The sequence below is a fragment of the Pristis pectinata genome, chromosome 14, assembly GCF_009764475.1.
Source record: "Pristis pectinata isolate sPriPec2 chromosome 14, sPriPec2.1.pri, whole genome shotgun sequence".
In the NCBI taxonomy this organism is placed as follows: Eukaryota; Metazoa; Chordata; class Chondrichthyes; order Rhinopristiformes; family Pristidae; genus Pristis; species Pristis pectinata.
The window spans coordinates 15,738,386-16,226,005 of record NC_067418.1 but is presented as its reverse complement, the minus strand read 5'-3'; the positions used below and the strand labels follow the sequence as shown (position 1 = coordinate 16,226,005).

General features: G+C 39.4%; 1 protein-coding gene across 4 annotated transcripts; it reads right to left on the bottom strand.

Annotated features, from left to right (window-relative positions):
• Nucleotides 1-72,723: 72,723 nt before the first annotated feature.
• On the bottom strand, nucleotides 72,724-314,986 carry luzp2 (leucine zipper protein 2). Of its 4 annotated transcripts, XM_052028976.1 has the most exons (13): nucleotides 314,726-314,986; nucleotides 310,699-310,855; nucleotides 184,507-184,612; nucleotides 180,456-180,526; nucleotides 169,671-169,752; nucleotides 169,447-169,509; nucleotides 147,058-147,120; nucleotides 146,884-146,946; nucleotides 122,578-122,652; nucleotides 114,680-114,844; nucleotides 93,462-93,572; nucleotides 85,528-85,609; nucleotides 72,724-76,944 (listed from the first exon to the last, which is right to left on the bottom strand). In XM_052028976.1, coding segments are annotated over exons 2-12 (852 nt in total). In that variant the 5' UTR covers nucleotides 310,701-310,855; nucleotides 314,726-314,986; the 3' UTR covers nucleotides 72,724-76,944; nucleotides 85,528-85,558. The 4 variants fall into 4 exon arrangements, 3 of the variants coding, with proteins under 3 accessions (XP_051884936.1, XP_051884935.1, XP_051884937.1); XM_052028975.1 differs by lacking the exon at nucleotides 310,699-310,855; XR_007957404.1 differs by lacking the exons at nucleotides 72,724-76,944; nucleotides 85,528-85,609; nucleotides 310,699-310,855 and adding an exon at nucleotides 103,427-103,499 and having other exon boundaries at nucleotides 93,474-93,572.
• Nucleotides 314,987-487,620: the final 172,634 nt, after the last annotated feature.

The following is a 487,620-nucleotide window of genomic DNA, read 5'->3' as shown; positions in this document are numbered from 1 at the left end:
TGTCAAGATGTCTTTGGTTTACTTTACAAGCTGTAAGGTTTTACATCATTGCCTGTGTTTAACTAAAAGTCTTTCTCAATGTGATACTAATAGTACATTTATACATTATGTTACAGTAATGTTCTATCCTTCTGCTTAAACGTTTCGCTAATATTGTTTGCACATTATATACGAATCTGAAAGTGTTCCAGTTCATTACTGTTGCTTATTTTAAAGACCTGATGTCTTTGAATTGCAGTCCAGATCAGAATATAGAGCAGTTATTCTATGGAAATAATAATGATACAACTTTTTAGAATTTGTAGCATAATTATTCAGAAAGTTAATCTACCAATTTTGGACAACATTGAAAACTGAGATTACTTTCAGTATCAAGTACATCCTCAATATTTAACAATCTTTTAAAGTTGATATATACTAGTTAAATGAATATTTACATTCTCAGTCAATAACTTATTCAGTGCTATGGTGGCTTTATCAGTTTACTTTCTGATATTACTGCTTCTAATGCTGAACAGTACATAATAGGCACAGTGCTAAATGCACCATTTTGATTTGCTCACTTTGCACCAAAAATCCATAGGAGACCCTTTATTTTCATGATGACTGAATTGTTTTGCATTTGGCCTTGTATATTGCAAATGTTCATAATGGCAGATCATGTTTTGGTGTTTGGGTTCTTGAATAATTCAGGTTTAAGTAAACTAGTTCATTGGTTTATTATCTCCAGCCTTCAGGCCCAGCCTACTCCTCCAAATGCATGTAATTTTGCCTTTTTGCTTCTGGATTCTTGTATGTAGTTTGTTATGACTGCATGTCTGTATTTTTTTTAATATATCACAATGGATGTGCAGGAAAATAAGTGTTTGGTTAGAAACCTACTTTAACTCATTACCTCTAAACTTCCAGATGTAAATGGGTTAGTGCCACACAATTATAAGCAGATGAATTGATTTAGCTGGAAAGCCAAAGAGTTTGATCAAGTTCTAGATCATTTGACAGACAATGGATATTTTGTTTATAGATTCTTAGCCAATCAGACATGGAAATGAGTTCAATTACTGGCAAAGGTCAAAGTAATAAATAGCTTAGACTAATATGGTGCTTATGACATCCTCAAGACATTATAAACTGCTTCATAACCAATTAATTAATTCTGAAGTGTAGCCACTTGTGTATTCACTTGTTATGAGGGGAAGATGAAGTAGATGATCACACAGATGAATCCTAACTGAGTGTACAATCAGGAAATCCCTCTTCTGGAAATTGTTCAGAATTTCCAGCTAAGCATCAAGAGATTCTAGGGATTGCACTTGAACCATAATACAATAGAATTTGTGCCTATCCCAAGTGTGTGTATTTGAAATTGAAATAGAGATCTGCCAATCAATCAGACTCCAAAAGCTAAATGCTGCAGATGTTGGACATCTAAAATAAAACAGAAAATGTTGGAAATACTCAGCAGGTGAGTCAAGATCTTTGGAGAGAGAAAAGCAGAGTTGGATAAGCTTTTGTGGCAATGGGTTTCATCATAGAAACATTGGACCAATCATGGTCTTTTGCTCTGGAGTAAATACTGTATACTCATTAGGACACGGAATTTGATTCTACTCCACAGCCTCCATAGTGTTGATGCTATGACAAGTGGATTTACACCAATTTGGACGAATTCATTGCACGAATATTTATATCATGTGTCAAAATGGATACATTTGTAGTGAGGACATTAACCTCTCCTTATCTCACGTAGTCAACTTATTCAACGGAAAGAAAGAAATCAACCACCAGAATTTAAAACAATCGTCATCTATTTGCAGTTTAATTTCTATAGAAGGCTGCTGCAACTGCCCTATTGTTTGGTGTTTGAGGAGTTGAAGATATTTGTCCTGATTTCAAGATTTTGGCAAAAGCATGTTGCTACAAGACGTGGTGCATTAATGGTTATCTTAGCTATAAGGAGAGGTTAGACAAACTGGGATTATTTTATCTGGAGTGTTGGAGGCTGAGGGGGTGTGACCTGATTGTAGCATGCATGAACTATGAGAGACACAGATAGGAAAGATAGTCAGAGTCGTTTTTTTGTGGGGTGGACCTGTCAAATACTAGAGGGCATAGTTTTAAGGTGAGATGGGAAAAGCTTAGAAGAGGTTTACGAGGCAATTTTTTACACAGAGTGTAGTAGGTGCCTGCAATGTGCTACCAGGGAAAGTGGTGGAAGCAATGTTTAAGAAGCATTTAGACAAGCCCATGAACAGGCAGGGAATAGAGAGAGTTGTGGGTAGTGCAGTGGGATGGGTGGCTTTGCATTTGCATAATGTGACCGTTACTCAAAACTTAACATCCCAAGCCTCATTATTGCCCAGGACTTGCTGTACATGAGGAGTTGCAGACAGAGTGGATTACCATGCTCATTACTCAGTGAGCAATTCCACACCAGACGATGATGTAAACCATAGATAGGAAAACAAAGGACTGCAGATGCTGGAACTTAGATGATGAAAAACACAATGATGCTGGAGGAACTCAGCAGGCCAGGCAGCATCCGTGGAGGAAAGCAGGTGGTCAACGTTTTGGGTCAGGACCCTTCTTCATGACTGAAGATAGGGAAAGGGGAAGCCCAATATATAGGAGGGAAAAGCAGAGCAGAGATAGGTGGACAAAAGAGGGGAGGCAGGGTGGGCACAGGGTGGTGATAGGTAGATGCAGGTAAGAGATAGTGATAGGCAGGTGCAGGGGAGGAGGGGAGAGCAGATCTCCTGGGGGGGTGGGTCAAAGGTAAGGAGAGAGAGGAACAAAAAAGGCTAGGAAAGGGACTAAGAGAAGAAGCATGGTGGGGGGGGGGGATTACTTAAAGTGGGAGAATTCAATATTCATGCCGTTAGGCTCCAAGGTTCCAAGATGGAAAATGAGGTGCTATTCCTTCAGTTTGTGCTTGGAATTCTCCTGGCAGTGGAGGAGGCCGAGGACTGACATATCTGATGGTGTAGTGGGGGCGAGCTGAAGTGACTGGCAACGGGGAGATGCAGATCGCGGTTACAGACAGAGCGCAGGTATCCTGTGAAATGGTCACCTAGTCTGCGTTTGGTCTCACCAATGTAGAAGAGGCCATACTTGGAGCACCAAATGCAGTAGATGATATTAAGGGAGGTGTAGGTGAATCTTTGTCTCACCTGAAAGGACTGTTTGGGTCCCTGGATGGAGGTGGTGTAGGGACAGGTGTTGCACCAATGGCAGGGGCAGTGGAAGGTCCTCGGGTGGGAGCAGGATGGGTTGTGGGGGGGGGGGGGGGGGGGGAGGAGTGAACTAGGGAGTTGTGGAGAGAGCAGTCCCTGGGAAAGGCAGAGAGGGGTGAAGAGGGGAAGATATGTTTGGTAGCGGGGTCCCGTTGGAGATGGCGGAGAATGATGTGTTGGATACGTAGGCTGGTAGGATGAAATGTGAGGCAAGGTAGTGTAGCAGTTAGTGTAACGCTTTACAGAGCCAGCAACCCAGGTACAAATCCGGCCACTGTCTGTAAGGAGTTTGTACGTTCTCCCCGTGACTGCGTGGGTTTCCTCCGGGTGCTCCAGTTTCCTCCCACATTCCACAGACGTACAGGTTAGGCACACTATGTTGGTGCCGGAAGCATGGTGACACTTGCGGGTTGCTCTCAGAACACTCTACGCAAAAATATGTACATTGAAACACAGTGAAATACATGTGACTAATAAAGATTTCTTACCTTATCTTATCTTACAAGTGGGACCCAATCTTTGTTGGGTTGGGACGGGTGGGGGTGAGAGCAGAGGTGCGGGAAATGGCAGAAATATGGGTGCGGGCTTTCTCGACCACATTCGGGGGGAAGACACCTTTAGAAAAGAAGTTGGACATCTCGGATGTCCTGGAGTGGAAAGCCTCATCATGGGAGCAGATGCGGCGGAGGCAGAGAAATTAAGAAAAAGGGATAGCATCCTTGCAAGGGACAGGGTGGGAGGAGCTGTAATCAATGTAGCTATGGGCATCAGTGGGTTTGTAGAAGATGTCAATGGATAAGGAATCTCCTGAGATGGAGACAGAAAGATCGAGGAAGGAGAGACAGGTATCAGAGATGGCCCAAGTGAATTGGAGAGCTTGGTGAAAATTAGTGACGAACTTTATGAAATTGTCGAGTTCTGCATGGGTACAAGAAGTGGCACCAATGCAGTCATCAGATGGCAGCGTAGACACAGAGCGAGTGAAGTCACATGGCTGTAGAGCTGAGTCTGAGTGAGCACATGGTCATGGAACCGGAGAGCAGAGGAGATCACAGAGGGGGAGCAGTGAGAGAGAGAGAGACTCATGAAGCTCCCGTTGAAGAGAGGAAGAAAACTTCATCAAAGTGGGCATCCTTGAAGAGACCTCAGTGAAGCAGTAATACCAGAGAAACAAAGGACTGTAGATGCTGGAATCTAGATGAAAAACACAATGATGCTGGAGGAACTCAGCAGGCCAGGCAGCATCCGTGGAGAAAAGCAGGCAGTCAACGTTTTGGGTCAGAACCCTTCTTCAGAGCTGAATATAGGAAAAGGGGAAGCCCAATATATAGGAGGGAAAACCAGAGCAATGATAGGTGCTCAAAATAAATGGGGCTGATGAAAATATTTGGAACCAGAACACTGTCCTGAGCAACTTTTATAATGTGGTTCTGAGGGTAAGATGATTGAACTCTACAACCATTTTCCCGTTAACCTTATTCTATGGCCACATCCATCAAAGTCTTCACTAGCTGCCCTTGCACCAGAACTCATAGGCTACCCAGTTTCTCTATCCTTTCTCCTACCCTGATTACAGTCCTTTATGTCCAGTGTCCAGGGAGAATGTGTCCAGTGTCTCACCATGTGTAGATCCCACTTTTATGCCACCCACTAATTCATGCCCAGTTGCAGATACTATGTTGGTGGATGTCCACATGAAAAGAATTAACAAAATCCTTTCAATTATGACCTTCTCTTCCTGCACTTTCTGGCAATGTCATTCATCTTGGGTATCTGAAATAGAGGCACAAAGATAAAAGAGCAGTGCAAGGAGTAGAAGAGCTAATGTAATGGGTGCATGCGTTTATATTCCCCGATGATGGTGCCAGTCATAGATTGTAAATTACAAGAGATTGTGGGTCAAGGGGAAGGTGGGGTGTGAATATTCAATATCATCATCTTTGGTTTCAATACTACCAGTGACCACATTCTCGGCAACAGACCTTCTAATGATGGACAGTTCCAACTCCTCCATGTGGGTTAGGATATGTGGAGGGGCTACTCTCCCTCTGTTTAAAAGCTGCCGCCTATGCACTTGTGCCACCTTATCCCCCAAGAAACAGAGCAATGTGTCGGTGAGCATTGTGCATTGTACCCAAGAAATATGACTATCATGGTGGACCAGCTAGAATATGCTCGGTCAGTGGATGCTTGCAGTCATGTGAAGTGGATAAAGGTAGCATCAGGGAAAGTTATATTAGACAGAGTACTGAATTGTCAGTAGGTGATTGAGTTGATAACAACTCTCAGTAATCCAAAATAGCTTGAGGTGAAACTTGCTGGAGCATGTGCTACAACAAGGCATACTATCAAACAATTGAGACCCATTTTCTGACATCATGGCTTTCCAGAAGAATTAGTCTCAGATAATGATTCTCAGTTTTAATTTGAGCATTTTATAAAGCACAAACGTTAATGAGAATTTCATCATATCACCCATGTCAAATGATTACCAAAAAATGTTTAAAAAAACCACTGAAAATACAAATATAATAATGAAATATTGATGAGCAATTATTTTTTGCTGAACTCCGGAACAAGGCCACATTTGACAATGGTTAATACCCACGCTGAATTACTGATGTATAGAAGACACAGAACGTGACTAAGCTTAACTCGGGTAATCTTGCAGGGAAGAGTGGAAGAAAAACAGTTCACACAGTTAACACTACCTAACAAATCTGACTCACAGAACTGATTTGTCGAAGTGATGGTTGAAGAATACACTACAAAGAAACACAATTAGAAGCATACATCTAACACCTGCAAGATATGTATGAAAGAATCTTGAAGTTGTTTGAATTTCAGAAGCTCCCCTGGACATAGGAAAAATCTAGGCAAGATTCATTTGAATTGGACCAAGAAATAATATTGCCCAGATCACAAAGTGGATATACTACCAATGAAACAAGTTCCTTTAAACAAGATCAAAAATTAGAAAGCCAATGAATGGGTTAGATCTGTAAATAATGTGCATTTATGAATCATTCTTTCAGAAAGAGGAAACCAGTGTAGTGCATGCAAATGTATGCCATGGATGTACACCATTTGTATGTTTGTGAAGTGCAGTTAAAGAGCTGAGCAAACCAGTTGTGCGTGTTATAAATTCTTAATCTGTCTACTCCTTATTATATGGGATTAGTGATAGGAACATATTCATACGTATCATTAGAAGCTGGTAGAAAGTAGAATGAAGGCCACAATCTTATCAGCTTTGGTATTATTGAATGGCAGAGCCAGATCAAGGGCCCCTTGGTGCGTACTTTTGACTTCTTATGTCCTTTTCCTGGAATCCTTTTTCACAAAAAAATCTACTAAAATCCCACTGGATACCTACACAGTGGTAGAAGGCCCATGGAATTTCAGGACATACTGTTTGACAATATCTTGTAAAGTAATACAAAAGTTGCACATTATCCAAATCTCTCTCATCACAATGGTTTTGGTTACCATTACTGACAGAGTTGTCTGTGCTGTGGAACAAGTTCAAGTAAATCCACCAGAGATCAGGATTTGAACATCCTGAGGCAAAGCACCCTCCAAATATCCTCCTTAAGACTGAAATGAGGAGGAATTCCTCCTCTGAGAAGATTGTGTGTTTGGAATTCTCTACCTGGGCTGAGGCATTAAGTCTATTCAAGGCTGGAATAGATTTCTGACTACAAGGGAATCTTGGGTTATGACAATCCGGTAGAACAGTGGAGTTAGGGCCCAGGATCTTATTGAAAATAGGTGCAGGCTATCGCAACCATACAGTTTAACCTTGCTATCTCTAATGTGAAGGAAAATATCACTTCTGTACATTTGACAATGTATTATAACCAGCTTTTCCAGTTTGTATCAGAACTGGCCAATTCTGCTGAAAGGCCGTTGCTTTGCACCTTTGTTTCTCCTTCTGCAAATGCCCTCTCAACCAACACTGCCACGACTTGTGTTATTCAGTCTCTCCTATCTCCACCCTCTTATAGACACTCCCTAAAAATTACTCATTTATCCCGACTCTCGGCTTTCTATCAGTAAACCATCCTCTTGCCCATGCCACCAATGCTAATATGTAACTTTCAACACCATAAGCTCTTCCCTTGAGCAGTAACCTATGTGACATTTATTGACTGCCTTTTGAAAATGTAAATAAACTCCATTAAACTCAAATGTTTCCCCATTGTGCAAGCTGCTAGTTACATGCATGGAGAACCCGATTCAATTAGACAAACCTGATTTCCCTTTCATAAAACCTTGTTGACTTTGTGTAATTTTTAACGATTTTCCAAGTGTCCTGTTAGAGCAGACTTAAACTAGTATGTTTGGGGGACGAGTATCTGGGCAAGGAGTCAGAGGAGAAGGAAACATGAATAGAAATGAAAGACAGCAGACACAAGAAAGCTGAAGAGGGCAGGGAAGTAAAGGGCAGGAAGCCACAAGATACCCAAAAAAGTGGGTTAAACTTAGGAAAGGTGGTAAAAAAAATATTAGGAGCTCCATATCTAAATATGCACAGTGAGCAAACAAAAAGAAAATCAATGAACTAACACAAATAGGGATATATGGATATGATCTGATAGCCTTTATGGAGACATGGTTACAAAGAGATCAAAGCTGAGAACTCTATATTCAGGGATTCATTTAAGATAAGATAAGATATCTTTATTAGTCACATGTACATCGAAACACACAGTGAAATGCATCTTTTGCGTAGATTGTTCTGGGGGCAGCCCGCAAGTGTCGCCATGTTTCCAGCACCAGCATAGCATGCCCACAACTTCCTAACCTGTACGTCTTTGGAATGTGGGATGAAACCGGAGCACCCAGAGGAAACCCACGCAGACACGGGAAGAACGTACAAACTCCTTACAGACAGTGGCTGGAATTGAACCCGGGTCACTGGCACTGAGAAAAGTGATGCGGTGGCTCTGCTAACAAGAGATTAAATAAATACAATTTGGAGAAACAGTCCAGGCCCAAAAGATGCAGAATCCATTTGGGTGAGTTTAAAAAAATAGAAGGGGAAAGAAGGCAGTTGTAGGAATGGTGTGTAGGTCCCAAAACTGTAGCCACACTACAGGAAAGAGTATAGCTCAAGAAAAAATAGGGATGTGCAAAACAAGTAGTGCATCATGAAGTTTGCATAATTCAACTGAAAATTATAGACACAAGAATGAATTCATAGTGTACATTGGAAATAGTTACTGAGAGCAAAATGTTATGGAACCAACCAGGATAAGGGTTATTTTGGATCTGATAATGTGTCTTGAGACAGCTTTAATCAATGATGTCAGAATAAAAGATCCCAAAGAAGTAGTGATTGCAGCATAATTAAATTCACATTCGTATAAAGGGGAGAATAACTGCTTTAACTTAAATTAGGGAAATTACGATGAATGAGGATAGAATTGGCTAAAGTGGACTGGACAAACGGATGAATCCAGTGAGACAATCATCAGTGGCGAGATAATTTAGTAGATAACTCGTGACATCCCAAAATACATCTCATGAGGAGGAAAGATTCTAGAGCTTTGGTGGTAAGAGGAGGAGGGGGGAGAGAGTGGTGGAATAAAACCAAGCATAGCTAACTCAGGAAGCTGAGAAGCAGATTAAGTAGAAAAGAAAAATTAAGGAGCATATAAGGTGGCAAAAGTTAGTGGCATGCTGGAAGATTTGGATAAACGCAGAATCCATCAAAGGAGGAGTAAGAACACTGCATGAAGGAGAAAATAAACCCGAAGTAAACTAATGATAAATATAAAAAATAACTGACAGTAATGTTTTTTAAGTACAAGGAAAGGAAAGGAAAGTGTCAAAGTGAACAAAGGCCCCTTGAGATGAGGCTTGGAAAACAGTTATAGGGAACAAGGAATGTCAGGGAGTTAAGCAGATATTTTGCATCAATTTTCATGATAGATAACACTACCAGCATCCCTTGAATACGAAAAATAGATGTGAGTTCAAAACTTTGAATTCTTGATGAGAAAGATGTTTCAAAGGTGCTCAAAAAGGTCACACATAAAAGGTGAAATACCACGATCATCGTTCAAGAATTAGCATTAAGTAAACTAATGGAAACAAAGGCTCATGAATCCTCTGTCTGTGATAGTTTGCTCTCTAAGATCTGAAAAGAAGTAGCTACAGATCTAATGGTTACATTGGTTGTTATCTTACAAAACCTGGAGAGATGCAGAAGGACTGGAAAACTGTCAATGCCTTATTTAAAAAGGATGGGTGGCAAAAAGCATATATTGGTTATTACCAATTACCAAGGAAGTATTACCAGAAGGTTTGGAAAGTCATGATCTGATCATGCAGAGGCAGAATGGATCCGTGACGGGTAAATCATGTCCGACAAATTTATTTGAATTCTTTGATGAAGTATCAGCCAGAGTGGATAGAGGGGAGCCAGTGGATGGAATATAGTTTGATTTTTGAAAGGCATTGATAAAGTCATACAGAAAAAGTTACTTCACAAATTGAGAAACTCATGGTGTTGGAACTAATGTATTAACATGGATATAGGGAGACACAGGAGACTGCAGATACTGACATCTGCTGCAACAAACAAATGCAACAAATAAACTGCTGGAGGAACTCAGCAGGTTGAGGAGCATCTGTGGAAGCAGGGATGAGAGAAGGAATTGTGGACGTTTCAGGTCGAAAAACCCTGCATCAGGACTGGCTAGAGGGTTGGCTAACTAGCAGAAAGTAGTGAGTCACTACTCATTAAGGGCTCATCAGGGGGAGTGATTTTTAGGTTGACAAACTGTCACCAGCAGGATCAGTGCTGGGATTTTGAGGAAGGAAGCGAATGTACTGTAGCCACATTCAAGGCTAATACAGAAGTAGATGAGAAGGCAAGCTGCAAACCATTTACAGTGAAGTATTAGTAGGTTATGGTGAGCAGTAGAAAGTTGGTAAATGGTGAAAAAATATGAAGTTCTTCACTTTGGAAGGAAGAATGCTGAAACAGATTATTACTTAAATAGAAAGAGACTGCAGAAAGCCACAGCAAAGAAGGATTTAGGTAGTCCTACATGAAATACAAAACGTTCACATGCAGGTATCTGGGAAGGTGTAAGGGAATGCTGGGTTATATTTCAAGGTGGTTGGGTATAAAAGTAGGGAAACTTTACTAAAACAGTATAAAGAACAAATGAGAACACATCTAAGGTACTCTGGTTGATCCCCTTACTTAAGAAAAGATACAGTATATCATCAACGGAGGCAATTCAGCTTGGGTTGATTACAATGATCTAGGGTATGAAGGAATGATGGAAAAAAATTAATAGGTCTGGCCTGTACTCATTTGAGTCCAGAACACTGAGAGACAAGCTCATTGAAAACATATTAGCTTCTTAGTGGTCTGGATGAATAGAGGCTGGAAGGATGTTTTCCCTCATGGGGGACTCTAATATTTTGAGAGCATTGTGTCAGAATAAACAGGTGCCATCAAAGCATTGAGGTAAGGAAAAAAAAAATCTTCTCTTAAAGGGTTGTGAGTATTTGGAATTCTTTGCCCTAGGAAGCTGAAGAGGCCAAATCCTTGAATAAGTTCAAAATTTAGATGAATTTTTAAATCAGTGATGAAAATCAAGGTTACGGGGATAGGGGGAGGGAAACTAACCAGAAAAGTTTGATCATCCATAATGGATTCCAGCATTTTAACAATGACAGATAGTAGGCTTACTGGCCCGTAAAACCACTCCTTTCTCTCTCCCTCCTTTTCTTTCAATAATGGTGTAACATTTGCAGTTTCCAGCAAATTTGAAAGGTCACAGTTTATGCATCCATTATCTCTGCAGCTATCACCTTCCAGAGTCTTCAGATTTAGGCCCGTACTTTGAATTATTTTCCTTCAGGCTGTGTTGGACTCCTGTGGAGTTGCAGTGAAGATCGATTAGGCCATTCAGCTCAGTCTTGCACTTCCCACGTCTACCTTCAGTGCAATTTCAAAGTCTGCAAGCAATTAGGAAGGCAAGTGGTTTATTGAGTACAAGAGTTGGGACATTATATTGCAGTTGCACAAGATGTTGGTGAGACTGCACTTGGAGTATAGTGTATGGTTTTGGCCACCCTGTTATAGGAAAGATGTCATTAAGTTAGAAAGAGTGCAAAGAAAATTTACAAGAATGTTGCCTGAAATGCTCGAGGACCTGAGTTATAGGGAGAGGTAGGGAAGGCTAGGACTTTATTCCTTGGAACATAGGAGACTGAGGAGTGACCTTGTAGAGGTGTATAAAATCAAGAGGGGCATAGATAGGGTGAATGCACACAGTCTAATTCCCAAGGAAAGGAAACCAAAAACTGGAGGGCACAAGTTTAAGGTGAGAGGGGAAAGATTTACGAAGGACCTGAGGGGCAACTTCTTCACGCAGAAGGTGGTGCATGCATGGAACAAACTGCCAGATAAAATAGTTGAAGCAGGTACAATAATATTTAAGAGATTGGGTAAGTATGTGGACAGGAAAGGTTTAGAGGAATATGGGCCAAACATGGGCAAATGGGATTAACTTCAGTGGGCACTCGATGGGCACAGACAAGTTGAGCCAAAGGGTCTGTTTCTGTGCTGTGTTACTCTGTGACAATGACTATTAGCCATTATTATGAACGTATTTTGTAGTTGGAGAATTCAGTGAAGGAGTAGGTTAAGATTTAGTGCAGGTCTCCATAAGTAAAACCATAGAACCATACAGCACAAAACAGGCCCTTCGGCCCACCATGTTGTGCCGTCCATCAAACCACCCTCACACTATCTAACCCTTTCCTCCCGCATATCCCTCTGTCTCACATTCCTCCATATGCCTATCCAACAAACTCTTGAACCTGTCCAATGTATCTGCCTCCACCACCACCCCAGGCAGTGCATTCCATGCACCAACCACTCTCTGGGTGAAAAACCTCCCTCTGACATCTCCCCTGAACCTCCTACCCATAACCTTAAAGCCATGCCCTCTCGTCTTGAGCACTGGTACCCTGGGAAGGAGGCGCTGGCTGTCTACTCTATCTATTCCTCTCAATATTTTATATACCTCTATCATGTCTCCTCTCATCCTCCTCCTTTCCAGTGAATAAAGGCCTAGCACCTTAAGCCTTTCCTCATATTCCATACGCTCTAATCCAGGCAGCATCCTGGTAAATCTCCTCTGCACCCTCTCCAACGCCTCCACATCCTTCCTATAATGCGGTGACCAAAACTGAACACAGTACTCTAAGTGTGGTCTAACTAGAGTTTTGTAAAGCTGCATCATCACTTCGCGGCTCTTAAACTCAATCCCACAATTTATGAAAGCTAACATCCCATAGGCCTTCTTAACTGCTCTATCCACCTGTGAGGCAACTTTCAGTGAACTGTGAATATGAACCCCCCGATCCCTCTGCTCCTCTACACTGCCAAGTACCTTGCCATTTACCTTGTACTCTGCCCTGGAGTTTGTCTTCCAAAGTGTACCACCTCACACTTCTCCGGATTGAACTCCATCTGCCACTTGTCAGCCCAGCTCTGCATCCTATCAATATCCCTCTGTAAGTTCCGACAACCCTCCACACTATCCACAACACCGCCGATCTTAGTGTCATCCGTAAACTTACTAACCCAGCTTTCCACCCCCTCATCTAAGTCATCTATAAATATCACAAAAGGTAGAGGTCCCAGAACTGATCCCTGCGGGACACCACTAGTCACTGCCCTGCAATACGAGGGCACTCCTTCCACCACAACCCTCTGCTTTCTAGAGGCAAGCCAATTCCTAATCCACACGGCCAAACTTCCCTGGATCCCTTGGCCTCTGATCTTCTGAAGAAGCCTACCATGAAGAACCTTATCAAACGCCTTACTAAAATCCATATAGACCACATCCACCACACTACCCTCATCAATCTTCCTGGTCACCTCCTCAAAGAACTCTATCAGGCTTGTGAGGCAAGATCTTCCCTTCACAAAGCCATGCTGGCTGTCCCTAATCAGTCCATGATTCTCCAGGTGTTCATAGATCCTATCCCTTAGAATCCTTTCTAACAGCTTACCCACCACAGACGTAAGGCTCACCGGTCTGTAATTCCCTGGACTATCCCTACTAGCTTTTTTGAACAAGGGGACAACATTCGCCACCCTCCAATCCTCTGGCACCATCCCCGTGGACAACAAAAACTCAAAGAGGAGGTTCTCAATGGCTTAGTGGACTTAAGGGCTGATAAATCCCCAGGACTGGATGTGATTTATCTCAGGCATGGAAGGCAAGGGAATAGATTGCTGGGGCTCTGGCTGAGATTCTTAAATCTTCACTGGACACAGTTGAGGTAGCAGGCAACTGAAAGACAGCAAAAGGTCTCCCTTTTCAAGAAAGGCAGCAGGGAAAAGCCTGTTAACTGTAGACCTGTGAGGACATCAGTGGGAGGGAAGACGATGGAAAAAATTCTGAGAGAAAGGGTTAATGACCACTTGGAATGACAGGGACTAGTCTGAGGCAGCCAGCAGGGCTTTGTCGAGGGCAAATCCTGTCTAACCAACTTGACTGAATTCTTTGAAGAGGTAACAAAGTGTATTGATGTAGGCAGGGCAGTTGATATGATTTACATGGACTTTAGTGAGGCCTTTGAGAAGGTCGCACGTGGAAACTGGTTCAATAGGTTAGGGGTCATGGGAGTCGGGGAAAGTTGGCAAACTGGATCCAAAATTGACTTGGCAATAGGAGACAGAGAGTGATGATAAATGGTTGTTTCAGCAATTGGATGCCTGTAGCTACTGGTGAACCACAAGAATTAGTGCTAGGACTCTTGGTACTCTTGCTGTTTGTAATATACATGAATGATCTAGATGTAGATGTGGGAGGCGTGATCAGTAAGTTTACAGATGACACAAAGATTGACAGAGTAGTTGGTAAGGTAGTCTTAGGCTGCAGAGAGATTCTGATGTGTTGGTGAAATGGGCTGAAAATGGCAGATGGAGTTTAATCAAGACAAATGAATGTGAAGTGACGCATTTTGGGGGTACTAATGAAGCTGGGACATACACTATGAATGATAGGGTCTAAGGGAGTAGTGAGGAACAGAGGGATCTTGGAATACAAATCAATTGATCCTTGAAGGTGGCAACACAGGTAGACGGTTAGAAAGGCACATGGGATACTGGCCTTCATTAGTCAGGATATTGAATACAGGAAGTAGGGAGGTTAAACTCCACCTTTTATAAAATCTTGGTCAGATCTCCGCTGGAGTACTGCATGCAGTTCTGGTCACCACACTATAGGAAGGACATGATAACACTGGAGAGGGTGCAGAGGAGATTCACCAGGATGTTGCCTGGGTTGGAACAGTTCAATTATGAAGAGAGACTTGAGAAGCTGGGCTTGTTCTCCCTAAAGTGAAGGAGGTTAAGAGGGGACAGGATTGAGGTATATAAAATGATGAGGGGTATAGATAGAATAGAATGTTGGAAAAATTTCCCCATGTCAGAGGTAGATAAAGAGGAAGAGATTTAGAATAAGAAGAAAGAAATTTAGAGTAGATATGAGGGGGACCTTCTTCACCCAGAAGGTAAGTACCTGGAATGGACTACCTGAGAGAATGGTTGAAGGTGGGTCAGTAACAGCATTTAGGACATGTCTAGGTTAGCACTTGAATCACCCAGGCATTGAAGGCGATGGACTAAGCGCTGGGGGATGGGATTAACATGGAAGGTTGCCGACTGGTTGGCATGGACGAGCTGGGCTGAATGGCCTGTTTCCATGCTGTATGATTCTACAACTATATGCTTCCTCCTTCTGATTTCTTCATCCTTGTGGTTTTGATCTATTATTCCTCTGCTGTGCTAATCCAAGGCTTTTTGCAAACACAGTCATTTTAGGAACCAGCCTGTAACAAAGATAATTTTATCCAGAATTTTGATGAATTTGAGCCTGTCTGTCTAAAATTAAGCAAGCATTCAGTTGCTGGATCATATTTTTGACATCAGTGAATGAATTGATTAAGCTGTGAAGCCTCTTTGCTTGCTTATGTAGTGATTGCCAAACCAAACACAAAAACAATCAAATAGAAAGTAGAAACTTTAAGCTGCTTTTATGCTACAGCCTGGGTGTCTGGAGACAAAGAAAACTGAGTAATGCCAGAATAACTCTGGCAATCAGTGTTGCAATGTGAAGCCAAATTTCCTGTAAGTCAGCTACATGTAACTAACTAAATGCATCATCCTGACTTGACATACTCTGTCCTTTACTTATCTGATTCTAGCTATAAGAAACTATATTTGTATGTTAATGCCATGCAGCAAAGCCTAGTCTCCAGTCATCCTGGACTCTCTTGCCACTGCATTAAGAACTCACTCTATCAAGACTATATGGTACTGGGTATGCAACAACTGAGCCATGTTAAAAGAAGTTACTGCACAGGCAATCTCCATTCCTCAACACCAAGTTCAGGACCTGAATATTAGGACTCTCATGGGCAATCCCAACAATGATGGACCTGAACACCGTATCATTTTCTTAGCCCAGGAACTCGGATGTTTGACATTGACAACACCGCACTGAGTGAGACACAATGGGCAAGAGATGACAGTTCAAAGAATAAGGTGGTGATTTACCACCTTCTGGGAGGGCAAACCAGAATAAGGAGACACAAGAGACTGCAGATGCTGGAAATCTACAGCAACACACAAAGTAGATGGAGGAACACAGTGGGTCAGGCCACATCTATAGAGGGAAATGGACAGTCAACCTTTTGGGTCCAGACCCTTCATCAGGACTGGAAAGCAAGAGGGGAGAGTCTCCCCTGTGTAAAGTCTCCCCTCTTTCTTTCCCCTGACTTCTAATTGAGGAAGACCTTGAAAGATGCCGTCAAATAGTTCTCAGTCTCTGGAGGCTGGTTTTAGGATACTCTATCCCAACCTTGACACAGTGATGGTGGCTGGGATGTGGTGCAGGTAGAGGTGTCATTGCGAGGATGAGGATGAAGAGGATGGTGTCATTGCGAATCTCCTGGGGAATAGGGGTGGGAGAGGGTGGTTCAGCAGTCCTCCTGATCCATTGCAAAATAAACAGCTTGCACTGTAGCTCTCAGACCTTTGGGAGCTGTTTCTTGAAAGGATGTGTTAAAGGTTGGCATTTGCTGCATCTTGAAAATCAAAAACATACAGATGCAGAAAATCTGAAATAAAGACTGAAAGCGCTGGAACCATTTGGCAGGAATGGCAGCATCCGTGGGAAACAGAACCCTCTCTCTTTACGAGTTCTCACTCCTTTCACAGATGCTGTCTGAGCTGACCTGTTGTGCAGCTGAATGAGCAGGCAACCTCATCTCAATCAGCTGGCAGATCCACAACCTCTCCTTATTCTTCATCCCAGTATCTCATGAGCACAAGCCTGGGAGTCTGCGTGCTTCCAGCGAGTAGAGGTTAATTCTCTTCTTCTCTGCAACTTGAACTAAAGCATCCATTTGCATTGTTTGGCGGTGCTGGTAAATGCTGTAATTTTTCCAAAGTCTCACAGCACCAGTTCCCACCACGTGTTGTTGCTACCATCCACCTCCCTATTAAGAGATGCTGCCTATGTTTGTGTTGCCCAAGACACAATGTTAGAACACATAGGTATGTTGAACTGATGGATAGCCCTGGCTACAGATAGTTTTCAAGTAAAACAGTAGCTAGATTGAACCGAATACAATGAATAGGAATAGGCTTTAAATTGTATCAATGCATTGATCTTTGTTCACATACTGATGTAAACTAGACAATATGAGCCTTTACATTCCTTTCTCTTTCTTTTCCTTTTCAATCTTTTTATTAATTTTCAAATTAGTACAAAATAATATATATAACATTAGTAATTATACATATGGTGCTAAGAGATCAGGATAGAAATCATAACAGTTAAAATATATAATCACAAGGAGTTAAAAAAAAGTAATCTAGACCTTCCGTTCTCTTATTAAGTGAACAAATACAAAAGGAAAGATTGAAAAGAAATGAAATTTAATTATATGAAAGAAGAACCCCCAAATCAAGAAAAATATTGATAATAAACCAAAAAAAAACAAAAACTTCAAAAAAAAACTGGACTGATATTTCTTCAATTAAAAAGAAAAAGAAACATTACTATGTCATCAACTCCACTCCTCTGCATTCAAGGGTTATTGAGAGGGATCTGAAAAAGGTCAGCTTATATCATGTGGAAATATTGAATAAATGGACTCCAAACTTCCTCAAATTTAAGCGAAGGATCAACAGTACCACTCTTAATCTTTTCTAAGTTTAAACATGCTATAGTTTGAGAAAACCACTGAAAAGTGGTTGGAGGCATTGGATCCTTCCATTTGAACAAAATGGACCGCCTGGCTATTAATGTGACAAAGGCGATCATACGACAAGCAGAAGCAGACAAATGGCAGGATTCCATCGTTGGTAACCCAAAAATTGCAGTAATAGGATGAGGTTGTAAATCAATATTCAATACAGATGAAATAATGTTAAAAATATTTACATTCCTTTTAAGAACTTGCTGCTCCCACCCATCAGCTGGTATCAGATGTGCTAACAGGTGAAGCAAAACAATTAAACGTGGTGGGGGTAGCTGAAAGGAGATAAAGACAGACTGCCTGCACATAAAGCACTGCTGCAAAACTTGGAGCATGGTCGGTAATTACAACAGAATTTTTATGTGACAATTTACCTAATAATGCTGTAATACAATTCATACACACCAACCAGCAATACTTCCAGGCTTTAATCCATATGTCGGCAGTTACAAATAACATATAACTCTCCTCCACTGACTGGCCGAGATCTTGAGGCTGACTTTATTTTCTCTGTATTTTCCTTCATCATCGCTGGATCTATGATCCCATTAAATATTTTAGAACAGAATCTTTTACTAAAGTGTAAATTTATCTGACTTAGATACTGGATTCACATGATATAGTTCACAAGTTGCCATGTCCTATCAATGTCAATCACACTTCCCATTCTATAGAACTCTGGTTAGGCTGCATTTAGAGTATCGCGTGCACTCCTGGTCACCTCACTATAGGAAGGATGTCAAGGCTTTAGAGAGGGCGCAGAGGAAGTTTACTAGGATGCTGTCTGGATTAGAGGGCATGTGCTATCAGGAAAGGCTGGACAAACTTGGGGTCTTTTCTCTGGAGCAGTGGAATCTGAAAGGTGATCTGTTGGAAGCGTATAAAATTATGAGAGGCATATATAGGGTGTACAAGCAATATCTTTTTCCCATTATTGAGCGATCCAATACCAGAGGGCATGCATTTAAGGTGAGAGGGGGTAGGTTCAAAACAGACTTAAGGGGTATGTTTTTTTTACTGAGAGAGTAGTGGATGTCTGGAATGCATTGCCTGATAGTGTGGTGGAAGCAAATTCATTGGGGGGCTTTTAAGAGGGGTTTGGATGGGCACATGAATGAGAGGAAAATAGAGGCATATGGGCATTCTGTAGGCAGGAGGGAATAGTTATGTTGGCACAACATTGTGCGCCAAAGGGCCTGTCCTGAGCTTTACTGTTCTATGTTCTAAAGAGCAGAGCATGCTTGAGGGGCCGAGTGGCATATTCCTGCCCCTAAACCGTACATTCCTACATTTGAATGTCCGAATCCTGGAACTCACTATTCAACAGCACTAAGGAAGTACCTTCACCAGGAGAACTGCAGAGGGTTTGAGAAAGGTATTTCATAATCACTGCCGTGATGAGTGGCTCCTGTCCCCTAACAGAAAAAAATCTTGCTATCAGGTGACAAGCATGCAGACTTTTAAAAGGTCACTGAGCACATTTAGTACTTTGAAATTTACAGTAAGAACAAAAGGCAAGCAATAATCGTGACCTCATAACATTTGAAATGATTTTTGAAGTGTGACTCTGCAGTGATGAAGGAAATGTGGCAGCCGATTGTACACACTAAAATCTCTCACAAAGAAAAATAATGATAATCTGATGATCTATTTTATCATTTTTTGCTGACAGCCATCTTTGACTGGGACAAGGGGGATAACTCTCCTCTTGTTCGTCAAAACTGTGGTTTAGTACCTGCTCTCAAGAAAGTGGAGAAGGGATTAATTTGACATGTCATCTAAGTGCTGTTAACTCCGACGGGCAGTAACCCCCTCACTGGAGAATCATCATGGATCTTTGTGCTTCAGTCTCTGCACTGGAAGTTGAACCATCGTATTCTCACTGAAAGGTGAGAGTCCTACAACTGAGATGTGATTGACATTGACAGGACATGGCAACTTGTGAACTGAATCCAGTATTTAAGTCAGATAAATTTACACTTTAGTAAAATATTCTGTTTTAAAAGAAGTGCAGGAGTATAGGGACTTGAGGTAATGTTTGCAGAAATCACTAAACTTAGCAGGCAAGTTGAGAAAGTGGTTTACAATTCTGGGACTTCATCAATAGAAGCTTGGATTATAAAACCAGGGGAGATGTGCTGAAACTTTAGAAGACCGTAGTCTGCTGTCAACTCGTGTATTATGTACAGTTTTGCTTACCACCCACATTATAGGTAGGATTGTAGTAGTTAGAGAGTGTCCAGAAGAAAAAAAAATGTGAATGGTTCCTGGGCTAAGAATTACCATTATAAGAATAGAGATGCTGGAACTGTTGTCTCTGGAGAAGTGAAGATAGAGGTAACATTTGATAAAGGTATCTGAAATGATGAGGGTTCTGGATGGAGTGTACAGTGGAGGGGTTGAGGACACAGCCCAGTGCATCAGGGACACCAGCCTCCCCTCCTTGGACTCTGTCTTTACCTCTTGCTGTCTTGGTGAAGCATTCAGCATAATCAAAGACCCCACCCACCCGGGACATTCAATCTCCTCTCCTCTTCCATCAGGTAGAAGATACAGGAACCTGAGGGCACGTACCTCCAGACTTAAGGACAGCTTCTACCCCACCGTGATAAGACTATTGAACGGTTCCCTTATACAATGAGATGGACTATGACCTCACGATCTACCTTGTTGTGACCTCGCACCTTATTGCACTGCACTTTCTCTGTAGCTGTGACACTTTACTCTGTACTGTTATTGTTTTTTTAAACCTGTACTACATCAATGCACTCTGTACTAACCCAATGTAACTGCACTGTGTAATGAATTGACCTGTACGATTGGTTTGCAAGACAAGCTTTTCACTGTACCTCGGTAAAAGTGACAGTAATAAACCAATACCAATACAAGAGATCACAGGATAAAACAAAAGGGAAGAGAATTAAGAATGGCATTCTAAATCTTTTTTTACACAGTGTATGCTGGAGTCTGGAATGTGCTGGTTGCAGATGCCATGGAGGCATGATCCATTGTGACCTATGAGGAAACTGGAAAAGTATATATAGTGAGGAAAAAAATTGCAAGACTATGGAGAAAGGGCCAGTGGGTGGAACTAGAGAGTTGCTCTATTAGAGAACTGGCATTGACATGATGTTGAATCGATTCTTTCTGTGCTGCATCCATTCTATGATTCTATGATCTAGTTTTCCTATGTTAGAATATTGAAGGTGCCCACAATGTATTACGTGCAAATGTCTCAGTCCAGCAACCTACTGCTCAATGAGACGCAAACAAGAATCTCAGTGGAATAGCAATGAAGGGAAGGTGTAAAGTTGCACAATCTGATGCAGATTAATGGGTAAGGAATGAATACAATAGCTTTGCATGAATAACACCATTCTGAAAGGTTTTGTGATCTAACTTCCCATCAATGCAGGGAAACTTCGATGCAGAGCTGTAAACATTTATTTACATGCTATTTACATTATTGTGTCTTCTATAGAGGGCAAAATGCAACTGTTTATAAATGTCTAATGGAAATTCAGAGGTAGTGGTATCCAGGATCAGAACCAAAGCGAATAATTCGCATAACTGATATTTTTCAAATACTTCTACGTTGAGCATCTTAACTTTTTAAAATTGTCACTATTATATTCATTATGTTTATACAATTAGTATTCAGGAAATTAAAATGTGGATACATGATTATATGGATGTATAATTAATCTATGCTCTATGGATGATTTGCTTGTTTCAATGATTTATAAATCCCTCAGATATGAATCTGCTGCATTCTGTGTACCTTTTGTAACGTTTCTAATTAAACTGCACAAAAGCGAAATGAAAAGCATAATGGCCCGTGAATTAAACAGAGAATTCCATTGCATTTGAGCTGTGGAAAATCCAGGATTTTATTTAATACTAGATCATTGGAGAATTACTCAAAAATTCTTTGGCACCTTTGTGGGCCAGTCAAAGTGTTGAATGAGTTAGGAAGAGAAATGAATCCTATAAACAATGATTTCAATAAATGCTTGGAGTTGTCTAGTCTGAATGATCAAAAGCATTCAGGAATATCTTTTCTCCTTCCTTGACAGTCCTCTGACAATGATTTGTTTCCACTTTAATAAGGCCAGTGTGGGAACCACAGACTCTTTCATTGATGGGGCAGGAGGTAACTGATAGGGTGGGAAGATGGAGGGTTTGTAAGGTGATGTGCTCCATCCACTGTTTATGCTGACTTGGACTTGACATTCTCAATACCATTTCAACTTCTCCTTTTTCACTTTGAGTGCTAATAGTCTGAGAATTTGCAAGCACCAGTAGGGCCTTTGCACATTTTTCAATGAGGTTTTGAGCATACCCTTGAATTTTGTTTTTCCTCTGTCCACCTGGTAATCTCTTTCTTTGATAGAGTTTGGAATATTTCTAGGGCAGGGAAATTTGTTGTGTGAATGTTCTAATAATGTCGAGGAAATATGTTATTAGCAGCAGTATGAGGAACTTAGAGATATGAACTGTTTGGATAAACGTAAAAAGAAAGATGACACAATTAATGTCCAAGCTTCTGGAACTCCTCATAATCAAACCAGAGTTAATATTGCAGTATGAATGTATTTACTTAACACATGCACATGCACGTACATTATGCATGGATTGGAATAGCTCCATCTTCATGTAACCATTATGACTCTCAACTATATAGACCACATAGGTAAAGTCTGAAGTTAAAAATTTTGGTTTATATTTGTTCAAGTTAAATCTATTGGCTAGATATTTTATGATAATACAGAAGGGAAGATTTTGTTTGAGCAAACAAAATTGTAAACACATTTATTTAAACAAAATAATTGTTAAACTCTTGTTAGCTCTTTGTAATCCATTGAAACAATTTCACAGTTCTTATTTTCAATGTCTGCAAAGCTTTACTTCACCCCATTTGGAGCCACTTCTTAGAAATGGAAATGGCCCTTGAGATGACAGCACCTTTCAACAAAATCATAGCTAACTTTGTGCCTCAAGTCCACTTTCACACCTGATCCCCATGTCCTCTCTTTCCATCATTAGCAAAAAAAATTAAGTGATTTCAGCCTTGACAATACCCAGTGACTGAGGATCTCTATTTCTCTGAGGTATGGGATTCTGAAGTTTGACAAATCCTTGCATGAAGGGTGGAGTGGAAGCACAATTAATCAGTGACTTCAAAAGGGAATTTTATATTCACTTGTGAAAGAAATAATTTGCAGGGGTATGAGGAAAAAGTGGAGGAATGGGGCTGATAGGAAATGAATTATAATAAATTGGCACAGACTCAAAGGGCTGAATGATTATTTCCTGCTCGCCAATAGTTCGATGATAAAGCAATTTTCCCTCATCTCAGTCCAAGGTGGCTAATGTCTCGTGGTCCCAAGATAATTCAGCTAGATGTGATGCCTCTCAATCTTCTTTCACCATGAATCCCAACTCTTGCTTTTTTGTTCTGCAATCAAGAGTTGATCTTTGTTAGTACCTTTTAGTCGGAACTCGATATTCCAAGCTTATTCCTCCAGTTGTTTATCTCCCTGGTTCAAAAAGCCACCTATCCTTTTTTCCTGTCCCAAGTATAGCTGTGTTAACAACCTCTATTTACATATCCCATATCATCTTTAACAAGGAAAATGACTTCATGTTTTTCAGAAGTATGGGGCAAATAGACACTGAGCCAAATGATAAGGGATAGATCTTGTATTAAGGAGGGCTTTCAGAAAGCTTCAGAGGGAATGTGAAAGGATTCTGGAAAAAGCGACTGAGGCATCTGAGAACATTAACACTGACAGTGAGAGAAAGCAAGAAAGAGATGAACAAAAGGCCAGAGTTGGAAGAACTAAGGTAGAATTAATGATGAAATTAAGGCTGCAAGTAAGACTTTTACATATTTTTGAATTGTGGATGGAGCAGAAATCAATGGAGGACAGTTATAACTCTGATATCTGGTAACCATGATCATGAAATGGAATTGAGCACAAGTGTTCTGGATTGAATGGAGAGAAAAGCCAGCAAGAGCATTGGACTGGAGGTGACAAGACCAGTAGATTACTGAACTAGGGTCTGTGGGTGACAATATTGCTGAAGTAACAATAGGCAATATTTGCTGTGGAGAGGATGTGGGGAAAAAATGCCTTTAGACTGAGCAGAATTCTGAGATTACAAATAGCCTAGTTGATCCTAGTGGAGAAGTTCATTGAGTGTTTTCCTTCACATTGTTTATCTGGAGGAACTTTTCAAGTACACTGCACAGGCGAGGTAATGTTGTGAAAGTTGTTGGAGAAGTGGAGTTGGTACATATCATTGGCCTTTGTAGGAAAGCTCACCCATTGACCCCAGTAGTGCTGCCTAGGTAACTATGTAGGTGATGAAAAGAAGAGGCCTTAAATATATTATCATTTCCAGAGTGATGTTTGCAATCAAAAGTTTCAACCAATATGCCTGAACTCATTGGAATTTGTTTCCTAAAGAATTGTCTCTTTACAACTTCTTTCACTGCCTTCAAAAGTCTCTTGAAACTCTGTGACAGTCCCTACCACTGGTGGTAAGGTTGCTGTTAATGCAATTTACCTGCAATAAGCTTTTATAGCTAGCAGCAATGAAATAACGTAAAACGTATCCGTACAGATTGTAATTCAATTCCCAGCTACTTTGAAAACTAATTGTGTGGTTGTCGCTTCCCGTTTGTGAAACGTGAACTAAACTGTCCATGTGAATTGGAACATTCCCCACTATTTTCTTCTAACATAAGAAGCGATAACTCAGAAATATTGCCCGTGAGGTAATTACTGTGTTAATGTTCAGATGTCATTCCCTTTAATTCAAATGAGCCATACCTCACATTAGTAAGAATCAATTGGTATAAATTAGATGGATTACATTCTTTGCACATTTTTTTAATCTGCTTTGCTAAATACAGGGGATTAACAGGGTGTGAACAATTTTTGAACATCCAGAAATAACCACTGTATGTACATAATATATTACAGAAGGTGTTTTTGTAATTGAATCCTGTGGTACTGGAAAACAGACCACCCATTTATGAGCATGGACTGCATACATTGTAGAACTTGTGGGTTATTTGAAAATGAACAAGTCATTTGACAAAAAAAAATCAAATAATTCAAAATACAAACTATAAAGCAGTGAGATTTATGACTGAATTAACATTAACTATTTGGGCTAGCCATCCATTAAAGCTCTCTACAGTTGCCCTGAAAGATTGTGTTATAACATGGGCAATTGATTGAAAGTTGTCCAGTTTAAACCATGTCTACAAGTTAATATTGGTTACAAAGTCAAAAATAATGAAGGTGGACATCATAAACGTAGTCATTCAGTAGTTTTGGATAGTTTCAGCCTCAGTATTGTGGGGTCTATAAACCTTTCTAGCTGGATTAACAAGAAGTATGTAATTATTGGGAGATATACAATATCCTTCCTTTACTGTAGTCACACAGAGAGCTATTCCTGAATCTCCAGTCCTCGAATCTAACATAAATATATTCCATGTGGCTGTCAAAAAAAATTATATAGTCTGCTCAGATGTGGAATGTGTCAAAACTCTGAAACAGGGAGAAGAATATGGTGAGGAATGAGATAGTAAGCCATCTTACAGTCAGCATGTCCATGGCAGGGAATGTTGAAAAGAAGCTGTTACATGGTCAGATCGATGAAGAGAGGTGCAGACATTCGGTGTTTACTTGCACTGCACTTTCTCTGAAGCTGCTACACTATATTCTGCATTCTGTTTTCTTTTTACTATCTCGATGTACTTGTGTATGGGATGATCTGCCTGGATGGCACGCAAACTAATGTTTTTCACTGTATCACATGACAATAATAAACTAATTCCAATTCCAAGGAAATTTGGAGCAGTGCAATAACAATTTGCATTTATATAACACCTTCAATGTACTAAAGCATCCCAAGAGACTTCATAAGTATTATCAAACCAACTCTGTAATAGGATATTCAGGCTAATGATCAATAACTAGCAAAATTGTAGATTGGAAGAAGATTGTAGTAAAATACATAGATGCAAGTGTGTCTACTGTATATCTTCAAGCATTGCATGTTGTTGTATCAGCCATTATTGTTAGTTGAGTATTGTTCATCATCAATGAATGATGCTTAGTTGTAAATTATCCTGGTTATTTGTCTTACAGAGAATAAGGTGTTGTCTTTACCAACTGCCTGAAAGGAGGAAAGAAATATAAATGGGATGCTTTTGAGGGAATTTGACAGTTTGGGCATTGCAGCTGATGGGGGAATCAAATTCATCAGAAATGATATCAAGGGACCAGAACCAAAAGGACACAGATATGTTGGAAAGTTGTAAATTTGTAAGAGGTTTTGGAAATAGGGAAGGGGTATGGGAAAAGATTGGAAACAAGGCTGAAAATTGGGGCATTGCTTAACCTGTATTAGTGAATAGAGTGGATAGCTTTACAGGACTTAATATAAACTAAGACAGGGATAGTAGTTTTTTATGTTGTTATGGAATGTGGGCATCACTGGAAAATCATCCCTTACCGCTATCAGAAGGTGGTATTAACCCGCCTATTTGAACCACTGCAGTTTTTCTGGTCAAGGTGATCACATTGTGTTCTTAGGTAAGGGGTTTCAGGATTTAGATGTAGCCAAGAGGAAGGAATGGCAAAATATTTCCAAGACCGTGTATGTGACTTGGAAGAACACTTGTTGTGTGTGGTGTTCCCATGGACTTGCTGCCTTTGTCCATCTAGGTGGTAAGGTTTGGGAGGCACTATCACAGCAGTCCTGGCAAATTGCTGCATCACATTTTAGAGAGAGTGCACAATCTAGCCTCTGTATGCCATTGGTAGCATTAATGAATGTTAAAGGTAGTGGAAAGGGTGTCAATCAGATGGATGATGTCAAGCTGTTTGAATGTTGTCGGGGCTGCACTTATCCAGGCAAGTGGAAAGTATTCCATCACACTCCCGTCCTGCAAAATTTTAATTAATCTAAGTAAAAATGTGAGTCTTTTTCCTTTGGGCGGATGAGTGGAATTGCAGTTTATCTGTGCACTTGCAGTTCTGTGGAGATTTTGAACGTGCATTTTTTAATGAAACATTGCCCTAAGCTAAAGGCTGAAAGCATGCCTCTTTTACATATTGATGTTTTCAAAAAAGGAGCAGAAGTAATGAACTGCATAACTATATGCAATATTTTAGCACCAATTCAAAGGCAATGTGTTGACACTGATAAGACTGGACTGGAAGCTTGTCAAAACTGAACGAAGCCGAAAGCCAAAGAGGAAATAGGATGAAACTAAAATGGCTGAAGTGCTTCTTTTCCTTTGAACTATCATCAGAGGAAGGACAAGATTAAAAATAAGAGAAGCACACATGAAAAGCACAGGACACACTGATTTACTTTCCAACTTGCCAATGAATAAAAAGAAGGGATATTTGAACTTTTATCGAACAAAAAAAAAGCAAGTCAGCAGGCTGCTGTGAACTTTGCCCAATCCACCATCAGTCTTTTACTGTCAGGTAATAAATTGAATTGCTCTCCCCCCCCCCCCCCCCCATGACATACCACCACCTGCATTGTTGGCAACTTTGTGTTGGATATGCAAACAAGAGGGTGACAGAATGCATCCTTTGTGAACACAGAATCACAGCAGTAGTGAAGGTGACTGCAGCACTTTGCCTGCTTGCTATTAACACATTTTGATGAATTGGGCATCTGGCTGTTCAGTTGTCAGTGCAGAAAGTCCACACAGCTGTGTTCCATAGAATAAGAGCAAGCTGATCCTCGGCTTGGTTTATGGACAGATTGCTGATTTTTTTTCTTCAGCCTTTTCAGGGTTATGAATTTCACCCATATGTGGCTTTTCATTACAAACATTCACTCAAATCAGCCAAAGGCAATTTTATTCCGGTCTCCCACAAGCATTCTCATTTGCTAATGAGTTGGATATAATCTGTTGGGCATCACAGTGATTATAATGAATTGAATTTCAGGGTGTTTCAAATTTCAAAAAAAACAACAAAAAGAAAAGTTATATTCCACAGAAATGTTTTACATTTCCAAAATAAGTTAGTCTCCCAATGATTCAGAATTTACAATTTTGCAAGAAAGCATGCTTGAGTGTAGAAATGGAGTTTGGCAGATGTCTTCTAAAGTGTCCAGAAAGATGCCCTTAAGTAAGTTTCCAAAATATTACCCAAATTGATGGTAAAAGCTGGAATCTCATTGGAGTTGCATCATGCTACTGCAAAATTGAAAGACTGCAGATGCTGCAAATCTGAAATAAATATCTGAAAATGTTGGAAAAACTCAGTAGGTCAGGTAGCTTCTGTGATGAGGGAAACTTAATGTTTCAGATCACTCCTCTGATGAAAAGTCATCAACTGGAAAGGTTAACTTTGTTTCTCTCTCCACAGATGCTGATTGAGCTGTTAAGTATCTACAGTCATTTTTATTCCACAATATAAAGTGTAGCTGAACCTTCCTTTTACGATGGGAATATGAATGGTTTCCAGCACACTACTAGTGAAGTTACAGTGTTTGTTAACAACTGGAAAAACAAATTGTATTTTTACAGATTAATAAATCTCTTCTTGTAATGTGACAGAGATACACTTTATCACTGCTGTCTGGGTGCCGTCAAACCTTTTGTGTTTGCCTCAAATTTAATTTTACATCACTCGGCAACCAAGATCTGTAGACAGTGAATTTCCCTCATGGGTTTTTCCTGCTTGACTCTGGAAACCTCATAGAAACTGTTGTTTACAAGACTCTCCTAACAACAATATAGAGAAAGGAGCAGGAGAAACTCTAGTGAATTTAACCCTAACCGGTTTCATAGAGAAGCACTTGGCAAAAAATTTTGTTTAGGTATTCTTTATAAATTTGAATAATGATGCAGTCCTTCTCCAACTGTTTATCTGAAAATATGTTATTTATCTAAGTATGCCTGCCATCATGTGCAGGTAACAATCCCAGAAATGAAATAGATCATCCTTCATCCAGTCATCATTGAGGTATGGGCCTTGATTAACTTAGATTGGAGACCTGCAAAACCTGCTGAAAATAGTTTATTTTGGCAATTCAACAGTATAATTGATGATTACTAAAACTTTAGTGAGCCTGTAAGTAATGAAAAATATATGAAATAGAAGTCCAATGCACTATCAATTGTGCACATTGAAAAATATATACTTCCAACAACATATTTTTCAGAAATGTATGTTTAAGTAACATGTACTGCTTTCTTTGTATTAACTATGTATACCTTAGAAGGGAAGTAAACAGACCTTGCAATTTTCCCTCAAAAGTGGCAATTTCAGAGTCTGGTCCAAAAGGAAAAAAAATCTTCCTTGAAGTCTAAAGTGTGAAAAAAAGTTTAATGACTGCAAAATGAGTTTTGTTGTGAAAGAATTGTGACCTGATTCTATCCATCAGGAATAAAACAGACAACAATTGCTTGCATTTTCTATTTTTCAACTTCACTTTAAGGTAATCATTATCACACATTGCTGTTAATATTCATGACAGCTTGGGCAAGAATGTTTTAAAAAGTAATGGCTATCAGAAAGCTATTATATATTATTTGAGACTTAAAATGAAATCCTTTATGTAGAGGAGGATAACTTAGTTCAGTGCTTTGTGCAGAATAACTATATTCTAGGATACATCACTTCAGGTGCAATTTAGTTTAAAGCAGATGACAATAGTGATTTTCCCTAGAAAATAGAAAACTCTCATCCGTCTGCATTGAATTAAAGATAATGAAGCTGTGAAATACAATTGTTCAGTTGCCCAAACCTTTCATGTAATTGTTTATATGGTGCATAATACTTTTGGAAATATTGAATTCAGCAAAGTAATAGTGAGTTCAGATCACCATGGAAAAGAAAAGCTAGAGAAAGGGTTAACTAATTTTATGTCTGGTAGTCTATTGAATACAGCTCACATGAGTTAAGTCGTTAAATTATCTTGGGAAATCAAGGTCACAAACTGCCCCACATGCTGCCAAATAAAGAGTGGTGGTATTCAGCTCCAGGGAATTCTCTGCAAGCACCACTAGGTACATTTTCAATTAAGAAATAAAAACGTGCTGACAGTGATTTGAGAAAGAGTGGTCAGGCAGTACCAGGAGTGAACTGTGTTATGGCACAGTTGTTATAGAAAGTAGTGTTTTGATCATCACTTCCAATTCTTGAAGTAAAATCAGTTCAAAAATATTGTTTCATGTTATGCTCTACATGAAGGACAAAACAATTAAACAATGGTTGCATTTTGTGGTCCGCCACAGACCATCCTTGTTCACTTCTGCTCTCCAGATTAAAGTCCACTTAACACTTCACTGTTAACTGGGCTGATGAAAATTGGGGAACACAAGAGGACAACTTTGCAGATATCTTGGAGGTTTTGGGACTAAAGGAAGTTATTGCAAGAGGGAAGGGGAAAGGCCATTTAGTGAACTAGTATGAGTTGCTGCCAGAACATGAACTGGTAGATGTTTGTGAGTCCCGACCTACCATTGCAAATTTATTAGTAGATTTGTCCTAACCTTACATATATTCTGTTATGATTTCAGCAGCCAAATTCACACCTAGTTTCATTCTGGCTGACCCACCTTTCTGCATCAAGCTGAGAGTCAGTGTTTTTAGGCCTGGGTCTGTCCATGTTAATTTGTGATAAATTTCTAAGTGGAATTTAATCTTTATTGTCTACCTGTAGTCCACTGGTGCGGAAACCTCTACTTGGAATGTGTAGACAATGTGATTATTGGTTCCCAAGTGACAGTTAAGCATATCAAAGTCACTATCATACCTATGGAGTGTGGTTTTGTCTGTGTGGTGACATGAGCTAAACAAGATATGCATGCATTAGGAAAATACTGCAGCTACCCATCAGTAAGAATCCATTGTGCTATGATGTAAAGCAAAGCAATTAAGCATGGCAGTGGGTATTTTGGGAGAGAAAAAGACAGACATTGTACACTGTTAAAAAGCTTTATGAATAGTCAGGTGTCTTACTATGATGTTGTGTATTTTCCTATAACAGTTCATTAAAGAATGCTATAACAGAATTCATACTAGCGAACATGGGGATAAAAGCCTCAGTGTTTTTATCAACATGTTAGCATTTACAGACAAAATGCAGCATGAGATTTGAACCTCCCACACTGCTTGGCCATACTCTTAACATTGCAGCAGTAATCTCTTCCACATATACCCAGAAATTCCAGATGGCAATGCACAGTTTCCTGAAATGGCCCCAGGCAGCATTTAACTACTTCGGAACGTTCAGGGAAGATAGACTCTTCATGTGGATAGTAGCATGATATAAATTGTATCAAGGGAAAATAAACAATAGGGAGTGAGACCCCATATTGGAGAGTGTGACATAAAATGTACAATTTCTAGGCTCAAAAATACTGATGGTTCCACCTACGTTGACTGTAGCTCTGTACAAGAGGATTGGAATGTAAGTGGTCATGAACAACAACATCAAAAAGGATGGAGGGCATGCATAGCCTTTCTGAGATTTATAAATCCTTAAATTCAGAAATGCATATTAATGTGTTTTTGTTATTCACTGCAATGCAGATAATGGAATATTGGGTTCTCTGCATTATCAGCTGTCACAAACACATGTTTAAAAACTCACCAAGACTTCCTCTATAGCATCTTCCAAACACATGTCCTCCACCAGCTAGAAGGACAAGTGCTACAGGTGTATTGGAACACATTGTGGAATATATTTAGAAATATTACTGAAACTGCTTGTAATCATTGCAGCCACACAATAAAGTTATATTCAGGGACGTATTTGTGTTGTTTTCTTGGAGAGCTTTCTTGAAGTTACTTGTCGGCTTTAATTAATTTTCTAGGTTGCCTTCTAAATTGTTGGGCTGACTTATTGAATTTGAAACCAGCAAACACTCATTGCAATATTATAGGGAAGAATAGCTTCACGCTAGAGCAAAGTGATTTGCACAAATCAGCAAGAAACAATGAACTGCTAATTTATTCATTTGAGCATCTCTAAATAGCAAAATGGCATCTTTCAAGTTATTAAGATCCCAGAGGAAATTGCTCATGAGCTGTGCTCAATGGATGGTCTCCAAAATGCTTGTGCTCTTTTATAATTAATGTTTTGGCATCCTAGAAAACTCATAGAAAATTTATAACACAGAAGGAACCACTTGGCCCATCCAATATATCCCAGTTGAAAAAGATCTATCTAGCCTAATCTCACCCTCCAGCACCAGTTCTCTATCCCAGTGGGTCACAGCTTTTCAAATGTAGATCCAAGTACTTTTGGTCAGGGAGTTCCTGAACCTTGCCACCTTCTAGGTCAAATAAAGTTACCTCATTTTCCCCTTCTGTCCTTCTGTCAGTTATCAAACCAATGCCCCCTCATCTTTGGCTTCTTTCTAATGAGAAATAGATTCTTCTTGTTTACTCTGTCTCTGCCTCTTATAATGTTATCCTCTCAATCAAGTTATCAGTTAAGGTAAAAAGGAACATATAGAGTAAAATGGAGACACAAGAGATTCTGTGGATGCCCAACACACACAAATAGTTGGTATTAGTATTGGTTTATTGTTGTCACTTGTACTGAGGTACAGTGAAAAACTTGTCTTGCATACCATTCGTACAGATCAATTCATTACACAGTGCATTGAGGTAGTACAGAGTCCACTGATGTAGTACAGGGTAAAAACAATAACAGAATACAGAGTAAAGTGTCACAGCTACAGGGAAGTGCAGTGCAGGTAGACAGTAAGGTTCAAGGTCAAACATGGTCACCATGGGATGGAAGCTGTCCTTGAGCCTAGTGGTATGTGCCCTCAGGCTCCTGTATCTTCTGCCTAATGGGAAAGGAGAGAAGAGGGAATGACCCAAGTGGGTGGGGACTTTGATTATGCTGGCTGCTTCACCAAGACAGCAAGAGGTATAAGCAGAGTCCATGGAGGGGAGGCTGGTTTCTGTGATGTGCTGGGCTGTGTCCACAACTGTCTTCAGTTTCTTGCAGTCCTGGGCAAAACAGTTGCTATACCAAGCCGTGATACATCCAGATAGGATGTTTTCTATGGTGCATCGATAAAAATTGGTGAGTGTCAAAGGAGATATGCTAAATTGCTTTAGCCTCCTGAGGAAGTAGAGGCGCCGGTGAGCTTTCTTGGCCATGGCATCTATGTAGTTGGACCAGTGCTGGAGGAACTTAGCAGGTCAGGCAGCATCTACGTAGGGAAATAACAGTCGACATTTCAGGTCGAGACCCTTCATCAGGGCTGCTTCTGATGTAGGGTCTCGACCCAAAACATCGACTGTTTATTTCTCTCCATCGATGTTGCCTGACCTGCTGAGTTCCTCCAGCACTTTTTGTGTGTGTTGATATAGAGTAAAATATCATGATTTTACCTACAGCTGTAAATGAAAATAAAAAAAAACTGCAAATGCTAGAGATCTGAAATAAAAGCTAGAAAGTGCTGGAAATTCTCAGCAGGTCTGGCAGCATCTATGGAAAGAGACACAGTTCTCTGCACGGATGCAGCCTGACCTGCTGAATGTTTCTTGCATTTTCTGTTTTAATTATACCTTCAACAGTGCAGCATTTCCTAACACAGTGATGCTCTCAGTATTGGATTTTATGTCTTGCTTCACAGCTTATATTTTCTAAGCATGAGCTGACAGCCTTACTTGCTGTTAGGTTTTATCAGAAAATTGTAGCACATTCCCCACACTTTAGTGACAGCACAGCAACAGCAAATTTAACCTTCAGATCTCCAATTCCCAGCATGGTTTTAAATTCCCAACCTCATCATTCTGGTGTTCTTCCTCGATTTTCTTTACCTTTCCAAATTTTGAATCTTCCTTCCCTTCTTGTCTCAGTTTTTCATTGGGACTCAGCTCCTGTCAAATTGGCTAAGAAGTCATTCTTCTGACCCTTTGCCCTATTTCTTTTGAGGTCATACTGCCTCACATCCACGTCAAATACACAGTCCATCTGGAACATATCCACAGTAGGTAATAAACATAACGAGAAGCCAGCCAAGAGCACTGAAACAAGTCTTTGACATAAATAGTGCACGAATTGGCATTAGATTACATACAGCCTCAGACACCATAAATCTAAAAGTCAACCAGAATGGTCTGAGGAAAGATCTAAGCTGCACTGGCAACAACTTTGCATTCACATCATGCAGTGGCAAAGCCATTTCAGATAGAAGTAAGCAGATATCTTATTCGGTTGAATATATACAGATTTGTACTCCTAAGGAAGAAACATTGCAAACCACTGGACCATATACCAACTGTACAGATCATGCCAGAGTTAAATGTGGAACCAACCATGGAAGAGCTAACTGAAACCGTTGGCTCATTATCAAGTGGTATGGTTGTCAGAAAAGAAGTATTCTGGTGGATTCCTTAAATGTGGGGAAGGAAGTCTAATAACATATTTAACAATTTCAGTGGGGATTCAAGGCTGAAAGATCAACACTTGACATAATTTCCCTGTACTGACTTCAGGAAAAGTACAGAGAGGAAAATTAAGCACTGTACATTGCCTTTGTAAATTTAGCCAAAGCACTCAACATCATCAGATTACATGCAATCCTATTAAAGACAGGGTGCCAACCAACCCTGTTAGGTTTTATATGCCTCTAGCAGGGTAACATGAAGAACACTGTTCAATTTAGTGAGTCTACTTAGAATGTTTCTCAATACTCCTGAACAGTATGGTTAAAGACATGTTTGTAGGCACACTCCACCTTCCAAGATTGGATGGAAAACTTTAACCTGAACAACACAGGATGAGGAAGGTGATTATCAGGGAGTGTTTATCTGCTGATCATACCGCCATCATAACTCATGCAAAAAACCTACTACAACAACTTACTGAGTTTTCAAGAGCCTGCCAAGCATTTGCTCTCATCATCAGCATAAAAGAAGCTGTACAAGGAAAGGGAGATTCACCATATCCGTTGGTCACTTTTAATGAGAATCAGTAAAAAAGGAGCTCAAAAGTTCAGCTGCCGAGATTCTGCAGCCTGCACCAACCTTTCACTGGGTTAAGAACTCAATCTTCACATGAGGAAAGTAGCTACCATCTTCTGCAGACTAACTAAAAGCACATGGAACAATGCCAAGTTCATCATCAAGGCAAAATGCTGGTGTACAAAACTCGGGTAGTGAACACACTCATGTATGATGAAGAATCACACAGATCACATCAAGAGGAAACGTTAAACAACTTCCATCTACATTGCTTATATCACATACTCAATATCAAATAACAAGAGTCTTCAAAAGAAAGGTTCTTCAAAGGCAAACTTGCCAAGTGCAACAGCATCACTCAAACATGTTGGGTAGATCACAGGAGCAGAAGGGAATGTGGTCACATCCCCAAAGTAAAGTTCTTTAGGGAGCTATTAGGGGAACACAGACAACAGGACGTCCCAAGTTTCATTATAAAGACACGTGCAAGTAAGATGACAGGAATTGGCTCATAAAGCTGGAAGGTGATCTCACTATGAGCTTCTTGGAGTCCAGGACAGACTTCAAGCCGTCATTGACTATACCAGAATGTTTGGTTAATTCTGGCATACAAAGTTATGCAATATGGTGGCTGGGTCCATATTCCTCTAATATCATTTGTTCAAAATGAAGTTTCTGGTCCAGCTGGCTGCCTTAATAAGTACCCATGGCCTTGCTTGATCATTTCCTACTTGATCCATTATATTCACTGTGTACCAATGCTGGGAATACATTTCCTGTTGCTTATAACTTGTGACATATATTGGCAATTTTATTTATACCTAGTGAGCAGAAAAGCAGAATAATGTACCTATGTTTTGTTCCTCCTCTGTTTAATGTTATTAGTCTAAAATATTCAGAAGTGTACTGCCACATGCTTCACAGAAATGATAGCTTAAAGATTATTCTGTGTAATTCCTTGGGCTATATATCACCATGCTTCATTTATTGCAGTCATAAGGACATAATGTGATGCTTGGAATCATTTGCCTTCAATATTTGAAAAGGAAATGGAGATTTGCCTAGTTACTGAAATGAAGACTGGGGCTAGCAATTAATTCATGGTTACATGTGCCAAAACACTCAATGCAGTATAGAAGCAGCTGCACATCATACGCTGCCTCTTAAATTCAATCTCATGAACATATATCTTGGAACTGCTATTTGACTGAAATGTGAGGTCCATGATACGGTGAGCATTGTTTCAACAAAAAAATGCCAAGCATTTTAACTGATTGAGGCTAACAAAAGAAAATAGGAAGTGCATGAATAACAGTTTCATAGATCGAATATAATATATGAAAAATGGATTACTTGTCTATGTGGTTAGAAAAGAAACCTTCATGAGCTTCAAAAAGGATCAAGCTTGATATTTATATGCAAATGGGATTGAAGGCTGTTTGATATGGACTAGGACAATCCCACAGGTTGAATGAATCAAAAGTTTTCTGTGGTCTGAAGCTACCACTATGTTTCCATGTTACAATTATCAGCTAATGCACACATGATAAGCTCTGCTCAGTGTGAGATGCAAAATCAAACCATTAAAGACAGATGAACTTTCACTTGACAACTTCCAAATAAGTTTCTAATGATTTTAATGGAACAGGTGGTGTTTTATCAGAAAATGCTTCTTGCAGATTCATGATTTAAATCAAGTACATTTACATCTAATGTGTTTCACAGCCCACTTATTCTGACAAAATAAACTATAATGTTTTCCACAGCCTACTTATTCTGACTGAATCTAAGCTATACATACATAATAATTGTTAAAGACATTTTCTGCTGTTACCATTTCTTTTGAACATCAGCTATTATTCTTGCTTAAGCCTGCTCAGTTATGAACAATAATAAATTTGGCATCACATAGAGGAAAATCTTCAAAAGACCTGCATCCAGTTTCTTCCATAATTGTTGTCACTTACAGGCCTTTCTTCTCGGAAGGTCAGAGTCACTTCCAAGCCTATTTGCTGACCCTGTGTATCACTGCCTGTCATTTATGCAGTAGTTTCACTGTGACGATGAGCTCTCCATAGAATCCCAGCCCATTTTAATTCCCTCTTCATTATTAGATGGCCCTGCTGCTGCCAATTCAGGCAGTGCTAACCTGTATCAGTGCAAGTAGAGAGTGTGACTGGTGGAATGCAGAGCAATAAACGGTACAGCAGAGGAATAGGCCATTTGGCCCACGATGCCTGTATCGACCATGATGTCAATTCAAGTTAATCTTATCTGCCTGCACATGGTCTGTATCCCTTCATTGCCCACCTATTTATGTGCCTGTCTAGATGCTTTTTAAATGTTGCTATCATATCTGCTTCCACCACCTCCCTTGGCAGTGCATTCCACGCACCTACCACTCTCAGCATAAAAAAAAACTTTTTTGTAAATCTCCTTTAAACTTTTCCCCTCACCTTAAATCTATGTTATCTAGTATTTGACATTAAGACTCTGACCACCTACCTATCCATACATCTCATAATTTTATATACTTCTATCAGGTTGCCCCTCAGCCTCCAACACTCCAGAGAAAACAATACAAGTTTGTCCAACTTCTCCTTGTAACTAATAGTCACTAATCCAGGCAACATCCTGGTGAACCTCCTTTGCACCCTCTCCAAAACCCCCACATCCTTTCAGTAATGCAGCGGCCAGAACTGTACACAGAACAAATGTGGCCTAACCAAAGTTTTATACAGCTGCAGCATGACCTTCCAAAATTCTATTCTTACACCCCGTCTGATAAAAGCAAGTATATCATACACTTTCTTTACTATCCTATATATTTGTGTTTGCCACTTTCAAGGAGCTATGGACTTGCACTCCAAAATCCCTCTGTACATCCATGTTCCTAAGGGAAACAAAGGACTGCAGATGCTGGAATCAAGATGAATCTAGCTGAGTTCCTCCAGCATTATAGTGTTTTTCATTTTCCTGAAGGTCCTGCCATTTACTGTTTTCTTTTCTCTTACATTTGACCTCCAAAGTACAACACCTCACACTTGTCAGATTAAACTCCATCTGCCATTTCTCTGTTCATATTTCAAACAGATTTTTATCCTGCTATATGTTATTTATATATATAAATAAAGCACTCTACCACTACTCTCTGCCTTCTATGGTCAAACCAAGTTTGAATACAATCTACCAAATCTTCATGGACTCCACGTGCCTTATTCTTCTGGATCAGCCTACCATGAAGGACTTTGTGGAATGCTTTATTAAAGTCTATCTCGATGACATCCCCTGCCCTGCCCTCACCAATCATCTTCATCACCCCTCAAAAAAACTCAGGTTTGTAAGCCATGACCTCCCCTGCACAAAGCTATGCTATCACAAATGAGTCCATGCTTTTCCAGCTGTGATTAAATTCTATCCCTAAGAATCTTCTCCAATAATTCCCCTGCCACTGATGTAAAGCTCACAGCTCTATAATTTCCTGGTTTGTCCTTATTACCCTTCGTAATAAAGGAACATAATTGACTGTTTTGCAGTCCTCTGAGACATCATCTGTGGCTAAATAGGATGCAAAGATCTTTGTTAAGGCCTCAGCTGTCTCTTCCCTTGCTTCTCTCAATAACCTGGGATAGATCCTGTCAGACCCTGGGGACTTACCCACCTTAATGTTCTTCAAGAGCCCCAACACAAGTCCTAGAGTATCAGTATAACCCTCCCTGATCTCACTATCCTCCATGTCCTTCTCCTTGGTTAATGTATTCATTTAGTACTTTGCCCACTTCCTTTGGCTCCAGGCATGAATTCCCTCCTTTACGAGAGGCAAACATTTGGATCCAAGCTTCCAATAAATGTACTACAATTATAAGATCATGGATTCCTACTTCCAATTCTGGGCCCCTGGGTCCCTGATCTCTTTCCTGGGTTTGGGAAGAATTTTGCTCCTCTGCTAACTCCTGCCATCAACCATTCATATGGGGAAATGCTTAAGAGTTTTGCTCATGAAAAGTCAGGTATTACTAAAGATCAGAGATAGTGGTCAGGGATCCTGGACAGTAAGATGGGTTGTTTACTTCCCTCCTTGATCCTAGGAGATGTGCGGCCACTTCCATAGTGGCTGAGAACTTCTCACATTGCACTATCCATTGATGGGAACTAGACCTTTGTTGAATGGGATTTGATTGCATGAGTTTGAATAACAATGATACTTCATTCCACCAGACCTTCAAGTGTAATTTGGGTATTTGGTATTGGTATTGGTTTATTATTGTCACTTGTACCGAGGTACAGTGAAAAACTTGCCTTGCATACCATTCGTACAGATCAATTAATTACACAGTGCATTGAGGTAGTGCAGGGTAAAAACAATAACAGAATACAGAGTAAAGCGTCACAGCTGCAGGGAAGTGCATTGCAGGTAGACAATAAGGTGCAAGGTTGGAGCAGAGTATCAGTCACTCACTTAGACAAAGGGAACACAACCTTTATGTACCGCAGTCAGTCTTGAATGGAACTGCTATACATACACGGTACAAATAATGTTATAAGCAGTGACAATGTGGCATGATCTCTTAAGGCAATACTTTCCTTAATCAGTAAACCCCAAAAGACCACTGATTACCAGGCAGTTTTAGAAGCTTGAATGGAAGGCTGATGCCCTGCCGGTCTCACAGTAGAAGCAGTTGGGGGATGAGACCTCATAGATTGTCAAGGCCAATCAGGGACCAGGCCATTCAGAAGTGTTTTGAGTGGCATATAATCTCACTGATCAACTGGGAGCTGTTCTCCTGCCTGATTACTGTGCCCAGAGGCATGCTTGAATAAACAGTTTGTGCTGATGAGTGTGTGAGTCACCAATCTGCTTAAACTCATGATGCCCTTGTGCAGGTTTAAAACACTGGGAGGATCACAGTTATCATTTTCAATCCGTACCTGAGACTGTACCTTTTCCACCAGTCCCACCTCTTTCTCTGGTGAGTATGTCAAATTTACCAGATTGTTCATAATCTTGCTATTCTAATGAGTCCAAGCAGAGCTGTCAAACCTATACAATCTGTGTAACCTCCTAATGCCACCTCTGTACTTGTACCTGGCTCAAGTAATTTAATACTGAAGATTCATGGGAGAGTGAAGAGATTATCCATTTTGATACTGTGGTAAGACAAGGAAACCAAAACAATATTCAAGGTGTTGACAAGATACTTTTGGAAGGATTTGAGAGACTTGGTTTTGGGCAAGAATGAAAAAAAGAAAGAAAAAAAAACTTGCATTTTGTGACCTGTTCATGTTCCAAAGAGATTTATGATGTCCCACAGAGCAAGTTGTTCAACAAGGTTAGAACATGCGGAATACCAATACCAATTGGGGGAGGGGAGGGGAGGGGAGGGGAGTGTTGTGAGAAATCCACATGGCTGTCACGTGACAGTAACGACAATGACCCCCGCTGACCGGAGGACAGCATTGCTCCTCTGATCGGAAGTGATACTACTGTCAATCAAGGTGCGGCTCCACCCACCCCTCAGGTATGAGAGTACCTTTTGCCTCTGAACTTGCCTGACCAGTACCCTTTGTCTCTGAACCTGCCTGACCATTGGCTGTGGCAGGAACCTTTGTCTTTGACTCCCACACCACTGGCTTGTTTAAATCACAAGTGAGGCTCCACCCTACCTCCTAGCACCATAAAAAGGGCTGCATCCCCTAGCCCTTCCTCTTTGACGACCCTAGGAGTAGTGAGACAACACTGCAGAGATCATTGGTAAGAGTGCGTCACCACATGGTCAGGGAGCATTTCACTCAGACTCAGAGCGTTAAGGGCCAATGCTAGTGTGGGTCAGGCATTGAAGTGTTATATCCTGAAATTGTACATTGTTATTGTGTGCTTGTTTGTATCAGTGTGTGTGTGTGTGTGTGTGTGTGTGTGTGTGTGTGTGTGTGTATTTTACCCCAGTTGCGATTCCCCTCTCATGTTCGTGGTATCCTGTGCGTGACTGAGCGTGTGTCTGTTCCCATCCATTCTGTCCCACATTTGCCTTTGTGATTAAACTCGTTTTGGTCTACAAAGCTTGTGTCCAGAGTCCTTGATCCTTAAGACATAAAAGAACGGTTTCACACAACAGGGAGTAATGGATTGACAATTGGTTAACAGACAGAAGGCAAAGAGTGTGAATAAATGCATCTTCCTCAGGCTGGCAGACTGTGAGGTTTACAGTACTGCAGGAATCAGTGCTCTGGCCCCAGCTGTCAACAAGTTATATCAACGATTTGGCTGAGGGGACCAAATCTCATGTCTTCATGTTTGCTTATGTAACAAAACTTCAGGCTTCAAGAGGACAGAAGCCATCTAAATGAGTGGGAAGAATATGACAGATGGAACATAATGTGGACAATGTGAAGTTATCCATTTTGATACATAAAACAGAAAAGCACCATCTGTTTAAAATGTTGATAGATTGAGAAATGTTCAAAGGAGCTGAGTGTCCCAGTATATAACTTGTTTAGAGCTAACATGCAAACATTTAGGAAGGCAAATGTTATTTTAATTTTTATTACAAGGGGATTTGAGTACAAGACTGAAGATGTTTAACTGCATTTATATAGGGCCTTGGTGAGACCACTCCGAGAGAATTGTATGCTGTTTTTGTTTCCTTATCTATAAATGGATGCACTTGCAATGGAGGGAGTGCAGCAAATATTCACTAGACAGGTTCCAGGGATAATAGGTTTGTCATAAGAGGAGAGATTGAGTAGATAAGATCTGTATTCTCTAGAGGTTAAAAGAGTGAGAGTTAATCTCATTGAAATTTACAAAATTCTGACAGGGTGAAGATTCCAGTACCAGAATAAGGAGAAGAATATTTAGGACTGAGATGCAGAGAAATTCTCTACCCCACAGGGCTGCAGAGGTTTGACCATCGAATTCAATCCCAATAGAGATTGATAAATTCCTGGATATTAGGTGAATCAAGGGGTGTAGGGACAGTACAAAAATGCATTGAAGTAGATCTGGCATGGTCTTGTTAAATGCCAGAGCAAACTCCAAGGGCCAGGTAGCCTACTCCTGTTCATGAATCTTATATTCTAGTAAGTAAGGTTTTCTTGTGCTTTTCGTGGTGGGAAAATCATTGAAATGCTTTCTAGGAGGCTTTATAAAACTTTATTTGGAAAATCACAGATTAACCAAGAACAGTTGGCATGAATTTATTCAGGGAATGTTATGTCTAATTTTGGAATAATATGGGATTAGTGTAGAATTGGTGTATGATTGAGTTCTTTGAGGAGGTAGCAAGGAGGGTTGATTTTTAAACTGCAGATGTCATCCAGGAATGATGAACACGATATGAATGATCAATTGAGCAGAAATTGGCAAGTGAAGTTTGATCCAGAGGGAGCTCATGGTCATAAATCCTTAAAGGAGTCAAAACACGTCAATAAAATGGTTAAAAAAAGCATTGTGGATGCTTTTCTTTATTAGCTGATGCATAGAATACAAGATTAGGGAGATTGTAGCAGAAATGTATGCAGCACTGGTTAAACCACAACTTGAGTATTGTATACAATTCTGGTCATCACGTCACAAGAAAGATGTCATTACAATGGACCACACAATACAATGGACGGTTTGTAGAGAGCCCAGCCACGTCACACCCACATTGCAATTGTCTGCTGACATTGTGTTGTCAGTGAATGTTCTGATTATTATTGCATTTCTCTGTTATTCTGCAGCCTTCACTTTAAATTTCATTATTTCAGCTCCATAGTATTCATCATCTTGGTGTCTCCAACCTGATTAATTTAACGTGTGTTCAAATTTAGGTCTGTGTCTACACTTTTTTAAAATTTAACAGAATGGCATGTAGTAGTATGATGAAATAAGTTGGATCAAAAGTATTAAAAATGAGCTGCTTTGTTAAAAAATTATAATTATTTCATTGGTTTTCTCTCGTGCATTTTTTGGTTTTAAAATGAATTATATTAATGACATTACTGTCATCAAAATGACCTCAAAAATGAACTTGAAAAGCACTTATGATCTTTCGATTCTGCGTAAAAAAAATTGTCAGTATAGCTGTCTACTTACAGTAATATCAATTTGAATAAGTACTTGTATAAAAAGACAAGTAATTAAAATATTTAACATGTGTTGTCAGGCCATTAGTTGACGATGTTATCTAATCAGAACAGCCATAACACTTTGTCTATGTGTTGGAGTTTGTTGCCAGCTGCAAGGTCATTTTGTCCAAGGTGAAATTGCATTACAAAAGACTTTCCTGATGTAGAAATGCAAGACTTATTGATGTAGCAGTTTGTTACAACTTTGACCTGGTCGCACAAACACAGAAACAAAATGTTGGGTCCTGGGGGAACGTGGACATTAATCTGAGTAATTGCTTGTCAGAATTATGGGGTGGCTGATCATTTATTGAGAAACAGTTACTATATTTTAAAATGAGATCTACTAAGAAGTTCAAATAATAGGTTTGTCTGTTTAATTGGATCCATGGTGCTATTTGCAGTGGTTTCAACAATTTCATCTTGCTTCTACAAATGACTATGAATAAATTTGTTTGACAGTTTAATCTGTCATTAAAGTAATAGATAGTAATCATCTTCTGAAATGACAGGGATGCATAGTGGGAATCCAGCCATAATAAATGGGCCTTTTGTTTGCCTATGCCAAGCTATAACCGCTTACTCTACATTCCAAGTTTTCTTTTACTTTATAATAAATGGGACTTGCCTATAGAACCTGAATACAATAGAAATCCAAGATGATCAGCGATCATTGTATTGAATGGAGAAACAGCCTTAAAGGCCAAATAGCCTACTCTTTATTCTATGTATGTCTGTCTCTCTATTTCCAAAAGATGGCCAGAGAAGGCTGAATTTTAATAAACTGCAATAAATTTGCATTGTAATATTGCATTAGGAATATTTATGGGAAAAAAGTTTTTTGGCCCATTACTTGTGGACAATAAATGCCAGCATATTTAATGGTATTCACATCATATGAACGTTTGTTTGAAGAAGATTACGTTGGCAGAGATAGAAAATATGGCTCAACATGTCTTCTGCCCTCATTGGTGATCCTGCTATTTCATCTCATATTTTCATCTTTCATTATCTTTCTTTCTCATAAATGTTCAGTTTTCTTTTGTAAGCCTCTAAACTACTTGGCTTGACCACTTCCTACACTGAGTTCCACCTGTTTACCACTCTTAAAGTAAAGTTTTTGAAGAATTTTATGGTAATAGTCCTGTACTAATGGCCATAGGTTTCTCCCACAAGTGGAAATATTCTCTCCACAATCACCTCTAAAAGAAGCTGATTGTGTTTTTTGTAAGTCAATCATCACAGCAGCAGGATATCACTTCCGCAGTTCCTCAGGACAGTGTCTTAGACTTGAACATCTTCAACTGCTTCAATAATGACCTTCCCTCCATCTTAATATCAGAAGTAGGTATATTTGCTGATGACTACAAAATGCTAAAAGACATTTGCAACTCCTCTGAAAATGAAGCAGTTCATGATGCAGCAAGACCTAAACAACATTCAGGCATGAGCTGATTCATGGCAAGGAACATTTGCACCACAAAAATCCCAGGCATTGATCATCTCCAACAACAAAGTGCCTTACCATTTACCCTTGACATTCAGCAACATTAACAGAATTGATATGATTCCCACCATAAGCATCATGGAGTTGCCATTGACCAGAAACTTGATTGGACAAACCATATACATTCTGTGGCTACAAGAGCAGGGCAGAGGCTGGATAGCCTGTAATGAGTGACTTGCCTTTTGACACCGTGAAACGTTTTGACTGGGTATAAAGCATAGGCATAGGCAGGAGCATGATGGAATATTCTTAGTTGTCTGGATGAGTGCAGCCCCAACTATACAGAAAAGATTGACACCATCCAAGGCAAAGCAACCTATTTGATTGATATTCCATCTACCACTTTGAACATTCATTTCCTCTGCAAATGCATTGTGACTGCAGGGTGTATCATTTACGAAATGCACTGTAGTGACTTCTTCTGGCTACTCCGACAACACCTCATAAGTATATGACCTCTATCACAGAGAAGGACAAAGGGCAACAGGTGCATGGCAACATCACCACCAGCAACTTCTCTTCCAAGACTCTCACTATCTTCACTTGAAAATATGTTGCTGCAGCTTGAACTTCATTGGGATTTAAATCCTGAAACCCTGTTCAATAACATAGTCAGGATGCCTTCACCAGAGAGTTCAAAGAGGTGGCTCACCCTCACCTTCTCAAGGGCAATTAGAGATAGGAAGTGAATGTCAAACTTGCCAGTGATGTCCAGCTCCTGAAAAAATGAATTTAAAAAGTAACTTTCTCTAACCAAGTAACTTTGGGCCAGATCCTGCAAGGTCTAGCCTCTATACAACAGTTGTAGTCTCTCAGCTCCAGCACTTTAGGTTCCATCCCGACCTCCTGTGTGGTTTGTATGTTCTCCCTGTGACTGCATGAGCTTTATCAGGGTACTCAGGTTTCCTCCCATTTCCCCAAAGACTTGCTAAATGGTTTGTTACTTTGCTTTTGTAAATTACTCCCAGTGTAGGTGGGTGGAGAGAGAATTAAGGGGAAGCTGTTGGTGGACATGTGGGAGAGAATAAGTTACAGGGAAATAAGTGGGAGAGTAGAATTGACGATATTGCCCTGGGAGTCGGGACAGACAATAAGTGGAGTGATCTACTTCTATGTCATAAAGAAATATATAATGTACTAAAAGTCCAATGTGGCAAATTTTGCACTTAACAAGTTCCATACTTACAGCGGATCAAGTAAATCCATGACTTCACACAAATAGCTGTAAGTGCAGTCCTGATCAGGGTCTGTATAAATTTAACATAACTTTGCTATCAAGTTCTAGTGCGCTGCAAATGAATCCCAGAACTTTATTTCTAAATACATTACTAACTGCTGATGCTCACTTACGTTTTTTAAAAATTGGTTCCCTTTGCTCCTCTTCGTCAGTCTATATTTTTTAGTTTTAACCGATGTAGCAGTCTTTACAGTGGAAATGTATCACTTCACATTTATCGGTGTTTGCATTCACCCGTCACTTAACTGTTCAGTGTGGAAGATTTTTCATGATTTCTTCAAAATCAGTGTAATTACTAACTTAATCTTTCATGAAGGCATTTATTAAACCTAATCATTAATTAAATTAATCAAAGGAAACTATGGCTGTTAACAGCTTTGAAGTAAAGCATTGGCTTGGCTTTTTAAATTCCTTCTTAGAACAACATTAAACTAATTTTATTGCCCTGCTCTTTCTCAGTGTTATTGCATCCTCTTTGGCTGTGAATATATATCCTGCTTTCCCTTCAAGGTTTTAGTGGTGTTTGTGTCAACCATTCCCTGTAGCAAAGCATTTCATGCTCCAACAGGCCTCTGAGAAAGCATCTTTCTCCTAACTTCTCCTGTCGCTCTCCCCATGACATGGTTACATTGATGATCTCCTCTCAACCAGGGGAAATAGTCCAGCTTGTGCAGTTTCATTTGATTATGTAATTCAATCCTGAGGCCTTTTGGTTCATCATTCCTCCAATATATCTCCATGCAGTTTGCATTTTCATTTCTTTTTCTTGTAAAATGTATTATCCATATATTTTTGCTCAAATATCACCTGCTATTTGAATGTCCACTTACTAACCAGCAATTTCTTAAGTATTTACATAATTATCACATTTTTAAGACTCCATTTCCAAAGCCCAAAGCCAAACTATTTTAAATATAATAGACACAGCACTGTTGTTTCAGGTACCGTCTAAGTTACACCCATTTAGCATTATCCCTGGCTAATAGGGAAGTCAAATGCAGTTCAATAGTGACAGGAGACACAAGAGACTGCAGATGATGAAATATGGAGCAGCAAACGAACTGCTGGAGGAACTCAGTGGGTCGAGCAGCATCTGTGGTGGGAAAATGAATTGTCGATGTTTTGGGTTGAAACCCTCCATCAGTTCAATAGCTGTTTGGTAGAACACCTCCCTTCAAACTACTAGTGTGACTGGGCTGCCAAAAACTATCACTTTAGTTCCCCATCCAACTCCCACTCTAACCTCTGCTCTGTACCTTCCTCGCAGTTCTAATAAAACTCAATACAAGCTCTGGGAACAACAGCTCACCTTTGGACTGGGCATTTTATACAGCCTCCCCAATGCAATAATTTCAACAATTACAGGTAATAATTCTCCTGTTTTGATATATATATTATGTATTTATCAAAATTTTATATATATATACATATCTATACAGATAGAGGATATAAAAATATACATATATATATATATATATATATATATATATATATATATATATATATATATCTCCTCTATCTGTATCCTTTTTTTTAAAGCACAGAGAGAGAGAGAGAGCAAGCACAGAACCAGGCCCTTTGGTCCATTGCATCTCCACCAACCCATTTACACTAATCCTACAATCATCCCTTTCTTTATTCTTTCCATTCCCATCCTTTTTTGGCTTGCAGCCTTATTCCTTTCGTTATTTAACCTCTGGCTTCCACTCCTTTGTAACCCTTCCCTTTTGTCCTTCCTCTGTTTCACAAAACTTGTTTTATCCCCAAATTTTTCCAATACTGAGAAAAGGTCTTCAACCTGAAACATTAGTATTGTTTTTCTCTTTCCATTGCCTGACTGCCGCGTATTTCCAGCACTTCCTGGTTTATACAAAAATCCTTTATTTCATTTGTATATATCTGTGTATTTTTTTTGCATGTGCCCAAAATTTCCTCCCAAACTTCATCTGAGACACTCCATTGCACATCTTCTGAAAATCTGCATATACCACATCAACTGCATATGCCTTATCTGCCCAGTCAGGCATTATTTCAAAGAAATCTGTCAAACTGATCACATATAATGTTTAACAAATACAAGAGGTCTTTGCAGATTGCACTTGATTTATTGATGCATCACCAAATTCTCATTGATATTTTTGATTTATGTTTCATAAGAGTTCCCCTGCAGTTGAGGTTCAATTAACTAATCTGCATTTAGTTAATTCATTCTTCTTTCCCTTCCATAACAAAAGTGTTCTATCGGTTACCCCAAGTTGGTTAGCCCAGACTACATTGAAGGAAAATTTGAATACGCTCTGAATGTGGATGTGGGGATTGTGATCTAGGGTTTACTGTCCTCCATTTTAGAATCCTGGATAGCATTCTTCATCATGGTGCAACCTACTGATTTCCCTGATTCCTCCAGCCAGCTCTATCTACATTCTTTGTTGGGTGCTGCTCTCAGTAGGATGGGTGTAAGGGGTGTATATTCTATATTGTGGCTGGTTAACGTTATATATAAAGGCATCTGTCATTACCTTAAAGAGGTGCTGTGCTGTGGCTGTATACATTTTTGAGAGCCTTTTGTTGAACTTAATCAGTGGTGTGATGTATTAAAGGATGACTGAACATGCAGGGAGTGAGCACCAACATTTTCTGACAATGCAAATACAGCGCTTGGTGCCAGGTGTGGAGAGAAGAAACATCCAAAACCTGTGAAAGAGCAGGGCCACTTCCAGATTTGGGCTCAAGAGGTAGTCTGGATGAAGTAACCCTAAGCTCATTGCCATGAATGTTTCTCCCAGAACATGTTTGCACTGCAGGAAGAAATGTAATGATCAAACATAAGGTGTCAAGATGAGTGAGTTTAAACTCCAATGTAATAACTCCAGAACTCCCTTTATCCACTGCTCAGTTCATTACACTTTGCCATTCCTCGACCAGCAATCTCCATCAGTCAGTGCTGAACCTTCAGTTCAGAGGCTTTACCCCACGCTCACACACAGGACTGTCGCAAGTCTCACAAACATCACAGATATTCAATCATGATGAGAAGATTGCCTAAGCATATTGTAGTACTCTCAGCACCATTCTTCTCTCTTTGATGCGTAATTGGAGTTAACATGGAAAATCTGGGACGATTAAGATGCCATGGAAAAAGTTGGCTGTAAACAGGAAGGGACATCAATGTTGTCTAATGATGCTGCTGAGGTGAATAATGATGAGGGTCTGGAATTTTTAAACGTCCTCACTTCCCACTTCTCCCTCATCCCAAAATAGCTTCTGACACACAAGGAGCGGAAGAACATAAAACATAGAACAGTACAGCACAGGAACAGGCCCTTCAGCTCACCATGTTGTGCCAAACTAATTAAACTAGTAATTAAATGCCTAACTAAACTAATCACTTCTGCCTACGCATGTCCATAGCCCTCCATTCTCTGCACATTTATGTGCCTATCTGAGAGCTTCTTGAAAGTCCCTATTGTATTTGCCTCCACCACCACCCAGGCAGCGCATTCCAGGCACCCACCACCCTCTAGGTAAAAAAACTTGCCCCGCACATCTCCTTTGAACTTACCCCCTATCATGTTAAATGCATGGCCTCTGATATTAGATATTTCAACTCTGGGGAAAAGGATACTGGCTGTCTACTCTATCTGTGCCTCTCATAATTTTATAAACCTCAGTCAGATTTCCTCTCAGCCTCCACCACTCCAGCAGAAACAACCCAAATTTGTCCAACCTCTCCTTATGTCACATGTCTTCTAATCCAGGCAGCATCGTGTTAAACCTTTTCTGCATCCTCTCCAAAGCCTCCACATCCTTCCTATAATGGGGGGACCAGAACTGAATGCAATACTCCAGATGCAGCATAACTAGAGTTTTATAAAGCTGCAACATAACTTCCCAACTTGTGAACTCAGTGCCTCGACTAATAAATGCCATATGCCTTCTTAACTACCCTATCAACCTGTGCAGCCACTTTCAGGGAGCTATGGACTTGGACCCCATGATCCCACCGTACATTAACACTGTTAAGGGTCTTGCCATTAACAGTGTACTGTCCCTTTACATTTGATCTCCAAAATTACAGCACCTCATATTTGGCTGGATTAAACTCCATCTGCCAGTTCTCTGCTCATATCTGTGACTGAGCTATATCCCACTGTTTCCTTTGGCAGTCTTCTACGCTATCCAAAACACCACCAATCGTTGTATCTTCTGTGAATCTACTGATTCACCCATCCACATTTTCATTCAGGTCATTTTTATATATGTCATAAACGGCAGAAGTCCCAGTATGGATCCCTGTGGAACAACACTAGTCATGGAACTCCAGCCAGAAAAAGTCCCATTGACTACTAGCCTCTGTCTTCTGTGAACAAGCAAATTCTGAATCCAAATGGCCAATTAACCATAGATTGCAGGCATCTTAATCTTCTGGATGAGCCTCCCATGAGGGACTCTGTCAAATGCCTTACTAAAATCCATGTAGACAACACCCAAAGCTCTACCTCCATCAATCATCTTTGTCACCTCCTCAAATAAGTCAATCAAGTTAGTAAGACACGACTTGCTCCACACCAAGCTAAGCTGACTGTCCCTCTTTAGGCCATGGCTTTCCAATGCCCATAAATCCTATCCCTAAGAATCCTCTGCAGTATTTCACGTCTTACTGATGCGAGACACATCAGTCTATAGTTTCCAGAATTATCCCTATTTCCCTTCTTGAATAGTGGAACAACATTAGCTACTCGCCAGTCCACTGGGACCTTGTCTGTGCCTGGAAAGGACACGGAGATCTTGGCCCCAGAAATCTCATCTCTTACCTCTCTGAATAACCCAGGGTATATCCCATCTGGCCCTGGGGGACTTATCCACCTTAATGTTCTTTAAGAGACCTAATACCACCACCTTCCATATCTCAAAATGTCCTAGAATATTAGCACGCTCCACACTGATCTCACTATCCTCCAAGTCCTTCTCCTTGTTAATACTGATGCAAAATACTCATTTAAGACCCCTCCCACATCCTCCATCTCCAAGCACATATTCCCTCCTTTATCCTATGTGGTCTTATCCTTGCCCTAGTTATCCTCTTGCTCTTGATATATGTATAGAATGTCTTGGGATTCTCTTTAATCCTACATGCCAGTGACTTTTCATAGCCCCTCCTGGTTTTCCTAATTCCCTTCTTGAGTTCTTTAAAGAAGGAAGCATCATACCTCTTGCATTGTCCTTTCCCCTCAAGACACCCAAATCCCTTCATTTCAGTAATATGAGAAGTGTTACGGACTCAGTGAAAGTCCCTTTAAGATAGAGAGTGTGTGTGTATGTGTGTGTGGGGCGTGCTTACGTCAATAGAAGATAAAGGACGTAATGACGTTGTTGAAGAAGTCAGAAGAAGAAGGAGAGAGAGAGAGAAGGGAGGGAGACACCAGCCTGCTTGTTTTCTCTATCGATGGATGAGAAACAATAACTGTGTTTGCCACTGAAATCCATGTATGGAAGTTGGAAGTAATCCGGTGGAGTTCACTTTGTTGCTGACCTGTAGAAGGAAACAGGTATTTGTGTGTGGACGACCACGATTCGGATGCTTTTTGGGGTGAGGAAGTCACTACCGAGTAAACACTGAAGTGTCGTTTGGGTTCCATCGTGGAACATTTGGATTTCATATGTACTCTCTCTATGTTTCTCTACGTCTACGTCTTATCTTCAGACAACGGTGGTTGTTGAAGAAGCCCTTGCTCATGTTTCACCTTATGGCTTGCGGAACTGAACTTTAAGAACCATTCCGGAACTGGGAGTTTTGGACTTTGCCACCCACACACACACGAAGAGTTTAGTTTTGGGGTTAACGTTCGAGGTTTAACATTTTTGAATTCTAACATACTAACATTTTTACTTTTATTTTACGTATTATCATAAGTAGTGATTAATAAAATAGTTTTTAACACTAAATCATGCTCAGTGTGTTTTTTTTGTTGCTGGTTCGTGACAGAAGTGGAACTTTCCCAATCAGGAGTGGAAGAGGGACACAGTGGTGATGAAGAACTACTACCTCTCAAGTTTATACCCACAATAAATAAACACACATATACACACACAAGGGTATTTCACATACTGTAGAGACTAAATTAGAATTGTGAGCAGGAGCCAATGGGAGATGCATGCCACAGGTACCATAGAACCATTTGTGCTGCAAACTCAGACTCCTGGCATTATGATTAAGATACATTCACTGATGGAAGATTGCAAGACATCATAGCAGATCACCAGAAATAGTGCCCTGTAAGATTGGAGTGGCTTTGGGGAACACAAACAGAGGAAGATATTCAATCTCCCAAATCTGCATCTCCTCCAATGCCCTTGCTGGTGCCTTATAGCCAGTTGTTGTGGCAGATTTTTGTTTTAAAGAAAAGAACAGTTTAAAGTGTCCATGTCTTGAGATACATAAAGTTATCCTTCTATATTGTCTGCAGTCTCCTCCACTGAAGTCCCACCATCTTCCATGTCCCAAGCTCCAGCCACTGGAGAAACACATTGCAGGAGCTTCAGAAAGCATAATAGTGGGTTGAAGACCACTAAGGGAAGTACAAAGGTGATTAGTTTCAGTTTGTATGCATGATCGAATAAATAACTTAGTAATTGTGTATTTGAATTTGTTGATGATTTTCATGTCTTAGAGTAAAAAAAGACCATGTGAGCTGAGTTTATGGTAATTGCTATGGTAATTTCTAATCTCTGAGTCTGAGCAAAAACGGTGTAGCCTTCCTCCCTTTTCCTGTTCCTTCTGATCTTCCTTCGTGACAGATTACACCGTGGGGAAGCTTGCCCTCCACAAAACTCAACAGTTCACTACTGTTGCTTGGCTCGGGCAAAAAGACATGAGATGAATGTGTTCCTTATTGCAAATTGGAGTTTCAGTGACTTCCCTTAACCACCAGTGCACTGGAAATTGCAAAATGCCTGAGTGAAACTAGAGACATAAAAAAAGGGCCACAGTAACCTCAACAGTCACTGCAATCCTGATTTGCCTTACTCTTAGACTACAGTCAGGTTAGAGTGGCTGATGCATTTGACTCACAAGATTCTTGGTGAATTGAAGACGTGCATCGATTCTCACTGAAGTTGATGAAAGAGAACTGCCTCATGAAGAACTCTCTGTTACGTTAATGAATGTAACTGGGCTGCTGCATGCAAAGTCCTGAAATTGTCACAGGGCTCTGATTATTAGCTCTCTTCCAGTATTTTTTTTGGAAAATCAGACCTTTAAATTATTGTAAAGATACAGACAAGGAAAATATGGAAGTAAAATAGTCATTACATCACAGTGGTTTCATTGTTACAAATACATGCATAGGAATATGCTGAGGGTTGCTATATCAGGACTCATTGCCCAGAATTGCAAGGAAAGGATGGGATGTTGTCCAAGTGACTTAACGACCTCCAATGGAATCTCATAAACTGTACTGCTGGTGATCGGTCCTCAAGTGGGTTGAATTCCTGGTCCACTTTGCACAGCAGTGGCTTATCTGCTGCTAAACACCACAACAGTGACAATAAAGATTGCAATGACTGAATGCAACATCACAGTTGCTTGCATTGTTCCTTTTCCTTGTGCGTTCACTGGGTGCAGTTTCAGGGAAGTTGCCTCAGCTCTACTGCTCTTTCAGGTATTAGCTCCTTAGAGATAATCATGTACATTGAGGGTGATGTGTCATTATCAATCAGAAATGTGCTGTTTAATACTAGGTAGCTGCCATGAGGCTCATTTGTAAAGCTGAGTTTTACATTCCTCACTAAACCATTTTTTGCATTTTATTCCTGTCCTTGTGCCAAAAATATTTATCTGCCTCTCTCTGTCAAAGCATCAGAATAAAGGGTATAAAGGGACTTGGATGCAAGGTAGATTAATGGGATTAAGGTACAGGTCAACCATGACTGAAGAGCGGAACAGAGTGAAGGGCTGAACGCTCCAGTCATATTTCTATCTTCCAATTAAATGAGTCTACAAAGTATAATTCCATTCGTAACTCCTTTAAAAATCAAGCAGCCTGCTGAAAGACTCAGCCAATATTCAAATATAGATTTATAAATATCAGGTAACATTCACACTATTGAACTAATAAATAATGACCAATCCAAAAAAAAATGACTCTAATCACCATCACTTCTTTATTGCTTTGCTTGGATGAAAAGGGTACAATATTGTTAAGTTTAACAAATGATGACAACACGACAGCAGACATTTGTACTGTTGTTTTTAATGTGGAGAAAATATTCCAAGATGTTTCACACCAGCATAAATGGACACACTTTCAGGACAAAACTGGCAACATGATCAACATTATTAACATTAGATTCAATATTCACCCACTCAGTCACTGATTCAGTATGGCTGAAGCATGTACAATATACAGGATCCAGTGTAGCAAACCATCAAGTTTGCTTTGATAGCATCTCCCAGCTCAATGTGACCTCTATCACCAAGGACATGAGTAGCAATGTTGTGGAAACATTATCAACTGCAGGTTCACCCACAAATCACACTGTCCTGAATTAGACACATGTTGCTGCTGCTTTATTGTCACTAGGTCAGTTTATTGAGATTCTCAAATTACTCTGTTGTGGGAGTGCCATCAAGGAACACAGTGGTTGTTGGAGAAAGCTGGACGTAGCCTCCTCAAGGCAACAGGGAAAGGCAATAAATGTGGCCTTCCCAGTACTGACTGCAGAACAAAAATAAAAAATATACATCTGAACTATATTTGACCCTCATTATTGAACCTAATTACATAGAACATAGAACAGTACAGCACAGTATAGGCCCTTCGGCCCACAATGTTGTGCCGACCTATATAAACACCTACTCCATGATCTATTTAACCCTTCCCTCCTCCACAGCCCATAACCCTCCATTTTTCTTACATCCATGTGCCTATCTAAGAGTCCCTATTGTATTAGTCTCTACCACCACCCCTAGCAGTGCATTCCAGGCACCCACCACTCTCTGTGTAAAAGAAAACCTACCTCTGACATCTTCCCTAAACTTTCCTCCTCTAACAAACTGATGTTCTCAGGTTTTGGCCATTGCCGCCTTGGAGAAAAGGTTCTGGCTGTCTGCTCTATCTATGCCCCTCATAATCTTGTACACCACCATCAAGTTGCCTCTCATTCTGTGTTGCCCCAAAGAGAAAAGCCTAAACTCACTTAACCTTTCCTCATTAGACATGTTCTCTAATCCAGGAAGCATCCTTGTAAATCTCCTTCCTAAAGCTTCCACATCCTTCCTACGATGAGGTGAGCAGAACTAAACATAATACTGTAAGTGTGGTCGAACCGGAGTTTTATAGAGCTGCAACGTTACCTCACAGCTCTTGAACTCAATCTCTGACTAACGGAGGCTAGTACATCATATGCCTTCTTAACCACCCTATCAACTTGCATGGCAACTTTGAGGGATCTATGGACTTGGACCCGAAGATCCCTCTGTTCCTCCACACTGCTAAGAATTCTGCCATTAACCTTGTACTTAGCCTTCACATTCATCCTTCCAAAGTGTATCTCTTCACACTTTTCTGATTGAACTCCATCCGCCACTTCTCCACCTAACTCTGCATCCTGTCTATATCCCATTATAACCTACAACAACCTTCTATGTTATCCATACCTCCAACCTTTGTGTCATCTGCAAACTTACTAACCCACTCTTCCACATCTTCATCCAAGTCATTTATAAAAATCACAAAGAGTAGGTGTCCCAGAACAGATCCCTGTGGAAACAACTAGGCACCAACCTCCAGGCAGAATACTCTCCATCTACTACCACACTCTGCCTTCTGTAGGCAAGCCATGCAGCCAAGTCTCCATGGATCCCATGTGTTATGGACTCAGTGAAAGTCCCTTTAAGGTAGAGAGTGTGTGTGTATGTGTGTGTGGGGTGTGCTTACGTCAATAGAAGATAAAGGACGTAATGACGTTGTTGAAGAAGAAGAAGAAGAAGAGAGAGAGAGAGAGAAGGGAGAGAGACACCAGCCTGCTTGTTTTCTCTATCGATGGATGAGAAACAATAACTGTGTTTGCCACTGAAATCCATGTATGGAAGTTGGAAGTAATCCGGTGGAGTTCACTTTGTTGCTGACCTGTAGAAGGAAACAGGTATTTGTATGTGGACGACCACGATTCGGATGCTTTTTGGGGTGAGGAAGTCACTACCGAGTAAACACTGAAGTGTTGTTTGGGTTCCATCGTGGAACATTTGGATTTCGTATGTACTCTCTCTATGTTTTTCTACATCTACATCTTATCTTCAGACAACGGTGGTTGTTGAAGAAGCCCTTGCTCATGTTTCACCTTATGGCTTGCGGAACTGAACTTTAAGAACCATTCCGGAACTGGGAGTTTTGGACTTTGTCACACACACACACGAAGAGTTTAGTTTTGGGGTTAACGTTCGAGGTTTAACATTCTTGAATTCTAACATACTAACATTTTTTTTTACTTTTATTTTACGTATTATCATAAGTAGTGATTAATAAAATAGTTTTTAACACTGAATCATGCTCAGTGTGTTTCTTTTGTTGCTGGTTTGTGACAAAATTGGGGGCTCGTCCGGGATAGTTCCCAAGGTTGACGAGATTTGTTCGGGATTCAATCCAAAGATTTTTGAGGGAGGTCTGATAAATTCTTTTTAATTGGCTTGTGTGTGTGGAAACCAGCAGCAATGGATATTAAGGCATTTTTGGAGTCACCATCCCAAAAGGGATTGGAGGTGGCGAAAAAGGATGATTTGATAAAGATTGCTACAAGGTTAAACCTTACAGAAGTAAAGCAGTCTATGAGAAAGGCAGATATTCAGAGACTGATAGCTGGCCATTATGTGGAAAAGAAGGTGTTTGAGAAGGAAGTGTTAAAACAGTTTCCTAGCAGAGAAATAGCAATTTCTGAGGCACAGGTGCAGCTAGCAAAGATAATGTGATTGCTGATTGTCTTTCCCGATGTTAAATGGGAAACATGTATCTGTACTAATCTGATAGTCTGTAGTTGTGTAGCATGATAATTATTAACATTACTAACTGTATGCGCGGTTAAATTTTTCTTAGGAAAAATTTTTTTTAGGTGGGAGGTGTTATGGACTCAGTGAAAGTCCCTTTAAGATAGAGAGTGTGTGTGTATGTGTGTGTGGGGTGTGCTTACGTCAATAGAAGATAAAGGACGTAATGACGTTGTTGAAGAAGAAGAAGAAGAAGAAGAAGAAGAGAGAGAGAGAGAAGGGAGAGAGACACCAGCCTGCTTGTTTTCTCTATCGATGGATGAGACACACACTCTCTATCTTAAAGGGACTTTCACTGAGTCCATAACACAAGCCTCATGGCTTTCTGGATGAGCCCTACCATAGGGAACGTTGTCAAATGCCTCACTAAAGTCCATATACACCACATCCACCACTCTACCTTCATCAATTTGTTTTGTCACCTTCTCAAAAACCTCAATTAGGCTTGTGATCCACAACCTGCCCCTCAGAAAGCTATGCTGACTATCCCTAATAAGACTATGCTTCTCCAAATGCTCATAAATCCTGTCCCTAAGAATCCTCTCCAATAGCTTGCCTACTACTGATGTAAGACTCACTGGTCTATAATTCCCAGGATTATTCCTATTACCAATCTTGAACAAGGGTACAACATTTGCAATCCTCCAGTTCTCTGGTACCACTCCTGTGGGCATGGAGGATGTAGATAGCATCGCCAATGCCTCGGCAATCTCTTCCCTCACTTCCTGTAGTAACCTGGGGTATATCCCATCCGGCCCTGGGGACTTATCTATCCTAATGTTTTTCAGAAGCTCCAACACTACCTCTTTCTTAACCTCAACATTCTGCAGCACGTTAGCCTGTTCTACACTGACCTCACATCCATGAAGTCCCTCTCCCTAGTGAACACCAAAGTAAAGCATTCATTAAGGACCTCCCCTACCTCCTCTGCCTCCAGGCACATATTTCCCCCTTTATCCCTGAACAGTCCTACCCTCACTCGAACAGTCATCCTTCTGTTCTTTACGTATGTATAGAACGCCTTGGGGTTTTCCACTATTCTACTCACCAAGGCCTTCTCATGTCCCCTTCTAGCTCTCCTAAGTCCCTTCTTAAGTTCCTTCCTAGTTACCTTACAATTCTCAAGAGCCCTGCCTGATTTTTGCTTCCTAAAGCTTCCTTCTTCCTCTTGACTAAACGTTTCACCTCTCTTGTCAACTATGGTTCCTTTCCCTGTCTCATCCTTTCCCTGTCTCAGTGTGCTTGTTGCTTTTGTATGCATTTATGCATAATGGTATGCTTTTGTTTGCAGTCAGGTGTATATGCACCCACTTGAGAAGTGTGCCGACATCCAGAGAAAACTACAACAACAGAGTGTATGCAGTGCTTGTAACTTGTTTACATTCACATTCCATCCACCCATCACTGCACAAGCAAATGACCTTAAGGTTACAGTTAGCAGTAGTTGAAAGGCATAGAGAAACTTTAAAGCATTTTGTGACATACACTGGATTTGAGTAATTGGCTCCAGTTATTAAGAATGGTTCTGATTCACCATTTGCCTGCATAAAGTGTTCGACCGCTTCAGTAATTTAATATATGTAGGCAACTTGATATCCAAGCAATTCTGATGTAAGCTTGAATATGTGCTCTTATTAATTATTAATCTCATTGTACCATGTAATTTAGATTGTTTGGTATAATTGCACTGGAATGTGATTCATTCATTCTTTAACAATAATTTTCATCCTGAATTTATGCAATTGTGGATATTATTTTGTTATGCAAATTATAGTATAAGCAAAGTATAAATTATTCTGGGATCAGCTGATGCAATCTCACATTTTGAACTATCTGCAAAATAAGAGTCTATTATGTATTTTGTACCATGTTTATTGAACTGTACAGGAGATTGGAAAAACAAGTAGATGTCCTTCTGCAATCTAATCTTAGCTGAGGTTTCTATCATTAGCTGTCCCAGAAAACAGGTGCTAGATAAAATCTGTTTGTGCTGTAAAAATATGCAGTTCACTTCCTGTAAAGTGTAAGACGAAAGACGCAATTTTTCAACTTCTGTGTGCCCCTACTTTTCAGCAATGCATTGCACTCACAGAACTTGATTACGAACAATGATTAGTTGTGCTGCTCTTAGTTTAAATGAGAATGTTAGAGTCAGAATCAGAATTAGATTTATTATCACTGATTTAGATGACGTGAAGTTTGTTGTTTGGGGCAGTAGTACAGTGCAAAGACATAAAATTACAATAAGTTACAAAAATAAAAAAATAGTGCAAAAATAAGGAATAATGAGGTAGTATTCATGGTTTCATGAACCTATGATGATGTCCAATGGATTTGAAGTTTAAGGTTGCCTTCAAAGTTTGGCAGCTTCTGGCTTCTAACTTTTCAGGAGTAAAATTATGCTGGATTATATCAGGAAAAGGGTTTTAAAATTTTATCTTTACTATTTCAAAATAGAAAGATGGCATTTCTTGTGCAGATTGTTTAAAAAAATAATGAAAGTTGATTAGGATGTTATCGCATCTGAGGTATATGGTAAAATAATTTGTTGGCTTCATTCGGGTAGATTTTTATCAATAGTTTTTTTAAAAATTAGGTTTTAATCTGTGAACTCATTCAATGAGTGATACTACAAAGGTTAGTTTGGTTAGTAGTCAATGTTCCAACAAGCGATAAGTTCTGATGGAGTCTCCTATGTGACTCGTTTACTCTGATTCTTTATCCAAAGATGCTGCCTGACCTGCTGAGTGTTTCCAGCATTCTCTCTTTTCATTTGCAACTAGCTAGTCTGATTAATGCTGAAGGGAAAACATTTATACAGTCAAAAAGATTTTTGTAAACTGAATTTAAAAGAAACTAACTTGTCATATTTACGCATAAAAAGTCACATAAAAACATTTTGTATATTTTTCCAAGGACTTGCATGTATTCCTTCTGGAAGTTCCACACTTTGGGAAATTCAACAGGGCCCCTCTTATCATAACTCATCCAATCATGGGTGTCATTTCCCCATTATATTTCATGTACACGAGGATGACCATTTCTGACCCACTGAAACTGAATTGAAAGGTCAAGAGTTAAGACCTTCATCTATCACTTAGTAAAACAAGGAGCAAATCATGCAGCAAGTTGAAAGCAATATGTGAGTTAAAGGGGTCTCAGTGGGATCAATTTTCTCACCACCCTGAATTGATTTCCATGTGCTACTCTTTTGCACAAAGCCAGAACTTATCAAGATCACTGCATCTATTCACTGTGCACCTCAGTGCAAAATGCTGAGGTCAGTGGCCCTGATAATCACTGTTACATAGTTCCATCAATGGTATAGGATTTGATCACAGCACATTGCCTGATTGAGATGTGCTATGAGATAGAAGTTCCCATCACTCACCACTGTACCTTTTTACCCAATTGCCAGCTCTACCTCTCTCCCACCTCGGTTGTGTTTCCCCCTTTTTTTCCTCATCCTCTCTCTCCATTTCCCCACTTCCCTCCCACCTTCCCAATCTCAACTTCTTCAGTTCTATGGCTGTCTCTGTGGCAGCCATGGAGAGCTCCCAGTGGGCTGTGCATGAATGAGACAGCAGTTGCGAACGCAGATAGCAGCTGCCACCTGTAAGTGTGCAGGGTTCTGCTCCTTATAAAAGGGAAAGAGTCACAGTGACCATTTTTGGAACAAGAACGTCCCAGTTTCACAATTGTTTAGGTGAACCCCAATTTGCCATAAGCACACCAAAAATGGCAACCTGTGCTTTTGGAGAGAATTTACAACCCAGAAATTGGCCATTTAGAAACTGGCCACTCAAGAAGCTCAACACCTTCCAAAACATAGCAGCCCACTTAATAGGTACCTCACCTGAAATCATTCACTCATTCCACCATTGATGCACTGTAGCAGTAGTTTGTACCATCTTCTGGATGCATTGCAGCAAATCACCAAGACTTCTCAGACGACACCTCCCAAACCCACAATTTCTACTACTCAGAAGCACAAGGGCAGCAACACCACCACCTGGAAGTTGCCCTAAAAGCCACACACCATCCTGACTTAGAAATATATTGTCATTCTTTCACTGTTGCTGGATCAAAATCCTGGAACTGCCTCCCTAGCCACATTATGGGCATACACACACTTCAAGGGCTGCGGTGGTTCAAGAAGGCAGCTCACCACCACCTTCTTGAGGGTAATTAGGGATGGGCAAATAAAAGCTGGCTCAGCCTGCAAAGCCAACATACCTTTAATGAAATTAAAAAAAATTAGCCCAGTGATTCTGTGATGGTATTTATGTTCAATACTAAACTCTCCCCATCCTACTTCACCTAATCATATCAATATCAGTATATTTTTCGAGCAGCATTGTTTATTGAAGTTGTTGTTGCAGAAATGAACAAATAACAAAGTGAATGCAGCTGTTGGGAATATTGATCTGCACTAGCTACTCTCCAGGCTCAGTATCATGGACTGCTTCTGTTTGTGGTCTGTGTATCTTAACACAAGCGGGAGTTGATTAAACTGCACTTTATCTCATATCTCTCATATCTAATTGTGCAAAAATAATTGATGGAAGTAATATCTGCATTACTTAAGAACTGGACTAGTTATGAATCTTTGACAGGGAGAGACAGTCACTTAGTGCAACTCATAAAATTACAAGAGTGAGTGCTGCCCCTTTTCTGTGACATTCTGACTTTGCTTACATGGAATAATTCTCCTTATTTTCTAAGCCTGTACAATACTTCTGAAGATATCTCTGTTGCTGATAGCTTCACTGAATTTACAGCCTTCCTCTTTATCTAAGCAGTGACTACCCACTGCAGCTTCTTTGCTGTCCCCACAGGAAGTTAGTGCTTCAGACCCTTCCCATGGTCCAGGTGTTGTCAGGTCAGCTAATTGAATTCCTTCCTCTAAATACCACATCATGGAAATCTCAGTGGGAAATGGTAATGTATCCCCAATGGTGTGAACGCTTATTGGGAGATAACAACAGTCATCCTGGGAAACGGTATCCTTGTCTTGCTTTAACACGTTGGGCAAATGCAAGCAGTCAGATGCTTTTTTTCTTAATCTGATCAAATTCAATTTTGTTCTAAGCTAAACTTTTTGTGCTTCCAAATTCTTTCTGCAGAAAGTTGCCCAAAACCCCTTGACAGTGGTCTTTGATGCCAGATCAGAATCAGTATCAGGTGTACTGTCACTGAAGTTGCTAATTGTCTCACTGCAGTTCATTTTCCAGACCAGATCAGAATCAGGTTTATTATCACTGACTTATATGATGTGAAACTGTGGCAACAGTACAGTATAATTGGGTGTAATTGGGCTGTGCGGGCTCGTTGGGCCGGAAGGGCCTGGTACCATGCTGTATAAATAAATTTTAAAGTTCAAAAACATAAAAATTGCTATAAATTACAAAATTAAATAAATAGTGCAAAAAAAAGGAATAACAAGGTAGTGTTTATGGGTTCATGGACCGTTCAGAAATTTGATGGCGGAGGGGAAGAAGCTCTTCCGAAATCATTGAGTGTTGGCCTTCAGGCTTCTGTACCTCCTCCCCAATGTCCCCAGTGAGGGTCCTTAGAGATTGATGTCACCTTCTTGAGGCACCGCTTCCTGAAGATATCCTTGATGGTGGGGAGCGTTGTGCCTGTGATGGAGCTGGCTGAGTCTACAACCCTCTGCAGCCTCTTGTGATCATGTGCATTGGAGGCTCCATACCAGGCTGTGATGCAACTAGTCAGAATGCTCTCCACAATCCATCTATAGAAATTTGTAAGAGTCTTTGGTGTCATATTAAATCTCCTCAAACTCCTAACAAAGTAGAGCCACTGGCATGCTTTCTTCATGATTGCATCAATGTGTTGGGCCCAGGATAGATCCTCTGATATGTTAATGCCCAGGAACTTGAAGCTGCTAACCTTTTCCACTGCTGACCCCTCAATGAGTTCAATGATCAGTTTGCCATTGTTACCATGGTCACGCAGAATTTGAGGTGTTATGCCACTGGCATATCACTTGAAAACTTGAAAGAGACACCAAACCGAAACTTATTGGTGCATTTGTCAAGACTGATGGCTTTCCTTGCTGATGCCTGTACGTTTGGGTGACATCTTCAGTATTCATCACAAAGAATAGCACCACCACTAACTAAACTGTCCAAATCCAGATGGACATAGCTGCCAGGTTTGTGGTAGGTAGTGGGCAAACCAAAACAAGGGTTAAACTCAGGTCACTGCGAGGTACTGTGCCACCTGTTGTGTGGCACTATAATTAGGTGAAAAAAACAAAGTAAAACTGGGATTCTGTGAGGCACTGTGGACCATCAGCAGCAACAGAAACAAATGCCATCAGACCTAGTATATTGCTCACTCTACTTTTGTAAACAAGTCAGGGAATCTATACTGGTTCAACAAAATTTGCATGCCAAAAACAGAACCAGTTGTACTTAAAAATAAGATGCCAACATGGTGAAGATGCAATATAGTTCAGCATGACTGCTCAATAGATCTTGTGTTTGGGTTAGGTATCCCACTAACAATAGATTAGATCAAAACTCTGCAGTCATGCCACCGATAGTTGTGAATGGTGATGGATAATAATACAGTAGATGTTGGGAGGAAGAGTCTCCAAGAACATTTCCATTTTCAACAGTGTTGTACCCAACATATGAATGCTAAAGAAAATACCAAAGCCTTTGCAGTCATGTTCAGCCATAAGTGCAGAGGGGAGGATTTCTGACAGCACCTCCTAAGCCCGTCAAGAAAGGTAAGAGCAGCACCACCATGTGTAGGTTCTTTTCCAATTGTGCTCCATCCTGAGGTCCCTTGTCAGTGATGGATCAAAGTCCTGGAACTTGCTATCCAATAGCCCTGTGAGAGTGCTTTCACCAGAAGGACCGCAGCACCTCAAGAAGGCAGCTTATTGCCATATTCTCAAGGGCAATTAGGGCAATAAATACTGGATTTGCCAACAACACTTACATCTTAAAAAATGAATTATAAAACATGATTTTGTTGTGAATGCTGCTTATATGATGCTATGTGCCTGCGATGCTGCTGCAAGTAAGTTTTTCATTGCACCTGTGCACACATGTACTTGGGCATATGACAATAAACTCAACTTTGACTTTGAACAAACATTATTGTTCATTCATTTTTGCTAGAATACCCTACCATTGAGAATATCTGTGGGAGAACCTTCACTAAGAAGATTGCAACAGTTGAACAAGACCTCCATTTAGTTTTTTCAAGGGCAACTAATAATGAACAATAAATTCATGCCTCTTGTAAACAATGGCTCTTTTCTGAGAATCAATGATACTAAAGGAATCAAAAAAATTTCATGATCTTTCAAGATTACCGGTTTGACTTATGAAGCTTCCATCATAGCTTTTTGAAATGTGGCCCTTATGTAGTAAAATGTCTAGCTCCATAGAGCAATTCAAGCAATGTTGCAATATAGAGTGAATAGTCATAGTAACCTCACATCACTCACCTCTCTCAGGAATTTGAATACATTTCCAGTTCTTCATCAAGAGTTTATATTTTTTAAGCAGTCATCGACTTTCATTCAACTCTTGGGATTCTGATGTAGTTATTCCCCTTCAGTTGTTTCTTTCCTAATTTTGCAGCTGATGAATGTTTTTAAGAAACAATAAAACTAAACCTCTGCTGAGAGGAAAAAGATCTTCTTTAAGTCTAGCCACACTGTAAAACATAATGGTTCTTATCTACTGAAATAGAGACGAGGATTTGTAATGGATAACTTGCTTTATTCTCAAGTATAACGAAATAATGCCCACACTGAAGCCTTATTAGCCAATGTGCATAAAACAATTGCTGCACTTCAAAGTATGCAATTAATTATATGAAATCCTTTAAAATGTTTCAATAAAGTCTTAAGGCAGTATATCAATGCAGGAATTTTAACAATTCCTTTCCATGCTTCAATAATAGTTAAAAGTATAGGATAGTCTAGAGACAGAATGAAACTTAGAAACTGGAATGACATATGGATTTTGTAATAATTGCTTTATTATCTTCATCCCTCAGGTTTTTATAAGTATACCTGGCTATCTTTGCCTCATTAATAGAAGATTGAGAATGATCTTGCCATTTCATTTATTTAAGGAAATTTTGAACTACCTCTCTGGGTGGTTAGTGTCCTCTCTAATTATTTCTTCTAGTTTTTATTAAATTTGCAACCAACATGTTATTTCAAAATCAGTGTGTACACTGAAGCTGAGATAAAAGGGAAAGATAAGTTAATTGTTCCAGCTCTGATAGGAATGGTTAAAATACTTGCATTAATATGCTGCCTGAACACTTCATGAATAAAATGTTATTGATAATTAAAGAGCATTGGCTAGTAGAATGGCAACACTAATGTCTGCGGCTCCTTGTGCATCATGTTGCCAACAGTTCAAGGTGATCACAGTATGTGATTCTGTGAAAGAGGTGGCTCAACAAATGCTGTGAGAACTAACAACATTCTTTTCATCTTAATTAAGTTCTGTTTTTGAAGTTTTGCTCTAATAAGGCCATGTTCTGTCACATTAATCACAGGTGCCTATTCCTAATGGGTTTCTTGCACCTGTGCATCACACCTAATATCACAATTTGTTGAGACTGCAGTTGGCAAATTTTATTTTGTGGAGAGTCATGTCACATGTTATGATAACAAAAGCCAAAGAGACGTGTTTGTAGCTTTTTTCAGAGTGATCAGATTCCACTGAAAAGCAAATTAATAAATACACTTGAAGAGAGTTTTCCAAAGATGGAACAATTGTTCACCCAGACTTTCTTCTTTTGAAGTAAAGAAACACTTGCAGTTATGTACCACAATCTCAGGATTTCACAGGCAATTAATTATTTTTGAATTTTTTTGTCGTTTCATTGAGTTATTCACAGATTCATAGATTCATTGAGTTATACAATATGGAAATAGGCCCTTCGGCCCAACTTGTCCTTGCTTAACAAGATGCTTATCCACACTAATCTCATTTGACTCAGATCCCTCAAAACCTTCCCTGTCCACATGCATATCCAAATGTCTTTTAAACATTGTAATTGTACCTGCCTCTTCCACCTCCTCTGGCAGCTTGTTCTATAATACTCACCACCCTCTGGGTGCAAATTCTTGCCCCTCAAGTCCCTAACTTGCCCTCAAGTCTCCTCAGAATAATCATGGCCAGGTGAAGTGTTTAGCATGGTTGGTTTGGGATACGTGTAGCCCATAACGCTGGCGATAAACCCACTACTCCATGAGGAGAATATCTATCCCTCCTTGTCCTTGAACTGTCTGCAGGCTTTGATGTGGTTGTTATTAACACCTTTTTTGAATGCTTCTCCATTGTTCCAACAGGGTGGGACCATACTCCCCATTTCCATTCTTACCTCTCCACTTGTAACCAGAGTATTACCATCGCTGGCTTCTCTTTAGTGCCTTCACTGTTACTTGTGGAGACCTATCAATTATCTATTTTTGGCCTCTTCCACTTCCTCATCTGAACACTGCTCTTTGGCAACAGCATCAAAAAACTGCATCAGTTCCCACATGTCCTGTATTGACATTCATTCCCACTTTACCCACACCTTGCTTTACTCCTCCACTGACTCAAAGTACTGACTGAGCATATGTTTGCTCCAACGATCTTCTGGGAAGACTATTGCCGTTGCCTTTAGTCTCTTTTACAAATCCTGCTCCCAAGTTACTGATGGCATCTCTTACCTGTCTGACACTGAACTTGGTGCTGTATTTGAGCTTTGGACTATGTGTCTGTCCTGTCAGTAACACAGACTATTTCCAGTTATGTGACATTGGCTGATTCTTTGCCTCTCCTCACCTGCTGCTGAAACTCTACTCCCCACCTTTGTTACCTCCAGACTTGACTCTTCCAACACAGTGATGGCCTGCTTCACATGTTCTACTATCAGTAAACTAGTGCTCATGCTCCCTTGACCCATCTACCCTACACTTGTTGATGTGCATTGGGGCCAGATAAGGAAATTTCCATGGCCTCACTTCTCTCTATCTCTGAAATCTTTTCCTGTCCTATTTCACTCAAAAATATCAGCACTCATCTAATTCTGGACTCGACTCAAGCCTGATTAGAAAAACTCCATCAAAAACTCTCTGCTTTCAACTTCCAATGCCCAATCTTGACTTCCTTTCCTAAACTCTTGACTATTCCCTCCCTTACGATGCTTCTGTAAGTTACCTCTTTCACCAGAGTTTTGATAATCTGCACTAATAACCCTTTGGTAGTAACAGAGTCTTGCCAGTCCTTCTCTCCCTTAAAGAGGTCCACATTTGCAATTTGCAACAAGATGGACAACTAGGATCCTTCACTGAATATCTTTATTCAGGTTGTGTGTAATACCTTCCAGATTATTGCCAATGCTCTTACCACCATTACAAATCTAATTCTCTTTCAAATAATTTCAATTACTTTACTTCAATTCCAATGACCTAATAGTTGCTGTGTACACATATTTCTCAAACAATCCATCTGGGTTGAATGTAATTTCTCATGTCTGACTGATGAGCTCAGTTCCTACCCATCTGCAATTTTTTCAACTCCTGTTTCATTAGTAAGGTCGACACTTCCTCTGATTGTAGTTCTGAATGCAGTACATACCTTCCACACTTAATCCCAATGGTCTACTGCTGTGATTAGCTGCAGGATCAGTCCTTGATAAACCACCTGGGCTGTGCTCTCCGTACTGACTTTTGTTTCTCACTTGTTATCATGTCACATGCTCTTAACCTGCTAACTTCCAATAAAAATTATCTAAGAAATTAAGGTTTATCAATGTGTTTTTCCCTGTGAATCATAAATGATCCTTATTCTCGATTCCAGTCTTTTTGAGCTGTACTTTACACCTCAAGATTTTTTTTCTGTTTAACCATTTGGAAGTAAATTGTGGTCCACTGGTCAATGTCTTCATTCATAGAACATAGAACACTACAGCACAGTACAGGCCCCTCGGCCCACAATGTTGTGCCGACATTGTGACCCTTCCCTCCCACATGGCCCCCTATTTTTCTATCATTCATGTGTCTATCTAAGAGTCCCTTAGATGTCCCTAACGTACCTGCCCCCACAACCTCTGCAGGCAGTGCATTCCATGCACCCACCACTCTCTGTGTAAAAAAAACTTACCCCTGACATCCCCCTTATACCTTTCTCCAATCACCTTAAAATTATGTCCCCTTGTGTAAGCCATTGTCACCCTGGGAAAAAGTCTCTGACTGTCCACTCGATCTATGCCTCTTATCATCTTGTACACCTCTATCAAGTCACCTCTCAGCCTCCTTCTCTCTAAAGAGAAAAGCCCTAGCTCACTCAACCTATCTTCATAAGACGTGCTCTGTGGGGTGGAAAGGAATTGTCAACATTCAGGTGAAAACCCTGCATCAGGACCAGAGTTTTAAAACTACTTCTTTAGTTACCCATTCCACATTAAACACATCACCAGTGTTTCTCACACATTTTCAAGACAATTCAAAATGTTTAACTCAATTAAATCTTCTCTTAACCACCCCTACTCCAAAACCTCAGCCTCTCCAGTCACTCCCACATTATAATGGGAGATCAAGCCACCAAACATTTCCTCCACTACCCCAGAACCAATCCTACCGCCGACTTCCCCCAGTGCACCAAGGGCAGGCACGGTAGTGTAGCAGTTAGCATAACGCCACCACGGCCCCAGCGCCCCAGGCTCAATTCCAGCCGCTGTCTGCAAGGAGCTTACACGCTCTCCCCGTGTCTGTGCGGGTTTCCTCTGGGTGCTCCGGTTTCCTCCCACATTCCAAAAGTTGTGGGCATGCCATGCCAGTGCCGGAAGCATGGTGACACCCGCAGGCTGCCCCCAGAACACTCCACACAAAAAGATGCATTTCACTGTGTGTTTCGATGTACGTGTCACTAACAAAGATATCTTAATCTTAACTGAAAGATTGAAAATGTCCAATAAAACAGGAGATGATATAATTTTTCCCAGGGTTGTGGAATCAAGAACTAGAGGGCATAGGTTTAAGGTGAGAGGGGAGGGATTTAATAGGAACTTGAGGGGCAACCTTTTTTAAAAAAACAGAGGGTGGTATCTATCTGGAATGAACTGCCATTTGAGGCAGGTACAATAACAACTTTTAAAAGACAGTTGGACAGGATTGGAATGGTTTAGATGGTTACGGGCCAAATGCTGATAAATGGGTAGCTTGGATGGGGCACCTTGGTCGGCATGGACCAGTGGGATAAAGGGCCTGTTTCCATGCTATACAACTCTATGACATCCTGCTTTACTCTTTAATATCGAACTCTTTCTCAATGACATCACAGAACTTCAAACTAACAAGGAGTCTCACCAATTCAGCATTCTCCAATATAGTTTGAAGACCCAAAAAGGTATTCCAGGTTAGCAACAAAGCATAAGTCCCCAGCACAAGTCAGCATGTTCCCATTAACCCTCACCAATTTTTACAGATGCACCACAGAAAGCATCCTATCTGAATGCATCATGGTTTGGTACGGCAACTGCTCTGCCCAAGACTGCAAGAAATTGCAGAGTTGTAAACGCAGCCCAGACCATCATGGAAATCAATGCTCCATTGACTCTGTCTACACTTCCCACTGCTTCAGGAAAGCAGCCAACATAATCAAGGACCCCTCTCACCCAGTCACTCTCTCTTCTCCCCCTTTCCTGGACAGTGATTCAAAAGCACGTGCCATAAGGCTCAAGGACTGCTTCTTTCTTGCTGTTATCAGACCTCTCATATGCTGAGGATGAACTCTTGATCTCCCAATCTACCTCATTGTGGCCCTTGCATGTTATATTGTCTACCTGCACTGCACTCTGTGACTGTAACACTATATTCAGCATTCTGTTTTCTTTTCAATATCTCAATGGAATTATGTACGGATTCATCTGCCTGGACAGCATGCAGAAGTTTTTCCACTGTATCTCAGTGAAACCAATACCAAATATTTCTTCCACTAACACAAAACCAGTTACTTAACCAATCCTGCCAATGACTTCCACAGATATCATCTCCCCCACTGTATCAGGGAACTAAGACTTAAGATGCCCAATAAAACAAGTGATATTCATACAACTCCTGCTTTACTCTTTAATATCAGCTTCTTCTCCAATAATAACACAGAACTTCAAACCTACAAGGAGTCTCACCGATTCAGCTTTCTCCAAATAAGTCTGAAACCCAAAGAGGCATTTCAGGTTAGCAAGAATGCATCAAACTCAGATGCAGAGTTTAACTCAGATGCAATGTTTCCAGGAGTGGGAGAGTCTGGGGCCAGAGGGCACAGCCTCAGAATAAAAGGATGTCCCTTTATAACAGAGATGAGGAGGAATTTCTTTAGTCAGAGGGTGGTGAATCTGTGGAATTCATTGCCATAGACGGCTGTGGAGGCCAAGTCACTGGGTTTTTTTTAAAGCGGAGGCTGATAGGTTCTTGATTAGTAGGGGCGTCAAAGGTTACAGGGAGAAGGCAGGAGAATGGGGTTGAGAGGGAAAAGTAAATCGGCCATGATCGAATGGTGGAGCAGACTCAATGGGCCGAATGGCCTAATTCTGCCCCTATATCTTGTGGTCTAAATCACCATCAACTTGGGCTCTTCTGGTTAGAAGTCAAGTGCTTAAAATAACATCAATTAACATATGACAAAGTTTTTCTCCACAGTTAACTATTAGGTAAAAAAAATGAATTTTCCAAGAAGAATATTTGCATTCTCTTGCTGTTTCTCTAATGTAATGTATGCTAATTTTTGATTAATAGTTATATATTTAGTTATTTTTAGAGTCAACTTCATTCTTACATCACTCTCAAAATTAATACTTTGCTTTAATAGAAACATAGAAAGTAAGAGCAGGAGTAGGTCATTTGGCTCTTTGAGCCTGCTCCACCATTCAATACAATCATGGCTGATCCTATATCTCAGTACCATATTCCTGCTCTCTCCCCATACCTCATGAAGCCTTTTGCATCCATTTCACTAAATATCCTGTAACTCAGATTCTACTGCATCTTGTGGTACAGAATTCCACAGGTTATCCACCCTCTGTGAAAAAAAATTCTCCCCATCTCATTCTTAAATATCTTACCCCAACTCCTGAGGCAGTGATCCTTTGTTCTGGACCCACTGATCAGGAAGAACATCCTCCCTAGCCCTATCAGAATTTTGTACATTTCAATGAGATTCCCTCTCATTCTTTTAAATTAATGAATGCAGGCATAGTCAACCTCATATCTCCTCATACAACAGTCCAACCATCCCCAGAATCAGTCTGGTGAACCTTGATTGTACTCCCTCTACAGCAAGGAGGTAAAGGGACTAATAAACCAGCTGTATTCTAACCATCATCCTGTAAGTAAGATATGCTTATTCCTGTTCTCAAAACCTCTTGCAAAGCATTTGGCTTTTTTTAAAATTGCATTCAGGACCAGGACATCCAGGGGTCACTTTGTACATCAACATTTCCCAATCCCTCACTAATTAACTAATACTCGCCCTTCTTGTATTTTCATACCAAAGCGGATAACTTAACATTATACTGGATTTGCCCATTAACTTAACTTATCTAAGTGGCCTTGAAGTCTCATTGCAATCTCCTCACGAGTCAATCCCACCAGTTTCATGTTGTTGGCAAATTTAGAAATGTTACATGTGGTTCCTTAATTCCAAGTCATTAACATTTATTATGAATGGCTAGGCCCAAGCATTGATCTCTCTGGTACTTCACTAGTAACCGTTTACCAACTGGACAAAGTGGCACTTATACCTATTCTCTGTTTCCTGTCAATTAATTTTCATTCTCTGCCAATATATTACTACTTATTTAATGTACTTTAATTTTACATGCTAACCTTTCAAATGAGACTTCATTAAAGGCCTTTTGAAAATTCAAATACACCATATGCACTGTTTTTCCTTTATCTGTTCTACCAGTTACATTCTGAAAAAGCTCCAGTAGGTTTGTCAAACATGATTTCCTTTTGATAAATCCATATTGACTTTATCTAATCCTGTTGATATTTTCTAAGTATCCTGTCATCACAGGTTATCACAAGTTCTCCTGTTTCTGATTATAGGGGACCTATATTTATCTTCACTGATCCATTTCCCTTTACACATAGAGGTTTTCAGAGTCCACTTTTACATTTATTGAATGTTTACATTCTATTTTTGCTCTCTTAATCAATCTCTGGGTCCATTTTTGCTGAATTCAAAATTTCTCCCAATCCTCACGCTTGCTACCTTTTTCTGGAAAATTTATATGACTCCTCTTTGGATCTAATATAATCCTTCTTTTGTTAAATGGTTGGATTTATTTTCTGTCTGTGTTTTTTATATCAGGAAGGACTGCAGAACTGTTATAGGTCGAACGTTCATTCCTGAAATGTTGCCCTTTGCCTATCCAGTGTCATGCCTTTCAATAAAGCTCCCCAACCTATCATAGACAACTCACACCACACACCTTCATAGATTATTTTACTTAGATTTAGGACTCTCATTTCAGATTGAACAACTTCGTCTTTTGACTTAATTAAGTATTCTATCATGTTGTAGTCTCTCTTCCTTAAAGAACCATGCAGAACCTGATTATTAACTACCCCTTCTCAATACACAGTACCCATTCTGGATCTCTTCTTCCCTAGTTAATTTCTCAATATACTGGCCTAAAAAAAACACTTAAGGAATTTTATCATCCACAGCATTATTGCTTATTTCAATTGATCAGTCTGCATGTAGTTCAAAGTCACCCATGATTACTTTAGTACTGTTGTTACTTGCATCTCTAATTCTCTGTTTGTTATCTTCCCCTATATTTCCAATACAATTTTTGAGGCCTATAGGGTCTCTTACCAATGTGTTCTGCCTCTTGGTGCAAAAGGCTGGGTCTGCTTATGGTAATCCTACTCTTAATATCTAATTTGGGTGTTAGAAGGAAAGACTCAAATTGTAAGTAGCGAGTAAGCTAAAACAGTAAATCTCAAATGCACATTGATGCAATTTAGATATGACAGAGTTTGTATATTTAGGTGAGTTTAACACTGCCACTTACTAATTCAGCTGAGGTTACCTATCAACTTAACTTTATTAAAATATTCATAATTGTTTCTTTTCTGTGAATAATATAAAACCTTTTAAATTGATTCTTATATGTATTGTAGGTAACTGAGATGTAGGAGGCACTACAATATAATTTTATTGATGACAAAGTAAAGGTCAGTAACTTAAGTGAACAGAGCAATAAATAAGTAAAATTGTGAAACAATGTCTTAAATAATTAATTTAATAGGATAATAAAAGCATGTTTTTATTCACTTCTAAATTATGTCTTCAATTAAAGAACAAACAGTTTATAATAGAACACTTGGGCATTCCAGTTGAAGATTTTTTTTGCACAATTTGAGTGAAGATTATAAAATGAAAAGCTACTATTAAAAGTAATCTCCATCAGAAGATTACCAAATATAAATGTAATTAAAACATGTCTTCATACAAATCAGTTATGTGGCATCAACATTTATTTGTGCTATTCATTTTCTGTTCCCCACAAGAAATGTAAAAATTATCCCTGTGTACAGAATGGAATGAAACCAAATCAAACAGGGTGTAATTGTATAAATGCACTGGTTACGAGATCGTACTGAATGTACCAAATCATGGTTTAGACAGTTACTTTGTCTTCATTGTTTTAAGAATTTATTTCAGTTAAACTTTGAGCCAAACTATTTGCAGTTTTAGGAGTCATATACTGAGCAAAGTGGTCCTTAGTAAACAGCCATAAATTCCTGAGACTGCAGTTCTATAATACACCCCAAAGACATTGCTACTCTGTTGTTTTGTTTTTGAAGGGATTAAAATCCTTTGAATTAAAGTATTGGAATGTTTATTCAGAGATTTATGCTTTCAGGCTTTCTATGCAAATTCTATTGGTTACCATCAGTTGGATGGGTCATAATGAGTGCACAATATAAATGCACACTATGAATTAGGCAAATATTCTATCATAATGATAGTCTGGTCAGCATTAGCAAGCAAGAAAATAGTAAACATAGATAAAAAAGATATCTTGAGAAATTTATATATCTTGAATAAGTGTTAAATGACACCAATGTTGCATTTTGATTAATTCTTTGCACCATTCAGAATCCTATTTCCAACTGTTTAATCTGTTCTTTCTTTGATCAAATACTTCAAAGAAAAATAAAAGATATTTCCCTTGCTGAAGAAAAAAAGGTTGATTTCCTTTTTTAAGCAGGTTATTTCACAATTTGGCAAAATCTCCTCCACAGGCACTGGTCAGTAACTGAATCTGAATTCATCTTCTCTGTATAAACCAATGCCTGGGAGATTGTCATTTTGTGTATGGTTTCATGCAATAATTCTGATAACGAGATTCTCCTTCATCATCCAAATAATTCAACCACATTCACAATGTGCGTGTTAATTGAAATTTGCCAGAAGAGAGTCAATGAATCTCAGGATAATGATTTCTATAATGAAGCTTTGATTTCAAATAGTAAAATGTTACTTAAAGTACAATCCAAATGTTAAACTAGTCCATTAAAAAAAGTTAATTAGTAAGTGGATCTTCCATGGCATTGCTCATAATAAGCCAGAAGGTGCAGCATGTTGTAATCCAGGCTGGAAAAGTCCCACCATTTCTCCCATTCTCATGAAAATTAAAGATGCACTGTAAACACTAAAGTATCTTGTCATTCTTTCACTCTCACTCATTTCATTACTGTGCACAAAACAGAGAGTCACTTTGCATCCTTTCTAAACATCTGCAGTATAGATCCCTCCTTTCCACTTCCCACATAAGGGTCCACTTGTGCTTACAGTTTTATGGATATATTCTTTCCTATGACAATGATGTTACATTCTCTTTCTGCCACATCCATCTCCCAAAAGAACCACTCCGAAAAAAAAACATGTAGAATTTGCCTCTCTCTCTGCTACAACTTGAATTCAATCAGACTCCTAAACTTGTTCTACCCCTCTCCAGAAGAGAATCTCCTCCACATACTTCCTCAAAATAAATGAGAAACATGTAGAAACGTATTAGTTTGATCATCCAGGTACATTAATAATTCATCCCTCCACTCTATTATCCTCTAATTATTGAGGCTTTCTAATTGTGAAGGATTTTTTTTCTGTTTTCTACTAAGATTTCAAATTGACAAGCGATTTCTCAGGAGATCCATTCAAATGAAGACATGTAAATTATTTGTTAGTATTTTAATGGAAAATTCTTTTGGTTTCAAACATTAGTCCCGGCCTTGCCACCTTCTCGATAATAACAAACTACAATGAATGAGTCCATATCCTTTTGTCATAGGCTAGCTCAGTCCAGCAAGAAGATCAGAACTGACATAAACTATCCTTGCTCAGTTGCAAGTACCCTCTGATCTATCCTAAGTAATGCTCAATGGATACTTTATGTTGAATTTTCTGTCTGATCTTCATCCTCTCCCTATTTCCTGTTTCTCCATCACTTAGAAATGAGTAGCACACAAAAATTATTTTTAATATACAAACATCTTCATGATTTGCCTTGTAAGGCGCTTCCATGGTCCTGCTCACATTCCATCCTCCTTTTGCCCTCAATGCCAAGAGAGCACTAACAGATCCAAGGCCATGCCTCATGATCCTCTAAAGGCCCAATCCAGAAGATGAAGGGGAATTAACTTCCCTGGCAACATAAAAGTAGAAGAGGATCCATAGAATCATACAGCACAGAAATACGCCCTTTGGCCCACCATGGTTATGCTGACCATCAAGTGCCTATCTATACTAATACCACTTACCAGCATTTGGTTCACAGCCTACAATAACATTAGAAATTTAAATGCTAGTCCAGTTGTTTCTTTTGCAAGAGCACCTGCCTCCACCACTTTCTCAGACAGTGCTTTACTGACTTCAGCATCCATCTGGGTGAAAGATTTACTACCTTTCTCACCATCGTATCTATCTGTGCTGCCATTTTCAGGGATCCTTGGACATATACGTCAAAATCCCTTTGTTCCTCAATACTCCCAGGGGCCCTACCATTCATGGTGTGTATACTACACTCATCTGACTCCCCTCATAATGCATCACCTTCTTCTTGTCAGGATTAAATTCCATCTGCCATTTCTCTGTCCAATTTACCAGTATTATTCTGTTGCCTAAGACTATATTCCTCGCTAACACCACCACCACCACCACCAATTTTCATGTTGTCTGCAAGTTGATAAAAATCAGTAGGTTAAGAAGATTGAAGGGTAATTAGAAAACAAGTTGGGGAAAGGGGGAAAAGTGAAGATAAATTAAAACAATGTGACAGAGGAAACAGATCTGTTAAAGGACAAGAAAGAAAATAAACTGGAAAAAAATAATAACCAAGTTTTAGAAAGAGCCGCTTGTGTTGCAATGATTGTGAGGCAAAAACATGTCTCCCCGTCTGTGTACCTGTCTCCATTAATGGGGCTTTGTATCAATGTAAAGGTATTTTTTGGACATTCCCTCCTCAGATTTTTAAAACCAGTGAGTAATTTCACAGGAGATCCACTCATTTACTTATTCAAATAATTTTCTTTGTTAGTGTATTAACAGGAAATTCTTTTTAAAAACATAGGTTTGCAAAGCTTGAGTTGTCAGTTTCTCGCACACTGATGTTTAATGGGACTAAAGTATAAGAGCATTCAGAGAACCACACACATGCAAGATGTCTAGCAGATAGTCATTCTTTTAAGCATTATTTTACTCAGTAAAAAAAAATCACAATTCATTATTGCTTTAAGAAATATATCTGCTTAGGAAGGATTACTTTGGTAACAGAAATAACTTTTTTGCTAATGGTTAATTAACTGGAGGCTATTATTATTATCATTATTATTATTAATGAATTCAATCAACTCCTTGAATGCTCTTATGCTCACTAACTAATGGCTTAACATTTTAAGATTGAACTTCTCTTAAATTTATGCTCGTTATTAACTATAGCAATTTTGTCACTTGTTGACTTTGGTGATTAATCAGTTTTTACCATTCACCGTGAACCAGAACTTGTGAAAACTACTGCAGCATCAATACACATCACATACTATGTATTTGTCAAATCAATAATCAATGGTATGGGACAGTTTCAATAAGAAAAATGGATTATTGCAGCCTTCTTTTTACTATTGCCATTAATTCTAATAAAACTCTCTAATTAGCCTCCTACTTTTCTCTAATCACCTTAATTTGATACTATTTGTCTAAAAAAGATCAGCTGGCTCGAAGTAAAAACACATCATGCTACATCATTGAATATTGGTGTGAACTAAAATGGCTGAAGTAATTGGCAAACAGAATGATTTCAAATACAAAACTGTTCTACTGTGTTATATGCAGTGCTTCTGTAGCAGACAACTTTGCATTTTCATGACCAATAACCATCGTCTCTAAATGAACACATTTTGCTCTGATTTTTGTGATCTGTTGCTCAGTCTTGTAGGGTTTCATCTGAAAGATAAAGATGAAATAGAAATCAATTTTTGGTGCATCTTCAAAGTGCTGCTTGAACAATTTCTTCTCCTTTTCATTCTATAGGGAAGTCAGCTAGTCATGTCATGATTACAAAAAAAACAAAACAAAAGCATAGACAGTGAGGTGGAGGGAGTGGGGGAGGGAGACGTGGAAGTTGGGGAAAAAGTGGAGGGATGGCAGGGAGCTTGAGGAAGCAGAGAGACTAACACGGCTGAATGCACATCTGCTGATCATGAAAGAATTAATATCATAAAAGTGGAAAAGGCCAAAGCAGATATTTTTGGCATTGGGGGTGGGGGTGGGGTGGTTTACAGGTTAGGTGGGCACTGGACAGAGTTAAAAGCAAGGATGTGAATGTTAAAATGTAGACATTCTCAGACCAAGACCATAAGATAAGACCACAAGACCATAAAATAATTAGGCCATTCAGCCCATTGAGTCTGCCCTGCCATTCAATCATGGCTGGGTTTTTATACAACCATATTCTCCTGCCTTCTCCCCGTAACCCTTAACCCTCTTACCAATCAAGAACCTATCAGCCTCTGCTTAAATATATCCAATGACTTGTCCCCCACAGCCCTCTGTGGCAATGAATTCCACAGATTCCCCACCCTCTGGCTGAAGAAATTCCTCCTCATCTCTATGTTAAAGGGACGTCCCTTTATACTGAGGCTGTGCCCTCCGATCCTAGACTCTCCTACTAATGGAGAGTCTTGTCGCTTCACATCTTTATCCAGGACTTTCAGTATAAAGTACCAAGAGGCAATGCAAGTCATTTAGGATACTAATGTCCAGAGTTTGTAATTGCAATCCAAAGATTGCACTTTACTGCTTTCCTCAGCTCTACCCGAATCAAGATTGATTTTTTTGCAGAGTAAATCGTTGGGTGAAATTGTACCAATTATGAAGCTGAGTTTGGCACTTATGATAACAATCTACATTTGCAAGTGTGGTATTTTCCCAGTGTTAGTCATACACATGTGGACAATGAAAATTTCAATTCCTTGCAATGTAACTTGGAGCTCCCAGAAAACAATTGCCACTGAACAGTCAGAATAAATCAAGAGCACACTGAATTCTTCACTTTGGCACCATTTAAAGGGTCACTCTGCTGTCATTTGGATACTTCAGCAAGCAGAGCCAAAGCTCACCAAAAGACTGCTTGAACACATTCTAAACTGCTTTTTGGAGAGTGAAACTAGTGAGAAAATCATGTAGACACAAGAGACTGCAGATGCTGGAATCTGGAGCAACAAACAATCTGCTGGAGGAACTCAGTGGGTCAAGCAGTATCTGTGGGAGGAAAGGAACTATCAACATTTTGAATCAAAGCCCAGCATCAGGTCTGAGAGTGGAGAGAGGAGATGGCCAGTATAAAGAGGAGAGCAGGCAGTGAGACAGGGAGGTGATTGGTGGACTGAGGAGGGTGGGAAGATGATAGGCAGGTTGTGCCAGGTAGGGGAGGGGAGCAGAGGTGGAGTTGGAGAGAGTGCAGGTGAATGATAGATGGAGGCAGAAAAAGAGAGAATAAAACAAAATGTGAGCCAGATGGAGACAGGGGGTTGAAGGTTGGAGACAGCTCCTGGAGGGAGATAAGCAGGAACACAAAGGGCTACCAGTGCAGGAATCGGATAAATAAAGAGAAAATAATATCTCAACAGCCACCCAACAGATAGCACAAGCATAAAGGTAGATGTGGGAGGTGACTCTGAGAAGGTGGCTGACACTGGGGGAAGAAACACAGAGCTCCATGACTGCGAATACCCACTCTCCTGCAGCCTGGGTGCTACAGGTGTCTGCCAGCCATGTGGATTTTTCTTTTAAGGGCTGAGTATCTTCTCTGAATACTGAGGGAAGTGGTGGAAGCTGGGTTAGAATGAAACTGCTCCCATCAAGATCTGCCTAGGTTGTGATTCACTGCATCTGTTGAGGTGGAACTCATGTTAACATTCTTATACACTGTTTTTAATCAGTGTTGCAATCTTATTGGGAGTGTGTCCAAATTCTTGGAACGCATGATTATAAAATGGAATAGTGAAGAGACAGCATTGTGTAACCTGTGTTTGGTTTCTCCTTGATTCCATTGCCTCCCTGTTCCCCTCACCTATTTTATTTCCTTACAATTAAAAGGTATCTGTCACAAATTGCTTTTATGAATCTGGTATCACTTTGGTCTTTGTGCTCTTTTGATTTAAAAACTGCAAAGAATTCATAAACCAAGCCATCTTTCAGTTATATCTTCACCAAGAAGACATTATTCAAACTGATGTCAGTGTGATATGTCCTATTAATGTCCTCCTGATTTTATTTCCTGTCTCTAGTCAAAGGAGCTGTAGACAGCTGCAAAGGCATCATTTGTCCTCTACTATTATAATTGAAAGTGAGCCCAGCAGTGAGAGCTGACAGCCTATTTAACTGTAGATCCACATTCATTCCTAACCTTGCACATGCAGACTCTGTGGTCAGGCTCATCCCATACTGATGACAAGTGGAATCGTGCTTTCTTTTCCCTTCTCCCTCTTCCAATACATAGGTAACTCAGCAGAATCTGGTCATTGAACCTAGGCTTGGCTGTTTAAGATTCACTTCCACATTGTGTAACACCATCACCAACTGAGATTAATTGAAACTGTAATTTAATAATGCCAAGATAAATTTAACATCTTGATCCAGTTCAAAGAAAATTCTCATCAGCATCTTCTTTCCCTACATATCTTTGTTTGTGGGATATATGCACCCTGTCCACTGCAATATCCAAGAGATTCACCAGGATATTGCATGGGATGGAGTGTTCCAGTTATGAGGAGTGATTGGATAGGCTCAATTTGTTTTTCTTGGAGGCTGAGAGGTGGTAGAGGTATACAAAAATATGAGGGCCACAGATAGAGGATATGGTGAGAAACGTTTTCCCATAGCAGAGATGTCTCAAATCAGAGGACATAGGTTTAATATGAGTGGTAAAAGGTTCAGAGGGGATCTGAGGAGGGACATTCTTACCCAAAGGCTGATTGGATCTGGAATGCACTGCCTGAGGGGATGGTGGAGGCAGGTACTCTCACAACATTTAAGAAGCATCTAGATGAGCACTTGAATCAACAAGGTGCGAAAGACTATGGACCAATCGCTGGTAAATGAAAATAGTATAGATGGGCATTTGACTGTTGGCCTAGACATGCTGAGTGTTTCTGTGCTGTGTAACTCTGACTCCATTGCTCACGATGGCAGTATTTATTGTCCATCCCTTGAACTGAAAGGGTAGTTAAAAGTAAATTATATCTGTGGGTCCTGAGTCACCTACACACCAGACAAGGTGAGGATGGCAGATTTCTTTTGTGAAAGAACCTTAGTGAACCAGATGGGTTATATGACAACCTGAATTCATCACTGATACCACCTTCCAATTAATTTCCAGATTTACTTAATTGAATTTAAATTCTCTGGCCGCCATGATAGGATTTAAATGTGCCTCAGTGTTAAAGATCCAGACCTCTGGATGTTAGTATAGTAAGTTAACTATGGAGCCACTGTAACTACATACTTTCCATTGAGATTTATGTTCACCACTACATAATTTTTAATGTGGCCACAATATTGAGCAGCAGAGCTCTTATTCACAAATAGATCTTGCTGCCAAAATTGAAAAGCAAGAAATTTCAGATGTTGTAAATCTGAAATAAGAAAAGAAAATGCTGGGAAAGTTCAGCAGATCAGGCAGCATCTATAGAGGGAGACACAGGGTCAATGTTTTGGGTTGATGATCTTTCATCAGAACCTTTCATGGAACTGAAATGTTGGCTCCATACCCCTCTCCACAGACGCTGACTGACCTGCTGAATATTTCCAGTATTTTCTTCTTTTATTGCTGCCAATATCGCCACTTTATGCACACTGGCCTGACTCAGGCACTGAGATGGTTAAGGAGAAAGTGTGTGAGAAAGACTACCACAAATTCAGATGGAACTTCTGTATTAATAACCTGTTACACATTTGAAACTAGATATTCTAAATTCTCCAACAAGTTATGTGTTACCTTGATACTTGTAAAAGATGAATTTTAATGTTTCTTTTTCTACACAATTTCTATTTTGTGACTTGGAGTATTCAGCATCAATACTTCATAACTTCAGCTTGAAGTTATATTTACAAATGTGTATCTTTATCAGTCATACAATGTTACCAGGAGCAAAATATGTGCTTTATTTCCTGGCGTGTCATCACTTATGGATGGGATAAGACACTCAGGTTCATTCCTCCACTAATGGGGTTGTTGAATCATCTGAAACTGCAATGTAAATCACTTCTTGATTGGTTTTCAGTTTGTCTGCCCATCAATGGCAAGGGGGTCCTTTGCCTTGTTCACTATTTCAGTCTTAAAACCTAGATGTAGCACCACGACCACAGCGTGTGAGTTAACCATCCATTCATGTGAAAACTGTAAAGTGGTGTAAACACAGAAGCCAGTAATTGCATATGTGCTTGAATTAATCAAGAAGAGCAGCTTCTCATTTATCAGAGGATCCATGTAATCAATAACACTTGTGCATTCTGAAGAACATATGAGAAAGGATCAGGTGTCATCCATATAACCCTTCAAACCTGCTTCAGTATTTAATAAAATCATGGGAGATTTGTGTATTGGCTTCACATCCACTTTCCTGCTCCATACCCATAACCCTCGATCCATCTAAGGTCCAAAAACCTTGTCTATCTTGTTCTCGGATATATTTAATGACTGAACGTCTGTGGGTCTCGAGGATAAAGAATTGCGAAGATGCACAACTCTCTCAGGAAGGAAATTCTTCCTTATTTCTGTCACAAATGGGCTGGATTTCTCCACCCAAAGGAACTATCCTTACAGCTTCTACCTATTCAAGCTCCTTATGATCTTGTAGATAAGGCTTCCCTAGATTCATCCCTAAATCAAAGTCACAAAAACACATGACCAGATCATCATCACTTAGCAGTTTATGAGACCTTGTCGTGGATAAATCAGATGATATGTTTCCTACATTCCAACTATGACTATATTTCTACTGTATTTCATTCCTGCAGAGTGCTTTGGAGGTCCTGATATCATGTATTATATTCTTACAAACCTTCTTTATTAGTCATCTGTAACTTAAATTGTAAAGAATGGTCTCTCTAATCTGATGGTGTTTCTCAATGAAGTTTTCCTCCCAAGACTATTGGAGTAAAATTACCCCCTTCATTTGATAGTACAAGACTTGTGTAATATTTACCACGTGAGGCACTTTAACAAGGAGTCCCAGTAGTAGAAAAACCATAATTACTCTTCTTATATAGTTTGTTATTCCTTGTTGGGCATATTAGGGTCTAATTAGGGCAGTTATTATCTACCATCCTTAGCAGTTCCTGAGTAAAACTCTTGATTAATGGTATTCCCAATAGCCATTTGTATTCCTTGGGTTTTGGAGAAGCAATGATTTTGAAGCTTCAGCTTTTTATGCAGAGACCATTTTGAAAGCTGAACACTTCTCTGTTTATTGGTATAAACCAAAAAAAAAAGAAACATATGACTCTTTGTGAATTTCCATAACCTTGTCTATTTTTGACAAAATTGAATAATTAAATAAACCTCCTGGAATGTGTGATGAGTTCTTTGCTAAAATCTTGGCAAAAGCAATGGAAATGATGATCTCATTTACTCACTTAACTCTGACAATCTTGAGGATGGTGGGTATTTCAAAGACATGGTCTGCATTGGTTTATGCATTAGGTAACCAGTCAAGGATAGTTACAATAAAACAGAAATCACACTTAATTGATTCTTATTTGAGCAAAAAGCGCAGAGAAACTTGAAGAGTATTGTAGTTTTAAGCAGTGAAAGAGTTGCCTGGAATTTAATAGTGTTGGAGGAACAGTAATCTGCAAATTAATGTGCACCTGCAATGTCCCCATATGTAATTATGTAGGATAAGTTTCAATCATGAGTTGTGTATCAATCCCAGGGAACATCACTGCTGACCATTGTTGAAACATGGCCAGTAGTGATGTTCCCTGGGAGTAGAGTGGCCTTTACCACATTGTTCTTTGTACATTATGGACAGTGCAAAGAGAAAAAAGAAATCTGGGACCGAGGCCAGGAAGAGAGGAAAATTAAAGTTCAAGAACTGAAAGTAGGATGATATGTTAATAGTGATAAAATTATGTTTGTGGAGAGCAGAGGTGAAAATTAGTTGGTGTGGGCTGGCACAGTGCGTCAGTAAGGAGGTGGCTAATTCAATGCCTGTGATCCGACTGTACTGGTCAGAAATTTAAGTTGCTGTCACTCTGGTGGAAAGTACGATAACCGTGGTGAATTTGGCTTGTAACATTTACTGTAGTTTCAGCTGATTACTTCTATAGTTTTGGCTCAAGAAATCTGTTGGAGCTGTTTTATGGAGCCACTCGGCATCATCAACTGCACTAAGTGATTTTGTGAAAAAAGAATCATTTTCTTGTTTATGTTTGATCTATGTGGAAATTAAATTTATTGATTATTGGCAATGTAAACATTGGAGAACTGATCAAGCAAACCACTTAAAGATAACGGAATGGTTGTGACCCACTTTTCTGGTGCACCTACAGGCATAGCTAGTCTAATCTGAAATATAAATCCTTTCCTTTGAGTTTAGTTCAAGCAAAGGAAAAGCTTGTCCAGAGAGCTTGATCTATTGAACCAGAGCAGGAACTCTGGCAAAGGACCATCTCTTCAAGCAGTGCAGCTCAGCAATACAAGGAACGATAGAGGGCAAAACAAAAGGATAATTTTCCTTTGCACTATGAAGATATACGTATAGGCGGGACAGCACCATTTGATTGAAAGCTGTATGATGTCCTATTTTCAGTGATACACAAAAGGAAGATGACCATAGTATACTGCATTATCGTCAAAGCCTTGCTACTGCAGCAAAAGAAAGCTTTAGAAGTACTATAGCACACTGATTATGTTATTCGACAGAAATAAACAAGTGGCCTGGTCTGGAGATGAGAGCCCAAGTCTTATGACAGTGGTGGAAATCTCAACTTCAGTATTTAAAACATTTAGAATTGGTAATGGTGACCATGACATTTAAATCCACGTAACATCCCCACAGGTAGGCAACTCTTCCAAACCTAATATCCAAATCTATATCTAAGTGATAGACTCTTAACAACCCTCTGTAATGGATTACCAAGCCAGTCAAGGACACCAGCGATCGATGTTAAAGGCTGACCTTCCCTGTGTCATCCACATTCAGTGAATAAATAATAGAAAATAAACATTTTCCTGGAGGATGGTGGCTGAAAGTTTGACGCTACCATCTGGCTCCTTGTCCCTTGGATATAAGTGTGAAGATTTGCTTTTCTCAGCAGTAGTTCTCACTATTGCACATGTTTCTAGTGAGACTCCTTCAGCATTTAACAATGCCAGGGAGTCTTATCAAATCAATTATAGTGAAGGACAATATTGCTGGGAACTGAAGTGTGCTGATGATCGTAATTTTAATAAATGGCTTATGATATGGAAAATATCTTAAATGCTTGTCTGTGGATTAATCTAATTTGGATGCAATGTTGCATAAATACAAACTACTGGGATTATTTCAGACCAAGTCATCGTGCTGAGAAAGGACAGCTGGAGTTCAGAACATATATAAAGTCATGAGATTGGGCTGAAGAGAAGAAGAGAATACATTTTAATCTTTTTGAAATAACAAGAAAGAAGAAGTTTAGAATGTTGGTGTGTGGGTCATTAAATGCATTGATAAGTTACAGACAGAGGTGGCTGTGTGGAGTAACACTTTGAGAAAGGTGTCATAGTAAATGAAAAATGTGTACTGCTTGCAGTTAAGTGGCCAGATAGCCACACATTCCAGGTTCACATTTAAGAGAACCTGGAAATATAAATAGCCTTTTGGTTTATTGATTCTAGCACAGAGTCTGCTCCTATTCCAAGCTCATGTGCCTGCCTTTCCAACCACAATACTACTTGATCGTGCTTGATATTTAATTACTTGGAGAATCACAATCAAAATTTTTGGAGAAGACACAATATGTACAACGTGGGCTTTGCAAAATTTGGGACCTTGGGATCATTATATGGCTTGACACAAAATCTCCAACTGAAAACAACAGTTTGTAACCTTTCATTTGCTAGGTACAACTGCTTTAGGTCCTTTGTGAAGCATATAATAATGCAATAAAATTAAGGCTGTTGGAGGATAAAATATTGAAAATGAGATTCAAAAATCTGAAATTTAAAAAGAAAAGAAAATGCTGGAAGCACTGAGCAGTTCAGGCAGCATCTGTGGAAAGAGAAATAACGTTAACATTCCAGGTCACAGACTCTTATCGGAATTGGGAAAAAGGATAGTAAAAGTTTAGTTCATCAAATCCATGTGCAACCAAATCTGAACAACTCTACTGTTTATAAATGAGCTGGTATTTTTCATTCCCAAAGTCATTTGCCACCACGCTGCCAACTCTCAGCACTCAGCAAAATGAGCAATCTATTCTTCAAAGTCATTGCTGTTTTCCTAGAGCTTTGTTTTCTGCATGAGGCGTGACAAATTATACCTGTAGAGATGAACTTGTTTCGGATGTTTTCCTATTTAGTGGGAGGGTTATTGCCTTGATTGGTAGAACAATTCTTGCCAGCCTGTAGAGAGATATATGCACATAAAAGTAATGAATAACATGTCCAACAAACATTCAAACAAAAATATTGTTCCATTATAGTACACATGACATGAAAGAAAAGATGTGGAATTTACTTCAGTTAGACCCATACTCATCTGTAGGAAATGACCTCGCTCCACTTTTCAACAAGATCTTGCCAGATCTTCCACCTCAGTTCTACTTTGCAAATAAAATTAAACAGCTTTGTTCAATCTTTAAGTACCAGCAGCACTTTTAACTGTCACTTTATTCAACCAACATCTTCAGACACTCTTTATTAAAATACAACAAGGTACCTTCATTGCCATGTTAAATCCATCTGAATATTAGCTTGTTGCAGTTTTTCCTTGTTGAGAGCAGCTTCTTCAAATTTATACCAAGTCCTCGCAAGTTGTATTTCTGTACTGTGCTCTAACATTCTGATTTTAAGTCTTTGGTTCTCTCACCAAGATCTTGGAGAAGAGTTTAAGCAAGCCAAACAGAACTCCCTGAGAAATTCCCTTGAAAGTTTTCACCCAACCACATCATTCACACTCTTCTATTTTACTCTTAAGCTTTACGTTCTTTGTCTTTTTCTTCAGATGCATCAACGGTGGACCTCAATATCCCAAAAGACAGTAAATTCTCCTGTAAGTTTTCTCTTCTTGGTCCTCTTTTGAAGAATGTAGGAATATCCTATTATCTAACATCACTTGCATTAGCTGCTATGACTTTACATCTGGAGAAAATAAATGTCTTCTCCTCCCACAGAGAAGAAATAGAAATCTCTGCACTTGATCCTCCAGGTTGTCAGCTCACATATTTGAGTGCAGAATTACAACACATCTCCAAACAGTAGACAAGGACTTCAGATGAATATATTTGTATTTTGCTATTCCACACTGTAGTTTCGTGACTGTGTCTAAGATTTTTCTAATTTCCAGACAAAAGGGAATGTGGTCAAAATTTTGTTAAGGACACCAAGTCCATACAGTTTATTCTTCCCCTTCATGTATTTGTTTACGGCAGAACCAAAAATTATCACTGAATCCTGATAGAAAGTGGATTGGCAGAGCAGGTGTTGTAGCCATTGTTCTCCACTTGCTCAAAGATTCAAGAATCTTATTTCATAAAACTCTTCTTTTCAGTCGAAAACAAATGTATTACAAAGTGAGCTTGACAGAACAGTAGCAGTGAGGATATTTTTCTCTGGTGGTGAAACCTGGAACTAGGTGCTATAATATCAAGATAATGAGTCATCCATTTAAGATGATGAGAAGGAATTTCTTCTCCCGAAGGGTTGTGAATCTTTGGAATCCTCTACCAGTGAGAGAGCTGTGAATGCAGGGTCTTTAGGTATACTCAGGACTGATCAGACAGTTTTTTGGATCACAGAAACCCAGGGTCAAGGGGACAGGCACAAAAGTTGAGAGCTGAGGCCAAGATCAAATCACCCACGATCATATTGAACGACAAAGCCAAATGGAGGTGCTGTATTGCCTGTTCTGCTCTTACTTCTTACATTCCAAAGTATTCAAATTGTTGAACAACTCCCAACCTGAAAGAGCCAAGTTTAATCTGAAGGTTGGGCACAAGGCTTCCCTTGTTTGCTCTGAGTAACTGTCAAAGTAACCACAACTAAAGAATTTTCTCTTTCAGTAAGGTTATTGCCTTATCATTTGTCTGCAATAGTGATGATGGGCGTACTTCCAATATGCCCAGATATTCTCTTGCAACATAGAAGGAGGTGTTACAGACTCAGTGAAAGTCTCTTTAAGATAGAGAGTGTGTGTGTATTTGTGTGTGTGGGGCATGCTTACGTCAATAGAAGATAAAGGACGTAATGACGTTGTTGAAGAAGTTAGAAGAAGAAGGAGAGAGAGAGAGAGAAGGGAGAGAGACACCAGCCTGCTAGTTTTCTCTATCGATGGATGAGAAACAATACTGTGTCTGCCACTGAAATCCATGTATGGAAGTTGGAAGTAATCTGGTGGAGTTCACTTTGTTGCTGACCTGTAGAAGGAAACAGGTATTTGTGGACGACCACGATTCGGATGCTTTTCGAGGTGAGTAAGTCACTACCGAGTAAACGCTGAAGTGTCGTTTGGGTTCCATCGTGGAACATTTGGATTTCGTAATTACTCTCCCTATGTTCTCTACATTTACGTCTTAGCTTTAGACAACGGTGGTTGTTGAAGAAGCCTTTGCTCATGTTTCACCTTCTGCTTGCGGAACTGAAATTTAAGAACCATTCCTGAACTGGGAGTTTTGGACTTTGCCACACACACACATGACGAGTTTAGTTTTGGGGTTAACGTTCAAAGTTTAACATTTTTGAATTCTAACATACTAACATTTTTACTTTTATTTTACGTATTATCATAAGTAGTGATTAATAAAATAGTTTTTAACACTGAATCATGCTCAGTGTGTTTCTTTTGTTGCTGGTTCGTGACAGAGGCCATTTCAGCTCATCGAGTTAATATCAACTCACAGAGCAATCCTCATTCCCTATGAACTTTCCCTGTAATCTACTCTCCCCACATTCCCATCAACTACCCCTGATTCTACCATTCACCTACACGCCAGAGACAATTTAGAGTGGCTAATTAGCCTACCGACCCTGCACACATTTGGTATCTGATATCTTTATTAGTCACACGTTATATGGAAACACACAGTGAAATGCATCTTTTGTGTGGAGTGTTCTGGGGGCAGCCCGCAACTGTCGTCACGCTTCCGGTGCCGACGTAGCATTCCCACAACTTCCTAACCCATACGTCTTTGGAATGTGGAGGAACTGGAGCACCTGGAGGAAACCCATGCAGACACGGGGAGAACGTACAATCTCATTACAGACACGGGCCGGAATTGAACCTGGGTCGCTGGCACTGTAATAGCATTACGCTAACCGCTACACCACCAGCCCTGCAGATGTGGGAGGAAAATAGTCACAGGAACAATGTGCAAACTCCATGCAGACAAACACCCTGGAGCTGTGAGACAGCAGTGCTGCACTGCCATCAAGGCACAGCAATTAGAGAAAGTTGTGCCCCTGCTATTCTCAGTTCCCGACCTCCATCCCAAAGGGAGGATTTCTGTGCTCACTTGGTCAGCCTTGACAGTCAGACTGCCAATTTGACAACTGCTTGTTAAGCACAGAAGTTTTTCCTCACCCACCTAACCCCAGATACCAACTTTGCAAAAATTGATATCTGTTCCCCCAGCCTTTGAGCTGTCTGCAAATGAGAACAGCTTTCTTCTAAATCTATTGCGATTTTCTTCAATCATCCTCTCGAACTTCTTTGATTCCAGGAAGAACAATCACAGTTTCTCTCATCTAGTGAATTAGTGAAGGCAAAAACACTGAAATCTTCCATGAAAAACAATTGGACATATACCAAAGGAATTCTTACTTTCTTGTTCTGGATTAGTGAGTTAAGAAGCCCTCTTTATCCAGATTTATTTTCTTTAAATGGTTTTATTTAACTTGAATGTTGATTAGAAACTGGTCTAATTGATGGCCGGAATGTATTTAATTATTATATTGATTTTTGTGTATGAGACTGTGATGTACTCGATCATCTTCTTTAAATATAATAATCAAGGCTCAGTGGTAGAACACTGCATTAGAAGGTTGCATGCTTCAGCCCAAACAGAAATCTACTGAACCTAAGTTAAGATGACACAACAGTAAAATGTTGAAGTTGTGCTGCACTGTTGGACATGCTGTCCTTCAGTTGCAACGATCTTCTGAAAACCTGCTTGTCTTCTCAAATGGACAGAAAATATCCCTCAGCACTGTTTGGAAAAAAAAACAGAGCACTTTTCTCGATGCCCTAGACAACACTGATTGCTCAACTAACATCATTAAACCATTCTCTGGTCACTTATCTAAAGATTGCTTGTGGGACATTGCTGTACATAGATTGGATGCAACATGACAACAATTTCTCCACTTTAAAAATAACTCATTGGCTGCGAACTGGTTGTAGCAAACAGATGATGTGAAAGGTAATAAAAGTTATTTTAATCTGTTGAGGAGGTAATGTTTTATGCACATGTGTTTTAAGATCAGACCATAAATATTTATAGTGTTTCCTGAATAACATTTTATTTCAGAAACAGAGTTAAAAGATCAGAGTGGAAACATTACAACCCAGAATTTGCAGAGCAGCATCCTTTCCCTGCACTGACTGCTCAGATAACTTGATTGTCCCCCATTTTCCTTAAGTGTAAGGGATAAAGAATGACGCATATTGGAGGGATAGACTGACAGACCTACTTACAATAACCTCTACAGATCACAGATGCAAAAAAACTCATGTTTTAAGTAATGTACATATGAATGCGATTCTAGCCAGAGTAGCCAGGCTCATCATAGCCTCCCTGCAATCTGTTGTTGGCATTCACTCTTTCCGATGACCCTCCTCTCAACTCCTTTCCATGTGATTGTATCCCACTCCTTCCTTTCTGGTCCAATTCTTTCCAAATCACTCTCAATCTGATGAAAGTAATTTTGATCCAAAATAGTAGGGGAAGCCTTGAATTTCCTCTATGTTGATTGTTGGAAAAAGACTTGGAACATCTGCCCTACTGAGTTGAGATTTTCATTCTGCCAGCTCAAGTATAAGAAGCAATCTACAAAACACCTCTCTAATTTGCAGCTTTTGAATCTTAGAAACTTTACCATTAACAAGTATTCATTTACATCATATGACATTCGTATTTCAGATTTTTTTCACAACGTAATTCATTTGCATTCATACTGTTTCTCCCAGCTCTCAATGTGATTTCTTTGTCTGTGAGCATGACTTTTCAGCAACTGCTCTGGCATTGTTGCTGATTTTCTATCCCTGCTCACAGGCCAAATCTGGCACCAACGCAGACACACTATAAAGTGAAGCAATACTTTTATTTATGAGTCAAATTCAGTGGGCTCTCTGTTGTCTTATTACAGCATTCCCATTTTATAGTCCAATTCTCTTTGCTAAACCCTGATGTGTTACTGATTTAGCATTACATTGTTTTATACTCAACTTACATTTTATCATTCTTATTTCATATGACTCTGTCAAGCAGAAAGACACCAAGGTGTTTTATTTTCTTGTCACTTTATGTTAACTATATACGAAGGGACATGAAAATGTTGCCTGCAAGGGAGATTTAAACTAATGATTCTATTATTTAGGGGCTACTATATTATGCTAATTGCTTTGAGGCAAAAGACATATCTCTGTGCGACATTTACAAATGTAAAGCAGTAGCATGCAGATCACATCATCCAAACTTATTGGACAGTATGTCATTTTCATTTCGCCTTTGGTAGTTTCATGTAATTGAGTTTGAATAGTCAGTCCCCAAGTCTTCCAGTATACAGGTCACTTGCTGTTCTTAGTCAGATGAAAGTGATTGTCACTCTTACTGAACAGGTAGGTTGTCCTGGATTCAGCCTGCTATTTAAACTCATCACCCATGGTGCCTGCCCATCTGAACTGACCTGTTCTGGATTCAATGGGTCCCCTGAGCTAGTTCTCAGCACCCAAGAGGTTCCCAGTGAGCAAGGAGTTTCAGGCTGTGAATATCCACGTGCATTGGATCCCAAGACCCTGTCCGATGACCTTTGAGAGATCAATGCCGTCAAAGGCTTTTGGCACTCTGTGTAATGTTTCTGAGACTCAAAAACATTTTAAAACTGTTCAATTTGATTTTTTAAAAAAAGTAAGAATATAAAAAAACACGGACATCTCAAAATGCTAGCTATTAATAAAAATGATGGAAAATAAGTAAACCCTCCTTTACCTTTTTGCAGCGTCGCCCTCATTAAGTGAGTGGGGGCTACAGATCTTATGCTAGCCAGAAGCTCAGTGGTGAGGCCAGCTGTAGAGCAGAAGGTCACTCACATCGGCATCTGACCTCCAGCTCATCTTGGACCTCTAGATTTGACCACACATATGTGGAGTCGATGATGTATTGAACAACAGATGGAAGATAGTCGACAGTTCTCTCAGGAACCCTCAATAAAAGATAAACCCGATCTAGTTCAATCAGATTTTTTAATAAAACAAAACCATTCATTAGAATCTAAATAACTTGGTTAACAGTAGGTTTCTTCCAAACCTTTTATAAATATTTCTCAATCCCAGGGTATGTTTGGAATACAGTCCAAAACTGTTGGTTGCTGTCCATTTAAAGTAAGCATGTGGGAGCAGGGATATCATTTGCAAATATTACGAGGCTTTGGTGAGGGTGCACCTTGAGTATCATATGAAGTTTTGATCTCCTTATCTAAGAAAAGATGTTTTTACTATGGGGAAGTTCATCAGACTGATTCCTAGGATGGTAGATGGCAGGACTAACATATGAAGTGACATCAGGTCAATTAGGCTTATATTCACTCAATCTTGGAAGATAGAGAATCTAATGGAAATCAACAAAATTCTACAGAACTAGACAAAATAGCCACAGATTCAATGTTCCCAATGGCTGGGAGGGGTCCAGAACCAACAGCCACAGTGCAAAGATAAGGGGAGAAACATTTAAGACAGGAGATTTTTTTTTGCTCTGTGTGTGGTGAACTCATGGAATTCTTTACCACAGAAAGCAGTTGAAGTCAACTTATTATCTACATTCCAGAAGCAGTTGATTTTTTTTTTATTCAGGGTATAATGAATCGAGACATATAGAGAGAAAGCTAGAACAAGGTAGTGAATTTGGTTGATCATGTGTGATCATTTGTAATGACACAGGATCAAAATGCTTCTATGTGATAGCCGGGGGTATATCATCCACTAGTCTGGAAAACCTTTATTTGGTGGTACATTAATTCACTTACCAAGGCATTTAGTTATATCTTGCAGAAACCACATTCTTGTTCAATACAGGTGATCCCTGTGTCATGGCCATACAGGTAATGGAAATTCGCCCTTACAGAATTCACAAATCACTACCCAAAAATTTGAGATACAGAATAAAATTCACTCTCAAGGAAATTATGTGAAAAAAGTAAATAAATATTTCATTTTTAACTTGCATTTCTTAATGCAGGTACAGGTAACATGGCTTCACATGATGGAAAATCACAATATGAACCGGATGGATCGATTTTTAGGAATGCAACCACACAGCCCCCTCTCGCCCCCCATAATGCAGGGGTTGCCTGTGATTTTTCTTTTGCATCTGGAGGTGGAATTTGGTGATAATTGGTTTTAAAATGCAAAACAAAATGCACATGGACATTAGGTCATTGTTTCATAACATTTATCTGCTGTTATTCATTTGCTTGTCCATGATCTTTAACCTTCTAAAGAGAAGAGTGAAACTTCAGGAGTTTGCGAGAGTTGGAAAGCACTGATCTTTTCAATATGAAACGCAGAATTTGGAGATTTCATGTGGGATGTTTGGTAACAACTTTTGTGTCCCAGAATTGATAAACTCAGTTGCCTGGTAGTAAGAGTAATTATTCTAAGAGTAATAGTTTTTGATAAAGGTCAAATCTGAAACACACATATCATTTTGTATCACCTGGGAGGTGGTGTTTAAAAGTTCTGTAAAGGTCACAGGTATGATAATGGGCTTGGGATGATTTCAGGAAAATACTGGAAGTGCATTATTCGCTTTATTTCTTCAGTGTTGACATGTGGTTTGTTTAGCTTGACACAGACTAATCCCCAACCTATAATTCTCCCATTGCACTGAGGTGGGAAGAAAACCCATCATAAATAATAAAAACAACTGTTTATTTGTTCTTTTGCTGAGTGAACAATTAGGAAATTAGAATCCATCAAAATACCATATGTTAAATTATGTTGGCAGTTTTATTTGATATTTAATCCCAGTTGTGCTGTTCTTACCTTGTGCAAACTGCAATCCATTAAATCTTGGTCATTACTCTTCATGGCCTCATTAAGGACCGGCCCTTTACTTGGTATGTTGGTATTTTCAGTGTGGGAGGTATCCAGGAGCTGAAAGAATTGGGGAAGAAACATCAATATTCATCAACACATTCCCATGTGAACGCTTGCTGGGCTTGTGCTAAATTAGAATTAAGCCTACAGAGGGACAAACATAATTTTATTTATCCTTTAGGCATAAGCACATTTTTCACTCTATTAACATATATAATTAGCTGTTTTACTGCACACATATCAGAAGGAAACCTCTTCCCTTAAACTGGTAAAGTAATCATAAAGAAGAAATAGGTAACTTCAGAAGGCTCACTTACTCGCTGGAAGTCACAGCTATGTAAATAGCATTTTTATGAGAGTTCTGCGGGAAATCTTGACAGAGCTTGTAGCTAATGCATTATAAACTATGAAATATTCATTTAAAAATCATGACCCGTGATCAAATTTTATTATTTATGGGACAAAATATCAATATAGAATTCCTTTTATAATAATATGCAGAGCACTGCAGAAAGCAGCTTTTATATTTAGATGCTGGGACTAGAGCAAAAGAACTCTTTTCAGGCTGACTGTCACCCAAGCAGCTGACCTGAGTAATGTGGAAGAAAACACAATCAAATATCAAGGGCACAAGCTATATTCTTTGTATTGAGGATAAACATTCATGCTTTATAAACACATTAAACCTGTCTAGCCACAGACATCCTTTGAAACATAATAGCCCTAAGCAGACTACCTTTTTTTTACAGGGACACAGAAGATGATATCCAGCAAGATTAAGATTCATTAAGAATGCTTATTGTAATCATTATGGTGGAAACACACATAAGATTGTAAGATTTCTGATTTTATTAATCTTAACACTTGGGTTACATGGTATCGACACGAACATCAGTGGCAATGGTTAAGATGGCAGGAAGTGGATGGTTTCTTTGAGTGAAATTGGTTAGACTTTTGGTTGGTCCAGACTTTAATGCCAATATCACAAACTATTTACCCCATGAAGATTTGATTGATCCAAACTCTAAATCTGAAACCTCCTCATCACTCCCCACTGACATACTGCTGAAGCTCTCAATAGACCCCCTCACTTCCACTACCCAACTTGCCAACCCAATCCCGTACTCCCCGGCCACTTATCTGATCACTGGATGGACACCAGGCCTATTGTGGATTTTCACATTCTCTTGCCAGTGACCCGGGTTCAATTCCCGCCACTGTCTGTAAGGAGTTTGTTTGTTCTCCCCGTGTGTCTGAGTGGGTTTCCTCTGGGTGCTCTGGTTTCCTCCCACATTCCAAAGATGTACAGGTTAGGAGTTTTGGGCATGCTATGTTGGCGCCAGAAGAGTGGTAACACTTGCGGGCTGCCCCAGCACATTCTCAGTAATGCAAAAAGAAGCATTTCACAGTGTATTTCAATGTACATGTGACTAATAATAAATAAGTAGATAAATAAGTAATGGCATTGGTATCCCCTCGGGTGCTCCATTTTCCTTGGGCCTTCCAAAGACGTGGATTGGTAGGTTAAATTATGAGAGTGCTGCCAGTGAATCAAAAACTAGAGGGAATAGGATTGAGGTGAGAGGGGAAAGATTTGAAAGGAACCTGAGGGGCAACTTCTTTGTGCAGAGAGTGGTGCACATATGGAACAAGCTGCCAGAGGAAGTGGTTGATGCAGTATTAATAGCAAAATTTACAAGGCATTTGGATAGGTATATGAAGAGGAAAGGTTTAGAGGGATATGGGTCAAATGCGGGCAAATGGGACTTGCTTAGATGGGCATCTTGGCCGGCATGGACAAGTTGGGCAGAAGGGCCTGTTTCTGTGTTGTGATTCTAAGTGGCAGTGTATAAGTGAGTGGTAGTTACTGGTGGAATGGGGGTGGTGGGAGGGAGGAGCTGGGCAGTTAGGAAATTGGGGATTACTGCAGGATTAGTGTAAATGGTTGTTTGATACTTAGCACGGACTTTGTGGGCTGAAGAGCTCATTTCCGAGCAGAATGATCTTATGATTTTAATGTCTCCAGGTCAAGCTGTTTTTGGCTGAGGAAATAGAAACCATTCAAACAAGCAGATTACTGACATTCTTGAAACTACACTGGAAATGAATTATATGCCTGAAGAACTATTTTATGGCACTCATTTGAGTGAAATATCTGTAATTTTTCATTATGACATATTCAGATACCTTTTTGGAGGAAATGATTTTATTTCTTAGGTAGACTCCTGAAGCAATTCCGTCAACTGGAGCTGTTCATTTTGAAGAAGAAGAAGAACAACAACGCTGAAAACTTGCACTTATATTGCGCTTTTTTCCCAGTTTAAAATATATTGAGCAACTTTTCAGCATTTTATCCATCAAGGTTTGTCAGTGAGCCATATAGGGTGATGGAAAGATATGATCAAATGCTTGGTCAAAGGGATAGGTTTAAAATAGCATGTTGGAGGAAGAGAGGTAGAGGGATTGGAGGGAGTTCCAGAGCTAGGCCCTCAGGCTGCTGAAGGCATGTTAGTCAATAGTAGTAGGATTAAAATGCACAGGAGACCAAAACTGCAGGAGTGCAAAGATCTCAGGGGATTGTAGGGTCAGAGAAGGTTACAGAAAAAAGGAATAATTTGAAATCAAGGATAAGAATTTCAAAACTAGGGGATTGCTGGATTAAAATTTGTTGTAGATCAGTGAGTACCAATGAGGTGGTGCACATTAAGATATTGGCAATAGAGTTTTGATGGATGCAAGGTTATGAATAGTTTTGGCTCTGGGAGAATTTGCTACTGATAGAGTTGGATAGACTCTTCATTAGCTCTCCCAGTCACCAAAGGCCTGAGCCCCCATCACCAAGGCAAGCTCTGAATCTACGATCAGCTTAGAAAGCTTTGGAGTTATCATTCTAACAACTAATAAGGTATGGTTGTGCATTTCAGTGGATAAGTTGTGGCAGAAGCAGAGATGGGTGAAATTACAGAGCAAGAGATAGGCAATTTCTATTCTGGAGGCTATATAGGGTTATAAGTTCAGTGTCAGGTTAGATAGGTTGTTTCAGCCTTTTGTCTTGATGCCAATGGTGAAGCTATCAGAGTTCACTGTTGAAATGGAGAGAATCTGACAACAGTGTCTGGAGTTAGATGCTGAAGTCTAGATGTTATTCCCACTGATTTCTGGAACCACAAGATGCACTGTTGCATCCTCCTCCAATGTAGCCAACCAAGTCAGTGAATTGACCAGATCCTCAACTAAATACAAACTGTTCTTCTAATAAAACCAATTCTCCTTTTCAACATTGTGTAGTTATGGGCTGTGGATTCCTGAGATCCAGTGGGAGTGTTATATTTTCTTTCAAGACATTGAGCGCATCCTTCCAACTTTTCCTCCGTCCACCTGGTAATCTCTTCCTGTGACAGATCAATCTTGAGACTATTCATCAGGAACACACAGAAGACATGTGTTAATGGCAGAAGGAGTGCACCACTTCTAAAACTACCCACCCACCCACTCTGTCAGTGGAAGAATCTCCAGACTCACAATGGACTCATCAATCACTTCAGAAAACACAAAACTGAAAGCAAGTCATTCTCAGTCCTGAAGGATTACCTCAGAACAAAATATATCTCCACTTGCTCTTGCATTAACAAACATTGACAGCAACACTGTGACTTTTAGATATATTAGAGAACATAGAACAGTACAGCACGAGACAGGCCTTTCAGCCCACCATGTTGTGCCGACCTTTAAACCTCGCCTAAGACTACCTAACTCCTTCCTCCCACATATCCCTCTATTTTAAATTCCTCCATATGCTTATCTAGTAATCTCTTGAATTTGACCAATGTACCTGCCTCCAGCACCGCCCCAGGCAGCGCATTCCATGCCCCAACCACTCTCTGGGTAAAAAACCTCCCTCTGATATCTCCCTTGAACTTCCCACCCATTAATTTAAAGCCATGCCCTCTTGTATGAGCATTGGTGCCCTGGGAAAGAGGCGCTGGCTGTCTACTCCATCTATTCCACAATATTTTGTAAACCTCTACATCTCATCCTCCTTCTCTCCAAAGAGTAAAGCCCTAGCTTCCTTAGTCTCTCCTCATAATGCATACTCTCTAAACCAGGCAGCATCCTGGTAAATCTCCTCTGCACCCTTTCCAACGCTTCCACATCCTTCCTATAATGAGGCGACCAGAACTGGACACAGTACTCTAAGTGTGGTCTAACCAGAGTTTTATAGAGCTGTATCATTAACTCGCGGCTCTTAAACTCGATCCCTCGACTTATGAAAGCTAACATCCCATAAGCTTCCTTAACTACCCAATCCACCTGTGAGGCAACTATCAGGGATCTGTGGATATGAACCCCCAGATCCCTCTGCTCCTCCACAGTACCAAGAATCCTGCTATTAACTTTGTACTCTGCGTTGGAGTTTGTCCTTCCAAAGTGTACCAACTCACACTTCTCTGGATTGAACTCCATCTGCCACCTCTCAGCCCAGCTCTGTATCCTATCAATGTCCTTCTGCAATCTTGACAATCTTCTACACTATCCACAACACCACAAACCTTTGTGTCATCTGCAAGCTTGCCAACCCACCCTTCTACCCCCTCATCCAAGTCATCAATAAAAATCACAAAAAGCAGAGGTCCCAGATCCAATCCTTGTGGGACACCGTTAGTCTCAGCCCTCCAATCTGAATGCACTCCCTCCACCACAACCCTCTGCTTTCTACAGGCAAGCCCATTCTAAATCCACATGGCCAAGCTTCCCTGGAACCCATGCCTCTGACCTTCTGAAGAAGCTTACCATGTGGAACCATGTCAAATACCTTACTAAAGTCCATGTAGACCACATCTACTGCACTATCCTCATCAATCTGTCTGGTCACTTCCTCAAAGAACACTATCAGCCTTGTGAGACATGATTTGCCCTTCACAAAGCCATGCTGGCTGTCCTTGATCAGACCATAATTCTCCAAATGCCCATAGATCCTATCTCTAAGAGTCCTTTCCAACAGCTTGCCCACCACAGACGTAAGGCTCACTGGTCTATATTTCCCTGGACTATCCCTACCACCTTTTTTGAATAAGGGGACAACTTTTGCCACCCTCCAGTCTTCCGGTACCATTAGCATATTGGTGCTAATCATGTTTTTTAGGGTTCATTCAGAATATTGTACTGCTGTGATTGAAATAATTTCCATTTGCTTCACATCCAGTGATGTCCAGTGAGAGTTAAAATGTTGAATTTGAGTAACTTTAACCTCTTAGCCTATGATCATTGATAGTGCTGACTTGATTGAAATGAATGTAATTTGTTTCACCGATGACCCTTCATGGTTGGAATAGCAGGGTTGTTTCAACCAATTAAATATAAGATCTGTACCAACAATGCTTAGGCAACATATTTATGTGAGATTATCCAACTGTCTTAGTTTGAAATCTGGAAAAAAACAACTATATACCCTATTCATATGCTCTTAAAGAAATGGCTTTCCTGCAACACAGTGGAATTTTCACATCTCTTTGCTTCTAAAAATCTTAACCATAAGATATTTGTTAAGGAATTAATGTCATAGTTGCAAACTGCCTTCATTGTCTATTTATGTCTGTAATCTTTAAAAAAAATAAACATCAGGCATCCATTAGGATCATTTTGCTGAATTATTAAGTGGATGACTTTCTGGTCCTTGAAAGTAAGTGGTATATAAAGGTGTGCTAGATGTTACTGCTTGTTAAACATTGACTAAGGTTCTTACATAGGCATTGTGTGCCCATATCTGAACTAAACAATAGTCGGAAAGCTTGTTTATAAAATTTTGCCAGCAGTTGACAGCAACATATAATGCTAACTTGCTATATTAATTAAGCTAAAGTGCCACCCCAGAGAAAATCATTAAAAACCCTATTTTAATATAGCAGATTAGGTTCTGTGATGTCCATAAAGCTGATAGCTATTTACAGTCATTTCTGGAAGCCATTGTGGCTTTCCTGTCAGGCTTATCTAGAAGTTTATATCAAGAAGACAGGCTTATCGAGGAGTTATATCAACACAACCTCCTCTTCAACATCATTTTATGAAGTTGCTTGAGCAGTTTTAAATGTCAGGACAGCTCACGTCATGAACATATATCTTCCAGGAGGTTTTTTATAAATGGTTAGCGAGAAAGGCAGGAAAGAATTTTCAAGGAGAAATATCATTGCTGATGGTTTCTGAAAGCCTTTTAGAGAATCCTAATTACATTAGGTTTACTACCTTTAGCGTCCCATTTTTCTTCATTCAGGTGAGCGAGGATGTGGGCACCAAACTGAAGATGAGAATTTGTAGGATTGTGCCAGGTAATTTGTATGGAGTAAGGCCGCATAAAGAGCGTGGCGATAATGACCAGAAAAATTATTTTGGCTGTTGGTAATGAAAACCAATGAGCAAACTTACCTGGAAGAATTCCACAGCTTTTCCTTGTTCTGTGGTCATGGGATTTTTTTTGTGCCTAACTGAAAAGCAGAAGGAACCCGGGTTAATGCTGCATCTGTAAGACAGCAACTCTTAGAAATCTAGTACTGGAGTTTAGCTTAGATTTTCTGCTCCAGTCTCTGGGATGTAACTGGAGTCCACAACCTTTTGAGTCAGAGGCTGGAGACTGCTAAACTGCTACTGACACTATGGTATAACTATAACTAAAACTTAGTTCTCAATATTGATTTATTTCTGTTAGTTACTGATTGGTTTGATATTCTCATTATTTTATAACTGAATTATTTCATCTGCAAGCTTTAAAATTATTATTTGTGATTTGGGCATCGTTCCCATGGCCAGAATTGTCCATCCCTAGTTAGTCTTGAGAAAGCACTGGTAAGCCATCTTGCTGAACCACTGCAGTCCTTCTGGTTGAAGATAACCCCAAAATGTTGTAGGGTAGGGAGTTCCAGAATGAAGGAACACCAATATATTTCCAAAGCATGATAGTACAGTATGTTGACTTGGAGGAGAACTGGCAGGTGGCAAAGTTGCAGTGTTTGAGCTGGTTTTGTTCTTCTTGTTAAAATTTGCAGGTTTGGGAGATGCTGCTGCCATAGCACTGATAAGTAACTGCAGTGCATTTTCCAGAAGACGCGTACCATACCACAATGGAATAGCAGTGGAGGAATGAATGTTAAGGGTGGTGATCATAATGCAATCATGTGATTGCTTTGATGGTATTGGGCTTCCTGAAAGCTTTTTGGAGCTGCATTCATCTGGACAACTGGAGAGTATTCCTTCACAATCCTAACATGTTGAATAGCTTTGGAATCCCAGGCAATAAGTCACTCGCTGCAGGATATCCAACATTTGACCTGCTCCAGTAACCGCAGCATTTACGTGGCTGGTTCACAAGTTCCTGGTCAATGGCGAGCCACTGATGTTCAGTGTGGTAATGCCAATATCAGGGTAAGTGTTTGGAGTTTTGATAAAAGAACTGGTGAAACTGTGAATGATAAGTATAAATAAGGGACTGTACTATCAAAAGAGCAATGATCCAAAGTTAAATTGAGTGTGGTTTGTTTAGAATTTGCCCTGGGCGTATGCCAGAAAAAAGATGAAACAACTAATACATGGAGACTTGAACAATATAACAGTCTCTGACTGTCAAGAAAGTGTTTTACTGGTGCCATTTAACTGATGTATTCAACAATACGGTTTAAGTATTTTAAGGGATAAATTCAATTAACTGTGCTCTCAATTGTGTGTCACTCCTGTCAGGTAGGTGGGTGAAGGAACCAGTGAAGGTGGGAGATCAAGACAGTGAAACACTGTTCATTATCATGCATTTTCAAGGTTCTTACACTGTTTTAAACCAAATTGAATGATGCATAGTTACAAGGTAGTTAGTAACTGAAGATACAGAACTTGACATGAAGATCTCAACTACCTCCTCATGTTTTTTTTCTCGTATTTTCTTCTGAGACTGAAGGAGACCATTCAGCTCATCAACTCTACGCTGGATCTCTGAGCAATCCTCCTCGCTCACCTATTTCATTGAAAGTTGTGCCTCCATTGAACCCATTCTCTCACTCCGATTCTCCTACCACTCACGTATACTCAGGGTAATTTGTAGTGGCCAATTAACCTACCAACCAGCACATTTCTGCTATGTGGGAGGAAAACTGGAGCACCCAGGAGGAACTCACACAGTCACAGGAGAACATGCAAACTCTGCTTAGACAGCACCAGAGGTCTGGATCCAACCTAGGTGGCTGGTAGGTGTGAGGTAGTAGCTCCACATGCTGTGACACTATGCCTTTGACAATATATGGGCACACTTGTTTCTAAATAAGTGATGAACTTCTTTTACTATAGAGGCATTATCCTGAAAACTGAGGTTCTTCATAAACATCTTGTGTTATGTATTATGCAATTTGCTGCTTGGATCCGTTTAAGTTTTCCTCCTGATTCTAGAGACACGTTTAAAATCCAAAATTACCAGTCAAGTAGTTAAAACCAAAGGTGTTCTTTTAAACATTTTCATCAGATATCGGATTGGGACTTTAAGACGCAATCGGAGGGAAAATGGTCTTTTTGCAAGAAAATCTTAAACAAGATATCTTAGATGATTCAGATTCATTTACCTGGGGTATAATTACATTATGCATAGTTTTAACATTTTACCACTGTATTTGACTTACCCTTAATAATAGAATGTAATTAAACTAATGTTTAGTCTTCAAACAAGTGTATTACGATATGTCCTTTACAAATTAGTGGATGGATGACAGAAATGAAAATATAGAGGCAAAATTAATAATGAGTAAATTCCAAATGGAAATAAAAGAAATATGAACTTGATATTGACCACATGATGTTATTCTCAGAGTATGCTTATTAAATTCTAGCTTTGTCAAGGTTAAGATTTATGATAATATGAAACATAAGGAGTTCTCTGGAAATTAGATAGGAATACCAAGCCAAAACTCCCATGATTAATCCATGCCTATCACAAACTGTGTAACTCAGGCACAGTTTTCATTGCAATTGTTGTGTTATAAATGTGTTTTAAGTGTGCAGTGCTACCTTTAAGCTCCAAACATAAGTCTGCCAGTCATTAATGTCACAATGCTGTGTACCTACGGCCCATTCCAGCCCCTAAAGCGCACTGTCCGCAGGGTCACACCACTTCTACATCTGCAGGAAAGGGATCATTTCCCCTACTTTTCAGATTTGACTCAGTACTTGATGATAAAGAGAGATGCAGGGGCCAGGGAAGCCCAGCAACCTGCTCAGAGGGGAAAGACAAGTGGCAGGCAAAACACATGCTAATCAGGAATCACTTCCCTGGCAACGTGTTGAAAAGATTCCATGACCCTTAAGGATATGTTGTCAAGTCAATTCGAGTTTACTATCATATGCCCAACTATGTGTGTGCACATGTGCAATGAAAATTATACTTGCAACAGCATTACAGGCACATAGCATGACAGCACAACACTCAGAAGAAAAACATAAATTATACAAGATTATACAAGAATTGTACAAGATAAAACACAATTAGAACCAAAAAATAAACGAACCATTGTAGTTCAAGGTACATGCTCTGACACATTCTGCTCTGTGCTGCTTAACATTCCTTATGCAGCACTCTAACCTCAATTCTCACACACAGACACTCATCCCATCATGGTCATCATTGCTCCAGCTGCCCTTTTGCACTCCTTATTGCATCCATGATACTGGCAACCGAACACACACACCCACACACACACACACACACACACACACACACACACATTACAACACAAATTCTCTCTCTCTCTCTCCCTCACCCCCCCCAACATACACTCTCTCTCTCTCTCTCTCTCTTTCTCACACACACGCACTCTCTCTCACACACTCTCTCCCTCACACTCTCATACCCCTCACCTTCGACCTTCGCCTATTCCTTAAGACACTACCGGATAAAGCTTTTGGCCATACGTCTTAATATCTCTTTCTTTAGGTTAGTGTCAGACTTCATTCAATTGTGTTCTGGTGAAGAAGCAAAGGAAATTTTACAACATTCAAGATACTTTAGAAATGAAAGGTGCTCTTGTTATATATTCTACTGTAAATTCTCTTTCTGTAAGAGAATGTATGGGCAAGACTTGTGAATAGAAAAACCAGCCAACAGCAAAGGAAATAAAAGGTTCTTTCAGAGAAAATTATAAACATCTCTTTAAACATCTCAGCTGCATGCAGTGACACTTTTCCCTGTAGATTTCAGGAGTGTCACATGCAGCAGCGCACATTTGAGCCTTTGGAGCTAAATCTGTCATTTCCCTCATGGTGAGGGAAAAATAGTTTATGTGCAAGTCTTCAACAATCAATCACATGAGGGCTGAAAGTCCAAGGTAAATCCAAGGCTATTAATTATTTATTCATGAAATATATCACCATTTGACACACCATCACGATGTTTCAGAAAGGGTTCTTTTTTAGCTCAGAGTCCTTGAAATGTAGTTTTCTTTCATAACTGGGTAAATCTATTCTGCACCCTTTTTTGACCCTCCCATTCAGGATGATTCCTTTCATGCTGAACATCCAATTGATCTCCTCCCAATTTGATGGAAGTGAAGACACAAACCCAGTACTAGGAATGCGCAAACCCCAGTATCTGTATGGGTTGATTTGTCCCTGTGACCCCTAAACATCACCTCCCTCCTCCCCAACTCAAAGCTGGATGTTCCTACATTTCTAGATAAAAATTTCTTGTAAATTTGTTGAAACTTGAAATAATATACAGTAAATCCTGATGCTCTACAAGGGACAGAGATGTGGACTTCCTACAGATAACAAAAAAAACATGCCACATTCAAATGATTGAACACCTAAAAGGAAACAATATGAGCTAACAAACTACTTCCACTAAAGACTACAAGCAGTGGTGTGTTTTGAAATCACAGTGTAAACAAAGACCATTCTTCATTAGAGCAGTGTACCAAAGTGGTCTGGAAACTGATCACGGTATGTATACTGACAATGATTGGTTCCTCAGTGTGTACATGTACTGTATATAGATAAATCTGTTAGAATAAATTTGTGATGGGGCCCAGGGCTGACCTTGTGAGTACATGGATACAAATCAACTGATAATGAGGGCCAATTGTATATTAAAGGAAGAGGCAATGTAGTTTTTAGTTTACTATAATGAAAAATCATCATCCTGATAAAGTAACCCTTATCCTCTCCTCACTAAAGTTCCTGAATTATTTTCTGAAACTTATTAGAGTTTTCTGTACAACACTGTTCATTTTTTCTTTCACTAACTTAGGCTCTTGCTCATTATAAATGATATTACTTTAATACAGCCAATTAAATGCTTTTGAGTATGATATTACTTGCCAAATACTTTGTTCATAGACTTAAAAAAACATGGTTATTAAAAACAACCAGAAATCTTAGACCGTCCAGATCTCACCAAAACATCCCAAATGTATGACATGTTTTCATTGAGATAGACTATTGTGAAGGAGTTTGTTAATGTAAAGGCAGATAATCCAAGAGCATAAGGGACTCAAATACAGGTGGCCACAAGACTTCTGCTGAAGTCTTCAGCTGAGACCAGGGTCTTCTATGTCTCAGCACTGGGCTTGACTTGAAGAGGCATAAGGTCGCATCAAAGCTCTCTCTAATCAATTCAATCCTTTTTTGTGGCTTCTACAGAATCAGAAGGGGAATCATGAGAGGGTAGGAGATTTGTCAAAAGGCAGGTCTAATGCTGGCTCTGCTGCTTCATGTATCTGCCACCCAGGGGGAGCAGCACTCATCAAGAGTTCCAGTGAAGTCTAGCTACCCTCACTAGGGATAGCCACATTCAGCCTCCTTTCTGAATTGTCCATATTTCTCATTGATTTCAGGCGTGTTCACTGAGGTGATTACTCTTGTTATATTGATTTAATTAACTTCTCAAACTGTCTGAAAGTTCAAAGGCATGTTTAGCAAGGTATCAGTGGATGTATAACAATTTAATCATTTGTATCTGCCTCTTTCCTTGACTGACCTTGGCATCAGCCAAATAACTGCGACAAATAAATATAACATAACCTCAACAATAAAACCCTGTACCATATAGACTATGAAAATATTCTTTGTATAGAACTTGCTTTGAGACGTGAACCTTACACAAAACAAGGTGCCAATATAATGGGCTCCACACCACTACGTAATCCCAAAGTGGATTCTACTTATTCCGAATTTGAATGGATTTACTGCAATGGAGACCACAGAGGTGCTCATATTTGTAAACTAACATTTTGTAAGTTGATCTGAAATTGATGCAAAGAATTACATTATTTTTTGATGTCAAGTTATTAGCGAAGTAATTTGACCAGGAAACAAGAAAATAAAATGAAATGTGAAGTGAGAAAAAAGCTATAGTCCCCGGCGAAAAATGTAAACTTTATTCTGAAATGTAATCTGTTCAAGTAATAACAACAGATGAACCTTCCACAGAGATAAAACCCTTTAAAACTTCTCTCTGTGACTCCTGAAGTCAATCAAATACTCTATGATGCCAATATAACACTGTAATTTACAGAATTCAACCTGACAAAGATGATGGGGATGAATTTCCTTTGGGGTACTCCTGATCTTCTGCCATAGTTTAGGAAACCCTTATGAAACAATCTAAAATTCCACTTTGATATTTCTGCGGTCAATGTGGGAATAGAACCATTGTATTATGAATATTTGTTTATAATATGTATTTATCCCGCAGTCTCACTTTCAGCCTATTATTCACTCATATTCTTTTTAATGCATTAAAGCAGAGCTATGCCTGGAATATAAGTAGGGTACTAAAGCCTTCAGGATTGAATTTCTCTAATTGCTGTATGTTTGGTACCTGGTTGCAAGACCTGATGAAACTACAAGACCATTAAAAACATTTGCACTAGTCCTCCAGAGTTTCATGAATCTTCCACCAACGTTACTCTGGATGATCTTCTGACAAAGGGTCCCAAAGCTGAAACATTACTTGGTTTTTCTTTCCACAGATGCTGCCTGACTTGCTGAGTGTTTCAAGCATTTTGTGTTTCTATTTCAGATTTCCAGCATCAGCAGTTTTTTTAAAATTTTCATTTACTCCAGACAATCTAAGGAGCCCCCATAGAAATTTAATGGATCTATTCTTTGGCAATCTATTCTGCATTTCTGTCATTTGAGAAAATGTCACTCATCGGATGTCTCCATAAACGTTTGCTTGTCACTATGAAATAAAAACAGAAAGTGCCCAAAATGCTTAGCAGGGTCTTCAACCTGAAAGATTCATTCTGTCTCTCTTTCTACATGTACTGTGTGACCTGCTGAGTGTTTCCCCATCTTCTATTTTTATTTCAGATTTACAACATCTGCAGTTTTTGATTTTCTGCATGTACCCTATAGCTGTATAATCATTAACCTTTCTTTTTGTTACATTTTCCCTTCTCTTTCTTCCCTCCTGAAGGTGTTAAATTTGTTTGGAACTTGCCCAGCTAATTGTTCTTCACTTATAAGTGTGACAGTGAAAGTCATTAACAAATGTGAGATGTGCCAAATGGGAAATGGTCTTTGGATGTGGATTAAAAATTGGTTGAGGGGTTTAGATTTAAGGGAACATACACAGACTGGTGAGATGCACCAAGGGTTTCACAGACCTAATAAGTTATGCAGTACACAGCAAATTGTGCATGGAGCAAGACAGTTTATATGAATGGGAAAACTGTGGAAAAGAGGAATTCAATAGACAGAGGTCTGAAGTCATCCACTTTTGATCCAAGGAAAACAAATCAGAATATGTCTTTCAAAGTGAAGATCTAGTCATTGGGAGGATTAATGTGATTTTGATGTCCAGGTATGAAGACCACTGATGGATGGGTGCAAATGATTCTAATAGACTTTATCTCAAGGGATTTGTAATAAAAGGATTTAAAACAGAAAATACTGGAAATACTCAGTAGATCAGGCATCATCTCTGTAAAGATTAACAGCGTTAATGTTTTGATGAAAAATCATCAATCTGAAATGGTAACTCACTTTCTCTCCCCACTGATACAGCTTTGTCCTGCTGAGTATCTCCAGTATTTTGTGTTTTTACTTCAGATTTCCAGTCTTCAATCCATGTTAGAATCATAGATGATAGTACAGTACAGCACAATACAGACCCTTCAGCCCACCATGTTGTGTTGACCTTTAAATCTCACCTAAAGACTATCTAACCCCTTCCTCCCACATATCCCTCTATTTTAAATTCCTCTGTATGCCTATCTAGCAATCTCTTCAATTTGACCAATGTACCTGCCTCCACCACCACCCCAGGCAGTGCATTCCATGCCCCAACCACTCTCTGGGTAAAAAACCTCCCTCTGATATCTCCCTTGAACTTCCCACCCATTACTTTAAAGCCATGCCCTCTTGTATTGAGCATTGGTGCCCTGGGAAAGAGGCGCTGGCTGTCTACTCTATCTATTCCTGTTAATATTTTGTATACCTCTATCATGTCTCCTCTTATCCTCCTTCTTTCCAAAGAGTAAAGCCCTAGCTCCCTTAGTATCTCCTCATAATCCATACTCTCTAAACCAGGCAGCATCCTGGTAAATCTTCTCTGCACCCTTTCCAATGCTTCCACATCCTTCCTATAATGAGGCAACCAGAACTGGACACAGTACTCCAAGTGTTGTCTAACCAGAGTTTTGTAGAGCTGCATCATCACCTCGCGGCTCTTAAACTCGATCCCATGACTTATGAATGCTAACATCCCATAAGCTTTCTTAACTACATTATCCACCTGAGGAAACTTTCAGGGATCTGTGGATATGAACCCCCAGATCCCTCTGTTCCCCCACACTACCCAGAATCCTGCTCTTAACTTCATACTCCACCTTGGAGTTTGTCCTTCCAAAGTGTAACACCTCACACTTCTCCGGATTGAACTCCATCTGCCACTTCTCAGCCCAGCTCTGCATCCTATCAATGTCCCTCTTCAATCTTTGACAGTCCTCCATACTATCCACAACACCACCAACATTTGTGTCCACTGCAAACTTGCCAACCCACCCTTCTACCCCCTCATCCGAGTCATTAATAAAAATCACGACAAATAGAGGTCCCAGAACCGATCCTTGTGGGACACAGCTAGCCACAGCCCTCCAATCTGAATGCATTCCCTCCACCACAACCCTCTGCTTCTCCCAACACTGGGAGTTTACATCTGTGTGCAAGCTTTTTATGTAGCTTCTTATCAAATGCCTTTTGGAAATTCATCTACAGGTTCCTCTTTATTAACTCTGCTTATGATATCCCAGAAGAAGTTTAACACATTTAATAGTGAAGATTAATGCAATCAAACCAAATCAGCATTGTTTTATGAAAGGAAAATTATGTTTAATAAATGTGTTAAGGTTCTTCAAGGATATAACAAGAAGAGTTGTGCAGTGGTTAGCGTAACGGCATTACAGCGCCAGTGACCTGGGTTCAATTCAGGCCGCTGTCTATAAAGAGTTTGTACGTTCTCCCTGTGACTGCGTGGGTTTCCTCTGGGTGCTCTGGTTTCCTCCCACATTCCAAAGACGTACGGGTTAGGAAGTTGTAGGCATGCTATGTTGGCGCCGGAAGAGTGGCGACACTTGCGGGCTGCCCCCAGAACACTCTACGCAAAAGATGCATTTCACTGTGTCTTTCAATGTACATGTGACTAATGAAGATATCTTGCTTCATCTTATCTAATTTGCTATTTGTTCCCTGATTACAGCAAGTATAACTCGTCTTGAGTATGGAGACCAAAACTATGTACAAACTGAAAAGTCAAGTAGTGTAGTGGATAAGTTACTAGACAAGTAATCCAGAGTTCTGGACTAATAATCCAGAGAAATGAGTTCAAATCTCACAATGAGATGGTGGAGATTTTCACATAGTTAACAAAATAAATCTGGAATAAAAATGTAGTGTCAGGAATGATAAAGCAATCAATATTCCTTCTTCCTTTCTGCTTATATCTGACTCCAGACACCCTAGTAACAAGACTGACTCTTAACTGTTCTGTGAAATGGAGCAAGATATTTAATTTAAAGACAATTAAAAAAACCAAACCATCACTATTCCAAATTTAAAAGAGGAAAACAATAACTTTGGCATTTGGTCAGCGGAGATGTAACTCACTGAGTGCAGGAAACTACCTGTTGTGCAATTAGTCACTTTGTAGTAAACCAAGTTCAAGAATATGCCAGGCCATCTGTTTGAATTCAGGAATGACTGCCAAGTTCCAAAATTTAATAATATGCCCATTCTGTGCTGTTTAACAGACTGGCTAAATATTGTGCATTGCTTATACTAGAAATGTTTTAAAATATAGAAATCAAAATTGAAAGATCAATTTACTTAAATCTTCAAAAATAATTGTATTGTAATAACACCTGATTTATTGGCAATCCTACTGGATATTCTTAATAGGAATAGGCCCAATGGATGCTGCTGGTTCCTTCCCAGCAATAATGTCCCTTTAAACAAGGTTATTTGCACAAACAAGGGACATGCAGCTTCTGAAGGTTACTGAGGTGATTTTTAATAATCTTCCCCAAGGGCATCTGTTTTTTTTTGGCGCCAATCACTGAGTTCATGCTGCAACAAACACATCATCACAAGCTTTCTAAAAGAACAACAGTGAGCTTTAGCAGAGCTGTACATTCTTCATGGCTTTTGAACAGTCTGCTGCTTTTAGCAATCATGTAAAGAAGGGGGACTAGATTGATGGAAAGTAAAACAACTGGGGCAACTATAACCTCATCTCACCACCTGCCTACCCAAGTCAGAATCAACCACAATACTGGTTAAACACCCAACTATTTCCATGTCTTGTTGAAATCACTGGAGAGCAATATGAAAGGCGTGTAAAACTGCACCCAATCTAATGCACCCATCCAATAAGTTAGGTTGTCTGGACTGACAGAAAAAGACAAAGCAGCATCAGATAGAAATCTACAATGTTCTGACTCAATTATTTTGTTTTTGGAAACCTAAGGAGGCTTTTATCAATTACTTTCACTGAAATGATATTCTACAGAAAAAAAGTAATAAACCTAAGTACAGACACACAATGACAGAATGGAAACAATAAAAACAAAGCACGGTGAAAATGAGACCAGATTTCTGTTCAGGAAATTGAAGCAGTAATGACATTATGTGCAAATTGGAATAAAATTAATGCAACAGCTTTCAAAGGCTGATTCAGTGCTCAATATTAGATTTTTTGTTCAGAGGGGAAGGAAGGCTGCTTTTGTCCCTAGGCTTACAGATATAAATCCTTGGAGCTTTAGCTGAGAGCTCTGGGGCACTGCTCATTTTCCACTGTATGCTTTGCTCTAGGTTCAGAGGCTGCATGTCTAATCTAGTGATCAGATTTCTGGAATGAAGGGAGTGTAAAGCTTTAAATGAATTCACTGCACATCTTGGCCAGTACAGGGAAACAAAGAAAATTCAGTCATTGTCCTAGTACACAAGAAAAAATAGCAATAAATTGTGAAAGTCACTCTTCTATCTGATGTTGTGAACTGCTGAGTTTTAAGTATTATAAAAAAAAATCAGCTCCATGGTATCCAGTGTTTTAGTGGAATAGGTGCTGAAATGAATCTAATAAGGCAAACAATGTGCACACACATGGGTTGCACATGGCTGTTGCTATACTGGTGAAGTATTTAACAGGTTCACCTATATTACCCCCAAGGTATCAGCCAATCATGACATCAAGCACCATACAACTTGGTTTAAAGTTAACTTTGCAAAATTAGAGCTCAGTGCTCCAACTACCCTTTCTCATTATTTCACATAGCTGAACATACATCAGCAGCAGGATCCCCCAAACAGTGCTATCGAAGGGGGTCATCAAACACCCACAGACTATATGCAGCTTGATTTCTACTGCTGGTTGTAACAATTCTACAAGTCTTTTGTGTTTCTTTAAAATCACCAGGATTGCTGCAGCTGGTGCTAAGTGACTTCAGAACTTCTGCACAAGCCATTGCTCATTGATGTGGCTGCATGAGCTGGCATCCTCCCTGGAGTGCACCATGACTGGGAGAAGGACCAGAGGGCAGACTGAGCAAACGAGTTGATAGAAGAGGGCTTTTAGCAGGATGCTGTATCTGCCATGGGTGTTCAGTGAGCAATTCTTCCAACTGAACCTCAGTGAGAAACACTGTGAGCTCTGAACACTAGCAAAAACATCCCCACTGATACATGTTACCTGCTCCAGCTATAACTGCAATCTTGACACAGGGAAAGGACTCCATTGTCAATGGCTATCCAGGTCACTGTAGCCATGAACCTTTAAGCAGCAGGATTCAACCAGCCTGGAGCTGGAGATATTTTCAAAGCTTCCCATTGTAGAAAGAAGATCCCTGTTACTCTTGACTCAATAGAAGCTGAACACCCTTCGTCCTCTTTTGCCAGAGAGCACAGATGCGGTGAGCATGCTGATTCCAAAAGATTGCAGTCTTCATTATGGAAAGGGGCCTTTTGCTGCAGCCAGGTGTTGCATTTCAGCTTGGGAAAATTTCACAACCATGAAAAGTTCTAACTCCATAATTCCCAGCTGGAATGTAGCAATGCACAAGGCAACAACCTGGCCAATATCCTAGACACTGCCAGTCATCATCACGCCTTCACTCTTCAGCATTCTGCTGTGCCATTTGTATTTAAGCCAAAAAAATGTGGCTGCTGGGCAATAAACGTCATCCACTGATGACATGGCTCTTGACTCAAATCATTCATCCATGGAAAATACAGATGTGGCAAATACCAAGCTGCCACATAAAATGACATAAAACAGGCCATGGGAGTGCTGAAGTAACAAGTCTGCTGCCTGGATTATTGTGGGGAAGCCCTGCAGTGAATATTAGTGGACATAATGATTCCTGGTGATCTGATGGTATGTCAAACAACTTCCCCCTCTTTAGGGCTCAACTCATGAGACAGCCATACAGTGAGCAGCTATAAAACAGGAGGAAGAGTGGGAGGAGTAGGAGGAGGAGAATGAAGAGGAAGGGAGGAGACAATAGAGAGAGCTCCTTTCTGACTGAGTCATTCAGGAACTCCAGTGAGAAACAAATTAACACAGCCCTAATTCTCTATTTGCCAGTGGTTCCCTCTTTCCCCTTTCCTCTGTTACGGACCACCATAGTGTCTGCTTGGCCCCAATGCAAAAGCAACAGTCAACAAAAATAAACATTAACACCAAGTTTATAAATCAAACGATGCCCTAGTGCATATAATCAAAATTGTATATTGCTCTAGTGACTGTCCTCCATGTGTGTTTGCCCGTTCTGTCACACCCATGCAGAGTTATTTCAGAATAACTGGTGGAAGGCTGCTGCTGTACTTGGAGAATGGTCTTGAGCAGCTCTGCCACCCTCTCAGCATGAGAGGTTGGCTGGACTCATTGACTAGCAGACAGCGGTATGGGCATGGTTGGAATGACATCTCAAGAAAGGCAACAGATATTTGTGTTCCCTGAAATCGCTGCCATTCCCCTGTGGCAGCACCTCAATAATTCAAGTAATCTGTTGGAAGTCAAATTTCTGGACTGCAAGTCCTTTTGAACGCATGCATCAGCCATAATTGCAACATAGCAGCAAGTCGACTTTGTATGACTAAAGTATGAGCTTATCTGCTTTTCTGTAATGGAAGCTGTGACATTAATCATCAGGGTAGTTTTAGTCTAGTATTATAATGGAGTTGGCCACCACTTCCATGCGAGGAATAATGGGATCCTCTGCTATATTGAGGTGGACTCCTTCAGGCTCTTTGATTCACCAAATAGGTTTTCTGGGTGGCTTGCCTTCGCATCGAGTATTTCATCGTGAGTGCCCATCACTATTTTCTATAGGCTTCCCCAGTCATGTCCATATCTGATCTGCATTAGAACACATTGCAATCTTGTCTTTTGGGGAGCTAGCACTCTGATATTGCCTCTGGCTTGATTCAAGCCACCTGTGTCCAGTGATTGGCCAGATCTCTCCACTCAGTGTCAGTTTCTGAGCTGGTGGCTGAGATGGGTAAGCAAATGGACAGCACAGTTAGCGCTGGATTCATGCAGCTATTGGGTATCCCAAAGTTGGACAACTGTCTGGATGGGATCAACTAGTATGGGTTAATTGCATATTACAATCAGCAAACCCTATTTCAGGGACGATGCAGTTCAGCTCCCATACATCTAATGGCAATAGAGGCTAGTCAGCAAAACTTAAATGACAAAATGTTGTGCTACAGGCAAGCACAATATAAGGTCACTTTGAGAATCTACTTTTCCTATTGGTTCTCCCTCGGCTGACCTTTTGATTAATTAACTCCCTCTCATATTTAATCATTAACCTGGAATTTGCTTGACAGGAGCACATGTCATGTTAGTTCATGGCGTAGGACACAGTCACCCTCATAAACTACGTAACTTAATTTACAGAATGACTCATTTCCAAAGTTGTTTTCATTCTGAAGTTGTGTGTAAGGAGATGCACAGTATTGTTCACAAAGTCACTGAAATCTTGGTTGCTCTGTCACTTAACTCCATGTGAGGTCTTTCCCCATCTCACCAATAACTTCAAATAAAAGGTCTGTTGATTATAGATTTAAAATTGACAATTGACTTCAAATCAATTGTCCTTTGCAGAAGAGAATTCCACAAACTTCTGACACATTCTTAGTCAGTAGAAATATTTCCTGACCACTCCTGGATGTGAAACTCTATTTTTTAGATTATATTCCTTCTCTTAGGCTTCTCAACACAGTAGGATAATTTGTTTGGGAGAGAGGACACATGTTCTATGTTCTATAATTTATTATGCAGACTATTGATGCTGCTTGACTATTTTGACAGAATTTTGAAAGTAGAAGATTTTGAATTCCATTAGATCTCCTTGGTGAATAGTCTTTAGTTTAGGATCTAATTCTAATGAGGTAATCACTGAATCTCACTTAAACACTCTGATGGGATAAAGTGTTTGCTTCATTCAGATTCACACAACAAAATCCACCAGTTCTGATGAAGGGTCTTCCTCCTGAAACATGAACAGTTTCTCTTTTCACAGATGCTGCCTGACCTGCTGAGTGTATCCAGCATTTTCTGCTTTACTTTCAGATTTCCAGCAACCACGGTTTTATTTTAAATCCACCAGTTGTTCAGTTTACATACACATGTCACTTACCTTTCTGGAGGGCTGGTAGGAGGGAAATCGGGAACTGTTTTTGCTTAATAAGATCCCATTCTCTGTAGTTCTGGGAGGGACGATGCTCATAAAGGGAGGCTGGTTCTTTAGGATACCTGACACACAGAGACGTGCCACCTCCTTCAAAGCCTTCAGCTGGGATTCCTGAGACAATGAAGATCACACACTGATTAGATCCCATCAAACCATTCAATCAGAATCTTTTGAACTTGGATGAAAGATCAGGGCACAGAAGAGGAAGCTGCAAACAGAAAAGACAGTTCAAGTTTAACCCTATTTAATTATTTGTTAATTTGATTGCATTTTTATATACAATAACTCTTGTGCTCTATTGCTTAGTTTTCATAACTTAAATTGAACAGTTAGCAAATGTTCAGAATCAAAGAAAACAACTTTGAATGAACAGGTGGATGTTACAGCCTGTGACTACTAAAATAGTGGCAGCAAATTTCAGCACAGTGAGTGAAAATGGTAAGAAATCTGGTGCAGAATCCTTTTCCTCTTGGATATTATCTGTTACTGGCATCAATAAAGTAGTTCTCATGTAGAATTTGCACAATTAACTGCCAACTGCTTCATCATGATGTTCTTTTTGAAGTGTGTCTGCTGGATGTAAGGTCAGATGTAGACAAATTCACCTTTGGTCACCTCTGTGGAATGTGTAATATAAAGGCAGCTGCAAAGTCACACTGCACCAAGGCAGTGGGTTCCATTGACATCAGGGCATCTGAATTTCAGAAGTGAGAAACAACTGAGGATCAGTTTCTCCTCCAGTTGTGCTGTGATTGGAAATAAGGAACTGTTAGACAAAATATTGTGACCTTTAATGAAAACTATTGGACTAGATGAGCTGGAAATAAAATTCCTGCAGGGCTGGACTGTCCTGGACCCAGGCTTCTGCCCAGGCTCACCTTCCTCTCACACTTGTTTCAGAAGCTGAAGGCTGAAAGGCCTGATCCAGAGAGGCATTGCATGAGACAGAATAGGCTCCAAGCAGTGAGTAGGCCTCAGGGAGCAATCCTGAACTCCAGCCTTTAAACTGTGTTAAATGATTCTGATAATCAGAGATATGTAAAAATTATTCAAATAGATTGAAATAATATTATAAAAGCTCAATAGTACATTAAAAACACATTGAATCTTCAACAAATAATGAGAAACAGCAAAATAAAATAAGTGAAGCATTTATAATTTTCTCCAGAAAAAAAATGGGGTCACCATTCCCGTGGCAACACTCCCAGGAAGTAGCTGAGGGCCAGATGTGAAGTGTATTCAACTCATGTCTTCAGTAATTCACTGCTTCAACTCTGGGCTCAGTAGCAAGTTCAGCGGGAGTGCAGACAGTTGGATGTGATGGCAATGACCTTCAGGATGTCTCAGACTTCCACATCAGGCTTTGGAAACATTGGTCAGCATGATTCAACTCTTGTAAAATGCTTCTCAAATATCATACAATATAATAATTGAGAAAGTTGAATGAAATTTTGGCAACAGAAGATATAATTATCTCTTAAAGCTGTTAAAAGAAAGGAGGGAATGAAAATGGTATCAGGTCTGACATGTTAATAGTTCTATGTCTAATTAGCTATTTCTCTCCTGGTTTTCTTTCTTTGTGATGTATACATCCTTCCCCAGATTTTCTCCCCCTGCCTCATTGGAGCCAGAAACACAGTCAGGTGCAGAATCTTTTAATTTCTCCCTGGTAGCCGATTCAACAAAGTAGGTAGTCACATGTAAATTATGTAACAATGAAGTGAAATACAGAAAATGCTGGAAACACTCAGCAGATCCAGCAGTATCAGTGGAAAAAGAAACAGAGTTCATGCCTTTGACCTGAAAAGTTAACCCTATTTCGCTTTCCACAGATGCTGCCTGATCTGCTGAGTGTTTCCAACATTTTCTGTTTTTATGTCAGATTTCCAGCATCTGCAATTTTATGATTTTCATTGACAATGTAGTGAGCTGACTTCTGCCATGTGTTTTGCATTTGCTCATACTATATGTTGGACACCATGGGCACCTCTTAGATGTTGGCATATAGCCTTCAAAGATCTATGGAGAGGCCTCAGCACTTAAACCAAAGAGGTGACTGCTCAAATATTTTTAAAAGTATAACCCTTGATTGGAAGGAGATATGTTTCTGCAAAATCTAGGAGACAGCTACCTTGTACTTCCTCCTGCAGAATCTCTTTTTTCTTGCCATAGCAGATCTCCAACCCCAGTGTGATGTATTCCCTCAGTGATAGATAGGGAGCTCACCGCTAGTGTTTAGATATGCCTGGGCCACCAGGTTGATCACATCTTGTGTGGGACCATATCCATGGTTCCTACCTCACTTTCAGGAGCTCCAGTCAAAAAGCTTAGACATTGTGACAAGAAGATGGACTCAGTGGGCCAAATGGTCTCCTTACATACTGTAACAATTCTACGAAGGTGTGGTAGCTGTGGTACTCCCAGACCACTATCAGTGCCACTTCTAATTACTCACCTCTAGATCCTAAGAATCAATTTTGAGTTTTATTATTGCTCCCAGTGGGGCTGTAACATGGCCTTTATTTAGTGTCTGTTTGGTGTTTATTTGGGCCTACATCATAGCTGAACTTGGATTTCTCCCCAGTTTGAGAGAAGTCAATATCTACCAACTTCACCTGCTGATTTCATTTCCATAACTCATTTCCTATATATTGCAGTTGCAATTTTGCCATTATGGTCTCTGTTCACATTATGTTTCATAGACAGAAGAAAAACATTATGGAGATTAACTTCTCTTAAAGGAAGAATTTTTCGAACCTTTGAGAATAGTTCCTTTTTCCCAACCTACCACCTTAAACATTTATTCCCTTCATTGCCATTGCACAGTGAGTGCAGTGTATTCCATCTGCAAGAAGCAGTGCAGCAATTTGCCCAGGCTTCCTTGATAGTACCTCCACATCTAAAACTTCTTCCACTTAAAAGGACAAAGGCATGGGCCTGTAATATCTTCAGTGTTCTTTCTATTATTCTTTAGCCTGATTTGAAAATGTTCGAGCTGTGTCAAAAAATATCTTATCTAAAACTTATTGATATCTTCACCACATGGTCTGAAACTGCAGTGGTTGAAGATGGTGGCTCAGCCTCAAGGGCAATTGGAGTGGGAAACAAATACTGGCCTTGCCAGCAAAGTCACAAAGTCATGATGAATTCTAAATGTTTAAAATATGGGAATTGTTCAGGAATTGCTTGCGAAATATCAAACAAAATATCAAAAATGCACTGAATTTGGCTTGCATTGAACAACAAGGTATTGGTATATTTATTAAACACACACTTGCATACATTTTCACAGTAGGAAAATACAATGTCCGTTTGTGAAACAGAAACAAATAATAAATTAAGGAGAGTTTATTGGATTTACCGTAAATAACAAAACGATAGTGTGGAAAATAATGAAACTTAAAATAAATACATTTCTGAAAACTGATGGTTTCCACCCAGTGACTTAAAAAAGCATAGTTTAGAAAATCTCAGAAATACTGGTCATAATCTTTCAAAGACTTTTTAATTCAGGAGTTGTTGGACTGGACAATGCCATTGTTAGTTTAGAAGAGTGGAAGACAAGATTCCATAGCTGCAGGCATATGGGTTTAAGATCAGTTGTAAAAATCCTTCTTGAATATATAAAAATGAAGATATTTTCCCACTGGTGTGGATATTAAGAAATTAGAGGTAGGTCTTTCAAGGCTAAAATCAGGAAGCAGAAATGCTTGTAGAAGCCTGGACCTCTCTCTCAAAAAAAACCATGGATCTTAGTATTCTTCAATAAATGATATTAAAATATCTGGATAAAAGGAATGAAAAGAGAATTGAAATATAGAAAATCCACATGTAATTTTGTAACACAACAGATGGTCTGAAAAATCTAATCCTGTTTCTCAAGTTGCTCTGCTTTGGAAGAGCAAAAATTTCCTCCTACTCAATCTTGGCATTGACTTTGAACAATGCTATAGTATCTATTCCCTGTTCACTTAATCTTTTTCATTTTTTGGCAACCAGATGAAATTGAACTAAAAACTTGGTGCCATATTTGGCCCCAAGATGAGGATCCAACCATATGTTTACATCATTAGTAAGACCACTCTTTCAAACTTTTGTAACATTCCAAGACTCCAACCCGCCTCAGCACCCATGTAAGTCTTTGTTACTCTTCAGCTCAACTCTTCCAATACACTTCTGACTGCCCTCCCAGATTCTACTCTCCTTAAACTTAAGCTTATCCAAAACTCAATTGCCCATACTCTTGCTTGCACAAGTCTCATTCATTTATCATCTCCTGTACTCACTCACCTAAATTTTCTCCCACTTAAACAATGAGTTACTGCTCTTTGATTTTAACACATGCCCCAGCCTTGACCTGCCCTATTTCTGTCACATTGACTAGCCTATCTGAGATATCCACTCTTTTGATTCTGACACCTTTAATTTCCTGATTTAATTGCTTATGGCGGCCATAAATTCTGATGTTCCCTGCTTAAACATCCCTGCATCTCCATTTCTATTATTGTTTAAAAGATACTATTTTAGAGTCTACCATTTTTGCCAAGCCTTAATATCTCCTTATGTGGCTCAGTGCCAAATTCTATTTGACAACACCCCTGTGCAGTGCCTTGAGCTGTCTTACAATACAAAATAAATAACAACAAAAACTCTGGTTTCCTCCCACATTCCAAAGACATACAGGTTAGGGAGTTGTGGGCATGCTATGTTGGCGCCGGAAGCGTGGCGACACTTGCGGGCTGCCCCCCAGAACACCACGCAAAAAATGCATTTCACTGTGTGTCTCGATGTACATGTGACTAATAAAGATCTTATCTTATTTCTTGCTGTTATGTTACTTTACTTTGTTTCAAAGCTGGTGGCAAGAATCACTAACCATATTATAACAAGAGTGATACCTTGGTCATTAGATTATCCAAAAGATATGACCTGATTATCTGCCAAAACATTGGCCAGTTAGAAGCAACTGTGAAAAGGTTGCTAGTCTTCAGGTCATGACTGGCTGATATATCACTATTTTTTTATATAGCTTTAATCAGTTAATGTTGTTTTTCTATTCTTTTAATACATGTAAATGTGATTATTTTTGCCATGCCCTCGGAATATGGAACACAACAAAAATGCCCTCCTTGCACAGGAAATTTGCATTGTGGTTTCCTGCAAGATGGTTAAACAAATACTTGCTGATCCAATGACACTGCTATTTATTGAATCATTATGAACTTTCGGTGAAAAACAAATATATAAAGCCATTGTAATTAACATTGCCTGATGCTGCAAATCAATGTTTATCACTAAGAATGTGGATTCTGTTTCTTTTTATGTGTTGCAGAGCACAGGATAAATCTGTAGAAGTCAGAAGTTCTTAATGCATGTTCTGTAAAAAGCAAAATGCATAGGGTTTTGTTTAGATTACTCCACTTTAGAATTTAGAAAATGGTCTCTAAGTTTGTCCACGGTGAGAAAAGGCTGCAGTCTGCTTGTCTTACATTAGCAGACCAGCAGTCTGTGTATTTCCAGGCCAATATATGGATGGTCCTGGGAAGGTTCAAATGCTGAATCATTGTGAGCTCACTAACGTTACCACTATTGTAGCACTTAAGAAACTAGTTCCTATGACCTGGTTCTATATACTGCCCCAGAGCCCTTTACTTGGTTAACAAAAATCTGACCAAACTTGATTTAAAATTAGCAATTGAAAGCATGCTTCTTTTGCTTTTGAAATCTTGAGAAACCTTGCTTGAATTTTTTAGGTTATGTTTTCCAGTTCCTAGATTCCTCAACCAGCAGAAATGGTTTCACTCTATCTAATCTATTGATTCCCCTGAACATCTTAATGAATTTACTTTTAATTTTCTAAATATCATTGAATACTACTACCCTTGTATATGTTGGCCTTAGATGAACTGTAGGCAAATGTCCGAGCAAATCATCATGATTTATTTGCTTTTGGTTACCTTTAATATGTTCCCTATGGCATTTTAAAGATTGTAGCTGATTAATAGCTTTAAATATCACAATATCTGCAGCCATGCCAAGTGTCTGCTCAATACATAATATACATTTCAGTATAAGTTACAATTGAACTCAAAACTCCTGTGTCTGATATACCTTGTAAATTGTTTTGTCCAAAGTAAGAATTGGTGCTGCGTTCTTCCAATACAATTCCTGTATAAATGTCACTGAAAGTTGAAAACAATAGGTTTTGTGCTTGGAGCTGAAATCCTTTGGTAGGATGCACAATTTGTAGGCTTTAATGAATTTCTGTCTGCATTGCCTCTGTTCCGCATAATCTTTCCTTGTGGCAAGAACAACTACAGTTTTAAAGTGCTGGGACAAGTAATTCTGCAGGTCACCAATAAATGGAAGGTAGTGAGCAGAAGGGCAGGTTGATCAGTAAATATGATCCAATTTTTTACTGTCCCTTGTAGAATAATTTGTTCTCCTATGCAACACTGTTGATGTTTGAAACAGAATTATCTTTTACTGAATATATTTTAGTTGGGGGTAAAAAGCAGCTTGGAAATAAAGGCAACTTGGAATTTCCCACACATCACTGCAGCATGATCACTTGAACCCATGGTAGTTTTACCAGTAAGTCTCTTTACCAGTGAAAACTAGTGAAAGTTTAGAGTCAAGGGATGTGGTATTGAAGCAAAAGAGGTGAGTCTTCATTTCATAGTGTCATGGGCAAGTTAAAATACAAGCAATCTTTTTTTAAAGTGTAATCTTAGCTGTAATATAGGTAATATGGCAGACAATTAGTATGCTTAAGGGTTCAACAACAATATGGTAATAACCAGATTATCATTTTTTAATGGTATTGTTTAGCATTGAATATTGGCCTTTGTTTTGTGGATTGGTGCCAAGGGAGGTTTCATATTCAAAATGCAGACGGAACCTCAGTTCAAAGGATGGAACCTCTGACAGTGTGGTTTTTGTTCCCCCAGTGGAGAGCCAGTGTGTGTACTCGAGCTTTGTAAGTGGACTCAAAGCCATTAGCTTCTGATGTGAGGCAAGAATGTTATCACTAAGCTGAAGTTGGCACCCGGCAGCACAGATTTCAGTCATTTATCTTTGTGCTGCCTTGAAATTTCAATGGCATTCTTAGTAACTTGCCACTTTTCCTTGTGCAGGTTGTGCTAAATATTAAAATCATTATAAATGCTAGGAAATAAAATCAAACAATTTCACATCATAATTAACAGCAGCAGTGTATAAATATAAAGGGTCTTTGGCATTCTAAGACATCAAGGTTCTTCATAAGATGATTATCAAATAAAATTTGACACTAAGCCACATAAAGAGACATGAAGGCAGTCGATCAAAAGCTTGATGAAAGTGCCGGGCTTTAAGGGGAGATTTAAAAGAGGAAAAGGTCACAGAGTTCGAAATGCCCAGGGAAAGGAGCATCAGCAGTACTTCTCAACCCACCACATCCACCAGCTAGAAAGGGAAATAAAGCAAATGTACTGGAACACCATTACCTACAGGTTTCCCTTCTAAACTGCGCACTTTCCTGACTTGGAAATCCATCAGCATATCTTCATCATCACTGGAGTTAAAATTTGGAACTCCTTTCCCAATGAGAATGTGGGGTGTATTTTCGGCAGTGCTTGAAGGAGCAGCCTTCATGAGGGGAATTAGGAATGGGCAATAAATGTCTTGCCAGTAATTCCCATTTGCAGGAAATTAATTATAAAAAAGGAGTGAATTCCAGACTTAGGATCTCTGCAGGTGAACATTGTAGAAAAAGCAGAAATGTTGTAGAATGCTTTCAGAAAAATATTAAGTTTCACAGAGGTAAGGAAAATCATTGCACTCATTCATGAAATTCCTGTCACCTTATCACCTTCCGTCTTTTCCAATTCCTGTTTAGCTGCCAGCAGTTTGCGTTCAAGATCAGTCAGTTGCTGTGCCTGAATGGAAAAAAAAGATACGATAAGTTCCAGTGTACAATAGTAAGAACAACATGAGTGCATACTCAAAATCTACCCTATGTGCAATAGATGGTTACTGCACAGCTGATGGAAAGGTCTTTGATATATTAATAAACCTTTTAGCTAGCAATAGATTGACTTTAATATCACTCCACGTAAGGTGCTGCATATTAAGTTTGAATATATTGGTCTATTACAAGATCTGTAAAGTTCAGAAGATGGCACATTAACCTCAGGTGAGAAAGTCACCCGCAACTCATTTTTTGTTCATCCATCTTGTGTGATCTTGAAGGCCTCTCATTGGAGTATGAAGCACAGCTGTGTTAATAACTTCCCAAATCCTTCCATGCCAAAGAAAATATTACCTCCCTGATGGACAACAACATCCAGAGTCAGACAGCCCTGGCATTTTGCAGCAGTGACCAGCACAGGATATTAGAGTGCATTAGCTTTAGTGAACAGGAAGGGCTTTCAGAGGTGCATTCATACAGTACTTAAAATAAATTTCTGGCTAACCTATTGAAAGTTACACTATGTAGGTGAGAAGTTTCTAAGATGTTCAGTAGTAAACTTTATCGGTAAGATTATAATTTAAAATATTCTGACCCTGTCTCCTGGGGTAGCAAACATTTTCCTTACAAACCATCCACCCAAAACCTCTTGAATTTAAAATTGGAGCTCTCAAATTTCTCCAAGTCTCTACTTTCATGTATTAACCTCCTCAATCTTCTTCATACATCCTTCAATGCTCAAGTGCCTCTCTTGTGTCAGTACTCAAGGTGACATCAGAAAGATAATCAGTTTATTGGTTTAGCTTTATGCTACAACAGATTGTCATGAATGTAAGACTCTGGAGTCTTTTCAGCTTCATGCTTTATTTGTTTCAAGTGAATAATAGAAAGGCAAATTGGGTTGGTGTATAAAGATTAAGCAGCACAATGCCAACTGCTTCTCAAACCTCCCACTTCAAATTGACATCCTCATTGATTTCTTAGTTCTTCACATTTTGTTATGTATTGATACAATCATCAACCTGAGTAAACTATTGATTTAATACTTTCAGGTTTTATCAGAAAAGAAAGTTAATTTATATTTTTGTAAATACAGTTTAAACTACAAAATCACCAGTGAGGTAAAAACTGTCTCATCCTATCAGCCTTCCCCACATATGCAGCCTGGACAAGAATCCCTCCTTTGACATCTCCCTCCACCCAGTTCACCTCACACCCATCCCTCATCCATGAAGTCCAGTCTTTGACCAAACTTTATGATAAGCAATTGTAAAAAATAAATAGCTATAACATAGTTTTCTATTTTTAAGTAAGCCCGCTCTTTAAAATAAATCAACCAATTAATTGCCAAAAAAGGAAACTAAAATTAAGTTACTTCCATTTTGAAAATAACACTTCTATATAACATGAATAAATTCAGAAATAACTATATTTAGTTTGGGTTTATTAAGAAACTATTAAAACACCCTTGTTTAAAAGTCTGCACATTTTTTTGTGTGACATTCAAATATTTTCAATAAACTTTTGTTTTTACATATTAAACAAGAGTTCAATATGTAAAAACAAGAGTTATTGAAAATATTTGAATGTCAGAAAGAATGTAAAGAAGGATAGTGGGACGTAATATGATAGAAAATAGTTACATCTCCAATATCTTGGCGTGAATACATCTGAGACTGATGATACTTAACCCAAGCTTTCTGCGACTGAAAAACTGCTGCTTGGAACAATTTTCTTCAGTGTTCAAATCATTTAGTAAACAATAACTTATGAAGCTAAATTGTACTTAATGTGGTACTTATTGAACCCAAATTGGCAATAATCAGAGACTAAAATCTGCATATTTAACACCAGAGTTGAAGGAGATCTATGATGCATCCAAAACATTCTATACAGTGATATCACTTCAAACAAAAATGCAATTACAGTTACAAGACAAAGTGGGGGCTGTTACCAAACTTTTCTGAAATTCATACATTTGATATTTATGTATTCCATTTCAATATATTTGTAAAAGTAACATTGGCTGAATCTTCTCCTGTACAGCTTATTCCACTAGATCTGTGTGACATATACACAACCAGTGACTGATGTTGAGTGCCAGATATTACATTCCTCCAGCACTGAGATTCTTCAATTTTAGAATTGCAAAAGTCTATCCAAATGTACATGCTGTCACTGTGGGCAATCCCCATGTCATAGAAAACAAAAGGCTTTAGTCATTGTTTAAAAATTAAGTTTCCTACAGGAACCTTTAAGAATCACCTTTAGTGATTCCTTTGCTAATGTAATGTTATTTAATAATAATAGACCAGAAGGGAGAAGAATGATCCTTAGATTATGTTGAATAGCCCAATAATGTTAGTGGGAATGATTTTCAGCTTCAACAGACATACTATAGAGAGGAGAAAATAGCTAACATTAAATAAATATGTATCCAAATGAGTATCCTGGATTATACATGTGAATATGAAATAAGATCAGGATCCCACTCTGTTGTGAGGCCTGGTACATTGATGCTTGCCTTCTGCCCGAGATGATTTGGATGGAATGATGCCAAATTTTGTGAACCTCTGATATAAAGGAACTGAGCTAAAACAGACAGCAGTGGGAAACATTTTTAAATGACCCGTTTTGAATAAATTCACAATAAAATTAACTTGCAGTAGTCAGTGACAGCTGATGGTAATTCTTAACTGGACCTCACTCTGCTTAACAAATATACACAGCATTGTTTTCTCAATAGGCCATTTTTGATTGAATTACTCAGAATGTAACTGCACTGTGTAATGAATTGACCTGTACGATCAGTATGCAAGACAAGTTTTTCACTGTACCTCGGTACAAGGGGAATAATAATCCAATACCAGTACCAAAATATGCTGCTTTCATTCAGATATTATGTGTTGTAGAATACATTATCATGAGCCATAGAGCACTACAGCATAAAAACAGGCCTTTCAGCCCATCTAGTCCATGCTGCCTGATCTTCTGCCTAGTCTCATCTACCTGCACCCGGACCATATCCCTCCAAACCCCTCCCATCCATATACCTGTCCAAACTTCTCTTAAATGTTACAATTGAACCCACATCCACCACTTCCACTGGCGGCTCACTCCACACTCATGCCACCCTCTAAGTGAAGAAGTTTCCCCTCAGATTCCCCTTAAATATTTCACCTTTCACCCTAAACCTATGTCCTCTAGTTCTAGTCTCACCCAACCTTAGGGGAAAAAGCCTACATGCATTCACCCTATCAACACCCCTCATAATTTTGTATACCTCTATAAGATCTCCCCTCATACTCTTGCGCTCCAGGGAATAAAGTCTTAACCTATTCAGCCTTTCCCTATAACACGGATCCTCAAGTCTTGGCAACATCCTTGTAATTTTTTTCTGCACTCTTTCAAGCTTATTGATATATTTCCTGTAGGTAGGTGACCAGAACTGAATACAATACTCCAAATTCGGCATCACCAACATCTTGTACAACTTCAACATAACATCCCAACTCCTGTACTCAGTGCCCTGATTTATGAAAGCCAAAGTGCCAAAAGCTCTCTTTACAACCCTGTCTACCTGTGACGCCACTTTCATGAGAGTAACTATTTTACTTCATTTTAAAATTGTGGACTTAATAATTGTCCTGAACCAAAAACACTGCAAAAGGAACCATTATTAGCAGAACCACTGCAGTTTAAAGAGGTGGCTTACCATCATCTTTTCAAAGGCAATCAGGGGTGAGAAAAATCGGAAAACAAAAAAAATGCAAACACTGTAAATCTGAAATAAAAATAGAAATGCTAGTCGGGCAGGATCTGTGGGAAGAGAAACAAAGTCAAGGATTCCGGTTTATGGCCTTTCACCTGTTCTTTCTCCTTTGGCACATCCTAATCTGCTGAGTATTTCTAGCATTTTCTGTTTTTAGGTAAGGAATGGGCAGTATTTGTTGGCTAAAGGTGTCGATATTCTGCAAATGATTTTTAAAAAATGTTCAGACTTTAATTTAACATGCAGTAAGTGATGCTGATTAATACGTTATTTTAAATTGTCTTATAGAAAATTCATGCTTCCCAGATGACCGATGCATTAGAAGTGTGTGTGTATGTGAAGAGTGTGCGTGTCTATGTAGAGAGTATGCATGTGTGCGTGTAAGGAAGGGAGATAGGAGAGAGGTCAGGGTTTCCATTATTTAAATATGGTCATTTATTTATATACTTAAAGGATTGCTGAAAATAGCCACATCCAATTAAATGTACTTATCCATGTATAAGCATTGTATTATTTTGAAGGATATCAAAGTGAATCAGTAGCTTAATTTAAAAGTAGGATTGAGGAGAATTTGTAGATTTTATATAGATAAATCTGAATTTGATATTATTGACTTTGATATTCTTCATGTAGCAGATCAAGCTCATAGAAATAATCATTAATTATTCACAGGCTAGGGATCCAAATAATGCATTAATTAGTTAATTATTATTTAATAAGATGTGGATGAGGAACTTCCATTCAATATTTATAGTTTTTTTAAATGTTGGGATATGGACATTTATAAGAAATACTTGCAGGGTTGGAATGAGGGCAAGGCTGACAGGATTAGGGATCCTGGCGACACCAATTGACAAGGGACATTGAGACTTTGGTCAGGGAAAAGGAGGCTGCAGGCCATTGAGCCATACATCAGTGGAAGGAAAGTTACTGGAGGGGATTCTGAGGGACAGAATTTATTTTCACTTGGAAAGGCAAGGACTGATTAAGGATAGTCAGTATGGCTTTGTGCATGGGAATCATGTCTCACAAATTTGACTGAGGTTTTTGCGGAAGAGACCAAGGGGATTGATGAGGGCAGGCAGTAGGTGCTGTCTATGTGGATTTTGGCAAGGTCTTTGACAAGGTCTCCAGTGGTAGGCTGGGCAAGAAGGATCCAGGGTGAGGTAGCAAAACTGGCCTAGCAGTAGAAGGCAGAGGGTATTAATGGAGGGTTGCTTGTCAGATTGGAGACCTATAACCAGTATTTTGCTGCTGGGGTCATATATATTAATAATTTGGAAAAGAATGTAGGTGGCATAATTAGTAAGTTTGTAGATGACACCAAATGTGGTGGTATATTGGACAGTGAAGTTAACAACAGGATCTAAATCAACTGGCAAAGTGGGCAAGTGAATGGCTGATGAAATTTAACTCAGACAAATATGAAGTGATGTATTATGGGAAGTTAAACCAGGCCAGGACATACACAGTGAATAGCAGGGCCTTGGGGAGCGTTATTGAACAAATAACTAATTGCAGATAATCTGCTGAAATAGAATGACATTTAAAGCTTGCAGGTTGTAGAAGTCAGGACACTAATTTAGACTGTGGTGTTTTGTTTGCATAAAGGCAGATAGCCTGGAACAGAACAAGTGCATTCAATCTGTCAGGAACATGCCAAGGAAGTATGGTACTTGAAATGTGAGAAGTAGAGTACTGATTAAGAGATCGAAAACAAAGGAGGAGTTGGGTCATCCAGAAGGTCAGTTTGCTGAAATAAGCAAGATTTGTGACAGATTTCTAGACAACTAATAATAGGGACCCATTCAAGGAATAGTTCAGTTTGTGAAAGAGTAAACAGGGACAATAAGCAATGGTTTAACCTGCAAAGAAGAGAGGAGGGTAGTAATAAATGAAACAAAACATATTTTGGAAAGGAACAGGGGTAAAGTAGCTTTTGAAGTTGGTGCTTAGCAGGTAATTTTGAAGAAAATTAGTGTATAAAGAATGGGGTTAGTGAGAGAAAGGGACCAAGTGTAACCAGAAGGAAGGGAACCAGCAGTTAGCAGGACACAACAGGAGGACAAGGCATCTGCCACCACTGTCATTCAGAGGGCAAACTTTTGAATTTCAAGGAATGGACTGTGACTATTTTCCTTGTTAAATATCACTTCTTTGTGCTGGATGCTTACTTAATAAATCTGTTGTGCTTACAACTAATATACAGTATCTGTACCCAGAGGTGTTTGTTGTAGTTATGAGCAAGTCTCTTGAACTAGATTAAATAAAGTATAAATTAGTAAATCTCACAGTAGTGCCCTTGATAAGACTTCTCCAGCAACTGAAACCAGGTACTATTGGTAGAATAAAACAAGGGTCAACTCTTGATCATCAGTTGATCCTTGTAGAGTGTTAGTTATGCCGTGTGGTAGTGTCTCTTTAAAGCACACCAAGATGTTGACTGAGGGTCTTTAGGGAGATTTTAAAGTTAAGGTGAGGAAGAAGAGTGAGGATGTCACTGATGGAGGAGAACCTGAGTCCCAGAATATCTTTCCAGGATGAAGTGATTTTCACTGGGGAACAGGTCAATGATAAGAAGCAGTAACCAGACTGGGAATGATCTTGAAGATGCACTCCTTGCACATTGTGCTGAGAGATATTATGGCATTACCCTTGCTCTTGATTTCAGAGCAGGAGGGAAGGATATCAGAGTTATAGAATGCCAAGTCACTCAGATGGCTGCCATTATTGCAAGTAACAACGTATACATATGATTCGGGTTGGCTCAGCATAGCAGAATCTCGAGAAAGCAAGTCTCGAGTAAATACGGTTCCTAAAAAATTAATGACTACTTGCCCAGATAGTTAGAGGATTCACAGGGGATGTCAAGAGAAGCTCTCCAGCATGTTCAAAGAGAGACAGATCACAGGTGGTGCCACACTGTTATTCAACAGTTGGTTAGGCAGGTGGATAAACAAGGTGCAATTGTAGAGTCAGTGACCATGGGAAACCTCATGTTGATCATAGCATAGAAACTGATAAACCTAGTCGAAATATATATATGCTCCTTCACGGCTTTGCTCTACATTAATTCTTCCACTCATGCTGATATGAATGAAGAGGTAGTCACACATATAGAGAAAACCTCTTATGTTGAGAGCATGCTGATTGATCACCAACTACAGGAAACCCAGTGTGTGTAATGAATAGGACTCAATTAGTTTCTATCATCTGTTAGAATGAGAGACCCTGCCCCCACCAAATACAGCAGCAGAAGTATCTCTCCCACGAGTCCCATGGGCAGATGCATGCATACAGTTCTAATTATGAGGGTATTTTGAGTTACAGGCCTATGTCCAACAGTTAGGACCAATAACCCCACAAGTCTATATTTGTCATTATAAACTGCTTTGGGAATAGATGATGAAAACTTAGGAAAAAAGTTGCATCAAACAAAACAAGGTCCCCACCATTCATCCACAGTGCTGGGGAAATAACTTATACTTAACTTATAGGATGATACAAGGATATCCCAGTGAGATTCTTTCACAGAGGAAACATAAAGTTGCTCTTTATAAAAGGTGCTTTTTAAGAACATACAGTTAATGTTGAAGACTGCCTTACCACTACTCAGAATTCACCTTGGATCAAACTCCTATGAGATACAACCAGTGAATTTGCTAAAAGTCAATGTTAGGGACTGCAGAAAGAGAAACCTGTTAACCTAGCAGAAGGACCTTGCACCCTTCCATCTGTGCCAAGCCTTAAGAGATTAGCAGTGTTTGAATTGTGCTAAGATTGGATATATTGCCAAAGAGTGCAAGGATAATCCACGTTCTGTCATAAATCTGAGTTAAAAAGTGAGTAAATTGGAAGCTGCTAGTTTTAGTTGATGTGAGAGTGTTTAAAGTTCTCCATTCATTTTATTATTTAAACCTATAAAAAGCTATTATTATTATTTTCTAAAGTTGTTTCACTGCATAGGACTAATTCTGTGAAGGAATTCTTTTTTAGCCTGCGTGATGGAACAATTTTGCACGTTCCTGAGGTACTGAGGGCGATCTGACAGAAGATAACTATCAAACCTTTCAATCTCCAAACATATTTGATTTTGTTTTTATTTCCTTAGGATATTTCAAGCAATATCTCTGAAACAGACTGTCTGTTCATTAACAGACAGTTAATGTTGTTGTGGGATCTTGCTTTGCAAGAATTGTTCACTATATTTTCTAATTTACAATGTACTTCAAAAATACCATTTAGACTGCAATTTAAGAGCTGCTGAAACCAATAGAGATACTCTGTAAATGCAAATCTATCTTTTTCTTACCCCTGTGAATAATATTAGAGATAGTGAATGGAGCACTCCAGTAAGTTGACATTGATGCTCATGTCAGACACTTCTACATCAGTTATAATACAAGAAAGATTTGAGCCAAGTTTGCTATATCCTACACAATGATGAGCATTGTTCCAAAGGCCAAAAGGTCTCATCCTGATGAATTTTCTATTGAGCTTAACTGTTGTCTTTTGTACCTTCTCTGAATTGATGCAGCTAGTTTGTGCCAGATTATAGACAGTCGTCTTCTGTGATGTGTGCCAACTATGATCTGGTGAAACAGTGGCAGACTTTTCATGTCAGATCCCATCAATTATTCTGTCAGTCTTTATTGAATTCAAGCTCAAACCACAAGAAGAAGAAAAGCAGCTCCAAAAACACTCAAGACGCTTTGCACTATCCAGGACAAAAACACCCCATTTGATCTGTACTCCATTCACCATCCTGTGACCCATCTACAAAGTTTGCTGCACTAACTCACCAAGCCTACTCCGTCAATACCTCCTAAAACTACGACCTCTATCACCAAGAAGAACAAGGGCAGCAGGTACATGGAAACACCACTACCTGCAAATTCTCCTCCAAGTTATACACTTTGTTCACATGGAAATATATTAATATTCCTTTATCGTCACTAAATATAAATCTTGAAACTCCTTATTAAACTATACGATGGATGTACTTTGACCAGAAACACTTCAATGGTTAAAGAAGATAGATCAACATTATCATCTCAAGGGCAATTGGCAACAGACAGTAAATGTTCATATTCTTCAACATTCTTATGTTCTTATTAAAGCAGGCACTAAGGTAAAAGATCAGCCAAGGTCTCACTGTATGGTGAACCAGGCAAAAGGGGCTGAATGTTCTACTCTTATATTTCATACATTCTTGTAAAACTAATTTAAAAAAATACCTATTTCACCATTAAATTAACCCATTGTTTTAAATATCAAGAATGGGAAAGGGTTTAATATGTGATAAAGGGTGCAAATTACTTATAAACAGGTGGGAAAATAGGTTATGAGCAGGACACCAAGAGTCTCCAAAGGCCTATTGGTGGTAAAGTAAGCATGCAAACAATGACAGATGGGTGTAAGGAGCAGAAATGTGAGGTTTTCAGTTTTGCAGGAAGAACAGAAAACCTGTGAAATATTGGTATTCAGAGGAATCTGAGTGTACAACAAGCTCATAAAGTTATCAATTAGGTACAGCAAGTAATTAAAAAAATAAATGAAATATTGGCCATAATTACAAGAGGGCAGGAGTACTGAAAATTCTCTTTTACACAGAACTGTGTGGGGCATTAGTGAGACTATACCTGTAGCACTGACTACAGTTTTGATCTCCTTATTTAAGAAAAGATATACATGCCTCGACATGCAGCACATATTCACTGCAATGAGAGGATATTCTGAGGAAAGTCTGCATAGAAGGGGAGGTGATTTCATTGAACTTACCTGGAATTGAGAGAGCTTGACTGGCCAGAAGCTGTGAAGATGTTTTTCCGGATATGACTGTCAAGAATTAAGGGATGCAGTCTCAGAATAAGGGGTCAACTATTTAAGATGGAGATGAGGAGGAATTTCTTCTCCCCGACAGCTCTTTACCCCAGATATTTTGGATACTGAGTTGTTAAGTACAATCAAAGCTGATATGGATAGATTTTTGGACTAGGTTTTTGGGATATGGGCATAAGGCAGGAAATGCAGATGAGCCTTTTACCTTATTGTGGTGGAACAGATTTGAGGGACCACAAGCCCTATCCTTCTTTTTTCTTAGTTCGTTCTTAGGTAGAAAAATGGTGTAAAGTCACATGCATCACATCAAACTTTCCAATTGCAGCATGCCAACCTTCTCCCTTCCCCAAGCTGATAACACCATTCAAAATGTCATAAGATTTTTGCCTGAAGAGCTTTTTATTCAACTCTTTGATTCTTATCGTTTGTTGTTGCAGACATTTTATGACTTGCTGCCTTGCCAATAGACCAAAGGCTGAAGACAAATTAATTGAATTTTTAAGGCACAACTGTAGATGTTGAAGTTGTTGCTATTTTAAACTCAAATTATGACATATCTGCTGGATGCTTTGCTGCTGCCTGCTCATGTATGAATGCATGTATTGAATGGAATATGCACATTTTCTGAGAAGATTGCTCTTTTTCAATAAAAGTATGTAATGTCACTGACTGGGAATGACTGGACTAAGCAGTACTTCTCTAAAGCATATAAGCTCAGCTATAACATCTTTCCTAATACAAAGTTCATCTTTAATTTAGCAAAGGCACGACACTTTAATCAGTACTGCTCTGCAACACTCAAGAAACTTGACCCTATCCAGGACACACCAGTCCATCCATCAGTCTCTTTCCATCAGTGGTACACTATAAGGTACTTTGAGGAGCTTGACAGCAGCTCCCAAACCCATGACTCCTACGGAGAAGGTCAAGGGAAGCATGTGAAGTGGGAACGCCACCACCTCCAAGTTCTCTTCTGAGTTATAGACCAACTTAACTTGGAAATATATTGTTCCTGCATCATCATTGAGTCCTAATTCCTGAATCTCCTCACCCAACAGCATTATGAGATTACCTTCATGCAAGGACTCCAGTGATCCAGGAAGAGGTCTTACCACCAATTTCTCAAAGATACTTGGGGAAATGCAATATATGCTGGCCCTTGCCAGCAAAACCCAGCTCCCATAAAAACAATGAAAACAGTATAGTTAAATATGCTTTGCCACTAGTTTGATTAATTTATTGGCTGTCCCTCTCTCGTTTACTTTCTGCAGTGTTCTGCCAGGTAGTCATAAACAGGCAAACAGATATTTGCCTAAGATAAAAAAACCCATTGTCCTTAACTGGTTTGGTTTAAATGTCCTCTGCAGTTTAGGCAATTAATTACAGTTAATAACATCAGCATTTCTGGTGACACTCACATCCCTAAAATGAATCATATATATTAATGGGGATAGGGATGTGGATACTTAAAGGTTCCAAAAAATGGTGTAAGAAGCTTAATATGTGTTCAAGAACATATGGATAGAGAAACAGGAAAAGTCTGACCCCTCATCTTGGTTTGGGAATTAATTGGGGCACATCTTCCTCTCTCTGTTGTGATTCCTCTTAAAGGTCTATAATGTTTCAAGGCATGTGACAAAATGATGAATGTTAAGCATTTAGTGAATTAATTTTTTTATGCAAATTATTTTGAGTAGAGGAAACTAAATTAGCCTGAAGCCATCTGGTACCTAAAGGCAAGTTAATGGAGAAAGCTATGGAAGGGAGAGATTATTCCATAGGGTAATATTTTCTATCGTCTTGGAAGCAATTTTTATCAAATTCAGAATCATGATGTATGTGACATTCTGTTATAAGCTAAACAACAGACTAGACTTCCAACAACTCCAAATGGAGCAGTATTGATTATTTGTTGCTATGGATACACTTGAATGGAAACTATTTGGGCCCATGCCAATATCTCAGGCACACAGGACTCTCAGTAAACTGAGCTAAAATTTGAACATTATATATCCTTTTTTTTCTTTGGGATTAAACTTTGCCCAAAATTATTATTTTTATTCTTAAATAAGTGGCTGATCAGTTCCCGTTCTGTGCAAGTGCCTGAATACGTGAGCATCCATGCGTGCTATAATCTGGACAAACATACGTAGGGATTATTTCTTTACCTGCTGCTAAATATTGTTCACATGAATTCATGTAGAACCACTCAACTATATAAAAAGTAATTAATGTGATTGATGGAGTAATTTGGCCTATAAGAACAATATTTACCCACGTAATACTGAGCTCTTCACTTTCCATTTATGTCTATTTGTACTTGATAGATAATTATAATTTACAGTCTTTGTTGCATTTTCTTTTTCTGATTAGTGAAATCTCTGTCAATAAGTTATACATTGCTTAGACAACCATGCATTAGTTGGCAATACTGGAAAGCCAATCATGTAATGCTGATGCAGTACTTGGAGCAGAAATTGAAAGAATTGGTATTGCCAACACTCCAACACTGCAAGTTTATTTTTAATGACTATGAATGTACTCATTGTTGTTTCTGCTCTATTGTCATGGCTTCTTGGGAAGTGCAATGGAAACTTTGTTTCTGGGCTCAGAAGATCCACTGTTTTTTTCTTTAAATGATATTTGATTTTAACAGTAATGGACTCTGAACAATCCACTGTAGATTCACTGACCTTTCTCTCCCGTGTCAGTGATAGAATTATATGACTAAAGAGGTCAATGCATGCATCTTTATGTTAATCCCAGCAGTAATCTTGTGGTTTACCAGACATCAGTGATTATCACACACCTGCATGCCTCAGAAACATGGACCAACTACAACAAACACCAGCAGAGAAGTGGTGAGGTTCTGCACAAAATCCTCCAAATCCATTGGCAACATAAGTGAACCAACATCCTCTTCCAGGCCTACATCCCCAGCATCAAGGCCTTAATAATATTTAGTCAGCTACAATGTGCAGTCAATTGCATGTGCAGGCCCAACATTGAACTTTCAAAATTAGCATGACGCTCTGAACTGTGCCACAACAAATAATGGTCAGAACACTTTATGGATGTTCTCAAAACTTCCTAAAAAATTGTAACATCCTCATCTACTCATGGAAACACTGGCCTGTGGCCCACTAAAATGGAGGAACACCTGAGAAGCAACTAAGAAACTCCATTCACCAGGAGCACGTGAAGCTCAGCAAAAATAATGCAGGGAGTGCGCTACCTCCGAAAACCCCACTCATTCATCCCATCACTCACATTCTGCCGACCTCACATAGGTCTCACGTGGAACTTTCAATCACCAGAATCCATACACCTGGAATGGAAGCAAGTCAACCTTGACTCGGTGGAATTGTTCTTTGAAAGAGTGATCCAATTAGTCCCACTCCCCTTTTCTTTCACTTTTATCTTTATTCCCCTTTTCAAATATTTATTTAATTCCCTTTTGAAAAATTCTGATTGAATTTGGCTCCATCACCAAGTTCTACCACTGACATCCCTTCCATGGATTCACAGGGTGTTATCTCCTGGAAGGTTTCATACTTCTCCTGTGTGTGTATAAATACTTTTATTTTTCTTTCCTTTGTCCAAAATTCTTTTTGCAATTTCTATAGCCAGTTCATACTTGCTGGCTGAAATAAAATAAAATAATGTGTGGAAACATTCTGCAAGTCAGGCAACATCTGTGGAAGGAGAAAAGTTAATGTTTCAAATCAAACCAGTTCTGACTTGACATGTTAATTCTGTTTCTCTTTGATAGAGCCATACAATTAATTCCACGTCTTCATTCCTTCTCCATAACCCTGCATTTCTTTTCCTCACCAAACTTTTATCCAAATTTCTTTTAAAAGTTTCTATAGCCTTTCCTTCCAACACTATTTCACCCAGTGGATTCCAAACCAAAACAATTGTCTTGATTTTAAAAAAATCCTCATATAGTGAGGAATTTCAGATTTCTTTTTGAGTCTATGAGCAGAAATATTAACTCTGTTTCTCTTTCTGAAGATGCTGCCTGACCTGCTGAGTGTTTCCAGCATTTTCTGTTTTTACCCCTTATGTAGTCCTTACCTTTTTGATAATAATCTGTGTTCTCTGTTTGACCTTTCTGACACTGAAAATGGTTTCTCTTTATCTGCTCATGTGTGTGCCTGTGTGTGCATGTGTGGGTGCATGTGTGTGTGTGTGTGTGTGTGTGTGTTGTGCGCGTGTGTCACTGACATGGATTTTATTTTGTTATGCAGATAAGACTCATTGCCAATCCATAACAGGCAATACTGGTTCACATTTTGCCCCATCAGTTCCAATTTAACAATCTGATGAACAATGGATACATAGTGAGAAGTGCTCTTGACCTCCAGTACCTTCCATACCTCTGTGGTCATATTTCTCATGTTTTCTTATGGCATAGGAGACTATTCAGCCCACTGAGTACATGCTGGCCCTCAGAGTATTCCCTGCTATACATTCTCTCTCATATGACCATCAACTTCCCCACCGGGTTTCTCCTGCTATTCAACAATTTCAGGGATAATTCACAGTAGCCAATTAACCTCCTAGCATGTCTTTGAGATATGGGAAGAAACGGGGTAAACTGATGCATTCACAGGGAAAATTGCAATCTTCACTCCTCCACTCCTTGTCCTAAACCAGGATCAAATCCAGGTTTCTGGAGCTGTGCAGCAACAACACTATCTGCTGCACTACTGCGGCTGCCTCATGCACAGGTGCAAAGTCCAGAATGCATTCGTGTGTGCTCTGCAGCTTCTATCAGCACAATTAGGACCAATGTAAGTTTACTGCTAGAATGGAGGTAAAACAGCATAATTAATATTGTAAAAGATTGGTAGTAGGTGGTTTAAAGGAGGGAAACATAAATTAAGTTACTTACATCTTCAGTGGAAGTAAATGGTGTTATAAAATTAGACCAGATGCCTGTGCCCTTTAATATCAGTCATCTGTAAGATTTTTACATCATGACAGGGATGTGTGGTTGTGGTGATTTTTCTGAGCAATGTCTCCACAAAAGAACTCACTTAGCACTTTATCATTATAAAACATCCCAACAAATAGTGACAGCAGTAGCCAATCTGCTGGGAAACTGCAGAAAGTACTTGAAAGTCAACCCTCTGCACTGACAAACCCATGGATAATATTGCTGGAGAGTGACTCATCTTCCATAAAAAGATCAAGTACTGAATGCTGTCTTATGTCTTCTGAAAATCAAGTGAAATTGTGATAAATACCCATAATGAAGGTCATTAGCACATTCAGGCTCATTTTTCTCATCTGCGTGAGCCTTTCCTGCAATTGTTCTCCATACCCAAAGTATGGAGTAAATCACTTTTTATGTGTTCTTGACTAGATTTCTAAATTTGCTTTTTGCCTGTTTGAACCTTTGCTCTTTTGTCCTACATTCAGAGCTGGTTTTGAAATAATAATCTGGGTTCCTGTTGCTGTAAAATGTCTTAAACACGTTAACATGTATTTGCCATTTGTCAGTCAATTTTAAGGTTAAACTTTCACCAACTTTTCCTCATAAGCATTCTGACTTTAGAGATAAGTCTCCTGGATTTTCCCTGAATCACACCTATTATTCAAATGTTTTGCTTCTGCCTGAGTGATCAATACTGAACAATGTGCTTCACTATTCAAGCTGAAATATGACTAAAGGACTGTGCAGATCCAGAATGATATCATACTCTACTGGTTCAGCAATAATGAATGGCAGCCATCCTCTGATTCAATTTCTCTCTTAATGAACATGAGTTGATTTGTTTGACATGGCTAGATACAGTGCTTCTGTAGAGAATTTATGTTTGGAGGGAGCAATGGGTGAAATATTGACACCACAATGCTGTTGTCTTTACCTCTGCCTTGCACTCTTTCAAGATCAGTTCCATAATTGGAAGAACAAAATTACTTGGTAATCGCTATATTGGCTAATAGTAACAATAAAGGCAATCATTGAATAAGTTCTTCAAGTTCTCATCAAGCCGAGCAAAGTCAGTGTCAAAATTCTAAGCACCTTACACTTTCCATTTCAAATACTATGTATCAGCATTGAGCACCCTTAGGTCAGATAGGGACTTCACATTAAGAATGTAGACACAAGAGGCTACAGATGCTGGAATCTGGAGCAAAAAAAACAAACTGCTGGAGGAACTCAGCAAGTCAAGCTGCATCTGTGGAGGGAAAGCGATGTTCAATGTTTCAGGTCGAGACCCCGCCACAGGATGCCAGGTCTCAACCCAAAACGTTGACCATCCCTTTGCCTCCATAGATACTCTGGACAAACCGAGTTCCTCCAGCAGTTTGTTTGTTACCTGAAGTATATGCTTTGCTCATGATATAAGAGCATTTGTTATTGCAACGGTTTGGCAATTTTCTTCATCCCCCTTATCAGCTCACTCATGCCTGTCTTATTTAGCTCTAAACTTTTGTGCACATCCACTAAAAACTAGATTGTGATATCTTGTATTTCCTTAAGGTGGAAAAAATTCCCTTACGTTTGGTTTGATTTTTAGATTCACACTGAATTTTAGGCAATTGTACCACTCCGTTCTCATTTAACCTAACACTGGTGACATCTTTTAAATATTCTTCCTATAGAAATGGGGTAATTGAAGAGATTTTTTTTCTTTTACCAATGGGATAAAATTTATCTCATGACCAACCCTAAGTACAGGACATTTGGTTATAAACTTACTAAAAGTAGTAGCCAGGACGATGGCAATTATTTCTTAAATTTCCTCAAGGATCCTAAGCAAATACTTGTGCCGTGTTAACATAAAATTTCCCCATTATACCCGCCTAACTTACCATTCAAATACAATATGGCATCTTTACCATGCCTAGAACTTCCACAGTCTTCACTGTGAAACCAAGGTCAAAAGTTAATTCAACATAATTTTCATTACTTAATTCTCAGTAATAGTTTTTACCATTCTTTCATGGGTCAACTAAATAAACAAACCTTGAGACATAACGGTTTCAGTTTTTAATTGCCAGGATTTTGTGGTGGTGATGACAGCAAAGCTCTTGTCATTCACTTTAATTACTCTGTGAAACTGACAATAGATTTTGGATTTCCACACTTTGCAGTTTAATTACAATGGATTCAGATCCCCGGCATAGACTGCACCAATTATAACCTTCTCCCCTGCAAGCAAGGGAAAATTATTAGAATTGAAGTGAATCCAAGCTCTGTCAAGTTCCACTGAAGTAAAAGCCCTGAAATTCTCACACTTTGTTGTGTTAAATCTAAGAGAATTTTAAGATGGTACGTTAGGTCACTGTGACTGATAAGCAATGTGTCTGGTTCCAAACAACTGCAGTCACCTATGTGTATTGGAATTTCCATACATAAAATGGCAAAATAATAAAATATATGTTTATATTTTTAGATGTTATTTATGATATTTCTGCTTCTAGTTAATATTCCAATCTTTATTTATACCTCTGTAATGTATTTTAAAGTTAGTTAGAAATTGTGCTTTCTGCAATTTTGTTTACTGGCAAAGAGTGCTCAGCTGATCTACATTATCACACTTGATATGTCCCAGGGCAGAGGTTTTTCAACCTGTGGTCCGCCAAAGACGTAGCTTACTTGCTTGCTCCAGTTTTCCACTATTCAGAAAATTGGCCATATCTATTCTATCTGTTATAGGCGACAATCTTAGAAACTCAGACGGTGTTCCCTTCTGGTAAGCTGCCGCTTAATATTCGATTTGTGTAGTCAGAGTAGTCAGTAGTGTTCACTACTCATTACTATTCTGTTGTGCACTGTAGTGTTAGCGAGACTAAGTGACGTTGTTGGTGTGCCTTAATAATATTGCTTACTTACCGTGCATTTACGCCACAGGGACGTCACTGTTAAACGAAAAGTGTGCAAGCATGTAAATTTTAGATTAGTTTTGATCATTTTGTTTATCAGTAATAGTAATTAAACTGTCCAGTGTGTATTGCTGAGTATGGAGAAATTCTGAAGAGAAAAGCTGACCAGAAACCGGAAGATTCTGATGATGAAGGGGATAAGGGTGACCAAAAGAGAAAACAACGCAAGTACGATCCAGAGTACATTTCACATGATTTCATCGCAGTGGGGACAAATGCGGACCAACATCTCTGTGTTGTGTGTTTGCAAACACTGTCCAACGATGCAATGAAACCAGTGAAATTGAAACGCCATTTAACAACAGTGCATCCAGATATTGCCAGTAAGACAAAGGAATATTTTGAGTGGCAAAAGGAACTGTACCTCAAGCAGAAAGGCAAATGACAGCCTGCGCCACTGTAAGTGAGAAGGTTCTGCGCCGCATACAAATAGCACATTCCAGAAAGCCTCACACAACTGGAGAAGAGCTTATACTGCCTGCAGCAGTAGATATGTGCGAAGTTGTACTGGGAAAAGAATCCAGTCAAAAACTGAAAGCCATTCACTGTCTGATAACACAGGAAGCAGAAGAATTGGTGATATGGCAGAAGATATACAGAGCCAGCTGATAGCACGTTCTCAGCAAGTCAGATTTGCGATTCAGCTCGATGAAAGTACTGATGTTGCCAGTGCTGCACAGTTGTTGGATTATGTTCGATATTGCTGGGAAGGAGAGGCTTTGGAAGACTTTTTGTTTTGCAAGGTGCTCCCAGGGCGTACAACCGGTGAAGAACTTTTCCGTGTGCTTGACACTTTTTTTGTACAATCGGCATTGGTGTGGACACAATGTATTGGAGTATGCACGGATGGTGCTGCCGCAATGACGGGACGGAAGTCAGGTCTAGTCGCACGAGTGAAAGAAATAGCTCCACATGTAGCAGCAACCTACTGCATGATCAACCGTGAGGCTATGGCTACAAAGGATATGGATGAAAATTTTGCGGATGTGTTTTCCACGTGCATTAAAATCGTTAACTTTATCAAAGCCAGGCCGCTCAATCATCATTTGTTTGAAAACATATGCCGCAAATGGAAGCCGAGCATAAGCATCTGTTGCTACATACAGAAGTCAGGTGGCTGTCACGAGGCCGTGTTGTGCAGCGTGTATATGAATTGTGAGATGAACTACTCATTTTTCTAAATGAGCATAATGGATCATTGGCACAGTTCTTGACAGATGAGACGTGGGTTGCCAGATTAGCTTACCTTGCAGATATTTTCAACATTTTGAACAGCCTAAATCTATTATTGCAAGGACCTGGCTCAAATGTTCTGAAAACGCATGACAAAATCAATGCCTTCCAGAAAAACTCTGTATCTGGAAGGGAAGATGCGAGAAAGGCGTCTATGATAGGTTTCCGTTGCTGGCTGACTCTCTGACAGTGAACGAGACTAAGACAGAGGCCATTGCGAGGACCGTTTTGAACTATATTCAACAGCTGTCACATTATTTCCATGAGTATTTTGGCGACGATGACACGAGCATGTTTGATTTGATTTGAAATCCGTTTGAATGCATGCTTACTGATTTAACTTGATGTGAACAAGAAGAATTGGCTGAACTGTCATCTGACAGGACTTTGCGCTTGCAGTTCAACCGAATGTCACTGTTGTCATTCTGGACAGCATGTTCCCAGGAGTATTCACTGCTGTCCAGCAAAGCCGTCAATGTTCTGTTACCATTTGCAACCACTTACTTGTGCAAAATAGCATTTTCTGCAGTCACTGCCATGAAAACCAAATACAGACCAAGACTGAATATTGAGGATGACATACGCGTATGTTTGTCGCACATACCGCCACGTTTGGACAAACTCTTCAGTGCAAAACAGGCACAACCTTCACATTGAACTGAACACTGAAAGACAACATTGGTAATTATCGGTGATTGAAATAGTCATTATTTCAATAGGGCCTATGTTCAGTAATTTAAGTGTTGTATGAATGAAGTATCGATTGTTTGATTTTGTGGGCTTTCTAACAAGGACATGTTCTGGGGGCCACAGCATGATAAAGGTTGAAAACCACTGTCCCAGGGGATCCTTTGAACTGATGCCTGCCAGCAACACACTTTGGAAGATGGGAAGCTCTTGTTGGATCTTTGTCGGCAGAGATGTCCAGAGCCATTGACTAATAATGGCCACACAATCTGGATTAATATCTAAAACTATTCTACTCGCTGCAAGAAAATAACCCGACTACTTCATAAAAATACAAGTGAAATGTTGGATTCTGGAAATCAGAAATTAAAACACAAAATGCTGGAACTATTTTGCAGATAAGTTAGCAACATATGTCAAAATTTATAATGCTGACACAAATAATTCAATGATCATTAGTGTGTTGTTATGTGTTATTATGTAGTTATAATAAAGAACTACAGTTCCCAGTAGGCAATGCAAGGGGTCACATGGGGGAACAGGAAGTGGCTGTAAAAAGAGAGGGAAAGCAAGCCAGGCTGGTGTTGGTTAATAAAATGTTCAGATGTTAAACCCACGCAAAGTTTGTCTCTTGATGAAGAACAAACATAACGTGGTGTCAGTAGTTGGAGTGAGGTCTGAACAGGGAGAGTAGATGAATACTGTATGCAATTGAGAAAGAGACTCAGTGAGTAAGAAAATAAAGCTGTAATAAGATGGAGAAAAAGCCGGCCGGCGTGGCGAGGGAGCACATCGTTCCTGAAGTTCAGCAGTCACCGGATTTGCCGAGAGAGATTCAGGCGAGAGGCCAAGATTTCCTATTATGGATAAGCTAAGTCCTCCCATGCCTATGCAGTTTACTGACAATCTAACCGATAATTGTAAAAACACTTCAAACAACGGTTCAACATATATTTAGATGCTAGTGGAACAGGAGGGAATGATGAAATATTGACAGTGTCTATTTTTCTGCACGGGATCGGCGAAGATGCTTTGGACATCTATAACAGCTTTCAAATTGATGTGAGACAGCTTTTGAGTTGGGCAGTTGCGCACTTTGATGAAAAAATCTGAGAAGTATTTTATTCCAAGTAAAAACATCACATTTGAGAGATATAATTTTTTTTCCTGTGACCAGAAACAAGGTGTTAGCTTTGACCAATACATAGCAGAGCTTCACACACTGAGTAAGTCTTGTGAATTTGGAGATTTGAGAAACTCACTAGTTAAAGACAGAATAGTTTGTGGAATTCCAGATAATAGACTCAGAGAAAGACTGTTGCATAAAAAAGATTGAAACAAGTGCTTTACGTGACAAGGAATGTCAATTTGAAATTAAATAAAGAGAAACGTGAGTTTGATGTTAAGACACTGATCTTCATAGGAGATGTCATATCTGAAGAGGGAGTGAAGCCTGACCCAAGAAAGACGTCAGCCATTGAAAACATAGAGAGGCCCCAAAACAAAGAGGAGGTGAGACGTTTCTTAGGGATGGTGACTTACCTGGCTAAGTTCATCCCTCAACTGTCAACAGTGTCAGCATCACTTAGATCACCCCTTGAGCAACAAAATGAATGGATTTGGTCTCATCAGCAAGAAGAGTGTCTCCAGATGTTGAAAGGGATCCTAACTGAAAAGCCCATGCTGAAGTTTTATGATCCGGAAAGATGCATCAGGATATCAGCTGGTGCATCCCAGCACAGCCTTGGATCAGTACTACTGCAGCAGCATGATGGCACATGACAACCTGTGGCCTATGCATCAGGGACTTTAACAAGTGCGGAAGCCAACTATGCACAGATAGAGAAAGAGCTTCTCGCCATTACATATGCAGGTGAAAGGTTTCATCAGTACATCTATGGGCAAACTATTGAAGTGGAGACAGACCATAAACCATTGGTCTCAATTATGTCCAAACCACTGAATGACTGTCCCATGAGGATACAGCGCATGTTGATAAGGCTGCAGGAATATGCTGTGAAGATGATCTACACACCAGGAAAATATATGTTTGCTGCTGATGCTCTGTCTCGAACAGTCGACAAGACAGAAAAGAGTGACCAACAGGTTAATGCAGATATACGGGCCTATGTTGACATGATTGTCACCCCTCTTCCAGTATCTCCGGATAGAACAGAGCAGATTAGGAAAGCAGCAGAGGTAGATGAAACAACAAAAGTACACAATGATACAATACGGAAAGGATGGCCAGCAGCAAAGGATGACTGCCCAATGTGTATTCGAGATTATTGGGCGTGCAGAGCTGAACTGTCAGTAGTGAAAGATATGGTTTTCAAAGGGAACAGGTTTGTGATTCCAGTGTCACTATCCAGGGAGATGCTCCGGAAGATACACGAAGGGCATCTTGGGGAGGAAAAATATAAACGTAGAGCACGTGAAGTGATGTACTGGCCAAGAATGAACCAAGATGTCAGCCAGACCACTGCTTTATGTGAAATATGCCTTACCTACAGACCAAAGCAGCAAGCAGAATCACTTAGACCACACCCTGTACCAGACAGGCCATATTTCAAAGTTGGAGTGGATTTGTTTGACTGTAATGGGAAGAGCCATATTGTTGTAACAGACTACTTTTGCAATTACCCAGAGGTTGCGACACTGCAATCAACGTCCAGCAAAACAGTCATCACATTCCTGAAAGCTGTGTTTGCAAGGCATGGAGTTCCATGTGAAGTAGTATCAGACAATGGTCCACAATTTTCGAGCAATGAATTTGAAACCTTTGCCAATGTTTGGGGGTTTCAACATATAACCTCAAACCCACATCACCCAAAATCTAATGGCCTAACAGAGAGTTCAGTTAAGGTGGTGAAGGGCCTCATGAAGAAAGTGCAAAATGGACAAGAGGATTTCCACAGAAGTCTAATAATGTATAGAAGTGCGCCACTGCAAAACGGCCTTTCACCAGCCCAAATGCCGATGGGTCGACGCATATGCACTAACCTTCCAATACATGAAAACCTGTTGAACCTGAAGGAGCACACAAGGTCAAACAGGCTAAAGAGGAAGGGAAAGAAAAACAAAAACAGAATCACGACAAGACAACGAAAAGCCTACCAATCCTGAAGCCTGGGGATCAAGTGCGAATCCGAGATCATGATTCTGGCACATGATCCATGCAAGGAGTTGTGCAAGAGGAAGTAAATCCACATTCATACCAGATCCAGATGGAGCAGGGGACACCTCTGAGGAGGAACCGAGTGAATCTACAACCACAAGCTCCAACCAATGACTGTGACCCGTCCCCTGTCAGTACACCAAAGGGGCCAGCATATGGAGAAGATGAAGATGTGGACCAGAGTTCCCAGGAAAACACCAATAGTAATGCAGCAAATGAAAGCAACACACCTGCGAAAACAAGTACCAGACCAAAAAGGACCATTAAACCACCTCAGAGACTGACTGAAAGCTGCTGAGTGGACAAGGGTTCTTGGCAGGTTTATAAGGACAAAGTATTGTGTTTGTTTTTCTTTAAAGGGGGAAGATGTGTTATTATGTGTCATTATGTAGTTATAATAAAGAACTACAGTTCCCAGTAGGCAATGCAAGGGGTCGCATGGGGGAACAGGAAGTGGCTGTAAAAAGAGAGGGAAAGTAAGCCAGTCTGTTGTTGGTTAATAAAAATGTTTGGATGTTAAAGTTTGTCTCTTGATGAAGAACAAACATAACAATTAGCATTTTGAATCCAATGCAGTAAGCTTCCATGAATGTTTTCATATAATCTCTGGAAGTGGTTGTTGAACGTGGATTGTTTCCATTGGAAAATAAAACTCCATTGTTTTATATTGCTCTATTAGGAGAAAACTGCTCTACTTGTTTTCTTTCCAAACATTAAAATTATAATGATGTTCAGCTCCATTTCATATTATTAATTACTCAAATTAACTTCAATATTATATGGAGATGGGACTGCAAATCCATTAAAGGATACAAAATCCTTTATTATATAAGATATTTAAGTGAGAAAATAAAGCAAAAAAAAATTCTGGAAATACTCAGCTGATCAGGCAGGAACTATGGATTGAAACAAAGCTGGCTTTTCAGGTCGATGATCTTTCATTTGAAATTCCATCTGAGTCGTGATGGAACATTAACTCTGCTTCACTCTCCACGAATGTTGCCTGATTTGTTCATTATTCTCAGGATTTTTATCTTACTTCAGGTTTCCAGCATCTGTCATAATTTGCTTGATAGTGAAAGTTGGAAATGTCAAATACTAGAGGGCAGAGCTTTAAGGTGAGGGGGAATGTTTAAAGGAGGCAAGTTCTTTCACACAGAGCTGCCAGGGGAAGGTGGTGTAAGCTGATACGATAGCAATGTTTAAGAGGCATTTAGACACATACTGTACATGAACAGACATGGAATGGAGGGATTTGGACCATGTGCAGGCAATAAGATTAGTGTAAACTGGCATCATGGTTGGAACTGACATCGTGTTCCTGTGCTGTACTGTTTTATGTTCTATGCTCTAAATAATCAGCTGTTTTGGGTGTTGACAGTGAAAAGTAACTTCTCCAGAAATAATGACTGTGTTTCTTTCTGATCAGTTATTGTTTTACCACTTACAAGTTTTCATCCTCCATATTATTTGGAAATGATATTGAATCTGTGCTTGTTCAAAACTGAAAATATTAATAGTCTTATCATAATGTTACACATTACCTATGTAAATTATGCTGACTCAAGCAATTGTGGTCTCACCTTAAAAATCAAATCCTTCTTCCCATAGCGTAGCTCCTTAAGCTGTGACTGGATCCTTTTGGACTGCAGAAGCAAGATAAGAAGGGATGGAAAATATCAGCACTAATTTAAATGCCTAAAGATACTTTTAGCCTATTCAAGTGTACCTATCAAATCATTACAAATTAAACCTACCTCTTCTGCATGAATACCACACTGCTTGTTCCCAGAGAGAAGTTTGTTTTTCAGACTTTTATTCTGTGTAAGAGAATTACTTCATTATTTAAAATGTCTTAAATTATTAAAACATGCAATTAGAATAAATATTTTATGATCATTTTGCATAGGTTAAGTTATCGTTCCTGTGTTTTACAAATGAGGTAGGAACTTCATAGCTATTTTGTTAATTTTCTTTTTAGGTTCAAAATACGTGTCTGCCAAAATGTTTTTCTCATTTCTGCTTGATAGAGTTATATTGTATTTGTCTGATTGATTACCCTGAAGGTGTCTTTGCTGTCTGATTATAGTCAATGGACGCCACTTTTCTGTAATTCCATATCCACCTTATCCTCTTCGTACTATATAGCCCAACAATTCTGAATAGTTCAGCTTCGGATGAATTTTCGATAGGGTGGGCATTAAAAAAAAGCTTTCATTCTCAATTAGTTGCAACACTCCTGCAAATTAATTTAACAAGGGGAAAAAATCAACATTTTGATTTGCTTTGAGCGGTGAAAAGGAATCATCACTGACTTTCTATACAAAAAGTGAAGACCTTTTTGAATGATGAACAACTTCACATTCTTCGAACAATGAAGTGACAATTGTTATTGTATGTGTAACCACATTTTATAATTTCTGATCTAACCTTTCCCCCTTTCATCAGGTCCAGGGTTTTGATCTGAATTCAGCAGAGAAGAGGTAAGGGCACCTCCTCTATTATTCTGCCTACATCTTTTTAAACACATTAGCATTTGTTACTTTGCATGTGTGGTCACGACTATATCACTATGGTAACAAAAAGCTTAATTCCAGAAGAAATATCTAGCTGGTTCATACTTTGGTGTCTCATAATTTGTTCCAGCAGTAAATCTATCCTTGAGATGATATTCCTTCATGAAAAGATGACTTCGAAGAGCAAAATGCATGCAATTTAAATGAGGCAAAAAAAACTTTAGTTTCTCCAACTTCATAGTGTTTTTCATCAAAACTTTAGTTCCATTTGTTTGCTTGTTTAATTCTTCCATCAAAAACTCTGTGAATGAAGAAATCACATGATAGCAACACAACTGGATCAGACAAATCAATTTATAGGATCTGAACACCTCTAAGTGCTCAGGTCTGCCAACTAGTTTGCTGATAAAACTTCAAGAGATCATTGCTGATTTTACTGCATTACATTAATTGATCAAATAATTTGTGAACTATTTTATTTGTAACTGAACTTTGAGCTTTTTCCAGGCAAGTATTATTGTAAGAAAACTTATCATTTTTCATTATGGAAAGGTGTTTCTATTATGTTGTGAAATCATTTTAATCCTTTCCACATTGTAATTAAAAGCCACATTTGGAGAACAACTTCAGGACTTACATTTATTATTTTTTTCTTTCCCATATAATTGGGGAGGGGAGGCATTTGCCTTTGGAAGAATAGTGGCTGCTGGAAATACTCAACCCCATACACATTCTACTGGTGAACACAAATGGAGCCAGTTCCCTAGTAATTTGCATCTGTCCCCACAGTTGACTTTTCCTTCCCCATTTTGAAACTATACAAGAGGAGAATAGAGCCATGGGGTAAGAAAATGCATTGTGGGTTTAATTGGCCAATGGAAGGCAAAACAGCATCAACATAAATGGCTGAACTGAGCTGGATAAGCCTGCTGCCCACAATCCCTGCCCATCCACACTTACCTGGATCAGATACAGAAAGGCAATAACCTGACTGGACATACCAGGGAGGTGCCTAATGAGGCAGAGAGAGGTCTCAGGTGGGGTGCTGCTGAGACCCCAGCCCCAAATAATCCTATGGCCTTAGACAGGAGGCAACGCTGTTGTAGACACTTGCCTTCTGTAAAAACCCACAAGGCTTTTGTTTCTACTGTTTTTAAACATCTCTTCCTATCCCCACCCACCCCACCCACCCGGGACATTCTCTCTTCTCTCCTCTTCCATCGGGTAGAAGATACAGGAGCCTGAGGCCACGTACCACCAGACTTAAGGACAGCTTCTATCCCACTGTGATAAGACTATTGAGCGGTTCTGTTATACAATGAGATGGACTATGACCTCATGATTTACCTTGTTGTGACCTTGCACCTTATTGCACTGCACTTTCTCTGTAGCTGTGACACTTTGCTCTGTACTGTTATTGTTTTTACCTGCACTACATCAATGCACTCTGTACTAACTCAATGTAACTGCACTGTGTAATGAATTGACCTGTACGATCGGTTTGTAAGACAAGCTTTTCACTGTACCTCGGTACAAGTGACAATAATAAACCAATACCAAAACCAATACCCTACACTCCATGCCAAGAATCCACATTGAAGTGAATGGGTTCTCCCATCCGATGCCAGGTCTGACTGCCCTAGAATTGGAGAGGTGAATTCCTATTGAGGAGTCCAGTGATGGACAAAGTGACAGACACTGTCACCCAGTATCACTTGGTCTTACTACTGGTCCACATTAGTTCAGGATATCCTTGTCTGGAAGGGGAGAATGCAGGTGTTTGCCTTTACAGCAGCTGACCACAGCCAGCACAATCCAGCCTAATGAAAATATGCAGCAGAAAAATTCAGGAATCAATTATGTAAAGCTAATTTTTGGAATTTCCAATCAGGAATATGAACCCGTATCTAGCATAGATATAGGTTTATATGAATGCTGTTGTTTTACATGGAATTAAACAATATAATGAACTGTAACACGGGGACATGTCTGATGATTGAACATCAAGTTGAAACGTTAGTTTTATTTCTCTCCCCATAGGAACTGTCCTACTGACAGCTCCAGCATTTTCTGGTTTTTGTTTAAATTTCAGGTTTTGTGCATCGACAGCATGAGGCTTCTGGGCTGTAATATTAATAGCAGTTGGCTAGAAATAATTTTAAAAGGAACCTGGGAACAGATCACCCACAGTCTGATGAGGTGAATTTTCTGAATATGTGCTTCCCACTTGCAGTTTTGCTTACTGCAAATGCTTACCCAGTCCCTAATGAATAGCAAGATGCAATGATTTTTAAATGCAGGTATGACCTCCTTGCTCTGCTTCCTACATTGCATCTGGACCTATTGCGCACATTAAGTGGGTGGGCATGATTTCCATTTAATGTTTAGTTATGTTATCCTGCATCAGGGATGTCATTTCCAGTCAAGCAGAGATGAATCAATATTGTACTGGACAGTCAACTTGGATTATTCAGCCATTTTACATGTGGTTAAATGGGATCCTCTGTAAAAGGAATGATCAGACCCCTGTGTTTTTACTCTTGACCATGCTTCTTTATCCTTAAATGGAATGTATCATAGAATTTAAGGGATCCTTGGCTAATACTTGGGCAGCATGGTAGTGTAGCGGTTAGCGTAACACTATAACAGCACCAATGACCCGAGTTCAATTCCGGCCACTGTCTGTAAGGAGTTTGTATGTTCTCCCTGTGTCTGCGTGGGTTTCCTCTGGGTGCTCCAGTTTCCTCCCACATTCTAAAGATACCGGAAGTGCGGCGACACTTGTGGGCTGCCCCCAGAACACACAATGCAAAAGATGTATTTCACTGTGTGTTTTGATGTACATGTGACTAATAAAGATATCTTATCTACTGCTATAACCAGGTAGTGTGTTAAAAGGACAAGACTATACAAATGCACTCCAGATCTGCCAGTTGTGTCAGACGTGCATTCTACTTGCAGTTCTTGGCTCTCCTACAATTAACATGATATCTTCCAGTTTGTTAGTTATTAACAATGACAACTTAAGCGAAAAGTCCTGTACTTTTACAGGCCTTTCCAAGCACACTACCTCTAAGCCCTACCGAACAGGGACACACTAGTGAAAAATTAGGCCAGAATATGGACAAGCCAGGCATGGGCTGCATTCTGACAAAGCAGAGAAGGGCGAGTTGCTATTTGGGGCTGGAACTCCATGATCATGTTGTTGGAAAGGGCATAGAAGAAGGAGTATTTCTAGAATCAGCTGGGGTGTCTAAGCCTGAATCCCGAGAGGATGCCAGCATCCAGTAAGGCTATTCAGAGTGTACAAGTAGATCACAGCTACTCTGGAGAAACCACATGGCTGTTCTGTTGAATTGCCCAGTGCCAAAACTGCATCTGGTAGAATCCTTAGATATACTGACAATATTGCACAGACAAGGGTCATCAGCAGTAGTTTTCAGCTTGTGCAACCCACATTTGTTTGAAGTCTCTCTATCCTCTGTAATCAGATGTTTTAAAGCCAGTTGAATACAATTACAATGATCTAATTCTGATTATTTGGTTATGTTCAGATGGCTGGTGGCCATTTGTCTCATAATAAATCTGGTAATAAAGAAAAGCTCTTGTATTAATTTGAGGAAGAATAGTCCAAGCATATTTGATTAGTTGCCCATCTGGATCTGATAATTTATGTAACATATCAATAAAGCATGAGTGTAGAAAGCAGCAGTGAAACATCTTGCCAAAAAATACCCTGCAGTGTCAATAAATGTACTGACATTTTCATGAAAAGTATTAATCAGTGTTTAAAATTTGATTAACAGCAAGGATTTTGTTACAGATCTTTGTGGCTTTCCAGAAAATCATTTTGTTTTTAATTTTAACATTTAACATTTTTGAAATGCCAAGTAGAAAGACCAAATAAGATATAAATATGGAAGGCTGCACAATGACACATATAGAAATTTCAGTCTGTGTACCCAATAATAAAAGACAAGGGCAAAAGAAAAAAAAATGAATGACCCTCATTAAAGAGAATCATTTCAAATTAATATTGAGCTGTAAATACATTGCAGGCTAAATAAGGGGAGAGTGAGGTTTTGAAGTTCTTTGATAACAGATTGATGCATCAAAAGAGGAAGATGAAATGCATGGCTTTAATGGAAATAACTCTGTAAGCAATTCAACAAAGATACCATGTAAATGCCAAAGCGTTTCGCGTTTCTACACATTTCAAATTAGTTAATATTGCCTATTTTCAGGTCAAGAGTCTGAGTGTGGGTTTTTCAGAGTTGCAGCTCATTTATAGGACAAAAAGGTGTGGAAAATCATACAAATAAGGAAAGCGGAAAGGAAAGGAATGCAGTAGCTGGACATCTGAACCAAAACAAGAAAATTATAAAAAGCCGCAACCTGATCTGCTCAGTGCTTCCATCAGAAGTGAAAATCCATGCCAATAGCTAAGTAGGTAACACTGGGATAGCTGCAGCTCTGAAAGCCCATTACCATTTCTATATCTGTGTTTAGACTGATTCTGGTAGATTAGGTCAATGGCTCAAACAAATGGAACTGCTTAGCCTTTAAAGGAGAAGGATGATTGGGATCTTATGGAGATATATAAGATACTGTGTGAAATAACAGAAGGTTAATCCAAAGCAGTATTTCAGGCCAAATTGTGACTGCGGGCTACTGGTAAGAGTTCACGAGAGATAAGTTCAGAATTGCTGACAAGTAGGTCTCTTTCACACAATGTACAGTTAATTGCTGTGACATATTTACTGCTGGAGGACAGAAGACCTTGAAGTCATTCTAAATAGATGTTGTAATATGAAACTATAGATTTCAATGGAAGAATGGCTGAATGATTCTTGCCATCTGCAGTCGTGTTGGTGGCCAGTGTGACTGTGTCTGGATTGTATTGGTAAACATAGATCTTTTGGACTCTAATACAGAAGTGCTATACCAAAGACATCAATATGAAATGCTGCTTCTCTTTCCATAGGTGCTGCTTCTCTTCTTAAACATATCCAGAATTTTCTGGTTTTAGTTCAGGTTTCCAACATCTGCAGTATTTTATTTTAACACAGAAGTGACAGCAGGTGGTAGCAGGTCCCACTATTGCTACTTTCACAGATTCACTGGGTGATGTAACACAAGAAGAAATGTGACCATTTTGTCTTTGGAAGAACTATCTAACTAGTGTCATGTCCACGTTCTTTCTCTGTATAAGCTTTTTCACTACAGATATTTATCTAATTCTCCTTAGAAATTTACTCATGACTTTGCTTCCACCGACATTTCAGACAATGTATTCCAGACCACAATTGTTAAATAAAAGGATTCATCATGTAGCCTCTGGTTCGTTTGCCAGTCACTTCAAATTTGTGTTCTCTTTGTCACAGAAAACACTCTTTATTTACTCTATCAAAAGAATTCTTGTTATTGAATACATCTATCAAATCTCCCTTTACTCCTCCCTGTTCTCTACATGTCCACTGGAGTTCCAATTCCTTAGGACCATTCTGGTTGATCTCATTGAGACCCTATTTAAGTCTTTAGGTGTTCTTCTTAAAGTTTTTTGGGCAGAATCGAATACAATTTACCAGATGAAGAATAATCACTGTCTCATATAGGTCCAGCACAACTTCCTTGCTTTTCTAACTCAATACCTTGATTAATGAAGACTCCCATGTGTTTTGTTTACACATTTGATCTGCTTTCTTCAAAGTTACATACCATTGTTTTTATAGTTCCTCCCCATTAAAAGTGGACCATTTAATTTATTATCTTTGTTCATTCTTCTTACCAAATTGAATTGCTTCATAAGCTATTCCCTTAATATAGGCCAGTAATCAGACTTTCATTTACATTGCCAGGTTAAAAGCACAGCAGATGCATGAAACAAATTAGTGACTTTTTTTGTCTTATATTGTGGTAGATGGCATACATTATACAACTCTTCCTAAAGCATTGTATATATTGCATGTTTCAGAATAAATAAGTCACACTGGAAGAGCAGCAGCACTGAATCATAGAATCATTCCTGCACAGAAGGAGATAACTCAGACCTTCCAATCTATTCCATTTCCTAGCTAAGCCTTCCTCTGGGTCCCAATTTTCCACTCTTCTCCATAGCTCTACAAGTACTTCCCTCTTGTGTGCCTATTCCAGTTTTGAAGGTACTAATTGATTTTGCTTCCACCACTCTTGCCAGGCAGTAACTTCCAGATCGTAACTATTCTCCGTCCAAAAAAATCTTTCTCTCACATCCCCTTGTACCTTTGCATTAAAATTTGAATCTGTACCCCCCCAGTTCCTGAACTATCCAATAATAGGAACAGATACTCAATATCTACCCTATCTAAACCAGTCATGATCTTGTACTGCTCACAGTATTCATTGCTGCTCTAATCTGAACATCTTTATCATTATAACAAGAGAGCATTATAACAGCAGAATTCCTCCAGCATCTTGTTTTTTTTTTCATCTAGATTCTAGCATCTGAAGTCCTTTGTTTCTCTTTTATCATTATAATATGGTGTTTGGAATGATGTGGATCAATGTGGTCAATGGCCTGAAAAACACTGAACTCCTTAACATTGAAAAGAGAATGATCAGGGAGCTTTTGGTTAGGCAAAAGATTTCTTGTGAAGCAGCATGATATTAAACTGAATGACTACTTAGTGTTAAATTGTGACTATAAGACAAGGGAACTGAGCAAGATGGACAGAAGAGGTAAATTCAGAAATATTGAGAAGAAGCACTTCTTCACAAAAAGAATGATCAATGCCTGGAACAGGTTTACAGGTGGGAATGCAGACAAAAACCTTGCAGCCATTCAACTAAATGTTGCAATTTAGATCCATAGGTTCCCACAGAAGATTGGACTGAATAGTCCTTCACCACAGCAGGGCAATCACAATGAGTCAGTGTGATCTCCTCCAGATAATCTCTGTAAAGCCTGACCTTTCAAATTCAGGTATAGATGTTGCAGCATCAAGTTTTGACACTGACATCCTTTCTAAGAATCAGAATGATAAAGCAAAGAAAAAAGCCATTCAAGCCAAACATGTTGTCAGCTGATTGGTAGGGAGCTATTGTTTTTTTTGCCATTGTCCTGTTATGAAGATGTATGTGAGTGAGGGTGGGGGGGGGAGGGGGGGAGTGGTCGGTGTGGGGTGTGGGGGGTGGGGATAGGGGTAGAATCTACTATAAGTACAATGATGATAAAAGTGAAAATTGCACCCCAAATTGGAGCAGTTTTCATGGACTTTTCTGAGGTTGCACTTAAATTAATTTGCCTATCAGCAAATGCAAATTCTGCCTGAACAAGTGATCCATGTTATAAAATGCAACACTCAAATAAATAGAGTTTTAAAATACTTCTGCTATCTTGGTGACTTGGTCTAGTTTAATCAATGTAGCTGGAAGCAGAAGTTTCATAAACATTTTCAATCTATCATCTGTAAATTGACTTGACATGATTGTATAGGAATGTTAAGAGGACATACAAAATAATTGGCCAGTTATACTAGGGTTCCATAATCAATTTCATAGTAAAATAAAAAGTAATGATATTCAAAAACCTTTAAATCGTGCTTATGGCATCTTTATGCTGAAGGAAAAATGTTTAGCCTTGAGATTGATTTAAGCCTGCATGGGAGCAATCAACACACTCTAGGAAATTCAGTAGCTCCAAGCAGAGTGGGTGACACGGAAATACAGCAGGTGGTGCTGGTGCCTCACAGCTCCAGTGACCTCAGTTCGATCCTGACCTCTGGTGCTATCTTTCAGTTTCCTCCCACATCCAAAGACAAGCTGGTTGATCAGTTAATTGGCCTTTATAAATTATCCTTAGTGGTAGGTGGTAAAACAATTAGGGTGGAATTGATGGGCATGTGAAAGGGAATAGGTTACAAGGGAAATGAGTAAAAGGAATAGGATTGCTCTAAGAGCTGGCATTGTCTCGATGAACTGAATGGCTTCCTTCAATTTCATGATAAGTATAAGACTATGAGGACATGGGCCTGAAATCGTATAATCTGGAGCCCTGTCAAAGGAGTAGCCAGGGTAAAATGTCCAGTGATAGGGGGAGTGATTAGGGATCAGAATGGTTGAGATAAGTGCCTATTGGCAGGAGGAGGAGTCAATACAGGAATGATGGGGTGGAGGGTATCAAACTAAGGTTCAACTGCTAGGAATCATTAGGAGAGGGGAATGTGATAGGTCATCAGGGTAATGTAATGATGATTGGGGACCATGATGAGGAAGATGGTTGATGGTGGGAGGGTGCAAGTCAATGACCAGTGTTTGAGAGGGAGGTGGGGTTCAAGGGAGTAGTAAGAACATAGATTACTTAAAGGGAACCTGTCAAAGTCTATTTTCCAGTGCTAGATAAGAACCAGGTTGCAGATCCCCTTCAAGAAGCATTAAAATAGGTTGCACGGGTGCCCACAGATGACATGGCCACATCAAGGACTCAAGAGGAAAACCGTCAACATTGCAATCAATGGAGCAAGACATCAATTTTCAATTATGTTTATTTTTTATTATGGAAGCTGAATCAGGAAGTCCTGAAAAACATGGCCCTATGAGATCCAGATTCTAGATTATTCATTTATAGATCATCCCCAATGTCCCTCGAATGAGCAGAATAATAAAAATATCTAACAATGGTCAATACACTGTTGGTGATTGGTTTTATACATGGGTTGGCTTCTGGCCCAATATTTTTGAAGCATTTTGAAGAAGGTCACACAAACTCAATTAGTGCTGTAATAATTTGAGTTTGAGATTCCACAATATTTTGCCTGGGTTACACTGGCACAGGACAAATTTCTCCAAGACAAATGAAAAATCCATCCCACAGTGCTTACTTAAATAAAAGTCCTGCTCGTTGTTAATAACCTTAACTTATCTAATTGACCCAAGCACTATCACTGAGGCCATGCAATGATATGATTAGAAATTCTTTCATGGGCAAAATCACATGCACATGATGAAAGGTAAATAGTGCTCCCTGAGCCAAACTTCATTCAGCCTCCTGCAGCTCAATATGAGTTTAGCTTCTGCCAAGATTGCTTCCAGTGAACTGAAGATGTGAGCTAACTAATTAATACAAATCCTCCTCTCACGCACACATTTTTCTTTGCTTTTTTCCAAAGACATCTTGTCAGCAATATCTACCCAATAGTATTACATCAATGTTAACTTTATTCATATTTTCCTTTGGTATGCACATTATTTTTATTTGTTTAACGCATGGTGTAAACAGGAAATGGCCTAGATATTGTTGATGACAGTACGCTGGGTAGTGTAGCACATGCAGCGCCAGAAATGTACCAGGCTTCACTCTACAATTGGAGGCTAATACATAGAGTCATAGAGACATTGAGTTATACAGCACAGAAACAGGCCCTTCAGCCCAACCTTTCAATGCTGACCAAGGTGCCTTCCTGAACACATGACCATTTTCTTGATTCTACCACCATCTACAGGCCATCTTAGGACTCATTGAAAATATTGGGTCAGTTTTCAATGGACTCTCCATAATATGAGGGAGACCTCCACTGCCACCCGGGAATCACAGCTGTGTAACATAGCAACATAACACCATATAGGAACAGAGCCTTTGGCCCACAGTGTCTGCACTGAACATAAATGCCTAATGAAGTTAATCCCTTCTGCCTTCATGTGGTTCATGTCCCTCCACTCCCTGCATATTCACGTGTCTCTGGAGAAACCTCACATACAACACTCTCGTATCTGCTTCCACCACGATACCTGGCAGCCCATTTCAGGCTGTGTAAAAATCTTGCCCTGCACATCTCCTTTAAACTTTCCCCCTCTCACCTTAAATGCATGTCCTTGACTATTTGCACAGTGTGATACTTTCTTCTGTACTTGGAACCACAATTGAAGATATCAGAATTACCTGAAAGTTGATAGTGGAACTTAATTAAGCCCTTGGTCTGACCTGAGGGTCAATAATTAAGGCTAGCAAAGGTAGCAATTACCAAATTTTACTCTCCATAACAGTTGTCTATGAACTTTCCAGTAAATCTTTATAGACCATCATTGCTCTTTCAGCAACAACAGGAGTTACTGAAGTAGAAGGCAGGAAAAATGTTCTGGTTGCGGGTGCTGCTCCTACCACAATAAAAAAAGCAAGGACATAGTCAAAATCTCTGTTCTGAAGTGATCTGGCAGTCACTCCCCATTTCCAGCCTCCAACACCTACCCCACATTTCTCTCTTTTCCTGATCTTGAAAGGCTAGTCAAAAACCATTACCAGATGTGGCAAATTATGAAATATGCAAACTGCAGTATAATTGAATCCTCCTAATCTTTGCTCAGACCATGTATTCCCCAATCTGCATTTTCAGTTGGTGTTAATAGAATATGCAAGGACTTAATTGGTGAATAATGTACACTAATCAGGTAATTGCTGTGCAGATCTGAAATTTGGACACAAGTCCCATGCAACATTAAGTTAGTCTGTCAGAATCTGTGCTCCCCAATGCCACAGTGTACTGGACCAAGTTTTACAGCTAGACTCATCCATATGATCTTTCACTGAGGTGACTGTAATTCTTAGCATGTGAGGTTAGTAGACCCTGCATTATTAATTAAAATTACACAGACTTTCTACTTCCCAGTTGTCACACTTCATCTGGTTCAATGGTGCTTGGGATGGGGAAGGAGGGTATGGGGGAGTTGGAGGAATCCTGAATTTAATGGTAGCATCTCAGACTGTTCGAGTGATTATTTGGAAAAACCAGAAAAAAGAAGAAAAAGAAAAGGGTTTGGTGCGGAACAAAAACAGCTTCTAACCACTGCTACAGCTTCTATCTTGCTGTTATAAGACCATTGAACAGACCTCTTGAACGTTAAAAATGAACTCTTGACCTCACAATCTACCTTGTCATGGCCTTGCACCTTATTGTCTACCTGCACTGCACTTTCTCTGTAACTGTAATACTATATTCTGTATTCCTTTATTGATTTTTCCCTTGTACTACCTCAATGTGCTTATGTTTTGAAATGATCTGTATGGATGACATGCAAAATTAAGTTTTGCACTGTATCTCGGTATATGCGACAATCATAAGCCAATACCAAGTCTGATCGATTACTGAATTAATTAAGGGCCATGTTGCTTTTTGTGTTGGAACTGTCAGCTGATCACTGGGCAGGCAAATTAACAATGGCTCTTTGTCAAAGGAAGGGTGGTGTTGTGTGATTAGAATGGGTACAACCTGTTAACAGGATCCCACCACTAGCCACACATTCCTCTCCCCATCTCTTTCTACCTTCCGCAGGGACCATTCTCTTTGTAACTCCCTGGTTCACCCATCCCTCCCCACCAACCCATCCCCATCCCCAGCCACTTTCCCCTGAAACTGTAGGAGGTATAACACTTGTTCCTACATCTCCTCCCTCACCACCATCCAGAGTCCGAGACAACTCTTCCCAGTGAGGTAAAGGTTCAAAGTGCATCTCCTCCAACCTCCACCAACCCTTCCCCCCACCTGGCTCCTTCTTCTCATCATCGCTCACCCTTCCTTGGTCCACCTATCACCTACTGCCCTGTCTCACCTTTCCCCCTCAGTTCTTTATACCAGCTATCTTCCCTTCCCACTCAGGCACAGCCCGAAGCATCGACAATTCCTTTCTCCCCAGATGCTGCTCGACGCACTGAATTCCTCCGGCAGTTTGTTTATTTACAGGCTGTTAAAAGTCTGGATAAGAGTGGGTGTTGAAGTTGCTGGGGAGATCAAATGGATATATCCGCAAGGGGTTGAGTTAAGGGTTGGACAGTGGTGTGCAGGTATAACTGATAAATGGATGGGTAGTTTGAGAACAATTCTTAGTGAAGGGAGATGCCAGGCTGTTGAACTATAGACATTTTAATCGATACTTGGCAGAGGGAAGAATAAATCAGTGAAAGCCTGGTAGGCATATTAAGTACAGGGATTGGTAGGAGAAAAGAACAGCTAATTCCAGCTGTAAGATCAGCAAGAATGGAGACTGGACTGCTTGAAGTTGGGAACCGTTAGTGTAACGGTTAGCGAAACACTATTACAGCGCCAGCGACCCGGGATCAATTCTGGCTGCTATCTGTACGGAGTTTGTATGTTCTCCCTGTGTCTGCATGGGTTTCCTCCAGGTGCTCCAGTTTTCTCCCACATTCCAAAGACATACGGGTTAGGGAGTTATGGGCATGGTATGTTGGCGCCGGAAGAGTGGCGACACTTGTGGGCTGTCCCCAGCACATTCTACGCAAAGGTACATTTCACTGTGTGTTTCAATATACACATGACTGATAAAGAAATCTTATCTTATCTTATCTCATCTCAGATTCTACTAACGACAGGCAGTGCCATAGAAAGCTCTGAATTGTTGCAGCTAGTTGCTCATGTCTCCAGTTAACTCCCGGGTTTTCTGAACCCTGAGAATTCTGGCCAGCAATCGTATATTTAAAGAGGCTTCCAATTAGTTATCACCTGATTAAAATGTTGTACTGAAGCATCCCACCTTTCTGAGACATGATCCTTGTATCACAAGTACACAACCTGTCTTCCCCAATCTTTAATTTTTAAACTCCCCCATCTTTTCCTGCATATTGTTGTTCGAGCAGATTATTATAAAACCCAATAGTTTTCAATGCCATCGTGATGCAAACTTCTTTGTCTCCAGCAGCTACTTGCCTCTCTCACGCGTCACCCTAACCCTTGGAGGTCTGTCTCCTTTTGCTTGAGCTCCCAGTGCCAATCTGCTGCCTTGTCAGGAGCTTGCAGACACATCATTGACAGGCAAAACTGAAGTTCAGACAGGAATGGCTATGCAAATATGTCAGGTGTGTGCTTCCTGCTGCACGTCACTCCAGCCCCCTGGAGCACTCCTAAAATGAATTCTCACTGATATTAAACCCTAATAAGTAATTAGTGATGGCACTTTTCCCCCTGTGGATACAATTAAACACTGTCTAAAATCTGGAGCAGAGGAATCATGTTCGGATTAGAGAGGTAGAAATTTGTCTTGGGTCATTGACCATAAGCGTATGTGCAAATGTCAGCTGCTAGTTGTACTCACCTCCAAATATCTATTCCTGTTCATTTGAGAGAAACCAAAAGTGCAGAGGTGGGTACAGCCAGTGGCCAATACTCCCTCTGAAAAGGAAATAAATAATTATTAACAAGGGTGTGAACATTGTTGGGGGTGAGGTGTGGAGACAAGCAAGGGCATGGACCCCAATCTCTAATAATTATTAAGCACTCTAAGGATGCTTGTGAACACGGACAAAACATTTATTTAATATGCTGCACCAAAATTGGTCAAATTTAAATTCCTCTGCATGTCTCTGATTATTGAATTATCTGGGTCTCCAAAATATGATATACATGTAGCAGGTTTAAATATATTAAATGTTGTTACAGTAACTTGACTCTCTGACTTTCTCAGCCTCATTCAAGTACGAAATTACACTTGAACAGCTACTGCATACATACTTATAACCCATGATGAAATCAGAAAATTACCACTTTGACTTTTGCTATTAATCCAAAAGTGCTTTCGCTGCATGTTTGTAGATGGTACTCTAATGGTGTAAATTTTTTAGAACTTTCTTCAAACTATGTTTTGGTATGTTGATTGAAGGACAACAGTTGAGACACTATATCATTGCAACCCAATCCATTATATACATAATATAACAATCTGTTATAATAGCAGAAGAAATAAAAGATTGAGTGGGCCATTTTGGCCCCTTGTGGCTGCTCAAACATTGAATAAGATTATGGCTGATCTTTTACCTCAGCACCACTTTACCAAACCAACTCCATATCCCTTGATACCCTCAATAACTAAAAATATATTAATGCTGTCTTATATATAATGAGTGACTGGGCCTCCACAGACCCCTTAGGTAATGAATTCAAAGACTCACTTCCTTCAGAGTGAAGGTATTTCTTCTCATCATTCAATTTCTAGAAGACTCCTTTGTAAACAATTTAAAAGCTTGTATCCCGAGGGAATTTGCTATCAAATCTTGTCAAATGTGATAATCTCCGTCTTCTGATTAACGTTACAAGATCTTGACTAAAATTAATCTGGGAAATTTCAGCGAGTTCCCATTTGACACAATGTAGTCCCAGATTGTCTGCAATTCGACACTAATTGAACAATCACATTTAGAAGTGCCTTGAAGGCAGTTTGTATGGAAAATAGAAATATGACAGTAAGACATTCATGCCTGGATTCTCCATCTGTTCCTGAATGCCCACCCAAGTGAAGTTCCTGTTATTGCAATATCTTTCTTACATCATTCATCCGGATAGGTTAGGAGGCCAGAATACTGCCCTTCATTGTCAGTGAGGGATGTGTCTCTAGTTATGATGCAACCCTTGCACCTTACTGTTTACCTGCACTGCCTTTCTATGTAACTGTAACACTGTATTCTGCATTCTGTTATTGCATTTCCCTTTGTGCTACCTCATTGTGCTTATGTTCTGAAATGATTTGTATGGATGGCATGCAAAGTAAAGTTTTTCACTGCACCTTGGTATATGTGACAATAATAAACCAATTACCAGTTATCTTTTGATAGTTAATGAATAACCATATATTTCATGGAGCCAGATACCACACTGTGGCTGAGATGACAACGGCCTCAGACATGATGGCAGCAATAAGGACGTCCAAGGTTTTCCAAGAATCTCATTCATGTAAAAGCATCCTTTTCTGAGCACTCATCCTTCATCTCCACTCATGCGAAACCTTCTCGACTTGCTTTTTCTGCCTCAAGGCTCAATGGTGGTCTTCCAGGACATTCGAAAGGAGATTGCACTCACACAGCAGACAGAGTACAAACCACTCATGTGACTGCATAAAGTCTTCTCTCTTTCCAAAACAATAGCTAGCCTGCAAGTAATGCCAGATGGATAACAATATGGAGGAACTATCACCATGTTAACTCTGAACCAAAAACAAGAGGAAGCTCTCCAAAATGAGGAGTTGCCAGCGAAATAACCACCATCAATCCCAGACCTGCCGTTGCTGTCCCTCCCTTCCCAATTCCAGCACAAATACTAATTCACAGGTGCCCACAAATATTTACTTAGAGAGTTAGAAAGATTGTCACTACTGAAGATCTGAGCACTAGTGAGCCAAAAAAGGGCTCCAGAACACAAGAAGGTCTCTGGAATACCATTTGGTTTTTTATTGTCACCTGTACTGAGGTACAATGAAAAACTTGTCTCACATACAGTTCATACAGATCAATTCACTACAAGGTAAAACAATACAGAATGCATAATAAAGTGTAACAGCTACAGAGAAAGTGCAGTGCAGGTAGATAACAAGGTGCAAGGCCATAACGAGGTAGACTATGAAGTCAAAAGTCCATCATATTGTACTTGGGAACTGTTTAATAGTCTTATAACAGCAGGATAGAAGCTGTTCTTGAGCCTGGTGGTATGTGCTTTGAGGCTTTTGTATCTTCTGCCCAATAAGCGAGCGGAGAAGATAGTATGTCCAGGGTGGGTGGGGTCTTTGATTATGCTGGCTGCTTTACTGAGGCAGCAAGAAGTATAGACAGATTCCATGGAGGGGAGGCTGATTTCCGTGATGTGCTGAGCTGTGTCCATAACTTGCTGCAGTTCCCTGTGGTCCCAGGTAGAGCAGTTGCCAAGCCGTGATGCATCCAGATAGGATGCTTTCGATTGTGCATCGATAAAAAAATGGTGAGCATCAAAGGGGACATGCCAAATGAGCATGGTTATAGTGCATGGATTTCCTCTGGAGATGGTAAGAGAGCTTTCCATGAACTTTGATTGAGACAAGCAAGAGGGGCCAATAAAGGGCCAATATTTCAAGACATTCATGACTATCTGAGCCCACAGAACATCCTAGCCATGATAACAAGCCAACCAAATGGCCTATTTCCCTGCTGTAAATCTGTGTAAAAATTTCAGCAGGCCAATGTTATAGGATTTTACAGGAACTGATTTGAATTTTATCACTGTTATCAGTTTTATGATGACAGTGAATGATACCTCATCTGAACCTGTGTCCTGCTGCAGCGGGCTGCAAAGGACCAGGCACCTCTATCACTGTCTGCCCTGTGATTGCCTGTTAACTGTCTGATTATTTATAAAATAATCCCTCTATGCCTAAAATCTGAAATACAAGGGGCTGCATTATGGATGTTCCAGGAATTGCTTCATGATTGCTGGTAAATTGTAGTGTAGACATCAGCTTCTTCACAGCTATGCAGATTTACTTAATATTCTCTTCCAAATGTTCAGGTTTTGCAGTGTATTAATATGCAGATATAGGTAACTTAGGTGGTCTCATCTGTTCAGTCTTCAACCTTCTTTATATTCCTCATGTTTTCTCACAACAAGGAAAGAAGGCATTCAACCCATCAAGTATTTGTCAGGTCTCAGAACAATTCCGTCAATCCCATCCCCTGTAACCTATCTCTCTCTCATTCCCATCAACTCCCTTCTGATTCTTCTGCCACCCACCACAACAGATGTAATTTACAGTGGGCAAATAACCTACCAACCCGCACGTCCTTAGGATGTGGAAGGGAAATGGAGCACCTGTGGGAACCCACATGCTCACAGGGAGAATGTGCAAACTCCATGCAGACAGCAATGGAGGTCAGGATCAAAGCTGGGCTACTGGGGCTGTGAATCAGCAGCTCTTCAAAATGGTATATGTTATATCCACATGAGAGAGTAGATGTGGCCCCAAGTTAACCTTAGATCAAAAAGGTGGCACTACTTTCAGCGCAGTACTTCCTCAGCAATGCTGGCCTCAGTCTAGATTTATTAGTTCCTAGATTTTTGGAGTTGGACTTGAATGCTCAAGCAATGACTCAACTTGAGGCATAGCTGAAACCATAATGGGGTCCCCTGGCACTCCAATAGAGGCACGAGTCACTCTGTCCATTTAAGCCGAAAAGGCTTCAACTTTATCTCCCACCATCATGCTCTCCTCACCAAAGTTAGTAAGTTTTGCTGTTCTCAGTCTCATCATTTAAAAGAATGAAATAGACACAAAACAATAATATCTTAAAAGGAGTTAAATCAAATAAGAATAAAAGACTTGTTTTCTCTTTGGAGGTATGTCTCAAGTCACCCTGCAGCCAGTGAACAACTCTTGAAGTCACTCTGCTGCTGTGGGGGAGAGCTGAGATTTAAGGATTCAGATATATAAATCCATAAAAGTGAAAGACAAGTTGATAAAACTGTAAAAGAAAGCAGATTTTATAAATTCAGGGATTTAGATGCATCATTAATGTAGTTAACAGCTGCTCTGTCTTGTTATTACTTCTGCTGCTTCATTGGTTAGCCCACCTTGGGAATTATAATGTGCAATTTGCACCTGATACAGAAACTAGCAAAGGTTACTGAACAGATGTTAATTCTTTGAGAAACTTCGAGAAACCACAGTTAATCGCTGAATAGCCAAGACAGCTATTCTAAGTTTGCTTCCTGGAATGCATTGATGTAAAACACACAACTTCAGAATAGTTTTTTCATCCTCCTCAGTCCACAGATTCTTTATCTCCAGGGTATATCTTCAATGAACTTACTTTGGTCTTCTTCATTGCAGATTCACTAGGAGGCATCTTCTGCAAACTTCAAGTTAATGCTTTCATACTAATGAGGTATAATCCTCCCAAGTTGGATTTCAAGTGTACAGACTCACCCACTGGCCATATGTAATGGGGATTTGGATGAATGGACTCCATGATTTTCCATCCATTCTTTTTAATGGAGAGCAGAACCTGGGTCCTCACACCCAAATTCAAATGTATTTACTCTCGACAAGTGGACTCCATGCTAGAAGCACACTTGGTGAAGATTACCCTTATACCCTTATGATATTATCATGATTTCTTAAAATAGTTATTCTTCACCTGACATCACTGGCACTGAAAAAGAAAAGGAATAAAACATCAAAAAATGTGCAGTGAAATTTGCTGAAACAACGTATTGCTGGAGGTGTTTTATGGAGCTTTATTTTTTTCATAGAGGCAGGAGGCTTCCTTGAAGAGGTAGGTCAATCAATCAGCTGAATATACCTTGTATGACCATGCTGGCAATCCATCTTTCTCGTCACTTATGAAAATTCCGTCACTCTTCTTCTGGTATTGTTCCCATATTAACGGCCTCCCTATAATTCGTCTTTTCATTTAAAAATGTAATAGAATCTGCAACAGGCTAATGATATTGAAGATCTTATGTGAGTTGTAGTATGAAGCACGAATGATTGGCAAAAGTTACAGGCAGTGACCAAAGGATGCTCTTGAAACAATTAGGTGTCATTTGGTTCTCTGTCCCTCTAGAAAGACATTTGCTTTGGAGTCTGTGCGGTGTAGCTTCACTAGATTGATTCCAGGAACAAGAACATGGCCCTGTGAATAGAGGTTGAATATGATTGGCTTACATGAGGCACGTGTTTAGTGTAGCATTGTAGTGTTGAGAAAAAAAAGATCAGTTATGTTCGTATTGGATAGCAGAGTAGGCATTAGGAGGCAAATGACCTACTCCTGCTTCTGTTTCTTATATGGAGTTTACAAGAACTCTGAAGATGTAATCTGCATCAGTTTAATAAGTACTGGTATGCAATAGAAAATTAGATTGGGATTTATTGTTTATATTTGTAGTTTTATATATGAAGGCAAATTAACAATCTTTGAATCATCCTGCATTATTATGCAGTGACTAGTACCGTAACAAGGTTCTCTATCAGTAAACTGGTAATATGAATGCAATCTAAATTATCATAAAAATGATTTAGATTTCATCACAATGTGTCAACATTAGCTAGGCTTTGATTTATTAATATGCAATAAAGCAACATTTGAGATTCAAGGTTACAGAGCTCCAAAATTCCACTAAGTAGAAATATAATCACTTATGATGTGCACAGAGAAATTCAACTGTTCATGATTCTGCTCACCACCTTTGAAGAGAAAGTGACCAGTGGAAGAGCTGGGCTTCTCAGAAAATTCCATCCAATAAGCTTTAGTATAACAAATGCTCATTGACAGATGTTATTAATCCCATTGTGGACCCAGGAAAGGAAGAGTGTATCCATCACAGTGAATGACAGGACCCTGAGGAGTGTTGAAGAACAGAGTGACTGAGGTTTAGGCCTGGATTGTTCAAGCACGAAGCGAATGTGAGCTACTGAACATGAGACCACCCTCGCAACACCCTAGTTGCGAGAACTAGTTATATAGTTCTCCAAAAGAGGTAACACGGGTAGACAGGGTGGTGAAGAAGACATATGCATGCTTGAGTTCATCAGCTGGAGCAATGAGTACAGGAATTGGGACATCATGTTACAACTGTACATGATAGCAGTGAGATTGCACTTGCAGTATTGTGCGCAGTTCTGGTTGCCATACCTTATGAAGGATGTGATTAAGCTACAGATGGTGCAGAAAAGATTCACAAGGGGGTTGCAGGGACTGGATGGCTTGAGTTATCAGCAGAGTTTGGATAGCCTGGGACTGTTTCCTCTGGAGCGAAGGAAGCTGAGGGTGACCCAATGGAAGTTTATAAAATCATGAGGGGCATAGGTAAAGTAGATGATCACATCTTTTTCCCCAGGGTAGGGGAGTCTAAAACTGGAGGGCTTAAGGTGGCAGGGGAAAGATTTAAAGGGAACCTGAGGGGCAAGTTTTTCCACACAGAGGGTTATGGGTATATGGAACGAGCTGCCAGAGGAGGTGATATAGGGAGTCCAATTGCAACATTTAAGATATTTGGACAGGTTCGTGGATAGGAAGGGCTTAGAGGGATATCACCCAAACACAGGCAAATAGAACTAGCACAAGTGGGCATCTTAGTCAGCATGGATGAAGGCCTTTTTCCATGCTGTATAATTCTATGATTTTATAAGAGGTAAATCATTCCAGTGTGGGCATCTGCATTTCAGCAGACTTGGAATCTGTTCCAATGCACTTCCGTGCCTCCAAAACAATTTTACGTTGAGTGCAGTTCCACAGACCACTGGGAAATTTCCTCAGATATTAGAAATGTATCTTGTGAACATAAAATTGTACAATTTCCCTCCTTGATTAATGGGCTGGCTACATCACTGCCTTGTCTGGTTTTGTCTCTGGGGTCCATCTGTGACAAATCACTGCCCATGGGTCATTTTCTTTAACCAACCTTAACTGATCTTGTACATAGTTTATTTTTCTTGCTGGTTGTTGTACAACACAGATTTGCTATGATTCCAAAATATAAATTATTTAATTCCTTATTGGAGTACACTTTACATCCTCTGCTTCCAAAGATTTAAAAGCAACCAAACCTGACCTAAACCTTCTGGATTTGCATTTTTAAGCCTTCTTTCAACTTTCAAAATCCTTCCTGATCCTTTTAGCTGCCTTTGAAAACCATCAGATTCAGGTGCATAATATCTTCTCTTAAACTCTGTGTATACAAACAAAAGCTGAAATCCAAATAATGTGACCAATTATAGTGAAAACATTATCTGTGTGGATTAGATTCAAAAATGTTGCATAGCTAAGCTGTCATGTATAGTCATATTCTGTCAGCTTTCAATTAGTAACATAGAAACATCACTTCCAATTCTTTGAGTTCCTTTTCTTTGTGTTACTGGAATAATGAAATAATGAAAATATTTCCACAGAGACTTTTAACAGAATAGCAGGGCGTGTATATTCCCCCTTATTTTCTTTACATCCAACAGTACTTTAACCCAATCTCATAGAAATTAGTGATGAACAATATTGATAAATGTGCTTATTTGAATTTTGAAAAATTTTAGTATGTTCTCCACTTGCCTAAAATGCAGCAAAGGATGGCTGTGATCAATCCATGGAAATAGTAATGCTATCTTTATATGTGAAAATATCTCAAATCTTCCTGATTCAGCTTTCTGTGGGGCTAATAAGTTGACAGGAGCAGATCAATGGCACGTATATGCCTCATTCAATTGTTATGTTGGGAAGGAAGAGGGGGTGAATACTGAGCAGCCAATCCAATGCCACAAGTCCAAACATAAAGTAATAATAACCTTTCTCCTCAAATCCATCAATGTTCTTCAGTCACCAATGTGAACAATACCATCAAAATTGTTTAAGTCCAAACTCTAAACCAGTGGCTGATGAGAGCAAGCAGGATGGGCTGAGTGGACTCCTTCTGTGCTGCAAGAATTCTATGATTCATACTGAACATGACATGAAAACTCCTGAGCAAAATGTGACTTAATCAGATCTCGACATGGACTTTTTATTTCCAACTGTGACATAAGGTTTATTTTCCCCTCATGAACTGATTAATTGAATTGAACATTTTACAAAGAGGCAAATCACAATGTTTTGGATGCATTATCAAAAAATTAAATTCAATAATATATGAATAATGCTCATTAAGTTTCACATCTCATACAAAACTGGGAAAAGTTACCTTTGTGATGCAAAGTTAAGGCAGACACAGAGGAATGCATGTCATATAATCACAGTGAAACAGCATATGTGAGATTCAGCATTTAGACTCGGGAGTGTCAAGACTGTTCTGTCAATTCTTTTCCTTCTCTTCAGGTTTTTGCTCGTATACCCAGGAAGTCATGCACAGCTACACACATTCTTACCTCTTGCTGTAAATCTTTTATCAGCTTGCTCTTCCTTTCCACCTCAGCCTTTAAGAAGTTGATCTGTAACAGCAGCAGACCTGCAATATTAAATTACAGAGCTCCAACCACTACAACAGTGCGCAAAACAAACAGTTATTTTATTACTGTAAAGAGCAATATTTCTTACGTTTTAGTGCCATATTCAGAAAATAAACAGCCACATTTTGTCTGTGACAGCTTACCCCAGCCTGCTGTTTCTCTGCTTTCAATGCAGCCTCATTGATCTGTTTCTGAAGGGCTTCCTGCAGAGATTTCATTTCGTCTCTGATTGAAAAGAAAGAATTGATGCCTCAAAATACTGTCTGCACTCTGAAGAATCTTGGAGATACAATTGCTTCTTGCATATTGAAACACCAGATTTTTCTGCCTTAACGATTTAAAGCTACAGTTTGAAACAAGTTGTTCAAGGTTTGACTATATCATAAATCTTGCTGCATGCTCCATACACTATTAGAGTTTTGGTGGGAGTTTTTGGAGCTCTGACTGTTTCACAAAATTGGCAGTGCAAGGATATACAAGAAAAGATGACGACAGGTTGAGGTAGATATTCTCTAATTCAAGGTGTGATCTAACTGATAAAAAGATCAAAGAGAGGTTAATAAACAGAGATAATGAATGTGTTCTAGAATGTAGGGAATCAAGAAGATTAAAGACATAGGTAGAGAGACACAAGAGAAACTCTTGAAAGTAAGGCCAAGGGATGGTCTGGTAAACAAACAAACCTGGAGATGCTTTGAGTCTAAAACAAAAGCAGAAATGCTGGAAGAACTCAGCACTTTGGATAATTGGGAAGGGTTATTGGTAAGACATGTTGACCCAAAACATTAAATTGTTTCTCTTTCCCCAGATGTTGCTTGATTGGATGAGTTCTTCCAGCATTTCAGTTTTTGGTTTTGGTCGGGGGATGGTCTATTTAGTTACAATAAAAATGAAGACAGTGAACAAAAGTTCTCAAACTACATAGAAAGCAATATGATGATGGGTGAATGGCTATGGCAAGAGAGTTGAGAAAAGGGATTAATTTTGGATTGCTTGATGAAAGAGCTAGCACTAATATGATAGCCTGAAAGGTTTAATTTGTGCTATAAATCTCTCTAATCCTAAGAAGAAAGCAGAAAGTGCATAAAAAATGAGTGCAGTGTGTTTGATGTAAGAAATATTAAGGGAGGTCTTCCTGGCTCCCTGCCCAGCAATACCGAACTGCCTGGGTGTACTGAATATTGAATAATTGGGCATATTCCTTCACAGGCATGCACTTAAATCTCTCTGATTCTTCCAATATTGGTGAACAAGTGCACTTGGACAAAAATTTGGGAAAATGTCCCCACCATTTTTCATTGGTTTCTGGATGATATCTCGTGTGCTCAATGGAGATTCTTAATGTCTAATGAAGTCCTTTGAAGACTTATATACATCAGACATGAGGAGTCAAATGAAATGTGTGTTTTTTTCAAAGACACTTGACAATCTGCAAAGCATTGTTCCAACTTTTGAGCAATTAGTCACATGACACAATCCTTAAAGGGGTGACATCCCTAATCTAGCAATCATTGTTCATAAGCAATATTACATATTCTGCATGTTAAAGCATTTAAATTTGGGCTTCAGTGCCAAAAACTAGAATTACCAATTATGGCCTCTCTTCAGGCTTGGTATCAAAGGCCAGGGACTTATTTTGTTTCAAATGCCCAATCAAAGTACCGTGGGGCAGCACGGTAGCATAGCGGTTAATGCAATGCTGTTACAGCGCCAGCGATTGGGATTTGATTCCCGTCGCCGTCTGTAAGGAGTTTGTATGTTCTCCCGTGTCTGTGTGGGTTTCCGTGAGGTGCTCCGGTTTCCTCCCACATTCCAAAGACGTACGAGTAGGTTAATTTGGGGTTTAAAATGAGCGGAGCGGACTCGTTGGGCCGGAAGGGCCTGTTACCACGCTGTAAATAAAATTTAAATTTTAAAAAAAATGTCTCATTGGAGTCCAGCCGATTCTCTGCAAAGTTTTTTTCTAAAATAAACATGAGGTTCAAAATCGTACTTAAATACCCTGATATCAATTAGTAATCTACCTGACTTTGTCATTAGATTCCCTCAGCTTGTGAACATGTACAGGAACATGTTGTGTTTGTATAAGGCAGGCAACTATTTCTACACACAGCCATTTAAAGAATCTGAAGCTGCTACTGAGTTCTTGGGGAACAAGTTTTCTTTTGTTACTGAAGGTGATTTAATGGAAATGTTAGTTGTTCTGCATACAGAGAAGGTTTGCCATGCCATTTCTGCTACCCTGCTGCCTATTTGGAATTCAGCTATCCTTCTGGTAATCTAACTTTATTTGGCCTTAGAGAAAATGAAGGAGGAAGAATGCACTGATACCAACAAGTCTTAATACATCAGAAGAAGACTTTTAAACTTCCTTACTGAATATTTAGGGAAAACAAATATCCTTTGAATTGTCAGAAGAACTGTGATTGTTTGGCAATAGACCTATGTTGCCTGCAGTGAATTAACTTTCAGCCAGACTCAAGGACAAACAATGCTGAAGTAAAGGGCACTGCAGACCTGAACATACTAATCCCAGGTAACTTCTGGGCTGCCATGGGAAATCACCTACATTAGACTATTGTTTATTGACTACAGCTCTGCCTTCAACACAATAATCCCAAGCAAGCTTGTCACCAAACTCCAAAACCTAGGACTCAACATCTCCCTCTGTAACTGGATCCTTGACTTTCTAACAAACAGACCACAATCATTGAGGATAGGCAGCAATACCTCCGGCACGATTATTCTCAACACTGGTGCCCCACAAGGCTGCATCCTCAGCCCTCTACTCCCTATACATTCATGACTGTGTGGCCAGATTCTGCTCTAACTCCATCTACAAGTTTGCAGATGATACCACCGTTGTATCTCAAACAGCGATGAGTCGGAGTACAGGAAGGAGATAGAGAGCTTAGTGGAATGGTGTCATGACAACAACCTTGCCCTCAATGTCAACAAAACAAAAGAGCTGGTCATTGACTTCAGGAAAGGGGGCAGTGTACATGCACCTGTCTACACCAATGGTGCTGAGGTCAAGAGTGTTGAGAGCTTCAAGTTCCTGGGAGTGAACATCACCAAAAACCTGTCCTGGTCAAATCACATAGATGCCACAGCCAAGAAAACTCACCAGCGCCTCTACTTCCTCAGGAGGCTAAAGAAATTCAGTTTGTCCCCTTTGACTCTCACCAACTTTTACCAAAGCACCATAGAAAGCATCCTATCTAGATGTATCACGGCTTGGTACGGCAACTGCTCTGCCCAGGACCATGAGAAACTGCAGAAAATTGTGGACACACAATTTTCACGGACGTCAGCCTCCCCTCCTTGGACTCTGTCTTTACCTCTCAGTATAATCAAAGCAGCCAGTATAATCAAAGACCCCACCCACCCAGGTTATTCTCTCTTCTCTCCTCTTCCGTCGGGTAGAAGATACAGGAGCCTGAGGGCACGTACCACCAGATTTAAGGACAGCTTCTACCCCACTGTGATAAGACTATTGAATGGTTCCCTTATACAATGAGATGGACTATGACCTCACGATCTACCTTGTTGTGACCTTGCACCTTATTGCACTGCACTTTCTCTGTAGCTGTGACACTTTACTCTGTACTATTATTGCTTTTACCTGTACTACCTCAATGCACTCTGTACTAACTCAATGTAACTGCACTGTGTAATGAATTGACCTGTACGATCAGTATGCAAGACAAGTTTTTCACTGTACCTTAGTACAAGTGACAATAATAAATCAATACCAATACCAGTAACATCGCCCTATCTGCAATCCATGCAAATATAAAGCAGATGACTGACTTGCTTGTCTGAACATACAATTTCATCACTTTCTGCATATATATCTAGAGTTGAGGGGAACTGGCTATGTTAGACCTATGGTAAGATAAGATATCTTTATCAGCCACATGTAGATCAAAGCATACAATGAAATTCATCTTTGTGTAGAGTATTCTGGGTGCAGCCCTCAAGTGTCGCCAACATAGCATGCCCACAACTTCCTAATCCATACGTCTTTGGAATGTGGGAGGAAACCGGAGCACCCGGAGGAAACCCACGCAGCCACATGGGGAGAATGTACAAACTCCTTACAGACAGGGGCCAGAATTGAACCCGGATCGCTGGTGCTGTAATAGCATCATGCTAACCACTACACTACCATGCCTGCCCTTGGAAAATAATAATAGGACTGGGCCGACAGGGATATGTGAAAGAGACATCATGTTTGGCAAACCAATTAGAATTTTTTGAGATTGTAACTAGCACAATAGATACCGCCAAACTAACTAATGTGGTGTATTTGACTTTCAGAAGGCCTTCACTGTATGAGAGGTTAATAAACAAAACTAAAACACTTGGGAATGGAGGATATGAACTGGGCATTGGTTAATGGATAGAAAGCAGGGCTAGGAAGAAATGTGTAATTTTCTGGTTTGGAGGCTGTAACTTGTGGGTGCTTCAGAGGCTGACACTCACATCTCAGCTGATCACAATCATTGATTTGGTTGAGGGGACCAAGTATAATATTTCCAAGTTTGCTGATGACACAACACTGAACACTAGAGTGGGTAATGAGGAGGATTCAGAGAGGCTTCAGGGAGATAAAGACAGGCTCAGTGGATAGGTAGGACATGGCAGATGGAATACATTGTGGAAAAATGTGAAGTAATTCACGCTGGTAGACTAAATAGAAAATCAGTGTATTTATTTTGGTGAGAACTTGAAAAGTGGGATCTGGGTATCCTTGTACATGAATGACAAAAATTTATTAGAAAGACAAGTGGTATGTTGACCATTATTTCAAGAAAGTTTGAGTTCAAGGTTAAATCTGTCTTCTGCTATTATATATGATCTTGCATCTGGAATTTTGTATACAAATATGATCTCCCTACAGGAAGGATATACTTGCAATTAAGGGAATTTAGAGAAGGTTCTGTGGATTGATTCCTGGAATGATGGGTTTGTGCTGAGAGGAGAAATCAAGCAGTTTGGGCCTGTACTCTCCAGGGTTAGAAGAATAAGAATGATTTCATAGAAATATACAACTTTTTTATGAGTTTAGACTGTGTAGATGCAGCATTTTCCTTCTCTGGCATCACCAGAGCCTGGGAGGGGCAGCCTACAAATTCACAACTGCACAAAGTGTTGGTGACTTGTTATGATCAATTTTCAGCTTTAAATCTGTTGCATAGTACATAAAATCTTAAGCTAAGTGATTGATTTTCAGGCCTTCTCAAATCTTTTTCTCTCCTCAGAGATACTACCTGATCTGCTGAATGTTACCAGCAGATTTCCAGTATGAGCTCTACCTAGCTTTTAGTTTACCTGCATAATTCTGCCTGGATGGTGACACGCTCTGGAAATAGAAGTCCCTGTGGCTCATGAAGGCTGTGTTAGTTTGGTGAAGAGTAACATAGGTGTTACCTTTAGTATTTTGGTCTTTGGGAAATTCTACATTTGGAACAAAACTGAAGACCTTCTCCTGGTCTATAAGAACATAAGAAAAATTAGTAGGCCATTCAGCCCTTTGTGCTTTCTGCACCATTCAGTAAGACCTTGGCTGATCTTTTACTTATGAAAAAGTGTCATGACAGTTACTGGACAATGAACCCTAGTTCACTGACATTGTCTTGGAGATGGATAATCAGATGGTTTACCCCCTTCTCCCTCCAAGATAACAGAAGGCCTTACATAAACAATGGTCAGAAATCTGGATGCCTGTTGTAGCTGAACTAATCTCATCAATACTCATAAAAACAGCTGGGGTTGTTTTCTCTGGAGCGGCGAAGGCTGAGGAGAGATTTGATAGAAGTTTATAAAATTATGTGAGGCATAGATAGAGTTGACAGACAGTATCTTTTTCCCAGGATTAAAATGCTTAGTACGAGAGGACATTTGTTTAAGGTGAGAGAAGATGTGCGAGGCAAGTTTTTTTTACACAGAGAGTGGTGGGGGCCTGGAATGCGCTGCCAGGGGTGGTAGGAGAGGCAGATAGCATAGAAGCATTTAAGAGACTCTTAGATGAGCACATGAATATGCAGAGAAGGGAGAGATATGGTCAATGTGCAGAGAAGAGGGATTAGATTAATTAGGAGTCATTGCTTTAATTAGTTCGGCACAACATGATGGGCCAAAGGGCCTGTCTGTCCTGTACTGTTCTATGCAATACTTCCTATAAATGTTGCCTCCTGAAAGGTATGTTTACTTCCTCCTGCTAGACCTCCTTTCATGTATACAGCCCAAGCTGATTCTTTGAATGCAGGAGCTGCAATGTTAAATGAACGTTGTATGATGACTGACATCAACACTAGATCTTTTATACCCTTTGGCATTTGTACATTAGGCACACAACCCACAAATTCAATATACATGGTGCACTACCAAGTTGTAAAGGGTGATTAATTTTAATCCACAATTCAAGCCTGTATCACCTGCACTACGGGGTTGATTTTTTAATACCAGTAATTCTCCATTGCCATTCTAATGGAAGGTTATCAATCTGAAATTTTGTCTCTATTTCCATCTCCATAGATATTGCCTGACATATCAAGTATTTCCTGCATTTTCTGTTTTTATTTTAAGTTGTCCCTGTCCTTTAAAGTAACCTTCACCATGCAAGGAGAACCTTACCTTCCAACTCACAAGTTTCTGTATGTAACAGATTCTTTTGTCACTTCTAACATTTCTAACATGATGCTATAAAAACATCTTCTCCACCTCCTTCAGCATTCTGAACATCACAATAAACTCAGAAACGCTTCACTTGCAAGTGGAGGAGTTGCAATATCTGCACTTTTACCTCCCACCGTCACGGATCTTGAGTTTTCTATCCAAGTGATTTAGAGATTTACGTGGCTCTCCTACAATTTGGTACTCAGTATTCACAGGTCAAAGTGCAATCTTTTCCATATCTGATAAATGGAGATTTAGTGATCATGTTGTGAAACGCCTCCACTCAATCCGAAACACTGACTCAGACTTGTCCACTCCTTCATTTCTACTTCTTATTCCTTTCTAACATTTTTATGGAATCTTTCCTTTGCTGACAAGGTCAATGCTTATCGCACATCCTTAAATGTTCTTGAAATATGGTAATAAGCCACCTCCCCAAACTGCTGCACTCTTCCTAGTGAGGGTACTCTTAATGGTGCTGTGGGTAGAGTGTTGCAGGATTTAGACCCAGTGACTAAGAAATGGCAATATACTTCCAAGTCAGAATGGTGTGCAACTTGGAGGGGAATCTGCTGGTGGTGGTGTTCCCATGTGCCGCTACCCTTGACCTTCTTGGTGGCAGAAGTTACAGCTTTGGTTGCATTGTTGGAATAGTCTGAACAAAAAAATGCAGTGAGTTTCCTGGATAGTACACAGTGCAGCCACCAGGTGCCAGTGGTGGAAGGTAGTTGATGGTATGCCAGTCAAGAGGGTTGCTTTGTCCTACATGGTATCGATCTTCTTGAGAGTTGTTGAAGCTGGACTCATCTAGACAAGTGGAGAGTATTCCATCATGCTTCTGTCCTGAAGAAGGGTCCTGACCTGAAACATCGACTACCTGCTTTTCTCCACGGATGCTGCCTGGCCTGCTGAAATCTTCCAGCATCATTGTGTTTTTCATCTAGATTCCAGCATCTGCAGTCCTTTGTTTCTCTGCTTCTGACTTGGTGGAAAAGGCCTCAGGGTATCGGAAGGTGTCACTGGCCAAAGAGTGCTGAGCCTCTGACCTGCTCTTGTGGCCATGGTATCTCACATCTCATCTTTCCTTACAATGCAGAAGGAGGCAATTCAGCCCATCAAGTCTATGCCAGCTGTCAGCACACCCTTCAGTCCCATTCTCTTGATAATCTCCTACAACTTAATCTCTCTCATATACCCATTCTCTCTCCAATTCTACTACCACCCATCCACATTACAGACAATATAAAGCAGCCAATTAACCTACCGGTATCTCTCTGGGAAACCAGAGCACACTGGGGAAACCCATGTGGTCACAGGGAGAATCTGCAAACTCTGCACAGACAACACCCAAAGTCACAATTGAACCAGACCAACAGTGCTGTGCAGTAACAGCACTAATTGCTATGCCACTGTTCCAACCTCAGTTGAATTTCTACTCATTGGTAACTCCCCAGGATGTTGATGGTGAAGGACTTTGTCATAGTAATGCCATTGAATGACAAGGGTGGTTAGATTCTTTCCGGTTGGAGATGATCAATGGTTGATAGTTTTGTGGCATGAATGTTACTTGGTATTTATCAGCCCATGCCAGAATGTTTCCTGGGCCTTGCTGCATGCAGGCATGGGCTGCTTCATCTGCTAATGAATTGTGGATGGAATGGAACATTGTGCAATCATCATCAAACATCCCCACTTCTGATCTTATGACAGATGGAAGGTCATTGAAGAGGTAACAAGTTGCTAAGGCTTAGGACACTGCACAGAGTAGCTCCAATGGTGAGGTCACAGGCCTGACGTGATTGACATTTAACAATTGCAAGCGTTTTCCTTTGTGCAAGATATGTCTCCAACTACCACAGATTTTTTCCCCCTTTTATTCCCACTGTTTAGCAGAGCTCCCAATACCTTTTTTTAATGCCAAGGACAGTCACTCTCACCTCATTTCTGGAATTCAGGTCTTTGCTGCATGTTTGCACTGAGGCTATGATCATGCCTGGAGCAAAGAGGTCTAATGAAACTCAAGAATCCTTCCAGTTGATACTTTACAAACTTCCAGAAGTTAACAAGACTGCACATTGTAACATTGTTATTCCAAGACAAAGTGGGGAAGATTGTAATTCCATTGTTAATCATTCTTGGTGACTGGGTTGAACTGAAGTCAGATTGAACTGAAGCACATTTTTCATGAGTGTATCATTTTTCTGGTGAAATTGCCCTGCATTTATTGACAACTTGTTGTCATTCTCTTTTTTTAAGTTCTGCTTCCTCTGCTTTTTAAATGGACTATTTTCCGTAAAATTGACATTATTTGCTGTACAATTGAATCTTGCTGTGAGCCCAGTAATCGACACCGCCCTCCTGCTCACAATTGGCTGACATTGCATTGGCACTTCTGTCATTTCAGGCATTGGTACTGCCATTCCCAATCACACAAGATCTACATTTTATTTATTTATATAATCCTATTAATATCATCACTCTTGCCATTTAACCACTCCTGCATTTCTGCCTGTCACAGACTCTTGATTTTGTTCTTTTATCTTCTACCACATTGAGTCATATCCCCTTTTCTGCAATCTATCTCCCCCCTCTCTCTATATCTTTTTTCCATTTCTAATTTAATATCATCAATCAAAAAGTTTAATTCAACTTCTCTCTCCTCTGTTGCTGTCTGTGTGTTGAGTATTTCTGTTTGCATTTAGGAATAATTCATGTAACCCTTTCAATGTATGGATCACATGCTTCGGGCTGAGGATACTGCATTCAGAGATTATCATTCCACTTTACTCTAGAGTGAAATTAATGTTTGACTCTAGATTTATATCATGCACTGACATGGCCCTTGACTGCCTTGGTTCAAGCAAGTCATTTATAAAAATAAGCTATCTTTAGGCTTTTCATTGAAGGATCCTTCAGCTTCCTGTTTTCTGATACTCTGCTACACTTTCTTAAGAATCAAATGTTTACTTTCATTGCTCAAACAGTCATGCTCATGCAATTGCAACTCTATTGCCACTCTAGTCAATATTTCAATCTTTCTCTAATTTCCCCATTTAACTCATGGGTATTTGGATTTTGCTTAGATGACTAATGGTCAGCTCTATTCTTTCCTCAGATCAGTACTAGTATAACAGTTTTTATAAATGTGTAGTCTACATGGGATTATTAGTTAGTGAGGAATTGAGTGCTCCACTATGGTTAGCATTCTTTGGAATGTTATCCAAATCCATGCTCTCTTCTCCATTCAACTACACCAATATATCATAAGTGCTGAGATTATTGGAATATTTAACAATGATTTTTGTGAGGACGGATTTCCATTCAAAACTATTTTTATATGCAGAAAACTTTTTTACTGACAAAGTTAAAATAACAGAATGGAAAACCATGGGGCTCTTTCCAGTATGAGTGTTTGGTTTACAAATATTAGGTTCATGTGATTTAGATTTATGTGGTTATCTATTGATATAGAATCTATAAATCAAAATCTAAGATCAAACCCCATCTTTTAATGACTTTTTCCTTTGTCATCAGAAGTAAGGCTCAAATGGTATTGTTTGTTTCCTTCAGTGAAAAAGGTATGGATTTTACAGAATAATTGCAGACATTATAAACTAATTAAATTCAGAGCACAGCCATCAGTCCCAACAAAATCAGACAAATTTGTCTTTATGCCGCCTATTATTTTGTCATTGACATTTTTCATTGCTCTATGTGATTGAGAGTCTATGGCCAAAATATCAATGACGACTCTAAGTAGCATTAAGAAAAAATTGTTTGGTTTTGTTGAGGTAGTTAAGATCTGAATTTTATTAGGTTATAATGTGTGCTATCACTCTATAAAATATTCACATCAATTACAGAAGAAGTAAAGAAAATAAGGAAATCAAACCAATGGGATCCAATACTTTTTTTTTAATATTCTATTTACTGTACTGATGCGCTCTGCTGTAGATTGAAAGAGAGGGTAGGAGAGAAAATATCATCAATTAGGATTCAATGTGAGACTATGGTATCATTATGCAAAGCCTGTATCAGAATTCTTCTCCTGAGAACCAAGTTCACCAGCGTTTGATTTAGTCTGACACAGTCAGATGCTCAGTAACCAGAAATGTTACAATAGGAGTAGCTATTTAAATCTGGGAACACAGGCATCATGATAATTAAGAATAATATTATCAATATATTCTACACACTTACTACAAGCTACTTTCACGCACAGTAATGAAAGGTAAAACACTCACTTCTGCTTCTGGCTTATCTCCAGAAGTTTTTGCACATCATTTTTGGCAGCAGCTTCATCAGTTTTCAAGGACTGTTGGGGAGTTTGCAAAGGAATAAATGGTATAGTAAGAAATGATTTACATACAAAAATATCATGCAACACCCTTTCAACAATTCAAGAAAACTAATAAACTGTAAAGAGAACAACAAATGCAATTTTCTTCAATGATTCCAAATAGGCGAGCAGTTTTTCTCTCAGTTTGAATGGTCCCATTTTAATACTGCAAAGATACAATTGGACAAAATATACCAGATACCGGCAACATGTATGGGGATTACTTATAATGCAAAATGCAAACTTGCAAAATACTCACAAAGAATTTGACAATCAGGGTTAATTTTACCATTGATAGGTATTGCATTATATGAATGTGTTCCTACTGGAATAAACATTTGAATACAAAAACATTTCAGTCCTTTCATCATGTGACTCAGTTTCATTTATGTTAACAAAGTGTCTTCTGATTTGAATCCTTTTACTTTGGACAAAACATTAGTCTATATGAAATGCTTTGATTGAACTTGATTCCATGCTTGAATTTTAGCTTGAACATTGAAGGTCTACGCTCCATAGATCCTGATCCCCCACCCCACTGTTCCTGGGGATATATATGTGTTACCCCTGAAAGTCAGCCGAGCACAAATCTGCTAGCAGCATAAGCAAATTACATCAGTAAGCTGAATCTTAGCATAAGAAAAATCAACATAATTATGCCATCATAGTCACGGGGAGAACGTACAAACTCCTTATAGACAGCAGCCGGAATTGAACCTGGGTCACTGGCACTGTAATAGCATTACGCTAACTGCTACACTACCACGTATTGACTTCAATTTGAAGTTTATTTTTGATTGATTTAATAATTTAAAACTCATGAACTTAAATGCCAATCGACGAGCCAAAAAAATTCATAAACATTATTCGAATCAGAATTCATTCAAATTTAACTCTGAGACTGAACCAAAAAGTCCAAGTTGTTTAATTATTCCAGTGGTAAACAACTTCTTGTGAGAGGATCGGAGTAAACATTCAAATCATTCTTGAGAGCTACTCAAGGTGAACCTTGCTGCAGCATCCTCAAAGGTGGCCTTTTGTTTGTATCCTGGTTCCTCAGGGAGTCCAGTGGCAGAACACCAACTTCCTGTGTCTGCCCTGCTTCCATGCTGGAAATCTGGGCACTAAACCTGTGTCAGGTTTGACCTGGCATCACTTCAACAATCTCATTCATTTGAATAGAAAGGAATGGCTGCTAAAGATAGAAGGAAGTTTGAGTAATTTGCATTTATTTTGGAATCAATTGAATTAATTTTACATTTACTTAATTACTCCTTAATTATATGTAAATCAATTTAATTATTTTACATGTTCTTGACTGTTTTAACTTTTTAATAATATTTTACAATTGTTAAGATTATAAATAATTAAAAATATTTTAATGGCAGAAATCATTGGATATTTTTTCAGTGACATTCACAAACATTACAAGCCTTTTGACAACTGATATAAATGGGTGTGTGGATTAACAGCTATCAAAGGATTGCTATTTACCATGGGAAGTCCTTATCAATCAGGAACCAGTTTCGGGAAATTGTTCCAGATAGTGAAGTAATGAATACCAGCAGTTTACCACTCAATGAAGGGTCAGATAGCGATGTCCCATGGGCTCATGAGTTGCACATTATGCACCATAAATTATTCCTTTGTAAAAGTTATAATATATATCTCCCTTGTACTTAATATATACCTTAGCAGCACAAATGGCACTTAATACAAAGAACAAGACAGGGAATGAAAGGTTTGATATTAAATTATTCATCATTTCTGCTGTTCTATTTTATGTTTCTTTACTGTTGGATCCTATTACAATGGGTGTTCAAGCGTACTGTCTGACATCAAACCGCTTTAATACTTCAAACTGAATTACAACATTCTTTCTTTAAATGCCAGTGCTAATGAAAGAGAATGTTCAAATCTGTTTTTCTTTCACATTTTACATGTGTTGAAAAATAAGGTATAAAGATTCTGGTTAATAATTAATTGAGTTTGTTGAAGCCAAAGGCCTTTTGACTGTTACTCATGTATATTGTTGATATTACTTAACAAAAGCTGGTACATCTAAGGTTGTAATTTCAGTCATTTCATACAAAGCTAAAACTTGCAAGGTAATGCCTCATTTTGGTTCCAAAATGTAAATCCATGTTTTGCTGGAGTCTAAGTTAAACTTTCCCACCGAGTTATTGGAAGTGAGAGTTAATGATAATGCAGTTAAATTAACCAGCCTTCTGGGGCCTTGAGAAATGTCAGGACGGTCAATGTATCTCCCTAGCCAAAGACATTAAAAGATTAAAAGATTAAAAATTAACAGAGGAATGACTGAGGAAGAGAGATTTTGGTTGGATGAATTTAATGTGAAATCAGCTACAGAGAGGGGAAACAGGAATAGAAAAAGGTTGAATTAAAGGAGGATAAAAAGAGAAAAGGAAAAAAATATACACAAATTTAGAAAAAAAATGTACATCTCCTAATGCAATTTAAACATGAAGGGGTGAGTCTCTATAATCGCAAATGTTCACCTTTTGGGCAATGGTTGGTCATTAATAATTATCACATTGTTGAACTGTGATTTGCACTGCTGGTCAATTGCTGCTGCAGTTTCATGAAGACCACAGGGAAGTTAACGACAAAATGAGCAGCATTCAGTGGCATTTCACAATTTGTGGGCTATTTCTTTCCTTACTTGCAGTTGCTGGCCCATTTCAGTATTGGTAAAGAGAGCACCATTTAGGCACCAACTTTCTTAAGTAAAGGGAATTTCTCTTGCTCCACCCATTCCCCTCCCTAACTTCTTGGCTACATAGACTAACTTGTTTGTCTCTTTCCCACTTCTGATGAAGGATCCTGGACTTGAAACATTGACTGTTTATTTTTGCATAGATGCTGCCAGACCTGCTGAATGGTTCCAGTATTTTCTGTTTCTGGTTTAAAATGGTTTTGCTTGATACAATTGTTAAACTACCTGAGAAGGATGTGCTTCTAGAAATTTCTTAATCTTATTCATTTTGGATTTAGTTTGTTCATGTTATTGCAGCAGCAATTTAATTTGCATTCAATAAGACATTTCATTCTTTATTTCTGTTTTCCTCAATTATAAGGAAGGAAACACCACCAATGCACCTAGAAATGTCTTTTAAGATTCAAGCCACAATACATCATACTAAATAATACTGCTTGCCTTGTGTCATTTCTTGTGAAACACTTAATGTCACAAAAGTTGTACAGTAGTACAAGACACAACACTTTCGCCTCTGGAACTGCGATACAGATTCTGTCCGAACCAATCTATCTTTGTTCGGTATTAAGGTTCTCAGTTGAAGAGAGCTGGAACAGTTTTTTTTGATTTCCAGGTAGTCTAACAAATTATTTATGCAGTAAGGAGCTAATCAGCCAACATTATTCAACAAGGGCTTGGAAAGTTGCTCTCCTGGGAGGGAATGTTCTTCTAAGTGTATGGTTAATGGATGTCATACAGGAATGACAAATGATGCTGTAAAATATATTCAGTCTATAATGTTACCACAGAGTATTATGGCCCAAAACAGAACAAAAATGGAAAATACCTAGACAAAAAATTGTTTGATAGTCAAGTAGGTCACATTTGGCAGCAACAACCATTTAAAAGAACAATGCATATTTAGATATCTTTAGGAAGAGGCTCATTATTTCTCTGCAAATGTGCTTGTCACATCAATCACAAGGTATACTTTACCTGCTTGAGTTCAGTCACCATTTTCTATAAATGGACTGAATATTTCTGATGTGGAAGCATTGTAAGGATTATCTTTCTCATTATTCCCTTGCCCAGAGTATTCATAATATTAATTATACTCAGTTCATTATTCAAGGGTATTTATGTGGTGTGAAGGGCTGCCAATAGCTGCAGCTAATGCTTCATTCCCATTATCTTATAAGTGTTGTAACCCTGGGTGGTATTGTCTAACCAGGAGATTTACCTTCATTCCTTGCGAGTCTGTTGCTGATTTTGAGAGCTGCTGAAGGAGGCTGCTTTTTTCCATTGAAATCTGTTTTAGCTTGCTTTCCAGATCTTCATAACCCCGCCTTAAGAACAGGAAAGATTGAAAAACTAATAATAAGCTTATTGGGACTTAATGACGATCACAACTGTAGATTTTGACACAATGAAAAAGATTGTACTCATAACTTTATTCCACAAATTTAGTTCTTTTAACTCATGATGATTTTACTGTAAATCCTTAAATACAAATGCTGATGAATAATATTATTACAATGCTTTGTTCTCAGCCTGTGCACACTATAATCATATTATCAATTTCACCAGTCATTACGTAATGAATGCAAAGTCTAGGTTGATGCTCCTTACCATTTGAGGAAATGCTGCTTAGTCAAATGTGTCATCTTTGGAAATAAAAACAAAAAATGCCGGAAATGCTCAGCCAGTCAGGCAGTGTTGGTGGAGAGTGAATCTGAGGTTCAAGTTGATGAACTCAGAATCAGAATCAGATTTATTATCGCTGACACATATGTCGTGAAATTTATTGTTTTGTGGCAGCAGTACAGTGCAAGACATAAAAATTACTATAAGTAATAAGAACTTTCATCAGAATGGAGAACAGATATAGCTAGAAAAAGTTATAAGTTGAAGTGAAAGATTTAAAAGATTCTATGTCACAATCTTGATGAAGAGCTGAAAGGTTTAGTCTCGTTGTTTGCTCATTATTTATCCCTCAAAATTTGCAAATAATGTGGGCAAGTCTCAGAGTATATGCCTGCTTTGGTGTTAGTTAAAGGGGCCCCAACCTTAGTTTCCATGGGGAGTCAGGGGCAACCAGTCTTGTATCCAGTAACTATGGTTATTGGGTTAATTTTCCACACCAACCTCCATTTGCTGTAAATGCCCCCACAGCCCCTGCTCTTAAGTCCAACTCACCCTCCCTAACACCATCTAATCACGAACCTGGACCCTGCCTTGTCACTGGGATATTGTATATCTGACATCCCTAGCCTGTGATGGCCTTTTTCATGATGCTTCATTCCTCATCCCCTGTGCCCCATGTCCCCATATTGCTCCATCTTCCAAAGCTGTTCTATCCCCAGATGGTGCTTTATTTCCTGATGGCCCATGACCCATAACCCAATAAATACTCTCTTCATCCATTACACCCCCACCCTGCCCCCACTCCTGTGCTTTACTTCCCTTCCGGGTTCCATAATACCCACTTGGCTTCCTTTGCAGAGCAATGAGACTGGATTTATCTGCATCTATTCTGCATCCATATATGTTAGCGTTATGACTAGGATTATGCCTAAGGAGGAATTCTGGAGATACATAATGGAGTGTTAAAGACCAGAACTTCCTGTGAATCTATCCCAGTTCTCATCAGTTTCCCTGGCCCTGGACTCATTGTTGAAGTAATGTTAAGAAGTAACTTTGCTGGTGCAGGACAAAAGAAAATCCAACATTTAAAATGAATCTCCACTACGGGTGAGAAAAATATCTAATATGTGTGTGGGAATAGTTAAACTTTGCTGTTAATTGCAGCACCAAGTATTCTGTTGTTCTGGTTGGATTTTGTTCTTCTACTGTGCTCAGCCAACGTACAACAAAACCCAGTGAGGGGATAAATGTTCCAACATGTATAAAGCTCCAGATAGCCAAAAACATTTATTACTGAATTATGGTCATTAAAAAAGTGCACAATTACACTCAGCTGTCATGAAACTGTGAGGAGACCCTATTGCTTTTCTAACTGTCTTTACTGGGGCCTTTCTTCTTGAAGTACATCTGTCACAACTACCCATGTTTCTTTTGCCAAAGTCCTGATCTCTATTGTTGGCATTGGCTTAAGCTGGCAGCAAAACCTTCCACTGTGCCACCAGTTGTCTCTGGGCTGCACTGGTGAACTCTGCATGGTTAAACTTGGCACAGGCACAATCATTTGACTGAAATGAATTGGAAGAAATGGACTGGCCAGAAAATGAGAGTAAATTATTTGATTTAATTCAGGTAGTCCAGATTTATTTAATCATTTGTGAGACTGAGAGAACATTTTTATTTCTTAAAAAGATTCAGAGTAATGTTTTAACGTATTTGTTTTTAGTAGTTTTCAGCTATGTTTGTAAACATCATATATATTTGCAAACATTCATTTAGTATGATGGCTTTGACAGCTGGTGAGCTGAGGGCAGGGCTTCGGCACCTGTCAAAGCTGTTGTGTAAATGCAGCTAACCACTTGTACTGGGAGAGAGCCCATGCTGAGCAAAGTCGAGGAGTTGCCTCCCAATGGAAGACCATGCTGGAAAATCTGTGTGGTCCAAGGGCCGGTGAGAACAACCCCAGGATCAGCAAAACATTGGAGACAAAGAAAGAGAACATTCACAGTAGCAATGATAAGCTTTCAACATGATTCTGAGTGGCAGCAATGGTGTACATAAGAGAATAAGGAAATAAGAGCAGGAGTAGGCAATTTGGACCCTCGGGGCTGCTCGACCATTCAATATGACCATGGCTGATTTGCCACAGGCCTCATCTCTTCTATGCTAGTTTCCATAGCTCTCACTTTCCCAATCTTTCCAAAACTGACCTACTTCTTCTTTGGATACCTTCAGTGATCTCATCTCCATAACCCCCTGTGGTAGAGAATTCCAGAGATTCACCTGGAATCTCTAGAATTCTCTACAAGATGTTCCTGTGCATCAGAGTTTAAAATGACCTAATCTTGTAACTGTGTCCCCTTATTCAAGATTCTCTCACATTTTGACATCTACCATGTCCTGCCCCCTCAGTGTCTTTGAAGTTTCAATCAGATCATCCCTCATTCTTCTAAATTCTAAAAAAAATCAATGTAAATTCTTTACCCACTGGTGATAGGACAAGCCCCTCATACCAGGAACTGGCATGGTGGACCTGTTTTTGCATTGCCTCCAGTGCCAGTATATCCTTTCTTAAGTAAGCAGACCAAACCTGTGCACAGTATTCCAGACATCTGTAACAGTTCTTCCGGATTTCTAAACTCCAGCCCACTTGCAATAAAGGCCAATCTGCCATTTGCTTTCTTAACCACATACTGCTAACTTATTGTGAATCATGAACAAAGTCACCAAAATCCCTCTGTACTTTTCCCATTTGCCACCATTCTCCATTTAGATAATAGTCTGCCTTTAGATTCCTTCTAATGAGGTGCATGACCTCACATTTTCCTACATTAAACTCTATGCTCACAACTAACTCTTTTATGAACGATATAACCTAGATTTCCATTGAGCCCTGAGAGGAACGAATATTATTGCAAACAAATCCAGGGCTCAGGGTGCAGAATGGATATTGAAAAGCAAAAAACTGCAGATACTGGAAAACTAAAATGAAAACTGTGCTTGCTGGAAATACTCAGTGGGTCAGGCAGTATCTGTGAAGGGAGAAACAAAGTTAAAGTTTCAGGTTGACAACTTTTCATCAGGACATCTGAACATGTGAAGGAAGGTCGCCATCTGAAGCACTCACTCTGTTTCTCTCACTACAGATGATGTGTGGCCTGCTGAGTATTTCCAGCATTTCCTGCTTTTATTAAAGATTTATTGACTTGATATATGAAGCAATGAAGCAAACAGTTAGATGCATCTGAACTTGACCTTTAGAGCATGTTAGACTTAGGCATTTGAAAGTCAAGGACTTTCCGTGGCACAATGCCTGACTACAGGGGTTCCCTTTGGAACTAACAGATATCAGTTAGCATGATTCAGCACCAGATGTTTTGATAGAATAGATAAAGAGACTGTGTTTCTACTTGGGAGGATTTGCAAAAGTAGATGATAAACAATATAAGTTTATCATAACAAGACCAACAAGAGAAATCAGATGAAGATATTTAACATAGAAAGTCTTGTGTGTGTGAAATTTGCTACTATAAGAAGCAATTGAGGCAAAATGCATAGGTACCTTTTAGGGAAAACTACTTTAGCAAATGATGGAAAACTGAAGAGAGGGACGTACTGATTGAGCAAGATGAGACAGGATGAGAGAAGACTTGAGTAGAACGTAAATAGACTGGTTGGGTCAAATGCCTTGTCTCTATGTTGTATATTCTGTATGTAAGATGAAATATTCACAAGCCATATGTAGTTTGCAGCACTGATAATAAATGGTTATATTCATTATCTTTAAATCTTTCCATTCTACTCTCTGTTGCGTAGACACTTATTTCTGTGTTAAATTTAAGAAAATGTACATTTAACAATGCACGAATGGTAAGGGATTTCAGGGAGTGTTGGAAAGAAGTATCAATCAGTTACAAATCACTGCATTTATTGAAAGAGTCTTTCTAAACAAGGTGCAAAAATACATTACAGAGCATAGCAATATGCTCGTCCCTCAATAAATAACCTCTACTCCTGAGGCAGATCCTTTTGTGTGAGAGTGGTGTATTTCCCCCAGCGAGTGGCAGCTCCTTGATTCACTCTGAAAGGCCATATCTCAGTGTGATTCACATTTGTGAGCTGAGACCAACTGATTCAATTTGGAACATTATGTTTGGTCTGCCTTTATTGTCTTGTTGAGGAATAAATGGGTTTCTTGTTAAACCTTTAGATAGTGTGCTAAAAAAACATGGTAAGTTAGGACTTTAAAAAGACTATTTGATATCTTTTCACTAATCTCCCAGAATAAGAGAAAATATGCAGACTTTGGAGCAGTTGAGGGAACCTTAGAGGTTATTTTGAACTTTCTCTGTTTCTTGCATCATTCATCTCTTCAAACCTCCAGGCACTCCTCTAAACATGTGCCAGAAATCAGTAACCTTGGTGCATTTTACAATAAGCACAGACAAGCCTTTTACAAGGAGGCCTTCAAAACCTTGTTTAATCCATTGTTAACTGGGAGGGTGGTACTTTCAACAACAGGCCACTGAATAAGATGCTATAAAGTTGGAAAATTATAGAATGCCAGTTTTGCACCTGGTAGTCAAAGATGGTAACTTCCTATTGTTCAAAATTATACATTAAACTGGCTAGATGTTGCAAGCATTTTAGTGTTATAATATAGGTGAATGAAGCATCCAAATGATATGTGAGCACTCCATGCCAAAAATGTGGGACTCGTCATGACAAAGATTAGTCATCCACTGCTCATGTCCAAAACAGACAGTAAACACATTGCCTACAATAAAGTGAATGAATGGCAGCCCTGGCACACCTGCTGTTGAGCTAGAAGACCTTGCATTCAAGACATAGTCCAGAGACTTAAACACAAACTCTGGGCTGATGTTCAAGCATTATGCTGAAGGAGGGTGAAATTATCAAAGGAGGCCATAAAAGCTGCCATTCAAAGAAAGATCAAAGAAAGCCTTGGACCAAGGTGTGTACATATTGACTGTAAGTTCCTAATACTTCAAGAGTGGCAACACTTGAAAAGTAAAGCATGTGGTGACTCCCTGACATTGTGAAAGAAATTGCAGAAATCCAAGCTCCTTTGCTGTCTGCTTCAGGGTTTCCTTCCTGTCTTGGTCAGAGGGAGAAGTCATAAAGGTCATGGAGGCTAGGGCGATGGTGTGCTCCTCCTGCAGGAAGTGGCAGCTCCTGGCAGACCACTTAGATCAATGGAAGCTGCAGATGGACTTGCTATGGAGCATCCAGAATGTGCAGAATTCAGTAGACAATATGTATAGTGAGTTGGTCACTCTGCTGGTACAGAAAGAAAGGAGATGGGTGACCACCAGGAAGGGCAGTCAGGGTAGGCAGGTAGTGAATGAGCCTACTGTGTTCATTCCCCTCTCTAACAAGTATACCATATTGGATACAGTTGGGGGAATGGCTTCCCAGGGGAGAATAGCTGTAACAGCCCTGTTCGTAGCACTATGATGGAAGTTGCTGTACAGAAGGGAGGTAATAGGAGTGATAGTGGTAGGGGATTCCATCGTAAGGTGGGTAGATAGACATTTCTGTAACCAAAAAGAGACTCCAGGTTGCTATGTTGCCTCCCTGATGCTAGGATCATGGACGTCTTGGAGTGGCTGCAGGACCTTCTGAAAAGGGAGTGTGAACAGGCAGAGGTCCTGGTACATGTAGCTACCAGTGACACAGATAGGAGAAAGGATAAGGTCCTGCAGCATGTGTTCAGGGAGCTAGGTGGCCATTTAAAGAGCAAAGATTGTAATCTCTGGATTGCTTCCAGTGCCATGAGCTAGCAAGTACAGGAACAGAAAGATCAGTCAGATGAATGTGTGGCTGAAAGAATGGTGGAAGAGGGTGGGCTTTTGGTTCCTGGATCATTGGGACCATTTCTGGGGAAGGTGGAGCCTAGGACAGGTCGCACCTTAACCTGAGTGGGAACAATATCCTTGCTAGGAGGTTTGATGGGGAACTTTTATACTGAGTTAGTGGGGGAAGGGGGCTCAGTGTAGTTGTCCATACGGACAGGTACAACCACCTAGAGGAGAAATAGTAAGACCAGTTGGTAGAAAAAGCAAGTGCACATGCACTGAGTGCCACCAGTAAAGATGCTGCAACAGATGTTGCCTAACCTGTTGAGTTCCTCCAGAGGTTTGTTTTTCACCAGTGAAGCAGATGAAAACAAAGTTTTAATTAACGCAGGGGTCTATGGTATTGTTGCCATCACCAAGACATGGTTGAAGGACGGGAAGGAATGGCAACTCAACATCCCGGGGTATAGAATTTTCAGGCGAGACAGAGAGGGAAGGGAAAAGGGAGGAGATAATGCACTGTTAGTCAAAGATTGCGTTACCTCAGTATTAAGAGAGGATATCCTTGAATGCTCCTCAAACAAGGTCATATGGATAGAGATTAGAAATAAAAAGGATGTTGTCACTTTGCTGGGGGTGTATTATAGACCTTCCAACAGTCAACAGGAGATAGAGGAACAAATATGTAGGCAGATATCAGAGTGATGAAATAAAAATAGGGTATCATACTGGGGGATTTCAGTTTCCCAAATGTTAACTGGGATTGCCTTAGTGTTTAAGGCTCAGAAGGACCAGAATTTTTGAGGTGCGCCAAGGAGGTCTTTTTGACACAGTATGTAGATAGGAGCATTTCTGGACTTTATCTTGCAGAATGTAGCTGGTCAAGTGGAGGAAGTGACAGTAGGAGATAATTTTGGAGATAGTGACTAAAGCTCTGTATATTTTAAAGTGGTTATGGAAAAGGATAGGAACGGACAAGTAATAAAGGTCTTAACTTGGGGAAGGGCAATTTCATTAACATAAGGGAAGATCTGGCAAAGGTAGATTGAATCAGAATCAGGTTTATTATTACTGATGTGTCGTGAAATTTGTTGTTTTGTGGCAGCAGTACAGGGCAAGACATAAAGACATAAAAATTACCATAAGTTACAAAAATAAATAAATAGTGCAAAAGAGGAATAATGAGGTATATTAATGGACCATTCAGAAATTTGATGATGGAGGGGAAGAAGCTGTTCCTGAAATGCTGGGAGCATCTACTTGCAGGGAAGCCTACATCTGCACAGTGGGAAGCATTCAAAGGAGAATTAACAAGCGTTCAAGGCCAACATGTTCCTGTAAGGGTAAAAGCCTGAGGTAACAAGTATAGGTAACCCTGGATGTGGAAAGATATTGAAGGATAGATAAAGAGAATTAAAGGAAGTATATGACTGGTGTAGGAACTAATGCATGGGGAGGCCTGTCAAGAATATAAATAGTGTAGGTAGTTGCTTAAAAGGGAAATCAGGAAGGCTAAGAACGGTCATGAAAAATCACTGGCAGACAGAATTAAGGTAAGTCTGAAGGTGTTCTATAAGTATATAAAGGGCAAAAGAATAACCAGAGAAATAGTAGGGCCCATTAGTGACAACATGAGCAATCTGTGTGAGAAGCAAGAAGGATTATGTGAGGTTTGAAGCAAATACTTTTCATCAGTATTCACAAAAGAAACAGACTTTGCAGTTGGAGAATTCATTGAAGGGGTAGGTGAAAGTCTGCTGCAGCTCTCCATAAATAAAGTGGAGGTACTTGATGTCTTAACAGGCATAAAGGTGGATAAATTCCCAGGACTGGATGGAATTTATCCCAGGCTGCTATGGGAGGCAAGGAAAGAGATTGCTGTGGCTCTGGCTGAGGTTTTAAAATCTTTTCTAGATGCATGTGATGTATCAGATGACTGGAAGGCAACGAAGGTGGTCCCCCTTTTGAAGAAAGGCAGCAGGGAAAAGACTGGTATCTGGACTGGGGTCCAGATGAAAGGTCTTGGCCCAGACATTTGACTGTCCACTTCCCTCCATAGATGCTGCCTGACTTGTTGAGTTCTCCCAGAGCTTGTGTGTTGCTCCAGATTCAAGTATCTACAGTCTGTTATATCTACTGAATTCCTGAACACCTTATTTAACCTGATCCCTTTATTGGAGCTTTGGCCTTCCATAACCTTTGCAGACAATGTCGAGACATGCAGTCCCTGTGTCCTAGCCTGACAAGCCTGTGTACCTAGTACGGTCCATATGGACTGCAGGCCCATTATCTCAGGGACCTCAAAGCTGAAATGGAAAGAAATTTAGACTTTAAAGGAATCAAAAGTGTTACAGAGCAGAGAGAAAAAAGTTGTGGCCAACAATTAGATCAGCCATGATGTTATTGAAGTGTGGACCAGGCTTGAGAAGGTACGTAGCACATTCCTACTTGCATATCTTATGTTCCTAAACTCTCCTCTCCAACTTAATTGGCCTTATCAAAGTGTTGCTGCTGCCCAGCATTTAGACCCACTTAACTGATGCACAGCAGCCATCTGCAGATCCTGTCTAGTTTTAATGGCATCTAATTTTTGCAGGACTTTGACTTCACCTTTCCACAATAGACAGATTGCCCTTCAAATAAGTCGATAAGGTCCAGCTTCACCCCAATGTAGTTATGCGTTAAGTTTACACTATCCCACTGTGATAAGACTATTGAATGGTTCCCTTATACGATGAGATGGACTCTTGATCTCACAGTCTACCTTGTTGTGACCTTGCACCTTATTGTCTACCTGCACTGCACTTCCTCTGTAGCTGTGACACTTTACTCTGTACTGTTATTGTTTTTACCTGTACTACCTCAATGCGTTCTGTACTAACTCAGTGTAACTGCACTGTGTAATGAATTGATCTGTATGATTGGTATGCAAGACAAATTTTTCACTGTACCTCTGTACAAGTGACAATAATAAACCAATACCAATACATGGGAGCCACAGACTGAACAATGGACCAGATTATCCCAGATGCGGCCCACTACCTAAACTTACTTCCTGTAGTGCCTTCCCACTTGCCTTGACTTGATGTGGTTAAAGGGGGCTGACCGTGCTAACACTCCTCATTGAAGGGTCCTCCTGTGAAGTTGAGTAGGTTGCAATTGGTGACTTGACTTCAGGTAGCTCTTCTGAAGCCCCTCTCCTGGAATGCCTTGTACCCTTTTTGACAACCCCAACAATCGAAGGCATTTCACACAGGCTTAAATAACTTCCAAAAAAACCACATTAGAGTACTAGAATTAGATTAAAAACATTAAAATGAAGTAAAATAATACTTTTCAATTCAGGATCAGCATCTCTATGCAGACAATATTTCTTATACTGGCCCTCTCTGATGTAATGCTGAGGGGCTGATTGGTCCATATATCCAGTACTTCTGCTTAGTACATCCACAGGACTCTCTGTGGCAACAGCTGAGCCCATTGTTAGTAGCACCATCTGCTCAGAAGATATCTATACACTTTCACCTTGATTTACTCAATCTATTTATGAGAAAACTGCATAAATGAAAAAGGAAGATTCATGGCCATAGTATTTCTATTTCCCTAAATGTTGTCTTACTGGCACACTGATCTTTGCCTACCCTTTACTCCTGCAGTGCATTTTGTTTAATGAAACAAATACTTATTTTATAAGTACATCCACTTACGGAACAATCATGTACATGGTTGTGGCGATGTCACATAAATCTCAACATTGCAATTAATATCTCATTCATTATTTATAGTGATAGCATCTTTAGAACATCACCCAAATGAGGAACTGCCCTTTTGTCCAAGTTCAGGTCGCTAAAGAAGACAGCAGGAAAGTCCTGAATGAGTGCAAATTCAATGATTATATTAGGTGGCAGAATTTAAAAATTAGAGGCCGAGAAATTCTATTGCACCATGAAATGTTTTTGGGTGCTACTGGATGGATTTAAAAAAAACAAACGCAAAATGCCTTCAAGTACATTGTGCACTAATAGCAAACTTCCTAAAATTAGGTCTGGTTCTTTCACTTATGTGCAGAAGCCATTGGGCATGCACAGTGACATGAAATTGGACTGTGAATGGAGTGTCCATCAAACAATGAAGCAGGTTATAATCGGAGTTCTGAGGCCACCTGTTGTGTAGTTTAGAGAGCCCAACCTTAACTGGGCAGCATGGAAGCACAAGGTGTCAATCTTCTCCCATGTAGATGCCAGCACAAAGTTTCATTGGTGTTGATTGCCTGTGCACAAGCTACCTTGCTGCTGATACCTCATACTTCCCCAGCCACCATATATTCTAACTAATCACTAACTACACAATTATCTCTTTCACTGATACTTCCTCAATTACATTCATTTCTTCAGCCAAATACCAACATCCCATCTTTCTGTGATAATATAGCAGTAATTAGCATGTCCACATACATGTATATGATTTAGTGTATTAGTATTGTTTAATATGATATTCACATAGATTGTTAAAACCCTAGTTACTGAGAGAAGTGCAGTATATTACTGAATCAAGGAATGGTCACTGTAACAACTATGTAAGATACAAACTGTGGAGTCAGTGGAGCTGAACTGAATAATGGTACAGACGGAAGATAAAGATGACATGTTTATTGACCAAATGTTTAGGATGATTGGATTTGTCAGGCGATGGCCAGACCGATTCAAACATTGGTTAATAAAATAAACAAACATACACAAAGTGTACTTGTGGAAAATGAAGTGTTACGAGATATGTGAAACTTGGGCTAGCTGGAGAGATCAAAAAAAAGAGAGATGGAGGGAGAGATAGACAGATAGATAGACAGATAGATAGATAGATAGATAGACAGACAGACAGAGACAGACGTAGATAGATAGATAGATAGGTAGATAGATAGATAGATATCTTGGGCCTGCCTGCTTGTTCGACTGTATAAGAAGTGGCCAAACACTCTGGAAGTCAGAGGACTGGACCTTTAATCCTGGCCATCTGAGATAGGGTGATATCTGTAACCTCCAAGTAACTGGGGGTTGTAACAATTACAGTAAATTTCTTTGAAATGACTTTCAGATTTGATTATTTAAAAACAACACTTTTGGGGGAATTTGTTACAGTTCCCAGAATATGATCCACTTTCCCCTTCCCACCCCATCCACAGTGGTCTTCTCTTTCCTAGGTTTTCTCTCTGTTTCATCCCAATCACTTTCACCCTAACCCTAATCCAGACTCCAAATCAGTTCCTCAACAATTTCCACTCCCTGCAATTTTTGCATATTGCAGAAGGAAGGCTTTGGCTTTCTAGAGGAAGGATGACTCCACCAAGAAAAATGCACTTACTTTATGTGAGATTGAATACCTGATCCAAGGTACCAACATAAGCCTATTACAGGATTCTACAGACTGTCATTGTATTGCAATTTTCAGTCACGTTACAGCTTCTAGTGTCCAATGTTTGAAGACTATAGCATTGTTCCCTTCAGAGCAGAGATGGCTGAGGACAAATCTAATAGAATGTTGAAGGTCATGAAAGGTTTTTATCGAGTAAGTGTATGGAGTTGCAGGTGGGTGAGTAATTGAGTGACAGGTATTTAAGACAAATGCCAAGTGAGAAATAAGGAGACACAAGAGACTGCAGATGCTGTAATCTGAAGTAGAAAAAACATTGTTGGAGGAACTCAATGGGTTGGGAAGCATTCGTTGAAGCAAAGGGATGGTCGACATTTCCGGTCAATACCCTGCATTAGGACTGCAGTAAGAAGGGGAATTCATTTTGCACTTTTTTATTATGATCTGGAAAGCTTTGCCTGAAAGGTTAGAAGAGACAGATTCATCAAGACACTTCACAAGAGAATTGGATAAATACTTGTAAAGAGAATTTTTGTCGGCCCATGGATAAGGAACAGTAGTTTAGAAGCAACCAGAGAACTCTTTCAAGGTAATGAAAACAGAAAATGCTTGAAACACTCAGGAGGTCAGTCAGTATTTATGGAAAGATAAACATTCCATAAGAATGTTAACATTTCATATGGAAGTCCCTTTGTCTGAACTGGGGGAAAAGAAAAAAAATAAGTTAGTTTTAAGTTACAGATTGGGGAGGGATGGATAGGATATAGAAATGTCTTTGATATGATCATCCCGGGGTTCCTGTGATAATAAGCTGTTGACATGTTAAGTCATCTGTTTGATATGTTAATGAGGTAGTTAGAAAGAGATAAAACGAAGCAACATGTAAAAGCTGCAACATGCAGGTTAGAACAGTACCTCTTTCAAGGTACCAGTATAGGCAAGATGAGCCTAATAGCCTCCTTCTGTGCTATACAGGTCTATGAATAATTATTAATTGGACAGGAAGATTGTTTCAATGTTGCAACATAATACATTTGCCTTTCAGGATAATATGTCCAAAGTAAAGAAATCATTTGTCTGGCTTATTGTTTTTATGAAATTTGATTGAAGACCATCTCACGTTGCATTCTTCATGTGCTATTAAAATGACTTGTGAAAGATGGAAGTAAATTAAACATTAATGAACAGACATGAATTGCCACAGAAGAAAATCATTTACATCTGAATCTGGTATATTTGGCAAGTTGTATGATAATTTGCTGAAGAAAAATAATAAATTGAAGCTCCAGTGTGGCTTTAGGAGATAACAAGAGATGTGACAGTAATTGTAATTTGGCACACTCTCCCTGGAAAATATACAGATTTCATTGCAGAGGAATTAACGTGACTAGTTTTAATATAGAAAAAGTGCCATTGTGATGGTAACATTCAAATTATTGCTTAGTGAATTAATATAAATATAAGAGAAATGCAGTGGTGTTTGGCATCTCCCCACTTTATCGAGGTCATTTTCTGCATGAATCTTGTAATTGCCTAGTTGCCATGCATGCTTTACACAGCAAAAGTCAATTTCATGTCATATTTTGCAGCATTGAGGGCATTTTGCAATTAAGCTCCATGTTTTCATTACTCAACAGTCAATAGAGATGTGACACATGTCATCAACCTGGAAGCCCTCAGATATCACAGCAAACTGTCACTAGGTGGAATTAATAAGCAGTTGAAACTGTTATTTGTTTCTTAGGCTGGGCCTGGGTAGTATTAACCTCTATCACAGTGTCACAAAGGACAAACTTCTATTTTTAGCTGTTTAATAAGTTCAAACTGGTGTTTTAATCAATTGCCAAGATGAACATGTCAGATTCAAAGAAAGGTCAAACAGATTTTAATCAATAAAATCCAGTGAAAATTGAAACAGCCCAGTTGTATTTTATCCCAATATTATTGTACAAAATATTACATTAACCAACACATTTACATCCATATTGTGATCTACTGAAAATCTGATTTTTATTTAAACTGTGATGAATAGAGTTAATAATCAGACGGAAGATCAATCACTTATTTACAAAGTTCAAATACTGCGTGCCAGCCATCCAACATGGAAGCTCACTCATTTTTCTTTGACGTGATTATTCTTCTTTGAAGCTAATCTCTGAATTTTGATGATTCTCTCTGTGAAAAGAGAACATCCTGAAAGCAGTGGAAAAACTGTAGAAAAAAACTTTGACTCTGATTAAAACATGCCCTCCAGCTTAGCAGGCTATTAAACCAGTGAAAAACTTTTGATTTCTCTTAACTTTGAAAGTGCAAAACACAACATTTAAACTACTGAAAACTCTTGAACAGACTCCTTGTATGATAATGATAAACTCTGGATCTCTCAATCTACCTCATCTGTACTTTCTCTGTAATGGTAACTGTAACATTATATTCTGCGTTCTGTAATTGCTTTTCCCTTTGTACTATCTCAATGTATTGGAATGATCTGTATGGATGGCATGCAAAGCTAAGTTTTTCACTGTATCTCGGTACATGTAACAATAATGAACCAATTACCAATATTTAAGTAACTAAATTAAAAAATATGTAAATTACCTAATTCTTACCCTTTCTCTCTTACGGCCATTTCTCTTCATTGAAGTGAATGGTTCCTACCACAGTTTCAACCCAGTTTAATATTCAGATCTGGCAGTCAGTACATTCATGGAGAGCTGATCAGCATTCAAAACCATTCTGTTTTCTAACCTGGTACAGGTTCAGTTTCCTAACATGACTGCTGGGAAATGGCACAAACTCTGAACTCTGCTGCTGGTCTTCCTGAGGAACTAAATGTTGGACCCAGAAAAATGCCAATGAAGAAGAGCCAGTAATCTTGGGACTTTAACATTCAGGTGAGGATTATTGACTTGGTGAAGAAGAATCAGGCTCGGTATAAGAGTTTCCAACTCCTGCACATATTCATTTACAGTGGAAAAGAACTGCCATCCAGCAGTTGAACATGAATAGAAAATTTCCAGTGTAATGCCTTGATTTGACTTTCCATGTGTCTACATTATGTAGGCAGCACATTCAATGTGAAGCAGAAAGTACTCATTTGTTTATGCAAATACATAATGTGCTTATTTTATTTATGAATGCACAGTATATGCACATGTATGCTTCATCTATTGGTTCTAGTTAAACCAGTGATCTTTAGGGTTTGCTCTTGGAAAAGTTGCTAGGAAAATTTTATGCAATCTTTGTCTTCTTTTTCAATAATGAAAAATTTAGAGCTGATTATCTCTATTAGTGAACAACAGTATTGGCACCTTATCTATTGTGGAGATGGGCTGGGGTTTGGATCACTAAAAATTACATAATTGACTGTCTGAACACTGATCTTGGGAAAACTAGAAATAACATTACTGAAAATGCATACAAAATTTAGCGTTGACCTGAGTGAGCCTGTCAACTCAAAGCTCCCATTCACGTAATATACATATTCTGGTTTTAGAGATGAAGTGTCATGCAAAACCATCAGAACACAGTGACATCATTTTGGAAGTACTTTCTCCAATATAAACGTCTATGCCATCCAGGAGAACATACAAGGAATTCTTGAGTTGCCGTTATCATAGATGGATAATGATGTAGGCCTTGCTGATGCAAGACCATATACTAACTGTTAGCTCAAATCTGACCATAAGCCAATTGAACCCTTTTTTGGCTTCTATCATTGGTTCTACCACATGTTTTCTTTACCCTCATGATTTCTTGATCAGTGCAGGCCTTTAATATTACAGTTTGTTGCTCATCATGCCTAGTTCAATTTTGATCTGTCCTTTAAGAAGATTGCATTTTGCTTGATACCTTATCATAGACCAAATATATTGGAGTGAAAATAATATTTTAATCATTGATTGCACTACTAGTTTGTGTTTCAAGTCATATTTAATAAATAATATCTTCTGAATCTATGATAAATTTATAAATGATCACATGAAAACTATTTATTAAATTTGAATTATTTCAAATGTACATTCTATTTCTTACTTCCCTCTCAACATCAGGAATTTTATACCATTTAAGCATATGTTCCCTTCTCAATAGTAAAGTTCATTATATGCTTTCTATTCTGACACTATCTTCTGATAAAGTTTATTAGAATCATTTCTTTGACTGTTTCAGTTGTTCCTCTAGATATCAAAAATAAAGCAGAGGGATCTTTGATCCCAGGTTTTGTGTTATTAATCTTGTCTTAGTTTCATGTACAGTAACACACTATGTCTTTGGTCAATTTACCTAATGACCACCTCCTTTAATGTTTTCCAGACAAAATATCAGAAACCTATCTGTTTAAAGGCAGAGTTTTATAGAAGTTTGGCTTATATATGAACATTAAAGTGTAGTTACAGCACTCATCTTGGATTTCTATTAAAATGCTGTTTATACTGTGTATACCTAGATGTTGGGTTTTAATCTGACAGCATGTAGATGAAAGTCATGGCATGTGAAGTCCCACCAGACAGCCATTTCTTAGGCAGTTCAAGTTGATAGTGTGAAGTATGACAAGTATTAAAATGCATTTTATATAGCTTTATACACATTTTTTAAAAATCATCTTATATGAATAGTGGCTACCAGCCTTGAGATCCTCAAATTAATAAGAGAAAAAATCTGCATCCATGTGTATATTGTGTATAACTCCCTGGTTACTGATCTGATTATGGTCTCTGGTGAGATGAGAAGTTAGTGTTACATCTATGTTATCCCAATTGCCTGATAACAATTTGGCAATAGTAAGTTTGATGCATTCGGACAAAAGATTCTAATTTTGCAGAACTCCAATGAATATAATATTTTCTATAGATTTTTCACTTTCAGAGTTCATTAGTTTTATTCATTTTCAGGTGTATTAGCTAGCTAAAGTTAAAAAGAAATATACTAGTTTATCTGCTATGACATTTTTCACTGTTAGTTGGGGGTGTGGAGCATAAATACAAAATTTAGCTGCTTCAACCCGGAAAAGTGTGAAGTGATACACTTCAGGAGATCGAATTTGAAGGCAGAATACAAGGTTAATGGCAGGACTCTTAGTACTGTGGAGGAACAGAGGGATCTTGGGGTCTACGTCCATAGATCCCTCAAGGATACTGCGCAGGTCAATAGGGTTGTTAAGAAGGCGTATGGTATGTTGGCCTTCATTAGTTGGGGGACTGAATTCAAGAGCCACGAGATAATGTTGCAGCTCTATAGAAGTCTGGTTGGACCACACTTAGAGTATTGTGTTCAGTTCTGGTCACCTCGTTATAGGAAGGATGTGGAAGCTTTAGAGACGGTGCAGAGCAGATTTACCAGCACACTGCCTGGATTGGAGAGCATAAGGATAGCTTGAGCGAGCTAGAGCTTTTCTCTTTGGAGAGAAAGAGAATGAGAGGTGACTTGATAGAGGTGTACAAGATGATAAGAGGCATAGATCGAGTGCACAGTCAGACACTTTTTCCCAGGGTGAAAATGGCTAATAAGAGAGGGCATAATTTTAAGGTAATTGGAGGAAAGTATAAGGGAGATGTCAGAGGTAAATTTTTTACACAGAGAGTGGTGGGTGCATGGAAAGCACGCTGGCCGAGGTTGTGGAGGCAGATATATTAGGGACACTTAAGAGACTATTAGATAGACATGTGAGAAGATAAAGAAATGGAGGGCTATGTGGGAGGGAAGGGTTAGATAGATATTAGAGCAGGATAAAATGTCGGCACAACATTGTGGACCGAAGGGCCTGTACTGTGCAGTAATGTTCTATGTTCTATAAATGAAAGTGCCTATCATTTTAAAGCTTTAAAGCATAACATTTGTGGGGATGTGATTTTAAGAAACACATTCAGGAGATCAGTTGGAGGATAACTGCTGAAGTTTTTGTAGATTGGCAGGGTAAGTTCAGATCTCACCTCTGGAAACAGATGAGTTTGTCAGGTAACAAAAAAGCTGTCTTCCATTTATTAAGATAAATATTTTTTACACTTTCAAATATGTTAGTTACACATTTGATGTAGCGATTTAATTCTGCATAGGTTCTACCCAAGAATATGAAAGCAAATGATCTTGTTGTTTTAATGTGTTCATAGAAATTAATCAACTGATATTTGCTGAACCTACTGCAATGGCATAAATTAACAGATATCAGAACTCGATTAGCAAATCTTTATCAGATAAGTTATTGCTATTAAATCTCTTTGTACAGCAGAAACAGGTTACTTAATTATTTAGAATTCATTAAAATTGCAAACTAAATCATTTTGTTTCTCTTTGATGGTTTTTCAATGCTCCAGGAAATCTGCATTCTTCCTTCGCTGGCCACTTGTACATTCCTAAATTGCTTTATCCCACTAAGGACTTCTGTGCCTTCAGATAATTTTGGAATTGCCTCCCCTAAACCTTTCCATCTCTTCACTTCTTTCTCTGACATGAAGATCTCCCTTCAGAGCTAACTGCAATCAAGCCTCTAGTTGCCCTTTAGGTTGATGCCAATTTGTGTCAGATTATGCTGCCATGAAGTGCTTAGAGACCTTCTACTTTGAAGGAGGTGTATAAATAGAAGTGATTGCTGCAGATGTGTAATGAGGTGGCTGAAGAGACAAATGAGAGCTTTTCTCAATTTGAATCAATAATAAGCGTGGAATACAAAGGCAGAAAAAATTGCCTGTGAATCCACTATTTATTGGCATCAGGAGAAAAGTTTTGATTTGCGACTTCCTCGTTCAATGTCCTTTACTAGTGCGCTGTTAGCCACATCAGAATCATTTAGGTGCCCAAGATTCCCAGCTGAAAAAAGGTGATTGGTGTCATATATAATGGTCCACTTGACAATTGTGGGATCCTAATGCAAAATTCAGATACAAATGAGCAGAGTTTAATGTGCAAGCTCTGGTTGTACTAGGCATTGAGCTGCCTACCCAAAAGGGCCCGGACACCATTCGAGGAATGGCTATAAATGATTTTAGAAGTTGCTTTTCCTGCGGTTTTTGGAATCGCATGGCTCCACATACATGGCGGGTTACTGTTCACTCAGGAACACTCGCTCCTACTTTACCTCCGCTCGTAGATTTGCCTGCCTGATGGTAGAATGATGTGGTCAGGCTCCAAATAAGTAGCTGGAACATCTAAGCTTGCAGAAAGACAGTATAATAAACCCTGTTTCCTCCACAAAGCATCATGCAGTTGGCAATAACTGACCTTCATTTTACTTTCTATAGCCATTTTTATTACATATTTGTGTTTCAAATCCTGCTACTTCTATGGAAAAGGAAGCACAGGACACAGATCAAGAAGCTGACCTGAAATATAACAGCTTGATTGCGTACTCTGAGACTGGAAATCACAAGTGAAGTTTAAAATTGCGGCTGACAACAATAGTGCTAGATTGTTGCAGCATCAATGACTGCAAGCCCAAGATAATGACATGTACTGACCCTTCTTGTCTAAGAAGAAGCCTGGTTAGCCAAACAGCAAAGCATCTGCCTGAGGCATTCTCAGTATGCATCCAACCAATTGTACTCTGAAAGAAGTGTAGGAATTTGGCATGCATTAATACTGAGCCTGAACATCACCTGCTGTAACAGTATTACAGGATAAAACAAGGAGGTATTTGTACATTAATAGTTTTGTCCTTTTATTGCTGGTTATGGAAAGGATAGAACCATAGAACCATAGAACAATACAGCACAATACAGGCCCTTCGGCCCACCATGTTGTGCCGACCTTTAAACCACACCTATGACTATCTAACCCCTTCCTCCCACATATCCCCCTATTTTAAATTCCTCCATATGCTTATCTAACAATCTCTTGAACTTGACCAACATATCTGCCTCCACCACCAGCCCAGGCAGCGCATTCCATTGCTCCAGCCACTCTCTGGGTGAAAAACCTCCCTCTGATATCTCCCTTGAACTTCCTACCCATTACTTTAAAGCCATGCCCTCCTGTATTGAGCATTGGTGCCCTGGGAAAGAGGTGCTGGCTGTCTACTCTATCTATTCCTCTTAATAATGTCAGATAAGGTTTGGTTTATAGCAATTCACTTTCAAAATATTTACCTTTGAAGTCCCGAATTTATCACAACCCTCTCCCATACCAATTGACCCATCCCCACTTCAACCCGCAACCTCCTCCCCCACCCCTACCAATGACAAAATGGGAACACTGCAGGAGGGTAGGAGAATTAAAAGAGCAACTGGTTAGTAATCACCTCATCCTTGCAACGTTCCCACCATCCCACCTCCTTTCCAGCATGATTAACACATTACACCTAGCCTTTAAAAGTAATTTTACTGCTTAAATTCAGACAGGTTCGAACTTGTTTTGTTCGAACTTGAACTGTTCTACCACCCTCAGGTGAAGCAAGCTTTCCTGAAAGATTCAATGCCTCATTGGTTATTTCATTGTAGATTCTTCAGCTATTATAAAACTATTTCATAAAATTTAAGTTATCATTAAAAAATTGAAGAAGATTTTGCTGTTTCTCTGCCTGACTTCTGAAGTGTTTTCCTTTAAAAGTTATCCAAAGGCTATCTCAAATAAACACTCCTGATTTTTGTCTATTTTATAAACTTTTGGAATGTCTTTGCGTAAGGAACAGACTAAGCAAACTAATCACAGGAGAGAAAAGTAAACTAAAGAATAAAATCAGAAAATCCAGATTCCAAAATATTTTGCTTGACCACATCTGCCATTATATATTGAGTAATTTATGTAGCATTTTGATTGTATTCCTTTTTGCTAAGTACATTTTATAAGATAAAATGCAAAGTATTAGCATGAACCTTAACATATTTATACGTCTTTTCATCTTGAGTATTGTTGATATTTTTGAATTTATTGACCCAATGGAGGTATTTTGTTTAGCAATGAAGGAACTGAATTCACTTCAGTGGAGATGTGATTATCCAGGGGCACTTCTGAAATCCTGACCTTTTCACTTTCTCCCACTCCATCCAGCTCAATAACTCCCTGAAGCTAGTTCAAGTAGCAACGTCACAAAGACTCACTCTGTACATAAAGATATTTAAATAAATAAACTGAAGGGGATAGTAAAGGTGATAGCAATCTTGGTGCTGGAGTAATATTTTCTTTAAGTGACTGCTGGAATTGTTGGTTAGTTTTCAATTAAAGGGAAATCTGTGGAGCATTCATAGCAAGTAAATAGGAAACATAAATCACACTCTTATGGTTGGTGGAATTACCAATGAACTAGCCCTTTGAAATTTGGTATGTTTAACAAAATGGAGAAAATTGCTTTTTTTTAGCTTGCCCAAAGGCATTGCCACTAAATCATTGAAATTAGGAAAATGAACCCAAATATTACCATTGGCAATATTAACAATAAAGTGCACGACATTGATAAGGACTGTTTTGCTTTCTGGTTAAAAAGAGTGGTTTTGATGAACAGGGAACTTTAATGTAGTTTCACTGAGGCTTTTTAAACTAACTGAGTTATATTGGGAACTACCTTACATTGTCACTGTTCAAAATGGTAAATTACCAATTGTGTGTCTGTGGATAAATGTCAAACATCTAAATTCAGAGGCCAATTAAATCACAGTTGTTTTAATGGAACAGCTTCCATTGAACTGTTAATATGACAGCGACTTTGACAATTTATTTTGAATACCGAGTCATTCAAAGTGGTGTCATCTTCCAGACATTAAGTTGATCTCATCAGTCATAAAAGCTGTCAAACTCTCAGTTTGATTGAACAAAAAGGAATAGTGGTGATTATTGGTGAGAGGGTAGACATTTAACATCACTGCTTAATTGACCAACGTTTTAGATGAAACATTTAGGTGGTTGTCTGAAGGAAAAGAAAATCAGCTGGCATTGTAAAACTTGTACATTTGCCCATTTTGTCATTCCACCCAAGTCCAATTTCACCCCCACTGATTCTACTGAAGTATTGTCACTGTTAAAACAGACAGCATTATTCTTCTAACCCATCAATTGGTAGCATTGCCTAACCTAATCCTGAACTAATTTGAAACTAAGATTGAAACCAATTTTAAAAGCATAGAAAATAGAAGCAGAAGTGAGCCATTTGACCATCTGAGCCTACTTGTCATTCAATAAGATCATGGCAGGTCCTCCAAGTTTAGTACCAGCTTGTTCCCTACAACCTTCTAGCCCTAAGAACAACATCTCTCTCCTTCTTGAATATAGTTAATGACTTGTCTTTAATTGCTTTTTGTGGTAGAGACTTCCACAGATTAACCATTTTCTGGAAGAAGAAATTTCTCCTCATCTCGTCTTACATGTCTTATCCCTTGTTCTTAGATTGTTACTTCTATCCTGGACTTTCATCACCTGTTAATTTATCATCAGTGCATTAATAGGTTCTATTGTTTAGGATTTTATAACAGATAATACAATCTCACTTCCTTAACAATTGGTATATTGATAAAAAGATAATGAAGGTGGGGGGGGGGGAGGGGGGGGGGAGAGAGAGAGAGAGAGAGAGAGAGAGAGAGAGAGAGAGAGAGAGAGAATCTAATTGCTGAGTCAGCAGTGTGATGCTGGAAACAGTTGAGGAGAAGAGTATAGATTCATTTAATGGATAAGCATTTAAGGGAAGAGGGAATAGAAAGGTCTGCTGACAGAATTAGATGATGGGGGAGACTTCAGTAAAGCATAACTGTTGATTAGGATTCAAAAAACAAACTGCTGGAGTAACTCAGCGTGTCGAGCAGCATCTGGGGGAGAAAGGAATTATCAACGTTTTGGGTCGAGAACTGCATTGGCTCCACTTTCCTTCCTTGCCTTGAGTGGTATTAAGCAGGTGGAGTTATATGTAATGTATTGGAGGACATAAATTGATTGCAGATGATAGGGTGCAGAGGGAGGTTTGATTGTTTGCAGCACTGTCTTGTAGTCAGGTGATGTACAGAAGTATCTGTAAGAAGAAGGCTATATAAATCTTGCAATAATTCATGGTTCCCTGGCTGCACCATGCATAGCTGGTGCACATTGACCTTATTACTGCCCATTTCCTCACTCTTCCCTCACTCTTTGTTTGGTCTCCCTCCTGCTTCCTCTATGCCTTGGTCCCCCTGCTGGTCTAAAACGTTACTGGGTAACACTGTGCAAAATGATGCAAACCATGACCACTCTGGAGACACGAGTGCTGGTTACTCTAAAGTATCTCTAAATCCATCTAAAAACATGAAGGATTTAAACATGTTAGTGACTTGTTGAATAACATCAATGATGCTGATTAGGCAGTCTTTGCAATGCCCTTGGACCTCATTTGTTGCATTTCTGAGGAAAACCATCTGTTATGTTTTAAGGTGCTGTCACTTATCCCTGAGCTCCCAGGCATAATGACAGCTGGAGGCGTAAGACAAAGGTATCATGCAACTGCTGTGAATTTTACATACATTTGCATAAACATGTGGCTGTATGCCAGTTGTCTATTGACAGGGTTGAAAGCCTAATATTTGGTGAATACTCCTCAGTGATCTGTGCCTTAATCACCACATCTATGGCTTGCTGCACCTCTAAGAGACCAGGCAGAACTGCAAACTTGAGTGTGTGCTCATTTTGACTGGTGTCATTGACATAATTGGCTCCCTGGTCAGCAAGCCATAAGTCACGGGCATAATGTTTTCATGTGCTGCCAATTGCGAGACCTGGTAAATGTTATTAGTAGAGCTCGAGGTAAGGTCCTTAGGGGAGAGGTTGTGGCCTGTGCTTGATGCTGACAATAATTAGGTCAATATTGTCACTAGATCCACCCAGCAACAAACCTTACTCCAATCAGCTTTTAAGTAGCCGTCATCACCTTGCAAGACATCCTAAAGACTCCTGTGAAGCTGGTGTTCAAACTTTTGTAGACAATTTACCCTCTGTTGTAGCCCATGGTGCCAGGAATGGCCATTGCCTGTGAGCTGCAAGTATGTGCTGCTCCTTTCTACAATACCACTTCCTTCCTTTCCTCTTGAAAGGGTTGTATTCCATTATCCAATTTCTCCATTTCCATCGTATCTGCTGTGATAATGAGACCTTCCAATTTTTATGCCTTTACGTGTCATGGCTTCCTCTCTACTTAAACATAGCTTCCTCTCTGCAATAGTTGATGGTGCTCTCAACCATGTCTTCTCTATTTCCTGCACTTTTGCTTTCACCCTCTCTTCCTCCCAGATATAGAAAGGAAAACGATTCCCTTGCCCTTACCTTCCTCTCAGCAGCCTCCACATTCAATAAATCATCTCCCCTGGTTTCCGTCACCTGCAAAGGAAATCTGTCACCAGAAACAACTTCCCATCACCTCCCCTTTCAGCATTCCAATGGGACTGTTCCTTCCGCAATTCCCTAGTTCAGTCTTTCATCTCTGCCAACCATTCCTCTTATGGCAGTTCTGCATGCAACCACAGGAGATGCAACACCTGCTCTTTCACCTCATCACTTTCCACCATTCAGGGACCCAAACAATCTTCAAGGTAAAGCAGCAGCTCTCTTGTACACTTTTCTAGTTTAGAGTTTGGCATTTGGTGCTCATGATGTGGTCTCCTTTACACTGGAGAAAGCAAATGCAGATTGCATGATTGCTTTACAGACCACCTCTGTTTATACTGTTATGGTGATCCTGAACTTCGAATCATCTATCAATTTAGTTTTCTCACTTTTACCTTTCTTTCATCATCCTCCCATAATGCTCCATTGAGGAACTGTACCTCATCTTCCATTTGGCACAATGTAACTCAATGCTGAATTCAACAATTTCAGATAACCAATCTTGTTTGCATCGGATATATTCACTCTAATGTAAGACCATCCACTTATCTCCATTTACCTCTCTGCACAGATGCTACCTGATTCACTGGGTACACAAGAGAGACTGCAGGTGCTGGAACAACGAACACAAAATACTGGAGGAACTCAGAAGGTCAGGCAGCATCTATGGAGGGAAATGAACAGGAGTCCTGATGAAGGGTCTCGGCTCGAAATGTCAACTGTTCATTTCCCTCCATAGATGCTGCCTGACCTGCTGAGTCCCTCCAGCAGTTTGTGTTCATTGTTCCTGATTCACTGAGTGTTGGAGCCACGTTATAATTAGATCAGCTGTGTTAAATGGTGGAACAGGCCTGAAGCCTGAGTTCTCTTAAAATATTTGTTCAAACATTTATATAATTTTCTTCATTATTTCAGATTTCCAGAGGTCTGCATTCCCAAATTCCAGTGTTTTAGTTTTTCTTTCCCTCTAACCGCCCTCATTTATCTTCCTCTGTTTACACTCCTCCGAACTGATCCCCCTTTTAGATGGCACCATTGGGTCACTTGGGTAACCTTTGTCTCCATCTTATCACAACCATTCCCTTTGTTCTTTCCACCACACTCCCGACTCTCTTCCGCGGCTTTTGGCTTCTCACTTTTCCAGTTCCGATGAAAGGTCAACTCTGATTCATTCTCCACAAATGCCACCTGATCTACTGAGTATCCCCAGCATTTTCTGTTCTAGTTTCAAATTTTAACCATCTGCAGTTTTTTTGCTTTTCACTCAGCATATGTACTACAAGGATATCCTTTCCAACAAACAGATAAGAATCCAATTACGAGTGCTCAGTGATATTTTCCATGGTTATCATTTCAGCCCACTCACCTGCCACTGAGTTCAGACTGTACCTTCACTGGTGGGTTACAGTTCACTCAGCAAATATGCTCAGCAAATCATGGTCCCACATGAAAACCCTAGTCAATATCACTCCAGTTGAGTAATTGATGTATGTTAAGGGGAATAAAAACAGAAAATGCTGGAAGCACTTAGCAGGTCAGGTAATTTCTGTGGAAAGAGAAACATTTAACATTTCAGGTTCAGAACATTTGTCCAGTTGTTGTGGTTCCTTCATCTGCACTATGTACCATCTGCACTATGTATTCTTGTGCCAGTTTAATTCCCCATTCAGTCCAAATCTGAGCACATCAGCTCTTTAAAACCAAACCCAAAGTTTTCTATTGACAATTGCTGCACATGGGCTATAAGTCTTTATTTGAGTGTACATTTTCTCTAACTAATACAAAATCAAAAGTATTTCTCGGCATACTTGTTGTCCGCTGTAACTTAATTATTAACAAATCTTAAAAGTGAGGAAACTAATGTATTATTAAAGTGACTGTACTCACTCAATGTCGGACGTGAGTGAATGTAGAATTATATGGTGGTTTTACGCACCAGATGCAGTATTTCAATGTGAAGAACATTAACATTAGATTTTAAAAATATATTAAATGGACACTACTCAGATATGAAGCTCAATTGCCAACAAATGCACCAATGTGAAATTTGTACTACTTTTTGTCCCATTGGAACATTGGCCCTAAATTTCCTTGAGTGTTCCAAAGCACTCTTGCTACAGTGCTCAGAGAACTGGACTGGAGGCAGGGAGGTCCTGTATTCAAGATCTCATTTGACTCCAGGGGATCTTTGTGTAAAATCATGAGGGGCATAGATAGGGTGAATGCACTCTGTCTTTTTCCCAGGGTTGAGGAATCAAGAACTAGATGACGTAGATTTAAATTGAGAGAGGAAAGATTTAATAGGAACTTGAGGGGCAAGATTTTTACACAGAGGGTGGTACATTTATGGAATGAGCTGCCGGAGGAAGTTGTTGCGGCAGGTACAATAACAACTTTTAAAAGGCAATTGGACAGATATATTGATAGGAAAGGTTTAGAAAGATATGGGCCAAACACGGGCAAATGGAACTGGCTTGAATAGGCATCTTGGTCAGCATGGTCCAGTTGGGCCAAGGGCCTGTTTCTGTGCTGTATGACTCTATGACTCCTTTACTCTATCTTTGGCATCCTTGCATGAGTAAAACTTCATCTCATCCTTTACAGGGGCAATGATGGAAAGTGGATGGTGTCAAGATGGAGAAATTCATATTCAACAGCATATTATTAAAGGCCAATACAACTGAGGTCTTCAGCTGGGGCATTGCTCACTTCCTGCAAGGAAGCAATCTGTACACCCAAAGAAAGGGATATTTTTATCTCCCCTGCTTGTGGAAGCAGATGGTGGAATCTTGAGAGGTGGGGACTGGGTACCCCTGACCTTCATGAAGTTGGTAGGGAGCACATTTCCTAGGCACATGGAAGGATATAACTGTTGGAAATGTGCCCAAGAAGACATAAGTATTCGACAGCCCCCACACATAGCTCATATCTCAGCTGTTGAAGCTAAAATTCAAGAGAATGGGGAGGCAGTTTTTCACCCCAGGTATTTTTGGATTGGGGTCTTTTATGGCAGGTTTTTGTATGTCATAAGGACATGTGCAGTCAGTACTAATGCAGATTAAAGATACTTTTTCTCCAACCCCATAGACATACTGCTGGTATCTTTATTAATGTGATCTTTGCCATACTACCGTCTTTGTTGCTTCCCTCAGCAACACTGTTAACTCTGATGAATGTTGGCACATTCTGGATAGCTTTGTGGTGTGTGTTCATGCACATTATGAATTGAACTGAAACATTCCAAGCTCATTTCATATAATACATTTAAAGCTGTTGGAGAAGCTTTAAATCCCATTTATTTGAACATAGGTTTCAGTATTGCAAATATTTGGTGTCAATCCTCTAACCCACACTATCTTAAGGTAGCTAAGTGCATGAAATAGAATATTGTTCGAAGGAATGAATTTTAGATGCAGTTATTTAATTCAAAAAATAAAAACTGCAGATGCAGGAATCATGAAATAAAAGCAGAAACTTGAAGATGCTCATCAGGTTATGCAGCATCTGTGGAAACGAATGTGGAAACTACTTAACTAATTCATCCTTAAACTATAAACATCATCATCTTAAAATCTTTCACCTATTAAGAAGTATCTTATAAAATAACTGGCTATACAGTAATTTGGCTACTATACAGTACTTTTATTCAGAACAATCAAATAACCCCAGTAAAATAGTTCTTTTCAATGTGAGTAAAAAACAGAAAGATATCTGTTTCTGATTCTCCTTTAAAACCACAAAATGCAGCTCTCTGAACTGAAGTGAATATTAAAAAAAGTATTTATTTGCAACGGTCTGGTTTCTTAAGCAGTACTCCCATTAATACCAAAATTAATTTAAAGATGTGCTTTAATTTTCTGGATGGCAAACTAAATAATATTTCATGGATCAATGACATTTTCATTAAAGTATTCACCAGAACATGGATTTGTACACAGAACTATGATGTTGTAGCCATTACAGAAACTTGGTTGAGAGAAGGGCAGGACTGGCAGCTTAACCTTCCAGGGTTTAGATGTTTCAGATGTGATAGCGAGGGATGTAAAAGAGGTGGGCAAGTTGCATTACTGATCAGGGAGAATCTCACAGCTGCACTTAGAGGACATCCTGGATGGCTCATCCAGTCAGGCAATATTTGTCGAGCTCAGGTGAGGTCCCAGAAACTGAAAAATAGCGAATGTTGTTCCTTTATTTAAGAAGGGAAATAGGCAAGATCCAGAAAATTATAGCTCACTGAACCTTACATCAGTGGCAGAGAAATTATTGGAAAAGATTCTTATGGACAGGATTTACTGACTTGGAAAAGCATAGACTTATTAGGGATGGTCAGCATGGTTTTGTGTGTGGGAGGTCCCATTTCACAAATTTGATTGAGTTTTTTGAGGAGGTGACAAAGATGATTGACGGGGGTACAGCAGTGGATGTTGTTTACATGGACTTTAGTAAAGCATTTGACAAAGATCCTCATGATAGGCTGGTCAGGAAGGTTAAGTCACACGGGATCCATGGCGTCATGGTAAATTGGATTTAAAATTGGCTTGGTCATAAAAGACAGAGAGTGGTGGTGGAGGGGTGTTTTATTGACGGGAGGTCTGTGACCAGTGGTGTTCTGCAAGGATCAGTTCTGGGACCTCCGTTGTTTGTAACATACTGTATATATATGATTCAGATGAAAAGTAGTGTGATTTGTAAGTTTGCAGATGACACAAAAGTTAGTGGAGTTGCAGATACTGAGGATGGTCATCAAAGGACACAGTAGGATATAAATCAGTTGGAAACCTGGGCAGAGAAATGGCAGGAGTTTAATCCAGACAAGTGTGACATGGTGCATTTTGGGAGGTCAAATGCAAGAGGAAAGTTTACAGTGAATGGCAGGATCCTCAGGAGCCTTGATGTACAGAGAGATCTAGGGGTGCAAGTCCATATCTCCTTGAAAGTGATAATGCAAATTGATAGGGTGGTAAAGAAGGTGTAAAAATGATATATGGCATGTTTGTATCAGTCAGGGCATTGAATATAAAAATTGGCAAGTCATGTTGTCGCTGTATAAAGTTTTGGTTAAGCCACGTTTGGAGTATTGTGTGCAGTTCTGGTTGCCATTCTATAAGAAAGATGTGGAGGTTTTGGAGAGGCTGCAGAAGAAGTTCACTTGGATGGTTCCTAAATTGAAGTGTATTATAGCTGTAAGGAGAGGTTGGACAAATTTGGATTGTTTTCTGTGGAGCATCAGAAACTAAGGGGTGACCTGATAGAAGGATATAAAATTATGAAAGACATAGATGGGGTAGATCGTCAGATTCTTTTTCCAAGGGTGAAAATATCAAATACTCGAGGGTGTAGGTATAAGGTGAGAAGACGAAAGAATAAAGGAGATTTGCAAGGCAATTTTTTTTACACAGTGAGTGCCTGGAACCTGCTGCCAGGGGAGGAGGTAGAAACAGATATGATAGTTAGGAGGCATTTAGACAGAGACATGAACCAGCAAGGAATACAGGGATACAGACCACGTGCACGCAGGCAGGATTAGTTTGTTTGGCATCATGGTTGGTACAGACTTAATGGGCTAATGAGCCTGTTCCTGTGTTGTAATGTTCTAACCATGGAACATGGAAATAGGACTAAGCCTTTCAACCCATGGGTCAGTTCCATCATTCAACGTCACCATGAATTTCTCTGACCTGCCCTTTGCCAAATTCCTTCAATGCCTTTGGTTGACATAATCCTTTCATTCTCAAATTCAAGATTAATAACTATAATGGCATCAATTACAACTTATGAAATAAAGCTCTCACCTTTTAACATTCTTGCATATCGCATTATTTCGTAACTTCACCCCTGAGATACCATGCTCTGATTTCTAGATTTTAATCCTAAAAAGAAATAATCTTTCTTTATCTAATCAATTATTTTCCCAAAATATTGAAAATTTTGATTAAATATTCTAATAAAACCACTCCACGCTTCTGCCAATATTAATATATTTTCCCTGGGATGTAACTCCAAGAATTTCTCACAGTACTACTGGTATGGTCTGACAGTTACTTTGTACATCTGCAACATAACATCCATGCCCTTCTATACTAATGCTCTACATTTAAAGATTATCTGCTTTGTTTTTTGGTACAAGTGGATGACACCCCCCCCCCCCCCCCATTACCAACTTTGAAATCCATTTGCTGAAGTCTTGCTCATTCATTTAATTATGATGTTTAACTGCATGTCAAAATAACATGTCAAGCTAGCACAACAGGCAGATGAAAGAAGAGATGAACAGAGTGCATGTTGGTTTTCCATTCCATCATTTGAGTTGTGCATAAATGTGGTGAAGAGTTGTGGCCCCAACATAGGCCCTTGCAGGCAATCATTAGTCCCATCATTAATATGATATGTCCTACTCCATCATTAGTTCTGAGAGCTTTTGGATCAGGAACCAATCCTGAACATATTCAAGAAATGTACATCTTTCTAACGTAAACTGGTCTACTTATCCCAATCTAAATGGAAGTTAAAATTCCACACTATAACCAAGCTTTCTTCACTACATGCTTACCTCACTTCTGCATTTAAATTATATCAGTTCAATGCTGCTACCAATGTATGGATACAAGTCCACCACAATCACGTTCATTTTTTATTTCTTATTTTACTAATTGTACATGTAAAGCATTCACTGAATGGCCATCTTTCATTATATCTTTGCTCATCACTGAAGTGATTTCACACATACTCACTAAGGCTTTTCCAACCTCTCTATCATTTTCTCTATCTTTCCTGAGGATATCATAAAGGCAGCTCAGTAGTGCAACTAGTAGGGCCACTGCCTTGCAGTGCCAGAAACTAAAGTATTGGTATTGGTATTGGTTTATTATTGTCACTTGTACCGAGGTACAGTGAGAAGCTTGCTTTACAAACCGATTGTACAGGTCAATTCATTACACGGTGCAGTTACATAGAGTCAGAACATAGTGCATTGATGTAGTACAGGTAAAAACAATAACAGTACAGAGTAAAGTGTCACAGTTACAGAGAAAGTGCAGTGCTGGCTGCATGGAGTTTGCATGTTCTACCTGTGACAAGGTGAGTTTCTTCTCGATACTTCAGTTTCCTCCCACATCCAAAAGACATGCGTAGATAGGTTAATTGCCCACTGTAAATTGCCCCGAGTATGAAGGTGAGTGGTAGAATCTGGGGTGTTGATGAGAAGGTGGGATTAATGAAAGTTTAATATAAAGTGGGTGGTTCATGTTCAGCGTGGACGTGGGGGGGTCTAAGGGTCTGTTTTCATGCGATATCACTCTATAAATCTCTATGACTCTATAACCTGGAATACTTATTTCTAAAGCAGGAAGAGTATTTATATTATTTTTAATAATCATAATCTGCATAATTCATAGCCCTGACATAATTTATTAGCTTTGTCTTCTAAATGTAGCCATATTGATGGTTTTGTTGTGTCTATGTTACTATTTTGACATTGGTAAATGTTGTCATATCTTTTTGGGCACAGACTTGTCATTCAAGTTACAGTATAAAGCAATTAATTGGGCTATGGTAATGGAAATTCTCAAGGTAATGGGACCAATTAGAAATGACTGTTTTGCACAGATAAAAATGACTGTTGTAGAAAGCTAGCAATATGATGCATGTTTTAAAAAATATATAATTTTGGCCTAATTCTTCACATCATAACAATTCGAAGGAGCTGACTATCCTATCAGATGTTTACAATCAATAAATTGGCAGATGAGGCCCAATGATTTGTGCTCTGTACTCCTTCCACAATCTCTACACTACTTCACTCCACAGATCCGTGAGTGGAAAACATAAACACAATTTCCCACCTGCAATACTGATAAGAATGGACTTCTGTCACCTTTGGGGCACTTTAAATAGGGTCTAAAATTGCTTGGTGCTCTTAGGTGGACTTTACCAGCTATGAATGATTCAAGGCTTGACATGTTATTTTGCAAGAGGGATTTGATGCATTTCCAGAGATCAGCAAAGTGTGAGTGCAGTCACAGTGGGAATGTAGTAATTGGCCTTTAGCAAGTATTTATGATCAAATTTTACAGAATCATTCCAAATTGCTTTTTTTGAAATTGAAGAAGATCTAATGTGATTAATGTATGAATTAACTACAAGTATTCCCAAATGTCTAATCTTGCAAACTCCAATGTTAGTGTTTCATTTGTAACACTGTGCATTCAACATAAAATCTCACTAGTCACTAATGGGAGAGTTACTGAATGATTTACGCTTTCAATGTTCTGTTTAGGAATGTACAGGAAAGAAGTGCATGTTAGGGAGAACTGCCATGACAGTGCATAAATTAACTGATTTATTGATTTTGATGTGTTTGGGATATTGGTAATCTATTCTTTATTCATCATTTCTGCAAGGAATGTAAATTGGTTACAGTATTAATTAGGTAATTAGTGGACATCTGGAAAAGAACTTCAACAATCAATACACACTTGATTCTGTCTCCTCTATTTAAAGACAGACCAAATGAAGGGTACTGTTCCATTAACAGTCATGGAATATTGGTTGGAATTCTACCCTCTTTATAGTGAGCATGCACTATAATAAATTGAGGTGACTTTAAGCACACATGCTTAGGGATCTCTCCAGTTTCCAGCCTCCCCTCCTCTCCGTGGACTCTTGTCTACACTTCTCGCTGCCTTGGTAAAGCAGACAACATAATCAAAAAACCCATCCACCCCTGGATATTCACTCTTCTTCCCCTTCCATCAAGCAGAAGATACAAAAGCCTGAAAGCACGTACCACCAGGCTCAATGACAGCTTCTATTCTGCTGTTATAAGACTATTGAACAGTTCCCTAATACGATAAAATGGACTCTTGACCTCACAATCTACCTCATTATGGCTTTGCACCGTATTGTCTGCCTGCACTGCACTTTCTCTGTAACTGTAACACTTTATTCTGCATCCTATTATTGTTTTCCCTTGAACTACCTCAAAACACCGTTGTAATGAAATGATCTGTATGGATGGCACGCAAAACAAGGTTTTTCACTGTACTTTGGTACATGTGACAATCATAAACCAATTTACCAACTTACTAATTTACCAATTTCTTTATCATGAAGCCAAATGCAGTTCACCACATTCATTGTTTTGGATTCATACTTTAATCTAAGAATATTTTTGTAATACTTCTATCTTTTCACTTATATGTCTCATGTATTAATGTTATATTTTGATGCTTAAGCCAGGTAATTGTATCAGAGAACAATAGTACAGTGATTTGGTTACTGTACTAGTTTCTAAGGATCCGAGGCACTATTGATCCATAGATATGGTTTTATATAGTAAATCTGACAAAGAGTCATTGCCCTGAAACATTAGCTATGTTTGTCTTTCTACAGATGCTGTCTGACCTGCTGAGTGTTTCCGATATTCTGGTGAATCCCAGCATGGCAGCTGTATAACTTAGAATCAAGTAATAAACTAAATCTGGAATAAAAAGCTGGAATAAAAATCTATGGCGGCCATGGAATCACTGGATGGCCCTTAAAAATGCTATCAGGTTTATTGATGTCCTTCAAGGAAGGGAATCTGCTAAACTTAACTGTTCTGGTCTAAGTGTGACACTAGATCCACCAATGTGGTAGTCTCTGAATTGCCCTCTAAAATATCCCAGAAAGCTACTGTTCAGAGAGCATTCTGGGATTAATGACAAATATTGGCTTTGCTAACAACGACCACATACCATGAACAAATTAATTAAAGATGTTTATTGCCATGGAATCTCCTTCAGATCTATTGATTAGGCAATTAGTTGTTGGAACTCAATAATATGTTCCTCATGATCACAATCACACATTAGGGAATATTTTATTATCCATTTGTCCATTAATTGTCCATATCTTCAGTGCTCCATGCAGATGTGCTTCAGAGATGCTCAGAAATAAAATGGAAGATCAAATCTGAAGTACTCCACTACCGCATCCGATCTTTTACCAGATACTTGTGACTTTTTGAGACTTCCATTCCCTAAATTATGTTTCTTTAACTAGGAACATAAGCCTTAATATGTAATTAAAACTTCACCTACAGTAGGTAAGGACAGACCAGGTCAGACTCCATCATTCTCAATTTGAGAATGAAGAAAGAGCTTACATTTTTCATGATCTCCAAACTTGACAGAGCACTATAAAGCCAATGAAGGACTTTCAAAGTCTGGTCATTGTTATGAGGTTGTTAATGCAACTGTCAAACTGCACACAAGAAGTTCTTATAAACTTCAATGTAAAAATGGCTGTATCATTTCTTTAAGTGACATTGACAAAGGGAAAAATATTAGGGGAAATACAGAGGAGAGCTTTCCCCAACCATTACCATCCTGGTTATCTTCAAAAATAATATGCAATCTTTTACATCACAAACAAAAAATGGTGCATTGACAAACCAGCATTCTCTCGCTGGTAAACTGAAGAGTTGCTTAGATTATTTTCCCTAGCCCATGCACTGGGAATTAAATCTAAGGTCTTCTATACAAAAGGGCCAGAGTGCAATCATTGAGTTATGATTGACATGATCAATTGTCCTCCCAACTGCAGGGAGATGGCACATCCTCCCTGAATATAGGAGGAGTCCCTTGCTGATCTCTGGTTCCTTCCAATGGTGAGCTGAGGGAGGCAAACTGCCCCATCCATCCTCTAGGTAAGCTGCTGAAGAGGATTTAAAACTAACAAAACTACTGAAAGTTAAGTGCATGTAAAAGAAACACAGCATGTATTTCCTACATTATGTAAGACACTATGTATCCTTCTTCAAAGCTAACCATTATCATTTAATAATTCATTTATAATAAGCTGACTGATGGTTTTGGGAGGGAATTGAAACAAAGATATACTGCCACCTTTGACAGTCAAATAGGTGAAAACTAATATACTTCAGAATATAGAATGTTATGTTGAATTTTTGGGTGATATTCCAATTTTGTGCTCTCAGGAGGGAAGCTGTATCAACAAATAATGGAAGGTAGAGGGAACTACAACATTTTAATATCAGCTCCCTGTTGTCATGGTTTTTCACTCAGTGGGATTGGAGAATCCATGTGAATTAGAATCAGCACATTTCAACTATAAAAACATCACTAAGGGAATTTGAATTCCATAATATCCTATTTGTAATATGTTTAAACAACCCAAATGTCATCCACAAAACAAAATATATGGCCTAGAATTTTATCTATACTGAGAAAAGCACTGTAAATTGCTATTAGACAGTGCACTAATGACTGTATTGGTCACGGGCCCAAAGCAGTAAAATTCAGTACTGTCCAAACCCCAAGATGCTCTGAAAGGCTCTGGAACATCTTTCTTTGCATGAAGCACAATTACATTAAAAAAGAAAGACTTGGGTAAGTTCGGGAGCAGGGAGCATTTCAAGGACTGGGCGTCTAATTGGTATCGAGAGGGCTGGGGTTCATTTGGGGTTGGGATAGGGTGGAAATGTCCTTGTTGGCCTCAGGGTTGAGAGGGGTTATGTATCACAGTCTGGTGAGAGGGATGCTCAGTGGTTGGTCAGGAGTCATCTTCCAGTAAGGGTGTGGCTGAGGGTTCTCACCATAATGAGTTCTCAGTGAGATCCCCTCACTTTTATACCAGGTTTCTCCTATGTCAGCAAGGTGCACCACTGACAGGTATGCTTCAGAAAAAAAGAACTGACATATATACTTGAGCAATGCAATCCTCTTCAGAAATAACTGATTTTCATTTTTTATATTGCTGCTTTATTATGTAAGTGAATTTTTAGACCATGAAAGGTGTTCTATTCTATTCATTGCCAGTAGGCTGCCTGACTATATTGGAAATTTGTGCATCATTTCCACTAATGTTCAGATAATTTGTCCACATGAGCTGCAAATGAGCCCTCTCAGAACAAGTTAGGAGCAAGAAGTTGAGACATAAGCCCAAGCAGGGGAATGTGTGAGATATTAAATGGCACAAATACTCATCCTTAATATCCTGGGGCAATTGTATGCATGTGTCCACAGACTCATGTTCTGTTTTAATGGAGGTGCCCATACTCCTGCTCATAACCCTTGCACATGCCACTCCCTCTATGGAGTTTTCAGTCTTTGCATAAGATGTAATAGAGAATTGTACAGCATGGAAACAGGCTCTTTGGTTCACTGAATCCATGTTAACCATTGAACATTCACTTACACTCACCCTACATGAGAACATAGAACAGTACAACACAGGAACAGGCCCTTTGGCCCACCAAGACTGCTCAAAACATGATGCCAATCTAACGAATCCCATCCGCCTACACATGGTCTGTATTCCTCTATTCCATGCATGTTCATATACCTGTCTAAATGCCTCTTAACCACTGCTTTCATATCTGCTTCTACTACCTTCCCTGATGGCACGTTCCAGGCATCTACTTCTCTCTGTGTAAAAAAAACATTCCTCACACATCTCCTTTAAACATTCCCCCTCTAACCTTAAACATGTGCCCTCTAGTATTTGACAATTCCACCCTGGGTAAAGGAGTCTGTCGACCTATTTATGCCTTTCATAATTTTATATACTTCTATCAGGTCACCCCTTAACCTCCAACACTCCAGAGTAAAAAATTCAAGTTTGTCCAACCTCTTCTGATAGCTAATACACTCCAATCCAGGCAACATCCTAGTGAGCCTCTCCTGCACCCTCTCCAAAGCTTCCACATCCCTCCTATAGTGTGGTGACCAGAAATGCACACAATATTCCCCAGCTCCCCACTCTACTCCCTATCCACGCATAACTGTGTGGCCAGATTCTGCTCTAACTCTAACTCTAAACAGAACAAGTTTGCAGATGATACTACCTTAGTAGGCTGAATCTCAAATAATGATGAGTCAGAGTACAGGAAGGAGATAGAGGACCTAGTGACATGGTGTCATGACAGCAGCCTTTCCCTCAATGTCAGCAAAACAAAAGAGCTGGTCATTGACTTCAGGAAAGGGGGTGGTGCACACACTCCTGTTTACATCAGTAGTGCTGAGGTTGAGAGGATTGAAAGCTTCAAGTTCCTAGGAGTAAACATCACCAATAGCCTGTCCTGGTCCACTCTTGTAGATGACATGGCCAAGAAAGCTCCCCAGCACCTCTACTTCCTCAGGAGGCTAAAGAAATTTGGCATGTCCCCTTTGACCCTCACCGATTTTTATCAATGCACCACTGAAAACATCCTATCCGGATACATCATGGCTTGATATAGAAACTGCAGAGAGTTGTGGACATAGCTCAGCATATCACAGAAACCAGCCTGCCCTCCATGGACTCTATCTAGACTTCTCACCGCCTCAGTAAGACAGCCAACATAATCAAAGACCCCACCCACCCCAGACATTCTCTCTTCTCCCCCCTTTCCATCAGGCAGAAGATACAAAAGCCTGAAAGTACGTACCACTAGACTCAAGGACAGCATCTATCTCGCTGTATTTAGACTATTGAATGGTCCCCTCGTACAATATGGTGGAGTCTCGATCCCACAGTCCACCTTGTTATGGCCTTGCACCTTATTATCTGCTTTCATTGCACTTTCTCTGTAATGGTAACACTTTATTCTGCATTCTGTTATTGATTTCCCTTGTACTACCTCAATACACTGTTATAATGAAATGATCTGGATGGATGGCATGTAAATCAAGTTTTTCACTGTACCTCAGTACTTGTGATGATAATAAACCAATTCCAAATTCCAATACCATCTTCTTTACCACCTTATCCACTTGTGTTGCTACTTTCAGGGAGCTCTGGACATGCATCCCAAGACTCCTCTTTTCATCAATGCTCTTAAGACTCCTACCATTTATTGTATACTTTCCTCTTGCATTTGATCTCTCATTAGTCCCATTTTATTCTTCCATATTCCAGTCAATTCCACTCCCCCTATCCCTCCCCCCCCACCCCACCCCCAAGATTCTAACATTCACCTACACACAAGTGGCAATTTACAGTGTCCAATTGACCTCCCAACTTGCACACCTTTGAGATTTTGGAGGAATCCAGGGGAAACTCACACAGTCACATGAACAATGTGTAAACACATGCACAGCAGTGTTGAACTCAGGTTGCTGGAACATTGAGGAGGCAGTTTTGCTAACTGTGCCATTGTGCTGCCCAATATGCTTGAGGGCTTTTGCTCAATAGTGCTTCCAAGGTGGTTTGGTTTAGAATTTGTAGCATGCCATTAAAGGTTTAATACTGTATATGATCACTAGGTAGTGTGTTGATGATTGTTTGGTTATGGACTTGACATTACAAAGGTCAATAGCACCAAAGTGTTACTGAACATCTTTTTTCCTTTGTGAGGTGTGAAGCAAGCAAAGCAAAAAGCATGTCTGTGATCATGGTTGGATCTGGGGAGTTAGTAGGGGAGTGGGATCTTGAACAGATTAATCGTCTGGGAATGGAGGTGCCTGGTTGAATATCTAGAGTGACTTGAAAAGCCTCAGCAATGGGTATTACTGTGTTTATTTTTTAGAAAACAAACAATATAAATTTATAGGCCTTTCATTCATAGCCTAGAAATTAGAATTCACATCATCAAAGATATCTGATGTTCCTGGATCTGACATTGCAACACATGCATTGGCCTCCTTCCTGATCCTTGGTGTATTTGCAGAAACTTCTATTTTTACTTCATGCATTAGCTGATATACTGAAAATTGCTCAATAAATTTACTAAAATAACAGAGAAAGGAATGTAATGGGAACGTTCATTTTCTTTGTAGATATCACAAAATATGATGAACCACAAGCATCGATTTTGGTTTTGAAAAGATGATCAAATATTTACAAAGTAGATGGATAAACAGATATAAACAATTTGGTGGGCTGTATTGCTCATACAGATACAATCATCCTTGGCATTTAAGAATTATCCATAATGAATTCAGTTGCCTGTTCAATACAGTGACCTTTCTTTATCATTGAGGCAACTGAACTCCCACTTTAGCAATTTGGTATTCTGGTAGGCAACATGACACAGCATGGTAAATCATTGCTATAACCTCTCTTCAGTTCATTCCTCTGTTAGCTGAACCATTCTGAATTCCAATTTTGCTGGCAATATAAACTTTGTGAAATCTCTGTTGGTGTTTGCCTGTGTCTGAATGGAATTCTGATCCGATTAGACACAGCAGTGAGTCTACATTTTAATTGTTTCATTTCAACCCACCGTAGTGGCTGTGCTTATCAAATCTAGGGAATGGATGATCTTTTCAATTTTGAACCTTGTGTTCCCATCAAAAATTCCAGGACAAGCATAGCACAAGTTGTATAAGAGATATGGTGTTTGCTGCTACAGTACACTGACATTTCATTGTGCTTCCACCATGTGATATGGCCTCCACCATGGTCAATTCCAAGAGAAATGCTGGGAGTAACATCAACCTCCACACACATGGTCTTTTTTGACCTCACGAAAACCATGGATTCTATCAATCAAGAGGGACTGTGGAGCATCTGTCAGAAACTAGACCATCCTCAGAAATCACCTCCATGTTACATCTGCTTCATGATACCATGCAAGCCGTCATCCTAACCAATAGTCTCCAACAAACCCAATCTCATTGTAGAATGGAGTCACACAAAAGTTCATCACCACCCTAACACTTTCTCAATCTTTTTCACCACAATGTTGCACCTTATCTCTATCCAAGTTTCCAGTGGAGTGGAGCTCATCCACCAAACTGATAGGAAACTGTTCAACTAATGTCAATTCCATTCCAAAACCAAGGTCACCCCAATTTTAGTCATCAACCTGCGTGTGCAGAAAATTCTTGCATATGGACAGGTCAGATGCCATACTCCATGTCATCATTGATTCATTCACTGAAACATACAAGAGATTGAGCCTCACCCTTAACATGTATGAATCAAAGGTCCTCCACCAATCTATCTCACTGGACAGCCCTGCACTCTAACAAATTAGATCAGTAGTATGAAACTACAGAAAAAGTGTCTACCCCCCACCTCCCCCCCCCCCCCCACATATTGGAAGTGCCACTCAGTGAAGGCAGACATTGATAATAAAATTCACCATTGCACATTCTTTGGAAGTTTGCTTGGAGATCAAGTTTGGTGCAAAGCCCTTGGTTCACTGAGCAGCCTTAATATATGTTTCTGAGTCAGGGACTATCTATAGCAACCCAAAGCGCTAGAGATGTAGCACCAATGCTTAGCAAAATCCTCGAAATCCACTGGGAGGAAAAGCAAATGAACATCAGTGTCCTCTCCCAGGTCAACAGCCCAAGATTTGAGGCCCAAGTTACATCACCCAACTATGTTGGGCAGACCGTATTGTTTGCATGACCAACACCAGACTTCTGAAACTAGCACTCCATTCTGAGCTCTTTCATGGGAAAATATTAGCAGGTTGTGAGAGAAAAAGAATTAAGGATGTTCTCAGAATCTCCTTGGACATGTGTAACATACCCAGTGATCTGTGGGATTCTCTAGCTCTTAAAAACTCAGAATGGAGAAGGGGCATTCATGACGACTATGCGAACTTTAAGTCTGGTCTTCACGAGCACTCTGAAAGCCAGAGTAAACAGTGGAAGGAGTGCACAACCTCTCAAATTACCCAACTGCCCACTCTGTCAAGCAGCACTTGCCACTGCAACCACCATCATCACCATCACCACTGCTATCACCATCATTACTACCAGCATCACTGCTGCTGCAGTCACCACCATTATTGCCATCACCACCATCAATACCACCACTATCATCATCACCATCACTCTCACCATTATTGTGATCAACATCACCACCACCACCATCAACATCACCACCACCATCACCATCATCATCATTATCACCATCATCATCACCATCACCACCACCATCACCAACATTATCATCACTACCATCACCATCATCACCACCATCACCACCATCACCATCACCACCATCATTATCACCATCACCATCATCACTATCACCACCATCATCACCACCATCACCATCACCATCACCATCATCACTATCACCACCATCATCACCACCATCATTGCCATCACCACCATCATCACCACCATCACCATCATCATCACCATCACCATCACCACCACCATCACCATCACCACCACCATTACCTTCGTTACCACCACCACCATCATAATCATCACCACCATCATCACCACTGCCACCACCACCATCACTATCATCATTACCACCATCACCACCACTAGTTGTCACCACGACTGCCGCCAGCACCACTGCTGTGACCATAATGACAACAATGATGACATTACTATTTCAAATGAACATCCATTATGCAATGCAACCTTTCCATCTTACTGCCCCTGTAGCCATCAGGAGAACCACTTAGTGGATAATCCTACCTGAAGCATCAGTGAATTATGCTTATCTTAAACCCACTTTTTCACTTTCTGATTCAGGGAGATTTGCTAATATTGTGAGCGTCAATTTAGATTAATTTGGCAGTGGAATGGGAATCAGCATGTATATTGGAAAGGAGAAATAATGGCCTAGAATATCCAGTGTGCCTTAAGTATGCTAGGTTTTTGCAGCAACAGTGAGTAGTTAGTAGAATCCACTGCCTGGAAGCAGACTAAATCACTATCTTCAAAAAGGTATTTATTTTTACTTGAATGAGAAAAAGATTTTCACATCTTCTGAAGAGAATGAAAGAACTAATGTTTTAGGTGGATGACCTAACTGATTTGAATGAATATCATTAAGTAAGTACAATGTTAAATATTAAAATCTTCATAAAACCAAAGAGAGATTAACGTAAAACATGAGCTTTAGTTATAGAACATTACACATAAACACAATAACATACAAAGTAGCATATTTGAAATTTGATTTTATTTGAGGATTAAGATAATGGATGAGTTTGGAATTTTATTTCATCTTTGTAGCCAGTGTACTGTTTGCTCATATTACAGCCAACTGTCCTGATCACTGCTACAGTTTTGGGTCAGGTGATTTTGATCTGTAACATTCATAAAATGCAGGTATAAATTAGTTGAACTTTATTCCTCTTAACCTTCCCACTATTACACAGCAGGCTAAATTTGTGGTGGAAACAGATAATGCTGGAAATATGCAGTGGGTCAGCCAGCATATGTGGAGAAGTAACAGGGTTAATGTTATACAGTATGTAAATGACCTGTTATCAAAGCCCTTCTGAGGTCCAATGAAAGATCATTGATCTCTCCACAGACGCTGTGTATTTCCACAATTGTTTGTTTCCGTTCCCATTTCCAGGCCATTGTTTCCCAATTTGTAGATGCAGATGACAAGCATGATTTCTGGATATGTTCACTGGTGGAATACTGCCCCATGTCTGCAGGATTAAATGTTGATTTTCTGGGAGAGAGTTATGGTGTTTGTGTCATCGGGTACTCAGAGTGTTATTTTCCTGCAGGATTTTCCAAGATGAAGTTTATTCATTTTCTGCTAAATTCTGCCAGATTACATATAAACACATTGAAGTTATTAGGCAACAATGTACCAGCTGCTTCACCAAGCTTGCTCTACATTCATTTTGTCTGGACCATCAGAAATAGACATATTCCGTTCCCTAATAGTTATCTACTGCAAGAGGGGAAAAGCATAGATAACCCAGGACCAATACAGGTTATGAAGAGACCATCATTTCAGCCTTGTTGGACTTACTGCCAATTAAGTTTGGGCAAGCTCATTGGAAGAGGAAAGTATTCTTTAGTATCTGACCCACTGTACAATAATTTCCCCCTCATTTGCAGCAACCTTGCTTTGGGATGCATGGTAAGGATCTAGTCTCAGTTAAACAAAACAACTTTCATTATGGATATTGGGCAACGGTTTCTAGATTTGGTTAGTATTAGAAAAAGGACGAGACTTTTGGGATGGTCAATGTTTATCGGTACTAGCTGGGTAGACAAAAAGGATTAATGCTCTATTTTAAAGTACTACCCTAGAAGTAGCCTCAATAATAACTCTATCTATCCTGGAGATGGATTGCCCTGATCACTGCTACAGTCTTGGCTTAGGCATTTTTAATCTGTGACATTCATAAAATGTGGGTATCAATTAATTGAGCTTTATTCCTTTTAGCTTTCCCATTATTTCACAACAGCCTACATTTGTGGTGGAAACAGATAATGCTGGAAATATCCTAAAGTTACTTGTAAATATTAGACCTTAGTCAACATTGTCATTGTTACCAATGAGGGTGGGCACTCATCTCATTCTTTTTGTGGGGCACACCACATAATTGAAGCTGCACTTATCTACACATTGATAGTCACGGCAATTCACAATGGCTCACCTTGCCACATGAATAGGTGTGGCTATTCAGTCTCTAAAACCTCTCCCTAAAGTCAAAGAGATCATGATTGACCTGGACCCTAACTCCTTATACTTGACTAGGTTCCATAGTCCTTAAGACCCTTGGCTAATATGATTTTCAATTGACTTTGTTTCATCAGCTTTACGGGGTAGGGAGCTTCACTGGATAAAGAACCGTGTTCTAATATTGCATATAGACTCTAATTTGAAGCTTATGCCCCTTTTGTTCTGTACTGCACATCAAAAAAAATTCTCCCTAACTACCATATCAAATCCTTTAATCATCGTAAACACCTCATTTATATCACTTTCTACTTACTACACTCTTAGGAATATGAGCATAGTCTATGCAATCTGTCCTCATAATAGAACCATACAGCACAAAACAGGCCTTTCAGCCCACCATAATATAACTCTTTCAGCCCTGTGTTATTGAGAGGGTTATAAAACAAGTTCGTTCCCTCTTTAAAACAGCACTGCCTGCTCAGCTGTTTCCACAGCAGAGAAAAAAATCAGGGAACACTTTTGAAGGATAAAGTTATAAAGGGCTCCCACTTGCTCTGATAGTAATCTGTGTTGGCTCTAATAATAAATTAATTGTAGCGTTATTTCTCTTCAATACTCATCACTAATGTAAGGTTCTTGTTCACACTGCTGTCAGAAAACCTTTAGAAAACGGAATAATTTTATTCTGGATCCTAGATGGATATTCTAAACCAAGACCGTTCACATTGTTTCTGGAAATAACAGGACCTTGCCTAAAATCTGTAACTTAACCCTTTCCATCAGCTAAACATATGGAGCAGCTGAAAGGTTGGTGCACGAGTGAAAGTGCATGTCAATTGCTGATCCCCCAACCTTCTGGCTGCTCCATATACTGTACAAGCTGACCTTTCACTGCACCACCATGCTTCCATGGAGGGCAGAATCTCGAGGCCTCCACCACCAGTGATCCAGACAGAGCTGAGAATTTTCAGCATACCTGAACCTCTGAATGTTTGGAGGCCTCTGGCTGAATGATTCCCTGAGGAGGAACAGAATCTTTGGCTTAATCTTGGACTTGGTATTGGGGAGTCGGCAAAGAGGGTGGGAGGCGGTGAAGTTTCATTGACTTATAGAATCATACTGCACAGAAATAGGCCCTTTTGGACCACCTCATCCATTCAAACAGGTTGTGATGTTAAAATGACCAGAATTTCTGGTGGCTTCTTTCTAATCACTAAAAAGACCTTCATCAGTAATAACCAGATTTCCTTTACATTTCTTATATAGTAGCTGGGTCTAAATACTTTTCTTAGACCGGGCATAAATATTTTTATTTCTTAAATTCTGCCTTGCTTGCAATTATCTTGAGCAAACTCTGGAATGTGTCTTGTACCTCCCACCATCCTGGGATGTTTCACTCTGCAGATGGAACAAGCCTCATAACCAGACTACAGCCCATAAAAAAACACTGCTGAGAGATGTCACCAAAGGTTTCCATGACAATCATTATGATGTGAAGGAAATTACAACATTGGGGAGGGTGAAGATCAATCACGGCTGCAGTTCAAGGTATCTCACCCGATCTGTACTGGAGGCATCTGCTCCACAACTCTCAAAATGTTGGGGATCTTTGATGATGGATGTAGAAATTGAAAACAAAAAAAAATTCAAAAATCATTAAATTTTAGTTAAGTATTTTATACTAATGTAAGATAATTAAATATATGATGTGAAGTAAAGAAAAATGAACAAAAATCATAACAAACTTTTAATGAATGTTGGCAACCCCTTTAAAAGTACCTCTGGAAGTGACTCATTTGTGAGTCCAGTGGCAGAAAAGCTAAGATGAACTGGCACCTGACGTCCAGTGGGATTTTGACTTCTACATGACAGTGCCCAACTGGAGATGGACATTAGAACTCAATCAGGACTATGAAAATGATAGCACGTTTTGTTTTATTTACACGGGGGAAAGGAAGGTGGATCAAATCTAAAATTAGCTTAAATCAATAATGTACATAAAAGAAATTGAATGCACAGTATCAATGCCAATTCTGACTGGTTTCATCCTCAGGCTTAACTTCGACCTAATATTGATTTGTTTACACAGTATTATAAAATACAAGCAAACACAGCAAGCAAACACTTCTCTGCTCCCCATTTGCCAGATATGAGGTCACAGTACGCAATATACATACATCATCAATGCAACATGCTAACGCAATTCCCTGAGGCTAATGCGATGCATTTAGTTGATTATTTCTTTTAACTAAATTTTACTTCTCCTGTCCAAAGGTTGTGACTTGGTGGATCTTTCAGATAATTTTCTCCTCCCTGACTCAAGGGCACAGAAGTCATTTATAACATGCCTGTCTCACTGATGTCAGATAAATAATGAAATACTAGGGATCGAACTTGGACCTTTACTGCACATATGCCTTAGCTGTGATTTGGGATTTGACTTCAGTCCTAAAAGTCAGAAAATTTAATTCTAGAATGCCAATTTCTTCCACAAAGATTAGTCAAGAAAATAGTAAACCCTGACAATAGTTAAGATTTTGAGTTGCTGTATTCCTTTCCCATCAAAAGGCTGTCAAGATTCTCATTAACAATGATTGTCCTTTTTTAGCTGCTGTCTGTCATTAAATAATAGGCACAGCCATCCATTCCAGTCTAGTTAACACTGGGGAAGGAGCCAGGAGAGTTGCAGCATTTTCTTCTTCAGATGTTCATTATTATCTGATGAGCATTCAACATTTTCATCAATTAATTCCCCTCAGATATCAGTTATGAAGTTTTGTTGGCTCTGGATTAATTTTTATTGGGCATTACTATTCAATTCTTTCTCTCTGGCTACCTAATTCCACTGCATTCACTAGAGGGCTTGAGGAAGTGACTTTCTTCAGCAGCATTTTTGCTGTATTGTGAATATTAATATCTCAATATTGTTTAAAAGGATGTTTTTCATCCAAGATTCAGCTGGCAACAGTTGCTCTGAGCCAGAAGCTTGCAAGTACAAATCTTTGATCGGGGAAATCCAGGCTGACACTACAGCGCAGTGCTGAGGGAGTGGTGCACTGTCAGAAGTGCCATCTTTCAGATGAGGTTTTAAACCAGGACCCAGTCTATTCTCTCAGGTGGACGTGAAAGATTCCATGGCACTATTTTAAAGAAGGGTGTTTGAATGATCCCATTGGCTTCCCAATATTTATCACTCAACTAACATCTCTAAAAATTCATCATCACATTATTATTTGTGGGAGTTGTGTGCAGATTGGCTCTCGTATTTCCTACATCACAAGAATGATTCTGCTTTAAACCTTCTTCTTTGAGTTCATTGCAAAATCCTGAGATGAAGACAGACACTATAAGACAGACACTTCACTATGGTAAGGCACTAATGCAAGTCTTTCCATCTAGATGAAGGGTTTCAACTCAACACATCAACTGTCAACTTCCCACTAGAAAAGCTGTCTGATCCACTGAGTTCCTCCAGCAGTTTGTTCTTTGCTCCAGATTCTAGCATCAGCAGTCTCTTGTGTCTCCCTCTTTCTATCTTTTGTTTTAAATATAAGCAACTGCTAACAACACATGCACAGTCATGGTAGTTGGAACTATACGTTCAAGCAAATGCACTTGGAAGTTGCATAACTTGTGTGTAACATAGGATTAACATGGTTAAGCAATTGCAGTTAGGGTAGCAATATTATATTTTACACTTTTATACAGTAACTGAATGAGTAGTAACTATGACAAAAGACATCTTACTATGGCAAGTGAGCCTTTCTTTTATGTACCATTGCCTAGCAACCATGAAGTCCACTGTAGAAATTACTACCCCACCAGTTTAGTTAATGTGAAACTGTTTCAAATTTTTAATGTTGTTTGTGTGCCTTGCCAGTTTTCAGAGATTTCAGGTGAATGTGATGTGCATATTTTGCATATTTTGTGTGGAGAATGCTTCAATGACACACAGCTCAATTTTAATTGTCTGCATTTGAGTAAATTGTTTGAGAATCAAAAGTGCCCTCTTTATTTTAAGTATTCTTTGCCTACCATCATTTTCTTTACTGCATTGTGATTATGAAAGTTCATGCAAATGATCCAAAGAAATCATCAGTAGAAATTCTGATACACTCTTACAATAATCTCAGAATTTTTTTATCACAAAGCAATGTAGCAGCAAAATAGTTTTTTGCATCTTTTGGGATTTTGCAGTAGCCTAGATGACTAACTTCAGTGCATTTTGAAGATGTAACACATTACAGCTACTGTGCGTCAATGGTGGGAAAAATAAATGTCAGAGAACCAATGAAGCAGGTTACGTTGTTCTGGATGGTATTGAATATTAGTTGAACTGGACTCATCCAGGCAAATGGAAAGCATTCCATCACACTCCTGTCTTGTGCCTTGTAGATGGTGGAAATGCTTTGGTGCATCAGAAGTTAAGCCTCTCTGCCGGTTTTCCAGCTTTTAATCTTTTCTTGTAGCTATGGTATTTTTGTGGTTGATCAATTGAGTTTGCCATCATTATCGTACCATGTCTGCATGTTATTTAAGTTTTGTTTCATTTGCTGCGGAGCTGCCAATGGAATTCAATATTATGCAGTGAATAGTGACATCCTCACTTCTGACATTATTCTGGAAAGACTTTGCAATAGTTGGGCTTAGATCATTGACTTGAGGAACTCCTGTAGTGATGTCATGGGGATGGGATGATTAACCTCCAACAACCACAACCATCTTCCTTTGTGTGAGGTATGATTCCATGATGTATATTAACTTCGACTTTACTTGTATTTCCCAATGCTTCGCTTGGTCAAATGCTGTCTTGATGTCATGGGCAACTAATCTCACTTTATCTCTTGAACTGAGATCTTGGGACAATGTTTGATCCATATGATAAGGTCCAGAGACAAATAGTTCTGATGAAATGCAATCTGAGCATTAGTTAACAGGTTTTTGATGAGTGCAGCTTAATAGCACTGTCGACAGTACCTTGTTGATGATTGACAACAGAGAGATTGTGCGGCATTGGATTCATCCGGCTTTTTGTGAACAGACTTACCTGGGCAATTTCTCTCATTGTTGGGTAGATACTGGTGTTGTAATTACTGGTACTTGGCTAGAGGTACAACAAGTTCTAGAGCACCAGGTCTTTGGTGCTATAGCTTGATGTTGTTTGAATCTTTAGACTTTGCTGCATCCAGTATTGTCAGCCATCTCTTGATGTCTTGAGTAGTGTCATGGAGTCATAGAGTCATACAGCATGGAAACAGGCCCTTTGTCCAACTCATCCATGGAGACCAAGATGTCTATCTGAGCTAGTCCCATTTGCCTGCATTTGGCCCATATCCCTCTAGGCCTTTTCTATCCATGTACCTGTCCAAGAGTCTTTTAAACATTGTAATTTTACCCACCTCTACAACTTCCTCCGACAGCTCGTTCCGTATACCAACCACCCTCTGCGTGAAAAAGTTGCCCCTCAGGTTCCTTTTAAATCTTTCCCCTCTCACCTTAAATCTATGTCCTCTAGTTTTAGACTCCCCTACCCTGGGGGAAAAAAACAGTGACCATCCACCTTATCTACACCCCTCATGATTTGATAAACTTCCATAAGGTCACCCCCTCAACCTCCTACACCATAGAGAAAACAGTCCCAGCTATTCTAAAACTCAAGCCCTTCAGTCCCACTAACATCCTTGTGAGACTTTTCTGCACCCTTTCCAGTGTAATGACATCCTTCCTATAGCTGGGTGACCAGAACAGTGAATTGAGTTGGCTGTAGGCTGGCTCCTATGATGCTGGGGAACTGAGGAGGCACCTAAGATGGATCATCCACATGGTTACAAATGTTTCAGCCTTGGGTTTAGCGATCACCATTACTGAGGATGAGGATATTCTCGAAGCCTCCTCCTCCTCCTGTTAGTTACTTAATTGTCCATCACCACTCCTGACTATATGTGGAAGGTTGCAGAGTTTTGATCTGATCCATTTGTTTTTGAGATTAATTAGCTCTAACTATAGCATGCTGCTTGGGCTGCCTAGTACAAATATAGTCCTGTGTTTCAGCGTCACCATGTTGGCACCTCATCACTTTTCGAGATGCCTAGTGCTGCTCCTCCCAAGCTCTTCTGTGCTCCTTATTGAACCAGGGTTGATACTCTGACTTGAGAGTACTGGTAGAGTGAGAGATATGTTGGCCCATGAGGTTACAGATTGTGGCGGTATATAATGTTGCTGCAACTTGATGGTCTACATTCCTCATGGATGCCTAATAGAGAGCTGTTCTATCCCATTTAGACAAATAATTCTAGTCCCCACAGCATGATGGAGGATGTCCTTGGTGTGAAAGTGGGACTTTGTCTCCACAAGGATTTCTAACAATACATGGACAGACTCCTCTGCTACATATAGACAAGTGAAGAACAGGTCAAGTAGGTTTATCCTTCATGTTAGTCCACATGCTACCTGCCACAGACCAACCTCGCAACTATATCTTTCAGTACTCAACCAACTTGGTCAGGGGTGATGCTACCAAACCACTCTTGGGAATGGACTTTGAAGACCCCACCAGAATACAGTTTAGTCCTTGCTCCATTCAGTGCAGTATTGCTCAGCTTGTGGGAACACTGATTAAAGCCAAAGGGGAGGGGGTGTATGGTGAGTGGTAATCACATTTCTTCCCTATGTTTCACCAGATGCTATGAGACTTCATGGGATCTGGAGTTAATGTTGAGGACTCCCACGGTTACTTTTTTCTGTCTATACAGAATTGAACCATGTACTCTGGAGGGTCCATACACCTGATGGTTCAGGACATAACCAGGGATTGTCATGGAGGTTTCTGGCATATTAACTGTAAAGTATGATTCTGTGAGGCTGACTATATCAGGCTATTGCTTAACTAGTCCGTAGATCAGATGTCCCAATTGAGGCACTATTTGCCAGATGTTTATGAGGAAGATTTTGCAAAGTTAACTTTTCTGTGTTCAAGATTGATGTCAAGGTTGATACTGGGCAATTGGTCCAGTTTTACCTTTTCTCTAGGTCAATGTGGGGGTTGTGGTACAACTGAATGCCTTGCAGGGCAGTTAACTATCCAACATCTGTGTGGTGAAAGGAATTGTCAATGTTCCAGGTCAAAACCCTGCATCAGGACTCCTTTCTCCTCACAGATGCTCAACCCACTGAGTTCCTCCAACTGACTGTTTGTTGCTCCAGATTCCAGCATCTGCAGTCTCTTTTGTCTCCTAATCATCCAACATGTTGGTGGGTCTGGAGTCATGTACAGGCCTGACTGGGTAAAGACAGCAGATTACCTCTCTTGAAGAGCATTAGTGAATTGAATTTAAATTCCACACCTGCCAGATTATGGTTTGGACTCAGGTCTCTGGATTATTAGTCCAGCCCTCTGGATTTCTATGATCATAGCAAAGATGTAGCACATTGTCTGGGCTGAAACTTGGGGAGCTGAGTGTGAACGATCGGATATTATGGCCTAAAATTCCTTTGCACAACGTCAAAAATGACATTCTTCAGTTTAAAATCAGATTACCTAGATGTAGAGTAATTTTGTATCTATTTCAGATTATACAAATCACCAAAGGAAATTCTAGTGGGATTTTCATTAGTCCTTGCAACTTTTTATCTGTTGTAATAGACCTCAAAGTGATGTCAAAAATAGTCTGGCACAAAAAATGGCATCTGGAAGGATGTTGAATCTCACTGCTCTAAAAAAAATACAGCTGTTCTTATTTACTCACAGAACAATCAGGTTTTGCTTACTCATTTCCCTTAAAACCTGACTATTTAAAGGGCCAACACTGAAATTTCCTTCTTGTGTTCTCACTGAGATCAGTGAGCAGTTGGCATAGCGCTTTACAGCACCAGCAACCCGGGTTCAAATCCGGCCACTGTTTGTAAGGAGTTTGTACGTTCTTCCCGCGTCTGCGTGGGTTTCCTCTGGGTGCTCCAGTTTCCTCCCACATTCCAAAGATGTACAGGTTAGGAAGTTGTGGGCATGCTATATTGGCACCAGAAGCATGGCGACATTTGTGGGCTGGCCCCAGAACACTACGCAAAAAAGATATATTTCACTGTGTGTTTTGATACACATGTGACCAATAAAGATATCTTGTCTTATCTTATCTTAAAACTACAAATCAACCTCGTAAATGCACCGTAAGGTGCCTTGGAGATCAAGATCACAGCACTCTTGGCTTCCTAATCTCAGGGTCATTCCAGGTTGCAGCTGCTGCTGTCTGCCACAGTTTACAGTTTGCTGCCCACTACTGCAATAGGAAGGCTACACAAGCTCTGTACTCAGGGAGAGAAGACCATCTATTTTAACTTCAGCCCGTGGGAGCAGGTAGAATGGGCACAGGGATATGCCTGCATTGAGGTGTCTCCAGAGTACTGGAATGCAGATAGAATTATACCTTTGAGATATCTCCCTTGATATGGTCTTAGGGGAGGGTTTCTGTAGCCCCCTTATACAAAGAACATATCTTTTACTGGCATTGTTCTTCATTACCCAATGTAGATCCCTCTGACTTCTCCCTCACCCTCTGGAAACATTCTCCAACCTTCTCCCTTCACTCCAATATTCAAACTCCCCTGTAGCTGCAAGTGTAATTCATGTATTGTGGATGTCCTTTTAAGAATTGGCTGCCAAGATTACAGCCGTGAGGCTAAATGCTGGCAGCTGCAATAAACTGCAATAGATTAGCTCGGTATACTGTACTGAAAGTGACAGAGTGTGGGGTTACACAGGGGAAAATGTTAACATGTGAACCTTGCAACTGAGAATCTTGATCTTTATGGGCCATTCACAACCTGTGTTAGCATGACCTAGAGCACCATTCTAACACCGTTAAAAGGTAATGAAGCAATTTCAAGGCCATTATCTCTCAGATGAAATGTTAGACTGAAGATTTGCTTTTGCCTCCAAAATCTATGAGATAATAGCATTTCAGTGTCTGAATCACCATACGAATGCAATGAACGGCTTGAAGTTCTTGCACTTACCTGACAGATACCGATTAAACTTGCCTGAGAAAGATAAGCCTTGTCAATTCCAGTGTACGTACCCTTTTAATGGTATGATAAGATTTAGAAACTAAGCAACAACCTCCCTGCCACCTAACCTATGCAGGAGTGGTGTCTTATTTCTTCATAACTTGTCATTATTGGAAATTTAAAATAATTACAAACATATTGTAACATTTTCTTTCAGTTTGTTTTAGCTTGCTTAATCCAAATTTTCCTTTCCCTTCCATTATTTCACTTTCAGAATTTGGCTTGAACATTGAATTAAATATTCTGGCCCCCCCCTCTGCTCCGCTTGTTAATTATACTTCAATTTTATTGGTTCAAGAGATCTACTTGGTTTACACAGGTTCTCAGGCAAATGCAAGTGTTAACCATTGTCTGCAAAATACGTATTGTATATTTTGCAAAAATTGTTATTGAACCTAAAAGCAATTGATACATTGTGGTATCTAATGGATTTAAAGTGCAGGGATCATCAAAAATTCATTTAATTTATTGCTGTGTGAATATTTTATCTTGCATACTTAAAAATGCCCTAAAAGTTAATGGTGCTTTAGAGGGAATCCGAATGTGCTTTCTTGTTAAAACCTATAATTTCATACTCTAATCTATATATTGCCCATATGTTCCATTAAATGAGTCAATTAAAATCTCAGCACAGTTGAGAAAGCACTGCACTTCTACACTCTGAGAAGATGACTGCCTTACTATCCCCCCAATGTTGTAATTACCTGAAGTATTGGCTGATGGAAATCAGATTATGCTTAAAGTCCAAGAAAGATCAATACTATCATTAAAGTGTTATCAGATAATTGGAGTAATGATTGATGGTTATTTATTTCCTTGCTTTGGGTGCTGACTGGTGATTAAAGGAATGTGCATTCAAGAGTAATCTCATTACTCCGCTGATGATCTTGTCCTTCAGCTGAAATTTCCAGGCACATGAAAATTGAATTCAATCTCTTCTGATGCCAAAGAAGGAACAATAAACAATTCCTCTGTGATGGTCTCTGCAAGACCCTAATTATTATCCAAGTGCTTATTGTTCATCCTTGAGACTTTATTTAGATGTCCTGAGGATATTTTTTCATTCAATTTGATCATTGATCTGTACATGTCAAGCAGAAATGATTAAATCACTGTTTCTACCCCATGTGAAATTATTACATCATTTTCCACTTGTTTGTAAACTGTTTCCACAATTCAACGAAAATGTAAATGAATTAGAAAGACGTGCATTTATATAAGCATCTTTTGTGTCCCTGTTGTAATGTGGAAAATATAACAGCAAGTTTGCACACAGAAAACTCCTACAAACAGCAGTGATCAAATATTCTTTTTTTTTGTGCTGTTGGCTGAAGGGTGAATATTGGTCATAACTTTCGGATACTTCCCCTCTCTCGTTCAAAATGTGTCCATGAGATCCTTTCCATCTGCCCGACATAATTTGTTCACATAAGTCAAAAACAAAGTGTTGGTTTGACTGGGAATAGAGCAATTTCACATGCATTTCTGGATGCCATCGAAATTCATTCCCTGATTTTTGGTGGGGTCTTCTTTGTCCCTAGCATCTGTTTCTGGTTTAAAATGTCCGCTACTGATTTCTAAAATAATGGAACGCACAATGTTTGTCTGCAGTGAGGTTTTGAATCTCACTAGAAAAACAACAGTACACATTTATTCACAGAAAAATCAGGTTTTATTAACCCAGTTTATCCTGAAACCAAACTAGTTTAAGGGCCAACGCTCAGACTGCATTCTTTCTCCTTACTGAGATCAAGGATGAAAGGATATAAGAAATACAGGAGTACGTCATTCAGCCCCATAAACCTGCTCTGTCATTCAAAAAGTTCATGGCTGATCTTTTTCCTCAAATATCATTTACCTGCCTTATCACCATTTTCCTTGAATATCCAGAAATATCTGTTTTGAATGCAATCAATAACTGAGCCTCCACAGCCCTTCAGAGTAGGGAATTGCAAAGATTCACCATACCCCTGAGTGAAGAAATTTCTCCTTAGCCCATTCCAAAATGGTCTACCTCTTACTTTGAGATTGCAACCCATATTTCTAGATTCCCCGTGTCTACCCCATTGAACACTGAGAATATTGAATATTTTAACATGCTTGCCTCTCATTCTTTTAAACTTCAGAGGAGAGAGACCTAGCCAAAGAATTTTCTTCTTGTATCTCAGATCTGTCATTCCAGTGGTCTGTCTGGTGCACTCATCAAGTATGTCCATTTTTAAGTAAGGAGACCAAAATTTTACACAATACTCCAGGTATGTTCTCACCAAGCCCCTATTTAATTGTCATAAGACGTCTTTACCTGAATCTTCTAGTAATAATAGTTAACATACCAATTGCTCTCTTAATAGCCTGCTTCACCTGCATGCCAGGTTTCAGAGACTTATATATAAGGTCTCCAATGTTCCCAGTCTTTTACTATTTAGAAAATACTCAGTATTTCTGTATTATTCTCCATCTCAATTTTTTTCTTCATTTGTAATGGTATGTCACATATGCCGAGATACAGTGAAGAGCTTTTGTTTGCATGCCATCCAAGTAGATCATTCCATACATAAACACATCAAGGTAGTCAAAAGAAAACAGAATGCAGAATATTGTGTTACAGCTACAGAGAAAATGCAGTGCAGTAAACAAATAAAGTGCAAGGGCCTTGACAAGGTAGTTCGGGGAGAACAAGAATTCATCTTGAGTGTACAAGAGGTCTGTTCAAGAGTCTGCTACCAAAATCAGGCCAGCAAGTCAATAATTCCCTGCTCCCTCCTTGCTTAAGAAGTGGGGTAACTGGTTCTACCTTCCAGTCTGCAGGAACCAATACAGATTCTATTGAATTTTGGAAGATGTTATCCAGAACATCCATTCTCTCTTTCCACCTTTATCAAAATTCTGGAATGTGGATCATCATGTCCTAGGGATTTATTAGTTTTGAATCTCATTATTTTCTCTAATAGTATTTTCTTCCTGATACCAATTAATTTCCCTGTTTGCATTCAACCCTTGGTTTTCCAATGATTAATTATTTAATTCATTTACCATTTCCTTATTCCCCATTATAGATTATCTTATATTCATCTGCAAGGAACTCACAAATGCCCTCATTTGCCTTTTTTTTTACAAACTCTGACAGTCTGTTATGTTTTTCTCTGGTTTACTCTCATATTCTAGTTTGCCTTCTTGATCAATTTTGTAGTCATCCTTTGCCAAATTCTAAAATGTTTGCAGCCTTCAGATTTACTGCTTTTTGTGGCAACTTTACAAACCTGTTTCCTTAGATTTAATACTGTCTTTAATTTATGTTGTAATTCACAGTTGGACTTCTTTTCCTGTTGTGACTTTGTGCCTTAGAGAAATATACATTTGTAACAAATCATATATTATTTCTGTAAATGCCAGCTATTGCCTGTTCACTGCCATTTGTTTTGAGTAATTTCCCAGTCAACCACAGCCAATCAGCCCCTCATGCCTCCATAATTTCTTTTGCTGAGATTAAAAGCTCTGCTTTTTGGAGGCCCCTTTACAACAGGATTATAAATTAATCTTTTCTTGTTGCATGGTACCAGATGCAAAATAATCCATTTCCTCATCAGTTCCTCAACATGCCGATCTAGAAATCCATCTCGTCTACATTTCAGGAACTCATCTTGTATATATGTAGTAGTAATTTGATTTGCCCCACCTATACATGGATCAAAGTACCCCCTTATTACCATATGACCCTGTTCCACACATCTCTAATTGTCCTTTCAACAATGTCAAATTCAACCTCACATTTGTGCTTTGACTGCTTTCCTCATTGGGACAATGGTCACGTTCACACTCAAGTTTCTGGCCTCAGGATATTTCCATGTTGCTGTTGCTGATCTCTGTCATACCCCACAGTTCATTTCTTACTGCTGCATTAGGGAGTAAGGAGGAGACTCATCTATTTTTCCTTCAGCCCACAGCAACAGGTAGAAAGGAAATAGACATCTACCTGCAGGCTTCCCTAAAGAGCAGGCATTCATGTTCCTTCAGCGATCTCCCTGGCAACCTGTTGCCAGAAAATACGGCTGGAGCATGAGGGTCCCTGTAGGCCCTTGGTACAAAGAATATGCCTCATGTCAGCACTATTTTTCACCAGTCTGTCCAAGTCTTCTCTTGCCCCTGGAAGCACTCTCCTACCTCACTCCCATCATTGCTACATCCATTGATTAACTGCCTAAACCCCCTCTGTAGCTGGTGTACAGTTGCTTGTATTGTGGCATGTCCCTTCAAAAGCTGGCTGCAAAGATCACATCTGCCGGACTGCATGCAAGAACTTGCAATACTTCAGTAGACAATGTCGGATTCAGTGCAATCTTACACAGGGAAATCTGACAACACTATTCTGTGAACCTCACAACTAAAATTTCTGCTCTTGGTGCAGCCTTAATCAGGGCCGCCATTATGGTGGTTCAACATCAAAAAAGTGTGGAGTAAGTTCTAAGCCAGGACCTCGTTCTAACGTTTGATTTGAAAGATGGCACCTCCAACAGTGCAAGATCCCTGCAGTACTACTCTGTGGCGTCAGCCTAGATATTTGTGCTCAAAGTCTCTAGAGTGCCCAGACAATTCTGCAGTGAGCATCTTTTCTTTGAGTAACTTTTGCTTATTTATTTTTTGCTATCTACCATGCACACTCAGTGCCATGGAACTGTGCGGCACTCTTCCTAAACTTTGTCACACATGGTTGACTTTAATTCGTAACAATATAAGTGAATATACTGACACATCCTATTTCCTTTGTTCCTGAGTTAAAACTGTCTAACTTTTTTGAGCTGGCATCCCGCTGAGTCCTACAGCCTAGGACTAACAAAAATATTTCTTCTTAAGTGGCTGGTAAATATAGGTATAAGTCAGGCTGCTCTGAAACTTAGTATCTGGTCTTGTTGCTAACTGGATGAAAAGAAGAGTCTGATTTCAAAATTAGTATTTAAAGTGCATCATTTCTTGCAGATTTCAGATTTATAAAGTTAATACTTTTATGAATTACTGATGTTTGTGCAAATCATAAGGTACCTGGACTTTGAGGCAAATTTTAGTTAATCATCAAATGAAAAGTAATCAATTTCAAACTCTAAATTCTGTTTCTCCTTGCGTGAGTGTTGCCTGACCTGTGAGTATTTCCAGTATTCTCTTCTTTACTTTCAATAAGACTTCTTGTTGCATATTCATTTGGGAGGTAGTACAGCTTCATTGCTTTTTATAGACAAAACTTCTTTTTTATTAAGTAGGCATGGTTCAATTTTGAAACCACAAACTAAATGAATAATTTAAGAAGGAAAAGAAATCATTCATTTGGGACTCAAAATTTTTTAGTTGAAGTATTGAGTTGATGTTCCATTTCTCTGACCTTGTCAAGCAAGTGGGCAAGCCAACTGTACACCTTCGCTTTGGGAATTTAGTTGCCATAAAACACGTGCCTGTCTAAGGGAGAAAGACAAGGAGATGGACATTGTTGTTTGCAAAGCTGATTAAAATCCAAACACTTCACTGTTGACATTCAACTCCAATAGATCCAAGTGTAGCTAATTTGGATCAACATCAACTTTCTTTACAATTTGTCCTATTCAGTCAGATATGTGATGACAAAATGAGTCACATTAGTTCCTCCTCGCCTCCGGAACCAAGTATGAATATAATCCTGTCTGATGAAATAAAAGCCCCCTTGTCTACGACAGATGCAAGTATCTCCAGCTAAATGAATTAATGTGGCATTGGTCATATTTTATTGAATGTATTTGCATAAAACAAGACAGTCTTGACCGGAAAGGCAAAAGCATGTCTGCTGTGAGCAATTGAAATGCCAATCTTGTACGGTACAAAGTGTTGTGTTTTGAGGATCAGGATTTGGATCTTGTAATGCTTTCACATAAAGGTTACTTTTAAACTTACATAATTCTGAGAATTCTTATTATTGATTACTTTGCACTTTTCCAAAATGTACTAATTTCTGCTTGAGTACAGTATCTTATAAAGTGTTCATCCTTAATGTATGATGTTGCGTGAATTTTGGAGAATCTCCTGCAAGCTTAATGCAGCCCTCATCCAGAACACAGAAAAAAATCTACTTTGAAACATACTGTTGTACTGACAGACTCCTGAAATTGAGACTCTACCTAGTTTTTTTTCCCTCCTGGCTCAAGGCTAAAATCACATCAAAAGAATACAACTACGTCTATGGTGCAAGATTTCCTGAAGGTGTGAAAGATTCTGGATGACCTTTATTACTCTTTAATGAGTCATCTTGGGCAAAATGCGGGCAAATGGGACTAGCTTGGATGGGGCGTCTTGGTCAGAATGGACAAGTTGGGCCAAAGGGCCTGTTTCCATGCTGTATGACTCTATGACTCTATCTCCCTCCTCTTCTTTAAGAACCTGATTTAATTCACCTCTTTGAGCAAGGCAGGTTAAATCCATTAATACCTTCTGTCTCCATCACTTCTGTGAAACACCTTGGGTAGGTTTTCACATTAAAAGGTACCTTACAAATACCTCTTTGAAATAATACTATGACACTTCTTTGTCAAGTGTTTGACTTTGATGGGAACTCGAGTTACACATATGCTTTTTTCTAGGTCAAAAGGTAAATTTCTTCAAAGGATGATCCGTAAAGTACATAGCTTAATTGGGTAAAGAAAAAATATAGCTGAGGGATACATACTTCAGCTTTTTGAGCTAGAATTTCAACTTCCTTTATGAAGTCTAGCAAAAAATAATTATGCACATTCTATGTATAGCTAACAGTACATTAATGTAGCTTCCTCATTTGCCTCAACCATTTGTTAATCTTTTGCTTAGATCCAATCTTGATTGTGTTTATCAGGGATCTTCCAGCTCCCAGACTGGTGAATCTGCCTGTTGAACCTGCCACAGGTTAAGTCTGTTATTGGTATTGGTATTGGTTTATTATTGTCACTTGTACAGAGGTACAGTGAAAGGCTTGTCTTGCATACTGATCGTACAGGTCAATTCATTACACAGTGCAGTTACATTGAGTTAGTACAGAGTACATTGAGGTAGTACAGGTAAAAACAATAACAGTACAGAATAAAGTTCACAGCTACAGAGAAAGTGCAGTGCAATAAGGTGCAAGGTCACAACAAGGTAGATTGTGAGGTCAGAGTCCATCTCATCATATGAGAAACCGTTCAATAGTCTTATCACAGTGGGATAGAAGCTGTCCTTAAGCCTGGTGATATGTGCCCTCAGACTCCTGTATCTTCTACCTTATGGAAGAGGAGAGAAGAGAGAATGACTTGGGTGGGTGGGGTCTTTGATTATGCTGGCTGCTTCACCAAGGCAGTGAGAGGTAAAGACAGAGTCCAAGGAGGAGAGGCTGGTTTCCATGATGCACTGGGTCCACAACTCTCTGCAGTTCGTACAACTATAGCAACTATAGCAACTGGTACAACTATAGCAACTATAGCAACTGGTACAACTATAGCAACTATAGCAACTATAGCAACTGGTACAACTATAGCAACTATAGCAACTATAGCAACTGGTACAACTATAGGACTCCCATTGAAAAACACAGGATAAAATGGTCAACTTTTTAAATGATTTAATTTTCTTAGTTAAATGTATTTAATTGTTTTGAGTCAATTATTTATTTAGTTTTTAAATAATTTTAATTGTTCAGTGGTATTTTTATTTTTCAACAGCTGCTGGATGTTTTTGAATAGTTGTGATTTGCAGACATTGTTTTCAGCACCGACAAGCGTTGAATTTGGGGGTTGGCGCCTCACTTGCAGTCAAAGTCTTTTATTGTTAGAGAAGCCAGCATGTTATGCTGGGACAGGCACTGCACTAACCCTTACTGTGCTGGGACATGCCACAATGCAGGGTGCCAACCTTCCAGAGGATAACTGTGCCCAACAGAATGCTGGAAGAAACAGTATGGTTCAAAAGCAGACAGCGAGCATCCTCAGGATCAGCAGATATCAGCAGGCCAATATTCAAAGTCCTGAAGAAAAACTCGATGATGCTGGAGGAACTCAGCAGGCTGGGCAGCATCCGTAGAGAAAAGCAGGCGGTCAACGTTTTGGGTCAGGACCCTTCTTCAGGACGGAAGATAGGAAAAAGGGGAAGCCCAATAAGGATGGAATCACCTCACATTCTTGTGGCAAAGTCACAGCAAAGTTAGGGAAGAATCAGATAGGAGCAAGGAGAGAGAAGACAAGAGCTCAGATCATCACAAGTGATAAGACAAGTTGGACATAGAGGAGTCAAGAAACCAAAGGCAGAGCGAAAGGCAACAGATGAAGAGGAGAATAAATGAGGTAATAAAATTTAGAATATCTCATCCAGAAAAGACGATAAAGAGTTATCACCAGTACTTTTCTGCAAAAAAAAAGTTCTTTCCCCATTTCTTTTGGCTTTAACCCAAGCTCTCCAGTTTCTCTCACTCTGCAGCATCTGCTTAAAATCTTCAAGTTTTCATTAATATGCATTAGTGAAAATAGATGTCCATGTTGCCTCTATACTCTGCCTCATCTCTCTTTTCATTTATGTGCAGTGAATGAATGTTCTCAGATTACCTAAGAAGCAAACTAAAAGTGGTAGTACAAGAAAGTGAACAGCTACCAACCATGCATTGAACCAAAAAAAGAGGAAAGTGGTTGAAAAGCAAAAAATAATGTTGATGCTGAAAATCTAATATGAAAATAAAATATGCTGGAAATACTCATCAGGTAAAGCAGCATCTGTGGAGAGAGAAAATGAATTAATGTTTCAGGTTGATGACCTTCTATCAGAATTCAAATGGTTAATAGGGATAAATATAAGTAACAAGTTTAATGCTGGCTGGAGAGACAAAGAGAGGCCAAGAAAATATGGAGAAGAAGAGATTAAATATAATAAGACAACCATTCAGTTTCATAGCAGTAAGATCAGTCAGATAAAAGAGAACTATAAACAATATAAAACAGTGAAAGGTAAAAATGATCAAATGTAGTTCTGAATAGTCTTTTTTTCTCTGTATTCTCCCAAAAAGGAAGTGCAAAATCAATGATGATATAAATGAGATGGATTTTTTTAGAAATGATAAAATATCAAAACAAGCAAATCACCAGGGATAGATGATATTTATTGTGGTGTGCTGAATGATCCAAGGAAGGATATTTGCGAGGCTTTGCCAGTCATTGTAAGGGAACCACAGTACACAGGGGATGCATCATCAATTGCAAACAGTCCAATGTTGTGTTCCATATTTAAAAGGAAGATAGAACACGAATAAGCAACTACTGGCCCATTAGGTTCAGTTCCATTCTATATTAATTAAAGGAATTGATTACGAAGAGTAAACTTGAGAAACATCAGAACAATAATAATCAAGTAAAACAATAAAAAACATGGGTTCTAAAAAGGAATATCATGCCTGACTAACTGCCTTGAATTATTTTAAGAAAGTAACACCATAAGTGGACTGTGAAACATTCCTTGACATTTTGTCCCTAGACTTCAAAATTCATGGAAAGGTATTAATCAAATGCAAAGACCTAGTAATTGAGGGTAAGCAGGCAGCATGGTAGTGTAGTGGTTAGCGTAACACTATTACAGTGCTAGCAAACCGGTTTCAATTCCGGCCACAGTCAGTTAGGAATTTGTACATTCTCCCCATGACTACGTGGGTTTCCTCCAGGTGTTCCGGTTTCCTCCCACATTCCAAAGGTGTACGGGTTAGGAAGTTGTGGACATACTATGCATGCTATGTTGGCGCTGGAAGTGTGGCGACACTTGTGGGCTGCCCCCAGAATATTCTACGCAAAGATGCATTTCACTATGTGTTTCAATGTACATGTGACTAATAAAGAAATCTTATCTTATTATCTTTTCTTAAAGCCCAAGAATGCATAAGATCTTCATAGAACTTAGAACATAGAACAGTACAGCACAGAACAGGCCCTTTGGCCCCTAATGTTGTGTCGAACCAATTATATTAGTAATAAAATGCCCAACTAAATGAATCCCTTCTGCCTACATAATGTCCATATCCTACCATTTCCCTCACGTTCATGTGCCTATCTAAGAGCTTCTTGAATGCCCCGATCATATTTGTCTCCACCACCACCCCAGGCAGCACATTGCAGGCACCAACCACCCTCTGTGTAATAAACTTGCCCCGTACATCTCCTTTGAACTTCCTCCCTATCACCTTAAATTCATGCCCTCTGGTATAAGACATTTCAACCCTGGGGAAAAGATACTGGCTGTCTACTCTATCTATGCCTCTCATAATCTTATAAACCACTATCAGATCTCCCCTCAGCCTCTGCCGCTCTAGAGAGAACAACCCTAGTTTGTCCAAACTATTCTCATAGCACATACCCTCTAATCCAGGCAGCATCTTGGTAAACCTCTTCCGCACCCTCTCCAAAGCCTTGACATCCTTCCTATAATGTGGTGACCAGAACTGAATGCAATACTCCAGATCTGGGAGGCCTTGAAGTGGGGGCGTAGGGATACGAAGGTGAGGCCTTTGCTGAGAACAGACCGCTCAGCCTCAGAGAGGGGGAGGTCAGGAGGATGGTAAAGACTCGGCAGGGGTTAGAGTTAGGGCTAGAAGAAGAAGGGTGGGGGGAAGGATGGTGAGAGGAAAGGGGTGAGAGGGGTTGGGAGTGGTAAAGGGTGAAGAGAGAGATGTAGGATAGGAGGTAGATGGAGGGAAGGGAACAAGAGGGGGAGCAGGAGGAGGGGTCAGGGGAGAGGAAGGGGATAAGGGGGGCTGGGAGTGGGCTGGTGGAGCTGCAATACTCCAGATACGGCCTAACGTTTTATAAAGTTGCAGCATAACTTCCAGACTAATGAAGGCAAGCACGCCATATGCCTTCTTTACCACCCTATCAACCTGTGTAGCCACTTTCAGGGAGCTATGAACTTGGACCCCAAGATCCCTCTGCTCATCAACACTGTTAAGGGTCTTGCCATCAACAATGTACTGTCTCTTTATATTTGATCACCCAAGGTGCACCACTTCACATTTGGCCAAGTTGAACTCCATCTGCCATTTCTCTGCCCATATCTGCAACTGATCTATATCCCACTGTATCCTTTGCCAGTCTCCTATGCTATCCACAATGCCATCAATCTTTGTACTATATGCAAACTTACTAACCTGCCCATGTACATTTTCATCCAGGTCATTTATATACATCACAAACAGCAGAGGTCCCAGTATGGATCCCTGAGGAATGCCACTGGTCTCAGACCTCCAGCTGGAACAAGTCCCATCAACCACTAACCACTGTCTTCCAGGGAAAGCCAGTTCTGAATCCAAATAGCCAATTCACCGTGGATCCCATGCATCTTAATCTTCTGGGTGAGCCTTCCATGCGGGACCTTGTCAAACGCCTCACTAAAATCGATGTAGACAACATCCACAGCTCTACCTTCATCAATCACCTTTGTCACCTCATCAAAAAACTCAGTCATTAGTAAGGCATGATTTGCCCTGCACAAAGCCACGTTGACTGTCCCTAGTTAGGCTATGGTTTTCCAAATACTCATAAATCCTTTCCCTAAGAATCCTCTTCAGTAACTTCCCTACCATTAACATAAGACTTACCGGTCTATAGTTACCAGGATTATCCCTGTCTCCCTTCTTGAATTATGGAACAACATTAGCTACTCACCAGTCCTCCAGGACCTTGCCTATGGCTAGAGAGGACATAAAGATATTGGTCAAGGCCCCAGCAATCTCTTCTCTTGCCTCTCTCAATAACCTGGGGTATATCCCATCAGGCCCGGGGGATTTATCCACTTTAATGCTCTGTAAGAAACCCAACACTACCTCCTCCTTTATCCCAAAATGCCCTAGCATATTAGCATGCTCCACACTGATCTCCCTATCCTCCACATCCTTCTCCTTGGTAAATACTGATGCAAAGTACTTATTAAGGACTTCACCCACACCCTGCGTTTCCAAGCATATGTTCCCTCCTTTATCCTTGTGTGGTCCTACTGTCTCCCTAGTTATCCTCTTGCTCTTGATATATGTATAGAATGCCTTGGGATTCTCTTTAATCGTACTTGCCAAGGACTTTTCATGTCCTCTCCTGTCTCTAACTCCCTTCTTGAGTTCCTACCCTCTCCCTAGTTATCCTCTTGTGCTTTATAATCCTCAAGTGCCCTGTTTGATCCTAACTTCAGAAGCTTTACAGACTTTTCCTTTTTCTTCTTGACTAAATTCACCACCTCTCTCAACATCCAAGGTTCTCTCACCTTGCTATCCTTGTCCTTCCTTCTTACTGGAACATACCTGTCCTTCACTCTGTGCAGTTGGTCATTAAGCACCTTCCACATGTCAGATGTAGACGTGCCCAAAAACATCTGTTCCCAATTCACTCTCCCTAGTTCCTGCCTAATGCTCCCATAATTTGCCCTGCTCCAATTGAATATTCTCCCGCAAGGTCCATACTTATCCTTATCTATAGCTATCTTAAAACTTAAGGAGTTGTGGTCACTGTTCCTGAACTGTTCTCCAACTGAAAGGTCAGTCATCTGGCCAGGCTCATTACCCAACACCAGGTCCAGTATGGCCCCTCCTCATATTGGACCACCTACATATTGATTTAAGAAACCCTCTTGGATGCACCTAACAAATTCTGCCCTGTCTAAACCTCTTACACGAAGGAGGTCCCAGTCTATATTAAGGAAGTTGAGGTCCCCCATGGCAACAACCTTATTAGTTTTACACCTTTTCATAATCTGCCTGCATATCTGTTCATCAATGTCCCAGTGGCTATTGGAGGGTCTGTAGTATAATTCCATCAGAGTGATTGCACCTTTCTTATTTTTGAGTTCAACTCATATACAGTCAGTGGACGAGCCCTCCATTATGTCCACTCTGAATGCAGCTGTGATATTGTCCCTGATTAGAAGTTCAGCTCCCCCTACTCTTTTACTTCCCTCTCTATCTTTTCTAAAACATCGAAACCCTGGAACATGAAGCACACATTCCTGTCCCTCTCTCAACCAAGTCTCTGTTATTTCCATAACATCATAGTTCCATGTACTGCTCCATGTTCTAAGTTCATCATCCTGACCCATAATACTTCTAGCATTCAAATACACACACTTCAAACTGTCCGTCCCATCGTGTCTATTACTTTGCTCCTGCCTGTTTTTTTTAACTGGCCCTGACATCAACCTTCCTCTCAATCCCTCCACTTTCTGACGTGGTGCTCTGCTTCCCACCCCACTGCCAAACTTCAATGAATAAGAAAAAGTAATGGGTGCTCTTGAAAGTAAGATGTCAAAGGCAAGTACTGAATGGGGTCTCCCAGAGCTGGGACTGGACAACCACAATTGTTCCTCGTTTGAGAACATAACATGGACAGGGAAACCCAATGCAACTTGCACTTATTTTATGGAGCATATAGATAAAATGTAGACTAGAGAATAATAAATACAGATTTTCACAAGAAAGAGTATTTGAATTCCTTCTAAAATTCTAGGGGTATTTTAAAGAGTACGAGATAAAATATTCACACTGTTACGTACCAGCAACAATAGAAACACAAAGAGCCATGTATAAGTGTTAGAATCTATTTATTGATAACTACTTGTAATAATAAAATAAATTAAAATGTTAGATGTTAAACATTGACCCTAAAAATATAAACTCGAAGTGTGTGTGTGGCAAATTCCCAAACCCCAAGTCTAGGAATAGTTCTCAAAGTTCAGTTCAGCAAGTCATAAGGTAGTACGATGAGCAAAGGCTTTTGAAAACCACAGTAGATTGTAGGGAGAATGTAGAGAGAATTTACGAAATCCACATGTTCCATGATGGAACCCATACAACACCTCAATCACCGATGATCTCCATTGCTTTGTTCCGAAGTATCTGCCACACCAAGGGCATTCGATATGTGGCTGCCCACAGATATACCTGCTTTCCAGTAGAGGTTAATGGCAAAGTGGACTGCACAGATTGCTCTGAAAATCCATACATGGATTGTATAGCGACAGTCAAAGCTATTGTTCTTCATCCATAGATACAGAGACCGGCAGTCTCTCTGTCTCTCTCTCTGTCTCTGTCTCTGTCTCTGTCTCTGTCTCTGTCTCTATCTCTCCCTCTCTCTCTCTCCCCAACAGCCAGTACGCTCCAGTTATAGTCTTGCAGTCGTCAGGTAACACCACGCGCACACTACACACTACTACACTACTGTCCAGGTGCCTTAATGGGACATTCACCAAGTAGCAACCTGACTCGTAACAACACAGAGATAAATTTGTTGAATTTTTGATGAGGCCTGCACTTTAAATCCATTAGATATTTCAACGTATCACCTGCACTTTGGTGCAACAATAGTTCGGCAGAATGGCAATTTGTATTCTTCAGATGAAGGCCACACCTGCACTCGCCTATTGAGCCTTCACATTGACACTCCAGATAGCCAGTCGCAGAACACATTACAGGGTATCTGATACACATGAGGAATCCAGGTGGATCACTTTACCCACTCAAATTGCAATATGGTTAATGAGTAGCATGAGTTAGAACATTTAATTCAATGTTAAATCAAGCTCCGAAAGCAAAATAATGAAAGTTTGTGTTAAGAAAGAAAGCTAAAATAAATTGAAAGAAAATGATAAAATGCTTGTACTTCCTTTAGAGAGTCACAGAGTCCTACAGCACAGGAACGGGCCCTTCAGTCTACTATGCCATGCTGACCCTTTTGCCCATCTACACTAATCATATTTCGCCAAATTAGGACTGGATCCTTCTATGTCTTGCCCATTTAAGTATCTGTCTGAATGCCTCTTAAATGTAGTCAGTGTATCTGATTCCATCACTTCCTCTGGCAATACCTTCCAGCTAAGAATTGTCAATTCCAAAGAAGATTGATGAAAGCAGATTTGTTTGTATGGACTTTAATAAGGTCAAGGTCCTGCATGGTAGGCTGGTCCAGAAGGTTAAGGCAAATAGGATCCAGAGCAAGCTGACTAATCAGATCCAAAATAGCTTGGTCTTAGAGGGTTGTGGTGGAAGGATGTTTTTCGGGTTGGAAGTCTGTGACTAGTGGTGTAACACAGGGATTGGTGCTGGGACCTTTGCTGTTTGTGATATATGTTAACAACTTGCATGTGAATATAGGAGGGGTGATTAGTAAGTTTGAAGACAACATGGAAATTGGAGGTGTTATAGATAATGAGGAAGGTTGACTAAGGATACAGTGGGATATAGATCAGCTGGAAAGTTGGGTGGAGCAATGGCAGGTGGAAATTAAGCCTGACACATGTGAGGAGATTCATTTTGGGAAGTCAAATAGGGGAGGACAAATACAGTACTAAAGGACACTAAAAGAATGTTAATGAACAGAGAGCCCTTGGAGTCCAAGTCCATAGTTCCCTCAAAGTGGTAACATATGTGGATAAGGTGGTGAAGAAGGCATATGGCATGCTTGCCTTTATAGGTTGGACATAGAATATAAGAGTTGGGGCATTATGTTGAAATTATGCAGAACACTAGTTAGGCAGCACCTGGAGCTTATGTGTAGTTCTGTTTGCCATATGATAGGAAGGATGTTATTATACTGGAGAGAGGGCAGAGGAGATTCACATTGCTTGGATTGGAGGACTTTAGTTATGGAGAGAAATTTGATAGAATGAGGTTGTTTTTCACGAAGTAAAGGAGGCTGAGAGGTGACCTGATGGAAGTATATAATATTATGAGAGGCATAGACAGGGAAGATAGTCAAAATCTTTCTCTCATAGTAGAGGGCATCAAAAACAAGAGGACATAGGTTTAAGGTGAGAGTACAGAGTTTTAAAGGGAATCTGAGGGGTAAGTTTTTTTAAACAGAGAAAATTCCTCAGAAAACTCAATGAAATTAGTGAGACAGGATTTCCCACTCAGAAAGCCATGTTGACCCTTTGTATTCAGACCCTGCCCTTCCAAATGTGTACAAATCCTGTTCGTTAGAATTAAGATCTGAAGGAATCAGACACCACAGTACCGAGGAGGTTAATTTTCAATTTTTAAGGTTTATCATACGAGTAAGAGGGAACTTGCACTGGAATTGACAAATTTTATCTTCCTCAGGCAAGTTTAATCCATGTCTGTAAAGAATGTGAAGGAACTTCAAGCTGTTCAGTGTATTTGAATGGTGAATCAGATACTGAAATACCATTATCTTGCAGTTTCTGGAGGTGAAAGCAATTCCTACAACCTCCAGATTTTCATCCTTAACTACACATGAACCACTGCTGGAATGACATTGTCCAGCCTCTCTGTAAATGATGGCAAGAACCATAGCCACATTATTATTTCTACTATAAATTTCAGCTAAAACCTCAATGCAAACATCTCCATTGCAAACCAACACTGCTAAGCACATGCAGGTCATTCAGTAAAAACAACCATCAAAAATAATCAAGAATTTCAAAGGACATTTATTTCTTTTTATGATGTTGTTCTTTTCACTTTCAAATCAGCTTACCTCTAAATATTTTTACTTGTCTGAAATATCTGGTTAAAGTTTTGCATTTTAACACATTGCCATGCATACTCAGGCATAAAGATAAAGAGGCATGACTCTTTTTTATAGGATAACATTCTGAAAACAATGTAAAGTACCACCTTTAACATGCTACAGAAATTTGGAGTGAATCTTGACAGTCAATTACTTGGAAAGGAGAATTCTGTTTTACATTAACCAGCTTGGGAAAGATACCGGCAAATCAAATGAAGAATGAAATGGAAACAATATTTTTAATACAGTATTATGTTTCTAACTTTGACTGATTTAAGAAATAGTAAGAATTTGTGGCCCACATTAATGTGACCTGGAATGTAGAATCCACTTATACTTGCCTTTTGTCAATTTTAAAGCACTTTAAAGAACATTTATTGCTCTAATATAGGAAATGTGGCAAGCAATTTGTTCACATCAGAAAGAGTGATAATATAAATGACAGTTTATTGGCTTTGGATAAAGGATAAGTACTAGTCAGGATACATGCCTCGAGTATTTGAGCTCATATTTTTTAAGCATCAACTGCTATGAAAATAAATCATCACAAACGTTCATCTGAGGCATTTGTTTGTAAAGATGGTCAGTTGTGCTTGCCTGTTACCTTGCAGATTGGGACTGATCGCACTGTCTGCTAATGTAAGAGCCTGTGTGCATCGGGCATCCTGTTTCCAGACATCTGTTTCTTTTGTGGTCTAGTTGGAGCAAGTATCTGTAGAATTGGACCCCGGGGAGAGGTGTGGTGGTCAGTTACTATCCATCTTAGGCAACCTGGTGGATTTACATCTGTGCCATCCATTTGTCTGACAATCTGGGGGAATGTTTATGCCAAGAATTCTCGTGCCGATCCTTTGAAATTCTTCTGACGGCTTGGTGCATTGATTTGTTTTATTTTGGGAGTGGTGAAGAATGGAAAGCAGAATCAGACCATCTGGTGTCCAAAACAAACCAAATGTTCAGCCACATTGAGAGTACTCTTGTCACAATGTTAGCCAAAGGTCCTGAAGTGTGTCCAGTTTATAAACGGCATTCTTGACAACACAAAGGATCAAAACACTACTTTGAGCACCATAAAGTAAGTCATCAAGTTTGTATTTGAAACAGTTAACTCTTTTACAAACTGTAAAGTGCAGTCTATTGAATATGTAATTATTTTAATAAATGCACATGCAACTTGCAATAGTTTATTTGCTGCATTAAACTCAAACCTTGAGGACAGGGAAGCAGCTCTAATTTATACAATCCTAGCTGAGAAAAATGGAAGATCTGATGATGGAGTAAAAAGATGGTCACTGAATGATAGAATGTTTTTTTAAGTAAAAATCATGTTCTCTAATTAAACTCCCATGGAAATAGCCAGTTTATTCTTTAAACTCCTGATTTTTTCCCCTTTGACACAGGTATTCAGAGTATAGGTGATGACATCATGTATAAATATCCCTTTGTTATAAAAAGTCTGATGTATTCAGTGTCTGTAATCATGTTATCTCTTTGGGAATTCATTCTTTTTCTTGTTGGTTCTCCATTTCTCATTGAAGGTGCTTTATTTTAATGTGATCATTTGCCTTTTGACCTCTCTCAGCTTTCACTGGAAATGATATTTCTTCATAATAACCTCTTTTATCTCTCGAGTCAGATGGTTGAATAATTCTAGTGTTACAGGATTGTATGTTGACATAGTGGTGGTTTCTGCTACTGCCTATCTCAGTTCACCTCACTGATTTATCCACCCACCCTATCCCCTCCAAAATGTCATAGAAATGAACCATTCTCTCTACTATAATAATAAATGAAAGCAGAAAGTGCTACACACAATCTGCAGGTCAGGCAGCATCTACGGAAAAAGAGCTTAATTTTTCAGGTGTGAGACCCTTTGTCACAACTGGAAAAAAGAGAAAACAAGTTGGTTTTTAGTGACAGAGAAGTGAGGTGGGGCAGTGTATGAGTAGAACAAAGGGAATATCTCTGAAAGGGAGAGACCAAATGAGTCAATGTAGCAGTGAGAATAATAGTTGGAATGATTTGTCTTTTGATCTTTTTCAAAATCTCTGTCACCATCACCCTTTCACTATCTCCACTGTTGTCTCATTATTCAACAGGAAAGAGGCAGACTAAGTATTTTTTAAAGTTTTACATATTAGCCAAGGAACGTGCTTAGGCTGTTTCTATACTGCTACCGATGGTAGCTCATATGACTTCAATGAAAGGTGAAATAGGTACAGCCACAAGCTTTCATCAGCTGGAGGCAATGCCTGATCCCTAGATTGGCTAATTTCTCAGTATTTGTAGCTGAGACAGTGAGAGAGCTATTTCCTATGTACGTAGTTCAATATAAGGAAGAATTACAAGGGGCTTGGCACACACCTCACCCTTGGGATCCCCACATTCAATTTTACCTATTATAGACATGTGGCTCCCAACTTCTTGTTGATCTCATTGCTACCCCATCGCCAAGGGAAACGCCAAGTAGTGACTAGATTGCAGGCAGTGGAAAGGAAGGCCATGGACCACCCCCATAGCCCACTGACAATTGTCAATGGTGCTTACCACTGTTTCCTGGTGTCTCCAATGACCTCAGAAACAATATAAAAACATCTAAATAATTTTTAAAAATTACTATACTATGTTAAAAATAAATTTGTTTAAAACCACAGTTGACCAATATAAGTTAACTTAATTTTAATTAAAGAAAATCAGTGGCCTTCAGTTACCTCCAGAGTGAAGACTGTTGACCCCTTTCAAGTGAATGGGGCTGTGCTGGATGTGCCAGCTGAGGCACCAGATATGAAGCGTATCCTGTCTTTCAGTTCAGTACATTACTGAACTGCCCCACGACTCGTTGCTGAGTCCAGCAGCAGAGCTAGTGTCAATTGCACTGCCATCTAACCCCTGGAAATGTGGAACATGCTGACACACATAGTGAAAGTTCAGCATTTCTCTATTGAACTGCCAGCTAGCTATCAGTGTGATCTTGCCCACTGTAACTTAAGTGTTAAAAATGTAAAGTATTCCCACTTTGGAAAGTTATGATTTCTGAACAGCTTGCAACTAGTGGAATTGTAAGTTCCAGTGTGTTGATACTGAGTATATATCCAGTGAATGTGCACATCCTGTGAATGTGTTGTGTCCACCCCAAGTCCATCAAGTCAGTAACCCACTCAGCCAAGTTAATGATCAGGGTTTTTCATTGGAGAGATAACCCAGAGTATAATCTGCTTTATATTAAATCAGTTGAAGCAGTGGGTTCTTGCCTTCTTGTACAGGAGAGTAGAGAAGAATCAATGAGCAAGAGTGCAAAACTAGAACGTTCCTCTCAGCTGCTCCCACTCTGAAGTGCCATTTCAGTAGAATTGGATACAAACAGGGGAAGCAGCAGCTCTGTGGAATTGTTTGCTTCATGCATTTCAAATAACTTAAATTTGGTAAAATAACCAGTTTTCCTTTCGCCTCAGGCATGGAAAATTGTTATATTGTATTCAGCTGTCTGTAGGTCAGAACACAAGATCACATTTCACTTGTACAACACTTCCTCAGTTGGGTTTTTTTGAAGTTTGTGGCATTTGGAGAAGTACATTCATGTGGAAGAGACATGGGAATCATGCAGCAGCTAAGGAATCATAAGGGACAGTATAAGATCAACACAACCTTACAGCTTCAATTCCACTCTAAACCTGATTAGCTGTTTGCACTTAATTGAGAACAAATCCCACCATCTGACTTTTATCTTTATTCCGCTCAACACTTCCATAACCTTTTGCCAGTCCTGCATATTTGCATATAACAAGCCAATTAAATTGGGCCGAATCGAGATGTCGAGTAAGCGAGGATTCTGAAGGGAACTGTTGATCATCAGCCATTATGAATCTCAGCATGCCTCCACTTCCATGCTTGCTCTGCCAAAGGCGGAAGTCCAAAATGAGCAGGAGGTCCAATACTGTTATGACCAACCATCTGCTTGAATGCTGGACTCAATTGTTCTGCTCAGTGGCAAAGCAGTAACTTCCTGAAGTGAGGTTCCAGAGACACTGTGCAGCCAACCTTCAGCCTTCTACCAAGGAGAGTTGGTGTGTGAAGGATTAATGATCAATGCTTGAGTACTTCCCTTCAACATTTTAAATTATTTATTACTATTCTAACATATTTTAATTAATTTTTCTTATTTTACAAATTCTTTCAATAATTTTTATTTTTTAATTGGATAAAACTCTTTCAGTTGTTGCTGAAAGCTCTTTCTTCTTTTTCAATCTTATTATTAGTTTTCAAATTAATACAGATTAATATATCAATGTTTATACATGTAATACGAAGAGATCATAGGAACAATCATGGCATAGATAATCATAAAGAACAATAGAGTATAAAAAAAATCTGTAGATCCAATGATCTGTTAGTGAATGAATATAATATAAAAGAAAAATATTTATTATAAAATATAAAAAAAGAAAAAAACCCAGAACAATAAGAAAAATTATAAACAATATACCAAACCAAACTAAGCTAAAGAAAAAAATTTTTAAAAAAACAAAAAAAAACTGGACTAAAATTTCTCAATAGAAACAGACTAATATTATGTCATCAACTCCGTTCCTCTAAATTGAAAGGTTATTATAGGGGGATCTATATCATGTGAAAATATTGAATAAATGGACTCCAAACTTCCTCAAATTTAAGCGAAGAATCAACAGTACCACTCCTAATTTTTTCCAAGTCTAAACATGATATAGTTTGAGATAACCATTGAAAAGTAGTAGGGGGTATTGGATCCTTCCATTTAAGAAAAATGGATCATTTGGCCATTAATGTAACAAAGGCAATCATACGGTTAGCGGAGGCAGATAAATGGCCAGATTCTATCCTTGGTAAACCAAAAATTGCAGTGATAGGATGAGGTTGTTAATCAATCTTCAATACATTTGAAATAATGTTAAAAATATCTTTCCAATATTTTTCCAAAAGAGGACAAGAGCAAAACATATATGTCAAAGAAGCCACATTCGATTTACATCTGTCACATATAGGATTTATATGGTGATAAAAATGAGCTAGCTTATCTTTTGACATATGGGTCCTGTGAACTACCTTAAACTGTATCAAAGAATGCCTGGCACACATTGAAGATGTATTAACTAAATGAAGAATTTTCTTCCAAGTCTCTGTAGGTATAGATGTCTGGAGTTCACGTTCCCATTCATTCTTTATTTTGTCCAGTGGTTCTGAACAAATTTTCATAATTAAATCATAAATTATTGCTATCAAGCCCTTCTGATAAGGATTAAAACCAAAAATGTTTTCCGTAATTTCAGTTTTGTAAGGTGTGGAAAAAGAGGGTATAGTTGCTTTTAAAAAATTTCTGATTTGCAAATATCGAAAAAAGTGTGATCTAGGCAAATTGTATTTGGCTGAAAGCTCACTGCTCAGAGCCCAATCTGCCTTTTTAAGCTCCTGTCAGGTGAAGGATCATCTCTGCATCCATCAAGCATGTAGATGGGCAGACACTATGGGTGTAATTATGGGATGATCTGGCCTGAAATCAATCCAGTATACTATAGGTTGTAACTGGGCTGAGCAATGCAGGGCCATTACATGTATCTTTTATTTATGCAGGAGAAAGTGCAATACATTGGTCACAAAGGAGACACAAGAATTTCTGTACATGCTGGAATCTGGAGCAATACACAAACAGTGCTGGAGGAACTCAGCAGGTCGGGCAACATCCATGGAGGGAAATAAACAGTCGACGTTTCGGGCCGAAACACTTCATCAGGATTGAAGGGTCTCGGTCCGAAACATCCACTGTTTATTTCCCTCCATGGATGCTGCCTGACCTGCTGAGTTCCTCCAGCACTTTTTGTACATTGGTCACAAAGTCCCTTGATACAAATCATTCTTGTTATGAAGTGTAGTGGGTAAAATTAGCAGTGCTGCCATTCAAAACAAGTGGCTCACAGAGAGAAGAGTTGGATAAATGGGTCATTTTCAGATTGGCACTCAGCAACTCATTGGGTGCTATATTAATCAGTACTGGACCTCAGCTATTTACAAACTACACTAATGACTTGAATGAAAGGATTTATATTGTAGTTACTTTACCAATGATTCAGAGATTGGCGAGTTAACAGATTATGAAGTGAACATAATGAGCCTACAATAGGATATACCTAGGTTAAGTGAGTGGGCCTAAAATTGGCAGATGTGGGGAAAACATAACATTACCTACCCAGAAAGGAAGGAAAAAAAAGTATGTGTTAAATGGAGAGAACAAAGGGATTTGGCTTTCCAAGTCCATGAAGGACAAAGTGTTCCAATGCAGTTTCAGCATGTAATTAGGAAGGCAAACTGTTCGCCTTTATGGCAAGGAGTACGTTAGGATGTTTGATGCAGTGCTGATGACAGTACTCCTGGAGTGCTGCATATAATTTGGATTACATATTTAAGGAAGGATAAACTTGCTTTTGAAACAGTGCAGAGAAGGTTCCCTAGGCTAATTCTAAGGAAGAAGGGTTTGACATATGAAGAGATTGAGGAATTTGGGCCTATTCTTATGAGTGTTTTGAAGAATGATAGAAGATCTCATTGAAACATATATAATTCTCAGGAAGATTGAAAGGGTGGATGCTTAGAGGAAGTTTCCTTAGTAATATATCTAGTAGGCATTGTTTCAGAATAACTTGATAGAGATGATGAGGAATTTCTTCTTTCAGAGGGTGGTAACTTCTTGAGACTCTCTATCTAGAGGGTTGTGGAGGCAGAATCATTGGATAATTGCAAGGTGGAGATTGACAAAGAAATGAACTGCAGAGGTTATAGGGAGAGTGCAATAAGATGGTGTTGAGTTTAGGATTGTCTATGAATGGTAGATCTAGCTCAAGAGGCCAAATGGTCCATTCCTGCTCCTATTTCTTATGTTCTGGTGCTTCTACAAGCTGCAACATCCATGTTCCAAGCAATGTGTTAGGAGATCCACGATCCCCTCCCCAATTCCTTCCAGACCTCACCCCCTACAGAACTTTGGCTCAAAATATCATAACATCAGATGGATTATATTTCTATTTTACTGGCTGTTGAAGTCAGATCTTAAGTGATTTTTTTAAAAAGTCCCAAAATACTGCAAACACCAACTCTCAAAGAATTAAAGCAACTTATTGTACACAGTCTCAGCGTCACTTCTCTCACTCTGCTGAAGGTTCTTCACAGAGTTTGGTGAAGTGATACCTCAGAGCATTTAGACTTCCCGTTTAATCTGGAATGTCTAGAGGGAGGACAGGTAGCAGGGGTGATTCCTGTTCTGGAAATGACCTTTAACTTTACACATCTATTATTAAACACTGAAAGAAAAATCCCAATGTGCTTATTCAATTGCAGAGATTTTGTTTTTCCATCTGAATGAGTCCTTGAAGAAGTTGGAGAATGACAAAAGAAAAACAATATTCAACTCTTTCTCCAAATCAATAATTATTGCTAATTCTAGAACTGTCCTTTCAAATGTGGTTACCAAATAATTCAAAATATTTACTGTTGTGGCTTGAGGCTTGCATGGAATGGTCACACAAATACAAATGTTGCATTATCACATTTGGTGTCAGCCAAATTCTTATTCTGGAGATGTTTGTTGTTCATTTTATTTGCTGTCCATGATTATCAGAGTCTCAAGTGTTAGACCGATGCACTAATTCTGGAATGCAGCCAACTGAGCTATTGCTATCCATTTATAATATCACTTCCAAGACCCAATGAGAAATTAGGCAAGCAATTTTATATTCAGTAATCATGATGCAGCACTGTAGAAGGTTTAAATGTGTTGCAAATCACCAATTGATAGGAAGTTATTTCTAACATCCGCTAAAATAAAAAAACAGATACTATAGATCATTGTCAACCAATTTTAATTGCACCGAACCCATTTTCTATCCATATTGGTGAAATCATCAGAATTTATGACCGACTGCTTAAAGATGATTTAATAGGCATTCTGTAAAATACACATTCTCTCTTCTAATTTCCTCTAAAAATACCCAGGGGTCTAATGTGCCCTCTAAAATAGGGATGGGATCACAATTTGCATTCTCCTTTCCATAACTGCATTACACAGCTAGTGTAACTGGAGGACCCTCTTACTGGAAGAAATAACTATAGTGCGAAGATCACCTCGACTGGTGTGTTCCACGGGAAAATGACCTGGGATAAAATGAAAGGTTGTGCTACAGGTGTAAGAGGGACCTCTAAGATTATTGGATGCTGCAGTGGAGGCTCTGGAGGATGAGATTGAGAGGTCATACATCTATTGAAGGCCAGAAGGCTCTCAGAGCATGTTCAGAGGGAATGGCAGCAGATACTCCAGAAGAACAATGCCAGAAGTACAGACCTGAGGACGAATACAATGTTCCAAGCTCATCAGGCTCCAATGCCAAAAATCTCAGAAATGCATGACAAGGTTCAGGCACTGTTCAATCCACCAAATCACGATTATGTTTTGACCAAATCTTTTCTACCAGCAAGACAAGAGCTAATGTCCCCGTGTCTGCGTGGGTTTCCTCCGAGCGCTCCGGTTTCCTCCCACATTCCAGAGACGTACGGGTTAGGAAGTTGTGGGCATGCTATGTAGGCACTGGAAGCATGGCGACACTTGCGGGCTGCCCCTGAACACTCTACACAAAAAGATGCATTTCACTGTGTGTTTCGATGTGACTAATAAAGATATCTTATCTAATGTTCAAACACTCCATTTCATCTAATGGTACCAAGCATCAGGCCCACCATGTCCCCTCATGATGGCAAAATTCTACAGTACTTGTACTATTATGAAACTAGAAACTAAATTTACCAGGTACTGCAGGGCTCCACCAGAGCATTCCAGACTGCAGAGGTGTTGTTGTAGCTTACCTGTAGTCACCTCTATCACCTTTTGTGTGGCAGCATGCTGTCATGGTGTGCATGCAGCACTTGGATGCATGGAGTCATCAGCCGTTCCATCAGCTGACAGACCATATCACACTTTAGTTTACTGTGGTGGCTCTAAAGCAATTGGCAGATTTCCACAGAAAGAAAGCATTGAGAGTACAGTGGGAATATTGAGTACAGACCTACAAGATTCATTCATCCCTTACGACCTGCCCTGGTCAGTCTGCTGTCTGCTTGTTCTCCCAGACATTGGTATTGGTATTGGTATTGGTTTATTATTGTAACTTGTACCAAGGTACAGTGAAAAACTTGTCTTGCATACCGATCGTACAGGTCAATTCATTACACAGTGCTGTATTCTAGGAGAAAGCCTATCAATGCATGCATGTTTTTGAACACCAGATTTGCACAGACATCTTGAATTCAGGGGAAAGGACCTAATGCACTTGACACACCACTCCCTGCAGTCTACTGTAATTTGAGCAAACAGTAGAGAGTACCAAACATGGGATCATAGACACAGCCAGAAGAAATCAATCAGCAACTAATCTGTAAGTGGTTGATGATCCCTTTAGAAATATCTGCGTGGAGTTATTCCTACAGTTTACTGCATGTTCAATTGCCCAAGATTAAGAGGAAAATTTACTAAAACAATGAGCTCCAACATGGCAGCACAGATGAGAAGACAGCACTGGTTGCTAATTGACATCACGACTGTTTGGAAGTATAAATCTGGTGAGCATTCACTCCTTGTGTGCTAATACTGTTACTAACATGGTGTCTGGTGTGATCTGCCCAATGCTCTGAGTGACATTTTGGAAATCCAAGGGCACTCTTGGTGGACAGAACACAGGCCCTCCTGTCCTACAGTTCAGTAACTCACATTGCATCGTTCCTTTGATTCTGTAGTATAGAAAACTGTCCAAAACATTTTTCCCTTGTTAAGGATATTATATATTACAGTACTTGCAGCTTTTCATTCTTTTAAAAATAATTTGGTGCCAAGATCTAAATAGTATCTTCAGCTAGGTATGCTACAAATCAGTGTGAATGAACGACTATTGCAGTTTGTCACGGGTGCAGGTTTAAAATGAGTCATAGAAAAGAGACTCTGGGGAGATGAATTTCATAAAAATAATGCATAAGAGCTTCACATCATAACTTTTCATGGACTAACTGGAAGCTTGCTACTAAGAAATTAGATAATTAATGGACTAGTCCCTCATATTGTTCAGCAGCCTTTGACATTAATTCAGACATAATGCAAGTGGACATTGCCACGTAATTAACTGGGGTAAAGGGCTCATTCACAGCACAATCAGGCCTCTAATTATGTGCTAATTGTAGATATATGGAAAGGTCATTTTTTATTATAGTTCATGTTGTAGTTCAACAGTGCAGACATTTGGAGCATCTCACCTATGTTTCAAAGGAATAGTGCCATCGACTAATTTCAACTCAGGAGCCTTCTATCACTTGGACTCTGGTTGGACTAAAGGGTACATAAGACTTAGGTCTGCTGTAACTCTCCATAAAAACCCATTTCTCTGCCATCTGTCCAAATGTCTCTTTCCATGGTTGTGTGGATATTATGGAGTTCTATGCCAATTAAGAAAAAAACTCCAAGGAGATGCCAATTCTGGTTAGGTATGTTTTCCAAGATTTTATTTGATCGTATGACACTTGCCAGTTTTCAAATGTTGTGTAAAAATTGAGACTCTTGGTGGTGGAGGTAACAGATTTTGGAGGTGCCATTGGAATAGTTATGGTGGAGGGATTGAATGTGCAGGGTGGTGGATAGGGTGCCAATCAAGTGGGCTTTGGGCTAGATGATGTTGAGATTCTTGTGTGTTGTTGGAACTATCGCCATCCAGGCAACTGAAGAATTCTCCATCATACTCCTGAAATGTCTCTTGCAGATGGTGCAAATAACTTGGAGTGTTGGGAGGTGAGTTACTCAAAGTAGGATATATAACCTCTGGTCTGCTCATAGTTGCAATATCTATGTAGCTGGTCCATTTGAGTGTCTGATGAAAGGTGATCCCTAGCATGTTGATAGTATGGGGTCTCAGAAATGGTATCCTATTGAATGTCAAGCGTAGGTGGTTAAATTCTCAGTGGATGACCGTTGCCTGCCACTTTTGTGGGACAAATGTTACTTGCCTCATCAGCCCTTGCCTAAGTGTTGTCCAGGTCTTGCTGCATGAGGAAATGGGCTGCTTCATTTCACGAGGAGTTATGAATTGAATTGAACATTGCATAATCACTACAGAACATCACCATGTCTGACCTTAATTTGGAAGGAAGGGCAGCAGATGGAGATGATTGGGCCAAGGAAAACACAAAAATGTACTCCTGCAGTGATCTTGTGGAGCCTAGATATTTGACCTTCTCCAACAACTATAGCCATCTTCCATTGTGAAAGATATGTTTCCAACCATTGGAGTATTTTTCCTCTTGATGTGCAGTGGCTTCAGTTTTCCCACATGTGATCAAATGCTGCCTCAATGTCAAGAGCAGATACTCTCATTTAACCTCTGGAAATTAGCTCGGTGCATTTTGGATGAAGGCTGTGATGAAGTCTGGAACAGAGTAACCTTGGCATAACCCAAATTGGGTATTGGTAAGCACTGCTTGATAGCATTGTTGGTGACACTTTCCATCACTTTGCAGATGATTGGTGCGGAGTGATTAAGTGGTAATTAGCCAGATTATATTTGTCCTGTATTTTATGGATAGGACAGACCTGGTTAATCTTACACATTGTTGGGTAGGTGCCAGTGTTGTAACCACACTAAAACAGCTTGGAGCAGCTAATTCTGGAGAGCAAACCATCAGCACTAGCCAGGGTGATATCTGGTGCCTTTCCTGAATCCAATATTCTTGGCTTTCTTTGATATTACATGGACTGAATTGAATTGGCTGAAGACCGGCTTCTGTGATGGTGGAGATCTCAAGAAGAAGACAAGGTGATCATCTGCTCAGCTCTTTGAGCTGAATATAGTGGCAAATGCTTCAGCTTTGTCTTTAGCACTCACATGCTGTGTCCTCCCATCATGGAGGGTGATGTTATTCTTGGATTCCTCCCTCTATCTGTTTAATAGTCCACTCTATTCACAACTACATGTGGCATAACTGTAGTACTTTGATCTGATCCTCTGGCACTAGCATAACTTAGCTCTGTGTATTACTTGCTGTTTTTGCTGTTTAGCACTCACGCAATCCTCTGCTGCAGATTACGAGGTCTACATCTTATTTTTCAGTAGAGAAAGAGATTCCCATATGGAGAGAGGAAAAGATTCAAGGAAGTGTTGAAAGCCTCACAGAGTCATACAGTCATAGAGTTATACAGCATAGAAACAGGCCCTTTGGCCCAAATGGTCCATGCCGACTAGGATGCCCATCCCAGCTAGTCCCATTTGCCTGTGTTTGGCCCATATCCTTTTAAACCTTTCCTGTCCATGCACCTGTCCAACTGTCCTTTAAAAGTTGTTATTGTTCCTGCCTCAACATCTGTGAACTGCATAAACATTTGTAGAGCTACAATTATCTTATCCTTCCTCTGGCAGCTCATTCTATATACTCTGTATAAAAAAGAGGCCCCTCAGGTTCCTATTAAATCTCTCCCTTCTCACCTTAAACCTGTGCCCTCTAGTTCTTGATTCCCCAACCCTGGGAAGAAGACTGAGTGCATTCACCCTATCTATGCCCTTCATGATTTCATACACCTCTATAAGATCCTTGGAGAAATGTAATATTCCTACCTGTCTCTTGTGAATTCCTGACCCATGTCAGCTCAGAGTGGAGAAGAAGCATTCAGTATGCTGCGAAGAACCTCGAGTCCATGAATAAGGAGGACAAAGAAATCTTGCAGAAAGGGCGGAAGGAGTGCACCACCTCACAAACTACCCAGCTGCCCAACATGTCAGGCACCCACTGCCCCACCTGTGAGAGAGTCTGCAGACCTACATTGGCTTCATCAGTCAGCTCAGAACCCACAGAACTAGAGTGGAAGCAAGTCATCCTCAATTCTGAGAGACTACAAAAGAGGATGGAAAGAATGTCATAAAAAATTCTTCCTGACTGCCAAGATCTGTGAACTGCATAAACATTTGTAGAGCTACAATTGTCTTATCAGTCATATTGCCATCCATCCTAATTTAATTTTGGCTATTATCACATTCATCCAGTTCTCATAGCCTGAGGAATCCTATTTTTCCACTCCAGCCAGCCCATTCACTTTCTTGCAAGGCTTATAGATTGTCTGTCTATTTTATGACACAATTTATTTAACCTAATTAAGTTATGTTATATGATATACAATTTCAGAATTACTTGTGACAGCAAACTGAATTTTTGAAGTCACCAATCTTTTGTAAATTTGGCAGTTTCTTGCCTCAGAGTCAGAAGATTCCATGTTTTCATTCCAGCCCACATGTCTTTTAAAAATATGTTGAGGAGAGAAATCTAAGTGATGATTCTAGTGCTGTTCTGAGGCAGTTCTGAACTCTGGAGGCACCATTCAGATTTAACATTAAACTGTTGCCTTGCCTGCTCTCTCAGATGGCACAAACTTTAAAAGGAATTGTACTATTAAGAAGAGCTGGTGCGCTATCTCTGGTGTCCCTTCCAATACTCAATAACCATTTGAAACAAATGACATGGTTTTTGCCACATTGCCATTTCTGAGAGCTTACGATGTGCAAACTGGTAGCTGTTTTCGCTGCATCCATAACTGCACTTCAAAAATACTTCATTCATATAAAACTGTTTTAGATATGAAAGGTATTATAATCAAGCATGTCTTTCTTTCAAATCTATCTGCAGAAACTAAATTTTCATCACTATTTGAGTCCTTTGTAAATTCCTTTCCCAAATTAGTAAATTTCTTTTCTTTTTCAATCTTGTTATTAGTTTTCAAATTAATGTAGATTGATATATAGCATCAATATTTATACATGTAATACAAAGAGATCAGGATAACAATCATGGCATAGATAGTCATAAAGAACAATAAAATATAAAAAAATCTGTAGATCCAACAATCTCTTAGTAAATGAATATAATATAAAAGAAAGGAAAGAAAAAGATTTATTATATAAATTTAAAAAACCCAAATCAATAAGAAAAATTGTAAACAATATAAACTAAACTGAACAAAAACATTTCAAAAAAAAAACACCAAAAAAAGAAAAAACTGGGCTAAAATTTCTCAGTAGAAACAGAGCAATATTATGTCGTCAACTCCGTTCCTCTAAGTTTTAAAGTTATTGAAAGAGGATCTACATCATGTGAAAATATTGAATAAATGGACTCCAAATATCTTCAAATTTAAGTGAAGGATCAACAGTACCACTCTTAATTTTTTCCAAGTTTAAACATGATATAGTTTGAGAAAACCATTGAAAAGTAGTAGGGGGTATTGGATCCTTCCATTAAGCAAAATGGATCATTTGGCCATTAATGTAACAAAAGCAATCATACGGTTAGCCGAAGCAGATAAATGGCCAGAGTAAATTTATTCAATCTGTTCCTCAGCATCTGCATTCACATTTGGATACCCCATTATCAAAAACATAGAATCAGAATCAGCTTTAATTATCTGCAGGATTTCAGGGTTCATGATTCCTTTCTCTTTCCAATGGGATTGATAGGTCTATGTTGTGTCTTTATGCATCCTAAGGGATGCACTACACAAAGACACAGCTCTGGTTGTATGTCATATTATTGCCAGTCAGGATATGCCCATTATCATGCAATTTATTCCTTGGAGGTAGAGAAGTAATATGAGCTCTAACTTCCCAATGTTATTTGTTCTTGAGGTGTTGCTGTCATTAACATACTTATTACATGTAAGCATCACATCCATCCCCCATTCTAATAAATAAATCTTTGTGTTTGGGTTCAAAATTGAACAGTTCTTCTTCTACAAAATACTATCTCCTTCCAAAATGAATTATGCACATAGTTTGTCTGTGAAGCCACTACTTGAATGAGGGAATATATTTACTTTCTCTTGATTTAAGATAGGCAATTATATCAATGAAAATGGAAGAGAGTAAACCTGAGCAATTTAAATGCGGGGATGTATTCATATGAGGAGTATTGATAAAATATATAGCTTTAAATTTTCCTGATTGTTTTCCATTTGGAATAATAGATCTACTATACAGAACTTGATCGGCTACTGTAATGAAAACAGAAAATTCTGGAAATACTCAGCAAGTCAGGTCATATCTGTGGGAGGAGAAATAAAGTTAATGCTTCAGGGTGAGAAACATTTCTGTTTCTCTTTCCACAGATGCTGCCTGACTTGCTGAGTATTTCCAGCACCTCCAGCATGATTATTCTCAACACTAATGCCCCACAAGGCTGCGTCCTCATCCCTCTACTCTACTCCCCATATACTCATGACTGCGTGGCCAGATTCTGCTCTAACTCCATCTGCAAGTTTGCAGATGATACCACCGTAGTAGGCTGTATCTCAAATAATGATGAGTCGGAGTACAGGAAGGAGATAGAGAGCTTAGTGAAATGTGCCATGACAACAACCTTTCCCTCAATGTCAGCAAAAAAAAAGAGCTGGTCATTGACTTAAGGAAAGGGGGCAGTGTACATGCACCTGTCTACATCAATGGTGCTGAGGTCGAGAGGGTTGAGAGCTTCAAGTTCCTGGGAGTGAATACGTCCTGGTCCAACCACGTAGACGCCAGGGCTAAGAAAGCTCAACAGGGCCTCTAGTTCCTCAGGAGGCTAAAGAAATTTGGTATGTCCCCTTTGACACTCACCAACTTTTATCGATGCACCATAGAAAGCATCCTATCTGGATGCATCATGGCTTGGTATGGCAACTGCTTTGCCCAGGACTGCAAGAAACTGCAGAGAGTTGTGGGCACAGCCCAGCACAGCACAGAAACCAGCCTCCCCCCCATGAACTCTGTCTATACCTCTTGCTGCCTTGGTGAAGCAGCCAGCATAATCAAAGACTCCTCCTACCTCGGTCATTCTCTTCTCTCCTCTCCCATCAGGCAGAAGATACAGGAGCCTGATGTCACATATCACCAGGCTCAAGGGCAAGCTTCTATCCCACGGTGATAAGACCATTGAACAGTTCCCTTATACAATGAGATAGATTCTTGACCTCACATTCTACCTTGTTTGACCTTGCACTTTATTGTCTACCTGCAATGCACTTCCCTGTAGCTAAGATACTTTACGCTGTATTCTGTTATTGTTTTTACCCTGTACTACCTCAATGTACTGTGTAATGAACTGATCTGTACGAACGGTATGCAAGACAAGCGTTTCACTGTACGTTAGTACAAGTGACAATAATAAACCAATACCAATTTTCTGTTTTCATTTGACATTTCCAGCACCTGCAGATTTTTTTGAGTTTTCACTTACTTGATGAATGACTGCATTTTTCTTTGCCAGTTTGGGTTTAACACAACGCATAGGTTCAGGTCTCAACACATTTTTACACAATGTAAACATTCAAAATGATTGTTGAGATACCCAATTATAAATTGAACAAACTCTCGGATTATTCCCCTTATCACTATAATTTATAAGCATGGTGTAAAATCTAGTTCTCCATCCAGGGCCAATAAACCTTGAGAAATGGACTCAGTTATTAAACATTTTATACAATTCCCCAATGAGCTTTTGCATTTTGAAAAACCAACAAATCAATGTATTCTTCTTGCAAATTATGAGATTTTCTTGCCTATAAAACGTTTCTCTCCTAATGAAAGACTTTGAAGTCATTTGCTGAGATTTTACAGGTCTTCACAAATACTATTTGATATAGATCATCTCATTTCAAAACAGATGAACTTTGTAAAATGATTGATAATGCAGACGGGGTTTTGAGATCAAGGCCATTAATTGTTGTAGGGACAGATAGAAATCAAACCACTTAAAGCAACAAACTCACAATCCAAGAGAATGCTTACATTCTCATGCATGTCCCTGCCTAAGATCTCATTTAGTATATAATAAATGTTGCACAATGGCATTGAACTGCATAACAACTTTAGCCTGAGGAATACAAAATATGCTGGAATTCAAATTATCTATGTAAATTTCTGCTTTGACGAAAGAAATAATGATAACAAACTCTTCGGTGCTACAGGGATCCAAAACATAAAATCTGGCTATTTCTCTTATCTTCCTAAATTGATTCATTTCACTAAAGAACGTTGCTTTAGTCCCAATAAAGTGTGTTCTGCTTTTCCATTGCACAGGTGAATCTAGTAGGAGAAAGCCTTTATCTTGGATACTAAATAGATGTGCGTATTTTGAATTCTGACACTTTGATTGGATGTTTTTGATTTTCATATCCAATCAGATGTCAGGGGTTTTGTAGGCGTACTGACAGTTTAAGTTCTTACAAGATATGTATCCTTGTACTTCCATCTGGCAGTGCAACTTCCCTTTCAATTCACATGTCATGTTCACTGGGCTGAAAAATGGCATTGCTATTTTCGATTACTTTCCTTTTCAATCAGTATTTTATTCTCCTACCACCTTGGGATCAGTCCCCAGCTCCACAAGAATCCATTGTGTTTGTCACCTTTTCAGTATGGAAGATCCAGGCACGGTAGTGTAGCGGTTTAGCATAATGCTTTACAGCGCTAGCGACCCAGGTTCAATTCCAGCCACTGTCTGTAAGGAGTTTGTACGTTCTCCCTGGGTCTGCATCGGTTTCCTCGGGTGCTCCAGTTTCCTCCCACATTCCAAAGGCATACAGGTTAGGAAGTTGTGGGCATGCTATGTTGGTGCCGGAAGCGTGACAACACTTGCAGGCTGCCCCCAGAGCACTTTACACAAAAGATGCATTTCACCTGTGTTTTGATGTACATGTGACTAATAAGGATATCTTATCTTATCTTATCTTTACCTTCTGGGATAAGAATGACTCCAGAACTACCACTACAGACTGCAAAGTTTTGGAGAGCATATAGGAGCTAAATGTATCAGGAGTTCAAATTCTCCAGTGGACTGTATGCAAAGGGTTATACCCTGGAGTAGAAAGATTGCTGCAATAGATGTATCATATTAAATCAGCAACTTTTTGAAACTTGCAGGCACTGTGAAAGTGTATGAGATATTGGACTTTTACTGCAGCATCAGCAATATGAAATTCCTCCCAATAATTTTGACACTAATGTTTTGATTGCACTGCATACTTTTATGTGATACGCTTGTGATATTTCTTATAATATTGCTGTATAGTATTGTTATTGGAAAAAAATCTTCACATTTTCCAAGAATTCATATTTATTAATGATATGCTGTTTACTTTTTCACCCAGAATATTTACAGTAATCTGATACATTTTGATGCTTTACTTTTCATTATTTCTATTTCATTTCCAGCCAATTTAGCATTATCCATATGGGCAGTCAGCACATTGTTTTAATAATTTTTCTTACTTATTTACTGTATAGTTCACTATTACAGCTTCCAGCAAATTGATTTGTTCAAGATTACTTTGTCTTTTGACTGCTCACGACTCTGCTGGCATGGAGTTGTTGCAAATGATTCAATTTAAAGGTGCAGAGGTGTTAGAAATTCTTATTATGGATAATAGATATTGTGAGCAAAAGGCTAATTTAAAATGCTCCAAACTGGGAGCATTAATAAAGTCTGGCATAATTTTCACATTTAATTTTCAACTATTTGGAGAATTTGGTCTTCTTTAAATGTCTGCAATGTCAGATGTTACCGTGAACATTACAAATAAAATCTATTACCCTCATTCTTAGTCACTTGCTCAAATTGACTTCAAACTATCGTCGCAAATTTTTTTCACCCTTATGAGAACAAGGGTGATAAATATATAATTTCAACTGTCCCTGTCTAAGTCATATTACTATTGATTTAATTTATGTTAGCTTGTTGGAATATTCTTCTTTTCTGGATGAATGAACTTCCAACACTTAAGAAGTTCAACATTTTCCAGATGCAAATGGTGGTAAATCACTACAATCCTGATAGATCCACTTCAGGTTGTACATCATTCCTGAGGTGGAACGATATCACCATTCAAACACATCTCAAACAGCGATGAGTCAGAGTACAGGAAGGAGATAGAGAGCTTAGTGGAATGGTGCCATGACAACAAACCTTTCCCTCAATGTCAACAAAACAAAAGAGCTGGTCATTGACTTCAGGAAGGGGACGGTTGTACATGCACCAGTCTACATCAATGGTGCTGAGGTCGAGAGTGTTGAGAGCTTCAAGTTCCTGCAAGTGAACATCACCAACAGCCTGTCCTGGTCAAATCACGTAGAAGCCACAGCTCTACTTCCTTAGGAGGCTAAAGAAATTTGCTTGTCCCCTTTGACTCTCCCCAACTTTTACAGATGCACCATAGAAAGCATCCTATCTGGATGTATCACGGCTTGGTACAGCAACTGCTCTGCCCAGGACCACAAGAAACTGCAGAGAGTTGTGGACACAGCCCAGCACATTACAGACACCAGCCTCCCCTCCTTGGACTGTCTTTACCTCCCGTTGTCTTGGTGAAGCAGCCAGCATAATCAAAGACCCCACCCACCTGGGACATTCTCTCTTCTCTCCTCTTTCATTGGGTAGAAGATACAGGAGCCTGAGGGCACGTACCACCAGACTTAAGGACAGCTTCTACCCCACTGTGATAAGACTACTGAACGGTTCCCTTATACAATGAGATGGACTATGACCTCACGATCTACCTTGTTGTGACCTTGCACCTTATTGCACTGCACTTTCTCTGTAGCTGTGACGCTTTATACTGTTATTGTTTTTACCTGTACTACATCAATGCACTCCGTACTAACTCAATGTAACTGCAGTGTGTAATGCATTGACCTGTACGATCGTTTGTAAGACAAGCTTTTCACTGTACCTCGGTAGAAGTGACAATACTAAACTAATACCCAATACCAATACCATTCCTTCATCATTGCAGGGCTGAGTTCTGAAACTGCCTACATGGCTCCGTGGAAGTTCTGTCACCACAAGCACTAGAAATACTCATGAAGACTTGCCAGCACTTTTCCAAAAGCAATTTAATATGAATATATAAGCAAAAGCAGACTTTTAAAAAAACTGCAGATGTAGGAAATCTGAAATAAAAACAGAAAATGTTGGAAAAACTCAGCAGGTCAGGCAGTACCTGTGGAAAGAAAGAGAGTTACCATTTCAATCTGAGACTGTTAGAGATGCCAAAGGTGGAAAGCAGCATTGCAACACTGAGACAGGTAGAAATGCACAAGCTAGACATGTTACAAAATGTGGAATAATCACCAAATTATTTTTTAAATGGAAACTGAATGAGTGACACTTGACCACATTCCATTTCTATGGTTTCTCAGACAGCAATGAGCAGCTAGGCTTCCCTTATCCCTTATCAACACAGAGGTTAAGGAAGTTCGCGTTGTCACCAAACACTCTAACAAACTTCTACAAATGTACTGTTGAAGTATCCTGACTGGTTGAATTGTCTTCTGGTACGGCAATTCGAATGCACAAGGAATGTAAGAAAGCTGCAGAGAGTAGTGTACTCACCCCAATACAGCATGGACACATCCTTCCCCACCATTGATAGTATCTACATGAGGCACTGCCTCAAGAAGGCACCATCTATCATCAAAGATCCCCACCATCTGAGCACATGCCATCTTCTTGCAGCTACCATCAGGAAGGAGATACAGAAGCCTGAGGTCCCACACCACCGGATTCAAGAACAGCTACGTCCATTTAACCATTCAGTTCTGTGAACCAACCAGCAAAACCCTAATCACTTCAGTTAGCAACATTAAGACCACTTTCATCACTTTGCATTCTAATGGACTTGGTGTTTTTTTTTTGTTCTAATTGTGTTCTTTCTTGTAAAAATTGTGTATAATTTATGTTTAATTTATGTTTTTCTTGTGAATGCTGCTTATATGATGCTATGTGCCTGTGATGCTGCTGCAAGTAAGTTTTTCGTTACACCTGTGCATACATTTACATGTACATATGACAATAAATTCAAGTTTGACTTTCAGCTGGATACACAAGGTCATAGAATACTACAACCATTGATCTGGCTCAGATAGTGAACAAGGTGTTTGGTTCATATCATGGGTTGATCCAGAGTTGTCTGTCTTCAGTTCAGAAGATGGTTAAACTGTCCCTTGATATTGTAAAATGTCTGGTTGGGTATGCATATAATGTGTGTAATCAATTGTTAATGTTATTGGTTTGTAATAAACTAGGAAGAACTATAAAAGGGTATAATAATAGATGTTTTCTTTTATTTTGTGATGTTGTTTGGAACATACACAGTTTCTCTCCACCAGTAATAAGAATACTTATAATAGACCTTTGGCACTTGAAACAGGACCTGGGGCCCAATGCGATTCTTCAATCACTTGAGCTTCCCTGACAAGGATCCTTCATCAGAACTGAGAGTCCTCATGAAGGATCCTGGACTTCAACGTTAACAAAACTGTTTCACTTTCCATGTGTGCTGCCTGACCTGCTGATCTTTTCCAGCATTTTCTGATTAAATATAAACCAATTTCTTTGAAATAAATATTATGAAAATTCATTGTACTTTTTAATGCTTGTTCAGATGTAAGTATTTATTCTCAGTTAAGATTACTGCCTAGTAATAGGATTGTACCTGTTATTAGCTCACTGAAACATTAGAGTCCAACAGTTATACAGCACAGAAACAGGCCCTTCAAACCACCATCTTCCCATCTACACTAATCCTATTTACCAGCACTAGGTCCATACCCTGCTGTGCCTTGGTGATTCAAGTGTTCATCCAGATGCTTAACTTTGCAACTTTGTTATATTTGGTGCTAGTGCCAAATTAAGAACATGGAAAAAAGTTGTGAAATTGTTAAAAACAACTATGAAACAGCTTAGCATGTTTTACACCCAGAATTATGCTTTAAAATGCATGCTGTTTTGTTCCTGATGAGACTACACTAAATGCTGCACACAGCTTCTGACACTTTGCCACACAGTTATCATTGAAGAGTGCTAGCTTATAAAGGTGCTCCCCACAACAACCAAAAAGCAGCAACACACATTAGCATAAACCAAGCGGGAGAGGCAGGCTGCAGGAAAAAAGGTGAAGAACTCCCTGGTTCACTGAAAAGGAGGCAACAACTCCTCATCAATATCATATATGTCAAGAGGGGGATCCTATGTGAAGAAGGGCCAGGAGAGTTGTAAAGGCCATTATGAGAAGAGAGTGGCTGAGTGGTTCAAATTGTGTCCTCTGGGAGTGATAATTGGTAATTGGTTTATTATTGTCACATGTACCTTGATTCAATGAAATTTTTTTGTTTGCATGCCAACGCTTCTGATCATTTCAAAACATAAGTACTTTGAGGTAGTACAAAGGAAAAGCAATAACAGAATGCAGAATATAATGTTACAGTTACAGAGAAAGTGCAGTGCAGGCAGACAATAAGAGGCAAGGGCCATGACGAGATACATTGTGAGGTCAAGAGTTCATCTTTATCATACAAGAGGTCTGTACAAGAGTCTTGTAACAGCAGGATAGAAGCTGTCCTTGAGCCTGGTGGTGCGTGTTGTCAAGTTTTTGTATCTTCTGTCCAATGGAAGGGGGAGAAGAGAGAATGACCTGGGTGGTAGGGGTTTTGGTTATGCTGACTGCTTCCCTGAGGCAGCAAGAAGTGTAGACAGAGTCCACGGAGGGGCAGCTGGTTTCCTGATAGACTGAGCTGTGTCCACAACTCTTCTTGACTAATGCTGCACCCCACTCTCACCCCTGTCTCACCCCACTCTCTCACCTCTTATAATGGCTATCTCCCCACTACACCCAAGGTCTCGACCCGAAACCTCGACCATCCCTTTGCTCCCACAGATGTTGTGTGACCCGCCTGAGTTCCTCCAGCAGTCTGTTTTTTGAACCAACTGCCACTTGTAAACACACATGAGAGATTGAAGGTGGGCTGCCGTGCTGTAGACTGATTGAAGACAGTGCATGAACAAAATAACATCGGAACCCAGCAGGCCAACTCAAATTTACGTCTTTGAAAAAAATTTTGAAATTGCTTAATATTCTTAGAATTTTTTGTGAGTTGGATGAGAATTCCAGATGCATAAATACAGCATAAAGGAGAGTTTTCTGTATCTTCAAATTAAGTTCTTAAGATTTAAGATTTCTTTATTAGTCACATGTACATCGAAACACAGAGTGAAATGCATCTTTGTGTCGAGTGTTCTGGGGGCAGCCCGCAAGTGTCACCGCGCTTCCAACACTAACATAGCATGCCCACAAACTTCGTAACCTGTATGTCTTTGGAATGTGGGAGGAAACCTGAGCACCCGGAGGAAACCCACGCAGACACGGGGAGGAACATACAAACTCCTTACAGACAGCGGCGGGAATTGAACCCGGGTCACTGGCGCTGTAACAGCGTTACGCTAACCGCTGCACTACCGTGCCTGCCCCTACTTAGATCTCCTAATGAAAGAGTACTAATCACACGACAAAACATTGTATTTTTATTTTAGCTTAAACTATAACCTATAAAAGGATTGGAAACAATCAACCAGTCCCTTTTGCCAATCATCTTATTAGTGAAAGGTGGCATCACCTCTAATCCTGACCCTGGTTTCCGTGAGACTCTCACAGGTACACACTCACAGGTAGGACTACCACTAACTCTGAGCTTTAATTCTGTCCCCATGCAATTTATACATTGGTTGCACTTCCTGTGCTCTCACAGGTGGGTCCTCTTCCCCTGCTGCTGCTGCCAACTGTAACTGTTGTAAACAAGAGTGAATCGTGGTGCTTCTACTGCTGATACTTAGTCAGCTCTGCCCCATTGTGTACCTTGATCAGTTGGTGCAATGGATTACAGTGAACCTCACTTAGAATTCCATGAGGATGTTCTCATTGCCGAATGAGCGAATACTTCAGTGACTTGAATGTCAGCTTTTCAACATCTATCCTGAAACCTCTAGTAATGGAATACTCCAAAGCTGTCACCACTGAGGCACCTATTGAAACAGTGTCTCAGTCCATAAATTCTGCAAAATGTACTGATTGTCAGTGTGCCTCACTCGGGGGCTTTGGAAGCTGCTTGGATAGTGGCAATCATTTGGGACTGCCCAATCATATCTGCTGATGTCAAGAGAGTGACCCTCAACATAAATAACATTGTCATTGGCTTCTAAGGAAAGCAGCAACCTGATTGTTTTAGTCATATAGACACCAGATCTTTTATTTATAGTTTAGCTAGTTGTTAATGGTTCTGCTTATTTGAATGGAACTAAAATTTGTCTAATAAAAATGACATCTTATATTTGATGGTGCGATAAACTAATTTATAATATCAATTGTTTTCTTACGATTAATCAAGTCCAATTAATAATTCTTGAATCAGATGTGAAACTAAATTGCAGTAATCCCATAATTTTAAATTCAGAGTATTTTTCCTTTTGTTTCAATTTACTGTATATAACAAGATATTTTAAGATTGTTAGTTATTTTAGTATTATCTATTTGAATAGTTTTGGTTTGAGTAGCCAGTCATATTGATTATTTTAACAACCAGCATGTTCTTAAAAGATAAATTGGAACTGCTCTTCATTGTTGTTCTTTAAGGTATATTGGGCTGGGAGAGACATTATCCTGATGATAAATTCTGGGGGAAAATGCATGTTTTATACCTGGGCCCTCTGTAGCAAGGTTCTGCTGCACTTAAAACCTAAGAAGTGCACAAATGAACGATTTCTGCGTTGCCTTTCCTTCAGTAGCTCTGCCAATACAGGGATGGTGGAGGAATTCAAGTTTGTTGGGGTCATTTGTGATGGACCGTGAGGCAGGAGTCTGTTATGGTAGGTCTGTACTGGGTAGAGAAGGTCTGACCTTTAGTCACTTGGAGGTTTGAAACCTTGAGGGTTGGGTCAGGAGAAGCCTGGGGAGGCAGGGTCATGATCAGCCAGATGAGAGTATTGGGTTACAGTCAAGAGCTGGAAGGCCAGTCAGGATGTGATTAGGGCAGCATTGGGTGGTGCAAGATCCTAAAGAGACCTGTAGTGAGCCAGAGGGAGATAAAGCAAAGAATAAGTAGGTTTAAGGTGAAAGTAAGACATTTAGAGAGGATCTGAGGAAGAATTTGTTCACCTAGAGGGTGGTTTGCAATCTAGAACCCACTGCCTAAAAAGGTGGTGGTTAGAGGCAGGTACTCTCTTAACATTTAAGAAGAGTCTGGATGAGCACTGAATCACCAAGGCATAGTAGGCTACAGACTAAGTGCTGGGAAATGGCATTAGTACAGATAGGTACTTAATGGTTGACATGGTTGTGGTGAGCCACAGGGCCTATTTCTTGCTGTCTATGAGTATATGACTCTTAAACTTAATGGAGACCTATCTTAATGGTTGGCCCAGTCAGGTACATCCCTATAAGTTATGTTGAAGTAGGCCTCACACATTGTGAAGGCCTGCTTTTGCTTATGGCCAATAATGACAGCAGGCCACATCCCTTCAATGAATTTGGTAAAAATGACTTCAAAAACTGTGTTGAACTCCACTTGATGGCACTACACAGAAGTAGCACCTCCATGCAAAACTGCTTCATACAAACAGATGACACAGAACCAATTTTACATCATACATGTATGATTGCTAACAACAATTGGATTTTTGAGTATGTTCCTTTGTACAGCACAAAGAATTGTTGTAGTACATGAATGAATTCCTGGGCCAAGCATTCCATTTGATTCAATTATTTTTTCATGGCATCAATTGGTTTGAAGCATTTCAACTTGAGTGCACTTCTTATAACACGGGTTCTTAAGGTAAGATATTCAATATGTTTGCATTGATCCAGTTCCATATCCTGCCACTTAATAACTTTTCATTTTGTTGATCCTACTTTTACCTCCTTCAGAAAGAAAAAACAATTCTGGATTTATATTTTGTGTCATCAGGAGATCACAGAGTAAGTTAAGGAAAAGAATTATTTTTAAGTTACCAAAATTATTTTGTGAGTGGTTTATTTAGTTTAAGCAGATTAAATCTTCTCAAAAGCTAAACTATTATGGCATTTTTGTGCTTTGCCCTAGGAATTGTTACACAGAAAAGTCATGTTAAAGTGCTAATGCACAGGGGGCTAAAGCCCCTCCATTGTGAGCAAGGTCTTTCCTTTATTGTGAGCAACGTCTTTCCTTTATTGGTTCTGCAGGTGCAGAGCAAGCAACAGAAACTCAGATAGGTGGAAGATCACGGGTTGTAGAGCAAACCTAGCAAATAACATATGGTAGCCTCAGGGATAAGTTACTGGAGTTATGCTGAGGACATTGACTTAAGTTCAAATACCACTACAGCATCTGGTAAATTTAACTTAGCTGGCCAAATAAATCTCCTTTTAAAAAAGCTCGTAACAACAATATTGATGGTAAAATAACTAAATTGTAATAAAAGCTTATTTCATTGGGGAAGGAAATTTGTCATATTTACCTGGTCTGGCCTAAATGTGAACCTAGATTTCACAGCAATGAGGTTAACTCTTAATAGCTCTTAAGGACTACCCTAGCTAGCTATTCAGTCCAAAGGTAATTGCGAAATAGCTTTGAACATGTACAGTACATCCACAGTACCTCATGAAAGAGTTAAGAATGGAGCAAGGTCCCATAAACAACAGTAAACATCATCCTTCTGCTGGGTTTTGCTGATATTGGTTAATTGGCCACGACAATTATCTTACTATTCTTTACATTATGCCATAACATTTTTTTTGCATTCCATTTGAACAGATAGCCAAGTCCACCTGAAAATATTACAGTTTCTCAGTATAGCACAGAAATGTCAGTTAATGTGTATGATGAAAGCCTCCTCCAAGTCAGCAAGGATTAAGGTGCATTTGGTGACTTGTGTCACTGTTTGGTTTTTTTGTAGAGCCATTTTGGTTGACCTCCGTAAGGACCTGTGTTTGCAGACAAGTGCACTCAGCAGGCTTGAAGAATGTAAATAAATCTCCTTATAGATGAAACTCAGTCTCCATCTTTTATCTCTGTTAAGGTATAAACATATTAGCAATGAGGATAATTGTTCCCATATTCAGGAAGGATCAAAGAGAAACTCTTCAAAACAAAAGGAAGAGAGAAGAAATGCCCAAAAAATATCTGCTATTTTTCTTTGAAAAATGAAAATAGTAAGGAAAGAAAATGGTCACAGTAAAGGCTTGCTTGCAGTACTTGACTTTCCAAATCAAACAGGGAGGAATATTGCAAAATACTGTCATATTTCTTTGCTGCAAATGATATAACTGATGAAAATAAACACCACACGAATTAATTTACACCTCTGTTTATTTTCATCATGTTCTTTAAATGAGAAACCTGTTGACTTCAGAGAAATTGGATAATAAAAAAAATACAGATTTGGTGGATTGTTGAAATTTACTTTAACCCAAAGACAAACCATATTGTGCAAAGGTTTAAGTTTGATTCACTGTTAAAAAAAATCTAATGAAACAGTGACTGAGCATGTGGACGTTACCACATCACATAATTATGGCAACATACTCTCACAGAAGCTGAGGGAAAGGTTAGTGTGCAGAATCAATGATAACTGATTCAAAGGCTGTTGCTATCGGAGTTCAATCTGACCTTTGAGAATTCACTAAAAATTGCCCAAGCAGTGAAGTTGGTAAGTAAAACATGCAAAACTTGCAAGTGATTCTCGCTGTTCCATTTATCAGCATGCATGTGGAACAAACTGTAAAGTATACTGTTCTGAAGCAAACCAAATAACATTTTTAAAAGGTAGGGTCAAAATCCTGGAACTCTCTCCCTAACTGCATTGTAGATGTACCCACACCTCAAGGACTGCAACGGTTGAAGAAGGCAGTTCTCAAGGGCAACAAGGGAGGGGCAATTAAATGCTGGTTCAGCCTGAGAAGCCCACATCTCTTGAATGAATATAAAAGAAACAAAGACTGTTACTTTTATGGAGGGAAGTATATGCTACCTGAATGCTGGTTCAAGCAAGAAAAGTGATACATATGTAGTTTAAAATCCTACATCGTCAGAGCTTGAAGGAATAAGTATACAGGTTTGCAAAGAAAATGAAAATAACAAATTGAAGGAAAGCACTCAAAATTTCCTGTTTCCACAATTCTCACCACATAAAGGAAGCAAGTGAAAACAATACAGAGAAAGTGTTCTCAGTGTTAAATGAATAAAGGCCTGCCTTAACTAAAGTAGAAGCACTGATTGTGGTCATGAAAGTGATGACAGAGACATGACAACTGAGTGAGACACTGAGTGCACCGTTACCCTGATGACCCAGAAACAGGTTCAATTACTTTGTGTCTGAGAAATTTGTCAATTTCTGCTTCCCAACAAGTTTGGAGCAGAGCCTGAAACAATTACTATTGTTCAGGTTTAAACCTTCCTTTGGTATTTCACTGTCACATCTGGGTGCCCAGAAAACACTACACCCCAGCTTAAAAAAAAACACAGTTAAATTTGAAGATCTATAGAGGAGAAGCCATTGAAATGCTTGGAGTTCCTGACATGACAATGAAATACCAAGAAATCTGTCAGGAAGAAGGTGGGTAAGTAATGTTCCCCTGGATCAGAGGAACATTCATCATGTTAGGATGGGTCAGATTGGAACATTATAGGTGATGTTAGTGAGACAATGAAGAAGTTCTCAAAGATGAGCTGGGCACCCAAACCAATATTCGTATTGGTTCCAATGCTCCACCATGGTTCTTCAATCCCAGGTCAGTGGCTAATGCAATAAAGCCAAAATTAGAAGCAGAAAATGAGGCAAAGAACTTCAATCTGTTAAGCACTCTGAATAGGCAGCATCCATTGTGCTAGTATTAAAGTATGATGGACCCAATAGGATTTGTGGAGATCCACACACGAAATGCTGGAGGAATTCAGCAGGTCAGGCAGCATCTATTGGAGGGAAATGAACAGTCGACATTTCAGGCCAAGACCCTTCATCAGGACTGGAAAGGAAGAGGGCAGGAGCCAGAATATAAGGGTAGTGGGAGGGAGAGGAGCACAAGCTGGCAGGTGATAGGTGAGTCTAGGTGAGAGTGATAAGTAAGTGGGAAGGGAGAGGAAAGAGAATGATGTGAGAAGCTGGGAGGTGATAGATGGAAGAGGCAAATGGATGAAGAAGAAGGAATCTGATAAGAGAGGACAGTAGACCATGTAATAAAGGGAAGGAGGTGGGCAGGTCATGAAGGCAGAGGAGAGGAAAGAGAAGGGGTGAAGGGGCCACAGGAAAAAGTGAAAACAAAGAGGGGGAGGGAAGGAGTCTGAACGGTCCATGGCAGGTGGTGGAGAACGAGGCCCGGAGCTATGACAGAGACAGAGATAGGGTCCACAGGTATCTCCACATTGTGGTGAGGATGGCGCATAGAATCCGGCAGGAGAAGCAGAGGGATATGCAGTCAATGGAACCCAGGTACCTGGGATCCTTGCTGGGGACCAAACTGGGAGGCCTGGAAATGGAGATGGAAACCATGTGACACAAGGTGGTGGTGGAGGCAAATGCCCAGGAAGGACACATGGCTGAAGGTAAAGAGAAGGTAAAAGCCATTTACAATGTCCAGGTCCCTAATGAATGTAAGGTGAAGGTATATCTGGGTTTGTTGAATTATTACAATAAATTCTTACTAAATCTAGTGACCCTCTTAGTTCCTTTGCATTAATTGCTCTGAAAGGATGTGAAGTGGACATGGACTGAACCTGGAGGTAAGGCTTTTGGGTATTCCAAATAATTGCTACAGTGTACTGATGTGCTACTTACTACACAAAAGACAGAGAGTTGTAATGCATCACCACAATGTGTTGATGTTGCATTGTCCCATTGGATGAGCCAATAGAATTTACGTCCAGAACACTGACAGCAGCAGAGAAAAGGTTCAGCTGTCACATTTAGAGTGCAGTGGTTCCAGAAGTACATTTATAAGTGTCACTTCACCATTTATACAGGGTACCAACCATTGATTTCTCTGTTCCATGAATTGAAGCCAGTGCCTCAGATCATTTCCCTACATTCAAATGTGGGCTTTAATATTGACAGCTTATGAATATACTCTTGTTTTAAAAGTTGGGACATATCGAGGAAACATAAATACTCCCAGTTGTCCTTTGGTGTGGAAGACAACTGCTGACAAAGGAATACGAGGCCAAATGCTGCATGATGTATATCTGGACAGGATGCCTGTGTGTACTGTGCAAATCAGATAGTGGTCAGCAAAATCTCCTGTACTTTCCCAAGTTGGTGAATATGTCATAGAAAGGTGCCTACAGAGAGATAACCACAGTTAATGGCCTACCATTCCCAGAACTTAGAGCTGTGTGTAAGGGTTAGATGTATTGTGTGGGGAGCAAGAGTTTTTATTCCCCACAAGGCTGAGCATTGCTTCTGAAACAACTGCATCATGCACACCTAGGAATTACTAGGATGAAGAGATTTGCTAGATTGTACAAGCAATGACCTAAAATGTATTCTAAAATTGTGAGAAGTCCTGTCTTGCACTGTCAAGGAAACAGAAATTATGACTCCCAGCTGGATAAGCAATGTAGAAAACAATAAAAAACAAAAGAATGCCTTATTGAAGTGTAAAACCACAGAGTTTTGTACCTGGAAATGAAGCATTTACTCATAACTTTAGTGTTGGACCAAAGTGGGCTCCTGCTTCATTGAGGAGACTATCATTACATCTGGTCACGTTAGGAAATGGACAGTCATCTGTGGCATGCAGAACATGCATGAGCAAGTGTCACTGGATTACCACAGGACTCAAAGTTTGATCAGTCTCTTAATTGTCTTTGGATCATTGTACACCATCAGGAAGTTGTTCTGAGGAGGTGCTGAGGACAGCATCTTCTGAGATGGCTGGATCAGAGGAGGGTTTCACTGCAGATAACAGGGCTGAGAAACAACCTATCCCACCTCTAGTGGAAGGTCGGATGCTTCGCCAGAGAGAGAAAATCTCCATCGCATTTGAAAGATTTTGTTAAATAATGTTGAGTTAGCTTGGGTGATGGAGTCAGGGGAGGGCGTTGGTTGGTGAAGGTATAGTTCACATTTGTTCTCCTCCTAGCTAGCAAGGATCATGGTGTTTTGGGGGCCATATCTTGTGTCACTCTCCGGTAAACACCACTTTGATTGATCTCTGCAAGGACTTTGTTTGCATTCAGCAGGCTTGAAGAAAATAAATAAACCTATCAAGGACAAAATTCAGCCTACATCTTTTTTGGATATTAAGATACAGCACCTGGACAGGACTGAAGCATGAACCCATTGACAACAGTGACATTTGGCAGATTCCCTTCATAATTATGTCTCAACATACTAACATCCTATTCAGCACTTTTTATTTATCACTGCTGCCATTTTTTTAAGTACTTGTTAAATTACTTGCTATCCAATCTCACTTCAGGCTGCTCTTTCCCTTATTTTGATTTTCATCCGTTATTTTGCTAGTGACATATTCCCCAAGGCATTCATTTGAAATAGAAAATAAACATGAGTAGATAGGTAGGATGTGATGACAGGCCCTTAACTAGAATTGGTTTGTGTCCATCTTCAGAAAATAATTTTGGAAAGAGGCTTGAAATAGTAAGCCCATTAACTGTGACACCTAACGCTTGTTTTAGGCAAATGCAATGAACATCTGTAGGGCACCCAAATTAATGTAGGCTGTAACATTTGTCCAATGTGCAGTGAGTATGTGTGCGCTATATTATGTCCTTAAGAGCAGATTTTCCTCTTAAAAATCTTTGCTGGACTGACCCAGTTTCTCACTTTTAACATTTCTTCTGACAACCACTCATGTTTAACTAAAGCCACCCCTCTTACCTAGACGCAGTGATGGTAATATTAACACTGCTTATCCAGCTATCAACAGCCCACCCTTTATGAGTTATGAAGTACTAGGGGGCTCCTGTCAAAATCTCTGCCCCCATTAATGCCCCAAACCTGTGCTCTTTTATTGAAAATTGCCCACAGATTTGCCTTTGTTTATTATGTCTGGCACAGATGATAGTCTTTTATTTAAAATCTCCATCACTACTGTGGTCATCTTGAAGCTAGCTGAAGCAAATAATAATTCATCCTCCTCCTCAAGAAACAATTAACATGTGTATATTTGAGCTCAGACTAGGTACATGGCTGGTACTACAATTATCATACATAGCATTATGAACAACAGAGTTTGAGTGCTTTGTTACCATGTTGATCATAATGTGGTCTACACTAGATGCCATTCGATCATTTGGAGATGTGAAGATTTAGCAGCAGCTATTTGTTTATTCCCAGGTTAAGATTGTTTCTGAGGGCTGAGTGTATGTGGGCATTGTCTTCTTTCCAGTCTGCAGGCTACTTTTACAAGCAGCCCTCATGTTAAACCTAATTGTTGAATATGATGGGCATCTGCCTTGGAGAAGGTGGCTAGTGATTTATTAACCTGAGCTTTCCATCCAAAGGTGGGCACTCAGCTTCTTGAATATCTATTTCAATCAGGTCTTCTAGAGGAATGTGTTGAACCACAGTGTAACTTGAATGAAAACCTCCAGTCTTACAAACAGTTTCCACAATCCCTCTTTAAACTGATGCTGAGTTTCATGAATTAGCTGGCCTTTTGTTGCATGTTGATTCAATATCTCTATATGCACAGGCATTTTAGAAACTTTGCTGCAATGACTACATTAACATTTTCTTTTTAAAGGTTTACTGCAGATGCTGGAATTAAAACAGAAATTATTGGACATTTTCAGCAGGTTAGGTAGCAACTGCAGAGACAGAAAGGCCATTTACCTGAAAAATTTACTCTTTCTCCATAATGCTGCCTCACCTGCTGAGAATTATCAACAGTTTCTGTTTCCATATGATAACATAATTACTTTATTTGACCATACCAGGTAACAATTTTGCATAAACATTTGCAACAGGTCCTTTGTCAAATTCTGTGTTGTCAAGACTGTTACAACAGTTTACTAAATTAGGTAACTATAGCTGTTGCAACTGTGATTATTATTGGATATGTGCCTGTTTGTACAAATAGTGAAAGATTTCATATAAATAACCTTGTAATGCAAAACATCTTTATCGACAAAAGACTTACGACGATCCTCATAACTGTCTGAGTTTAGAATTGTTTGCACTGGTGTTAATCCTGAAACAAAAACTACAAAGCTAAGACTATTCACACAGTAACTGTATGGTTCTGAAGTTATTTTTAAAAAGATAATATTTAATTTTATCTCTAAATTCTAAAGGGAAAAAGAATAAAAGAAAATCAAATGAATATTGATGAGAACTGATACAATTTAAATATTTTCTTGTTTGAAAGTACTGCATATATCACACAAGAAACCATTTATTTTCATCTAAAGCATTTGACAAGCATCTGAACACTTTATAATACATTCAATATATTTTTCGTCACCATATTAACACAATTTAATAATTTGTCACTCGTGAAAAGTTATTCTTTTATTCATCTGTATGAATACGGAAAGGGATAATTCTACAAACCTTCACACTCAAAGAGGTTTACTCATGTGGGTCAGAGATTAGGATTGCTCAATTTAGACCCACTGTTTGGTTTGTGCTCATCTCCGGTATGGGAGGGGAGGTATGGAATTAACTTCTGCAACTCCCTGATGCCTTTGATTTGGATCTCTTTAATCAATAATTGTTAACAAACTGGAACATCATTCATTACTCAAAAGCTCTTGCTGCACAGCAGACTAAATTATTTATTGCTTTTACTGGTTAAAGTGCTTTGTGATGGGTGAATTTTCCTTTCCTGCTGTCACAGGATGCAAGTCCTTCCGGTATGATTGTAAGATTCAATTCAAAATGTGGTTATTAATCTTCTCACAAGAAAAACAGAAAAAATCCATTGCATTGATCCTGCAATTGCAACTAACTTTTTAATGAGTTTGAGATACTTCTCAACAATGGAGGTTTAAATCTTGGAAGCAGGTTCTTTTGAAAGTTGTAACTTTCCAAATAGCCAAGTACACCCGAGTATGTGTGTTGAGAAATTATCTTCTCTATATTTCTGGAGTTGTGTACTATTACCTGAATATAAGAGTTACTGGTTCATAACATTTCTCGAACAAATTAAATGTGCACAAGCCACATTTGTTCTTTTTACTGCGGAAAAGCTCCTGTGATTATCAAGTAAGCAGATGGATTGAATTTGCATGAAATTCAGTGTGGAGTATTGATTAGTCCAAGTTCAATTTCACTGCAATTTACTTTATCAGATTTTACCTCTAATATCTTGGTATTCTTTTCATATCATCAGTTGACAGCTAATATTGAGACAATGTTATATCTCATGGCATGTTATTAAAATATGCTGAGTAACTCTCTATTCATCCCCACAGTGCAGTTGCTACCCTTTAATGCATTTCAGCCTGTATCCAAAATCCAAACATGCAATGCAAAGTTTAGGATTTCTATTTGTTGCTTTGCCATATAAACCACTGTGATATCAGCTATATTCTCCTTCTATGTTGTACCGTAAAAGGATGTTTAAAGAAAAGTTTGGGGACAGTGAGGAAGTATCTTTGCCAAGAAATTCCATTGTACCACCAAGGGCATACAGGCGATGAGTTAACAACTATTTTGGAACTGTCCCAATGTGCCAAAATTCACTTGTGAAGAACCCAAAGCTTAAAATGCAAGTTACCAGCAGTTTGAAAGTGTGTCACCCTGTTCTCTTTCCCCAAGATTGTGCTCAGGAGGTCGACTATAAACCTGACTGGGCCATGGTTAGGGCTTCAGGTGGGCAAGATGGTGGGGGAGGAGAGCATTGGAGTTGAGCATCTGAGTGGGTAGTTAAAGGTTGGCCAGAGACATCAGTGGAGGGAGGCTAGGTAGCATCATAAATGGAGAAATGATTGGTGGCAGTGCCTGGGAAGGGGGTTGGGGAGGCTGCCATCACTATTAAAGGGTTGAGAGTCAATGGGGGTGGTCAGAAGCAACAACATGTGGGCTGGTGGAGAGAGGGAGTGTCGCAGTTTGGGGTAATGCAGCTGGTGGTGGGCTTGAGGTGGTGAGATGATGGGTAATGACCTTAGTAAGTTTCTCACTTACCTGCAGGTCTCCCATGTTGGCACTGTAGGGTTAAGACCATATTCTCCTGGGTGTACCCTTTGACAACACCCCCAACAAGGGAATGATACCACCAAGTGTGTCTCTGACATGGAAGTGACATCAGGGTCACAAGCATAGCTTGCATTGTGAATAAAACTCAAATTTCCTAAATGGCTGAAAAAGACAACACCATCCATTCAAATGTTTATGTATATCTGATCATAAGTTTTTCTTCCAAATCCAAATAAGTTACAAGAAAGAATTTGGGAGCAAATTGTCACCTACTGCAGGTCCTACTAATGAGTAATAATCTAATAGCATCCCTAGAGAAGGAAGAACAGAAAATGCAGAACAGACACACATGTTCCATACTACCAACAGATCTATTCTATCTCTTTGGGTTCCTGAAAAAGTTTTATGAACATATTGCATTTGTACATCCATTTCTAACTCTGTATATTATGATGAAAGTGTATAGTAGAGATGTTTTTCCATGAAATTTTTCAAAAATAGATTTTCTCAACATAACATTAACAATATAAAATATTACAATACCATTTTCCACATCTGTTTTCTCATTCAGTTATTTTCTTGAATCATGTTGACTCACTTTAGTTTCTGTTTATGAGCTTTGGTATTAAATCTGTTAGTGCTTGGTTGATTCCAACTGGATTAAAGGATCTAAATGACATTCTAGCTGCAGATAACAACTCAGAAGGTTATATTGAGGGAGTTCGTCTTTAATGTTAAAGAAGAACCTTATCATGGGAGTGTCTTTCTAACCATATTTATTTAACCAATGTTAGATGCTCTTAAGACTCACTATGCAATCCTATTGCTAGAAATATAATGTCACTTAGATCACCATTAATACACAAGCAGCATCAATGGAGAGAAAATCATAGTTAATATTTCAAACATGAAATGTTAATTCTTTTTCTCTTTATAGATGCTGCCTGACCTGCAGATCATTTTCAGATTTTTCTCTTCTTATTTCAGCTTTACAGCATTCAGGGTATTTTGTTTTTGTATTATTAAGCAAGCAACTAGTATGCTTTGACATGTAGCAAGTGCTTTAGTCTTACAGGTTTTTGACATTTTAATGTACTTTGCAACAGCAGCAAGTTCAGTTTCGTTGACTTCAAGTGAATGAATTTCAAAGGCCAACTACCACAGTGCAGCTGCCCAACTCTTAAGGTCCTACTATAAGTATCAGTTTCACAGGTATATAATTAGATAAAACATTTGCATTTGGGACAGATTCCAAACCAGTTTAGTACTTTATCCAAGTCAGGATGATTAATATCATCTTTTCTCAATTGGTAGCAATGTATGTGTTGCACAGCAAGTCCCCCTTTCCCACTTTTTCTACAAATGCATCCTTGTTCTGTCTAGTCAGATATAGAGAAAATAAAGTAATCGGTCTTGGATTTGGGTTTGATTTGGCTGTGCTTGGGTCAGGTATTAATTTAACATCCTGCTAGAACACTACGGATTAATGCACTGAATCTACCAGGTTGTGTGTTTAATGCTCCCAAATACATTCTAGTGTTCTGCCTCTGTTCATAAAATTCAAAGTCTTATAAGCTTTATAAACTGTTTTGAAGGTGGTGAGACAGGCAAACAAAGATTTATGCTCAGCCATCTCAAACTCTCCCTTCTTGCACATTTTTAAAATTGTACTATTTAGCATTAATTGTCTTTTATCAATTTTTCTGCAAAAAATATCGCTGCACAATTTCCTGTGTTGAGTTTCAATAGCCATATATCTGTCCATTCTGTCTCATCTACCTTAATTGAAATCTATTGCTATCTTGCTCACAGTTCACAACACTGCCAAATATTGCACCATCTACAGATATTGAAATGATACCCTGTACCACCAAGTCTACATCACTGAAGTGTATCACGGACAGCACTAATTGACTCCTGAACCTCAGAGAACTCCACTGTATACCACTTACAAAAATCAGTCATTCACTACAACTACTTTATATACCTCGGTCAATATTATAACCATTTTGTTGCTGAGCCCTTTATCCCATGAGCTTCAATTTTGCTAACACCTAATATTTAGTACTTAATCAAAAGCCCCTTGAATTTTTCTTTCAAATTACTTAAAGGCAGGTTCAGCATTATGCATATATGTAATTCAAACCTTGGGCATAGAATGTATATTCTAGTGCCTCATGTGGTAGTAAAAATATTTTGGTAAGATGAGAAAAACAGCAGTCACATTAGTGTATTCAGTTGTACAAGAATATAATATCAAAAAAGAAAGTTCATATCTAATGCCATTTATTTTCCATCAATTTAGAATTTTTCGAATTATGCTTTAGTAACAATTTATTTATTGAAAAAGGGAAATAATCATAAGTGACTCATCTTATTTTGCTAATATTAATAGCTCTTATCATGAAATAAGTCTGGAGTGAGGGCAGCAACGAAGGGGTGTGGTCAGCCTAAAAACCATCATCGTGTCCTTGTCCACCCCCACCCCTCCATAACCCTGATCCATCACCCAAGCCAGCACCCACCTAAGGATACTGTTGTATCAGATGTGGCAGCCTCCTAAGTTATTTAGATGAGACATATCGCCAAGTGACAGGCCAAGCTCAAGCCTCCAAGTTCAGGTAATGCAATGCACCTGTGTCGTTACTTTTGCACTCTTTAACCAATTGCTAACCAATTGGCACCAATACATTGCTACAAGGTGAACATTTCCAAAATTCTTTCTCCATATAAACAATTTGAATGGGTAAAACAAGAAGGAGACATGAGAACCAATAGGCTGCCTATACTCACTGCTCTATGAAAAGACTAATGTTAACAATGCCATTAAAGTCTATCAGTTGAAACATATTTACAACTGTGCTGCAAGAAATTTCAGGGCTTTTGGTGTTAATATTTCTGAATACATGGAAATATATTGCCAAAAATTACTAGCAATTATTTTGATGACTTCTCATTCTAAAGTATGTTGCAGCAGAGACTGGAGTACAGAAATGCATTTTCGTTCATTCATTTTCCAGTCCATGAGTGTCATTGGCAAGGCCAGCATTTATTGCTTATCCCGAATTGCTCCTGAAAAGGTGGTGTTAAGCCATCTTCTTGAGCTGCTACATTCCTTTCGGTGAATGTACTTTGTAATGCTGTTTGGGAGGGAGTCTCCAGGATTTTGACCCAGTGATGATGCTGAAGGAATGGCGAAAATATTTCCAAGTCAGGATAGAGTGTGACCTGGTGGGGCATTTGCAATCAGTGGTATTCGTCTGCAACTGTCCCCTTTCACCTTCTTATTGGTAGAGGTCATGATCTTGGGAAGAGATTCAGAGTTGTCTGAGTAACTGCAGTGAATTGTGTAGATGGCACAGATTGGAGCCATAGTACAGGAGTGGTGTTTTTGGAATGGTTGATGGGGCGTCAGTCAAGCAGACTGCTTTGTTCTGAATGATGTCCAGCTTCTTGAATTTGTTGGAGCTGTACTCCTCCAGGCACATGCAGAGTATTCTCCTGATTTGTGCCTTGTATATGATGAAATGGCTTTGGAGGTCAATAATTGCAGGCAGAAGACAGCATTGAATGAGTTCTCAGTGCATACTGCACCTTCATCAATGACCTTCATTCCATCATAAAGTCAGATGGGACTATTTACCAATGATTGCATAAAATTTAATTACATTTGCAACTCCTCAGCAAATGATACTCTTCATTCCTGCATGCAGCTAGAGATGGACAACATTCTGATATTGGCTGATATGTGTAACGTTTGTATTAGTCAAACAAGAGAGAGTTTAACCATCTACTCTTGGCATTCCAAAAGGGTTGCCATCACTGAGCTCCCCACCAGTTACTTTCTTGGTGTCACCATTGACCAGAAACATAGTTGGATCGGTCCCATAAATACTGTGCCTACAAGAATAGGTCAGAGGCTGAACAGCAGTGTAATGGAGCACTCCCCACTTTCCTGGATGAATGCAGCTCCAGCAACACACAAGAGCTTGTAACCTTGCAGGACAAAGCAGTCCAGATGACTGGCTCCCCATCCATCACCCTAAACATTTATTTTCTTGACCACTGCCACAGTATAGCCACATGGAAGTGAACATCACCAATAGCCTGTCCTGGTCAAATCACGTAAATGCCACAGTCAAGAAAGCTCACCAGCACCTCTACTTCCTCAGGAGGCTAAAGAAATTCGGTATGTCCCCTTTGACACTCACCAACTTTTAACGATGCACCATAGAAAGCATCCTCTCTGGATGCATCATGATCGGTACGGCAACTGCGCTGCTCAGGACCACAAGAAACCGCAGAGAGTTGTGGACACAGCCCAGCGCATCGCAGAAACCAGCCTCCCCTCCTTGGACTCCTGTCTTTACCTCTCGCTGCCTTGGTGAAGCAGCCAGCATAATCAAAGACCCCACCCACCTGGGTCATTCTCTCTCCTCTTCCATTGGGTAGAAGATACAGGAACCTGAGGGCAAATACCATCAGGCTCAAGGACAGCTTCTATCCCACTGTGATAAGACTATTAAATGGTTCCCTTATACAATGAGATGGACTCTGACCTCAATGATCTACCTTGTGACCTTGAGCCTTATTGTCTGCCTGCACTGCACTTTCTCTGTAGATGTGACACTTTACTCTGTACTGTTATTGTTTTTTACCTGTACTACCTCAATGCACTCTGTACTAACTCAGTGTAACTACACTGTGTAATGAATTGACCTGTACAATCAGTATGCAAGACAAGTTTTTCACTATACCTTGGTACAAGTGACAATAATAAACCAATACCAATACCAATCTACAAAACACTGTTACTAGCCAGCATCTTCCAAACTCGCACATCTTCCATCAGGAAATTGAGGATAGCAGGTTCACAAAAATGTTGCCACTTGTAGGTGCTCCAAGTTGACCAGCATCCTGATTGGAAAATAGATTGCTGTTCCTTCATTATCGCTGGGACTGAAACTTCTTTCCTGTCAGCACTGTGAGAGTACCTTCATCAACAAAGCTGAGGCAGTTTAAAGAAGCAGCTTGTCACTTTCTTAGGAGCAGTTAGGGATGGGCAATAAATATTAATAATGAAAAGGAAAAGTAGATTTCCTTAGCCTCAGCTAGGGCCAATTCCTGCTCCATCACCATGAGTGGCTCAAGCAAAAGTGCACCAAATGAAACATTTACATTTATTTGGAGCATAAATCCCCATTAAATGAGCAGAGAGAGATAGGCAGAAGAGGAGAGATTAGCTGCACACTTGGAGCCCTAACCTCTCCCCACAGTAATCTGCCAGCAGTCCAGCTAATTTACTAGAGAAGATTACAGCAGATGGTCATTGGCCCAAAGGCCTTATGGTTACTTTCAGACACAGCCAAATACAAAGTCATGAATAAGCTGAAAAACTCATCTTCAGTTTCCTCCTGTGGTTCCACTTCACAAATGCTGCTGCAGATCAGAGCCATCAACCAGCAGCAAGCCTGAAGTAATTAAAGGTGATATTCAATGACAGGTCTTATATTGGGGCTACATTGTCCTCAGAACATTACTGATGGGAGAGCATTCATTTCCCAGCTTTGCTAAATTCAACTCATTTCCTACAAGCCTTGCTAACATTGAGTCTTGAACATATACATGAGAATGTATTTATATACACACAGAAACACACACGTACACACTTACATACACACACACACACACACACACACAAACATGCACACACAGAGACACAAACATTCACAGGTACCCATGCAAATACACATGTGAACACATGCACAGTGGTATGCCACCATTTACTTTGTGAAATTTAACACCAAATCATCTTTGACAGATAATCTGAAACAACATTTCTTGGTACTTATTAGGATGAACAAAGAAAGTTAACAGACATTCAATCAATTGAATGTTTCAGCTCTCCTTAAAATTGCAAATCCTGTGACAATGATTACATTTCACAATAGTTTGCAGTCACAGTTGTTTCTGTAAATTAATGTTTTGGTTAGAATCACATTTGTCAAATTTCAGCAGGCTAATGTAACTGTGAAAACATGTTTCTGTTCACTTAAGAATTACATACATGAGTGTTGTAGCATAATGATTGAAATATTGCAACTATAAAGATTTGATATAAATTAGTTGTAATCTTCAATTTTACAAAATTATTTTTAAAGTATTAGTTTGTCAGTCCATGGTCTGCTAAATTTAATTGGATTTACATGGAAGTTTACTACTAAAATCAAATGAAGATGAGGTAAGCGTAAAATAATGTAAATGTTTTATATTATGTGCATTTCATTGAACATTATTATGTTTAATTTGACAAACCTGTTTTTTTAAACAATTAATGTGCCACTTAATTTTAATAAAGGATGATTTTTCTTTTGTGAATAATCAATCCCTTCACACAGTTAGGGTATTCAGGAAAAAAAAACACAATAATTGTCCATTTTCCATTCCTTGGTATTTTAGGTCACCTTTTAAAGGAGAGGAGTATCCTTTTGTAATTCATAGCCAATCTGTTATTAAGCCAACTGCACTATGGGGCCCAATCATTCTATGCAGGTGAAGACAGCATGTGGATGGCAATTTGGCCAGTTCCCTTCAACTATGATGTTCTGCCCTGTTATCATTACAGAGATAATTACTAATGTCTGAAAAACATATTAAATTTATTGAGCAATTCTGTGCTCCCAGCCATGTGAATGCAAACCTGCTGTTTTCTTTATTTTAGATTGGAATATAACCAACTGTTTATATAGTAAGCGTGTGATGAAAGATAAATATAATGCTGCCCAAGGGAAAAAACAGAAATTTGAAATTTGAGAGTTTATAAAGTAGATTCAAGGCTGCCACGTTCCCTGCATAAAGGTAGGATAATCTGCAGCTGATTATCAGTTTGTGTCCTTGCCATGATCAGAAGAACCCTGAATTTACCTTTACACTTTTCCAATTTATTTGCAACATAACAATTGTATTGACTGAGGCATTCCTCCTTGCTTTCTGTTTACATTCTCGATTTTATGTCTCTCTATTTACATTTACATTTTTCAGGGTAAAGATTTGCCTTAGGTGTAAAAAATGTACATTACAGTCTAATTCCAAAGTCCATGTTCCTGGATTCACTCATTTCTTCATTTTTTTGTCTTTCCCCCTTCAATTTTGTCTCTCTCTCATTTTACTGATCTTTTCTTAGTTTTCTTTCTATCCATTTTACTCTTTTCCAAATTTCTTTTCCTCTTCATTGGTCTCCATTTCTTTCTATTATCCCCTTTGTCTCTCATCTTTTTATTCTAGTTTCTCCTGTATACACCTGTTCTTTGATCCTTTCATCTCTCCATCTATCAAATGTATTCCTCCCTCGTCTATTTGAACCATGCTCATCACTCCTTTACTGGTTGTTTCTCCTGCTCTTGTCTGTCTCCTTTCCTTTTATGCTGTCTGCTCACTTTTACTATTCCCCCCCATTTTTCTTGGTCCTTTTCCAGATCAAAATTTAGACTGACATTCCAGTACAACACTGAGGGAGTGCTGCATTGTTAAGGTATTAATTTTCTACTGAAATTTTAAACTAGTATCTTGGCACTATTCGGAAGGAAAACTGATATATTTTCCTGAATTCCTGGCCAATATTTTGCTGCATTCACAATTACCCAAAAATAGATTTGTTGATCATTATCATGTCACAAATCGGGTAAGTGTGCTGTGCACAATTGACTACTACTGATTACAACAATGACAACACTTCAAAGGTATTTCATTGGCTGTCAAGTGATTTGGACCATCATTAAAGGGAAAGGTGTTGTAGAAACCGGCCTTTATTGTTTTTAAGTCATCTCCCTCGCACCTTTCAACAGCTTGCTTTATTTGCATCTCTCCCCATTCTCATTCACTTGCTACCTTTTTTGTTCTCCTTTTTCACTCATTTTTCATTTCTCTCTCTTTTCCACTCACAGTCATTTATTGTACACTTCTTAGTTTCTCTCACTCACTACTTCAGCAATTTTTCATGATGTAACTTTCCCATTTTGTTGGGCACAATAGGTGTTTCTGGACTGGCATCTAGAACTCTGGACTCTGCTCCAGAGAGATGCATTCAAATCCCACTGTGTCAGCTGGGTAATTTATTTAAGCTCCTCTCCGTAATGAAAAAGATTAAACTACTGGATTGTCATTTAAAAACCCATCTGTTCAATAATGTCCTCAGGGAAGGACACCTGCTATCCTTACCTGGTCTTCTTCTTGTTCATCTTGGGATATTCTTGGGATTGTGGGTGACTTGTTTCCATTTCAGTTTGTGGTGCTGTAGAGGCAAATGAGGCCAGTGTGGGACCAGTTGGGCAGGAGATGCCTTAGGGGGAAGATAGGTGGGTAATTTTTGATGTAGTGTATTCCTTCTACTGCTTCCTGAGAGCTACTGTTTTCTCCTATTGCACAGATTCAAGCTTCTCAGTAACATCCTAAATACCTCTACTTCACTTTGAATGATCATGGGCCAGATATTCCCAGGAATCAGTAGGGATGTTGCATTTGTTCCAAGGAACCTTTTCTTCTGTCCACCTGGTACACTCTTCCCATGACAGAACACAGAATTTTGTTTCTGGAGTCTGGTGTTGGGCATGAGAGTATCATGGCTAACTGCATGTACTGGTACCTCATAGTTGGTCTGGAAGAGGACACAGATGGTGGTTCACTTACCCTTCCAATGAATGTGAACCAACATCAGTAGCCAGTTTGGCCTATATGTGAGTCCAGACACACCAATGGGGTGGACTCTCAATTGCCTCCTTACTCTGGAGCAATTAAAAACAACAAATGCTGATATCACCAACAACATCCACCTCTTTGAACCACTGAATAAATTAAAACACCCGCCTCATTACTACACTTACCTGTTGTCGCTGAACCACCACTTTGAATATTTTCTGCAGCAGTCACTCAAGGGTGTAATGCAAAATTGAAGGGACCAACAACGATGGGAAGTCAAATCAACATGGCAGCACATGAAATGAGAGGGAAGAAGACGATGAAGTCCCAGCAATGAGGAAGGAGATGGTAACATGTGCCTTCGGTAGGGAGTAGCTTGAAGGTGCCACAATTAGGGAGGGAGCTAGTCAGTGATGCAGCAATGCTGAGGGTTGAAGATACTGAGGCAGGCAACTGAAGGTTAAAGTGATGAAGCCCTCAGGTAAATGATAGTAATCTACACAAGTGAAGTTGGGAGTTGGTGGAGATTGGCATAGACTCCAGATTCAAACTCAAATTATTTATTTATACAGGTGGGTGACAAGCATCATACATTAGAATTTTAAATTTACAGACTTCCAATAAGAACTAATTTGTTGTCACTTTCTCAGTTTTGTGTCCATATCAGTTAGAAATGGAGTATGCTTTGTGAATGACATTGAACCCAAGGTTAAGGTAGGTTTATGAATGGTAATTATTTCACACACAGAAACTAAGCCTCCATAAGTATGTTTAATAATCCCAATTCAACTCATTTCAACTTTACATGTTCGATGTGTTAGAAAAGTTTATCCTTAGATTCCAGAGGGAAAAATTGCTGGCATTTGAGATCTTTGTAAAAGATTTATAGGTTAACGTTCTGCTGTACTGTTCATTTTCATTTTCCTTCTTGCTCGCTCAAGATTGGCACCTGTTCTATCGATTTTATTTGCTGCTTATTCATTGGAAACCTTTCTAGCCATTCTGTCATTTTAAAGGAATCAGCCATGTTCACTTCTCTGCGATTTGATGCTACTTCACAAAATGATATTTGTCCTGATCAGCCTGCAAATAAGACAAGACAGTTTGGATGTATGACTGCTGAAGTGTAACAAATATTTCTCATTAACTATGGATGTACGTTGGTGATTAATTCCCAGCAGGAGTGGACAGCGATTCGATGCAAGAAAGTGAGCTGGTGGCCCAACAGATTATAGAAATAGCAAGAGATCTTTTAAATGCAGCCAACCAGTACTGGAACTGTTTCTGGTGGATAGATGCAGCCAACCAGTGGAGCAACATGATAGTCCCAGAACTGTGGAATTGCTTTGGCATGGAAGGAGGTCATTCAACCCATCAAGTTTATGCTAGCTTTTTGTAGAACAATCATGCCAACTGCACTCCCCTGTTCTTTCCCCACAGCCCTGCAAGTTATTATTTCTCAAGTCCCTTATCATTTCCCTTTTGAAGGTCCTGATTGATTCAGTTTCCATCATCCCAAAGCAATGGATTCCAGATCATGGCTACAAACTGCATGAAGATGTTTGGCAGTCCAGCTGAAGGCTCTTGACCCAAAATGTTGATAGTCCATTTCCCTCCACAGATACTGCCTGACCTGCTGAGTTCCTCCAGCACTTTGTGTGTTGCTGCAGATTCCAGCAACTGCAGTCTCTTCTGACTCCATGAAGATGTTTTTCCTCATCTTCTCCTTGTAGTTTATGGCCAAAATTTTAATTTTATGACTCCTGACCCTTGAACCATCCACTAATAGGAAAATCTTCTCTCTAGTCCCTCTACCTACACCACTCTTGGTCTTGTACACGTCTAATAAATCTTCTCTCCCAAGGAACATCTGCAGTTTTTCTAATCTAATTTTATAGCTGTGATTTCTCATACCTTCAACCAGTCTCAGGAATGAAAATTAAAAACACTGCGGATATTGAAAATCTTAAACAAAATCAGAAAATCCTGGAAACACTTAGGGGGTCAGGCAGGCTAGGTGGAAAGAGAAACAGAGTTAATATTTCAGGTTGAATATCCTTTGTCAGAACTCAATGGACTTTGACCTGAAATGTCAATTCTATTTCCCTTTCCACAGATGTACATGAACTGCTGAGTGTTTCCATCATTTCCTGTTTTTATTTCATAATCTTTTCTTTTATTCTCTTTAGGACCTTCATATTCTACTTAGGATGTGATGAACAGAATTAGACACAGTACTCCATTTAGTGGCATAACTAGTGTTTCATAAAGGTTCAACATAATCATTGAAACATTTGAGTCTCATTAAAGTTTCATCTGAGTTTCACAACAGTCTCCCAAACATATATACACTCTGCATTTCACTTATGAAGAATAAGTGTTTTTTTTCTCAGTTGTTTCCCCATTTATTTCCTCAGCACACCCTACCTCTTTTATGGATTTATATACAGACACTCTTAGGACTCTCTAATCTAGCACTTGCTTTAGGCCTGTACCATTAACCTACATGGTCTTTCTGCCAATGTCTCATCACACACTTCTTAAACAACCATAGAGGCAGCAGATGAAAGCTGGGGAGTGGAGAAGTGGAAGGAGAGACATACCTATCCCTGTCTGGAGGGGCAGTACTGACTATGGAGATCCATTAAGTCAGGATTTTTTAAAAATCTATCTTAAGGATCTTTACTGTCCATCCCAATGTGTCCATCAGAAATAGGTTCAAATCCACTAAGGACCCTGATTTGCATTAATTTGTAATGTTCCTTTGGGAGTTGTACCCTCTAAAACAGCAGATCAGTGAGAAACACAGCTGTTTCATTTTAACGGCACCCAACTCCCACACCACCTCTGCACCATCACCCCTCCCTTTACAGAAACATGCCTATCTTGCCAATCAAAGAGATTAAAAAAAACACTTTGTAGGACAGTAACTGAGGGTAAATAATACCTTTTGCTTATGTTGTGCCACCGTTAGTAGTCTTTTGGAATAATATCAAATTACCATTAGCTATAGCATCTCTCTTGTTTATTTCTATTTTCTTGCAGGGGAGCTGACTCAAAGATTTAGTCAGCTTGACTGTGTGAGGGAGATAATTTACCACGCACAGTTAAAACCACAGCGCCCCAGTTAATTACTGTATATCTCCACTAATCTTATCAGCAAACTCACTCTGTTATACTTAATAACATTGCCAAATCAATGTCCCTCATCATCAACTTAAAACAACATGCCAAAAATAAAAGGACTTTTAAAGTTCAGTAGAGTTTATTTTAAAGGGGAATTGTTATTGGTAACAATTTTTATGTGACTCTATCTAAAATAACTAGTGATGTTACATCTTCCTGAATTCTTTTAGGATTAACCTCACAAGTATAGCCAATGAATTCAATAATTTTAACATTCCTCTTGCTATGCTATTGCCAGCTGGCTATTCAGGACTCAGTAGCTTACTCAGAGAGTTATATAGCAGGGAAACAGGCCCTTTGGCCCTATTGGTCCATGCCGACCAAGATGTCCATTCAGGCTAGTCGCATTTGAGAGCCTTTGGCCCATAACCTTCTAAACCTTTCCAATCCATATACCTGTCCAACTGTTTTTTTTAAAGTTGTTATTGTACCTGCCTCAACCACTTCCTCTGGCAGTTCATTCCACATACATACCAACCTTTGTGTAACAAAGCTGCCTCTCAAGTTCCTGTTAAATCTCTCCCCTCTCACCCTAAATCTATGCTCTCTAGTTCTTGATTCCCCAACCCTGGGAAAAAGACTTGAGTGCATTCAGCCTATCTATGCCACTCATGGTTTTTATATACCTCTATAAGATCACCTCTCAGTCTCCTACACTCCAAGGAATAAAGTCCTAGCCTCTGTAACCTTTCCCTATGTCTCAGTACCTCAAGTCCTGGCAACATCCTTGTAAATACCATCTTTCAACAGAACGACCAAAACTGAACACAATACTCCAAGTGCGGCCTCACCAGCGTGCTGTACAACCGTACCATGATCTCCTAACTATTATACTGAATGCCCTGACTGGTGAAGGCCAGCATGCCAAAGACCTTCTTCACAACCCTGTCAACCTGTGTCTCCAATTTCAGGGAACCATGTACTTATACTCCAAGGTCCCACTGTTCTGCAACACTCCCCAGGACCCTGCTATTCACTGTGAAAGTCCTACCCTCATTTGTCTTCCCAAAATGCAACTTTCTCACTCTTTCTCTATCAATCCTTGTTCCACTATGAATTGTTCCAATAAGTCTGAAATATCTTTGGCATTCATTTATTGTAACAGTCATCTCTGAAGTATATTAAGGTTCCATCCTTTACCCACTACAAGGTGCCTTGTATACAATAAGATGGACTATGACCTCACAATCTACCTTGTTGTGACCTTGCACCTTATTGCACTGCACTTTCTCTGTAGCTGTGACACTTTACTCTGTACTGTTATTGTTTTTACCTGTACTACCTCAATGCACTCTGTACTAACTCAATGTAACTGCACTGTGTAATGAATTGACCTGTACGATCGCTTTGTAAGACAAGCTTTTCACTGTACCTCAGTATAAGTGACAATAATAAACCAATACCAATACTTTGCATACTTTAGTCCAAAAATTCATTATCAAATGTGGTGGAAGGCATGAACTTGCTCCACCCTCCACACTGGTAATATCTCCAGTTCAGACCCACCTGAAACAATCAAAAGGTTCTGTATATGCAGAAAAAGAGGCTTAAAACTTTTTGGAATATGTTAGACATGTGAAAGGGGAAATGGAAGATGGAGGTTAATCTGGACAAATTTGAGGTGATGCATTTTGCAAGATCAAACACGAGAGGGAAATATACAGTAAATTGCAATATCCTGAGCAGCACAGATGTACAGAGGGATCTTGGGGTGCAAGTCCATAGCTCCTTGAAAGTGATGACACAAATCAATAGCGTGATAAAGAAGGCATACAGCATGCTTGCCTTCATCAGTCGGGGCAGTGTGTATAAAAGATGGCAAGTCAAATTGCAACTGCATAAAACTTTGGCTAGGTCACATTTGGAGTATGGCATGCAGTTCTGATTGCCACCCTATAGGAAGGATGTAGAAGCATTGGATAGGGTGCAGAAGAGGTTCACCAGGACATTGCCTGGATTGGAGTGCATTACCTATGCGGACAAACTTGGACTGTTTTCTCTGGAGCATTGGAGGCTGAGGGGGAGACCTGATCGAAGTACATAAAATTATGAGGGAGCTTAAAAGGATAGATAGTCAGATACTTTATCTCAGAGTGGAAATGACTAATATCAGAGGGTATAGGTTTCAGCTGAGAGGTGAAAAGTTTAAAGGAGGTGTGTGAGGCAATTTTTTTTATACAGTAGTTGTCTGGAATATACTGCTGGGGGACATGGTAGAAGTAGATATGATAGCAACATTTAAGATGGACACTTAAACAGACAGGGACTAGGATATGGACCACGTGTGGACAAATGGGATTAGTTGCATCAGCATCATGGTCAGCACAGATATTGTGGGCTTCAAAGGATCATTCCTGTGCTGTACTGTTCTATGTTTTATGTTCTATGTTCTATGTTCTATGTTCTATGTTCTATGTTCCTGTAAATGAATTATCCTGAATGCAGCCAAAGGTTTCACTATCATCTCTCTGTTTTCAGACTGTCTGGAAAGCACAAGTTAGAATATGGAAGAATATAACTTTTGTCCCCATGAATACTGCCAGTAGTGTTTGGAGTGGGGGGGGGGGGGCGCGGGTAGTGGAGATGGGGAATGCAGGTTGGCACAGGGAGAGAGTGGGGGGAGGAAGCTGAGTAAAAGTCTTCAGCTAGAAGATCTCCAGGCAGTTAGATCAGGTCCCCTGACCTAGCACAGAAGCAGTCCAACCAAGGCATCATTCTGTATAAGTGACCCAAGCATTTCACAGATCTTGGACGGTAAATGAAAGTTGCATAAATATGTATCATATAACTTCAGCAAATTGCACGATCCAGACACTAGAAACCTGATCACATTCAGTGATCTGGTTTTAGATTAAATTCTTCTTTAGTTCCTGCCAAAAGCACAGTTTCTGACCCTGTAGCTGCATCTTTTCCCTTAGCAACTGTCTGAAACTGAACCAGACTGTCTGCAAACTGGCTTTGAATCCCCATTCCATCATTATCTATTTTCACCTCCAAAACATTGCCCGACTCTGGCCAAACTCCACTCACCAACTGCCTCATCCATACACTTGTTTGTTCTAGACTTGAAGATTCCAATTTTAACCCTTGGTAGCTTCTCTCGCTTATCTTGAGATATTCATAAACAGTAATGTCTTCATCCTAATTTGCACCTGATTCAATTCACTCATCAGCGTTGCACTTGCTGACTTTCAGTGATGGGTACTGGAGTGAAGATGCATTGCTCCAATTATGTAGGATCCTGGTGAGACTGAATCTGAAGTATTGTGTAGAGGACAGATATCCCAGCCTATGGCAGAGGGACCATAGTGAAAGTTGACCAAATTGATTCCCGAGATGGCATGGGAGATTGTTGTATGACAGGAGGTAAAATTCTCTCCTATACCCACCTGCAAAATGACTGCATATATTGGTCAAAAAATTTATGACTGTCTCAGCATCCAAAGTGGTAGAAGCCTTATGTCCATATTGGTAAAGTTTCCAGTTCACCTACCTGAACCAATCAGGAAATAGTTTATATACATAAAAGCAGGTTTAAGACTTGATTTGTATTCCTTCCTGTAAATGAATTAACCTGAATGTAGCCAACATACCTTAGATTTCACTATCGGCTCTGTTGTCTGGAAAACAAGTATGGGCAAAACAGAACATGGAAAAATCTGACTATTTTCTTTAGTTCACAAGAATATACAGTATCCTTACTTCCAGCTAGCTCTATACTTGACTACTTATTGAATGTAAACTGGAGGTTTCTCTTCATCTCCAGATTCAAATCCTGTGGCCAACACATCACGTCCACTGCATACATTTAACAACCCACATTGCTTACCCCTACTCCACAGCTCCTCAAGGTACTGTTACCTCTCCTTCAATTGTACAATTGTCACTCCTCTCCTTGACACTTCAACCCTTCACTCCTCCTCCCTTGCAAAGACTTAACATATTTCCAAACTCCCTTTCCTTTTCAAAGTACTTGAAAATCCTCCAAAAGCAAACTATTGCAAATGCTGGAAATTTGAAATAACAGAAGCTTCTGTTTTCATTTTAGTTTCACAGCATCCGCAGTTTTTAATTTCCATATGAGTTTGGAGTGGGAGAGGGATGGAGTAGAAGTCTTTTCATTTTATTTCAGATGTCCAATCTAGATTGCATTAGGTTGGAGTGTATTTGGATGCAGAATCAGGCTTTGTTTGACTGATAGGGTGCTCAGATAACATCAGCTGTATTGAGGGGAGATGGTGGATGCAGGTTGGCACAGGGAGAGAGTAAGGGTGAGGAGAGTGAGTAAAAGTCTTAAACCAGAAGATCCCCACATCAGACTCAGCAGCCACAATCCAGGCAATAAAGTCAGGCCACCTTTCAAAAGCACAGAAGCAGTCCTCCACTGTCCTGTCAGGGCATGGTTCTGAGTGAGTGACCCAAGCATTTCACTGGCCTTGGATACTGAATGAATATTGCATAAATATGCATGGACCAACTTCTGCAAATTGCATGGCCCAAACACTAGAAACCTATCACATTCAGAGATCTGTTTTTAGATTAAATTCTTCTTTAGTTCCTGCCAATAGTTTCCCAGCTGTTGGCTGCATCTCTACCCCTGGCATCTGTCTGAAACTGAACCAGATTGTCTGAAAACTTGCTTTTATATATGAGTCCAAGGTGAATTCTGGTCAAATACCCATTTCATCGCTGCCTATTTCCACCTCCAAAACATTGCCAGACTCTGGCCCAGCCTCAGCTCATTTGCTGCCTCACTCATGCATTAATTTGTTCTAGACCTGACGATTCCAATTTTAACCCTTAGTAGCTGCGCTCCCTTATCTTAAGGTACTCATGAACAATGATGTTGTCATCCTAATTTGCACCAAACCAATTCATTGATGACCCTTGCACTTTCAGTAATGAATACTGGAGTGAAGGTGCATTTCTCCAATTACATAGGTCCTGGTGAGACTGCATCTGGAATATTGTGTAGGGGTCTGATCTACCAACCCCCTATGGAAGGATATGCTTATGGCAGAGGGAGCACAGTGAAAGTTGACGAGATTGATTCCTGGGATGGGGGGTGGGGGGGGGGGGGAGGGTTGCGGGAGCGGATTGTCATACAACAAAAGGTAAAGTTACATCCTTTGTCCATTCACAAGATGGCTTTGCAGACATTGGTCAAAAAATTCATGAATGTCATAGCATCTAATGTGTTGGAAGGTGTGCCCTTGCTGCACCATCCATATTGGTAAACTTTCACCCTGCCTACAAATTCACCTGAACCATTTCTGACATTTCTCTTTTTCTGGATCTCTCTGCCTCCATCTCAGGAGATAAACTATTCAGTGCTATAAACTAAAGATCTACAGACTCCCACAGATACCTTGACTACACCTCCTCCCATCCAGTCTCCCATGAGGATGCCATCCGGTTTTGTCAGTTCTCCATCTCCACCACATCTGCTCTCAAGAGTCCTCTCTAGGACTTCTGAAGAGTCCTCCTTCCTTAGGGAACATGGCTTCCCCCATGCCATAGTTGACGGAGCCCTCACATGCATTTCCTCCATCTCCCACATGTTTGCTCCCACCATCACACCCCTCCCACCCAGACAGAACACAGATTTCTTGGTCCTCACCTTTCACCCCACTAGCCTCTGCCTCCAGTACATCATCCTTCGCCACTCCTGCCAGCTCCAGTTGAGTCCCACCACCAGCCACATCCTCCCCTCTTCCTCCTCCCTTTCTGCTTTCCGCAGGGACCACTCTCTCTGTGACTCCCTAGCCCGCTCACCTCTTCCCATCCATCCCTCCCTGTTCCCTGCAGCCATAGGAGGTGCAATGCTGATCCCTACACCTCCTCACCCATCACCATTCAGAGATCTAAAGAGCCCTTCCAGGTGAGGCAAAGATTGATGTGCACCTCCTCCAACCTGCTCTTTTGCATTTGGTGTTCCTAATCTGCCTCCTCTTCATTGATGAGATCAAGCACAGACTAAGTGACCATTTTGCAGAGCGCCTGTGCTTTGTCTGCAATGGCTATCCCAAGCTTCCAGTTGCATGTCATTTCAATTGCCTTTCCTATTCCCACACCAACCTGTTTGTCCTCGGCCTTCACAATAGCCACTGTGGGGACAAAAGCAAATTAAATGAAAAGCACCTCATGTTCCACTTAGGTAGCCTACAGCCCCAAGGCATGAACATTGGATTTCCTAGTTCCCTACCCCCAACCCCCCCCCCCCACGTTGTTTCCCAGGCTCATCACCCTCCCCCACCTGGTTCTATCTGCCCATTTACCTCCCTTATCATGTTCCACCAATCACCTCTGTCTCAACCCTTCCCCCTCCTCTCCCTCACTGGCTCCATCTGCCTATTTATTTCATCTTTATTTTCCTTATGTTTCCACCTGTGACCTTCCAGTCTCTGTTTTAACACTTCCCCTTAACCCCCTCCCCATGGCTCCACCTGCCCTCATTCCCTCCTCCCAATTGAGTTCCACCTGTCACCTACCAGCCTCTGTCTCACCTATCACTTCTATATGCTGGGCATCTTCCCTCTACACTCTCAGTCTTGATGCAGGGTCTTGACCTGAAATGTCAACCATCCCTTTGCCTCCATACATGCAGCTCGACCACCTAAGTTCTTCCAGCAGTTTGTTTTTTGCTCAAGATTCCAGCAACTGCAGTGGTTTGTTTCTCCATCTTTGTGTTAAAAGGAACCAAGTAAGTAGAATCTTTTCTTATTGCTGTCACAAGATTTGACTTTGGAATGCTCTTCCATCAGCTTCTAGATGTTCTCCCCATCTGTTGCAAGTTGTCCGTGTCTGACAAAATGTAACTGGATCTGTGACATCTAATGCCAGCTGAAATCTTCTTGTTGTGACAATTCTGTTCCATCACATAAATCAAGAAGCAGAAAAATAACTGATCAATATTGTAACCGTCTGAGACAACATGCTGCTGATTGTGAATGTTCTCATCAAGAACAACAGCTGAGAATGCAGGTCATTGAAGAATACACATGAAAACAACTTCAAAGGATATCAAACGGTCCCAGCCACATGAGTTGGGATGACTATTGCCACTATCAGGGAACAGAGCTGTTCCTGTATAAAGAGCACATGGGACTGCTGTGAAGAGGATGACAAGAGAAAATGAATAATAGAGCAGACTTTGAAACTGTTAACAGAGAATATTCACCAGCATCATTAATTTAAGGAGAACTTAAAAACAATGCCATTATTGTAGTGAAAATTATCCGCATAAAGCAGAATGTCCTGCCAATGGGAAACAGTGTAAGTCATGTGGAAGATGCAAACACTTTGCAAGAGTTTACTGTTCAGCAAACCCAAGGTGTCAGACCTAATCAGACAATGTTGGAAATGTCAAAGCCAATGCAGAAGTCAACAATAATACCAATGACCCTGAGTATGCTTTTGTAATTCAATGCATTCAGAGCACTCAGCCATGGGTTAAGCGAGCATTTGCAACTCGTGAATCAATGTACTCATTGATATAGTCACATCTATCAATGTGATACATGAACATAGCTTCAATAATCTTTACTGTCATCCTAACTCAGCGAGGAAATGGCAGGATATTTCCTTACTTTGACATTTCTAGATAAGTTTACATCATAAACAACATTCAAATCCAAGAATGTTAACACAAAACTCTATGTAAATCCATATGACTTTGATAGTCTTCTGACACAGGCTCATCTCTTCACATTACAGAGATCATATTTGTAATGCTACAACTGACCTCACTAGTTACAAAGAAAATGTTTCAGAGTAACATATTGGTTATGTGGGCATGAGTGCAGTGCCGAACATGATGACACTAAGTGAAATTAAAGTTGTAACAAAGAAAGATGTTCTACCCCTTTGTATAAGAGCAATTCAGTCAGAAAACTGGAAACAGTTCATAGAAAAATGCACCCTCTAGTGATATTGCATATACTCTGCAAGATTTGTGCAAAGTTTTTGATAAACTCACAATCATACTTACCACAGATCGTGTGCTCCAAGGCAATCATGTTGTCATTTAGAAATCACTGATGGAATGCATTATAGCAATTGCTCACAAAGGCCATCAAGGAATCGTGAAACTAAACAATTATCAAGGGAGATTTGTTTGCCAGGAATAGATCATTTGTTTCAATACAAAACCAACAAATGTTTAGCATGTCAGGCAACCATTATGTCACATATACAAGAACTGCTACAAATGTCACAGATACCCCAAGGACCATGGGTTAGTGTTGATTTTGCAAATCTATATTCTGTGACTGCTTACATCCATGGTAGAATTCTTCAGTGAAGAAATAGTTGTTTTTTTCTTCTGTGGCAACTGCCATTCTAAAGCTTGTTTGCATCAGTGCTGCTTGGGTTTACTGCAAATAATGGGAATAGATTACAGAATATGATAACTTCAAGAACTTTGCAAACTACTTTGATTTCACACGTTACAAAAACACATCTTGTTGGCCACAAGCCAACAGTGAGGTGGAGAGATTTATGCAAACACTAAAGAAAATCACCTGTACTTCCCATGCCGTAGGGAAATCATGGAAGGAGAAAGTTTATAGGTTTTGATGGAATCATAGAGTAATGCTGCATTCAACAACAGGTGTACTATGCTTGGTTTTGCACAATCTATGCATATATATCTTCCAGAGGTACCCTTTGAGATGGATGATCTACAAGTATGTGAATATAACAAAGCCAAGAAGAACACCATGAAAGCAAAATGGTATAGAAATTCAGATCTATACCATTACTGCTTGGGAATACAGTTCTTATGAAATATGATATGGCAAGCAAGAAAGTCCATATGAATTACAGCTCTGTGTAGCTATTGCTGTAAAATAATCTATGATAATAGCATCATATAGTTCAGAAAGTGTCATGCAAAATGTGTCATACTTCAAAGCACTCAAAATAATGCCGCCAGTGAACAAAAATATGTATTATGAAGATCGAAGAAGAAAATGAGCAACGTTGGTTGATACAACAGCTAACAATAGGCATGATCTATCAAAGAACAAAAATGTCCTCCATATCTGAGAGACTTGGAACAAAATGGTATAATGACTGAGTTAATGAGAATGGTTCCTTTTAATTAATACAGGAAGCAATATAATGTTACAGTGGTCCACTTCCTCTTTAAGACTGTGTAGAGTATGCCCAGTATCTTGCGTGTGGCAATGAAGAAAGAGATTATTGTTCTATATGGTACAGCAATAAATTTGTCTAGTTTACCTCATAAATCAAAGTTAATCATTTGTAGTTTACACCTTTTACTGTGAACTGATATTTTGTAGCTTCTGAGTAAATCTTTGAAAAAATGGAACTTGAATCTCTGTAGATATGGGAAAGATGTTTGGAAATTGCAATCACTTCAGGACTGCCAATTGTGTCCTCAACACAACCAAAAATAATCTTATAGTCTTATAGTTTCTTGATTAAAAAATAAACTTCATTGACGGAAGATCAGTGTTGAACATTGTATATCCAGGAGCTCATTCTCCTTTCTTATCATGACTGAACCTGGTCAGTATTCAGCTCAATTCTACATAGGTCTTCTGTAAACAAGCAACAACAAAATTATTGAAAGTTGTGCTTCTTACATCTTTTATGTGCTGTTAGTTAGTTGGAAGCAGTTAGATGGAATTTACATAACCTTCATATTTATATACATCGTTAAATCAGTTACAGTTTGCAACATTCAATTCAATACCACAGAGACACACGAGGCTGCAGATGATGGAATCTGGAGCAACAAACAATCTGCTGGAGGAACTCAGCAGGTCGAGCAGCACTTGTGGGTGGGGGGGGGGGGAAGTAATTGTCAACATTTTGGGTCAAAACCCTGCATTAGGACCATCCCGATGTAGGGTTTCAACCTAAAACATCGACAATTCTGTAACAAGTGGAGTGTCATGTCTCTTAAAAATGACAGCCAAATCCAAAGGCCACATGCCTGGCATTAATTTTTTTTCCACAGTTTTACAGACTTCGTAATTGTGAATTATGTGACTCTTGGGGATTTCAAGGGCACTGCGTCATCCTTATCTCACAGTAGTGACCTCTCTTACTGAATATGAAACTAAATACAAAAATCACATTGGTGTCAAAAGTTGTCAACAAGGCTAAAGCTGAGCCTTCCCACTGGATTCAGGATATGGACTATCTAATGAGGTACAAACCTGATAACTCTTTTATAAACAATTTTTATAATTTCAGCTTATCCTTATAGGCATTGATTCAGTAGTAAATCTGTAGTGTAAGAATGGTGGGGATTGTAGTTCACTTCAGCTCTTGCCATAAAGGATTATTATTAGACAGCAATGGCACAAAGACTGAAAGAAATCAATACATTTGTTACTTTACATAGAACAAAATTAATCAAACTGAAATTATAAGGTGCAAACCTGCTGATGATAACTGTGACAAGGTGTCTCTGTTGATTACTCAAGTTCATCTACCTTGCGTTAGGGTTTTAGATTTTAAGAGTGATGCGAGTGGGTAATCACTGTTATATTACCTACTTACATTGTTTTGGAGTGTCAGAAGCCAGGGATCTATGTAGGCTCAAGTAAAATGCATGCGCATAGTCGTTTATTATCCCTTGGCTGCCAGTGAGATTTTCTAATGATGAGAACAGCTGATTGGCCAGTTAAGTCTCCGCCATCCTCAAGTACTGAACAACCTAATCATGAACAAGTAAATTTATTAAATAGTATATCTAGATCTTTTCAATAGTAGTCCATAAACATCAGCTCAGCATTAATGTCAAACATGCAGCCAAATTGCATCAATGCATGAACAGCAGTAGAGTAGGGTAAGACAGTACCACCTTTGCTTAGTTGGACATTGTTGATTAATTTATTGTGCCATTGAAGTATTACACCAGTGGTAGTGTAATATGCTCTGCCTTTTCCTCTGCCATCTATCCATTAATCTTGTATAAATATTTACCTACGACATTCACTTCCTTGAAAAGCTCCTTGTCACTAGGGACGTGCTGCATTGCTCTGGTAATTGGTCATGGTGAAATGATTGTTGATTTTTTTTATTCCATGGAAATAAAAGAAATATGATTTATGAACAACTTTCTGACATTCAATAGCGGTATTCTGTGTCAGTCGGTGCCACCATACTGCAGGTCATTATGGCAGCATTATTAATCACTATTCACAACTTTGGCAAAATAACAAACATCATCAAAGCACTAGAGAATTTTAGAGCAAATCAATTTACCGAGGGATATGCTTCACATTTTCAAGTTTTCTGCTTAGCTCTCATTTTATGAACAGTTACAATCCACTTGAAAATGTTTTCCCCAATATTTGAAACTTGACCCTTTTTGTGTGCATTGCTAAACGTTATGCTTCACGGTCATCCAAGGAATTGTCCTTGCCATTGCAAGAAGCCATAGTGCAAGAATGACTTAGTGGTTGACTGCTAATGACTATTATAACATTTGTCCTATTTTATGGCTTACCAGTTCAGAGAGTTTTGATGCTGTGTTCCTTACTGAAAAATGAAGAAAGTAAGTTGAGTTTCTAATTAATGCTTGCAGATTATAATTATTAATGAAAATATGTGTTGTTCACCATAATTTTTTAATAGTTTTGAGGATCTGGATAATCTAAAATTGCTGGTATTTATTTCCATTTGCTAATTTTTTTTTCTCAAATGGAAATGGCAGTTAAGAATCAATCACATGTTTACTGTGTTTACTGTGACTGTATCTAGCTTTTCTATGGAAATCAAGATTTATATAATTAGTTGAATTGAAATTCAATATAAATTCATGCCTTTGAATCAAAGGTCCAGACCTCTGGCTGTTTAGTGATCCAGTAACTTGACCACCATATTAATGCACCCCCACAGACCATTTATGAGGTACAGTAGAATAGTTTTAATAGTTTTAAATGGCCAGTTCAATCCCAAGAAGTGAGTTCAAATCCTACCCACCTGGAACCATCACCTGATTCCATCTGCCAATCAACCCCTCCTCACCCAGATTTACCCATTGCTAGCCAGCTCTTGCCTCATCCCTATCCCTCACCTCCTTATACTTACTATCTCCTCTCTGCTCTTTCAGTCCATATGAAGGGTCTGGACTCAAAATGTCATCTGTCCATTTCCCTTCATGAATGTTGCCTGACCTGCTGAGCTCCTCCAGCAACTCATCTTTAAATCTAAGGCCAAATTAGCCTCTAGTTATACAATCAGAACAAGTTAATTGAATAGTAGAACAGGTTCAAGGTGCTGAATAGACTATTCTTGTTTCAGTGTTTTTAATATATTCTCATAACTTGTCAAGAGATTACGTGGAGTTTTAAAATTCACTTTTCTTGAAATAAGGATACTTACACAAATCATAAATATGCATGTGTACAAATACAAGGCATAATTATTAAGCAACACAAAATTCCTCATACAGTCTTCATACCGTGAGTGGAAAATATTTCCATTACTGACAGTGAATTAACTTTTTCTGTAATGATTACTAAGAACAGAAAGAGGAAATAAGGGACTTCCATCTGGTATATTAAATATTTACATCTTGACTAATTGTGACATGTAAGAAAAACCAACATGATTGATTAGATTGACCTGATTCATTGGCACAAATCTGTGTTGATGATTGGATAAAATGCTTTCAGATTACGGTCAGACTTGTGTGCCTACTTTTTATATTTTGTCCAATTAACCTTTTTTGACCAATTATTTTTTTCAATTAAAGCTGAAACTATCCAATTATCAAAAGTACGTGCAAAGCAATTACTTTTTGGTTGAAGTATGTAATGAAACTGTCTCAACCTACTACCAAAACTTTTTAAGTAAATGGCTTGTGAAATTATACATGGAATGACTATATCAAAAGGCTGAGGAAGAAGAAGCATATTTGGCTCATCAATTGGTATTTTAACTCTTTGAAGACGAAAGTGGCATCTTATCTCCTAAGATATCTTAAGATCCAAATCTAAGCTGGTGAAGGCAGGGCTGTATTGTGAAAGAATTTGTCTGTGCTTGGTTGGTGGACTTGAGAAACAGGATTGATTTGTTATGGTGGTTATAGCTATCAATCATTCATCGAAACCGCAAAAGTTCAGAACAGACAAGTTTGGCAATGAGCACAGTGGTAACAGTTTATCACTTCCTCTATCCTAGTACCCTGGGCTAATATTGACACCTGTAATAGCACGCAACCAGAATCAAAATAAGTGGCAAGACTGCTGCTCTTCAAATATATTGTTTCAGATATGGAGGGAAGACGATCAAACGCAAGATGTTGTTGTTGGCGGGTAGCTTGGGGGAAAGTGTGCGGGGGAAGGTGTGGAGGAGCTGGAATGTTAGGTAGGGAATGAAGATGAAAGGCAAAGGCAGAAAGATCATTTCTCAGCATGTGTCAGTATATATCCAAAACTTATTCCCCATTCCATTCAGGATATTTCAGAAAAATACTGTTGTGGAAAACATTCTTACCCTCAGGAATTGTAACTATATTTAAAATATTGCAACAACAATTAAGTATTTTTACACACAGAATACGAAGCTAAAAATTTCACATTCTGATCACAATAGGAGGAAGGTTCTTTCCCTTTTTCGGTTTCATTCATAATTCATTCAGTATCTCAGGAGTAATGTGGTGCTACTTCTAAATGAAAGCAATTATTTTGTGCATGAAACCAAGGGAAGCAAGAGTAACCTTTCTGTGCTGGAGTTTATGACAGATGACGCATTAATATTGATTTGTTTAGGCCTTTTGCTTGAAGACAATGTAACTTTAATGAATCGCCGTACAGAGAGGGGATATTACTTGCACTCAGTAAAAGTCTGACAAACGGACCGCGAAGCTGGCCATCTGCATGCACACACCATGCAGCTGCTGCATCTGCACGCTCAGAAGCCAAGCTAGCAGAACCAATTCATCAAAGGCTGTCCAATCATGATAAAATCAACTAATTGACCGTGTAGATTCATTGGCTGGCACCCACTACTTATTTACTGATAATTGCTAATTAATTTCAACAATGACTGATGCATTAAACAGAACTATGGATTCAGACATGACAGTTTGACAAGAGCATTAAAGCAGAACATCTCAAGTTGAGGAACTTGAAGCCACTTGCACCTGCCAATTTATTTGACCTAAGCAATTTTAAACATGTATAATATAATCGATATAAGCCACCTACTATATAATCACAACCTGCTCTCTTTAAACTAGAAAGTATACACACAGGCACAGATTTATCATAACTATGTACTCAAATAACATACTGTATAGGGAATCTCCACAGGATCGTAAGAGCAGTTAAAACAAGTTTGTGATTAATAATAAAGCACTTAAGCATTTACATATTGAAGTCCCTCTAGCTTAAGCTAACTATAACAAATCATTGATATATTTAAATGTTAAGTTACAGCATGAATTAAACCAGCATCTGTCTCTGAGCTTTGCCCTCGGATTCACAGGGATTCAGTGCAGCTAGATATTCAAAGTAGTCTCTTAATAATGGTCACCAGTTATAACAGTAAATGATTTTCCTTATATTTCACCCACCTTGTGCTGACAACCAGAGCCGGAAAGAAGAGTAAAAAGTAGCACACACAGAGAAGGTTCATAGCTGCCTTTTCCTCTGCACACACAGGCTTCTGAGTAACAAGAGGCTTGCTGCTTTAACCAGTAGAAATCTGCAGAGACAGACAGACTGACAGATGGAGAAAGCTTGGAGTGCGATTTGTTCCCAGTGTTTGATATGTGATGTCATGAACAATCGGGCTGTACTGCAAGCATTCAGCTGGATAGCTTGTGATTATTCAATGCAGCGACTCCCTTGATATCCTGAGGGATTTGTTATTACAGCAGTTTAAATCGCAAGCGGGGGAGGAGGTTTAGGTGTGGGGGGGGGTCAATGGCAGAGGGGCAGCGACTGGCATTCAGATAATTAACGCAATCTCACTGTTAAATAAACTGTGAGAGGCGTTCTGTGTAATGAGCATCCAGAAATAATTGCTAATTAATCAAAGTGTGTCTGAAGTAACGAAGCCTAAATTGCATTGGCATTTGCCGGGCAAATTTGGAAAAAGCAGTATCTTCCAATCATCACTGAATAGTTTTGTTTCCCTCTATCTACCTAAGATCTACTGGATTCACATCCTCCTGCTGCATGGCATTTAAATGTAAATCTTCAGATAAGTGTACACCTTAGAAGTCACTTAATGAGAATGTGGACAAATGCTACCCGGATGAGAATTAATAAGTGAAGTTAATTGTGAGTAAGGTGTTTTTCTATAAAAAGTCATTGCACAAACTTTGCTTTTCGGCCATAATTTAACACCTAATGAGTCTGGAGGCATTTGATACAGAACACCAAGTGACAGCCAAGAATCAGTAAAAAATAACAACTATTAAATATGTATACAGGGTCCTGTTGCGGTTCTGTCTGATCTGCTTCAGTCCAAAATAGACTTCAGCATTTTCTAAAGTTCACAGGGAAAATATCCTGGTAAATTGGCAGGGACTCTTCATAAAACCCTTGTTTGTCAGATGTTGCCCTATAATTTGTTGTTGTTCAATCTTGTTATCCTGTTGAAAAATGTAAAATATAATCCTGTTGAATTATTTAACAGGATAGTATTATTTTGGGATGATGCAGGATAAATGTAAAATTGACTAATAATTTCAATTAAAAAAAAATAACACTCCTATCTTTTGCGGCAAACAAATGATGTAGCTTGATTGATTGAATTGTGCTTTATGGAAGGCTGTACCCAGTTAAAGTACCAGCCATCCATAAGTGTCTTTTACTCATGCTGTCTTGGTTTTGATCAGGAGAAAGTCAGTTTGGCTTTAATTTCCTTAATATATTTATATTTGTCAGTAAGTTAATTGAATTCTGATAGAGGTGGTGATAGTTACAAATTTGCATATTAAAATATCTAACACTTAAACTCTGAGAAAGTGAAAGAGGTTGGAATATTCTGCTCTGTTAAAATCCTGACTAATTCTTGCACATCCATGTCTTTAAACAGCCTTATCTTCAGAAGCCATACCTTAACTACCTGGGCATTGGAACTCCCTCCTTATACCTTTCTACCTCTCTTTTCCCTGTTAAGATATCTTTTTGATCAAGTTCTAATATTTCCTTATCTGAGTTGGTATCAAATTTTATGTTGTCACACTACAGTGAATTGATTTGGGTTGCTGTTACACATACAGAGTCAAAGTTATAAACATTGCGGCAACCTGCATTCATACTTTGATTTGGAGGTGACTCAGTATGATCTGGTATTGCCTATAGCCTCTCCAAGTGAAGATTAGACAACCTGGTATATCTAGACTGACATCCAACTATATACCAACCAGTACTACTTTTGGAAGATCCTTTATACAAAGTGGGAGGATTGTCAATGGTATCCTCTCTGATGCTAACACTACCAACACTGAAGTAATGACCATCCAACATTTGTTGCAATGTAAGGGGCATTGTGCATGCATGTCTCAACAACTGCTATATTCACAGCTTAGACAAAAAGTAAAGACTCAAAAGTCCGAGTGGAAACATATTAGAGAGCCTCAAAACAAATTTTAAGGTCTAGAGTAGACAGCAGAAATTGGACATGGCTACATGGCTTAACATTATGAAAGAGGATATTTTGAAGGCAGCTGTTTTGACCTTGGAGGTGGGAAAGGGAACGAGATCAAGAAACTGTGCTCTGGCACTCCCATTAACTACCATCTATGGCACAGGATAAAGATTCCGTGGCTTGATGATATGGCTTTCCAGCCATTAAGAAATTTACTCTACAATGGTCTTCCTGATTCATAAGGAGATTATATTCACTACAAGGAACTGAAAGCCTGAGTGTCCTTGTTACCTGAGATCAGACAGCATTAGGTCTTCCCAGACTAATACCAATTGGTTATTCTATGACATCAAAAGATGCAATGTAAATGCAAGCAACTATTGTTGTTAAGGTGTGCCTTCCCTCCAACCTCCATTTATCCCACTACTTATACCAATGTTGTTAGTCCTTTGATCCACTTCATTCGAATAATTTTGACAGGTTCCTGGCTGGATTTTACTGCTGCTGGAATATTGGTCTAGTGGTAGAAACATTGCTGCAGGTATCGAGTGCCTGAATAAGAAAGGCTTTGGCTTTTGAACATAGGAGCAGGAGTGGGTCATTTAGGCTCTCAAACCTGTTGTGCCAATCTGTGACATAATTTTGCATCACCACTTCCCTTAACATGCATCAAAAATCAACCCATCTCAGAGTTAAAGTTGGCAATTTCTAAATGCAAAGAGAGTTCTACCTTTCCTGTATCCTTTGCAAACAGAAATGTTTCTTAAGTTTACTCCTGAAAGACCTGGTTCTAATTTTTAGACTTTGTATTCTAGCCTTAGGCTTCCAAACAATAGAAATATTTTCTGTTCAGCCTCTCAGTTCCCCTCAATACCTTGAGAACTTCAACCAAGCTGGCACAGCTGGTAGAGTTGTTGCCTCACAGCTTCAGCACCCTGGGCTCAATCCTGACCTTTGGTACAGTCTGTGTGGAGTTTGTATATTCTCCCTGTGACTGCACGAGTTCCTCCAGATATTTTTTTTCCCCTAAAATGCCAAACACTTGCTGGTTAATTAGGCACTATAAGTTGGCCACTAATGTGTAGGTGAGTGGTAACAACTAGGAGAGTTGATGGGAATGTGAGGAGAAAAAATGTTTCCATGCTGTATGATTCTCTGGTTGCTGTGGTTCCAAATCACCCCATAACCTTTCAAATTCCAAGGAAAATAGACCTAGTTTGTGTGATCTCTCCTTGTTATTTAACATGTGGAGTTTAGGTAATGTTTGAGTAAACCTGTGCTGTACTCCCTTCAAGGATAATGTATTTTCATTGAGATATGGTGCCTGAAATGTTTGCAGTTTTCCAGCTGTTGTTTTGTGGAGCAATGGCATTACTTTTGTTCTCTTATACTCCAGTCCTCTAAACATACAGGTCAGTTTTTGTCCCTGTCCAATGATATTTTAATAATCTGTATGCCTGGTCTTCCACTCCTACTAACGCATCACAAGTTAAAAAGGAATCCCTCTGTTGTAGAATTTTTAGAAAGCAGATAAGGACAAAAATGGCTGGTCAGGCAGCATCTGTGGAAAGAGAAACAGTGTTAACCTTTCAGGTCAATGGCCTTTGATCAAAAAGAGGAAAAATTAGAAATCAAATATGTTTTAGCTTACAGTGAAGGGGGGGTGGGGTGTTGGGGAGAATCACACAAGATGCTGGAGGAACAGGTCGAAATCTAAAACATCGGCTGTCCATTTCCCTCCATAGATGCTGCCTACCTGCTGAGTTCCTCCAGCATCATGTGTGTTGCTCCAGATTCCAGCAGCTGCAGTCTCTTATGTCTTCAGGTTGGAAAGAATGTCTGTGATAGGATGGAGACTGGGAGACTAAACAACACATGTAAAGGTGGTGCCAGATGAGAGAAGATGGTAAAAGCTTGTTAATTGCAGCTGGAAGAGATGTCTATAGAGGATATGAATAAAAACACTGGAAAGAGAGGGAAGAACCAATGCTGAAACTATGAAATACAAAACATTGCAGTTGTGAGAGCATAAAACTACACATGTTTGAAATCCAAAACAAAACCAGGCAAAAGCTGGAAGGACTTTGATTTGAAAAGTGATTTGCCAATTTGCTCAAAATTTTTGACATCACTTTGCAGCTTAATGCTTCCATCTACAAAGGTGCTGAACTTTTTTGGATATGGGGCCTTACATCCCATCATCTAAGTCAATTGTAAGTGTAATGTATAGTTACAGCCTGCTGCAAAGACCCGAAGGAAATGTGAGTTTGGGTCTCTGGCCAAACCATCGATATTATGCAAATCTAAAAGGAAAATATTGTGGATGCTAGAAATCTGAAATAAAAGCAGAAAGTACTGGAAATTTTCAGCTCTTTCTGCATAGAAGTGTATCCCAAAGGGGGTTGGTTATTCTTACTATTACTCTTGCATCACAGTGGGAAGCATTCAGTTTCCGAGAATGACTTATTCCCGTGAGGTGAGCAACCCACTGCAATAATGCATAGCCTATTAATCCAAGAAATGTTGCACCGTTGGTGCATGGTGCTATTCCACCAGAGGGCTGCTTTGTTAACAAATAGTACTTCCTTAATATTTGTGTAGTCCAGATTGAGAGAGCAATATGCTTTCGTGTCACCTGATTAATTTACGTGAGTGGTGCTTAATTTTTAGGTACAAAATGGGTGCAATTCATACCAATTTTAACAGTGGATCAACTTGCTCCAAATCATTGATGTGAAGGGGAAAAAAAGGCAGCTTTTTTGTGCTGTTTGAAGGATGAATATCAGTAAATATCTGGTCTTTATTGAATTGCTACTTCTGAAGACATTCAAATTGTTATATTCATATAGGCTGCTCTGTTTCTTTTATTACCACAGTGCCTCTTCTTCATAGGTACTGGGTGGAAAACCTTTGAGACATTCTGAGATAAAAAAAATCATTAAACACATTCAATTCTTTCTTTTTTACTTCACTTTAGATTGTTGTATCCTTTTCCTTATTTCTGGTATAACAAAAACACAGTAAACTTTCTTGCCAGATACAGTGAACAACATAGGCCAGAAAATGTGTTGATTTTGCATGATTTTATTTTTTAATTCAGGTTGTAACTCTTGTAAGCAAGATAATACCTCAGTAGAAACGAATCCACGGTGATGTTATTTGAATGCATTAAAAATTTATCTACTATTGTCTCCATAAGTAATTTTATATCCTCATAAATACTTAAATAAAGTACTTAGAATGTGAAATAGGTTGATCAACAAAGGAAAGCAAAGATAGGTTAATGTACTTATACGTCACTGTATCAAAAACTGGTTCAGAGATTTAGTTCTCCAAACTTTGACTCAAACTGAACCCTATTTGAGCTTTCTAAAATTAAAAGCTGTTGATATAAAATCACTTAATCTTAAGATATTCAACCCAGATAGTCCCTAATTGCAGGATCTTAGACAAGGAAGAAATATCATAGAGACAGTTTGTCTTGCAAATGTAGAATGTACTATTAGTCTTGATTATTATAGGTATCCTGTGCAAGAGGTTTCAATTCAATAATTAGATTCCTTGTGAAAAGGATGATCACAACTTTATTATTGCTCTGAGAATTGGCATAGACTCAATGTGCTGAATGACCTCCTTCTATATCCATAAAGGAAAAATAAATATGAGAAATGTTTGAACAACTAAAAATTAATAGTTAAACTATAAATAATCTCACAGCGTAAATTCTTGAGACACAGAATTAGGTAAATGTATAGATTTTGAACCTGCTTAGAACTGACTTTAAAGGTCTATAAAATGCCCTGATACAGAAACAAGCAAATCAGTCCATTGAGCTTACACTGTTAGATTTCTCTGTGATCTTTTTTAATCTAATGACACCCTTACATTCACTTCATCTCCTCCTTAAGGTTCAATTTTTTCAAGTAACTGATTCCCTTTTCAAATAACTTGTGTCCTCCCGCAAGATTTTATGGCAAAAATAATCCACTCTCTGTGTAAAGGCATGCTTTCAAACCTCTAATTCTTTTAGTAGTTGTCTTAAATTTGTCCTTTGTCATTAATGTGTCACTGATCAATGATCAATAGCCTTATTGAAACACTTCTGTTTTGTCTTCAGGATTTCTGTGAGATGCCACAATTTGCTTATGGAGAAAGAGCGTAATTACTGAGATTTCTCATAACAACTAGCACCTCAACACAAGTAACATCCTGATGAATCCACTTATATCCTTTTCACTGCTGTTATATCCTTCCTTTATGGCATGCTTAAATCTGCACAGCATACTCCAATGGTAGCTCCACAGAGGTTTTGAACATGTTCTGATGAAAAGTCTTGATCTGAAATACTGCCTCCACAGATGCTGCCTAACTTACTGCATATTTTTACCATGTTTTGCTTTTATTTCAAGTTTCCGGTTCTGCACATTGTTCTGATTCTGTTCAATGCTGTGTCTATGCTTTCTTAAGCTCTGTATCAAGACCAAGAATTCTGATTGCCTCTTTTATAACTCTACTGATTTACAATGCCAACATTGCCAGACCACGGGCTCCCTTAACCATTGAGCACATTAAGGACATGTGTGTTTGCATGTTTGAGAGCTTGTGTATAACACACATCTGTTTAAGATGCCACCCCCTCATCTCCCCAATAAAAGCAGCCACATTTAAAAACCAAGTAGACTTCAGATGCTAGAATCTGGAATAAAAAAACTGAATGCCGCAAGAACTCAGTGGGTCAAGCAACATCTGTGGAGGCAGAATGTGCATGTTGATGTTTCGGGTCAAGACCCTGCAGCAGAACCAAAAGAGAAGAGAAAAGATTGCCAGTATGTTGCGGTAAAAGGGAGAGGTGGGACAGAGGTTGGAAGGTGATAGGTGATCAGATTCTGGGTAGGGGGTTGGGCAATGATGGGCAGATGGAACCAGGTGGGAGGAAAGGATGACAAAGGGAGAAGAAATCACAGTAGCGTGGCGGTTAGCGCGACGCTATTACAGCGCCAGCGGTCGGGGTTTGATTCTCGTCGCTGTCTGCAAGGAGTTTGTACGTTCTCCCATGTCTGCGTGGGTTTCCTCCGGGTGCTCCGGTTTCCTCCCACATTCTAAAGACGTACGGGTAGGTTAATTTAGGGTTTAAAATGGGTGGCGTGGACTCGTTGGGCCGGAAGGGCCTGTTACCATGCTGTAAGTAAAAAAAAATCCAAGTGGACAGGTGAATATGTGTGGGAGAAGAACATTGGTTCTTGTCTTCTTTTCAGTTCTGACAAAGGATCTGTAACCTGAAACATTGACTCTGTTTCTCTTCCCATGGCCTGACTTGACTGGTATTTCCATCATTTTCTAGTTTTGTTTAAGAACACCAGGGTTGTGAGTTAACTGAAATTTAAATACTTTCATGTGCACTTGTCTGGCCCTATACTTCACTTATATTCTTGTTGCTTAGGCCGTAGTTCCTGCTTCTAATCTTGCTTGAAAAAATGTTACCTAATATTTTTTTCTGCTCTGAAGTGCATCTGAGATCCACCCAGCCATTCTGGATGTTCTTCTACATTAACTTGCCATTGTTTATGTAATTTTGCAAACCCTAGATTAATATCAACATCAAATCTTTTCAGTTGCTCAGCCCAGATAATTCAGATACATTACGTAAAATAACAGGCCTATACAGCCAGGCCATGGAGCACTGCTGACCACATCTTTCCAGTCTATAAAACATCTTTTCAACTCTATATTTTTCTTTCAACTTATCAACCCCCCTCAACATCTACCTGCTAATTTTCCTCCATTTCCACATGCTGTTATCATTGCCATGTTTCTTATATGATATAAATTTAATTGTGTATTTGAAAACCCATGCAAATCAAATTAGCACCCTTATCCTCTTTACAGAATCAACAAAGTTTATTAAAATTAATCATCTAACCACTTGAGACTCTTTTGCCATTCAGTCACTAATCTGTGATCTAACTGCATTTAAGCCATCTTAGTCCCATATTCCTTCATATCTTTGGATAACAAAACCTTATCAAGCTTAAATTTAAAATTAACAATTGACTGAACATCACTTGCAGAAAGGAGGTCCAACTTCTACCATCCCTTGAATGTAGGATTATTTCCTAAGTTCACTCCTGAAAGTTTGGCTTTAGTTTTTTTAGACTATTCTTTATTCTCTTCTGCACCCTAACCAATAGAAACTGTATTTCTCTATCTATCCTATGAATTTACTTTAATATCTTGAACATTTGATCAAATAACCTTCTAAATTCCAATGAAATTTGAAATAAAGTCCTAATTTGTCTAATTGTTCCTTGTGATTTAACTCTTGATTCTGATACGTCTACACTTTAGTTCCTATTCAGTCCCTAAATCCTTCCTAAATGTGCCCAAAACAGGTAACAGCACTCTAGATGTGGTTTATGATAAGATGTATGATAAGTCCTGTGCCTTTGTATTCCAGTCCTTTGGAAAGGCTACTAGAAGTTCCATTCACTATTTTAAAATGATTTTTTATATATGTCCAAGACATAGCCCCCTTACCCTATTTGAACCTCCATTAATCCAAACTTGTCACCTCTTGGAAATTATTTTACACTATTCTTTCAAGATCTAAAATAGATGAGCTCATATTTGCCCATATAGAAATCCATTCGTTATTTTTGGTTAATCAATCAATATCTCCTTATAGTTTTATGTTCCATCTTCAGTGCTTATAATAGTATCTCTTTGCCTTTGCAAACATGGACATTTTACCTTCTATCTCATCATCTAAGTCATTAATAAATAAATAAACCTTACTTTGAAAAATCCCTGATGATTGCCTCCTGTTAGTTCAAGTAGCTCCTGGTGCTCAATAATTCTATCCATGTTTTAAGCTTAAGTAGCTTAGCAACAAATGAAGTATGGTTAACTGTGTTATATTTCCTGACATTCAAGAATCCTTCTTTTAACAGGAGTACAAAATTTTCCAACCTCTAGTCCACAGCTCTGAATGTTCCTTCCATTTTTCAGAAATTTGCAGCCAAAGCCTTGATTAATTCTGCACCAATATCTCTGAAAATTAAAATCACCAGGTGCCTATATTTATTTGGCTGAAATTGATTATGTTTGGTACTATCTGTACTATAATCTGCATAGATTCTCTCTTCACTTTTATCATTCCAATATCCATCTCCTCAACAAAACCTGGAAATGTGCACTTAATTATAGCTCTTTCATTCGTTCACTGCCCAGTATGAGTTTATCTCTTTATCACTTATTTACCTTACTATGTTATTTTATTATTTTTTTTATCCAGTTATCTGGCTGATTCTTGTGCTTTAATGAGATTCTCTACCAAAATTTGGGCACAGTGTCTTCAAGAATCGATATCTTATTTTATATAACTGGTACGTAACTAAGGAAAGTTAAACAATTTAAACTGCTGTAAAAAAAAGTCACACTGCTTTCTAAGTGAGGGTGTACTGCACTACATTGTTACTGAAGAGATAAGTTCTGGTTGTCCATTCAATTTTCTTAAACACCTAATTAAATTATTAAGGATCTCAGGACAACACTTACCATCCAGAGAACAATATCAACTTCCTAAGGAAGCTACATGATGGGCTTGTATTACTGTAAACTGTACAAACACAGAAAAGTAAAAAAAATATGAATTTACATTCATAAATAACTGGTGAAATGGACATAAGGTGATGTGATTTTTTTTTTCCTCCTTACATGTCTCTTCCTTGTCTTCACATTTCTACATAGGCAGCCTTCTACAAACAATATCAGAATATGGTTGGATGTTAATGATGTTTCCTACATTACACTGGTAACCACACTTCACAAATTAATTCATTGGTATCAAGTGTTTTGAAATGCACTGAGGTCAGGAAAGGGATTGTAGTAGAGTACTTTGGGATATGTTCAAGTTGTGAAAGACATAACATAAATGCAAATATTTCTTTATTCTGTTTTCTTTATTACCTTTCCTTACTATTCTGGAGTTGTCATTATGTTGACCTAATATCAAATATGATTTGAAGAAAGCACGGGGCTTCCTTTGAGTGGGTACACTGACTGCTAACTTGGATTACAAAGGAACAGTGACTAAATTTATGAAGTAATCCATTGACTATGAAACACTCTAGGATATTTTGAAGATGTGAAGAGTAAATAAAAGTACAACTTCTCTTCATTTTTCCTGTTTTTCTTGTCTTTATTTGTTTTGCCAATAAATCCTTGGTTTAGGAAGTGCATGGTCAATATTTTCTGATCGTTGTATAATTCTTCAGGTTCTCCTGTGCCTTGGTCTGCATTAATTCATACCCTTGATTCCCTTAATATCTAAAAATGAGCAGATCGCAGTCTTGATTATACTTTGCAACTAAGCATCCAGAGCCTTCTTGGGAAATGACTTCCAAAGATTCCTCATTTCCCAGGTGAAAAAAAATGCTTGTCCTAGTCCTCAATAGGTGGTCTAGATGGCACAGCCAGAGCAAATATTAATGCTGCATTCATCCCTTAAAGCCTCTTTGGAATTATGTATGCTTCATGAGGACATCCTTTATCCTTCTCAACTCAAGTATTGATCTTGTCTCACACCAAATAAAAACCCTCATCCCAAGAATCAATTTGGTGAACTTTTGTTGCACTTTCTTTATCACAAGTATATGCTTCCTTGGGTAAAGGGACCATACTTGTACACAATAGACCAAAAGTGGTATCGCCACTAATGGTGAAAGATATCTCTGCTCTGGGACTCAAATCCTCTTGCAACATATTATTTACTTTCCTAAATGTTTGTTAATCTACAAATCTTCAATGGCTTTTGTATCTCTAAATACCAACACCTTTCAATTTCAAACAATTTAAAAATACTCTGCCTTTCTGTTTTCTTTTAAGGAAAGTGGATGACCTCACTTTTTGCACATTATATTCCATCTGCCTTATTATTTCATCAGTCCCTGTAGCACTCTCCTTGTCATAGCTTCCCAACGTGAAAATGATCTGGTTACTCCTGCCCTCTGTTTTCTGTTCATTAACCAAACTATAATCCACGCCACTCTAATGCCGATGTACTTTCCACTCTAGTTTTATTCAATAATCTCTTGTACAGCACCTTATCAATGTCTTTCTAAAAGTCCAAATGTCCGAATTCACTCTTATCTATTCTACCAATCTCTCAAATATTTCCAACAGATTTGTCAAACATGATATTCCTTCCATAATTCCACGTTGAATCTTCCCATTATTATTATTATTATTATTAAAGTGACCTTTTACCACTTCCTAGATTCCAGTATTTTCCTTGTTATTGATATCAGACTAGTCAATAGTTCCCTATTTTCTCCCTCCTTCCTTCCTTAAACATTGGGGTTGCATTTTCTCCATTTTAGTCTGTGGAAACTATCTTAGAATCAGCAAAATCTTGAAGGATCACAACCAGTGCATCCATTATCTCTATAGATGCCCCCTTCAAAATCCTTGCATGCTGTTCGCAGGTTGGTTTCTCATTATACTGATCTAGAAAATCATCTCCTATACATGCAAAATTTTATCTTTTATACCTATTACTACTAACTTGATTTGAGCAATCTATATATAAATCAAGGTTCTCTGTGATTATCCTGTTACTTTTGTTACATGGAACTCTAATTTCCTAATTTATCCTATGCTTTGCATTGTCAGTTCTGTTTTGGGGCCTACATATAAACTAGTGATTTTTTGTCCCTTTTTGATTCTTAGCTCCATCGGAATTGATTCTGCATCTTGAATTTCTAAGCTAAGATCCTTCCTCTTTACTGCCTTTATCCCATCCTTTGTTTTTGGGACATCCCCATTTAACCATAGAACACTACAGCACAGAAAACAGGCCATTCGGCCCTTCTAGTCTGTGCTGAAATGGTATTCCGCTAGTCCCATTTACCTGCACCGAATCCATAACCCTCCAGACCTCTCCCATCCATGTATCTATCCAATTTATTCTTAAAACTCAAGAGTGAGCCCACATTTACTACATCAGATGGCAGCCTGTTCCATCCCACCACTCTTTGAGTGAAGAAGTTCCCCCCTAAACTTTTCCCCTTTCACCCTAAAGCCATGTCCTCTCGTACTTTTCTCTCCTAATCTAGGTGGAAAGAGCCTACTCACATTAACTCTATCTATACCCCTCATAATTTTGTAAACCTCTATCAAATCTCCCCTCATTCTTCTGCGCTCCAAGGAATAAAGTCCTAACCTGTTCAATCTTTCCCTGTAACTCAACTCCTGATGACCCGGTAACATTCTAGTAAATCTCCTCTGCACTCTATCAATCTTACAAATATCCTTCCTATAGTTAGGTGACCAGAAGGTTTCCTTTCTGTTAGGTTCCTTCCAGTTAGGTTTCCTTTCTCCATTTTGCCTGCCTCTTTAAAAAATTAAGTATTCTGAAATATTTAATTCTCAATCTTTGTTGCTCATGCATTGCTTCTTTGGCAAGTCATACCTTGATAGTCATGTTGCAATTCCACTCAAAATTATACTGGTAGTTTCATCTCAAGGCTGAGCTTTCAGTTGGGTTTTAGTGTAAATAGAACGTCAAGTATATTTTCAGGAAGCAGGATAGTTCTGTGTAGGCCATTCCTGCTCAGCCCCACGTTTTTCCTATAGTTTACGTCCAAAAAAACAATTCTCAGAAATAGGACACCTGCATTTTCCAACTTGTGGGAAAATAGGTCATATTTTTGGAATGAGAAGAATAAAAGGAGTAAGAAGTTGTTCTTTTATTTCAGTTCTTCTTTGAGCAAGTAGCAACCTTTACAGAATGTAAAACTGGATCGCATGAACCATAGAATATTTGAAACCTGCGATGATATGTTAAAGGTCAGATTTTGGAGTGAAGGCACAATATAAAGTGATCAATCACCCTTAACAAGCTAGTAACATGTGTTGATTGCATAAAGTTGCAATACTTATTAAATTCCTGTCTTTGCAGTCATTAAGTAAAATGAAAGGGTCAGTAATTACTATTGAAGAAGCCAGATGGGAATTGAACATGAACATTATAACCACCAAAGAAATTAAGCCCCAAGTGTTAATGACTTAATTGAATTTACAGGTTTGCACACCCAGCATTTTGAATCGATTTGGATACAATAATTAAAAGCAACATGTTAATATTTAAGTGTTTATTATGTGTTGCTGGTAATGAGACTAAAGAGTGTATTTAATTTAACTGGTGCATATGCAAAGAGGGTCTGGAACAAATAGTAAATATCAGTCTATTTTTCCTATGGAGTCCATGGTAGGTAGGAATAGAATGTTGGAAGGTCAGATATAAATGCTGTGCCTGTTGAAACCAGACTTTGTTTTGGTGATGACTGTGGTAATATGAAGACTTTGACAATATCAAATCAGAAGTATTTCAAAGTCTTAAGTTTCATTCTTTCATGATCAAATTCAGTAATTATGGCTCTAGTCAAAATGATAAATAAGATTGCATGTTGCTGGGGTACACAATGTCTGCTCACCTTTCCCAGCCTATCTGCATGCTTTGTATAAGACTGACTGCACTATCCTTTATGATTTAAAGTTACTTCCTTTTATAAATTCCTATAAACAGTGCTCCATTTCATTTGGAAGATGTAATCATTGTTAATGACCTGGAAGATTCACCCATCTGGTTAAAACATTTACAGACTAGAATTGCCATTTTATTAACAAGGAATGGGACTCTTGCTTTGCTACATTCTGACTGGATGAGCCAAAAGTGTAAAGGTAGATACCATATGAAGAAATAGGTTGGAGACCCACTTCAAAAGGACTATTTTGTTTTTAAACAATAGTGAGCTTAAATATACAACCATTTGGAAAATATCACAATGGGTGGCACATCATTGCCTTTCTTTAAGATATGTGTTAAATATTTTAAAGGTAATTGTTTTTTTAAAATCAATAAATCAGAGGTCCAATTAATCACTATTTTTTTCTGATATACTTGGTAAGAAATGAAGAATCTAGGTGTTTCAAAAACCATCAATTATTCAAAATTGATCAGCAGAAGCTGCTCTTGAAGTTTACGTATCCACCCTGCTATGTTCACCTTCAAGATTGTGCAATTATAAAGGCAATTCTTCAATCTGAGTGCAGCAGATCTACAGTCCTCTGATCGGTACCTGTGCTTAATTGTGGTAGAGCCATATGTTTTACGTGGAATGATCAATGTATCCTTTCAGTAATTTTACTGTAGCTTCTTCAGTTTCAAATTTGCAGAAGAGAATTTCAATGGCTTTGTTCCAGAGAAACACAGCACCTATTGCCTTAGTCCAGCATCATTTGTAAATGCTATGATGATGAATTTCAGGCAATTTGGGGTGGAGGGGAGAAAATTATTCATGTAAGCTGAGTCACATCATTGCATTGCTTTAATATAATGTAAATGTCTTGTACATGATGTACTAAATTATATAAATGGTTTGGAATAAATAAGGGAAGCTGCACTCACATATAAGTGCAGGGATTGTTGTGTTGATCCAAAAGCCTGACTTCGAATACTAAGTGCTACCTTTGAGGTCATCCTGTCTATTTTTGTGTGATGTATGTAATCACAATTGATAAGTTGCTCCTAGTTACAGGCGCCACAAACCTGGGAGAAAATGGCAAGAGTGAAGAGAAGACACAGTAAATGGTGACAGTCGAGGAAATGAACAATGAGGTAAAACAAACAATGCCTGCTGCAGCAGAAGGCTCTGAGGAAGATAGGTCAATTTAGTTAGAACGTATGAAAGAAGCCTCAGAGAAACACAGTGTGAATTAACAGTGGAGTTTAGAGGAAGCTTTAAAAGGAAGGCTTTTTCATGACAGTTTCTCAGACATTAAAGTCAGAAACATGTGTTGCAATTTTTCCTCCTGATCTTCAGTTTTATTGATGTTTAATTTCAGTCACATCCAGACTGAGTGAACATCAGCTCAGTGGCTGTGTTCCCACAGCAATGGCAAAACCATTAGATTCAGAAAAAGGTCCAGACAATCTTGCTAAGAGAAGACTAAAACGCTGGCTCTGAATACTTGACATCCACCAGGGATACTCGCAATCAACCGTTGTACATGACCCAGTGGTGAAATGTAAGCAGCAATCTTTAGCCCTTTTTAGAGTCCATCCTGGAGAAGATACTCCAAAGATAAAAGCTCTGCAGAAGGTAATGGAAAAAAAGAACAAAAACAATGTGCAGTTATGGTGCACCTTCAAAGAAGTGAAGTGTTCCTTAACACTTTGTAGAAATAAATTTGATATTGAACCATCAGGAGTTACTTGGGGAGATGACTAAAAAACATGGTCAAAGTACTAAGTTTTCAAGTGTCTTGTGGAAGAAAAGGGAGGCAGAGAGGCAGAAAGCCTTAGGGAATGTATACCAGAGTTTAGGGTTCTGACAACTGAAGGCATGGCAGCCAGTGGTGGATTAGTTAAAATCAGGGACAATGGAAAGTCCAGAATTGGATGAGCGCAGATATACTGGAGAGTGGTAGGTCTTGAGGAGGCTGCAGGGAGAGAGGCCATAGAGGGAGATGAAAACCAGAAGAGAATTGTAAATTGAAATACGACTCGTTGAGCACAGGGGTGAATGGGAAGTGGTGAAAGTTAGCTTTCACCAAGTTTCGCTAAGCTTTGGATGAACTTAATTTGATGGAGGATGGAAAAAATGAGGCAAGTCAGGCTTGAGATAGAATAATGAAGTCTAAAGGCAGTGGAGGTCTAGTGGTGGGCACCTTAGCCACTTTCCTCTGATAAGTGGCTCAAACATTTCACGAATGATACTTAAGTTCTGGCTAAAGTAGAACAAAATGGATGGACAGACTCAATATTTATCCTAAAGTATTGAAGGATAGCTTGAACAGCATTTCATCCTAGACTCTTTAATTCTGTAATTGGTCAATTGAAACTTGTGTCAGCACTTGCATTGTTTAAGAGTCATGGATATTTGTTTAATTCTTTAAGAATTGAAGTCCAATCAATCGACAAGTGCCGAAGCATAGTGAAATGACAAAACACAGGAAAGCAAAGCCACTTGAAAAGAGTCAAAGCATAGACAACAGCTGAGCCTCTGGATAGATGTTGATGTCAGGCCAAGATTTTCTGGAGATCAAAGCAATTTCAGTACCTAATTTAGGCTCCCAGCAGAGTTTCTATAGGCACTGGGGAGCACTGTATTGCTAAGGTTTGTCTAACCTGTACAGTTTTACAGAACCATCTTTCTTAGTCAGGGAAGGAACCACAGCATTTGCTGCACTGAATGTAAATTGGGGGTGGGGGAGGGGAAATCATGAATCCATAGCTCTGTAATTATTTGACTTCTTGTAGTGTATTTCTTAATTATATCCTGTGTTACTAAGTTATTATGACAGAAAATACAACAGAGATAACTCCACCATCAGCCAGGTTATTTAGCTAGTTATTTTTTGAGTCTGCATTTCCAGCATCCAGCAGATGTAACACTTGGAAGATCTTCATGTTGGTAGACACAGGCAATGATCTAACGGAAGGATATTCCCTGTAATATTATAAGTATATATAGTGAACCAAATCAAACATGATCTGTAAATCATATGGTCTTTCAGTGAAGCAATGTAAAATGTGTGTGTGTATATAATGAAACTGCAAGTGTAGAAGCTTTGTTTTTTTTGTCTACTTTCCAACAAAGTTTCTATGGAAAATCATCTAACTGATCTAATACAGGGTCTGTGTACTAATGCACAGATATCGCCTTAGCAGAACTGTTATTTTACTGGACTAATAATGCAGAATCTTGGACTAATAATGCAGTGGGTGTTAGATATTTCAACTAAAATTCCACCACAGAAACTGGGAATTTTAAATTCAGTTCATTAAATGAACTGGAACAAAAAAGCAAGTATCAGTATCAGTGCCCATGAAACCACTGTGCTGGTGTAAAAACCCATCTGGTTCACTAATGTCCTTCAGGGAAGGAAACTGTTGTCCAGACCAGGCCTGGTCCTATATGACTCTAGGCCCAAACAACAAGATTAAAAGCAATTAGAAATGAGTGATAAATATTGGCCATTTCAGAAACGCTCACATGCCTTAAAAGGAATTAAAAAGTGCTAATTGTTAAGAGACTTCTGTGAATTCTTGGAGGTAAACAGACACATTTTCACAGCTTTACCTTCAAGTCTATTTTGCAAAAATGGTGCCCCCTAGAGGGCAAAAAGCTATGAGATTCTCTAGGCAGAAACTCAATTGGTTCAGTTGATACAATCACCTTGGAAAGTCTTCCTTTACGAATAAAGTGAAGCTGGAGTTAGTAAAAGAGCAGTAGAAAACATTAGTCAGAAAACAAATCACCAAACACCCATGGTTTGTATTTACCCAATTTCCCCTCATCTGGTCAACCAGATAACTTTGGAACTGCATAAGGTCACCAAATCAATGTTTTTTTCCCCAAGTTTGGCTGTAATTCTAGACTTTATTACAGTTGTCTTGGACTTGGGCATCCAAATTGAATAGGTACAGCTGTGTAATGAAGGCATCCTGAGACACAAACCAATTATCCAGCAGCAGGAGTTTCCATGATGGCTACTGGATAATTTAAATTAAAATAAATAAATCTAGAATAGGAAATTGACAATAGAATTGGAACCATACCATCAAAGTGGTGAATTGTTACAAAATCCCATCTGGTTTACCGATGCTCTTCATGGAAGGACTTCTGTCATGTTTATCTGATTTGGCCCATAAGTGACTCCAGACCCATCAAAGTGGTTAACACTTAACTGCCTCCTCCGTTAGGAATGAACAGTAAATGTGGGGCTCACCAATGATGTGTACATCCCATGAACAAGAAAAAACACTTAATGCAACAGTGGAAATGTATTTTAGAGATCCTCCAACCATTATTTTGTGCCTGAGATCCCTAATCTTGTTGCACCTGTAAAGTCTGTAGGATGGTGAGCCCTCACCAACCCATAATTGTTGTTGTGTCATTGAATAAGGCACTGTATTGGCTTAAATATATCCTTCATTTCACAGTTGGCCCAAGGAGGTTCTGGGTTGTGATATGACTTGGTTTTTGTGCCAGCTGCATCTTCTGTATCATCCATAACTTTGTGAAGTGATTCTCTGTACTGTTTCCCCTCAATTAACAGGGCTCTCAGGTGGCTTCTGGTTCATAAACCAGTCATGCTGAATGCAGTGAGAAATTACTTCCTGTGTTCACTCCATCCAATATGACCTGCAAATCTTGCCCTCTCTTTTTGCAGTCCCATTATGGACAAAATAAATTGTACAGTTGGAGTAAACCAGAGGCTGATTAAAATAAGGAATCTGCTGATGCATGTACATAGGGGGTAAAGAATTGGAAGGTTATGTTCATAGGGTTAGATGATGTAAGATGAGAAGAGGGTCATGTTGAGAAGACAGCCACATTACCAAACAGTTTCTGTCCTGTGATGGATGTGTAATGTTAAGAAAACCACTCCATGTTATTTATATCAGCAAGTGGTTGTTTAGATAATTGAGGTCCACTTGTGCAGGCTACTTGGTTGCATGTTAGCTTAGCACTGACCACACAAGCGAGATTCTTAAAGGTACAGATTATAATTAAAAATATAATGGACCATTTAACTACCATTTAATGCACTGCCTGTTTACCTTGTACAAGTTCACTTCCATAATAGAGTAGATCTCTACCTCAAAGTCAGTGCTTAGAGTAGGACATTCCCTGAGTTTCCTCAGTGTCCAACAGGGCGTAGCACCCCTCTGCAAATTTACAAGATTGTAGGTTGAGGAATCAGACCAATGAGCCTGGGTCAGTTTAAACCCAATGCAAACACAGCAGTCCCCATTCAAATGAATGGGACAAGTCAGCTGCTGGGGGAAGAAATGTTTTTATTTTCCATTTGTTCTTTTTAATTGTTTTCAGTTTTTTTAAATTCATTTTTAATGCAAATGTGTTTGTCGTCATCAATTCTTTCAAACAATACTTTCATAAAACAGGTTCCGAGTGTTACTGAGTGTCTGTGAACATCAGCAATATTCAATGGCCCCAATAACACAAACAGTTGTGGAAGTTGGTGAGTTGGGGGTCTAAGCTGTTTTATGAGGGTAGCACTGAGGTACCCAGAGGAAGACTAAGCCAGGACACCACTCTGGAGCAAACAGTGTAAGTAATCAATGATTTAGGGCAATGGAAGACCTGCCCTGAAATCTTACAGCAAGTAAATCTCATTCGTCAGATTTCACATCCTATTGGAGGGAACAGTCAGTTGTTTCCTTTGGGTGGCAGTCCAAGATCAAGAAGTTAGAAATGGAAATTGTCAGCAAGAAGTTGCACATCATCATGACAAGGAAAGTAAGTCACCCAACTGCAAATCAGTTTCACCAAGTCAGTGATGTTCTTAGTGAAACAATGGCAGCTTTAATCCCCTCCATGAATTTTAATGTACTAGTACTGGATAGTTTGATTCATACATTTTTTTTGTCTTTATATGATCTTTCTGTGTACTAATTGGCTAAGTTATTTGCTTAAATGACACCTTTTGACCATTGAGAAATAATCCTTTATTTGAATGGCAATTGCTGATGTGAAGGGAAATATATTTCTGTGAACTAAGGAAATATTTCCTTCGTTCTTCAGTTCTGTTCAGGCCAATGTGTGCATGATATTGGGAAGCTCTTGCATGGGCTTACCTGTTAGACCACCCTAAAGCAATCTGGAAGAAAACTGAGGCATATTTAAATATAAAGAAATGAATGCAAGTAGGAATGGGACTGTGCTGGAAAGGGCCCAATCATTTTCCTGGAGTGGATGCTGAAGTATAATTTGTGTGTGATGTGGTAGAAATAGGAAGAAACAAAGTGATTGTTTGTAACTGGTTGAGTGGAAAATGAACTTACTTTGCTCATACTTATTCAGAGGTTGCTTTGTATATTGCCTTAACTGGTTGATGATTGATTGTGTACTTATTCTGTTCTGAATTAATCATGAAGTTTATCTTTGTCCTTTCCAATGATGTAGTTCCCTTTGTAGTTAATGTGGGTTATAATTTGTTTGTTACCCAATGTGGGTCAAGCCCAGTTACAGCAAGAACAGCTGCACTGCATCTGATGAGGCATTTGAAAATGGTTTTCTAACATTTTCAGGACATGGCAATGTTCTTGGAATGGAGGTCAGACCCCAGATGGCAGTGTACTGGTCCTAATGAAAGGCTCACTTTACCATGCCAAAGTAAATCAGAAGGGATCACTGATCCACCTCACATCTGTCTCTATAGAACATAGAACAATACAGCACAATACAGGCCCTTGGTAACTCCTTTGTGGTAGATCATGCTGTATCTTGATTCCATGTTCATATGTACAATAAAAGTGTAATATTTTTTTGTGGCCAACTCATGCATATGGTTTAAGAGTCATTTTGTTTAATTGCTTCAACTCCTCAAGAAAAGTGACCAGGCCCATGTTACAATCAGGAACCATCTAATTTAGTAAATATGCCTGAGAAAGGTGATGTTGAAACCCCAAGAGACAGGAAAGATGAGGTGCAATTTTGTCCCCAGTAGTATCAGACAGAGCATGATTTATCCACGCTTTGAATGAAACTGAATATTGGGAGGATTGAAACAGGTGGTCAATACAATCACACCCTATATTTTGTGTTAACGACTAAAGACCAACTTCTGTTTGTCAGGAAGCTCAAGCTGAAATTCAGTGGAAATAATTAGATGAGAACTTTTAGGACTGAAGGATCTCCTCTGTCATTATCAGGTGACTGGAGTGCCCTACTCATTTTGTGATGGTGTAGGAACCTGCAGCAGCTTATTGGCGGGTTGAAGCAAGAAACTCTCACCAGCTGAGCCACTGGATGGCGGCACAGAGCCAAGGAGATGTGTGGTCCATGGTTTTGATGGACCCACAGCAGAATGATTAAAAACCATAAGAACACACTTGTAATGACCTTCTAGTGCAGAAACAGCAGAAATCAATTAAATAAATAAAGCTCCTTCAATGTGAGAATCAACACATCTTACCTCGAGCTTACAGCAAAAAATTCCAAGCAATTGTTTCAAGAAAATTTTCTAAATCAAAACATGTCAGTTTGAAAGTGTTGAATATTTTCCATCTGAAAGGGTGGAGGTGGTAGAAACTCACCACATTTAAAAAGCACTCATGAGCACTTGATGAGCCTATTACCTCCAGAACAATAAAACAAGATCTGGGAAATCAGACTATTTGGCTGGCATGAACACAGTGATTGAAGCGAGCTCTTTCTGTGCTATACATTTCTATGCTATAACTTAAAGATTTCAAACTTCATGACTTGAACTACAGGCAGGAGGGTCATAGAGTCAGAGTGATATAGCATTCTATATGCTGTATTACTCTATGGCTCTATGACAGTGTCCTTTAGCACAACTCTTCTGTGCCAACTACAGTGCCTACCTGAGCTAGTTGCAGTTGTCTGCATTTGGTCTGTATCCTTCTAAAACTTTCGTGTCTGAATGTCTTTTAGATGTTGTAATTGTATCCACCTTTACCACTTCTGGCAGCTCATTCCATACAACTACCACCCTCTGTGTGAAAAACCTGCCTCTCAAGTCCTCTTTATACAATCTTTCCCCTCTCACCTTAAACCCTATGCCCTCAAGTTTTAGAGTCTCCTACCCTAGGAAGAAGGCTGTGACCATTCAATCTTTGCTCATGATTTTATATACCTCTATAAGGTCACCCCTCACCCTCCTGCTCTAGAGAAAACAGGCTCAGCCTATCCTTATAACTCAAGCTGACCAGTCCCCACAACATCCTCAAATCTTTTTTGCACCCTTTGCACATAATACTCCGTGCAGTTTCACCAGCATCTTGTATAGCTGTAACATGACATCCCAACTCTTATACTCAGTGCTCCAACTGATGAAGGCAAGTGTGCCAACTGCTTTCTTCACCACCCTGTCAATCTGTATCACCAGTTTCATGGAACTATGTACTAATACCCCAAGGTGTCTCTGATCTACAACACTCTCCAGGACCCTGCCATTTACTGTGAAAGTCCTGCCTGCTTTAAATGACCAAAGTGCACTTATCCAAGTTAACTTCCATCTTCCATTCCTTGGCCCACTTTCCCAGTTGATCCAAATCCTGTCATCTTCTTAGATAACCTTCTTCACTGTACACTACACCACCAATTTTGGTGTCATCCATAAACTTACTAACCATGTCACCTATATTTTCATCCAATAGTTAATATATCTCCTTAGGAAAACAAATCAAGTCATAATTCATGATGGTCATAAAACATCTTTAGTCTTAAAAGACAATGAAAGGCATGCTACTCAGACACAAATCTCCTGCAGCTATAGGCCCTGACAATGACCAAACAACAGTACCTCCACAGGGATCTCTGGTAAGGTGATGCTCTCATTAAATGCTCTCCATGTATTATCATATTAAGTAGCAAAGTAATCTTGAGCCACAAGGTTCTTGGAGCACATCAGCATTAACTGATTTGCAACTGCCCTGTGTCATTAAGTCTCACTCCAGCTAGATTGTATTATAACTATTTTATATGCAAAACCATTATGAATCACTCAATCTGCCTGGGTTGGCAAATGCAATGTGTGGCATGAACATATGCCAAATGTACGTCAGAGTGAGATTTACATAAAGCCAGCAAGAAAATGACAAAAATCAAAAAACTGCAGATGTTGGAACTCTGAAATATAAATAGAAAATGCTGGAAATGCTTAGTAGGTCAGGCAGCAATTATATAAAGAGAAACAGTATTGATAAAGGATCCTGAACCATTAACTATTTCTCTTTCCACAGATGTTGCTTGACCTACTAATGTTTACTGTTATAAAACTAGAAAATGCTGGAAAAGGACAACTGAGTCAAAGACAATCCTTTCCATCAAGCCTGGTAAAGTGTACAGTTGGGTCATCTTCCCACTGGAACCTTCTCAAAGCATTCTGTTTCCCATTGTCTGTTTGCAAGTCTCTACCCAAGGCAGGGTCCTTAAGATGTCAAAACAAAATACCTACCTATAGACAACAACTCTTGAACTCAGGAGATTGCAGGGCATTTACAACTAATGAAGAAGTTTTGTACTGTGGTGTCTGTCACAATAGAGCAGCCAATTTTGCACAGCAAGCTCCCACAAATAATTTGATAATGACCAGTTAATTTATTTTTAAAATTTAATTGAGGGAATCTAGCAATTTGGGGACAACTTCTCAGTGCACTACTTTGAATTAGATCGCACTACATTCTTTCAAAGAGGAGCTGAGGAGTTGTCTGTATGAGCAGGGCCATCAATTTAACATCTCATCCAAGAGACAGCACCATCTCTGACAGTGTAGCATTGGACTGTCTTCCTGGAACCTATGCTCAGATCTCAGGAGTTTGTAATCCACACTTTGCAATTCAAAAGCGAGTGCAACAAATGCTCAGATTGTTGCCACCTCTGTGCCTTTGCCACTGCAATATTGAGCCAGAAGGTCACATTTTGTGCTGTGAATATTCTATGATTTTTACCCTGAAGTGGGACCAGTGGAGCTGTGGCCCAAGTGTTCCATTGCCAGTATTGAAGATGGCACTCAGCCGAACTCACTGGATCGATAAATATTTTGCTGATTGGATCCACTCATTTCCAGATTGTAGCTTCTAAATACATGTTGTCTTGTAACTCTATCAGCTTCAAGTCAACATTGGAGTTGTTCTTCCCAACTGAAGGAAAGTGGGAGAAGGATCAATCTCTTCACCAACCACCACCACTTCTTGGCTATCTTAGAAGGCAGCAGATTAAGAGGGCAACTTGCAAAAAACATCATCCGGTATCTAGGGTCCACAGGCCAAGAGCCACCCACTCAGACTGACTTGAAGAGCAGTACCAGAGATAAGTGTTTTTTCAGTCTGCTGCTGAAAAGCTCAAGCCTTCCATCAGCAAGACCAGGTGCCTACTGGACAGAGTTAGCCATGCCTGTGGCCCTCAAGGTTCAGCTCAATCCTGAACATTCACACTGCTGCACTGAAATGGAGCACAGAGATCTTTCACACCCGGCTGAGTTACAGCATTAGTATAACATTGCATTGGAAAGGTAGCACTATATCTGACGCTATCTGCTATGAAAAACATTAGCCACATTAGAACTGCATTCACAGCTGTTTTTAGTGTCCATAAAGTGTGCATGATGTCACTGAATTTCTGGACCCCCAGGTGCTTTGCACGCTGCATTGCAATGCAAAGTACTGGCAAAAAGAAACCAAGTTACGTTTCTTAATATAGAAAGTACATTGTACTACTTTTTCCCCTTGTCTGCTGACTCCATTGTTTTTGTTAGTAAAATTGGTCTCAGTGGGAATACATCGTCCAGCCTTCGGTCCAAAAATATGGCTTTAATCAAGCATTCTGAATGATTTGTGTTACCTGAATCCATTTAACTGGGCAATCAGTCTGCTATAAAAAGAGCAGACACGTGGAGACAAAATGCACACATTTGGAAGATGTGGCTAGATTCTGGGAAACAAAGTACCTTACACTCAAAACACTGAGCCAAATGTTGTTTCCAAACATCATAAAATTCACTTCCCTTCATTAGGCAGGAACACTGACAGCACAAAATATTAGTGAGGTTACTGCATAGATTGCAATTTGAACATTATCTCCATAATTAAGGTAGCAAATCTAAATTGAAAACTATGTGCCCAGTTCTATTGTATCTGGGGAAAATTGCTTTGTCTGTATTTCATTTAAGTATGATGAAAGTAGGATGGGAAAAAAAATTAGTCATAATCCTGATGCTAATTTGCAAGTAATCTCTAACACATGAACACAAAGTGTGCATCAGATTTGAACCTGAACTCTATATGGTGGTTACACCCAAGGCATTTCTGTGCTGCTGAAACCCCCAAGTTTATCACAGTTTGGGAGTTTGATTGATGGGGCCCTCAGTGACCCATGAATTGAAGTGTCCTCAAGTAGTGTCAGCCCTGGAAAATGCAGTTCCTACTTCTCATCTTTGCAGACCCCATGCAGAGTGGATCAACATATGAACATGCAAGCACATGAATTAGGAGCCAGAGGAAGCCACTCTGCCCCTCATTCCTGTTCTGCCATTTAATGTTTATGGCTGATCTGACTGTCACCTCAGCATTTGTCTTCCCATAGTAATCTTTCATCTAATTCCATATCAAGTTTCTAGCTACCTCCATCTTAAAACTATTCAAAGACTTTGCCTCTACCACACTTTGAGAAGGCAGTTCCAAAGACTCAGAAGTTTCACCTTATCTCTGTATGAAGTGGGCAACCTCATTTTTAAAGTGACTAGTTCTAGATTCTCCAAAAGGAAGACATATCTTCTCTACATCCACCCTGTTAAGACCCTTCAGGATCTTCAATGTTTCAAGCAGGTCCCCTCTCACTCGTCCTAACTTCAGTGGCTACAACCTGTCCAAACTTTTCTTATAAAAGAATCTGACTATTTCAGTTATCAATCTCAAACCTTTTCTAAACTGCTTTCAACACATTAACATTTTTCCTTAAAGGAGACCAATACCTATACACAGTACTCCCAATGTAGTCATACCAATACCCTGTATAACTGAAGCATAATTTTTTCCTACTTTTGTATTAAATTTCCCTGGAAGTAAACAATGATATTCTCTTAGCTTTCCCAATTACTTTCAAATCAAGAAAGTAGAAATGTTTATCTTCCTTGGCTTCTTCTAATTCTAACTTCTCTTCCTGCAGGGTGGCCCTGGCAGAACCTGGACCCCACCTTTCCATTAAGGCCTACAGTTAAAATACTAGTCAGATCAGATGTTATCATTAGAATTTAATTTAGATATTTAAAAGTGGTGGCCCTCTCATTTGCTCAAAGTATCAAGGTAACATTGTGAATTGCCTGGGATATGGGTGAGTGAATCCCATGGACGATTTTAGCTTCCTTACTGCTCTGATCCTGCTGAGCAAGGGGTAAAAATCATCCCTTTAGATTCTAATCAAATGTCTCTTAGATGTTATAGGTGTCTAATGCTGTATTTTCTGATGTAATCTTACCATGTGGTTGCAAAATCAAGATTCTACTATATATGCTCTCCAGAATATGATACCCGACTTGAACATCTTGTCAGTTTTGGTGAGACATCAATTACACAGCAACAGAATTTTTGTTTCTGATCAGCAGAATGGAATTGAATTTTCAAATCAAATAAAAGGTGCAGCTATTACTATAGGCTTGTATAGAGCTACAGACTCCAGATAAATTTCTGTACATGTAGTTTGTATGCAATCATACAATTCATTTTGAAGGAAGCTTTTGGCATGCTAGCCTTCATCAGTCAGGGCATTTGGAATATTGCCACGCTTGGGGTAATTGTGTTCAGTTTTTGTCACACTGCTACAGCAAAGATGTTACTAAACTGGAAAGAGTGTAAAAAAGATTTACAAGGATGTTGCCAGGACTTGAGAGACTGAGTTGTAGGGATAGGTTGGACAGGCTAGGACTTTTTTTTTACTTGGAGCATAGGACTAAGAGGTGATGTTATAGAGGTGTATAAGAGGAGCATAGATAGGGTGAATGCACTGTCTTTTTCCCAGGATTGGGGTAATCAAGAACTAGAAGGCATAGGGTTAAGATTTAATAGGAACTTGAGGGGCAACTTTTATTATATGGCAAATGGTAGGAGCTTGGATGACATCTTGGTCAGCATGGACCAGTTGGGCCGAAGGGCCTGTTTCCATGCTGTATGACTGACTGAACAGAACAGCACTGGACAGGTCATTCAGCCCACAATGTTGTGCCAATCTTGATGCCGATTTACACTAAATGTCCTCCTCCTGCTAATCATCCATATCTCTCCATTCCTTTCATATTCATGTGTCTATCTAAAAGCCTTTTAAATCCCACCAGACTGCCTGATTCCACTCCTACCCCTGCTAACCCATTCCAGGCACCTACTGCTCTGTGTAAAAACTTGCCCCTCATGTCACCTTTAAACATCCCCCATCTAACCTTAAAACCATGTCCTCTGGCGTTTGACATTTCTACCTTGGGGAACAGATTCTGACTATCCACCCTATCTATGCCTCTCAGTTTTAAAAATCTCTATCAGGTCTCCCCTCAGCCTCTGACACCAAGGAGAACAATCCAAGTTTGTCCAACCCATCCTTTAGCTCATACCCTCTAATCTAGGCAGCCTCCTGGTGAACCTCTTCTGCACCCTTTCCACATCCTTCTTATAATGGGGCAACCAGAACTGCATTCAATACTCCAAGTGTGGTCAGACTAAAGTTTTATATGGCTGCAGCATGACTTCTTTACTCTTATACTAAACACCCCTACCAATGAAGGCAAGCATGCCATACACCTTCTTTACTATCTTATCTTCTTGCGTAGTCATTTTCAGTGAACTATGGACCTGCACCCCAAGATCCCTCTATACCTCAATTCTATTGGGACCTACCATTAACTGTATACTTTCTCCTTACATTTGACCCCCCCAAAGAGCAAAACCTTACACTTGCCTGGATTAAACTCCATCTGCCACTTCTCTGCCCATATTTGTAACTGATCTATATCCTGCTGTATTCTTTGATAGTCCTTTACACTGTACAGAACTTCACCAATCTTGGTGTCATCCACAAACTTGCTAATCCACCCATCTACATTTTCAAACAAATCATTGATATGTCACAAACAGAGGTCCCAGCACCAATCCTTGCAGAACACCACTGGTCATGGACCTCCAAGCCAGAATAACAGCCTTCCACCCCTACTCTATGTGCAAGCCAGTCCCAAATCCAGTCTTGCAATTCACCCTCGATCCCATGCATCTTTATCTTCTGAATCAACCTATGAGGGTCTTACTAAAGTCAATGTAGATAATGTCCACTGCCTTACCCTCGTCAGGTACCTTTGTCACCTCCTCAAAAAACTCAATCATTTGCAAGACATGACCTGCCCTGCACAAAGCCATGCTGTCTGCCTCCAAGCCAGCCATGTCTTTCCAAATGTGCACCAATCCTATCCCTCAGTATCCTATCCAATACCTTCCCTACTACTAATGTGAGGCTCACTGGCCTATAATTACCTGGATTATCTCTATTTCCCTTCTTGAACAAAGGCACAACATTTGCTGTTCTCCAGTCCTCCAGGACTTCGCCTGTGGCTTGTGATGACACAAAGATTCTTGTCAAAGCCTCAGCAATCTCCTCACTTGGTTGTTTCAATATTTTGCAATATGCCATCAGCCCTGGGGGACTTATCCACCTTAATGCTTTTCAGAAGACCCAGCACTACCACCTCCTTAATCTCAAAAGTCCCAGCACATTATCATGCCCCACTCTGTTTTCACTATCCTCCCATTTCTTCTCCTCAGTAAATACCGACACAAAGTACTCATTTAGTACCTCAGCCATTTGATCTGACTCAAGACACAAATTCCCTCCTTTATCGTTGAATGGATCTACCCTCTCCTTGGTTATCCTCTTTCTTAATACAATTATAAGATGCCTTGGGATTATCCTTGACCCGGCTCACCAAGGACATTTCATGGCCTCTTTTGACCTTCCTAATCACTTGCTTGAGCCCTTTCCTGCTATCTTTATATTGCACAAGGACCCAGTCTGATTTTAGTTTCCTAAACCTTACACATGCTTCCTTTTTCTTCCTGACTAAGTTTAGGAACTCTTGGCACATCCAAGCTTGCCTTTCCTTACCATCCTTGTCCTTACCAGAACATGCTGATCCTGAACTCTGATCAGCTGGTCTTTAAACAACTCCCACATGTCAGATGTGGACTTGTCTGACAGCAGCTGCTCCCAATCAACACCCCTTAGTTCCTGTCTTATCCTGTCATAATTTGACCTCCCCCAATTTAGTACCTTCCCGCAAGATCCAATTTTATCCTTGCTCATAACCATCTTAAAACATAATGAGTTGTGGTCACTATTCCCAAAATATCCACCCACCATCAGGTCTGTCACCTGGCCTGGCTCATTTCCAAAAACTAGTTCCAGTATGTTTTATCCTTTAGTTGGACTCTCCACGTACTGTTTCAAAAACCCTTCTTGGATGCATTGAAGAAATCCCACCCCATCTAAGCTTCTTGTTTGAAGGAAGTTCCAATCAATACGGGGGAATTTAAAGTCCCCCACTATGACAACCCTGTTGTTTCTGCACCTTTTCATAACCTGTCGACACATCTGCTCCTCCACCTCTCAATGGCTATTAGGAGGTCTATAGTATAATCCCATCAGCATAATTGCACCTATCCTACTTCTGAGCTCTAACCAAAATGCCTCTGTGGATGAGCCCTCCAATATATCCTCTGAGTACTGCTGTGACATTCTCCCTTATCAGTAGTGCAAACCCGCCACCTCTGCCACCCCCCTCTCGATCACATCTGAAACAACAAAACCCAGGAACATTGAGCTGCCGGTCTTGTCCCTTACACAGCCAGGTCTCTGTAATGGCAACAACATCATAATTTCACGTAGTGATTGAGGCTCTAAGTTCATCCTCCTTACCCATAATACTCTAGTGTTGAAATAAACATTTTTTTATGAACACAAGATCTTTATTAGTCACATGTACATCAAAACACACAGTGAAATGCATCTTTGCGTAGTGTATGCTGGGGGCAGCCCGCAAGTGTCGCCACATTCCCGGCACCAACATAGCATACCCGCAACTTCCTAACCTGCATGTCTTTGGACTGTGGGAGGAAGCCAGAGCACCCAGAGGAAACCCACGCAGTCACAGGGAGAACGTACACACTCCTTACAGACAGCAGCGGGAATTGAACCCAGGTTGCTGGCGCTGTAATAGCGTTACGCTAACTGCTACACTACCATTCCTGCCCGTCAGTCCCACAATGTTTATTAGCCTGCCTCTTGCTGTCCTTCCTTTCAGTCTCACTTGTCATACCATCTTTCTTGCCTTCAACCCTACCACCTGTTGCCTTGCCACTCTAGTTTAAACCCTCCTGAGTAGTGCCAGCAAACCTGTCAGCGAGGATATTGGTTCCCCTCCAGTTTGGAATGCAAACCATCTTGTTTGTACAGGTCCCACCTGCCCTGGAAGAGAGCCCAATGATCCATAAATCTGAAGCTCTCTGTTCTGCAGCAGCTCCATTGGCATGTATTGAACTACACTATGTATCTATTTCTCACCTCACTAGCACATGGCTTGGATAGTAATCCTGAGATTACAACCCTGGGAGTCCTGCTTTTTAACTTTCCACCTAGCTCCCTAAAATCATTTTGCAGGGCCTCATCTCTACTCCTGCCTATGTCATTGTTATGAATATGGACTATAGCCTCTGGTTCCTCACCATCTCCTCTCAGAATGTCCTGTATCCTTGACCCTGGCACCAGGAAGACAACACACCATTCTGGAGTCTCAATTTCAGCCACAGAAATGCCTATCTGTGACCCTTACTATCAAGTTCCCGATCACTATATCTGATTTCACCCTTCCATTCTTTGCCTCAGAGCCAGACACAATGCCACTGATCCAGCTACAGGTGGTGGCCTCTGAAAGGTCATCCCCCCAACAGTATCTAGAGGGGTATATCTGTTAGTGAGGGGAATGTCCCCAGGGGAACTCTGCTCTGTCTGCCTTCCCCCTTTACTTCTCCTGGTGGACACCCATCTATCTGTAGCCTGCACTTGAGGTGTGACCACCTCACTAAAACTCTCATCTATGACATTCTCAGATTCCCAGATGATCCTGAGTACATCCAGTTCCATTTCTTTCATCCAGTCTGTCAGGAGCTGCAGCTGGGTGCACTTCCCACAGATGTAGTTATCAGGACAACCATGAGGTTCCCTAGCTTCCCACATCTTGCAGGAGGAGCATTCTACTGCCCTGACTGCCATTTTATCTACACTGACAAAGGTCATGGATTAACAGGAAAATTAAAATCTTACCTGCTCCTCCTCGTTGAAGCCTCCCCACCCAAAGCCTCAGCTCCACACTCCTACATTGGCCACTCCAAAATGGCTGCTACAGTTGACTCTACCTTCTTTTTATTGGGAAAAATGTGTGGCAACTCAGCCAATCAGAAGCAACATTTTAAAAGCTGATAACTCCTCCCTCTGTTGCTCTGGTGGCTGCAACTGGAGAAAACAAGTTCTCAACTGAAAAAAACAATTTTTTCAAAAGCTGATAGATATTTCCAACTTGAGGTATTTCTATGTCTAGTTGGTGGAATACAAAATATGTGAAATGTTTGTCATGGTGAAACCTTTTCATAGACATCAGCTGTGGCTCAGTTGGTGGAGTTTTCATCTCTCGATAAGGAGGTTATGTCTTCAAGTGCTTCACTGGAGGCTTGAGTATAAAATTCTAAGCTGACTCCTCGATGCAGTTCTGAGGAAGTGTTGAACTCTTAAGAGCGCTGTGTTATTGGAGGCAAATTTAAGTTGACACCATTAATGTTCTCTCAGGTGACTATAAAAGATTCCATGGTATTATTTGGAAAAAGAACAAGGGACCCACTACTTGCATAGTAACTAATTGTTAAGTTGTGTTTCCCAACAGCTCTGAAGAGAGATGCCAGCTAACATCCAAGGCAATCCCTCAGCATATCTCAAGCTTCCCCACATAAGGGGTGAAAGACAGAGATCCATGGTGAGTAGCATGTCAGTACATTTGCCCATCCACTCTGCCGATGGATTTGTCATTGAGCCCAGCAGCAGAGTACTGAAGCACTGAAGTGAGCTTCTGGATACACTTTGCACCCAACCCTCAGCTTTACATTAGAAATGGCTGATCAATGAAAGTCAAACTCATGTATTTGAATGGAGTCACTGTCCTGTGCAGAAAAGTAAGTGCTTGAGTTACTTTATTTTGCTGTTGTTAATGCTTCTAATTATTTTGTTGCCATTTTAACACAGTTAATTACTTATTTTTATGCCTTTAAATCTTAATAATTTTAAAATATTGGAAGTTAAACCCACTTCAATAATTATTACTTATCTCCAAGTATCAGCCACATTTAAAAAAAGTTTGGGAATGTTTGGCAGCCAGTGAGCTGTCGAAGCCTGTCAGGGAATTCTGAGGGCAGGGTATTTGGAAATGTTGGCCCCCAGAATACTGAACTGCTGCCTGGACCCCACTCTGCCTGATGGGTGGGATACCTAGTCAGTGGGATACCTGGCAGGTGTCAAGTGATGGTCATTCAACTCTCCCCATCCAGAAAAATTGTGGATACATATGGAACACAGGCAGCAAGAACAGGCAGCACATCACTGAAAATAACAGATAATCATGTTGTTATTTCATTGCTGTCTGGAAATGCTTTGGCACAAGTTTCCTGTCACATTTGCTGCATTGTAACAATGACTATCATTTAGTAACTGTAAAGGACTTTGGGACATTCAGAAATAATTGCAGATCTATGATTATCATTGAGAAATCAAGTTGAACAGATACAAAAAATTTAAATGATAGGGCAAGTGAATGAGATCAATCATAAATGCAGTGAATGTCTCATTCTAAGGTTCATACCTTTACCCAAGATTTCAACAGGAGAAACTCTATATCAGTCCAGACACGTCAATAATTTGTGGCTCTAGAATTCCCACCTGACTGTTTGTCATATTGATGAATCTGTTACAAGCATTGATGCATTGTGTTATAAATTAACTCTGCAGGATTACAGAAATCAGATAACAATTTTCAAGATGTTTTGAAGCATGCTGTCCCAATCACTAATTCAGTAAATCCTTTTCTATTACCAAAACCTGTTTGGTATTTCACTGTTGATAAAGCTGTTTAAGTGAATTCATAGATAAGTTGAGATGTACGTTGCCATATGACAGTCTTCAATATAACTTCTACTGTATTCATTTCTTGGTTGGACGCAGAGCGGGGATATATTTGCCACTGGCCCACTTTAAGTTTGTTTTTTCTCTTACTTTGCCTTGAGCATGGGTTTTGGCTGTAATATCAGGGCTGATTGGACAGAGAGAGTGAGAGATGCAAATCCAGTGCCTTTGAAATACTACATCCAATTCAAGGGCAGCAGAAATTTTCAGCATGAATATGTGAGGCAGCACAAACTGGAAGGACTGCGAGATTCCTGGGTGCATCCATGGAGGTCTTTCCAGCAGAAGTCAGAACAAAGGAAGACTGTTGAACAATGAGGACAGGCAGCCTTTGAACTGGAGACACAAGAGACTATAGATGTTGGAATCTGGGGTAACTGGAGCCCCCGAATCTGGATCAGTCCTGATACAGAGTTTCGACCCAAAACTTTGACAATTCCTTTTCTCCCACAGATGCTTCTCTACATGCTGAGTTTCTTTAGCAGTTTGTTTACAGCCTCTGAATTGGATGGTGCCTTCCAAAAGGAGACAAGTGGTAGAAGCAGTGACTGCTCTGTCTCTGCCATCCCACTGGAGGAGGAAGTGCTGTAACTCAGAACTCTGATTCTGCTTCCATAGACGCTGCCTGAAGCTGTTGTGTATTTCCACCATTTTCTGTGTTTACTTCAGAATTCCAGCATCTGCAGCTTTATAATATTTTTCATTCTTAGAGAAATGATGGACCTTAAAAACACTTTGATACCAATATAACTAACACTGACTCCATCAATTATTGGAGCCTGCCCCTGTGCGGTTGTTAATCTTCAAGGATAATTAATGTCAAAGAACAATAAGACCACAGTACGAGCTATTTATGTGCCTTTGTTATTCTTTTCTTTCCCCTCAAAGGTGAAGTGGGCTGACCATAAGCAACCAAGGGAGAGCAAAGAGTTCCATTACTGAAAATACTGAATCCGTCAGAAGAGGACGATTCAAGAACGAAAGGCAGGGTTTAGAACAGATGTTAAGAGTAAAGGCAAAGTATGAGGAGGAAGCTGTTATCCCAAGCTCTGCTCATTCTTGATAGTCTCAGCATTACCTTCTTTCTCAAGATATGGCCTTACATCCTTTATATCTTCTCTGGTAAATATCAGCACAAGTGCAGTTCTTAGGGTTCATATCATAGGAAGAGTCTTGCAGAAAGAGACCGGGTCCAATGTCATTCCACCTCCTACTACTTCATCAACACCACTATTGTCTTACTTGTGCCAGCACCAATTTGGAGGATCACATATTGAGGTGCAAGGGTTGGCAGGCAACACTGATCATTAGATCAAGTCATTGGGAGGTGGAGGGACAAACAAGAAACTGCAGATGTTGGAACTCGGCAGCCACCATCAGGCAGGGGGTACAGAAGCCTGAGGTCCCACACCACCAGGTTCAAGAACAGCTACTTCCCTTCAACCATTCAGTTCTTGAACCAACCAGCACAACCCTAATCACTAGAGTTTAGCAACACCTTGACCTCTTCGATCATTTTGCACAAAAATGGACTTTGTTTTTTTAATTCTAAATGAATTAAAAAAGAATTTTTATTTCTTTCTTGTAAAAATTGTGTTTAATATATTTTAATTTATGCTTTTCTTGTGAATGCTGCTTATATGATGCTATGTGCCTGTGATGCTGCTGTCAGTCAGTTCTTCATTGCACCTGTGCATACATGTACTTGTGCAGATGATAATAAACTCGATTCTGACACTGACTCTGAAAATAAAAAATAGTCAGCCAGCATCTGTGTAGGGAGAAACAGAATCAGCATTTCACATCAACGACTGTTCATCAGAACTGGAAAAGTTGAATCGTGTTTGCCTGAAGAACCAAGGGATTCATTCCTCTCACATGATCAATCAAACAAACTATAATCAGAGAATGTGGGCCTCATGTGGAGGTGGTTTCCACAGGCAATGAGACACCCAGGAGGATTTCATTCCCTATACATGCAACACCAGGCATGGTAGGACATTTATGGAAAACTTGATCATTGTGAAATCTCTGTGGCACCAAGGTATCTCGAAGTGTTTCCAAAGATGCTAATCTACAAATAGTATTTTTAGAAAGGGTTAGGCACAGAAATAAATTGTTTGGATAGATTAGTTTCTTAAGCAGAGAATTAGAGGCAGCAGCTGTTAGGAATTTATTGTACTCCAGATTTTACTCCAGTTAAGGCATAAATCTATCCCAGAATGAGAGTTAACTAAATGGAGCAGAACTGCCCAAGCACTAAGCACTGAATAGGGATATGAAGAAACTTATTGTCAGTCATTTATGCAAATAAAGAACAGCAGGGCAATTTAAGTTCATCAAAGTGGCATTGACAAGTTGCCTGTGCATAGCTCTGAGTCAGAAGGGTTGGGTGTTCAGGCCCTACTCCAAAGCCTTGAGCACAAAAATCGAGCCTTTCACCTCAGTGCGGTGTTTAGGGAATGTGGGACTGTTGAAAATTCTATCCTTTGGATTGGGAATGAATCTCAGCCAACATCTGCTTTTTCTCAGGTGATGTAAACAACTTTTGGATGGGTACGAGAGTTAAGCAGCTGATGGTGTGGCCAAATTTTATCCATCAAACAATATCACCAATAAACAGGATGTTTCCATTAGTAGAAGAGTCTAGGATCCAAGGGCACAGCCTCAGAATAAAGGGATATCCCTTTAGAACTGAGATGAGAAGGAATTTCTTCAGCCAGAGGGTGGTGAATCTGTGGAATTCATTCCCACAGAGGCATTGGTTGTATTTAATGCAGAGGTTGATTGGCTCTTGATTGGTAAGGGGGTTAAGGGTTATGGGGAGAAGGCAGGAGAATGGGGCTGAAAAAAAAATCAGCCATGATTGAATGGCGGAGCAGACTCTGTGGGTCAAATGGCCTATATCTGCTCCTACATCTTATGGTCTTTTTAATATTGCCATTTCTGGGAACCCCTTGTGCACAAAATGACAGCAACATTTCCCACATTACAATGGTGGCTACAGTTCAAGGTAACTCACTGTTTATAAGGTGCTTTGGATGTCCTGAAAGTGATGCAGAAGGTACCTTATAAATGCAGATTTTTCTTTGTTGGTGCCAACATTCCACATACAACAATACTTTAAGTGGCCTATTATAGGGCAGCCAAATCACCTGCCTGCATGATGTTATCTTCATATAACAAATAAGCTCCTTTGTGCACCATATGACTCCAGTTGGAATATTGGGAGAACACTGGATAAAGAGTAACAAAAATGTATCTGTTAAAGTAATTTTGTGCAGCCAGAAGGATCAGGAATATTCCACAGAAAAACAATTGACCCTTTCTATTGTTGCTATTCTCTCGTCCCTCCTTCTCCCACCCAGCACCTCGAAGGTTGGGAGGTTGGGAGCCTGAATCCAGTCTGCTGCAGTGGGCACCTTTACAGTGGCTAGCTTCTGAATTCAATTTAAAGAGAGCATGGCCTTAAAATGTCTCTGACCTTGTTTCATGCATGGGTGAACAGGCAATGCAATTGAATGGACTGTTGCCCTAGAGCTAAAATCTACCCTGGGATTTTCCAGCTCACCACTCCAAATAACACAATCAGTCTGGCGTTATCAAGGTATCGACTGCAAAGCTTTCTGTATTGCCCTTGACATAGACTGTTGCGAGCACTTTGCAGCGGATGTACATTTCACATTACTTTCATGCTTAATTTTCCTCAGGGAGTCAACTTTGCGGCAGCTAATGCTTAACCACTGATATCGGCTATAATCCACTGAGTATTCAGATCTCATTTTCATTTTCATTATTGTATCTGATTTGCCTCCTTATTCACGACAACAAAGGATTAGGCCAGAAAACAGAAAATGCTAGGAAGACCTAGCAGATGACAGAGTAGGTGGAAAGAGAGATAACATTTCCTGATGACCTTTCACTAAAATAGGAAGAAGTTTGGGATGTAGTTTATTCTAGAAGCAAGTAGAGAAGTGAGGAAAAAAACAAAATGAAAGGTCTTTATTTCAGATTTCCAACATCTGTTTGTTTTTGGTTATTTTATTAATAATTGGGGCAGAGCAGCAGTGCAGCTCTTTGAGCTTACAGCTTGAGTGACCCAGGTCCAATCCTGACTGCTGGCACCTTCTGTGTGGTTTGCACATTCTCCCTGTGGCTGCATGAGTTTCCTCTCGGTGCTCCATTTTCATCCCACGTCTCAAAGAAACAAAGGTCAGTAGGTTAATTGGCTATTATGCATTGTCCCTAATGTGTAGGTGAGCTGCAGAATCTGAGAGGAGTTGGTGGGAATGTGGTGAGAATAAAAAGTGATTAGCCTAAGTGTGGTGTAAATGGATGTTTGATGGTCAATGTGGATTTAATTAACCAAAGGACCTATTTCCATGCTGTATGCTTCTATGATGCTTTGTATTTGTATTGGTTTATTATTGTCACTTGTATCGAGGTGCAGTGAAAAACTTGTCTTGCATACCGTTCGTACAGATCAATTCATTGTTATGTCTGTATGAATAGACCATTTACCTACTGAGTATGCACCAGAATCTTGGCCACTATAGAAGCATAAGAAATAAGCAGGAGTAGGCCATAAGACCCATCACACCTGCTTTGCCATTCAATATTTTCCTGTACTAATTGCATATTCTTTGATTCTCTTCATTTCCATCTCTATATCGATCTCTGTCTTTAAGGTGCTCAGCAACTGAGCCTCCACAGTCGTCGTGCTAGAGAAATCCAAAGAATCTCCACCCTCTGAGTGAAGAAATGTCTCCTCATTTCACTCCTAAATAGCCTAGACATTTTGAAATTGTAACCCTTGCAGACTTCTTAACCAGAGGAACTGTGCTCTCTGCATCCACCAAATCAGGCATTCTAAAATTTTGTATGTTTCATTATAGCCACTTCTCATTCTTCTAAGTGCTAGAGAATATGGTCTTAGCCTAATCAATCTCTCCTCATACGACAGACACACAATCCTAGAAACCAGTCTGGTGAACATTTATGACATTCCCTCCATAGCGAGTTTATCCTTTCTTAGGAAAAAAAGACTAGAATTGTACACAATATTCCAATGTTGGTCTCACTAAGGCCCTAGATAATTAAAACGGGACATTATCACTCTTGTATTCAGAACCTTCTTCAATACTGGCATGCCAGCTTACCATTCCTAATTGTCTGCTACACCTTTGAGTTAGCTTTCAGTGACTTATGTGCAAGAATACTCAGGTCTCTGAACATCAATGATTTCTAAACGCTCACCATTTATAAAGTACTCAGCAATTTTTCTACCAAAGTTAACATTCTCATTTTTATGTGGTACTCCATTAAGCTACATACACTTGAGATTATCAAAAACTGAATATAGTATTCCAAATGTTGGCCTTCCAATTGGTTATAACTTTCTGCTTTTACTCTGCATAGGAAGGAAATCATCCTCTGTTGAAAGCACCAAATGCAGAATATGGCAGTACTGAACTGCTTCCAAAATTCAGATCCATTGAAATCAATGGAAGTGATGCCCAACACCCCAATAATTTGTTCTTAAAACATTCTGTCAACACAGAAAGTGCTCATTTATCTACTGCACATGTATCATGTCTTTGTTGGGAAAATTAGGGTTATGTGGATGCCCAAATATGTCCCTCAAACAAACAAGATACTTTATTTCATCCACTCGACATTAAATTGCATGGAGCATTCAAGAAGAGTTTCCTGGACTGTTTCCTACAAATTTTTAGTGCAATGCTGTAGGTACAGATTTCTCATTAGGAACCAGACAGCAGCTGCCAGAACTCATTTTGCCTCAGACTGTTAACTGTCACAAGCAAGACATAGCCTTTCACCTTTCTCCTCTGCTGGATTTAAACTGGGCTCTCCAGAGATGATCATTGGTAATGGAAGCTACTCTGCTACTTAATTAAAAATTCATAGGAATCAAAAAAGAAAAAGAATATTCTTTCACTAAGAAAATGCAAACCTTTATCAGCATCAGTCTCCACTACTTTTGGGGAGACTTACTTACATGGCTTTATTGAGCAAGTGAAGCATATGTGTGTTATAGTTACTTGTTTGTCTGCACCATATTGGAAGGATTGTGCACATGATGAATATTTAATATGTATAATTACTTAAGAAACACATTACACTATACATGACTAAGTATTGGCATTCAGTTGAATTGTAACTGCTATATTGAAAGAGTGAAAGAATAAAGCAAGATAGACCACCTGGCATCAGCTTAGCCTTAGAATTTTAAAACAGTCCAATTAACCTTGCAAGATCTAACTCACAAACATCGGGGACTAGCGTCTAAAGTGGAAGAGCTATCCCAGAGACTAGAGAAACATCAGGGTGTTATAGCCATCTTCACAGGATCGGACCTAAGAGACAACATTTCGGATTCCTCTATCACAATCCTTGGGTACATCCTGACCCTCCAAGAGGAGTGGCACATTGATATACAGGTGGGAGGAAGTAACCATGGGAGTCTTCAATATTGACTCAAGACCCCAAGGAGTCTAATGGACTTAGGTCAAATATGGGCAAGGAAACCTCCTCCTGGTAATAACATAACCTCCCTCAGCTGAAGAACCAGTAACCCTCCACATTAATCAACACTTGGAAGATGCATTGAAAGTAACAAGGACACAAAATGTACTCTGGAAAGTGAATTTCAATATCCATCACCCAGAGTGGCTTGGTAGCCCCAGTGTTGACTAAGTTGGCTGAATACAAGAGGGTGTAGCTCTCCGACCGGTACTGTGGAAGGTTGTGAGTAAACCAACACAAGGGATAAACCTACCTGAAACAACCTCCCCAATCGACCTCTGGCACACAGAGGGTGGTGAATATTAGGAACGAGCTGCCAGAGGAGATTGTCGAGGCCGATGCTGTTACAATGTTCAAAAGGCATTTGGACAAGTATTTAGATAGGAGTAGAGGGATATGGGTTGAATGCAGGCAAATGGGATTATTGTAGATAGGCATCAGGAGAGTCATGAATGATTTCAGCTGTAAGGACACATTTCCATGGCATTCATTTCTATGATTCTAAGGGCGGCAGGTGCATGGGAACACAACCACCTCCAGGTTCCCCTCCAAAATGATTTGGAAATGTATCATCGGTCTGTCATCATCATTGGATCTAAATCCCTACCCAGGCATTGTATATGAGTCCCTTCACCAGAAAAACTGCAGCATTTCAAGAAGGTGGTTCACCAAACTTTCTCAAGGTAATTAGGGTAAGTAATAAACAGTAGCCTTGGCAGCAATTCCCACATCCCAAGAAAAGGAGTTAACAAAATGAATGAAAACCATCCAATTGACAGTAAGTGATTTTATTCTGCTACAAGAAATTTTTCTCTATCATCCTCAGTGGTTTTGTTCCTGAACAGAACTAATCTTTTTTTTTATTTTTAGTCTTGCTTTTTCATTGCAGATCTCTCATAAAATAATGGCTTTTTCTGCTGGCTTTTTCACTGTGGTGATCCATCTTTTTTTTCCAAGGCATCAAAATTATCTTATTACTTCACTGTATATAGATCAAGTGCCAGAGAATTTCACTTGCCCTGTCTCTTTCTGCAATGGTATTTCTACTTGCTCCCACCCCCCAGTAAAAACATTTAATTAAAATGCTATTTATGAAAAGGTCTACAACTTAGAAATGTCTCGCCTGAAGTGATTACTTCATAGTAGAGGCACTGCAAAAATGACTGCACTTCACTTTGAAAGCAGCTTTCAATGATAAATATCAGGCAGTTACATGATCTTGTGATTATTACTATTTTAAGATGCAAAGTGGGAAGAAAAGGCAATTCTTTTGCTGAGACTGCTGCAAAGCTCACAACACCCTAGCATAGAAAGTGGATTGCATAACACTATTATTTTTCTGTCCTACACAATTGAATTTAAATGAAGAAAAAATTATTCAGGAAGAAAAATTGTTGACTTACTGAAAGTTCCATGAAATCGGTGGATTTCCTTTCAGGTTGTTCATGCTTCTTTCCTGAGCTCCCAAGGTGTGCAGTTACAATGACCATCTGGACAGCACTTTAATGATTTAAGATCACTCAGATCGCAGGGTCCTGATGCAGGGTTTCAACCCGAAACATCGACAATTCCTTTCTCCCCACAGATGCTACTCGACCTGCTGATTTCCTCCAGTAGATTATTTGTAGCTCCAAGTAAATTCTTGACCATTTGTTTTAAAGAGACTTATATTATCATGAGCATTTGCTGTGCAGTTGAGAATATAAAACTATAAGGATATATTGGAGATATTGTCAATATCTTGAGATATCATTGGACTTAACATTGGGGTGTAGAAGGCATAAAACAAGGTATAACAGTTCTTAAAATTATGAAGGTTTATGATTGAATAAATAAGGAAAGATAGATTCTTCTGATTGAGGTGACAGTGATGTGAGATCTTTAGTCTGAAACTGTCACCATGATAGGTAATAAGGAGAGATTTCTACATGTAGCATCTCATTAAAATACAGTAGCTTAGAAACCAGATCACACTGCAACACGTTTTGTACGCTGCACCATTCAATTTCAATGAAAAATCAATTGTAAAGGAAAATCAAAGATTTACTGCGGAGTCTATGAATTTCCTTCCAGACTTTCCATGTGCTGGAGCACTAAAAGGAAAGCAGAAAATGGTGCAGTGCACACGAGCCGCCACTTCTGAAATGTTTGTCCGTATAGCTGTGGTCCCAGACAGTGCAGTGACCACAGAATGTTCCTGATCATTGAACCTTTCAACGTGGAGCAAAAGGAAGTTCTTTTGCTTCGAGGAGCAGGCTGAGTGGTGGATTTACTTTTGAATAGCTGAAGCATGTTATTGGCACTTTGGGACAAATGATCATCTGCACCATCAAGATTCTCTATAGTTCTAAATCAACACTTGTACAGAGTATGTGACTCTTGTTATTATATTCAGCAGGACTTTGTGCTTAATATCATTCCCATCTGAATAGTATACATAAAAGGCATTCCAATCACACAATAAACCTACTGAATGCAATCAGAGTGAATTTTGACATGGAAAATTTTGATGTAAACAATTTATGTTTATCTATAGAACCATAGAACCATAGAACAATACAGCACAATACAGGCCCTTCGGCCCACCATGTTGTGCCAACCTTCAAACCACACCTAAAACTGTCTAACCCCTTCTTCCCACATATCCCTCTAACTTAACTTCCTCCATATGCTTATCTAACAATCTCTTGAACTTGTCCAGTGTATCAGCCTCCATCACCACCCCAGGCAGCGCATTCCATGCACCAACCACTCTCTGGGTGAAAAACCTCCCTCTGACATCACCCTTGAACTTCCCACCCATTACGTTAAAGCCATGTCCTCTTGTTTTGAGCATTGGCGCCTTGGAAAAGAGGCATTGGCTGTCCACTCTATCTATTCCCCTCAATATCTTGTATACCTCTATCATGTCTCCCCTCATCATCCTTCTCTCCAATGAGAACAGCTCTAGCTCCTTTAGTCTCTCATCATAATCCATACTCTCTAATCCAGGCAGCATCCTGGTAAATCTCCTCTGCACCCTTTCCAATGCCTCCACATCCTTCCTATAATGAGGCAACCAGAACTGGACACAGTAATCTAAGTGTGACCTAACCAGACTTTTGTAAAGCTACGTCATCGCTTCGCGGCTCTTAAACTTGATCCCACGATTTATGAAAGCTAACATCCCATAAGCTTTCTTAACTACCCTACCCACCTGCGTGGCAACTTTCAATGATCTGTGGATATGAACCCCCAGATCCCTCTGCTCCTCTACATTGCCCAGAATCCTGCCATTTACCTTGTACTCCACCTTGGAATTTGTCCTTCCAAAGTGTACTACCTCACACTTCTCTGGATTGAATTCCATCTGCCACTTGTCAGCCCAGCTCTGCATCCTATCAATATCCCTCTGCAAGCTTCTACAGCCCTCCACACTATCCACAACACTACCGATCTTTGTGTCATCTGCAAACTTGCTAATCCACCATTCCACCCCCTCATCTAAGTCATTAATAAATATCACAAAAAGTAGAGGTCCCAGAATCGATCCCTGCTGGACACCACTAGACACAGCCCTCCAATCCGAAAGCACTCCCTCCACCACAACCCTCTGCTTTCTACAGGCAAGCCAATTTTGAATCCACACGGCCAAGCTTCCTCGGATCCCTTTGCCTCTGACCTTCTGAAGAAGCTTACCATGTGGAACCTTGTCAAACGCCTTACTAAAATCCATGTAGACCACACCCACTGCACTACCCTCATCAATCTTCCTGGTCACCTCCTCAAAGAACCCTATCAGGTTTGTGAGGCAAGATCTTCCCTTCACAAAGCCATGCTGGCTGTCCCTAATCAGTCCATGTTTCTCCAAATGCTCATAGATCCTATCTCTTAGAATCCTTTCCAACAGCTTACCCACCACAGACGTAAGGCTCACCGGTCTGTAATTCCCTGGACTATCCCTACTACCTTTTTTGAATAGAAAACCACAAACTCCATTTCCATTTTAACTGTATGAACTAGTATCTAGAAGACCATAGGATTTACATTGGATATATAGTACAGAGATTCGCTCTATCCGGTCATTGCTGGGGAGTCTCCTCCTGTCTTCCTGCATCTAAATCTATCAGCATAAGTCTCTATCCCCTTACCCTTCATATGCTTGTCCAGCTTCCTTTTAAATGCATCTCCACTATTCACTGCAGTTTCTCCCTAGGGTTCACATTCCAACCATCCTTTCAGTAACAGAGATTCTGTTCTTTTATAGGACTTTCTCATAATGACGTCCTCTGGTTATGCACTTCTCCATATGTGGAAAAATGTTCACTGCATTCAACCCTTTTCATGATTTTAAAAACTTCTATAAGGTCACCCCACAGCATTCTTTTCAATAAAGAATTCTACTCTGTTCTTCCTTTTCAGAGATCAGAAATGTAAGGACATATTTATGATCTTCTCCTAGTTAGTCTTCCTTATAACCTCCCCAGTAACTCAATATCCTTTATGCATTTTGGTAACAAAAGCTGTACACAGCATCCTTAGGGTGGCCACATCAAGGTTTGGTTCAAGTTTGGCGTAATTTCCTTTAAGATCTTATCCCCTCAGAAGTAAACCCAGATGTTTAGTTTGTTTTTACGATGGCTTTAGTAGCTGTTTAGTGATTGGTGTATTTGTACTGCCAGATCTCTTTGTTCCTCTACCTCACTTAGACTTGCACCTTCCAAGTAACATGACCTCCCTGTTCTTCTGACCAAAAGTACTACCTCATATTTATCTTTGTTAAACATTTACCAATTATTTGCCCATTCTGCAAGTTTATTAATTTCCCCAATAATTTTGCAATATCCTTTCACTAAATGGACAAAAACAAAATCAAAAAGCAGAAGATTCTGAAAAGTAACAAAAAGACTTACAAAGCAGAACCTGAGGGGGATAAGAACACAGCCAGTTATTTACACTCAATCTGACTCAAATCTTGTGTCTGCCTCTTACCAGAAGCCCTTTGGTCACCTTTTGCAGTAAAGTGGATCAGTCACCAAATAGGCCAGAAGCAGCAGAAACTAAGGCTGCACCCACTAACAGCTTCATGACAGCTCATGCAATCAAAGGCCTTTTCTATTGTTTTTAAATGTCTCTGATGATTACATTTAAAGACTGCTTTAAAACATTTAAATTGAAAAAGTAAAAAATATTAATTAAAAAAATAAATTTATTTTGAACTACATTCAACTCTTGTAAATTAATTCAAATCAAGCATTAATTACCATTTTGTTTATTTATTTTATGTAAGTTATTGACCCTATTCAGGGGAATAGGGCCATAGTGAGTCTAAGGACAGAGCAAGAGTTAGATGCATCCATAGCTACCTCCAGTAAATTCCATACTTCCAAGTTTCAACTGCACTAGTGTGGAGTTCGGGAATACACTAACACATATTGCAGTTCCTCAGTGGTTCTCTGCAAGACCATCAGATGAAGAGAAGTACGATCCAGCTCAACAAGCTGAAAATTAGAGATGAAGCAAATATTGGAGTGGAGAAGGTAGAGGTTTTGCGGTAGGAAAGGAAAAGGTAGTTGGCAGGATTGAACAAATGGTATAGTCCATGAGAAGATGGAGAACAGGAGTGTTTAAATTACAGAAGTGACGGTTCAAGGTAAAAAGGATGATAACAAGAAAGAATCAAAAGTTGGTTTCAGAGGAAGTGAATCAGAGTTATCGAATAATTGATTTGTATGCACTCTGTACTAACTCAATGTAACTGCACTGTGTAATGAATTGACCTGTATGATCGGTATGCAAGACAAGTTTTTCACTGTACCTCAGTACAAGTGACAATAATAGACCAATACCAATACCACTTGCATCCCATTATCTACCTAACACTACTTCAGTCTCTCAGTCATTGTCCAGTAGATTTCAACATTTTGTGCTCACCCCAGTCCTTTTTAAACGTAATGGGGGTTTTGGGTATCTGCAACCACATCTGGATGAAAAAACTTTTCAACTCTTCTCTATGGACTGTGCTAGTGTGGAGTTCTGGAATACACTGACACACGTTGCAGTCCAAATGAAGGGTCTCGAACCAAAATGTTGGCTGTCCATTTCCCTCCACAGATGCTGCCTAGCCCGCTGAGTTCCTCCAGCATGTTGTGTGTTGCTCCAGATTCCAGCATTTATGCTCAATCAATGCCTCTTGGTTATTGACCTCTCTGTAAAGGGAAATAGATTCTTCCAAATTATTTTCACATTATTTTATAAACTTTCAGTTTCCAAACAAGTAAATCTTCCTTTACCCTGCTTTAGCCCCAGTAAACACAAACTTATCAACCTTTCCTCATAGCGAACATACTCTAGTGTTGATAACACTCGGTGGCATAGTGCTCAGGGTGGCATAATGTTGCAGCTAGTAGAGCCACTGCTTCACAACTACAGTGACTGGGTTCAATCCTGACCTTTGGTGCGGAGGTCTGTGTGGAGTATGCAAGTTCTATGACCACATAAATTTCTGCCCACATACCAAAGACACATGGGTTTGTAACTTAATTGGACACTGTAAATTGTCCCTTGTGTATATCAGATGGGGACAACAAAACAGGTTAGGGTAGGATTAATGTAAAATGGGTGTTTAATGGTCGAAGCATGCTTAGTGGGCCAAAGTGGCTGCTTTTGTATTGTATGACTTTAAAACATTCTGTAAACCTTTTCTATTTAAATGCTTGCATCGTAATGCAGAAAGGGAAGGTAGGGTAGAAAATCTGGAAAAAAAAAGTTAAAAACCCCAGGAATGTCGTAGAATCAAACCAAGTGGCACCACCTCAGCAGCTCTGTACCAACAAGTGATCACCACCCCAACCAATCCGACACCGCCTCCACTCAACATTTCAGCCCTGGTCACTCTCCATGACCAACACAGCTAGTGGTTAAGATTAAAATATGTTGAGTTTCTCTTTATCATTCCATCATGGAAATGATACTGAATCCATAGAAAATATACGGCATGGATTTCTTGGCATCCTAGTAACATGTTATGTTGAGGGACATCATGTTGAGGAAATTCTACCTTATTCACGATAGCAGGGAAAGTATTTTTTTAAAAGTTAATAGTGAAAGCTCACTTCCAACGGGCAATTGGTCAGTAACATAGTGGAAATTGAGGACTAATTATAAATCATAAAGGAACAGGCTAAGAGATAAATGCCAAAGGCATTTATCGGTTGCATTATCACTACTGAAGCCAAGTCAATATTTTTTTTTAATGAGTAAGTCTGATCACAGTTTGAAGAAGAAAAGTATACAAAGGAAAAATAGGGAGATGAACTTGAGTAGAAGGATGTGATGTGGAACGAACACATTGGCCTATCTGACACTTTCCAAAATAACGGTTCTACGATGGTGTAATTATAATGCTCTCATTAACAAGGAATTCAATGACGCTTCTGCCACATGTGATTTGCATCATGTTGTTTAGCTGAAGGAGGAAGAAGTATTTTCTGAAGACTAATTTAACAAAATAAATGAGAGATATGGCTATATAAGGACTTATCAGCTTCACTCTTGTTATTGAAATCCTGTGAAGGTTACCATACTCAGAAGGCAACTTTGTTAAATTCTTAATTAATTTGTCTCTCTGGCCAGAATAGATCTGTGGGAGAGAGCAAAGGAGACTTAAGGGAAATAATGAAAAGAGCTTTAATAAACCAGCATATTGCAAGCTGAAAAATGAGAATTGGAAACCAGGAAAAATGGCTCAGTAAATTAATGAAAAAGTATATCATTGGTCAATGTAATAGAAGTTAATAGAAATCATTTATCTCTCCAGCAAGCTCATTAGCATAGGACACTTCTCTTAATTGTGTTAACTGAACCGGACGTGATACTTTCTGGGAAATATCTGGTGGTTCGTATATCTTAGCCAGCGAAAGCCGTAAAGTGCTTACTTTAAAAGACTTAGAAATGGATTGCAATTAGCTTTGGGAGTTTGCCTTGGATTCTCATTGACTTTATTTCACAGGGAATTTGCAATAATTAGAGCTTTGCCTAATTTGAGTTCTTTCATTCATGACACATCCTTCAAGTTTATTTGGTGTCAATGGCAGTGACTATAACCCCATACTTACCTTATAATTTAAATCTGGAAAGTAATTAAGTGTCACCAAAGGTGACAGGATTGAATGTTTTTTGTTAGAACACATGAAGTCTCAGCTGGGTTATTGATCCCAACACAGCTCAGAATATTTTGGTTTCTTCTCTCTGGTTACTGGTAAGCCTTGTTAATTAAAGAAGTTGTAGGAAGGCAAGTCCAATTAAGAACCACAATTAATTTTGCTTTGCTTCAAAGAGAGAAGTGATTTGGTTGTGAGATTAGACATTCTTTTCAGAGACTGGAGCTAAGGGGCACAGTTGCTTGCTGTATAGAATCATTCATCATGGTGCAGAGTAAAGTGCATCTTTTATTAAATTCAGCTGGTGGCACAAAAATGTGTACATCCTAATATTATTCATCTGAGTAAACTATTACAATTAGCAGCCTGCTCCATTGCAACTTTGGGAGGACCAAGCCCATCACAGTCAGCCCCTGAACCTTGACAACTGGTTCAATTTCAGTTGCTGATCGCAGCAGTCTAACTAGTTCTAGAGTTGAATGGGAAATCCTGTATATGTTTGGTGCATCATCCTATCTCAATCCCACTGCTACTGAAATGATGAATAAGAATAAAATTGGCATTAAAATATTCAACAAATATATTGATGAGTAAACAATGGCAACTATTTTTTTGCCATATAGTGAACCTGGTTACATGGTAGTCTCAGTGGAGGTAATTGTGGTGTAGCCATGGCAAAGAATCTTTACATCATTGTATATGCCCCTTGAATCAAAATCAAGACCAGATCTAATGAAGCATGGTCTTCTATTTCAGAGTTACTTTGACCTGAACACCTAATTTACAGGCTTTATATTAGTGCAAAGACAAAATTGCTTCATAGCTGTGCTAGATTTGTATCCCAAATGTATGGCCAAATCTTTGCTGTATAATGTCACTCCCATGTGCAACAGAGCTTTAGAAGGTAAAAAGTCCAAGTAAAAGAATGCAGGATTAACTCAGCAGAGACCTATTATTGGATTTGTGAGTACAGAGGAAGATATTGAAAGCACTGCAATTTATTTCATTGATGGGTGGAATACTTTTATGTGCATTAGAACAGTAAAGATAATAGTCATGTTGTGGAGAGCAATGTGTAATTATTCTTTGGATCTCTGTGCTTTGAACACAAAGGAGAGTCTACAATTTTATTACAGGCTATTACTGGTAGATAGGGTTCATACAAGAAGCTGAATGCACACTAAGTGCAATCAAATGGTAATTTTATCTGTTGGTGAGAAGATGATTCTCTGCAGAACACTTGGACAAAACTTTGGTTGATGCATACTTTTGTAGTCAACCAGTATGTCCGATATAACATGTGTTGTGCAATTATCTTGTTTGTATTTAGTTGTTTTGTGTCCCCTTGCACAATATAAACCTACCTAGTACTTGCAACATCTCAGCATAGCAGTTACATCTATGTTATTGATGTCCTTTAGAAAAGGAAAACTAGACATGCTTTTCTGATCCATCATATCTATGGGTCCTGCCCTATATCAACATAAGTATCCTTAAGTGTCCTCTGATGTAGTCTCATAGGTCACCAGTTGTTATCAAAAAGGAAGCCCTCACCATGCTCTGAGGGCAACTATAATTGTGTAATAGGCTAACCATTCTCACCTCCATCTTGCTGTTCAGAAAGGAAACATCATCTATCGGCCTTTCAATGTCTAGAGCATCTTGAATATCCACTTTGACAGCCAGACAGCAAGACCATCAGAGTACTGAGGGTGCAGGGCCTCAGCAGTACACCACCTGAGGCTTAATCACCATCCAGGCCTTGCTCCATCTCACTGCCTGACTCCAGGATTGAGAGACCCAGAACACCTGGAGTCATGCATCCATACCGGGTAGTACAGGCATGTGGAGTGTACAAGGCATGAATCTAGGCAGTGGACCATTCACATGGAACTTGGCCCTATAAACATCTGCCTTGGCAGCAATGCACAAAATTCTAGATTTTTTTTTCTAGATATCAGTATTTTGCAGGCGTAAGTGTTACCAGCAAGCACTGCAATGTCAGTAGCTAAGTTTATGGCTTTGTAATTGCTTAGCTAATAATATTAGAAAATGTCTATAAATTTGCTTTGCTTCCTACACTGAGGCTACTGCAACTGTTGGTCCATCTTAGATGTTGCAACAACCCTCCATCACTCTGCCCTGTGCTTGGCTAATGTTGGATTAAGTTTCAGCCAATCAGCTGTGAGTTTAATTGACCTGCTTTTTAAAATAGGTTATTCTTCTTCACAGAGTGTGATCTGCTCTTAATGGATGAATGTTGGCCTACAGACCACATAACAAACCTGCTTCACACATTAACCCTTTGACACTTCATGAATTTAAGTGTCCATGTACCATCATGTATGTCTACCATGTACCATCAAGGCTAGCCTAGGTCAGTTGCTGACAATCTGACCATAGAAAAGGCAGTGCTGGTTAACAAGGCAACATAGACCTTGCTGACAGTGGCTTGCTGCACAACAAATGCCAATATAAACAGAATCCCAATCTAAATCAGCAGCAAAAGATTAGCATAGCTATCTGCAAAAAGATATGTGTCTAAAGGGCACATTTACAATTTCAGGATTAAAAAAAGGATACCATTCACCTAAATTTCACCTTTTTTTTGGGAATTATTTAATCCAAATTTTATTAGTGTACATGAAACATCTCACTGGTTATCATTATAAAACAGACATCCAGTCAGGTAGAGATGCATGGGGAATCAAAAGAAATGATACCACCTTTAAGTTAACTGGAAATTGCATGCTTTCATGGCCAGATATTTCTGCAAATCTGTTCCAGCATCATCTTACTGTGCTGTGAATGCTTAAAGCTTCAGAATAGTTCTGTTGCTATAGGTATGCGGGTGTAGGTTGGTGGGGACATGGTGTTATTTCTGATAATAGTGGTTCATAATACAACATGGAAACTGTTTCATTTTGGAAATAAAGGTGAATTTTGCAGTCCCTAAAGCTTAATAAAAGGGATGAAAGTAATTTTATGATGTTTTATTCACTAAGTAACCACTGTGTTAATGATTTCTTCCTTCTGCATAACAGATTAAGTAAAGATATTGGAACAAACTATGTTTTTAATTGTTAACAACTGTTAAAGATCTCAAATAATGATGAAATTCTGCAGTGTTATATAGTTGCTTATCTGAACAAGAAGTGACTGTCTATTTTACCAGTCTTCACACCAGTGAGTTGCACACACTCTTAGAGAGATCATCTGACTGAAAGCAACATAACCAAATGTATGAGCTAAGAATGGAAACATAAAGGTTGTTGGCAGCTGCACCCTGATCAAAATCACAGACTGTGATTGCACAAGCCCCACATAGATTGTGTAATGTAATAACGCAAAAAATATTGCATTTATTTAGCAACTGAAGGAAGGCATAAAACACGACATTGTGTCAAATGATGGAAATTTTCAGAAGAATGACAAAGTCTGGAAGACAAACAGTTGAGGTTTGGTGAGAAACAATAGAGAATAAAAAGTCATTAGGAAGTGTGATAAACAAAGAAACAGGAATTACAAAAGGCTAAATTCAGAGGAACAAAGGATTTGGGTTTGGCAGGAAGAATGGATGAGATGACAAAAAGAACAGGACTGATTGGCATGTTGTACTTGGTTTGGGATGGTATACTAGCACCAACAAATGTGATCAAAATTTATGGTGAGTGAAGCACATGAAGCCAGCCAAAAAAGCATTAGACTTATTGAGTCTGACCTAAAATGAGGCATCAGGTGGAGGTGTGCAATGTTACAGAGCTGGAAAGTTAGGCATTCTCATTAGGGTGTCAGCAACTTAGTTTATGTAAGGCAATGTAGCAAGGTTGTGAACAATCTGGTTCAACCTGAAATGTAGCCTGGGAGAAATATATTTGCGAATAGGGTGGACAATTACTTTGAAAATTACAATTCATTCAAACCTAGATGTCAACACACACTCTGATAGAGGATAAATCATAGAGGCATGGAACAATGGAACTGTCGGATAAGTGGTTGAGATGTTAAACTGGGTGCCGCCACAATCTGAAAAACCATAAACTCGATATTTAGTCAATATTTATCTGTTCCTTACAAGTACTTATATTATTTAGTCACTTAAACTTCTAAGTTTTTACACAAGTTGTATTTAAGTCATATACCTAAGGTGTCCTCAATCAACTTATAAATTTCTAAATACTTATCCTACATCTGATTATAGGTTGAAAACAGCTTCAACTTATTTATTAAATCAAAACTGTCCTTTCTTCAAATCTCTTCCAAATGATCTCCATTCTGAAGAGAACACTATAGCTTTTCAGACTCTCCATACACCTGAAGGGCTTCAACTCTGTTATTATACTTGTACATCTCTTTCTCATGGACCTATAGTGCTTAAAATTGAAGACCATGATCTAGTTGAAGTTTGGCTTGTAGATTTGTAGAGGTTTATCATGGCTTTCTTATTTTTAGATTCTGAGTACTGGATTATAATTTCAAGACTGGTTGGGTGATGGTGGTTTAGGGGAGGACTATGAGGTAGGTTGAATCCAGCAGCAATTGAAATCAGAAATTCAGTGCAGTGTATCTGTCAGTGGATTTTTAATCTAGACACAGAATTACCTTAACGTTCCTTGGTTTCCTGGTCAGACGCTCAAGATATGATATTAAATCCAGCATTGAAAGATATACTCCAATACCAGTTGAAGAACTTGGGAATCACACATGGGAGAATGGAGTCAAGAAGGTCAAAAGCTGAACTTTGGTTCTGTGATGTCTCCCTGGATGTGCTGTTGGAGGCATTGAGCACCTGGAGTGATGCATTTGTGTTGGAAAGCTGCAGCACGTTAGTTCACCAAAGGCATAATTGAAGATAACGTAGAAGGTCAACAGCAAGAAAGTGGTGCCACCCAGGAAAAGGGGTGTGGTGCTGGAGGACTGGAGGGTAGCTCATGTTGTTCCGTTGTTTAAAAAAGGATCTAAAAGTAAACCAGGTAATTACAGGCTGGTGATCCTGACATCAGTAGTAGGTAAATTATTGGAAGGTGTTCTGAGAGATCGGATATACAAGTATTTGGACAGCCAAGGGCTGATTAAGGATAGTCAACATGGCTTTGTGTGTGGTAGATTGTGTTTAATGAATTTTGTAGAGTTTTTCGAGGAGGTTACCAAGAAAGTAGATGAAGGAAAGGCTGTGGATGTTGTCTACATGGACTTTAGTAAGGCCTTTGACAAGGTCCCACATGGGAGGTTAGTTCAGAAGGTTCAGATACTAGGTATCCATGGAGAGGTTGTAAACTGGATTCGAAATTGGCTGTGTAGGAGAAGACAGAGAGTGGTAGTGGATGATTGTTTCTCAGACTGGAGGCCTGTGACTAGTGTTGTGCCTCAGGGATCTGTGCTAGGACCATTATTGTTTGTTGTCTATATCAATGATCTAGATGTTAATGTGGTAAATTGGATCAGCAAGTTTGCTGATGACACTAAGATTGGAGGCATTGTGGACAGCGAGGAAGGCTTTCAAAGCTTGCAGAGGGATCTGGACCAACTGGAATAATGGGCCAGAAAATGGCAGATGGAATTTAATGCAGACAAGTGTGAGGTGTTGCATTTTGGAAGGACAAATCAAGGTAGGACATTCACAGTAAATGGTAGGGCACTGAGGAGTGCGGAGGAACAAAGGGATCTGGGAGTTCAGATACATAATTCCCTGAAAGTGGCGTCACAGGTAGACAGGGTTGTAAAGAAGGCTTTTGGCATCCTGGCATTCATAAAGTAAAGTATTGGCTATAGGAGTTGGGATGTTATGGTGAGGTTGTATAAGACATTGGTGAGGCCAAATTTGGAGTATTGTGTGCAGTTCTGGTCACCTAACTATAGGAAGGATATCAGTAAGATTGAAAGAGTGCAGAGAAGATTTACTAGAATGTTGCCAGGTCTTCAGGAGTTGAGTTACAGGGAAAGATAGAACTGGTTAGGACTTTATTCCTTGGAGCATAGAAGAATGAGGGGAGATTTGATAGAGGTTTACAAAATTATGAGTGGTATAGACAGAGTAAATGAGAGTAGGCTCTTTCCACTTGGATTAGGTGAGATAAGTACAAGAGGACATGTCTTTAGGGTGAAAGGGAAAAGGTTTAGGAGGAACATTAGGGGGAACTTCACTCAAAGAGTGGTGGGAGTGTGGTACGAGCTGCCATCTGACGTGGTAAATGTGGCTCACTCTTAAGCTTTAAGAATAAATTGGATAGATACATGGATGGGAGAGGTCTGGAGGGTTATGGACTGGGTGCAGGTCAATGGGACTAGCGGAATTGAACCTTTGCCCTAATGCAATATTGTAGTAAATTTGAACAAGAATAATTTATGCCAAATTAGTAAAAGTTATGATTTTATTTAAACATAAGTGAGACTTAATGAGTAACAGTTCACCAGGTGCAATTAGGATTTATATTACTGATAAATGTCATTTGGGTAAAATGTGTGGTAGGTTCCCCAATCAAAAGTGGCACAGTGATGCTGCTGGTAATACTGCTGCTTCACTACTCCACTGATCCAGGTTTGATTCTGTCTTCTGGTGTTGTCTGGGTAGAGATTGCATGTTCTCCCTGTGACTGCATGGGTTTCCTCTGGGTGCTCTGGTTTTCTCCAATATCCCAAAGATGTGTTAACAGGCTACTGTAAATTACCCCTAGTGGAGGTGGGTGGTAGGAGAATCGTAGTTGATGGGCATGTAAAGAGAATAGGTTACAGGGAAATAATTGGGAAAATTGAATTGTTAGGAATGCCAGCATAGACACAAGAGGCCAAATGGCCTTCTTATCTGACAGAAAGTATGTAATATATTTTTTCTGCACCTGGTTGCAATGTCTCTTTATGTTTTACACTGACAATTACCCAACCTCCTGGTTTAGACTTCAAACACAAGAGGTATTTATCCAAATGTATGTGTAACAAGCCTGTGATCAGCACAATCCTTAGGCTTCTCTTGTCTACATTTTAGTCTCAACACAACCTTTCTCTGTGCAAATTTTCATTGCTGATGATTAAAGTCCTTGAAGATATCAAGAGTTTTGACTTCATCAACTGATCTTACCGGCATTGCATTGTTACGAGCTTCCTTCTACTCAATATCCCACTATGCCCTTCTTCCTCAGCAACACACACAAAAAGTGCTGGAGGAAGTCAGCAGGTCAGGCAGCATCTATGGAGGGAAATAAACAGTTGACATTTTGACCCGAAGCATCAGCTGTTTATTTCCCTCCATAGTTGCTGCCTGACCTGCTGAGTTCATCCAGCACTTTTTGTGTGTGTTGCTCCAGATTCCAGCATCTGCAGAATCTCTTATGTTTCCCTTCTTCCTCATTGATGCATCAAGCTTCTCCTTAAGTACTTAAAATGATCTCTGCACATGGAAATATTGAAGCATCGAGATCCATAATCTTCTCCTAGTTGTTACTTGATGTCAGTAGCCATCTTCACCCGCTTGCTGTAGACTCACCTACGTGGAAATTGTCTCTCTATGTCCTGTCAATTGATTTTTTATATATATTTTAAGATATCTCTATCAGGTCTTCTGTTTTCCAGAGAGGAGCCCCAGAATGCTTAATGTTGATAGTCGCATTTTCAATTCTAAGATAATTTTATATTTTAGAGGATAAAATAGGTTTAAGAAGAAATGTTTCTCATACACAACAAATGAAAAAAAAACATCTGTGAAAGTTTAGGCAAAGTGAACTAAATTGCAATCTGACAAGCACAGTATTACTGAGAGCTAACAAAAAAATTATTATATTTCAGCAGTTTGCAAAAGTTTTTACAATGCAAAAGTGTGTGGAAAGAGTTGGTCTGTAGTCAATTCTGTACCATGTTCTGTTCTTTTCCCTTCTCTAACAATAAGTACCTTTGCAATAATGAAGTCACGTGTGATATTTCTCCTGTCTGAAGTCAGACTTAGACCAAAGCCTAAGAGAAATTTAAGTCCAGGGTTACTTAGCTCTTATATTGCTCAATCCCTCAAAATTCTCTTCCCCAAAGCCTTAATGGAAACCAGCTCATGCCATAACTAACTCTCATAGTGTTCTTCCTTCCTTACAGGAAAGGAGAACACAAGAATTTTACCCCTCTGCTTAATATGCAATACACATTAAACTGATTGTTCTGTGTCATTTGACATCTTGCATATTCTTAATTACTACTGGCTACCTTTCAAATCCCAGATATCTCCGTGCAGTGCTTGTAATTTTCACGATTTTACCTGCATACCACCCCACCACAAGTCAAATCCATGTATTCACCCACTATAAATTCCTCCCACTACTATACTTATATAAATAAAGCCAAAGAACACATATGCTATTTTAACAGCCTTCTCAATTATTTCTGCTTGTTTTTGCAACAATTCCATATTTAAAGGAACATTGGGAGTTTGTGGCAAGATCTTCTGCACCCTGGTTTATATTTCCTCTTCTCATTCTTCCTGCCAACACATATCACATTGTACCCCTCTGCATTGACTAATCTGCCATATGATTGGCAGTTTCCACAACCTATTCATGGCCTCCTGACGTCTCTTACTGTTTTTCCACTGTTTAGTATATGTCTGAGGTTTAAGTCATGCCCCGTAGACCCAAACACAGGTCATTAATGTAGAAAAAACAAGCAGCCCTAACACCAGATCCCGGATGAACACCACTATATCAACTCTGAAAAATAACTATTCATTGCTATTCTCTCTTTTCTGTCCCTTGGCCAGTTTTTATCCATGCTCCAATTGTCCTTTTAATACCATGTTTGTTAAGTTTATTTTGATGGTATTTTATCAAAGACTTTTTAAAAAAATTAGCATGCAAAATAATCCTCATTATGCTCATTTCATTACTTCGAGGAAGTCAATCAAGTAAGTGGAACACAATTTGCCTTCAGCAAATCCATGTTGACTTTCCTTCATTAGTTAATAGTTTTCCAAACAGCAATTAATTTTGTCCTGGTTTATATTCTATAAATAATCCCCCACCACCATATCCAGCTGACTGGCCTGTAATTACTGGGTTTAATTCCTCTCCCCTTATTTTTAAATCACAGGTCCAGCATTTGCTGCCTTCATGTCTATTGGACGATACTGGCCAGAATTTCTGCAATTTTCATCCACACTTTCCTAGGTAAACTGGAATGAATCTCCTCTGCACCAGGTGACCTGTCTACTTTAAGAAATGTCTTCCTTCAGCTCCTCTTTATCCCTTTTTACTCTGTCCATTATTACACCAGTTCTGCTTTTACAGCAACGTTCTTTGAAGCAAATTAATTTACTACCTCAGTCATTCCCTCCCCTCTCCAAGATCTCCTTTCCTGTCTCCAATCAATTTCATTCTCCCTTTGGCCAGTATTTTGCTTTTTGGATTTTGTGGGATCTTGTAAATGCTAACTGCTTGTCTGTTCACGTGCTGTAGCTTTGCCCCACATTCCTCATTCTTACATTTCCTCTAAGCTTTCTCAAATGGCTTTGATTTTCTGTTGCATTATCAAACTTGCATTTGTTGTAAGCTTCTAGGTTAATGTTTCATTTTTAATCTTTGTATGTTTAATCATGAAGGGAAGTCCAATGTTGGATGGATTCCAGAGGACAGAAATTTGAACTGAGTGGTAAAATAACCCAAGGCAACATGATTCTTTTTTGTGTACGTAGCAAGTTATGATCCAGAACAGATTGTTTGAAAGAGTTGTGGGAAACATTCAAAAGAAAACTAGATAAATAATTAATGGCATAAAAATCACAGAACTATAGGGAAAGTACAAGGGGGTGAAGTTAACTGAATCAAAGAGTCAGAATTTCTATAGATGTATGGTGGAGAGCATTCTTACTGGTTTCATCATAGCCTGGTATGAAGCCTTCAATGCACAGGATCACAAGATGCAGAAGGTTATAGATTCAGCCAGCTCCATCATGAGCACAACCTTCCCCACCACTAAGGACCTCTTCAAGAGGTGGTGCGTCAAGAAGGCAGCATCCATCACTAAGGACTCTCACCATCTGGGACATGCCCTCTTCTCGTTACTACCATCAGGGAGGAGGTACAGGAGCCTGAAGAGCCACACTCAACGATTCAGGAACACCTTCTTCCCTATCAGATTTCTGAATGATTCATGAACCCATGAACACTACCTCCTTATTTCTTTGGTTTTGCACTACTTATTTATTTTGTAATTTAACTGTACACTGTGCTGTTGCCGCAAAACAACAAATTTCACGTCATTTGTCAGTGATGATAAATCTGATTCTGATTCTAAATCTGATCCTCATTCTGAACAAGCTTGATTGTTTATGGGACCCCTCTTCCGCTCTTTCATTCTTTTATTCTGTAATTGGATATGTATCTTTCACCTATTGTGGATATGCTTCCACAATGTAGCGATGAGAGCTTGGCCCAGAAATTGGATTGCATGGCAATAGGCTTTTGTATGATGTGTGATTAAGTTTCAATAAAATCAAAAAATTTAAAGTTGGGAACTTGGTTGCACAAAATCTAGGATTTTCCTTCTGGGTCAGCTGTTACCTACTGAAGAGGCAATGTATGCTGTTTCAATGTACATGTGACTAATAAAGAAATCTTGTCTTATGTCTTAGTTGGAGCTGGGTCCACGTCTAGATCAGCCATTATCTTAATGAATGGCGGAGCAGGCTCGGCAGGCCAGTTGCCCTATTCCTGCTCCTATTTCTTATGTTCTTATGTAACCCAGAAACTCTGAGTTCAAGCAATTGCTGGACTTTTGCATGGACATGCATGGCTACCCAGAGCATCTAAAGGGTCCTAGATTTGCTCATCATGCAAGAATTGTAGGCAATATAACTCATCTGCCATTCCATTCCATTTAGAGTTTATTTGTATATTCCTCTTGTGTTCATGCTTATATAACAACATGAATATGTGTCTAGTGTCTAGTTGTTTTTATATGTATAATAAATGTATGTACATGTGTATGTATATATATATATGTGTGTGTGTGTGTTTAGTATTCCTTGAACTTATATTGACTTGCTTAATATCTCTCCTTACCAAATGCTGAAATCATGGATCCCTTTATCATTAGCATCTAACAGTTAAATCGGATTTGAAATGATCAAAAGGCTAATGATTATTTTTAAGTTTTATTCTACAACTCTGTCACTGTTTACCATGCTATTGTTTCATCAAATATAATGCCACGGTTTTCCAATCTATGTTTGTGGTGTTCGCCACATTCAATTTCTTCAGGTCTCTCCCATGGTGCTGCATTCTTTTTTTTATGAATTTCCCCACAACTGGTGTTAGAATAACTGGCCCAAAATTGTACAGCTTTTTTTGTACCAAGAATATTTGATTGACAACTTCATTGTTTTAGCTGACTTAAAAACTGGCAGTAGCAAATTTGATTTCTCCTTTAATTTCTTCCGTCAGCCATGGTCCAATACTTGCTATTAGGGTCTAGTCCAAGCCATTAATGCCATTGCCAAACAAGGAACAGAGGATGGTTACTCAGCATCTTAAAGAGACAGTGTTCTGACTCAAATTCAATGCTCCTTATATTTCACTTCACAAAATCAGATCGCTTTTGTGATTGGTAGCATTATGGAAAATTCCAGACATTCCTGCCATATCAATTAAAGATTATGTGAAAGGTTTCATTTAAGATTAATGCTAACCTTGAAATAAATGTTAAGTTCCAGGAAACTGGTTCTTAAGTTGCTGACCAGTTGTATCCAGAAAGTATTAAGGCATTATGTCAGGTCCATGGGCATCACTAAAAACAGAAAGATATAGAGAAAGGTGGTTGATTTTTTTCAAAATATGTTTGGAATGTTTATCATTGTAAAACTTTGGCACAATTTAGGGATTAAAAAAGTGCAATTAATTTTCAACTGTGGAGGTGAGTCTCTAACAACGAACTTGTGTACACGAAGAGTTTTGATATATTTAAAGAATTAGTCCATCCTTGATGAAGCATCTGTTATTCAGCACTTTTCCTTGCTTGGTGAATGAATGAATAAACAAAATGGCCTGGTAGACTCAATCCCCAAGAAATGCAATTAGAACTAAAAAGACTTCTATATATCACCTCATCACATCTTCTTAACTTCAAGTGTTTCGTAGTCAATAACTTATTTTTGAAATGTGACCACTTTTTGTTTGTGGAGGAAAATGCAATGACCAACTTACACCAAGCAAAGCCACAAAACTATGTTGGGTGATGTTGATGAAGTGATGAATATTGAATGAACACACTGATCTTCTTTGAAATACTGCCATGGGTCTAGAAGTAACAGATGATATTGGGATATGGTGCTTGCTGTAAATAAAAATGCCTCACCTTAGATAATGCATGCAAGTACTTTGACTGCAGTTGGATCACAAAGGCTCAAGACCTAATGGCTGGAGAATTTAGTAATTCACTTGCAATTTTAAAGCCTCCCATTATCAAAATCTGGAGGAGCCGCTCTGTGAACACGTTCTTGTAAACTAAGTTCATTTCATGCAGAGAAAAAACTGAAAATTTATTTGCTGTCTCAAATTTGCAGAACTAAAGGTTGAAGTAATACTGAAAAAATACCTTGACAGTGGACATTAGATGACTGGATTCTTCCAACCCAATATGACAGATAGGTAAAGTACAGATCCAATAAGACCAGGCAGAAAAAGCAAATGTAGAGATTGAAATAGATCTGATGGCTACAAGGAGAGTGACAAGGTTGGGGGATCTAATTCTATGAACATGGAGTATTCTATTGTTTGGATTTATTTTTCAATCTATGATGCAAGAATATTTGTAGCTTTGATCAACTGACTTTTGGAAGCTGTAAAGATATTGCTGAAGAGTTTTGCTAAAATTATACTCAAAATTAAATGCTTTGTTTATAAAGGGAAAGGTTATTTGTTTTTTGGTTGATGAGTTTGTAACTTGAGAATATTGGTTACCAGAAAAGTAAGATGTAGGATGGCATTTTGTTTACATAGAAGGCTGTAGGAAACAATGGAGGAAACAAAGGAACACTCACAGGCGGGGAAGGACCATGAGTCCTTCAACCTAATAGCACACATTTAAAATGGAAAGGGGGAATGAGTGATGGGGTTGGACAAATATTTGTAAAAAGCACTACTGAATGGAACTAAATGAATAGGAGTTTCAAAAAAACACGTGCAATGGACCAAATGACTTCAAGTCCTCCAAATTTCTTTACTGTTTGTACGTATTATTGATGACTGGCAAACAATTGGTAAGGTGTATATTTTTATCAGTTTTTTTAAATGTAGACTTCATTACATCCATGTGATTGATTTATAAAAATTAAAACAATAAATGATGATGAAAATAACAAAATAGTTTGCAGTTGGAATTGCAGTTGTTTAAACCTCAAAGATTATTCCCCAAGCAAAAGTCATCTCTCAGTTTTCAATGGCTGAATTGGTACAGATTGCAAGTTCAAAGATTGTATGTTTTGGGATAAATCCATTTGAATTACTGTATTTTCTTATATTAAAAATATTTGAACAATCCAATTAATATAAACAGTTAATAAAGTATTATTTCTAGGTTTTCACCTGGGGAAAGATATTCCCTACACAAGGAGTGTGAATCCAGAAACTGCAGGTATGCTGTCTGCAGCTTTTGATCTTCCATATTCATAAAGAGGAGATATTTTGCAATCAATATCCCATTGTCTATTCTTTACAAACTTAATTTATTGCTTCTCCTAAGGTCTTCTCACCCTGAACTTGAATTAACAAAGATGGTGTGATTTTGGAAATTAATAATTGTCAAGGAATATTAAGATACTGACAAACAGTACTAATCCCTTTACCAATCAATTTACCCAACATTAATAGGAGTCTGATTTTGATAAGTTGGGTATCCATCCAGGGCTCAGAAAATTTACCTTTATCAATTGAACCTGAAAAATAGCCAAACATTCAGTAATCCTTTGCCAAGACATAACAACATTTTTAACTAGAGTTAAAAGCAGTATGTTGGCTTTTATGCAAGTTGCAGTTACATGGTAGTTATGTCACAAGACAAATAATCCAAAGTTCTGGACTATTGATCTGAAAATATAAGTTTGAAACTCTCCACAGCACCTAAGGCAGTTAAAAATTCATTTAGTGAAGAAAATCTGACACACAAAGCCATGAAATCATGATTCAACTAGGAAAAAAATCAGGCTTGATAAAACAGAAATTTGACATTGTTGTAGCAGCTGGCCAATATGTGAGTCCAGGTGCAAGTTGTGCCATTGACCTTTCAATTTCCTCTGAAATAGGCTAGTCAACTACTTACATTTATAAAGTACAAAAAGAATAAACAGTTTCAGCTGCCTGGCACTGACCTTAACACCAAATTTCATGAAGAAAAGCACTCACCTCCATTACTCCACCAATGTGCCCTGGAAATTGCTCCTCATAAGCATCTGGATCACTTGACAACATTGAGAGACTATTCCCAAGACTAGCTTAGCAACAACCTGGCTAACCTAGCTTTACATAAACTAGGAATGATATACGGTAGAATGAAAAAAGTACCTCGCGCTTACAATAATGCTTTTAACATGGAATGTACACAATGGAAGATCCCATTGAGTCTGCAGTGATTCAAGAAGGTGGTTCATCATCAAGGGCAATGAGAAATGGTCATTTAATCTCAGCCTTGGCTGAGATGTCCGGATCTCATAAATGGATTTTCTTTAAATATTGTTGCTGTTACAATGTCCAGTAGATAACAACAATCATTTATCAGCCTTTGACCAAGTTTTTTGTCCTATAGTTCTACATTTAAATTTATTTTCCACTGATGTAAATTTTCCCTTCCCATTTCATTTGCCTGATTGACCTTGAAGTTATTTTCTGGGATGAATTCACTTTCATGAGTTGTCAGAATTTCCAAGGGCTAAACGTTTAATGGGCTGAAATTCGAGACTGCATGACGTGACCAGGGCTTAATCAAGTATAAAACGAATAGAAGGATAATTTTAGAATGAAACTTTTTAAAATAATAAGGATCTTGCAATGAGTGACGGCATTGTTCTGAAATTCTCACAATGAAATCCACAGTCAATTAAGTATTGTGCCACTATATCCCTAATCTCTGCAGGATAGTTAACACTATTCCTACAGATGGCAAAATAAATTCAATGCATACCCCTAAGGTTTCTAACAGCCTTGAGGGCAATCAAACTGGTTGAAAATACAACAGCTTGAAATTACATTTTGTAATTTATACTAAATGGACTATAAAATCTTAAAAACAACAGGAGATTTACCTGCCTTTAAAAATGACATAAATCAGTTGTGTCTATACATAAATAAAAATAACTGCATCAGTGTGATGGATTAACTGCTAATAGAATTACAAGAACAGGTTACAGCTGATTTAGGTCTCTTCAGTTCTATCTGTTCATAGGAAAGAAATACTTTGCAACCAAAGCCATGTTGCCTATTCTTTCAGTGTTTAATTTATTACTTTTACTGTGTTCTTTCTGCCCTAGAACGATCTAGTTGGCTTGATGTTGAGAATTTGTAATTACAAAGGTCAATTTATTGAACAATTCACTCAGCACTGGTATGAACCTCTGACTGGGTAAGTTCTTGCACAACAACAGTACCTTTTATCTATACAGTGTCTCCAATACATTGAAATATCCCAAGATTCATTTTGTAATCTATGCTCAATGAATTATAAAGTCTTAAAAACAATCAGGAGTCCATCTTTTGTTATCATCTTTAGAGATGATATGACCCAGCTGAGTCAATATATAAATAACATTAAACTTCATCAATATGCCAGATTAACTGTGCATAGAATTGCATGAATAGACAAAATCATTATTGAACAAAAACTGAGTCACAGAAAGAGATCTTAGGATGGAAGAGCTTCTTAAAGGAGGAGGGAAAAGCAGAGAAGTGAACAGGTCCAGGAAGGGGATTCCAGAATTCTGTCTATGAAGGTGTGCCCAACATTGGGGCAGTGCTTACAATCATGAATACACAAGGCTGGAATTTGAGGAATGCAGACCTATAGAAAGTTTGTAGGTTTAAAGTTGCACAGATGAGGAATTGGGGTCTGGGGAGGGAAAATGTAGGTAGTGGTGTTTTGTTGATCATGTAGCCATTGGGACACCTGAAATCAGCTTGAAGGATGGTTTGAATGTAGGTCAACCAGCACAGGAATCTTGGGCATACAAAACTTAGAGGAGAGAAATATATTAGCACCAGAGTTTTACATGAACACAGGTCTAAGGTACAAAATGGGAATCTGGCCAGGAGGACAAAGCTAATATCCAGTTCATTTTAACATATACAGAAAATTTAATTTCCATTTTTTTTGGACTGGTGTTGGTATTTTGTTAACATATTGCAAAAAATAGTGCAACAATATTTAATGCTGTAATTGAAGCATTTTTAAGAACTGTAGATGACATTATTAATAGTTTCTTTTTCTTTTCTTTTTCAATATTTTTTATTAATTCCAAATAAAAAATACAAAGTACATGAAACAAAGGAAAAAACAAAATGTTACATAATAGATTGTATTGAATCACACTTGAAATCACAACACTTCATATTAATAAACAAAAATGATAACTAATTAATATTAATAAATTGGAATAATTTTATTATAAAAAAATCTAATCCCACTACCAGACCTGAAGCTGTTTGGTTAAAAAAAAGACCAAAAAAAACACCCTAACGACATAATAGTATTGGTCAATATCTGTACTTTAAGACCAAATCAGTGGTTTTGAAAGTAGTTCAAAAAAGGTCCCCATAATATTTGAAAGTTCAGAATAGATCCAGAAATAGAGCAATGGATCTTCTCTAAATTTAGATATGACATAACATCCCGTAACCACTGAGCATGAGTGGGGGGAGTATTTTCCTTCCATTTAAGCAATACAGCCCTCCTGGCTATAAGAGAAATAAAGGCCAATATGTATAAGTCGGAAGTCTCCAAAATTATATCTTTTTCTACAACAATCCCAAATAATGCAGTTGAAGGATTTGGCTTAAAATTTATTTTAAAAAGCACGGAAATGGTTTGAAATACCTTTATCCAGTATTTTTCCAGACTCAGACATGACCAAAACATATGAATTAAAGAAGCCTCTCCATTATTGCGTTTGTCACAATAAGGAGATATATACGAATAGAAACGCGATAACTTGACTTTGGACAGGTGAGCTCTATGGACCACTTTAAATTGAAGGAGGGAGTGACGTGCACATAATGATGAAATATTAACCAGTTTAAAAATTTGATTCAAAGTTTCCTCAGAAATTGAAATCTGCAGATCATGTTCCCAAGCACTTTTAATTTTGTCTAAAGGAACCTTATTTGTTCCTGATAACCTACTATAAATCTTAGATATTGAACCATCATAAAAAGGCTTCAAATTAAAAATTACATCTAGTAAGTTCTTATCAGGACTTATAGGGAAAGTATGTACTTGAGATCGGAGAAAATCTCTAATTTGCAAATATCGAAAAAAGTGAGTTTTTGGCAAATTATATTTAGCTGACAATTGTTCAAACATTGCGAAATTTCCTCCAACAAACAGATCCTGAAAACAAGTAATACCCAGTCTATCCCATTCCTTAAAAATTATGTCAGTCAAAGAAGGTTTAAAAAAACAATTAGCAAAAATGGGACTAGACAAAGAAAATTTCAATAAACCATAATATTTTCTAAATTGTAACCAAATCCTCAAAGCATGTTTAACTACTAAATTATCAGTTAATTTATTTATTGATAAAGTAAGTGGTTATAGTTTAATTTTTGCACATACTTTATCAATTAGAAATTCTTTTGTTCATGTTTAGATTGAAAACTGTAAGTAGAAGCATACTGCAGCGTATTGACATCCTGCCCCCTTCTAGTGGAGCAGGAGGAGGAGGGTGTCAGATGCCATTATAAATTTACATAGACAATTTTCTTTATTAATGACGAATTGGGAGTTCATGAAGCAACAACAAGAAGAGATTGTGTGAACTGGGAATTTGCACATATACTCATCCACTAACAGAAACCAGTATGAAGCCTGGAGTCAAACCTACATCTCTAAGATTGTCTTCATCGATGTCACTGGTGCTATAAATATATTTATGAAATACTATATGCAGTAGCAGATGCGCAACCCATGAGTGGGTTGAATTTTTTATTTCAATATTCACTTCATATAGTTCAATGATATAGTTCCAGTTGCAGAAAGTGGGAATCTTGACATTAATTGGGTGCATTTGAAATATGCCTCCAGAATAGCTCGGTGCTGGCATGATATGGTAATGTAAGGGGGAATGCACTTTGGCAATGCCTTCACAGTTTTTCATTTTTCAAAGTTTTATCCAGTTCCTTTTTAAAAGGTATTGTGGATTTTGCGTCAATTGCTCTTACTCATAGGGCATTCAGACCAGCGATTTCCAGCCAGCTCAGTCTCTACTTTCAGTAGATTCTTTCCAATTCATTATTCCATTCTTTCTGTGAAAGCCTTAAATTTGTGCCTTATACACTTATATGTAGAAGTTGATTTTCCTGCATTATCTCATTGAAATCATTCACAACTGTGATTTTTTTGCAACAAATCTATTCTAAGACATTGGTGTTCCAATGAAAAGAATTCTTTTTTTTCTGCTCCTACCTGTTCATCCATGTACATATCCCTCCTAAGTATACTGTATCCTTTCTTCCTGGCTTTGCGGTTCTTCCTGCATTAAAGGCATCCATCATTAGACAATATTACAATTGTATGCTAAATAATAATTTGTGTGAGTATTGAAATTTACTTTTCAAACTCTTCTCTGTGGATTGTCACCTTGTTGTGGTGGAGAAGCTTATGTGGTCCTGAGATCCCGAGAGCGATGCTGTCTGGAGCTATGCTCCTGGTAGGGTCACCCATGGCGGTAACGTCGATGGTGAGGTCCCTGACGAAGAACAATCCAATCAAGACCTCAATGGTGGAACAGGCAGACGAAGTTACTTCGAACTCAATGCAACAAATCCATCAGCTCCAATCGACGTGGTTTCCATGCCATTGGAATCAGTTGGTTGATTTGTGAAGTATCGTGTGTTTTTTGCAGTGCAACATCAAGTACACATTAAACAAATACATGCACAGGTGGCTTCGCTCTGTGGGAAACCAATACCAAGGACAGGAAACTCTGACAAACCATCATCCGAGGAGGAACAGAAGCTTTTGAAGCCAACAGATGTGCAGAATTAGAAGAAAAGAGAAGAAAATGGAAAGAGAGGCAGCAGCAACCAAAGCCCAATATGTCATCTGGAACTACCTGTCCTGAATGCAGAAGAACTTTCAGAGCCAAGATTGGACTCATAAGCCACTTGAGAGCCCATAAATAGATCAACGGAATGAAGACCATCATCCTCGACCTCAAGGGATAGCCATGATGACGACGACTTTTCAAAGTGATGGATCAGGTGGAAATCAAGTACAGTAGGATTGGCATACATAATTATTGGGGATTTCCCTTTAGGCAAAACCTAAGTGACACACCTGGAATAAGTGTGGGATCAATGGAGTAATGTCTGGTTGGCCAAGGTGCACAAAACAGCCACTGACAGTCCCTGTAAGTAAAGGACATATTCAGGCAAATGTAGCATTGGATCACTTTGGAAAAACATTAATACCATTGAAGGATCCTTTACTTATAATCCTAAGTGAGTAAAACCTACAGGATCTTTAAACCATATGGATGTCGAACCAAGGGTGTTATTGAATGCTTCCTACCCCAATTTTGCTTACTTAAAATACGAAGAAAGAAGTAATTTAGCTCCACAGATCTATGCTAGCTCTCATCAGGGTAATTCCACCAGTCCCATTCCAGCTCTTCTATAGTCGTGCTGTTTTATTCTCTCTCGTGTTCCCATCAGCTACCATTTTGATTCTTTTCCACTTAGCTATGCTAAGGTGTAATTTACAGCAGCTAATTAACATACCAGCAATTGTGATCAAACCAGAGCACCTGGAAGAAAACAGCACGGTTAAATGGAGAATGTGCATACTCAGCATGGACTGCATCTGAAGTCAGGACTGAATCCAGGTCCCTGGAACTGTGAGGCAGCAGCAGCACTAAGTGCCGCACCACTTTGCCATCTGATATCAGGTTGGAATTTGCAGCTAGTTATGAAGTGCCTGTAGAGGCCATTGGCTTACGAGGTAACTCAAAACTTGACTCCAGTGATCACCCCAGCAGGGACTTCTGAGGGGAAGGAGGCTCATTTGCCCACAAAAATGACTTTGCACAAAGATCCTACTGCTAGGTATGGGTTTTGTGGAGTGTGGGAGCAGTAGATTCATTCACAAAAAACATCTGAAAAAGTAGTTAGTAACGGCATGCCTCATGACTAAGCTTGCTATCAAAACTGAATTTATCTGTGTTTCAGATATTCAAGACTATTTAGAAACTTTGTAATTATATAAAAATCTTAAAAAGGTATAATTAATACTTACCCTAATTCCTCACAGTGATTTCTTTCTCTTAACATCGGTGTATAGGCCATCTCTTTATGACCTTGCACAATACTTAATGGTGAATTCACTGTGATGCACGGGCCAAGTTGTTCAATACACAGCTTCTATAATTGAACAGCAGTCAAAAAATCAACTGGAATCATCAGAGGCATGGGCACCAGGATGTGAAACCTGAACCCAGTCCATTACATCTTGCTGTCAACGACTTTGCATGAAGGAAGCTTTGCCAGTGTGGTCAGGAGTTCATGTTAACTGGTTGGCGATATCGCCAACCATGTCTACAGACCTAGATACACACAAGTCAGAACTGTTTTCCAAGAATCTACTTTAGCAAAAAAGGCAGATGCAGAAATCTGCCATAGGCAGCAACAGCATCTGCTATCGGGAATAACAGCTTGCATTTATATCACAACTCACATTAACGTATATAAACAAAAATCACAAAGATTGCAAAAAAGCTGACACATATGTCAAGTAGCAAGTTATTTGGAGACAGCTACTGCTGGCCTGACAGGTCAGGAAAGTAGTGGCTTGGATCTTACTGAGAAATTCCAGCTGCTCAGCATGGAATGCCAGCTTTTATCTCTGCAACTCTCAGGAGCCTAGGGATTCCTGCACATGTATGCAGGAACATGGAAGTCTTGATCTTCCTGACAGAGTTTACAGGTGAGTTTCAGGTCATGGTATGAGGGGCTGAGAGACAACTTCTTGAAATACTCCTGATTTACATCTTGGTGCTGCCTGAGATACACGAGCTATTTCCAAATAGCTTGCCACTTTTACAGGTTTCTAACTTCAAGTTTATTATTGTCATGGGCAGACATACCTAGGGTATAAAAACAATGAAAATTAGCATTTTGCAGCAGCAGCACTGTACATTACAAACGTGACAAACATAAGTTAACACAAAATTAAATTAACATAAATTATACATAATTTATACATTACATATAACGTTTATCCTTAATTCCAGATATACCCTTCAGTCTCACAGGTACAGATTGAAAGGAATAGTGCACAGAGAACTGCAATCCTGCACCAAAATCTTGAAGCCACCTGCCACAGGTAAAGCTTAACATGTGGAAGCTTTTCATTCCTGTATTTCACGTTGACAAAATATCTGAAGCAATTTGGAGTATTGTAATGCTAACTATTCTGAATTGGCTTTCATTTGTACTTTGGTCTCCCTGGGTTTTAGGAAACTCTAAAACATCTCTTCAAGACTGAATGCTCACCTAATTAAAGTTGCACTATCCACATTGTGTGCAAATGAAACAGTTTCCTGTCAACTGCTTGCCCAAGTGTAAAGTATATGTGTTTCGTGGACTGCAAAATTTACAGACTAAAAAACAAAGAGCATAAACAAGGCATGTGGTTTATTCAAGGGTCTTTTTTAAACAAGCTGCCTCTGAAACTTTCTAGAGACACAAGAAAGACTGCAGATGCTGGAATCCAGAGCAACACAAAAAGCGCTGGAGGAACTCAACAGGTCAGGCAGCATCTATGGAGGGTAACGGATAGTTGACATTTCAGGTCAAGACTCTTGAGTGTAGATGTCCAGATGAAGACTAATAATGTGCAGAGTACATGAAGCAGCTAATACAGATCAAATGTTCTGTTTGCAGTAGACAGTTAATTACAAAATAATTGTGTTATTCCTTTTCTATTCTGCTGACTAATTCTAAAAAGAATCCATGGGTTGACATCCAATTTTTTCAACCGCTCTGCTTATAGAAACAACAAGCTCAGGTAAAATAATAGGATCCTATGCAAAGATGTGGGGAAAAAAAATGCAAGGTAGACACAGCTCCAGGACTCAGTGAGGGTATACTCTGCAACATGCAAGTCCAATGCCTCAGATTCTGTTTAAAACAGAAATTGTCAAAGAAAAAAGTGCACATATTTCCTTAAAACTCGATGTATTAATGCATTAAATTAAACTTGACCATTCATTGCTTGGAAAGCAGAGCAGGAATTTTAATCAATCTAATCTGCCTTTATTCTGGATGAAACAATCTTGTATTGTTTGCATATCTAACACTCTTCGTTTGATAGAATTTAATTACATCTGAGTCATTGAATAAACCAATGTGGAAAGTGTCTAAAATTGTAAAGCTGCTTGTGTGTTAGAGTGGAAATGTGCAGTATGTTTAGGACATGTGGGAGGCTGAATGTGTGAATCATTTGGAAGATTGTTGTCTGCATTCACGTATATTTTTAAACAGACAGTTGATATGGAAGGTATGAGGTAGACAAGATCTCCCAGCCAAAAATTATGAAATCGAATGTGTGCTGTCCATCCATTCACTTGTGCCTTCATTGACAGCCTTGCTATCAGTTGCCTATGTCCCTGAGTTCAGAAATACTCGTCTGAAATAACTTCCACTTTTCCTTTCAAACAAAAGTTGTGATTTTAGAGGAGTCTGAAGCTGAAGATGTAAAAAGTCTTTATTTCAAAAATTGGTCTTTATTCAGCACAAGCAAACATACAAGGGAGGCCTGGCGGAGGAATCACCTGAACTCAAATAACATCATCTTTTTATACTCTTTAGGTACAAAGGTCATTAAGTACAATGGAGACACAAGAGACTGCAGATGCTGGAATCTGGAGTTAAAGACAAGCTGCTGGAGGAACTCACTGGGTCAGGCAGCTTCTGTGAAGGGAATGGACAGTCAAAATTTTGGGTCAAGACCCTTCATCCGGACTGAAAGATAAAGGGGAGGTAGCCAGCGTAAAGAGGTGATGGGAAAGAGCGGGGCGAGAGCTGGCAAGTGATAGGTTGGTACAGGTGATGAAGATGGGCAGATGGAGTCAGGTGGGGGAGGAAAGAGTGGAGATGGCGACAGAGGCTAGGACGTGACATGTGGGTACACAAAGGATCATCTGGAGCTCCCAGTTGCAAGCCATTTTAATTCCCCTTCCCATTCCCACACCGACTTGTCCGTCCTCGGCCTCCTTCACTGCCAGGGTGAGGCCAAACACAAACTAGAGGAACAGCACTTCATATTCTACCAGGATAGTCTACAACCCTTCGGCGTGAACATTTGAATTCTCCATTTTCAGGTAACCTGCTCCCCATCTGTCCCTTTCTCTCTTCTTCTGTTCTACCCAGGTCCTCTCACACACACCCTTCTTTCCAAACCACCCCTCAGCTCCCTATCATCCAGTTCCTTTCCTCTCCCCCAACTACTCCATTTGCCCATCATCCACATGCTCCTGCCACTGGGTCCCCTATCTCCTCCCACCACTGGTCCCATCTGCCCACCATCCCTCCCTTATTTGGTTCCACTCTTCACCTTCCTTTCTTATCAGATTCCATCAACTGATGGAGTTAATACAAAAATAGATGTTTAATGTTTAACCCCAGTCAAAGGTGGGCCAAAAGACCTGTTTCATGCTGAATTTCTCTGTGTTGCCATACAATGGACATCAGTTTTCTCTGCAATTTCGCTGACCACAGTATATAATCTTAAGAGCAGTTGACCAGCTTCAAACCTAAACAAGGGAAAGTCTAACATTTTCAAACAATTTTTGATAAAACTATAGTAATTTCAACTTCTTGTATGTGTCTTGTTTATGGATGAAACACAAAATACGAGGGCTCTTAGACAGAGAGAAGCAGAATATATTAAATTCCATGGGCAATGAATCTCTCAAGTGGTATTCAGGACAATTTTCTGGAACAATGTGTTCTTAAGGTAACAAATGAACAGTCTATCTAGATTTAACAATGAGTAATGGGCCGGCAGTATTCTAACAGTATAGGAAAACCTGGCTATACATGTCTGTAATGTGCATTGGGAGGGAGGAAGAGGAGTCATAAACCATGGTCTTAAATTTAGAGAAGATTGACTTTGAAGGGACGAGGTAGAAAGTGAACAGCTAAAATAAATAAAACTTCAGGTGAATATTACAAAGTGTTCAAAGAGGCATTTGATAAAATGCAAGCCCATTAGCACAGGAGCAAGAGCTCACTTTATTTAAAAATTAAACAGTTTTTGGTCAGTGAAGAAAGTGAGAAATGGGATAACACTTGGAGTCATAGTCACAGAGTCTTACAGCATGGAAACAGGCCCTTCGGCCCAATTCGTCCATGCCAACTGTGTTGCCCAGTGAGCTCGTCACATCTGCCTGCATTTGGCCCATAGCCCTCTAAACCTCTCCTATCCATGTCCCTGTTTGGATAGGTCTGTCAGGGTGGCTGAGTGGTCTAAGGTGCCATATTAAAGGAATAAAAGTCCTTCCGTAGAAACGGGCGTGTTCTGGTCTCCATCTGGGAGCATTGGTTCGAATCCCATTCCTGACATGTGCAGATTTTTTCACACTTGGAGTATTGTGTTCAGTTCTGGTCACCTCATTATAGGATGTGGAAGCCTCTCTAGAGGGTGCAGAGATTTACCAGGATGCTGCCTGGATTGGAGAGCATGTCTTATGAAGATAGGCTGAGCGAGCTAGGGCTTTTCTCTATGGAAAGGAGGAGGATGAGAGGTGAATTGGTAGAGGTGTACAAGATGATAAGAGGCATAGATTGAGTGGACAGTCAGAGAATGTTTCCCAGGGCAACAATGGCTAATATGAGGGGACATAATTTTAAGGTGACTGGAGGAAGATGTCGGTGATAAGTTTTTTCACACAGAGAGTGGTGGGTGTGTGGAATGCACTGCCTGCAGAGGTTGTGGGGGCAGATATATTAGGGACATTTAAGAGACTGTTAGATAGACACATGAATGATAGAGAAATGGAGGCTATGTGGGAGGGAAGGGTTAGATAGATCTTAGAGCAGGATAAAATGTCGGCACAGCATTGTGAGCCGAAGTGCCTGTACTGTGCTGTAATGTTCTATGTTCTATGTAAATATTGCTAATGTGCCTGCCTCAACTACTATTTCTGGCAGCTCATTTCAAATACGCACCACCCTTTGCATGAAGAAACTGCCCCTGATGTCCCTTTTAAATCTCTTGCCTCTGATCTTAAACCTATGCCCTATTTAGAACCCCCCCTGGGGAAAAAGACTATGTGCTTTCACTCAGTTTATGCCCCTCATGATCTTATATACAGTATTTCTATCGTCACCCCTCAGTCTCCTATGTTCCAGGGAATAAGGACCTAATTTTTTCATGTAACTCAGACCCTCAAGTCCGGGCAACATCCTGGTAAATCTTTTCTGCACTCTTTCTAGATTAATAAAATCTTTCCTATAACAGTGTGACCAAAACTGTACAGAATACTCCAAGTGTGGCCTCACCAACATATTATATAACTGCAACATAACTTCCCAACTCTTATACTCCATGCCCTGACTGGTGAAGGTCAGCATGCCAAATGTTTTCTTCACCACCTTATCTCCCTGTGACATCACTTTCAGCAAACTATGCACTTGCACTCTTAGGTCCTCTGTTTTAATAATACTCCCCAGGGCCCTACCATTTGCTATATAAGTCCTACTCTGATTTGATCTCCCAAAATGCAATACCTCACATTTATCTGGATTGAAAGCCATTTGCCAATCCTCAGTCCATATACCTAGCTGATCAAGATCCCCCGTAATTTTTCATAACCTTATACACTATCTACAACCACCTATTTTAGTATCATGCACAAACTTGCTAACCATGATTTGTACATCCAAATTGTTTATATAAATTACAAATAACAGAGCTCCCAGCACCGACCCCTGTGGCACACCACTAAACACAGGCCTCCAGTCTGAGAAACAACCCTCGACAATCACCCTCTGCTTCCTACCACTGAGCCAATTATGAATCCAATCCACCATCTCCCCCTGGATCCCATGCGACCTAACCGTCCAGACTATCCTGCCATGAGGGATCTGGTCAAAAGCCTTGCTAAAATCCATACAGACAAATCCCACTAACCCACCCTCATCTACCTCTTCGTTACTTACTCGAAGAACTTAAGGAAAGGGTTTACACAAAGGAAAAAAAACATCAGAAATCCTGTAGCTTGGGAGATAAATAAAAAAAAACAAAGAGGTACAAAGAAAATGGCAAGTGCTGTAAAAAGGGCATAAACAAAACTTCTAGACAATATCAATTGTCAGAACTAAAAATTCCTAATTTTTTTGAGAAAGTACTGCCCAAGGGTAAAGTGGATTCTTTAATAGTGTAGGTGATAGGTGATAATACTGATAATACTTAAAATACTTAGCAGGTCAGGTAGGACTGAAAAGAAAAAAAAACAGATTTAATGCATCAGATTGATCTTTCAGAGCACATAGAATTTGAGGTAAATTATGGTAAATTATGATGTTTGCATATAAATATCAGAGAAATGAGCAAAAATAAATTAAGTCAAGGGAGGAACTAACCATCGACAAGGCACAGCAGGAGTGTGGTGGAATGCTTGCCACCTGGATATACGTAATTAAAAACGTTAAAGTAAACCAAAATGCAGGACGACACAAAGTAATAATGAAGAATTCCTTAATGAAGGACAACACGAAGTAATTAAATTTCATAATGAAAGATGACACAAAGTGCTTGAGGAACTCAGCGGGTCAGGCAGCATCTATGGAGGGAAATGGACAGTTGACATTTTGCGTCGAGACAATTCATCAGGGCTGGAAAGAAAGAAGGGAGATAGCCAGTATAAAAAGGTGGAGGGAAGGGGTGGAACAAGATAGGTGGATCCAGGTGAGGAGGGTGATAGGCAGGTGAGGGAGGGGGAGAGTGGGAATGAGGTCAGAAGCAGGGAGGTGATCGGTGGAAGTGACAGAGGGCTGATTCCAGCATCTGCAGTCTCTTGTGTCTCCATTTTAATGAAGGACCAAAGTTTTTCCTTTACTTCCTTCTCCACAATCCTACAATTCCCATTAAAGTTTCTTCCGGAATGATTCTTGTGCCAGGTCTAATTTAGGGCAGATTCACGTGGAATCCACCAGGTGAGTTCAGGAAGATGGACTCCAGGTGAAGTTGAGCAATTGACAGGTTTGGTATTCTGAATGTGTCACAAAGTGTAGACTTTGCATGCATGAAGTTAAATGCCAACAGTGCCTTTTTCACCAGCTGGCAAAAGCTGAGCCAGCTTCTGTGTGTTCCATATGCTTTTGTGTCTTTCTAAAAAAGTGCCGTCACAAACAAAGATTTCTTTCCCCCATTACTGTTTCCCTGCTATTTTTCAACTGTGCAATTGTTCTTGTGACCTTTTTCTTCCTATTATTCTTGGGGCAGATTGTTGAACTTGTAAAATAATGTAAAACAGATGAATGTGAACCGACAGCTCATTTTGAAACCAACATGAGGAAGGTTGTAATACTGACTGTCGACATGGTGCTGTTCACTATCATTCAAAATCTGGATTTACTCCCATTTTGCACTCTCTACCTGTGATGTAGTCATGTATATTTTTTGTTCTGGTATCTTTTTTTGTTGTGTCCTACTTATCTATTTGCCACACTATTTATTGGATTGACATGCTGTTGACACATGAAATCTCACTGCTGTGAATTCACTGCACTGTCAATGCAGCTTTTATCATGCGCCAGAAACAACACTTCAGTCTGATAAATAAGCAGACCTCACCCTATGTGTTGAAGTCACTCCAGTCAGACACAGGTGCAGACACAACCTCAGGAGACACAAGACTGTGCTTGAGGTCTGATAACACATCGATTTACATAACCTTGCAATATGTAGATCAAAATGCTCGCCAAATGCACTGAGCAAAGAGGGCACGATTTGTCATTGGTACTTTTCTCGTATAAGTCACGTGTTTTTGTGGGTTGCAAATTTATCATAGTGTATTGTTAATCTTTTCAATGATACTACATATTTTTACAGAAGAAAGGCAGGCTATTTGGCCCATCATCCTTGTCTTTTTGAAAAAGCTATCTCATTAGTTTGATATCCCTCTTATCAGTTGGCTTCTGGGGTAAATTCAGACAGTATTTGAGGTCTTTTCATTGATGAAAGAACAGTATTGTATGGGTTCTGTTCAGCTTAAGGTGGCTACACTCCAGAACCTATCTTACCCATATCTCAAGAGTCAAGATGCAGTATGCAAATGGCAATTATGTTTGTAGACTTTCATAGGGCAGACACAGTAGTGTAGCGGTTAGTGTAATGCTATAATGATGCCAGCGACCCGGGTTCAATTCCGGCCGCTGTCTGTAAGGAGTTTATATGTTCTCCCCGTGTCTGTGTGGATTTCCTCTGGGTGCCTCGGTTTCTTCCCACATTCCAAAGATATACGGGTTAGGAAGTTGTGGGCATGTCATGTTGGCATCGGAAGCGTGGCGACACTTGCACTCTGTCCCCAGATCATTCTACGCAAAGATGCATTTCACTGTGTGTTTTGATGTACATGTGACTAATAAAGAAATCTTATCTTATAGACCAAGCTTCATACCAAAGCTGGTGACTTCACTGAAGGCCTTCTACCAACCTACCTCTGCTGCAACATACCACCTACTCTCTATAAAGTTTCACAACAAGACATTGGAAAAGATAAACCATCTCCCATTACCATTCTCGGTGAAAACAGACATTGATGACAAAATTCACCATTGCCTCCAATGCGCCAGAACAGCCTTTGGTCAATTAAGGGAAAAGGTACTTGAAGATCAACACCTCAGACCTGGCATAAAACTACCAGGCAGCCATAATCCTTGCATTCTCTATGCTGCTGAGACTACAGCAGGTACATCAAGGCCTGGGAAAGTGCCACCAAATCCGTCTCTGCAAAATCCTTCAAATTCGTTGGAAAAATAAGCAAACCAATGCAGGTGTCTTATCTCAGGACAACAATTCCAGTATTGAGTCCTTAGTTACTTTCAGTCAGTGATGTGAGGCAGACCACATTGTTCACATGTTCAACACCAGACTTCCAAAGCAGTTGACTATTGCAAGGTCTGTCATGAGATGAGATTACCAGGCATCCAGAAGAAAAGATTCAAAAATGTGTTCAAAACTTTCTTGATCAAATGCAAGACTGCTGTGGAACCTCTGGACCATGACCGGACTGAAGGAGCATTCAGGATGGTATTGAAAACATTGAGGGTCATGTATCAGGAGCATGCAGAAGTGCACACAAGTGACAGAAGGAGTGCACCACCTCACCAAACTACCACCAGTCTGGGGTTCCCATGCTGACCTCATCAGCCAGCTCAGTTTCCCTTAAAACTGGAGTGGAAGAAAGTCAAGAGACTGCAGATGCTGGAATCTGGAGCCAAAAACAAGCTGCTGGAGGAACTCATCGGGTCAGGCAGCATCTGTAGAGGGAAATGGACAGTTGACGTTTCGGGTCGAGACCCTTCATCTGGACGATGTTTGCTGCCTGACCCGCTGAGTTCCTCCAACAGCTCATTTTTTTGCTTTGGAAGAAAATCATCCTTGATCCCAAGGGAGTGCCTATGAAGTATGGGTCTATGATTCTTACAATTCTTTGAGTAAATTAAAAGAAAAACTTGCAGGAGGCATTTTAAAATATTCTTTGATGTACTGAAAGCTTTTTCAAGAGGTTTGATTCATGATATGTAGCCAATGTTAACGTGATGTTTAGTGCTTACTATGCTGTTACATTCTTTGGAATTTTTTGCAGTGATATCCCTTTATTTTAGCTGGCATTATGCTGATGTGAATTGTTTGTGCAATATAAAGAAAGCACCAAACACAGCACTTTTGATGGAACAGACTTTAGAAAGGAAAGCAATAATTTGTTACTTGCTTCTGAAATTCCTGCATCATCACATATGATGCTAACATTAGGAATGAATCATAGGTAAGCTGTTTACAGTTTTAAAATAGTGACTTGGGAAACAGAGCCTAACCAATCCAATAATGCCTACAGTAAATGCTCGTGGCATTGTGCATAGAGATTTTGCCAGGTCAGCGAGCAGGCAATTTGATGCAAAGCACAAGCACATTGACTACAATGGAGCTGTGTGGAGTGTGAACCTGTATTCAGAATATCCACTTGTGCAGAGTCTGGGAGTACAGGCCGATGGGACTAGCAAGAATGCTAGCTGAGCTGACCCTACATGAGAGACCACACAGGAGTCAAGCAGAAAGCAGTGATTTTGCCACACAGGATCAACACTGCAAAGCATCAAGTAACCTTGTGGGTCTTCCCTGCTTCAGGAATGGATGTAGAAGCTGTATAGCTGAAAGCAAGAAAAATATAAATCCTTGTTGGGAAGGGGAAAAAAATTGTTCTTTCTAGGTCACCATTGCTCAGAAACAAGACTGCAGAACCTTTGCTAATTTCTCAGTAATATCATCTGGATTTGTGAGGTGGTCTATCAGAGAGGAAATCATGAATAATTAGATGCCAACCATCCCATGAAAAAGTGAATGGTGACTGCTATCATTATCAGATGAGGGGAGTCCTCATCACAAGCTTCATTATGTTGGATGTTGTATATAAATGAAAGTTCTTCTTGTTGTGATCCTAGTGTCTATTCCAATCCAAGTATCATCAAGGGCCATATTCATTTTGACTGCTACAGGCATGCATAACCAGTTGGAAGAATATATTGCAGGTCTTGTACTAAGAAGTCACACAAGCTTGTAACTGCCTCTCTGAAGAAGGTTGGTTTCCTTGGGCTGTAATCCTCAGAAAGTTTAACCCTAGGCTTTCAAACACTACTGATTAGACAAAGACTTAAGATGAGTTCTAATGTATGTTCACTAAGCCCCAGCTGCAGCTCATTCTGGTTTCCTGGTTGACATTCTTCTTCTTGCAAACACGACAGAGGTCCAGGATTAAATACATCGAGGGGAAAAGGGCATCTCAAAACTTTAGGAGCAGTTGAAAATCAGAAAACCTTCTGAGTTGTGCTCACTCCAATGATTTGCGTACTTATAGATGAGGGGGGGGGGCTTTAATAAAACGATTGCCACTTTGTTGCTTCACTACCCCAAGAGTCCTCAAGTTTGACTACACAATCCATTGAGTGTCGTGGCATCAGGTCCAACATGGGTAAGAAAACTGCTTCCTGACTACCATCTACCAAGTTCCATCCTTAGATGATGTACTAAATTCACCAAACATGACATCAAGAAATAGCTTAGAGTATGGGACCAGATAACATCCTAGCTGTAGTATTGAAGACATTCATACCAGAAATAGTTGGGCCTCCAGCCAAGCTGTTCCAGCACAGTTACAACATTGTTACTCAATAATGTGAAAAATTACCTGGGTATGTTCAGTTTACAAAAACCAAGACAAATCCCGTCCAATTAATTGTCACTCAATCAGTCTACTCCAATCATCAGCAAAGTGATGGAAAGTGCTGTCAACAGTGCTATCAAGTGGCACTTGCTCACCAATAACCCATTCACCAATGCCCAGTTTGGGTCATCAGGACCAATCAGCTCCACATCAGCCATCGTCATGGACCAAAGAGCTGAATTCTAGAGATGAGAGTGACTGCCCTTGATATCAAGGCAGCAATTTATTGAGTGTGGCATCAGTGAATCCTGGCAAAACCAAAGTCAAGGGACTTCAAGGGGACAACACTCCAATGGTTGAAATTCCTATTTCACCCAAAGGAAAATGTTTGTTATTGTTGGAGATCAATCATTCCAGCCCTAAAACAGCCTACAGGTGTTTCTTGGCTGAATCATCACTAGCTACTTCACCAATGATCTTCCTACCATGTTGGAAATAAGGATTCTGTTAATTATTGCATAATATCCAATTCTCTTCACAACTCCTCAGCATGTGATACAGCCAATGCCTGCATGTACCAAGATCTAGGCAACATTCAGGCATGGACTGATACTTAACAAACATTTGAACCATAGTAGTACCAGGCAATAACTATCATCAACAAGGGGGAATCTAGTCATCAACACCTGATATTCAATGGCATTACCATCACCAAAATCCCATCATCATTATCCAGGAGTATCAGTATTAACCAGAAACTCATTTGGATTGTACACATAATACTGTGATGACAAGAGCAGGTCACAGACTAAGTGTCCAGCTGTGAGTGACTCACCTCCTAACACCCTAAAGTCTTCCCATTATTTACAGGCAAGGGAGAAGTACGATGGTATACTTGTCTGGATGAATGTAATTTCAAGCAAGAAACTCAGCACTATTCAGAACAAAGCAGCTCACTTGACTAACATCCCATCAACCTCCCTAAATGTTCATTCCCTCCACCGCCAGCACACAGTGTGTACCATCTACAAAATACACCGCAGTTGCGCACCTACGCTACTCGGATAGCACCTCCCACATTCACGACCTTAAGCATTTGAGGCTCTTAGATAGGCACATGAATGTGCAGAGAATGGTGGGGTATTGACATTGTGTAGGCAGAAGGGATTAGTATAGTTAGGTATATAACTACTAGTTTAATTAGTTTGGCACAATATCATGGGCTGAAGGGCCTGTTCCTGTGCTGTATTGTTCTATGTTCTATAACCTCCATCACAAAGTATAAGAATAGCAGATCACCACCCGCAGGTTACCTCCAACTCACAAAAGCTTACAAAAGGTTCAGAGAGCTAGGTAATGTTAGAGATCTGGAAGATTATAAGACTAACAAGGAGGAGTTTAAGAAGGAAATTAGGAGAGCCAGAAGGGGCCATGAGAAGGCCTTGGTGGACAGGATTAAGGAAAATGCCAAGGTATTCTACAAGTATGTGAAGGGCAAGAGGATAAGACGTGAAAGAATAGGACCTATCAAGTGTATCAGTGGGAAAGTGTGTATGGATCCAGAGGAAATAGCAGAGGTACTTAATGAATACTTTACTTCAGTATTCACTATGGAAAAGGATCTTGGTGATTGTAGTGATTTGCAGCTGACTGAAAAGCGTGAGCATGTAGATATTAAGAAAGAGGATGTGCTGGAGCTTTTGGAAAGCATCATGTTGGATTAGTCGCCAGGACCAGATGAGATATACCCCAGGCTACTGTGGGAGGTGAAAGAGGAGATTGTAGATCCTCTAGCAATGATCTTTGCATCATCAGTGGGGGCGGGAGAGGTTCCGGAGGACTGGAGGGTTGTGGAAGTTGTTCCTTTATTCAAGAAAGGGAGTAGAGATAGCCCAGGAAATTATAGACCAATGAGTCTTACTTCAGTGGTTGGTAAGTTGATGGAGAAGATCCTGAGAGGCAGGACTTATGAACATTTGGAAAGGTATAATATGATTAGGAATAGTCAGCATGGCTTTGTCGAGGGCAGGTCCTGCCTTACAAGCCTGATTGAATTTTTTGAGGATGTGACTAAACACATTGATGAAGGGAGAGCAGTAGATGTAGCGTATATGGATTTCAGCAAGGCATTTGATAAGGTACCCCATGCAAGGCTTACTGAGAAAGAAAGGAGGCATGGGATCCAAGGGGACATTGCTTTGAGGATCCAGAACTGGCTTGCCCACAGAAGGCAAAGAGTGGTTGTTGACAGGTCATATTCTGCATGGAGGTCAGTGACCAGTGGTGTACTTCAGGGATCTGTCTGGGACCCTTACTCTTCGTGATTTTTATAAATGACCTGGCTGAAGAAGTGGAGGGATGGGTTGGTAAGTTTCCTGATGACACAAAGGTTGGAGGTGTTTTGGATAGTGTGGAGGACTGTCAGGGGTTACAGCGGGACATAGATAGGATGCAAAACTGGGCTGAGAAGTGGCAGATGGAGTTCAATCCAGATAAGTGTGAAGTGGTTCATTTTGGTAGGTCAAATATGATGGCAGAGTATAGTATTAATGGTAAGACTCATGGCAGTGTGGAGGGTCAGAGGGATCTTGGGGTCCAAGTCCATAGGACACTCAAAGCAGCTGCACAGGTTGACTGTGGTTAAGAAGGCATACAGTGTATTGTCCTTCATCAACATGGAATTGAATTTAGAAGCCAAGACTTAATATTGCAGCCATATAGGACCCTAGTCAGACCCCACTTGGAGTACTGTGCTCAGTTCTGGTCACCTCACTACAGGAAGGATGTGGAAGTCATAAAAAGGGTGCAGAAGAGATTTACAAGGATATTGCCTGGATTGGGGAGCATGCCTTATGAAAACAGGTTGAGTGAACTCGGCCTTTTCTCCTTTGAGCGACGGAGGATGAGAGATGACCTGATAGAGGTGTATAAGATGATAAGAGGCATTGATCGTGTGGATAGTCAGAGGTTTTTTCCCAGGGCTGAAATGGTTGCCACAAGAGGACATAGGTTTAAAGTGTTGGGGAGTAGGTACAGAGGAGATGGCAGGGGTAAGTTTTTTACTCAGAGAGTGGTGAGTGCGTGGAATGGGCTGCCGGCAACGGTGGTGGAGGCGGATATGATAGGATCTTTTAAGAGACTTTTGGATAGGTACATGGAGCTTAGAAAAATAGAGGGCTATGGGTAAGCCTAGTAATTTCTAAGGTAGGGACATGTTCAGCACAACTTTGTGGGCTGAAGGGCCTGAATTGTGCTGTAGGTTTTCTGTGTTTCACACGCTATCCAGATTTGGAAATATATTGCGATTAATTCATTGGCATTGGATCTAAATCCTGGAAATTCCTCCCCAAGAGCGCTGAGGGAGCACCTTCACTCAAAGTAATGAAGCAAGCTGGTAAGACTGGACTGGGATTGTAGCAGTAGATCTCCAATTTTAGAGCGACTACCATCCCATTCACTCTAGGCAGCATGACTAGGGTTACACATGGAACACTGAACTGGTGGTCTCAGTGCTATCAAGGTAAACATTGGATCAAACAGGAGCCAAGTCGTCAATGGTCAATTTGGAACTTTTTTTTCAATCTCATCTTTCTCAAATAAAAAAAAAGGTCCACATTATATACCAATCTGAAATTTGGTTCTTTTGGCATTCAGTTCATTTGCATTCTGTGACTACATAATTCAGTGACGTAATTGTTAATTTCTTTATCCATTTGTCAAAATTATACATGAACCATCAATGATTGTAATGGACTTCTGTTTCAAGATAAATAGCAGTTAAAAAAAAACTGGTTTAAAGAATCTTTTTTCAAAAAAATTACTCCCAAATGCAGTCATCTTCTGTTTTGGAATTAAGGTAGCACAAGGAGAAACATGGTGACCATAACTCAGAGTGACAAGCTGCCTGTGTGCCTTGGCCGATATGTCATCTTACTCAGTGGGGCCAACATTAGCCCAAGACTGGCAACAGGCAGGGTTAATTCTGTTAACTGCATAATAATGAATATTAGCATAGGGCACACACGCCTTGCAGGAGTTTGATTGATTCAAACCTATGGTACTTAGTACTATGCCACAAAAAAACATGTCCGTAAGCCTTGTCTGTGGAGTAGATCTTAACATAATTATATGACATATTCTTTGGCTATAGTCAACAAACTGCTACTACTTTCAACACTGATGTCTTCTTCTCAGTCCCAGATCTACACGAGCCCAATATTCTCTGTCTTCCTTTGTATGTGGTGCATTGTAGGCAGATAAAGATGAGATTAAATTCTATTTTGTACATTTGCCACTGCCCCTGAAGGCTAGACTGAAACTATCTCACCACATCTAACATGAACCATAGCTCCAACAACACAGGCTGAAATTTTGTTATCCAATCTGCTCGTGTTGAGCTATTGACCTGATATTTATTCCTCAGTACGCAGCTAGCTTCTAATAAATTCTTTACTGATTAAATCAGTCCCAGTGGGATTCAATGATTATATCAATTGCAGATTCTTGCATCCCTGTGTGGATTAATTGTCATTTAATGAAAAGAAAATAATGATTATTTACTAAAGAATGTCAGTCACATTCACAAACACAACACGTAATCATTTAAATCAGTCTACCCACTAGACAATTTTTACTTGAACAAGAATTTGTTTCTAAAATTTGAAGTATCAATTTGGAGATACAAAGGTTCTCCAGTGAAGAACCAGGTTTTAATAAGGTGGAATGAGGAGCTAGATACAATAACATTGGACATAAAGCAAAAACTGAACTTGCTTGAAACTTAAAATGAAAACAGAAAATATTGGAATTACACAGTACGTCAGGCAGACCTTAGAAACAGAACTAATGTTTCAGATTATTGACTTTTCATCAGCTGGGAGAAGTTAGAACTCAAACATGTTTTAAATTGCATAGGAGGGGGAGGGCTGGAGAGACAAAATAGAGAAGGTCTGTGATAGGGTGGAGAACAAGATAGATTAAGGCAAAAGGATTCAACATTGAATTAATAATTTCTGATAATCGGCCTTTCCAGTTTGCATTGGAGCTGGGAATTTCTGATGAAAAGTGATATCCTACTTTGTTAACTCAGTTTTTCTCTCTCCACAGTTCCTTCTATTTCCCAGCATTTTCTTAAATTTTGATCTCCAACAACTGAAGTGTTTTGTAAGTCACATTTTCAGTATTTTTTTCTCTCTCCTCTCTTCTCATTCATCTCCTCCCACTTACATCTCCTTCAGACAAATAAGCTGCCATTGATCACCCACTTGGCTTGGGGCATTCAATCTTTCTTGGTCCCTGCCCAATCATAGGCATCCTTCCTTCTCTGCAACTTAACAATTTGATTTCTAACTATGCCTAACTCTGCTGAAAGGCCATTGACCTGAAATGAGAATTCTGCGTTTTGACTTTTAACAGAAGATAGTTGCTTAGTGTATCATTTCACTTGTTAACTCAGTTTTCATCTAAAGAGAGGGTATGAATTTTGATGTTCTCAAGCTTATTTTGATCTGTTTCTGATAGATCTTCAGCAATAATTGTTTGCTTCAGTTGGTGAAAAGATCAGAGGAATCTTGCTGATAACCATACATTAACTTTGTGTCCTCGGGTCTTCTTAGGAGATATATACCTTGAACATTGTACATAAAATTATACCTGGTTTCAGTGGAAGTCCCTGTTAAATGTGATTAATTGCATTATTGATTTAGCTGAAAACATACTGGTCTTTAATATGTACAAGTTGCTTGCCTGCCCTTTTTATAATTCATCCAAGGGTGGCATGGTAGCGTAGTGGTTAGCAATTGGGGTTCAACTCCTGCCGGTGTCTGTAAGGAGTTTGTACGTTCTCCCCGTGTCCACGTAGGTTTCCTCTGGGTGCTCCGGTTTCCTCCCACACTCCAAAGACCTACAGGTTAGTAGGTTAACATGAGTGTAATTGGGCAGCGTGGGTTCGCTGGGCCGGAAGGGCCTTTTACCATGCTGTATAAATAAAAACAAAACACATTTCCTAATTCCTCTTGATGTAAGACAGCAAAATATCACAATTATTTTATTCAGTTATAAAGATTAATTTCTGAAAAGAAATACAAAGATACACAGACCCAAAAAGCTTCTCTCGCTGTGATCAGAAAATAACTATTTTGATTCTATAAAGGTACACATGTTAGAAATCAGAATTTGCAGTATTAATGAACAAATGCCTATGTTTGTAATTTTAATGGAAGCAGTCACTGTATCTTAAATGGACTCATGGCATTGTTAAAATAACAAAGAAATGTCATGCAAAAGCTATTAACATTCCATGCAGAAATCATTCAGAGATCTGATGGGAGCAGATGAAGTTGCATAATCTTATTGTACATTTCAAATAACATTTTGTTGTCCATTAATGGATTTTGCATCCTTCTCACCTTAACTCCATCAACTTTCTAGCCTGCTGTAGACAAACTGAATGGCTTCACAAAGTCCCCAGTGTATCTTTCAGATAGGATCAGAATTCCAATCTGGTTGTCACGTCCTTTAAATTTATTTCATAGGACTAATATATATTATGCTTGAACTCTGAGCTTTGAAGCAACTTTGCTCGAAAGCACTCCACGTTATGCCTAAATCACACTGGTAAGAAAGATAACAAGGTCAATAACACATTCTCATAGCTACAGTGCAACAGTAACTCCTGATTATACACTAGAGACTATAGACAGACATATAACCTAATTTTAACTTATTGGCATATTTAGTTAGGTCTCTTAGCATATCATGAATGGTACGTTGGGAAAGCACTAAGGTCATACAAAGCCAGATGTTTAACAATTGTTGTGTGTTCTTCAACAATTAATATAGAACATAGAACAGTAGAGCACAGGAACAGGCCCTTCGGCCCACAATGCTGTGCTGAACGAGTAATTAAACGCCTAAATATACTAATCCTTTCTGCCTACACAATGTCCATATCCCTCCATTCTCTACACATTCATCTGCCTATCTAAGAGCCTCTTAAATGCCTCTATCATATCTGCTTCTACCACCACCCCTGGCAGCACATTACAAGCACCCACCACTCTCTGTGTAAAAAACTTTCCTCGCACATCCCCTTTGAAGTTACTCCCTCTCACCTTAAACGCATGTCCTCTAGTATTAGACATCTCGGTCTTGGGAAAAAGATACCAGCTATCTATGCCTCTCATAATCTGATAAACTTCTATCAGGTCTCCCCTCAGCCTCTGCCACTCCAGAGAAAACAAACAAAGTTTGTCCAACCTTTCCTTATAACACATAGCTCCTTATTGTTATTTTCCTTTCTAACTGTGCTTGTTTTATACAAAGAAAGCAGACTGGAGAAGTCAGTCTGACATTGATAGAACAACAAACACATGATAAAAGAGATCAAACGATGAAAGGTGCAGTGAAGGTAGCCACTAAGAAAACAAGCTCATAGCCCATTTCAGTCAGACATTGAACTCCTACATTTATCAGGCTTTTTTACTCAGAAATGGAGGCCTCACCGAGTTATGTGCACAATCAGTGTGCATGGCAAAGAATGCCTCATACCTCAGAACTAACCACCGCACATAGTGGTAGATTTATCCTGGAGTGCTGGCAAACCAATCCCAACAATTCAAAGTTCTCATGTTCCCTTCAGAGATCCTAGCTCAATTCTCAAAAAATAAATTAAACATAATACAATTCCCCTGACTTGCTCAATGCTTCCACTCCCTATTCCCTGTCTATACTTGCACAACTACCTCTAATGCTCAAACACGCTCAAAACCTTATTCCTTTCACATCCCACTACACCCCTGTTGAGATGCCTTCTCCCCCTTATTCCCACTAATCCAGCTTTGACAGCCCAGGGATCCCAGCAATCACTTAATTCTTACTACCTCCTGAGCATGTCCAATTACCAGACTGTATGCTGAGTTCCCCGTGGGGTAAGAATGCATTAGTCGAAGTGAGAGGTATCCAAGAGAAGTGGAATAATATAAGTACATGAATGTAGCTATAGTCCACCAAGAGCATTGAATATCCCAGACTCCAGCACCTCACCATGACTTCTCCTAGGACCACCTCGACCTACGCAAGTTACAAACCCTTTTGCTCACCCTGTACTATGCTCAACCTCAGCTCCAATCTCTTGCTTCATTTAAACCAGAGGTTCACATCCATTTGCTTTTAAGCCCATGAAAATCAAAGATACTGGAAATCTAGAACAAAGTCCTGATGAAGGGTCTTTGACCGAAACATTAGCACATTAGCTCCATTTCTCTTCCCACAGATGGGGCCTGATCTGGTATTTCCAGCATCTTTTATTTTCATTTTGCTTCAAAGCCTTCTTCCCATGTTATAAATATTCCACAAGCCCCAACAGAATAAAAAAAACATGGAAATTTATGGCACAGAGAGAGCCATTTGTTTAAATGTTTCTGTGCCGCATAAAGAAGAGCTTCTCACGCGAGCTTTACATACATGTTCATGTTGACCTATACATTATGTACTTCACACAAACACACACAGACATACAGACAACACAAACACATGTGCGCACACACACAGACAACACAAACACGTGCATGCACACACACAGACAACACACACACACACACACACACACACACACACACACACACACACACACACACACACACACACACACACACACACACACACACAAAATGTTTTTGGATTCAGATAACCCAGAAGGGTTTGGTTTGCGAATCGAATCCAGACTGGTAATGGAACATAAAATTACAAGGTGAGGAGAGGCAAGAAACATCAACCTGGACACTATACCAATACCATTGGCCAGATAGTGCTGCTTATGTTCAATAGAGCATGTCACTGGTGTTTTTGTATCAGTGACACAAGTTCTAAAACTATGGGAAAACAGAGGGTGGGATTGAGGCAGGCAGTGCAGAGAAATTGGAAGAGGATAGGGTTGAATTGAAGAAGGAGAAAGGAAGGTAGTGGCAAAGACAGAACCTGTTGAAAGGGGGAGAAACATAGTCATATGTCCAAACCTTCACCTAAGTATGGTGAGGGTAACTGTAAATTATCTTCTTGAAGATTCAACTCCTTGAAACCTTCTTGCTGACATCTTTGGATGTGCAGACCCCAATATGAGAAGCTCTACTGTATGCCACAACAATTCCATGTTTCATTTCTCCTTACATGAGCCTCAGCTCCACTTTCATACCCAGCACCTGATATTAGAGTACCACTCCCCAATTCTCTCTGCCGCTGTGAACGATCTGGCATTTCTCACTTCCCAGTCCCAGTTTATCCTGAATTTTCCAAAGCTGAGTTGATCAGACAAGGAGTAAGTGGTATACAGTAAGAGAAGAAGAAGGGAGACAAGAAAGACATGCAGAAGAAGTAATACAGAAATTATTAATAAGTCATTAAAGTGATATCAAAACTATGATGGTTAAAAGAATGCAATGATGAGTTGGAGAGTGAAAGAAATCAAAGATGAAAAGAAAAATAGACAAAGTCACAAAGGACTGGAGAGGAACAAAGAAATTGGGAGTAATTTATAGTATCTGTGACACTTTCTGCACAAGGCCCCCTTTGCATTATCCATTGAGTTTTTTATTTATTAATCTTCTTGGGTTCTACTTTAAAGTACAACTCTATAAAGTCCCAGAAAGCTATTCCAGCTAATTCTATTCTTGAAACATACCCAAACTATTGTGGTTGTCAATACTGGAACTTCTTAATGAGGGGTTTTGGTCCAAACCTTGTTCTGTAATGTCACCAATCAAAAATCATTGAGAACACGGTGGAATTCAGACTGTACTGTTGTAACTACGTTGGAAATGTACTCTATACTTGCACTGCATATTAGCCTTTGTGTTATTATTATGTTTGATACATTTCAAATTTGAACTATTTGGTTGTGTATGATTGCACCCACAAAAAAATAAACAAGTGAGTCTTCTTAATGTTATGTAAGTCACTCTAGGTTATGTTACTGTACAGCTACAAAAATCTGCAACAATGCAAGCATAACCTAGCCACATTTTTTATCTGCAGCATTTTACATTTCAATCATGTTGCTGCTTGATTTCTCAGATAACATTTGATGCAAATCGTGAATGTTATATATCATAGTTGACAGAATAATGGAAAGCCATTTGTGTAAACACTGCCATTTTCTTGCATTTCCCCATTTATGCAGGAGCTTTCCCCCATTTTAATAGCTTGTGAATAAAAGCAGACAATCCTCTAATACCTTCATCAATGCACATATGTAATACAATAAATCATGCTGGAAACTTCCCCTTTAAGTAGCAGTACATTCTCTCGAGAATGGAATCACAAAACAATATAGCAGCAAATAGGACCATTCTGCCCATTGAAGGTGCTCTTTCAGGGGTCAAAGCTGCAAAAATTCAATTTCCCTGCCTTTCTCTGTCACCTTCTTAGTCCTTCCTTTTCAAATACTGATTGAAATCAGTTTTTAAATGGTTTAACACTGTAATTTCTTCCTCAATAGCCACATCTGCAAGGCATTCTGTATTCTAGTAATCTTCTAGTGAGGAAAAAGATATGTGCTTCAACTGGATTCTTCACGATTCCAATGACAGTGGTGTGCCTGAGCCCTCCTGTTACCAAATGGATTGCCAGATGAGGTATACATACACTATCAAAAACTATCTCTCCTCACCCATAAAAATAAAAGATTACTTTTACATATAATCTTTTACAGTCTCAGAGCACCCCAAGGAGCTATGCAGTCAATTACATTTGTTAATGCTGTAGTGTGGGAGACACAGCAGCCAACATGCACTCATCCAACTCTCATAAACAGCCATGTGATAATGACCAGATGATCTCAAAGTCAGAGTCGAGTCAAAGTCAAAAGTCAGTCAGGTTTACCGTCATATGCACATGTCTATGTATGCATAGTTGCAATGAAAAACTTACTTACAGCAGCATCACAGTTACATAGCATTAGAGATACAACATTCACAAGAAAAACATAAATTAAACATTAATTATACAAAATTATACAACAAAGAACACAATTAGAACAAAAAATACAAAATCCATTGTAGTGAAAAGTTGTCAAAGTGGTCATAGTGTTGTTGTGCTGAGGCAGTGATTAAGTTTGTGCAAGTTGGTTCAAGAACTGAATGGTTGAAGGGAAGGAGCTGTTCTTGAACCTGGTGGTGTGGGACTTCAGGCTTGTTTTAATGCTAATGTTTAAGTGATGCTTAAGAGCTAAATATTGGTCAGATCTTTACAGCTTCTCTTTGAACTGTGCCATGAGAGAGCACTTGGGCCTTTGGTTTAACTGAAAGTCACTGCCTCTGACTGACACTGCAGCATTGTCCATATTGAACCAAGTCTACTATTGTTTACTGTCTTTTACACTTCAGCATAAAGCAAAATAGGTACACATACTCAGTGCTGAGCATCAATTAACTTTAGTTCATTCCAGTGAACTTTTATTTGACTACTGAAGTTTATGCACCTGCTACATATTTGTGACAGTTTCAAAGAAAGCTTTTCTCATTATTTATGGTAGAACTGGGGGTCTGCGAAATCAGTTTTAATGACAGTATGAGTGATAAGATATTGTTTTGTTGCAGGTTCTTGTTTTAGTTGTGGTATATTGACCTCGGAAAATGTTTTTCCATTGGGAAGCCAGTCAAACAGGCCATAATCTTGGAGTTTGCAACTCCCAAGGATGAGGGGAGGAAGCAAAATAGCTATCAGCTGTCACACACCCTGGAAAAACAGGAAAGGTGGAGATCTATGGACTTGAATGCCTTGCCCTTCCCTAAGCTTTAGACTGCAAGCTAAGCAGATGGATGGCAATGCTACAAGGCAATAGCGAGGACTGAAGAACAGGGCAGGAAGAACAATGGGATAGGCTGAGGTCACGGAGGCGGAGGGGAATTCAATGGCAGGAGTGAGCAGGAAGAGGGCAGATTGGTGCAGGTTTTCTTGAGAGGCTGTTGGGGAAGGCAGTAGGAGAAGGGGTCAGGAATATGAACCATCTTGCTCTTCTTGGGCTCTGGACATGCTGGATAAACATTTGGGTGTTGGATCTACCAGTATTCACCTTCCATACAAAAACTTGAGTAACCCACCACAACCATTAAATTATTTAAATATTGGACTCTAGAAACCATTTTCACCGACTTTTCTAGGGCTTAAAATTTGCCCACTATGATGCTAGCTCATTAATTGGCACTCTCTACTCTTCCTCATCTCTTCCAACCCTTCCCACCTGAGCGGACATTCAATAAAAGCAGACTTAAAATAACATTCAAGTGAATGGGCAATAACATTGGCTGATTCTAACTGTTCTAAGCTGAAACAACAGAATTCATTTTAGAAGTTATACAAGACTCTTTCTTTGATCAGAATGTTAATCAGCCCAAAAATAATCGAAAAGTACTTGAAAATCAAGTTACCATAGTTACCATAAACCAAGAGGTCATTTATCCATCTGAAGGTGAAAGCTCATTGACCTGAAATGTTTCTCTCTCTGGATGCTGTCTGATTTGATGAGAAATTAGCATGATAGTCATCAAAAAAAGAAATGCTTAGAATATGATAGAAATGGTGTATTCCACTCTGATAGGAATGGGATGCCTCAAGAAACCATTTCATGGATACACTTGGAGGGATATGAATGATAAAACCAGGTCTTAAGAAAATCATGAGAAACTGTAAAATGCAATGGGGCTGCATAGCAGTTAACATAATGCGATTACAGCGCCAGCAACCCGGGTTCAATTCTGGCCACTATCAGTAAGGAGTTTGTATGTTCTCCCCGTGTCTGCGTGGATTTCCTCCGGGTGCTCCGGTTTGCTCCCACATTCCAAAGACATACGGGTTAGGAAGTTGTGGACATGTTATGTTGGTGCCAGAAGCATGGAGACACTTGCGGGCTGCCCCCAGAACACTCTACACAAAGATGCATTTCACTGTGTGTTTTGATGTACATGTGACTAATAACAATATCTTATGAATTCAGAAATCCTTATTATGAAGAACGGTTGTTTTGAGAATAAAATACAAAAATGTCGAAGGGAGCCGGTGCATCTAAAAATAAGGAAGAAAATCCAGTGAAAGGTACAAACATATAGTGAAAGAATTATGTAAATTGGCATCAGTTTAGATGATGGAAGTGACATTGTAGTTGTGGCAAAGGAGAAAGTGGCATGTTTTTTGGAAATAGCAGGTGGAAAAAAATTGATTCTGAAAAATTAACAGAGCTTCAGCTGAATAACTAAACAAGCCCTTGCAAAATTCACATTGGGCCTTGAAGGATGGCAGTGAAGAGACAGAAAAGATTGTGATCTGAATTTTTCCATCCTCTTTAGATGTGCAAATTGTGTCTGGGAGTTGGAAAGTAGCCAATTGAACACATCTGTTTAACAAGGTGAAAAAGAACAAAATCAGTTCTAAAATAACAGCCAGTTAGAGTAGCTAGAGGCTGAGGGCAAACCTCCAGAATTGGTAATAAGTATAAATAGAACATAAGAAATAGGAGTAGGAGTAGGCCACTAGCCTGCTCCCCCATTTAAAAAGATCACAGGTGATCGTCTACCTCAGTGGGCATCCAGAACTGCATGGTTTCATCAAGGGCAACCAGTCTGAAAGCTTTTCAAAGACATGTATGTTTGGCAAAATGAATTGAGATTTTGAAGAATGCTGCTGGGATGTGCAAACCGAGTAAGGTAAATGTCTCTGATTTTTCACCAAGCAGTCATTACAATATGTCACAAAAGGCCTATATCAGCGAAAAATCCCATTATCTGATACTTGAGGTTAGAAAACAGGTTGATAGACAAGAAACGAAGGACTTGCTAAGTATTCCTCAGATTGGAAAAAGGTTGCACTTAATATACTTCTACAGTCAGAATTGGTTGCACTTCTGTTCTCAGTATGTATAAGTGTTTTTGATTTGGTTATAGTCAGCATGATATTGAAATTTGTTGACAACACACATATAAGGAATTTGGCAAGCAAAGGTAAAGGATTCTGAGAATATAAAATAGTAGGATAAACATACAGACAGCAGATTCATTTTAAAGTAGATCCATTCATTCAGTGATGCACTCTTATCCCAACAGGTTCAAGTTAAGATCTTTGGCACATACATATAATGATTTAGGTTGGGGCTTTACATCGGTGCTGAGAGTGAGATGCACTGGAATGGAATGTTCACCTAATGTCTTCCATTCTCTTAGGTGAATGCAAAATATTTCTTACGCTATTAGAAGAATGGGCAAGTTATTGTCAACCAATACATTTACTCTCAGTCCATATCACACAAATAAGTTATATACTCATTTATCACATGGTCAATTGTGGAATTTTGTGAACACATCAGTTACTTTGCTACATCACAACATTTAAACAAGATATTGGTTGTGGAATATTTTGATGGTGTGATCAAGAATGTGCATCAGCATATTCACTTTTTTAGACATCTGAGAAGATTTCGTATGTCCATGAGGATTCTCTTGAACTTCCGCAGATGCACTACAGAAAGTACTCTGATGGGTTGCACCTCAGCCTGGTATGGCAACTGCTCCGGTCTTAACTGTCTGAACCTGCAGGGAGTGGTAAACACAGCCCAGTCCATCACAGGCTCCTAACTTCTTTCCACCCAGTCCATCTTCATGGTGTGTTGCCTCAGGAAGGCTAGTGCTATAGTCAAGGACGCCTGCCACCTTAGCCATTCCCTTTTCTCTCTTCTACCATCTGGAAGAAGATACAAGAGCTTGGAAGCCCAGATGTCCAGACTGAAGACAGCTTCTTCCCCACTGCTATCAGACCAATCACCTCTTTCACATCCCCTTCCCGGTGGTGCTGCCACATTCTCATTCTGCTAATGCTACCTCTCTCGGTTATTCCACTATTTGTCATTTTTGTAGTTTCTTGCACTACTTCAGATTGCACCATCCTGCTGTTTTTGCACTCATCATTGTATTTATTGTTGTATTTATTATTACCATGCATACTGTTTACTCCATGAACTTCACGCAAACCAGGAATTTCATTGCACCCTGGTGTATATGACAATAAACTAATCGAACATAATATAATATTGTTTGTAAAGAAGTAGAAGGAAATATTAAAATAAATGTCATTATACTTTGGTACTGGGAGAAAGATGGCACAGCAATGATTGCCTTTTGTAGGGGAAAATAGATTCTGAGCTACAAGGAGAGAATTGGATGGGGAAGCTCTTCTCACAAAGAACCAAACTGGACATGAAGGCAGAAAAGATTGCAGAAGCTGGAATCTGGAGAACAAATAATCTGCTGGATGAACACAGCGGGTCGAGCAATATCTCTGGGAGGAAAGGAATTGTTGACATTTCACTTCAAAACTCTGCATTAGGACATAAATTTTCATTGTAACTTCCCACCATTGTAAGGTTTTAGTTCCACAGCATGGTGTTAGCATAATGGAAAATCTCAGGTAAAATCAAATGAGAGATGAAAAAGAAAATCTTTGGTAGATGCTGCCTAGTGGAATAAAAGGAGAATGAATTTATATAACACCCTTTTGCAATCCAAGTATATTTTCTAAAATATAAAGAAACACAATGGCAGTTATTATATACAAATGTAATTATGTTGCTGAGTGACAAACAATGAATTCACCTTCCCTTTTTTCCAGGTGGTGTTAGTGGATCTTTTAAGACCATTTGAAAGGTAGAAGTGGTCTCATCTTAAATGTGACATAACTGACAATGCAGCACATTTTCACTGGAGTGTTGTCCTAGGTTTTTCTGTTCACTTCTTTGCAGTTGGACTTAAACACACAACTTTCTAGCTCCAAGTTGAGAGCTTCAACTGACACTTTCATTACCTAACAATGTAGTGACCATGTACCATAACTAATTCCTGACTCCCATAATGTTTTTGCATCACAGTATGAATTTATAGTCCACACAGAGCTTTAACTGAAAGTTATCCTGTTACATTATATTTAGTTACATGGTTAGATTGCTCTTGTTAGAATTAATATTATGAACCTGTGAGGTCAACCAATGTACCAACTAATTCTAATGAAGTGATTTAAAAATGGTGTTGACTGAGCTTAATAACAAGCAGCAGCCAAATGTTATGCATATCGGATGTAGTTGAAATTAAGCAATGCTAATGTGTGAGGCAATTTCATGAGGGTAATGCTATTATTTACAGTGAGGTACATGAACCTGCACTACAGGAATCATAATATATCATTCTGTATCCTAGATACCAGGCCTAAGGATGTGACTTCCATTGTAAGGTTTAATGTTTTATTTAAACCAGGATTTTATATGAGATGCCATATTAATGCTAAGCCCAGACTGTGCTGAAGCAAACAATAATGGGCAATTCCCAGCATAATATAATTGCCCTGAGGATGACTCAACCTATTAGCTTTCGGCTGTAATATCTATCTTTTTCTCATGCATTTTCAGGCAACATTTGTCCATGGCAACTTCTGTGGATGGTTTGGAGGGTAACAATACTGAATGATAAATACCAGAAAGATCTCCAGCTTAAACATTGCTCCTTACTTAAACAGCCTGCATCAGTAATGGTAGAAGTGCAGGTGCTCTAGCTTGCTGCTTGGTCCGTGAGCTACTGAAGAGAAGTTAGGCCATTTGCCTTGTCAATACTACTAATTTACAGTATCAGGTTTTAGAACAAAATTCCAGCATCAAAGTGGCTCAAGGAAATCTCAGCAAGTCCAAAAATAATTAGCTGGCTTCAGTCCTCATTTTTCAGTCTTTGATTGCCTTCTTTGATCTAACTTATTTTATTTGTTTTATGCCTTCGATGCTTCTATAGTGATGGCTTGATTGAGCTATTGCAGAAAGGATGCTGGTGGAGAAGGAGTGGATGTATGTAATTGAAGCAACATTAACTGGCTCTAGACCAGTTGTCTTTGCAACAACAGCTCTTTGCCAGAAGAACCTGATTGAGGTATCAACCCCTGGACTTCCTTTGATTGGTTCATGCTGTCTATTGCAGCTGAGGACTAGGTATATCTGGGAGCGTGTCAATAATTATAGCAGATTTCCAGGCATGTGTTCATGTTTAGAGGGGGATCTCTGAGAGTGAGTTAATATTTACAGTATGTCTCTGAGAGTTTGTTCATATTTACCAGGGATTTAGGGACCGTGTTCATATTTGCATAGGTTAGTCCTGCAGAAGGTTTGAAAGCAAATAACTCTGGAATAATTAGCATTTGAGAAATATTTCTGTCACTTCAAAATACACTGTGTGAGATTGATAGCATCTCTTTATTTCAGATCTACAGTCACCTTGGGAGAGGAAAGAGAGAGAGAGAGAGAGAGGGAGTGAGAGATGGGAGGATGCTAAATTTAAATCCACATTTCAGAGGTTACCTTAACATGTTCCAATGCACTGTATGACTCACCTTTCTTTCTGGCAGTCCTTACTCTGGTTACTCTGTATTTATATCATTGAATGTAGAGCACAGATAGAACCTGGAATTTAGCAGTGTACGTAGAAGAATAAAATGTCCCACAGATTGGTCAAGAAATATTACTCCATGAATCTGTGTATCTAAATAGCCTGACGTTGTCATACTCATAGATTCGTACCTTATAGATAATGTGACAGACGCTTCCATCACAGTCCTGGGTAGGTTCTGCCCCACTAGCAGTACAGACCCCCCACTCCCTCCCAGAAAGGTAGAGGCACAGTGGTATGCAGAGCAAAGAAGTAGCCATTGTCCTTCTCAATGTTTACTCCAGATCCCATGAACTCTCATCTGGGGAAAAAAACATCTTCTCTTGATATCCATTTACCGTCCTACCTCAATTGATAAAAGAGTGTTCCCCCATGCTGTATGGCACCTGGGAGAAATAGTAAGGGCACAGAATGTAATCTGGGTGTGGGACTTCAATGAGTGCCTCGGTTGCACAACATTGAAGGACGTAGTCTCCAGACTGAATGTGTGGCAGGTAGTGAGTGAACTAACACGTGAGATAAATCCTTTGAGCTTATTATCACCAGTCTTCCTTTGACAGGTGTGTCTGTCCATGAGAGCATTGCAGGAAGTGACTGACCCGTGGTCCTTGTGGAAACAAAGTCCCACCTTTGTCTCAAACTTAGGACACCTTCTATCAAGTTGTCTGGCAATCTATGATTGTACCAGATGGAATAGATTCACAACAGATCAGGAAGCTCAGTATTAGGCATCCATGAAGTTATGTTGACCACCAGCAGCAGCAATAATATCATGCCCTGAAATATCTGATACTCTACCATTGCTATCAAGTAAGGGGGTCAATACTGGTTTAATAAGGAGTGCAGAATGGCACACTAGGAGCAGCACAGGAATACCTGAGACTGATAAGGTGCCAACCTAGTGAAACAACCACACAGGGCTACATGTGTGCCAACAGCAAAAACAGCATGGCATAGGCAGAGCGAAGTGCTTTCAGTCAATGGATCAGACTGAAGCTCTAGAGTCCTATCACATCTAGCCATGAATGGGGGAAGACAATCAAGCAGCTGATGAAAAGAGGAGGCTGTAAGAATATGCCCATCCTTAATAATGGCAGGGCCAGTAAGTGAGTTCTAGAGACAAGGCTGAAGCAATCCATGACAACATTCAGGTATGGACTGATAAATGGCATGTAACATTTGCACCATAAAGCTGCCTGGCAAAGGTTATCATTACCAAGAGAAAAATCTAACCACTACCCTTAAAATTCAATGCCATTACTATTACCATGAAATTCAGTATCAATATTCTGGTGTCACCACAGACAAGAGATTCAGCTAGTTCAGCTATATAAATACCATGACTACAAGAGTATGTCAAAGGCTATGTAACCTGCAGTGAGTGACTCACATCCTGACACACTGAAGCTTTTTTCACCATCAGTGCAGCTCTAATAATTCTCACGAAGCTCAATGTCATCCAGGGCAAAGCCGTCTACTTGATTGGTATCCCATTCACCTCCCTAAGCAGTTCCTCCACCACTGGGACATAGTGGCTATGGCGTGTCTCACCTACAAAATGGGCTGTAGTTACTTGCCTCACACCTCTCAAATCCACAACTTCTACCACTAAGAAGGACAAGGAAAACAGGTACATATGAAGACCATTGCCTGCAGGTATCCCTTCAAATCACACACTGTTTTGTTTTGGAAACACCCCTTCAACGTCATTGGGTTTAAATCCTGGACTTCCCTTCTCAATACCACTGTTGGAGTGCCTTCACCAGAAGAACAACAGTGCTTCAAGAAGACAGGTCATCACCTTTTAAAAGGCAATTAGGGATGGGCAGGAAATGCTAGCATGGCAGCAATGCTCAGATCCTGAATAATGAATAAATAAATAATAGGCAAATAAATAAACAATAAGCTGAATGCTTCTAGTGCTAAATTTCCCAATCCAACATGATTGACACCAGAAGTATCACAAGTCAGCATGTCCAACCACTTACTAACAAGCTGTAGTTACAACAGTTGGCTTAATTTGAATATAATGGATCATTTCTGGGTATCAGAATTGCATTTTATTGAATACTCATTTTTTTAAAATGGAAAATCTTTTGTTGCTGCTGGTTTTAAACCCTTCAGAAGCTTAAGCTGTGGAGATATCCTCATATATATTAGGATATAATTAATCTACCATCATGGATGCACCTGCCCAAGACGGCAATAGCAGGAATCCTCACACAGAAGACACTCGCATTGTGTTGTCTGCAGTTGTCACTGTTCTCAGTGAGGTGCAGCAGAGTTATATTTTGTAACATCATGGACAAGTACATTCTTCAAGCTAACATTAATATCAAATCTTAGGACCAAACTCAAGGACCAACGAGTAGTGTAGAAGAGCATGTCAAGGGCAGCGCCAGGCATATCAAAAGATGAACTGCCACCCCAAAGAAACTATAGCACAGAATTACTCATAATCTAAAGAACAGAAGCAGACCATAGAGCACACTGTAGAAAGCACAATTTAAGTATACCACTCCCAGAAAGAATGGATCTGATCAAAACTTTGTATTCTGCCACATCCATTTATGCAATTACCAAGTGACATGAAGACACAAGACGGCTTTATATCATCTCCATTTTCATTGAGGGCAGAACCCACAATGCAAATACAAAAGGCAAGGCTGATGTGCTTTGAACAAGCTTGAGCCAGAACTTACTGTTGCTGTGATTAAAACAAGTGAATAATTGGTCCATTATCAGCGCACATCACTATGAATATTATACTTATCACAGTCAATCATTAACCTCAAACCTGGTGTATGTTGAAACTGCTCTTCGAGCTTTATTTTGTGTCACTTAAGCTGTTAATTTGTATATCTAAATATGACAACCTGAAACTTCAGGTATATATAATGGTTGAACAGTTAATTTTTGCATGGTGATTAACCAGTGTAAATTGCTGAAACTATAAGAGGGTTTTGGATTGTACCTTAGAAACTAATTCAAAGGAATTTCTGCAGAATTTAATGAGACCTCTGGGGTAAAGACGAGAACTTCTGGCAACATGCAAAGGCCAATGGAGTTCACCATGCTGAGAAAATGTAACTTCAGTTGCCAATGTAATTCATTAAGAACCATCCAACATACCCCTATAAGGTGAACCTCTATTAGCCTTGGCTACAGTTAAAAAAATACAACAGGAGAAAAGTGCTTAAAATGTTATCATGCAAATTAAGAGAATGGATAATGCTAATATCATTAAATCTAAAATAAAATGTTTTCCTTCATGAAAGGTCAAGACACAATGCTGGGTAGAATATGTGACGTTATATTAATTTGATTCTAGAATGAGGTGAATGTTGGATGGTGTGTATTCAGCACTGAGATTGCTTCTGATTAAAACCCTCTACAGCATACTAGACTAACTCACAAATTATATATGTTTACTCAATCCACACACTGCAGACCTAATGCAATCAAAATAGCATTACTGGCAAATTTCTCTGATTTTCAAAATTTGCATCATGATAATTTTCTTGAAACTTTGACATTTTATTACAAATAAAAAAAAACATTCTGAGTCCCTGTTGGGATAATTAAATTGCATAAGCCCTGCATTTGATTAGATTAAATAACAAGCTGTTGTTACAGTTTTCTTCCCCATCCCTACACCAGAACCACCATCACCCCACTTACTCAACCGTATTACCACAGCTCCACATTCACCTGACCAACCCTAAGGCCACTTCACTCACCACCATAACCCCCTCATCAGCACCACCCCCACCCTGCCTATACCACTAGAACCATTGATCTATATTTTGAACAGATGCACAGTAGTGTGACAGGTATGGTCGTGTATCAGTTAGCGTAACACTCTTACAGCGCCAGCGACCCGGGTACAATTCCAGCCGCTGTCTGTAAGGAGTTTGTATGTTCTCCTTGTGACTGCATGGGTTTCCTCCGGGTGCTCCGGTTTCCTCCCACATTCCAAAGATGTACGGGTTAGGAAGTTGTGGGCATGCTACGTTGATGCTGGGAGCATGACGACACTTGCGGGCTGCCCCCAGAACATTCTACGCAAAGACACATTTCACTGTGTGTTTCGATGTACATGTGACCAATAAAGAAATCTTATATCTTATCTCTTATCTAGGGCAGGCACAGTAGTGTAGCGGTTAGGGTAACGCTATTACAGTGCCAGCGACCCGGGTTCAATTCCGGTCACTGTCTGTAAGGAGTTTATACGTTCTCCCTGTGTCTGCGTGGGTTTCCTCCGGGTGCTCTGGTTTGGTCCCACATTCCAAAGACGTACGGGTTGGGAAGTTGTGGGCATGCTACATTGGCACTGGAAGCGTGGTGACACTTGTGGGCTGCCCCCAGAACACGCTACACAAAAGATGTATTTCACTGTGTGTTTCAATGTACATGTGGCTAATAAATTTTATCTTACCTTCAACAGTGTAACATTTTATTTCAACTCCTCTTTGTATTGTTTGCACTGGTTTCATCTCTTCTGAGTTCCGTTCTCAGGCTCATTATCGAAGACTTATACTGCAATGTAATTCTTCTCTCACCACCTGGAGTCATTCAGCTTAATCTGTGTGGACATTACGATGAAGCAAGCTCAGCAGAAACTGATAGACTGTTCCAGATGGCAATCGCAAAATCTGACAGATTCTTTGGCAGGGCCCAGATGTGCTGCTACACAATAAAGTTGAGGATAATACATTTTTGATATACTTTTAACTTAATCAGAATTTTTATAGGTAGGCTGATTAACCATTGAAAATTTCCCCTACTGTGTAGTAGAATATGGAGGGAGTTGATGGGAATATGGAAAGAATGAAAAAATGGGATTAGTGTAGATGGTCGGTGCAGGCTTGATGGGCTGAAGGGCCTGTTCCATGCTGTCTGACTCTGAATTATGCTGTGAGGATCAAATATCTGAAATCTAGGAAGGATATACCATCAGCCTAAATGCAGATAGAACTAAATAACAATTACCAGTAGTGACACTCCCTAGGCAAGCAAAGTACTTGACCGTGTTCAATGTGTTTGCACCATTGAGAGCTCTTGCGATTTCAGTTTGGATGATTTTTTTCATTTTCTTGAGGTTGATATTTCCCTGTAACTCCTCAGAACAATAGCAAAATGGTAAGAGATAGATTGGACTCACTTTTCTGTAGGTTGCTTTGCCATAGAGCAACTTGTATTAAACTATTTGAAGGAAGAATGGTGTCTCCAAGCTAGCTAATGCTAGTCCTTTGTACTCATTGATTGATTGTCCCTCAGATATAGTGCAATGTACCCATCTAACTCTGAATACATTTTGACCATTATTTCTGAATTTATTCTGTGCAGGATGTGTGATGAAATCATAAACTCATTCTTTATCAGCAAGTTTACGATTATACTATACATATAGCACACAGAGGAAATCCTTCTCCCTATCCATCTGGAAAAGATAATGACTGTTTTAACAAGAGCATTCATTATCTTTAATTAGCCTCAGAAGAATATTTCATTCAATCCTGCTTGATCACTGCAACTTACTTGATTAACGTCCACCCTCCAGAAAAATGATAATAACGTAGCATATCACTTCACTTGAAAACAAGGTTGCTGTGACAGTGGATGAATGTGTTTGAGACAGAGAGCAGTACTTGCTGTTCTTAACAAATTTGCCTATTTTAGCTCATCCATCTACTTCTTTACCTGCACCAGTCAGCTATTATCTAACATTTATGAAAAATAAGTCCCTTCTACGTTTTGCATCATTGCAATTAATGTTCTGGTATTATAAATGTTATTTCTTTTACTTCATTTACAAGATGTAGAAATGGCTGCAATTCCAGCATTTATTACCTATCACAAGCTGTCCTTGAGAAGGTGAAGGTGAGCCATCTTCTTGAACCAGTCCTTCTGGAGAAGGTACTCCCACAGAGTTCTAGGGTAGGGAGTTCCAGGATTTAGACCTGGTGATAAGGAAGGAATAACATCTCTCACATACCCTTATCACATAGAAGGAGATTGTTTCAACCCATGAAGTGCAATCACAGTGCAATCTCATTCCCCACTAATTTTCCTTATAACCTACTCTCCCTGTGTTCCTTCAACATCTCCCAGATTCTACCACTCACCAGCACATGTAGACAATTTATAGCAGCCAATTAAACTGCCAATCTGCATGACTTTGGGATATGGGAGGAAACCGAAGTACCAGGAAAAACCCATGTGGCAACAGAGAGAAGCTGTAAACTATACACAGGAGGTCAGGATTGAACTCCGATTGCTGGAGCTGTGAGGCAACGGGTCCCCTAGCTACACCACTGTGCTACACAGAACAGAGGAATGTATTTCTAAGTCAGGAGACTTTACAACTTGAAGAGCAGTTGATGGCATTCCCTTGAACCTGGTGTCCTTGTCCTAAATGATAAAGATCTTAGATCTGGGAAGTGCTATTGAAGAAGTCTTGACAAGTTGCTGCTGGAATTCAGCAGTGTTGTATAATAACTGATGTAATCCTTTCACATTGAGAGTGTTCATTCTCATAACACAAGGAATTTGGCCTTGAAATTCTTTTGCATTGCACAATGCTTTTGTGCACAACAAAATGGTATTTACTCATAAACCAGTCACTGAATGCAATCAGGGAGACATTGGTTGCAAAAATTTTTCCAAGATCCTCCATGCCTGTGTTGTGTTTACAAACAGAGAAGTTTGATATCTAGCACTATCAAACAATGTGCAACAGGAAATTTGATACCATATAGTCATACTTCAAGTGCACAGATATGGCCTAAGACAAGTGTGAGCTTCTCTTGCAGATGCTGGCCTTGCTTGGACAGGTGAGGTTCCAATGCTACTTTTTGCTTTATTCAAGTTTTCAGGATTTGGGCTTCGCTGGTGAGGCCAGTATCTATTGTCCATCCCTAATTGCCCTTAAGAATGTGGTGGTGTGCAGCTTTCTTGGATCACTGCAGTCCTTCTCTTGGTTAGGGACTAACAGGATAAAGATCCAATTATGAAAGAATGGCAGTATATTTCCAATTCAGGATGCTGTGCAGCTTGGAGGCAAACCTGCAATAGTGATGTTCCCAGAAATTTGTTTCCCTTGTCTTTCTTCGTGGTGGAGTTCATGAATTTTCAAGGTGCTGTCAGAGTGGCCTTGGCAAATAACTGCAATGAATGTTGTAGTTGGTACACACTGAAGCTACCGGTAGGGGGGGCAATGAATATTTAGAGTTCTGGATAGGATGTCCACCAAGCAGGCTGCTTTGCCCTGGATGGTTTCAAGCTTTCTGAGAGTTGTTGGTGCTGCACTCATCCAGGCAAATGGAGGGTGTTCTGTCATTCTCATGATCTGTGCCTTATCGATGGTGGGAAGCCTTTGGGGTGTCAGGAGGTGAGTCAGTGCCTGCATGATACCTAAACTCTGACCTGGTCTATGGTATTATGTGGCTGGTTCAGTTGACTTTCTGGTCACTGGTGATTCCCATCATGATAACAGTGGGAGGCTCAGTATGTTATTGCCAATGGATGTCAAGAGTAGGTGGTCAAACTCTCTCTTGTTGGCGATAGCAATTGTCTGGCACAGAGGACCTCTGTTACTTTCCACTTACTAGTTTGTGTTGAATATTGTCTCGATCTTGCTGCTTCGGGCATGTATTGCTTCATTATATGATAGATTGAAAATAAAATTGAACATTATGCAGCAACTATCCCCATTTATGACCTTATGATAGAGGAAAGGTCATTGATGAAGCAGCTGAAGATGGTTGGGCCTAGGACACTGTCCCAAGGAACTTCAGCAATGCTACTGTGTGGTTGAGATAATCAACCTCCAACAACCACGGTCATCTTCCTTTGTGCAAGACAAGATGCCAATTGAAGTCACTTCTCCCAGGGATTCTTAATGCCACACTTGGTAAAACGCTGTCTTGATGTCAAGGCAATCAATCTCAGATCATCTCTGAAATTTTGTTCTTTGATCCATGTAATGAGGTCTGGACCCAAGTGCTCCCAGTGAATCCAAAACTAAAAGTCAGTGAGTAGGTTGTTGGAGAAAAAATACTGCTTGATAACATTATTGCTGACACCTTCCATCACATTGCTGGTGATTGAGAGTTGATTGATTGGGTGGTAAGCAGCCAAACTGGATTTGTCTATTTTCTGAACAGGATATATCTGTTCAATTTTTCTTTTGGTTGGATAGTTGCCAGTGTTGTAACAGTACTAGAACCACTTGACTAGCTTTGGAGCACAGGTCTTCAGTACATTACTGAGACATTATCTGGTTCCTTAGTCATTGGTGTTTCACTGTTCTCAGCCATTTTGTCATATCACATGAAGTGGCAGAAGACTGGATTATGCAATGGTTGGGATCTTAAAAAAAAGCCAAGAATCATCAGCCACTTGGCATCTCCAGCTGAGCATGAGTACAAATGCTTCAGCCGTGCCTTTGGCACTCACCTGCTGGGCTCTGCATAGTTGAGGATGGGGAAATTAATGGAACCTCCTCCTCCTATTGGCAGCTTAATTGTCAACCAGCATTCACAACAAGATGTGGCTGAACTCCTCACTTCTAAATTCCTTACTGAACCAGGGTTATTCCCTAGATTGATAGTCGTGGTAGAGTGAAGAATGTGCTGGGCCATGAAACTACAGATTGTGCTGGTGTTCATTTGGTTCCTGCCAGGAGTCCAATTTTGAGCTGCTAAGTCTATCCCATTTACCACTCAACACAATAGAGAGTTCTTGGTGTGAAGATAAGACTATCTCCATTGGAATCAGAATCAGGTTTGTTATCACTGACATTTATCATGAAATTTGTTGTTTTGTGCCAGCAGTACAGTGCAAGACATAAAGGCATAAAAATTGCTATAAGTTATAAAAAAAATAAATAAATAACAAGTAAATAATAAATAGATAGATAGATGGATAGATAGATAGGTACATGTATCAATAAATAAATGGATAGATTGATGGATAAATAAATAAGTAGTTAGATAGATAAATAGGTAGATAAATAGATGAGAAAATATTTGGGCTCTGCAATGGTCTTTTCTACCGGTGTTATCATTGACAGATCCATCCTCCACAGGTAGATAGGTGAGGATGAAGTTAAATGTGTTTATCCCTTTATCTCTCGTGTAGGTTCGTTCACTACCAGTCACTAGATGGGCTTTTACAACAATCCAGCAGTTTCATAGTCATGATTTCTTAAGACTTTTTTGTGTAAATTTCTTAGTATCAGCTGAATTTAAATTCCACAACTTGGGATCTGAACTCATGTAACTGGATTGTTCATTACAACAACTGGGTTATTGGATTGGTAAGTTAACCACTGCACCGCAATCCTACCACAGTTCTCAGTGCTGGGCATGAGGCATCAAGATAGCCATAGAATGGAGATTTCAGGTAATTGTACCTGGCTATCCTCCACTACTTTAGTCAGTGAATGAGAGAGAGAAATATTGAGATACCATAGTATTTAAATACATGTTGCCCTTAACTTTGAATATATTTAGAGAAAATCTGCAGCCTTCCACTGATATTCAATCCTCTGAATGAAGAATTTTCTCATCTCCATCTTAAATAATTGATCTTTTATCCTGAGACATTGCCCACAAATCTAGTTTCCCCATCCTGATGAAACATCTGTCAGCCAATCACTTTCAAAATCTATGCATGTTTAAATGAGTCCACCTTACAATATTCTAAAATCATGAAGATAGTTCCATCTAACAACCTTTCCACAAAGGACAACCACTTTGTTTCAGTTATCCTTGTGTTCAATTGTTTTTTTTTAATTCCTTTTAAAAATTCTGCGTTAAGTTTTATTTTCTCCTCCTTGTTCCATTACTTCCGTTCACTCTGAACATCATTATTCTCTCAGCTAAACACTTTTGACCCATGCCATTATTTGCAGTGAAAGAACAGAACAGCAATTCAACTGGACAGAATTTCACATCATTTTTCTTCTGTTAAAGAGAGGCATCCATGAACAATAGAACAAGCAGTTCCAAAGGCAAAAAAAGCAAAGAAGGCTTCAAAGAGTGGCCTTCTAAACTCACCATGCATCATGGTGATGTCTGGTCAGTGAAGTCAGACAGAGAAAAATATAGGAAACATGTCTTATGTTGTGGATATGCACACTGTTAAACACAATTGTCTTTATTTATGTGACTTTGTATTTGTGTAATTATACTGAAGTCCATTTATAAATCCTCATTGAGCAGTTGGATTTAAAATAATTGCAGAACAGTTTTAGCTGAAAATAGAACAACCATAATAACAGTCAAAATAAAATATATACTTATGTGGTAATGGAATTGCATCAACATTTTGTTCCTTCTCTATTAATTATTGACATCACATTTCATATTATATGCATGTGAAAAGCTGAGGAACTGTAGGGACATCCAAAAAGACAGACTTAAACTATGTTCTCCATATCTATAAATCCTCATGGCTATAATTCTCCGTCTGTTGTCTCATCTGCACTTGATGTTTAATTGTTTCTTTCCTTGCTATTGTGAGCCTGGGGTTGATATTGGATTTTTCTCATGACATTGCTGTGTGATTTAAGATTTTAAATTTCATAACTTTTGGGGTATCTGTGTAACACTGGCAGGGCCAGCATCTACGGTCCTTCACTTATTGCCCTTGTGTTGGTGTATAAAATTATGCAAGGCCGAGATAAAATAGGAAGGACCTCATTCCTTTAACAGAGAGGACAAAAGCCAGGTATATAGATTGAAAGTAATTAGTAAAAGGACCAAGAGAGAGAGATGAGAACAAATATATTCATCACCCAGAAAGTGGTAGGAGTCTGGAATTCACTACCTAAAAGTGTGCTTGAAGCAGCAGTCCTCAACAACTTTAGAAAGGACTCAGATATGCCACCTGATGAGCCATGATATTCTGGGTTATGGACCTAGAGCTAGAAAAGTGCACTAAATTCTTTCAGCAGGCACAGACATTTGGGACAAACTGTTTTCTGCACCATAAATTTTCTATGATTTTATGATTTCTATCAATGGGTTGAAATTATTTGGTTGATGTTGCAATTGAACATCATAGAGTTCTTGAAATTGTACCAAACTATGTCATACTCTTCTGGAGTTTTCAATAAGTCTTAATAAAGCAAATAAATCTCTTCTTTTGACACAACTGTTAATGAGCATCAATCCATTACTTCCAGACATTTCCTATTTCCTGTATGGAAGTAATATTGTACATTCTCTACATTCAATTCCATCTGCTGTTCCTCAGTTTAAACATATCCATCTTTTCCAGGATGCCATCAATCTTGCTTACATTGTTTTGTATATGGGAATATTAGCAAAAATACCTTCCATTCAAAAAGTGTCTGAAGCAACAGAGGACCTAGAGCAAACCACACAAAACTGACACCTGACCATAGACTTTTTGCCAATTGCTCATTATCAAACTTCTACAAGAGAGCCAACTTCTGCTACCAGCAAGCAAATTTGCCTTTAACTTGATTTTAATAGGAATCAAATCATGAACATGCTACAATTGTAGCTTGTGAATGAGAAATGAAAATAGGCTGGCTAGAGTGTTGAAAATTATTATTTCTTCCTTCACACTTCCATGTTAATTGATTTTCTTGCATACTTTGAACTAGCCATTTGCATTAACTTCCATGTTCTTTATATAAAAAAAATCATTTTGATCCCTTTCATATCGCCAGGGATTCATCCTTGGGCCATTTAGCTGTGCTACTATTATTTTACTAATTTTCTTTTTCTCAGCTAATTTGAAATGATTCTTCAGATTATTATGTCACTTCCAAACTAAGTCCCAGTCACACATCAATCTTCATTGGCCTACTTTATGTTCCCTGGCTTTCAACACATTGAACTTAAAATCTCTGTCTTCATTTACAATTCTTTCCACACCTTTGTGTCACCCTCTCTGTGCAATTCCATCCAGCCTGGATTCTTTGGATTTTATTGGTGGTCTCAACTCTACTCAAAGTGAGGTCTTTGGTTCTACCCTATAGAAAACCTACTGAGTCATCACCTCTGTTTTTAAAAGTTTCTTCATAACCCCACTTTATCACAGAGCTTTTTGCAATTGTAACTAATTCCCCTGAGCTAGCCTGACCCCTATCTCCTTATCTGTTTAATTTGTATCTTCTCTGTCCTCTAAAGTCAAAATACAATCTAAAGTCACAATACAAATTCTTAACCTTGTATTTGAATTCCTTATTGGCGATATCCTTTCTTACCTCCATGAAGGTCTACCAGTGTGGTCTCTAATCTTTCACCACTAGTCTTTATACATTGTTAGAAAAATTGAATATGGACAGAGGGTTATGCTTCAGTTATATAGGATGTTGGTGAGACCACATTTGGAGCACTATGTAGCATACTCTTTATTTAAGAAAAGATATTTGTGTGTTGGATGCAGTTCAGAGAAAGTCTACAAGACTAATACCTGGAAGAGGAAAGTTGTCCTATGAGGAAAGATTTGAATCTTCTGGAGTTAGGAGATGAAGAGATGTGACTGGAATGCAATGTAGAAGATTATGAGGTAGATGTAGAGGAGATGTTTCCTTATGTGGGAGAACCTGGAACTAGGAATCACTGTTTAAAAATAAAGGGATGACAATTTAAGATATTGATGAAGTAATCTTTTCTCTCAGAAGATCATGAGTCTTTGGAACTCTCTTTCTCAAAGTCTGGTGGAAATAGAGTCTCTGAATATTTTTAAGACAAGAGTAGATAGACTCTTGATAAGCAAGAGGGTGAAAGATTACCGCAGGTAGTCAGCAATGGAAAGTTGAGGTTGCTATCACATCAACCATTACCTTATTAAATGGCAGAACAGGCTTGAGGGGCTGAGTGGCCTATTCTTGCTCCTAATTCATATGTTCATAAGTACCTCCTCCATTTTTTAGTCAGCAGTGCCTTCAGATAACTGGGCCCATGCTTTGGAATTCCTCCCCTAAATCCACTTCCTTGCTCTTTGTTAAGGCCGTCCTTAAAGCACAGATAAGATATCTTTATTAGTCACATGTACATAGAAACACACAGCGAAATGCATTTTTTATGTAAAGTGTTCTGGGGGTAGCCCGCAAGTGTCGCCACGCTTCCGGCGCCTCGGCTTTTGTTGCATGGTCTTCTCTGTCATGACATTGATTTATTTGTCTTTGCATCTTTGCAGTGCCCCCTTAGACATTAATGGTAGTACATAAATATGAGTTGTCATTTCACATTTATCTTCTCAAACCCACCCTCTTTAAGAGCAGAATATATATTGTATGCCATTGTGAAGCATTGTCTATTGTATGATCATTGTAAGAGTTATAAAAGGAATAAATAATAGAACTTATTTATAAATTATAAGATTATGTGGATGTCAAGAAAGTTATGCACAGTACAAAGACTTGCAAACCAATTGTATTTGGCAAAATTTCAGTCCACTTTTTCTTCACACTATCTTAATTGCTTTACTTGATGTTTGCCTTCCAGCGATATAGAATAAATGTAGCTTAGTGTTTCCCACAGGGAGAGCCTGATATGATAGATAACTTTTATACATATAGTGAGAGTGAATGTAATGGTCTGGAATTTGAAGCCTCAATAATTTTGATTATGCTGCAATTCTTCTCATTTTACTGAATGATAAAATAAGTCAGTTTAATTTTACCATGTAGGGTTAACCCACACATTCTGGTAAAAGAGGTTAAGATTATTGAATTCTGTAGTGCTGCAGCATACAATTCAGAACACATTTATGACTACAATGGTAAAAAGACATATTTTCATTGGGAATGAAGATTAACCTAGTGAAAATCTTGACAACAAGCCAACTGCTTCAGTACCTTATCTCATTCTCTTTCTAAAACACTGGAAGATAGCCGGTAATTTAATCTAAGAAAGGTACTTTGTTTTTAACAAGAACTTACATTGCATAATGCAGCATTTCTTACAATGGCCTCCACTCACAGCTGAGACAGGCAGCAAAAACCATTTAAAAATTGGTTCAGATCATGCTCGATCTGGCCTGCCATCATTGCTCAATTACAGAAAACTCTAACTCAGAGCTAAGTGCACCCACATCTGACCTCGAGCACATTCTGTGCTCCTGTGTTATAGGTCAAATGTGGAAGCATGGAACCTGCTGACACTCACACTGCTCCTATGCAGGTGTCCACTAGGGATTTGTCAGCAAGCCAGCAGTGAAATACAGCCCAATCTAGAGCAACATACAGGAAGATTGGTCACATGCCATAATTCTTAAAGTGGTACACACACAAAATGTTGCACATGTTTCATCCCTTCTTTAATAATGAAACAGAAAGAAAAAAACAAGCATCCAAAATAATTGCCGTCTCTTTGCACTTTAGCAAAATATCGTCATGGAGTTATAGAGTCACTTTGCACAGAAACAAGTGCTTCAGCCCACTGAGTCCTCACTGACCATGTTACACTGAATATGCACTGATCCCATTTTTTATTCCAGATTCTATCATTCACCCAAATATTAGGAGCAATCTATAGCAGCCATATAACCCACTGACCTATACCTCTTTGGGACCTGGGAGGAAACCAGAGCACATAGAAGAAACCCACACGGCCACAGGGAAAACACACCAACTGCACACAGACAGTACCCAAAGCCAGGATCGAACCCTCCAGAAACTTGGCCTTGAAATACTGTCCATACTATACCTATTCTTCCTGTGTCATGAGCTTGTATGATCTAGGGTGTGATGTTTGCCAAGCCATCACTGCCTTCTGCCCTAGATGGTGTCGGGCTGCTGTGGACTTCATCCTCGATGTGTGTCCAAACCTTAGTAGATGTAGATCATTGGCATCTTTGTGGTAACAGCATATCTGACTCTTTTTTGGCTTGTTTCATTTGTCTTTCTGCACTTTAGTTGCACTCCTGGTTTCCCTATTACATGAACAATACCTGCATATTCATTTGAGAGTTGCAGAGGCAAAGCAATTGTTTACATTGAAGCTCTGCACGTCTGTCTGCACTTTTCTAGAGTCAACTCTGTCTCACAGTTAGCTGTTCCCTCAGGCTGGTCTCCTGGATTTCATTGTCATTGATGTCAGTTTAAATTACTGGCTATCTCCAGTGTCCTTCAAAACTGCAATTATTTCCTAATAGTCTTGCCTCCATTAATGAAAGTATCAAAAGATTCTCCCTGCTCCCAGTTGCATCTAAAAATCAGGTAAAGGTCATTTTTTTCATTTCAAGGCAAGGTACAATGTGCTTGTAATGCATTAGATGTGCTTTCTGGAGTCCCCTTTGATGCTTTATAGCACGGGACAATTCTCTTCCATTGTAACCATCTATTCTTTCATCTAGTCTAATTTATCTGCCACTTGAGTGTATATTCTTCCCTCCATTATCTCCATTCTTTAAACAGGTTACTTACCAAGAAATCTGGTAGCTCCCGTGTCTTTTTCTGTTCTGTCATGTAGCATCCACGAAACCAACCTACTTGAATCTCCCAACTGCCCCTCATATCAATACAGGTTGATCCCACTTGGACACAAAGTTCTTAGTTTTTATAAATCATGATTTATTTGTACTGTATAAATTATTTCTTTTAAATAAAAGAAATGTTCAGATATTTCATTACACAACAATGGAAAGCTGCAGAGATAAATATCTCTGAAAGAGGCTGATGTGTTTGCCTGCTTTTATTTAAATTATAGTCAGGCTTACAAGCAGCAATGTTTCACATTACACTGAAAACACAATTAGATTCAGTTTCTTGTATTTCTCTATCCAGTTCCTACAATGATACAAACCAAAAATATTAACTTTTTTGAGATTCAGCATACAGGTAGATCCAATTGAATAAATACAGCTTCTCTTTCATGTGAATCTTAATCAATTGTTAAATAATTACAATAAACAATGTGATGAGTATCTTGATGTTTCCTTAAATATTGCTTGCTGGAGCTACACAGTACATTCCTCTCACCTTCCTGTAGATCAGGCATGGACATTGCTTTGGGCAGTAACATTTTTTCTGTGAGTTCTGTTGAATCAGGAGATCCAAGTTGCACTCATTGCACACAGCAGTCTGAATGGTATACTCCATGATTAATCATTTTCATCAGCAGAGGTATTATGTTAACTAATGGTTTGATGATTGTCTATTCTTTGCCTTTGTAGTTATCATTGATCATTCATACTTCATTGTGACATAAATGTCATTTTCAGGATCTCAGGTTTATTTCCTAGGCATCTAAAAAGTAAATCATGCATTTGTACGTCACCTATCTCATGCTTTACAGGATGTCAAAAATCACTTGACAGCCAATGAAGAACCTTTGAAGTATCGTCACCTTTGCCGTGTAGGAAATTCAGCAGCAAGCTTGTGCACAGCCTGCACACCTCCTACCCAACACACATGAGGTAATGATCAGATTTATTTTTGGAAATGGTGATTGAAAGACAAATATTGGCCAGGATACAATGTGTAACACTCCAACTCTGCCTTGGAAATAGTGCCATGAGAAAGTGGAGACAGCTCATATTTCATTGAAATTTTCACTTCTAACAGTGTTGTATATCTTCAATACTGCACTGGAGTATCAGCCTAGAATTTTGTTCACAGGTCTGTGGAGCTTGAATCTAAAACCTTTTCACTCAGAGGCAGGAGGGCTGTCAAGTGAACCACAGCTGATTCCTGAAATCTATTCAAGGTGTTATTTTCTGTTCTTTCAGAGCAGGTTTTTTTTCTGTCCTTTAACTCCACTACACCAATCACAATGTGACCTCATACTACTTTTCTGGAACTAATTAAGGACTATACTTGTGCTGGGATATGGACAAAGGAAAACATCAGTGCTAGGTTAAAACACCGTGATGCTGGAGGAACTCAGCAGGCCAGGCAGCATCTGTGGAGAGAAGCAGATGGTCAACGTTACGGGTCAGGACCCTTCTTCAGGACTGAAGATAGGAAAAGGGAAGCCCAACATAGAGGAGGGAAAAGCAGAGCAGTGATAGGTAGACAAAAGAGGGGAGGCGAGGTGGGCACAGGGTGGTGATAGGTAGATGCAGGTAAGAGATAGTGATAGACAGGTGCAGGGGAGGAGGGGAGAGCAGATCCACCGGGGGATGGGTCAAAGGTAAGTAGAGAAAATAAAAAAAAGGTGGAAAAGAAGAGGCTAGGAAAGGGAAGAAGCATGGTGGAGGGGGGGGGGGTTGTGGGAAGGTGGGGTAGGGATTCTTTACAGTGGGAGAATTCAATGTTCATGCCATTAGGCTGCGAGGTTCCAAGACGGAAAATGAGGTGTTGTTCCTCCAGCATCATCGTGTTTTTCATCTGGATTCCAGCATCTGCAGTCCTTTGTTTCTCATCAGTGCTAGGTTGCAAGTTGTGTGGCAATCCAGACAGCTACCTGCCTCAAAGATGCGAAGAAACAGATGCCATTAAGGACACCAGAAAATTCTCAAAGATATGATTCAAAATTTAATCTTTAGGCTTTTGCTGAACTAATAGCATTCAAAGGTGCGGGAAAAGACTTGAAAAAATTAAAAGGTGCCAACCATACAGCCGTCTCCCTTCAACAAAAGATACACAATGGATATGAGAGGTGGTAATTAATGATCTTGGATCCACTGGCTATAAGTAAGGTGGAATATAGGTCAATATGGGTTTCCAAAAGGGAATTAGCACCTGAGAAGAAATAGTTATGAATCCATGGAGAAGAATGAGTAAAGGAAAATAACTTGCAGGTTTGCTCTACAAAGATTTTTTACATTGAGTCTCTAAAGTGAGGCTTGAATATAGAAAATGTGGATGATTAATCCAGTGTTACGTACCAGCAACAAAAAAAAACGCCAAGTCATGTATAGGTGTTAGAAACTATTTTGTTAATAACTACTTATGATAATAAGAAAAATAAAAATAAAAATGTTAGAATGTTAGAAGTAAAAATGTTAGATCTTAAACATTAACCCCAAAACTAAACCGTAAGTGTGTGTGTGGCAAATTCCCAAACTCCAAGTCCAGGAATAGTTCTCAAAGTTCAGTTCAGCGAGCCATAAGGTGAAACGTGAGCAAAGGCTTTTGCAAAAACCACTGTTGACTGAAGAGAATATATAGAGAGAGAATAGAGAGAAATTACGAAATCCAAATGTTCCATGATGGAACCCATACGACACCTCAATCACTGATGATCTCTATTCCTTTGTTCCGAAGTATCTGCCACCCCGAAAGGCATTCGAATCGTGGCCATCCACAGAAATACCTGTTTCCTTCTACAGGTTAACGACAAAGTGGACTCTACTGGATTATTCCAAAAATCCATACATGGATTGTAGTGACAGACCCAGTTATTGTTTTTCATCCGTCGATACAGAGACCAGCAGGCAGGGTGTCTCTCTCCCTCTCTCTCTTCATTGACTGTCCGCTCCAAAACGTCAGCACGTCCTTATCCCCTGTTGTTGTCATAATCACGCCACACAAACACACACACACACACACACACAAACACACACACACACACACACACACACACACACACACACACAGAGCTGTGCTATGTCTTAAAGGGACATTCACCAATTAGTAACCAAATCCGTAACACCAGATACCAAAGTTCAAATCCCAGCAGGGCAGCTGTGGAATTTAAATTCAGTTAATTATCTGGAATTTGGGGGGGAAATCATTAACAAGGATTAGAAATGATGAATGAAAAGTGTATCAGAGTGTCATAAAAACCCACCTGGTATACATACGACTTGCAGGGGAGGGAATCTGCTACCTTCACCTGGTCTGGGCCTGAATGTCACTCTAGATCCACCCCATATGGCTGTTCAAAAATATCTTCTGAAGTGGCCAAGCTGATCTAACAAGTCATTCAGTTCAAAAGACAGGCAATAAATACTGTCCTTGCCACGATGCTCAGGTTGCAAAATAAAACAATAAAATAACCTATCAATGAGTAAGTGTGCATTTGATTACACAGGAGCAGAAGTCCCAGACTGGCATTTGAACAGGTAAACCCTGACAGTTCCATCTGAAATGCCAGCAAAGTGGGGCTCTACGTTTCACTCCAGCCTGTGTGTCTTTGGTTGCTTCTACCCTTGTCAAGGGAAAATGGTTGGCAAGACATATCAAGTAGTGCTCCACAGATATTGGTACAGGGACTTTTGCCTGCTCCCGAGGCATGGCCTCAGAGTTCGCAGTACCATCTGGATGTTCCTTCTCCACTTTGAGCAGTCATGAGCCTAAGATTACCAGGAGTCAGTTGACATGTGGCACTTCTTCAAGATGGCTTTAAGCACACCGTTGAATCTTTTTCACTGTCCACCAGACAGAGCTCGAATGAGAAGAGCTGTATTTGAGAGCTTTGACTTTGAACTTCATGTGGTAATGCTTCTGTTGATACTGATGTTTTGGAGCTAGCTTATTGGATATAATAGTGTGGATTAGGAAATAGTCAATTCAGCAGTCATTGGTGTTTTCCTGGCATGAATGATGCAGACATCTTTGTAGTCTCTTGTTTAAACAATGACATCATCTATCAGTTGTCAGTGCTTGGACCAGAGTATTGCCATGATATTTGTGATTGTCTGTCTGATGAAACAGGATGTTTGTTATGACAAGGTCATAATACTACAATATTTTCAAGATGAGTAACCCTACTCCTTCCTTGCTGAACACACTTGCCTGAGGATCATGGCACTTCCCATCCAATGTTGAAGTTGCCCAACAGGATCAGTTTGTCTCCCTTTTGGATATGTACCAGAATTCTTTCAACATTGAGGTAGAGGTCCTCCTTGGCTTTATCAGAAGTTTCCAGAGTTGGGGCATATGTATTAATGACTGTATCATGTTGGCTCTGCACTAGAGTGAGTTGAAAGATCATTTAGGCACTCACTAATTTTGCTCAGTCAGACACCAGACCAGCCCTTTCTTGATACTGAAGCTCAATCCATGAAGATTGGTGATTGGTTTATTATTGTCACATGTATTGAGATACAGAGAAAAGCTTCTGTTTGCATGCCATCCAGACAAATGGCATTCCGCTTCCAGTTTGCCCCTCCAAAAGGAAGCATAGCCACTGCCTTTTCTTTAAGCTGGCCATCTGCTACCTAACGGGTCTCCCTTAGTGCAGCAATGTCAAAGCATCTGAGTTCCTGAGCTATGATAGCAGTGCAGCACTCAGGCAGGTCTGCAACTGCTGTGACTGTCCATGAGGGTCCTCTCATTCCAGGTCCCCAACTTCATATTGTGGAATGGAAGTTGCCCATGTGTGGTTCCTTTTAAAGTGGGGAGATGCATACCAGTAACCACAAGGTCTTGATCCAGTGAGAAGGACATACAAGATGACTGGAGACCAGGCATAGGAATACTACAAGTATGGCTACTAAATTTGCTGATGACACAAAAATAAGTAGGAAGGTAATTTGTGATGAGGACATAAGGAGGTTGCAGACAGGTATAGATAGGTTAAATGAGAAAATGCGGCAAAGTTCTGATCCCAAATATGATCATTATATCTGCCCATCTGATTTATGCTAGATTTATGTAAAATTTACAGTCATTGAACAGCTGTTATAGATATTTTATTTTGTGTTTAAATTTGTACTTCTGAAAAAGCACTCACAAATTTTGTGCTATCCCTGTATGTAGGCCTGTGTCTGAGTCCTGGTGTATGAGCAGTAGTATTATCTATTGGGAATATTTCCTGTCAAGGGGAAGAGGCACTAGCTCAAACTCTGGTTGAACAATGCGTCCCTTCAGATATACCATTCACTGGACAATGGCAGAAAAAGAGCATGGTGTTTAACACAGCTGCTGCTGCTTTGGCTGCACACAACCTATCTCATTCAAAGTCCAACCTTACTTGGAGGGATTGCTGGGATGTAGTTGCATCAGAGAAAAACATGTGGATGAGTCAGAACTGTAGCTGGGATATCTTCAAGACTGGGGAGTCAAATGAATGGGCAAGGAGAATGAAGCATGCAAGTGGGGTCAATATACCAGGACCAAGGGTAATTGGTAATTGGTTTATTCATGTCTCCTGTACTGAGACACAGTGTAAAACTTTGTTTTGCATGCCATCCATACAGATCATTTCAAAACATAAGTACATCGAGGTAGTACAAGGGAAAAGCAATGACAGAATTGCTTTTAGAATACAGTTGCAGTGCGGGTAGACAATAAGGTGCAAGGGCCACAGTGAGGTAGATTGTGAGGTCACCTTTATCGTACAAGAGGTCAGTTCAATAGTCTTAAAGTTGTCCTTGAGCCTAGTGGTGCATGTTTTCTAGCCTTTGTATCTTCTGCCCGATGGAATGGGAAGGAGAGAGAATGTCCGGGGATGGCGAGGCTTGATAGATCCTTTCATGATATAGTAAGGGAATGTTGTACAATTTGTGGAAACAGCTGTTGGAGCCAGGTTTATTGGTAAATTTGCATTTCTTTGTTTAAGGAGTTTATTATTGGATGCACTATTTCAACAATTATAGGTGAGGTGAATTAGGACTCGTAATGACAATTGTACTTTGGAAGAGTGCTTCAGTGGAAGATGAGTAAAGTGAAAGCTGAAACTGAGGAGAAAGATTTCAGCTAGACTATGCCAAGTGAATGAAGAAAGCAAAGCAAAAGTAAAACCATAAATTGCAAAGCAGAGAAGTAATTGACTCAGGCATTTAAAATTTGAGGAGGGCAAAAGCTGAACAGACACAGCCCAGATAAACTTAACCGACATGAAAGATGTAAGAATTTTTATTACAAATATTTATCATCCTAATTCAATGACAATTGAAAGCTTTCTTTTCAACTAAAGTTATTTTATAATGTGTTTTAGAATTCTATTTAAAAAAACTCCTGGGATACTATCACTTTAGAAGTTGTGAGAGGAAGTGTCTATCTTCACAACCTCCAGCAAATCTTATTGCATCTATAAATAAAACAAAAGTAATACCAATAAACCATCAGGCTGTCCTTTGATAATATCCTCAGCCATTTACAGCTTGCCTTCAATCTTTGCTATGGGATAGCAGTGCACTAATCAGGAAGTTTGAAGAGAACAGTTGTGATTGATCTATTGTCTTATGATTTCTCGGCTGAGAAGAAAAAATCAATATCTGCAGAAAGCTCTTATCGTGGATTTATAAGAATGTGTTTCTTTCCTTGAAGTTATAAATTCTCGCTGCAAAATTTCTTCAGTGTAGGTTTCATAAGAGCTGCCTTTACTGAGCAAATACTTTATATGATATTGAAGTAGTTGCCCTCATCTTAATATGTTAATGAACTGAGAGGTTTTGTAGGAGCACAGTACACTTGCAGAACAGAACAGTGGGAACTCAGAACCAGCAGTTCATAGGTGAAGTATTATTCAGATTTATTCGAAGTAGGAATCCAGGATCTGAATAATTCATGACATGGTGAATAATGGAAAAGTCGAGTAAATTACACGACAAAATAGCTCTTAAATAAAAATGAGTTCTCACTGTTAATAATAATGCAATAATAACACAAACTTTTCCACATTCCCAGCAACATTTCTGTACTAACCTAAAAAAGTCACTATACACATGATAATTCAGTGAATAATATGTATCAGGTACTATTTTTAATCCCAAACATTTAACATAATTTCACTTTATTGGCCAAAGAAACATAACTCAAAAATACTTTTTTACAAATATGCAGATAAGTACAGCTGCACATTTTCAATTTTGTAAAACTTCTGGGGTGTCAGGGGAGTGATTTTAATGCCCACCACTTTTGGTTTAGTTAAGTGGGATTTACCTACATATTGATCTGGCCAAATGCAGTGTTAAATTACTGGCAGTAATGACTCATACTTAAACTGGAAGTTTGAAATTGGACTCCAGTCACATCATTAGGTCTCAATAGGCCTCTTTAACCTAAGGCCCTATCTTTCCTAGTTCTGATGAAGGGTCTCGGCCTGGAAACAATAATTCTGTTTATCTTTCCAAAGATGCTGATTGACCTGTTGAGTGCTTCCTGTATTTTCTGTTTTTATTTCAGGTATCAAGCATTTGCAGTTTCTTTTTGATTTTCATTTACTGTTGAATTCACTGTCACTTCTATACCAGAAATTCCAGCCTTGAAGAAGTTCTCCTCTGCACTCTGGCAGGTTTTCCATCGTCACTTTTGCCTTTTTCACCTCGGTGGTTTCGCTTTCCCTTCTAGCCTTCAATAAGATTTTGACCCAGAACTTGCTTCCAGATCCACATCTTTTTCCTTAGCAAATGTCTCCAGCTCCAACTCACCCTACATAGATTTCTACTCAAATTCTACCCTTCATAATTCAGACCTTTCCAGGATCAAAGGTATGTTTAAACTATACAGTGTTACTCAAGGCCATGTTCACATCACATCCCGAGAACCACATTTTGTCTCATGGGCATATGCACGATCTTGACTATCTGCAAGAACGCTGATTCATTCGATCTCAAAGCATTCACAGTCTACAGTTCCATTTTATTCTCCATTGTGTTCGGTGTTGCAACAGATATTTTATCTCCTTTGTGCTAGACATCAAATATTGCACAATATCGACTGCTCTTGGATTCCTATACCACCCCTAACCACTCTCCCTCTTCACTTTCCTCTGACCCCATCTCTCCCCTCAGTCCCACCCACTCCCATGTTTTCACCATCCCTTCTGAGCTGCCCTCTCTGACCTTGAAGTATTAGTCCTCAGCAGAGGCTCAGCTTCATCACCCTAAGTCCCCATCTGAATTCCAGGACTAACGTGATGGGAAACTCTTCTTCTATTGACTTCTCTTTCCCAATTCTGACAAATGATCTCGGACTTGAAGCATTAACTCTGTTTCTCTTTCCACAGCTGCTGCCTGACCTGCTGAGTACTTTTAATATTTCTGGATTTATTTTAGGCCTGAATTAGTTTGGACCCATGCCAAGATTCCAAAACTTCTTTTGCCATAGCCCTCATTGTTCTTACAGCAAAGGTAATCACTCCCATCGATCTCCTATTCCCCTAATTATAAACTATTTATTTCTAAGATTGCACTCACCTTCTGACTTTATCATTTTCTGTTTTAGTTTCAGACACTGCAAAATCATAGCTGGAGATGCTTTTTACACCAATATGAAGAAATCTTTAAAAATCTTTATATTCTTATTATTGGTCAAATGGCACACATCCACATCAAGCCTGATGCCAAGCTACATATACTGCAGTTTCAATCAATACCATATTCACAAAAAAGTCAGGTGGAAGAAGAATTATACAAGCTGGAAAAGAACAGCCATGTGAAAACGATTCAGAGTAAGTAGGCAACCTCAGCTGTGGCCATATCTATGGCTGATAAAATGGTTATGTTATGTGGCTATAAAATAACCCTCAGCCATGTAGTTGGTGATGAGCAGTACCCTTTACTATCCAGCTAAAAAACTTCTTACAAAACTGATGAGAGACAAGTCCTTCACGAAGACATGGTCACGTACACACGCTCAATTAAATGGAGACAGAGACAGTCAATTTTACCTCACAATAAAAACACAGAGCTCTATACTCTTATACAGATTGACATATGGAGTTAAGTTTTCACTGAAAATTATCCAGTTGACAATGGACAAGGTCATCTAAGGCAGAGACATTGCATATTGTACATGCTAACATTAAATCTTCTGTCCTATCCATCCCTTATTCCTAGTGTAGCAGTTAGCATAACGCTATTACAGCGTCAGTGACCCAGGTTCAGTTCTGCTGCTGTCTGTAAGGAGCTTGCATGTTCTCCCTGTGTCTGCGTGGGTTTCCTCTGGGTGCTCCGGCTTCCTCCCACATTCCAAAGACGTACGGGTCAGGAGCTGTGGGAATGCTATGTTGGCACCGGAAGAGTGGCAACACTTGCGGGCTGCCCCCAGCACCTTCTCAGTAACGCAAAAAGACACAGTTCACTGTGTGTTTCTATGTACATATAACTAATAAATAAACATCTTTATCTTTATCTTTAATTGCACTCATTGGCTGGCTTTAACAGTGCTCTGCTGAGTTGTGGCAGAGGTTGAGGGACTAGACTCCAGTTTGAAAACCTAAACTCTAGCGACTTTTTCATCTAGCAGACCCTTTGCAGGGAACAACAACAAGAACAGATTCATGTTTAGTTTGATGTTCTTCTCTCCTGTCCCTTGAAGATGACAGTTTTCTCCTGAATCTACAAGGAAACTTTCCTAATATTTGCCACATACTTCCACCACACTCCCATTATCGTATTGGCCTTATTCTCCTAGAGTGGTTATCCAGTGCCAGAGATTGCTTTCCAATTTTCCTATCGTGCTCTGTCCATTTTGCTTCACTTTTCCATATACAAGCCTTGTCTCAGCAGCAAGGATGACAACAGGAGAACAGAATTCTGACTAAATTTGGCACAAGGATGAAAGAAAAGGAATTATTAATGGAGGATGAATTGGTCTGCCATGTCAAAGGCTGAAGCAAGGTTGAGAAGATGGAGAGTGTGTGTTCTATATTCACGACCCAAGGTTACCTTACTTTCCTTGCTGGAGCAGAGGTGGAAATCTAATTACAGAGATTGAAACAAGGCGTTTCAAGGAAAATAAATTAGGAAGATGACAGCACATTTAGTGACTTTGGATTGGAAAGGAAAAAATAAGTAAAAATATTTTGAAAATATTTTTTGGAATGATTTCATGATTGAAATTGTTTTAAGCTTTATCACTGAAACTCATTTTAAACCCTGTCCAATTTAAAGAAAAAGCAGAGATGCGTAGGCAGGCAGCTGCTGAATGCATATTGACTGTTGGTGTTTCAGATTAAAATTATTCCCTTAATTAATATCATAGGAGTGGAAAATATGTGAAGTATGTATTTATCATTGCAAAAATAACTTCTCCTCATTGGCTATAAAGCACTTTGTGAAGCAATGAAGTTGTGAAAGGTGTAAACATAAATAACAGGTTTTTTTTGTGTTGATTTGAATCAGAGCGCCAAATATTGTGAGACAAGTTATCAGCAATCCTTGGCTTTCTATGTTGCATTGATCCCACACATCATCTCCAACTCTGTCCTACTATTCTCTGATGCACACAAATATTTCTATTCTTCGCATGCTCTGCATACTAAGCACTTGTAGCCTTCAAGGTGACATTGCATGGATGTCAAATCCTGGTTGCCTTAGGGATGGTCCTGTTCATCTGGTGCCAAACAAGTGGAAATGTCATGCTATGGAGTCACTCACCAGTGAAGATGCTCACACAGACAGTATTCAATACTGCATTGCACTGCTTGAGGCATATCTCCTTCCGAAATAAAATCAAATGTGGATGGCTTAGAGCAAAATCACTGTAAGGTTGTTACAGCTAGATCCATATGATTAATTATTAATTTAAACTTGTGTAAAAATAGCTTACCACATTTTAAATTCACCTCTTTAACACTACCTAGGAATTATTTGCATTACAATCCAACACTAAAATCACCGTCTCCTGTTATTCTTTAGTCTGTCTTGCTGGCTTACTTAAGTATTCAGATATAATATATTAGCCTGAAAATGTGTTCATAATTTTTATTTCTATTTTTCTGCAAGGAATTACCACACAGTCAATTAGGCCTTTTAGCTCTAGCAATCATATATATATATAAGTAGTTCTTGCAGGCAGCATCATGTGTCTTTACCAGAAAATAAGTACAGTTCTCCAGGTGTGTTCATTGTTTAATTCTAATCTCCTTCTGCAAGCCTCATAATGGTCATATAAGATCATTTCAGAAAACATGCTTGACTCTAGGCAAACTACCAGCCCTTATACCATTTATTATTAATTAGCATGACACCACTCAAGGTGGACAGCAGGGACAAAAACAGAAAATGCTGGAAATACTCAGCAGGGTCAGACAGCATTGGTGGAGAAAGAAACAGAGTTAATATTTCAGTTTTGTAGCCTTTCATCAGGGTGGATATGTCTCAAGCTCAATTTCAAGTTTATTGTCACAGGCACACAGGGTATAAATGCCATAAAAGTTAGCATTTTACAGCAGCAGCACAGTACATTACAAGCATGAGTTAACATAAACTTAAATTAACATAAATTATGCATAACTTACATGACAAAATAAACATAATGATATAACGACATTAGTGCAAGACTTATATGGGTGTTGCACTGCAGGTAAGTCCCAGCAAAAAATACGCTGTGGAAATCAGTGTTTAGAACATAGAACGTAGAAAAACTACAGCACAGTTCAGGCCCTTTGGCTAGAAATTACTAGGCTTACCCATAGTCCCTACCCTTAGAACATAGAACGTAGAAAAACTACAGCACAGTTCAGGCCCTTTGGCTAGAAATTACTAGGCTTACCCATAGTCCCTACCCTAGAAATTACTAGGCTTACCCATAGCCCTCTATTTTTCTCAGCTCCATGTACCTATCCAACAGTCTCATAAAAGACCCTATGGTATCCGCCTTCACCACCGTTGCCGGCAGCCCATTCCACGCACTCAGCACTCTCTGAGTAAAAAAACCTACCCCTGACATCTCCTCTATACCTACTCCCCAGCACCTTAAACCTATGTCCTCTTGCGGCCACCATTTCAGCCCTGGGGAAAAGCCTCTGACTATCTGAAGTTTATTCACTTACATTTCTGAGCTTCAATATATATGGATCTGCATTGCTTTCTTTCTGTATAATTGTCTTTATTTATTCATTCATGGGCTGGGGATATTGCTGGCAATGCCAACATTTATTGTCCAACACTAATTAACCTGGTACTAGGGAGGCAATTAAAAGTCAACCACATTGTTTATTCTTGAGTTAAATATAGACTGGATGAGATAAGGTCAGCAGATTCCCTTCTCTAATGAACATTAGTGAACCAGATGGATTTTTATGACAATTTAATGGTTACTATTCCTGAAACTAGAGTTTTTGTAAAGAAATTTCAGATTAATTTAATTACATGAATTTAGATCTGCCATTTGCCATATGAATTCATGCCTCTAGATCAATACTCACGAATTCTGGCTGCTAGTGAGGTTACTTAACCATTACACTGCCATACAGCCGGATCCATCTGGGGCTACATATGTAGCATGATCTGAAGTTGACAGGGTTGCAGTGGCTGCCCATTTTATTGCCAGCCCAATGTCTTTGGCAGGAAATAAAGTCAGGCAGAAGCTGCCTCTGTCAACAGGTTGATATTTGAATGAGGCCACATCTCTGCAGCTCACAGACAGTAATGTCGAAAGGAACAAAATATTTTCAGTCAACTAGCACTCACCAGTAAAGGTTGCCACTTAGATCATGATGCTGTAACATCTTGATATGAATAAGCAGGAAATATATACTGCTAATAACCTCTGTGGTTAAGTGAGGATGACAACATGAAGGCAGGGGTCTGACTGTATTTGCCACAAGGATGGGACAGATTGTCTTTTGTTCAAATTGTAAGTTTATTGTTTCCACACTGCACCCCTGTGTGTTGCAATCTGACTGCATGGATATTGTGTAACATTATTTCTGCATGTCTGCCATGTTCACATTTCCTTTCCATCCAGATTAAGGATATAAATCACCAGCAAGGTATATGAACAGCTGTAAGGTTCTGACATTTGCACTTGGAGGCCAATATAGAACAAAATAACAGAATAACAGGAAAAGTTAAAATGAAACAATAAATGAATAAATAAGTGAACTGAAAATAAATGGCACAGAAGGAGGATTTATGTCTCCTGACCCAGCGACTATCTTGTATGCCGATATAGGTCTGGTTAAAGAGAAGCACACAAATACAGTCCTAAAGAGAGTTTGAGAGGAGAGTGACTTTACTGTATAGCTTTTAACTTATTGCTGATGGAAACATAGGCTCAAAACTCCAGCAACTATTAGTGTAGCAGGCTGAGTACACAGAAAGTTGAAAATACATGGACTGCAGCCTTTTTTTGTTGATTGTTACAATCTCAAGTACATGCTTCCATTCTCACCAGCACTTTCGGGAATGTTTATCCAAAAGAAACAATCAAAGATTCAACAGCCGTTGGCAAATTCTCTTTATCTGCATTAAGTGAAACTGTGGTCGTGAAGACTGGGTCGAATTTCATGGAGTTCCAGGATTTTTACCAATGCTTTAGGGATTGTATTCTGTAGTGTCATTTCTTTGTGATTAAGTTTACTGGTTTGTAGTGTTTCCATAAATCTCATTCTGTATTTATTAATGGAATTCTAAATTCTTTATCTTATGGGATCATTTGTTTCATTTCTGGCCATCTTCTCATGAAACCTGCCTCACCTAAAATATGTAATTCATTAAAATAGTTTCATTTGCATCAGTATGTATTCTCACCAGTTGATTAATTTTCTTTTTATTTGCACATATGAATATAAATATCAGAACATTGATAGTTTCAGCACAATTGAGTGTCTCCTTAATATACTTCCCTCAAATTAGGTTTATTCAGATTCAGGTTTAAAAACACTTGGGGCTGAAATTAGTGAGATTGGTCTTTTACCAGTAGAAAATAAAACTGAGCAATGTATAAAACAGATTACTAATTTGCTCTTCGTCCAATTTGAATTACTGGAGCAGTGCAAATTTTACTAAGAGCAAGTTTTGTTATCTTTTTTTCTCAATTTTAATTTTAAAAATCTCTTTTGTTGCTTATTCGAATTCATTTGAGGCATTGTTTTCCTCCAGACAATTTTCTTCAAACAAAGATGCTAAACTCTCATAGAATCCTAAGATTGTTATTGCTTATCCTAAGACCAGTTGGCCCATTGGGTCCATGACAACATAGTTTCCCTCAAATACCTGTCCAATTCCCTTTGGAAAGCATTGTTTGACACTGCTTCTACTATCCTTACAGATTGTGAGTTCCGGATCATAACCACTGTCTTCATAAAAGATTGTCTTCTCACATCCTCACTGAATCTTCTTCCTGTCAGTTTGAATCACTATTCCTTGGTTATTAACTAATGGCAACTACCTTTCTCTATTTACTTTGTCTAATCTAGTCATGATTTTGTACACCTGACATCAAAACACCTGTCAATATTCTTTGTTCCAAAGAGAACAACTTCAGCTTCCACAGTCTGATATTGCAGCTGAAATCTTTCATCCCTGGAGCTATTCTAGTAAATCTCTTCTGCACCCTCTTCAGCCCTTTCACAAAGTGTGATGGCAAAAATTGAATTAATACTCCAACTGTGCTCAACTAATGCTTTATAAAGCAGTGAACATAACTGTCCTCTCCAGCACAATGTGCATTTATTTATGAAGTCCCAAAGCCCATACTATTTACTAAGCACACTCGAGGATTTGTGGAAATACACAGCTAGGTCTGTTTATTTTTGCACTCCTGTTGGAACTGTGTCATTAGTCTCAAGTGACTTTAATCATTCTTTCTTCCAAAATATGTAACTTAACACTTCTCTGCATTCATTTTTCCTGGATGTAAAATAAGGTGATACATGAAAAAAGAAAGACACATTAATGAGGAGTTTCAGGTTTGGTCAGAAAATAGGGTTTTAAGGAGGGTTTTAGAGAGAGAAGGAAATGTGGAAAGGTATGAAGAAGTGGAGAGCTGAATGAAAGAAGGACTATTTATAATTAATGGAGGGAGAAGAGCAAGAGTACTAAATGCCTGGCTTCTAACATTAGTGCAGATAAAGTGAAGCATAATCATGGACAAGATGCTTAATTGGTTGCAATGATAAAGTGCAGAGATGTGGGAAACCAATTGCACTGAAGTAAGGCTTCACACAATTCATACATGGGGTGTAGTGATAAGATGGGTATTTCAGCTCAGGGACTTTAATGCTTTAATACTAGGCTTCTTACTAAAATCCTTATCCTCATTTCAATTATACAATAGTCCCAGAATCCAAAGGGAAAAGACTAATGTCACCTATTTATGTAGGAACAGATCAAGGTAAACAGAAGCTCAAATTAACAATAATAATAAATTAAAATTAAAAAAAAAACAAAAATAGGCAGGCCTTTTAAACCAAAACAAGTGATTCACAAGCAAATTAAGGGCATGGGAATATAATTTCTATTTGAAAATGTGTTAGCTTGTCTTTCATAGTCACATGCTGGACTGAAAGATCAATAAAAATGGAAATGTTCTTGGACCTTTTCCCCAATTGGTTGCTTAACTGTTCACCATCATTCACAATTGGATGTGACAGGATTGTAGAGCTTTAATCTGATGCATTGGTGGTGTGACCACTAGGCTTGGTCTCCCACACACTACTGCCATAGATTAGCATGCATGAAATGTCGCGTTGTAGTTTCCTCAGGGACACCACCTCATTTTTATATATGCCCAGTGATGCTCCTGGCATAGTTTTCTACACTTCTTGTCGAACTATGGTTGGCCTTCTGGCATGATGGTAGTGGTGGAGGGAGGGAAATGCCGGGCCATGATGTTATTGTTTGTGATAGAATACAACTGCATGAATAGCCAGCTTTGAGCTGCTAGCTCTGAATCTGTCCCAGTTACCCTGGTTTAGTGTCATGCAGCAGGCTAAAAGGGTACGCTCATTTTGCAGATGGGTCTCCACAAAGGCTGTGCACTCCCGCTCCTATCAACAATGACATGGACAGGTAGATTGATGGGAATTACATCAAGTACTTTTTTCCTTCCTTCTTATTGGTTCTCACATCACCTGTCATTGGCCCAGTCAAGCAGATGTGCCATTTAGGATTTGTTCAATTCAATTGGTGATGGCTCTGCCAAGCCATTCATGATCATAGAGTTTGAAATCCCTCATCGACAGTAATTCCTAAGCTTTTGTTGACCTTGTTGTAGTTCCAAAGGAGATCCAAGATAGAGGAACACTGATTCATCAGCTGAGGAAAGACAGAACTGGTAATGTGCGCAGGTTTGACCTGTTGTTGTGAAAGTTCATAAGGACTTGAGTCAAGGTTGTTGGCTCTTACAGCTAATCTGTCTCAACTGTATACAACTGTGCACTACCCCTGGTAGATCTGTGTCATATCATACTCAAGGATAATAGTAGAGTTTGGTACTGACTGAATGATATGATTGTATGAGTATGGGAAGGTCTAGCTGTTGTTTGATTCTGTTTGTGGACAGTACTCTGACACATCAACACATTTATAGATGTCAGATGAGTACATTTAAGGTTAAACTGGACTGTGTGGTGTGCCTTTGATATCCCTGCATGCAATGCTATTTGATTCCATTCTTTTCTTACTTTGTCATAGAGGTTTGGAATACTCAATTATTCTCTAGGCCATTTCTAGGAGCTATTAAAAGTCAAGTCCATTGTTATGGGTCTGAAGTCACATAGATGCCAGAGGGATAAGCATGACTGATTTCTTTCCATAAAGGACATTGGCGAGACATTTTTTTTTGTTACAGAACTTAGATACTTTCACACTACTAGCTTTTTATTGCAGATGTGTTAAATTAACTGACATTAAATTCCTTCCTTGACTGTTGCATTTGAATTTAAAGCTCCAGAAAATTGGATCAGTGCTTGGAAGAAAACAAAAGGAAAGGCTGCAGGGAAAGGATTGAATGGATCTGGCTGTATAGTTTCTGCAGTGAGTCAGCACAGACTTGAAAGGCCAATCACCTTCTTTTATTATCCTGTTTTTATCAAATATGTGGCAAATTCTCATCAAGGGAAACAACCATTGTGCCCATAGACAAGGAGCAGGGAACTACAGTTTCTGGAAAACTTAATACTGGAGACCACCGAAAGGTTAACAACTTGAGATGTTAACTCTGTTTCTCCCTCCACAGACACTGACTGTCATGTTGGGTATTCCCAGCATTCCTTATTTTTATTATATTGTTCTTCTGAATTTGTGTTTTGCCTACACTGCACACATCAAGTTTTCATGCCTGAAGATGTAAAAACTGAACTGAAAGATTAAGAATATTGAGTTACATAAGAAAGAGAAGCAGAAGGTGATCATTCAGCCTGCTCCACCATTCAATATGAACATGACTGACCTTTACCTCAGCACCATTTCCTTGTAGTAACCCCATATTCCTTGATTTCCTTAATATGTGCAAGAACAATGTACTCCGAGGAGTCACTTCTTGGCATGCAGTTGAGTCAGATAGTAGCTAGTAATATCTGGTAGGGAACATTATTTTGACAGCTTTCCTTCAGTCTGTCAACTCTTCTTCTACATTTGCAGCCTGTTCCATTGGGTGCTACTCTCGTCTACCTTCTTTGGTATCTTAGACAGTTCTCCTTTAGGGACAGTGCCTCTGAGTGATAATCAAAACATCCCTCCTTAGCTTCACTGTATGCATCAATTCCTCAAGGAATTCTGCACTCCTTGGAACTTTACATTTTTGAAAAATGTCTTGAATTTTAAGGCTCTTTCATTTCATATGAAACAGCCATTTGTTCAGAAGGTTGGCTGAATGATTATGTTTTCCATTTCTTTGATCAATCAATTTTATTTGCTGAGAAATAACACTTTTGTTACAACTCACTGTGGTTTAGCAACCAGGGTTCAAAATATTATTTCACCATCTTACAAATCATGGGGCTAAATAAATCTTGCTTTTCAGTGCAAATTGTAAAGAGTTGATTTAAAATAATTGGAAAATGCTGAACACTCAGCATCAGTACAATATAAGATGTCTTAGTTCACACTGCGACGAACATGAATCACATTTATCTCTGATACACCATAATCTTGGGGCCGTCGTGCACTTAGGGTTAACATTACATTTATTCATCAACTGGAGCGGATAAATGAAATATGTAAAACACCTAGTAAGTAACAATGATCATGACATTATGTGGTCTAAGAAAATGATTAAGATGAATGAAGACAGTACAAAGACCACAGTCTTTGGATAAACAAAGCTAGCTATGAGGGAATGATTATGAAACTGGAAAAAGTAAACTAGAGAAAATATTGACTGATGTATGCCAATAGCAGGCAATATTTAATAATGAGATTGATGGAACACAGGAAAAATATTGTTCAGAAACCAAGTATGTAATTCCATGAATAAGTAAACATTAAGAAAATCATTGAACCTAAAGAAAAAGCAATAGAGGAGACAATCACAAAAGGGAACATGATGGAATTAGTAAAGATGTTTGAAAGACAATTGGGAAGGTAAAAGGAAATATGAAATGACAAAGTCAAAGCATATAATAAAAATAGGTAAAATATTCTACGACTAATCACACCTTTGTACCCAGTGCGACATACTGCACTGTGTCACAGGCACCATTCAGTGCAAACCCTCCTTTACCTTTCATAGACAAGGATACAAACTTCTCCAACAGAAAATAATTAATTTCCTTTTCCTAGCCACGCTTTTCCTAACTTAAAACTTCAAAGTTAAAATAATATGCACTGGTGAATTTAATGCTTGAAATAACCCAGTATGTTCATAAGTATTGTGGTTTTTGTTCTTTTTCATTGACTAAAAAAAACCTATTGTTGGACTAACAAGTTTTGTCCGAGTTCCTCCCTGCTTCCCTAATTAAAACTTCCTTCTCTGGTAGCAGAATGAAAGAGCTGTCAGTTAACTTCTCTGTACTTATCCACACTTGCAGTATTTCAAGCAATGAAGTGTGACTCTGATAGTACAATTTTCTCTATGCTTGACTTTCTAAAACTCATGCAAAGTCTATTTAGACTGAACTGAACCAGAGCAACTTCTTATCATTTTTAGAAGTTCCATAGACACCATAACTAAGTTTTAATTGGCAGGCACGGTAGTGTAGTGGTTAGCATAATGCTATTACAGCGCCAGTGACCCAGGTTCAATTCCAGCCACTGTCTGTAAGGAGTTTGTACGTTCTCCCCGTGTCTGCGTGGGTTTCCTCCGGGTGCTCCAGTTTCCTGCTACATTCCAAAGATGTACAGGTTAGGAAGTTATGGGCGTGCTATGCTGGCGCAGGAAGTGTGGTGACACTTGCGGGCTGCCCCTAAAAGACCCTATGCAACAGATGCACTTCACTGTGTTTTAGTGTACATGTGACTAATAAAGATATCTTATCTTATAATTTCAAGGCCACATCTTATCCCTACAGCAATCAAAAATTCCATTGCCAATGTCTTCAAAATTCCTTCCCTTAATTTACAGACTCAGAGAAATTAACTAACAGACAAGAATACAAAGGGTTAACTGTTCCCAGGTCTTGGCATAAGTGTTGCAGATGGGCATGCTATTTCTCAAGGAATTGATTGGGCAAACATTCAAACATACTTTCACCTAAGCTGAATTTTACCTCTTATCGAATCTGCCTGAAATATTCTAATATGATAGATGTCCATAATTTCTTCCAGAATCAGCATTCCCATGTTCTTGTTTCAAGGGAGGCTGGTTCTTTAACGGGGGTTACATCCTGTCCATGTACATCATGCATTGTCTTATTAACATAATTCCTCCATTCTTTCCCTTACTTTATGTTGGTTGTCCCATCATTCCATCTTCAGAATCACAGCTTGGGTCCCACTCAGCTTGTTCCCTCATTCAGTCTATTTTTTATGTTTTTCACTGAAAATTAACCAAAACCCCAGTCCTCAATCTGACCTCACATTTAGGAGCTCCAAACTTCATGGTCTTTGCCCTCTTCTACAACACCAGTGCTTTTCTTATTACCTAAATCAATACAAATCAATTTCACCACAGGATCTTCTCAGGCATGTACCTCACACTGGACAGACAATGTCCACTAGTTTACAATCAACTTTACAGGTGTTTCTTAAATATACTCACACAAGCCGTATTCCTGATCTGCCATGTGTCCACTCACTGGGAAGATATTGTTCGTGAAGACAAACAGTGTTGAGCAAAACACTTGTTTACACACTCTTCTTAGGTCAGAGATGTGTTTATTTAATTGATCTTTCAACTTGAAGAGGAACAGAGAGGTCTGTTCACTTTACCAGTGTAGTCCACATTCTCCCTCCTCAATTTTACAAAGCATAGCATTTTCATAAACATTTAGAGATAAGAAAAAATATGCCTACCAATACACAATTTTCAGCTTTCACTTTTTGATCAACCTAACACAAAAAGGCACATGGTCAATCATACATCATCACTGTTCCGGTATGATCATCTCAGAATCAAAATCAGGTTTATTATCACTGACCTATGTCGTGAAATTTGTTGTTTTGTGGCAGAAGCACAGTGCAAGATATAAAGACATCCCCTGCTTACAGACTCCTGCCTTTGGACTGAGTCTGGTGGTCTCATGCCTAAAGTATTCCTTTCTTCAGTTAAGGCAATGATTACCAAAGTGACATTGCTAGGAGCAGGCCAGCAATCTCCAATTACCACATTCCTCAGGGGGCCTTGTGGTATGTTTTCTCTTGTACTCTGTTGCACATAACGGGTCTGACCTATTCAGTGGGGTAAAAATACATGCTTGTCTTGCACCATGCTTTTATGACAAAATATGCAAGTTATCCCTTCAAGCAATGTCCTTGGTCTGACCACTTGAATTTTATGGTGATTCAAAGTAGAATGGACTATACCCAAAGGTCATCTGAGCTCTGCAACATCTTCAAGTTGCTTTGTCTTTAAAAGTGGCTTCAACCTGTGAAAATCAACATTACAAGCACGAGGGCTGTGGTCTGAAGCTCTATATATTGGCCTTGTATTGACAGAACTCTAGAAGAATTAATGTCATTGTATGCAATCTGGAAATGGTCTCTGCCTTACATAAACTCATCTATTGTCAATTGGATAATTTTCAGTAAACCACATACATCAATTGGTATAAGAGTATAGAGTGCATTTATGGTGTGGTAACTGACTCGCTTTGTAATTGAGCACATGCATATAACTATATCTAACTTTGTGAAGGACTTGTCTCCTGCCAGTTCTTTGTAAAGCTCATGAGCTGGACAGTAAAGAGTACTGCTCTTCATTAATTACCTGGTTGAGAGTCATTTTAACCCAACCATCTTACCATCCATGGATATGACCACACCTAAGATTGCCCATTCACTCTGAACCATTTTCATATATCTATTCATCTCTAGCTTGTCAAAATCTTCTTCTATCTGACTTTTAGTGAATATGAAATTGGTTGGAAGCTTCCTCAGACTTCATTATACCAGTGCAGGAGGCAGAGTGGGAGTGAGCTAGAGAATTAGTGTTTCAGATTTCCAGCATCTGCAGTTTTTGACTTTCACATTCTCTGCTTGGACTCTAAATATATTTCTTAAGTTGTCAGTAGATCCATGTAGCTAGCTACAACTCTTGGCAAATCTAATTTGGTACCTTCAGTATTTTGCTGGAGTATGTATTGAAACTAACTACTTTTTATCGAAGGTAGATGACTGAATTTTCCTTTTATAGGTATCTCTGCCAATAATAGAGCCATCTGATGCTGTTTTTATATTGAATTCTACTGACTGGTTGTTTTTCTGCACATTCTTCATGAAATCTTACCCCTTCCTACTATCTCTACTAGTGGCATAGATGCAATACAAGTCTAGTTCAACTCAAGATGTAGTTCAATAGATGTATTACAAGTCTATTTCTACTCTGGAATGAAAACAGAAAATCCTGGAAATACTCGTCAGCTCAGACAACATCTGTGGAAAAATAAACATTTTATCTGGTCATGAAAAGTTATTTCTGTTTCTCTTCCCACTGATGCTGCCTAGCCTGTTGAATATTTCTACCATTTTCTGTTTTCATTTCAGATTTCTAGCATCTGTAATTTTTATAGGTTTTCTCATTCTACTCTATCCGAATTGGTTTCAATATGATGAAGACTCCTTCTCTGTATTCTCCTGTTGGGTAAATTTTCTCTCTGTGAAGTGATCACATTAATAGCATGGTTCTGATTAGCTATTTTTCACTTTGGTGTCGGGATATTCTCCTTATCATATGCAACATCTTGGCACCTTAAAGGAAAAAGTGAATAGCAGCCATTTCATCTGGACCAAGAACAAGCACCATTTGCACACATGAGCTGTTGACTTTGATTCAGGAATTTAGCTTTCACTTCTGCCTTCTGACTATAAGCTACAGTTATACTTGTGCCAGGTGATGAACAAATTCCACTGGAACATCAGTTATAATGAAAGGTATTCAACCTGAAACATTAATTCTTATTTTCTTTCCATACATACTGTCTGACCTGCTGTGTGTTTTCTTCTGTTCTGTTTTTATTCCATTAATAGAATAGCCTTCTTACACACTCTTGTGGTTGTGTTCAATGCCAATGCATTTTCATTATAATAATCTACTTCCAAAATATTATTTGCAATAAAGAACATGTTCTTTCTCTCCATACATGCTGTGAAAGACTCACATGCTCAATTGTACACTCCCAGGCTGCCTGTGAGTCCTGTCTGCACTTGAGATGCCATATAGTCACATTTTCCTTCTGAACAATGATATTATTGCACTCAAGGCTTCCCTGCACTATTTCAAATTTCTTCTACTTAATTTTCCCATGCTTCCTCCGACATTTTTCACTGTCTCTCACAGAGCCACCAACTACCACTGTCTTTTTAATTGGTGCTGTGTGAAAGCTAGATGCAGGTTTACGGACTCATTGTATAACAAGGGTTGTCAACAGTCAATGTTCCTGCCATTTTCTCTTCCCCAGTGGTGAAGTATTCAGATTCCAGTAGCTTCTTCAAATAGCTTCTCAAAATGCACCACATGTGCTGTTTCCTGGTCCTGATACATGTCTTTTCTTTCTTTGACTATCTCTGTTGCCAGTTACAGTGTACTGGGAAAGAAAAGCCATAAAATGCTGAAAATAATCAGCAGGCCAGACAGCAACTGTGGAGAGAGAAACAGAGTCAATATTTCAGGTTTTGCAAAGGTTTTACCATAGCCAAGAAAGCACACCAATGCCTCTACTTCCTCAGAAGGCTAAAGAAATTTGGCATGTCCCCTTTGACCCTCACTAATTTTTATCAATGCACCATAGAAGCATTCTATCTGGATGCATTGTGGCTTGGTGTGGCAACTATTCTGCACAAGACTGCAAGAAATTGCAGAGAGTTGTGCTCTCTTCTGCAAGGGAGAGGAGAGGCATATTTGAATATGACTGACGGCACATGTTAAATGGATGCCTGGATAGAAAGCATATAAAGGAGAGGCATGACATTGCAGAAGAAGGAGTTTGAATGTTTGTAATATATGGACAGATGAAGATGTGAGGAAGTGCATAGACAGCAGGAGATGAGTGTACCTGCAATGTATGTGAAATGATACACTAGAGTGGACTTAAAGTGGTAGAGCAAGAATATTGGATTGCTACTCACTTCGTGATGTAACTGAAAGTTCAATGTCACCAAGACAGAAGTTTCAGTCAACCCCACACTGTCATTTGTGGGATCTTGCTACATGCAGATGGGCTGCCATGTTTTCTGCATTGCCATGGTAATGGGACTGCCAGGGTACTTTGCCGTCTATAAAGAGCTTTAAGACATCTTTAAGTTGTCAATTGGCCAATATAAAATGTCAGTCTCTCTCTTACTGTGCCATCTGGTTTCTCATTATTTTCTAACAGTCATTAAATCCAACGAAGTATCTAAATTGATGGAATTTGGGGGGGGGGGGGGGGTTACAAATTTATGGTACATTTACTTGTGTTAATTCATAGGCTTTTCTGTTACATTTATAAATCAACTGCAAAGAAGTAAAGCTTTGACCTTTACAATAATAATTCTTTATTTCCAGTATTCAAAAAAAGGAACTTGTTTGGATGTCTGTCATTAATGATCTTCCCTATCAACACAAGTATTTCCTAATGTCAGCAGCATTTCATTGTGCCTGTCAGCTCTATTAAATAAATGTTATTTTAACTTTGTAAATCAAAAGTTTTCTAAGCTTTTGAACATATTTTGCTTTTGAACATATTTTATTAATGACTTGAATGAGGGGGTAGAAGGGTGGGTTGGCAAGTTTGCAGATGACTCAAGTGTTGGTGGTGTTGTGGATAGTGTAGAGGATTGTCGAAGCTTGCAGAGGGACTTTGATAGGATGCAGAGCTGGGCTGAGAAGTGGCAGATGGAGTTCAATCTGGAGAAGTGTGAGGTGGTACGCTTTGGAAGGCCAAATTCCAGGGCAGAGTACAAAGTTAATAGCAGGATTCTTGGTAGTGTGGAGGAGCAGAGGGATCTGGGGGTCCATATCCACAGATCCCTGAAAGGTGCCTCACAGGTGGATAGGGTAGTTAAAGCTTATGGGGCGTTAACTTTCATAAATCAAGGGATCAAGTTTAAGAGCCGCGAGGTAATGATGCAGCTCTACAAAACTCTGGTTAGACCACACTTGGAGTACTGTGTCCAGTTCTGGTCGCCTCATTATAGGAAGGATGTGGAAGCGTTGGAAAGGGTGCAGAGGAGATTTACCAAGATGCTGCCTGGTTTAGAGAGTATGCATTATGAGGAGAGACTAAGGGAGCTAGGGCTTTACTCTCTGGAGAGAAGGAGGATGAGAGGAGACATGATAGAGGTGGCTTCTTAAGAATTGGTCAGTTGCTTTGATTAATGGAATGGAGGATCAGTTCTGTACTACTTAAACTAATTGATATAATTTTTTAAGTAATAACACAAAACTAATATGTTCCATTTGCCTTCATCGGCAAGTTGGCTTGCTTGAATTAAACAATCCCTTCTGAATTCTCTTGCTATATGCCTTGCTCACAGCCTTTACCTGTGCATCAATTCAGCTTTCTATTGGAAACACCTGTCTAATCTTGCCAGCACATATTTCTATCATTGTCTCCTATCCCTCACTTTTCACACATTCTCAATGAATAAGTTATACAAAGAGGTCAGTTATTTGTCCTTTGTTTGAAAGAGCTGCTGCTTTGCTTTCTATTTGCAGCCTGCATTAAGATCATCAAAGCCAATTTATTAGTAAATTATTGATCCATTATCTTGGATGCATGAATGATTACACATTTAAATTATTCCATTGATCACCATCTCATGATAAACAATGTTAGTGCCACACCAAAGTGAGATACTTAAGATCACACACCAGTGCTCACCTCCAGAGTCAGGTACTGATTGCATCCCAGAAGCACTCAAACTAAGTAGTGTGGGATGCCTGGAGGGTGGATAGCTTAAGCTGCTTGAGTGTGATATGTGTGAAGTTTTATCTGCTCTGAAGCCATATTTAGCAATTGCTCAAATGGACAAGTTTGGTCTCCATGGTACTTTATAAGTGTGCAACAGAATCTGTATAATGCTACGAGAATCCATGCACCGCTGACAACTCTTGATCAAGGGATAAATATTTGTCAAGACATCTGAAGTAGCTCCCCTATTCTTCTTTGAAATACTGCTGTGGAATCTGTTACATCCTGGGGGGGGGGGGGGGGGGGGGGGCAAGCAGACATAATGAAGTTAATATCTCATCTGAAAGCAAGCACTGACAACATTCCATCACTCCCCTAGTTCTGCTATAGAGTATTAGCCTAGAATTTGTTTGCACTCAGATCTCTGGACTCGATCTTGAACCCAAAGAAACAAAAGTAGAAATTATTGGAAACACTCAACAGATCAGGTAGCATTTGTGGAAGCTCTGTTTGCATTCTGCTTGACCTGATGCATATTTCCAGCATTTCCTGGTCCTTATTTCAGATTTACAGCATCTGCAGTTTCTTGATTCTCTTTCTGATAAAGAGTTGACTGTGCCACTAGCTGAGCAACCAAGCAGTGTATGTTTTGCATCCTATAAATTAACTTAGATTATATATAATCAGCTGGAGCCAAAATCACGTATCGAGTTGACCTGTTTTATTTTGCATCATTTTTAACATTCGTTTTAACATTTATGAATTGAATTTTTATTTTATCTTGATCCTTCAGATATATCCCACAGAAAAGACGTCAATTCTGGTAGTTGACATATAAGCATGTTTATTCTGTCTCAATCTGCCTGAGAATGAAATATTGAATAAGCCCCTTCCAATCAGTAAAAGACAATACCCAGCCCCTCCATGATACAGTATTTCTCATGTCAATTTGAAGATCCCATAGGAAAATATATCAGGATGCTCTGATGAAGGACCATCAAGCCTGAAACATTAACTCTGTTTCTCTCTCCACAGGTGCTTCCTGACCTGAGGCATGTCTTGAAGATGTGGAAGTTGGTGGTGAAAGTAATGAAATTGACAAATTCTGTATGGGTGTAAGAGGTAGCACCAATGCAGTCATCGATATAGCAGTGGGAGGTGCCAGAATAGGCTTGGAACAAGGACTGTTCCACATAGCCAGCAAAAAGACATAAGATAAGATAAGATTTCTTTATTAGTCACATGTACATCGAAACACGCTCTGAAATGCATCTTTTACATAAAATGTTCTGGAGGCAGCCCACAAGTGTTGCCACATTTCCGGCGCCAACATAGCATGCCCACAACTTCCTAAGCCATATGTCTTTGGGATGTGGGAGGAAACTGGAGCACCCAGAGGAAACCCACGCAGACACGGGGAGAACATACAAACTCTTACAGACAGCGGCCGAAATTGAACCCGAGTCGCTGGCGCTGTAATAGCACTACACTAACCGCTACACTACCATGCCTGCCCCTACACTACTGTGCCTGCCCCAGGCATGGCTAGATGGAGGTTGGTGGCCAAGATGATGATATTGTATATTTCCTGCATTTTCTCTTTTTATTTCAGGACACTTCAGGTGTGTGAAGAATAACTCATCTTAAAAGACAGAAAATGGAAAATGTCCAGTATTTCACAAATTCCCGTGCATCTGACTGAAGATCTGTGGTTTTGGGTTTATGGGCTCAAAATCTAGTTTACAACTTTGCAGAAAAATGCAAACGTTATTGCCATGTATCACTTTAGTTCTGTCTACAAGGTCTTCCTCACTGATGGAAAACCTGTGTACTCAATAAAAAATGTTTCTGAAGAGCTTGATCTCTGCAGTTATACGTACCATCCATATTACTCCTGCCCATCTTTGCCACTGATTAATCTCCAGTCATAGGTACTGATGATATTTCTCCTGCACATCTGGGATAGTAATTAATCTTCAGATACAAAATGTCATACTATATGTACCCATCCATTAATTGCAAAGCATAAGTATTGCCAGCATTGGTCTTAGTTATACATATTACTGGTTATCCACAGGTTACAGGTATTATCAGTTTTCATTCTATCCATTCACATTATTGATTAATCTCAAGTTATGGATACTGTCAATATTATCCCTACTCATCTAAACAGTGACTAATCTTCAAATATATGTATTGTCAATATAACTCCTAATTATCCAATGGGACTGAAAAATTTCCTGATAGTGTAACGTATTTGTTATTTGTAATCTATTTGTCCTTTAAGATCAATTGATTAGACTGAGTATTACAGTTGTAGTTAGGTTATTGGATTAGCAATCTAGGATCTTAGAATTAATGATTCAGGAGTGGGGATTAATGATAACCATGAAACTACTGGATTGTGATTTGAAAATGTTTTCAATATCCTTATGGGAAGTCTTTACCTCGTCTGGCCTGTTGTGTCTCCAGAATTGTTTTTTCACTTGTCCTCTGTGATTAAAAAATACTGACCTTGGCAGCAATGCCTACATCCCATTAAAAAATTTTACAAGAAGCATTGAAAACTTGCATTACATGTGAAGGTTCATCTATGAAGTATAATTGTTCTTAGTCCAAACTCTCCTTTTTATGCCTCATCCTGCAAATTCCTCATCCCCAGTATCAATCCAATTTAAGTTAAGGAATAGTTATTGAATCACTTTCAACTACCTTGTGTGTTCCAGATCCAAATCAATTAAAATAATTCTCCTTATCTCCCCTCTTGGTACTAAATAATTTAAAATCTGGAATGAAAATGAAAAAAAACTGCAGATACTGGAAATCTGAAATAAAAAACAGAAAATACTGGAAACACTCAGCAGGTCAGGCAGCTTCTGTGGAATGAGTAACAGTTAATGTGTCAGGTCCAAGACACCTTATCAGCACTGGGAAAGTGACTAACTTGTTTCTCATGTAGCTTTTTTATTTATCAGTGGAATGTATTTTTATTTGGAATTATGAAATATTTTGAAAACTGCTTGCCACAGTTTATAGAATCATATGAACATACAATAGCAGAGGTGATTTGCCAGTTGAAAAAGTGCTACCTAACCTATTCCCACCTTCCAGCTCTTGATCCATGGTTCTGCAGGTCAAAGGACTCGAGTATCACAGACCTTTGAAATGCAGCAAGGGTTTCTGTATCTCTCACCCTTTTGGGCAGTGAATTCCAGACCCTTATCATATTTTAGTCAGTTATTTTTCCCCCTCATCCTCCCCTATCACTTCTGTGTTCTTTAGATTTTGATCTCTAAGCTGGGGAAAATTGATCCTATTCATTTACACTACTAAGGCCCTTCATAATCTTTTACACCTCAGTTAAGTCTCTTCTCTGCCTCTCTTGTTCCAAAGAAAACACTCCACCCTCTCCAATCTTACCACATAGCTAAGATTTTCCAGTTCTATGTTGGGATGACCAGAGCTGTACATAACACTCAAGCTGTAGCCTAACAAAGTTTGTACGTAATTCTAACATAACCTCCCTGCTATTATATTTGAAACCTTGGCTAATAAAACACGGTATCCCGTATGCCTTTTTAATTGCCTTATCTACATGGCTTCTACCTTTACAGGTCTGTGAATATGCACTGTAAGGTCCAGGACACATTTATTACCACATCTTTTAATTCAATCCTCAATCTATCTTCCCTAAATTTACTTCTCATACCTATATAATTATATAAATCTATTTAAATTTAAGATCATTTTTCTCCTGAGGATACCTAACGTGAGATTACTGATAAAAATATCCCACCATACAAGACAAATTTTAACATGATCTCTTCTCTGGTTGTTCACTGGACAAAATGATTCAGAAAATAGTTCTGAATGCATTCTATTAACCTATTCTCTGACTCAGTATGTTTGTCAATTTTATTTGTTCAGCCTTTGTGAAGATTAAAATCTTCACAATTACGATTTTATCTGTGTTACATGATCATTTAGATATAGCTGCAATTTGGGACCCTATTAACCAAACCCACTTATTTTTTTGCATTCATATCTAATCTCTACCTGTACTGATTCTACTTCTTGATGTTCCAAGTCAAGGTTATTAATTTTATGTTCCTTTCCTTTGAGCCCACTATCCACTTCGTCTCCTAAGCATCCCACTCCTCCACCTCCAAACCCATCACCAACCTTTTTCATTTTAAATGCTTTGCAGTGAATTGAAGCAGCTCAAGACTGCACAATGATCTCAGCTCTATAGCAGCAGTAAAGGTTCTTCATGTTTCAATTATCCTGTTTTTAATCCGAAAGCATGCAGTCTATAAATATTTATAATTAGGAAGATGCAAATTCTGAATAAATCATGGTTGAGCAATCTCTGAATCTATGCGCCCAGTAAAAACTCAGTAATGGTATTTTTATTGGCCAGGTAGTTAGCACTTAGTGAAAATGATATCTTGCAGAATGATAGGGAGGGTAGATTTATTTTTAATGCCAGCTTCCAGCAGAGCTGTGAATTTGCTTTGCTAGTGTGTTAATGCATGTTTCTTCATGTACAAAACCAACTGCTAAAGCCGTGACTGAACAGTTTTAAAATTGCGCTAATCCATTAAATATTTCAGGGGTCAAAATCAAATGAAACATATTTCTCTGAATTCAAAACAAATTTGATATTTCTAGCCATCTCCATATACCAATTTATATTAAAATAATCCCTGCCTTCTACTGAAATCAAAATCACAGGCTGGTTCTGCTTCCTAATATTTGTTGGGCATTGATATCATGAACAGTGTTATCAGCACTAAAAGTAAAACACAATTTTCTAAATTACATCAATAAAAATGTTACCATCTGCAGAAGCAAATATTGCAGTTTCTACAGTAGCTTCAGTTTGAATGCTTGCAGGAAGAAAATATCAATAAGTGAGGGTCAGTTGTTTAACAAAAGATTATCTTGACATAAGTAATATGGTGACAACCCTGTGTATCATCTGAAATGATCAATAGTTCAGATAACACCCAATCATTATCCCATTCGACATTATATCTCAAACAATTTAGAATAAACATCAGTTCCATTTTTAAAAAATACGATTTGACAGTTGCAGTTGAAAAGTACTGCTCATATAAATGCAAGTAACACAATGAAATATTTTTGTCAAATACGGGGTCAGATTTTATGCTTTTCATCTGCATATTGACCATGCAGTTTCTCCCAGCATGGGCCCAGATTCAGTGTTCCACTAGAAGCCCTGCTCCCTCTACACAGTGGATCTCAGGACCTCTCTCACCACAAGTGGCAAGATGCACAGAAAAATGGCTTTGGCAGCCACTGAGGCCCTATACCAGATTCATTTTCTTTCTTTTTCAATCTTTTTATTAGTTTTCAAATTAATACAGATTAATATATAACATCAATGTTTGTACATGTGATACAAAGAGATCAGGAGAACTATCATAGCATAGATAATCATAAAGAACAATAAAATATAAAAAAAATCTGTACATCCCACTTAGTAACTGAATATAACATAAAAGAATGGAAAGAAAAAGATTTATTATATACATAAAAGAAAGTAAAAAATCCCCAAATCAATAAGAAAAATTATAAACAATATATCAAACCAAACTAAACAGAAAAATTTCAAAAACGAACAAAAAAAAAGAAAAAAAAAAGACTGGACTGAAATTTCTCAGTAAAAACAGAACAATATTATGTTGTCAAAGATTCATTTTCTAGTAACTCTGTTCCTGTTTATTGAATGTGCACCTTTGCTATTCATAAATGTTCTAAATCACAAGGGACCTGTCAAAAACAGAAATAATGTTAAACATTTTAATTTTTTTTTAAACGTGAACTAAGAACACTTAAAAACTAACTTAATTAGATGAAATAAAAAGCTTGGCTTACCTCTCTCTCTGCAGCCAGATTCTTACATTCGTTTTAATGGGTCTAAGCTGATGTAAACTCATTGAGGAGATTTCCCAGCCCGAGAGCTGAGAACTCTGCGGAAGTTGGTGCTGTATTAGTGAAGTTCACTGGTGTCTCAGGGGCAGCACCCCGCTGAGCAGACGTATATGTTTAAATTCAAAAATCAGATGTAGCCCATTTACAGGTTTGTGTGCCAGCAGTTCCCGTCCAATCTTGCCCATCCATTGCCAGTCCAATGGGCGATTTCTCCCATTGCATTTATTGTTGATCTTTCATCAGTATTAAAAGAAACAGAATTTGAACATTTTAATAATATGGTATGCATGTACTAAACTCTTGTAAAGATTAAACTGTCTGAAATTATATTCTTCAAACAATTTTTAAAAGAATATTAATCCAGTATTGTGGAATATTCAATTAATTCCAGTAACTATCTAAGTAGCCAATGGTTTGAAGAATGGTACCAATTATGTTGGCCTGATTGATGCATCTTGGTAAAAAATGCCTAATAAACATTCTAAAAATGGTGTGCCTTTAGGAGTTACAGATGCAAAATGCATCTGATAGCTACCTTTATATTGAACAGATGTGGGATTTTCTGAAGGCGATAACCATGGGAAAACTGGATAACCAGTTTTGAAGCAGGCTGTCATAAAAATTACATATGTTATCAAATAAGAGTGAACATTTGTTTATTGTCACAAATAATCTTGCAAAATAATGGAAAGAGAAAAGGGCCAAGGTTATTTTTATAAATATGGTGAGAACAGAAGAAAGGTGATGGTCCAGAAATTTATTTGCTTTTCAGTTGTAACGTTATACCATCAAATGTTCATCCATGCTCATCTCACTTACCAGCACCTGGTCCAAAATCTTGTATGCCTTGGTGAGTCAAGTACACATCTAGATACTATTTTAATATTGTGAGAGTACCTGCCCCTACCACCTTCCCAGGCAGTGTGTTCCAGATTGCAACCATCCTCAGGGTGAAAAAATGTTTCCTCAGATCTCCCGTCACTCTGTTACTACTCACCTGTGCTCTCTGGTTTTAGATACCTCCATTATAGGGAAAAGATTCTCACTATTTGACCTCGCAATTCTCTTTGTGATTTTGAATATCTTTATCTGGTTAAACCAACAGCACATGGTTCACCTGTGCTGATTAATGCTGAACCAATAATATTTTTCAATCATGATCATTGGGCAAAAGCACAAGTATATTTTCATGAAGCATCAGATCCTAATAAGGACAACATTACACCTAATATTGTCATTGAATTGAATGTACTAAAATCCTTAAAGAACTCTCTCCACAAATCCACACCATATTTGCAAATGATTTTGGTTTTGGAAAGGTCAAGAGGGAATGGGAAATGTCCCCGTGTTTTTCTGAAGCTTGACCTGGAGATCCTGGCAGATAAAATCTATACCAGGAAGAGACCTCCACGCATCAGGGAGAACAGAAACCCAAGAACCATAGCTCAACATAATTAGCAGGAGATGGTTACAGTACTGTCAGCCAGGAGAACGACCTCAAGAGGTATGCAGAATGAGAAAGAAGGATCATTATTGGTCAAGATTTGTCAAGATACGATCCCACTTCAAACTGCACCATAAACATTTTGCTTTCAGCAGCAACATTCAGAAAGCAAGTCTGCAGAGACAGCTGATTAGTTAATTTAGCTTTGATAAACACAAGGCACTAATTTCATTTTCTTAGCTTGAAATGGAGTTAATTAGTTTTGTGTTAAGTCCAGAGATATTGCCAGTCATTCAATGGGAGAGAAGTCTTTTCTTAACTAAATCTTATTCTCTCAGTACTGAGACTAAATGGTTCCACACACACATATCCACTGTCAAGATTAGTCAAATAAATGGCTCACCATTTGTTCTTTATGGTTTAATGTGGCATTAAATCAACACCTTCTCTACAGAAACCTCATGATCCATTGCATCGGCAACTACTTTGCTGTTGATATTACTGCTACAAACATGTCTATTAAGGCAGGTGTCTCTAAAGCCTTTAACTCTCACATTTTATTAAATTCTTTAAATTTTGCTTAATAGAAGAAACTGATTGGTCAGTGGCAATCAAAGGATATGGGGCTAGTGCAGAAAATTGGGGCTGGAGTAATAGTCAGCCATGATTTCATTGAATGACAAAGTTAGCATGAAGGGCAAACAGCTTCATCCTGATTTCATTTCATACATTCTTCTATTCTTCAGTAATGCTGAGTTTGGTGAAAGGTGCCATGGGTCAAAACTAACGTGGTGTGCCAAATTATCTTTGAGGAGTATTCACAAGCAGGTCTCTGGAAGCACTGAATAATTATAAAGGTAAGAACACTGTATGTACATCCACTATTTTGGGTTATCACTGGCATTAGGTGGACAGTAAAGCTGCAACCATGAGCAGAGACTCCCTAGCACTTGAACAACTTGTGGATTGCTCCTGAACATTTCTTGGAAAACGGGGATGAAGCCTTTCAGTAGCCTCTGCGTGCAAGGTCTATTGGAAGGGTGAAATTGGTAATTGCTTTATTATTGTCACATATACTGAGATGTAGTAAAAAGCTTTGTTTGCATGCCATCCAAACAGATCATTCCATACACAAATACATTGAGGTAGCACAAAAGGGAAAACACTAACAGAATGCAGAATGTAGTGTTACGGTTACAGAGGAAGTGCAGTGCAGGGAGACAAATAAGGTGCAAGGGCTATGACAAGACAGATTGAGAGCTCAAGAGTTCATCTTTCTTGTACAAAAAGTCTGTTCAAGAGTCTTATCACAGCAGGATAGACCTTGAGCCTTCCATGCTTTGATGGCTTCTCACACTGCACAGAGGTCAAATGAGAATCACTGATTGCTGTTCTATGGGGGTCCTTTGTCTCACACTGGAAGTTGTGCATGAGTGGTCAGGGAATTCAAGGGATGTGGTCTTCATGACAAACTGTGAGTTATTAGAGAGTTCATGACTACATGCCCAGAGAGGGCCTCTCTTCTGGAACACCACAATCTGGGACTGTTAACTGCTTGTTCCTGTGATTAATGTTTTTTTCAGATTTTCTCAATACAGGATGTAAACAATAGCTGCCTTCTTTATTGTCACAGCCAAGATGCTGTATGTGCTCAGAATTATTCAGTCTTAGAGAAAGCCCACGGTGTTCTTAAAAAGGAAATGAACGTAACGCAGCAATACTGTAACAGCACTGAAGGCGTCTGTCATGTGGCGCTCCTGCTGTGCTTGTTGCTGATCTTCCTCTCCTCCTTCTCCTCTTCCCACTTTACATCCAGTTCCTCCTGATACAGAACACAGAACAGTACAGTACAGGAACAGGCCCTTCAGCCCACAATGACGCCTAATCCCTTCTGCCTTCACACGGTATATATCCTCCATTCTCTGCATATTCATGTGCCTGTCTAAGAGCCTCTTAAACCCTCTATCGTATCTTCCTCCACCACCAGCCCTACCAGTGCATGCCAGGCACCCACCACTCTCTGTAAAAACTTGCCCCGCATATCTCCTTTGAATTTCTCCCCCTCTCAGCTTAAGTGCATGCCCTCTAGTATTAGACATGTTGACCCTGGGGAAAAGATACCGGCTCTCTACTCTGTCTATGCCTCTCATAATTTTATAAACTTCTATCATGTCTCCCCTCAGCTTCTGCCACTCCAGAGAAAACAACCCTAGTTTGTCCAACCTCTCCTTATTGAACATACCCACAAATTCAGGCAGCATCCTGGTAAACCTCTTCTGCACCCTCTCCATCGCTTCCACATCCTTCCTATAATGGGGTGACCAGAATTGAATGTAATATTCCAGATGCAGCCTAATCAAAGTTTTATGAAGCTGCAACATAACTTAATGACTCTTGAACTCAGTGCCTTGACTAATAAAAGGCAAGTGTACCATGAGCCTTCTTTACCACTGTATCGACTTGTATGGTAACTTTCAAGGAGCTGTGGACCACAAGATCCCTCTGTACATCAATGCTGTTAAGTGTTTTGCCATTCATTACATACTTTCCCTTTACATTTGATCTCCCAAAGTGTAACACCTCACATTTGCCCGGATTTGAGGGTGTAACCAAGGTCTTTGCTCAGGTTGTGCAAGACACAGCAGATGATGTTGAGGCATGAAACCTTTTCTACCAAGTTGTGGAAGGCGCTGCCAGGAAGGGGCAGGCACCAGAATCTCAATCTGAAGAGGACATTGACACTCTCCACTTAGTTTTAACGTTCCAAAGAATGTCATTGTGGTAGGACTTGAATAGATATGAGTTAGAGGGAGACAAGGGTGTAGAAGATTTCCCTTATCCCACAAGATTCATCTTTAAGGGGAGTGGTGCTCCTGAGATATGGAGAGTAAGGTTTACCACCTAAGAATGAATACATCCTGCAATCTTCCTGGATTAGCTATCAAGAAGTTTTTCTTATGGTCACCTATGCCTTGAACATTGAAGGAATGTTACCATTATAATAGGCCAAAACACAACCATCTTCAGTCACTTCATCATTTACCTTCGATCCCTTATGACATTGGTAGTAGGAAAGTTCACTTATGATTACACATTGTTGACTGCCACTTACAGATCCTTGCATAGTGAGGTAATCCATGCCCGCATGCAGCATTCAGCCACAAAAATGTCAGGCAATGATCCTCTCCAACAAGAAAAAATCTAACCATCTATCCTTCACTTTCAATTTGTCTCCCAATGTGAACATCTGGACCACCATATAAAAATCATGTCTTCGTGAGTATGTTGGTACCTTTTAGCCAATGATTCAGTTCCAAGTTCCATAAATCATTTTCCCATCTACTTACAAGGCGTAAGTCAGGACAGTGATAGAATACTCTGCACTTGCCAAGATGAGTGCACCTCATCCTCCATCCTAAACATTCATACCCTCCTCCACTGGCACACAATGACTGCAGTGTGTAGTATCTGCAGTTATTTGTCTAGGTTCCTCTGATAGTAACTTTCAGTCCATGATCTCTACCACCAGGAAGGACAAGGACAGCAAGCAGATTAGAACACCATTATCTGCAAGTTTTCTTTCAAGATACACATCATTCTAACTTGGAACTATCACCATTTCTGGATCTAAATCCTGGAACTTGCTACATCTGCACAGTAGGAGTACCTTCAGTGCAAGGCTACCATGATTCAAGGGGATGGCTCACTGCCAACTTCTCAATGGTGAGTAGTGTTGGGAAATAAATGTAGGCCTTTCCATCTTCACCTACATCCTCTGGCAAACCTCTTTGGTCCCACTTATGCCTCTTCTCCCAGAGCATCCTGACTATGCCTGTGCAACCTCCACCTGTAGTTCCAAGTCCTCCAGCAGGAATACAGTGGGACCATCAAAGATACACCTATTTCAGGAATTTTCAGGTGATAAGATGGCACTGAATCACATCCAAAGTCTCTGTGATCTTTAGGAGTAGATTTCAGACTAGGCAGTGAGCCCCAAGTGCGGTCTGTAGCAGACTGCAGTGCTCAGGACAGAAAGGGTGGGTGGCTCTTTAAATTGCTAATTACTTTGGTACAATATTAATTACCATCAGTGCTGCAATACTGCATTTCACAAGGGATGGTATTATTACGATCATGCTCAACATAATATACATGTAATTCATAATGGGCATGCACAAGCTGTTTTCCGCATTGATGCAATCATTGTTATAATGTTATCTCAAAGGAAATAGTGATTTTCATATACATATCACCAAAGAAATCAGTGCAATCGAATTTCCAGACCAATATCTTAATTTTTTGTATTTGTAGGTTGATATGAGAAAATGAATCCATATCAATATTAGAAATAATTAGGTGCTGATGAATCTGTTAATAATCTGTTCAAAGAATAAATATTTTATATGAAAATCATTTATAGCCTGTCAAGTGGCCAGTTTCTTGATTTATCTTGAATATTACTGTGTATTTTTCCAGAAACCAATATTTTATTGCCAATTTTCTCAGCTAGCTTTATAGATTCATAGAGTTACACATCATGGAAACAAGCCTTTCAGCTGAACTCACATATGGTGACCGAGGTACCTATCCATGATAATCCCATTTGTCTGTGTTTGGCCCATATTCCTCTAAAGCTTTCCTATTAATGTACCTGTCTACCTGTACCTGTCTTTGAAACGTAATTGTACCTGTCTCTACCACCTGCAGCTCGGGAATGTGAGTTGTGAAGAAGACAAAAGGAAGCTACAAAAGGGGTAAAGATGGGTTAAGTATGTGGACAAATATCTGGCATACAGTGAGAAAATTTGAAATTGACCTTTTTTAAAATATTAATTGGTAATTGTTTTATTAATTTTCACATGTACTGAGATACACTGATATACTGAGATATACTGAAGAAAAGCTTTTGTATGCATGCCCTCCAGACAGATCATTCCATACAAAATACAAAAGGGAAAAAAAACAGAATGCAGAATATAGATTCAGGAACAGCTTCTTCCCCTCCTCTGTCAGACTTCTGAATGATCCATGAACTCATGAACATTACCTCATTATTCCTTTTTTTTGCACTACTTATTTATTTTGTAATTTATAGATTTTTATGTCTTTGCACTATACTGTTGCCACAAAACAACACATTTCATGTCATATGTCAATGATAATTAACCTGATTCTGAGAGTTACAGTTACAGAGAAAGTGCAGTGCAGGCAGATGAAAAAAAACATTATCTAAATGATGAGGGGTTGCAGAACTCTGTGGAGAGGAAAACAGAATTCATTTTGCAGATCAATAGTCTTCCATCCGAATTTTAAAAAAAGTTAATAAGAAAATAAAGAAAGAGCAAAAACAAGGGTCTTTGATAGGAACACAGGAACACAAAAAAAAGAGCAAAAGTAGGCCACCAGGCCCCTCAAGCCTACCCCACCATTCAGTATAAACATGGCTGATTGATGCCAGCCTCAATTCTTCTTCCGTTCAAATGCAATTTGCAAAACCATCCCTTTGGTGATTTGATTTGCAATCCACCCTATTACTGACCTTCCCTTTCATTCTTTCCTCTCCTCTCCTTTTTCTCTGCATCTTCTTTACCCTTAACATTTTTTCAGTCTGATGGTGGTCACTCACCTGAAATACCAATGAAATGTGGAAATGTTAACTCTGTTTCTCTCTCCACCAATGCTGCCTCACTTGCTGAGTATTTCCAGCATTTTCTGATTTTATCTCAAGAGATCATTATTATAATCAATAAAGTGACTTCAAGTCAGCCAGATTGAATATGCACACTGACTAAATATTGTGTCACATTTCCTCTCCTGTGCTACAGGTTTACAGGGTATAGTATGTAATGGTCTGAGCAACATTAATACAAATTCCAAAAGAGTTGAGAGAAAAGCTCCAACACTCTGAAACACCTGAGTGATAATTATTGTATAATCAAACAGCTACTGGCATTCTTTAGTCAGAAACAAACCAAAATTTAAGAAAATATTAAATTATTCTGAATCTTTCCTTTTTCACCCAGTATTTCTTTAAACAAATTTATTGTTACAAAAGATAACTAGAAGATGTTGTTCTTAACATTAATTTAACACATCAAGATCAAAGCCAAGATCATGGTCAATTCACTGTAAATAAGCAGAACAATCTGGTATTATCTGTATACCAGATGCACCAGAATGGATTGTGCTATATCCTCTATTTTGAAGCTGAATATATAATCTGATTTTGTCACACTATCTAATGTTGAATTATGTTCTTATTTAATCATTTGGCAGCATTATGTACTCAGTTTGCAATTTTTCTAGCGTATAGTAAGGAAATTGGTGCTTTATGGTGTCTGTGTTTACACAGCTCAGAAGAATTATAAATAATAATAGTCAGTATAAATGGCAACCATATCTCTTCAAAAGACAGATAAAGGGGGTGAGTTATTATTATTTCATATTTCGCCTTAGGGTCCAGTGATGTGGAACATAACCTTTGCAATATTATAAAGTGGGAGGGGTCAAAATTCTACAGTTCTGAGGAATCAGATAAAACAACAGAACAAATGAAACTTGTGATTTTAAAGTTATACTGAAGGTTTATTCCTAAGCTGCACAACTATTCCATTTCTGCCTTGTATACCTTCCTTAGCGACTGGGGAAAATCTTTACAGATAATCAAGTGTTATTTTGATGTTGAAGGAAAGCAGCTGTCATATTATCTGTGTTTGAAGTGTAACATTTCAAGGGAATTATCCAATTGTTGAACTGCTTTTATCATATTATGTGGTATGAGCACCTTTTGGATACCTGCCAGAATGAATGTGCTTTGGTTGGCTGGTAAGAGCCAATCATTTCTCAAGTTACTGTTGCCGTACTGAAAGGAAGAATGATTTTTATTGGTGTCTTAACACAACTGCAGCAACACCAGGGAGATGCTTTCCTGCATACCCATTTGACACACATTGTGTAACAGCAAAAGCTTTCAACCTACTAACAGATAGGTAGCATGCAACTGCAGGAGTGTCATCATGGACAATTGTGTGTGTCGACTTCCATGCTTGACTGCAGGCATGAAGAGATTGCAGAACTCTGAGATGCAGAGCAATTTGGATGTCCTGGTGCATGATTTGCTAAAAGCTAGTATGCAAGTACAGCGGGTATTTAGGAAAGTGAACAGAATGTTATTGCTGGTGGAATTGAAAACAAAGGTAAAGAGGTTATGCATCAATTATGTAGGGCACATCTGTAGCATTGTGTTCATTATCGGGTAGAAATGCATTCAGTCTTGGCCTTTTTATTTCAGGAAGGATGTGCAGTAAAGGATTATTGGACTGGTACCTGTAATGGGCAGTTTGTCTTATGTGGAAAGGTTGGACAAACTAGGCCTGTACCTACTGGCGATTAGAAAGGTGAGAGGGGACTAGATTGAAACATACAAGATCCTGAGGGGACTGAGGAGATGAGGACAGAATGTTTCCTCTTGTGAGATCCAAAACCAGGGGTCACAGTTTGAATATACAAAGCCAATAAGACAGAGATGAGGCATTTTGTTTCACTTGTTGTGGGTCTTTGAAACTCTCTTTCTCAAGAATGATGCTAGATAGATATGGATTGTTCTGATGAAGGGTCTCAGCCCGATAGGTCAACTGTTCATTTCCCTCCATAGATGCTGCCTGACCTCTGAGTTCCTCCAGCATTCTATATGTATTTCTCCAAATTTCCAGCATCTGCAGTCTTTCTTGTGTCTAGATACAAATAGATTCTTGACATGTAAAGGGGTGAAGGTTCCTGGGGTAGACAGGAATGCAGTTACAATCAGATCAGCCATGATCTTACTGAATGGCAAGGTATTCTTGAGGGACCACTAGGCTGACTCCAGCTCTTAATTTGTTTGTACATAATATTAAGTGATGTTGTCTTCATTAATGCACTGTAACTGATATTCATTGTGCAATTTGAGTTTAATAAGCTATTAATGGAACTAATAAATATCTAATGGCTGTTTCAGTATAAAATTAAAATCACAACAGGAACCCACAGATCATAAAGTAGAAAAATATATCATGTATCACATTAACATTTGTAGACGTTAAAGATAAATGAAGTGTACTGTCTAATGATAAATAATAGTTATGACCAACTGCAGAGAAAAGCCTTGCTCATTAATTTGCATATCTATGATAAAATTAGTATAACCTCTAATGCATATAAGGTAAAGAAAGGTCTTTTAGTTCTTGCAGGGCTAAAGGTGCATATTCTGTGCATATATGTGGAAAATGTTCATATTTTGTTGCATTCATTTTCTACAATAATCACTCTATTTTTCCTGCCAAATGTTCCCAATTGTATTTGTATTGGTATTGGTTTATTATTGTCACTTGTACCGAGGTACAGTGAAAAGCTTGTCTTACAAACCGATCATACTAGTCAATTCATTGCACAGTGCAGTTCCATTGAATTAGTACAAAGTGCATTGATGTAGTACAGGTAAAAACAGTAACAGTACAAAGTAAAGTGTCACAGCTACAGAGAAAGTGCAGTGCAATAAGGTGCATGGTCACAACAAGGTAGATAATGAGGTCATAGTCCATCTCATTGTATAAGGGAACCGTTCAATAGTCTTATCACAGTGGGGTAGAGGCTGTCCTTAAGTCTAGTGGTACGTGCTCTCAGGCACCTGTATCTTCTACCCGACGGAAGAGTAGAGAAGAGAGAATGTCCCGGGTAGGTGGGGTCATTGATTATGCTGGCTGCTACACCAAGACAACGAGAGGCAAAGACAGAGTCCAAGGAGGGGAGGCTGGTATCTGTGATGCACTGGGCTGTGTCCACAACTCTCTGTAGATTCATTGTACTCCATTGGCCAGACTTTTGCCACTCATTTAACCTATCTATACCTGTCTGCAACCTCCTTATGTCCTCATCACAACTTACCTTCCTACCTATTTTTGTGTCATCAGCAAATTTAGTAGCCATACTTGTAGTATTTCTATGCAGCAGAGCCTGGTCTTCAATCATCTTGTATGTCCTTCTCACTGGATCAAGACCTTGTGGTTACTGGTATGCATCATCTCCCCACTTTAAAAGGAACCACACATGGGCAGCTTCCATTCCACAATATGAAGTTGGGGACCTGGAATGAGAGAACCCTCATGGACAGTCATAGAAGTTGCAGACCTGCCTGAGTGCTGCACTGCTATCATAGCTCAGGAACTCAGATGCTTTGACATTGCTGCACTAAGGGAGACCAGTTGGATAGCAGATGGCCAGTTTAAAGAAAAGGCAGTGGCTATGCTTCCTTTTGGAGGGGCAAACTGGAAGCGGAATGCCATTTGTCTGGATGGCATGCAAACAGAAGCTTTTCTCTGTATCTCAATACATGTGACAATAATAAACCAATCACCAATCTTCATGGAATGAGCTTCAGTATCAAGAAAGGGCTGGTCTGGTGTCTGACTGAGCAAAATTAGTGAGTGCCTAAATGATCTTTCAACTCACTCTAATGCAGAGCCGACACGATACAGTCATTAGTACATACACCCCAACTCTGGAAACTTCTGATAAAGCCAAGGAGGACCTCTACCTCAATGTTGAAAGAATTCTGGTACATATCCAAAAGGGAGACAGACTGATCCTGTTGGGCAACTTCAACACTGGATGGGAAGTGTCATGATCCTCACGCAAGGTGTGTTCAGCAAGGAAGGAGTAGGGTTACTTATCTTGAAAATATTGTAGTATTATGACCTTGTCATAACAAACACCCCGTTTCATCTGATAGACAATCACAAATATCATGGCAATACTCTGGTCCAAGCACTGACAACTGTTAGATAATGTCATTGTTTAAACAAGAGACTACAAAGATGTCCGCCTCATTCATGCCAGGAAAACACCAATGACTGCTGAATTGACGACTTCCTAATCCACACTATTATATCCAACAACCTAGCTCCAAAACATCAGTATCAACAAATAAGATAAGATAAAATCTTTATTAGTCACATGTACATTGAAACATACAGTGAAATACATCTTTTGCAGTGATTTTGGGGGGCAGCCCGCAAGTGTCGCCACGCTTCCGGTGCCAACATAGCATGCCCATAACTTCCTAACCTGTACGTCTTTGGAATGTGGGAGGAAACTGGAGCACCCGGAGGAAACCCACACAGACACGGGGAGAACGTACAAACTCCTTACAGACAGTGGCCGGATTTGAACCCGGGTTGCTGGCACTGTAAAGCATTGTGCTAACCACTATGCTACCGTGCCGTCAAGCATTACCACATAAAGTTCAAAGTCAAAGCTCTCAAGGACCCCACAAATACAGCTCTTCTCATTCAAGCTCTGTCTGGTGGACAATGAAAAAGATTCAACGGTGTGCTTAAAGCCATCTTGAAGAAGTGCCACATGTCAACTGACTCCTGGTAATCTTAGGCTCATGACTGCTCAAAGTGGCGAAGGAACATTCAGATGGTACTGCGAACTCTGAGGCCATGCCTCGAGAGCACGCAAAGGTCCCTGTACTAATGTCTGTGGAGCACTACTTGATATGTCTTGCCAACCATTTTCCCTTGACAAGGGTAGAAGCAACCAAAGACACACAGGCTGGAGTGAAACTTAGAGCCACACTTTGCTGGCATTTCAGATGGAACTGTCAGGGTTTACCTGTTCAAATGCCAGTCTGGGACTTCTGCTCCTGTGTAATCAAATGCACACTTACTCATTGATAGGTTATTTTATTGTTTTATTTTGCAACCTGAGCATCGTGGCAAGGACAGTATTTATTGCCTGTCTTTTGAACTGAATGACTTGTTAGATCAGCTTGGCCACTTCAGAAGATATTTTTGAACAGCCACGTGGGGTGGATCTGGAGTCACATTCAGGCCCAGGCCAGGTGAGGGTGGCAGATTCCCTCCCCTGCAAGTCGTGTGTAAACCAGGCGGGTTTTTATGACACTCTGATACTCTTTTCATTCATCATTTCTAATCCTTGTTAATGATTTCCCCCCTCAAAATTCCAGATAATTAATTGAATTTAAATTCCACAGCTGCCCTGCTGGGATTTGAACTTTGGTATCTGGATTGTTCATCCAGCCTCTAGATTATTAGTCTGGTAATTTAACCCCAATGCTACCACCATACCATTGTGGCGCACCTTTCAATTTGCTCCATCACTAGACTTCCTACTTATACTGGGGAATCATCTCTAGAATCCTGTACCAGACTAGACCTGGTACAAGATTTGTAAGCCCATTAACTTCAATGGGGATTGTAGGACCACAGAAATACAAAGGTGAGGAGGAAGCAAGATTCCTTTTAGGTAAATTATTTATGGTTTGTTTAACATTTTTAATTATTCAATTACTCAGAAACACTTGACAATTTTGTCAGCTGGCAAAGCAGAGGGTGGATCTGTCAACGCTATTAGGGGAATTTTGGGAGTGGGATTTCTCCATTGTATCTGGACTTGACCCTACTCAGGAACATATTGCTGGACTTTGGAATGCTACAGGCCAGCAAGATGGTGCCCTTCTCACTTAGATAAGTTGAGACTGTGGCCATTTGTGCCATGCTGTAGAAATCTAAGCCATTATTTGAATGAGTTCCTCCAGTGAAAAGAAAGCAGCATCAAAGCCATGCCTTCCACAATCTCGGGATGTCAAAAAGCACTTCACAGTTATTGATCATAGGTCATAGAGAGATAGAGCAAGGGAACAGACTCTTCAGCCCACTGAGTCTGCACTATCAACCACCATTAACACCAATCCTGCATTAATCCAATATTTTCTCCCCATATTCCCGTCAACTCTTCTCATATTCTACCACTCACCAAGCTACTGGAGGCAAATTACAATCGGGCAATCAACCCACTAAGCCGCATGTCGTTGGGATGTGGGAGGAAATCAGAGCATCCAGAGGAAAACTACATGCTCACAGGGAGAATATGCAAACTCCACACAGACAGCACCTGAGGTCAGGATTGAACCTGAGTCTCTCGCGCTGCTAGTCAGTGGCTCTACTATCTGCACCAGTCTGTCACCCCAAGTTTGAAGCATGGTCCCTTTAATGCAGGCAATGCAATGGTAATATACTCACAGGAGATCAGAAGAACAAATGTGCTCATTATTTTTTTTTAATTACTTGGCTGAGGGATAAATGTTGGTAAAATACTGGGGAGGACCCCTGTTCTTTTTCAAAATAGTGCCGTGGGTCTTTTATGAGAGGGCACACATGATTTTGGCGTAGAATCTGCAGGGAATTGGAATGTGGGGAGAATAAAATAGGCTCGAGTAGAATTAGTGTAAAAATGGGTGCCTGATGGTCAGTGCAGACTCGGTGGGGCAAAGGGCCTGTTTTCCTGCTGTATCTCTCTATGATTCCACAAAGCTATGCAAAATCAAGGGGGTAGGAAATAAAAAGCAAAATTTTTAGTTAACATTTTAAGCATTTTACTGGGTAAAAAATATAGGACAGAAGATTCATTGACAGTAAGGCAGAAATTGAAAAGTCACAAATTAATGTTTTAAAACAGTAAGACAAAAGTTGGTTTGTATTGTTTTAAAACACAGAATTTTAAAATAATTATGTGAGGAAATGAGAATTTAGTAAAATACACTGTCTCTTATTAAGATTGATGAGGTTGTTAAGCATTAACTGATTTAAACACTCCTTTACATCTCATACAATATGGGTAGGATTTCCTTAACTGTGAAAACAATTTGTTTATTCACTGATTCCTGCTGAACCTGCTGGAGAAGGCTACAAAAACTATGCACCCTGTAGAGGGTGCATCTTCTGGATCTCCGTATCTAATTGTGCATGTGCAGATTCCAGAGTTGCTTTCATATTTTTCCATTATAACGGTTCCTCACCTTATCTTCAGAGCCACTGCACTGAGAGGTTTTATGGTTGTATTGTCTGCAAACAATCAATAAATATGCAGAGAAGTAAGACCGCAACTGGCATAGGTAAAGGAACAACTCAATTTTTAAGACATTTTAACAACTGCTCTTTTTTTACACTCTTAATTAGTCACTGTAGCATTCTCTCATTCTCTGTCAATTCCATTTTTTACTCCAGACTACAGTAAATGAATGTGTAAGCTTATAAAGAACTTACTGCAGGCTGTGCCTTGATTTATGCATCTGATGTTAGTTATTTGAATTTCAACTGTATTTTCAGAAAGATGTTTTTTTTTAATAATTGAATTTTAAAGTCTTTTAATAAATCAAGCCTCACTTGAAAGTGTCACAAAAGCCTTTTAGTGGGTTTAGTGAAAAACTTTAGTAAGTGCAGTATTTTGTATGTGTGGAGGAAAAATTGCTGTGGATTTTAGCTTCAACGAGTGATGAGAGATTAAATGTGTGAGAAGTGTCAGTGCTTCAGGAAACCAATCATCTTCTACACTGAACCTGCCAGTCTGTGCATTTAACCTGAGCATATCAGAAAGTGGGAAACTCTTATGATGCAGGATGTGAATGGGGAACATATAATTTCAAAACATTAATAGTTCATTAAGATTGATATTAATAGGACCAATATTAATAGGTGAATTTTAACTTATTGCTTACAGATTGCTGGATCCCGACAGAGAACAAACTGAGGACACATTGGCTTGGAAGGGGCTAAGGAACTGGCAAGGAAAACTGATGGTAATCAGTACAACTTCACAACTTCTCTCTTAAAAGACACTCCAACAGACTGTGTTTGCAGTAAATGATATGACAAGTTGACTGAAAATTTTTGGAGCAAACTTTGTAACAATTGAAGCTAAGTTTGCAAACTTCACATGAGTTTCCAGACTTCGGCGCTGATTGTTAGTGAACTGCACTTCTGCAGCTTAACATGGGTGTCACTTACCCTGCAGTCATTTGGGCATCAGAGGAGGATCTTATTTAGCATCAGTAACATCATTAGGAAAGGCAGCAAGCCACACTTCACACACTTCCAGCTGCAAGAGGGAGAATGGGGATGGGGCACAAGGAGTGGCAAACTGCAGAGAAGTGCAGCTAAAGGGAGTTATAAAGGATTAGTTTCCTTAACATTTCTGGACACCAAACCTCGAGAAGCTGAAAGTATCACATCAGGCACTAGCACGTATTTGAAACCTTCGGGAGGAATGCCTCCTTGCTTGCTGGACCAAGTGACCATGCTTTAATGATGATAGTCAGAATTACCACCAACCTCAGCTTCTTTGCCTTGAGATCATTCCAAGTCTCTATTCAGAGAGATTTGCAGGAGTTGGCACTTGATATTACACAGATGCATGGTAATTTGCCTCTGATGAAGCCAGCCAGAATGAGTGGCCACTCAGATCCACTGCTCTGAAGTGTCTTGTTGACCACATGCATGTGTTGATTAAAGCCCCTCTTGGTCTCTCAGTGGCGTTCTTAAGGCACACCCCACCAGAACACAGCCAGTGCTTAACCACATTGGTCTGGGAAATGTCTATTATACTATAGTTATGACTTTTTCACACCTCAAAGGAAACTTTCCAACTGGCTGCTCGGAAACAACAGGCAAATGAGATTTCAGAATGATGGAGTATGTTAGCCTCAGAATAAAGTTGCACAGTAGTAAGGCCTGAAACTATTGGAAGTAGGAGGCAGAGAGTAGAGAGACTCGCCAGTCAATGAAAAGAAGGAAAATGGACGCAACACCAGTTGTGCATATTACTTGCCGGATTGCTCAGATGCCCTTGTTATCATACAGGTCATTTAGTCTACATCAATCAACCCATTCAGATCCAGCTAACTTTCACCATTGCTCAAAAACATATAATTCCTGCAAACATCTGTCCATGCATTGCAAAACTGGAACCTTCAGCCCCTACTATCACTCAACGTCAATCCATCTCTCACCATGTCATTAATTAAAAGGCTGCTTGTCTGGTACGAACAAATTCTGTAAGATCAGAAAATGGTGTCAATAAATAATCTTGATGTGTCAAAATTACAGAAACTTAACACTTTGTGGTATCAGCAGAGGTGTGAGATACCATTGAAATAATATGTCAATGCAAAGGTTGCATGAGAGAACTGCAGAAAGTTCCCACATTCTTGCATGCTTCCAGACCCAAGTCACCTACCCAGTTCATCAGAGCTGTAAAATTCAGTATACAGGTAGAGAAATAGCGAGCAAGAGGAGATATTCAAATACTAAAGCCTTTTAGTTATGTTGAAAAGACATTTTTTTTAATAGTATTGAAGTATTGCTGAGGTAGGTTGAACATAGAACAGAGTAGTACAGCACAGTACAGGCCCTTCAGCCCACAATGTTGCACCAACCTATATAAACCTACTCTATGATCAATCTAACTCTTCCCTCTTGCACAGCCCATAACCCTCCATTTTTCTTACATCCATGTGCCTATCTAAGAGTCTTTTAAATGTCCCCATTGTATCAGCCTCTACCACCACCCCCAGTAGTGCATTCCAGGTACCCACCACTCTCTGTGTAAAAAACCGACCTCTGACATCTCCCCTAAACTTTCCTCCACTCACCTTAAATGGATGTCCTCTGGTATTGGCCACTGTTGCCCTGGGAAAAAGGTGCTGGCTGTCCACTCTATTTACGCCTCTCATAATCATATACATCTCTATCAAGTCACCTCTCATCCTGCGTCACTCCGAAGAGAAAAGCCCCAGTGAATGCTGAGCTGGAGCAGTGCCCCAGTGAATGTTGGAGCAGACCCAAGAGGCTGAATGACCTACCCCTGCTCCTATTTTCTATACTTCTACGAGGCATATCTTCCAAAGTTATGCCAGCAGTTAATTACCGGCACTTACCAGCTTCTGCTCAGAGAGCTGACGTTCCCACTTAAGCATATGCTTAAGGTGAAGTGCTGACCATCCACGTCGAGCCACTCTGATCTTGGTGTGCTTGCACTGCAGTGCTCAATTCAGCATGCCAGCACTAACCTGCCTATCTTGCATCTTTCAAACATTGCTGCTGATCTGAATCAATGCAGCTGGATAGTGGGAATAGCAGGAAGGAAGCAATGGACTCTAGGATCTCATCAGGGAAGACATTTTCTCTGGTACATCGCTCTGCAAAGCACTTGTGAAGCAAGCAATCTGCAGACCAGATTGAAAATGTGGTATGTTCATCCCAGAGGCACAGCCTTGGTCCAGCAGCCGTCAGTTTCTGCTTTTGATATTCAGCTGCCAGCTGAGCAATGGAGAAATTTACCCCATTGCCAAGATAAATGCACAGTGGGCATAAATCAATGTAATAATGCTTCAAACCTCTTTATATTTGAAAAGTGCAATGATGCTTAGCAAGATGTAATATTTTATTCAGAATAAACACTAAGTTCTCTCTTATTTCTGTAGAATTGGTCACCTCAGAATTAGAACCCATTGCGTCAAACCCATTAATTTAATTCTGGCTCCTTTATCAGTTTTCTACATTTCAATTTGACCCTGAGTGAAATGCTACACTGGTGCACAAATAAATACATCAATGCTTCCACTTCATTTAAATACGCTGTGGATGTCTAAATAGATTTGAGTCAATCCAGTTTTGAAACTACTGATAAGTCATGAAAGATAATTTTAAATGATGGAGTAAACAGTGGCCATCAAGTGTATAATCGGAAGTAACTGGATGAAATGTAACAATGGACAATTTTGAATGAGAGGCAGCAGGTAAAAAAGAGAAAAAAATATATCATTAAGGCAACTACAGTGAAGATCAAAGTTAATTTAGGTTTTTTTTACTGTTACTATTTAATCCTTTTCTCTGGGTGAGAGTGGGGCCAGAATAGACTGTGAAAATCAAAAGCAGACATTTCAGTCACTTTCTTAAAGTTTTCCCATTCTTGATTTTTTTTCTAAATCTTGTTTCAAAGAACATTTCCAGAATTCAGCTATTTAATACAGATCAGGGTGAAGGATTTATTTTCTGTCAATAAGAATTTTTATACCATGTGAAATTATCTTGAGGAAAAAAATCTTTGATTTTAAAATTGGCTATTGATAAAGAGGAAAGAATAATACTTCCTCACAGAGTCAATTACCAGTTGTCAAAGTGTCCTTTAATTCTTGCAAATTAGTGAAATTGGATTGAATCTTAGAACAATGTAACCTGATGGATAATAGGACTTCCCTTTGCAATTGGTTATTAACTGTGGTCTTCGATGAGTATAAGTGTCTAATTGTTTTCAAAATCTTATCCAGACCTACTTCATATAAATAAATGGCCTATTGAAATTGATTAGCTCCCATTGAAATAAAAACAGAAAATGCTGAAAGTACTCAGGAGTTTAGACCCGACTTGTGGAGATAGAAATAGAATTAATGATCTAATAGACTTACCCGCATATATTTACACAAGTCTCAAAGTTCATTGCTGGCCCAAGCTTTAGCTGACAACAGCATTTTCTGCTATATTCCCAGCTGCCCCTGTGAGTTGTAATTTATCTTAAGCAGAGACATTCTATTCCCTGTGTACCTTTATGTGTGTCCATGCTGTGATCTTTTTGCACAAGACGGTCCCCATGGAATCCAATGGCGCGGTGTAAACCTCCACAGACTTCCCAGCTGTCAGGAATGGGAAATCTGCTACTCAGTAGCAGTTCCATTGAGATCAACGGGAAGAAGTGACTACTGGGAAAACCAAAAGTAGACCCTTTAATTTGATTTAAATGTTAGTTTAAATATGGTTCATGGTCTTACGGTAGCATAGCAGTTAGCGTAATGCTATTACAGTGCCAGCGAATTGGGTTCAATTCCTGCTGCTGCCTGTAAGGAGTTTTTACGTTATCCCCGTTTCTGTGTGGGTTTCCTCCGGGTGTTCCAGTTTCCTCCCACATTCCAAAGACGTACAGGTTAGGAGCTGTGGGCATGCTATGTTGGCACCGGAAGAGTGGCAACACTTGCGGGCTGCCCCCAGCACATTCTTAGCAATACAAAAAGATGTATTTCACTGTGTGTTTTAATGTACATGTGACTAATAAATATAACTAGCTTAATTTTCAAAGGGAATTTTATAAGCATTTTATATTTTTTCAATCTTTTTTTTGTAATATTTCCCAGGTATTTTTGAGTGTCATTTAAAACTGGCTATTGATAAAGAGGAAAGAATAATACTTCCTCACAGAGGCAATTACCAGTTGTTAAAGTGTCCTTTAATTCTTGCAAATTAACTTTGGTGACAGTTTTGATAGTCAGATGAGGCTGGGTGGCTTTCAGAGCCATTCTATGAGAGCAGTCAGCTGCCTGTGCTGGGACAGCTCCTATGCAGTCTCCCAGCGAAAACTATGCCATGTGTACACTGAAAGCAGGCTGCAGCGACATTGGGGTCAGTGGAATATCTGCCACCATTTCTGAAGAAAAGTTATCAACCTATTTTTTTCCCCATTCACAAAAGAAAGCTCTTCAGCCTCTCAAACCTGTTTTACCATTTAATTAATTCGGAATTGATCTGTATCTCAACTATTTATTTGCTTTGTTCCACTTATAGTAAATAACCATCAAGCTCAGTTTTGAAATATTCTTTTAGCCCTAGAGACTCATCCCCTGTTGGTAGCACCAAATACACCAGGCAGTGTGGCAGCAAGTTGCACTCTGCCTCCAAAATTCAGTACCATCGGAGTCAATGGGTTCCAGATTTCCTGATATTATGACTGCCTCCAATTCTAGGTTTATGGTCCCGCACACTTCTAAAGGGGAAAATCTCTGAATATGTTGCTCTTTCACAACATACATTTCACACATAGAGCAGGGAACAGGTGAGGACATCAATTTTTGATAGGATAAGTGGTGAAAGTTGTAGTTTACCTTAGGCAGGGACACTCTGTTCCCTGTGTATCTTTATGAGTAGTCCATGCTGTAATCTTACTGAACAGGAGAGTCTTGTGCATGCTTTTCAACAATGTAATGTTGCCACAGACTGTCTGGAACTTTGTATGCAACAAATGTCCAAGACTGAATCTGTTAATAGTAAGTGAACCTTATAAATGAATAAATATCCCTTTGGGTATATATTTACTGTGTCTCAATATCTTGTTTGTAGAAACCAGAAGATTATTTTGATACTAAGCCATCCTGAAGCCATTACAAATTGACCAAAAGATGTTAAAGAATTTAGTGAAGGTCATTGATAACTCTTGCATGGCAAATTTTCATTGAGTTTGCACCATCAATTTATTTGTGTGTGGTGTTTTACTGAAACTAATTACAAGAATCCTCTTTATCCAAGGCCTCCAAATGTATCAATAACTGCATAGCACTTCAAACCAGACTGGGAAGAGGCAGCAGTATTGTTCTATCACAGGGCAATTGCACACTAAGTTTAACCATGTCAGTCAATTAGGAAAGGATGATGTGGTTGCCTGGCTAAATATATTAAAGCAAACAATACCTTGAAGTTGAAGGAGAAAGTGATTGCATGAAAACCCAAAATGATGTGTCATGTGCATATAAGGACAATACTCTTACAGAGATTGAGCCTGAAGCATGTGGCACACTGGAAAATCTCCTCAAAACATGTAAGAATGATGTCGTTTTTATGGAAACCAGAAGATTATTTTGATCCCAAGCTGTTCAAAATAGTTTGGGACAGGAACTAGAAGCAGTTTGATGCAATTGGTGGATACATTGTTTCATTTGGTCCCACTTTGGATCAGGCAATAGGTTTGTGTGTGAACCGGTGGGCTAATAAGTGCATTCAAACTTGTTAAGCATGCAAGACTTGCAAGTCAAATGGCTGTGTTGATGAAGATGTCATCCTAAAGTTCAGGAATACTATAAAAACCAAAGGAGGCCACAGTCAAACAGTCATAGCAAAGTCAAAGGCTACAAAACCAGACTCAAAGCATACTGATAAGACATAGGAGCAGAATAAGGCCATTTGGTCCATCGAGTCTGCTCCTGATGAGTCCACGTCAGTCAGTTGCTATCATTGCAATGCCTATCACTAATCACCATCTTGACAGTATAGAACAGTTGCTACAAGAAAGATCTCATTTTGAAATATGTGTATCTGAGACTAAGAATTTCAGTGGTGATTGAAAATGACAACAAAAAGTAGGAATTCAGTCAGCCAATGAGAAACTGCGACTGTACAGTATCTAAACCAGAATTGGTAATGACAGCAAGCAGGCAGACTTTTCAAAGAAAGTATGATGAACACCTGATCCTTTGACAGACAAATTGGTACCACTACATTTGATAATGAGTCATGACATTTACTCCATCAAGGTCAACCATACACCATGGTCATGGGTAACTAAATCTTTTCAGAGAATACACGTAAACCTCTCCAAAAAGGGAAAGGAAAAATACCTGGCATTGATCAGTAGAGGCCCAACGTGGAGATAGAGATAAAACCAATGGGTTCATCTATCATTACCAAATGAGCTGCAGATGAGTTGAGGTCAATGCTTGCATATCATGATTTGAAGGACTCATTTCTGACAATGGACTTCTGTTTCAATCTTCTCTGTTTGCAAATTTATAAAAGTTTATCAAGCATGGTCTCAGTTCTTTACATTCTCTGGTGTCAGATGGTGCAGCCGAGGGGTTAGTTAAGAGTAAATCAGGAAGCTCTCTAAAAGCAAGCATTACAGGAAAGAACACAAGCCCAGTTCTGGGTACTCTTAACAACTCTACACACTTCCACATACCATATACCCACAGAACTTTTGAGGAATAGAAGACTGAGAAGATTCTTGAGGCTTCTTCAACAAAATTTGGGTTCAATGAGAACAATTGAGTCAAAAAGGTCACAACAACACTAATCAGATAGAATGCTGCTTCAAGCAAGATGAGAACATTTATGTTACTATCCCGCTTAAAATGTCAAGCTCACACAGTGAGAAGTAGGAACCAAAGCAGAAGTTTGCAGAGTCAAGAGATACTTGGTTAAAACTACTGAAAATCTGAAGTGTGCATGTACATCAAATGTTCCCTGCTAGAGACAAACCAGGTTTGGATGTTGAAGTACCCAATCATAACATTACGTTTGAGTTGTATCCACAGCAGACATCAGGAAGTGAAATACCACATTCAAGCAAAGAAGATTCTTGTTTCAATTCAAATGCAGACCTATCCAGTTCAATTGTTGATTCAACACCCAAATATGCAAGGAGGTTCGGAAGATTGATTTACTACACTAGAGTTATGGTTGTTGTTCATTAAATGAGTGTATTGATCAGTTACTTGTATCATTCTTTTGTTTTAAACAGTGGGTAGCAATACAGTGTATCTTTAGGCTGGGAAATCAGTTTGCTGTTAATCTTTGTGTGTATTCATACTATGACATTTTTGAACAGAGAGTCTTATGGTGTGCCTGTTTCTGACCAAGGCAACATTCACAGACTGACTGGAATATTCAGTTTAAAGCAAGTCTTAAAGTGTGCTGTCTTGTAAATAAGCCCTTGTCTTTATGGATATACATTTGCTGTATCTCAATGCATTCTGTAGACATTACAAATACCGTCAAAGCCATGATGATCTTTGGCTCACTCTATTTTTTTGTGTATTATGCTGAAATTTTCTTCCAACAAGAAATTCTTGTATGCACAAAAACATTAACTTGGAACCATGGGGGTTTCAGCATCTCATTATTTCTTTGCGAGTTTTGAAATTGCATTTCTCACAAAACAGCTTTCATATGGAAATTGGTCACAAACCATTGGCATCTTTGATAACATCAATATAACTCTAGAGAAATTACTTTGCCTTAGGTTGTTAGCAACACCCAATGCTAACACCAAAATGGACTACACAGAAAAATAAAGTGCAAATTATATCTACATAGATGCCTGTTCAATTTAGATCTATTTTTTGTACAATGTTCTGCTAAGTTAGAAGTGGATTTATACTGTAACTTTATCTAGTTATTCAAAGCAACTTTCATTTTCCTCCGAAACTAAATTTGCAGTGTAAATCCAGACTCTGACCTGAAGCCAGAGTGAATTGATATGAAATGCTCAGATTGCCTGGGTTTGGCACCATAAGAATGGAGTTGTTCTTATATCCAAAGACAGTATAACGTGGGTGATACTGGATCAAACATTCTAATGTAAATTGCTCAATTGTGCTTTACATTTCTGTGGGAAGAAAAATCAGTCAAGATGTATGAGTATTCAGCTCAACCATTCCTTTTTTTTAAAGAGAAACATGAGATTGCAGATGCTGGAATCTAGAGCAACACACAAAGCGCTGGAGGAACTCAACAGGTCAGGCAGCATCTATGGAGGGAAAATGGACAGTCAACAGCTTAGAGTCGAGACCCTTCATTTGGACTGGCCAAGGCAGCATTTTCAGACATTCACAGAATTCCTTTTTTTTTAAGGACTGTTATACCCTGAGGTATGCAAGTTCAGTGCAAACTCATCATGGGGTCTGTTAACATTCCTGGACATTTCTTAAACTCTCCTAACCTTAATTTGAAAAGTTAGATTTTCCATAAAGATTTTTTTTTCTACAGATGCAAGTATCCAGGCACCAATTAACCTTTGGGCAGAAAATTATGTCAATACCCGGACAACAGACACGCTGGCCAACAGATTTGGAAAAATAGCTGCCCTGTATATGTTTCTACAGTTTAATTTCCTAGCCACTCTCCCTTTCCTCTTATTGAAAGAAAGAGTGCAGAATATATTTAATTAGGAATATCTGATTCAAAAGTTTAATTATACTTTGCAAGATGATTATGGAGCTTAGAAATACAGATTAATCATCTAAAAGCAGTGCCTACGTAACATGGGTCATTGTACTCTGAAATTACTTACTGTGTGCAATACATTTCTGACAGATGTAATAAGGTCCTCAGCAAGTGCAATTTTTCATTTAAGATGTATAGATCTACTGGACAACCCATGGAATTAGACAATTTGCAGCTAACCCAATGGAGTTTCAGACAGATCAATGCCAAAGGTTTACCTCATTGTAAAGTATTATTGGTAGCCAGATGGAGTGAAGATCAATACAGCACCAGAGGCTTCAAAGTTTACAAACATTGTACACCCATTGTACACCCCGTGGCAGTTTGATGCTGAACAAGACTGCAATATATTTTTTTCTAAAATGAACACCGGCGGACAGTTACAATGACAGTCACAAGGTCAGAAGTGATCCCAGTATGGCAATACACAGTCCATTACATGATTCCAATATCACGGTCCCACAGGTGGTGAAAATAAAACAACTTGTTCACCTTCACACATCCACATTGTCAACTGACACCACCTCCTGACACAGGTCAAGTTACACGTCAAGAATCCACCACCACCACTACTGGCCACTAGCCCTCCATCACAGGTCTTTAATTCATTCATCGCCAGTATCCTGATCCACATTCCAATCCATGATTTTCCTGCCCTCCTATCTTTCCCATGATATCCTGTGCTTGATCATGGCTCTGAACTCACCTGTTTCCCCCCTTCTATTCTGCACAGTTTGTACACCCACAGGATAACAAAGACCTTTCCTGGTGTATGGCTGTGGGCTCAGGTGCTACTGAATTTCCCTGCGACAGATCAAAATGGGCATAGGCACTTCCCACAGAGACTGATTAATGTGTAATTGGATGGGCTGACGAATTTCTCAATGAACTTTCTTTCATGGCTAATTGTCGGGCCTTGGGTTTTAATTCTCTTTCTGTTTGCTGCCATTATTCAGGGGTCTGAACTAATTATAGTAAAAACCGAAAAGGTGCAAAAATGGGGCTGAATCTGAATGGCAATCTAAACCAAGATTCAAGCTAAGAACCATTGCATCCCATGGCCCAATTGTGACTGACTATTACAGCAACACCAGCACACTTAATAGTGCAGATATTTTTTATGGTTATTGTTACACATCAAAATTTTGTCAATAACTATGCTGGTGAGTTTTGCTTTAATTCTGAGTTGTTGCACATGTAGTAGTGAAAACAGATTCACAGAGTGGCAATCTAAATAAGAAAAGGAGTCAAGAATGACTCTGTAGAAAGGAAAGCGAAAGTTGAATGAGTTCCAACATCTCAATGTCAGATTTTGAAATTTCAAGTGGTGAAACTTACGGCAAGTTAGAAAGCAGGTAGATTAATGGTTTGCTTGGAAATTCACTCCAGGTAACTGTGTTAGACGCACAATGAAATATCAGTATCACATTGTACACTTTCTCCAAAACGCACTGAAGTTGATTTTGTAGACAGTATTGTGTTGATCCAGGGAACAAGCACAAGTGATTAGTTACATTAATTGCAATCTATTCATTCTTTTAAAACATTCAGTTGATATCCCCATAGCAAAGTTGTTAATGACAAAATTGACAAATTTGTCTATTGCATTTCTTTCTTGATTAGCATTTGATAAATTTACTTCATGATTCATGCTTTAATAGAACATAGAACAGTACAGCACAGGAACAGGCCCTTTGGCCCACTATGTTGTGCCAAACCAATTACTTTAGTAATAAATGCCCAACTAAACTAATCCCTTCTGCCAACACAATGTCCATATCCTACCATTTCCCTCGCGTTCATGTGCCTGTCTAAGAGCTTCTTGAATGCCCCTATGGTATTTGCCTCCACCATCATCCCAGGCAGTGCATTCCAGGCACCCACCACTTTCTGTGTAAAAAACTTTCCCCATACATCTCCCTTGAACTTTCCCCCTCTCACCTTAAATGCATGCCCTTTGGTATTAGACATTTCAACCCTGGGGAAAAGATACCGGTTGTCTACTCTATCTATGCCTCTCAATCTTATAAACCTTTATCAGATCTCCCCTCAGCCTCCACCGCTCCAGAGAAAACAACCCAAGTTTGTCCAACCTGTCCTCATAGCACATGCCCTCTAATCCAGGCAGCATCTTGGTAAACCTCTTCTGCACCCTCTCCAAAGCCTCAACATCCTTCCTACAATGTGGTGACCAGAACTGAATGCAATACTCCAGATGTGGCCTAACTAAAGTTTTATAAAGCTGCAGCATAACTTCCTGACTCTTGAACTCAGTGCCTCGACTAATGAAAGAAAGCACACCATGTGCCTTCTTTACCGCCTGTCAACCTGTGTAGCCGCTTTCAGGGAGCTATGAACTTGGATCCCAGATCCCTCTGCTCATCAACACTGTTAAGGTCTTGCCACTAACAGTGTACTGTCTCTTTACATTTGATTTCCCAAGGTGCAACACTTCACATTTGGCCAGGCTGAACTCCATCTGCCATTTCTCTGCCCATATCTGCAACTGATCTATATCCCACTGCATCCTTTGCCAGTCTTCTATGCTATCCACAATGCCATCAATCTTCGTATCATCTGCAAATTTACTAACCCACCCATGTACATTTTCATCCAGGTCATTTATATACTGCACATCACAAACAGCAGAGGTCCCAGTATGGATCCCAGAGGAACTCCACTAGTCTCAGACCTCCAGCTAGAACAAGTCCCATCGACCACTACCCTCTGTCTTCTATGGGCAAGCCAATTCTGAATCCAAAAGGCCAATTCACCGTGGATCCCATGCACCTTAATCTTCTGGGTGAGCCTCCCATGAGGGACCTTGTCAAACATCTCACTAAAAATCCATGTAGACAACTTCCACAGCTCTACCTTCATCAATCACCCTCGTCACCTCATCAAAAAACTCAATCAAGTTAGTAAGGCATGACTTGCCCTGCACAAAGCCATGCTGACTGTCCCTAATTAGGCTATGGTTTTCCAAATGCTCATAAATCCTATCCCTAGGTATCCTATCCAGTAACCTCCTTACCACTTACATGAGACTTATCAGTCTATAGTTTCCAGGATTATCCCTGTTTCCCTTCTTGAATAATGGAACAACATTAGCTACTCAGCAGTCTGGGACCTCGTCTATGGCTAGAGAGGACACGAAGATATTTGTCAAGGCCCCAGCAATCTCATCTGCCTCTCACAATAACCTGGGGTATATCCCATCAGGCCCTGGAGACTTATCCATCTTTAAGAGACCTGACACTACCATCTCCTTTATCCCGAAATACCCTAGCATATTAGAATGCTCCACACTGATCTCCCTATCCTCCACATCCTTCTCCTTGGTAAATACTGATGCAAAGTACTCATTAAGGACCTCACCCACACCCTCCACTTCTAAGCACATGTTGCCTCCTTTATCCTTGAGTGGTCCTACCCTCTCCCTAGTTATCTGCTTGCTCTTGATGGATGCATCAAATGTCTTTAATCCTCTTTGCCAAGGACTTTTCATGGCCCCTCCTGGTTTTCCTAATTCCCTTCTTGAGTTCCTTTCTGGCTTCTTTATAATCCTAAAGTGCTCTGTTTGATGCTAGCTTCCTAAGCTTTACATATTTTTCCTTTTTCTTCTTGACTAAATTCACCACCTCTCTCTACATCCAAGGTTCTCTTACCCTGCCATTCTTGTTCTTCCTTCTTACTGGAGCATACCTGTCCTGTGCTCTGTGCAGTTGATCTTTAAATACCCTCCACATGTCAGATGTGGACTTGCCCAGAAACAGTTGTTCCCAATGAATTCTCCCGTTCCTGCCTAATGCTCCCATAATTTGCCCTGCTCCAATAGAATACTCTCCCGCAACGTCCATACTTATCCTTATCTATAGCTATCTTTAAACTTAACGAGTTGTGGTCACTGTTCCCTAACTGTTCTCCCACTGAATGGTCGGTCGCCTGGCCAGGCTCGTTATCCAACACCAGGTCCAGTACAGCCCCTTGTCGAATTGGACCATCTACATCTTGATTTAAGAAACCCTCCTGGATGCACCTAACAAATTCTGCCCTGTCCTTCCACTAAGGAGGTCCCAGTTTATATTAGGGAAGTTGAAATCCCCCACAACAACAACCCTATTAGTTTTATTCCTTTCCCTGATCTATCTGCGTATCTGTTCCTCAGTGTCCCGGTCACTATCGGAGGGTCTGTAGTATAATCCCATCTGAGTGATTGCACCTTTCTTATTTTTGAGTTCTATCCACATAGACTCAATGAGCCCTCCATTATGTCTCCTCTGACTGCACCTGTGATATCGTCCCTGATTAATAGCGCAATTCCCCCACCCCCTTTTATCTCCTTCTCTATCTTTTCTAAAACATCGAAATTCTGGAACATTAAGCACCCATTCCTGTCTCTCTCTCAACCAAGTCTCTGTTATGGCCACAACATCATAGTTCCATGTATTGATCCATGCTCTAAGTTCATCACCCTTACCGAATATACTCCTGGCATTGAAATACACACACTGCAAACCCTTTGTCCCATCGTGTCTATTACTTTGCTCCTGCCTGTTTTTACTGGCCCTGACATCTACCTTCCTCTCAATCTCCCCATTTTCTGACCCAGTGCTCTGGTTCCCATCTCCCTATCAAACTAGTTTAAACCCTCCTGAGTAGCACTTGTGAACCTCCTGGCCAGGATATTGGTTCCCCTCCAGTTGAGGTGCAACCCGTCCTCCTTGGACAGGTCACCCCTGCCCCAGAAGAGGTTCCAATGATCTAAGAATCTGAAACCCTGCCCCCTGCACCAGTTCCACAGTCACCCATTCATCTGTTCTATCATCCTATTCTTGCCCTGACTAGCACATGGCACCAGGAGTAATCCAGAGATTACTACTTCGGAGGTCCTGCTCTTCAGCCTCTTTCCTAACTCCCTATACTCACTGCGCAGGACTTCTTCCCCTTTTCTATCCATGTCATTGGTGCCAATGTGCACCACAACCTCTGGCTGCTCACCCTTCCCTTTGAGAATATTCTGCAGCTGCTTTGAGACATCCTCGACCCTAGCACCTGGGAGGCAACACACCATTCTGGTGTCTCTTTCACGGCCATAGAATCTCCTGTCTGTCCCCCTAACTATCAAGTCTCCTATCACTATTGCTCTGCCTGACTTTACCCTTCCCTGCTGAGCTGCAGAGCCGGCCACAGTGTCACTGACCTGTCTGCTGCTGCTGTGCCTTGATACATCATTCCCCCCATCAGTAT

Excerpts from the sequence above, each read along its gene's own strand:
- luzp2 (XM_052028975.1), bottom strand. The coding sequence starts at position 314,787 with ATGAACCTTCTCTGTGTGTGCTACTTTTTACTCTTCTTTCCGGCTCTG. Across the intron at positions 169,753-180,455 it reads GAGATAAGCCAGAAGCAGAA|AGACGAAATGAAATCTCTGC; the intron begins GTGAGTGTTTTA and ends CTTTTCAATCAG. Across the intron at positions 146,947-147,057 it reads GTGGTATTCATGCAGAAGAG|TCCAAAAGGATCCAGTCACA; the intron begins GTAGGTTTAATT and ends TTGCTTCTGCAG.